Source organism: Lampetra planeri, chromosome 11 (assembly GCF_965212315.1).
Source record: "Lampetra planeri chromosome 11, kcLamPlan1.2.h2, whole genome shotgun sequence".
NCBI classification, from domain to species: domain Eukaryota; kingdom Metazoa; phylum Chordata; class Hyperoartia; order Petromyzontiformes; family Petromyzontidae; genus Lampetra; species Lampetra planeri.
In genome coordinates this window covers 11,308,841-11,717,609 of record NC_136117.1, presented here as the reverse complement: position 1 = coordinate 11,717,609, position 408,769 = coordinate 11,308,841, and the positions used below count along the sequence as shown (strand labels likewise).

Here is a 408,769-nt window from a genome sequence, read left to right as displayed (position 1 = left end):
ATTAAGTTTAGATAATTATAATTAAACGGGGGTCACGAGATCTCGACCACCCTGTACATTTAGAATACCGGTATAAGAGACACAGCTTATGACCTTTGATCATCCAGAACGCGCCCGATCTTTCCAAAGCTCAGAAGCTAAGTGGGTTAACAACAATAAGAATCACAATATTCTTGGTTCTTTCGGTAAAGTCACGTAGAAGGGAAATACATTTATTAGTATTTTATTATGTTTTATTTGTATTATTTTATTATTTCCCTTCTATGTAACTTTACCGAAAGAACCAAGAATATTAATCCCTGCAGTCACGAAAGCTTTCAATCAAAATAATCACAATGTAAACTTGTAACGCGCCGCACGATATTCACTCACTCTCCGATAAAGAACGTCGGAGACGCGAGGAACCACAGGCGAGCGGGAAGACAGCGGCCACGTGGTCAGCCGCCGGCAACTGTCCTTGCCAAGCTCTGCGGTCCTCTGTATATACGAAGGTGTTGTTGACCAATTAATGAGGACATATTTACACGCGGGAGGAAACTGGAGCTACCCGAAGGAAAAACCCCGACACGTGCGAGGGAGAGACACTGTATCCCCTACAGATGGAACAGTTGGAGACCACATTCGGTGTGCCGTCTTCACCCGGCACACCAGGGTACGGGCTGCTCGACGCCCACGGGGAAGGGAGTTTCACACCGTGTCTGAGATCCTCCAAACCCCATCTGCCTCCACATCGCTGATGAGAGCCAACCACACCGCCCGGCGAAACCGCCCAGGTTGAGCAGCGCATAGCGATGAGAAGCCCCAAACATTGCCGAGTAAAATACAATCCTGCGGAGGGAGCTGCTAAAAAACGTTGGGTTTCTCGGTCAATGGCCAGGGTAAACGGCGGCGTGGTGTATTCCGCAAATATGCCCGACTGTGAGGGCGGGCACAAGCCGGCGTGAGTAGGTTAAACGTTGAGTTTTATAAGGGCACCACGGGGTGACCAGCCCCTCCACACCCAGCCTCTCCCTCCCCACCCAGCCCCTCCCTGCACGACGGACACAATAATCCCCTGTGGGCTGGTGTAACCAGGAGGTTCCTACCAGTACTATTGTATGCTTCTTTTTCTTCTTGACCAGGGGTCGCCAACCAACAAGAAGATCCATTTTTTTCGCATTCGGTAAAAATAACGAAATCTTTCAAGATCCGCAATGCAATGTGAATACGAGAAGGTGGCCCTTGATAAAGAACTGTCACGAAGCAGTCGTTCAAGAGACGCATGCGGCTCCGATGCCGCAGGTTGCCGACTCCTGCGGCCATGGTAAACTGGACTTCCATGGTAAACTAGACTTCCATGGTGAACTGGACTTCCATGGTGAACTGGACTTCCGTGGTAAACTGGACTTCCATGGTAAACTAGACTTCCGTGGTAAATTGGACTTCCATTGTAAACTGAACTTCCATGGTAAACTGGACTTCCATGGTCAGGGGTCAGCAACCAAACTAAAAAGAATAATGCATTTTTTTGAATTCGGCAAAAAAGAACCCCCCTCCCCCTCAATGTCAAAAGCCGCACTGCAGTTCCTTAAAGAGTCGGGTGCGGCTACGAAGCCGCGGGTTGCCGACCCAACCTTGACGAATGTTTTCGAGTTTTGATGACCTCCATCGGTGAACGCGCCCGTTGCCTTGACGAGGCTGCCTCGCTAGGTTTGTCCACGCGATGGCGCTGCTGCTGCACTGAGCTGGCAATGTATATTGTGCACGCGCTCAGGACACCAGGTGGTGCTGGTGGATCGAGATCCATGAGAGCATCGTGGCCATGCACGTTCAGACAGGGTCCGCGACCTCTGCCTGCCCCCTTGTGTCAATCCACTGCTGAATGAGGGCCTCTTCACGCCGTGCGTGCGTCCTGGGGTGTGTGTGTCGGGAGCGGTGGTGTAGCGGTTAGCGCACTGCGCTTTGTAACTGGCAAGCCCGGTTCGATTCCCGCTCACGGCCAACACCGGTGACGATTATCTGAACCGGTCCTGGGCCTCCCCTAGGTCGACTTAGCCTCAAATGAGTGCCTGGTGTGGTGTGTAAAAATCGCCATTGGTGAGACAAAGGCGGCCGGGCGTGGTGCTGGCCACCCACTCCCTCGTGTATCGTTCCGGCCTTCATAGGCGCTTGCTAACAACACTTGCCCCTACAGTCTGTTAAGGCTATACGGGGGATCTTTGACTTTGACTTTGTCTTTGTGTGTATGTGTGGGGGTTATTTAATCATACTTCACCATGCGGTTTCGCGGTGGTTGTTAAAAGTGGGGAGCTGTAGATGTGGCAGCATAGACGTGCAATACAACAATGCCATTTTGCTGTCATTCCACGCTGACCACCACGTAACCCAACAGCCACCCAGAGTCAAGGGATTCACTTGAGTCGGGGTGTGTCCGGGGTCAGAGGACCCGGAAAATAATTCGGTAGCCGGCACACCACACTTCACTTTGACTCTCGCTATGGCAGGCAGCCACGTGCTAATTCCAGTCCACCAGCGACCAGGAAAATACTGCGCGAGATATCAAGTCCGGCTCATGATAACTGGGTCGTGTGCGGTTCATGGTGCACCCCATCGAAGCGCTTTCCAGCAAAGCCGTAAATATGCTCAAAATGTCCCCCCCCCCCTCAATATATTGCTATAAAATAGATTTCTGTTTATATGATTGTGGTTATGGTTGTACTTTATTAATCCCTAATCTCTGCCATTGCATACAATGAAACAAGAAAAGGTTAAACAAGAAAAAAACAGAGCAATGTAATACAATACACTATTAGACATTATTGTAAAAAATAAATAAAAAGTCCATCCCGTGTGTTAGTGAATTTTTAAATATTTTAGGCAGGAAATTCGTTTTCAAATTTAATTTTTTTTTTCTGGGGGGGAGGGGGACCCCAGACCCCCTGGAAGATTTGCCCCCCCCCCCCACAATGTTGACTCCATGGCTACGGCCTTGCTTGCCAGGGACTAAGCCCTTTGCTTAGCGTCCGAGATCGGACGAGGCCAGAGTGCATCCCCGGCTGATGCTGCCAACGACGCGTGTCGAACGCCAGTGGGACAAGGAATCCCACCACTGTGTACTTCACCGTGGCTTTCAAGCCAAAGCACACATTCGTGGAAACTCCATACCCGTGGGCGTAGAGGTCGCCATCTGACCTGGCTTGGCTGAGTATGGCATTACAGTACAGCAAGTGGGTTGATTTGTTTTAATTTTCACGGGGATTTAGTGTTTTTCGTTCCTCCCTCGCAGGCGTGGGCTTTCTCCCTGTAGTCCGGGTTACTCCCACACGGATACACACTTATTTAACGGAGTTGTCCAAACATTCTCATGTAGGACCGCAGAGCTTGGGAAATTGTTAGCGCTGGTTTCTAGTTGATTTTCCACCTGCCTGCCTCTAAATGATCCCTCTATCTGATCATTAACAAACACTTCACGTTACAAATTCTAAATTTTTAATATTATTTTGCATCTTTGAAGCAGGTATACGATAAACGTGCAAGTAATTTCTCGTCGGTGATCGCCATTTTAATTTTTTTATTTCCCCAAACGCATCACTTTGGTTGATTGGATTTGTGTAATTAGCTGTCACATTTTAATGGACTGCTATCTGCTGCTGTTCTCTTTTCCCCACTGCTCAGGTTGCAACACCAGCCAGGTCTAGTTTCATTCTTAACGGCTCTGCATCCGTGCAGCATTGCGACATTGCAACACGGTCCTGATGGTCGGTCACATATTAAGGGCGGTCGGGGTCTTAATGTCCTGAGGCCTTTACAAGTTTAAGGGCAATGAGTGACCGAGTGCCCATATATATATCCCAGCACCGTTTTGTCACCTAACGCCTATCCCATTTAACCCCTTGCCATAAAGCGTTGACCCTAAAACCCCACAACACCGTATGACATGTAACCCTAACTCCGAGCTACACGCCATCATTCATTAATGGAATTGGCCGAACCACCCCAATGTGAGGCTCTCCTGCAAAAAAAGATATTATTCGGGTACGTGTCATTGTTTTGTTATGCACAAACACAGGCATAAACGGCATTTGAAATTATTGTCTAATCTTTTCCAGGATCTGGTTTAGAGTACCGTATGTATGTATGTGGTGTCAAAAGTGGAAACACCTATTTTCTAAATCAGACTCGCTCACGTGGTTGGTTGACCTCAAAATTGTCCATTAAATTTTGTTCCTATTTATATTCATGATTAAAAAATAAAATCTGATGAGATAATGGAGCTGTAACTCTTAAATATCAGTTGCCTCTCCCATTTTTTTTAATATGAGGACGATTGAGGCATCATTCCACGACACACGAATTTTATTTCCGTGTAAACATTAGGGGCAGATAGGGGCATATAAGTCCCTTAATTTTGTTTCAACGACTGATTTCGTTTATTTGACGGTGGCCATTTGTACCATCTGATCCAGGAAGGTTATTTTCATACTTCAAATGCCAGTGGTTGCTTCTTTCACACGTGCCATTTGGAACCATGTCATCTTAATTTTCGTGGATGCTGTATGTGAATGTCTCTCTGCTAGAGAGATCTGCGAAAAAATTGCTTCGCAATTGCTTTGCAATTTAAAAAATAATCATTCTCGTTCTATCAAGCGTTTTTGTTTCATCTTGCCAAGGGCAGGCATTTGTCATTAACTAATCATAAACCTCCCCCCATTCCTACTCTCGCACTGCCATTGTCTATTATGCTATCTTCATCGCTACTGTCTTTCAAATTCACTCTTTTTTTGACCAACTTCCGTTCGGTGAATGTGTTAACTTGTTTGGAAAATCGATAGCACGGATGAGAATACATACATACACGACCTTCCCCCAAACAAACTGATGATTCTCGCGAACAAGTGAGACGTTTCCACCTAAGATATACGTTGTCGAATACAGTACATGCACTGTATTTGGGAGCGAGGGAATTCATGTTTCGTCTGAGAATCCCGTAGCGGACTCTATTCGACCACACTTAGAACGAGGGCCATATTGTGAGAAAAAAAAACGACGGGAAACGGATCTCATCCAAACGCAAATTACGTAGCGACGATACTGCTGCTGCTGCTGCTGCGACTCCGTCGGCCGTTGTGCACAAGCCAGAGGTCGCAACCGGGTACCCGATACCCGGCTACCCGTACCCGGCCGGGTACGGGTAGCCGTTTGCGACCCTGGTGCGGCCGGTTACGGGTACGGGTAGCCCTTGAGTCACTGGTGAGTAACCGTTTGTCACTCATTTCGGGTAGGGTACGGGTACGGGTAGGGAACGGGTACCTATTTGCGACCCTGGTGCAGCCGGGTACGGGTAAGGAATCAAAACCCGTTTGCGACCTCTGGCACAAGCACAATTCGCAAAAGATGTCTCAACAAGTTCGTTAATAAAAAAAAACACATCTGGCCTTGAAAGAAAACACTATCTAATATTTGACGTTTCAAGCAGTGGTCCTTCATAAAACGTAAAACCATCCAATCATAGGCCGTTAGAATCAGTACGCTAATGCTGTTAGCGAGTAGCACCTATGAAGGCCGGAACGGTACACGAGGGGGTAGGTGGCCATCACCACGCCCGGCCGCCTTTGTCTCCCCAGTGGCGATGTTTACACACCGCACCAGGTACTCATTTTAGGCTAAGTCGACCTAGGGGAGACCCAAGACGGGTTCATATAATCGTCACTGGTGTTGGCCGTGAGCGGAACTCGAAATCGGGTCACCGGATTCGCATACTTGTCAACCCTTTATCAGTGCCCTAGCTTATTACAGACCAATTCAAACCGTATTGGTCACCCGGTGCCCTTATACATCTCAACGTCCCATCACAAGGGAGAAACACAAACAAATAGACAAAAAAACATTTTTGCCCGGATTGAAACGGCTGCATGCAGCATGGACCTGAAAACTCAATTTCCATGTACAAGAATGCGGGTAAAACGTTGTATGGGTTGACAGCTATGGGTTCGTAGCTCAGCGTGCCTATACTCTCCACGACCGCTCCCCACATCCCATCCGTGCAGATATAAAGAAGGACGCTTTTGTTAAAACAACGCATTAATCAGAGGACACGACGCCACTGGTGACCGTTAACGAGGGAACAATTCCGCGTTGGGAAACGGAATGTAATTGTACCCAATGTATTGGAGTAAAAAAAAAAAACCCGAGCGATTTTGATAATTCTGCGTTAGAGAACAATGCGATGTAGAACACCATGTTGTCTTCGGCAACACAGTAAGGTTACTATTTTTTTTCACAGGGGGGGTGGGAGGGGGGGGTCTCTATTTAATCACAACACGCGGGTACACGTGGGACCGTATATCGTCCTACGTCAGGACGTGAAGTCAAATGTATAGGGGATGCCCGGCAGTGTTTAATTTCGCAAACGAAATATGTGACGACATTGTGAATACGAACGAGTGCTGACAGCCCCCCCCCCCCCCCTTCATCATTTAGACAGGAGCCACTCGCCAACAACATGTGGTGACACCACCAGTAGTAGAAGACTCTTTGATTTGCGAGCCTGACTACTGATGAGACGCAAAATGTGGAAACCGGTCCACGGATTGCGTGCAAAAACAAGAGCTTGCTGAATTTCTATTTAAAGCTTTCGTGACTGCAGGGATTCATCTTCTTGGTTCTTTCGGTAAAGTCACGTAGAATGGAAATAATAAAATAATTAAAATAAAACAATTCTCACGACGTTTCGGCCACAACGGAAGCAGCCGTCCTCAGGTGAAGAACAGGTCTGTCTTCTCGACAGACCTGGTCTTCACCTGAGGACGGCTGCTTCACCTGAGGACGGCTGCTTGCGTTGTGGCCGAAACGTCGTGAGAATTGTTTTACGACAGACCTGTTCTTCACCTGAGGACGGCTGCTTGCGTTGTGGCCGAAACGTCGTGAGAATAGTTTTATTTTTATTATTTTATTATTTCCATTCTACGTGACTTTACCGAAAGAATCAAGAAGAAGAGCTTGCTGGTTTACCAGTCGAGAAGGGTCGTTGTCCGAGGGTTTTATTGGGGTTGTATGTGGTGATAAAAAAAACAATGAGATACTGATTTATTTACTATTTTAGCATTCCGTTTGTTAGTTTTTTCCCAGAGATAAAGCCCTAAAAGGCTGTTAATTATTATCTTCATTTTTTTTAAGAGGTGGCGTGGTGGCGCAGTGGTTAGCAGCACCGCGCAACGAACCCCGCGGTCTGCGTTTGATTCCCGTCCACGGCTTACCGGTCCGGCCTCCCACCACCCCCCTGTTACCAACCCACCCTGGCCAGCGCTTGGAAGGATCGTCAAACCAATACCAAATCCCCGTCAATCGCCACTAAGTGACGGGGACGTCACCACGGCGCTCGTGCCAGGCCAGGTGCACCTTGAGGCTGCCACGTGAAATGTCGAAGGCTCGCTGAGAGGAGGTCTCGGGACAGACCCAGCAGTGGCCATGAGTTCAAATAGTGCGGCTTCGGTGCCTGCAGTGATTCACATACATAACTAAAACTACACTTTTTTACATCTTACCAGGTAAGCCCCACTGAGATATACAGCTCTTTTTCAGTAGGGACTTGGCCACGCATGATAGCTCATTAAAGCGGCTTATCATCACGTGGACATTTATAGCTTCCAAATACTATAAGCGCACGTTCATTCTGAATGTGGAGGGAAACACCGGAGGACCCGGAGAAAATTTCACGCGGGCCACGGGGTGAGAGTGAACATGCAAACTCCAAATATACAGCAGCATTGAACCCACCACCTCCTGTATACCAGGCGAGGTAGTTAACATCTCGCCACGCTTAGCGCCCGATATTGCAAAGCGGTCCGCCTCGCGTGTTCGCGGTCCGATTTAACTGAAACCGCGGCTTTGCTACTGGCTCGCGATGCTGTTAAGTTTCCTCGGGGTGGATTTTAAGTGAACCTTGGCAATCGACACACCTCGCTGTTACAGCCAAACGTCGTTTCCAATTCGCGGCGGGTTTGCCCAGCGTAATCGAGCAGCAGCAGCAGCACAAACAAGTCGTAACCCTCCACCACCCGACACGGCCAATCAGTAAAAAAGTGTCACGTTGACAAAAGACAAATAGTTCACTGCTTTAGCCCACCGGTGTGTTGAAGCGTGAAACCACAACATTTACCATTTTTGAGTACGCCGTTTCTGGCGAATTGCCCGATGATGCTGGATGCAATTACCAGTGAAACGTCGTACTCAAAAACGGCGTACTCAAAAATGGTAAATGTTGTGGTTTCACGCTTCAACACACCGGTGGGCTAAAGCAGTGAACTATTTGTCTTTTGTCAACGTGACACTTTTTTACTGATTGGCCGTGTCGGGTGGTGGAGGGTTACGACACATTTATAAATAACGCGATCTAAACCCAAAAACGTTGATTATGAATAATATTGGTCGCGAAAGCTTACCACGTGTTAGACAGCACAAACAAGCTTGGCGCGCGTCGTATACCGCGACTTCACGAGACGTTAAACTAAGACGCAATCCAACAATTCTGTAACCCGGTGTCAACGACGTCGCGTGCACACTCGTGCTGGAGTTACTCTATCGCGCAACCGGATTGCAAGACGCACCCCCGGCGTTTCCTTTGATGAGAATAAGAATAGATCACGAGTAACGTGCGTTTCATAACGCGGAGAATTCGGCGGTTTCGTTTTGTTTATTTGATCTTAATCCTGAAATATTAATGGTCTCGTTTTAGTTTATTTCGGCCACCCGCACCTCCACGGCTTGCTTGCTCGCCGTACAGTAGGCTAACAATGGCAAGCGCCTAGGCATGTGTGGGTGTAATGTCACACAAAGGCCAAGATCCCCCGTGTAGCCTCGGCAGACTGTCGGGGCAAGTGCTGTCGGCGAGTAGCTCGCGCCTGATGCAGGTCGGCACGGCGCACGTGGGTGTGCCAGTACCGCGCCCGGCCGCCTTTGTCTCCCCTAGTGGCGATGTTTACTACACACCGCACCAGGTACTCATTTGAGGCTGAGCCGACCTAGGGGAGGCCCAAGACCGGTTCAGATAATCGTCACGGGTGTTGGCCGTAAGCAGGAATCGAACCCGTGTCGCTGGGTTCGTAGCGCAGCACGATAACCGCTACACCATCGCTCCCCCCCCACACACAAACACACCAACACACATACACAGACAAACACACCAACACACACAAACACACCAACACACACAGACACACAAACACACAGACCAACACACCAACACACACAAACACACACAAACACACACAAACACACCAACACACACAGACAACCACACACCAACACACACCAACAAACAAACACACCAACACACACAAACACACCAACACACACACAGACAAACACACCAACACACACAAACACATCAACACAAACACACACCAACACACACCAACACACAAACACACACAGACAAACACACCAACACACTCCAACACACAAACACACAAACACACCAACACACACACAGACAAACACACACCAACATACAAACACCAACACACACAAACACACCAACACACACACAGACAAACACACATCAACACACACACACAGACAAACACACCAACACACAAACACACCAACACACAAACACACAGACAAACACACACAGACACACAAACACACACAGACAGCGTGCGGTGGATCGGGCGTCCGTCTGCATTGAACCGCTGTTATCCGTCATTTGCATCTCTCCTCTCGGCATCCTCCTTTGCATCCATCAGCCGATCCGTCATCCCGTGCACGCGCGTAGAGGGGGGAGGGGCAGTGCATCCCATTTAGCCTCCATCCATCCAAATCACAATTAAGCGGGGGGCCAGGGTTGTACAGTGTTAATTAATTAAATAGCCAGCCAGCAAGCGAGCACGCATGCGTTGTGTTGTGTGTGCTTTGCACGCCCGAGGCTGGACGAGAGATATCCCTCTCTCGGTATCTTTGCCCTGTCGTGTGTCCGTGCCACGATCTCCAGCAAGTTTGTCTCTGCGCAGCACTCCCACGCTGTCGTCCTACACGAAACAACGGCCTCACAAAAGGCGAACTGCTGTTGTATTGTTTGGACGCAACAGTTTATGCAGCTCCCCCCCCCCGACCCCTCGTTCCCTAACCCAATGGCGTAGCTTGTATGGTGGCATGGGTCTTGGGCCAGTGGTGGAACGAGCGTGGGGCAGCCAGGGAGTGCCTTGACCCCCCCCCCCCTAGCACCCATCCCCTTCCTTTGGTGGCCAAATCTACGAGTCGGGGAGCCACCCTTGACATCCACCATGAGATATGTTTTAAAACAAAAGTGCAAAAGCACTACAGAGGGATCACATTTCAAACGCAGCGCCCCGACAGCATTAAATGTTGGAGACCGTGAGAGCAGTGACCTGGTTAGGCGTGAGGAGCCGCGACATCTAAGTAGCCGAGGTGCGACCGTGTGAGACAAAACATTTAATATTGGGGTCCCCACCGATTGCCGCACCCGCTGAGCTGATAATGAAGTTACAACGCCTCTGGTCTTGGTGCAAGGAATTAAATGGGGGGGGGGGGGGCTCTCCTCTCCCCCTCTGACTCAATTACTCCATCCCGCAACATCTTCATCATCAACACCACACGCCTGGGTTCCTCTTGAGCCGTGTGTCCCGGGCGCAGTTGCACCGCCTGCGTCCTCGAGAGCTACTGACCCTAAACCGGTCGGATGTCTGGAGTGAAAGCGACACGAAACAAAGCGCATGGCTTTGGGCTTTGTTTGCGACACCCGCGCGCGCGTGTTTGTGTGTGAGAGAGAGAGAGCGGGTGGGAGGGGAGAGTGGGAGACGAGAGAGTGGTATGGGATGGGAGGGGGGGTTGTAAGTGAGAGTGGGAGAGGGTCTGGGTGGGTGGGGGGTGAGAGTGAGTGAGAGGGGTTGAGAGTGGGAGGAGGGAGCAATGGGAGAGTGAGACTGTGTGCGTGTGTGTGTGAGAGAGAGAGTGGGGTGGGTGGGTGGGAGGATGGGTGGGTGGGTATAGGATGGGGAGGCTGCCCCGGTGCTCATTTCCCAATGATGCACGTTGTTTACACAGCAGGTGGAACTGACGTCAGGCACGAGGCGATGCACGCCCAAAAATAACAATTATACGAATCCGCGCAATGAGTCCCAGCTCCGGACATCTCCTCCACCCCACCGACCTCACCCCCCCTCCTCCTCCAACCCCAACGCCGTCACCAGCCGGGACAATGAACCCCCTCGGATCCGGCCGGCTCGCTCCGTCTCCCAGCGTAGCAACCCAGCCCTCTCTCCCAACACACACGCGCACACGCGCACGCACGCACGCGCATCAGGACATACAAAGAGAGAGCTTCGTTTGCTTAGTTGGAGTTGGTGGTGGTGGTGGCGGCGGCGGCGTTGCGCGTGGCTTTTGGTGAAGCCGTCGAAACTGCGCGGCGAGAAGGGGGAGATCTTCACACGCAGCAACAACCTCAAGCGGTTGTCCGATCCTTCAGTCGCTCAACGGAGGAGGAGTTGGTCAGGGCGGGGGTTACATCCATTCAAGCAGAGAGATTGAATGCGCGGAGCGATATATCGCCTATCTCCCCGCCTGTTTGAGTGTTACACACACACACACGTGTGTGCGTGTGTGTGGTTACTACCCAGCGGCACCAAAAAAGGGGGGTTGGGGGGGGGTGTACAGCAAATGCACTTTGGTAAGTTGGCGACCGACTCTTTTATTTTCTTTCTGTGTTTTGTTTGTTGCCTTGTTCTGTTCGACGGCGAAGGCAGACCGAGAGAGAGAGAGATTAGTTAGGAGGAGTAGTAGCAGCGGCGGCGGCGGAGAGCCGAGCAGGGAGGGGAGCAAGGATGGAGAGACGGTGTCGATGTGCAACGACGCGCTGTTGGAAAACTTGTGCCGTGCGCGTTTGCGGGGGAGGGGGCTCCGCCCTTACAGAGAGACTCTCTCCACGCCCCCCCACCCCGCCACTAAATTCGTGGCTTTTTAAACGATAAAAATAACACGCGTGCAAATGTTTCGTGAGTTCAGGTGTTGGTGCATTGGTGCCGCGGTAGTGTAGCGCCTTTTGCCGAGCACCCGGGCGACTCGGGTTCGATTTCTCGCTCGCGAATCCGGTGCTGGGTCTCCCCTAGGTCGACTCGGACTCAAACTAGTACCCTCGTGTGGTGTTGTAAACGTCTCGCCACTCGGGAGACAAAGGCGGCCTGGCGTGGTGCTGGCCACACCAACGATCCTCGGTGTACCGTTCGGGCCTTCCAAAGGTGCTTGCGACTCGCTAACAGCACTTGCCCCAACAGTCTGTTAAAGGCTACACGGGGGATCTTTGTCACTACACAGGGAGCGATACTTCGCTATCTTCATGGACCGTACGAGAACGATGTGTGTGTGTGTACATACACAGCATCGGGCACTTGGGGAGACAAAGGCGACCGAGCGTGATGCCCGGCCACACCACCACGCGTGCGCTGTTCCGGGCGAGCACTTGCCCCAACAGCATCTGTGTTAGATACGGGCGCTTTGTCTTTGTTACGACAGTGTGTGCGTGTATTACAGCTCGCTAACAGCACTTGCCCCAACAGTCTGATAAGGCTGCACGGGGGATCTTTGTCTATACATCTCTGTGCTGGCAACGCAACAGCCCTCGACGCTTGCCTGTTTGTGTACGAATGTTGAACTTCTTTCGCACCGTACGTGCTCATCGGAGGTGCGTGGTTGGTTGCGCACGACGAATCCGGCGACCCCAGTTCGATTCCCGCTCACGATCAACACCGGTGACGACTAACTGAACAGGGCATGGGCCTCCCCTAGGTCGACTCGGCCTCAAATGAGTACCCAGTGCGGTGTGTAGTAAACGTCGCCACTGGGGAGACAAAGGCGGTCGGGCGTGGTGTTGGCCACCCAGCCCCTTCGTGTGCCGTTCCGGCCTTCAATAGGTGCTCGCTAACAGCACTTGCCCCAACAGTCTATCAAGGCTATACGGGGGATCTTTATATTTGGAGAGGGCGGAGCGGTGGCGCATCGGTTTGCACACCGCAAGACAAACTCGGATGTCCGAGTTGCAAGCGGAACAAAGACAACGATCGCCCGTGTAGCCTCAATATAATTTTGGGGCAAGTGCTGTCAGCGAGAACACAAAAATAAAGCAAAGACAAAGAGCCCCCGTAAAGCCTAAGTATACTTTTGGGGCAAGTGCTGTTAAGAGATCACCTAAGAAGGCCGGCACGGCACACGAGGGGCTGGGTGGCCAGCAGCAACCACGCCGGGCCGCCTTTGTCTTCCAAGTGGCGTTGTTTTACACATTGTACCAGGTACTTATTTGAGGCCGAGTCGACCTAGGGGGAGCTCCAGGGACGGTTCAAATTGTCGCCACTGTCATTGGATGTGCGCGGGAATCGAACTCGGGTCGCCGTGCGCAGCGCGCCAACCACTGCGCCACCGCTCCCCACGTGCTCACACAATCTCACAAATGTGCACAACTGCACACAATTTTAACCACCATTGGCCGTGTGACGTGCCACGTGTTTCCCAATTATCAGGCGCGTGCAGCGCATCGCGAACTTAATCGGCGCCTGCAACGATTCGAGTTTGCGGGTGGCGACTCTCACCCCCCCCCCTCCCACGGGAGGCGAGTTACTCGGTTTACTGATAACGGGAGGCCTTGCATCGATTGCTTTGTGTTTTACCACGAGAATTGCAGCAGCGTTACAGGGTGCTCCAGATGACTTGTGACTCCCCCATTTGTGGAAAACTTAATGTTTTGTTAAAAGTAAGTTTTATTAATACATTAATTAATAATAAAAGGAACAACATTTTGCGGTTAATTAATTGGGGGGGGGGGTCACAAGACATCTGGAACACCCTGTAGAACAAATAGATGTTTCCCCCCCCGCCCCCCCAATTGTTCCACCAGTAGTTATGATGAAAGTGTAATGGGTTCAACCGAGTCGCAGCCGTAGAGTTGGAGGCAACACATTTATTCAGTTCCAACACACGGGGTAACTTTCCCCTTAACAGAATAACATCCTCTGGTGGTGACCACCAGGCTAGCTACATTAATTACAACGTAACTGGTGTAGTTAGCCAGGTGGTGACCACCAGGCTAACTACACTAGTAACTACACTAGGTACCACGTAACTCGCTACCGGGATCACAGCTTCAGCCCGGTTCCACGTGTTGGAGACTCGTTGAACGGAGTGTAGACGAAGGGTTTCTTCCAGGATGAACAACAACGGCGGTCCCTCTCGGGACCCTGCTAATATTCTCTGCGGCGTGGCCGGCTTCGCCCTTGGCCACGCCCACCTTCCAGAATCCTCGGGAAGGATCTGGGTCCCAACCACGTGACCACCCCTAGCCCCCACTTGGGGCCCCTTTGTAGACTTAACCGGTCACGTGCCCTCCCGGGTCAACCAGAGTGCCATGGCCTTTAGTAACCTCATTCCTCCGACCGGCACTCGCACACCCTGTCCTGTAGGGGCTGGCACTGCACGCAAGGCGAGGTGCCATCCAGCGCTGTCAACCAGTGCTCACCGGGCCCCTCTAGGGCCGGCACTGCACGTTGACATCCAGCGATGTCACTCCAACAGCATAAACAACTCGGCTTGTCTTAACCCTCGTAAAACATTAAGATTCACATCAGCCACTCAGTCGAGACCATTCGTATGCGTATAGTAGTGCACTGTCTGTGAACTCTTCACGTGGGTGTGAGATAATGTCTGCAAGTTGTGTAAATGCGAAGGCCTTGTGGATAGATCTCGCGTAGCAATAGTCATGATCAAAATTCGGCACGCTCAATCCACCGATGGATGAAAGCCTCTTCAAGCCGCATGATAACTGCTTCACAACCAGATGAGAGCCAATTGGGACTCAGGATATTTACTTCAAGGAAGACTTGGGGGAAACGGAGAGTAACACATTTATCAGTTACATTTGCTTACAACAGTTGTAAACATCAGGTAAGGAAATAAGAGGGCGAATCGAAACACGGCACAGCAAAGCTGAACAAGTGCAACGATTGTCTCGTGAGTTTCAGGGATTATGAGTTATTCTCTATATGGAGTACAGGATATCATTGCCGTCGTGTGTGTGGCTGTTACCGTTCTGTGTCAATCCACTGCTGGATGAGGTCTTCTCCACGCCGTGCGGGTTAATGGTCCATACCTCGCAGCACTCGTTCAGTGCAGGTTGGTGAAAATATGAGGAAGCATGCTGACATGGGCGGGGGGGGGGGGCATAGAAAGTACACCACAACAGTGGGGTTTTAAACTTGATTTGAAGCTTTCGTGACTGCAATAATGACTCTTTGGTTCTTTCGGTAAAGTCACGTAGAAAGAAAATACATTCATTAATAGAAAACGACGTTTCGATCGCAACACAAGCAGTCATCATCAGTTAGAACTAAATTTGAGAGAGACAAAACACAGACACGGAGACACACAGACAGACACAAGCAGAGAGAGACAACACAGAGACACAGAGAGAGAAACACACAGAGAGAGACACAACATAGACACACAGAGAGAGACAACACAGAGACACACAGAGATAGACACACAACATAGACACACAGAGAGAGAGACACAACATACCCACAGAGAGAGACACACAGAGACACACAGAGAGACACACAACATAGACACACAGAGAGAGACAACACAGAGACACAGACAATACAGAGACACACAGAGAGACACACAACATAGACACACAGAGAGAGACACACAGAGACACACAGAGAGACACACAACATAGACACACAGAGAGAGACAACACAGAGACACAGAGACAATACAGAGACACACAGAGAGACACACAACATAGACACACAGAGAGAGACACACAGAGACATACAGAGAGACACAACATAGACACAGAGAGAGAGACACACAACAGACACAGAGAGACACACAACATAGACACACAGAGACACAGAGAGAGAGACACACACCAGACACAGAGAGAGACACAGAGAGAGAGAGACACACACAGAGACACACAACATAACGTCGTAGCAGCCTACAACAACAACCTGTTTGGTGCTGGGTCAACCCATGCACGAACGAAGCTTTATTCGCATCCGAGATCTGACGACGTTACTGCGTGCATTCCTGGTGTGATGTTGCGACCATTGCCGATCCAGTACATTGATTGCATCGTCGTTGTTGTTGTTACGCAGGTTTTACACAGCAACTGTGCTGCTTCTGGTGCCGGAGCCCAAACGAAGGTAACCGCGGAGCTTCACGACTCGGCGTGCAGTGTCAGAACATGTTTGAGTGATAACAAATGTATATGTTTAGTATGTTTAATTTGTAAGTTGGCGTTTTCTGATCCACGTTCCGATTGACCTCTGGCGTGACTCTGTGTCGTACGTACCGGCAGCGTGGATTTGCCACTGTTTGTCAATCCGCATGTTGTAATTTTGACACGACCAATATCAATACTAGAATGGGTTTTTTTTGGAGGGGGTTAGATCGCGTAAATATAAACGTGTCGTTAAACCCGCCACCACCCGACACACAGCCAATTAGTAAGAGGGTTTGCCACGTGAACAAAACGTGCCAATTCGTTACGAGTACAGCACACCGGTTGTGTGTTGGAGACGTCACAATTGTAAATGTTGTTGGGTTTACTCTCTCAGCACACACAGGGTGTGCTGTACTAGTAACGAATTGGCACGTTCTGTTTACGTGGCAAACCTTTACGAATTGGCCGTGTCGGGTGGCGGCGGGTTTAACGACACATTTATATCCACGCGATCTCACCCTTTTGGCGTCCTCTGGTCTAACACCTTTTGAGACGAGGCTCAAAAGAAAGCTGTCTCTGGTGTGGACCAATCGGTTTCAAACACAATGCATAGATTATCAGAGCATGCTTTTTGTTTGCTTTCTGACCACAAGTATTGTGGTTAATGCAGACATGATTCCATGTAAAAGGTTTCAGTTTGGTGTTTTAACATCTTAACACCTGTTTTGTTGCCAGAAAAAAGGGGAAAACCTATTATTGCGGAGCGTCCATAAAGTTCAGATGCGTCCGTCATAGCAAGCGGTCATACACGGCTGAGGAACGTTTTTGTTTATAGGGCCCGGTCGCATGTTAGTTTAGAATGTCAAAATATTTTTTCCCCTTAAAAGCTCGTGTCGCGCTTACGTTCTTTGACGAAATAGAGACGCTGGTCTAGTTAAATTTACAAAATGGATAAGCCGCCGAGGGTATCTGTCTCTGCACATACAACTCTGAGAGTTGATGCGGTTCGGGCGTTAAACAGACAGAGCAGTTTGAGAGATAAATAAACATCGTAAAGTTAGTTTTTCACTGATGGCCTTTGTTTAGCGTTTGCCTTTGGTTCAGCTATTTGCTGTGTTTCGTAAGATACTGCTGCTGATGCACTGTCTTCTGCTGCTGACAAACGTTGCCTAAAACAGCAGTAACAATAACAATCGCAGCAGCAGCAACAGCAGCAATAACAGCAGCAAAAAATACAGCAACAGCAGCAACAACAGCAGCAATAGCAGCAGCAACAACAGCAGCAACAACAGCAATAGCAGCAGCAACAACAATAGCAGCAACAGCAGCAACAATAGCAGCAATAGCAGCAACAGCAGCAATAGCAGCAGCAACAACAATAGCAGCAATAGCAGCAGCAACAACAATAGCAGCAACAGCAGCAACAATAGCAATGGCAGCAGCAACAACAACAGCAGCAATAGCAGCAACAATAGCAATGGCAGCAGCAACAACAGCAGCAATAGCAGCAGCAACAACAATAGCAACAATAGCAGCAGCAGCAACAACAGCAGCAATAGCAGCAGCAACAACAATAGCAACAACAGCAGCAGCAACAACAGCAGCAATAGCAGCAGCAACAACAATAGCAGCAACAGCAGCAACAACAGCAGGAATAACAACAGCAGCCCTATAATCCCTTAAATTTTGACTTAAAACTTTCGTGACTGCAGGAATTAATATTCTTGGTTCTTATTTAAAAATTTTTGTTTTCCGTGGGTTTTTTGCTTTTACTAATTTCAATTGATTTTTATTTCTATTTAATTTTACTATTTTTATTGTGTTTTTTTGCTTTTATTATTTTCAAATGTTTTTTTTATTAAATAGTTTTATTTTATTTTTGGTTTTATATCTACGTGACTTTACCGAAAAGAACCACGAATATAATCAATCCCCTGTTTCCGTATGCACGTTGGCCATCTATCCCTCCATCCAAGCGGATTTTTTTCTTCCAGGGTAGCCTCAACCACCGCTTTAGCTGCCGAGATCTGATGATATGGGGCGCACATTGAAGCTGATTTGGTTATTGGAAACAAATACATATTTATACAACTAATAATAGCAATGTAAATCCCCCCCCTTATCCCGACCTAGTTAAGACCCCCACAACATTCCAGTCTGATAAAAATCTTCCACTTGTGCTTGCTGCTGCTGCTGGGTGGGGAGGCCTTGGGGTCACCTGAGGACACTGCCGCGCGACCTGAAGGAGCGTTGGCGGGCCGCGCCTCGCTTTGACAAAGACAAAAGTCCCCCGTATAGCCTTCGCACACTTTTGGGGCAAGTGCTGTGAGCGAGAGGAGCCACTGCACGCGACGGGGTGGGTGGCCGGCACCGCGTCACCGGGCACCTTTGTCTCCCGAGTGGCGATGTTTTTGCACGGAATCGGGATGTTTGTACTGGAAGAAATCCGATGAGTTGGGAAGCTCTCTTTCATAGTTGTCCAGTAGGGGCTGGTCAGAAAGTTACCACACCAGGTGCTCATTTGAGGCTGAGTTGACCTACGCGAAGCCCGGGACCGGTTCAGATAATCGTCACTGGTGTTGGTGGCCGTGAACAAGGAATCGGACTCGGGTTGCCGGGTTCGTACTGCAGTGCCGCCAAGCACTGCGCCACACACGCGCGTCCAGCAAAGTGATTGTATCATTCTGGCTCGCCTCGGGCCAGCATGATACGGCGAGGGCCCACGTCAACTTTGCCACCTTATCACGAACCCCCACTGTGAAAGTTTTCCTTGGAAGCTGAGGGGTAAGGGACCTTTTTATTGGGGAGGGGCAATGCGATGGTGGGATGTTACGGGTGTCCAGCTTGGATTGGGAGCCGTGGGGGTCACGGCCCACGGGTTACGGAGGGCGCGTAGAGATCAAGGGTTACAGCAGGAGTGCGGCGTGCGTTAAATGGTTGCAGGCATCGGAAGTGGTTGAGGAGGGGGGGGGTGTGGTTGGCATGGGGGCATGGGAGTACATTTCGTTCTTCTGGATTCATTTGGTAAAGGTTCAGGGACCGGGTTGAACACACACTGGGGTTTTAAGACGGGGGAAATATTCCTAGGCTCGTTGCAATCAAAATGTTTTCGCACGCGTTGTGTAACTGGCCATACTTGTGTAATGACGACTTCGACGCACTTGTCTTGAGATGGTTTCTTTATTTAAGGAGCCACGTGCTCACACTGGAACAGGCGGAGACCCCCGCTACAACAGCCCCGAGTCTCCCGCGCATTTCTCTTTTATATACGGTCCGAGGCCACGCCCCTATCCCCGAACCTTCTCGCTGGTTCTAGACCGCTCGCTCTACCAGCTGACTGCACCGTCCTCTTCCGTCACCTGGCCACGCTCCCATTCTCGATCATTCCCGTAGCCACCAGTCCATTCGTACTGCAAGCTGACTCCCCTGTCATTACCTCCCGTGGCCACTAATCCCTTCACACTGTAGGCTGACTCCCCTGTCATTACTTCCCGTGGTCACTAGTCCACTAATACTCTACTTACATTACACTTGTAACCAACCATATCTGCGCTCCGCTCAATTAGAGGTTTTTATTGCTTTCTGTTGCACAGAAGGAGAAAACAACTAAACGTATTCGAATTAAATCTCCCTGTTTTTCTGGGATACACTGAGAATCTCAAGATTGCTTTTTTCCCACGCAAAATCGTTTAGCTGTAATCAACCACCTTTGGGTGTCCCTCTGCTGTCATTTTCTCTAACAGAGGCATCCTCATTGTAATTGGAATGAATCTGTCATGTGAGGCTTATAAAATATTAATGTACACGTACATGTGTAGAGCTCTTTGTTGATCTACTGCTGGATGAATGCCTCCCGAATGCGTCGGTAGTGGCAATTGTTTTCATCGTACTTCACCACGCTGGTCAGTGTAGGTTGGCGAAGGGGGCGGTGAGAGCAGGCCAGTTCATTCAGTACTTGCCGCTGATGTTAGCCTTCGCCAGTAATCACACTCTGGTCCCCAGGATTGAGAGTGTGGCGCGCTAACTGCTGCTCCCCACTATTCCTTCTGACTAGAATCATTATTGTTAAAGGAGGTATTGTACAATACAGTCAAATGCATCCTGTCGATTTTCCAAAAAAACCACGCCGCTAATTTGAACCAAACGGCACCCATTCAAATAAATAAGCGAAATGGAAAAACCCGGCAATAGCGCTGCGTGACACGTTAGTCGATGGGTGGAGATGCGTTGTCAATGATGTAAAGAGCAGCAGCTTAGTAAGGGAGCCACCAGTAACAGCGGGGGACGCGGAGACGTTTATTTTGTATGGATTTACCTTGCACGGCGGAGTTGCATTACTGGGGTCCACTTGGGTGGCGCGCGCGTTCTCACAAACCGATGATGGCCCCGTGGTCTAGACTAGCAATGGAGGGGAAACCCGCTCGAAAGAGGACGTCCACCGTTGAGAGATGGAGCGCTGAAATCGGCTCGCGTGCTGTTGTTTGTGTGCATTGTTGCATCGCAAGACTGTGGGAGGTATAGCCGCGGCCTGCTGAAGCTTTCGTTCTGCAGTGGATAGATCAAGGGTAATCACGATAACTCTTCTACGCACGCGGAATGGCTGGGTGGCAAAGTGGTAGAAGGCATAACTTACGATCTGAAGGTTGCGAGTTAAAATTTCGGCTGGGGACGTTGACTAAGCCCAGCATCCCTGGATTGATAAAATTAGTGCCACTTTTGCGTGGAAGTTCACGGTAAAGTTGTCCTATGGATAGCCTCACTCCTGCCATGGGAGCGAGGCAGTGCGTATATTATATCACGTGTCTTTTTTTTATTTAATCACTTGCACACCGACGGCATGTGGAAAGCTGTTTTGTTATTGAATTAAATCCAGACCAGTAGCCACGTGAACTTTTTTTTTCCTTAAAAATCTTGGCCACGGCTGCCAAGAGGAGGGAGGGGGGCAGGACCAATTTTCCGCATCGGGTAAAAAAAACGCTCGGCGTTCCTTTCTCGACGAACCTCTCCGCCTCGACTCGTTCTTAACCCCCCCCTGCCACTGGCACGCCGCGCTGCGTCCGATATTCGATTGCCCCGCCGATGCCGCGATGCCGATCAGAATGAGAAGGCCGACAAGAACGTCTCGAGCTCGCCCACGCGGACCGATGGGCGAAAATCGCCGCGCTTGACGCGACGTAGCAACGGGGGGGATGGTGGAAGAGGCCGAATGTCCTTGCCGCAAAATCTTTCCAAGTCCCCGGCTGGCCCTTCCCCCCCCCCCCCCCTTTATTTTCGGTGGTGCGAGAAAACCGCAGATGGCGATTTGTCGTCGGCGTTCCACGCTCCTCGACTTATTTTGCTCGCAGCACGCGTCACTGATTGGGAGACACCGTGGACGTCGCGTGATGAGAGCGACGTCTCCCCTAACAGCAACAACAACAATTTGTGTTTAGTTTGTGGTTGTTCCTTCCCTCGCAACTCCGATTAGCGCGGTTGGCTACGTACGGCGCGCAAAGAAGTTCAACGCACATGCGTACACAATCTAAAGGTGCGCATACTCTTAGGTTTTTTCGGTAAAGTCACGTAGGTAAAAAGGTAATTTAAAAAAAAATAAAAGTAATAATAGAAATAAAATAATCAAATAAAATAATAATATAATGATTTTATTAATTTTTATTTCATTTTTTTACCTACGTGACTTTACCGACAAAATCCTAAGAGTATGAATCCTTGCAGTCACGAAAGCTTCAAATCTAGACTTAAAGGTGCGCAGTTTTTAGTTTGCTCGCGTAGAGAGAAAGAGAGAGAGAGTGATTGGGAAGCGCCGTAAACACCACCGGCTCGCTGGGAGGCTCGTTGTACCACTATCAATGCAGCAGCAGCAGCAGCATCGCTGAATAATCTCTTCGCTTGGCGTACCGCACATCGCCTCTTTCTACGCTCGCGAACACATCGTGCAGTGGGAAGCTTCTACGAGCGAGCCGAAGTCGCCCCAACAATGATCCACCAACCCCCCCCCCCCCCCAATGTCCGGGAGTTTCATTCTTATTTGGAGATCTGAGTGCCGCAGATGGGAGATGCAGATAGTGCACTCGTTATCAGTGGTGCTACTGCTTGCGGTGTGTTAATGATACACCGCACGTTTGAAGAGTGACAATGGCAAATGGTACTGGCAGGCAGTGCCAGGTATTCGGCTTTCTTGGGAAGGAATGAGGCTTGGCTCCAACGAGGCACCTCCAGGGCACCCACAGGTCTCCTGCCAGGACAAAGCAATTATTTGTTTTTACAACACAAAAAGTCCGCCGGACCATGATTGCAATTTACCTTTTCATTCATCATTTATCTTTTGGGTACATAGTGATCGTGAATGGCACAAGCGTGGTGGGTGGGTGGTTGTTATGCTGAAGGAATGCACCTGGCACACCAGTGCCGAGTGCTTTTTTGTGTTGGCTTTAAGCGACAAACATTGTTTGTGACACTGCGGGCAGTGGCCGGTGCGTTTGTTTTATCAAATGTATATATATATATATGAAGGTAAAGGTGCAGCCCTGCAATTACTCGCTCACGTCACTGCTTGCTGAAGGCCCGCCCCACTACAGATGGAGCTCGAGAAAACCCCCTCTAGGGGTGATTTGGCCTGCTCTTACACGCTGGCCATGAAGCCTTGGAAGAGGTGCGATGTATCCACGCTCTATCCCACCGCACGCGACCTGACCACTGACATATTGTGGTGTAGCCATAGCTATAAAATGTACGAACAGCACGAATGCTTAATGTACGTACGGCCCTTTTGTCGATCCACTGCCGGATGAAAGACTCCCAGTGACGTGTCGCTGACGGTGGTAGTTTGATAAATACTGCAACACTGCTTCAGTACGGGGTTGTGAAGCTGGGGATGTTAGCCGTAGCTGGGAATCGAACTCGGGTCGCTGGGTTCCCGCAAACCACTGTGCGTTGGGACTTGGCCACATGAGGCCTACCACTTCGACAAGGCTATCCAACAATAGCCATCGCTGCAAATGTATCTTAGCTCCACTAGTCGGGCACCAGACGGGAATATTTCTGACCTGGTAACAAAACCACGATCGTGATTTTAGCGCCACACTCAGACACCTGCGCCTCTTGCAGCAAATAGAAGTGGCCGAGTTGTGTGTCATCGTGTGGTCGTGGTGCCAAGATCGGCCTTCGTGGAGGAGGCTCGTGAAGGACGCCAATGGGCAGTTGGAGGCATTTGCCCTCCAGCGACAGTGGTGGGCAGAGGTGTGCTGCTCATGACAACGAGTGGAGCGCGGGGTGTCTAAAACTAAGCAAGTTAGCACAGTCGGGGGCATAGTCGGTGCCTCTGCCGGTCATCTTCATTCAACCCATGGCACCTGTGCCTGTCCCGTGACCTCCTGCCGGCGGGCCTTCCACACTTAGCGTGACCTCTAGGTGCACGTAGCCTGGCACGGGCTAGGTGGTGATGTCGCTGCCACTTGGTGACGAGTGGCGGTTGTGGTTGTTGCCCGGCAGAGCTCCTCGAAAGTTTGTATTTGGCCCTCGGCAATAAAAAGATTCCACACCCTCCCTCTAGTCCATCGCTACGGGAAGCGCCACCGCACAGGGTGTCCACCCCAGCAATCTCGACATTCATTTCTATTTAATCTACCTCCTCGCAGTGAGAATTGGCGAGGGATTACATCGTGCAGCTGTCAGTGTCGCCCGTCTCTCTCGCGTGTGTGTGTGTCTCTTCCTCCTCCTCCTCCTCTCTCTCGTGCGTGCGAGCGCCTTCGCGCTTTGACACGTCCGCGACGCGGACAGCCGGCGTGGAATCTCACAAGCGACGTCGAGATGGCTGAGCCCCTCCTCTCCGCGCCGAGCCGTGCTCGCGGTGCGTTTACATCGCCGCCACGGTGGGGGATCTCGGTCGCCGGCTCCGACGGCGGCGGTTGTTCAATTCGGTTATGGGGGGAATTTTATTGGCCAATTGCGAGGACGTTGAGTGGCCGCAGAGGGGGTGAATCGGCGGAGATGCCCCCGCGTGCGTGCGCGGGTTCTGCCAGGCGGTGCCGTCGACAGATCCGGGCCCCTAACGCGGTTGACCATGTGCAGTGCGAAAGAAACTCGACATGCGTACACGCTAGCATCGGCTGGTTCGTGCTGCGGCACGCTAGCTGGCTCACTCGCAGCCGATCTTCAGGCTGTTTCTTCATTAAATGCCAGTGATGCCACCGGCTCTGTGGCGTGACCTTGTTTCTAGAGGGGGGGAGCGTACACAGACTCTGGGGGCGCACGGCAGTACAGTCAATGTCAAACAAACTTTTAAAACCCTTGCACACAAAGCAGTTGTACTAATGGTATTATCTGCTTCTATGTATCGTGCGTCCTGCTCAGCTCTCAACCCCCGCTATGCATATGTGGTAGGGATGCGTTTCAGATTAAAACAAAAACATTCGGTTTAAAGCTTTCGTGTCTGATGTCTTTCCGACAGACCTGTTCTTCACCTGAGGACGGCTGCTTGCGTTGTGGCTGAAAAGTCGTGAGAATTGTATTTTATGTTTTATTTTGATTATTTTATTATTTCCCTTCTACGTGACTTTACCGAAAGAATCAAGAAGAGAAAAAACATTCGGATTTTTAGGGTCAATTTCAGATTACTTTTGGATTAGCGCCTCGTTTATATCATGTTATATTTCTGTGTTGTCGGGCTCACAAAAGTGACGTCGCTCGGTGACACGTGAAACCACCTTTTTGGTGTGGAAAAAGAGTGGCAGTGACGAAATTGGTGATGGTCACTTACCTTTTCGGTTCAACCCGATACAAACATTTCCGTATCGTCCGAAAATCCCGTATTCGATCTTCGATTTTCAGATTTCTCCCGATTTCTAATTCCAAAAATCGTGGCGCGTCCCTCCTGCACGAGTAACGGCCATGACAGTCATCGCTCAGCCCCCCCCCCCCTCCCGTGCAGCACCCACTACCACCGTGGACGACGTGCGGCTGCAACTCGCGTTGCGTAACGTTCGACGCGATCGTATTTGCGCGTTGCGGATCGATCGGCCGGAGGAGCGTGTCGCGCACGTGCGTGTGAACGGCCGGCGGCCATGGCTGGACCGTGCGCAGGCGTGGTGCGCAGAAGGGCTTCGTAGCTCATCGCATTCCTCCGGTCTCGATGAAGATTTCTGATAGATGCCGAAGTTCACGCGCGCAAATCGGACACCGGCGCGAGCGGGTCGTCGGTGTCCGGCGGGGGGGGGGGAAACGGTATTTGTCTTCGCGACGGGTATATAAATAAACAAAAGTTTCAATATCGATTCAAATATTTAGTTGAATGAAAACATTCGCGTTACAGATGAATACCGTCGAGCGTGTTTTTGAAATGTATAAAACGCCGTCGGGTCGGGGTTTTTATATTGTTTACACCGTTTTTGTATGGTCCGAAAATGTGACGTGTGTGTGTGTGCGTGCGCGTGTGTGTGGCCTGGCACAAGCGTCGTGGTGACGTCACCGCCACTTAGTGGCGAATGGCGGTTGTTGTTGTTGTGTGTGTGTGAGAGTATAACAAAGTAGAGGCAGCGAAGTGTCCTGAACGTTGGAACCTCACGAAGGCATCGTAAAGCATGGGCAAATTATTACTAAACTAACTAAACATTTATTTTATTTGACCAGGTAAGGTCCACTGAGCTATGCAGCTCTTTTTCAGAAGCGACCTGGCCACAAATGATAGCTCATTGAAGCGGCGTATCATCACGTGGAAATGTATATCTTCCAAATACTCTAAACACGTGTTGATTCTCAATGTGGAGAGGAAATAACCAGAGGGCCCGGAGAAAAATCCACGCTGCCACGGAGAGAGAGACATGCAACCTCCAAATATACAGCAGCAGCAGGCGTCAGGGTCGGGATCGTGCCCACGACCTCCTGTACACCAGGCGAGGTAGTTAACATCTCTGCGTGGGACGCGTGTGCAGGATGAGGCGGGGGGCGATTTCCGAGACGGGCGTAATCTCGGAGTGGTCTCCACGAGTCTCGGCGACGAGGGGAAGACCTCGGAGCGAGGTCACTGCACGTCAACTGTGCAGCAGCTAATTCTAGATTTGAAGCTTTCGTGACGGCAAGGATTCATATTCTTAGGTTTTTTCGGTAAAGTCACGTAGGTGAAAAATTAAAATTAATGAAAGTTATATAAAAGTAAAATAAAATAAAAATCACGACGTTTCGGAGGCAACACAAGCTTCCGTCTTCAGGTGGAACCGTCACAGCACGACAGCTGTTAATTTTAATTTTTTACCTACGTGACTTTACCGAAAAAAACCTAAGAATATGTGCAGCAGCTGCAGAATCTGGCGACGGGAGGGTAGAAGTGGCGAGAGCGTTGGCGTTGAGGTGTGGTGGAATCGGCATCTTTGGCCGTTGATGACGTCTTAAACTGCGATTCATAGATTATTGGCAAGCAAATAGTGATGATGATGTCGTTATTTTATTTCGACTTGCTTAACCCTCCCTCTAGAGGGGCTCCACAATTGCTCCCTCTAGTGGAGGCCCTTCTGCCAGCAGTGGCAGTGAGCGAGCACTTGCAGGGCCGCACTTTTACCTTGGGCATATTTTAAACGCATGTTGTAAATCACAATTCCGGGATAATTTCTCGCTCTCTAATAAACAACGCTGCAACATTATCATGTTCTCTTTCTTATCACTAACTAGGCATGCAACGATGCAGGGATTCACAAAGCCAAAATCGGTTCTTAGACTGATACATGCATAAAATAATATTAATCATATTGCGAATTGTACCTACATAATTTGGTAACCTTGCGTTTTAGGCTCACGGAAAGAGCCAACTGTGTCTGAACACACAACGATAGACACAAAGGCGTCAAAATGAGACTATGTAAAATAGTGAACTCATTGAATCGTCACCCCCAATCGTGGCAGCTCGACTGATCTAGAGATGCGATGCCGATTCGTCGCGTCGATGAAGATCCATCGCATCCCTTGGGAGACGGCGGTGGGAGGAGGGGAGGGGGGGTTGTGAATCGCTACAAGCCTCTTAATTACTAAACCCCAAAACAGCAGCGGGCGAGCGGCGTTGTCACGATCTCGCTCGCAAATTAACATTTCACGTTTAATCTGTTTCGCATTCATTGCTCGTTACAGGCACCCCATATCCCCACCTGGCCCCCCTCCCAGTGTCTGTGCCAAACTCCACCCAGCCGGGGTCCTTTGATGCTGCTCTTGGACCTGTCCCTCTCAGCACCGGGGAAGAGCTTTGCAGGCGCCATTGTGTGTCAGATAATCCTCTCTAATGTGGCCTTTTTTTCCGCTGGGTGCCAGAGAAGGCCCCGCATTGCCGCATTGGTCGGGGTGCAGGGAGATAAGGCATTGAATGCGCGCATCGCCCCGTCACCAGTCTCTAACTCCCCCCCACCGCCCCCCCCTCTCACTTCCAGCCCCCTCCCAATTCCCTACCCTCGTAGTCGCTCCACCACTGACTTCCCCCCACCACCCCCCCCCCACCACCCCCCTCCCCCCACCACCCCCCCCCCCACCATTGCGGACCAAAACCGGACCCACCATCCCGGCCCGAAATCCTGCCCGCCAAATTCCCTAATCGAGTTTACGCCGAGATCTGCATTTCAAAGGGCCGGCTGGCCCCTCCTCTGTCTGCCGCTGAAAGGTTGCGGGCGGATTAACTCGGGCAGTTGAGAAGGGGTTTGATTAACCCGTTCGTTCGCGGGCGGGCGGGCGTTGAGCGCGCCAGCAGGAAGCTTCGAGTTTTTTTTTCCCCGGTGGCCCTTGGCGTCCGTCGCCTTCCGCGCCGCCAAAATTCGAAGTTCGACCGGCGCGCGGGGGGCCATGTGCGTGGGTGGCATCGTCCTTTGCCAAATTGGCAAATGCGGCGATTGCGTCGTTTGTGCCTGAGCGCGTGTTTGTTTGCTCCGACACATATTAGCCGAATCCACGCATTTCTGTTGCGGAGGTATTCGCGATCATCAACAACGTGTCTTCAGGCACATTTGAGATTCCACTACGCTTCAAGCCCCACGTCCCGGTGAGAGGGGTGAGCCCATCGCCTCCAGCTCGCGAATGCCCCGCTCTCCCAACGGATCCTCCGTCTCCAAGCTTGTCGTCCCGGCCCGGCTCCTCGTGGACACGCACGCGGCGAGCGTTGCGCACCAACGTGTCTAGGAGGTAACTGAACAGAAACCTCGGCCGGCCGCTCGCGGACCAGATCCCGTGTCCAGGAGCCACTCCGCGCGGGAGGATCTTCGAATCGTCGATTTGGGTCGCCCACCGTGTGCCGGAAAGGGTTAACTTTTCCCCCCCCATCCCCCGGTAAACCCTTCTTTCCCCGGCGCTTGTGACCGGCTCATTGTTTGTGGCGTCGGCAGTTATCTCAAAGGGCACCCCTTCCTCAAAGCACCAGGGACACAATAGCTGCGTTAATCTCCTGCTCTTTATAATAACTTCACAGCCCAAACCGTTCAAAGGCGAAATATACCCGGGAACGGAAATTCCAATATATTAACACGAGATCACTTTTCTTCTTTGCATATTTATTGCCCACGGCTTAGTTTTACAAGCTAGCATGGGAATTTAATATAAGGTGCTGCCTTAACAACTTGGGGACACAGTGTGTGTTATTACACGCACTATTTAGGATGTTTGACTGAAGTAATATTATGAAAATATTAAAATTAAAAAATGTTGATTGCGGCTCATCGGTAAGAGATGTTCCTTCGCGCCCGGCTCGGACGTATTCCTCGGCGAACGGAGTGTCTCGGACGTAGAAATGCAGGTGATTTGCGCGACGTAAAAACGTGAGCTAAAGGGACGCTGTCATCTCTAGATTGCCATTGTTGTAAAGTTGTCACGGTGCAATCTGGGCAGCTCATTGACAATTTTGCAAGAAATATGTATTTTTTTGAAATGTCCTGGAAAGGAAGAATTGCTGAGCCTTGCATTGCAATTCATGCTTTGAACTAAAATTGACGCGCAGTACGATCATGTTTGTGAGAATCATTAAATTCCCACGCACATTTCATCGCTTAGAAACCAACAAAGTCCACCGCTGCTTCCTGACGCATTCCACCCCACGTGCTTGGGGAGCTTCCCATTCAGTTCCCCAAAAAGCCTCCCATCACGCGGAGCGAAACGTCGGACGTCAAGCCGAGCAACACGTGGGCACATCCCCGAACACGCGTCGAGAGAGAGATGTCGACTTGCGTGAGTTTGAGTGGGGGGCGGGGTGGGGGGCAGAAGAGCCCCCCCCCCCCACTGATGAACGCTGCTCCCCCGCGATCGCCGTCACAGCTGGAGATGTACCTACCGGTGCATCGTCGATTCGTCCCGATTCCTAAGCTCCGCGACGATGAATGGACCGTTGGATCACGCGCACGCCCGCGTGCGAATCGATGGCAATGAAGTCGCGCCTGTGGTATGCAACGGGTTCACGAGATCGATTTGGTTAATTCTCTTCATTGTGTTCATCGTCTGTACCGTGTTGTTCTTGCGCGTTGCGTTTGCTCTCCAATCACTTCCTTGCTGAGTAATTATCTCAAACACCCCACTTTGGTCTGGTGCCTCAAGATGTAATGTATGGTGGTGGGTTGGGGGGGTTGTAAATAATAATAATAATAAACGGTGATGATGCCTGCAGCCACTAGTGGCCGAAATTTTCAATTTACTCTTATACTGAATCGTGACCCTGAATCCGTGACACTTCGTAGATTCACTGTGAAGGGTTTATGTCATAACCAAGTACAGGCCACGCACACTTAGTTTGAAATGATCACGTTGTACGGGTCTTGAGTGTGTGTGTGGGTACATTGTGAGGAACGGTGGCACGGTGATTAGCACACTCGAGCCGCGGATCTGACAAACCTGAGTCGGATTCCTGGCGAACGGATAGTTTTGAGTTCAATCGATTTGTTGCACGGACGATCCCCGTTCCGCGAGTCGCGCGCCTATCTTTAACATTTTATACCACGGGAGATCCGTGATGCTGTTGTGAGCGCAGCAGCAAAAAAAATTAACCCGTAAAAACAAAGTTTTTCACTATAAATCCTTTATATGCGTGGCATCGGGGCGGCTAGTGTCCTCTCGTCCTCTGGCTTGAGATGGCTGCCACCTATGGGTCAGATGATTGTCTGGCAGCATTAAACAATTGGTAATTAAATATTTAAAAATTTTTCCCTAAGCAGTGTAAAATTTGGGAAACATTTTTTCACGAAAATGCATTGTCACGCACAACGAGTCTGTGTTCAAAATGTCAGCTCGATTGGATCACGGGAAGTGGGTTAAAAAACGACCGAAAGATTTGCACGGTCCTAAGCAAGCAAGCGAACTTAATATAAAGGATTTAAAAAGCATCGACTACTGCAGAGAAGGAACGCAGCAGAGTCCTTGAGGAATGCTGCACAACTCACGACGGAGGCGTTGAGCGATTCGCAAAACGAAACCGCACGCGAATTAAAACCCCCAAAAACCCTCCAGCGCAAATATAATAATGGCAGCCAAGAGGGCGGCGCCAGACGCAACAGAAGTTAGGTGCGTTTGCGAAGTAATCCCTCGTGAATGTTTGGTCCTAACGGTGACACAAACGCACGCAGATCGACAGGAGCAAGTGGCGCCGGGAAAAAAAATCTAAAAGTTGGGTGCAGGTGCTCGTTGTTTTAGTTTAATCGGGGAATAAAGAGTGGGGAACTAAGCTGTAGATCAGCGGCGACAAATAACTTCGAGTGATTATAATTTGAACCCGTGCCGGCCCTCCTGGTGCGGCGTGCAAGCATCAGCGCCGGAGAGACAAAGGCGGCTGGGACGTGGTGTTGGCCACCTCTCGCAGCCTTGTGTGCAGTTGTACGAGTTATAACCCCTCAATAGGCGCTACTCGCTGACAGCACTTGCCCCAACGGTATTAAAGGCTACACCGGGCATCTTTGTCCTTGTGTTGAGGAGCAGTGGCATAGTGGTTACCACCACTGCATTTCGAACGCAGTGACCTGCGCTAATGGTGATAACGGAGCTGGTCCTGGACCCCCCCCCCCTGATCTTCCCCACCACTTCTCACCGCTCCTCACCAACCTGCACCGATCGTCACGGTCAAGTGTGGTCAAACGAACCACCACGATCAAGACAGTTTTGCACGGTGTCCATACAGCAGCGTTCGTCTTTGTGTTGTGGCGTGTTAAAGTCGCCCATCAGCACGGTGGAAGGGAGGAAGGGACCGTGATGGATGGTGATGGCTTAGCAAGGAGGCCGTCATGCAGCAGTGGATAAATCATGACCGCTGCTGCTCGTTAATGATGATGCCGACGATGATTCGTGGATTGACCCTTTTTTTCCTGAGTAAACAAAGGAAATCACATCATGCCGCTACGGTCCGTCCAGCCGCCAGCTCCGCTTGTTTGGTTGGTGCGTGCGTCTGTGCGAGTGTGCGCGTGTGCGCGTGTCGACAGCCGCTTACACCTGTACACAGCCCCTGCCAAACAGCGCCCGTGGTGTGCGCAGTGGGGTCGCGCCACGAATGTTTGCCCGTAATTGGCTGTGTCGGCGCGCGCGCACGTGCCGGGGTACCCGTCCGCACTGCGCGTGGTTTTTGCGGTTATGGTAATCGCCGGCCACCTCCTACGCCGCTCGGAGGTGGGGGTGTGTGGCGGTGGTGGTGGTTGAGTGGAGTCCCCTCCCGTGTTGCGTTTGTTGACCTGTCGCGGTCTTGCCGAAGGAAATCCTTCCGAGAGCGAGCCCGTCGCAGCGCGCTCTTTGCATGGATTTGTGTTTTCTCTGTGTGTTTTTTTATGTTGTTGTGCGTTTAATTCCCCGTGGCTCTCGCTCCACTGGGGGGGGGAGGGCGGTGTTTGTTGGATCGGGGCAACTTTGAGACGCTCGCTGCTTGAAAGGTGTCGGCTCCCGCTCGCGCTGTGTTAGACTCGGCCTAACAAAGGAGATCGTGGAAAAAGCCATAATTATATCCCGGGACTGTTCGCCCCCCCCCCGACCACTGTTCGTAGTGACGTGGGAATAGCTCAATTATTATTCTGTGGGTCGTTATGAGATTAGCCTCTGTGGCGTGTGGGCTCGCACGTTGGTTTTTCCCGTCTGGAGATGCTGGGTTTAAAGTCTTCATTTGGGCAGTGGAAACCTTTAAGGTTAAAAAACAAACCCCTCCCCCCCCCCAAAAATAAAATCTAAGCTCAATCAAATTCTCTGCGTGAAAATGTATTTCGTGAAAAATTGTCAATTTCATGGCATAATGCCAGTTACAAAACGCTGTCAATCGTTATGGACTTTTGTGGCATGCTCTTGGCTATAACGTCAGGCGTTCGTTTAGCCAGCCTCGCCATGCTGATGGTGTGTTACGTAAAATCTAAAGTGGATCAGGCTTTTTTTGCAAACCAATGCTGTGCAAAAAAACATTGGTCCACGAAAGGGCTGATGGACCAACGTGGTATTTTTTATTTGTTCACGTGGCGAGCCAGACTCTTGCTTATTCATGCATTTATATCGGTTGAAGTTTGTCTGCTGTAACTTCCCTGGGATTCTCTGTGTTTTCTGGCGCTCATTATGAGGTTGGCCTCTGTGGCATGTGCCGCTAATTCTTTCCCCTGTCCGGTCTAATTCGTGTATTGGTGCCACGGCAAAGAGCGCTCGCTGCATCACGGGATCCTGGCCAAACTCAATCCGTCTCTTGTACGCGTGTATGTATGCTGAACTTATTTCGCACCGTGTGTAAGCCGATCGTGCTAATTGGAGGTTTTGGTGTATGTATGTATGTTGAACTTATTTTACACTGAATGCAGGAAACCGTGTTAAGCAGAGGTACTAATCGGAGGTGTTTGTGTTTGTATGTATGTTAAACTTCTTTCGCACCGTACGTAGCCAGCCGTGTTCTCACGACACCTACGACTATTGCCGGGTTAACCCGTATTTTGTAGGCCCTCCTTTCTAAGGCCATCCATTTCACGTCCAAGTAACGGCCGAGCGACGGTAAGCGTGGCCGTCGGACATTTTTTTTCGTCTTTGAATTACGTTGTGACGGCGTTCGTGACGTTGCCGCCACAGCTTAAGGTAGGGAAATGTTTTCGTTCGAATGACTCGAGTGAGGGATTTTATGTTTAAAGACTTTACCCTGAGTCGAATTAATGTGTTAATATCACATGGGTAAAAAAATAATTACGCTTAATGACTTAATATATATTTTTGCAATATGTAATACATACTTCGGCCCTTCCCTCCTGTTAGCCTTAGGCCTCTTGTCACCTCAATCCGGCCTGGCCTACGACGCATGAGGGCTTCTGTTTACTAGCCGCATTGAATTTGTTTACAAAATCTCATGCCGTGGTCACGAATATTACTGAAGACTACGAAGCCTTCAGTAAACACACTTTGGCGACGCTATATTTGGGCAGTGGTTGCACAAAGCTAAACGGGCGCGGCACGGGTTAGACAAGAGATGGAGTGATGTGGTAGGAGAGGATGTGAAGCTGAGTGGACATGCCGATGACTGGTACCAGCGGTATCAGGATCGGCCTCTGTGGAGGAGGCTCGTGAAGGACGCTGCTACTGAGCAGTTGGAGGCAGTCGCCCTCCAACAACAGAGGGCAGAGCAGCGATGTTCAAAACAACGATTGGAGTGGCCGGTGGCTAAAGCACAGCAAGTTGGCACAGTAAGAGGCATCTCAGCCAGTTGACCCGTGGCACCTGGGTCTGCCCCGTGAACTCCTGCCAGCGGGCGTTCGATACTTCACGTGGCCTCAACGTGCACATAGCCTGGCACAAGCGCCGTGGTGAAGTCACCGCCACTTAGTGGCAAATGGCGGTTGTTGTTGTTGTTGTTTGTGTGTTTGTGCCGTTCGGAGGAATAACGTGCCCAGTACTTCCACGTGCCTCCCTGCACCGAACCGACGGTTCACAATTGTTGTTGTTGTTGTTGCTGTGCCAGCAGCTTTGGAATTATTTGCAAATAAGCAAGCAAGCAAGTGGCTGCACGCGGAATTAACGCGCTCGCATGTTTACTCGCAACGGCTGTGCGTGCATGCTTGGTGCGTACATAACTCAAAAAACCCCCCACGCCGATTCGATGTAATTGTGTAACGCGAACACACACGCGCGCGCAAAAAAACCCCGTAAATATTATTATAGAGCTGGCAGCTTTTGCCTCGTTTAAAATAAGTGCAACATCTGTTTGACAGAGAAGGGGGGAAAAAAGCCCATCCACCCAGCCACCCGCCTCATTCCAAACTGCAGGCGTTTTGGCTGACTGCCGAAAACTAATTAACGTTAATTCCGGGGACTTCCCAACTAATTAGCTTAATTCACTGACGGCTTTTCTCCACACCCCCCCCCCACATCTCTCCCCCCCCATATCCACCCCCCTCCCCCTCCTTTGCTCAGTAATTAGAGCCAGCCCGCCGCAGTAATTAAAGCATCGCCCCCTCCACCAACCCCACCCCCCTTGCGCTGGGTCCCAGCGTGCCTCCCTTAATGGGTGTAATTAATACTTGAGGGCTGTTGAGTTAATTGTAATTGTTCTCCGGTGCTGATCGCGCCTGGCAAATACACACAGCAGCCGGCGTGCCCACCCACCACCACGTGTGTGGCGCGGTGCTTGTTTGTCAACACACGCAGCGGCGCAACGCAGCCGCTGTGGGTGGTTGGTGGTGGTGGGGGGGGGAAACGAGATTAAGATGGAAACAGCGCTCCTGTTCTTTTGCTCTCTCTCTCTCGTTCGCTCTTTCTCGTACGCAGTGCAGCAACAACCGTTAGCTGCACCTGGCTCTGCCGTGGAAAGGCGGAGAGGACTCTTCCCACCCCCACCCCCCCACGGGCATCGGGAGGGCGTCAGCCGGCTCGGCTCTTTCATTTTCGTTTGACGCATATTAAAATCCACACATTGGATTGCGGCACGCGGCGTTGAATGCCACTTTGCGTTTAAAGACCGAGGTGGGGATGGGCGGGGAGGGGTTGGAGAGGGGAGGGTGGTGGAGATGGAGAGAAGGTTACAGGAACGATTCTTCCGTAGGCACGAGGCAGTTTCACGAGCACATTTGCAGGTCGGTGTGGGGGTTTAGGATGCGTAAATGCGAACGGAGGGCGGTGCAGAAGGAATCTGTTCACGGGTGAGAACTTTAGAAAATGGACTCGCATGCTCTTTAAGGGGCTGGTGCAGGTTGCGGTGGCAGTGGCATCTTGCGAAAAAAAAAATAACTGTGAATATTATTTATCGTACTCTTTGGTTATTTCGGCAAAGTCACGTAGGTAGAATAAATAAATAAATACAATTATCACGACGTTTATTTTTCTACCAATGTGACTTTACCGAAAGAACCAAAGAGTATGGATTCCTGCAGTCACGAAAGCTTCAAATCAAGATTATTGATCGTGGTTGATTGCGGGGGCTGACTGCTTTTATTCCTAAGCTAAACTATATAGCTCTTGTTCAGAGGCGACCTGGCCACAAATGATGGCTCAACGAGAAGTGGCTTATCGTGTGGAAATCTCTGGCAGCCAAATGCTCTCGACGCATGATGTCGATTCCAAACGTGGAGGGAAAAAAACGGAGGACCCGGAGAAAAATCCACGCGACCACGGGGAGAGAAAAAACGCAGACTCCAAATATTATACAGCAGCAGGCGTCAGGGTCATGATCGAACCCACGTCCTCCTTCATACCAGGCGAGGTAGTTAACATCTCGCCACCGCAACTTAGTTTGGCTTACAGCGGTTAGTTCCACTGCTCTCAAGCGAGTCCATTAATTCGTGGAGAGTATATTTCCCCCTCCTCTCCATTTAATGAGAGAAGTCACCAGCAGCTCGTTAATGAGAAGGCTCCAGGCTGAGCACATTTCCAGTGCATTGTTTGGCAGAGCTTTTACTGTTTTGAGATGTAAGCGGCTAATAAACGTGCCAACAGGCGAAACCTTTTGCACGAAGAGAGAAATGAAAGCAAAGTTTTATTGGGCTCAGTACAAATGGGGACTGCACTGTAAGAAAAGGCCTTGGGTGGTGGAGTTGGGGGGGGAGGTGGTGACACGGGAGTAGTGCTGGTTCAGTGGAGACCCCAAGCAGACGGCGGCGTTTGGGTGAGGCGTATTCAAGCTAATAGACTCATTTGCGATTAAAATTACTTCATTGGTGGTGACTTAGATTTTTGGGGACGTTTTAAATTAACAAAGATCTGAGGTCGAGCTGATGCGTGTATGCCGAACTTTTTTCGCACCGTACTTAGCCAGCCGTGCTAATCGGAGGTGTGTGTTGCCACCCGTGTGTTTTCATGAATTGGCGGGCCTCCCCGCGGGCTGCTCGGGTCCCCCGAAGCCCTTTGGCTGAGTAGTTTGCTCGCTAGCACGTGTGGCCTAACAAACCACGCGAAGTGGATGCCACCTCATTGTGTGGGAGGGCTTCAGCGTCAACCCACAACCCCCACCGTCGCTGCCAATCCTCTCGTCCCACCCACACACCCAACGCTTTACCTCTAAGCTCTCCACATCCCTACCCCACACGGTCCTTCTCGGCTAAATCCCGTCTCGAATTATCGCCGCGATAATTACTCGATCGGGGCTGCGGCGAACGAACGAACGAACGATGGCTCCCGTCAGGAGCGGTCGCCCTCCCCTCCGCGTGTGTTACCCCGGCCCGGACGCCTACGCTGGCAATCGACGACGTTTTGTTGTTTATGTTAAATATCCAGATTAAGACGGGGTGTGGGGGGGGTGAAAAAAGGGGGGAGGGGGTGGTGGTGGGGGGGGGAGGGAAAAAAAGGGGAAGGGGGGGGTGTGTGTGGGGGGGGTGAAAAAAAGTAAATAACCCCTCCCCCCCCCCACAATACACACGGTGACATATTTGCTCGCATTGTACGATGATGACGGCGGCGGTGGTGGCGGCGGCGAGGGCACGTCGTCGTTGTTGTCGTCGTCGTCATTTAAATGTGGCGCTCCCCCGTCCGTGGGGAGTTGTTCCGACTTTGTGCAGCGCGGCGGTGGCTTTGCGCGGCGGCGTAAGACGTTTGACGCTCCCCTCGCTCGCCGCGGATTCCCCAGCGCTTTGTGCGGAAGGTGGCGAGGGATTTGTCACGAGGAAGCCCCGTGACAAATACCCGGGCCGAGCCCCTGCAACTGACTCGGAGTCTCTGATGGGGGGGGGGGGGGGGGGGTGCGAATGAATGCCGGCTGCGTATTCGGGTTTTACTAAACTAGAAACCAAACTTTTTCTTTGACCAGGTAAGGCCCAACTCAGCTGTGTAGCTATTTTTTTCTGAAGCGACCTGCCTATTACAAATGACAGCTGGACGAAATGGTGGACCATCGTTGTGCGGGAATTTCGAGCAGCCAAAAAACTCTAAAGGCACGTTTGCTAAAAAATCCACGTGTGGTTGTTCTCACGTTTTTTCTTGCTGCCACAAACTCAGCGCGGTTTCCGGCAGACAAACAGACCGTGCCCGTGTCGCCTACGCCTGCGTCTCTCAGCTCCGACGCACCGATATCATTTGAGCAGCCTCTGCGAAAGCCGTCGCCTGAGCTTGAATTGAAAAACTCCGCGCTACGCAAAGTGACGGACGGAGGAGGCCCGGCCACAATGATTGACGAACCAATGAAGAGGTTTTTTTTTTTATCAGTGGCACGAATTAGCCAAAGAGCCGACTATTTAAAAGCGGGTGAGAAATAACTCACCGAGGCTTGGTCCGTTTTACAAGGGGAGATCTGGATTGCAAAGCACATGCAATGTGAATGTATCAATGATCAGATGTACGAGCTCGTGCCATCGCTGGACAAGAAGGGGCCCCTCCGCATTTGGGGAGTACCCACGCTTTACCCCACCACACGCGACCTCCCGCTACACAAGCTACGGTGAGCCAATCATGCCGCTGGGTATGTACGTACTTCTTTCGCACCATACGTAGCCAACCGTGCTAATCGGAGTTGGACAGCGACGAGGTGCGGTGGGGGGGGGGGGGGGCGCGGTGCGTGGTATTTGAAGAATCGTCAAGAACCGGCACGCTGTGCGTTGTTAGTCTCTCAACGCGCTCGCGATTGGACCACGGCAGCGTGGTATCACAAAAGGTCAGGATTATGAAACTGAAACAAAAGCCACAACGCAAGACGGAATCCTACCAACACGATGCCGCTGGCTCGGCACCTTGCGGTGACGTTCACCGGCCCCAACCCCCTCCCTCCCCCGACGTGTTATTTATTTATTTATCCCATTGTTGTCCGCCCGTTTGGACACCGCAGTCATCAAGCAGTCGCCGATTGGGGTCAAGAGAACGGGCTCGTGAAAGGTTAATTGGAAAACAAGGCCCACTTGCCAGCACAGAGAGAGAGAGGCACGCCGCCGCTTAATGTGGCCACTCTGTTCCGAAGGTACTTAGTAACGCAAACAGGGCCACTCTAAAGGGGCTGCGCGTGCCGGCTTCCGTGGGACACACACACACCGTAGCCGTGTCGGCTGCTGGTGGGACGAGCGATTCGGCGTGGCTTGTTGCTGCTGCTCCGGTGGGGGAGGTGGTGAGGTTAATCTGCCTTCTGTCCGCTGTTGTTGTGTGGTTGGGGGTCCGTGCAGTCGCTGCTTCCTGACCCCTTGCCCGCGTCTGTAAATGAGACCACGACGCCGCCATGCCATCGGATGCAATCCCGGATTGATTTCAAGGTCGCGCTGTCGTCACGATCAAACGTGGAATCGCCACTGCGTACCCACCCCCCCCCCCTCCTCAAACTACACCCCCCCCTCTCCACGCACTCTCCATTCTGGCAATTCTCTCTGTGAAAGCCCTCAGCATTTGCTCAGTGGAAGATCACTTATTCTCCTCTGCTGCCCCCATCTCGCCGCGGTGACGCGATGTTAACTGCCTCGCCTGCGATACAGGAGGTCATGGGCTCGATCCCGACCTTGACGATGCCTGTATATTTTGAGTTTGCGTGTTCTCCACGCGGTCACGTGGATTTTTCTCGGGGTCCTTCGGTTTTCCCCTCCACATTTAGAATCGATGTGCGTTCAGAGTATTCGTCTGCGAGAAATGTCCACGCTGATGATAAGCCACTTGATTGGGCTGTCATTTGTGACCAGGGCGCTTCTGAAAAATAGCTATGTGGCTCAGTGGGCCAGTTGCTGGCAAAGTAAAAATAGTTTATTTAATCATAATCAACGTTTTTGGGTTTAGATCGCGTTATTTATAAATGTGTCGTAACCCTCCACCACCCGACACGGCCAATCAATAAAAAAAAGTGTCACGTTGACAAAAGACAAATAGTTCACTGCTTTAGCCCACCGGTGTGTTGAAGCGTGAAACCACAACATTTACAATTTGAGTACGACGTTTCGCTGGTAATTGCATCCAGCATCATCGGGCAGTTCGCCAGAATGGTGAGGCTCTGCTGTGTCTCCCACGATCTAAACCCAAAAACGTTGATTATGAATAATATTGGTCGCGAAAGTCTACGTGTTAAATTGTTTATTTAAGTTTAGTTTGTTCTGGAATTTTTTTCTCCCAGCCATCAGTGCTATCGGCCCCCGGACCCTCGTTCAAGTTGAGGCCCCACTTTCTTTCTCTGTTCTCCTGCCAGGTGAGGATCCATCATCATTCAGAGTGGTTCTGCTGTAGAGAGACTAGTTTCTGGCAGAGGAATGTGGAATGTACGATTCCTGGGTTTTTGCCGGCGGAGATAAGCACCACTTGCAAGAGTTCGCACGCTTTGACTTTTATTTCCTGTCAAACTGTGGTCGTCGATATGGGTTTGATTTGATCTCGCGGTCTTCAGACAAAACATCCGAGGGCATTTTGCAATAAAGCTCGGCGAGTCTGTGTCCAATCAATTCTGGTAAAAAGCAATACAACTCAAATACTTATTTAAAAAATATATAATTTAAGAGGTTTCATTGGGCCTGCAGAATGCTAATGTGGCCTGGAGTATATTGAGTTCAAGCAAGGTTCCAAGTAAAGTCTCTGGCGACTTCCCTGAGTTTGGGCAACTTCAGGGTATGACCAAGAGCTCAGGATTCACTGATCTATGTATGTTGGAACTTCTTTCGCACCGTACGTAGCCGACCGTGCTCATCGGAGGTGCGGGGGAAGGACAAAAAATAAAAATAAAAGCAGTCATAATGAAGCCGGGGGGGGGGGGGGGGGATAACTAGATGATGAGGAATGAGTAAAGATGACGAGGAGGAGACGAGGTTGTTCCTCGGGGGAGTGCTACGAGGAGCATACGGTGTGAACACAAAGGCCCTCAATCATCAAATGATTTTATTTTATTTTACCAAGTAAGGGTCCACTGAGCTACGCAGCTCTCTGTCAGAAGTGACATTGGCCACAAACAATTGCTCAACGGAGTGGCTCATCATCGCGTGGAAATTTATCGCAACCAAATCCTCTAAACGCGTCGATTCTAAATGTGGAGGGGGAAAATCCGGAGGAGCCCGGAGAAAAATCCACGCGACCACGGGGAGAACACGCAGACTCCAAATATACAGCAGCAGCAGGCGTCAGGGTCTGGATCGAACCCATGACCTCCTGTATACCAGGCGAGGTAGCTAATATCTGGCCACCGTGGCAAGATGTTAACTCCCGCGGATAAGTTCAGCAGAAATCCACTTATCCTCGGATATGTCGTGGGAACCGTTATCGCTGGATCCTATCATCTGCGGGGTTATCCGCGACTTTTGTTCTCTGTGGGGGGGGGGGGGGGAACAAACCGGCTGGCAATTTGAGAAATTTGTCATGAGATCCTGCGAATCGAGAGGAGTTCTCCAGTGAAAGAAAGCGGAACGTTCAACTCAATTTTGAATTGTAACGGGGATGGCAGTGAGTGTAACGGGGATGGCAGTGAGTGTAACGCGCTTTGCGAATGGCCGCGTGTTGCGGGAGGCGAGCGGCTCTGGGTGTAGGTCGACGTGCAGGAAATCAGCTGCCCTCTTTCGTTTCCCCCCCCCTCGCCACCCACCCAGCCACTCTCGCTTGCCACCGACGCAATTTCCGAAAATTAAACGACGCCGACTCATCGCGCGCTCGCTCGCGATGAACATAATCTATAAATACACCCGCGAAACAATACGCGGCTCGTCGGTAATTATAGTGGGAAACATTATTGTTGTGTTAATTTTTGGAGCGCGAACGCCGAATAAGCGTAATTACGAGGGGGCGGGGGGGGGGGGCTTGTTCGCTTCGATTGTGAAACCGCGTGGATCGGCGCGGAGTGAGACATCGCTGATTGCAGAGCAGGCGGAGTGGGGGCAGAGGTTGTGAAGGGGGGGGGGGGCCTGTCCCGTGCCAGAGAAATGTTCTACCTGTGACACACTATAACATTTATCGCCGCCGTCGTCGTCGAGGCTTCCGTCGGCAAAAAAAAACCTGCCCCAAACAAACAGTTGTTTTAATTTATATTTGCGGGAATATTCCGCACGATCCTTCGCGGTGTTTATTCAAAGCCGAGGCAAGGATTAAAAGCTTAGTTGGCATCCATAGCAACCCTGAAGCTGCGCTAAAATCAAAGCTCTGCCCAACGTGGACTTAAATTGCTTTGCATGTTTAAAATCCTGTCGTGTGTGTATGTGTGTACGTGTATGTACGTGTGCATCTGTGGGGAGCGGTCGTGTAGCGGTTAGCGCGCTGCGCTACGAACCCGGCGACCCGAGTTCGTTCCCGCACACGGCCGACAACCAGTGACGAATATCCGAACCAGTCCTGGGCCTCCTCTAGGTCGACTCGGCCTCAAGCGAGTACCCGGTGCTGTGTATGAACATCGCCAGTCGGGAGACAAAGCGGTCTGGGTTTGGTGGTGGCTACACCACCGCTTTGTACGCCTTGCCGAGTTGGAATAGGTGCTCTCGCTAACAGCACTTGCCCCGTTAGTTTGTGTGCCTCTACAGGGGAACTTTGTCATTGTGTGTGCGCGTGCGTGTGTGTTTATTATTCCAGGAGGAAGCAAACAATGCGAATTTAGGTTTTTTTTGCACTTAATTACAAGCAACCAATTTACACTGCGGTATTTGTCAAACAACTCCCGTGCCAAATGGCATTGAATGTCAGTTTTTCAATCGAAATTTTTTTACCACTTGTATATTTTGCTGTGTACATATGCAGGTGGTGGCCAGGGTTTAAGCAAGAGAGAGATCACCCACTAAATGACTCGGAGAAACTAACGATACCTGGCGCCACTGCTCGGTATCGTCACCCCACGTGTTCTGTGCAAAAACAAGATGTGTCTATTACATCGTCTGGTTTTAAACAAAGGGAACCTGATTGAATTGAGTGGCAATTCCTCTCCCCTCTCGTCTCACTCTACTCCCCTCCACGCACTCTCCTGCCTCTCCCCTCCCATCTCACTCTACTCCCCTCCACGCACTCCTCTACCTCTCCCCTCTCATCTCACTTTACTTTCCTCACGCACTCTCCTGCCTCTCCCCTCTCATCTCGCTCTACTGCCCTCCACGCACTCTCCTACCTCTCCCCTCTCATCTCACTCTACTGCCCTCCACGCACTCTCCTACCTCTCCCCTCTCATCTCACTCTACTGCCCTCCACGCACTCTCCTGCCTCTCCCTCTCATCTCACTCTACTCCCCTCCACGCACTCTCCTGCCTCTCCCCTCTCATCTCGCTCTACTGCCCTCCACGCACTCTCCTACCTCTCCCCTCTCATCTCACTCTACTGCCCTCCACGCACTCTCCTGCCTCTCCCCTCTCATCTCACTCTACTGCCCTCCACGCACTCTCCTACCTCTCCCCTCTCATCTCACTCTACTCCCCTCCACGCACTCTCCTGCCTCTCCCTCTCATCTCACTCTACTCCCCTCCACGCACTCTCCTACCTCTCCCCTCTCATCTCACTCTACTCCCCTCCACGCACTCTCCTGCCTCTCCCCTCTCATCTCACTCTACTCCCCTCCACGCACTCTCCTGCCTCTCCCCTCTCATCTCACCTTACTCCCCTCCACGCACTCTCCTACCTCTCCCTCTCATCTCACCTTACTCCCCTCCACGCACTCTCCTACCTCTCCCCTCTCATCTCACCTTACTCCCCTCCACGCACTCTCCTGCCTCTCCCCTCTCATCTCACCTTACTCCCCTCCACGCACTCTCCTACCTCTCCCTCTCATCTCATTCTACACCCCAGTCAACCTTCACTCATTGTGAGGTTGCTCATTCTCCTCTGCTCCGCTCGTACTCTGGACACTCCCTTCCCACAGGCATCCGTGCTGTCGGCCCCTTGTCTCTGCTCAGGTCCAAGCTCAAGAACTTTCCCTTATTTCCTCTGCGGCTCTGCACGTGACTGATTGCGTCTCTCTCCGAAATAGAATCAACCTACAGCTTCAGAACAGCGTCTTGAAATGCAGTTGCATCCCCACGCTGGGTGAATCCGTGTCGCTCTGCATTGTGGGTGACCCCCCCCCGGGGCTGTCGCGGGTTTAGCCGACGGCGACAGCGGTGATGATGGGTGTAGCTCGCGAGCGATCGAGATACTCGGTCGCCCTGATGCTCTGTCCTGCAGAGCAGTGAAGCCGGAAGAAACACCATCACAGGCTGCCACTCCCCCACCCAACCCCTCCCCCGCAACCCCCACCCGCTTGATCTCTCCCTGTAAATTTGCTCGTGGTTTGGGAGGCCTATAGCGCACGACAGGGAGCGTGTTTAAAGCTGCCCGACCGCCACGTTATTGTTATTACGGCATTAGTGTCGATCCTCGCTCGATTACACAATTTCACTCTCTCAATCACACCGGTCCTGGATTGAATGAATACGAAAATAAAACTTGTGTGATTTATAAGGCTTAGTTAATGTAGCTTTTGTGTTGATGATTACGTATGGGCGATGAAGAACAACGATTGGAGATTAATTCTAAAGTGGTTGAGAAATTGAATTGCTTTGTCCGTGAGATGGTAAATTGCAAGATGCACCCACTCACTCACCCACTCACTCACCGCCTACACATTTATATTCGGGGAAGTGCGATGTTACGTGATCCATGGGTTCTTCGTAGCTGCAGTTGCACACAAGAAGGGAGTCTTTATTTATTTTCCACGTAATTTTTTGCATCAATATAACAGAACTGCATTTTAAAGACCATTTTGAGGAATTTAACCCCTTTCCCTCCTGGTCAGTGGCCGGTGTTGTTGTTCCCCGTCTCGCCGCGCGGGGACTTGCTGGTTTGGGTCTCCAGGCGGTGACTGGCCACCACGACGTTAGCTTCCTCGACATTAGCTCCGTGCGGCGGCCGAGTCAATGGGTCGCACGGCCTCTGTGGTCTCAGTGCAGTGAGCGTCGCGTGGCTCCCACTGGTCCTGGAGCGAAAACCGAATTGGGCCTCCCCCCCGGGCCCCCCCCCCCCTTCCTTCACCACCCCCCCCCCAACCCCCTCAGGTCCAATTTATTTCACCTCCCTCTTCTTCGTAGCCCGGTCCTTGGCAGGTGCCCCGTTCGGGCCAGGGGGCTTCCCGGTGCAGTTGCAGCGCCTGCACCCTCTGCGATATCTACGCTGCTGTGTCGGCATCCAGCGCTCGCACCCGGGGGAGCACTCGTGCCGGCAGGGCTTTCGACGACACCGCACGCCCCTCCGCCTGCAATGCGTAAAGCTCTCGGATGTTACGGCGATATATTTGCGTTTAGATTTTGTTCATAACGGAATCTGCTCGCAAATCCGATTCCGAACAGCGTACCTGTAATGCACAGACACCGCACCGTGATAAGTGCCGAGGTAATCCTCGGCGATTCTCAAGGCTGGTGCAGGGCATTCCTGCTGGGGGGGGGGGGGGAGGTGTGGTCACTTGCTGAGTATTTTTGATAAAAAACACATTTGGGCTGAAAAATCCCTCGAGTGTTAGATTGACGCATTGCGAACAGCTAAGCGAACCGTGTACAGTCAGTTTCAACCTGTAACACAGAATGCATTTATCCCCTGGATTCAATCGGAAGGAAACTGGCGTACCAGAGAAAACTCACCGCTTATTCAACATTTTTTAATTTACTATCTTTCTTTTTTACCTACCAGGTAAGGCCCACTGAGCTATATAGCTTTTTTCAGAATTGACCTCGCCACATATGATAGCTCAAATAAGTGGCTTATCATGTGGAAATGTATTTCTGGGAAAAACCAGAAGACCCGGAGCAAAATCCACGCGACCATGGGGAAAAAATTGCAAACTCCAAATATACAGCAGCAGGAGTCAGGGTCGGGTTCGAACCCACGACCTCCTGTAGACCAGGCGAAGTAATTAACTTCTCGCCACTGTATGCGAGGGGAGCAGGGGGCACCATTCAGCACCTCACAAGCTACAACACCCGGCAAGCCCTGGTGGTCACCCGTCCAATTTGTAGCCGGGCTGCCTCCTGCTTGCAACTGTAATATATAATTAAATTAAGCCTTTCACTAAAATTCTGTACCGCACATAACAATAATACTTTTGCAACCACAGTCATTAACGCCGCCGCATAATTGCAGAAGCATTCTCTCTCAATGGATGCGTTTGCACCAAAATAGCCGTGCAATTTGTTGAAACCGGCTTTCTAGGGCAGCGGATTAAATAAATGAAAAAAAACCACGATGCGTCTCAGCAAGCACCGTGTAACGGGCTCAAACCTACGTCCTTCTGCTTTGCGTGGCGAACGTCGCAGCCGCGGTCGCAACGGCGTGTGGAAAATAATTAAAGCTTTAGGAGCCGCTAACCCCAAATGAAAGTGTGAGCCGCTGTATATAAAGGATATTCGGAACCCCCTCCGTTATGTAATATGCTAAATGTACTATATATTATACAACGACCTTTTTCAAAAATGCTCATTATACAGCAGGTGGTGCGGTAACATCTCGTTTTTAAATGGAAATTACTTTAATGGCTTTGGAATTATAATTTTTCACACAAATATGTGAAGACGTTCAAAGAGGAATATTTTTTTTTTCGCTTAAAGATAAGTCACGTAAAAGGTTTGATGCACTTTTCTTTCCTGAACACTGTGAGCAATTTAATATTTTTACCTTCTTGAGCAATTTCATATTTATACTTAGCGAAGCGTGGACGCGCAAACTCCTTCCCAGCGAGCCTTCCGCCCCAATGTTGCTTTGTTCCAATCATGTTGTTGAGATCTTTTTTTTCGAACACTCATCGACACAGTGACGATGTGTTTCTCTTTCAGTGTTTCCATATGTATATAAAATAATGAATGATAAATGGTGCCACGTAAAAATTGGTGTCCTCCTTTCTTTACACAAACCTGTCAACCCCATATCAGTGGCTAGTTTTTTACAGACCAATTCAGACCTTATTGGTCACCCCGTGCCCTTATAAATCTCAACGTTTATCCTAAAAAGTCCCATCACAAGGGAGAAACGCAAACAAATAAACAAAAACATGTTGCCCGTATTGAAACGGCTGTACGCCGTATGGACCTGAAAACTCAATTTCCCTGTACAAGAATACGGGGTAAACCATATGGGTTGACAGGCACATACACAGGAGCTATTTGCAGTGTTGCAAACAGAAGAAATACTACTTTCGTTTATATTTCAACATGACTACTGTTTTTATGACATCAGCAAATAGCCACGGTCAATCCACTGCTGGATGAAGGCCTACCCCAAACCGCCGCCACCTCTCACGCTTCTGCGAAGTAACGATCCACCTGGCACCTGCACGCACGCTCATTTCATCGTTCTTCTAATTTGCACAAAACGTACGTACGTTGGACTTCTGCCGCACCGTACGTAGCCAACCGTGCTCATCCGTAGGTGCGGGGGGGGGAGGTGGAAGGACAACAAACGAATCACAAAAAGCAACTCTCAAGAAATTGGCTTTCAATTGAGATTGCAGCCCGGGCACTTGGGCCCGCTCTGGCCCGTGCAAGTGGCACGAAGCGGTGTGTTGAAGCTAGGTGCGTGTGGTGCACGTTGAACTCCCTTTCGCACGCAGCCAACCGTGCTAAAATCGGAGGTGTGGGAGGGGGAGCGAAGCTCAGAGGTCGCAAACGGGTTTTGATTCCTTACCCGCTACCCGTACCCGTACCCGGCCGCACCAGGGTCGCAAATGGGTACCCGTACCCGTACCCGGCCGGGTACCCGTTCCCTACCCGTACCCGTACCCTATCCGAAATGAGTGACAAACGGTTACTCACCAGTGACTCACGGCCTACCCGTACCCGTACCCGGCCGCACCAGGGTCGCAAATGGGTACCCGTACCCGTACCCGGCCGGGTACGGGTACCCGTTCCCTACCCCTACCCGTACCCTACCCGAAATGAATGACAAACGGTTACTCACCAGTGACTCACGGCCTACCCGTACCCGTACCCGGCCGCACCAGGGTCGCAAACGGGTACCCGTACCCGGCTGGGTACGGGTAGCGGGTATCGGGTAGGGTACGGGTATCGGGTACCCGGTTGCGACCTCTGGCGAAGCTACGAGGTGACAGCGTGGGCTGGCCGGCGTGGCGCGTCTGTGGTTGTCCCATCACCTGGTGTCCGAGCGCTCCGCTAGGGCCCATGGGCTGCCACCTTCTATCGAAGCCACTGGCACGTGCGGAGCTCTCTAAAAATAACACCTCGGGAGGTTGATCTCTTCATCGTCTTCCCCTCCCAATTACCGTTACCGCATTGGTTTTCGTTTGTTTACGCGAGCTCTTCATGTTTTATTATTATTATTATCCTTGTCAGTGTGATGTCCGTTTATATATCAATACCGTGCGCATTTATTGAAATCAAAAGCATTTAGGAATGTAAATGTTTCGCGCACACTGGCTAATTTATGTGGCATCGTTAGCGCTAATGAATTGAATCACGAGTGGGGTTTTTGGACCCGCTCAATGTGTTTGGCACAATTAGTAATGTGTATCAAGCCGCATTGGGTATTAAAAATAAAACAAATTACCAAAAAAAATTAGAATTGTATTTTTATGAGAGGGGTGATTGATGTTCGTGGCTTCTATGTTTTAATGTGCAGGCAATCATAATGGCTGCCGGGATAATTGAACAGAAATAAATTCTGTGACCTACAACTGACAAATTCCATTTAACAGAAATAAGCAATCGGATGTTGTCCTGAATCATCAGGTCTAATCTGTAGTTTCGGTGAGGTTTGAGATCGTGTTTATTGTACGTGTCTTAACTTTGTCTTAAGATTCGACGCACGAATGTGTCCTCTAACCGGGTGTGGCGGTTAAAAAAACTCATCGTAAACCTTACGATCACCCAACAACCTCGCAAGCCAGCCTGTTAAGGGATCCTCCGTTATGTTAGTGGTTCTGTGCGGAGAAATGTGTTTTTATCCACAACTAGCAGTAGCCGCGTATCTGCACGAGATACACGGCCGGGGTCGTGGGTTGGGGGGCAGGGTGGGTGGGTGAGGGGGGGCAGGGTGGGTGGGTGAGGGTGGGCAGGGTGGGTGGGTGAGGGTGGGCAGGGTGGGTGGGTGAGGGAGGGCAGGGTGGGTGGGTGAGGGTGAGCAGGGTGGGTGGGTGAGGGTGGGCAGGGTGGGTGGGTGAGGGGGGGCAGGATGGGTGGGTGGGTGAGGGGGGCAGGGTGGGTGGGTGAGGGTGGGCAGGGTGGGTGGGTGAGGGTGGGAAGGGTGGGAAGGGTGGGTGGGTGAGGGGGGGCAGGGTGGGTGGGTGAGGGTGGGCAGGGTGGGTGGGTGAGGGTGGGCAGGGTGGGTGGGTGAGGGAGGGAAGGGTGGGTGGGTGAGGGTGGGCAGGGTGGGTGGGTGAGGGTGAGCAGGGTGGGTGGGTGGGTGAGGGTGGGCAGGGTGGGTGGGTGAGGGGGGGCAGGATGGGTGGGTGAGGGGGGCAGGGTGGGTGGGTGAGGGTGGGCAGGGTGGGTGGGTGAGGGTGGGAAGGGTGGGTGGGTGAGGGGGGGCAGGGTGGGTGGGTGAGGGTGGGCAGGGTGGGTGGGTGGGTGAGGGGGGCAGGGTGGGTGGGTGAGGGTGAGCAGGGTGGGCAGGGTGGGTGGGTGAGGGTGAGCAGTGTGGGTGCGTGAGGGGGGGCAGGATGGGTGGGTGAGGGGGGGCAGGGTGGGTGGGTGGCTGAGGGTGGGCAGGGTGGGTGAGTGAGGGGGGGCAGGGTGGGTGGGTGAGGGTGGGCAGGGTGGGTGGGTGAGGGGGGCAGGGTGGGTGGGTGAGGGTGGGCAGGGTGGGTGGGTGAGGGTGGGCAGGGTGGGTGGGTGAGGGTGAACAGGGTGGGTGGGTGAGAGGGGAAGCAAGTCTGACAACCCACGAACCCCGCTGAATGGTCTTGGACACGAGCTCTCTGAAACGCCCAGAGCACTCATCCGCAAAAAAACAATTTAGAAATTTCAGGTTGCGGTGCTCCAATGCCAATTGCAATTTGGTTTTTTTCAACAAAGCCTCCGAATGTAAAATAAAGAAATGTATGTTTAGCCGGGCGGTGGTGACGTATGCCTGTAGTCCAGCACAAATGTTCTGAAACTCCCTTCCCGTGGGCATCGAGGAGGAAGCTTTGCTAGGAGAAGGCGGTACAGCAAATGTGGATTCCACCTTTCCCTTGTGTATGGGATAGAGCATTGCCCCCTCGCACCTTAATATGTAGGGGACCGCAGAGCTTGGGAAATTGTTGGCACCAGCTCCACTGCCTTTCCCGTTGGCTGCTGCCTTCCTGCTTACCTGTGGTTCCCAATCATGCCTCTTGAGTCGTTCTTTGTCTTCTAGAGTGAGCGAATACTGTGCGGCAGTCCGTTCATTATAAGTTGAAATGGTTATATTGGTGCCATTTGTTAAGGTATATGACGCGGATACTGGTTTACATGCTTCAAAAGAGCCTCAGTTAAGTTGACTTTGAACAAAAATTATTACGAGTATGATTTTATCGCAGGTGGTCCCATTCGCAGCCCTCTGACCTCTGAGCCACCCGGCCATTTGAACCCAGGATCTCAGCGGTGCTGGTTCAACTCTTTAACCTCTGAACTACCCGGCCACTCCCTGCTCCCGTTCATTAATGCATTTCTAATGCCGTCGCTTAAACAGCCACCCTGAATCGAGTACGGTTCCTCCTGGGTGGGCAATGATGACACGCTCCTCGGTATGATTGGAAAATTACCAGACCAGGTTGCAGTGCCCTTTCCGTCAAGGTTAGCGGCCTTGCCGTTGCCTCGCTGTTTTCCTGGCATGGGTTTCTGCCAGCTCGCAGGGAAGAAATCGATACCGAAGCAACTTGAATTTGTGAAAGTGTCCAGATCGCGACCGCGTCTCCGTTCAACGGCATCTCGAGATGCGTTCGGAGACGTGTGCACTTTGCTCGGGCCCTGGGTTTCCCCAGGACGTCCTCTTGTACGAGGTAGTCGTCCTCGCGAATCTTTTAGTCTTCCCCTGAGTCATTGAAAGGCTCTGAACGCATACAAAAACTCATCTGTGATTTTAATAATGCGCAACTCAACAGAGGGTGGTGTATGTACGTTGAACTTCTTTCGCACCGTACGTAGCCAACCGTGCAAATCGGAGTTGTGGGGAGAAGGAGAACAAACTAACACCCAAAAAGAAATTCTAAAGAAATTAGTTTTCAAAAACGAACTGGGTCCTGTGCACCACCACCACCACCACCTTCACACTGACCAGCGTGGTGAAGTATGGTCAAACGGCTCCCATGACCAATACTGGCATGAGAAGGTCTATATCCAGCATTGGATTGACAGCTGCATGTTATTAGTACGATGAAGGTGGTGTTTAATACGCGTTCTAAATATGGAATATAGACACCGCTCGGCGGAATCGGCCGCACATCCCCGACGCGTTTCTTCGTGAACGCCGTCCCAGCAAGGAGTCAGAGCGGTGCGGTTTCCTCTGCGTTGACGGCGAAATGTCACGAGAGCGTCGGGGCCTGGGGGAGGTGCCATCTGCGGAACCCTAGGGAGTGAAATTGAACGGTGGCGAGTTGTTAACTACCTCGCCTGGTATACAGGAGGCCGTGGGTTCGATCCCGACCCTGACGCTTGTATATTTGGAGTCTGCATGTCTCGCTCTCCCCGTGGTCGCGTGGATTTTTCTTCGAGTCCTCCGGTTTTATAATCAACATCACGCGCTTTTGAGTATTTGCCTGCTGTATATTTCTTTACGATAAGCCACTTTGCTTAGCTATCATTGTTGGCCAGGTCCCTTCTGACAAAGAGAGCTTATAGCTCAGTGGGCCCTTACCTGGTAAAATAAAAAAAAAATAGTTTTGTTTAGTTATCAAAAGCCGGGGGGCCCACTCGCCGACCGTTGCCGTTTCACCGGCCAAAGCAGCCACCGGTGCTGACGCCGCCGTTTCTGTCTCTCTCGATCCGTGCCACGGAGTTCACGTCCCACAGCCCCAAAACCCTGCGTGGCAGCCCCGCAACACCGTGGGTCAAAGGTCAGAGGGGACGATGGCCGTCCAGGAGGGGCGCTCCGGGAAATTAGATTTGTGGCACAGAAATATCAATTGTGAAAATATTTAGTTAATGTATTGCCGTGTTCGTGTCCCAACCGGAACCTAAATATGAAGCGGTGTCAATTTACGACGCGCGGCACCTTTTACTTTTTCATGAATTTTCGCCTCCCTCCCCGCAAAATAATTACATTCTGTGTTAATTAAACGGTTGTTCGGCAAACGCGGAGGTTTCGGTGGATTTAAGCCGCGGCTCTCCTGTGTGTTTTACTGTAGTGGGTGACACAGAGAAATGAGATCTTAAGTCTGATCTCCTGGCTCTGGTATTAGTTTGGTTGCGTGACCTTTTATTTTTAATTAACTGGAGGCTTCAAGCAAAAAAAAAAGAAATACAGATTCTATTTTGCCGAAGCCGACAAATATGCATAAGGGGGACAATAATGGGGCCACGTAACAAAAGGGAATGCGCAGCGGCTGTGCGGTGCACTTATTAAAGCGTACACATCAGACATCCACCCGCAGCGCAGCGCACACACAAAAAGAAAGACAAAGATACACCCCAGCCTCGCTTTATACACTGTCAGCGAGCACCTATTAAGGCTGGCGTGACACATCGTGGACGGGGGTGGGGCTTCTTTTTGTTTAAATATCTGGCTGCCTTTGTTTGCCCCACTTTGCTGATGTTCCCGTCACCTTACTTTAATTAACTCGAGGGTCTTTGCGTCTGCTGAATGGTCTTGGACGTGACCCAAGCTCCGCTTGGGTCACGGCAGTTCAATTGGCGACACTTTCGCCGCTGCGCTCGGTGTGGGTCGGCGACGGGAGGAGCCAAGGAGGGTTTCGGGTGGCACTCAGCACCGCCGTTCACGATATTTTGTAGCGTAGCGCACTAACCGCTGCGTGCCACCACCTCTCTCCGCTGATGCCATTTTCGCAAATTTTGTGGTGGGTTGAGTCGACCCATGGGAGCCCATGTCACGTTCAGATGCCAATTGGTCGTTGGGGTTGCCACCTGTCATGTTTTTCCCAGGACCCCCTCTTTATTTTGATTTATTTAGCTTTCCTTTGGAGACATCTTTATTAATGACAAGTCCCCAGTTTTTGTCAGGTTGCGTAATAACACCGCCAAATTCAACTTGCGTTTGCCTGTGGTTTTTCCCTCCTCCGTTATCGTGAGATATTCTACTTGCCATGGTTCGTGCCGGTTTGTTTTGCACCTTTTGAGGTGGCAACCATAATTGCGGTGCGCTATAGCCAGCGATGGCACTTGAGTAGGCACCGTGATGCTGTTGCGCACTCACGGAATCGCCCAAGAGTCGCTCAACATTGCAGCATTAAAAGGTGACACATATATGTCTATATTTTTTATAGTCTGTATGTGTCTCTCCCTCTTTTTGTTCGTTTTTTCTTCTGCAAAACAACGACTTTTACCCAATAACGTTTTTAACGCGTGAGACAGACACGTTTTATTATTTATTATTTTAAAGCCAGACAAGTGCGGCGTGCCCTTGCATGCGCTAAAAGCCCTGTCCGGCAACAAGAAAACGTTTATAAAATGCCACAAAACCAACAAAATAAAACTATTTTTTTATTATTATTTTTCGGGTGAGGACCACCAAGTAACAATTCCATCACCAATTAAATATTTTTTGACATTAAACGGTTTGGCCATATATTTATTTATAACAAACATATAAAAAAAGAGCGAGCAGGTTCTGTTGGTCTGCTGGCTCCTTGTGCACTCCGGTGTCCTGAAGGTAGCGCTGATGCTGTGCCTACGCCGGTCGCTTTAAGAAATTCAATCGCCGCGCACTTTCCCGCTGTTGTGTTTCAGGACTCGGATACTGGAATTTGGTGGAAAACTCAGCGCGGACATTTGGATGACGGGCTCTCGAGGAAGGGCCTCATAGCGGTAAGTGGCACTCACGGGTTTTGATTTATAATTACGATCGAGTTCGCGGGGCTCGTGCCCCGCGTTCTTGAAACGGCGCATGGCGGGGAGGGAGGCGTGGACACACGCTCGCTCACATGCTCTCACTCACTCGCACGCTCTCACTCACTCGCACACTCTCACTAAAACGCTGTTGTTCGCTCGCTCGCTCGCTCTCACTCGCACGCTCTCGCTCGCTCTCACTCGTACGCTCTCACTCGCACGCTCTCACTCGTACACGCCCGCTCACATGCTGTCACTACACGTTCTCGCTCACTCGCTCGCTCTCACTCACATGTTCTCATTCAGTCTCGCTCGCACGTCCTCGTACGCTCTCACTTGCTTTCATTGACTTGCACGCTCTCACTGACTCACTCGCTTTCATTCGCTGTCGCTATTTTGCGTTTCCCCATTCTACGTTTCCACCGTCGGCTGCCAGAACGTCATCGCGGGTTTTTGTTTCGTTTATCGTGCGGATGCCGGTTTGCTGAATTTATGGATGTTTATTGAACTTCTTTTGCGCCATACGTAGTCATCCGTGCTAATCGAAAGAAAGTGTTTATTTATTTATTTAGTGTGGCCCAAGGGTATATGGCGTGAGTGTTCTATTGCAGCGAGTGTGGCTATGACTCGCGTACCAGGATCGGGAGCCAGAGCACAAGGGAATAAATGAGGACATTTGTGGGTGGCAATGCTTTGACCCAGGCTGAGAGCGGGTCGGTTAGATTGGATCACACTGGCCTACATTTTCAAGTAAATTTCAGTTCAAATAAATAAACACGTCAACATATTTCTCACCCAAAGTTGACCAATGCCCCCAAAATTAAGCCAGACCCGGTCGGAAACCAAAACTTGCCACCGGCCATTTCCTCAGCGACAAAACGATCATTCTTAATTTTGGAGCTTTCGTGACTGCAGGAATTATTCTTTGGTTCTTTCGGTAAAGTCACGTATAAAGATAAAATAATAATTTCGATTTAAAGCTTTCGTGACTGCAGGGATTCATCTTCTTGGTTCTTTCGGTAAAGTCACGTAGAAGGGAAGTAATAAAATAATAAAAATAAAAATAATAGCATACGACGTTTCGATTGCAACACAAGCAATCATCACCAGGTATAATGAAATAGCGACATAAAATCTAACCAGAAAACTATAGACAGACATATAAGCAGACAGATATCACCAAGATACATAGAGCGAGCAACACAGGTACAGAGAGGGGTGATCGTCTCTGTGGGGTGGCCTTAAATTTAACGATCACCCCTCTCTGTACCTGTGTTGCTCGCTCTATATATCTTGGTGATATGTCTGCTTATATGTCTGTCTATAGTTTTCTGGTTAGATTTTATGTCGCTATTTCATTATACCTGATGATGATTGCTTGTGTTGCAATCGAAACGCCGTATGCTATTATTTCATTTAATTTATTATTTTATCTTTATACGTGACTTTACCGAAAGAACCAAAGAATAAAACGATCATTACCAGCGGGCAAAACATCTCCCGCTCAACTCGTCAAGTCTAATACCGGTCTGGCTGCGAGACTCGCGATTGGCGTCGGGATGGGGAAGAGGCCGCCGTGCGGCAACCGTCATGGAGTTGCGCTTCGAGTGGGCCTCGTCTCGTCCTCACCATCGTCGAGCCGGCCTTGTCACGTCATCATCGTCCAGCGGGCTTCGTCATGTCCCCACCATCATCCAGCGGGCCTCGTCTCGTCTTCACCATCATCGAGCCGGCCTTGTCACGTCATCATCGTCCAGCGGGCTTCGTCATGTCCCCACCATCATCCAACGGGCTTCGTCTCGTCCTCACCATCGTCGAGCCAGACTCGTCTCGTCACCATCGTCCAGTGGGCCTCGTCGCATCCTCACCATCGTCTAGCAGGCCCCTTCGCGTCCTCACCATCATCGTCCAGCGCGCCTTGTCACGTCACCATCGTTCAGCGGGCTTCGTCATGTCCCCACCATCATCCAGCGGGCCTCGTCTCGTCGTCACCATCATCGAGCCAGCTTCGTCGCGTCCTCACCATCATCGTCCAGCGGGCCTCGCCGCGTACAGTGCGGCCAAGCGTCTCCTCGCGACTCGTCGGCGGTCAGCCGAGCCGGGCCCTCATTTGGCTCTGGCTGGGCGGACGCGAGCTGCTAATGGGATGCGACGGGTAATTTTAATAATGCACGGCGGCGCTGTGTATTAATTGCAGCGGAAAGCGAGCTGGGAGGCTCTTTAAGCCAAGCGGTGTTTTTCCCCCAAAGCATTTCTTGGTCGTCTATAATTTCATCCCCAGGGTCCGATGCTTCGGACACAAAGGCTGCTCCATCTCGAGCTTTTGTTTCACCGTGACAGGAGCTGCCTTTGGGTCCGTTTTCTCTGTCACCTCGTTTGACGTTTACGCAAGAAAAGGTGGGCGGGGGGGGGGGATGGTTTGTTTAAACTCGCCAGCATCTGGCAGAGAACCTCTTTCTTGCCAGGGTTGTCTCCGTTGCTCTGTTCTTTGCCTCCTCGCTCTGCTCCCTTCTTCCTCGGCCCCCGCGAGGAGCGCAGCGTGCCGTGAGTGAGCAGCGCATTGTCGGCACGGGAGAGGGGTATTTTTAAAATGCAGTGAATGGCACTGGTCAATAAAACCGCCGGCGTTTAATGTTACACGCGACAGAGGCATTCGCGAGTGGATCAAACTCCAATCTGCAGGGGGAAAAAAAATGAAAAAGGGGGGGGGGGGGGGTTTGGCATTTGTTTAACGCCCACGAATATTTCACGGCTCCTTTGCGGTGACCAGGGTGTGCTTTTAGCCGAGCAACTGAAAGACAAAAGAGAGGACGGTGGGTGGTTGTGTGATCCGAGGGGGGAAGGAGGTGGAGGTGCGGGAGGAGGGACCTTGTACTGGTTTGGGAACAGCAGAGCTGAAAGGGAAGGGGGTGCACTGGTTAGGGTTGGGTAGACCCCCTTCTCGCTCTCTCTCGCGAGCTGTCCCCCCCTGGGTGTTTGCGAGGTCAAGTTCGCCTGTAACGCCACACTTCTGCGCCATCTGCTCCGGAAGATCCGGCGAGAGAGTGAGAGAGAGCGAGAGAGAGCGAGAGAGAGAGTGAGAGAGAGTGAGAGAGAGAGTGAGAGAGAGCGAGAGAGAGTGAGAGATGGAAAGAGCATGGCTCTCCCTGCCGTAGTACAACAAACCCCCTGCCTCTCACCACCGCAGGAGCAGCCAAGTTTAACGTCCCCGGTCACCCCCCGCTTCCCTCCTTGCAATTACGATGCAATTTGGGTTCATGTACGGTCCTCAATACCAACGCGTTTCAACGAGCTGTGCAAAAACAGCGCTGCGTGCACGTCGGGCAGACCGTCACGCGTGGAGTGTATGCAATCTGCGTTACGGTGGCTAGGAGATGTTAACTACCTTGCCTGGTATACAGGAGGTCGTATATTTGGAGTTTGCATGTTCTCCCCGTGATCGAGTGGATTTTGCTCAGGTTTTTCGCCACCACATTTATAAACACGCGTTTAGAGTATTTGACTGCTATACATTTACATGTAATTAGACACTTTGTTGAGCTATCATTTGTGGCCAGGTCGCTTCTGAAAAATAGCTGTACGTATAGTTCCGTGGGCCTTACCTGATAAAATAAGTATTGTAAATATAGTTAATGTATATGTATGTTGAACTTCTTTCGCACCGTACGTAGCCAACCGTGCTACGTATATTCTAGAGAAGATAGCGTTAGCTAGCCAGAGGCAGAACAGAAGGGGGAGATCTTGAGCCTGGACTTGGTCAGGGAGTCGAAAGGACGGATGGCTAGGAGAAGGCAGTTCCAGACTTGGGAGCAGCACAAGAGAAAGAGCGACCTTCCACTGAGCTAAGGTCGATGAGCGGGAAGGAGCCCGTGATCGATCTAGAAGACGGGGTGAGTGTCTCCTTGACTTGTCAGGGAGTCGAAAGGACGGATGGCTAGGAGAAGGCAGTTCCAGACTTGGGAGCAGCACAAGAGAAAGAGCGACCTTCCACTGAGCTAAGGTCGATGAGCGGGAAGGAGCCCGTGATCGATCTAGAAGACGGGGTGAGTGTCTCCTTGACTTGTCAGGGAGTCGAAAGGACGGATGGCTAGGAGAAGGCAGTTCCAGACTTGGGAGCAGCACAAGAGAAAGAGCGACCTTCCACTGAGCTAAGGTCGATGAGCGGGAAGGAGCCCGTGATCGATCTAGAAGACGGGGTGAGTGTCTCCTTGACTTGTATCTGGGTTTGGATTGGCAAAGAAGAACGGGAAGGCCTCAAGCCTCCACCCAGAAGCGAGGGGCAGGCAGGCAACAGCACGGGCAGCTGTAGGGAAGCAGTTCCCAATTTTCCAGGGAGGCAGAGGAGGAGGAGCGACCTCCATTTTCCACACCCCTCCCCAGGTGTCTCTGTGGGAGGCTGTGCCTAGTCGTCTGGGTGCACCTAATGGAGACCTCGGCCGTGCCTGGTAAGCGCCGTGCACTTTGCCGGGACTGTTCGGAGCGGTGGTTGGTTTAATGTTTTATAGCTTTTATGTTTGCTCAAGATTTTTCTTGCGAAGTATTTTCCTTGGCCACCTTTCAAAGAAATTTCTAAGTTTATTAGTTTCGTTTATAATATATATACGTGCGTGTGCACGCGCACAAACGCCTGTGGATATTTATTACGTCTGTGTGTCTGTTTGTTTGCGTCTTTGCATGTTTGACAAAGATGGCTTGTAGGTAGGTACGCTCTCTTACCTATACAGCAATATGGGAGCGTGTGTAGGTATTGCATTCGTGTGTGTATATGCACTGCAGGGGAGCGGTGGTGTAGCGGTTAGCACTGCGCTACGAAGCCTGCGACTCGAGTTCGATTCCCGCTCACGGCCAACACCGGTGACGATTATTTGAACCGGTCCTGGACCTCCCCTAGGTCGACTCAGTTTCAAATGAGTACCTGGTGTGATGTGTAAACCCGCCACTAGGGAGATAAAGGTGGCTGGGCGTGGTGTTGGCCACCCACCCCCTCATGTGCCGGTCCGGCCTTCATAGGTGCTCGCTAACAGCACTTACCCCAACAGTCTGTTAAGGCTATGCGGGGGATCTTTGTCTTTGTTTGTATGCACTGTAGGGGAGCGGTGGTGTAGCGGTTAGCGCGCTGCGCTATGAGCCCAGCGACCCGCGTTCAATTCCCGCTCCCGGTCAACACCAGTGATGCATATCTACACTTGCCCTGGGCCTCTCTTAGGTCAACTCAGCCTTAAAATGCATACCTGAACTGCATCAGGCGACCGGGAGTGGTGCTGGCCACCCAGCCCCTCGTGTACCGTTCTGGCCTTCATAGGTGCTCGCTAACAGCATCTGCCCCAACAGTCTGTTTCAGGCTATGCGGGGGATCTTTGTCTTTGATGCGTGTGAGTGAGTACGGCAAAGCCCCGGGGTTGTTCGCAGCTCGACGGAACTTTAATTTCAACAGGCCGGGGCTCTCCACTGTTAGTCCGCCTCGCTGGGGTTTTATTGGTGTCACTGTTCCATTCCTTATTTCCCTACCTTATTATAGACCAGTTCCGAACTTATTGGTCACCCCAGGCTCCTTATAAATCTCAACGTTCATCCCATCACAAGGCAGAAACACAAACAAATAGACAAAATTATTACTTGTTTGCCCGTATGAAACGGCTGTACGCCGTATGGACCTGAAAACTTAGTTTCCCTGCACAAGAATAATGGTAAATCGTATGGGTTGACAGGTACGCGAAACACTCTCCTCCTCCTCCTGTGTTTCTCTATGCGCGTCTGTGGGATCCCGTGCGAGCCTATGGGTCTCTGTGCAAGTCCATTGCTCTCGATGTGAGTGTGTGGACCTCCACGTCAAATCTGTCGGTCTCTCTCCGCGAGTCCACGAGTCTCTGCGCAAGTCTCCGTGTGTAGGCCTGCGGACACGCGGACGCGGTACATTGCGCGTCGTTCGAGCATTTTCCTCCACCGCAGGCCATTGCGTCACGAATTCAAACCCGAACGAGGTGCTCGCTGGAGCCAAGAGAGCCGGGGGGTGCCCGCCGATCATCACAAAAGCGAGCCGGACTTTCCTTTCGCCTTCCCTTAACCCGCGCGGATACGGGAACGCCACCAAACACACAGCTCTTGGCCTTGGCCGCAGCAACGCAGTGGCAATCTGCAGCGCGCTACCCATCCCTTCCCCTCTCTTGTCTGCAGCCCCCCCCCCCACGCTGCCCCCCCGCCCCCCTGCACCCTTTCCTCCTCCTCTTTTAAGTTGCAGAGTTTTAAGTCACGGCATCTTCGGCACGCGAATGTAATCGCTTTTCTTCCCAGCACGCCTCAAAGGCAGGGCACCGCGCGCTGCCCCCGGGGCAAGATAATGCGGAGCGACGCTGCTCGTCGCTTTAATCTCCCACTCCTCCCGCCGCTCCTCATCCAACCTCTCTGTCGCTCGCTCTGTTCGCGGTGTGTCGTGTTGTGTCGCTCTGTTAGCGCTGCGTTGTGTTGCGTGTCACTGTTAGCGGTGCACCCTGGTCGCTGCTCTGGAAATCAGCGTGCCGCTAAACCTGTCGCACCCTAGCTTGCATTTTCACATGTGCAGTCTCTGTACATGACATACACATGTGTACACGGGTATGCGTGTGTATGTCATGTACAGAGCTTGCCGGGGCATCAACAGCCGATGGAGGCTGTTGATGCCCCGGCTGTTTGTGTCTGTTGAGGGTGGCATGGCGCACGAGCGGGCGCTGTCGCCAGCTCAACACCTGGCCGTCTTTGTTTCCCCCAGTACTGTTATATTCACACACTGAAGCAGCTGTGTTATCTTGGTGTGGTCTGGGACTGCTTGGTTGTTGTTTTTTGCTGCGTTGCCCAAGCTTGTTGTGGACACGTGTGAAAAAGAGCATTATAGCTCATCGGATTCTTCCAGTATGAATAAATATTCTGATTCTGAACCAGGTGTTTTACTGAGTTTACCTAAAGGAGATCTGAATCAGAATATGAGAATCTGAGTTTCTTTTCACATGTCCAGTTGACATCTGTGAGGTTTAACAACGTGGTCGAGGGATAGATAGAGCAGAGGATGAGGCATTGCTGGCCACCGATTTTAACCGCGGCCCGAAATCAACTTAAAAGTCCGCCGGGATTGTAGTGCCGTGTGCCAAGCGCCAAGTCGCAACGCCCACGGTCGCACGCGCGCACACAAGCGCTGCCTACGTCTGCAACTCCATGAGGCTCGTCAATTCCGAATCTGCTACTCATGAACGCGGTAGCGACGCGGCGACACGCAACACGTGTTCGGTAAAGTCACGTTGAAGGAACATAATAAAATAATAAAAATTAAACATAATAAAATAATTCTCACGACGTTTCGGCCACAACCCAAGCAGCCGTCTTCAGGTGGAGAACAGGTCTGTCGAGAGACAGACCTGTTCTTCTACGTGACTTTACCGAAAGAACCAAGAAGATCAGTGGATGCTCGTTCGGCGCTCCCTATCGCGAAGCGCTCTCCAGGACGAGGGGTGAAACGATGTAACGCGTAGTAGGCTTTCGGGACCGTTGTCTACATGGCACCTTTTTTCGCCAGTATCCAAAATGACGAACAAAAAAGAAGATAAAGATAGGCCAGTCAGTGGCATGGATATTAGAGCGTGCTTGCTTGCATGTTTTGCCACAAGTGTGTCTGGTTCACGCAGACTTTTGATGCCTTGCAAAAGGTTTCTGTTTGGTGTTTGAACATCTTAACAGCTCCTGTTTTATTGCCAGAAAGGGGAAAAAAACCTATTCTTAAGTTTTCATCATTTCGTGACCAATATTATCCGTAACATATTTTTTGGGTTGGATCGCGCAAGTGAAAACGTGTCATTAAACCCTCTAAAACGTGCCTGTTTTGTTTAAGTGACAACACCTTAGTAATTGGCTGTGTCGGGTGGTGGTGGTTTTAACGACACATTCATATTAACGCGATCTAACCCCCCCAAAAAACCCCCTCTCGTCAGGGTGAAACAACCCGGTGGTGGAGAGCACGCGGCCCCCACGTCAGGCCAGCGGTGTCACAGCGTGTGGGGCACCTGCCGTACGCAAGAGCCTGAATAATAATGATGATGATGAAATAATCATTCATTGAAATGTAAAAAAAAATGAAGACGAGAGAAGAAGACGAAGGGAAAAAAAACCCACAACGGCCGCCTTCACGACCGCTGTGTTTAATCAAGAGCTGTGGGGTTTTCAACGCCTCCCTAAGCCAATCTAATATTTAAGATTCATGGGTTCCTGTGCAACTGTAAAAGAGCCAAACTAAGGCAACCTTATTGTGAATTCTAAGAGTGGCGGGAGAAGTGTGTCCCTTGCTGGCCTGCCCCATTCGCCTTGTTGTGTTCAGCTCCCACACATGTAGGCACGGCTCGGCTGCTCAAAGGCAGGGGGGGAGGTGGGGGTGGTTATATGCCCACGTCAGTGTCCTGAAGACGGCGCGCGCCTGAGAGTTCCTGGATTTAAATATGTGGCTCCCAGCCGAGATAAAACCAAGTGCTCATGCGCAGCGAGTTTGATGTCTCAGTCTGGTCACCGAAGAAGGCGGAAAGTAATTCGTACAGAAATTTGCACTCACCTTAATTCCACTTTGCCCAATTCCCAGGCTTTACCCGGTAGATAGGCTCAGAGCGAACCACGAGGAACGCACGCCGGCGAGGTTTTAAGAATGCGGTGGTCGGTAGACAGATTGCAGGAAGACATCCTTAAAGGATTTCAGACGGAGCCCTGTGATGGAACTTGTGAGTCGTTCGCCGGCGTGACGTGCAACCCTGATGGTGCTCAGTCGGGGGGGGGGGGGGGGGTGGGAGAGGAAAACGCTTCACAGCCCTCGCCTGGACATTCGATCGCACGATTGGGAGTTGACGGGTACAGTTAATATACGTAAATAAACAGAGGGGGGGGGGGGGGGACGCATTCCGGCTTTGGTCCAGATTGGTTCAGCGTTGCCGTATCGAGGGAGCTCCACTTTCGCACTTTAAAGTCACGGTGGCAGGATGTTAACTACTTTCCCTGGTATACAGGAGGTCATGGGTTCGATGCTAACCTTGACACCTCTCGATATTTGGAGTCTACGTGTCTCTCTCCCCGTGGTCGCGTGGGTTTTTTTCCCCTCCGGGTTCCCTCCGTTTATTTCCCCTCCACATTTACAATGAACGTGCGTTTAGAGTATTTGGCCGCTATACATTTCCACGTGAGATAAGCCACTTCGTTGAGCTATCATCCGTGGCCGGGTCGCTTTTGAAAAAGAGCCGTGAATCGGTCAGTGGGCCTTACCTGGTAAATAAATCAATAAAAGTTCCGTTTTAGTTTAAAGTCGGGCGGTGATGCCGATGTTCGGTGGTGCGGTGCGAACCGGGAGAGGTCAGGCCGCGTGTGCCCTTGTAAGGGGGCTGAACGAGTCTTCGACCGGAGCTGCCCGGTTACCCTCTCCCAATTTAAAGCTTCCTCCGCAAGGGTGGTCGGGCGTAACAACGGGGGTCGTGGTTTCACCGCAGAGCGTTGTTTCTTAAAGCCCTCCCCAGCCACCGTTCCCCACCCCCCACCCCCGACCCTGTCAGACGCTCCTGCGGTTGTCGACGAAGAAGTGTCGTCGGGTTTCTTGACGTGGCGTTTTGATAAAAGTCTGGTTTGAATTTTTGTAAAAAAATATTTTTTTGCGAGTTTATTGAAGCTGCTTTGAGTTACTTAGTTGGAACACATGTAATCGTCATAATATTAATAACATTATCTTTTGTTTATTTATCCTCCTCGCTCAAGCTTTTGGGTCACCCCCCTCCATACTGAGATGTTTGACCAAAGCCACTAATAACACTGGTCAACAAAAAAAAACATATATTTTTTGGCCTGGACTTTTGCAGCTGTTCTAGACTATTGCAGGGTGCTGATTCCAAATCTTATCTCAGATTTGCTCTATCACGTCTCATTTTATGCTATCGGCATACCCCATTTTCATTGATTTTACCCAAAATTAACTCTGTCACTTATGATTGCAATTTGTTGCGAGTCAGTGACTGCTTTAGTGTTAAAATATGGTGCTGTATTTTTAGGATAGTGTGTTTATAATATCATTTTATGTAGATATCCACATTTATTTAATATTTTTCTTCCGCAGTTTTTATTGAAAATGCAATATTTGATATCTCAAAAAACCTGATGCGATAGACAAAAACTGATGCCAGATTTGGAATCAGCACCCCAAAATTACATGAAGACCGTTGGAATACCTTATGCCAGAAAAAGTGTGTTGACCAGTGATAGGCGTTTGGCTTTCACGTGGGAGGCCAGCGGAGAACCTGGAGCGTGCTCGCTCGCACACCGGGGGACGTATCACTCGAAACCTCCGCACGGATGTATTTAATCAGCTTGCCGAAGCTTGGCCACCTCGCCGTTTGTTCGAGTTTCATTCGATCCACCAACCCTCGCTACCTAAGCGCTGGCTCGTTTGATTGTGCTACGGTGTGAATTACAGATGCCTCCGTGAACTTGAAAGAGGTAGACACGGAAGGGACTGGGGGTGTGTGTGTGGGATTTAAGACATGTGACCGTTGTTTTCATCCGCCGTGCCAGGAGATGGAACCAGTTACTTCTGGACTGTGATTCCAGTGTGCATCCTGTGTGAGTCCTGTGTGAATCCTGTGTGAGTCCTGAGTCCAGTGTGAGTCCTGAGTCCAGTGCGAGCCCTGAGTGAGTCCAGCGCGCTGATCGCTGCGCGGCGGCATCATCCCCAAGTCTAAACGGCGGCAATGAAATCGTCGGTCGCTGGAGCCGACCTCTCAGGAGAGGCCCCTCGTCCCCCCCCCCGCCCCCCCCGCCCCCCCCCCGCCCGTCTGTCGCCCGGTCGGGGACACCGCGGGACGAGACGACGAGGGATGGGAACGCGTGACACGCCCCTCCCCTCCCTCCCTCCCTTCCTCCCCTCCGCCTCCTCCTTCCTAATCCCTGCTACATAGGTGGGGGGGAGGGATGGGAGGGGGGGGGGCAGGATGGGAGGGGGGGGGGAAAGATCGGAACTGAACGCGATCTTGTTTGTCCTGCCGTGGAGGACCGTGGCGTCAAGCGTGGAGGCAGCGAGACTGACGACCCCTCATTGACGACGGCGGCGGCGGCGTCCCCGGCGCTATCTCTGTCTCCATCGCGAGCGGCCGCGCGCGAGAGAGGAGAGAGAGAGAGGAGAGAGAGAGGAGAGAGAGGGCGCGGAGGACGGAGCCACTCGCAGGGGAAGAGAGAAGGGGAGGGAGAGTAGAGATGGAGAGTGGGGAGAGAGAGAGTTTTTGTATTTACCTCTCTGATTTTATTTGGTTCTGTGCACTTGTTTCTATGCCCCCCCCCACCCCAGTTCCGAACCATCCAACTGCCTAATAGCTTTCATCCACCGCTCTTACGCGGAGGCTTTAACACTGAACCCTTGGAATACTAAATGCGCTTTAGTGTGGCCCTGGTGAGCCTCAGCATTTAACACTAAAACCCTAAGACTCTCAAAGCTGACTTAGTCTGGCTCTGCGAGCGTCATCTGTTTACATTGAATCAGAAGAATCCTGAAGGTGCCGTAAGTTCGGACTCCTAGAGCCTCGGGAAAACTGGAGCGTAAGAATCACAGGGGTGACTAACTCAGATGGTGTTGTTCGCTGTCGTGTCGCTGGGTGTGTATATTAGCCTGCAGTGGTTGTTTCTTACTGATTTACGTGCAGATCGCGTGTGCGCTGAACTTCTTTTGCACCGTACGTAGCCAACCGTGATAGTCGGAGGTGCGGGGGAAGGACGACAAAAAACGTAAAACACAAAGAGCAGATCTGGAATATGAAAGCAAATGAACCTGTCACAGCAATTATATTTCGATTTAAAGCTTTCGTGACTGCAGGGATTCATCTTCTTGGTTCTTTCAGTAAAGTCACGTAGAATGGAAATAATAAAATAATAAAAATAAAACATAATAAAATAATTCTCACGACGTTTCGGCCACAACGCAAGCAGCCGTCCTCAGGTGAAGAACAGGTCTGTCAGAAAGACAGCGTCTGAATGAACCTATTATTTCCATTCTACGTGACTTTACCGACAGAACCAAGAAGAGCAATTATCTTGTCTCCTGTTCGTTGTGAACTTGCAGCGTCCTGCCTGACGTCATCGATGCAGCTCATTGATAGAGGTGGACAAAAAGTCACGCCGATTAATGGGCTGCGATCTTCAGCCTTGTCAGTGGTGAGCAAAGCTGAGAGAGTTCCACAATCCCGTGGCAAGTATGTTCCGTGGAAAATCCATCGTTGACTTCCACAAAGCGGTTCCTATTTTATTCACCCTGCAGGGCATTGCCGTGGCAAGCCACGGCAATGCCCTGCAGGGTGAATAAAATAGGGTGTTGTAGGCTGGCGGGGTGTTGTAGGCTGGCGATGATGAGTCTCTCGGAGACTAAACCCCCGAAATTTCACAGGCGAGTCGGAGTCATAAAATGCCTCAAATATATCCGAGTGCTCATAATTGAGCACACTCTCATACAGCGGCGTCATGGTGTGTTTTAAATAAAGATTCCAATTAAATTCTTCTCTTGCGTATGCCAATATGTTCAGCGGCTGAATGCCAATGTCGAGGTCTGCTAGCCACGAGAAGGCTTGTCTGTGCGATTTTGCTTTTCCTCCATTGAATGTTCCAACGTTAGAAGATTCCAATGTTACAAGTTCTTGTTTTAGTCACTACGTTAACAACTTACAGCTCGATGTCATGGCGATGTCAATCAACCACCGGAAAAAGGCCTTCCCCACGCCATGTCGGTCATGGGGGTTGTTTGACCATACTTCACCGCGCTGGTCAGTGCAAGATTAGACAAGGGTTCCATCCAGGACTGGATCACTGACGTTAGTCGTGGCTGTTAATCAAACTCGGTTTTTATCAGGTTCATAGGACCTCCGATTGGCATGGTTGGCTATGCACGGCGGTAAATAAGTTCAGCATACGTACGTACATACATAGCGCAGTGCGTTAACTTCTGCGCCATCCGAAAATTTCACTTTTTTTGTTTGTCCGTTGCATAACTGGAGCCTTGCACTATAATTTTAACCACCAGTTTCTTCCCAGTGATCTCGATTTCACAAAAGAGGTGTGCGTTCATTTTGGCGGTAACCTCGCCTGGTTTAAACGATGGACACTAATCAATGGCCAGTCGATCAGGATTTTGCCCCTTTTACAGGCAAGATGCTATTCAAAGGTTTAAAGCACAAGAGGTGTGTTTTTATTGGTGGCTATGCACGCCTGCAGTTCAGTACTGCGGAGCCAGCGAGGGTTAACGGAAATCCCGTGGGCGTCAAGACCAGGGTGGTTAATACCACCCAGGGCTCGTCCGGAGGACTCCACCTGTTCCGTCTGTACGGGATCGAGTGTTTCTCCCTCGCACGTGCGGGTGTTCTCTGGGTGCTCGGATTTTTTCCCGCACGTAAGCACTCATTAATTGGCTGAAACCACCTTAATGTGTAGGGGACTGCAGAGCTCGGGCTATTGTTGATGGCACCGGCTCCGCTGCCTTCCCGTCTGTGGCTCTTCGTGCTTCCGAGTCGTTCTGGCTCCTCGAGAGAGAGAAAATACTTGACGGTGCGGCACAAGTTGAAATTACGATTATTGTATTATTATTTTACAAAAAAAAAATACAGTCCCACTATTTACGTTGCTTTCTGTGCGCATTAATCCGTCAGTGGGCCTCATCGAATATTTCACAGCGGTCCTGGGTGCGCATTACAGCAATTTATGGCGCAATCAATATGCTAATTGCCCTTCAATTATGAGTGCGTCTTTCAGTGCGGGAGATTCTCTCCCATCTTGTTTGTTTTGCATTGGGGCCACGTTTGTCTCGCCAGCTCCGACAGCAGCAGAGTTGAACGGACGAATGAGTGAAGGAATTGAAGAGGCGACGTGATTCACCGCGTCGGTCGGTTGAACGACTAAGCGGCACGATCAATTGTGGGTGACCGTGCGAGTCTTCGCGTGATTGAACGAAGCGACCGAATGAACGAACGGGGCGATGCGCGCGCTCGTGACCACGTGAGCGCGAGTGGCCTGCGCGCCTGGCGCATCAGCGGAACGAGCGAATGAATTCGAACGAATAAAAAAAGGGAATCAACCGATTAGTTTGGCCACGCTGACACGGCCGCGGGCAGGCAAAGAGGCGGGCGGCCGTGGGTTTCGCAAGACTGCTCCCCGGCCCTGGGACGCGTGTCCCAGCACCCACCCCGCCCTGCGCGCGGCGTCTGCCAGGGGGAAACCGAACACCGTGTTTGCCTTCCCTAGAGTTCCGCGTGCCCTTGCCTCTCCATCCTCTCCATCCGCTCTTCACGGCTCCAGCAGACAGATCCTAGGAGGCAAAACAGCATCCCTCTCTCCCTCCCTCCCCCTCGCCTCCCTCCCCACCGCCACAGCACCGCGGCTGTCTCGACTTCCCTTCTGCGGCAGCCAGCCCCCCACCACCACCCCTCACGGCGTCGTCCGCTCCCCCCCCCTCCACCACCCCGCAGCCAGCGCCGCCGCCACTGCGTTCCTCCCGACGGTGGCGGCGGTAGCGACGAAGCGGCCGTATCGTGGTTACGGAGCTCGCTCTGGGGGTGCAGCCGGGGCGTGCAGACGCCGTCGTTATCTTCTGCTGCCGCTGCTGCTGCCTCGCCCCACCTCCCCCTCCCCGGAGCGCACGCGGCGCCTCGCTCATTCGTCTGTCCGCCTCTCTGCGTGTACGCGCGCGCGAGCGTGTGTCTGTGTGTGTGTGTCTGTGTGTGTCTGTGTGTGTGTGTCTATGTGTGTGTCTGTGTGTGTGTGTCTGTCTGTGTGTCTGTGTGTGTGTGTCTGTGTGTGTGTCTGTGTGTGTGTGTGTCTACCTGGCCTGTGTGTGTGTGTCTGTGTGTGTGTCTGTGTGTGTGTGTCTGTGTGTGTGTGTGTCTGTGTGTCTGTGTGTGTGTGTCTGTGTGTGTGTCTGTGTGTGTGTGTGTGTGTGTCTGTGTGTGTGTGTCTGTGTGTGTATCTGTGTGTCTGTCTGTATGTCTGTGTGTGTGTGTCTGTCTGTGTGTCTGTGTGTGTGTGTCTGTGTGTGTCTGTGTGTCTGTGTGTGTGTGTGTCTATGTGTGTCTGTGTGTGTGTGTGTCTGTGTGTGTGTGTCTGTGTGTGTGTCTGTGTGTGTCTCTGTGTGTGTCTGTGTGTCTGTGTGTGTGTCTGTCTGTGTGTGTGTGTCTGTGTGTCTGTGTGTCTGTGTGTGTGTGTGTCTGTGTGTCTGTGTGTGTGTCTTTGTGTCTACCTGGCTTGTTTGCCTTTGTGTCTGTGTGTGTGTGTCTGTTTGTGTGTGTCTGTCTGTGTGTGTGTCTGTGTGTCTGTGTGTGTCTGTGTGTCTGTGTGTGTGTGTGTCTATGTGTGTCTGTGTGTGTGTGTCTGTGTGTGTGTGTCTGTGTGTGTGTCTGTGTGTGTCTCTGTGTGTGTCTGTGTGTCTGTGTGTGTGTCTGTCTGTGTGTGTGTGTCTGTGTGTCTGTGTGTCTGTGTGTGTGTGTGTCTGTGTGTCTGTGTGTGTGTCTTTGTGTCTACCTGGCTTGTTTGCCTTTGTGTGTCTGTGTGTGTGTGTCTGTTTGTGTGTGTCTGTCTGTGTGTGTGTCTGTGTGTCTGTGTGTGTCTTTGTGTGTGTATCTGTGTGTCTGTCTGTCTGTGTGTCTACCTGCCCTGTCTGCCCTTGTGTGTCTGTGTCTGCCTCACTGTGTGTCTGCCTCATTGTGTGTCTGCCTCACTCTGTGTCTGCCTCATTGTGTGTCTGCCTCACTGTGTGTCTGTGTGTCTGTGTCTGCCTCACTGTGTGTCTGTGTCTGCCTTACTATGTGTCTATGTGTTTGCCTCACTGTGTGTCTGTGTGTGTCACTGTGTGTCTGTGTGTCTGCCTCACTGTGTGTTTGCCTCACTGTCTGTCTGTGTGTTTGCCTCACTGTGTGTCTGTGTGTCTCACTGTGTGTCTGTGTGTCTGCCTCACTGCGTATTTGCCTCACTGTGTGTCTGTGTGTCTGCCTCACTGTGTGTCTGCCTCACTGTGTGTCTCACTGTGTGTTTGCCTCACTGTGTGTCTGTGCGTCTGCCTCACTGTGTGTCTGCCTCACTGTGTGTCTGTGTGCCTCACTGTCTGTGTGTCTCACTGTGTGTCTATGTGTCTCACTGTGTGTCTGTGTGTCTGCTAGTATGACTGACTGGTTGCTTGTTTGTGTGTGTGTGTGGCTGTCTGTGTTTGTGTTTAAAATTTTGTGCCTGTTTATATGTGTCTGTGTGCCTCTCAATACATCTGTCAGGCTTTGTGTGTCTGTGTGTGTCATTCTTTGTGTACACCGGTATTTGTCTCTGTGTCAATCTGCACAAGTATTGGTGTGTGTGTGTCATGCATATCTCTGTGCGTGTTCACCTTTAAGTGTTTACGTCCATGCATGCCTCACCTCATCTCCATCCCTTGAAGGAAGAACATGCCAAGATTGTGGAGCAGAGGCCAAAAAGCTTAGCTTTATTTACAGCGTTTATGGTGACAGGAGCGGCACGAGACAGCTTTAGCATTGTTACGCTCACTAAAAACCCGTGCGCGTATTGATTTGTTTAATTTACAGCTATAGTCTGTCTTCAAGCTGTGGTCATTCATTTACATTGATTAATGCGTGATTGCCGAACATATTTCTACGGCCATCATTTATTAATTCATATCGTTCGGTTCTTTATTTATTTCCCGGCAGCAGCAGCAGCAACAGAAGCGTTAATTTTGACCGTATGCTTTGCTCGGCTTTCTTTACGCAACGCGCTGCTCGCATTATACACCACGCACATATAGCGTCGGATAAAGCGTCAGCACACGTTGGGTATAATTGAAAATCCAAATACAATACATACACTGTCATCAAGATAAGAGTCCGCATTCCAAGCCAGGTGCTAAATGACCAAAAATCTAAATCACGGGAAAATCTTTATGAACCTGCCGCAGAAACAGATTAAAAAAACGAGGTATATATTACGTATTTTTAAAGGATCTTGACACAGCAAGCCACTTATTTCGCTTTATTAGGGTAATGCATAAAAGAGTCGGTATGAACCAATGTCCCATATACAATATAAAATATTTATTGCTGCCCTTAAAAACAGTCTATGCCGGTTGAGGATTTGCTTTAAGTCGGGCAGAATGGATGTTTGCAACAAAAAAAAGATGGGAGCAAAGTGAATAAATTATGCGGTGCACCTTAACGCACTGAAAAATCTATCGCGAAAAATTTGGGTGACAGTTATTGGGTGTGGCTTGATGGAATAAAAAAAAACTTAACAGTTAAAAGAAGAACTTTGTTACCCCAACGGGGTAGCGCAAATGAAAAAATAAGGCGCGTGGGATGGGGAGCCCAATTTTTTTTGTCGCAGATGAAACCTGTACTTTATTCATCTGCGCTGATTAATTATTCATTGTAATTCTGATTTTCTCTCTCCCGCTCCCTCTCCCGCTCTCTCTCCCCTCTCCCTCTGTCTCTCTGTCGTGCCGCCCGTATTTTTTGCGCTAATGCACTGCGCCGGCTGGGCGAGCATTGGAAATAATATCGTCAGCCGTGAGCCCGGGTAATGACTCGGCCGGATAATTACCGCGTAACAGACAGATTCCAGTGGGCGACGGGGGCGTGAGGCTCTCGTTGTCTCTGGGGACACAAAAAAGGGACAGGCCCTCACTGGCGCGGCGCATTTGAAACGGGATATATATTAAACAAAAAAACAGAAATAAAAGATTGCTTTCTTCTTTTTTTTTTATACAATCTATTTGGTCATTAAGTTGTTTTGTGACGATTAAAGACAAAACAGAAATGTAGAGGGAGTTGAAAAGGGGCGCTTTTGTGTCTGGCGACGAGACTGCATTGGTGATTTCGGGTTTTTTTTTGGGTACCCATTTTTTGTTGGCTTCGTTCGTGAAAGGTAAGCCCCCCGGCCGGTGTATTTTCTCTCAAATGTAATACTACGTGCGCAGTGCGTGACAGGTGTAATTGAAATACGGCGCGTCCGTGGGATAACAATAAATCGTTGCGGGGTGATGTTTACGAATCGTAGGACTGTGACCTCGGGGGAAAAAAGTTTGCAACAAATAACGGCCTAAATCGCTCGCCGCGCGCGACTTCCGTGATGTGAAATGTTTATCATCCTCGCCGCCGTCGCTGCCCCCGACAGCGGTCAGGAATGTCGAACCGATTGGGGGGCAGTTTTTCTTGCGCGAAATTTTTTGAGCGAGTGCTCCGGTCTCGATTGAAATGCGCAAACTTTTTGTTCTCGTCGTCGTCGTCGTCGTATTCACGCGACACCGTTGCGCGTACCCCGTTTTCGATCACCGTTCGTGTGAAAAGACCCGCGATTAATTGGCTGTCCCACGGCGATGGCAATGTGAACTCGTTTCCTAGCTCGTCCGCTCGCTCGTTCGCAACGGAGAGATGTTCGGAGCGAGCGTTGGTAGTTTACTTGGGTTAGTTTTGTGTTTTATTGACGACGATTGAATAATTACGATTGACAACAAATGAGGAATTGTGCCTTAATTATTTCAATTCTATGGTTATTTTAATACATTGTTAATACAATCACAGCTCAAAAGATGTGCTCAAAATAATCTACGCAATCATTGTTTGGGCTCTAAATACATTATTGTGCGCATGTGTATATTTAATTCCTATGGGTTTTTGTTTTAAATCAGTGCAAGTGGGATTCTACATTGGCTGCATAATATGTAACGTCCAATGTAAATATTCAATGTTATTTTGTCATCTTGTAATTATTTTTTTTACACTGATTGGTTATAAACTCTTCAATATAAAATACATATATTTCTCCACAAATCTGGCTGTCGCCTGATGATGCTAGTTGTAATTACTGGTGAAACGTCGTACTCAAATTGCAAATGTTGTGGATTTACTCTCCAACACACCGGTTAGTGCTGTACTAGTAACGCATTGGCATGTTCTGTTTACGTGACAAACCTCACTAATTGGCTGTGTCGGGTGGTGGCTGGTTTAACAACACATTTATATTTATGTAATCGAACCAAAGAAAAACCTGTATTATGGATAAAATGTATGCTATATATATTTAAACAATTGTGTGTGTGATGTACAATAAATGAACGAGGTAATTTTTGCTGAGTTTTCCAAGCCGCAAGCGTGGACTGTGCTGACGGTCCTAGCGTTACTCCTCGGTATTTTGTGATTTGGATCCGTACCCAATATTTCGTCATATACCACTCATCCGAATTTAACAAGTGCACGTCGGTTTTTCTCAAATCATCGACGAGTAATGCAGCAGCTGCCTGCCCGCCCGCCCGCCCGCTCACTTGCCAAGCAGTTCTGGATCCGTTTTCTGCTCCGCTAAATTCCAAAAACCGGCGTTGCTTTTCCCTGCGTCGGTTTTCGCAGTGGCGCTGTCCTCCGTGTTTTCGGCTCTCTGGCGCGTGCTTCTTTGCCGTACCGCCACGTGTCGTTCGCCACGACGTTCACGAAGTTTCCGCTCGACGTTCTGGAGGCTTCCGAATCTTCTGGAACCGAAACGTGGCCAGCACGTGAAGTGAAAAGTCGGGCCACCGTGTCAAACGGTACGAACGCCACTTGAGAGCGATGGTGTGAGCGTATTTTCCTACTTCTTCGGGAGGCGAACCCGCCTCGACAGTTGTCGAGGACTCTTAAACGCAGCGTGGCAGGATTGATTGACATCCTTTGGGACAGACGTGGTGGATCACTGGCGCAGGGAGCAGAGCGTAGGGGGAGAACTTTGATCGGCAGCTGCTTATATTTGCGTCAGCTTGGGTAGTCGGGGGTGCTATGAGCGTTGCCCAGCGCTTGTTTGTCAACAACAACCGACTGGCCCAGGACTCCGTGCGCTCACTGCAGCCGCCCGCTCGCCCGCCCCTTCCGTGGGAGCTCCGTTTTTGGGTTCCGGCGCAGGAGCTGATCCAAAATCCACAATGACACTTGTAGCAACGCAGCAGTAGCAGCAGCAGCAGCTACTATGCTCGCCGTCGCGCGTGTGTCTGGGTCACGAGGTCTTGCCACGGTCGGTCTCATCGTGCGTAGGCTCGCGCGTCACATTCATGACCGGTGCGAAAAGTTGAACAACAGACATTTTGGGAGAACAACCTTGGCCACGTTTTTGTTTGTGCTTACTGATTCTGTGTAGTTGCGCTTTGCTGTATTCCGGTGGAGAGAGAGAGGACTGGAGTTGGTGTGAGGAGTTGTTTGGCCACATTAATCATAGCAGGGAGAGGGAGGCGGTGGGAGGCACTTTGACCAGCAGACAAAGCCCGGCTCGGGTAGCGGCGGCGGTGGCGGTCGTCACAGGACGCCTCGGCGGCGTGGGCGAGCGAGCGAGCGGTGGTGTCGCAAAACAAAAAAGCCACCCTCGGAGCAACGCGAAGTCATCGCTTGAGAGGCTTCGGCAAGACGCGACGGGAAATCTCGTCGCGTATGCAAATTCCACTTTTGTCGTCGTCGTCGTCGTTGTCATCGTTCGAGATTAATCCGAGAGCCGCGTCGTGCCGCCTAAGAAGTGAGACTCTTGATCGCAGGCGGGGAGCGAACGGCGAGTGTGAAATGTATTTTTCGAGCCCCAAAAACTTGAAATGACGAACGAGGACGGAGGCTGACCGCGGTCGAATCGCTAACCGAGCCGCTTTCATCTTCTTCGCGAACTAAAATGGCTGCACAGTTCAGCTCCGATCTGTCGGCGTTTCTGCCCAGCTTAATTGAAAATTAATAACCGGTCCGTAACCGTGGAAACGGTGTCAGTGACGGCATACAGTGGCTTGACTGATTTAAAAAAAAAATGTTATTTAATTTTCTACACATATTAATTTTCTTTTTTTTTGTTCCACACAGTCTACATTTTCTTTAATGTCATCCGCCTTCATCAGCGGTAGTCCCTTTGTCACGCGCGTGCGTGTGTTAGAACAAGGCGCGGCGTGACGATGGATAGAATTACTCTGAGAGCTAGAGAATGCATTTGATGCGACGCATCGCATGTGTCAATACAATTGCACTTATTATAATGTTATACATTAATGTATTTACGTTTCGTAATACGCTCAATTACGGGTGGATAACGGCAACGTCTTTTATTAAAACAATATAACACAACAAAAGCTCGCGCGGCCATTTGGTGGAATACATGTGCGTATGTGTATACGCAGTGTAGCGGATACACATGCATCGTTGATATTGGTGCGAAGGCGACAAACGGTGAAAGAGGGTAATTTAAAAGATTGCCACTTGATCAGTCTCTTCGGGTTTTTTGAGCGTGCGATTTACACATTCTCCGGCTCGATCCCCCACCTGCATCGAAAAAATTAACCGCGGCCATTTGAGATTAATGACGGTGAAAGCTGCACGCGTTCACGAGGACACGGCGCCGGGCTCCGTGTCCCCCCCACCCCCCCCCCCCCCCGGTGTTTGATTGCGTCGTGGGTCTGAGACGGCGCTCGACCAATTTCCCGGGGGCCGTGGCCCCCCACCCCCACCCGACCAGGTTTACACCACCACCACCACCCCCCCCCCCCCTTTCCGTGGTTATATTTTTCTATACTTTTGGACGGAGTGCAATTCGCGTACGGGGGTCAGCGACAACGGGCGTGGGTCACGGTGGCCGCGGGGTGGCTGCGCTCTGGGGGCTCCAGGTCGTGGCGACGGTGAGGCCGCACTTTTTTTTGTCGCCGTAAAAAAATAAAACTCTTCCCTGCGCATCTGCGGGCGTATCGGGGTGTGCGGTTTTCGCGGTCGGCTGCGATCCCAGCGACCCGGAGGTAGCTCCTGCCCACGTTGCGGACAGCTGTAGTTTCATCATAATCATCATCATCAGCAGCAGCCACGATCAATCCACTGGTAGATGAAGGCCTGGCTAAAGTCACCACCAAGCTCGTCGCGCAATCCTGCGGTGCAACGATCCATCCGGCACCTGCACGCGGCTCCGCAGTTCCCGGAATTCTGAACTAAGGTGGCATGTGTCTCCGCTCGGTTGACTCGGCCTGAGTGGACGTGTGCCTCTTTCCGTTGCGAGTCGTCGACATCTCGCCACCGGGGGAGACAAATGTGGCCAGGTGTGCGCGATGCCGATTTTACCACACCGTCGTTCTGCGTCGGGCCGGCTTTAACGGGCGCTCGCTAGCCACACGTGGGGGAGATCTTTGTGTTTGTTTTGTGTCGTGTGGTGCATGCACGTGCCTACAAGTGAGTTCAATACGCAACGGTCCGGGCTGACTTCGCGACGAATGCTTCCTGGCGTTTTGCCGCAGCAACGGTCGATGTGCGATTGCGCGAATTGAAAGTAAATAAACCGACGGACTCAAAAGGAACGAGAATCGGCGTTCTCCTCTCTGGGTTTATTTACTCCTTTGCTTTCATTATTGTTACAATTACTCCTCGTGCGGGGCAGCCTGCCGCATGCGACACCGGCTTGGCCGTGTGGACGGCGACCGCGCAAACCATCTCGCTTAGCCGGCTTTTGCTGGACCATCAACTGCGGCACGGCACGTTCCCCTCGGCCGCCACAGTCATCCGTGCCTAACACCTGCCCCCTCCCATCTCTCTCTCTCTCTGCCGTCTGCCGACCTGATCAATTGTTGGCCGCACTTGGGTGGGGTAGGTTGGCGGGTTGGAGGATGGGTTGACAGGTTGGCAGGTGGGTGGGTGGGCGAGTCGGTGGGTTGGGCTGGGCTGGGATGGAGTGCAGCCACAATTGCCCCATCTCCACCCACTCCCCTCTTGCATTTTGTCCGTGTCATCATTATTAACGATTGATGAATAGCACGGTTGACTACGTACGGTGCTAAAGAAGTTCGATGTACATATTGTCTTCTTATTTGCGATGCTGCCGCGGTGCAATGCGTGGCACACTGGGCTTGCAATGCAGAGGTCACCGGCTCATGAAGAGACAATGGGGGAGCTTTGTTGAATTTAGCCGGCAGTATTAAATGTTCCGTCGATGGGCCGGGCACGTGTGGTTGGGCAAAAGGGTTGCTCCTGCCACCTCTTCTAAAGGAACTAAAACTCACCACATTCGTCAATAACACTGTGGCCTTGGCGAGAGAGATGTAAACAATAGGCGACGTCTAGGAACAATGTCCCTTCTTCGCAGCGCGTAGAGAGGCAAGAGAGGTTGACGTCTGGGGAGCTTAAGATGCCTTGGGGTGAAGCTGAGACGTCTGGAAGATTAGGCCAAACACCATCGAGGGCAAGAAGTTACAGGACTGTACCTTTACCTCGACCCTGTTTACCATCAGATGACTCACTCGTTATTTTTAGAAAGTGTTAGATTTAGTTTGCTCTGCATTTCAGATTGAATTCGGACGTCTGGTCAGGCTCGCCAACGCCACTATTTCACAATCACTTGAGCTCCTTTGTTTTGTTGTTTGTTTGGAGGCTGTACACAAAATAAATCCACCGCAAAACCAACGTTTCTCAACTCCATTCTTCGTGACCTCCCCCGCCTCCCTCATCGCCTCCCCTCCACAGTCCTCCTCATTGCGATGACCAATCGTTTCGGTTCATATTACAAATCTAGCCGCCGCACACCGCACACACGCACCTGATGGTTGGCACTCCAGGGATGTCGGTGCCGGCCGTGGCGGTGAGTCAAAGAGTGCCGGAGGCGAGAGACACACCGCCGTGGACCGCTCGGTTTGGATATCGCTACCCAGTCTGGCACGGAGTGATGTCTCTTTGTGGTCTGCAGAGAAACAGGTGGATTAAGAAGCCAGTAGATATATCTGCTGGCTTCTTGTTCTTCCGTATGGCTGATGCAGACGCAGAGCAACAGCTATAATTTCACAAGCGGGTGGTCAAGCCAGACAGCCGCGTCACGGAGCAGCGGAGTGCGTCGCCGCGATGTCTCCTTTGTATTCGTGGATCGGGCATTGCGTCGTTAGATTTTGTACGGTCTGTTCTGGATGACCACAGTCGCACACTGTTTTCCATTTGTTGCATCAGGTGTCCGCATCTGCCATGGTCTGTGGAGCGGATGCGGTTTAGGGTGGACCATGAGCTTCGCGGAAGATCAAACCCCCCAGGGATCTTCTGCATTGGGTCGTTGACTACAAGGTGTTTGTGATCATTCCCAATCTGGGGAATTCCAAGTTCGGCTTCGTCAGCTGAAAGGTCGTGAATCATGTTACGCTCGTTCCGATTTTTTTTATTTGATAAATAATTACCGAGTTGTTTATTTTTAAGATCACTTTTTATTCAATTGCGTTAAGGTTCCTGAAGCTAGTTTTTTTTTGTCCCCACGATGTCCAGGAGAGGGCTGTAAGCAGTCGTGTGAACTCCTCCCGGAAAAAAAAAATAATCCACCCCCCTGTTGGGGTGGAGGGAGGCAGAGAGGACAGATAATTAAAGGCCTCGAGAGGAATCCCAAACGCTGTTGTAGCCGACTCCGCCGAGCCACTTTTGCTGGCACCATTATGCGGTGCGATGTGGATGTCGAGAGCGTCGAGTTCGTTGTGACTGGAGGCCGCCACGCAGCGGTGCGACGGTCGGCAAGCGCGCCGGGCTTGCGATCCCGAGTTCGGCGGTCTTGTGATCCCGAGTTCGCCGGTTCAATTCGATCTCCCGGCACGGTGGTTGAAACAACGGCGCCAGTTTTTGTGTGTGTGTATATATATATTTAGTTTTTTCTAAACACATATTTTTTATATTTATTCCCTCCAATCTCTATCCACCCAGCGGCACTGCGAATGGGGTACAACCGAGGTTATGTCGATCGGTCGGCAGGTCGCGTGTGGTGGGGCAAAGTGTGGGTGCTTCCACCTCTTCCACCAATGTCTGGCTGTCGGCACCCCGAGAGGCCGTTCGCAGAGGACAACAGGAAGATTTTGAGCCTGGACTCGAAACAGGGTCACGGGGTCAAGAGCACAGAGAGCTGTGGATAGATCGGTCCACAGTACGGGGGCAGCAAAGGAGAAGGGGACACCTCCTCCCGCTGAGCAATCGTTTAGGCGGGCTTCTGCAGATAGCCACGGTTGCTAAAATCTAGAGCATGTGAGGGGGGGTCGAGTGAGATGAGAGGTAGGGGAGTGCGTGGAGAGGAGTAGAGTGAGATGAGAGGCAGGAGAGGTAGGAGAGTGCGTGGAGGGGAGTAGAGTGAGATGAGAGGGGAGAGGTAGGAGAGGGAGTGGAGGGGAGTAGCGTGAGATGAGAGGGGAGAGGTAGGAGAGTGCGTGGAGGGGAGTAGAGTGAGATGAGAGGGGAGAGGTAGGAGAGTGCGTGGAGGGGAGTAGAGTGAGATGAGAGGGGAGAGGCAGGGGAGTGCGTGGAGGGGAGTAGAGTGAGATGAGAGGCAGGAGAGGGCGTGGAGGGGAGTAGAGTGAGATGAGAGGCAGGAGAGTGCGTGGAGGGGAGTAGAGTGAGATGAGAGGTAGGAGAGATGAGAGGTAGGAGAGTGCGTGGAGGGGAGTAGAGTGAGATGAGAGGTAGGAAAGATGAGAGGTAGGAGAGTGCGTGTATGAGGGAGAGTATCGTGAGGCGAGCGTCGTGTCCCCTCCCCACTGCATGGAATGCGACGTTGTTATTCCGAAACAATGTGGATCCGCCGGACAAACAAACAAAACGAAGCCGGTGTCGCTCAGCCATTACAAAGCTGCCAAGCGGAGCGCACGGATGGCGTGTCCTGACGACGCTGTCGGAAATGCCGACACGTTGTGACGGGGCGAGCGTCGCCTTTGTTTCGCCGTCCCGAGGCTAAGTGACAAAAGTCACAACGCCGTGTTTTTTTTTTGTGGGAGGCGGTTTTTTGTGTGTGTGTGTTTGCCGGATTATTGAACCGTGCGAGACGGCACATGCCCCCGTGCAGAGATCACGCGGCTTGCGTTAATGATGCCGGAATATCGCGGCGGTCAGGACGCGTGACTCGTCGTCCCAGGGTTTGAGAGTTCAAATACTGTGTAGTGGTTTGCTAAAATCCATCATCATCATCATCATTGTTCCTCTTGGGGGGGGGGGGGTGATAAAATACAATCGTGTTTTGTGATAAGTTAGCTGTGTTTGTTCCGTGGACTCTACTCGGGGTGGAATGATTCGCCTGCCTTGGCGATCGTATGAATTGTCGCGTGCCGATTCGATGCAAGGATGGCTGAGTTTTGTTTTTATGTACATTGCGGTAATTGTAGCGGCCACTGATTGGCTGCAGAGGTCACATGAGAACCCATTACATACCACGCGTGTGAATTACGCAGGCGATTTGATGCGTGTTTTTCACGAGCTTACTAATCGATATTAATCAAAGGAATGTGTCGTTCCATTCCTGGTAATGATTAGCATGGTTGGCTACATACGGTTCCATAGAAGTTCACAGCATGTTTGTTTACACGTATGTCTGGTTCACGTAGACTTAAAGGTATCTGGTGTTTGAACATCTTGACACCTCCAGTGTTATTGCCAGAAAGAGTAAAACATATTTTTGTTTTTTTCAACATTTTTCGATACTGGCAAAAAGGTCCCATCGATATACATGACGTCTGTTTGCTCAGGAAAACTTCCACGAGTCTCTTACGAGAATCTTTCAAGAGAGGGACGCTTGGCCAATTCCATTCATGAGTGCTTGACTTCATGTGTGGGGCAACCAGAGTAACCTGAACCAAACCAACACTAAACATCTCCGCACAGATAGATTCAAGGATCCAACGCTTGACTGCCATCTCCTGGGCACGCCCGTCAGTTTGTTGTCCTTCCCCCGCACCTCCGATATTGCACGGTTGGCTACGTACGGTGCGAAAGAAGTTCAACATACCTACAACACCTTTCGATTCACAGGCAGCCTCTCATTCAACAACTAAACCATGCTGAAGTCAGCTTAGCTTCTGAGACCTTCATATGCTGCGGGGCAACTGCCCCTACTGCCGACGCTCTCGGTCTGCAGTCGTCCTTCCGACAGAGCAGCTGAGCGCAATGGGGCCTCTCACCAGCTGAGATTAAGTGCCGAGTCCCGTCCAGCACAATTGGGACAACCTACGGAAGGCGTGTGTCATGTGTCTCCTCGTGTGTTATGTTGGGCAGTGGTGGGTGTACGGACGGAGGTGGCGGGAGGGAGGGGGGGCAGTGTTTGTGGGGGAGGGGTTAGGGTAGTGGGGGAGGGGCAAGGCGTCCCCCCCCCCCCCAGCAAGCCCCCTTCACTTTCCTCGCTTGGCTCAACAGAATTCCGGGGAGGTGTTGGACCGTGGCAGGGCTCGCCACGGAAAGGGAGGCCTCCGACTCCAAACTCAATCGGTCCTCGTCGCTGGGCCGGGTCGATTGTCTAGCGCGAGCCTCTGCTCCCCACGTCCAGTGCCCGTCTGTAGCCGGGTGAGAGCTCGCTTGCTCCACCACGCTGTTTGGTGGAGGTTGGTTGGAGGGGGAGGGGGGATCACGGCGGGGGGTGGTGGGGGGGGGTAACATTTTGTCTCGCCTCTCACCAAGCACCTGACTTGGTACGGGTGCCCTCTGTCCAGCTGCTTGGGTGGCGCAGTGGCGAGATGTGAACTGCCACGCCTGGTGTACAGGAGGCCGTGGGTTCAACCCTGACCCTGACGCGCCTCGATGTTTGCAAGTTCTCCCCGAGGTCGCGTCGATTTTTTTCCGTGTCCTCCGGTTTTCCCCTCCACATTTAGAATCAACGCGCATTTAGAGCATTTGGCTGCGGTACATTTCCACGTGATAAGCCACTTTCGTTGATCTATCATTTGTGGCCAAGTCGTTTCTGCAAAAAAAAAAACTATAGAGCTCAGTGGACCTTAACTGGTAAAATAAAAAAGCAAGCTACTCGAGTCTAAAATAAACACTCAAGCCTCCTTCGCCTTCTGCAAGGCAGCGCGTCCGTGAGGAGACGGAGCGATGCGCTCGTGTGCAGGTGGTGCCGAGTGGATCGTTACATCGCAGGATCGTGAGGGGGTGGCAGCGGTTGAGGAAGCCCTGCGTCCAGCAGTGGATTGACCATGGCTGATGATATTGAGAGACAATTTGAGACTACTTAATAGCTCTCTTTCGAGACCCGGGGCAGGACGTTAAAACAGAGCAAAGAAATGCAGCACAAGTACAACACACGGGTGACAATGTATACAAGCAATCGTGTATCTTGACATGCACAGCCATTGCTGTTGATGCACTGTTGGATGAGGGCCTCCCCATGCCGTGGGAGTTACGCCGACGAGCATACTTCACCACGCCGGTCCCTGCCACTCGGTGAAGGTGGGGGGAGTGTAGACAATTTGAGCTCGCGGATTGTTCTGCACTGACTTCTGCCGACAGCGGAGCCGCCACAGCGGCCTGTGAACGCCACAGCGGCCTGTGAACACCACAGCGGCCTGTAAACACCACAGCGGCCTGTGAACACCACAGCGGCCTGTGAGCGCCACAGCGGCCTGTGAACACCACAGCGGCCTGTGAACACCACAGCGGCCTGTAAACACCACAGCGGCCTGTGAGCGCCACAGCGGCCTGTGAGCGCCACAGCGGCCTGTGAACACCACAGCGGCCTGTGAACACCACAGCGGCCTGTGAGCGCCACAGCGGCCTGTGAGCGCCACAGCGGCCTGTGAACACCACAGCGGCCTGTGAACACCACAGCGGCCTGTGAACACCACAGCGGCCTGTGAACGCCACAGCGGCCTGTGAACACCACAGCGGCCTGTGAACGCCACAGCGGCCTGTGAACACCACAGCGGCCTGTGAACACCACAGCGGCCTGTGAGCGCCACAGCGGCCTGTGAGCGCCACAGCGGCCTGTGAACACCACAGCGGCCTGTGAACACCACAGCGGCCTGTGAACACCACAGCGGCCTGTGAACACCACAGCGGCCTGTGAACGCCACAGCGGCCTGTGAGCACCACAGCGGCCTGTGAACACCACAGCGGCCTGTAAACACCACAGCGGCCTGTGAGCGCCACAGCGGCCTGTGAACACCACAGCGGCCTGTAAGCACCACAGCGGCCTGTGAACGCCACAGCGGCCTGTGAACGCCACAGCGGCCTGTGAACGCCACAGCGGCCTGTGAACACCACAGCGGCCTGTGAACGCCACAGCGGCCTGTGAACGCCACAGCGGCCTGTGAGCACCACAGCGGCCTGTGAACACCACAGCGGCCTGTAAACACCACAGCGGCCTGTGAGCGCCACAGCGGCCTGTGAACACCACAGCGGCCTGTAAGCACCACAGCGGCCTGTGAACGCCACAGCGGCCTGTAAACGCCACAGCGGCCTGTAAACGCCACAGCGGCCTGTGAGCGCCACAGCGGCCTGTGAGCACCTGTCCTCGGCTTTGTGGTCACTCCTCGGTGCACTACAACATAGGTCCCTGAGATCTGATGACTTCAGGCACTTTCCGGGTGAATTGGTCATCAATTCATAGCAACCACAAGCGAAAAGTTTCCAGAGCAGTAATCGTGACAACAAAACACTGCGGAGACTGATTGAGGATCAGCAGAAAATCCTCCGGAGCTGTTCCGCGCATGGCGGAGATACCGTGGCTGAAAGACGGTTGCGCCTCGCCGTCCACTCTCTGTACACCGCATCGGAGATTTGGTTTGGGGGGGGGCATGCCTTTAAATCGCGAGCGATAAAGGTGACAATAATCCCATCGCCACACCGACAACAACACGACGACGCACTTTGCTGTTCGTACAAAGTGCCGCGCGGCCGCGAGAAGTGGCTGCTCTGTGCCCACCTTCTTTCGTCTCTTAATTATCACTCGTGTGGCCCTTGCCTGGTTACGGTAACATCGGGGTGGGTGGGGGGGGTGCGTTCGCACAGCTTTATGAGTTGGGGCCATGGTTGGAGGGGGGGGGTATTTTGTGGGAGGGCGAAGAGGAAGGCGGGGGGGGGTCACGGATGCACGGCGGAGGGGGAAGGTGGCGAGATGGAACAGCTTTCATTTCGTCGGGAGGAAGCAGCACCCCGAGGAAGGTGGCTGTGGCTGTGGCCGCAACGGGGGGCGGACCGGGTCAGCACGAGGAACTTTTGCGGCTCGTGCCCAAAACCCGGGGGGGGGGGGGCGGGCGGGGAGGCATGGAGCTCGGAGGATGTCCGTGAGTCAGGGGCGCACGACAGCAGAACGCGCGCTTGCCTGGTTGGGAGGGAAGTGTGTGCGGAGCGCATGGTGTAATTCCAACCACCCCCCATCCTCCATCCTCTTCCCTGCGCCCCCGCCGCCGCCCAGTAGCAGCAGCAAAGACCCCGTTCTTGATTCCGCTCGCCCTGAGCGGCATCTTCCGCGCCGAATTTCAGCTCCATTAGTCGGAAAGCGCACGGCGCCTCCTGTAATGTGGCAGCGCGGGATTGATATACTCAACCGTGGCTTAATAATCAGCGGTGCCTCCGTGCGGGACCGGTTTTCATAAGTCACGAACGCTTTTGTTGACATTAACCCATTCATCTGCAATTCCGCCAATGTCAGGAGCCGAAACTGAATTTGACACCAGAAGCCGGCGCTCGTGCGTGCGGGCGGTGACGGCGCGCGGCGGTTGCCACGGCCCCCAGCCTTGTGAATGCCGCGACGTGGCTTTGGATTCTTGTCCGTGTGCAACACCGATGGCAAGTGCTTTTCGAACCGGTCCTGGGTATCGTGCCCTAGGTACGCTCAGCCCTCAACGAATACCTGCTACAGCGTGCGGGAAACGCACGCCGGCGAGGCAAAGGTGTGGTACTGGTCACGCTACCGCCACCACCACCACCACCACCACCTCCTGTCCCATGCTGCCCCTCAATAGGTGCTCACTAACAGAACTTACCTCTGTACTCCACGAGGCTGCTAAATAGGGGATCTTTTGTCCCTCCTCTTTCTCGATCAGCGGTCGCTGTGGAATGCGTTTCGAGGGCGGTGTCTTTTTTGGCCGTCGCAGCAGAACTTTTGCGGAGCGGCAGCGGGCGGTAGCATCGCTGTCAGAGGCGGCAGTGACGGCGGCACGCGGGGAACGAGCGCGGTTACCCTTGCCAAGGCCGTTGAGGGGTTTTCTTTCGAGCAGCCCCTGCAACCTGATGGGTGGAGGGAAGAGAGGGACGTTTGCCCGCCGAGGACGCTCTTCTCGCGCCGCTCATCGCGAGGCCATTATCGCTCCTAAGTGGCCACTCGCTGAAATACGTCGGGGGGGACCGGCTTTTTCTTAAAGAGGGAGCCGTTTCAAGTTCCTGGCCGGCGGTGCTGGAAGCCACGGTAAATAAATAACCGCGCACAGCGAATGCATCTCCGCTCCGCGTCAGAGAAGGTGTGGTGCGTCTCCCATTTGCTCGCACGGCGGCTGTCGAACAAAATCTTTTCGGGCGCCTCCGCCCTTGCTGCTCCGGCGAAGTCAAACGATGCGAGTGGCGACGGAGGAAGCGCTCCGCTCTCCGATCGTCCCCGTCGCGTGGCTGCCTCTGTCTGCTTCGCCCGTCAGCTCGCTCGCTCGCCCGCCCGTCTGCTTCTTACCCGAGAGGTGCTCAGGGGCTCACGCCAGCCGCTGCCTGCGAATCGCTCGATTTTCGTAATTCTCGCCAGATTTTCTGTTTTTTTGCGATACCCATTTCTTTTTTTTTGTTTTAGCACGTTCTCGTTTTCTTTCCTTTCGGCATGAGTCGAAAATAAAAAACAATGATGGGCTGTCGCGTAAACAAGGTCACTTCCCCTTCAAGCCAGCAGAAGCGTGAGGTTTCCTGTCGTGAGTTGTTAGGGGGCGGCAGTGGCTGTGGCGGTGCAAGGGCCAGGGGCAGGGAGGGGGGGGGTGCGGCAGGCCACGTTGGGCCATTGGGGGGGGGGGGGCGCCGGGTCGATGGAAGGAGGGGGGCACGGTGGGGGGTGGGGGGGCTAGGGGCGAGGGCGCAGGGGATAGAGTGGCTCCAGGAGGGAAAAGGAAAACAAACTCGTCACAACGGATTGACAAATTCCATTAGGCCAAACAGAAAAAAAAATTCCATTTCATCACAGCTATGTATTGTTTACTTTAGCAAGCTAGCAGGGGCCGTGGACAGTGCTGAAATATGAAGCGGGCTCGCACCCCCAGAGACTCTTCTTCTGGGGCTGTCTTAGGTAAAAATCCCGCTCCTTCAGTTTTTCCAGCAAAGTCGTTCTTGTTTTGAAACCCGTGACAGTTTTTTTTTGTGTTCGTCCTCTTTCCTCCCTCCGTTGTTTTTTTAATTCTTTCCTTAAACCATGAAGTGCGCTCTTTGAGAATGCTGCTGTTTGTTATTGCAGAATGAGGACGGCAACAGACGAGGTAGGGCTGCTGGGGTTGGGGGTGGTGGTGAGCACTTAAAGAGAGTTTGTACGGAGACAGTTTGGTTTGTGACTTAACAGACTGTCCTGCTGAACAAAAAAAATATAAGAGTAACATTGTCTTTGGGGGGTGGGCGATTTCCAGACTTGGGATATAAGCATCATATAGTTTAGGTTTATATAATAAGGAATTAAAGCCCAATCTACCGCTGGATAAGAGGACCTTCCTACGTGGTGTTGGTCACGAGGTGGCAGGGGTTTGTGGGTAGTTTGGTGCAGTGGGAGTGGGTCAATGATCGGGTCAAATGCATTCCAGTACCACCGATGTCAGTCGCGTCCGGGAACCGAACTCGGGCGGCTGCGTTCATGGCACAGCGCGCGAAACCGTCGTGCCGCCGGGCCCACCCCCGGTTTTGGTTGAGCAAAAATGTATCAAGAAGATACAAAAAATTAATCTGAATTCCAGTCGCTGAAATGTGGAGGTCACGCCACTGTGTTCTTGGCCACCTTGTGGACACGTCCAGGGGCTCGCGCCGCGAGGAGAGAGGCGCTCGCTGAGCTGTAGCGTCAAGAGCTTCGGCTCGCTGTCACCGTCTGTGGTGTACAATGCACTTTCTCGTAACAGAAAAAGTGTCGGCAAAAAATATAAGTCTGTACAAAGCAGGAAAGGAGGGGGGGGGCTGCGCTTACTGTGGTGGTAGGAAGGAGTTGGGGGGGAAATAAATGGGGGGGGGGGGGATAATTCCATGCCCTAGCTGGGATTCCTTCTTTACTCCGGACAAAAAAAAGTGTTAATTCTCTTGGATTTTTGTTAACTGTTCAGATACACTGACACAGCACTCACAAACTGGTCTCTCGCCTTTATATATATTACAGCTGTCAAAATTGCCAATTCTTTCACAAAAATGCGTCCATATTTCCGCGTAGAATTTAATATTAATTTCTTTAAAAATGTTTCCTATGGCTCTGACTCGTGTTCGTTTATACCCAGATTAATTTAACGCTTTGGGTAGCAGCGTCTTCTGTTGAAACATCTGTTTCCAATTATGCCCCATCCTCGGGATCCAAAGGAAGGCTTCACGAAATAGCATGCGATTATAAAATAAGAAAAGGATTGTCAGATCGGTATCTGAGCGGTGCGCGCACAGAAGCCCCCAGCCCGCCAGCTCGTTTCCCTATTCTGCGGCTCGGCCTGCTCAAGGCGCGCGCGCGTGCGATCATCGGCTTTATGAGTCTGTTTGTCCGCACGAAGGTCAGACGCCTCGGGGACCGAACAGGACAGTTAGGCCTCTTAATTCAGTGCTCATAGCCACTCACACGTAAGGCGAAGGGGGAAGGAGGTGGTGCGTTGCGGGGGGGGGGAAGAGGAGAGAAATTGTAGGTGGGTGGGGGGGAGAGAGAAAGGAAGAAAGGGGGAAAAAAGGCAGGCGAGCAAAGCTTTGCTCGGCGGCCGCCAACGCCGGCGGAGGTAAAGAAAGGTGCTCTGCACGCGCGTGCGGCGAGCGCAGAGCGGAGGGAGGCTCGCCGCGGCCGTGGCGAGGGCCGAGCACGAGGTTTGCGGCCGTAGCTGAGAAACGCGAAGGCGCGAGAGAGATCGAGAGAGTGGCAGCAACCCCGCGTGTCACGGTGTTGCCAGGAGCCGCCGGCGCACACACTCCTCTCTCTCTCTGTCTCTGTCCATCTCCTCCGCTCAGCGGAACATGGCGTAGCAGCCGACCGACCGAACGACCGAGGCAAGTTCGCTCAAAGCGGTCCGAGTGCACGAGGAAGGTGGGTCGCGCTACAAATCGTTTGAAGTTCCGTCGCTGGTGCCAAAAAAGAAAGTGGCGAGCCGCCTTTTGCCAGGTTTTTTTTTTCGTGTGTGCACGCGCGTGCGTTTTGTCGAGCGGCTCAAGCACTGATATTTCTCTGCCCCGCAGCATTGGCATAGTTTTGTCTGCTTTTATAAACATAAATGTTTATTTTAAATTTCGTTGAATGCATTTAGAATGATACATTTTTATTCCTCCCCCCTCTTTTAAATCTGCAGTTTGCTTTGATTTGTCCATTTTATTTTAGCCAGACATTCTTTCAGCATTATTCACTTGAATGTACTTTATTTGTTTTCTTGGCTGACTGACCCGTCTGCTTGCATGCCCCCAAAACTTACCGCAGCTTTTTTTTGTCTCGGTTTTAACCCACCCCCCCTCCCTCCTCCTCTCTCTCCCTTCAAATTCCCTGACACGTTTGCTGAACGTCGTCATTCCCGTCTGCCTTGGCCCCAAATTGCCTTGATCTGAAGCGGCGCTACAGCCGCCGCCGCCACACGAGACCTCGACAAAAGCTTCATGAACTATATTGTCATTTTTCTTAACGCTATTACCGCTTTCGGTTTGGTGCGCGCAGTCAATGCTGTGTTTACATGCATTTGTGTTTTTTTTGTTCCAGCAAAAAAATGTTGATTTGAAAAGGTCAGAAAAATGCGCCTCTTCTCATCCCCCCCCCCAGATCATCTACCCTGCTGTCTGCTTGTTTAACTACGAGTCAGTATATCGTTCCCTCGATCTGGCGTTCTTTTCCCCCGCGCTCCTCTATTAACCTTCCTGATCTTCGGGTGTTTGTCATGTTAAGTGCTCTAAATTTTGCAAGTTGCTCTTTTTTTTCTCAGTCATCATTTGTGTCCTCAGACTGCCACACTTATCTCAATAAAAGCGATTACCCTTGGTGGCACAGAGACAACGCGCACACACCCGCGGGCGGGCGGGCGGGCGGCTCTCTGCGTACGCACGTACGCACGCACACACACGCGCAGACACGCACGGGCACCCTGCTTATCTCATCTCCCATCACATCAGTAAAAAAAAAGGTACTCTCAATCTGCCCGCTGCGTGTTTCTAATACCGCCGGTAATTCCCATTACCGATGTGACACGTTCACGTCGTTCACGGGGAGCTCGCGGCCCTCCCCCGCAGCCCCCCCCCGCTCTTCTCGCCGTGCCGCTCGTTCTCCATCAACTGCTTCATCCCCCCCGCCCCCGTCCGCTCTTTAACCCGCGGTATCGTCCCGGCTGCACGTGTCGCCTCTTTTCCGTGCATTTTGTTGTTGTTGCCCCTTCCCCCTTTGCCCCAATCGCGGCTGCCACATGCGACGAGGGCCCCCCTTGGCGGAGACCGCCGAGCGCGCACGCGGTCGGAGCGCTTTCCGCGGTTCCCGCCGCCGGCTTCTGATTGCGCGGCGGCGTCGGTTTGATTTGCCGCGCGTCTCTTAGACCGCAGTCCCCTCGTCCCCCCCCCTCCCCTACCTCTCCCCCCCCCATGGGATCCCGTGGACAGATTTAATGAATGCTATTTTAATGTACGTCGGTTCGCGTGTTGTGTGCGTGCGCGTGTTTTCTCCGTCGACGCGCGTGCCGTCGAACGATCCGGCTTTAAGCCGCTCGCTTAAAAGCACTTGTACTGCAAAATTATGGGGAGCAACAATTTCATTAGTGATCGACCACTACCGTGTCAAAACGATTAGGACAGATCCCTACAAAATAAGGGTCCCGGCGGACGGGAACTCGCGCGGGCGTGCGATATTTCATCGAACATCGTCACCTTGCGGAAACTATTTGTGGAGCGCCGTTGATGAAAGCCACCGTTTGTGTGTTTACCAATGTATTTGTCTGTTTTTTTTCTAAGTGAAACAGATACAAAAATAATATGTTTTTAAAAATAGTAATGATGGTAAAAGGCCAAAGTTTTTATTCGTAGATCATTTCGAATGGAGACCAGAGTTCATTGCACGCTCGTAGGCTTATAAATTAGACAGTAAATTATTTCGGTATTCTGACATTCCAGAAATTAAATACGTACATCCATACAAATTTATTTTAGCAATAAAATGCGGACACCCCAATGATATCCTGGCAAAATGCAAATTGTACGTATACATTTAAGTTTACGTACATTTGTTTGCAGTTTGCTTTGCTAAATCGCAATGATTTCAGCGTCAAAACCGGTTGAACATCAGGAAATTATGCTGCAGTTTCAGAGGCTAAAATGAACGCATCATCCATAGCTCTCAAAGTTTCCCCGGTTCACAAGTTCCGTTTGAACGCCAAGACACCGGCCCCCTCCCCCCCCCCCCAAAAAAGGACCCTTTTTTACCTTTCGAAAATATCCCCCGATTAACTTGGACGATAAAAATCACGTGAAGGTCATTTTGCGATGGTGCGCCCGCGTGGTGGTGGTGGTGGTGGTGATGAAAAAAACTCCCGTGATAACCACACGCCACACACGCGGTGAAAAATTAGGCCGATCTCAAGGCAGGGCTCGCCGGAATAATTACGTTGTTTCCCCGTCAAATTGATGTGTCCATTAAACGATGACTGATGCAGCCAAAGGGAGACTGTTGGCCGGCTACATAAATCGCCGCGCCTTTATAAGAGGAGCGGGGGGGGGGAATAAAATAATGTAAAAGGGGAGAGAAAAAATCACCGCGAGGAGAAATCATAAATAGCAGCCGGGAGTCTGCTGACCCGAGCAAGCATAGCCACGGCAAATTGCTTGACGTCAGGGTCTGGGCTGCCGGGGGGGGGGGGTGGCTCCACGGCATTGGGGGGGGGCAGGGAGAGAATGATAAAATAATTGTCAGTAGGGAGACGAACTTGGCATTCAAGGTGAGCGAGTGTTTAGAGGGACGTGGCGTAGTAGTGGCTCGGAGGGGTGGGCGGGCGTGCGGGCAGGCGGGCGGGCAGGCGGGCGGGCGGGCTCGGGCGGGCGGAAGGGGAAGGCGGGCAGGTGTTGATCGTCGTTGAGTCTCCTTTGCGAGCGCTCTTCAGCGCCGTCCCGGGCGAGGGGGCTTCGGCGTGCGTCCAGCGGGCTCCGTCGCGACAAGCGTTCTCGGCCTCCAGGGCGTGGTGGGGGAACAAAATAACAAAGTACTCGTCTCTCTTCCCAGCATGCCTCTGTGCTAAATCGGGTAAAACATTTTCTGTTATAATTACTTTCATCCTTATCCATGCGAATGTGAAAGCCATCCCTTTCTCTGCGCGTGTCGGCTGTAGGAGACAAGTGCTGTTCGCGAGAACCTACACCGTGCTCGCTGACAGCACTTGCTCCTGCATTGTGTTAGGGCTATACGGGGTATCTCTGGCTTTGTAGATGCATGTTTAGAAGATTTTGATCGTTCCACGTGTGCGTGCGAATTACGTGCGCGCGCGTGTGTGTGCTGCAGAGCTGAGCGGATACTTCTCCGATTTAAAAACATCAGTTCGCTGTGGGGTTATTGGCAAGAGGAATGCGAAAGTGCTTAACCTTGTTAAACCCCTTATTAACAAGAGCGCCGGGCTCGAGCAAACGGTTAATGTGCTTTTGACAATACACGTCCGCGCGGCAACCAAAGCCTGCGACACTTTCACGTCTCTTTTAGGAGCACAACCCGAGGGGCGGCTTTCCCCCAGCCGAGGCAAATGCAAGAAGTGTTTTGTAAAGTGAGGCGGCTGTTTGTGGACTTCGTTGTTTCGAGGCCACCGTTGAAGGCAAAGGTGTTTCTTCTAGATTTGAAGCTTTCGTGACTGCAAGGATTCATACTCTTAGTTCTTTCGGTAAAGTCACGTAGGTAAAAAATGACATTAATAAAAATAAAATTAATAAAAATAAAACAATAAATCACGTGATTTTATAGTTTTATTTTTATTAATTTTAATTTAAATTTTTACCTACGTGACTTTACCGAAAGAACTAAGAGTACAACGGTGTTTCGGAGCAGCGCCGCTGCTTTGCTCGCCGTATCGCAAATCTTCTGAGGTTCATTTTTAGGCGGCCAAGAAAATCTTGACGTCGGCTTCCCGTGCAGCGAGATTGTCTTGTTTTTAAATAAGCGATTAAACTTGCGAAGCTTATCACGGCACGGGAACTTTCATTCGGAGAAAATAGAATGCCACACGAAGTATTGTCCTCCTAAATTTCGTGGCAAAAGAAATAATGATAGCTATACGTTTATTGCGAAATCAATGAAGTGAAAGTTCGACGCGAGTGTCGCGTGTAGTCCGTTCATTAAAACATTAAAATGTGAAGTTTAAACGATTCACATATGGTGACAGTTCGCGCACAAAACTTGATGGTTTAGAATGTTATTTTTAAAAATACAGGGTGGAGAAGAAGAGCAACTACCGTATTGTGGAATTTTAAATGGGTGCATCCCGACCGGCACATGGATTTTTCTTATTTTTTTTCACTGCTGATTTCCCCCCCCTCCCCTAACCCCCCCCCTACAACCCCCCCGCCAGCACGCGTCTCCGTCTCTCTCTCTCTCCCTTTTCCTAAATGACTGAAAGATAATTAATAGGCTGCTCCGTCAGTTTCAAGGGAACAGAGGCATGATTGGGTGAGTGGTGGGAAGGCTGGCGAATGGAGAGTGGCGTGGTGGGGAGGGGGTGTGGAGTTGGGTGAGGTTGAGGGAGAGGTGTGGTGGTGGTGGTGGGGGTCGATAATAATACAATCGAGAGGAGACCAGAAGCAACCTCCCTCCTTTCGGCTGTGCATGAATATTACCGGCCATTTCATCATCAGTTTCCCTCGCCACGACAGCAGGCCGTTATTTCATAATTAATACGCCTGCAGAGTAATGAGCTCCCGTCATTAGTGGAGTGGCAGGATTTGCTTGGACGTGGGGGCATTTTTTTTACCCTCCTTCTCCTTCATCTCTTCTTCCCTCTCTCCCTCTCCGTCCCTTTCACTCCGCTGTGCTTCAAGTCATTTACACAGTGCCCCACGCTCTCTCCTCTCTCTCTCTCCCGTAATGGAACTACAGCGCGATAAAAATTAAAGATCTTGGCCGTAATGCATTGTTTTAATTCTGAGTCTCTTTGGAAGCGCATCCGCGGCTTTGTATTTTCTCTTCGGGTGGTGCCCTTTTTTGTTTGGTGGTTGTCGGTGGGGGGCCCGGGGGGGGGGGGCGGTGACGATGGCCCACCGCCCCCCTCTTTTTTTGTTTTAACAAAATCACGCATTTCCTTTATTACTATTATTATTAATTTCCATTTTTTTTGGCCCCGGCGTCTTTAATTACAAAGCCGGCAACAATTAGCTTTGTTAATTAACAAAATTATTTGTTTCATACAAGAGGTGCCGCCACTTAGATATGCTAATTGCGGCGTAATTCGAATGAGAGCCCAGCTGACGATGCCATTACGCTGCGCCGTGAGTGATGGCCCAGCATCGTCGCCGCGTTCCCATTTGCATACCGCGCGAGCTCGGGCGGCGGTAAATTAAACCCCATAATCATCTCTGCCTCTTCTCCTCTCGCCGCTCGTTTAAACGGAAATTATTTCATGTTTGCTGGAGTAGCCTTAATTGGTAGCAAAGGCGCCGCGCGGCGCCTTGTGTTGTATGTGTGTGTGTGAAGGAAGCTGACGAATGCTCACGGAAACAAACAGAATTTTTGAATCCAGATTTTTTTGTTTGCCCACCCTCTCCCTCGGCCCCCCCCTACCACCATCACCACCACCACCACCATCACCCCGAACCGACGGTTCTGTATGGTTAATGTATTTATTTATTTCCCCATGATTGTAAATGAACTGCCTTTGCCATTAAATTCATTAATTCTGCATAAGTAAGTGGTGCGGCGCTTGATTTTGATGGCCAGGTTGAGGAGGAGGAGGCGGGGGGGGGCAGACAAAGGGGAGCGAGAATGGCGCGCGGGGCGTGCGATGCTCCGACTGCTGGCACGAGGAATATCATTCTGAGGCATTGCTCCAAATTAACGCCGTGTCGGGAGGTGTTAGATTGGCATTGCAAGGAAGGGGCCCAGTGTAGCCATTACGGCGACAATTTGAGCTATCATTGTGCAACACAAAAAAAGAATGCCGCGTACAAAATTGAGACACGTAAAGAACCGGCGTTTGTTTTCTGAATGTTATTGTGCTATTATTTTACGGTTTGTGATTCATATCTTTGCAGCTGCAGCATTTGGGTGCGTGGTTTATATGTTTGTACGGGCAAATGTACGAGCGCGCGCATTATTTGGTTCGCTTACACGTTCAAGTAGTCCTCACATTTCATCGCCAACGCCGCACGTGATTTATTTGGCAACAAACAGGCAGCGAATTGACCTTGGGAGCTTTACACTTGAATAAAAAAAAGAAATGCAATTCATATATATGACAAAAAAACATTTAAACAAAAATGCATTCTGAAAATGCCGAAATGCGCGTGGGAATTTTTGGGAGAAAAAAATACTGTCAATTTGGTACAAACGCAAATTTTAGTTACCTGATAAAAACTAGGTGTGTTTGAGTGTGTGTGTGTGGTAGGTGTGAGTGTAACGTTGCTCTCTCTTTTTAATCGTAAATTATATTTTCTTTTGACAATTGTGCGGACAAAGTAATTGTTGGTAAAAAGAAAATGCAGCTACAAAGATACATTTCTGGGTTTTTTATAGCACGTTGTAAAAGGCAATCGGAGGCGAGCTTTGGCCAATCACTCTTTAAAGAGTCCATTTTACTTCTAGTTAATAATCAAAGCAGCATTACCAATTACATCACAGTTCATTAATTAAGCGCTTAAATGTAAAACTGTCCGGCCAATTTTTTTTCCAGTCGACAATTTAATGCAGGTTGTTAAAACGAGCTCTCCCCTTCCCCCCCCCGCCCCCTTTTCAACAGAAATCTCATTTTCGGCACTTGCGTGCGAGCGATATCAGCCATTTGAAGTGCGCGCTTCCGCTAATGAAGGACACTCGCCAGGGCCTAAACGGCGTGCTTTAATAAGGCTGATCTTTACCTTTTTTGCCTGCTGGAAATTGCACAATATCAAAGTGGACTTCCCACGCACACAGCGGTTCCCCGACAAGTTCCCCCCCCCATGCACCCCCCCCCCCCAACAATAGCTGGCCTTGGCACGACGCTCGCTCTGGGTCCCGCCGTGCCGCTTGTCGCCGTCTCTACCCCGCGCGCTCGCGCAAAATAGCAGTTAATTCTGCTCAGGGCTGAATGCTAATTAGATAGCAAATTAATTAGACTTTCAGACAGCTTAAAGGCTTTTTGCATCATTGGGCAAATTACGGGTTGTTGACTAATCAGCGTTGTAGTGTGTTTGTCGCCAAATGTTTTCAGATTTTCTTTTATTTTTTTTACCCCCCTCTCAAACAACCCGTGCTTATGTGTGGGAGTTCAATGGAATCACAATAATAATAATAAAAGAGCTTATTATAAACAGGTTTTTTTTGTTAGAATTGAAACAGCTGTGCAGCGTTTTCAAAGAGACTCGTTTAATAATGAAAATAATGGTTTATGTTGTTGGAATAAAATTACGACGAGTTTAACATTTGTCACGAGCCGCGATTATCATTGAGCCTGATTTATAAAGATGTACACGCAGTAAATAAAACTTGTAAAGGCTTATACAAAATTTATGCAACGCTTATTATTTCTTAAGTTGTTTTAAATGAGACACAATTAAATAAATTCACGTCTTAATTTTTTGCTCATTTTTAGCATCAGTGTTATTGCGCACGTGAGGCGCTCTGTGCGATAAATAACGTCGCTTAATTGAAACGCTTTTTTTTTCTCTCCCTTTCTCTCTTTCCGGAATTGCACGGCGGCTGTGGTGTCTGCGTCGCGGTTGTCTCCACTGGACGGAGGGAAAGATCATTCGCGAGACATTCGCCACCTAAGCGGCTCCCACCCGATCCCGGCAAAGCCGTGCCGGCCGTGCCAAGACGATCCGAACGCCCGAAACCACCCTCGATTGATAGTCTCCCCCCCCCCCGCCCGCCCGCCGCCCACATTACGCGAGTTAAAATAACTTAATTTGCACGCGGGTCAATTTGATCACGAAGTAAGCCTGAAATATAGACGCGGGAAATAACCGCCCGGACTTCGCCGGCCGTAAAGAAAATAAAAGCCGAGGTAATATTACGGCGGCGCCTCCTCTATGTACTGCCAAGCCTCTCAAAAAGGTAGTAGTAAGTAATTTTTTTTCAGGGAAATGCACTATTTTTCTTCTTGACCGATTTGCCTCCGTAGTGGCCTAATTGGGTCCATTCATCTTGTCGGAGAAGCTCCGTGCGTCTCGCGCGGGCCTCCGACGGGAGGCGGGTTGGGGACTAATATTCGGCCTTATTTACCAATTCATTAAGCGCCACTGATGCGCGACTAGTGAGGGGGAACGGTGACATAAATCAACGGCCGGGGAAAGGAAAAAAAACCGAACGTCTCGTAATAACCGGCAGGGAGGGAGAGCAGAGGATGAGCACTGGTGGATGGCTCAGTGTTGCAGAGAGATGCACTTGAAGAGATGATGGCAGCAAGGGGGGGGCGGGGTGCAGGCGGGGGCAGGCGGGGGCAGCAGCGGAAAGAGCAACAGGCCCGGGATGCGATGGGGAAGTGATTCCCCCTCCGCGCGTCGTGTTTAGCGAATGCCTTGTTGTCATTTGTTCTCGACGGCAAAACACTGTGGCATGTGTCAAGTCAAAAGAACGAAGAGTGGAAGGGGAGGGGGAAATGTAAAAAAAACCCGCTGTACGCGCGCCCGCACCGCATTCCCTAGGGCTGATGTTGCAGCTGCCCTTTTCGTCCACAAAACATCAACCAAGATTAGATATTTTTTATTTTTTTTTAGAATCTCTTTCTTTGTCTTTCGCCTCTGAAAAACCTTCCATTAAAATACCTCACTTGAAGGCATTCTGTTGTTTTGATTTAAGTGCTCTCTATGATGCCATGCGTAAATAAGCCGCGCACGAAATCCGAGTTTTATTTTTTGCGCGCGCGTTTTGCGGGCGGGTGCGTTGGCGCTTGTGCGATGCCGTAACGAAGGAACACTTTATTTAAGAGCGGAGCCCCCCTCCCCCGCCCCGGGCTACCCCCCCCCCCTCCGGCCCCCACCCCTCCACATGGTCCTCGTAAGGCGAGGAAGCCGCGCTGCCGACGCGTCTCGATCAGGTTTTCGGCGGCGAGCGCTCACCGCGCTTTGGCGATTTAACTTTGCGGCGTAGACTCGACCCGGTGGAATTAAATGAACGGATTATTCATGCTCGTGCTTGTTATCCGTTCGAAAATTACATACTTTGCTAAGAAACGGCACGTGCGCGCACACGCCGAGTGTATATGGGGAGCGCCGGTCACATTTTTTGACGGCGGGAAGTGTCACATCGGCCGAATGCTCATTTTTTATTTTTTATGCTGACCTTTACGTGCGAAATGTGGGATATTTCAGTGTGCTCGTGGCAGACGCGACTTGAAAAGTGAAACCGTAAGTCTGTGTTTATATTTGATTATGCACCCCTTGCTAATTTAGAGATGGGTATATATTGAAGTTGCCCATGAAATGCTCGCGGTTGTGTCCGGAGGCCAGCGAATCACGATCGGCGATATGGTGATACAGCTGAGTTGTGTGCATGTTGAACTTCTTTCGCACCATACGTAGTCAGCCGTGCTTGTCCGAGGTGCCGGTTGAGTATCAGCAGGGGGAATTTTACCACTTCCTTCAGACTTAAGCTGCAGAGAGAGCACACGTCTGACATCGGGGTGGAGTGCTTCAAGAGAGGGCAACTACGCGTGTACACGAGTCAACTTCATTTTTTTGGAATGGCAATAATAAGGGTTCATTGCGTCTGGGACAGTCGCCCAGATGATATTTCCACATCCGGTGCAGACCACGTGCAGTATACCTCTCGCTAAGGCTGTTGACGACCGCTGGTCACGCGTTCCACCCTCTCCGGGCTGCCAGCGACCCGGAAAAAATCTCGGTGAGAAATTAAGCCCGGATAATGCAGCTTGCTTCTTGTTCTGATCATCTGAAGCCCAAGATGAGGCCTGCACGAGGCATTAATGTAGCCTTGCTTAGGCATAGGGAGGGAGGTGGCTGCCTGTGTTAACCCGACGAATAAAAACGGGCCACGTGGGGGCCTTGGCCAGCCACATGTGGTGACAGACTTCAGACCAAAAGCTGCTAATTTATGACCGGAGGTAAAGCGTCTTGGTCTTTATCACCTTCTCCCACTCCTCCTCGGCCCTATTCTGGAGTAGCAGTTTTATTTATATATTTATTATATCTCTCTCTCTCCCCCCCCCGCCCACCACCACACCATCTCCACCTATGTGTACAGAAAAAAAAAACCTGTGTTTAATGCCACGACTGCAGTTGTGTTGTTACTTTAATTGGAAGTCCTACGCTAACGATAGCACGTGATGCGTCTCTTATCGGAGACAGGCCCGCTCTGCCTTCGCTTGCCGCTAATTACGTCTCTTCCCCCCACCACTGGTGGTAGTCCCGCCACCGCCGCCACCGCCACCACCACCGCCACCACCACCACCGCCACCGCCACCACCAGTGCCTTAATGCTCACCCGGGATGACGGGCCCGGCCGCATGTTTAAACAAAAATAACAGATAGCTCGGGAAGCCTTTTCAACGCTCGTCCCGACACTAATACGCACGTACGTCCAGGGCGATAAATTATGCATTGTGCCGGCCGGGGCCTCTCTGCCGGGCAGGGAGGCATGGGCGCACATCGCCGCGTTATTGTCGCGCAAGAGACAAATGGAATTGAGGGGAGGGCCGAGTTACAATGAGCGATCGGAATCTCTTAATGGCGTGCTGAAGTTGTGGATTGGAAATGACCGAAGTCCTAATGGAATTTGGATGCGATTTTGACGCTGAGTCTGTGTTTGTGACTCAGTGATCTTGGCATTTGGAATTAAATTAGACAACGGAAAAGGACAGGTGAAAAATGGACCGGGAGGCAGGGGAATTATGTATTGCTCTTGCGCAGGGTGGTCAAACATTCGCGAGATTTTGGATATTGAATTAGGCACGTGCACGAACGGCTTATGTGCAAATTTCCATGACATGTCTTAGATTGGTGGCCATTAGCAACCAACTGCAGTTAGTGTGGGGTCTCCTCCTGTAGGTCGACTCAGCCTAAACTGAGCGCCTGCTGCACCGTGCTGACCGTGTGCACGATATTGGCTCCTTCCACACCCCTGCTGACCTGAATAGCCGCTTGCTAACAGCACTCGCCCACGCACTCTATGCACAAGTGTATTTATACACATTTAACTCGCTATAATGAACTATTTTTATTTTACCAGCTAAGGCCCACTGAGCTATGTAGCTCTTTTTAAGAAGCGACGTGGCCACAAATGAAAGCTCATCATAGTGGCTCGGCACGTGGAAATGTATTGCAGCTAAATATTGTAGACGCACGTCGATTCTAAATGTGGAGGGAAAAAAACGGAGGACCCGGAGAAAAATCCGACCACGGGGAGAGAGCATGCTTCTTCCACCTATACAGGCGTCAGGGTCGGGATCGAACCCACAATCTCCTCCTGTATACCAGGCGAGGTAGTTAACATGTCAGTATTCACTTACACAGGTGCGTGTGGAGGTTTTGTGATTTGGGAGGGAGGGAAAGCACGAGGTCACGGCAACGATACGTCACCTTAACACAATTTGACTCATTAATCGATTGCGCGGTTACGGGCGTTTAATTATTTCTTTATGTTGCCGTTCACTTTTTCCCCCCCCGTTTAACAATTCCGCGAGCCGACGGTCGTCTCCCATCCCTGTAGCGGATCGTCGCGCCTTTGTCTGCACTCGGCGTGCGTTCGCGTTATTTAGCGGGCAGAGCGGCGGGGATGAGCGCGTGTGTCTGCAGTTAGATTTCGACGGAGGGCACGCTCCCCGCAGCGTTGATAGGAATCGTTGAGCTCGGTTTCCTCCTTTGTGGTCATCGTCACCGTATTCGCGTCTCCACACGTGTCATCGTTTTCCAATCCAGCACCTGCATCATCATCATTGTCGTCGCCATCAATATAATTGTCATCATCTTCATCACCGTCTGTTTAATACGCACGTACATATGCATTCCATCATCATCATATAATTATTCTAATAATTGCAATAAATAATCATCAATGTTAATGTAAACCATCATCTGAATTGTATACTCCTACGCGTGCATCGTCATCATCATCATCATGAATTTATTTCTACATTGCCTTTTCATTGGGGTTGGTATTGATGCGTCGATTTGTCGATTAAAATAAATTCTTACTTTCGCCAAACACAGCATCAAATCATCTGCGTGTAATTGATTTTGCACGGAGTATGCAACTCATATGCCAGTGGCATTGCTCGTGTTGCATTTAGGCTAATGTAGCGGCAAATGAAACTGTGACGCAGGGCGACATTGTCATACCTGTCAACCCATACGCTTTATCCTGTATTCTTGTACAGGGAAATTGAGTTTTCAGGTCCATACGGCGTACAGCCATTTCAATACGGGCAAAAATGTTTTGTCTATTTGTTTGTGTTTCTCCCTTGTGATGGGACTTTCTGGATGACCGTTGAGATTCGAAATGGCACGGGGTGACCAATAAGGTCTGAATTGGTCTGTAATTAGGTAGGCAGCACTAATAAGGGTCTGACAGGTGTGCGTTGTTTCAGAAACACCTCGAACGAGTTGGTAAAACCGAGACCAGAGGGAACTGACGCTCGAGTTGAATCGCGGCGCCTTTTATTGCGACGATCCATCGAGTCGTCGGGTGGCGGCGAATTGCGACGCGTCTGATGTGTATCAAGTGGTGGAGGAGTGATGAGATGGGCCGGTGCCCGCGCGGAACGTTGCGTCGCGGGGGTTGTGAGTGACGTCGACAGTTTTGTGGGGGGGTGGACGGCGGGGGAGGAGGGAGGCCTTCATCCAGCAGCGGATTGTGTGAAGGGCAACAGCCTTGGGTGCTGCACTCAGCGAGTTCCTCTCTGTTTTAGTTGTCGCGACGTGAATGTGGGGTTTATGTTCGGGTCATCCGTTAAGCCCCAAGTGTTTTTCTGTTTCCCTTCTCGTTCCCTCTGGTTTACTAACACTGAGATAGATAAACAGATCAGAGCACAGAGCAAGGCTCGGACTTAGGGTATTTGTTAAGCCTTAAATAACTATAGATTTTATTAACTGATTTGCTGGTTATATGCTGGGCACATGGAACACATGACCCTCCAAATTTGAAGTGCTTCGATGTGTGGATTTGTCGATTTCAATATCGATTCTAAAGCTCGTGGCCCATGCGACGAGTCGCGCGTGTAAGAATCAACAATCTTCTCTTCCGTACACGTCGTTGTGTGAAATGGGTTCACGTCACCCCTGCAGCTCACAAGAGGCGCTACCATTCACCACAAATCTTAACAAAATAATCGATCCTCGATTCGAGTCGATCATGGCCAATTCACCAATTACCATTTGGATGAATCATTGGCCGTCTTTTCAAAGCACTTGGTATTGTGCAACGTGTTATTTATATACGTATATATATACACACACACACGAAACAACACATTCCTCGTTCATGATCGCAGTAGACATTGGAGGTCGAACAGGAGTTTGGCGATTGTGAGAATGGGACTGTGAAGGCGTCCCACCGACATTGTGCCATCGTCTAGTGGGAAGTGTTGCATGAAATGGGTCCCGTGTTACGTAGAAGATGCTTCCTCTTCCCTATCGGGGGGGACGGTCATAATGTTCCAGGGAAGTGGGCTTGAGCGTGAAGCTGAGCCGAAGGTCCACATTTCTATACTTACCCAGAGCAACTTGCCGCCCGAGTGCAGCGGTCTGCTCACTGGACTTGCAATCCAGAGGTGGCCCGTTCGATTCGATCTCCTGGGGCTGCAGTTGAGACGACGGGGCAGGCTCTGTTTAAACCCTCCTCTGGCCTCCCGGCAGTGCGAATGGGGTGGTATCCTGCAGCCGGTCGATCGGCAGGTCCGCGTGCGAGTGTGATGAAGTGCGCGTACTCCCTCCTCTTCAGAGACATGTGGCGAGCGTGGAAGAGTAGGCGAGGCGAGCGCTCCAAAAGCTCCCTCGGGCCAAAGTTATTTCGCCGGCAGTGGGGTGAGCTGGCAATTGCTGAGCTGCGCCTTTGCCTCCGCTTCGTTTCTCAAGACTTTCACACCGCCGACCCAATCGAATGGAGTAAAAGCACAAAAGACTCGCCTTTTCCCGGCGTCGCATCCACACCCGTTCAAACGCTTCTGCCGGTGCGGCAAGTGGAAGAGCAATTTAAACACATCCCGCGCGTGTGTGTGTGCCGCATGCGGGTGGGGGGGAAAGATAGTTTGTTTCGTGAAATAATTTTTCAACTCTAGTCCCCCCCCCCACTGAATCCCCCACGTCGACCTTGGGACTCACCCGCTGATACTACTGCATCCCACAGTGTAATTTAGCTCCTAATACCAACGCCCCAGCCAGGTGTTCATACCACCCAGGGGGCTGGTCTCTGCTCAGAATCCACCTATCCATCGCCACATTTGGCCAAATTTCAGGGTGGCAGAAACAACAGGGCTCGGGGTAATGGTACGCTATTGAAGGCGCCTCCTGCGCCTTAATTTTCGAGGCGAGGAAGCTGTAAGTTTGATGAAAGTTAAGTGTCTACTCTTAGGCCGCTACCGAGAGTGCTAGTTCATAGGTGCTTGGCATGAGTATTGTATAATTCCATAATCAAGTGTTAGCAAAGACACTCCAGCCAGCTGCCGTGCGCACAATCATGCTATTACGTGCCATTATGCGGCTACCGTCGGCTGCGTGGAATATGCCCCCGTGCGTGCAGAGCACCCGCGGTAATTGCGTGTTGTTATTTGAACGCCCGCTCATTCCCTTTGCTCACTGCGGTCCGACGGTGCAGTTTAAAGTCCCGCCGCGTCCTAAACGTCTGAAGATTCCCTTCCGTTTTGATGCGACGCCGCAAAGCCGAATCGTACCGAGTCACAAACACCGTAGACGTTTAAAAAAACACAACAAAGACAAAGATCCCCCATATAGCCTGACCAGGCTGTTGGGGCAAGCGTTGTTAGCGAGCACCTATGAAGGCCAGAACGGCACACGCCCGGCCGCCTTTGTCTCCCGAGTGGTACTCATTTGAGGCTGTGTCGACCTAGGGGAGGCCCAGCACCGGGTCAGATAATCGTCACTGGTGTAGGCTGTGAGTGGGAATCAAACCTGTGGCCGCCGGATTCGTAGCGTAGCGCAGCGCCGCAAACCGCTCCACTACCACGCGTCGCGCACGCAGATTGAATGCACGTGTAACGCGATAGGCGCTGACGCTTAAGCGACGCGTCTCTGAAGGAACCGGAGCGCGAGGGTATCGGTCCCCTCTCGCCGTCGTTGGTTAGCGCGACGCGGCGGTGGCGGTGGCGTCAGCGGCGAATCCTTCGCTGTGGGGCCTCTGGGTTTGGCCCCCTGCGGCTTTAAGCGCTGCGATCACGACAACGGGAGGACGTCATCTGCCACCACTGTTCACGGGCCGCGGCCGCGCTCCCGCCTGGCTGATGAGGTCAGAGCGAAGAGGTCAGAAAGTTTGTCGCGCGTTCGAGCCTGCGCGCCGTCGGTTTTCATGGTTACGGTGGTGGCTGCAGCTTTTTGATGTTGTTGTTGTTGGTTGTGTCAAATTGAAAGCCTGGGAAATGGGGAAGGGGGGCACGTGGGGTTGCGCTGTCTTCTGACTGTAACGCCTAAGTGACTTCTTTTCAATGTAAACACAGTCGGGTACAGTTATACAAATCTTGGCTGATCAAACACAGGCTTAAAAAAAATAATCTTGTTGATTCTTTTTCACCGCGCGCCAAAGAATACCGGACGACGGACGGTTAAATAACGGTCGGCTCGTTCGCTCGCTCGCTTGTGCCTCCGCCAAGATGCGCGTGTATCTCGCGCAGGTAAAACACCGATGGAAAGTTTCGCGAGCCTTCACCTTCTCCTCGTACTGACAGAGGTATTTATTTTGTTCAGAGGATCCAGCCTCGTCTCTCCGCTGCGGGATCAGATGTTTTTTTTTTTGTGTCCTCCGCTCGTGTTGCTTGGACTCTCAAGGGTTGAGACAAATTAAGTGCAAACATCAACTGTGTGGTCACGTTGCTCCTCCTCTAAAACCCATCATTGGTCTCTGCGTGAATAACTGCTCAACGAAATGCTTTCCGGACGAGGCAAAACTGGAATATTCAATTAAACTTTTTTTTCTTCCAGAAGTGACCTGGCTATCACAAATGATAGCTCAACGAACTTGCTTATCACGTGACATTTTATGGCAGTCAAATACTCTAAATGCATCATGACTCTAAATGTGGTGGGAAAAACCAGAGGACCTGGGAAAAAAATCTATGCAACCACAGGGGAGAGAGACATGTATAATCCAAACATTCAGGCGTCGGGTTCGGGATCGAACCCACGACCTCCTCCATACCAGGCGAGGGAGTTAACATCGTAATAAAGAGGTGTATAATGAGATCGCCGCTGTTAAGAATTTCCCTTTGTACGATCGTTGCGAGCGACGTTTCAATGGGGGTGTGGTGAGGCAGTGGTGAGCACGCTGCGCTATGAACCCGGCCACCAGAGTTAGATCCCCGGGCGAAGCTAACATCAGTGGTGAGTGAGATCTAAACTGGCCCTTGCCCCTCCCCAAACCCCTCTCCAACCACTTCACCGATCCGCACTGACCAGTGTGGTGAAGTATGGTCAAACGACCTCCGGGACCGACGTGGCATGGGGAAGCATTCATCCAGCAGTGGATTTGTGACGAATATGACAGGGCTAAATTATTCTGGTGATGCGATTATGGTTCTCAGTATGGTAGTGGAGCGTAGCTAATGCACCGTATGGTTTAGAGCAGTGCTATTGCTGCAGCGATTGAGCCGTCAACGCGGTGCAAACTGCGGCCCTGTAGCAATCTTGCCACCACCACCACCATCACCACCACCAGCTTATCCCAACTGCCTATTACAGCCTGTTGCGGTCTGCACTATACGTGGAAGGTGCGTGTCGCAGTAACTGATTCCACTCTAATTGAAGCGCATTACAACGCGGCCGTACTCTCCGTGCGGCCTTTGGCGCAACGTTGTTCGGCTATCGAATCGCGCGTGTATGGGTGATCGATAACCGATCTGTACGTTCTACGTTATTGGGTTTTCGTGACCCCTGTAGCTGGTGGAGGGCGCCACATTCAGTGCAGTGTCAAAGTGCATTTCAAGATCGCTCGCACGCCCTTCAAGATACTCACGGACTCGCCCCTTCCTCCCTCTCCCATCTCAATTCGCTCCACTTCCCTCCACAAACCAAAACTAAACTATGTTTTTTCATATTTTACCACGTAAGGCCCACTGAGCTCTATAGCTCTTTTTAAAAAGTAACCTGGTCACAAATGATAGCTCAACGAAGTGGCTTTTCACGTGGAAATTTATAGCAGCCAATTACTCTAAACGCGTGTTGAGTCTAAATGCGGAGGGAAAACCCGAAGAACCCAGAGAAATATCCATGAGATCTCGAGGAGAGAGACACGCACACTCCAGAAATACAGCAGTCGTCAGGGTCGGGATTGAACTCACGACCTCCTGCATACCAGGCGAGGTAGTTAACTTCTCGCCAACCAATACATTCTGTCGAACCCCCAATCATCCTTTGCTCTGCTGTCTCTATAGACTGGACTCCCCCCCCCACGACCCCCCAGACGTCCGTGCCGTAGATTCCTGCCCTTATTCAAGACGACGTTTCAAGGTCTCCCTTGAACCCTCACTGCCCATGACCGGCTTGCCTCTTGTCTGTAAGATGAATATACCCGCTGTGTCCGTACACCGTTTCTGGACAGGTGCAGTCACATTTAAAGGTTAAGTGTATTGTGTACAAATCGTTGAAGTAAATAGTGATAATTTAATCGGTTACGTGGGGGGCGAGGCTGTGGGGCGGCGAAACAGGTGAATGGTTTAACGCTGCGAGTGGGGATTTAACTCGTTTATTAAAACCGTTTCTTACGCTCAGAATACAAGCAGTCAATTTTCACGTGCGAGAATCGATAGTTTTTTTTTTATCGCACGCACGCGTGTATGTGTGTGTAATCGGTTCACGGAAACCCAGCAGCCTCCCGAAGGGATATTCTACAGCAATGCCCCCCGCCATCCGCAATCGAGATTCTACGCCCAACGCTGCGGCGTCCGATAGCTCCTTGAATCGTCGCTCGCGGATCGTGACGATTCATCGAGCACCTCGGGGGGGGGGGGGGGGGGAAGTTGAATTGTCAAGCTCAAGCGTCTATCCGACGATGGTGGAGGGTGCTGGCGTGGCGATGCCAATCCACCCGGGGCTGAAATGTGTACGAAATGTGCTCGGAGGCTGAGCAGCTCCCTCGTTCCTCACCGTCGGAGCGACCGGGGAGCGTGTGTTGGTTTGCAGCGAGAAATGGGGACGGAGGAAGTTGTCTGGGGTTGCAAGGGCATTGCCGTTCATGTATCTGTTTTTTGTTATTGTGGGGATTTGTTGTGCTGTAATTGGTATTACATATCACATTGCGACCGGCGAAATCGTGTTGCGTTTTAGTTGATCGTTTGTAAAAAAAAAAAAGATGTAATCTGCCCGTGTGTTTTGCAAAGCGGACCCTGGTCACTTACGCCGACGCTTGCCGAGAGAGCGTAAGGCGTGAACGCCAAGCGAGATGAACAGTCGTTGCCGCGCTACGCGTTAACGTCGCTGTGCATGCGGCGGTGGTGCCCGCTTCGTGAGTGTTAACCATTCGCTCGTACGCCTGCGTGTGCGCGCGTACGTTTACGCAGCGCTGTCACGAAACAGCACTTGCCCCAAAAAGTTTGTTGAGCTTCTACGTGGTGGTGGTGGTGGTGGGGGGGGGGTGATCTTTGTCTTTGCAGCTCTCTCGCTGTGTTTCTCTGCGTTGTGGTAAAGTGCGCGTAGGTGTGCTGTAACGACAAGCCGTACTGCCCGGGGTTTGTTTCGTGTCACGTTGGTGGTTGTAATGGCTAAATATCAGAGAAGCAAAGCGACAATCACACTGTACTGTATTCCCTCGTCGTTCGCGAGCTTGATATCCGCGGATCGTGTCTGGAACTCTACACGACTACTGCATCGAGAGAGAGAGGAAGTGATGAGATACTTTCATAATTATTTATAATACAATTTTTTTTAATTTACGAATTGTTTGTGTCATGATAATTTCGATGTACTTTTAGCTTATTTACGTATTTATTGAAGGCAATTCATTAAAAAGGTTTTCGTAGGCCAATATCGCTATCCGCGAAATTTGCTATTCGCGAGCATCCGAAAAACGTATCCCACCCGTGACGTGTCCACCTCGACCCATTAACCGGCCACTGCCAGCACTCGCGCACGGTGTGACCATCATTCAACCTACCGTGCACAAATCGGCCCATCGTGTACCGCAGCCCTGAGCGACGTACGCATGCATTTACGTTGAACTTCTTTTGCACCGTACGTAGCCAACCGTGCCAAATCGGAGGTGCGACGCTGTGCGCTGCACGCAAATTTGGGTTCGAAGCTTCATGCCGGCTGTCGTACGCGCGCGACCGTCCACTTTGCTCGTAAAGCTCGTCGCAGGCAGCGAACTCGAGCGAGGCGTCGTGGACGGTGCCGACGGTCCAGGAGAGTTACCCAGCAGCGAGAACGATCGCCGAGACCAAATTCCTGCCCCGCGCTCGTCGCACCGAAGGACGAGGTCTACGTCGTGTAACCGGGGGGGGGGGAGGGGGGGGCGGCAACCCACCGAGCCGGATGATTCCCGTTAAACGGAGCTCGGTTGCTCGCTCTCGTGCCTCTCGTGCCAAGATGGACCCACGAGCTCGCCGCCACAATTTGGCGCTGCGGCGGCGGCGGAGGGCGACGCCGACGATCGCGGCCGTGCGCCCGCGGCTAATTGCGGAGGATTTTATTTTTGCGACGCGATGCACGGGAGGGGGGTGGGGGGGAGCAGGGTGCGTGTTTTAAAGGAAATAAATTAATATGAATGGAGCAAAAAGAACGGTGAAATATTTATGACGTGCCGGTACATCTCGATCTGCTCTGCGGTGCCTCGGCGGGGCGTCATTTTATGATTTTGATGTTCGAGTCGGGAAGGCGCTGCTCTCTATAAACGGGCCCGTTCCAACTTCTCTCGACAACAGACAAGCCGCCGGCAAGAAAAGAAACGCGGTTCGCTGACGCCGCCACGTCCGTGAAACCGTTAGTGCCAATTGCTTTTCCTCGTTGGCTTCCCCCCAACGTTTTGTCTCGTTAGGGTGCTTTAGTTTGGCTCACTGAGCCTAAGGCATTTCCACTGAATCGTAATAATCCGGAAAAAAAAATCCTTTGGTGCAGGGAGGCGGGTTGCGTTTTGCTGGACGACGGTAGCAGCCGCACCCTGGCAAGCGAGGGGGATTATGCCGAGGTGTTTTTGTGAGATTCCGTGCGTGGGTTCTTTTTTTTTTTAAAGCAAAGATCAGGCCATGAATGTACATTTACATCGCCGTGTACACGACTGCATTGAATGGTTTTTCGTAAAAAAAAATGTATCGTAACGTTGGCGGATAGTCAGCCCGTTGGTTCAGTGCCCAATCTCGCATGGAAGAAGTTCTGTATGAACTTTACTGGAGAAGAAAAACAAGCAAATTCAACCGCTACATCTGCTTGTGTGGATTCGTAAATAATAATAATAATAATGTCCAGCACTGCGGTAATCCATTGCCGGACGAAGTCCTCTCCCCACACGATATCGATCGAGGGGGGTTGTTTCACCATACCTTACCACGCTGCCCAGTGTAGATTCGTGAAGAGTGAAGGTCAATCTGCCACCGGTTCAGATCTAACTCGCCACTGATCTTGCCCATGGTCGGGAATCAAACTTAGGATTGTCTGTTTGACAACACAGCGTGTTGACCAGGGTGCCACCGCACCGCCCGTGCAAGTGTTGCATATACGCACGTCGACGGGTGGTTTGTAAACGATCTGGGCATCAGTTTTAAGACGTAGGCTTTCGCGGCCAGTATCATCCATAATAAACGTTTTTTGGGGGGGGTTTTGGGCATCATTCATTCATCCGCCGGGTTGTCAAAGCCTTAACCTGTTTTTCACAGCGGCCGTCCACCAACGTATTGAGTGACCATCTGTAGCAAATCTGAAGAATGCGTGTCGTGAGTTGTTGGGTGCGTGTGTCCGTAACGGCAGCTCGCAGTGGCGGGGCCCGTGCTTTCAAACATCCGCGGAGAGAATTTTTTCGCGATCGTAAAAACAAAAAACGATCTGGGCCCCACGCTGCCTCGACGCGGGCATGACGGTGCGCCGAACGCGACGACGTCGTTATCTTCGTCGTCTTCGTCGTCTCGCTCAACGGTCCGGCACACAGCGTGTTGGTGTGGAACCAAAAAATAAAATTGTTTGAACGAACGAACGAACCCTCCACCTGAGTGCGAGAGGGGAGGTGTCCGTCGGCGCGCTCGCACGGCGCTTGCAGAGCTCGCTTGTGGCTTTGGCACGGACCGGAGACACACCAGGTGTTGTGTGTGGAACTACAAGAATGTTTGAAACAAATAAACCCTTCGGGCGAACGTCCTCTGGGTGATACCTGGCGTGCTGGGCTGGTAGTTGCATTGGCACCGGCGATTCTGGTTATTGATTTTTTTTTCATTTCAAAGCTGCTTGTACCCCGTGCTTGCCCAGCGCCGCACCGCGTGAGTGCCAGCGGTACGTGTAGCATTGCGCATTACAAAAAAAGCGGTGCCCCCGTTTGTTTTTTTTGGTCACGTCTGTGGACGCGTGATCAAAGAGAAAGCGTGCGTGCGTAATCATTCCTGTCCACGCGATGCCAACGTGCCGCCACCCGTTTCAAGGGGAGGTGGTCGTGGTGATGCGTCAGTGACAAAGAGCTTCGTGGCTCATCGGATTTCTCCAGGATGAAGAAAGATTCTGATTCTCATTCCGCACCCTTATCCACTAACCCGCAACCCTGAATTTAAGCCACGGTTAGAGTAACGTAGGTGACGAGTGACACCTGAACCTGTCCTGGGCCTCCCCTACGTCGATTCAGCCTTCAAAGACCACGTGATGGTACGGTGTATATTCGTAGGCACTGGGGAGACAAAGGTGGCCACACATGGTGATGAGCACAGAGGAACCCTGAATAGGCAACCTTTGAGAGTCCTCTTCACAAGTTCTGATATCACCCGCCCTTGATGTTAGCCGTTGGTCAGGAATCAAACTCAGATGTCTGGGTTCTTAGCAGCAGCGCCTTATACTTCACCATCGTGACGCTCACCCATGGGCAGAATTGGCAGTACCTTAAACTTCACAAGCAGTGTGCCCCAGCTGAGATGTCGTGCAGAGCCAGCGATGTTGGCTGTGGCTGGAGATCGAACTCTGATCGCCGGGGCTTCGTAGCTACGTTGCACAAACTACTTGACCACCGTGACACGAGCAACGACAAAGATCCCCCGTATAGACTTAACAGACCTTTGGGGCAAGTGCTGTTAGCGAGCACCTATGAAGGCTGGAACGACACACGATGGGGTGGGTGGCAAGCACCACGCCTTTGTCTCCCGAGTGGCGATGTTTACACACCTCGCCGGGTACTCATCTGAGGCTGAGTCGACCTAGGGGAGGAGGCGCAGGACCGGTTCAGATAATCGTCAACTCTGGTCGCCGGGTTCGTAACGCAGCACGCTAACCGATGCACTATTGCTCCCCACTACCACCGTGATATGCACGCACGCACATACACACAGGCAGAATTGGCAGTACTTTGCGCTTAACAAAGGTCTGGCACGGCTAAGAAGCATATTGTGCACAGTCAAGTTTAATTCTTAAGTCGAGCCATTTGAAGTATGCTCTTGGTGGCGTATTGGCTGGATTTCATGGTGACTGCATAGTGGGCCTTTCCACAGAGCTTACGAAACATTGTGCACAATACAATGTACTCACTGCTGGGCATATTTGAGATTTCATGCACCAATTGCGATCGTTTTTCAGCCGTGTATAAATCAGAAACCCCTTATGTGTATAATATTTCACTGAAAATGTTGGCTACAAAGGACGGTCGTCGTGAGTGTATTTCATTTCATAAAACCACAGGTGCAGCAATAAAATGGATATCGCGATGGAAAAAATGTGCCTGATTGTTTTACCATGGTCACCAGTTGTCGTGGACAGGGGCCCGTCCCGTGGGGCAGAAAAACATTTCACAATATCAACATCGCGAGCGCGGTTTAACTTTTATTTGATGTGTGTGTGCGGTTTGTTGTGCGTCCTTTGATTTGTCCGCAAACTCTTGAAAATTCCTCGCTCTTGTCTTCTTTTCACTCTCTCCTTGAGGTTTACATTTTTTTGCTTGACCAAAATATTTTTCAAGCGCAACTCTGCCGCGCTTGTTTTTTTCCCGAACGAGCTTTTGTTTTGTGTTTGTCGGAGCGAACGAAAGGCACGTTGGTGTCGGCGCTTTGCGGCGAGAAAGCAGGATGGATGGACGGGCGGGGTGGCGATGCTTGTGCGGGGGAAGGTTATTCGTTCAACGTCTCACGGGCAAGAGATGTAAAGAAAAGACGAGCGATGGTGATGGGCTTCGCGCTTTGTAATACCTTGCCCGCCTTGTTTATTTTGGTTAAGGCACCCGCAATTGCGAGATCGTTGTCGTGCCGAGAGGATAAAACGCTAAATGCTTGACACGGGCGCTGTCGAACGAGATCGTGGGCAAAATGCGCCGGGGATGTAATAACCATGTGGGAGCCCTTGTTGTTATTACTGTAACTCCAGAGGACTGCATTCCTGAGCAAGTGTTTTCCCTTTGGAGCTCTCCGTGCCGGAGCATGAGTGAAGCATCCCAGACTGCTTTTCCTGTACATAAAACAAAACTCGCTCGGCCCCCACCCCATCTCTCTTCTCTCAACTCTCTCTTTCTTTCAGTTTTTTTTGGTTCCCTCCTCCTCCTCGAACGAAAATGCCCTTCTTCCGCGCACCCTGCTTTTGCAAGGGAGGGGTCCTCGTTTGGCCCAGGTTTGCTCTGGCCTTGCTTTGCGGAGGAGGCGTGTGGGCGGGCGACCTGGTGGGAACATTGGTGGGGGTAGGGGGAGGCTCGGGCTGCAGGGGTTGGAGGGGGTGAAAGTAGAGGGGGATGAAATGGTACCGTTGCCCGGCAGCCTGGGAGGGAGGGAAGAGGCGTGGCACGGTGAGCAGAACCACCGAACTTGCCACCGCGGATGCCGCAAGCCACCTCTGACTTTTACCCGCCACGTACACCGAACATTCGTTCTTTGGCCGGAGCTCAGCTTCGCGTATGAACGATCCAAATAAGTTGTTGATTGGGAAGTGCTCAGCACCGGTGTTTGTTGATGTCTCCCAAGTGCAGCCCCCCCCCCCCGTTTCTCGCAATGGAATGTTTATTAGAGTTGGAATGATTCGCCAGTCTGCTTGCACAATTAAATTCAGCACTGAATTCCTTCGGCCTCTGTACAATAACAAAACACCGATTGTTACGCAAGCACGGTTCGATGCATTCATCGCGAGCTTAAGAATCATCGATATTGATCGACGAATCAATCGAGCGTTACAACCGTCACGTTCGTAACCGGTTCGCGATCTTCACCGTAAATAGAGTGGCAAAAGCATTGATTGCGGGGTGGTTAGCGGACTGCATTCTAAACCCAGTGACCTGAGTGTGATTCCCGGTCACGGCTAACATCAATGGCGAGTGAAAACCGAGCAGGTCCTGGGCTTCCACCCAGTTGTTTACCAACTCGCGCGCACCAGTGTGGTGAAGCATGGTCAAACAACCCCCTTGATAATTGGATGTAGCTTATCGTCGCTTTTAACATTGAATGGACATTTTATACGGAGGCTATCGCGCACAATATGATTCGTAATTAGTTTCTTTTGGGTTACACTGTGTTGGTGTTATGTCAAAATAATTGACATCATGCCTACACGATATAATATTGACGTAACCTACACGCTCTAACTCAAAAGAAACTCATTACGAACATTGAATGTTATTTATTTGGCATGACGGAGCAGATGCTGGCTTCGCCTGCTATTTGGAGGTCATACTTATCAAATTAAGTGACATAAAAAAAACAGAAATTTTTATTTATTTATGCAATACCCCATTATTATTCTCCTGTGTATGTTTTCTTCACAGTCGTTCTGTAAGGCTCGCTGATGTGTTATCGGCCTGTTCCGCTCAACGTGCGGTAACAGCCCGATAACACATGAGTGTCCTTTTATTAATTATTATTTTTACTTAAAGAGAGGCTTAATCCAAAAAACAAATGGATCTTGTGGATTTGTACCTGGGCTGTGTTCCAGGCTGCCCAACACCATCTCGAAGCTTCCCTAATCGATGACTTTTGGTGCTGCGTCACTCCTATGCTTTTGTCGCACAAATCGGCATCTGCTAAGAGTTGCTCTTGCCTCATTAGTCGGACGGTGGCAGCTTTACGCACGCCTGGAATCTGGCGCCGCGGTCGCGAGGGTTGGCGGATCACGCAAATGTTCTGAAACTTTCTTCCCGTGGGTGTTGAGGTGCCATACGCTGGTTTACCAGGAGAAGCGGGTAGGGAAAAATGTGGACTTCACCTGTTGTATGGGATAGAGGGTTGCCCCCTTGCATGCTTGCGTTTTCTACAGGTGCTGCAGTTTTCTTCCACACGTAAACGCATGAATTGATCGATAAATCCTTAATAATGCAGGGTGCTTCAAAATGTTTTTTTAACACTTCTGAGAATTTGCAACAACACCACAAGAAATGTGCCTCTGGGCTCTGGAGACCACCTGGAGAAGATTCCAGGCACGTGTTGACAATGATGGCGAACAAGTCGAGACTCTTTGATTCTTTGAAACTATTAACATACATTTGTTCTTTTTCCATTAAAAACGACAGTCCCATTTAAGTGTTTACATTTTTTTGAAGCACGTCTGTATAGAGGACTGCAGGGCTTTGTGGGGGGAGTTTTGTCTCCGTTCACCCCCTGGCTGCATTTCTCGTCTACGGTTCCTTTCCCCTCCGAGTCGTACTATCTATTCGAGCGCGAGTGGAATTTACTGTGAGGAACGTTACGACGATACAATGATTGTTCCACGGAACTTGAATCCCATCGGGTTATGGGAGAGGAGCTATTTGTTTCTCTTCGTTCAAGCAGCGGGCGAGACTGTCAAAGCGGCAACGTAAATTCCCCCAAAACAAATACCGTAATCACAAGACGCTGCAAAAGGTACAGTGGGCAAAGCCACAGCTCTGTCTTGTGCGTAGGTTGAACTTCTTTCGCACCTAACATAGCCAACCGTGCTAATTGGCGATGTCGGGGAAAGGACAACAAACTAATTCTAGATTTGAAGTTTTCGTGACTGCAAGGATGCATACTCTTTGATTCTTTCGGTAAAGTCGTGTAGGTGGAAATAAATAAATAAATAACTAGATTTATAAAATAACTAAATTAAATCACGACGTTTCGGAAGCAACACAAGCCTCCGTCATCAGGTAGGACAGCCACAGCAAGAAAATGTTTTTGCTGGAGTGGACAAGAGCTGCAAACAACAAATTAAGCACAAAAAGCAGTTCTAAAGCAATGCGTTTTCAATATCGATTGTTTAAAAGTCCATGGCTTTGGTGGCTTCATAATGTCGGAAGAAAGCGCGTTCCAGACGGCCGCAAAAGCGCATCTGAACGCGTGCGATGCAGTGACCGTCTTTGTTCGATGGCCAGCCAAAGGCCGCTGCTGCGAGGATGACCGGAATTCACCTGTCCCACAATGCCATGCAGCACAGCTGTGTGCTTGACACTACAGGATAAGAACTTAGTAATGCACGGGTTAAAGAGAAAATGTTGGTCTGGAAGACCCGAAGGCTGATGGATTAGAATGTATGTTGTTATTTCAACGAAGGTCACAAGTGTGAATGCTCCGTCCACCCGTCTGTCCGTCCCTCTGTCCCTCCATCTCTCACGTCGGGTCACGATAACCCTCATAAACATGATCCAATGTGAGCGAACACGTGATGTAAAGTATTGCTGCTGTGACGGACTAACCAGCGAGAGAACTGCCTGAATTGATCAAAGGATTGCCAGAAACTTGGAGACACAACCCACAGAAAAGAGGACTACTGTATTTACAAATTACACGCAAATGCATTTTTCCCTGACAGCTTCCCGCCGTTGGCTTCCGTGCTGCCAATCAAATACTTTAGGAAGGCCGACGCGTTACGGAATCCATGCGTATGCGTCATTTTTAGAACTTCATTTTAGTTTTTTTGCACAGAGAGGTGGATTTTTTGCCAGATATTTTGCTATCCTTTTCACATTTTTTTTCTCACTCCACCCCCGAGCCACTGCCGAAGTTACCCTTCGGCCCTGACCCTCGTGCCGAGCGCCGGACCAACTCCTCGTCGCTTTCCGTGCGTCCCCCCCCCCGCCGCGCCCCCCTTCTCACGAACCGTCGCCGTGGGGGTCCACCTCGCGTTGCCCGCTGTCCTGGGAAACCTGGAAGCCTCCCCGGGGCACATTAAACCTCACTCCAACCCAGCTCTTGTCAGTTGCACAATAATCCACCACTCCAGTCAACGTGTTCCCACGTAGTTCTCCCCTCTTACGGTATTCTGAGATACATTCCTCTTCCTGTCATATGTTCCGGCTCATTTTCCTTTCTCGTAACTAAGGGGTGGCATCCCTCTAACCTGGCACACAACCAGCAACACAGCTCATCCGTTCCCGCATCAATCCACTGAGGCTGGCTTAACTTCTAATCCACACGCGTGTGACCTCTCCGCTTGCGTTTTGACCCCCGGCCCTCGTCCATAACATTGTCACCAAGCATTCTGGCTTCTTCACCTCTGCCAAGCCGTGCTGATCTATATCTGGTTCTCGGGTGAGAGGCAGAGCACCCGGCAACGTGCATCTAAAAGGCAAAGGGTATACAGCAGCGGTTTGACCCTGCGCAGGAGCCGTAGCCGACGGGATAAGACACGTGGCATATTGGTCACACGCGTAACTGGTACGTGTTGGAATCCCCACTGCGGATTACGTGGCCGCACTGCTTCTGCACCGAGCGACGCTGTGCTGAACTTTTGGGGCGATCACTCGAACAATCGCGGAGTTTGAACGACGAGGTCAGCTCGCGCGCATGAGCTGGAGATCGATTTGCTTCATCATGAGACCACGAGGGCTGGCGGGGGGGGGGCCTTCGTCCAGCAGTGGATAAATCGTGGAACATGATGATAATCAATAACGTTGGAGGCCAATAAATTTCAATTAGAGCAATTGGCTTAAATTAAGTCAATTGGCTCCTACATTCCAGTCCACAGGGATGTTTTTGGTGGGGGATGCAAAAATATGCTGTCAGCCCCGCACAGTTCCCTCCCACCACCACTCTCACCATAGATGTTTGCGCTGACCCATTCGTGTTGCGGAGAGCAAAATGAATTAACGAATCTTCAGTTTTACCAATCTCACCCCAACCATTGCACATTGCAGGGGAATGGGGAACGGAACAGGGGCATTGGACTGGCGGCGTCTTAGGCGGGACCCTCTTGAAAAGAGAGTCTTAAGGGTTCATAATGACGTTTTTTTTGGGATACATCCGTGTGAATATGAGTGTGTCGTTAAACCCACCACCACCGACGCAGCCAATTAATAAGGTTTGTCACGTCAACAACACGTGCCAGTATATCGGTGTGATGGCGAGTAAACCCAAAACATTTACATCACACCGATAATAGCTCCAGTGGCTTCCTAATATCGGAAAGTAGAGCGTTCCAGACGGCCGCAGAAGCGCATCTGAAAGCGTGCGATGCGGTCACCGTCTTTGTTCGATGGCTTAGCCAAAAGCCGCTGCGAGGGATGACCGGAGTTTGCGTGGCGGTTTATGCTCCCGACAGAGGATAGAAGACTGAATATTAAACATTCATAATGAGTGTAAATTTATTGATAATCATAGTTACCGGTGTTTGAATGCTATCATAATACAGAATGGCATTTAAAACAATTAACGGTTAAAATAATGCCCTGTACTTTAACAAATGCCGTAAGTAATGCAATTGAAAAATAATTATACGTAAATTTATACATTTTAATTATTAAATGTATTAATGATTCTACTTTATAACAAATGCAATTCAAAGAAATATCCACCCTTTGGAAAATACAAATTGGATGTGGCATTTTGTATAAATTGTAAGGAATGTATCGGTAACGCAACGATAAATACTGGCCAACAGCATTGCAGGGGGCAATCTTCACATGAAAGATGTTTTATTATGACTACTGTTATAATCAGAAATCCTATATAGTTTGCAGCCGTAGTCGTCAGTAGTCGTGTTCTATCCACTGCTGGATAAAGGCCTCCCGCAGCTGTTCCCTCCTTTGGGCTGCCACTCCCTTCCTGATTGGCCTCGACGCAGCGGCGGCCCCGTTATATTCGTACCAAGTGAGTGTCTGTAGCTCAAAATAATTAATACAAGTTCACACGTCTGCAGTAATTACGCGTTCCGTGTTAACGTTTCCTACTGAAAGGGCCACGGGCGAAATTAGCTTTCTGCTTTTACGTCGAAATGCATTCTTTACTGTTTCTTGCTTCTATTTGCAACGGCCGCTCGCTTTTGAAGAGGCACATCCATTAACCTGTAAACAATGGTTGTTTGCCAAGAAGATGAGGCTTGGTCTTGGGTTCCTTCGGCAAACAAAGCACATCAAACACACGTGCTGAGCAACCGGCCCCCTCTCCCGGAGCCCGTAGCCGCAACCCCTACCACCCTTCTCATTGTTTTTGCTTTTACAGGTTTAGAGTTTTGTGTACCTGTGATAGGGAAGCATGCTCACAGATGGTTGTTTGTCCTAGTTTATACATTAACAGGAGCTGATGGGTAGTGTGTTTGTTTGGGGCTTGCCAATGGCTGCATTTGCAATGTCTTACTGTCCAGCTGTATTTGTCTTCAAAACAAAACTCCCTTGACTCACTTTGCCCAGTGTTTGTTTTTTTTGTGCACGACGAGGACAAAGGGGGCCCTCTATTCATTGCCCCCTTTAAGGACGATGTCTGGCGCATTCCCTGCTCGTCGCAGCGCTCCATCCCTGCTCATTGCCCCTCGTGGTCGCTGCCGCTGCGTGTGCGATCGTCGTCGGGATCGTAGTTGGCGTGAAGACTTTCGCCTCGATCTGGGTGGGGTAGGGAGAGGGGGGCCGAACATTGAAGCGGCACGGGCGCCAGTTCACCCACAGGCCCGGATCGTCGGCCGTTATTACCGCGTGAACAAAAAAAACCCCACGCGTGATGTCTTGACAATGAACTCCAGCGCTCATTATAGTCGTGGGGCGCGGGGGGGGGCAAGTCTTTGGGGGGTGGTGAGGGTCGGGAAGAGACCCGCGTGCACCAAACCGCCATCCCACCCAGGCGATTGCCATTTGAAAGGGCACGGAGCTTCATCTGCCCCGTGCTTGATTTGGGACGGTAGCGTCGGTGTGGCGACGTCCACCTGCCGTCGCCCGCCACGGGGAACAACCCCCCCCCCCCCCCCCGCGGTGGCGGATCGCGCTCGGGTAACGACGCTTCGACGCGCCGCACGCATCGGTGTCGTGGGGCCCACGGTGATGGTGTGCGGCCCGTCACCGAAGAGCCGGCGTAGGGCCTGGCTGCTGAAATGCATCGCACGTTCGCCAGAGAGCTGCGTGCCCCCCCCCCTCCTCGTTCGTTCGGTTTCACGGCCACATGCACTCAGCGCTTCTCGGTGTGAGGCAATGAAGCCGTTTACCCCGTGAGCCTGTCATTAATTCTGATCGTGAGCTTTCCAAGCCACTTTCAAATTTGAGCAATATCATGCGGGCTGCGACTGTGGCTCTTGAATAAATGGGTAAATGATGCAAATAAACATTTAAGCGTATTGAAGGAGTGTGAATGCCAAGTGTAAATGTACATCCGTGCCTTTGTAATGACCGTTTATGCGGGCAGCACGAAATCCGTGCCGGGTTTGTTTCTTGAAATGGACGTGGTGAATATTTGCCACGCCAGAAGCCGCAGTATGAAAATGAATATATTATTTTTACTTGCCAAAATTACAATAGCACTGCATTTCTTGGAGTGTACACTAATTACATCTGTAATTTTAAATGTCAGATTTTATTCTTATCTGCTGCATGCCTAATAAAAGTATAAAGTAAAAAAAAATTGCAATGATAGAATTAAATCAGAATGCAGACATGAACTCATTGGGACAATTCAAATGACAAATGACATTCTGCTTAAACAGAGCTTTCAGTACTTGTATTAAGCAATTTAAAAAAAAAAACACGGTGATGTATTTTGGTTGACTTAATTCTGAATGTGAATCCCTCTTTTTTTTTCGGACGTGGCTAGGTTAATTAAAATGCCTCCGCCGCATGTCATGCAAATCCGGCGAAAACGACGTGTAGTCTGAAACGCAGTTCTTTCAATTTTCGGCATTATTTTTTTCGCGACGCAAGAATGCGGTGGACGTGCCTAACATTTCAAGCAGCAATTACCACATCTCTTGCCCCCGTACTTGCTGTCATTTAATCAGCCGCATGTTATTTCTGAAGATAACAGACCCCCAACCACCCCCCCCCCCTCTATTTGTGCCATTCACTGGCGCTCCGTTATTTGCATAGCGAACAGAGACCCAGGCACTTATTAATTACGGTGATGAAATTGTCAAGCGCATGTCGCTACCAGCATTAATTTTTTGAATAAGATTTGTTTTTGGCCCTCGCAACATTAATCTAGCAAATAACTAGCCTGAATCCAAAGCTCCCAAACAACGGTTTGGGGGGTGGAAAAGTGATAATAAGTAGCGGAATATGGTGAAACTAGTTTAGCATAGTTTTACCAGCAGCTTATTGCATTCAGTTCACAGTTCCCCTCTATAATGGAACACCCAATCATTATATTATTTCTTAGTGCATTGCATTTTGTTTAAATTATACGTAATTTGATGCGGCAAAAACGAACACATGAAAAGAGACCAATTTTCCACGTGTTTATGCACATCTTTAGAATGCTTGTTTAAAACAACGGCAACGTTTTTTCGTTATTGTTATTATCATCTCGACGCTGCGTGCACACTTGTGTGTACGTTTGCCTGCATGCTCGCTAATGATACTTTACCTACCCCACCAGTTTGTTAACGGCTATATGGGGGGGTCTCTGTCTTCGTGCATGCGTGCGTATGTGTCGTGACCATGTATGTGTGTCTACGTGTGTGCTTCTGCGTGTTTCAGTGTGTGCGGGTGTTTGTGTGCGTGTCACTGTGTGCGTATGTCGGAGCGGTAGTGCAGTGATTAGCGCGTTACGGACCTGACGACTCGAGTTCGATTCCCGCTCACAACCAACAGTGACGATTATCTGAACCGGTCCAGGGCTTCCCTTGGGTCGACTCTATCTTAAATGAGTACCTGTTGTGTTGTGTAAACATCACCACAAGGGAGACAAAGGTGACTGGGTGTGGTGTTGGCCACCCACCCCCTTGTGTGGCGTACCAGCCTTCATAGGTGCTTGCTAACAGCACTTGCCTCAACAGCCTGTTAAAGCTATACGTGGGATCTTTGTCTTTCTACGTGTGTGTCTGCGTATGTCTGCACGCGTTTGTGCATGTGTGCATGTTTGTGTGTGTGTCTTTATTTTTGTCTGTGTGCGTTATGTACGATTTTTTTGTCTCGTTTTTTTGTGTGTGCAGACATCAAGCCATGATGATGCAGGAGGCCCTGAAGGAGCTGGCCGGGAGTAGCCTGGCCAATCAGAACGGAGCGAGCAATGGCAGTGGTGGCCAATTGGAGGGCAGGATGAGCTGTGACCTCACGGCTGCCCCGGAGGTGAGCACTGCAGACCTGGTCCATCTGCAGCAGCAGCAACAGGTGAGAAGAGTCTATCCGTTTGTCTGCCTTCACATTGTTATTTGCCTGTCTGTGTCTATATGTCTAACCCTCTGTAAATCTCCTTATCTGCTTCTCTCACTCTATTTACCCACATATTCATCTGCCAGTTTATCTGTCAATCTGTCTATATGTCCATCGACCTGTGGCATCTGGGTCTGCCCCGTGACCTCTTGCCAGCGGGCGTTCGACACTTCACGTGGCCTCAAGGTGCACATAGCCTGGCACAAGCATCGTGGTGACGTCACCGCCACTTAGAGGCGAATGGCGGTTGTTGTTATATGTCCATTTATCTAACTGTCTATACAAAGACAAAGATCCCCCATGTAGCCTGACCAGGCTGTTGGGGCAAGCGCTGTTAGCGAGCACCTATGAAGGCCAGAACGGCACATTAGGGGTGGGTTGCCAGTATCACACCTAGCCACCTTTGTCTCCCTAGTGGTGATGTTTTTACGCACCGCACCAGGTACTCATTTGAGGCTGAGTCGACCTAGGGAAGGCCCAGTACCGGTTAAGATAATCGTCACTGATGTTGGCCGTGAGCGGGAATCGAACTCAGGTGTCTATGTTCGTAGCGCAGTGCGTTAACCGCTACGCTACCGCTCCCATACACACACACACTCGTGTAGCTCTTCTAACGTCTGTTTATCTTTCGTAGCTGCCGTTTATTTATCTACCTTTCTGTCCGGAATCGTGATCCGGGGCAAAGGGTTGGGGCTACCTGACTAGCGAGCTTGGTTAGCAGACACGAGTAGGCCAACAGATCCTCTCTGGCAGAGCTAGTGGTTGAATGGGTGTGGCAATGTAAAACTGGGCAGGGCTTGAAGAAGGCACGTGTCTCAGTTGAGCCTCCCAGATATGCGTTGGCTTTACACATTGAGCACTGCGTAATAACAATGCATGTAACTCAAAATGAGTATTTTTTTTTTTGGTGAGAATTGTTCAAGGTTCCCAAGGTGCATTGTGGGAAGACTGTAGGTCATGGTGTAAACACAACCCCTGTGTGCTTCGGCTTCTAGAGACGGCTACTGAACGAACCGTTTAAGCCTTGAACTGAGATGTTTAACAATAGCGCTTTTTGGCCGAAAGAATGATAAACGGAATTACTGCCACCAATTTGACTCGACCACTAATGCAAAACTTAATTTAAAACGATTTATTTATGAGAATGCGGTAAACTATAACCTACCGAAAGGAGGAGGATAAATGGGCGTTTATTTTTGTCGAATGTTTGAGTCAATGTGGTTGCAATAATCCAGTTTGTTTTCACTCACGTGAAAAAACAGGGGTTTCGTGCTTATTATTTGTTATTTATCTACGTAAAACATTTTTGGCGAGAACATCACGAGCTGCGTGATTTGATTTGGGCCCATTGCTCAGCGTCCGCGTGGCGTGCGTGGGAGCGACGTGAATTTAAGTCCGAACCCTCGCTGAGCCAATAGCTTCGGTGACGTTTTTGCCGTTCACTTATATAAGTTGACACCTACCTTTGGCTTGTTTGGGCCGGCGTTCAGCACGCGGCTAAAGCTTACAAAATAATTTGTTTGTTTCTGGAAATTTGGCAAAAATCGGGTACAAACGCAACAGCCATCTCTGGCTCGGCTTCTGGAAGGCCTCGGCCGACTGGGCTGCGTGCACGTGCTCTGCGTTTTTCACTTTCGCTCCGCTCGCGACGGCGGCGATCCGCGAGCGCGCGATTGGCGGACGCGTGACAAGGACGCGTCGATTCACCGACTCAAGATCAGTTTCTTACGTGCCCAAGCGCTCCTTCAGAAACCGACGTCCGTTCTCGATAGACTCGCATGCCTCGTTGCACAATAATAATCTTGATACGCGCTTGGAATCACACGGGGTAAGAATCCATTTATTTTGTTTCGTTGTAAACCTGCAGTCACGCCCATTGCAATATTATATATATATATATATATTTGTGTATGCATATACAAATTAATCGATTCTGGAATCAAATCGTGAATCGTGAGGTGGACAAATCGTAACGTTATTAAGCATCTAGTGTTGTCTTGTTGTTTTAGTATCGATTGCTTACGTATATGAAAATCCGCTGCGTCCACATGTTTCCCGCATCCAAAAACATTTCATATTTCATAATTAAACACAGTTAAACACACGCAAAGGATTCCTATCCCAATCCCTCACAAGAGCTTCAGTGGTCCTCGCAGAGCCTCCACCACACAGTGGCGATGCTCCACGTGGGTGTCGCAGGCACGTGCTGCTGTGAACGATGACGTCGCAAAAGCACGTGGCCACGATTGGTACCGTGACGTAGCCAAGCTGTGCTCGTCGGAGACGCGGGTGAAGGACAACGAAATACGCCCAAAAATCGGTTCGAAAGAAATCCGTTTCCATCTCTGAATGACGCCAAAGTTGCAAAGCTCCAGTGGCTTCCCTAACATCGGAAGGAAGAGAGCGTTCCAGACGGTCGCGGAAAGCGCACCTGGAAGCGCGGGATGCGGTGACCGTGACCGACGGCAAGAGTTTCGGCATCACCAGGCCGCTTTGCCGACGCTCTCTCCAGACACGGTCACCGCCATCGTCACGGCCGGAGTGCGTTCCGTACGAAGCTGGCGGCTGGCGCGCCATGAAAATAATTTAAGCACTTATTTAGTTTTTGATTTAAAGCTTTCGTGACCGCAGGGATTCATATTCTTGGTTCTTTCGGTAAAGTCACGTAGAAGGGAAAAAATAAAATAATAAAAATATAAAACAATAAAATTCTCTGTTTTATATTTTTATTATTTTATTGTTTCCCTTCTACGTGACTTTACCGAAAGAACCAAGAATACACTTATTTAGTGTTACCTGTTTATTTTTTAGTTTTTTCGTTTCGCCGGGCGTGTTTATGCTGTGTTGTACAAGTGCATCCTGTGTAAGGGGTACTCTTTATAATGTTTGCATGCGTGATTGCTATGCGTGCGTCAATCCGACACCGTGGGCGGCAGCCTGGAACACAAGGTGGTTCCATACTGAGGGATGTTCCAGGTGGACTTCTTTCTCGTGGGTAAAGAAATAAATAAATTGACATCGCTACGCACGGGAGAGCCTCACGGATCAGGGCTCTCCCGGTCAGGCTCCCATCGTCTCTGGGAGCGGCTCGCCGGATCGTATATTCACCGTCGTGGCCCGTCCCCCCGCGCGGCCGACAAAAGACGCAAGGCGCTCGCGACTACGGCAGGGAACAGACACGAAATATAAACACTTTGTGTTTCACCGTGGAAGAGCAGGAAGGACAGAGTGTGTCGGTGGGGGGGGGGGTCGAATATTCTTCTGAGTGTGATGGTGAGGATGGGCACGTTTCCTGTGATGCTGGCAGAGTAGGAATGAAGCCCAATTTGAAATGGTGATGCTTGTAGGTAGAGACGTCGTCTTGGCTGTTAAGAAAAGCGAGATGGGGATGATGGCTGGTGGTCGAGACTGACAATGGAATGGCGTCTCCAGGAAGGATCGCGCCTGTGAGTCCAGCGCGGAGATGTAGCGATGAAATCAGCTCGCATGCAGGTGCTGAGTTAATTATTACACCGTGTGAGTTGCGATGGCTTGGGGAAGGCGTTCATCCAGCAGTGGATCGCCCATGGCTGATGATGATGGCAATGAAAGTGAGTAAAAGTACTCGACACGTGCAATACATTTATAAAAAGAGAGCCCCCTTTATATGTTACAAGGGAAAGGTGTTTTCATGAACAGATGTACCTGATGGAACACGTTTGTCATCATCATCATCACCACGGTTTTCGTCGTCGTCGCGAAGATCATCCGGTTTCCTCGTGTTTGTGCGGTCGAGACGTTGTTGCCGATTTTGTGCGCGACAGCTGTTCCCGTTCCGCGCTCGCAAACTCCGCGCCGGGAACGGAGCGCTGCTTCCGCGTCACCCCAGGAAGCCCCTGAACCCCGAGCGCCGAGTTAATATTTTAACGAGCGATGCCGCCCGCAAGCCCACGGCACATTCACCGCGACGCACGCGCACGCACAAGACAAAGGTCCCCTTCCGTATAGCCTTTGTCTCCCCGGTAGCGATGTTCACTCATCGCACCGGGTACTCATTTGAGGCTGAGTCGACCTACGGGAGGTCCAGAACCGATTCAGGTGATCGTCACTGGTGTTGGTCGTGAGCGGGAATCGAACTCGGGTTGCCGGGTTCGTAGCGCAGCGTAGCGCGAACCGCTACGCCACCGCTCCCCACGCTCGCAAGCACGCGCGCGCCAACAAAGGATTTATATTTTATAGTGAGCAGGATTGACCAACTGCTCCGCACCAACGCAAGCAGCACATGTGGATGTTTTTTTTATATATACAAAGAAAAAGATAAACGGCTTAACATCTGTATAAAATCAAACTTGTAACATGTGTACAGGGGCTGCCATTTCATCAATTCACTGCCAGATGATGATTTCCCCCCCGTGCCCTGTGTGTAGTCGAGGTTGTGCGATCAATTTCACCATGCTGCTTAGTGCCGGTTGTAGAATTCGGGGGGCATGCGGGAGCATAGAAGTGTAGTACAACGACAGATTTTTCTGCACTTACCTCTGTCGCACACACCGTAGCCCTCCTGCATGGCAGTCGCCCATCTAACCAAGCACTATCCAGGCTCAACTCTGGTTAACTTCTTATCTCTGATGTGTCTGGCGGGTGATCTGGTCAATGCAACGTTATTCTGCGTGAATTAGTGCCAGTATTTTGCAATGAATGTCAGTGTTTTAAAATATCAAAGAAATTGTCATATCGATAAACAGATCATTGCTGTGTTTGGAAATAATGAACAAAACTCAACTATTTGTTATTTTCCCAGGTAAGGACCACTGAGTTATACAGCTTTTTTTCAGAAGCCACCTGGCCACAAATGATAGCTCAACGAAGTGGCTTATCACCGTGTGGAAATTTTTATACCCTTCCACACGAATAATAATAAAAATGATAAGATACAGCCCCTTGGTACTACGCTGCTGGATGAAAGTCTCCCTATTCCATGCTAGTTATGGGAGTCGGTGTGAGTTGGTGAAGGATGAAAAGGCGAAGGAGGTTCTGGTATCACTCACCACTCATGTTAACCATGGCCAGGTATTGAACACAACCAAATTCAGCGTGCAGTGCGTGCACCACTAAACCACTGCTCCCAATAATGAGTTCTCTCTCTAATAAAGTTTTGTTTTTGGTTGGATCGCGTCAATATAAATGCGTCGTTTAACACACCACCACCCGATACAGCCAATTAATAAGGTTTGTCATGTAAACAAAACGTTCCAATTAGTAAGTATTTCAGCACAACGATGTGTTGGAGAGTAAAACCCACAACATTTACATTTTGACTACGATTGTTTCGCAGGTGGTAACAACCGGTTTCAGCAGGAAATTTGCTAGAATTGTACAATTTTGGCAAATCGCCCCAAAAAACCCCTTTATTATGGATAATATCGGAAGCGAAAGCCTACGACTTCTCTCTCTCTCTGTCGTTCTGCTCATTACCGAGTTTTAGTGACCTCGATGGTGAAACTGCTCTCCACTCTCTGCGATATTGGGCTTCGCTATAATATTGGTATCCTGTCCTATAATATTAAATTTACAATACTATCCATCTAAATGTTAGCCTTTCGATAGGTTAGAGACGATAAGATCAAATTCACTGCAATCGCCTCTGATAAGGACAGTTACAATTCCTCATGAATGAGCTTTTACAAATGTAGCCACGTAGCACAGGTGAAACAGCAACTGAGACAATTGCCACAGAGATATCCTGGGCATGAATTTAGGCAGCGGCACAATGATTAAAATTGAGTATTATGATTGTTAGTCTCAGCCATTCCATTAAATGCGGGCTATTGCGGGCTGTCATTTATACATGAGCTGCATGAATATTCAAAATTGAATGTAACAAAAAAATACGGTGAATAATTGTACGTAACAGGGTTTGTGTGTGTGTGTGGGAAAAGTCTGCCGCCTTCATACATATTAATTCACTTTGAGAGTTTTCAGAAGTAGTTCTACGAGATTACTTCCGCCCGACCATTTCTCGAGCATCACAAGAACTCCGAATGCACCCTCATTCTTTCTTGCACATGACATTGAAAGCGCGGTTGGGATAAAACTAGGATTTTAAAAAGAAGGGACAAAAACAGAATAACTTAAAAACTCACCACCCTTGTGCATGCGTCTATTCAGCGCACTTACTTGTATCATATTCAACCTGCTTTGCTGTGACAACCTTGAGCGATGAGTAATGGTCTTTGCGGGTCTAATTCTCAGCACAATGAAAGCTGGGGAGGGGGTGGGGGCGGTCCAGGGATGGCTTCATGGCATAAAATACTCAATGTCGACCGCTGGGAGAGTTGTATGTTTTGGAACGTGGCCCATTAAACTCAGTAGCTTGAACATAGTATCGAACTGAAAAGGTTGGGGTGGCGGCGGTGGATGGGGGGGGCTAGTAAGTTTCCGCTCTGCAATTACGTCTGCGGGCTTGACAGCTGTACGCGTCTGCTCGTGCAGAGGCGGCACGCACACCTGATGTCTGTGTCGGTAATGATCGGCGTAATGCAAGTTTAATGTGTGTGTGTAACGGGAGAGGCTTGCACGGTCTTCACACGGCCTGGGCCCATCGTCGCAGCCAAAGATAACAGCTAACGGCCATCTGGTTTTCTTATCTTTGCATCTGTGGGCTTTAAATTTTTTGCGTGTTAAAACAACTAACCGGCGAATCTCCACCATTTTTTTGATTTAGGGCAGCCTCGATGAGCACTTTTCCCTCTCCGTCTTCTCCCTTTCGCCGTGTCTCAGCACGGCGCGAAGATTAGTCGCGCTCGGTTTAACGTTCCTATAAAATGTTGACAGCTGCGGCTGTTGTTTAACTTACTCAATAACCCCCCCCCCCAAAAAAAAAAACCCAAAATCAAAAACACGTTTCAAAGTGTTTAATTCTGTGAATCAATTAGCGATTCGCGCACAATTAAGATGCCGAGCACAGCTGACGGGCCAATTAAAAAAAAACCCTCCTTCGTTAACGCGATGATGATGATGTTGTTGCAATCAGGAATCGTTGGGTGGCCCCCTTATTTGAGAAATGTGTAAGCAGGAAGTCTATCAACAATCTGGAGTTTTGCCGAACGGAAAAAAAGCAAAGATTACATGTAGACATAACAGGAAGGGACACCAAATCTATCTATTATGCTGCCGCTGGGTGCTTTAAATGTCATCTAGTTAAAACTTTTTTTTTAATAGTCTGACTTACGCTCCGGCATTGATTCGCGAAGCGCATCTAATAAATGTAGAACTCTATCCGCTCTATTGATGTCAAGAGTAGCGGACGCACACACTTAAAAAAAAAATCATAAGTGGCATTCATTTGTAAGAGGTATGGGTTTTATATAACTGAAGTTTTTATTTGGTTATTATTGGAAACAAAGCCAAAGTTATGTCTTGCTTATTGAGCATTGAGGCAGTGGTGCTCATACCGCGTTTACTGCACTGGTGGGCATTCCACATTCCTATGACAAGGAGAACCAACTGTTGACTTCCCCACAAAGTGGTACCGAATTTTATTGACCCCCAGAGGGATGCTGGGCTGGGTGACCCTCCCCTCCGCAAGGATTTGGGTTCACAACCTCTTGAGAGTGAGTGAGCCGCTCGCTCGCTCGCTCGCTCGCTCTGCCGAGCCACTCGTCCGGATTGCCCCAATTAGTATTTCAAAAATTGTTTGCCCGTCATGCATTCTAACCCTTAACAGAGACCGATGAATTCTGCTCGAAGGACACGACACGGTGCGATGTCGTTTAATGTGAAGTGCTCGAAACTTAGAAATGCAGTGCTTGAGCAAACGGCGAAGCTCAATAATAACAATTTCTCTCTCGCTGTTGTGCACATGGGGCCCCCTTTGTATTGCGCTGAGAATATTCCTTTTGTTTGAACGGAAACATGCGGAGGCACATTAGGCTGAAGCAGCAATATGTAAATAGAAGAAAAGGAAGAAGAAAAAAAACCCCCCACTGCATCATTGTACGATAAATGACTTTTAAAACATATATAATTTCTGGAAGCACAGAACACTTTTTACTTATTAGCAAAGTACCCCATTGTACGTCGGAGTCGCTAAAACTTTCCAAGACGGTGAAGCCGCGGGATGGGACGTATCTGCTGCCGCGAATGGCCCCAGAATAACAACAGCAGCAGCAGCAGCGGCTCCTGCATTCCTCGACACCTGCGAATGCTTTTGGAGAAAGTATTTGGGGAGGGGGGGGGACGTGGTGGGGGGCAGGGGGAGGTAAAAACTACAAGTGTAACGGTGTGTAACGATCATAGAAAGTGGGGGGGGATGCTTTAATTGTGTTTAGTTCGTTGTCCTTCCCCCGTGCCTCCAATTAGCACGGTTGGCTACGTACGGTGCGAAAGAAGGTCAACGTACATACACATGCATACATACAATTGACCTGGATGGAACCCAACAAATGAAGCAGCATCAGAAGCAGCAGTCTCGCTCGCAGCTCAGTGTCAACGCAGGTCCTTCCCTTTCCCCACAAAGGCCCGCACGCCACGTGTACTCGTCGAGGCTCATCCTGCGGCCGTGGTACCCTCGTTGAATTCGCTGGCGCGTGACGGGGGGGGGGGGTAGTGGGAGTGGTGCAGCGGTGTGCTGATTCGTCCGTTCGATGTTGATTCGCTGTGCGCCGAGTCACCTGTGGTAAGAATCGGGTGCTTTTTTTTTACATCCTTACTTTTGTTGTGTGTGCAGTGATGGGTTTACATGACCGTCCCGATCCACCCCCACCCCCAGCAGTCTATAGAGAATGCTGCCTTCTCCACAGCATCAAACGGTCGATTCTTGAATTGACTCATCGTGACACTGAATCGCGCCGATTCCAAGAATCCCTGGGCAGAGAGGTCGAGGCATCGGCGGGGGGAGGGGGGGATACAAATTCTCACACCGCTCCTACCAAGGCAGCTTTCTCAACACAAACGCAGCGACACGATTGAACCGCTGGAGCCTCGCAGTGTGCTCGCACCGCGACAAAGGGTGATATGAATGCACAAGCCCTTTACCGACGGAGCTGAGGGTGTTTGTATTGTGTGCTGGCTCTCTTTGTGCATTTTCTTGCGTAATGGTTCATTGATCGGAACATAAGCAACGTAGAGTATCATAATCTTCATCCACCATTGCCTAATCACTGCTCGATAAAGACCCTCTCCATGATATCGCCATCCCTCAGTGCCACGGTTGTCCAATCCAACCCCTGCACGTGAACTCATCTCATCGCTTCATCTCCACGGCGGTCATCTTCTCCTCCGGCACTTTCTCTCCATTGGCTGCCAGTCCATCAAAAGTCTCTTCCATTGTGGTCGTCATCCCATCGAGCGACACGTCCCTTACCCAAGTCGCTCCCCCCCCCACCTTGCTTTTCTTAAGAGTCATGATGACGTCTCTAATCTTCTTGGTTCTTTCGGTAAAGTCACGTAGAAGGGAAATAATAAAATAATAATAAAACATTATATTTTTTTTATTATTTCCCTTCTACGTGACTTTACCGAAAGAACCAAGAAGATGAATCCCTGCAGTCACGAAAGCTTTAAATCGACGTCTCTGATGTTTGTTTCTTCTCTGATGCATCACGTGTGTGTCCCCCCCCCTTCCGTCTTAAGTGCAATTTCACCAAACGGATTTCTCCACGCCTCGCTCAACATTTTTCGGCTTCGGTGGGATTTCATTTGCGAGTGTCCGTACCGCCCGCCGGCGTGTCAACGTGGGGTAATTGCGCACCGGTTGATAACTTGAGTCCGTGTGACGGGCAGTTGGAGTGCATTTAAATATATGAATAAGGTGCTGTTGTAGTATCCTGGATTGTTGCTTTTTATCTTCAAATTCAGTTTTTCCCAGGGGGCTCTGTCCCACTCACACTCGCCTTGTTATTTGATCATCTTGATCCCTTATCCGCATTCAATAATTGCCCTAGAAATGCTTATTGTACTTATTCCCCCTGTGATTTCCAGCTGTTCCTCTGGCAGGTATGTTTTGTTTTTGTTTGGTAAACATGTTGCGCACCGGGCTTGTTTTGCTCGTTTATTTTCGGCGCAGCATTGCAGCCCCTCATTGTGAAGTTCTTAAATAATTTACGGTCGTTGTTATTGATTACATTTGTAATAACTTGAGGTGACAAGTGCCGTCTTCATTAATGTCCGATCTCGCGTTACTTTAATTTCAATGATGCGACAAAAATAGTTTGAAGAATCACCAGGCCCAATAGCCTCATGTGCAAATTGTTCGCAAAGATCGTAGGGAACCAATTAATGACAGTTTTCAGAGACGAACCATTCATGCTAGATTATAAAATGACTTGCTTACACTTGACCTTATAACTCCGATGAAATGAGACCCGAGAAAAGACCAACGGACACCAACACAAGTTATTCCTGGCTGTAGACTCTACAGCGTTTGGTATCGTAACAAAAAAAACTGATTCAGTCGAATCTATGCTCTCAGAAACCAAGGCGTTGATAAAAAATAGAAATGATTAAACCCTTTTAGAAAGATTGAACCGCCCTTTCAGATTTGCGTAACAAAAGCAACACAATTCAAATCCAAAGATGAGTTAGGCAAAGAGATACTCTTTCACCAAGGTTATTCACAACGGCATTGGAAGCATGCAACAGCGTATACCGTAACAGTGAAGCAAACCACAGTCGAATAAACAAATATCCACTGCGAGACGCATCACCAGAATGGATGATGGACGATGAAAGAGTCGAGGAGGGAATGGCGACTGAAGGGGGGTGAACGCGTCTGAGACGACGACCGCTGGAGAGACGGAGGCCCCGAGATCGATTCGTGAGCACGAGAGAGATGGGCCATGGCACCGCAGGGCCGCGAGAGAGAGAGATGGCGTCGGCGCGGCAAGGAATTCATCCAACAGTCGATGGCTTATACCTCGGCCGACGGATGGCTTCGGCGGTATTTCAGCGGATTCTCGGAACCTATAGTAGTAGGTTTTTACCCTTTAAACTGGTACAAAACTGACACCTTTATACAAGGCATCATGTTTGCAATAACCACAACACAAGTAGTCAAAATTCAAACAAAAAGAAACAACTCTGATAATGATAATAATATGCACTGTCCTTGAAGTTGATTGGTCCACACCCGAGACAGCTTTCCTTAGAGCCTAGTCTCCATTGGTGTTGGACCAGATGACACCAAAAGGCGTACAACTCAAACCAGTTTAAAGGGTAAAAACCTACTACTATATTTTGCCACTGGTAAAGGAGGTCTCATAGTGTATCGGAACCTATGTAAGTTGATTCTGGATTTGAAGCTTTCGTGACTGCAAGGATTCATACTCTTAGTTATTTCGGTAAAGTCACGTAGGTAAAAAATGAAATTAAAATTAATAAAAAATAAAAACAATAAAATCACGACGTTTCGGAGGCAACACAAGCTTCCGTCTTCAGGTGAAACTGTCACAGCAAAAAATCTTTACCGAAAGAACTAAGAGTATGTAAGTTGAACTCACGACGCCCGCTACTGGGCTCGCGGGAGGAATGGGTAGGGGGCACTTAGAGAAAAGAAACCACGTGACACTCGGCGCGTTTGCGGTGCAACGATCTTTCCAATCGCCCCGGGCGTCCACACCCCCCACTCGAGCGCGATCAGCGCTCGGCGAGTTGCTGAATGGGGGGATGCCCCCTTTCACTGATTTGCTAGAAAAAAATCTCTGTGTTTAGGCGGTCTTATTTTTAAAAAATATAACGTTCAACAGGGGAAGCAACGGATCAGATATAAACTGATCGCGGAGCAATTGATAATAAATAAATAAAGTTTCAATACCCACCAAATAAAAACCGTATGCTAGTACGCCACCCACTACAATTAACAGCCGGCTTGGATTACTTTCAAATGTTAATTGAAAACAAATTCATAGGCAGTTCCATAAACTCGGCAGCTTCACAGTCTAAACCTTCTATGTCATCCAAATAATACGTACAGGGTGTGCTTTTTAACACAATTACGTCTATTTTTACAACATGTGATTTATTTATTTACGGAATAACTCTCAACGGTTTGACACACACGCACATATACACACAAATATAAAGATCCCCCGTATAGCCTTAACAGGCTGTAGGGGCAAGTGCTGTTAGCGAGTACCTATGAAGGCTGGAACGTTACACGAGGGGGTTGGGTGGCCAGCACTACGCCCGACCGCCTTTGTCTCCCCAGTGGGGATGTTTACACACCGCACCAGGTACTCATTTAAGGCTGAGTCGACCTAGGGGAGGCCCAGGACCGGTTCAGATAATCGTCACTGGTGTTAGCCGTGAGCGGGAATCGAACCCGGGTCGCCAGGTTCATAGCGCAGCGCGCTAACCGCTACATTACCGCTCCCCATACACACACACACACGGACACACACGCGAAACTGAAGGCATCGCCACGATCCCAGCGCGGATGAAAGGGTTCGCTTGAGCACATCCCACAGCGCGTTGCTTCACGAGCACTTGTTCCTCATCAAGAAAGGTGGACAGATTATATCCAACTGAATTATGGTCGTCATTGGTCGACGTGCTACACCAATGTAAAAAAAAGCCACCTCATTATACTAATGATTTCCCACATTACTTTAGTGTCTGAAATTGTACGTCCAAAATCGTGAAACTGTCCACATGCATATTACATCGTGCCTAAGGAACCCTCTAATTACGTAAAAAAAACATTTGCTTTCAACTATAATCTGATGGACTCTCCACAAATGTGGCATACCTTGGCATTGGGCCTTTGAATACATTGCCACGTAACTTATAACTCAAATTCTGCTTGTACAAATGACAAAATAATTTCAAGTCCTTTATCCATGGAGGCCTCCCCCATTGCCATGTCGGGTTATGGCTGTTGTTTCATCACACTTCACCGCGCTGGTCAACGTGGATCGGTGAAGGGAGAGAGGCCAGGACAGGTTCCGATATCTCTCGCCACTGATCTCTTAGCCATCGCCGGGAGTTGTAATGTTCGTAACGCCACCGATACCCCAGAACTACACCGCATCAAGTACTCTTTTAAGGCTGAGTTGACCTCGGGGAGGCCCAGAACTGGTTCAGATAGTCATCACTGGTGGTGTTGGCCGTGAGCAGGAATCGAACCCGAGTTGCCGGGTTCGTAGTGGAGCACGCTTACCACTGCACTACCGCTCCCCGCACACTCGTACACATACAGTTGTGTACAAAGACAAATATCCCCTATGTAGCCTGACCAGACTGTTGTGGCAAGCGCTGTTAGCGAGCACCTATGAAGGCTGGAACGGCACACGAGGGGGTAGGTGGCCAGCACCACGCCCGGCCGCCTTTGTCTCTCCAGTGGCGATGTTTAGACACCGCACCAGGTACTCATTTTGAATCTGAGTCGACCTAGGAGAGGGCCCATTACCGGTTCAGATAATGGTCACCGGTGTTGGCCGTGAGCGGGAATCAAACTCGGGTCGCCGGGTTCGTAGCGCAGCGCGCTAACCGCTACGCTACTGCTCCCCAACACACGTGCGCCCACACACACGCGTACACACCCACACCACACGCACACGCACGCACACACACACGCGTACACATCCACATCACACACGCACGCACACACACGCGTACGCACGCACACACACGCGCACACACACACACACACGCGTACACACCCACACCACACGCACACGCACGCACACACACACGCGTACACATCCACATCACACACGCACGCACACACACGCGTACGCACGCACACACACGCGCACACACACACACACACGCGTACACACCCACACCACACGCACGCACACACACGCGCACACACCCACACACACACCCACACCACACGCACGCACACGCACACGCGCACACACCCACACCACACGCGCGTACACACCCACACCATACGCACGCACACACACACGCGTACGCACGCACACACACGCGCACCCACACCACACACACACCCACACCACACACACACCCACTGCACACGCACGGAGAGAGAGAGAGAGAGCAAGGCGCGTGGTGGAGCTGCTCTCGCGCGCGCTGCGACGACGGCGACGCGCGGCTCCGGCGGCGCGACCGGCGCTGGCGCAGTAAATAATGGAGTGGGGTCTTGGGGGAACTCGGGGAAATTAAAAGTTGCGTTGCCTCGCTGTTGTCTAAACCGCGTCGAGCGGAGAGAAAACGATATCTGGTAAATTAGAAATTGCCCCGCGAGCACAATTTGCGATGACGGTAATGATTTTTTTCCCCTTTCTCTCTCTCTCTCTCTTTATTTCTCTCTCCCCGTTTTTTCTTCTTCTTCCCTGCAAGCGAACTGGTGCCGAGCCAAGTAGATGTTGCAGTTTTTGCCATGAAGGCTGCTCTGGGGGTCCGCTCTGGAACCATTTAAAATTTGTATTCTGTACTTTGGCAAATTGTGCCTGGGAGCAGCGTTAATGCAGCTGTGTTTGTTTGGGGAGAGAGAGAGAGGTGGGGTGGGAGGCTGTGAGCACTGGGTTTCGGTTGCATTAAAACGTCCTGTTTTGGCTTATCAATTGACACCTCAATAATCACAGTGTGTATCACGGCTGTGTAATTGTTATTCTTAATATCTCCAGCTGGGACATTGTTTTTCTGTTTCACTGTCATTCTGCCGGCATGTCGCCCCGCGCGCGCGCCTATCTCGTTATCTACGCTGTTTGTGCGATGCGTACGAAACGAGGGATGGTGGTTCGTTTATAATGATGTACTTCTGATTTCAGTCACACAAACGAGGTGCTGAGGTAAATGGGGAATTCCCCACCCGCCCGCCCGCTCACGCTCACGCACACACACACACACCCCGACCAATATTTTTTCAAGGAAATGCCGTGGCTCGATATTTCATAAATGCAGAGGAGATAGAATTGAGCCGCCGAGCTGCATGAGACTTCCTAAAATCAACACGAACTATTCACAAAGACTGAAACAACACAATTGCGTCATCTCGACAAAACAAAAAAACTCACACATGATGACATGGAAATATCCGCGCATGAAAAAAATACCCAAAATTAGCAAACCGCCCAGTATTTAAAAAAAAGTTAATGTTTTTTTTCGAGTTAAGCCTGTTCTGGGAAACCTTCCCCGATTTGGTACAACATTGTTTTTTAAAAAAGCAAGAAAAGAAATCGACGTTGACCCCCTTTTGTACCGCCGTGCACTCGTGCCAGGGTCACCACGGGGGCCACGTGCCGATTCCACGCTCGGACGAAATCACGGCCGGGCGAGCCGGTGCCAGAATTGACATGAGAAACCCCCCCCCTCCCCCCCATGAAGAATAGAACTCCAGTTGATGCCCTTACTCTCGCTGGACATGTGTTTGTAGTTGATCTCATGGCGTTTTCACTTGAAACAGGATACACGTGTACACTTCAGCCTCTTAAATCCGTAGCTCACTAATTCGTATCCCTCCCTATCGCGCAGATAAATTCATACGCACGGTACACGCACATATATCTATACATTCGTACGTTTAAATACGATATACGCTATCCATCTATCACACGTGGAACCTCAAAATAGTTTTTTTTATTGCCGCCACACCGAGCAATGCATTTGGGCGGGGGGGGGAAACCTTTTTTCAATTAGCAAGAGGAAGTATGGTGCGAGGTCTCGCGGAATGCGTTTAAGCGCGGGGCGTGCGGGGCGTGCGGGGCGTGCGTCAAGTTCACCGCTGCGAAAAGCGCGCCGGGCGTGTGTCGTCACGAAAGAGAAGCGTTTCAACCTGCTCACCTTCGAGATGAGGTTTCCGCTGGGCTCGCAAACACCTCTTGTCGCGTGGAATGCCCCATCGCCAAACTGTAAACTAAACGAGCGTACGTTTTATTTTGCCAGGTAAAGCCCACTGAGCTGTATTGCTCTTTTTCAAAAGTGACCCGACCGTGTATATTTTCACACACTTACACATGGATAATAATAATAATATACAGCCCTTTGTTATTACGGTGCTGGATTAAAGCTTCCCTATTCCATGCTAGTTATGGGAGTTTGTTTGACCATACTTCACCACGCCTGGTCAGTGTGGGTTGGTGAAGGATGAAAAGGCGAAGGACTGGCAAATTAACTTCATGGCGGGACCTCAGAGGACCATAGTATCCCGGCTCTCGTATAATGTCCGTGATGCAGTCATTTCTAGTCTGTTGATGGTTGTCGATGCGGCAATCGACTCATCTCGACGAGCTGTACACGATGCACCGCCACGGTGCGTACGAGCGTTCAGGGTTTCGGCGCAATCATCCTCGCTGCTTTTCGACATCGCGGAGTGGCACCGATTTCGGATTGAGTGGTACTCCAGTCGCGGAGTTAAGTACACCCCTGGAAAAAAATTGTGTCCCAGAAATTAAATATTTCATTGCCTCGGCCCATTTTGTATTATTTGGTTACCCCGGGGTGCCGCCATAAGGATCAAATGACAGCTCAACGAAGTGGCTTAACACGTGGACATTTATAACAGCCACATACTCATAGCTACGATCAGCGTCACTGTCAATATGCCATTTTTAAACCGGTGATCAGGATTGTTTTAAAAAATGTTTTATTCTTTACAAGTCCCCGTGGTATAAAGAAGCGCATTTTTACAATTCGTATCATCAAACACTTTTCCTACTGGTTCCCTAAATTTACGTGCTCTGAAGAAGGAGGTACCATTGCCCAAAACGTCGTTTATTTTATATATATATTTTCCCTTTTAACTTCACAGTGGTATTTATTAATGTGTCGAGGTTTTTGTTGTTATTCATTTCGCCCATCCACCACAGCCACCAATGTTGCAGCAGCGGCATCGTCAAATCATTCGTCTCAATAGCACTTTGCGGGTTTTTTTTTGTTAGCATACATTTATTGATCAACACTATTATCAGCTAACAATTGCTGGATATTTATCCTTATTTTATCCTTCCTTCCCGATCAACCAGTGTTTACCACGGGAGGCTGGAGATGTGTTGAGCCTTATGCGCCTGCTGGTGAAGGCGTTGGACAGACGCCCTTCCATTGCATTTTCCTCATCACGTAACAATACGATTTGTAAAAAGAAAAATCCATTCAGGGTATTAATTATTGAAGCTCAAATAGTTCGTCCTAGATATAGTTTTGCACTTTGTATAAAGATGTTTTGCTTAAACTCTGTCGCGCCTATTGCTTTGAAACATCCAGCCACAAGCGATTACATCCCTTGCGGGTGATTATGGTGGGGGGTTGTGGGAAATCAATGCTTGAGTTGACGCGAAAATGTCACCGTTTCGGCTACGCCAGGATATTCCAAATGCATTCCTGCACAATTACCGGAACACGACAGCACCTGCGCATCGCAATCGCTTCCCACAACTCCCCGCACCGACAAGTAGAGAAAGTTTAAAAGGTCCGGCGTCATCATTTTACGTTTAATTTCTCTTTCGGTTAATTCATCAACCATCCTCCAAGCTTTTTTGCAGCCCCTCCAGACCGCCGCACTGCTTGCCACCCATAACCGAGGCTTCCCCTCTCTGTAAGCGCCGCTATTCTCCGCTTGCTGGGGAGGGAGTGAGGGAGGGGGGGTAGTGGTTGTGCTGCTGCGTGTTCGCGGTGGGAGGCAAAGCCACCGTTATCTCAGTCCGGTGATCACACCTCGCACGAGTGGGCTCCGCGCGGCCCAGTTCACTTGCGGAAAGGAAAAGGTGCCGGCCTTCATTTGAATAAAATTGAGCTGTCACTCGGTGATTGATGGCCAGCTCGCTCCGCGGGGATAGAGACGGTGTCTGCGTGCACCACGCTGGGACGTCGGGACGCTTTCTTGGGGGAAAGGGAGGGGGGAGGAGAGGGCGAGAGAGTGGGGGGGGTAGCGGGCGGTTGGGGGGAGGGGGGGGGCGGTTGCGATCGGGCAGATGGAGAGCCGCGCAGGTTGCTGAGTTTTAAAAAAAATAATTTTGCTCGGACGACGTGGCACATGGAGCAGGTAGTGAGCGGTGTCGGCGGGGAGCGCTCCCACGCGTAACCTCGGCGTGAGCTGCCGGGCGCGCATCCTCCGTCTCATCGCGGGAGATCACGGAGGGCTTCGCACTGAGCGACCACGCCTGACGGCTGTTGCACTCCTCCTCGCCGGAGCAGCCACGCGCGCAAGCAGCAGCAGCAGCGGCCGCCCAAACTGCCCCGCCGGGAATGGCGGCGCGCTCCGCAAAACTTTCCCGTTTTCTGCGTCGCTGCCAACTTATCGGGCCGAGTGAAGTTGATTGAAACAAAAAAATGCAACGAGTCGTGCTCGACGGTGTTTTTTTTTGTTCTCTTCATCACGGTTTCTGAGCACAGGCCCAGAGGACCGTGACGCCAAGCGGCCTGCGACAAACAGTGCCGTTGAAAGTGCCGGACATATAGAGGCGTAAATACATTTCTTGAATTGAGCAAATGTTCAAAGGGCTTGGGGGAAAAAGGAGGAAATTCCATGCTGGGAAACGAATTCCACGCTCGAACGGCGCGATGAAAGACGCAGAGAAAGGAGGGACGTTTTTTTTAGCCGCGGCATGGTGTGTTTGAACACAGTTCAGATGTGGATCCCTTTTCCGCTCCACTGCTGGATGAAGGTCTCCACCCACACCGTGTCGGTCGTTGCGACTGCGATTCACTTACGCTCGTTGGTCACCACGGACCGGTTCAGATGTCGCTCGCCACTCACGTTGGCCGTGACTATGAATTGAGCTCAGACCGCCAGGGGGTTCGTAGTGGAGTGGGATAACAACTTGCGCCCAGCCCCTTTTATGTATAATAGTTGTTTCAACAAAGCAGAGATTTAGCAAAATGGGACAGCGGTTTTGTGAAATTACACTAACACTGAAAAGTGCTGGGCCACTTATTCATCTGCCTGTGTTATTAAAAAAAAACTGCGCCGAGGAATTTTACAACTCTTTACAAAATCCGACTGCCGTATAATTTTCGACACATCAATTGTAATTAATTCTCTGCTAAAAAAAAACCCGCCGTTTAAACCTGCCAGTAGAATGGGCCTCTGTTCAGAGTTTTATGGCACCGTCGCTCGCGAAAACACCTGCCACGCACCTAGGGTTTCCAAATCGTGTGGGGTGAGAAATAAAAAAGCACACTGAGAATGTTAGCATCTTGTTGTGTACGAGGGCTTTCTTGGAAACGTTGGGGAACTTTGTTTGTTTGGTGTGTGCGGCCGTCTCAAACGGGAACCGCAAACTTATCTCCAGCGCTCCGTTAGGCTTCCCCTATGTGCCTCCTGGTCACACAGGTGTGTCCCAAACCCGTTGGCGTGGCGGGCAGACTCTCAGTCCAGGTTCACGTTAGACCGCACAGGAATACAGAAAACCCCAGCGCTGGAAAAATGATGGGGCGGGGGTGGGGGGGGAGCGCGGTGGAGGTGGCAAAGTTTCCTAAAGTTTTGTTTGTTAAATTAGTAACGTAAAATAATGTATTTTTTTCCGCTGTTACTAATGAAGGTCGTTCATTAATGCAATAATTTACTTTGGCAGTGGTTCCACGCGAGAGGCACTTAATGTGACGGTTATTATTCATATTTAAAACTTTCAATGTAAACCGAAGATCTTTTTAAAGGGAAATAAGAGCAGTCACAAACCACCTCGCTCGTCGCTCCATGCTCCCGCGGTGGACATCATCTCCGGGGCGTTCCCCGCCTTTGGCTGCCACTCCATCATTAATCTCGACCACTTTGCTACCAGTGAGTCCTGCCCGAGTTCACTTTCTCTGCGAATGTGACCGTGAATATATCATCGGTGATCGCGATGATGATTGAACGAGCAGCAAATGTGAACGATGTTTTTTTTCTTCCACGTCTTGCAAGGGCATTCTAAATCGTATTGTAATTTCTAGTTTAATTTGTAGTTATTTTTACTGTGGTCTTTATTTACACAGAAATTGTTTGGCTCTGTCGGTTCCCTACAGCAAAGCAAGTCATGTTTCCCCTTGAACCAAGAGGCTTTTTGGTCTCAGGAGCCGTTCGAGCGATGGTTACGAAGGAAAAAGCCTCTCTTACCAATTACTGTGTGGTCCTGGGCAATGTTTATTTAAAATGCACGTCCGTCCAGGTCCTTGTGGACTTTAGACGGAACGGTGTTGCATCAGACATTTAGATACTCTTCAGGGTTTCTTCTTGAAATCGTGAGATATTAAATTTCACGACGAGTTTTCTCGTCAACAACAAAGGCTTGCCAATGCTCGAATAATAATAACAGCCTTTAAGGCTCAAAATCCAAGTGTGTGGCTTATAATAGTCATCTGCCAAATGCTATATGTTATTTTTGTGTTTGCTACTTTTGTCATGTTAATTTCTCGCATTTTTTGCTTTGTGCCCAAGTAAAAACGCGATTCGATTTGTACGCATTATAGACGTGTTTATGTTGGTTGCAGTGGCACACCCACCAGATATAAATATTGGAGGGAGTGAGTATTTTTCCTACCGAGAGTACCAAGTGGGAAATAATTTCCTCTTCACTCATTTAGGAAAACATTTATGAACTGAATTTTTTTTTCAAAAATGCTCCACGAAATATGATGGCAGTCTAAATATTTTGTGGACTGCCAACTGGAATGTATGTATATGTGGAGACACATAACGGAGCTCTGCTTATATATGCTCTTGCCCATAACACTTAGCAGCAAAGCGTAATGTTTCTGTTATACAACTTTCATGTCGTCAATAATTTAGCCAACCAGATAATAGTTTATTAACCAGGCTAATTGTGTAGCATCTGCATTTTTCTAAAGGCAAGATATAGATAATGACAAATAAGAATAGGTTTTACCCTTCATGGCAATAAAGCAGGTGTTAAGATGTTCAAACTACCTTTTGGTGTTTGACCATCTTAGCATGTATTTTTTTGCCAGCAAAAAGGTAAAAACATTTTCTTATTTTTCATCATTTTGGATACTGGCAAAAAAGGTCCAAAAGATAAAAGATATAGATACTCTTCCAAATGAATACGCCATAAAGCGGCTGCCTCACTGCATCAATTGTAATGTTAAAATTGGCGGTTGAGGATGGGGGGGAGGGGGGGTCTGGGGGGGGGCTTCCTAAATCTTCACTGCAAATTTGGCGTCGCTCAGCCCAAGCCCGGCACCAGAAAAATGTTACAAGATGTGTGACTTTACAGTGGCCTGTCTCGCAATGGAGATGTGATAAATAGCATCCTCATTGGCAGGAAAGGAGGCCATCTCTGCAGCTCTGTAATGGCCGACACCTTTGAAGATGGCTTAACCAACCCAGCTATTTCCTTAATTGGAAGCCGGAAAGTAAATGTCGACTCTGACGGTTATGAGCTAAGTGCAATTGCTAATAATGAAAAAAAAAGAACTGACACAGGTATCGGTTGCAATGCGGCTGTGAGAGCGCTTGGTGAAATGTTACGTGCTTGGAAGGGGGGGGGGGGGAAAGGTAGGGTCCCCGAAAAAAAAAAGCGAAGGCAAAAGCACTGGCTGTTGATGTTGGCACGGATCGTCAAGTCCGATATTTTGACAGTCCGGTCTCTTCAGTAGAATGGCCTGGCATTTGTCATGGAATTTTGCCGGTGGAAAAATAATTGCTTTGGAATTAACGAACGGAAAAAAAATCGGGCGCTATGGATCAGCCGTGTCGAGCAGTGTAAAGTTACACTGCACAGAGCCGCCCGTCCTTGATGCAGAATATCTTTTCTATTTCCTAATTTTTTTTCTTTTCTCTTTTTCCTACCTCGCTGTTTTCTTTTCTTTTCCCTGCAGGATTATTTTGTTTCTTTTTCCGTTTTCATATTTTGCTTTCAATTTCTTCGCTTAAAATGTAATTCCCTATTTCTTTTTTTAAAACTCTGATTGCTTATTCGCGCTCTGCGAACCACCCCACCCTCCTGCCCCTGCCCCCCCCCCCCTTCGTTTTTCCCTCCACGTAATTGACTGCAGGTTGTGTGGGCTGCGCGTGCAATTTTTGCCACCTTTTTTGACGAACGTTTACCATGTCCCCGTCGCAGTAGCGGAGACGCGAGCTTGGGGATTTTTTATTTCTTTATTTTTAAATTAAAGGTTGGCAAAGTGGTTCAATCGCTGCACGTCAAAACCTCAGTGGCCCCTGTTTGACTCCGGCCTCCGCAAAGGCCAGAGCTTGTGCGATTCAGTCAGACTCCACGCCCCAGTGAGGAGGATGCCTCTCCCCGGCTTGTGGCTCAGCACGAAATAAACACTTCCTGCAGGAATGGAGAACTGCGGACTTCGTTGCGAACAGGAGCGAAAGGTAAAAAAGGATGTGCCCCTTGACTTGGGGAAGCTTCTCGCAGGCTCACAAAATGAAAGGTGAACTGCAGGGGAAGCAGGGATGTGTGTGTATACTGTATATATCTCAGCTGTGTATGCTTATTAGAGCCCCTTTTAAATGATGCCATTTATTTTTTTATACTTTGAGATTCAATTTAGCCGTGAATGTCTATCTTGATATTAGGGACCATGCTGCTAATTAAAACCAGTGGAGCCTACAATAAACATTGGAATACAAATTAAATATGTAAAACGTCTCGCAAGGATGATAGGGACCACGTTGCAATAAAGGGCGTAAATAAGCGACACCAGATTTGGGTGAACACGGAGCTGATTTATTTCTCAAGTGGTCACCCTGCATCGGTCATTAAAGCCGTATTTCAGGAGTCGCGGCGATGAGGCATCTGCCCCTCTACCCACCTTCCTTCTCCAAACACCTCAGCATGCAGCGTGCACCGCCTACGCAGATTTACCAAAATAAACGAGCCCCCCCCCTCCCACTTCAACCACGAACTGCCGTCCGTTCATCGTCCTCCATTCCCACGGGGGGAGGGGGGGTCTGCAAATATCGGTGGGTGGATTTTAAGTTGTGGCGGTGTTAAAGTTTGAGCGAAGAAAGCCAATGTTAAATTGGTCGAGTTGAGAGCGAGCGAGAGAGAGAGAGAGGGAGGAGGCATGAAATATGCAGGAGGGTGGAGCGAATTGACTTTAGCCATCTGTCCTTTGTCAGGGGTTTTGTCCACCGGCCTGAATCGGGACAGCCCCGTGATGGCTCGCCGGCGTCGTGGCAGGAAGATTGGTCGTGCAGAACTTTTGCGAGCCGACCCTGGCAGGATTTTTTGACGAGCTCCGAGAGCAGGTCTCCCCCCTCGTGCCATCTGCTCGCGGTGCCGCCGTCTCGGCCAAAGGCACAGGCGAGGTGAAGGGCAGAGCAGACAATGGGGGGGGGGGGCGGGGGGGGGGCTTTCGCCAAACGGTGGGGCCGCCGTCACTCACGGGAATACGGGGAGAGCGCGTGCCGTCCGCAGAGCGGTGGGACAGATGGATTATTCACATCTCCTTCGCGCCTCTCCGCCACTATGCCGCCGTGACGAGTTAAAAGGGAAAAAGATAAATGTAGGGCCATAAATTGAGAATGTTAAACATTCAGTGTCGGGACAAAGTAAAATACAGGTATCTTCGAGCACTTTGATTTGGCGCAGTTATTAAATGACCTCCCCCTCCCTCGCCCATATGGATTTAAATGTGGTAGTTAAACGGTGTCCCGAGGAAGATCAGATGAGGGGGAACGGCAGTGTTTAGAAATCATACAAGCTGGCAGGTCTCATAATCGCCGTGAAAATAAATGCACAAAAGGCGGAGTGCAACGTTGTACTTTAAGCACCTTGTTAAACGAGCAACATGGATGGCACTTTGAAAAGAGTGAGATTAGGGAGACCTTTGCTGTAAAAGAAGGTTTAAATAATGCCTTTACACGCCGTTCACTTTAGGTGAGGGAGTTAAACCAGACATAGTTCTTCCTCAACAGAAAAACGCTGTAATTTTCTTGCCATTTCTCAAAACGATTCTATCAGCCAGATAGAGGCTGGGCCATGCCCTAACTGTCCATTATCGGATTAGGTCTGAATGAGTTCAGATCATCCCTGGTTGTTTTTTTTTTGTTAAACTAGGGGGAGATCTACTTTAACAAGCCTGGGCACTGTGTTGGAAGATTTCCGTGCATCTCTGCCAAAGCGTGCGCTGTAGCAGCTGCAGCGCCGTGTGGTCTGATCAGACCGTGATGTTAAAGTTTGCCAGCGTCGCAAATGAACCGTTGCTGGCACAGGAGGCCAGAACCATTGGTTTAAAGCAAACCTTTGCGATGCTGGACTGTTTAATGTAACAACATCTGTAACGTGGTTCGGTGCAGCATGCTTCAAGTCAAGGCAGAAGGTTTCCTTAAAAATAATAATAACTTGAGTTTACAAAGGGTTCATTTCAGGAGCATCTCAAGGCGATGTGCATGCACGCATACGGACAAGGACAAAATGCCTTTACTCAGCAGACGATTGTCAATGTGATGTTATATTTTATTATTTTATTATTATTATAGCCTGCTGGTAGAAGCTGTACATAAGCACGCCTTATAAAAATAAAAGTTCTGATATTATACTCTTGGTTCTTTCGGTAAAGTCACGTAGAAGGGAAATAATAAAATAATAAAAAGAAAACAATACAATTCTCACGACGTTTCGGCCACAACGCAAGCAGTCGTCCTCAGGTGAAGAACAGAGCTGTCGGAAAGACATCGTCCTAATGAACACTGCAAAGCTTGGCAGCGTATTTTAAGCTGGGTGGGAGGAGCAGAGTGCCTTGACAAAGGAGTTTACATATCAACAGAGGAATTTAACATATTGATGACAAATGCAGATATGGGGTTAGTCACTCCTTGTGAAAGAATATGAATCCCTGCAGTCACGAAAGCTTTAAATCGAAAAATCCCCCGTATAGCTTTAAACAATGCTAGGGGCAAGTGCACCAATGAAGTCTGGAACGGTACATGGTGGCGAACTCCACGCCCGACTGCCTTTGTCTCCCGAGTGGTGATGTTTACACATCACACCAGATACTCATTTGAGGCTGAATCGACCTAGGGGAGGCCCATGACTGGTTCAGATAATCGTCACCGGTGTTGACCGTGAGCGGGAATTGAACTCGGGTCACCGGGTTTATGGCGCAGCGCGTTGCCTGCTAATGTACACACGCAAAATGACAATCTAAACAAACGAGCATTAGTGTGGTGTTCTGCTCTATAGGTGGGTCTGAGTCACCAGTGGAAATTCCACATTCATGTGCCAGGGACATAAGACTTGTATATATACGTGCTACACATTACCAAGCTGCAGCGTGTACAAAATTCACTTGCACGGGTCGCGACGGATACTGCAAGATCCAACCGTGTCCGTTCAGTGCTCGCTGAGCTGCATTGGCTTCCGGTTGCCGACTGAACACATTATAAGGTCGCACGCATTACACACAAAGTGCTTGCCACAAATAAACCACAATATCTTGCTGAGCTCGTCAAGGAGCATGAACCATCACGTGAACTCTTGTCATCCTCACAGCGTCTTTTAGCTGGCCATCGAACAAAGACGGTCACTGCATCGCGTGGCGCTTTCAGATGCGCTTCTGCGGCCGTCTGAAACACTCTTCCTTCCGATATTAGGAAGCCACTGGAGCTATGCACTTAGAAATCATCTATATTGACAACTTTTTTTTATTTAGAACTGCTTTTTGTTTGTTAGTTTGTCATCCTTTCCCAGAACCTCTGATTAGCATGCTTGGCTATGTACGGTGCGAAAGAAGTTCAACATACATACAATCCACATTGATGCACTTAACGGTAAAGATCACATTTGAGTTGGCGATGAGGAGGTGAGTGTCTCGATTCGGGGAGAAACACGCTGTCCGTTCTCTGTCGTCCATCATCTGTGCCAGGTGTAGGCAACCAGACTGTGAAGGGAGAATTAATTAAAGCTGCCCATATTATATCCGGGTAGCAGAGTGGGAGAGCGCATGGTTTGGCAGTCAGGAGGTTCTGAGATCAAGTCCCATCCAGGGGTCGACCTCACCATTCATCCCCTCCGTGGTGGGTAAAACGAGTACAGATTTGTGGTGACGTCAAACGGAGGTTGTCCATGTGGACAGACTGAACCCGTCTTAGGAATGTGGAATTTCCACTGCTGGCTCAGAGCTATAGGAACAGGAGATCCCCGTCTCCCCAAACTCGGTTAAGCAACTTTGATTTTCCTGGCAGACTTCATCACAAAACTGTCTTATAATGGATTCCGTGAACCTTACCTGGAAAAAAAACTACAATCATGAAAAAAAAACTACAATCATGAAAAAAAAACTACAATCATGAAAAAACTACAATCATGAAAATATTGCAATCATGAAAAAACACCAAACTCGTCCTTCTGGACTTAATAGCAAATGGCTCGTGCACGTGTTAGACACAGAGAATGGCACCAAATCTGAAAAGTGTGCAAAGGGCCACGGAGAGATTCACACAAAGCGCCAAGAAGCAAGACGCAACGTGGATCGGCGAACGCGCGCACAACGTTAGAGGAGACACCGTCGTGTGAGCGAAACGCGAGCGGGCTTGATCAGGACGCGTCGCTGGGAGGGGCGACGGCCGGTGGTCGAGACCAACGACGGAGTGGCAGGCAAAGGACGAACACGCTGGAGAGGGCGTCCGCCGCTTGGAGGGAACGAAGAGAGCTGGCTCGTGCTCGCAAGAACGGGAGAGCGAGGGAGATGGAATGTCGCATCGTCGGACGGAGAAATAGCGACAGATCGCGGTGGATAGGTTCACTGTTGTTAACGATCCGTTTCCGGTTCTAGGACGCAATTCTCCCCATAAGTGGGCCGGGGACTGAACGTTTTGATAGAAGAAAACGCAGCCCGTGCACACGTGCGTAGGCGCTCGACTCGACGGCGATGAGTGCTATTTGTGAAACCGCGTGCGTGCGCGCGTGCGTTTTTCGCTCGCGTCTGCTGCTCCGCGCCGCGCTCGTTGCAAGGGTCGTGAAAAACCGCTTTAAAAAAGTACCGCCGTCGCGAGCAGGAACATGTTCACTCATACCTTGCACCTACGATGACAGTGTGATTATCACTTATATTAATAGCAGCCGCCCGCATTGTTTTTTTTTTTATCTTTTCCGCATAAAGAGATTCGCCTGAGCGCAGAGCCCGTCCAGAGTACCACGAAATGTCGAGCGTTCTCTCTCTTTCTCGCACGCGCGCGCTGAACAACGCATTCTGTGACACTTGAGCCGCCAGTGCCTTCGAATACATCGGTGGAGATTACAGCGGCGATCATGAACGCAATCGCATGCATCCCGTGCAATGAAATAACAACGGAATGTTTATTTTCTGTTGTCTCCACAATGTTTACACCCCCACGGGGGCTGACGATCGGCTACGCTTAAGCAGTCACCGGTGGGGCGGACAACAGCGGATTGCGCTTGTTATTTCAACGGGACAATAGTGCACAATAATGGATACGTCTCCTTGCCCGGCTTGAACAAAGCGCCTGGGCCTGTTTACTTTGTCTTGCAGGGATGCAAGGTCATCTGTAACGGAGCATGGCATTAATTTGTTGTGACACACGTTCTCCGGGCGACAGTGACACAGACACCGTTCGGAGTTGCTCCTAAATATAGCCCAGCAGAGCGCCGCCGCCGCCGCTGATGCTGCTGCTGCTGCCCACGCTTTGGCCCCCACCGCCTGTTCCCTCTTCCCCACCAACCCTCAGCCCTTGCAACCCTCCCTTCCCCTCTAAGCCCCCCTCCACACACCCCCCCCACAACCACCCCCCCCCCACCGCAGCCTTCTCCTCCCCATCCCTTCCCTCCCGCTGTCATCCCTGCCTCGTTTTTTATTCTGCCCTCGCACGGGCAAGCGGCTGTCTCTATTAGCGACGGGCGCTGCTTAATGTGCTGGAACATCGCGCCGGTAATTTCATTTTTAACGAATCGCTGAGGCATTAAGTGCAGCATGTGTTGCAAGGAGGTGGTGTACCGCCGCAGGCGTGTGCAGGCGCTTTAAGTGACCCAAGACAATCCGAGCTTGATTCTCGCCGCCTCGTGCACCTGAGTGTGGGTTTGTTTGTGTTTTTTTTTTATCTCCACCCGCCCCCCCCCCCCCATCGGTTCACTTTGTAGTTTTTTTTGTCATTTGCGCGATTGGAGTTTAGAAAATGACGTCGGTCGCGTGTCTCGGCGCTTCTTTGGGTGGGATTTTTAAATTAAAAAATACGTTTAAATTGAGTGCAGCGACTGTGTGCGGCGTCAGTGGCGTAAACTGCGGCCTGTTGCAGCCATTGTAGTTGCACGCGGGGCCCCCATGGGCCCCTCTGGCCCATGGGCTTCCATGGGCCAGAGGGGCCCCCAAGCCACCAGGCTACGAAGTAGGAGCGGTGGGAAATTGGATGGGAGGGGGGGGGGTGAGGGTGGGTGAGGCCCAATTTCACTACACTCGGGGGGGGGGCCCACATGCCCACCCACGTGCTCAATGTGCCACTGGTGTGTGTGCATTGGTGGGTCTCGCTCGGGTGTTTTTTGGCCGCTCGGTCAAAATCGGATCACTCGAGCAGCCTCGCTGCAAGCCGTGTTAACGTCCGCGGTGACAATTTTTTTTGTTTGTTTTGTTCACGAATTTTGATGATGAACACTTTCCCCCCGCGTTGGATATCTTAACGATAATTGAAGGAGATGCTTTGCATATGCTTTCGAAAGCCAACGCTGGGGTTTGGCGCTCGAAAAAAGGCACGTCTTACTTTCCACGAGTTGATCCTTATCGTGTTGCGATGACTCCGGTTGACTCATTTGTTTATTATAGTCCTTGACGAAAATGTTTTCCACTTGACTTAATCCGCATCGCAGGAGTTCTATTCAGCTTTCTATCCAGCATTCACCAACCCTCGCATTGTACTTGTTTTGGGGGTTTCATTAATTATTTAGCTGGAATTTCGAGGTCATTTAAGGGCAGCGTCCTTGTCATAACCGCTGTGCGTAATAACCGACTTCCGTTATTGCCATCGCGTGCGTTTCTACATCTTCACCGCGGAGCTAAGACTGCTTTTGCCACAGCGATGGGATGTGGTGCCTGTCGCTGTGTGCCCTCGGTCCCATTGCAAATGCAGATCTTGCAACAGCTTCATCTCCCCATTGTCAACAAGGAGAACTCTTTCCACCCCCCCCTTCCCCCCAACATTGCGAAAACATTCGTTCAGCAATTTTGCTTCAGGAATTTAAGCACTTGTTTTTTTTTCAAGTTCGTAAACAATTTTTTGTTCAACACCGTTTGCTGAGCACAGGTTCAAAGGCCCGAGACAGCAACTCAGTCGGCAAACAAGCAGCACTATTGATGGGATAATACAGGGTGGTCCAGATGTTTTGTAACCCACCATTTGTTATTCTCAAAAGAGGTAATATAAGTAAGGTTTATTTTAAACAGAAATTAATATGCAAAGGGAAAAAAAAATGTGAGGGGTCAATTAATTGGGGGAGGGTCACAAGACATCTGGACCATTCTGTGGAATCGGCGTTAATACATTACTCAGTGTACTTGAATTGAGCAAGCTTATCACGATCTCGGGATGGTGGGAGAGAAGTCCAGTCAAGTACACGTGTGAGTGACAAGGAGCAGAAAGAGAACAGTTTTTTTTCAACCTTCCGTGTGGTGATTGAACACAGCACGGATGAGATGAAACGGCCAGTCCTGGCAGAGAGAGTCTTTACACGTGCGGAGGGAATCAAGGATTAAAGATTGACGTCCGTGGGAACGGTCACCTTGGACATAGCAGTAGAAGAGTGGTAGGGAGGTGACTGACTGCCGGTGAGCGTGTGAGTGGCTGGAGTGAATTTGGTGAGTGCCGAATCATCAATCAACCTGCCTGCATGCAAATTGTGTCGAAATGCTGCGCTGGCAGTGCTTGTGAAATGCTTAATAAAAGATGCAGTTTCACTGTCGGTGATGGACCCAATCAGACTCATTTGAAAGTATTTAATTAAGATGAAACTAAAATTCCATCCTTTGGCCACTATTTTTTTGGGGCGTGGCTCCGATAAATGTGCATCACACTTACGAGCGGGACATAAATATATCCCATAACAAAAATAATATTATTATTGTAAAGACAGCACATGCTTAAAACAACTTCATCCACATGATGGAACACATTTTAAAATTGGCATTTATAAATTGCCTGGCTTGCCGTATGATAAATGCAAGACAGTGCAATTTACACTTGAATCACATTAGACGTTAAAATGGAGTGAGCATGGTTCTGATGTTGATACATCTTCAAGACCTCGCATTAACATCCTCCCTTTGGTGTGTTTTATTTTCGTGTTTTTAAAAATATTTTTTGGGAAGTGGGTGAGGGTATGTTGTGTGTTGGTTTTTTGTTGTTGTTGTTGCTGCTAGACAAAAGAAAGCCGTTGCTGTTAAATGTTTTGTGCATACATAAAACATCTTCCGATGGCTAGGAGGCGAACGCCATTGAATGTTTCGGTTGTATTCAATAGAGCGCGTTCAATAATTTACCGGCAGCTAGGTCACATGTGAACATTAGCAGGCATCAAAGAACGTACAAATTGGGCCCTTTGTTGTTGCCAACACCTCCGCTGTTCTGAGCAGATACACATAAAATGATTATTAGGTCAATATGTTAAATAAATGCCTGGTATGCATATTCATAGGGGAACATATTTTTGTGTGTGTGTGGGAGTGTTTGTATATATTTCTACATTTTTTAGAACACTCCTGAATGCTTTGATGGAGTAAAGCCGCCCTTGTTTTAAGCTGAAAGGGTTTTCCTTTGGGGTCTAGGTCAAAACAGCAATAAAACACAATTCTCAGCATTAACGGAAGATGAGTTTCCTCTCTGAATATACCGCGTATTCCACGTGCAGCCGGAGTGGTGCTGCAGCGGTAGTCGCCGCACAACGCCACGAACCCAGGAGACCCGAGTTTGTCTCCCTGCCACGGCCAGTAAGTGAGTGGATTTCTGAGCTGGTCCTGAGCGCCGCCTTCACGAACCAGCGCTGGCCAGCTCAGTGAACGTGGAACGTCGTCGGGCCTACGTTGGGCCTACGTTGGGCCTATGTTGGGCCAACGGTTCTAACCACATGGCAAACATTGGTCCAACGTTGCACGTTTACTGGGAGTGTGGTGAAGTATGGTCAATAAATCCCCATTACTGACATGGCGCTTCGAGGTCATTAAACAGCAGTAGATTGAAATGGGGGTTGGAAATTATTACACAGTGTAACAATTTTTTTTTTGATCCTGGGAACTAAGTGTTATTTTCTAATTGCTTATGCCTCAAAAGTACAGAAAATGGCTATTATTCCCCACAAACTTTGCTTTTGTGACCACGACAGTGATATTTTGAAATGTAACTATTTTCAATGAGAAAACGTGGTGTGCATTTGTGTCTTTCGTTCACATAAAGTCCTGGTCACAAAAACAAAGTTTGTGGGGAATAATAGCCATTTTCTATACTTTTTAGGCATAAGCAATTAAAAAATAACACTTAGTACCCAGGAACAAATATTGTGTTACATAGTGTTATGAGTCACACCATATTTACAGTATAAATAGAACGTCTATTTTCTACCCTCATGCATTTATAGTTGCAATCTATATTTTTTATAGTATGTAGACTTGCGCGTTTTTTTTTGTTATTCGTGCTCGATTATTAAAAGTCATCATTTACAGGCTTCTTAATCCACTTTGGGAATGAAAGGCCTTCCCATTCTTGGGTTGTACATGTTTTAAAAAAAAAAAAATTCTTCACCACGCCGGTCAGAGTTAGTGATGGGCAAAGGGGCCAAGGACTGGTTCTGGTATCACTCGCCACTAATGTTAGCCATGGCCAGGAATTGAACTCAACATGCCGGGTTCAGCCTGCAGTGCGTGAACCACTGCCACCTCTCCGCCCCCAGTGATGAGTTCTCTCTCTCTCGGTTTGTCGTTCTGCTCATTACCGAGTTTTTTGTGTGACCTCGATGATGAAACTGCTCCACTCTCGGCGCTATTGGGCCTCGCAATAATATTGGTATCCTGTCCTCCCTGTTACATTTACAATACTATCTGTCTAAATGTCTCACTGCTGGGGGGCGGGGGGGGGGATCGGTGGACGGGAGAGGGGGGCGGGCGGGCTAATGGGCGAGACTGAGTCCGGTTCGGATGTCGCTGACCACTCATTTTAGCCGTGGCCCAGAATTGAACTGCGGGTTGCCGGGTTCATTGGGCAGCGAGTTAACCGCTGCTTCTTGTTGAGATAATATGCATTAAATAGCGATTTAATAAATAAATAACCTGCTAAAATAACGTTCGTTTATAACCCACAGCTGTACGGGATTTTCCACGACTCACATTTCCCAGTAGCATTTATTTCACAAAGTGACCTTGGACTCGTACTGGTGTCACTCAGTCTCATCGGCAAGGTACGGTCTCATAAACTGTCGTCCCTTCGCTGTACATTTTGAGTTTTCCACTTAACGTTTTAATGTTGTGGGCAGCAACAGAGGTCAGTGCTCCCACCTCTGTGCTTCTTACCTTCACCAACCGGTACTGACCAGTGTGATGTGAAGGTCCCCTGTGACCCACACGGCCATGGGGCAGCCCTCATCCAGCAGTGGATTAACAAATGGGATGTTCGTGTACATGAACACACACGTTTCTAGCACATAAACCATCGCGTTTAAAATTCTAAATCAAAACACAGTGGTGCCCCAACGCTTGAGCACCTCGCTATGAATGCAACTGCACCTGCACGTACGTTGATGAATGTTGAACTTCTTTCGCACTGTACGTAGTCAACCGTGCTTATCGGAGGTGCCAGCATGGTGAAGTATAACACGTAGGCTTTCGCGACCAATATTATTCATAATCAACGTTTTTGGGTTTAGATCGCGTTATTTATGAATGTGTCGTAACCCTCCACCACCCGACATGGCCAATCAGCAATTCGTGAATTGCCCGATGATGCTGGATGCAATTACCAACGAAACGTCATACTCAAATTGTAAATGTTGTGGTTTCACGCTTCAACATACCGGTGGGCTAAAGCAGTGGACTATTTGTCTTTTGTCAACGTGACACTTTTTTACTGATTGGCCGTGTCGGGTGGTGGAGGGTTACGACACATTTATAAATAACGCGATCTAAACCCAAAAACGTTGATTATGAATGGTGAAGTATGGTCAAATAACACAAAACTCCCCCCGCCTCGCCCACCCGTGTTCAGCAAGGCGTGGGGGGAGGTCTTCATCCAGCAGTGGCTAGCCCAAAGGGCTCGTACGAGCGGATTATGCGTGAGCGTTACGCAGCGAGCGTGCGTGCCCTATTTCGCTGGCTACGTGACGCTCGCGCGCGTCCTGCGAGTCTCCCATGTACGACGTCGAGGGGGCCGGCAGGCCGGCGGGCGGGCGGGCGGGGCGGTCGTCGCGGGGCAACTGAGAAAATTTGCCGACGGTGTCCGGGGCTATCGATCGGGGGCTCTGTCGGGTGGCTGGCGAGGAGATTACACCGGTGGTGAGATGTCCCTCGTGCGGGGGCGGGGGGGGGGGGTCAGGGGGTGTGGGGGGGGGGGCCCTAGTGCACCTCCTCGTGGCCCGTACCACCCGGTGTGGTGGTCTCTTGCGAGCGATGGGTATTGCTGCAGTGCGTTGTCAAACTGCGGCCCGCCGCAGCACGCAGTTCCCCAATGGGGGTTCTTTTTGTCCCCTGTTTTATCGATCGGAATCGGAATCTTGATTTAGACTGCACGAGCATGAGGAATCCGATGAGCTGTGAAGCTCTTTCTTCACAGGTGTCCGGTATGGGAGAGGGGGGGGGGGGTCAAGCAAGTCAGGAGTGCAAAATAGAGAAAATGGTCAGCAAGTCACTAAATATAAATAATGACTGATTCCATTCATTATTTTAAAAGTCCGCTTTGATCAAGCTTGGGTAAGGCAGCAAAGACAACAAAAACAGTCCCAGACCGCACCAAGATAACGCCACACAGAAGTCCCTCAATAAAATGGCACATTAACATTGGACTATCGATAAACGGGCGTTCAAATCACATTGGCAAATGTGGCTGTATTCAGCACTGATCTGCTGCTGCCTCCAGTAACCCGTTCCGTCAACTGTTTTTGTTTGGCTGCAGTGTTCGGTCTTTTATAGTAAAATAATAATTGGCAACCCCTTATCAATGCACTGCGAGATGACGTCGTCCCCATGTTGTTTTAATTGTGGGGAGTTATTTTGGTTTAACGCTGCACGAGAGTCTTTGTCTGAATGATGAATTACTATAATGGCCATACTTCACCGTGCTGGTCAACGTGGGTTGGTGAGGTGGTGGGGGTGAGGGGCACGGCAGCGCAGGATTGTTTCAGGCATCACTCGCCGTGGATGTTAGCCGTAGCCGGGAATGAAACTCAGGGCAGTGGATTTATAGTGCAGTGCGTGATCCATTGCATCTCCGCCCCCGACCGTGTGTGGTTTATGCAGTAATGATGATAATACATTGTCACCGGATGAAATATAATCCATGCGAATGCACGCCGCCTCTCCTGTGTGGCCATGAATGGGTAAACAGTGCTGCTTGTACGTGACAAGTTGTTGCTCGCGACGAGCTGCTCCCGGCGTCGCGATGTTTACAGATGTGGTAACTGACGCTGCTTTCGCGTTCGCCGCTGACGCGCTTTGAAATCGCGCCACGCAGCGCGCGCTCACCAAAGGCCGTCGGCCTTCAGGAAACGCGACGTCTCTGAACTCGAGCTGCCAGGGAGGAGATTCTGCCGTCTCAAATAGCAGGGTAAACGATTTTAAACAAGGAGCGGTAACTTTTTTTTTCTGTTGTGTTCAAAATGATCTTTTTCCTAACCCACCATCCTCCCCGCCACCCCCCACTCCCCCCCCGCCCCTTTTGCAATTTTGGAGCTCTGAGACCGTAACTCGGTAATTTATCCCGGTTAGGTTTGTCCTCACGGTTGATGCTTCTTTTTATTGTCGGCGCGGTCACAGTTTCAATGTCACAAAAGCTCTTTTTAAAAAAATATAAGAAATGGGGGGGGGGGGGGGGCAGAAAGAGAAGAGAAAGAGCACAAGCTCTCTGTTTGCATGGGGTGGCATGGGGCAGGGCTGATAGCGGGCGCACCGTATATTTTGCGAGCGGCTCGTGAAGGCTCGAGGAAGATAGCAAAAAAAAAATCCACAGCCCTGTGTGCCGTCATACATTAACCATTTTACCTTCGACTTCCCAGAAAGCACTGGGGAAAACACGGCTGTGGCACGGTGACCGCGCGCTTGTTTTTCCCGTCGCAGTTTGCGTCGCCGACGCCCGAAGCGACAACGTGATGAATTAAAATTTTCCGGGCGACGTGAAAAAAAACCTCTTGCGAGGAAATAGATCCTTCGTTATCTTTCCGTGGCAGAACGGTTGTTTTTTTTTTTACCGCCGACAGCGGTTGGCAAAGTGGAACCTTTCCGTGGGTGAGAGTTTTAAGAGGGGAGAAAGAAATCTGGGGGTTTTGTTAGGCCGTCACGTTGCTTGCCGTCGCGAGGATACAATGATTTCATTTATTTATATATATTTCTCGAGCCATCCATCGTTTTTCATCAATCGCCGTGCGCACCAAATGCAAGGCGCCCATGCAACCTCGGTTTGCATGCTGTTATTGAAAGCAATATAGGCTGCACTTGCTCCCACTGTCTTTCGAAAAGCCACAAAGAATGCTGTGAATCCTGGCAATGCGTTCATTCATAATAAGCCATGGAAATAATGACAGCGGTGTGGCAATGAAAGGATTTCGGTGCCTAAGCTGCGGAAAAGGGAATGCGTAATTAAGTTACGTGTTCCTTTAAAAGATGAATCGAATTACCCAATGATCAATAATGCTAAATACAATACGTTGTGGTGTAATGATAGATTTGTGACCGTAATTACATTATTTCAAAATGTTTTAGGTAAAAAAATAAACCGCAGCATTTCCAAGTTCATGGGATGCTATATGTGGCCACGGACAAAATAATCGCGTAAAAAAAGCCTATAATTGTACATCGTTGCGATTCATAGCGTTTGAAATTAGCAACGCTTATTAAGTTACCACTACACTGCATTACACACATCCTCCTCTCAGTCAAGTGATTTTATTTTTGTTTCTTTCTTTCATTCTTCGAAACCGTAATTCCCATGGGCTCTGTCCGGGCTCGTCCCATGGCCCATCCCAGGGGTGGAATCGCGGCGCTGCGCCGTGCCCCCTCGCCGTGCCCTCTTGCCGTGCCATCTGCCGTTCCCGCCGTGTGGCAACGTGGTGCCAATTTGGCGGGGGGGGGGGGGGGCGGTTGGGTGGGGAGAGGTAGGGAAGGGCGGGGCGGCGGGAACGGGCGGTTGCGGCGGCGGTTGCGGCGTCTGATGCCGCTGGTGGTTGGCGCGGGAAGAGGAATGCGTGAGGCGGCAGGTCGCAGGTCGCAAGGTGGGGAAGGGGGTGCCGAGTCTCCCGTCTTCCCCCCCCGCCGCCCCGAGCGTGAAAACTGCGGCTCGCTCGGCCGAGCGTGGCAAATTAGCGCTGCGGTTTGCGGGCACCCAGGCTGGCCGGTCACCTCGGGAGAACGCGGTTTCGTATCGGGCGGCGCGCACGTGCGGGAAAAGAGGGGCCAGCATATAAGGAATCGGCGCCATCCACTCCACTGTTAGCCTGGCGCCCCACTTGATGCACCGTATTGAACATTTGTGCTCGTGTAGTTCCACCGTCAGCGTTCGTCCCTGCCGCGCTTTTTGCTGAAACGTCACAAGAGTGCATCAGCCACTCACTGAATTATATATTCCTCGGTGAAAATAATTCCCACATATTTTATGAGCAGAATTGATTTCGTGTTATTTAATTATTTTCCTTCAGATTTAAGATTTCGTTTTTAATAATGAATCTGGCATTCTAATGCATAAAGAATGTTCAACAAATATTTGATGTTATTTTTATTTATTTTGGGCTTGATGCACAGGAGATGTAATTTGGATTTATGCTCGTTACATGTATGCAGCATCTAATAAGGCCCGCTCGCTTAAGATAAGGAATAATCTGTCCCAATGCTTCTTGGTGCCGGTAAGTTTAGCCACCCGAGTTGGCGATTACAGCACAGCAGTCCGGCACCACAAGTTCTACAACCCAACTGAAAAAGTGTACCGCCCCATCATCCCTTTCGCTTTGAAACGTTGGCACTCTGCGTGCAAAGAAAAGAAGAAAAATCCCCCGGTGTTAGACTGGACAGGATCTCAGCAGCGCATCGTTCTTAACAAAACTGGGCTTCGCTTCTGGGTCCTTGTGGCCGCTGGCAGGTTGATAAGAACTTGGTTGTTGGCCAGTAGTTGTCTGTAGAGAGGCGGCCTTGGGTTTGGATTGAACCCGCAACCCCTGCTGGGACGTGCCGTCAGAGCGCGCGGCCACAAAATAAATTAAGCGGAGAGAAAAAAAAACAAAAACAGGTGCCGTGCGTCAGCGAGTGCCATCGCCCAGATTACTCGCCATGGACCGAGGATTGCGGTGTGCACATAATGCGGCGGCGGGCGTGCGAACAGCCCTCGGCTGTGTGCGTTATGCGTCGCCCGAGCACAAAGCGAACAGAAGTGGAGGGGGGGGGGCGGTCGGGGCATCTGCGGGGGCGGCAGTTGAAGCGGGTGGATGGAGTCGTTGCAGGGGGAAGAGGAGCGACGCGTGGGAGGAGGGAGGGGTCGTTGCGCTCGGTGGTGGGGGAAGTGCGGTGGGGTTTTTTTTTTGCCTTCTTGTTGAGAGGTCAGCGGGGAAGTGCATTGTGGATGAGATGGAAACAGATGCCAGGTCAATGGAGCAAGGTCGCGTAGGAGTGGAGGGCGTGGCCTCGCTTGCTGTGCCACACCACTTGCGTTCGCAGCAGCAGCAGCGTCTGTCTATCTGCCGTCGGTCGCGTGGAGATTCTCTCTCCGAGATGGTTTTGTTTTTTTCCGAAGCGTCCGTCGCTATCGCGATGGGAAGGGAGCAACGAGTTTTAATTCGCGTTTTCTCAAGACGCGCTACGCCACCGGCCTCATAAACGTGACCGATTTGTTTACCGAATTGCATCAATTCGGCCCTTGAACGATCGTGTTGTTGACACTTCTGGAATGAAGTGCGATCTTTTCGCAAATTAATCATAAAACTGACCCATAGGATATCCATCTCTTAATGTGAAATTTAAAAAAAATTAGTCCAACGGTCTATTTTGCCCTTCCGGACCAAAGTTTCACATCAGAATTTTAAGCAAGCAGACTCTCGATCAGTTTTGACTTTCGGGATCAGGCTTGCTATGCAACCGCTGCTGGTTTGTTTGATGTTATAGCAAAGAGCAATCCATCTTCACCAGATGGTCATAGAGACTCAAATGATCATTTTGCCAAAGGCTCCGTGGGTGATCACAAGGCCTGGCTTAATGTGCTCTCCATTTGGCATTGCTCGTGGGAGCGAATCCCAGAGCAACGACAAACTAGAGGTAACTAGTGTATACAGGTTATGTACCGTACATGAACACGCCTCTGCAAGTCTACTCCTGGATGAGGGGCTTCCCCATGGCGTTGCGGGACGGCGTGTGTTGGTGAAGGCGGTGCGCTTAGGAGTACAGCACAACGATGGGCTTTGCTGCACTATACTCTGCTGGTCGCTGTAAAGCCTCGCAGCCCTTTAACAGCCAGGTTGGGTATGGTGGTCATCCACACAAGGCCCGATCTTGTTTAGATTGGGGGTGCAGTGGTGGCGATATGTTAACTCCCTCGCCTGGTGTGCAGGAGGTCGTGGGCTCGATCCCGACCCTGATGCCTGTATATTTGGAGTTTGCATGTTCTCCCTGTGGTCATGTGGATTTTTCACCAGGTCCTCTGGCCTTTCCCCTCTGCATTTAGAAACATGCTTTCAGAGTTTTTGGCTGATATCAATTTCCACGTGATAAGCCCCTTTGGTGAGCTATCATTTGTGGCCAGGTAACTTCTGAAAAAGAGCTACATAGCTCAGTGGGCCTTATTTGGTAAATACAAAAAAATAGTTAAATTGATCAGATGGGATCAGGCACATCCTTGGGTGATTTGATCAATATGTACGGTGATATGTTAAGTAAATATGAAAAACTCAACAATTTGTCAATAACACTGCAACCTTAAAAGGAAATATATAATAGGTGATGTTTCGGGCATTGCCTGAAACATCGGACCTTAAAATTATTTTCACTGTAAGGCCACGACATTGTTGACAAATTAGTTTTTTTTTGTTAAGTGTAGCAGTGTTTGCCACAGCATCACCAAATAACCTGCATAGTTTGTAAATATGTGTTGTGTTAAAGTCCGCATGTCACACTTTTACAATGACGGACTCACTTGACAAATATAAAGCGCATGACACCATTTAACGCTTCATAATACCAATCGCTATGCATTATAGACTATAAACATATGTTCTCACGGACATGAATCATTCGTCATTAATGCGGAATTCTAGCAGAACATTTCTAATATACTGACGATTTCAGTAACGCTCCTTCTTTGGGGCAGAGAGAGAGAGACAGAGTGTGCAAGGAGACTCACTGACTCATCAGTTGATATTGGCGATTAAGCTCAGGATACATTTATAGAATTGCGTGCGTAGGAGTTGATGTTGTCCAGTTTGTTGATGTCATATGTATTCGGGCCAAGTCATCGCGACAACCAATAGAGGGCACTACCATTCACTTATTTCCTGACCCCCCCCCCGCCCCCAATGAAATTGCGACTCTGAATCATGGGGTGGACATCCCCTCCTCTACTTTGCACTGCCGGTCCTGATGAAAAATAGGAAGTTTTAATTTGACACGTGAGTTAAACAGATGTATTAGTAGTTGGCATTGAGTGACCACACTCTGTGTTTTCAGTGATTTCATACCCAGCTGCAGATTATGGCTACGTCTACACGTTTAGGTGCTTGGATTTTTTGTCAACATTTGGAACCTGGGGGCCCCATATCACTTAAAGCTGGCATTGATGACACGTTTGAGTTTACCGTTGCAGTACCATGGAAACACAGACGTAAGACACGTCCACAAGTCAAGATATTTGGTAAACAACCGCTTAAAACCTGACTTCATTGGTGCCAGGGAGGATTGTTCCATGCGGTCATCACTGGACGCCCTTGTGGTTGACATTTGTTGGACACTTGAGCCAGATGCTTGCCGCTTTTGGGATCCCCACCTCAATCTGGGGTTGCCACCTGTCCAGGTTTTCCGAGGATCGCCCTCTCATTGAGGTAGCTGCTGATGTCCTGGATTAAAAAAAAAAAATCTTCCCGGGACATTAAAAAAGTCTGGGGGGGGGGGGGGTTTGTCAGTATTGTGAAATATTATTTTTCTTTTTATGGTACGTCCTGGTGTTGTTGCAAATCAGTAGTGGCAACTCTTACCACATTCTGTGGGCAAACCGGTCACAAATAGCAGGTCTCACCCATTTGGTCACGGAACCAAAATGTGCCCGGACTTGTTCCCTGGGAAAAGAGTTGGATCCTTGTTTTTGTTAAATGTTCACGGTCCAAATTAACTGTCCAATCGTAAACAGTATCCCAATGAACAGTATACTAAATAAATAGTATGCCAATAGTGTACCACGTCGCCTTGTAAAGAGATCTGTGTGATATTTAAGAGTGTCCTTTCGTAAAGATTTTATTTGAAACAAACAGGAACCGATTGTAAAAATAAATACATCTGTTTGTGACCGAACGGAGTTTTCCCATGCTTGCAGACTTTGTTTGGTGAAACGAGTGGGTGCAGCTTGTAAAAAAAGATACTGCGCTCAGTACTTTTTAAACATTTTAAATAAACACGTGGGATTGCATGATGACGGAGTGGACGGAGGAACAATTATTGTTGATGATGTCCTTTATCTACACTGGCAAATCCTCGTTGAGTCTCCACACATTTTTAGAGGGTCTTGCCGCATTGCAATGTTTGGCCATTCACAAGCAATGAGTGGCTTTGCACGCATCAAGGGAATATAAAAAACAAATTAAGCAATAAGCCGCCTTTAAAACAAAACGAGTGCACAACTTAAGTAGGATGATGATGCGTTTGTGAAACAGTGCAACACAAGCCACTGGGAACAGTTTCCTCAATTCTCAAAATCCCAGTAAACAACTTAATAACAAAACGGTGTTTTTTTTCACACAGTTTACATTTTCACACGTTTCTCTTAATCTTGATGCGTTCCCTTTGGCCATGTCAGTGGGTGTGTTGTTTTCAAATGAAAATCATTCTGTGTGTGCGCGCGCGTGCGTTTGATCGAGTACACACATGCAGTAGTGTAGTGGTTAGCGCGCTACGCTACGAACCCAGCGACCCGAGTTAGATTCCCGCTGACGGCCAACACCAGTGACAATTATCTGAACAGGTTCTGGGGCTCCCCTAGGTCCACTCAGCCTCAAATATATATACATGATGCAGTGTATAAACATCGCCACTCGGGAGACAAAGGCAGCCGGGCGTGGTGCTGGCCAGCCACCCCCTCGTGTGCCGTACCTCCTTCATAACAACACTTGCCCCAGCAGTGTATTCGACTATGCAGGGGATCTTTATCTTTTTTTGAGATAGAGATGCATTGACAGTCATTTTGCACTTGATAGTGGCACCTAAACGTTCTTGTCAACTAATGTGCAAAGCCATACCTACCTGTGCACTTATTTATTCCTCGCCGTGTCAATTCAACCTTCCACAGCCTGCGCTAATATAAAAAGCAAGGCACGCTAAGAGTAACATAATTGAAACTGTAACCGTGCTTGATGCGTGTTTTATGACACATGCTCTCATTTTCAAATTTAGAACGTGGCTCATTCATCCGTTGCAAAACCTAAGCGCAGAAGAAAGACAGGGACACAGGGAGAAGATATTAGGGTGAGCTCACTAAAAATAAATCTGTTGAAATAAATACCCCCGTGGCATTTGTTGTGGCGAGTCAAGAGAGTTTGCCAGAGACCAACAGGCAGATGAACAAACAAAGGCGCTGTTACGAGACACAGCGGACTGCATTGTTCCGTGTTTGCTCAGGACCCAGGGCTTAGCTGCAGGAACGCAAATTCCTAAACAAGCCGGGCGGGCGGGCGGGCGGCGGCTGGCCGGCAAAAAGAGGGTACGGGAGCCGCTGCGGCAGGAGCAGCTGCCGTTTAAAAATGTACCGTTCAAAATTTCACGACGGCGACGCGGGACCGTGAGCAACCCTCGCTTTGGCGGTGTTGGGGGGCCGGTGGGTGTGGGACCCCCCCCCCATCCCACACCGCGCTTTTACGAGGCGCGCGAGATTGACGCGGAGGCGTCGCCTGACCCAGCGTTGCGCGCCGCTCGCCACCCGTGTGTGTTTATCCGATCAACTGTCACTTACCCCACGCGCGGCTCCTTGTTTGAGGGGAAATTGAGAAATTGCTCGCCGCCGCGTCGCCGGGGCGCAGCTGACAAACTGCCTCCCCGTGACTCGCGAGCAACCAACAAGCAAACGGCCCCGGCGCCGTAACCCGTTCCTCACCCGCCGGTGCCGTTTGCCGTTGCCGCAAGCGAAGGCCCCGTTGCAGGGTTTTTTTTGCCACCTGTGCAGTTTCACCGTGCCATGTAAACGATGCGGGCACACGTGACACACGTCAGCGGGTCCGAGACATTCGGTAAACAACCGCTGTCACCCTGACTTCGTTGGTGCCAGGCAGGATTGTTCCATGCGGTCATCGTTGGCAGGCCTTTTGCTTGGCTTTTGTTTGACTCTTCAGCCAGATGCTCGCCGCTTTTTGGGATCCCGCCTCTCGCTCTGCGGTTGCCACCTGTGCTGGCTTTTTCAGGATCGCCCTCTTTTTTACGTAGCTGTCCAGTAATCTGAGACTTCCCGGGACGTTAAGAGTCCCGAGAATTTTGTCAGTTGCGTAAAAATGCAGCATTCGAGACAATGCATTTACGCGTAGATCTCTGCTTCCTGGTATTGTCAGATATTCTTCTTCCCACGGTATGTCCTATTTTATTTGGACACAATCACCCTCAGGGGTGGCAACTCGAAGTGCGTTTTTTTTAAGTGTACGGAGGACCACATCCGTGATGATTCCTCAGGACAAGTTTTAATTTCTCGGGGTAAACAGAAAATATTACAAACCTACTGCGGCATTTCTTCTTTGCCCGACGTCAGCCCTGGACTTGGGCACAGACGGCGAGCGACTTCGTTATAAATGGGGACAAAACAGATGGAACTAAGCTCATCGCCGATGGCCAAGAGACGTTCTCGGCTAAACGGAAACGCTATCGAGGCGGTGACCACGAGTGATTTAGGGAGAGGAAAGTCGAGGCAATTTCAGCAATTGCAGAAGTGAGATTGATTGCGACTGCCAAGCGTCGGGGCCAACGACTGCAGGCACAGGACGGCCTTGGTGCTTGGTTAGGTGGATGTTGTGTGATGATGATGATGACATTACGGAGCCATTAAATAGAGAGCCTCGCAAAACCTCCCTTGGTTTGTTGTGGAAAGTGAGAAATCGTAGCTGCGAGTGATTCCTTGCGATTTTTCCTTTCCTTCGAAAAGTCCTGTGTGGAACAAAAAAAACACTTGAATTAAGACACGCCAACAACGTACGCAGCCGGCCCGTGTTAAATGCCGACGTTGCCAATATCTCACCTGAGCCTGTAATTACCTGGGCAGGACCCCAATACCAGGATGTCATGAAGCTAACTTTGCTCAGAGGTGTGTCTGTTGTGCGTGAGTGTGCGGTTTCTTTTTTTTTTGGTAACACCACCTCTGGCAAGTTCTTTGCCATTCATCTTTTTTTTTATATATATGAAAAAAACCCGAGGATTAAGATGCAACTTTGGTGCCAGAAATACATACGTGTACATTTTAAATGGTCTCTCTGAAGCGAGAAGAGGGATAAAACAATGATCAGGGTTTTACAGTTGGATGTAGGTTTGACAGTTTGAAAGTTATTACTGTTATTACACAGCTTTCACGTTGTGCCGGTAATTAAGAGGTGGCGTGGAGAAATCTGTGAGATCCCCTGAATATGCCCCCGCCTGCCCCCCCCCCCCCTCTTGTTTCCACCTGGTTCGCAAAATGCACGTCCGTCACAACGGCGAGAGTGGTGGGAACCCTTCGCAGAGTGGCCCCGTGCCCGCTTGGCTGCTTTTGCCCTCGGTCAACAAGTGTTTGTGGCCGCCGTGATTATTATCGCAGATTTTTCGCGATGATGGATGAAAAGTGCCCGGTGGGCTCCCTCGCAGTGGCGACGGGCCCCGCGGAGCACAAGAGTTATTTATTTATTTACGTGTTCCACTTCGCAATTGCCCCCCATCCCAGGTGTGTCTCGCCGCTGTCAATATGAATAAAACATAAATCCATTTCCCCACCAATTAGCTCCGCTGGGCACACCTGACCGGGGAAATCTGGCAAACATGGGACGCTCTGCCGCCCCCCCCGCCCCCCCCCCACGTCCCCCCCCCCCCCCACCATCTCCCTCCCCCGTGGGTTCCTTGTGATGCCCGATGGCATTGGCCAGAGATCGCCATTTGACACATTTAATTCCCCACGCGTCTGTACTTGTCTGTGTGTGTGTGACGATGTGTGTGTGTCTGTGGGGAGCAGTAGTGTATAGTGGTTGATGCACTGAGCTATGGACCTGGTGACCTGAGTTCGATTCTCAGCCACGTCTAACATCAGTGGTGATTATCTGACTTGGTCCCAGGACTCCCCTTAAATGAGTACCTGGTGCGATGGGTAAACATCAGCACTGGGGGATAGATACGGCTGGTTGTGATGCTAGCCACAACAACCCCTTGTGTGCCATCCGGCCTTAATAGGCACTCCGTCATAACACTTGAAGCAACAGTCTATTGAAGGCTATACTGGGGTAGAGTCTTTGCCTTTGTCTGTGTGTGTGGGGTGAACATTGACAATGTTAGAGCTCTAGAATTCAATCCCAACGATCTGGGATAGATTCCTGGCCACGCAAAACATCTACGGCATTTTGGTATTCGAACCTGTCCTGGGCCTCTCCTGGGTCAACTCAACCTCAAATTAGCACCGAATTCAGTGTTGCAAACATTTGCATTGGGGTGGCTAGCATGTTAATAACCACACTGCTCCATCGTGCATGTTGGCAGCCTTAATAGATGCTCATTATTATCAACAACACTTGTCTGCAACAGCCTCTGAGCCTAAAGTTGGAATCTTTGTCTCTGTGCGCACGTGTGTGTGTGTGTGCCCGTGTGTGTATACGCGCGTGCGTGTGGCTACGCCAATGCAGGCACTGCAGGCGATGGCTCGGCAGTATCTCCTGCAGCACCAAGCCGCGTCACTCAAGCCACAGAAGGTCAACGACAAGCAGCCCTCCCTGCAGGTGAGCCCCCCCCACCCCCCTCAATATAAAACCCCAACCCTCGGGGTCACTGGGCAGCCACAGCCAATAGGCGGCTGGCTTTTTTGTGACACAGACTGTTGGGGAAAGTTTCTGTGAGCGAGCACCTATGAAGGCCAGCACGGCACACGAGAGGGTGGGTGGCCAACACCGCGCCCGGCCGCCTTTGTCTCCTCAGTGGCGATGTTTACACACCACACCAGGTACTCATTTGAGGCCGAGTCGACCTAGGGGAAGCCCATGACCGGATCAGATAATCTGTCACTGGTGTTGGCCATGGGCGGAAATCGAACCCGGGTCGTCGGGTTCATAGCGCGGTGCGCTAACCGCGACACCACCGCACACACACACACACACACGTGCGCCTTAGTGCCACATGGGGCATGCACGCACGCGCGCGCGTGAGTGCGCGATTGGGTCCGCAGGGCGATCGCGTGCCAAGGAGACGCGGCTGTGTTTTTGTGTCTTGAGCTGCTCTTTGCGCTCGGGCGCGGAAGGGCTTGATTTGACGAGTCGCTCTTCGTGAATCGCCGCGCGTGCAAAAAACCCAAAAAACACCACGCCGCTGCCGCCAGGAAGAGGGCTGCGACCGGTGGACTGCAGCGACGAAAGCGCAACGAGCGCCCAAGTAATCCTTTCTGTTTGTGATAATTGGCAAAAGTGTTGTGGATTTTGCAGTCAGCTCAAAGGCGGCGGTGGGTGAAGAGTCGAGATGCGTTCGCTCGTGCTTGCCGAGGGAGCTCGTGCTGGGCGCTGCTATAATGGAGACAGAGGCCTCCCGAAGGGCGTTTCACAGACTGCTGGGGCAAGTGAAAAACTATTAGACTCTTTTTATTTGACCAGGTAAGGCCCACTAAGCTATGTAGCTCTTTTTGTGGAAGCGACCTGGCCACAAATGATCGCCCAATGAAGTAGTGGCTTATCACTTGGAGATGTATAGTGGCAGCCAAATGCTGTTGATTCCACATGCGGAGGGGGAAAACACGGAGGACCCGGAGAAAAATCCACGCGACCATAGGGAGACACGCAAATTCCAAATATACAAGCGTCGGGGTTGGAATAGAACCCACAACCTCCTGTACACCAGGCACGGTGCACAGAGTTGTGGGCATTGCCGGCGTCACGCCTGGTCGTCTCCCCAGTGCTTATGTTCAAGCACAGCACCAGCTACTCGTTTAAGGCTGAGTCGACATAGGGGCAGGTCCAAGACCGGTTCCCCTGTCACTCGCCACTGAATGTGTGCGTTCTGTAACGCACACGTACATACGTGCATACACATACGTGACTCACCGTGGAAAATAAATGACGTACTCATTGCACAATGAACTCATGCGCCGCTCTGCATAGATTAGCAGTGCACTGCTGCCTGCACGGAAGGGTGGTCTCTTACGAATGGGATGATCTCCAACTCTGTCCGATCGTTATTGTGCAATCTATTGTCCAAATCCCTGTACCCTATCATCATCATCCGCCATTGTCTATCCACTGCTAGATGAATGCCCCCCCACCCTCCCACCTCCGCCCACCATTGCCATTTCGTATGTTCCATTGCCGTTAAGATCCATGAACCCATCCAAAAGCTCCGTCTTCACAGTGGGTCGTCATCTTTTGGGCGCATTCTCTCCTTCCATCACGCGTCACATCCATCCTGTCGCCGGGAAAAGTGGCGATGGTGCTGGCGGGAGATTACTTTATGAATTGCGTTCGTGCTTTCAAATGTATACTCCCTTCCATTTGTTTTAACGGTATTCCATTGTGAATCGAAGTAAGGGTGCCTTGCATGGCGGATCTAGGCCAGAAGGTGGCCGCAGATTAATTCCAATTTTTAATTTGACTTGACTCATCCATCGGCCGTCATCGTGTCCAGCGACGTAATCCTGTGCGAGCCCATTCACTTTTCTTATTTGTCAAAGACTCTGCGCCCTTTTTTTGGTGTTTGTTCACTAATTCACCTTTACCTTATGCCCTAAACAAGAGTGTGGCATATTTAGTTTCACTTTATTGCATTGGAGACCCTAAGAGAGCAAAGTTTTTAACGAGTTGCTGTGTCCAGGTGCAACGCCCACACTAAACGCGCTACAGTTTTTAGCTTAATGCAGGCACCACGTAAAGCGTATAATTGCCTGCATTATTGCGGTCTAGTCGGGGTGGCTGGCTGTCTCAGGAAGCTAATGCTCTTGTCGGGGCACTGAGCCAACACTTCTGGGATTTTGGGTTCAAGCCTTGGGACGGGCACACTCAGAGATGCAAAGCTTTTGAGTTGCAATGGTGCTATATGAACGCTTTTGAGCCCATCGGCTGAGTTTATTTTATTTTTGTTACATATATATCGTTTCCTTTTTTGGTCTCCAGCCACCAATTTTAATCTCATCTCAATTGTGATTTTGGCGTTAACAGACGAAGCGTCCGTTTCGGTTCTCTCACCGAGCAGTTTGGGGGGCCCTTTTGTTTCGGAGAGAACGGGTCCATGGAAGCGGACGCCGTGGCGCTACCCGAGTGGCCCAACGTGGGTGGCAGCACCTACCCCCGCCCACCACTCTGCCACGGAGAGTAATGTTCGTAGTCGCATGGCAGTCAAATTGATGGGTTCTAATTTTCAGAGCTGGAATTTAGCCTAATTAAGTGGAGAACAAGATTAAAAGCGGTGGCGGAGGGGAGGGGAGGTTGTGTGTGCAGTCATTGGAGACTGGACTAAGGCCATCAACTCACTCAGCTTGAGAACCCAGTTTGATGAGAGGCATTTGAAATCTGGATTGCGAACTCAGAATCTCAGTGGTGCCAGCTTAGCCACCTATCCCCCTCTTCTCACTTTGCTGATTTTTATCAAAATAAAGCGAAATGCAAACACGTTGTGCAAAATACCATCATCACGAAGCAATGCTTGACCATTCCCATTGGCGCACCATGGAATACCGGATAGGAAGGTCATTGAGTTAGATGCTGGAAGAGATCACAGCATGTCAGCATGGGAACCATTCCTGTGCAAAGGTAGCACGGCCACTTTGAGCTGCAGCAAGCAGAATCGCATCCTGAGCGGGCACGCAGGATGATATACACACGGAAAATGAAAACCATAAAGTACATCGCGGTTAGAAAACACCGAAAAAAATTCAATTGTTTGCAAATGAAGTACAAATAGCATGTTTAGTGGAATCTGTTTAACCCACATTAGTTCTCATTTAGACACTTACCCAGCGAGAGAAAGAGAAAAGCGAAAACCCGCTGCAACTAATTAATGTTAATTGATAGGGAGGGATGCCACAGAATGGAATTAATGACATTATTACCATCTGACAGCATTTAGTTGATTAAGATTTAAAAGGTCAGCTTTTATGAGGAATATTGATGGCACGCTGTTAATGATATCTGCTTGTGTGCTAACGACATCTTGCCCACAGACGCTTGCTAACGGCGGGCTAATGCCACCCGCACTCCTCGAACGCCGATTATCAACGCGAAACAGAGCCGCTGAAGCAACGTGCCAGGCGTGTGCACGACTCATTGAAGGCGTGGGTCTGGGCCGATTGTTGAGAGGCATACGCGGTTTTTCGTCGGGCGAATGCGAGCGCTTGGGCACCAACGGTCAAAAGCGGTCCTTCTTTGTCTTTTTATTCTTCTTCGCGCGTGCGTTGCGCATACGGCGCCGCCGTCAGACTCCGCACGCAGTGGCCGGCTGACACCTCAAGCTTACTTCGTTTCGCCAGTTTGAGTTGCCGTTCTGGAGATCGGAAAGATGGTCAATCGACGATTGGTCGCCGGGTTTGATGTCATCAGTCGTGACTTATTACTTTACGGAATGGGCCGCGCGAAGGCTTCCATCTTCCACTCCAGGTGGGAACTCTAGAGACCGGGATGAGTCTCATTTGCGTCCGTGACCTGGGGAATTAGTCCGCCAGTAGGGGGCGATGATTGCTTTGTGTATAATCCTAATTGAAACATTTGCAGGCAAATTGTTTAATTATGGAAAATTATGGGCTGTCATGTCGGCACACATTGGCCTACCCTTGCAAATGACATCAGGGGATCTTTAAAGTCCACTATGGAGACGTGCGGTCCATAGTAGTATGATGGTTCTAACACCTGCAGTATTAATCAAGGGCGCCACTGAATTTGAACCGCAAACCTCTGCAACGAGCGGCATACGCACTATCGCTAGGCTGTGCCACCGCCATTTAATCTGCTCGCCGTGTAGATTTGTGAAATTCCCATACCCACCGGGCTGCGATTTCACCAGGAGATGGAAGTACAGCAAGTAGGTTTGTGAACTCGTCTGCATGACACGGCTCAACCTCTTGTTGATCTCATACAGACTAAGATGCTGATCCTGCCCGTGTGATTTTGAGGCATTGGCGGTTTCTTTTTTGCATTTCATGATTATTAGGCTGGAATTGGGGGCTGGTTATAAAGTCAACAACCAGTACCCAGGGGTTGAACGCTTTGAACCGTGACATGGCCAGGGGATGGCAGGATAAGTATGGATTGAATCTATCCGTGTGGATATTTGAGTACTCTTCCCTATGGGTTTATCCAGGTTCTATTGGTATCCGCTTACAAACAATCAGTAATCGAATTGGCCATACATCCAAATGTAGGGCCCTCCTCCAAAAGAGTTGTGAGACTCCGCAAGGCTTTCCTGCGTACAAAAAAAGCCAAGTTATTATTATTGCTGTGCGTGGATTTATGGCGCAGTGGTTAGTGTACTGCGCTGTTAACCTGGTGACCCGAGTTCTATTTCCGTGCGTGGCTAACACCAGCGCTGAGTGATATCTCAAACGGTCCTGTGTAATCACCCCCCCCCCTTTACAAACCCATACTGACTGGTGTGGTGAAGTATAGTCAAACAACCCCCACAATTAACACGGAGATTTTCAAATAAAAGTGAGTTTAAAAGGTTGTAGGTGTTTATTTTTACACTATTATAAACTGCAGTGGCATTTAGCGCTCCCCTGTGTTTAATTGTATGTGGTCCATATCAAGCTAATCGGAAAGAAAGGAAGAGGGGGTAATGTTATTCCAATCTCCATCTCATCTGGTGCTCGGTGCTGGTTGAGCTGTGGCTAGATCTAATTTATTGAAAACATGCAAATTAATTTTCTTTTAGGCAAGCAAAGTTGCTGTCAGTGGCAGGTAATGTAGGTGTAATTACATACAACAAGCGCAAGAAAACCTGCTCCTGAATCTCTATTACAAAAACCGCTCTCATTCCATCACCTCCACCGGTGAGATCGTAACAAAAATGTTTTCGTCCAAAAGCGGTGTCTGCCTTAGAGCGTTGTCTCAAATTAAACAAAAAAAAAACTCAGCCAGACAGATATTTAATGCAGATAATGCGCGCGCAAGTGTGCGCGTGCCACGCTCACACGCGCGCGCGCGCGCGTTTTCGCACGTGAGGTTAAGTGTGCAGCCGGGAAATTGAGAGCGGGACAAGCTATCGAGGTGAAGCGCATCGTGTCGGTTAGCGGCGGCAGCGGTGGCGGCGGCGGCGGTGGTGGTGGGGCGGTACGTTAGTCTCTCTGGGGACCCGGATTCTGTCCGCGGGTCGCGGGGTGAAAGTGACAAGAGAGCCCAGACAAAACACAGCGCCAAGCAGAGGAGACAGGAAGACATATCCGCGTCTGGTTGGGGCCTTGCGGGGGGGCGGGGGTGTGCTCTTGGGCGGGGTGTCATTGTGTCGTTGGTTCTCTCCCGTGGGGGCCACTCATCTCCAGCGTCTGCCCCCACTTGCCTGTGCCCCCCCCCTTCCACCCCCACAGCCTCACCCAGCCCCAGCCCCCACGGGCCGCTCGTTACGCTCCTCCTACGCATCCTCCTCTCTCCACCCCAGCAACACTCGTCCACCGCCCCTCACCATCCAACAGCCGTCGCCCTGCTTTCACTTTCGTGCGTGCGTGCGCACATTGAGCGGTGGCGGTGATGGCTGGGGGGGTGGGGGGGGGCTTTGCGTCGGACGCTCGGTGTGTCGTGTGGAGCACGGTGGTGCATGCGCGGTCACAGGCTCGCGGGCGCCTGCCGTGCGTGATTGCATCGAGCCGTGTTTGTCCGCAAGCCGCTCCGACAGGCAAATGCCTGAAAGCAATTCCACAGGAGAAACAGATGCCCAAAACAAACGTGAAAATTCATAACCCCTTACACTCCGGACATGATACATCTCGTGAGTGTTTTTTTTCCACCCCCAATTTCTTTTGTCAGTCATTGTGTGTACGCTTGCATATCAAACTGCCGGGGTCTTTTTTTTTTCAGCGGCAATGTTCAGATCTTGTTTCCAGCAGGCCTGAACCGGTTTTTTTTTTGCTGTCGCTGCTGTCGCTTACCTTTCACTGTCATTACTTCAAGTGTTGCTCGAAATAATGGGACACATTCTTTTAAGTTCTATTGGACTGCCGTTCATGCTGTCAGAATCCGACAGAATGAATTGTCTAAGTCATAGAAAAATATTGCTATCATCTCCCATCCATGACTAACTCACATTAGGTAGAGTAACTGTTCACTTCCCCATTTTCTTAGGCCCTCTGTGATAAGCCATAATCCCTGCTATTTATCCACCAAAGGAAGCCTTAACTCTGGGCAAGGTGCAGTCCGGACATATCCTTTATGATCTTATTAATGCCGGCATTTAGGACAATGCCTGCACGTTGCTTGAAAAAATAGAAATGTAGCATTTCTGCATCACTGCTTTTAATTTTAAAAGTGCCTGTTATTAAAACATATTTTAGTACACCACCACGCGAATCGGATGTAGAGCATTATTTAGGGTCAGAAGTAAGGAATACAAAAAAATAAAATAAGTTTCACCTCCTCCCCACATATTTATCTATGCACGTAAAAAATGTAACCCTTTTATTTTTTATACAACCTGCACTGCCTTCTGGGAGTGCATAAAATAAGCAGTATTGGTTAAATCCAAGCAAACTCTGACCCTGTGTCGACATTCAGTGTCTCATTAGCAGTTAGGCTTGCTTGCACCATTGCTGGTGAACCACGCAATTTTTGGCAAGGACGTTTCCTGTAATACATTTGCTATTGATTGTGTTGTGTATTAAATGGCAAAAAGAGGTCTTTTTTTGCAGGGCTGCTGCGGTTAATGCAGACATGATTCCTTGCAAAATGTTTCTGTTTGGTGTTTTAACATCTTAACACCACTGGTGTTTTATTGCCAGAAAGGGTAAAACCTATTATTATATTTTGATGCTGGCAAGGGAAGTCCCACAATGTAGCTGCTCACCCCGAACTCTCAATGTCCTGATAGTGCATCGTCTTCGTGCTGTTCGCCTTTTGGCGTCCTCTGGTCGAACACTGTTTGAGACGAGGCTCTAATAAAGAAAGCTGTCTCTGGTGTGGACTAATCGGTTTCAAAGACAATGCATCACATATTACCAAAGCATGTTTTCTTGTTTGCATGTTCACCACAAGTGCATGTGGTTAATGCAGACATGATTGCTTGCAGAAGGTGTCTTGTTCGGTGTTTTAACATCTTAACACCGCTGGTGTTTTATTGCCAGAAAGGGTAAAACCTCTTATTATATTTTGATGCTGGCAAGGGAAGTCCCACAATGTAGCTGCTCACCCCGAACTCTCAATGTCCTGATAGTGCATCGTCTTCGTGCTGTTCGCCTTTTGGCGTCCTCTGGTCGAACACTGTTTGAGACGAGGCTCTAATAAAGAAAGCTGTCTCTGGTGTGGACTAATCGGTTTCAAAGACAATGCATCAGAGGTGTGGACTCGAGTCATGTGACTTGGACTCGAGTCAGACTCGAGTCATGAATTTGATGACTTGCGACTCGACTTGGACTTGCATAACAATGACTTTGTCCCACCTATGAGATGTGGACTCGAGTCATGTGACTTGGACTCGAGTCAGACTCGAGTCATGAATTTGATGACTTGCGACTCGACTTGGACTTGCATAACAATGACTTTGTCCCACCTCTGCAATGCATCACATATTACCAAAGCATGTTTTCTTGTTTGCATGTTCACCACAAGTATAAGTGGTTAATGCAGACATGATTGCTTGCAGAAGGTGTCTTGTTCGGTGTTTTAACATCTTAACACCGCTGGTGTTTTATTGCCAGAAAGGGTCAAACCTCTTATTATATTTTGATGCTGGCAAGGAAGGTCCCACGATGGCTGCTGTTGTTGTTTACAGCGCAGTCTCTCGGCCTTTTTGAGCAGATATGCTGTACGTCATCAAACTACTTAGCAGCGTTGTAAAGGTCAGAAAGTACTCGAGGCAGCTGGGGTGGCGCTGGCCTTTATCTGGAGATAGCAAAGGAGCTGTGTTGTTTCGGAGGGACAGGTCGGCTGTGCCTAAGCTTTATGAATAATGTGAACTTATCAGCAACGGCTATCTTCTTGCCATTGCATATAGATTTTCACGTGTTGGGGTAGGAGGGGGGGGGCCGTTGCATTGTGTGGAGTGAGGCTCACTGTGGATAAACAATAGCTTCCTTAGATTAAGGCTGGACTGAGCGGCCGTGGCCATTATTGACTCGTTTAATCGCAGGGAGGTTTTTTTTGGCGCTCATAACAGTAAGCATTAAAACAAAAACAATACAAAAAAACACAAAAGAGCCAGTGGCACCCTCTTTTGATAATGAAAATGTGAAAAATAGTTTTAAGGGGTCTCGAAGGTTCAGGATGTGCTTTTTAGCTTAAGCGATAAAATATGTGGAATGATAACACCCCCAGCTTTCATCAAATAAAACAACCGTGGGCTGGAATGTTAAACAAAACGAAAGACTCTGGGATGCTTTTCACCAGAGGCCTCTCCCAGCCATCCCTCTCTCTCTCTTTTTCGTTCTCTAAACATCGGCAGGAGCATGTATACTGGAGAATACCCGCATACACTGGACACACAATCACGTTTGGCCAAACATCCACTCTCTCAGGCATCTTCCCTGAGTGAAGCCCACAGTTGCTAAGCCCTAAACATCCAAACATCTCACACCCACACAGAGCTTGCTTTAAAAAAATAAATAAAAACATTTCACAGCCATGATTTCATTTTGTATAAGCACACACAAACACATGAGGTCACACTGTAATTACGCGTAGTGTTTTTTTTTATCATCGATACTGTAATGACGCCCTGCACAAGTTCACAGACGGGGGGGTGGAGGGGGGGCAGCGGTGGTGGTGGCGGCCTCCGCTTTGCGGATGCAACTTCAGGAGAGCGAGGAGGACGAGGAGGAGGCTGGCTGTGTTGCACCAGCTGGGCGCCGAGAGGGCGGCGGCGGCGGCGGTGGCGGCGGCTTTAATAGTGGCCTCATTTCTGCGCATCCCTCGCCTGTCACCGGCGCGGGGCGTGATGCATGGGCCCGCTCCCGCAGTCGATACGGCGTTTACGCACACGGTTAACCTTGATGTCTTCCCACTCCCCGCGCGTTACGCTCCGTGCGCCCGCGTCCGCTTTTCGGAGAGGGAGCGAAAACCGATCGTCGCCCAACCCCCCCCCCCCGCCCCCCCGTCGTGGGCAAAAAAAATTGACACAATCCGCGACTCTGATATCATCATCATCATCGTCGTCGTCGTCATCGATTATTCACAAATGTTACGCCGTATAATGTTGCAGAGACGGCGGAATGATTTTTTTTTTACATCCGTGGAGGAAAGTGACAGAGAGAGCAGCCGCTACCATGTCTTGTCATGGAACAAAAAAGCCATCAAAGCTATTACTATGATATCATCATGATCATCGCCATTATCGCCATCATCATCATCCTTATGATTCTTTCCAAGTATAATGTAATGTTGTTGCAGAGACGGTAGATACATTTGATTTGGAATTGACCACACGGTAAATGGAGAGGGCGAACCAATAGTAATCATTATTCCAGTATCATCATCATCATCATCCTGGTCATCATCGTCGTGAGTTTTTACAAGTCGTCGATAACGTCGCGGAGGCATCGGATCGATTTCTGTTTGAATGTCCGCATGGGCTCGAGAGAGAGAGAGAATTCCTCCCGCACAAAAAAAGAAAAAATATCCCATTGAAAGCCTGGAAACGTCGCCGCGTCGCCACGGTTTATTACCGGACTTCCCGGTGCGGTGCGTAATCAGCCCAGCACATGATGGGGACACATTAGCCGTACAAGAGTCAATCTGTTTACAATTAACGCGGCGCCGATTTAAGCCGGGCCCCGGGTATTGACGAGGAGTACAAAGTGTGCCTTTTGTATAATTGTACGATCTTCGTGTCTTGTTAAGCTCGCTCAGATTTTGAGCCGTAAAGTGAGTGCACCTCAAATAAGTCACGCTTGCGATTAAGGACATTAATAAGTAGCAGCTTTAATTATTGCTACTCTATTTTCTCCGTGAATTTACGGCAAAATAGAGACCCTTGCTTTATGATCACCACCCGGTGGCTCTCGCCGGTATCAGCTGAACGTCGCCCTTCTCTCGGTGAGCAAAACGCACGTTTACTTGATTGTTAATTTAATGCCAGGTGCCGTTCATTCTTTCCTTCCTTTCTTGCATCGCTGATCCCGTAGGTGACTGCCTCTTTTTTCTCCATTTGTTCATTAATGCTTAATGAGTAAAAATGTTCCCCTTGCCTGCATTCATTATCTATTGTTTTGCTCATTTGATTATTTACTTATTTTTAAAAAACAACAACATGACTACCATTTATAGGAGACCATTTAGCAGGCAGCGTGGCTATTATGGTGTGACCTGGCAAATGGTATAATGGAAGGCTACCTTGGCTAAAGAGGGCCCTGGATATTGAATGAACGACGACCCGGCTTCACTGTGGAAGGTCAGTGCTGTACCTATACAGATACAGTATAGTCATTGAAACGCACGGGGGTCATTTATAGCTTGCCAGCTCCGTACCCAAAGAAAAACACCTATTAGATCAGGACGCAAGGAGTGCCGTGCATTGTAATTAAGCAATACCGATTTGTAATTGCAGATATTGACATTGGCAATTACGTGGTCGAGAAGGACATTAGACAGCTGCGCTGTGGGGTGTGTGCCGCTAAGATTGTTTGACGTAGGGAGGTGCTGCGGCCGAATTGATAAACAACCGTCGCCTTCGCATCACGCGGTGCCGCTGGGGCTTTATTGTGTGGGGACCACGCTTGGTCCGGCAAAGTCGTCCTCGTCGTCACGCGCGTTTGCCAAACGCGTTTTTCTTTCTCTCTCTCTCTGTCCGTGTTTACAAAAGCGCGGCGTCTTTTTGGCGGACGACGGCGTGCGTCGTCGGCTGAGAAAGTTTTAGAAACGCGAGGTTACGGGGTGAATAAATAAATCACCGCCGCCACCACCACAACAAGAGGGAGGGCTTCTTCTGAGTCGCTTGTGACTTTGTTGACTGCGCGTTACCCGTTGCCCCTCGACATGAAATCCCGCGGAAGAGAGAAAAAAAAAGAGTGACGTTTCTGCCACCCCTCTGATAGAAAGGCCCTCTTAGCTCTCGTCTGCGCCGACCGTCAGGGGTGCCTTTGTGCGCCGTCCGCTTGTCGTGTCAGCAGCCGCCTTACTCCCGCGCGCCCCACGGGTGCGTGTTTACACTGCTCCAGCCGTCTAAACCAACAAGCCCATCTTTCCTCATAAAAATTCAGCTCCAGGGAGACGACGAGGGAGAGAGAGAGAGCGAGAGCCTCCCGGTTGTGGCATGATGTATTTCTCTGCGGCTGAAAGTCGACTCGTCTTCACGCTTTGGACCAGTGGCTCTTTGTCTCGGACGGTGACTGTTGTGTTTGCAACTCTCTCTTTTTTTGGCTATACCCTCCGTCGCACCCCCGACCGCCTCCGCACGCGTGGTTTTGCATCGATCGCTGACAGTTCCTTTCCTCGGCCTCCCCGTCTCTGTCTCGTTTCCCCAGCAGCCTACGCGTCTCGTCTCTCTCCCATCGGTCTGTGTCCGTGCTGCAGCCACGCCTCGTTTCTTGTCGCTTCGTGGTCGCGAAAGGCCCCCTGGGGAAGTTCTCGCGACTGATTTCAGCCTGGAGTTTTTCTTCGGAAATTCACCCCACGCAGGACAAAACGAGAGACTGCGCACACTTTTGGACAAAACACAGGAAAGGGAACATGCGGAGTGGAAATATTGCGTCAAATGGTGGATCCAGTTAAGCTTCTCCATCTCGTAATTTTTTTTAAAATAAGCAATTTAAATGATTACTTCATTTGAGTTAGGGTCTGATTGCGCCGAGTACAATTGCGTGATAAGTTCACTGTAAAGCAACAAACGCCAGCATGCACACGAGGTGGCTTAGTGTTGCTATTGCACAATATACTCTGTTCCAGCTAAAATGTCACCAAAATCACCGACAATGTGCCCGATCTGATCAGATCTAATCAGATCTCAGAAGCTAAGCAAAGACGAGCCTGCATAGTGCTTGCGCGGTGGTCAGCAGATGACAGTGCAACAAAATTGAACGTTGTTCTGTACTATACGCCCAAGTCTACGCTCCCAACGCTCACCATAGCCGACACTGATGAAATATCAAATAACTCCCCTACGACCCGCACACAGTGTAAAGAGAGTCTCATCTAACAGTAGATTGATTGACGGAAGGGATGGACTGCACAACGTGTGTATAATGGTTGCACTGTTTGATGAAGAATTGAATGGTAGTGTAATAAAATGCCGATTTGGCAAGAATGAATGAATTAATGATTGAACCTTCCTTATTAATTATACAGCCACGCGTGTCTCCTTGGCATGGTAATTTGAAACAATCTACCCCTTCTTAGAACCAGTTCTGCATCTGGTTCACAATATTGACTCCATAATAACTCACCATTGCAAAATCTACTAATTGTCATGGCTCGTAATCATTATCATCATCATCAGCCACGATGATGATGATGCTGATGATTGAGGGCAACGCAAGACCGCATCCGTTCAAGTCATGACAGATGCGGATAATTGATTGAGAAATGGATAATAATAATAATAAAACATTCTCCAGTGAGCGACTGTGGTTGCCCGGAGCAAAACCATGGATCACAAAGTGACTCGGTGCCAGATTCACGAATACGAAGAAGGCATCGTCACAGCGATGCACCGCCCCGCTACTCGGGCATGCAGTTCTCTGGCTCAACACAACCTCAATGTCAAATCGTAGCTGTTGTTCTACGTCAATATCGGCCGTACGAAGAATACGATAAGCCACGATTATTCCACTGCTGCATCGAGGTGTCCCCCGAGCCATCGCCGTCTCGCACAGTCCTGCGGCGTGACAATCCACCCAGCGCCTGCACGCGTAGCTCATTCTATTGCTCCAACTCCGTGGTGGTCGTCCTCTTCGGGTGTGTTCCTTCCGGTCCTGGGCTTGCCCTAGGTAGACTCAGCCTCAAAATGAGTACCCGGTGCAGTGTGTAAACATCGCGATTAGGGAGACGAAGGCGGACGGGAGTGGTGTTGGCCACTCACCCCCTCGTGTGCCAGGCCAGCCTTCATAGGTGCTCGCTAACAGCACTTGCCCCAACAGTCCGTTAAGGCTATACGGGGGATCTTTGTCTTTGTCCCCTCATTTGGCTGCCCCTCTTTTGCTACTTTAGTTGCGACCGCCGGCCTTCACCCCTTCTCGTGACATGTCGTATGTATGTTGAACTTAAACTTCGATTTAAAGCTTTCGTGACTGCAGGGATTCATCTTCTTGGTTCTTTCGGTAACTTATTTCGCAACGTACGTCGTCAACCGTGCCAATCAGAGGTGTCCTGCCCAGGCCACTCGCTGGTCCAAGCAGTCAATTAGAGGTCTCTAACTTTGGCCACGCGCTCCGCTCCCACCTGTTCCTCTATCTCGAGCTCAGTGTCGATCGCGAGCGTCTGTCTCCCCACGCTTCTTGGTGCGATTTTAAGCCTCGCTTGCACCATTTTTGTGTCAGTCTCCATGCGTCTTCTCACTGTGCTCGAGTACAAATCCTGGTTGTGAGTTCGCGCGGCTCACCATCACTCCGGGGGTTCATAAAACAAGCGTTGTTTTTGTTGTTGTTGTGGGGAAGATCCCAAATGGGCTGCCGTGTGGAGAGAAATCGCCCTTGCGATTGGAATGTGGAATTTCCGCCACTCGCTCGGTGACGACTGCGAACCGGGCGGGACGAGCACCACCTTGAAGGCTCAAATTGAGCACGACACCTCTCTTGACGCACGCGGCCGAATGTCAACGCGTAGATTTTTTTTCTCTCTCTCTCTCCATAAAACGGACTGTAGGTTTCCATACAAAAAAACCAACCTGCACTTAGGCGACTTGTTTTTTTTGGGGGGCAGGAGGGGGGGTGTGGGGGGCGCCACGATCCACTCGAGGGTGGCCACGTTGTCGCGCGCGTCGAGTGACATCAACACAACCGGGGGTCAGGATGGTGCCACGATCGGGTGTTCTACCGAGCCCTGTGTGCGCGGCGTGCCTCTGTTCTCCTGCCCGTGCCGCAGCGAGAACATTTCCATTCTTGGGCTCTCGCGCTGTGCCCAACCCTGCGGTATAAATAGTCCACGTGCGTGGTGACTTCAATGTTTTTACGGCATTTTAGTTTGTTTCCTATTTTAGGACAGTCGTTCGAGAATGTGTCTAATTTGCCCCCTCCTCATTTTGTTCAACTTACGAATATATACATTTTTTATTACTCGAGAATGCAGCGCGCGCACGTGTGTGTGTGTATGTGTGACGTGTATGTATATTATGTGTACATTATACATAGCAGTCTCCCACAGTGCACAATGGACTGTATGTTACAAAACACCTCTGCCAGTGATTCCGATTAAGATTCCCGCCCGCCTGCCCGCAAATTGACCCGTTAACATTTGCGTATTGTTACGGAACGGTGCACATTTAAGGTTGATCGTTTTGTAAACGACCGAGAAGGTGCGAGCGCGTCTACGCGAGCGAGCGCTGCTGCTGCTGCTGCGGTCGTTGTCGTGAGAATCGAAGAAGAAAAAAACACAACAACAACAACAAAGCGATGACTAAGATGGAGATGACAATGATGAGAAAACTGCTCCGGATTTGTGTTGTTTTTAAAGTGTCCCCTCGGTGTGGCGAGAGCTTTTCATTTCCATCAGCAACAACAATGTGGTGTCATCCGGGTTGGTGGTGCATCCCGGATAAAAGGGGGGCGGGGGGGCAGCTTTGTGATTCCCCCCTCCCCCCCCCCTGTTTACCCAACGACAGGCCTCTCTGTTGACCAAAGCCAGAGTGATAAGGCCAGTACAGGAATCCCATTGTCGTGTTAAGGAATGCTTTGTTTCGCTCACAAGCGCCCTCCACGACCCAGCCACCCACCCACCACCGCAACCCCAACAACACCCGCGTGCGGCCCCCCCTCCCCTCCCGCCCCGCTCCGTCAAGCCCTCGCAGCTCCGTTTGTTTATTTATGCGAGTCGTGATTAGAGAGCGGACCCGACCAATTGCGCCGCAGCCGTGGCTCCGGGTCCGTTTGCTCGTCTCAGCGTCTCTCCCCCCCCCACACACACACCACCACCACCCCCCGGGGCAAGCAGCGAGCATCGTGAGCGGGCCGGTCGTTCTGCGCTCCTCTCATCCCACCGCCGACTCCGCTACGGAGCGACAGCCTTCGCCACCGCTGCCGCCGTCCTTGTTGTGTGTCAAGTGGCTCCTCTCTCGCCTCGTGCTCGCTGAGCTGAGCTGGGGTGGAGGGGCGACGCGGGCGGAGGGGGGGGGGGTCGCGACACCAGAAGACGACGAGGACGAGGAGGGGGGGGAGTGAGATTTTTTTTTTCCTGAAGGAGAGGAGGAGGAGGGAGAGAGGAAGCTCAAAGGAGCGTCGCTTTCCCTGTTTTTACTCCATCAAGAGAACCCGCCGTGTCAGGTCTGTCCCGGTGATTGATTTCCTCGCTACCTTTTGGATATCTCCTTGCAAGCCTAAAACGCTGACATTTTAATTAGTCGATGTTTCGCCGCGGCGTGGGACCAGGGTTGGTGCGATAACGAGTTTGGGGAGAAGGTTGGAAGCAGGGACGGGGGGGGCTGAGAGAGAGAGAGGGAGTGTGAGGAGGTTGTCTGTGTTTCTCTCATTTCGGGTTTTGCATTGCGCTGTGTGTTGGCGTCGTGCGCATGCATCGGTTACGTGTTCGAGTGATGTTCTCGCCGTAAAACAAAATGACAAAAAATTGCCTTGTACGTGATTCACACGAACGGTTGTACAGGTCGCGCTCCGAGTGTGTTTATTTTTTTTACAATCGCGTTTAATTTGTCGAGAGAGGTGAGAACAGGTGTGCACGACGCGAAGTGGAACGTCGGGTCAAACTTGGCATTTAAAAACATATTTCTGTTTTGGTACGGACTTAAACAATGTGAAGAAAGAGTCTTTAAAAACTTTTTTTTTGCAGATATCGGCGGTCCGTAATACACGTGTTATTTTTTTCGTCTTCTTACGATTAAATATTTTTCAAAGGAGCAACAAAGTTTGTTTCTGCTGTTGCTCTGGCTCGTCGGAGAACAGACGTCCCATTCGCATGTCTCGCAAAGTTCAAGGCGACGTATTCCATTGAACTTTTCTCCTTATTTTTCACATATGAAAATAAAAACCCCCTCCCTCCGTCCTTTTCATTTCATTTAAGAACATTCAAAGTTTTTCATCGGGACCGCGTTTTTAAACGAAGCAAAACATTTGCCTGCGACGTGGCTGGACCCCGCAAATCTGCGCGTTTGAACGACGGTGCTTAGGCGGCAACCGTAATGAGTCGTGGGCGTGAGGAGGTTCCCGTCCCCCTCCCCGAACGCCAGCAGGGGAGAGTTGCTCCAAGGGACGCCTCTCTCCCCAAGACGCATTAAAATCAAAGAAATGTGCTCGCAGTGGGGCTCGCAGCGGCCGCGTCCGTCCGCTTATCACTGCGCGCCGAGTTATTATCTTTTAAAACTAATGATGGCTGCTGAGTTTAATGAAAAACGGTGTAATGGAATTTGAGAGGAAGTTATTTTTTTTTAAACAACGCTAAAAAAAAAAATTTTTGCTGCCTTTCTCGGAAGCCGTTTCGGATCGGCCCTTTGGCACGTTCTCGATTGCCGCATTACCTCCTTCTTTCACGGAGCGTTAAGTTTTGAAATAATGCAATTTTTTTCTCACACCTCCCCCCCCTCCCCCCACCCCTCCCCCCCACCCTGCTGAAATTATTGTCCTCCGAGATAATGTTTTATAAGACAGTATATTACGGCATATCGTTTGTTCACGTTTTACGCAAAGGTTATCTGTCCTTGTGGCTGGAGTTCTCGTAAGGTCGTGTTGGTGGCGACGTTCCATTGGCATAAATCAGCGCGAGTGCCGGCTGGGCTTGAGCATTGTTCGGCTAAACAGTTCACATCAAAGGGCCTCGCAGTGTTGAGAGGGAATTGACGGTGCGCTTCTTATGCTTAAGTGCCGCGCTGAATGTCTCTTAAAGTCGCCGATATCAAATGGAGTCATTCCGTCGAGAGTGGAACCTGTGACCTCATCAGAGGTGGCTGATTCTCAGGTTTCTGGGGGCTGAAAGCCGCAGCTCTTAGATGTTCGTTTGAGAGAGAGGTGGCCGCGTGATTCCCGTAGAAAATATTATAAATGAGTGGCTTTTTAACAAATATAGCAATTAGGCCTGTGTATAAATATGTTCGGTTGGATATGAGTTCGAGCTACTCGTTACATTCATAGAATTATATTTGAAAACTGAAATGAATGATTTTCAGACATTTGTCAGTTAATTGCTTGAAGGCATATGCCGCGTCGGTTGTGGGGTTGTTTGACCATATTTCACCATCCCGGGGTTCAGCCAGGACCATTCAAAATATCACAGAGCGGTGTGCTAACCAGTGTGCCACCGCTCCACACATGAAGTAATTTTACTTACGTTTAATTATCCTTCAGTTTATTCATAATTAGTCCGAGAATTAGTCCTCACCTCCGATAAGCACGGTTGTCTACGTACGGTGCGAACAAAGTTCAACAAGGATGGATGACGATTATCTGAACAGTTCCTGGGCACTCCCCGAGGTTGACTCAACCTCAAATGAGTACCTGGCAGAATGTCTAAACATCGCCACTATGATGCTGGCCAACCATCCCCCCTCGTATACCGCGCCGGCCTTCATAGGTGCTACTCGCTAACAGCACTTGCCCCCACCAGTAGTCTCTTAAGGCCACAGAGGGGATCTTCTCCATTGTACACATTTGTGCGTGCGCGCGCTGCCAACCCACGCGTACGTGAGTCCGCTGTGAGAGCCGCGCGTACCTGCAACGGTGCTGCGTGTTGGCGGAGCCATGATCGGGACCGTTCCTTGAGAGCTGCTAATCGCCGTGCGTCTTCAGCGAGTGTTTTTCGGCCCTTTTGTCGGTGCGAGGTGTGCGCTGTTGTTTTTCAGTCGGCGCGTAAATATCTCTACCGGGGGTGCCACCGCCGCCGTCGCGTCTAGAGTGAAGTCGCGATGACCGCATTTGGTCCTCGTCGTTGGCATGAACAGATCCGAGTGGTCTAGTTGCACCTACAGGTTATATTATGCAGCAAGGACACAGTATATAGATAGCATATTTTTAAGAACGATACCTATTGTGGAGGCGTTGGGTTGCCCGATATGTGGGTGACACGGCAAGTAAGTCCACGTTGTATTTTCACAAGTAAATAATTGTAAACAGTTTATATCCCAAGCCTTTACTCGATTCGGTATACACGAGTTTCAACGAATGTGCTTGTTTTTATGCTTGTGTAGAATTTGACCCTGTGCCAAAAGGAATTCCCGTGCGCACTGTGCGTACACGCAGAGAGGATCGCTATTAAATAGTAATGGAAACACGTACAATCAATTAAATGCATGTACATAAAAACAAGCTTCAAAACAGACGCAGCGTATTTAATTTCATCCGAACAAAAAAGCGGCTACATAACACCATTTAATAATTTAGGGGGGCTACAAAAAAAGTCATTTTGATGTGCACGGTAAACCCTGATTTATTTTTTTCCAGACAATGCAACGCAGTGGAGATTCACAGAGGGGCTCTCAGGGTCGGTGGGTATAGTCACGTGGTGCAATGAATGGTGAGGCTTGGATCGCATCAGCAGCAGGAGCAGCATCAGCAGCTTATGCCGCCAGCGCTCTGATGCCACGTGCATCGGTTGTGGCCAGGGCACGCGCCAGCCACGCCGATAAGATAGCCCTGGCGGTGACACCGGCTCACGGGGAAGGGTGGGTGGGGACTTATCTCCCTGAGCAAACTCGGCTCAACGGGAGCTCGGCTCAACGAGGTCCCGGCGTTTGCCATCCTTTGCCTGGCCGCTTGCGGTGAGAGTGTGGCGTGGAAAGGGGGCGGCTTGGCGGGGAGGGTGGTGGTGAAGTGAGTGGGGTGGAACGCGGAGATAAAGCGGCCAAGACCGGCTCCTGGGCTGGACCTTTTCCAAAACAATGGGCCGCCACCGCTGTTACGTCTTGTTAACGTGTAACCCTCAGGCTGCAGCTGCCATTGTTCAGGTGTTTGCCGTAGCCTCGGCGCTGTTTCTGATCTCGCAGTGTGATTAGCCCGTGAAAGATTTACAGCAATTGTCATGTTTGGTGGTTTGAAGGCACTTGCTGGAAAATACCAGCAATTGTTCAATTTGTTTATGTTATTGACACAAAGATAGCGCCTCTGGCTTATCGGCAAATTTGTTCGTGTTTTTTTTTCGTTAAAAGAATTGGGTTTAGCTCAAATTTGCGCTGTATATTTCGATGCATACATATACGTTTTTATTTGATTTTAACGTACGCGTCTTTACAAAATTTCTGCTTGGGCACAATGCCCGCGTTTTTTGCAAATGTCCCTTTTCATGAACATCTAGCATCATTACAATCATAATCGTATGAAGGAGCGTGGCTCGTTTCTGATTGCAGGGGCCCCGCCTGAGTGAGCCGCTATTAATTTAAACATGCGCTACACACGTTAATCAGAATGCATTGGCCGAACGTCTGTGTTGTAAGTTAATTAACATTTCGCGTGTGCCGTCCTGGAGAAGAGAGCTTTGACAGTGTCTTCTAGCTCCGTTTACACCTGCAAGCGCTGTGCTTATAGCTTATGAAAGCGCTTGCCACAAATGAACCATCACGTGAACTCTGGTCATCCTTGCAGCGGCTTTTGGCTAGCCATCGAACAAAGACTATCACCGCATCACGTGGCGCTTTCATGTGCGCTTCTGCGGCCGTCTGGAACGCTCTTCCTTTCGATATTAGGAAGCCACTCGGGCTATGCACTTTTAAATCTAGATTGAAACACATTTCTCTAGAACTTCTTTTTGTGTTTAGTTTGTTGTCATTCCCCCGCACCTCCGATTAACACGGTGGGCTACGTACGGTGCGAAAGAAGTTCACCATACATTTCCACATCATGTGTCGATGCAACGGAACTCTTAAGCATACACACGCATTATGCTTTACTGTGGAATATTGTGGGTAAAAGCACATTTAAGCAGAACGCTCTTCTGTATGCATTGAACAGGGCCCTCGCAATTTCGATGGAGTGCTCTTGTCATTAACATCTGGAAACCCAGCAGCATTTGTTCTTCATACGGGGCCTGACTCAGAAGAAGGCCCAAATGATGACCCGGAAATGTGCTTGCTTAAAGTAAACGCTGATGGATAATACTGTATTGGTCTGGAAAGCCAATAAGTCGATGGACTTCTAAATATTTGTATTTACATGTGGAGACACAGTCGACGAGCTATATCCGATGTTACTCTTAATGAAGCGGAGCGGATTCCGTGAACACCTTTTGCGTCTCGCTTATTCTGTCGCAGCGTGAATAACATTTGCGTGTTATGTTAAAAAGGGTTATTTGAATAATCTTGCGGCGATCCAGTGCATGCCGATGCTTATTTGTGTGTGTGCTGCCTCTATGCATGCATGCATTGTATATATTGTACTCGGCGTGATACATTTATCAGCACTTGGACTAACAATGGCTTGGCGGGCCTTCGTTTGGAGTAATTGAGAAATATGACTTATTCTGTCGGTAGACAATTGAGATGCAACCTGAACACACACAGGAGTCTGTTCTTTTACACGTTCGTGACACTGTTGGGGTCTGTGCTTATGAACAAGCCACAGGCAGTGTTTCGTCGTTATCGGCCACGATGTATCCATTGCCGGATAAAAGCCCGCCCGCCCCCCCTGCCCTAAAGCTGTCGCCAATTCTCAAGTTCACGTTTATTTTGTTAAAGCACCCAGGTGAGAACTGAATAATGGACCAGGATAGTCTTTTGTTTTCAAAGGGTGACCTGGGTCGCCAGAATGACAAGGCAAACACGCCCCCCCCCCCCCCGAAAGCAAGTGCAACAATGAAGCAAATGGAAGCGGGGGGGAGGGGAAAACCCGAAATAGAACCACAACTATGTAATAACAAACAAAGTGTAGCGATGCGAATTTACACAAGCCGATTCCATTGCTTCATCTGCTCGGTGGTGGACGCACCCTCTCGGGCTGCCACTCCATTGTTGGTCTTATCCACCAGCCATCATCAAACCTTCCAGCGCCATGTCCTACCTAAGCCCACTTGCTCTCCTTGATGGTCAATATTGTGTCTCATATTTGTAAGTTCCGTAATCCACGTGTGGCCCGCTTCCCACCTCTCAACTGCAGTGCCAAGCATGTCATCTGTCCGTGAATCTTTGCTCACTTTTCGCCTTTTGTTCCACGTTACTTGTCATTGTTCATGTTTTCTGATCGATATGTACACGGGGGGGGGAGGTGTAAAGAGTAGAAGAAAGAAACGTGACTTTAATTATTCATCTTCGACCGATACGAAGTTTGCTTAAAACACCGAGTACTTTTTTTCATTGTTTTTATTACAATTCAAAAAACATTGAGTACATGTACTTAAAATATACCATCGACTTAAAGTAACATTGCCCTTATTTTTCAGTCCCGTGTTTATTTTTATTGATCACGTAACATTTGCTGCGGTGGCGTACGGAGTGACCACATGCAAAAATAAATTGAGCAGTGTGAGTTTTGAGCGAATGCTTATTATCCCATGATGAAAAATTATGGCATCCTTGCATAGCGATTTAATGTGTGGGTGTGTGTGTGTCGTTTACTGCGCCAAGCAAGGGATGTGGTAAGGAAAATAGTTGTGTCCCTTCGTAGTAAAGTTCCCACCAGAAAGATACATGGCGAGGTGCTGTTTTGAAATGTTCCCTGCTTGCGGGGAGGATAGCGTTCAAGAGTGACGAAGAGAAAGACCGGTTTTTCATATCCGTTCCTAGGTCATGTAAGGGCGAAATCAGGAGCTATGCTCGGAGAGAGGGATCCTTTCTCCGTCATTTCTCGATCTGCAGACTGTTAAAAAGAAAAAACTAAAAATCTACACCGTATACATCATTAACACTGCCTGGACAAATATATAAATATTTCTAGTCTGATGTAAAATAGAAAATACGTGTTGAATTTAGGGGGTGGATTGGTGGCATTCAGGTGAACGCACTGTGTTAGAAACCTGGCCATGTTAGTTGGTGAGTAATAATCTGCACCAGCCTACTCCCGCGCCCCAATCCCCACCTAATTCAATAACCGCCACTTACCAGTGTGGTGAAGTATGGTCATTCTTGACCGACGCAGCGTGTCGGGGTGGCCGTCATCCATCAGTGGATCTTTACATTATTTATAATTAAACCATTACTATGAATTTCAGACTACAAATCTGTGCATTCTGGGAATGCACTGGCTTCATGGTCTAGAAGCCGCAGAGCAACGCAAACCCGTTAATTCAGGGCCTCCCAAAATCCATTTCTCCTACCTCCAGTACGAATTAGGTCGTGACACACACTGCGCTCGCCAGATGATTGCAAAACAAGTCCCTTGCCACATTGACTAATTTGAATCAGCATTCTCTACCTCACGTGTGACATACACACACATGCGCGCGCGCACATGTACGCAAGCACGCACGCGCACGAGATCTCCATCTTAATTTAAAATTGTGGCTCTGTACGTCATTTGGGGACGTGTTTAGCAATCATCGGACGTGTGCAGCGCGTGCAACGCTTTTAATTTGTATTTGTCTAAACGAGTAGGGCCACAATCCGTTCCATCTCGTGGTTCAACAAAACCTATGGAAGGGTATTTCATTATGATGTCTATAACGATTAGCTTCGGATGTGAAATACTCTGCGGCTCATTCAAACTCTGTCATTAAATTAATACCAGCAGCAGCAGCAGCTAGGACCAGAGTTTGGTTTCGACTGCTCAGAGCTTGCGTAGCTGAGCAGGCGCGAGGGCTCACACAGTCTCCTACCCAGAGCGATGGCACCAGGGTTTTATTCAAACCGAGTCTGTCCAGGACAGCGACGAGGAAGATGTCTCTGCCACCCAGCACACCACATCCTCCGTACGTCTTGCTATGACTGTGGATGCGTGTGCCATCACCAGTCTGCCAGCGAGTGACGCAGAAAATATTCAGTGAGAAATTAAACCCTGGATGAAATGCGTGGTCACTTGACCAAGGCCAGGGCATTGTTGGTGTTTGAGGGCTGACAAATGCATAAATATCTAATTAGTTTACGGTCGGTGCACTGTGACGTTAGGTTAAGTCAGAATAATCACAAACATGCCGTTAGGACAGTTCCGCAAATTAGGCAACCTCGTGCACAAGATTTCACATTCATCTTAATAATACATATGCGGTGTCATTTTGAAAGCATTTATCTGTAGTTTTAGAAAACATGGCTTATTTATGGAATAAGTCAATGGTTTGACACGTGCATGGAAATGAAGCAACCGTTGTCATCCAGCATGGATGAAAAAGTCAGACTGTCTGAGGACCTATGGTAGGATGGTATTTTATGAACATTTCTCTCTCATTAAGAGAGGTGGAAAAATGATTTATCCATGAATTACTGGGCAAATTGGTTGACATACTTATGACCCAGTAAAAAAGCCACATCAAGGCAATATTAATGTGTGTACGCGTATTTAAAGTGTCTGAAATACACACCCCAATTTGTGGAACTGCCCATTGATGACAAATTTTTGGGTGTACGGTACAAGGAAAGTTCACATTATTCATAATGAGGTTCAAATTCCCATGAAGACGTTCGCTTCCTCTCACAAGGAAGACACAAGGCAACACAACACATATATATAACGTCTCGATTTAAAGCTTTCGTGACTGCAGGGATTCATCTTCTTGGTTCTTTCGGTAAAGTCACGTAGAAGGAAAATAACAAGAACAGGTCTGTCGAGAAGGCAGACCTGTTCTCCACCTGAAGACGGCTGCTTGCGTTGTGGCCGAAACGTCGTGAGAATTATTTTATTATGTTTTATTTTTATTATTTTATTATTTTCCTTCTACGTGACTTTACCGATAGAACCAAGAAGATATATGACGTCGTCATTCTTGAAGGTCTCATTATTAATTTGGCACGGAGCGGCGGCCACAGTAGTTGGCTCACCACCCTATGAATCCAGCGACCTGATTTCAATTCCTGGGCCATGAAAAACGTCAATGGCAAGTGATATCTGAACAGGTCCTGGATTTCGCCCCCCCCCCCCCCAAATTAAACAAATCGCATTTAACCAGCATGGTGAAGTATGGTTAAACGACCCCAGTGACTAACACTGATTGGGAAGACCTTCTTCTGATAATGAATTATCAGACGTGTTTTTGTTAACTTTTCAATATGTACCTCTGATCATCCCTCAACAGGAGAGGAAAGTATTATTGGTCCCATCAGCCTATGGGCATTTCAGGCCAATATTATCCAGCGGAATTAAATATTGTAAATGCGAAAAGGCCAATGTAGGTAGATTTATTTAACCACAATGCTTCATGGCCAACACATAATTCGTTTTAATGCAAATAATACATTTATGAGTTGCGAAGCTGATTATTTCAGCTCGATATTTTAAGAGTAATTAATTACTACAATGTATTGATTTAGATTTTCATGTTATTTCTTTTTTACATACGTGTAAAATGTGCTGGTGAATAATGTGACTTAAACCACAGCAAATCTGATTAATCTTCCAGAATATATGTATGTTGAACTTCTTTCGCATCATACTTAGCCATCCAAACGTAGCTAACCGTGCCAATCGAACGGCAGTTGTTGTTATGACCCCGAGCGTATCTCATGGAAGCTGCCGAGTGTCCTTGCAAATGAGTGACTTCGATTCGGATGGAGCCTCTGCCCATGCATCAGCTTCTCTGCTCTCACTGATCACTCGCAGCGCCGGGCAAGCGTGCGTCCCGTGCTAGGATTCACAGACCCTTCACTGCGTATGAGCCAACTGTGAAAGTGCTGCAGTGAGATGGGAAATCAAGAGGCAGGATTGTGGGTAAGGCTAAAGTGAAAACTAATTTCTTTGAGATTGAAAACTCATTTCTTTCGAACTGCTGTTTGTTTTTAGTTTGCTGTCCTTCCCCGCACCTCCGAATAGCACGGTTGGCTACATACGGTGCGAAAAAAGTTCAACATCCATAATAGAGGTTTGTGGGTTAGATCGCGTAAATGTTGTGGATTTACTCTCCAACACACAACCGGTGTGCTGTACTAGTAACGAATTGGCATCTTTTGTTTACGTGACAAACCTTACTAATTGGCTGTGTCGGGTGGTGTTGGGTTTAACGACACATTTATATTTATGCAATCTAACCCAAAAACCTCCTATGGCTAATATTGGACGCGAATGCCTACGTGTTGAACTGAAGTTCAACATACACTACATACATACAAAGTATAATTAGTTTTTTTCCCCATGGAAAGACAAGCCCCTTGTACAATACGATCACTGTACGATATTCAGTTGTGCATCATCTAAATGCAACCACATCTCGTTGAACTGTGAGGATTTTTTTTCTTCAAATTTATGTTGTAGAGCCAGAGAGAGAGGCAGTCATAGGCACAGTTAAAAATAAAGTTTGCAGGCTGAACTGAGCCGTTCTAGTCTGCAGCAGCACAGATAGATGGGGGGGGGGGAGGAATTTCCAGACCGTGGGTGCAGCAGAGGAGAATGGGCAACCTCCAATTGAGTGACACTGGATGCTTTGACATAATCCATTGGTTGCTGTAGCGGAGAGGGGACCCGGATTGGGGAGCAGCGTGAGATGGGAGGGGAGATGCAGGCAGTGGCGAGTCCGTGCTGGATCTTGAAGAGGGTGGAGGGCGATCTTGAATTTAATCAGGGATTGGGTTGGGAGCCAGCGGAGGGAACGTAGGCAAACAGACCCCTGGCTCTTTTATTGATGTCCACAGCACTGAGGCTGTGTGTGAGCCCTTCCCGTGACAAAACCACGGCACCTCGCAGTGGCCATGTCAACTTCTGCAACCGATTAGTGCTGCATTGTGGCGGCGTAATCATTTCGTGAGCCTGAGTGGGGTAATGCTTTTCCTTACAAAGAAAAGGAGCGTCAAGTACATTGCTGTTTGGCATGGCTTTACATGGCATCATTGCACAAAGGTGTCTTTAGCGATAAGCCTGGACTATAATACATTGTTAAGGACGTGACGAGAAACAGGCGTGTGATGCTGTACACACTGGGAAAATAGCAAGAGCGTGCAGGGCAATAAATCATCTTGGCCGAGGTATGGTCAAATAACCCCCTCCCATCGTCTGCACATCGTGGGTCAGTCATCATCCAGCAGTGGATTGACAAAGCGCTGTACAAGTATAATTAAATCAATATAGAGAACAGGTAGCTGGAAAAGTATCCACATTCTTTTTTTTGACCTTGGGTGTAATGTGGGGTTTTTGGACTACGACAGTGAAAGAGAGTTGGACGTATGGACGGCTTTGAGAGATTCGTCCCAGTATGCTGGCCTTCACGGGGCATTGTGGGTAGAGTTGGTCCTGGAGAAGAGCAGACAGCAGTGTGGGTAATAGCCAGGGGGTGGGGAGGGGGGTGCTCTTTTGCTTCGTAAAATCGCCCCCCCCCCCCCACTTCATTATCTCGTGCGAAAAAGAAGCACACGATGCTGTAAACATAATGGAATTAAAATCATGCTGACAAGGAAAACAAACGAGCTGTTGTCATTGCCAGAGCTGTTTCTTCACCTTGCTGTCACCAGAGTGATGCAGCGTCTAAAAATGTCCCCGGCTCAGAGGAGGGACGTCGTGGTCGCCCCGCCGCCCCCCCGCCCGCCCGCCGCCCCCCACGCGAACAACGGGCGACCGCCGTCATCGTCGTCGCCCCCGTTGTCTCTCAGCCGGCGGGGGGGGGGGGACGACAACAAAAAATTCGCGAGAGAAAAACTCGGAGCCGCGGTGCAGAAGGCGCAAGTGCGATTCCGCTGCCTTTCATGTGGATGGCGAGAACGAGAACGATCCCGCCGCCGCCGCCGCCGCCTCCTCCTCCTCCTCGTCCTCCGTAACTTTCCGACACTCCATGATCAGAGAGGGGGGCGTTTTGGCCAACGTTCCATTTTGCCGGAACTGCATCCCCGATGCTCATTACGCGTTCGTTTAGCACGAGCGCCGACTCGCCTCCCCGTGACCCGGAATAAATTATCCGCCGCTTCGCTCCGTTTTGTTTCTTTTTGCGTGCAGGTGTCCGTAATGATGTGTGTGAGTGCGTCGAGCCAAGGTACAGCAAGAATAATAACAAATAAAATATCTCTTCACTTGTTTTTTTCGTGTTTTAGCCCCCCTGCCCCACACCCCCCCCCCCCCTTGTCGCTCAACAACAAAGTTTTTCTTAGAAGCTACCAGAACATCAGTGGGTGTTTTGGGGGCATGGTTGGATAATGAAGCGTCTTTAGTGCCTGACAAACATAGGTTGCGGAATGCTTGTTTCAAACGAGTTAACGTTGTGATTTTTTTTGGTGAGTGCCTGTGTGTGTGTGTGCTTGGGATTGTGTTTGCAGCGTAAGTGTGCTTGCTTTTGTGCGTGTGTCTCTCTTGGAGTGTGTGTCTGTGTTCATTAGGGGTGGAACGATGCATTGAGGCATCGATACATATCAATGTAATGAGTTTACATGACCCATTCAGCCACTAGTGGCAACTATTGTATTCATATATATGAAAATATTTCTGCCTGTCTCTATTTACTGTATATGGGAGTATGCATATTCCTGTGTATGTGTTTATTAGTATTTGCAAAGGAGTCCCTGGTTCAGCAAGCAAACAGCACTTGGGAGACAAAGGTGGTTGTGCGTGGTACTGATCACCCCACTGGGGTGCTCTCTGGGCCCGAATAGATATTTGGTCACGGCACTTGGCCCCCACAGTACATAGAGCCTACTCGCAAGAGCTTTACCTTTTGTGTGCCATTGTCAGTAAATCCACACGTCTACTTGTGGATGAGCTCTCCTGCACGTACGCCTGTGAAAGTGTGTCTGTATATATAATTTTTTGTAGGGAGCGGTGGCGTAGCAGTTAGCGTGCTTGCGCTATGAATCTGGCTGACCCGAGTTCAATTCCCGCTCATGGCCAACACCAGCGGCGATTATTTGAACAGTTCCTGGGCCTCCACTATGGAGGCACTATGGAGATAAAGGCGGTCAGGACGTGGTGCTGGCCCACCACCCCCCCCTCGTATACCGTGCCGGCCTTCATCGGTGCTACTCGCTAACAGCACTTGCCCCCCCCCAGTAGCCTCTTAAGGCCACAGAGGGGATCTTCTCCATTGTACACATTCGTGCGTGCGCGCGCTGCCAACCCACGCGTACGTGGGTCCGTGAGAGCCACGCGTAACCCCGTGATGGAATGGCGCTGTCGGCGGTGCCATCGGCAGGGAAATTGGCAGCTCTTTAAAAAATAAAAACAACGCCGGGATCTTCCTCCGAAAGTGGCAATACGAGTGCCGTGTTGCTTTTTTCGCCGCGCGCTTTGCTCACTGCCGCGTTAAGCTCAGATCGAATTCCGGACGTGCGCTGCGTAAGCCAATGCCGTCCCATGGCACTGAGCTCCGACTGTCTGCCACAAATGCCATTGCGCGGCACGGAAATCGCCCGATTTATATGCCTGCATCTGCCCGCACCGGTTCACCAGGGGAGAGCGAGGAAGCAGTGGGAACGAATGTGATGGGGGATTTCATTATTTTTTATTGCAGGGGCGTAAAAACCACAATAGGATTTCGAGCTGGATACTTTGTTATTTCTCTGCAGGTATGCGTGGCCATACACCTACTGGATTTTTTTCAGTTTTTATTACTTGTATTTTGTGTGTGTGTGTCTTGTTCACTCCGCATGAAACAAACTTATTTATACCGAATTTACTTTGTTGACGTGAAGATAAGCAAATGGAATAGTGTGGAAATCATTTCGTCGACTGAGACTTTAGCTGCTCCGTTGTGACAAACGTGTTTTTTCCTCTTCTGTAGTGGCCAGTTTGATGCCGCATTACTTGTTGAGTGGTCATCATCATTAGGGGTGGGGGGGGGGATTATGCGGGGGTAGGGGAGGGCGGCCACTGAAATATTTGAAGGAGCGTGTCTGCATGCAAATGGACACAGAGCATAATCTAAACGTGATAAATAAACAGCACCCGACGGTTGAGATGTCAAAGCCGGGCACGCATGTGCGGCGAGCGGTGGCAGCGGTGCTGACACACCAATTCGAACAGAAATGTCATTCTGGCGGCGGCGACGGCGGCGCACAGACACCGATTCTGTGTCCTTATGCAACGGCACACGCACAGCCCCCCATAAAACACGGCCTTTCTTACCATCTGGCTCGATGGCACAAAAGCAGTGGTTGTGCACTCGTGACCGCAAACAATGCTGGTACAAACGCGTGCAGTGCTTTAACAAATGGGATGTGGAGGGGGGTTTGTCGTTTCCCCCCCCCGCCCGTCCTATTATTTCTGCGGGCAGAGTGGTACATCTGCACGGCAGGCAGGCAGGCAGGCCGCGTCACTCTTCTCCGCGATACGCGGGGAGGAAGAAAAAAAATATACAATAAAGAGAAAATATATATATATCTGAGAGGCTGTTTAGCGGGCGGGAGGATGCTGATGTGGAGGAGAGAGGGAAAGCTGAGATCAAAGAAAACTCCAGGACGTCCATTAAACATTCACTCCCAGAGAGATGCTCTTTTTTTTCTCTCTCTCTCGTTTTCAGTTTTTTTGTCTTCGTTCCATTTTATTTCATTTTATTATTATTATCTTGTGCTTACTGTAATGTGTAATGTGAGCTTTGTTGACTGGGTGTTACGGGGGGCTTTTGGGAATGTGGTGATAGGTAGAATTTTTTTGTAGGCTTTGCAAAAAAATGACGTTTTTTATGACACGCCAGTCAATAGACACGAGATTTTTTGTTGTTTCATTTTTAAATTCACTTGTGTACTCTTTAAAAATCCCATCTGATACATTTTGACAGTGGTGAATCGTGGCGAAACAAAAATTATTCCTGCGTATTTGTTAGAATCCTGCAAGGTGTCTGTGGTATTTCATACAGCTGACCTGCCTGAGAATTTAATGATCCATCCATTCAATATGTCCCACCATTTCCTTCTTGATGTATTTGAAATTAACGCAGGCTTAATTATCCTTCCCCATAATCTGGCTTGTTAATTAGCTCGGAGGGGTGGGGGGGGGAATAAGTGGCTCTGAAATGGATTTCTCACATTTATCTATCGTAATATTAATTTACAAAATACACAGACACCAGACGTCTTGGCTGAAGGGTTAACCAAAGCAGGCCACCGTCTGCTCAGTGGGGACATCGCACTCGCGTGCTCTGCATTTAACTCCTCCGTCGTCGTGGCAAACAAAACAAACCGAAAAAAAACACGAATGATACTTTTTTTTAATGATGCGAATCCTTAACCTTACTGGGGGGGGGGGGGGGGGAGAAGAGTGCCATGACATTGTCACGCAGCAGAATTCTGTTCTTTTCGCGTTTAACTTTGCAAAAAGTCATTAGACTCAACGATTGTCCGTATACAGACAAATAATTTACACCCACAGGAGGTATGCAATATGCAAATGTGGGGCGGTGAGACAAAACGCAGACCGATAATTTGGTGCGGGAAAGAAAAAAAACACCGCGGCTGAGTCAAACGCACTGGTGCAGATGAAAAGCACATTTCCTGCCCCTGCCACCCCATCCTCTTTATAAGCCCACACTGACCCAGAGTAGGCCACAAGCACAGCTTCTTCATACACAATTGCTCGCTAATTGCAGCAGCTCTCCAAATAAGTGCCCTTTGAAAATGCATTCTCCCCTCCACTCCCACCCCCCTCCCTCCCATCTCAGACGCTACCCGCTCGGTCCATCCCCCTAACGCTGCCACCAACCCCCACCGCCCTCGTGACACCGCTCTTTGCGTTCTTGCAATTAAGTCATTAGCTTGTTAGTTGTGCCTGTTTTGCTGTTTTTGTCTCTCTAAACAACAGAGAGAGGGGGGTGCGGGGTGGGGGGCAAGGAAGAGAAGCGCCCCCGGAACGCGAGGCGGCCCCATTTGCTCGGCGCGTCCGTGTCGCGGTGTTTACAGCGGAGCTCGCGGGAGATGCCCACGTGCTCGTGTCTCTCTCCGGGGCTGCGTTTCGCCCCCACCGTGCACACACGATGCTCATCTCCTCGTAAGCCGCGGTGCTCCGTTTCTTTTCCCCTTCTTTCTTCGCGCTCGCGCTCGTTTTGTCTTCTTCCCTCCCCTTCATATTGCCCTCGCTGTTTACGCGCGCATATCTCACCTTAACTAAACGCCATCGCGCCTCCGGGGACAACGAGGCGCGGCGGTGATGCACTTTGGCAAGGACAAAACGCCACGTTTGTGCTCGCCTCCCTCGCCTCCCTTCTTTGGGCCCAGAATGTCTCTTCCGTTGGCTGCGGAGGCTGCTTTACCTCTGTCGGTTCGCCTCGGGAAAGTGGCGCTTTTACACTCACACCCCCCCCCCCGATTCCTCTTTCATTTTATTCCTACCGGCGTTGTGTGTTTCTTTCAAGCGGACTGCACGCTCTGCTGCGAGTGTGGCTTCAGAGAGAGCGAGAGAGGGAGTGCGCTGTTGTCCTTGCGTGCTCGGTGAACGAAATGCGTGTCTTCTCCCGAACGTGCGCGCTCAGGTAAGCCGGTCTGCTCCCCTAGCAGCGTCGTGCCCGGCACGGTCAAGAAGTAAAGCAGCACCGAGCGCTTTGTGCGTGGGGTGAAGGCGCAACCCTGCAATTGATCGCTCGCGTCGCTGCTGGAGGAAGAGCCTCCCCATCAGAAGGGAGCTCTAGGAAGCCGCCCCCTCAATGTTGCTCACACAACTTGGAAGACAAAGACAAAGGTTCCCCCGTATGGATTCAACAGACTGTTGGGGCAAGTGCTGTTAGCGAGCACCTATGAAGGCTGGCACGGCACACAAGGGGGTGAGTGGCCAGTACCATGTGCGGTCGCCTTTGTCTCCATAGTAGCGATGTTTACACACTGCACCAGGTACTCATTTGAGGCTGAGTCGACCTAGTGGAGGCCCACGACCTGTTGAGATAGTCATTGGTGTTGGCCGTGAGCGGGAATCGAACTCGGGTCCCCGGGTTCATAGCGCAGCGCGCGACCTCTCCCCAACTTGGAAGAGGTGAAAATACCACCCAAACTTGACCCCCATGTGTCCTGCCAGGTGGACAGAGAGACAGCTGGTTGGTGGTGGGGGGGGATTTAATTAAACTTGTTCTTTGTTTCATCTGCTGCGCCCGGCGACACTCCGCGTCGCAAGTCCAGCGTCAAAAACCCGTGACGCCGAGGGGGTCAGTATTGCCTGGACAGAAGTAAACACGTTTTTTTATTCGTGCCCCCCCCTCCCCTGCAAATCTTTGCTTTGCTAGGGTTGTCGGACGTAATTCGGCCACGCGAGCGTGTCCCTTCACCGGTCCCGGGCTATGATGCCGCCGCCGTGGCTGCAAGGCAAAACGGTTTCACGATGGGGAAACAGTCCTGAACCCCTAACCGGGCGGGCTTTCTCGGTGCGGCGTCGTTGATTGCGCCGTGATCAGATGACAGCGTTCGGAGCGAGCGATCCGCCACTCCACACGGCGGGCGTCTCCGTGGGGAGGGCTCCGAAGAAGTGTTGTTGTTTTTCCGTAGGAGAGTTTAATGATTTTTTTTTCACCCTGGTTTATTTTTTTATATACACACATCATATATATATAAATCGTATATTCCCAGCGAGTTTGTCCAAGTGAACAATTTCACACGGTGAGCGCCTGCCGTCCTCGGAGGTGTTGCGCTCCCTTCAGCGACGTTGCCATCTGGAAGCGCCGCGCTGCGTTATTGCGGTAATTATCGCGTCGTAAGCGTCGGGCGAAAATGAAAAGTTGGCATTAAAAATTAAACGCGCCGCGTGTCGACGTGAGGGGAATAGCCCCAGGAGCGATTAATAATGTGCCTTCGCATGCCTGAGGATGATGGGTATTGCCGCGTGGCAGCCATTGATACCGTAATTGGGATAATGCGATGGGTTTGGAAATACTGCGAGGACCGTTGCATTTCCTGTTCTTGTCGTCGTCGTCGTCAGCGCGATGGAAGAGACACGTGTGCAATGGTTTTGGCGAGCAGACAGGTTTGTTTGTGGTTTTGTTTTCGTGCGTTTCACTTTGTACCGCTCTGGTAAGGTCTGTGCAGCACCGTTTGTAATGTTTCCATTTGCAAGTATGACGCTTTGATGTGAGAGTTGCCCTTATACCACACGGCCTGTGTTTTTGTTGTTACATGAGGGTCCATTGTTTGGCCTCATAGAATGTCCGGGCAAGAATTATTAGTGAACTCCTATGAAGGTTATTTCACATTTGCTCAATATATTGCTGTTAGAATGTTATTTGTCATTTTTATCTACTGCTGGATGAAGGCCTCCCCAATCCCTCGTCATGTCCCAAACCCACTATAGAATATGTTATGGAAGGAAAAAGTTAACAAAATATTTGTTTGTGGAAGATGATTGTCTATACTTTTTCTTCTTCGTGACTACAAAAATCATTTTATACACACAAAGACACACCAAGCAGCCTGATGATTACACAATACAACAAATACCAATTTATGGCGAGGTGACCTCAGGGAGACCCAGAACCAGTTTTTTTTAATCACCCCCCACTGATGTTAGCCGTGGCCGGAAAATGAAACCCGGGTTACTGGGTTTCCAGTACGCTACGCTAACCACTGCACCACCAATACCCACAACTACACACACACACAGAAGTCCTAGGTGGTATGTTTTATTAATGAATAAGAATATTAAGGTGGCAAGCATGAAGCCCATTACATACCTTATTCTTGATGTGCTAGAGAACTCCATTTCAATGCTCTCATATTTTCAGTGATTGATAAAAAAAAGGCTGCAAATGTTGTGAACTTTTTATTGTTGACATACATAGCTAAATATCAAGTTATGGTAACATCGAAAGCCCTAATTTTCATTATGTAATAATAAATAAATAACCACTCCTATGACAGTAGTATTATGTCCTTAGCCATTTAGGTTTGACGGATATCGCAAGCAGAAACACACAGTCTCTATATTTAGCAAGCGTGATATCTTTCACGGCGGCTCAGCCTTAATGTCGCTGGCTGGACACTGGACTGTGCATTCAAGTATACTGATGTGTTACAGACACGGGCAACACAGCTAAAGGTTCGCGAACCAAGTCGTGGAGCTGACAATGTAAAAATACAATTAAATTAGCAGAGTCTAATAGAAATCCCACACATATAAGTGAACGTTTTAATTTAAGCAATTACCCTAAACGAGAGGTGGGACAACTTGCCGTCGCTCGAAGCCGCAACACGTCTGTCTGAGGTTTGCGAACGGCACTGGCGCACCCACGGATGCACCCCACGGAGCTGGCTGCTGTTTGCGTGTTGGTTTGACGTGACAGGGAAGGAAGACACTGTGGCCCACTGATGCCGTCTGACCGCATCGCTACACGTCGGTGTTTGTTAGCAGGATCTGGCGTTTGCCGGCGTTTGTACGTTTGAGCACCGATGCTTTTTCAGCGCCCGACATTTTTAGACGTGTTTTATTTGTCGCTTTTGGCCCAGGGATTTTGTTGCGCGTTTTTTTTTTAACGCTCGTTGGGCCCGGCGAAGCCACTCACGCAATCAAGGTATTGCGCTCACGGAGAGGGCTCGGCTCGTGTGACACGCGGCCGCTCCATTGATTATTTTAAATCCCACACAGCTCTAATTAGGTGCCCTAAAGAGGCAGCAATGAGGTGCGCTCGCGAAAGGCCGTGCCGTTTAGCTCCGCCGTGCAGGTAACAGCACTTGCATGGGCAGTGTGGTAGGGGATGGGGGAGAGGGCAGGCTATGATGGTTGGGGAGTTCATGGGGGGGGGGGGGGCGGTAGGCGGTAGTAGTAGTGGTGGTTGTGGTGGCGAGGGGGTGGGCTGCGAAGCGGAGGGGTTGTGTGAGGTGGGCCCCTCTCCCCTCATTAGCAGTACGTGCCATGTGAAGGGTGCGCGCGCGCGCGTGCGTGCGTGCGCGCGCGTGTTTGCGCACGTGCGCGCGGGCAGGCGGCGCCGGGCTCGCCAGCCGCTGGGGCTCGTGTCCGCCGCTGTCAGCGCGCGTGACCTTCAGCCGTGATTTCGGAGCTCCTCCGGTAGCCGTGCCCGGCGATCACAGCGTTGGGCGCATAACAAGCGTGAAATTAGAAAGCCGCAATCGGCACGCACGCAGGGAGCGTGGGGGGGGGGGAGATTGAGCCGAGAGGAGTGAGGGGAGAGAGAGTGAGAGATACATTTTCTGCTGATCGTGACCGATACGGAACAAGAGTTTGAGGCAACGTCGTCAGCTCCCTTGCCGATGGTAAAACAAAGATCCTTCAGCGTAGGGGAGATAATGCATTTGCACAACATGCCGGTGGAGACCGCAACCTTGGCTCGCTTACATTTCCTTGCTATTTTAAACGTTAGTTGGAAACTCCTTGCACAACCTGCAGCTGTTGAAGGTGGCCTTCCCATCTCATAATTAAATGTCAGTGAACGCCGATATGATGTTTGCTTGCATTTTTGGTGACTACAGTTTTAATTCGTTTTCTGTTTGTGTGCGGGATGAACTATTTCTTCGAGTCTGCAAAGAACCGTAAGTATCACGAATCAGAATGATGGTAGCCTCATTGCCAAGCTTCCTAAACTAGAAATCACCCCACGTAACGTCATGAAAAACTGAACTCATTCGTGAATAACACTGTGACCCTGTAAATAATAGGGGACGTTTCAGGCAATAACCTGTCTTCATAGCACAGAGAGAGAGAGAGAGAGATGTGTTTAATTTAATTGCACGAGTATCATTATTCACGATGATATATGACCAAACAAATGTGAATCGTACATGAGCGCAAGTCCACCCGCCAGTGTCCGTAAAAGCCTGGTGGCCGCGTAAATAGGTGTACAAAGCGGCGAGCGCGGAAGTGGACAAAGTTGCCGGAGCTCAATTGAGCACAACGCTTGTTCAAGAGAAAGCCGGCCGACAATCGTCTCCTATTTTTTCTGCCGCGGGTAAGGATCACAGGGCAAGCCGAGGTCGTTTGCGTGGGTCACTGGCGCACAGCTGGCCACGCGCTAGGTCAAGTGGCTTTTGCCGAGTGCCTTCAATTGAGCACATTTTCCCACAAGAGAATTCACGCCTCCTGAGTGCCCTAATGGAAGCAATAATCAGACCGGCCGGGCATGTTATTTCAGATTGAAAAAGGCTTCTGTACAGTTTTTTTTATTCAAACCACCCCCCCACCCACAACTCTTTCTCTGCTTTTTCTTTGCAAGTAATGATTTTTTTTTACACGTCTTAAAATGTTATAATCTGATTGCATTTTTTGTGTTGCTTGTAAATGGTGTCAAGTGAAATGATTGGCCCTTAAGAAGTATTTAAAATTATTTGACATCCGCATGGTGATTTCTTTATACTTTTTAGAGCAGTTGGCGGTGCTCTCTATCTGAAAACAATATTTAGCCACGCACTGTCGAAAATTCGGACGTGCGGCCAGTTTCCGGAGAGCTAAGAATCAACGGGATGCTGGGCCGTGAGCGTTTCGCACGTATGGATGTGGCTGTGTCATCATCGGTGGCTACGTGCCGATTGAATAAAAAAAAATACAAAGATTGCCATTCGCACCGGCCACGAATATTTGAATTGCGTAAAAGAGCATAACATATATTTTGGAATGAAAACATAAATAAACGTGTGCATCATTTGATTTCAAATTGCGCCAGTTATTCCTCTTTTTTTTTGACACTCTCAGAAAGATTCACGGGAAGGGTTCATCCGGTGTGAAGGGACGCGGTGTGATTTCCCGGGTGGTGCTCTCACTCTGGCAATTGTAAAGTCCCTGAGTCCACTGACGCTTTAGTTTCAGTGGACTCTGACCTACAGGACTTGAAGCGAAGGTCATTGATTGGTTGATTGTTGTTTACCTAAAATAATAATCGCTTGCTTGCGCTGCTCTTGACTTGTGCAGAAAGTGAAGGTGCCCGTCGGGAATGGGAGAGGATGCTAAATAATAAACGTTAAGAAATGTGGCACGTTCACTGTCATACGATGAACATTGTCAAGTACGCGGTTTTGGCATCGCCCGAGCCAGCATAGCCTGTTCAGCAATTTTTGTTTTTGAAAATCACCTTTATTCTGACAACCTGGTTTTCTTTCTATCTCTTCCGTGACTTTTATCGGCTCTGCATAAACGTTTGTCTGACATTTTAATGGGACTGTAGTCAATGGCTGTTTACCGCCTGCAATGTTAGTGTTTCCAGCTCCCGTGTTGGAGATAACATGAGATTATGTTCTTGGCTGGACTTTCTGAGTCTCAGGTGCCCCTTTGTCTCATTATGGGGGGGGGGGGGGGTGCACTCATTATGAGCGGGAGGTGCAGCGGTTCACACACTGCACAATGAACCCAGCCAATCTCAGTTCGATTCCCGGCGATGACTGAGGGTAATATCTGAACCAATAATAGACTTCCCCCACCACCACGATTTCACCAACCGGCACTGACCAGTGTGGTGAAGTATGGTCAAAAAACAGCATGGGGGGAAACCTTCATCCAGCAGTGGATGGATAACAAGCTGTGGATTACAATTATTGCCATCAATATTATTATAAGGGCCCGAGTATGCAATGTGTTTTACGGCCCAGTGAACCTACTTATATTGTGCAGTACTTATCTTTACATGCGTAAGGCTGTGATATTGAGGAGCAAAAAAGGAACTTTATAGCGGATAGTTCACTTTGGCTTGATAAGACCAGACAATGGTTCACGTTTGATAACAGTGGCCTGGGATCTTTAATGCCAGGGAGCGGAGGGCACTGGAGTCGTATTGTCCACGTGGCTCTTGATGGAGGGTTTTTGTGGGTCTCGAAGCCAGCGCATTGCCAGGGTTTGTACCATTAGGGCTCTCTCCTCAGCGCCGGCACCCTGCGTTTTCACTTTCGGCGAGATACGAAGGCATTGAGGTCAGATGGGCTGAGCTGAGAATTGAAGGTTGGCCATGCTCGCTAGGGTGTTGATGAAATAAAAATCGATGCTCGCGATGCGTGCAATGGCACTTACGTGATATTGTATGCGTGGGGATCTTGATGTTTTAAAACTTACCTGAAGAACATGTATGAATGTATGCTAACCTTCTTTCGCACCGAACGTAGCCAACCCATGCTAACTGTACGCAAATTAAACATGTTCTGTATGGCTAATGGGCAGGAATAAAACTGTACAAACAGGAGATAAATACTTTAGAAACAATGCAATCGGTAGATGGTAAAATAGAGTAAAACACTGATTCTTGAATCGAATGGTGACCCTGAAATTGTGATACTTTCACGGAATTGATGTGTATACCTTTCATGAACTGTCTACGGAGTAGGCACTCGCCACAGAGGCCACTGTGAGTGGAAGGTGAATTCTCTTCCAGGCTGAGCTTCGTAAAAAAAATGTTTAACAATGCACGTGTGTGGTGTCAGTATTGCTATTATATCCTTTGCTAGACATTCTTAGCATTGTGGGTAAATTGACGGTAGGTTCCTGAGCTCTGTACGTAAGCAGCCTAACTCCACCATTAATAGTACTGTAATTGTACTATTAATATTATTGACTACGATCGTACTGACTAAAGTGTTATGAATAGCAAAAATAATAATAAGGTTGTTTGTCCTGTGTTTGAGTTCTACTGGGGGTTTTTAATGTTTGTACGAGTGTTGTTATAGTGTTATATTAAAACAGACAAACGATAAAAAATATATACTTTGACAAATTAATGAATACATTGCTTGCCTGGCCCTTCTTTACTGCCTGAATATTATTTGTTTCCCTCTGTTGTATTTGTACTTAGCTTGTCAATATGGTAACAACATCCCACGGAGGCGTTGAGATTTCATTTGGTCTTTGAAATTCCACCTTACAAACGTAAATGCACTTGGCTTTCTTGCTGCTGTATCCACCACGCCTGTTCTATCTTCATTTTTTTTTGGTCGGCTTCGTGAAATAAAGGTCACAACTGAATGAGTCTCTCGGGGCCACCTATGTAGAGACGTTTCGAGAAAAGCGAGAACAAAGGAAGGCGTTAAAATGTATCTCGATTACGATATAATCTCTTTAAAAAAAAATCTCAGCATCGTCTTATTGTGAAGATTGAATGCTTTTTTTGTTAATTCTGATGTGGGATTTGTCTGCCGCTTTCACGGCAAGGTGCGGAGTAGTGAGAATTTATTCAATTGTCAAATCTCGCTCAATTATGAATCTCATCGTCAGCGAATAACCGCCGTGTTTGCTTCAACACTAAAATGCAGGTTTTAGCACCAATTTACAGGCAGTGGTATAAACAAAAAAAAAACACTTTCTGGAAGATCATTGCTCAAAATTGTTTTCAAATTGTTAATCTTTTACCCCCTTGAAAAGTCATATCGAACGGGATAAAAAAAACCCCACACCAGCCCAGTGGGGGATGTGTAACTTTTAAACGTGAACCATCGCTCAACCGTTGGAGAATGTTGGCGATCTGCAAGAGCGAATGCAACGTGCTTGTGAATGTGTTTTTTCATTCGTTTGACATTGTTCATTCCCACCTGTGTACGGTTCGGGGAGTGGTACGTCGTCTCGGCTGGCTGTTGCGCCGAAAATGTAAATGTGCAAGAGAATTTAAATGTTGCAAGAGAGTCGTGCTTCCACAGTCAGAAGCTGTCCTGCTCTCCGCTGTCTGTGCATTCGGGGGTTATGAGCGCGCGTTGTTCGGCACGGCGAACAACATTTTGCTCGTCGTGCTGGGAGCTTCTTCAGGAATTTAACATTCAGGTTCTGGCCCCGTACTGAAATATTCACTTTCTGTCGAAGCTCATCAGCACGTGCAGCGGAACGTCGCGTCGTCGGGCCGATTAACGCGCAGCACCACCCGACGACGCGTCGGAGAGCCGCGCAGATAAAAATGCAAACGTGCGTGCCCAAGCTAAGTGTCCAAACGCTCGATACCAACCCCGACTCGGGGCGGTGGGGGTGGCGATGCGAACAAGGTCGCGCTCATTACACACAACGCGTTTGCCACAAATGAACCGCAGTACCTTGCTGATCCCGTCGAGGAGCATAAACCATCGAACCGCATCGCGCGCTTTCGGGTGTGCGTCCGCGGCCGTCTGGAACGCTCTTTCTTCCGACATTAGGGAGCCACTGGAGCTATGCACTTTTAAACCGTTCAGATTGAAAACGAATTTCTTTACAACGGCTTTTTGTGCTTAGTGTCTTGTCCTTCCCCCACACCTCCGATTAGCACGGTTGACTACGTACAACGCAAAAGAAGTTCAACATACGCACAGAACTGAATGCACCTGCTCTGAGTAGGTGCAGGCCTGTGCCCCCTGACAAGCACCGCTTGATGGTTCACAGTTGAACGTCGCAAGGGGGACTAACGCCATCGCACGCTCTCCCCCCCCGCTGCGCGTCGTGCAGGTTCCGGTATCCATGGCCATGATGTCCCCGCAAGTGGTGACACCGCAGCAGATGCAGCAGCTCCTGCAGCAGCAGGTGCTGTCCCCGCAGCAGCTCCAGGCCCTGCTGCAGCAGCAGCAGCAGGCGGTACTCCTGCAGCAGGTGAGGAGCCGGCGCCACCGGACTCGCCCGTCACAATGTCGCGCAGCAATACACTCGCCATCTCGCGCTGCCAACGAGATGTATCGTGGGATTCAAGGAGGTGCATCGGCACACTTGCCAGGACCCCTGGTCATTGCACTGTAGGCCGCATGTAATCATCGTCATCGTCATCAGCCATGATCTATCCACCGCTGGATGAAGGCCTCCCCAAGCCTTCCCCTAACTCTCACGTTCTTGCGATGCAATGTTCGTTTTAGGTGAATCATTACATTCCTAGTGTATTCTCCGCGTGTGTAACCGCGTGCGTGTGTGCGTGCTCAGTGTTGCGTTGTTGTGGATTGGGGGTGTTGTGTATAGCGGACGGCGGCCCGAGTTCGATTCCCAACCACGGGTAACAATTGATAACCAAGCACCCAACCCTGGGTCTTACCTAGAACCTGCTCAGCATGTGGGAGGCAAGGGCGAGACAAAGGCAGTGGGGTGTGATGCGCTCCATATTAACGTGACAGAATTAGGAAAAAGTACGCGCCACTGGAAATATTTTCGCATTCATTGGTCAGACTTGAGATGATGAAAGGCGAGGTATTGAGTGTGCAGGGAGCCGCAGTTGCCAGCGGCGCCTGGGGACCAAAGTGGTTGTTTGTCCAGATTGCGGACGACGGGAGGGGCCTGCGATCAGCACTGCAGGAGGGGTGATGAGTAACGCTTCACTGGGCGCAGAGCTTAAGACAAATTTAAGCTTCGGTAGGAAAATTTTATTTTTTTCTGACGACTCGAGCTGAGACCGTGTAAACAGGTTTTTCGGTGGGGGGCGGGGAGGGGGGTTGCGGAGATGCTCGTGGTCATTCCTGTCCAGCTCTCCGCTGTGTATTGTCCGGCACGATGCCTGACGTTTCTCTCTACGTGTTGCTATCAGTCTCCCCTTTAATTCTCACACTTTCGCCTCTCCTCCTTACACTCCGCTGGCTTCCCGTTTGCTACACCGCTGTCTTTTCAAATACCTGACGCTGGTCATTAAATCTCTTCATGGCCTTGTCCCCACCTTATCTTGCCTTTCTCATATCCTCCCCTGCCCCCTCTCGTCCTCTCCGTTCCCAATCTTCTCTCCGTCTCTCTCTGTCCCTCCTTCTCCATCCTCACACTCCTCTACAGTAGTCCCCAGAGGTGTGGACTCGAGTCATGTGACTTGGACTCGAGTCAGACTCGAGTCATGAATTTGATGACTTGCGACTCGACTTGGACTTGCATAACAATGACTTTGTCCCACCTATGAGATGTGGACTCGAGTCATGTGACTTGGACTCGAGTCAGACTCGAGTCATGAATTTGATGACTTGCGACTCGACTTGGACTTGCATAACAATGACTTTGTCCCACCTCTGGTAGTCCCTCTCCTTAACCTACTACCATTCCTCTCTTAAAGCCTCATCTTGTTTCTCCTGCCCGTTAAATTCCCTCCCGCCGCCCCTCCACTTCTTCCTGTCCCTCCCCTACCCCTTTCGTGATCCATTAGTACCCCTCGATCACTGTCACTCATTCCTCAATCCTTGTGCACCGCTGCAATCTAAATCATTCCATTCTCTCACCATTTAGTAAGCAATGTCAAGGGCCTTGAGTGAAGGCAATCCATAAATTCAACTTGATTAGATTTTCTGGGAATTGAGTTGCTGCAGAAGCTCCCAGCACATGGAGCGAAACGTCGGACATTATGCCGAGCAGCGCGCAGTACATCCCAGAAGCACGTCGGAGGGCGACTGGAGAGTGGTTAAGTATTGGCGACAATTTTTACTGCTCACGCAAAATTGCGGGAAAAATTCCAGCACAAACATTCAACACGTAAACATCTTCGAAAGGAAGCAGAAACACACCACGGGCGACATTTTTAACATAGATGCTCCGTTTTCAAACCCACTGGGAAGGGTGCTCGTGGTGGTGAGATGTTAACTCCCTCGCCTGGTATACATGAGATTGTTGGTTTAATCTCGACCCCGATGCCTGCATATTTGGAATTTGCATGTTTCTCTCCCCATGGTCGTGTGAATTTTTCTCCCGGTCCTCTGGTTTTTCCCACTACATTTAGAAACACGCGTGTAAAGTATTTGGCTGCTATAAATTTCCATTTGATAAGCCACTTCGTTGAGCTATCACTTGTGGCCGGCTCGATTCTGATAAAGAGCCGTATAGCTCAGTGGACCTTACCTGTTAAAACAACCAAAAAATTCTAAATAGAGTTCGTAAATAGAGCCTTCAGCGTCATCCCACAAGTCCATGTCAGAGCTGTCCTGCTGACCCGACACTCACGCGGCCCATGAAGCGAGTTCCCAGAGTTTCACTCTCACAAGGGAAGCGCGCCTTGTTGCCCCTGGGCCGACCTCTGAACTAGCCGGGGCGAGGCGTCACGGCGTCGGTGGGCGAAACGTTCACGCGCGGTCGCTGAAGAACGCCGTGGCTGCCTCTTGTGTCAAATAAACGAAGGAGACCACGGAACCGATGGGTTTTCGGCTTCGCGTGCCCTTAGCCCAACCCAAGCGCCGAATGAAACGTCACGTGAAAAGGACCGAGTGAATGGAGCATCGTGACTCGTTGAAGTGAGGAGACGTGGCTCGGAGCCAAGTTTCTGATCGTGGAAAGTAAAATGGGGCCGTTGCTCCCAGTGGTGGTAGAAATGTCGCAAAAGACAGGCGCTGTTGGTGAGCACCCACAGACGCTTGCTCAGTACACGGTTAGGTGATGAGGCCAGTGGCGCATAGGCCCGGGTGGCTTTGCCTCTCCAGTGCTGATGCAGTCGCAACGAAAAACACCAGACCTACGCGTGACCCAAGTCAGCGTTCACCAGCAGCGCTTTATGCGTCCAGGAATCCAACGGGGCTTCCTGGAAATATAAGACAACATGCTGAGCATTTAAATAATGCTCGCCCACACACAGACAAATCCAAATACAGACTCACATGCTCACACACACGCACACACTTGCATGCACGGACGCACACATGCACACTTAAGAACACGCATTATACTCGCATACGCACGTACGCTCTCACATACATACATACATGCACATATATAAATACATCATCATCATCATCATCTCCTGTACAGCCTTCCAGATTTTTAAGTGCTGTTAGTGAGCACCTATAAAGATCAGGATAGCATATCAAGAGGTAGCGTTGCGAGTCTACTTAAGAGAGGCCCAGGACAAATTCTGATACTGATGTTAGATGTGGTAGCCAGGTTGGCCGTGCAGTGCACTGCCCTCCACACACAACAAAATTCGCCACATAATGCCTGTGCCAGGCTAGGTTCACTTTGGGGTCACGTGAAGCCTGCCGCAGACTCGCTTCAGGAGGTCACAACACGGACCCAGGTGCCATGGCTTGACTGTGGTGACTGGCGGATGTACCACCTGTGCTGCCCACTATGCAAACTTGCTGCGCTGTGTTTCCCCGGTGCTCTGCTCGTTGTTGTGAGCGTCGCTCCTCCATCCTCCATTCGGCAGGGCCACCCGTTCCCCAACTGCCCAGTAGCGTCCGTCGTAAGGAAGGCGCACACGCAGCCACGTGCACTGCTGAGTTCAGATTCAATTCGGCTGTTGTGCATTTACACTCGCATTGTGGCCAGGACAAACGCCGCTTGCAAGGAAGGCAGGGCACCTCTCCGTGCTTCAGCGGGCCACTGGTACAGCGTCAGTTTAGTGTTCTCAAAGCGTTTTATTTGATTACTGACAGCATTTAATCTACAAAACAATGCTCCATCTCGCTTGGGGGAGCTGGCATGTGTCCTCCTACATTAGGAGATACAATTTTGACACAGGTTAGCTAATCTACTTTAAAATTACAGTGATGTGTATGTGTATATTTGTTCCCCGCCTCTGGTATGATAGCATAACATGAATTTGTCTGTGCGTGTGTGTGTGCCCCAACAGTCTGCTCAGTCTTTAGTCTTTGTTTGTTTAGAGTTATGTGGCTTTAATAGGTGCTTACTGAACAGCACTCACTCCAGCAGTCCATATGTACGGCTATCCGGGGGCCTTAATAGTCTGTGCGGCTATACAGAGGATCTTTGGCTTTGTCATCATGGTTATTATTCAGCACTGCGGTCTGTGGTGACCTAGCTTTGATTTTTTTCGGCTTGGCCAACATTATTGCATGGAGATTGCAATCGGAACTTGTCCTGGTAGGCTCAGCTTCATGAGCATACTGACCTTAGATAATAGGCGCTCGCTAACGGTCCTTAGCCCAGCGGCATTTACCGACTAAACTCTGAAGCTACGAGAAAGGCGAGCGCTCTCGAGGCACTGCCGCGGGTAATTAACATTCTTTATTTTACCAGGTAAGGCCCACAATTGATAGCACAGCGAAGTGGCTTATCGCGTGGAAATTTATAGCAGCAGCCAAATGTTTATGAATGGTGGAGGGGAAAACCGGAGGACCCGGAGAAAAATCCACGCGACCACGGTGAGAACACGCGAAACTCCAAATATACAACAGGCGTCAAGGTCGGGATCGAACCCGCGACTGCCTGCATACCAGCGCGCAAGGCTGTGGCTGTTATGAAGTAACGTCAAATTACAAACGCATTTTAAGTTTCTGAAAAAGAAGCAACAATTGCATCGCGCCACCCTCTTCCTTTTTTTGGTAGTCTACCGGCAATTTCAGCGCGGCTTATGCGTTTGAATGCCGCTTTGTGGAAAGCACTGACAGCACACACCCATGCGTGACTTCAGAGGTGCATTCACGTGTTTTGTGTACCGGAACACAATGGCCATTGTGGGAGCCTAGTCTCGCGGAACAAACAGCATCAAACTAGTCGCTTTTCTTCGAGAGGATTTTCTGTTGTCAAATTCTGAAAATGTATACATCAACGTCAGGCATTTGTTTTCCTCTTCTTCTGCTTCTTCTTCCTCTTCCTCTCCTCCCCCTCCTCCCCCCAAACCCTGTTTTTGAAGGAGTTCCCTCCACAAAACTCGATGAGTGTCGTCGCCCGACCCTGCATGAGCATCGTGACGTTAGAACGTCGTGGTGGCGGAAAGGGCGAGGAAAAGTCAAAACTCCGATCAGAGTTGTTTGTGCCTTAAATATACCAAAAACAAAACCTTTCAGAGCTTTGATAGCTGTGACGGACATTTTCTTGGAGAGATAGAGAGAGAGAGAAAACATTAATGCAAGCTGTCATGCATTAGGCCATTGAGGAAGACACACGCTCAAAATCTTGAAACACGTGAAAAGGATTAACCACATCAAAAAGGGCCGCATCTGTGTTATTTTTCCCCTCACTATTTGGATTGACATTAAGTCATTTGCGAGAGGAATTCATTTAATCTCGTCCTGGCAAATTTCCGGCTGTTTTGTTGCAGTGACAGCGCCGCCGTTAGGAGTAACTCTTTCCTCGCGTACCCGGGAGTTGGGCCACAATGGTAGGGGTCACGATGGGCCAGTCTCACATGGGAAGCCTTCTCTCACCGAAGCCGACATCTCGAATACTTACACATATATATAAAAGGCAACAAATTGTATGGCTGTAACGAATTCAAACTGCTGGCCGAAAACATTTCTTTCAGGTGATGGAGAATTTCACCTGCGGAAAGAAAAAAGATACACCGATTTTTTTGAAACACACCTCCGTGTTTAGAAATAAATGAACACAGCGGTGAAACGACTGTTCATTTACATGTGTACAGCTATGGTTAGTATTTGTAAAAAAACATGAACACTTATCCTTAAGTCATTTAGACATCGGCACCATTTCATTAATGGTATTGCACTGAAAGATTCAAGAGGGTTAAAGCCACCAGGGAAAATATGTGTCGGGACATCAACAGTTTAAAGGACATTTATAATTTATGTTTATATAATTTAAATGCCGCAGAGTCCAAACATTTTCCAATTTTGCCTGGGGGGGAGAGAGACTATTTGGTAAATGTTGTTCTCGCATAAGGAGCTGCACTTTAATGAAGGGTTCAGGCTACAATCTGAAAAACATTTGCGAAGGAAAGGCGACGCTGGGTAGAAATCGCTCGGCGACTGACTACGGCGCCCGTCAAAAGTGTGGAGCGGGAGGCTGATCTGCAGCCCGGCACAGAGGACGGTGCGCTGTAGGTCGGCGTACGCGTACCGTCAGCGGGACGACGACAACTTTGGCGTACGCGCACCGTCCGTGAGATGGGTCCAGACACACAGTCATATCACGCTTACTCTTCTTGAAGATCACTATTTGTTTGAAATTCACCAATGCAAACGAGACTAAAATAAAATTGTGCTTATTCTTTCGGCTGTTATACCATCCTTTTATGCACATAGTGGACAATAGAATATTAGATTCATATTTTGTATGACGCTGGAACATTTTTTTGCTACTGTCATATTGCGTACAATTTTTTTTTTCCATTTCTGCTGTCGGCGTGCAGTTTGGATGAATTGTCAATTCTGAACTCTCGAAGAGCAGTGCATTATCCTGTGTTAGATGAGGATTCGTGGAAGCTGATAACTACTTTGGAGATCCCTTCATGCCAATGCCTTACCCAGCCTCCCATGTGCTCTGCTTGTAGAGATTATTGTGCGCGGCAGTCGAACCAAAAATGTAATGTTTTAAATTCTCATCGCTGGAATGTTTACCTATGAATTATTTGTGTATCTGAGCCAACGTAGCCACCTTTTGACACCGGCGTTTTTCTTCGAAATTTTGTTTTAATTTTCTCTTTGTGTTTATTGTGTTTCCCTCTGCCCAGCAACAGCTTCAGGAGTTTTATAAGAAACAACAAGAGCAACTCCACCTTCAGCTCCTGCAACAGCAGCAGCAACAGCAACAACAGCAACAACAACAGCAGCAGCAGCATCATCATCAGCATCACCAACAGCATCAGCAGAGCAGCAGCAAGCCTTCGAAGGAAGTATGTCCTTTTTTAAAATAATATTTTTCATTGGGTTTTTTGTCGTACAGAAGAACGGAGGCCCGTAGCAAAGACCTGGGGACATAAAACAACCCTACACGAGTATCTGTCAGGACTATGTACCCGACGGAAGTACGTACTTTTTTTTTCAGTGCACACCGTTTCATTTTAGTTCACGAGCGGCTGCTAGAACGGTAGTAGTTTTTTTTTTTTACCACGACTGTCTGTATGTAGAAGCTATATATATACACATATATATACACGGATCAGGATTTAAATGTATGCATCACTTAGATGCAGAAGTATCTCAGAGCACTCTGTAGCGCACAGCAAGACAGATTTGACAAGAATAGAAAAAGGGGAACCATGCAGAACAATAAAAGAATGACGGAATTACAGCGCCCTTGTACAAGCTATAGAGAGGCAGAAAAATACCCCAAAAAGTAAAGTTGCGCCGAGTGAATACAATAGAATGTGGCCGATCTCAATACACACACATCGTGCGTGAGATGTGGTCACATTTTTTACACTGCTATTTAATTGTCGTGATGATGTCAACCTTGAACAGTCTAGTGGTGTGCGTGGTGTACTTTGAACCTGGCGACCTCAGTTTGATTCCCAACCAAGGTTAACATCAGTGGCCATTCTTGTCTGAAACTCTCCTTTAATTAGCACATGGTTCATTGTGTAACATTGGCACTGAGGTGACAAGCTGTCCATGTTGACCTTCAATAGGTGCTCGCTAACAGCACTTTCCCCAACAGTCTATATGGCTTATTATGTTTTATTTTTATTATTTTATTACTTCCCTTCTACGTGACTTTACCGAAAGAACCAAGAAGATATACGAGCAGTCTTCACCTTTGTGTGTATGTGTATTTGTCTATGACTGTGTGCGAGTGTGCGTGTGCATATACAAGCAAGTGCATATCTATGTATGAGCCACTCCAGAAACATCACTCATGCCTGGTTGATTCTCGTGACATTCAACCGGCAATAATTATTTCATTTTCTAAATCGTTCATCGAGGACCGTAATGACCGAGGTTTCGCTTACAGCCACTCAAGCTGGGGCACTCATGAGATTTTAATATCGAACATCTTATTTTCACAATTTTCCTCCTTCATTTCGCTCTCTTCCTCTCCTCTCTCCTGCTCCATCCCCGACCACCACTTTTTCCCTCCCCACCCCCGACCACCGCGTCTTCCTACGGCGGCGGTTGTTTCTGCGTTATAACAAATGGCCACGAACATAGTTCACGGCTTGTGATGGACAAAGCACTGATTATCCAGCCTTCAAGGCTTGCGAGGATTATGGCCCTAGTTCCCTCCGCACGTGTAAATTTAGCCCCCCAGCACGATTGCGCGGCCCACCTCGCTGGCACAGACGGCACATGCGCTCGCCACGCACACACGGACGCACGCAGGCACGCACGCACACACGCACGCACCTGAATGAGCACGGCCCCCACACAACCTCCCCATCGGTCGTCCCTACTGCCGTTCCCCGTGCCGAGGACGCACGCACGCACGCACACGCGGGCAATCACGTGCGCGCGCACACACACACACAGGTTCCTGCTGTTTCACATGGAAAAGCGCAGAGGCGTGCAGGCCTGAGCTGCTGGCTTCAAAGTGGCTGGCCGGGCCTGATTAATGAAGTGCTAGTTTCAGAGGGGGGGAGGAGGGGTGGGGGAAGGGGGGATTTTGGGGGCGGAAAAAAAAATGAGAGCCCCTACCTGGACTAACACAGCGACACGGTCATAAATCAAACTGACAGAGACTCGAGCAAGCCCACCCAACCCCCCTCCTCGTCCGCCCTGCCCCCAATCCAGCAAGACACCCCGCTATGCCTTGAAACCCTCCAGCACACCTGCATGTTATTTATATCCTATGTACATTTACACGAGCGTGTGCTCTTCAATGTGTACGCGTCACAGTAGCTGACACCACGATGTGGCGCTTTCCCAAGAAATTTCTGCTTTTTAAAAAGTGTGTTTTATGTGTGTGTGTGTGCGCGTGTGTATATATATGAGCGTGTGCCTTTAGACACGTGTATGTGTGAAGTAAAAAAAAACTTTTGCCTGTGCAAGCAGTGTTCAATATGAAATTGTAATTTTTTTTTATATATATATAAAAGCGAATAGCTGATGGGATTTAAAAATTCCACTGAAGGATTTTTTTGTATGGGTTGGGCGATGTGGGGAGGGGTGGGGTGGGGTTTGGAAATGAAGACTGATTTAAAAACATTCAAATCATATGATAAAAAAGATGCATGCCAAAGTGGGGGGAAGAAAGAGAGGCTCAAGCACTTTTAACGAAATGTTGAAGTTCGCTGGGAATTCTCCTGCCAAGAATCTCGCTCAGACGTTTAGCCGTCGCTCCCAGGTGCCTAATTAGGCATTTTCCGCCGAGTAATAATCCATTCGCTGCGTGCAAAAAAATCGAATTTACCAACCCCCCCCCCCCACCCCATGTACGTGAGCTAACAGCCGCGAAAAGTGGGAGAGAGAGAGACAGAGAGAGAGAGAGACGCATTGAAGGGGAAAGATGGAAGACGTCTTTTTGGTTGGGTGGTGGTTTGGGATTTCAATGATGACCATCCGTGCCACTTGGTCTTGCTTCTGCTTAGCGCTGCTTTGGAGCAACAGCCAGCAGAAAATATACAAATGGCCGACGGAAAAGCGTCAACACCGGCTTGTCTTTTTTTCTCCTTCGAAAATAAGTTTTAATTTTATTTTTAAAAACACACCGCACAGTCACCGTAAACATCTCCTGGCACGCCAGGGGTCCGCTGCAGCTCCCGTTTGGAAAACTTGACATTTCTCCACGCGGTGTTTATTTCCAAAACAAGGATGATGGTGTGGTTTAAAGAGAGTGGTTGTGCCCATCGTCCGGCGTGCACATGGAAAAAAAAATGTGAAAAAATATTTTTACGTTTGAAAGAGCAACGGGCTCCCACTTTTAGTATGTATAGTGTTTTTTTTTTCTTACGTTAAAACCCATAGAATAATAAACAAATCCGGCCTACATTCATAATCCTCGAAGGGCAGAGGAAACATGCCGTGGGGTTCAGACACTCGGCAATATTCACAATCGTGTTGGTAATGGATTCTCAAACTTACCTTTCTTTCCCCCCCCTTTTTCTTAAAATACCTCCTGTAGATAATGGCGAAAATCTTTCCCTTCCTTCGTGGCCCAGAAAATACAGGGCTTTTACCCGCACATTGCAGTTTATATTTTACACTTGGCCTTCTAACCTGAACAGTTAGTCTTAACAGCTGAGTCTATCGGCAGGTTACTCACGACGATGAAAAGTGTGGCGGTTACTCCCAGCTCGTCCAAGATGTGTGGCCAGCCTGGAAGAGAAGGCCAAAATATCCTGATCCATAATTGGTTTCCTTTGGGTGTACATACAATGTTAATTCGAGCGATAATTCTCCAAAAACCCGACAGAGCCAATCAAATCAAGTTGTCACATGAGCAAATATGCCAATTGATTTGGTTTCTTAGCAAACTGAAATGTTGAAAAGCAAGCAAGGTTTTCACAATTTTATACAAATTATATACAAGGAAAATGTGCTTGCTTTTCAACATTCCTCCTCTGGTTTAATGAAAAACCAAATCAATTGGCATATTTGCCCACGTGACAACTTGATTTGATTGGCTCTGCTGTTGGTGGTGAAGGATTATAGTTAAAAACTGACATTATACCTACACAGTCTAACCCAAAAGAAAGTTAATTACAAACCATAATATTTGTCGTGAAAGTCTACGTATGAAATGAACCAAAATACCCTCCTCCGGAGCTCCTTCTTGTGAAAGCCCTTTCTGGCAGTGGTGGCTTAACGTTTACTTACCCTTCACTTCTGGTCTCAAACCAGGCTCACAAGCTTTGCATTGAAGTGCCGACCGACCTTGATACGAGGTGCGCTTCCCAGTTGCGGCTGTCTCACGCAAAGCCACCACGGTTTTTTTTTCCCGAAGGTGTCGGGATTAGAACCTGAACCTTTGGGACGTCAGCGCCGGGGCTTGCTGACCGCCACGCCACGGCGGGCCGGAGAGCTAATGCACACCATGGGGGAACGAATGAACATCGCGCGGACACCGTGGGAGCACTTAGGAACAACAGCAGGAAGCATCGCGTCCGGTCCAGTGAATCACTTCAACAGAATACCCCCCTCCCTTTTATTGTTGTTCGGGTTGTTGTTCCCAAGTGCTGTCTCGTGCAGTTCACGAGAATGGGAAATGTATTCTCCGAATGCCGAGCGTTACAACTGCGTAATTGCGTCGCCGTGCGGCGCGGCGTTGATAAATAGAGCGCACGGGTAAGCGATAATATCTGGCGTTCGTAGTGGATATGTTACTTGGGAGAGCTGATTGAGAAATATTTTACGTAAATACTTTGGAGCAAAAAAGAATATTGCATCCTCTATCTGCTACCAGCAACTGTGAGATAAATAAATTGTAATTATTATATTGATAGCCCTGAACTCGTTTCAGCTTTTATGCCGTGATCGTTGGAGAGCCTCCCTTGCAAGCAAGACCATTGTCTTCGAGGGCCGTCATCCGATTTATGAATTAGGTTAATGTATGTCCTGTAGTTTAGAAACACATACATTCTGTGGGGTGGAGGGCTGGTACCAGTAGTCAGTGCACCAAGTTGAAAATTTGATGACCTGAGTTATTATTCACATAATAATAATAATAATTTGCTCCACTTTGCCCCTCCACTGCTAGATGAAGCCCTCCCATGCCGTGTTTGTCATGAGGGTCGTTTGGCCATGCTTGATTTCATAATCGGTATGGTCATTCGAGCTACGTGCCCTCCACCACCCGACAAAACCAAAAAAGAAAGTTGCCACATGGGTAAAATATTCCAATTTATGATGTTTTTCAGCAAACTGGTTACGTTGAAAAGCAAGCAAATTATTGACGATTTACATACACCGTGTAACAGTGTCGCGTCTATGATATTATAATTGTGGTCGTGAAAGCCTACGTATGAGATTGGCATTACTTCACCACGCTGGTTACTTCTGCGGTTTGATGAAGGGAGGGTGGTGGGGGGGTGCCCGAGACCGGCAGCGGATAAAACTCGCCACCGATGTTGGCTGTGTCAGGGGATTCGAACTCGGGTCATCGGGTTCATAGCATGGATGCGCTATCCACTGCACCCACCACTCCACCTCACAGTATGCATTTCGGTCTTTTTTTTTAACACAGAGGGTAGCCATTTTGTACTATAATTGGCCCGTAAAAAAAACCCAGCACTCTGCTCTTCACATTTCTGTCAATGCAATCCTTATTCCAATGTGTTTATTAAGGAGGTGCTGATGTGGCAGCTGTAAATACCGAAGCGGAAATCTAATTCCCCCGCGGGATTTCTGACTCCGCAGCATCTGGGCGCACACCAGCTGGCGTTCCAGCAGCAGCTCTTGCAAGCTCAACAGCAGCACCACCTGATTAACCTACAGCGCCAAGGACTGGGGCTGTCATTGCCAGGGCAAGGCTTGTCTACATTAGCCCAGGGTGAGTCTCCTTTTATCTACACCAGCTATATATATGTGTGTGTGTGTTCATGTGGGGGTGTGTGTGGATCCTCCTCAGATATTTGATGATATTTGTGGTAGTTTTTCTCAAAGTTAGTAAATGTCAATTTTAAGGAGCAAGGAACCACCCCCTCCCCCTCCCGCCGTCCTATAACATCGTTTGCCTGCCATGGTGTAGTGGTTGGCACGCTGCACTTTCAATTCAGAGGTTGCCGGTGCGATCTCCCGGTGCGGCAGTTGAGGCAATGTTGCAAAGCTCCCCAATTGGTCTTCTCCTCGGTGCAGCCAGCAAGTCTCCAAGCAGCACAGCACAGCGAGTCAGCCCGCAGGTTGCGTGCGGTGGGTGTAAAGCGTGGGCATGCTTTCACTTCTTCCGAAACGCCTGGCCGGTGCGAGAGAGTGGGCCGCATATCCACTTACAGGAGCTCTCCAGAGCTGCTCCGTTGAAGTGCAGGCCCTGCCACCAGCAAGCAGTTGCCGGACTGGGCCACTACGTGTACCTATAACATTGTTATCTTCACCGGTGCAAAGAATTAGTGTGAAGTGCGTATTAACAACTTAATTCAAAGTAATGACAAGGTTTGATCTATACTATTACTGAGATGAGAGAAAGACCACCGCAGCCTTGTTTTCTGAATCTGGCGACGTCAAGATCTTCATTTCCTCTCGGTTCTTAAATAAAAAAAGAATAAACCCACCCTGTTATTATTTTTAATTCACCCACTTTTATTGTTTCATTGTATAAGTTCACCGAAGCAGTGAATTCATAACTTCTGGTATGCATTCGCTTTTTGTCTATAATTAATATTATTATTACTTAACAAAGAACAGGTTAGCAAGCGAAAGAAAAGTAAAACCAAGGAGGCTAAGCGAAAGGAAATGTGCGTGTTTAAAAAAAAAAAACCTCACTACTGTAACATTAACATCTCTTTCAGGTCAAGCATACATCCCATCGTAAATACTCTTTTTTTCGTGGCACCGAGGTTTTCAAAACATTTTGTTCCTCCTGCTCCCAGCGATGCTCGATCCTGCCTCTCCGCCTTTGCTTGTGGAAACTCTTTCCGCGGCCAACGTACGCAATGTGTCATTGCACAGCTGCGTTAACAGCCCTGGTGGTAAAAAAAAGTCAAAAAAACCTCTCCTTGTTGAGTAAATCTCGCAACCCGGCGGATGGATGAAACGTAGACGTGAAAATAATCACAATGTTTTCGACGTGCCGTGTTCATTTTGTGTGCGTGATTTTTACGTTGATGTTAAACGTCTCAACTTTATGTTGTCGGTTGTTGTTGTGGTATTGCATCGGGCGTTTTTGAAGGTTGTGTTGCACAATGAATGGGAAAATGTCTTTAAAAAAAAATACCTTGTATCGACGCTTTTGTTTATGTTAAAAATTCCAGTCTTTTTTTTTTAAACCGTTGCAACGTTGAAATGTTTTTCACGCACTGTCGCAGTCTCGTGCTTACCCTGTCTTCCTGCGCTCTCAAGAACGCCTTTAGCTTCCAACATTGAGCGTACGTACGTCTCTTTCGGTTAGTGCATTAGGCCATGTTTGTTAATGATGGTGATGAACTTGTTTTTCTTTTTTGCTCGCAGACGCAATCGTTCTGTGTACGCAAGCACAAGCCTGTCCTGCCACGTGCATCACAGGCACGGTGACGATGCATCTCAGCGCAGTGTGCTTGTAGTTGTGACCATATGCCACGAACAGCAAAGCCCCCCACTGCTCATGTCAGGCCTGAAATTGAATTTTACCTCTCAACTTCTGCCAGTTCATTTTTAATCCAGGAAAGAGCCTCGCTGAGTCTCGTGACCCTATTTCGGGAGGGTCCTGTTTGACATCTATCCGTTTTGTCTGTTTGTGCTCTCAGAAAAATGTCGGGTTCAGAGGTTTACGTGAAGTTTTTTTTTTTAATCTGTAAACTTTCATCCAAGAGGCTTTTCTTTGGAAGGCTTTTTTACTTAGCTGGAAACAATGGTTATAATGATGCCTCGTTTGCCAGGATTGTTGGCTGATTGGGGCCTCCTTATTCGTCTTTAATTGACTGTTTTACAAATCTGGAGGCCCCTTATTAAAAAAAAAAGAGACTGCGGATTTTTTTGTTGGTATGAAGTCATGAGGATTACTCTGTAATTGTAGAAATGTTAAGCCTCCAAATCGGGCAATACCTCCGTTCATCCCACCGACGGGTGGCACACTGTGTACAACATTGCTCTGCAGGGACAAATATCCCCCATCGAGAGTCATCTTTAGGCTGTCGGGGAAAGTGCGGCGTCTTCAGCGTGCAACGCGGCCGTGTGGCCACGACCATTGCCTGGCTGCCTTTGCAGTCTTTCTGGTGCTGGCGTTTACGCACTGCGCCAGGCACTCGCTTAGGGTTGATTCCACCCAGGGGAGGTGTGAGCACCGGTTCAGACATTTGTCACCGATGTTGGCCACGAGCTGGCAATTGCATTTTGGGCTGCTGGTTTCGTGGCACAGTGGGCTAACCACTAAGCGACCGTTCCCCCATACACAAACAAAGACGTACATACGCTCCGTACCAACAAACTCTCTGTATACCCAAACGTAACATCCAAACTCATTACGTTCCAAAAAAAATGTTTTGTTCTAAATAATTGGCCACAGTTATTAGCACGGTTGCTGTGTGAAACCAGCAGCTTCTCAAATTCTCGACCTCGGCTGACACCAGCGGCAAGCGATAACTCAGCCGGTTCTGAGCACCCACCCCTTGATCAACTCAAACTGATGAGCGTGGTGAAACTTGGCAATCACTGCCTCCGCATGCAAACACAAACATGGGTATGCCTTCATGCAGCGGTATATCGGCAAAAGGCTGTAAATGGTTCACTTTGTAAACAATTATGAAAATGCCCAAGTGTGCAAGACACGAAGTTTACAGTGCCTGTGGGTCTCTCCCAGTCGTTCTTTATTAGTTTATTATCGTTAATTATTTGGTATTTATTTACGTTACACGTGACTTTGTCTAATGATTTATCGCTGCAGAACCTGCTGATAGTATACCGCACGGGCACCCACGCACAAAGACAAAGATCCCCCTGTATAGCCTTAACATACTGTTGGGGCAAGTGCTGTTTGCGAGCACCTATGAAGGCCGGCACGGCGCACGTCACACCAGGGGTTGGGTGGCCAGCACCTTTGTCTTCCCAGTGGCGGACCAGGTAGGAATTTGAGGTTGAGTCGACCTCAGGGAGGCCCAGGACCTGTTCAGATAATCGTCACCGGTGTTGGCCGTGAGTGGGAATCGAACCCGGGTCACCAGCTTCATAGTGCAGCGCGATAACCGCTACACCACCGCACGCACACACACACGCACACACATAAGCGGTTGCCTTCAGGGCCAAGCGGCCGCATGCGGAGACACGCGCGAGGGTGAAGTGCGGGTGAAGCAAAGAGGAAGCAAGGGGGGGAAGCGCTGGGAGGTGCGAGCACGTGCCCCCTCCCCCCCCCCCCGTGCCCCCCCCCCCCAACCCTCCACGTGCGAGCGTGTTTACGCATACGAGCGCGCGTACCTTCGCCGGTCGGCGGGGCACGCGCCGCTGTCCGGCGCCGTTGTTTGTCACAGCGCCGTTATGTGTGGGGGTGGCGGTAAAGGCCTCGGCGGCTCTGTTTGCCCGCGGCGGTGGCAGAGCGGGCACCCCTGGCCATCAGTGTTGTTGGCAGCGTTGTGGCGTTTTATCTTTATTATTTCCTTTTTCCTCTTTTTTCCCCCTCCTCTCTCGCACACTCTCTCCGCTCCCGTCCCTCCCTTGATCAAATATTAATCAAACGCGGCCCGGCTGGTGCAGCACCTTTCCTAAGCCATTAGCGGCTGGGGCTCCGCTGTAAACTCGTGGCGCTGTGCTGTAATTAGCGGCTGGCCGTGGTGCTGTCAAGCGCCCGGCCAATTTATTTGGAGACATTTCACCTTCAGACGTCGGGAGGCGTTTTGCTAATGGCCAAGAGGGCCAGCGCGGGGCCACGCAACTCCTGCACACGAGCTCCACACTTCATTAGGGGCTGTAACAGCTGCGGCATCCTCCCCCCTCCCCCTGCCCCCCGCTCTGCCCCCCCCCCTCCGTGCAGCCAAAACTCCCACCACCGCCCTCGCGAAACCCCATCGCTAATGGGCGTCCCTATCCGGGGGATGTGGAGGTGCTACGCTCTTGGGCAGTTTAATAAAGGCCAGAATAAATATCATCCCGCTTTGTCCGTAAACAGTTCAGTGCGTGGCATTTAACAAACAGGGTAATGCTGCTATTCCGCGTTGAACATACAAGCCGAATGGGTGTTTTATTTGTTTTATTTTTATTTCTCTCTCTCTCTCGTAAATTGCATGTGTTGAATTTAATCCGAGGGCATGTTTAGTGATCACGCGTTTAGTTGTAGTCTCCCATTATAATTGTGGCGTGATATTGTTTTGAGTATAAATTGAAACAGATTGCTTTTGGGTATTTTTTTATGATATATATATCAAAGTTTGCTTCTTTAATTACGGCGAGCTTCTGGAGATGCACTGCTTTATTTGTGCAAGTTCTCCGCTCATTCCCAAGTGCCCATCTCGTGTAATTTGTAAATATACCCAACGTTCCACCACTCAGTCAGAATGGAATGCATTCTAGTGTTGTTAATCACTTTCCAACCGTGATGTAAAAACGCACAAAAATTATTCCTCCAGCAGTTAAAACATCCCGTTAATCCCCAATGGCAAGAGGATATCACCATTCTTGGGCACGTTCTGTACATACATGGCTTCGCGATGACCACCAACTGAAAAAAGCCACAAATGGAGATGTCATCTCTAAATGCTTATCATGCTGGCATTCTTTGTTTAAATGTTACCGTTTGTTTCTGGACTGCCCGCACTTGAGAAAGTGCGTGAGTTAGATTTTAGAACTCCGTTAACTGGCATTGCCTTTCAACCGTTGGTAGCAGCATGACCTCTGGGGTGCGAACCACAAGCTGTGATCCATAATAGAGGTTTTTGGGTTAAATCGCGTCAATATAAACCTGTCGTTAAACCCGCCACCACCCGGCGCAACCAATTAGTAAGGTTTGTCACGTAAACAAAACATGCCAATTCGTTACTAGTACATCACACCGGGGTGTTGCAGAGTAAACCCACAACATTTACAATTCGAGTTTGACGTTTCACCAGTAATTAGCATCATTAGGTGACAGCCATATATGTGGAGAAATCCACCTGTTTTGGTCTTAAACGGAGGGATACATGTGATGTCGTCAATTGTCAGCCAATCAGGTGCGAATGCCAGAGGCCTGCGGGACGAGGGGGGGGGGGTTCATGTATCCATCTACATTACAATGGATATCCGTGACCTGGCTTTGAGTTTTAGTCATCGTCTGAGGTGCCACCAAGGCCCCCCCCCCCCCGTTGCAGAGTGGTTGGGAACAGCGCAGCGAAGTGAAAGTGCGCTCCACTTCTTCGCTGAAAACGGCTCGACTCGCCGTCACGTCCACCTGCGGGTAACAACCGCCTTTTTACGGAGTTGCTCGGTCACTTCGCTGGAATGGGTCGATGGCCGATGGGCAAGACTGGTGATGGAATGGCAGACAAAGGGACGAGCTCGTTCAAGAGCACGACCTCCGTGGAGATGGAGCGGTGAGATCTGTTCGTTTTGCAAGGAGTAAAGACGGATGCCGTCAGCACTCCGAGAGGAATGGCGATGGCACGGGGAGGCATTCACTCAGCAGTGGATAGGCAATGGCTGATGAAGATGAAGAACTTCTGCAGACGGGCAAACTCCCGTTTCCTAGAGACCCCGTCTGCGACACGCATCACGATGGAGGTTACACCCCCTCCACTCGCACTCGTGCATGAATAAATAAACAAATGGATCAACAATGCTGTCCCCTTGACGTGGCACGAACAGGCTTGAGCTCGACGGAGCGCCAGCAGCTGTGGAAGGACGTGAGCTGCTCCGGCGGCACCGGAGGGGCGGCCGGGCCCGGCGGGGTCGGCGCCAGCACCAGCGGGGGCGCCTGCGCTCCCGGCGGCCGGGCCGGGTGCTCGGACGACTCGCTGGCCGTGGTGACGTCCACCAAGAACGGCGGCGGGCTCGACCTCTCGTCGCCGTCGTCGTCGTCGTCCTCGTCGGCCAAGCCGTCGCCACCGCTGGGGCAGCCGCCGCCGCTCGCCAACGGGCAGCGCCACACGCCGCGCCGGGATAGGTGACTAAACCGTGCTCAGATATTTTTTTCTTGGGACCAGGTGAGGCCCCTCCCGAGCTACGTAGCTGTTTTTCGGAAGCGACCTGGGCTATCACAAACGATTGCTCAACGGAGTGGCTTATCATCGCGTGGACATTTATTGCGGACAAATTCTCTGAAGCGCGTGATGTTGATTCTAAATGTGGAGGGGAAAATAACGGAGGACCCGGAGAAAAATCCCCGCGGCCACGGGAAGAGAGAAAGAGAGAGAGAACATGCACACTCCAAATATACAGGCGTCAGGGTCGGGATCGAACCCAGGACTACCTGTATAGCAGACGAGGTAGTTAACATCTTGCCACCATGATGCTCGGGTGTGCGGGGACACTGCTATGTCGAGATGCCCTCGATGTTACGCGACGATGTTGATGTCACTACTGAGAAATAGATTATTATCGCGACAGTGCGAAGACCATATAAATGCAACTGCCAAATTCATGCAACTCGCATATTTCAATAGACACTGCAGGATAAAAACAACACAACCATACAACTGCTAAAACAATATATTTAGCTTATCAATACCACCACCATAACAATTATGGAAGTAGGGTCACGTAACTCCCCCACCAATGGTAGTGCCGCCTGCTGCATAAGCCATATTTGTTTAAATACCTAGCAGAAAATGCTGGGCAGCGATGAGACTCAAACGAGTCATTGCCAGCAAATTTACCGAATTGTGAGGCTGCTAACTGCTAAGCTATCAATATGGAACTATTTTAGTTAAAAAAAATAAGCAGCATTACTAATCTTTAATATAATAACACTTACTTGTCGTGATAATTAAATAATGGCACAGGTATAAATTGCCATGATGGTGCGAGGTTGCGAGTGTATTTCTTTAAATTTTAATAAAGGATGAAAAAATTGCAAGAATTTAAACGATGATAATAATGCATAAAAAATGATATTGTGCATCTGCGCGGAAGCAGACACCGCCGGGGAAAGGTGGCAGCCTGTCTAATTTCAAATAGAGATGAGCTCCCAGAGAAAAGATAATGTTTTTCAGTTTTGACAGCAAATGACAGAAAATGACTTTAGTCATCAGGAGGAACATTTAGCGCATTTGTTTGCCTGTGCACCATCGGCTCGGAGATAACAGGCGGAATAAGGATTCCTCCACGTCCACAGGTACTCTCTGCCTTTTTCTCCCCCCCGCTCCCTCCCCCCCGCTCCCCTCCGCCCGTATTTGTGGCATGTGCCTTTATAAACCTGGGACAGCGTCCTTTCTTTGGCTGTTTGAAGCTAAACCCAAAAAATGCTGCCATCACATTTGAACGTCGGTTGACAGTGGCTTCCATTGAGGGGTGACGGGCAAGGGAAATGGCACGCATTAAAAACGCTGGGCCCCTTTACAGAGGGCCGGGCGGTGATATTGCTCTTTTGTGTAAACGACCCTTTCATATTCAGCCACTCGGTTCACGGGGAAATTAAATGGAGGGTTCTCACTCTTTCCAGTAAACGCGAGCTTGAAGACAGCGGCCACGCGTTGCTCCGGGTTCGTTTCCGGGGCCGTGGGCTTGAAGGCTTATCAAGGAAAATGCTAATTTGGAACGTGGCACCAGCTGTTAATTTCGCCAATTTCTCTTGGAGATTCCGCTTTAAAAAAAATATGTATACAGTCTACACATACGTTAGGCGCAGGGATGGATATCACAGCGGCGCAGGGACCGGAGGTAGTGATTTTGGCACGAAGCAGGGCTTCATCCAGCAGTGACGCCAACGCACGATAGATTACACGAGAAGGCGGTCTATTAATTTTGAGAATGACACAGACTGCTTTTAAATCAGGGACACACCTGATGTTAGGCTTATTTAGAAGCCTCATTGTCGTGTGCTAATCACATAACTTTATACGATTATCTCAAATTGCACGCAGGATATGCCTGTTGAGAGCACATTCCAGTTAAATGTGGTTTCTTTTTGCAATTCATAATCAGGCCGCATGTCATCACTTGGCAAGGCCGTGCTTCTGCAGAATTCTAAACTCTTCGTGCAAATTCCAAACCGCTGTTTCATTCGGCTCGTTCCTAAATAACACAGCGGAATTCGATTACGATCACCGCATGAATTCAGCCGCAATAGATTGTTTTGCGAGTACGTGATTATGAAAATAATAATTGGTTTATGTAGTACAATAAATGCATCACTAACTTGTATTAATTGCTGATTATGGCGTAAATAAAAGCCAGCAAAAATAGGAAAACACGCGATACTATAGCATCTCATTAGGATGGGTATTAAACAATGTGTATTTGCATATAGATTGCAACAATGTTCACATGACACGAATAGGAAAAATAATGCACCCTATTAAGACAAGCAACGCATGTTTATAAATATGTGGAAATTATTGCTGATAGATTACATGTGGATAATAGGAAGAATTCCATTGAGTAGTGTGTCGAGCGTGCACATGTGCATCTCGACGGCGGGTGGAGCCGTGGCGAATTGGTTAATGCACTGCGCAATGGACCCGTCGACCTGAGTTCGATTCCATGCCGTGGCTAGCATCATCAGCGGTGAATGTCTGACCTGATGCTGGGCCTCCAATTAGTTTGACTCGGCCTTAAATGAGTACCTGGTACTCGGCGCTCGAAACATCGGAACTGAGGAGACGTGGTTTCTGGCCGCACAACCCTCTGGTGGGCCGTGCCATTCTTAATAGGTGCTCTCTAACAACACTTGTCCCAACAACCCGTGCAGGCTATACGGGGGAACTTTGTCTTTGGGGGTGGAAGTGGGGGGGGGGAGACTGGTGGCGTAGTTGTTAGTGCACTGCACTATATATATCTGGTGACCAGAGTTCAATTTCTGGCAATGCATAATGGTGGCTATCGGTATCTGAACTCTGACACGAACCTCGAGTGGGTTGACTCAGCCGAAGATAAGGGAAACGTAGTGTGATGTGTTAGCATAACGTGGATATGTGGGCCTCATGGTGGCCCACCCGTTTGCCTCGTACGCCGTACTCACACACAGCTTGACCCAACATTCCACAACACGGAATGGGAATCTTTATCTGCATATGCATTGCACTGGTAGTATGGAAGAGAGAAACACGTTTACGTGTAATAAGCGCTTTTCTTACCGGTCAACATGATGTCTCTAAATTGTGTTTATTCTCTGATCTGTGTTCCTCTTTATGTCAATGAAACACTACTGCCCACTGACATCAGATCCTCCCAGTCAATCTCCACCTTCAAATCTCAATAAAAAATACTCATCTGTTCAATAAAGGGGGTCTTACAATCCGGCTTGAATTCCCTCCTCCACTCTACCACCTCGTATATTCCAGCCCTCAAATGCCCTCTATTATTAATCAGCGAGATTCCAAGCACACGCATATTGATTGCTCGGAAAAGTACGAGTGGGGCTTGGCTCGCGAATGTCGCTCGACGGGACGTTGGCCGATGATTGAGACTGGCGATTGAATGGCAGCCGAAGGGGTGGACATGCCCCGCGGACATCAGCGCATGTGCAGGAGCTGATCCGATGTGACGTTGCAAAACCGTGAGGGGCAATATCAATTAATTAATTAATATCTCGCCTACTTCAGTTTTTTGTTGCTGTGGTTGTCCCACCTGATGACGATTGCTTGTGTTGCGATCGAAACGTCGTGATCTATTATTTTTCTACCTACGTGACTTTACCGAAAGAACCAAAGGGTATTAATATTAATGTTTTATTTATAGAGTACCTTTCATCGAGGATCCGAAAGTGCTGTACAAAACAAAGTAGGCACTCGACGTAACAATAACTCATGAAACTAAGAAACCAAGAAACAGCAAAATGACGTGGGGTGGCTTTCATCGAGCAGTGGATAGATCACGGTTGATGATGATGATGATGTCGATGGCGATGTGTTAAATACACGTGTTAGAGAATGCGCAGGCGAACACGCGTGCGACTGTAAAACACTGAAAGTTCGCGTGAAGCGATGCCTCGCGGGCGATCGTAATGACTCGGCGCCGCGTAACTCGTGGTGCCACCGAGGTCATTTCGAAGTCGGCGAGTGGAATAATTTGAAACGTTAAACAACGTAGTCCGAGGCGTGGATCGGGTCGCTCCTCCACGGCGGTGAGACCTAGGGGGGCGGGGGGGGTGCGGATGGGGGGTCACCATGTCGCCAACGATACGTTATCATCCACGTCACGTGGATGCGTGGTTTCTAACCCACACATGTAAAACTCTCAACACACACCCTAACCCCCCTGACCTGACCCCTCGGTGTTTTGTGTCCTCCAGCTGCTCGCAGGAAGAGGTGGTCAATGGCACCCACCCGCTGTTCGGTCACGGCGTGTGCAAGTGGCCGGGCTGCGAGGCTCTCTGTGAAGACTACGGCCAGTTCCTCAAGTGAGTGCCGCTTCGTATGTACGTGCGTATGTATGTATGTTGAACTTCTTTCGCGCACCGCACAAAGTCAACCGTGCCAATCGGTTTTGAGTGCACGGCGGTCGTTCATGTTAGGTTTGTCGCGGGCACGCCCACGCGCCGATTCATAAAAATTGGATTGCTACGCTCATGGTACATGCGTCAAATTGTGTGTCTGTTTGGTAGTGTAGTGGTTGGCCTTAATAGGTGCTCGCTAACAGCACTTGCCCCAACAGTCTGTTAAGGCTACACGGGGGATCTTTGTTTGAGACAGAGAATGGATTGCATTTCATGGAAATTGTCCGGGAATCTTATTGCTCATGGTACCTTTAGGCTCGTGGAGCAAAGAAAACTGTACGAATAAAATGGAAAAACGGGACGCAATGAAAACGATACTTAACAAAGACATAAGACGAAAAAAAACGGATAGTTTCTCGGGAATGAACTATGTTCCCAAATCTTGATAATTCATGAAATTGCTGGGATGAGTGGAGGTGCAAATAATTTCAAGTTTATTTAACAATTCTTGGACAAGAGAAGAAACTGGTTACCACCAAGAACAGACATGAACAACTGGTGGCAAAGCTTCTAAGTGCTGCCAGTGTATTTATTTACATCGTCAACACGAGCGAATTCGGTGATAACCTCCGTCCATGACCAAAACAGCAATATTAGCTTATCTTGTATCAAATTGAACGTAACAATTACAAATCCCACGATTATCTCAATGAAAACAAATCGAGGATTGTTTTGCGGTCCTAATTTCGCGACCACTCGAGTACCCGTGATACGTGCGTCCTGTGGTTTGCGATTCAATTGCGATATTGCGATCGAGTGGACACTCCACTTAACCTCCCCCCCCCGCGCCCACAGCCCGTTTGGAGATATTCGTAAAATGTTTTCACGATCCACGCAGATGGCCGACCTCATAACCGTGTGTGGAACGACACAACGGTTACGGTTTCAAACTGCGTTTCTGTTGGGGGCCCGGTCCTGTTAACCGATCGATTGTGTATTTCCCACGTGGTTTTCAGAGCCCTTCAATTTGCGGCGAAGATTTCGGGCACTATTGAGAGGCCTGGTGTGGATTATATATTTATCTTCCATCAGTCAAAATGGATTTTTAATTACTTCCTCGTTGAGTACACTGCCAGTGACCTGATGTGGTGGCGTCACTTGCGGTGTGTTGCGATGTTGTTTTTTGTGAAGTTGGTTTTCTCTTTTCTTACCATTCGTGCAGCCTGCAGCAGCAACCGCGAGCCTCCCCTTCCCCAGATCACAGTTCCATGTTCTTCTTGTGCCCACCAATCAAAATCAACACAAATCCCAACAATTGGAGGCATAACACTGCTGACAACTTGGCACAGCGCTGGCTCTGCACACTGTCATTTGAACAGCGGTGGTTTAAGTTTCGTGCCTTTAACGGATGCTTCAGGAACCGCTTTAAAGATTAAGGATAACATATTTTACACCTTTTTGTTAAAGTGTGGCCAAAAAAAAAAAATGTGACTTCATAAGTAGAATGAGATCTACATAACCGGAATGACCAATATACATATATATGTATGAAATAGCACAGGGCTCTGCGGTACATTTTTTGGGGTTGCAAAGTGGTGGGGATTGGGAGTTGAGAGCAGTGCAATGTGAAGATGCGAGCGCAGGGGAAGTAAATTTGTCATTTTTCCGCTTTGTGTGGGGTTACCAAGTGTCAGCCCGCTGGTTGATGCCTGTTTAATACATAGGCTTTCGCGACCAATAATACCCATAATAGAGGTTTTTTTTGGGTTAGATCGCGTAAATATGAATGTGTCGTTAAACCCGCCAACCACCCGACACACAGCCAATTACGTAAACAAAAGGTGCCAATTCGTGACTAGTTCAGCACACCCACAATATTTACAATTAGGTTTACTCTCCAACACACCGGTGTGCTGAGCTCGTCACGAATTGCCACGTTTTGTTTATGTAACAAACCTTACTAATCGGCTGTGTCGGGTGGTGGCGGGTTTAACGACACATTTATGTTTACGTGATCTAACCCCAAAAAAACTCTCGTGGTTGATACCTGATTTGTGGATGATCTGTTTAAGCCCGAGACAATGCTAACCTTTGTAACAGCGATCAAGGGCCCGGCCACATTACGGAACATTCAAATATTCTACGATCACGTGGCAGCTGTTGGGAACGATACCAATACACGCGTGCCTCTTTATGAGCCGTTTGGAAACAAGCACTAATAAGTAATGACCCGCGCTGCGGTCCAGAGCGTTTTGCGTCCTCTGATCTCTTAAAGGAGCGACGGCAAACCGACTTGTCCGTAGCAGATTGATTTCTGCAGGATAGATGCAAGCTGTGAGACAAAGACCATGTTTAGGGCATGACAAAGTGGCTTAGGATCAATATCCGTGACACTGCTTACTGATAAACCGAACATAAAGAATTGAGTCGCGAGGAGAAAAAACCGCCCTCGCCCGGTGCGATTGTCACTTAGCCGTCCGCGGAAGGCGGCTAACAAAACGCCTGACGGTTGTGATGTGTTGCGCCGTCGCAATAAACCGGCGCTCATAAAACAGGCCGGCTTATAAAGTGTGATGTCTCGCGGGCCCGATGTTTGTCCGCTGCTGGCATTTTGCATGATTTATGTAGAGCCAAAGAAGCGTGGATTCCGCGGGAAGGTCCTGCGTTGCATGTGTGTTGCGCGAGGCCTGCTTGCGTGCGCGAGTGAGTGAGTGAAGAACACCAGCGTTGCCACCATCGCGCCCACGCGCTCACCAGATCGCTCAGCCGTCACTACCCTCCTCGGGGCCCCCGCGCGGCGTGTGCGGAACACACTATCAATTAACTTGCTCATTCATTGGGGGGGGGGTGGGGGGCTTTGTTTTGCACAGGTAGATTGTACCGCGTAATGAAATCACGAGCATAAGCTCATAAAGGTGAAACGACAGTGAGCATAATTAGATTTTGATTAAACTCCTATTATCATGCCTGTGGCAGGACATCAATTTGTTTGTCAACACGTTTAAAGCCATCACTTTTAATGGGGTAGTAGTCATGGTGTGGGGGGGGGCACGCCAAATGTGTGTGTGGAGGCTGAATCAAAATGAATAAGCTGCATTTCAATTTCACTGTTATTTTGGCCCATCAATTAAACTTTGCTGCTTTTAATTTTTCTCGACCGTTTTTGCTGCTGCTGCTGCCTCAGAGGGGGCCCAGGCAGCAAGCCCGACGACAATAAGCCGCCGCAGTAAATAGGCGCATTATTGTCGAGGTGTGACGGCGGGAAAAGTGTTCGGGCACCGATAGCGGGGGGGGGGGAGTCAGTGAATACACCCGCGAATGTTTTCGCTCGCTGCCCGGCCTTCCGAGGGAAACAATGCGGGTAATAGTATTTCCGCGCGGCGTCTTGACAAAGCCCTTCCTGGTCAGCCCGGACCCCCCTCGCTCGTAATTTACGACTTTTTAATATATTAAATGCATTAGCAGGCTCGTAATGAAGCCGTGCCTGAAATGAAAGGGATATTTGAAACCTCGTTCCACCGCGAGTCTGATTAAATGATTAATGAGGAGCGCGGTCGCATTTGCATTATCGAGAAGTAATTCGGGTGAAGGGAGATAAAAATCAGCCAGTGTTCGGCAAAAGGGTAGGCTTTTGCGCCATTTTATCACCCCTCGCGCAAGCATAAATCAGAAGATATACACACTGCTCCCGCCCCACAAGCCACCGCTCGCACGCTGAGGCGCGCGCGCGAGGCCCGTTGAAATATAAAACGGGGAAGAGTTATCGCCGTCCCAGTATGAAATAATCGCGTGTAATTGCGATCATAATTCACGGATGGCGAGCAGCTGTCTGAACTTGCTGCAGGTAGCAAATGGTTGAAAACATGGGGGGGGGGGGGGGGGCGGTGGGAGAGGGGGGCCGGGTGAGAATTTCTCTTTGTAGTGGCCTCAGCCATTTTGTCACAAAAATTAGGCTGAGATGAAAGAAAGAAATGAGAACATGTTTTTTTCTCCATAATATTTGATGCAAGGTCACTAAAAAAAAAACGCTGATTTTCTGGTGTTGGCGTATACACTATAAATGCGGAATGCGTTATGGAGCATTTTGTGCCAAAATGTTTTTATGGATTTCATTTTTTTTGGTCCCTAACAGCGTCGTTTCGCAGTGTGTTTATTTGGAGCAGGGTTTAATGAATTAAAAAAGGCATCGACAAGTGGAAAATTGTGGCAAGGAACAAGGTGTTGCTATCGATCGGAAAGCGCTGTTTGCGCGAAGCTGTTTGTGAGGCGGGAGGCATGGATCTTGGCGTAGAGCTGACATTAAGCAAAGCCCACCTTACGAATTATTTCATTATCGTACAAATACGCACCTGCGAGGGCTGAAAAAAAAAACCCTCTCTCTCTCGGGCGATCTTGCACGGTCCTTTACCGCGCTGCCTCTATTATTTTTTTCCTCTCTTTTAGTGGGAGATCATTCTTATTTGGTTTCAGCTAATGGCGGACTCTGTGGCAAAAGGCTATTTGAAAGCCTTAGCAGTGGAGAGGTGGCACTTGCACCTTGTAATCCTTTTATAGCGTCGTCTTTGAGGGAAGGGGGTCAGTGGGGGGGGTTGTGGGTAAATGTGCAAATGAGCCTCAATTCAACGCTTGTTCGAACTTGTTGAATCCAGTGTGGTGGTGGTGGCTGATTCGAGCGGTGCAAGAGGCAATTTTTTGCGCCGGGTATATCTTCCAGCAGTCTCGGATGAGCTCCTTTCGAGCAAACAACATATTCGCCGCGTCGAACAAGGATATACATGTTATCAGACGTTCTGGTTCTCTGCGCGTCTGAAAACGAACCCCTATTTGAGGTTGTGAGCTTGGCACATTGTTGCGTTCCACCTCGGTGCAGATAACAGTAATGAGTAGAATTCAGAATATACGCGTTTTAATAATAATAATAACGATAATAATAATAATGAAGCAGCGATGGGTTAGCGGTGGTGATTAAAATTTGAGCAAGTGCAAAAATAATACAAAAAAGGCATCAGAGAAAGAGTTAAGAGTACACAAAGCACATGTAACATCTCATCAAAGATTTTCACAGCTTTAATTAAAATGGTCAAAACTCCTTTCAAAACACTGATCCACTGAACACAGCTTGAAAATTAAAACATTAGTATTCTCTCTCTCGTGCGCTCGCTCTCTTAGACCCTCTTTCTCCCTCTCGCCCGCTCTCTCAGCCTCGCTCTTTCCAGATGTAAAATTAACACAAGTTGGATGAGAATTTGTTGTCTTTTTTTTGTGTATATCCCCCGCGCTCCCATTAGCGCTCCCCACAGCGTCGGCAATGATCATTTGTTTCTTCCGCTGCCTGTTCACAGACACATGAACGCGGAGCACGGGCTGGATGATCGCAGCACCGCACAGTGCCGGGTGCAGATGCAGGTGGTGCAACAGCTTGAGCTGCAGGTTGGTGCAACAAAAACGGACGTGCTGCCTTCTGGGCCGTTGGCGTCGATTTTCGTCGCCCTCCGTTTAATTGGTGTCGCCGCCTTCGAGGCGTGTCGACGACGAAGACGATTCGTGGATGTTTATTCAAGTAATCGGGCCTGCGGATTATCATTTCTGTCATTTTCTCAGATAGTCAACTTTTAGGGATGGATCTCCGAAGTCCCCGCTGTGTGTCTGCCGTGCAGCCGGCACCAGATATGGCGGGTGCCGGAGGATAGAAAGCATTGGCGAGGTGTGATGCCATCAACAGCGTTGCCCCTGATGACTTGATATTGAGTCGATGAAAGCAGTCAAACACTCAGTCGACTCTTAGCTATTCAATTTTGGTTCTGAGGGGCTTGCAATATCCCCCTCGTGCTCGCCCTCCCCCACAAATATTATCGAGACAGCCAATCGGTGAAGTCGGTCAATCCTTTTTACATCCACGTACGAACCGAAGACCGTTGTTTTGTCTTCCTCAATGCAATGCAGTCCCACGATGACGTTAATATATTATCTCGGTGTGCGTCTTGAGTCAGAATTAGTTCATTTAGTCCCATCGTAGTCGTGCTTTGGTCTGTGGTGGGTAGTGGTCATGGTCCTCTTTTCACAATTGATGACTTTTGTCCACTCATTGACTAATATATATATTTTAAATATGTATCATCACTAATTAACGCCGCTGATGGCACATGGTAAACTTTGCCCACAGAGTCAAAAGTCAAATGTGCATGGAGTGGTACTGATTTTAAAACACGTGACCTTTATTGCCAGTATCAAAGTATAAGAATAGGTTTTACCCTTTTTGGTAATAAAACAGTTGTATTAAGATCTTTAAACACCAAACAGAAACCTTTTGCAAGGAATCATGTCTGCATTAACCACACATACTGGTATTGATTTTATTTGTGGCCTGGAATCAGTGATCATTTCCCCACCAAGTAGGTAGTCAGATTATATTGAACTCTCAACTTTCTACAACTGATTGGTGATGGGAGGAGCAATAATAATAACAATTAAATAATTGGTGTCTACATGGAAGTCGATACAAATGACATATTAACTGTTGCTTATCTATCGTACGGTAACAGGCCTTTCACCGGTTTCTCTTTAAAACAAAAACCAAAAAATAAGTTTTCCCCAAAAATTTGGAGCAATAAGCAAATCACCAAACTCAACTGGGTGGTCGTTGTTGGTCCTCAACAAAATTCCGTTTGGTGGGCGTTTGAAGGAAACCGAGGGGGGGTGTCCCTGGAGGGTTGTGGGAGCCACGGCGGCTTTTCGTCACAAAAGTGCATCCTATGCCAACAGTATCCCGGTTCGACAACGCGTGCGAGAACGGAAGTCGCGGTGGCATCGTCCCACGAGATGCAGGGAGAGAGAGAGAGAGAGCGGGTCAAGCCTTAGCAGGCCCTCTCCGCGGCAGTCCGCCGTCCACGCCGCCGCCGGTCGCCCCTGACAAGTTTTAGCGTCGTTCCGCCTAAATAAAAGGCAAAATCGTGCGGAAAGCGATCGCGGGTGGGGGGCGGCGGTAAGGAAGGGAGCAAAGAAATAAATAACAACGCTGAGCTTGACGAATGGTGCCGCGCCGCCCGAATTTGGCCGGGCCAGCCGACCCCGGCGCGCGAGTAATGACGCTTCTCGCGCGAGGGCCGTTCGCCAGGAAGGGGAGCGGGGTGCGGAGAGGGAACTCCTGTTGCCTCATCCCACCACCACACTTGGTGAGGAGCGGCGCCCCCCCCCCCGCCCCCCCGTGCCGCAGTGACAGCCTCCTGTGGGGAGGTGCTCGGGCCGCGCTCCGAGGGCCTACTTAACGCCGCCACGCCGCCGCCCTTGTTAGGGCAGCCCGCTCTCTCTCCGACGGGCACGCACATCACATTACCATTACGTTCAACCGGTGGGATATTGGGGGGGGGGGGGGGAAAGGAGTTCGCGCGGTTCTTTATTATTTTCCTGCGTGGTTTTTATTTTTTGCCGCATATCATTTACAGCTTGTTACCAAAATAAAAAAAGGGGTAAGGCGGAAAATTCCCGAGGCTGCCCCATTACGTCGGTAAATCGTTACGCAGAGCGACGCGCGTGTTTGTGCGACGGGAGATGTTTGCTCCGTTTTATTTTTGGCGTCTTGCTTTTTTTTTTAATCTTCTTCCCTTTCGTTTGAGCGCACGCCGCGATCCGTTTTTTTTCCGCGTGACCCTTCGCCTTTTGCCCACGCCGAGCGCTTTTTCCCCCCCGCGATGTTGCTCAGCTGTCGAAGGAGCGGGACCGCCTGCAGGCCATGATGTCGCACCTCCACATGAGGCCCTCGGAGCCCAAGCCGACCCCGCAGCCTGTGAGTTATCCCGGCGCGTCGGCCCACGCGGCCCTCTCGGAAATAATGATGGATGGCCGCCGGGTCCCCGTCCCGTCCCCCGACCCTCGAATTTTAAAGCATCTCAACCGAGTTCGGCACGGAGCAAATAAAGCCCCAAGTGGCGTGCCGCCTCCGCCCATTAGGCGGCATTGATGCCGACGCACGTGTTTAGTTACCGCGTGTCCTCCGTCCGCCCCAGGTTGAGCGTGCACAACCTGTGTTTGATGCGGCCGGTGATGAAGCCCATTGCTAGAGGGAAGGGGGATGACATCGGCTTACAGTGACAGTTTTTTTTTTTATGGCCCACTCTGAAAAAGCTTTTACTTTTATCAGCCCCCCCGCCCACCTGCCCTGCCCCCCCCCTACCACCATCACCGCCGCCCCTTCTCTATCGCCTTGCTATCCAATTGGGAATAATCAGTCTGCAAACACGCCCACTCATGAACATGACATCTCTGCTGCTCTCTTAACCTGTCCCGTTGCCATTAATTTGACGTTTGCAATTTTTCTCATCATCCAACCCCCCCCCCCCGCCGCTTTCCCCCGGTCTCTCTCCCTCTCTTGCGTTTTTTTTTGTCTTCACATCGCTCGCCTATTCTAATTGGAAACTCACGTTCCCTCCGGCTAATTTTCCAATTTAGGCCTGTTTTCCGATAGCGGGGGCTGTATTTATGGAGGGAGGGCCTCTCCCCCCTCTCCTCCATACCACCCCCTCCAAACCCGACAGCACTAATCGGCCGAGGTGGCGGGGTCGATGTGTTGTTTTCCGGCTGATTGGAGGCTCGCAGATGGAAATTGAAGGCCGCAGCCGCAGTTAACTGTGCATCCTGCAAATCCCAAACAAGCAAAAATGCCGTCTGCTAACGACGCGAAGCTGTAAATATTGCCAGTTCACTGCCGCATTCTGCCGTGCCATCAAAAATTAATGATTTAGAAAATGTTCCCATTAATAATACCTTTTTTTATCTGAAGTGTTATCAGTTTCGTCTTGCTTACATGCAATGCGGTTTATTAATGCGCTGCTTTGTTATTTTTCAGTTTTATTGTATTTCCACCACCATTTTCACTTTTAAATTACTTGTTCTGTATCTGTTTAGTATTAATGTTTTTAATATGACCCCCTACAAATTCACTGCCTCTTTAGTTTTATTATTTCCTTGTGTTCTCGTGTTTTCCAATGAATTGTCTCGCTGGAGGTTTTTCTTTTCCTCTCTCAATGTGGTCCCCACTCGCCCTCTCGCTCTCTCACACATCCACTCACCCCGCACGCCCACCGGCTCACTCATGCGCTCGCGCACTTGCTCACCCCTTCTCCGATCAAGTGGCCGATCCACCCAACCACCCACCCACCCGACCAGCTATTCCCTTAATAATAACACTTCTCACTGCAGCTACGCGTGCAGCCACCTGCACTCAACCTCTCATGCTCCCTGGCCCCGTGACTCGCTCACACGCCCTCCTGCCCGCCTGCCCGCCCGCCTGCCCGCCCAAACCGCCCACCCGCCCGCCCGCTGGCTACCTGACTAATCCACCCACTGGCCCGCTCACTCACTAATACAATCACACACTCCTTCATTCACACAACCACTCACTCACACACTCACACGCTCACTCTCCCTTGCCTCCGTGCCCGCCCCGTGCAGCTGAACCTCGTGTCGGCCATCACTTTGTCCAAGAGCGTGGCGAGCTGCACCAACCCCTGCGAAGCGTCCTCGGGCTGCTCGGGCTCCACGAGCTCCCACAGCGTGCCGCTCACCCCGACGACGCCCACGCCGGCGCCCACCGCCCTCACCCCCAGCGGGCTCCCGCCGCTGCCGTCGCTGCCGCCGCTGGCCGCGCTGCCCCAGGGCGTCATGCACGGCGTGGCCACCCACCCCAACCCGGGCCCTCCGCCGCCGCTACCGCCGCCGCTACCGCCGATGCTGAGCCGCACGCCGGGGCCGCTGCCTCCGCCGCCGCCGCCGCACCACCACCACCAACACCACCACCACCACTCGAGCATGCACGCCGGCATGGGCCCCATCCGGCGACGCCACTCCGACAAGTACAGCATCCCGGTCAGCGCCGGTACGTCGTAGTCATCGTCGTCGTCGCCGCCGCAGCAGCTGCTGCTGTGCTGCTGCTGATGCTGCTGATGCTGCTGATGCTGCTGCTGATGCTGCTGCTGATGCTGCTGCTGATGCTGCTGCTGATGCTGCTGATGATGCTGCTGCTGATGCTGCTGATGCTGTGCTGCTGCTGCTGCTGTGCTGCTGATGCTGCTGCTGATGCTGCTGCTGATGCTGCTGCCCGTCGTGAGTTGTAGAGGTCGCTCGTGTGAGCGTTGGACCCTTGATGTGACCCCCAACGATGCGGTTGAGAGAACTTCTTCTGCAAAGTTTTCAAATTGCTGTGCAGAGGAAACCAATGATTGCACCTCGATTACCAGTTTTTAGTTGCGTTTTTTTGTCTCTTTCCACAATTTTAGTTTCCTGTTGTGCTGTCGGGTGTCGTGTCTTAAGTCAAAGATTGCCGGTTTAACATCTTCCCTGCAAAGGCCACTTAATGCAGTGCATTTTGGCTCCTGTAAGGTGCAAGGTATCATTGAAGGTGTTCTCTGTGGGCGCTCGTGAGCTAGTGGAGAAAATTCCACTTTCATCTGGAGCCCATTGGTTTTTTTCTGCACAGGGAGACCACTTTTGACTTTCCAGGAAATTGGTGCAGCCTTTCCAGGTGGTTCCTAATTTACCATGCCTGGAGGGATTAGGGGTTGAGTTAGAGTTCGGGTGTCGCGGTGGCGAGATATTAACTACCTCAGGAGATCGTGGGTTCAATCCCAACCCTGACGCCTGCTGTATATTTGGAGTTTGCGTGTTCTCCCCGTGGTCGCGTGGATTTTTCTCCAGGTCCTCCGGTTTATCCCTCCACATTTAGAAACATGCGTTTAGAGTATTTGGCAGCTATATATTTCCAGATGATAAGTCACTTCGTTGAGCTATCAGTTGTGGCCAGGTCACTTCTGAAAAAGAGCTGTATCGCTCAGTGGGCCTTACCTGGTAACATAAAATTGTTTAGTTTATAGAATTGGCCGGGATTTAAAATTGTGATCTCCCACGTTAATGAATCTGTTTCTCTTATCAGCTTAGCTACATCCCGGGCCATTTGCCTGAAATAAAACATGAACATGCGAGTGGGCCAGATGACTGGAGTGGTTTACGAATCCGTGTAGACAGGCACGGATTCAAATCTCGCCTTGGCCACACCACTATGAGATTCAGCACCGTCATCATCCAGCTAGTAAACCCCCCTTGCGCTAAGTGAGCTTGACAGATTATATTATTAGTGAAGTGCCCGGAGATGTTGTTTTCAAGAGGAGGCTCTCATGTGTGGGAATCATCGCCCAAAGTTGGAAAACGCGGAAAATCGTCGGATTCTCATTTGATGGTTTCTGTGACCAGATGCTGCTCCACTCCAGGGGGATTCATCTTCCTTTATACATCAATGTCAACACGCAGTCTCACATTTAGATGATGTATATACATACCCACGTTGTGTGTGTGTCTATGAGTGACAAACGTGTTATTATAAATACAATAATAATAATAACGAGAAGATGTTTCATCCCTTTGTCAATCGACTTCTGGGTGAAGGCCTCCCCACATAGTGTAATCTTTCTTGTTGTTGCCATACTTCACCACACTGGTCGGTGTTGATTGGTGAAAGACAGGCCCGGGACTTGTTCATAGCATCCCTCGCCACTGATTTTAGTCATGGTTGTGAATCATACTCGAGTAGGCCAGATCCATAGCGTAGTGTGCTAACCACTGTGCCACTGCTTCCCCTTGTCTAAAGTATAAATTATGGTATATATGTTTGTATGTTGAACCATACGTAGCCAACCATGCTAATCGGAGGTGCCTATGTGATGCTTACATATACGTGAGCAGCAGGTAAACACATTTTAAAACAACAAAATAGTAACACGACTACGTTAAGCATGCATGGATGCATGCTTAACGTTAAGCATGCATGGATGCATGCTTAACGTAGATTGGAAACTCATTTCTAAATTAAAAACTCATTCCTTGAGAATTCCCTCTCGTGTTTAGTGTCTTGTCCAACCGATTAGCAAGGTTGACTACGTGCAGTGCGAAAAGAAGTTCAACATACATACTTACATTGATGATCAGCATGTCAAGATAATCTTATACCAAGGCCTAGATATAGATACTTAATGGATGATGTTTTATATGTGACACTATTTAGCAATACCTTATTCTTTAAATATTTTGACCACCCTTACAGTATAATGATACTTGGCTATTATATAGCATCTAATTGTGACTGTATCTCAAGACACCACTCAAAGGGCAGGGACAAGGGCATCATAATTACAAGAGTGTGGGGTGTTTGCACGGTTTTTAAGTGAGATGCAATTGGAATAATTTGATAAATAATGGGAGAAATTTCGATTTAAAGCTTTCGTAACTGCAGGGATTCATATTCTTGGTTCTTTCGGTAAAGTCACGTAGAAGGGAAATAATAAAATAATAAAAATAAAACAATAAAATTGGAGAAAGTCAATGATAGGCAGAGGAGAAGAGGTACATATTGAGCTTTTTGGACTTGAACAGGGGCAGGAAGTTGGTAGCACGGATGGCCGGGGCGTGACAATCTTAACCAATGGGAGCAGCAGCACACAAAGACAAAGATCACCCGTGTAGCCTTAACAGACTTTTGGGGCAAGTGCTGTTCGCGAGTAGCACCTATGAAGGCCGGCACGGCACACGAGGGGGTGGGTGGCCAGCACCACGCCCGACCGCCTTTGTCTCCCCAGTGGCTCCAAAGACACACACACAGACAGACACCCGCGTGTCCCTCTGTGCGTGTGCCGCATTTGACACGTACGCTACATCGCCACCAAACGCGGCACCGTGTGCGTCGTTAATGGAAACGCGGCTAAAGAACAATCTCGCGTCGGACACTTACAGTGATTGCATTACACTTTGCCTCGTCTGCCCCCCTCCCCCCCTCCTTCTCTCACTCTCTGGCAGACCTCGCTCAGAATTACGAGTTCTACATGAACGCCGAAGTGAGGCCGCCGTTCACTTACGCCGCCTTAATACGGCAGGTGAGGGCCCCCCCCGTGGGCACGGCACTGAAACGGTTCGCGAATAATCGCCGGGCTGTGTTTTTTTTTTTTTGCCGGGTGGTCCGGCGACGTCTATAGCGCCCCTGACCAAACGCGTCTGCCTCATTTGCCGTTTGTGCGAAGGCCATTCTGGAGTCTCCCGACAGGCAGCTGACGCTTAACGAGATCTACAACTGGTTCACGCGGATGTTCATGTATTTCCGCCGCAACGCTGCGACGTGGAAGGTACGTGAGTGAGTTGCCTGTGGGGCGCTTGCCCCAGCAGCCCCTGAATCGCCAAATAAAGGCACGCACGTATGCACCGATACGTGCGCACACACACACACCTACACATATTAGCACGCACATATAGACACGCAAGCGCAGGAAAATGAAGGTATGCACGTGGACATACACAAACACAAACAAAGACACAGATCCCCTGTATAGCCTTAAAAGACTGTTGGTGCATGTGCTGTTAGCGAGTACCTATGAAGGTCGGCACGGCACACACGCATAGACATGCACACACATGCGGATATGCATAGACATATACACACACACGGACGAGTTGTGCACGCACATACACATGCACGCACGCAGACATAGACACATACTCATACGTGCACACTCACATATCCGAACATGCATTCACATAGGTATGCACAAAGACAAAAACAAAGATAACACACAAAGACAAACGCATGGAAATACACACGCAGCAGTCAACAACAACAGTCGTACAACAACAGCCGCCACTGTCTACTCGGGAGGGGGGAGGGTGACATCACCACGTGACTTGTGCTCAACTAGGTGCAATTTGAGGCTACGTGTAAGTGTGAAAGGCTCGCTTGCAGGAGATCACGGGACAGACCCAGGTGTGATGAGTTGACCGACTGAGATGACTGGACAGATGCACCACCTGTGGGTGTGACTGATCACTTGAAATGCGGCTTGGGACAGGGAAAAACATAAGACTCGGTAATTAGGCGATTAAATGTTCCGTGAAAACAGGATGCGTTTCATATGTACTGCCCGGCACTTGTATAAAGTCACATTGATGTTCCGCTAAATGCCTTCTTGTAATTTAAACAATATGCCATTTTTCATTTGCAGCACTTTTCTTTTTCAAAAGGGAAAGAAACCAGGGATCAATGCGACCCAATTACTCAGGTGTTCCCTGCATTGTTGACACATTTATTGGAGGGAACCTGCACACTGTTTACCCTGTGTTAAAAGGTAACTCTTTTACGGGCATTTAAACACAACAATAACAACAGCTGCGGTTTGTTACTAAGTGGCAGTGACCTCACTGCCGAGCCCGTGCCAGGCTAGGTGCACTCTGAGGCTACGTGCAGTGTTGATGGCTGACTAGCAGTAAGTCATGGGACAGACTCAGGTGCCATGGTTTGACTGACTGAGATGACTGGCAGATGCACCACCTGTGCACCCCACTGCGTCAGCTCGCTGCAATATAGCCGCCCGGTGCTCCGCTCGTTGTTGTGTGCGTTACTCCTCTGCGCCCCCCGTTGTTGTTGTTGTTGGAGGGTGACTGCACGTACCTACACGTGCACACATAAAAACATAACCGCACACCGACACGGACGGAGACATAGACAAACGCACGCGCGCACACATGCGTACACATGCGTACATACGGGTACACCATACGTACACACACCCATGCGCAGTGTATACAGCTTATAATACCCGTGGATGTATGCGTGAGCTGGACACGTTTTTTTAAATTTCAGCCTGCAAGGGCAGCATTTGTTAATGAAGGTGGTGGTTTCTTTGTCCGTGGCGTGTGCGAGATTCACATTTTTTGTGCACATTCAGTGATTTTTTTTTTCTTTCTAAACGTCAATAAAATAAACACAATCATCCGAAAATACAATTTCCTTCACGCGGACAAACGAGGAAGGGACAAATTGTGATGTTTTGCTTCCTCGCCCAGAAGCTATTGTTTTATTTTTCTCGTTTCCCATTGACCCATATAGCGGTGCAGTCGTACACGTATATATATGCGTATAAAGTTGCACTCAATTTTTTTGTCTGCCAGGTAGGATATTATACTTTCAGCGGGAGGATGGGCCTTCAACACGCTGATTGCCTCTAATGTCACACTGTGTGACAGTAATGTAGGCTCTGCTCTACTGAAGTGGTGTGCATTTCAAATACAGCTTCGGCAGACCTGGGATTAGAATGGGAGGTTTTTTTTCCCACCACCACCCGTGAAAGGCACCTCGCAGTCTCAAAATTTGAGTCATCGCCAATGTGGAAATTATGATGTTGAAGCCGGCGCTGCTGTAAATATTATACATGCATCTTAAAGATAACATTAGTCAGATCTTTCCCACAGATGAGAGATTGAGGGGGGGCGTAGGGAGGGAGCAGGGGTGGAAATGGAATCGGCAGCAGATGCATGCATGTCTCGCTTTGATCATCGGAACATTTCTACGTGGTTAGAGCAAGCGTGCGTTCAGTCAGTGGGAGCGATAATACTGGTGAAGGTGCGGCCCTGCAATTGCTTGCTCACAACACTGCTAGCGGAAGGGCCTCTATTAAATGGAGGCGAGGTCTAAGAGAGCGTCTCTAGGGGGTGTTTTGGCCTACTCTTCCTCACCGGCCGGACGTCCCCTAAGCATTGGAAGTAGCCCCACTATAATCCTGTCACACGCGACCAGCCGGTACACGAACTCTGGTGCACCCACGTATCAGAATATCCTATTTGTACTGAAGGAATCCGATGAGCTATGAAGCTCTTTTTTCACAGGCGTCAACCGCTGAGTGAACAGATTCGGTGGGTGCGAGTTGGGGGATTGGTTAACGAACTTTCACCGTCGTTTTGAACTGCCGCGCCAGGAGATGGAATCGGGCGACCTCTCCATTGCAAGGCCGGCGTGCTCACCGTTACACCACGCTCGCAGCATGTCACGGCCTGGATGTATTTATATTGTGTGTGAGTGGGGGGTGGGGTGGTGGTTCCCCTCACTTCTTCCTCTCAGTGCTCCACCCAGCCGCTTAAAACAATTGGATTGCAGCTGTCAGTGCGCCGCGCCCGCGGGGGATTTGTGCTCCAACGTTCTGATGCGACTGGGCCGTATTACTAAAATAATGAAATAACCATCCCAACTCTCAAAGAGGCGTCTGGTGCAAAAAAAAAATTATATAGGGAGGGTGAACCGAGAGCCTTTCATCGTCGGCAGTTCGTTAGCGGTTGCCTCGGCGATTGCATATTAACGAGGCTAACGGCCCCCTCGTCTCCTCACCGCCCCCCCCCCTCTCCCCTGTGGGCTCAGAGTGGGAGGGAGCCGGCGAGCGGCGGGCCTCCTGCCTTGGGGAGTCAATCCGGGGGGGCGCGGAGGGGGATACGGCGGCCGTAGTGCAACGGTTAACGCATGGCACTCGCAGTCCAGACAGAGGTCACCGGCTCGATCTCGCGACGCGACAGTTGAAACAATGGTGCAGGTTTATTCATTCTCCCAACCTCCACCGCCTCCTCCTCCTCCTCCTCCTCCATGTGTCCACCCCGAGAGTTAAAGCCACAGTTAGTGTACCGGCATGTGGTGGCGGCGGCGGTGGTGGGGTTAAGTTGTATTGCCAGAAAGGGTAAAACCTATTCTTACTTTTCATACTCTCAGTCTTATTGTTTTACCGTTTGCTGTTGCGACTTGCCGATCCGCCCATACTGTGGCCGCCTGTGAAACAGAGCCTCGTAGCTGTCTCGGAGTCCTCCTCCAGTCCAAATAAGAGATTCTGATTCTGATATTTTACAACAACATTGGCCAGCGTGAAAGAGAGTAGGTCCCATGTACCCTCCTCGAGAAGGGGGCTGCCTCGTGCTGGCTCCTTCACTTGGAGGCCCGTCCGCCAGCGTTAGCACGAATCGTCGCTCGCAACGGGGCTGCGTCTTTACCGAGCGAGAGTCAGTGTATTGAGGGGGTGAGAGGAGACTTCGTCTCAGGTGAGTCCGTTGTGTAGCAGTCCTTGCAAGGTTCATTCCAGGATCCAGGTCACTGCGTTGTGGGTTATACATTTTCAAAATCATGCTTTTTACAAATAACGTCATCAACCCGGCAATGGTAGTAGAGATAGTCAAAATTGTCATCATCATCATCGCCGCCATCATCTCATCATTGCCATGATCACCATGATCATATTATTATTGTCATTGTTAGAAGCTTAAATATTGAATGTGCCATGAATATTTGGGGCACAGGGAATTCAAATTTTTTTTCTTTAAAAAAACTCACCCAAACGCAGAGTAATGGAAGGAAAAGTTGAAAATGTAACTCAATGACGTGTCAGGCGATCACAAAAAACGACATCAGTTTCAAAAGATGTCAAGTCCCCTACTTTGAGCGTTTCACAGATAGCGTGTTGCAGTGGCGCAGGGCGCAGCTTCGGATTGTGTGCACTCAAGTCCCCTTGCCCAACCTCTTTACCTTTCAGTTCCTGTTAGCTTGTCTTGTGCATGATGACATGTTTTCATTTTAAGCTGTTGAATATTTAAACTTCACTCAACCAAACTTTCTTCTTATTTAAGAAAAAAAAGGGGGTTATACTGGCTATTTATTTATTTATTTAAAAATATCACGACTTAAAAAAAAAACCTCCTTTATAGTCAGTCACAGTGAACTATGCCTCTTGGGCCATGGGGGAGGAAAAGCAACTGTCAATGCGATTAAACAAATGTAATATTTCTCACTTATTTGCTATATATAGAGAGAGACCCTAATAGACATATTTCAGAAAATTGAGTCACGCACATTGAAAGCAAACAAATGTATTAAAATAGATGCAAGTTATGCATTGCCTTCAGTGGCTTGGGACTTTGTAATGTGCGTGTGTGTGCGTGCGTGTGTGACCCACGTGTGTGCGTGTGTGGGGAGCAGTAGTGCAGCGGTTAGCGCGCTGCGCTACGAACCTGGCGACCCGGGTTCGATTCCCGCTCACGGCCAACACCAGTGACGATTATCTGAACCGGTCCTGGGCCTCCCCTAGGTCGACTCAGACTTAAATGAGTACCTGATGCGATGTGTAAACATCGCTACTAGGGAGACAAAGGCGGCCGGGCATGGTGTTGGCCACCCACCCCCTCGTGTGCCGTGCCAGCCTTTATAGGTGCTCGCTAACAGCACTTGCCCCTACAGTCTGTTAAGGCTATATGGGGGATCTTTGTCTTTGTGGGGAGCAGTAGTGCAGCGTTTTGCGTCCTGTGCTACAAACCCGATGGCCCGAGTTCGATACCTGCTCACGGCCAACACCAGTGACGATTATTTCAACCGGTCCTGGGTCTCCCCTAGGTCGCCTTAGTCTCAGATGATTACCTGGTGTGATAGGTAAACATCGCCACTGGGGAGACAAAGGCGGTCGGGCGTGGTGCTGGCTACTCACTCCCTCGTGTGCTGGCCGGCCTTCATTGGCGCTCGCTAACAGCGTTTGCCAAACAGTCTGTTAAGGCTATACGGGGGATCTTTGTGTTTGTGAGTGTGTGCGCGCGCATGTGCACACATGCAATTATTTCATTTCAATGCATAAGGTTGTGTGTTTGTTCTCGCGCACGCACACACACACACACACGGGTGGGAGCAATGAGATCAACTGACGTGCAATGGGATAGATGGATTGTTCCATTGTGAGAAGGTTCAAGTTCCTAGTTGACATTATTGAACCTGCTGAGACCTTTCTAAGAGACCAGAACGTGTCTCCATTTGCACGAATGTCGCACGGGTCACCAAAATGACAACAGCAAAACAAACGAAATAAAACAAAATAACGCCAAGCGATGAAGACGTGGAAAATCAGAACAAAAACAACGGTGCCGCATGAGAAATCCAAACTGTCGGGACAAATCGATGTTAAATCACAGATCAATCGAGTGAGGGATGGCGAGAGCTTAGTAGACTGTCATTCAGCAGTAGATAGATGGTGGCTGGTGCTGCTCCTGATGATGATGACGCAGGCACTGTGAGAATGTACAACGGGAACGTGGCAACAGCTTCAAGAGGCATTCATCCAGCAGTGGATATATCATGGCTGATGATGAGGATGATGAACACGTCACCGTGAGGAGGCTTGTGTTGCCTTCGAGACGTCGCGATTTAATTCATTTATTTTCATTTATTATTATTTTATTTTAATTATTTTTTACCTACGTGGCTTTACCGAAAAAACCTAAGAGTATGAATCCTTGCAGTCACGAAAGCTTCAAATCTAGAATTAACGTCACCGTTAGACTGTGTTACAGGCAACAGCTTCAAGAGGCATTCATCCAGCAGTGGATATATCTGGGCTACTGAAGATAATGGCAGGCACTGTGAGAATGCATAGCAGGGACACCGCGTGCTGTTTACGGTTTGCGCGTACGTCTGCCGGCGCAATGAAGCTAAATCAGCGTGCGGTGCGGTATGCGCATTATTCAAACTTTAGTGACAACCTGACGGGGAAAGAGCTTACGCCGGCTGACACGCCGCTGACAGGGACAGAGACAAACACCTCGAGACATTTACAAGCAGTGACAATAAACATACGAAAACATGTCTGGCATTTACCGTTGCACGGGCAGCTCATGCCTGCAGTCGACAAGAGACTCGCGAGTGGCTGGGGACGGTGGCACGAGATGTGAATTGACGGGTGAACAAGCAAACACAATGGGAAAAGGGGAAAACAAGGGATTACGTTCACGTCTGGAATGCTCTTGGGAGGCAGAGCAGTAAGAAGAACGTATAATGACAACTGGAAGGAAATGTACGGCGCAAGACAGCGCGGCAATAAAGCCATTACAAAGTGAAAATGCAACTAGATTTGTACGCGCGCCTTTTCTTCATATTCTAAATAGGGGGTTGGTGTTGGGGGTGAGGGGGGGCGTGGGGAGCACGGCAACAGCTTGGAGCAGCACTCATCCAGCAGTGGGTAGATCACGGTGGCTGGTGATTGAAGTCACCGTGGTGATTTCGATCGGTGGCAAGCAATGATCTGAACTGGTGCTGGCATCAATCTGTAATGTCCAGCACGGTGAAGTATGATCAAGCAACCTATGTGACCGAAATAGCTTGGGAGGGAAGGCCCATCCAAGGGCTGTATAAAATCAAATCGACCGTGTATTCGTTTTGTTACGTGATACGTATAAACCAAGATGTTTTTCTTAAGGTGCCGCAAACACAGGATCGCAAGAGATACGATATGTTAATAGGGAAGTCCTTGTGATTTCAAATCGCCTCCCCCAAGGACTGCCCCCTCAATGAAGTGCACCCCTTGTGGTTATTACAGCGTCGTTAACTGCTGTGCGCGCCACTGACGGAAAATTAGATAACATATTTGTAATCGTGAAACGCATTGTACACAGACCAAACATACCATTTACATACCGTAATAGCAATAATAATAATAATAAAACTTATTCTGCTCTTAAGAAGTGCGTGAAGCAGGGGTGGAACGGGGGATGCGCGATTTGCCTTCTTGCTTCCGATGACTCATCGGACATAAAATGTAATTATAATATGGAAATTGTGCCGAGAGAATGAGACAGAAAGGTCTCATGTAAATTTGTCGGTTGAAGGTCATGGCAAGGGAACTGCGAGAGACAGCAGATATTGGCCACTTGCGTTCGGAGATTTCTCTGTAGCCAGGAGGACAGGCGTGGACCCGACAGGCATGCGGGGGATAATGGATGACCAAGATCCCTAGCCCTGTCTTCCTCCTCACTCAAGGCAAAATGAGCTAACCGCGACCGGGCCTACGGTAGAAAGGGCCTGAAAGTAAAGAAGAAAAGAAAAATAAATTATATCCCGGCGCTGTGCGAGAGACATCCGAAAGCGACGGTGGACATGGCGTGTGTGGAATTGGTACAACCGTAATTGTGACGCTTTAGACAACATGGCACACGCTGCCGGAGTTCCACGCCTCTTTGTGTCTGATTTATGCGGAAACAACCCTCCATTGACGGGTCTCGTGAACATCATCTAAGGAGCGTCAATTACAAGCGCTGAACACGTGTAATGGTTCCGTCGTTTATATACAGCATTTCGTTTTTATTTAAAGTTATATCTTTTTTGGAATACACACGGCCGAGATGCAGCGTTTCATTTGCGGCGTGGGCTCGGTGATGGCACGGCGGGGTGGGGGGGGTCAAATGACTTTGCAGATCGGGTAGAACGCACGTGGTTCGAGATGCATTACAAAGTGTTGCATGAAAGGCGCACGCCGATAAATAGCTCGCGTTATTAAAAAGAGACTTACTACAGAGGCAGTGCACCTTTGGGTCATTGTTGCACTCGTAGCTGCGCGGCAGAGGCAGCTTGTGTTTTACTCGCAGTGGTGATTGACATTTGTGTGACCTGAGATTGGAGCGTAAGGAGGCGTTTGAGTTGAGCTTCACGAAAGTTTGCCTCGTTGCTCGCGTCCTAGCTCTACCGGCGTGTTTCCGGGTTGGAACGCACTTCCTTTGGCACGTCCTGTGTGAGGTTTGCAGAAATCGGAATCCTTGGGAAAATCTTTAAGCGGTCGTGCCGATGAAGGCGCGCGCTGCAGTCCCCTCGAAAACACGTCGGAGAGCTGTGCCGCACAACCCGCAGTCGTGTTTCTTGTTTGTAGTTTTTTTACTCTCTCTTTTCTCCCCCTTGCGCTGCACTGATGCCCCCCCCCCCTTTCACCTCCCCTCTCCCTCTCCCGAACGCTGCTCGTAATGAAGAACGCTGTGAGGCACAATCTCAGCCTGCACAAGTGTTTCGTTCGCGTCGAGAACGTTAAAGGAGCCGTCTGGACGGTGGACGAGCTAGAGTTCCAAAAGCGAAGGCCGCAGAAAATCACTGGGTACGTTGGGCTGCTCCAAAAACCTGCGACGAAAAGAAACGGGAGGCACTAATCCCGTGGAACCGCATCGAGCGGAGCGGATCAACTCCCCGACGCGTCGGCGCGCACGCGCCAGCATCCACCAACGCGCACCTCTGCTGCTTGCTTTCCGTGTTCGGTGTAGCGAGCCGAGTCAGCTTTTGCATGTCCGCCTGCCGCAGCCCCAACAGCTTGTCCTGCACCGTTACGCTCCCGTGTCCTCGGTAAGCGCCCTCGTGGGTTTAGGCTGAGGAGGCTAAAGACTCCGCTCCGGGTTTTTCCAGATCCCCGTTGATAAATGACCGCGCTTGGATTCGCCAAGTAATTGGAACGCCGGTGACTGTTGTGGCTTCACCAACGTCGGGAGATTTTTTATGCAGCTTCCCAGGAGAAACCCGTCTGCTGGAAGGGGGCCCAGCTCCATTGCTGCATCATCATCATCATCATCGTTCATTACATGATCACGATTATCATCGTCGTATTATTATCATCATCGTAATATTAGTATTGCTATAAATGTAGAGTATTAATGTGCCGTGAATATTTGGAGCGTTCCTAAAACCACCATACGTCGAGTCATTGAAAGAATAATTTAAATTCTAACTCGGCGATGTGTCCGGCGATCACCAAAATGACATAATTTTCCAAAGACTTTTTAAGTCCCACTTGGCGATCATCGTCCTCGTCCATCCACTCGTCGCCATCACCATCGTCGTCATCGCGATGCCGTTAAGCTGCGACTGGAAAAACCCCGAGGTGGACCCCGGCAGTTGCCTTCTCACCCTGGAGCCAGGAGCCGCCGCTGGCTCGATCAGAATGCCCCTCCTGCTTCGGGAACGGTTCCCCCGATTGTTTGAGACGCAGGAGCTGGGCAGGATCTCGCAACCCCCTCTCCCCTCCCGTCACCCCGCTGCGCTTTGCTTGCTGCCTGTGCTGGCCGGCGACGCGACTGCCACTTTCAAGTCAGGCGCGCTTTTGCTTCTGCTCGGGAGAGGGCCCAGCACCTTATCAAACCAGATAAGACATTGCCCTGTCAAAACAACTACAGTCCATGCTGGATCATGATAATGTTTCATGAAACGGCGGTGAACTCTGCCATCCAGCGGGGCATTTATGTTGATCGGGTGACGTCCCGGCAGGTTTGACAAGGGACTATTCTGTCTTTGTGCTCTGCCCCAACTGCTTATTTGTGTGCGCATACGCGCGGTTTTTTTTTCATCCGCATGTGCCATGCTTGTCAAAACACAACGCACAATTTGTTGTAATGGAATACATTTGCAATGGTAACCTCCGATAATGGCTGAATTTAGATTGCTACCGCTTCAGTGCTTTATAATTTTTTTATAATGCTCTTTGAAATTTCAAAGTATTCTCCTGTACACATTTTCCCAGGTGTGACAAGCTTGGGAAACTACATGCTCGACATGTCATATGTTCTTTGTGGTTTTTTTTCCTCATGTAATTTATTTATATTTTTGCTCTGTGTGTGTTTTTGTTTTCTGCATGCGCCGCTCAATAAACCCCGCCATTTGCCGGCCGCCTTTGCCGCTCCCCGATCCGAAACTCCGCGACACGGCACCCCCCAAATTCCGCCCGACCGCCGCTTTCCACCCAACCGCATTGCTTCCGCCAATGGCCGCTCGCTTCTGCCCACTGCTGCCCCCCGCTGCCCCGCCTGACCCCGACGCGGACGACCCTGCCGCGAAGGGCGCGGTGCGCACGAACCTGTCGGTGCACAAGTGCTTTGTGCGCGTGGAGGACCAGTACGGCTCGTTCTGGACCGTGGACGAGTCCGAGTTCCAGCGGGCGCGCCACTGCCAGCCCGGCCGACCACGCAAGCTCGGCCAGCTGGCCTCCGACGTGTCCCTCGCAGGGTTCACGCTCCAGTAAGGTGGCGAGGCGGCTGCGGGCGTCGGCGGCCGCCGCGCCGGCCCACCGGCGTGGCAGGCACCACCCCCCCCCCCTCGCTCATGCACCCTCGCTCAGCTCGCTTGCTCGCTTGACTCGCTCGCTTGTCCGCGCGTGCGCACGCATGCTCCGCTCCATCTGCACTGTGGCCTCGCTTCATTCTACTCGTGCACATTTCCACCCTGTTCGGCAGAAACGCCACTCCTCGCCGCCGATGTTTTTATTAATGTGGATGGGAAAATGTCTTTTTCAAATGCACGTTCCGAGTTTGTTGTTAGACGTGAGCTGGCGAGGCAGGGCAATGCCCACAAGGGAGCGGCGCGCCCTTCGTGTTTTGCCCTGACCCTGGGGAGGAAGTGAGTTGGCCACTTGCTTTCCTCGAGATGCCCCATCTCGCCTCTCGATGCCACGGCCCTCGCCGGCAGTGGCGAGTGTCCAGGCCTCCGTCACTCGCCGGCACGTTATCATTTGTTGTCCTACTGTTAAACGGCACGCGTACGTGCGTACACGAGCACCCCCATGTAATTTGCGGGTGCCCCTCGGGCTTGATCACTCAAGGAAATGTGCCTTTATCTGCAAAAATATCTCTTTTTTGCTACAAGGCAGCTCATTTTATGTCCAAAAACGGTGGCATTAGCACATCACTCAGCCGCTCTCCCCCCCCTCCATAATTGAAGCTCACTTCTATTGCTTCACCCACCGAAAATTTATCACCGCTTTTAGAGGCAGTTGCGAACTCCTAAGAGGGGTTGTGCGGGAGCTCTGCTTGGACACATTTTAATATTTATATTTCGTCGGGGGTTAATGTGTGGTAAGCTTTGTCTACGCTCTTCCCTATGCTGCCAAGTCTCATTAATGGGGCCAATGACAACTGTCTTTCTGATGCTTGCCATATCGCCCTCCCCACCCACCCCTTCCCCTGCCCCCCCCCATCCCCACCGCATCCCGGCCTAATTTCACACCACAGAAGTCCATCGCTGATGAAGAGCATGCAGGCTGGCCTTGGCTTTGGCGCCGCATTGAATGCCAGTTTACAGGTAAGTTAACCCATTGCCCCGCACACACGCACGCACGCACGCGAGCACCGCGGCAAATCGGCGCCAGCACGCTTCAAAAGACGACCGGCGCGGTAGTCCACCAGAGGCGATGTCGTCGTGAGGGCGCGCGGGTCGTTGCTTCGCGCGACGAGACCAACGACTTTCGGTGGCGCGGCCCCGTGCCGACGCCACCGAAGCGGCGAGATTTCCCGCGCACCTTCTCAGGCGCGTTTGGCAGTCGATTGAGGGCGCGTAGCCGGTCGTTGAGAATGTGACGGGCACGCACGCACGCGCGTACATGCGTGAGCGCGTGCGCTTTGGCCACGCGCATATTCCACCAGGTTCATAAAAGAGAGCTCCTCCTCTACCTCATTAATATTAATTACCACTGTCAGGAGTGATTTGGTGTCTCGCGCTTGGCCTTGTGACAGCACCGCAGGCCAGAAATTGCTTCAAAGTTTAACCCTTTTTTCACGTTTGCATTTTTAATGTCGCCGCAAAACCCTCCGCGCACGGAGATGCCTTGAAACAGCCGGCAGGATTTGCTCGCTAAATTTTCCCCCCGAATCAATATATTAAATAAAGCTGCCCATTCACAATGTGCACGCCGATGATAATTCGCATTTCTTATTATTATTTTACGCTTGCATATACGCAATAGTGCGGGGTGATTATTGTCGGCAAGTTTTCTCGTTTCGTCGGGGTATTTTTCGTTTTGTTTTAACACCGTGCCCCCCCCGCCCGTGTTAGTGTGTGAAGTCAGCGTAGCTTTCTCTCTCTCCCGCTTGCGTTCGAGAACACCGTGTCGTCGGGAGGGAGAGAAGACGGTGACGGAGCAGAGTGTGATCTCAGCGGCGGGAGGCAGGGAGGGCACCGGTAGCCATCGCTAGGGCGCAGGTCGCACCGACACGGACAAATGGAATATTTATGTCCTATGCAAACGTGAGTCTAAACAGGCTCGCTGTCAACCATTATCCATTTATATGTTTACGCGCCAGTCGAGTCGTTATTTTTCCAAACTCAGCCAAGGTCGCCCATGGTCAGAGACTGAGGCGAAGGCAAAGATCTGCCGTGGAGCCCGCAAGGGCTTTTGGAGCACATGCTGCGAGCGAACACACTGCGAAAGTGCGACACGGCGCACGGGGAGGGGTTGGTTGCGACCAGTACCACTGCCCGGCCGCCTTTGTCTCCCCGCTGCTGATTATTTTACACACCGCACCAGAAACGCAAAGAATACGTACGTAATTTTTTTTGGGTAATTGTAGATTTGATCGTGCACAAAATAACACGTATATGTATATATTTTTTGCTAGTCAGCGCAAGAGCACTGACATTAGTAACAAGAGCTTCTGTAGCAATGAAGACACAGGGAGGGGAAAACGGCGCATCAAAGTTGTTGACAAATGCGACGGTGCGACCGAGCGAGGCTGGGTCACACCTTGGGAGGAACGCGGCTGCCGCGGACAGGTGCCACGGCGTGTGTGTCCAAGCCTGCGGCCGGCACTCAGTGGAAGGTTGTGAAAATCACTCTCTTGAGATGTCGTCGGGCAAAGGACAGGTGACATAGCCAGAACACGACGGTCGAGCGATGTTATTTTATATTTTATTTTCGATAAAGGAGAGGGAAAGCTCTCCCTCCTCTGACACAAAGCATCTTCCCCGGCCGAATTCGTCCTGACGTTTTTTTCTTTCTTTCTCCCTCCCTCCCCTAAAGCGTTTGAACACACTAAACAGCGACTGCTTGCCTCAGCGGGAAAGCCGCAGTGGACCGCGCGGTTGTGTTTTTTTGCTTTGCGCCAGCTCTGCAGGTCCCGCGCATAAATGCATTCGCCGCCCATTTGTCTGAATTAGGCAAATCATGTGCGTCACGCGAGCACTTAGGCTGGAGCGCATTTGCCTGATTCGTCCCTCGCCTGCCTCTTTTTTTGTCTTTTTTTTTTACGCGCAGGATAAAAGTGTACATTTCAGACTAAATGACGCCGCCGTTTTTATAAAATATCGCAACTTCCCTTCTTTAAGCCGGGGCAAAAGAACGGTCGGTGCCGCCCATGCAGGACGGTGTAGTGGACGAGGGTGAAAAGTCGTCAAAGTGATCTTTCTGCTCAAATGAGCGCAGTCAGTGGTGGAAATTACACATTCCTATGGCAGGGATGAGTCTCTCCGTTAGGATAACCACTGTTGATTTCCTAACGAAGTGCACTTTTTTTTAACCACAGAGATTATCAAGATTTGTTTTTGCATAACTTGAATTGTAGTCAGGGAAGTGTTGCCAGTGTTTTAATTTATCATAGTTCAGGAATGATTTCACGTAGATATTTTCACGAGGTAGCATTTTAGTCGCCACTTTAATTGATTAATTGGCTCTTTGCCGTCTTCGTGACCTTTGCAGAAAAATATACGGAACGGCTCTTATTTAAATCAGCGTAAGAGCTGAATGAACGCTTTAGTGTTTTATAACTTTAATTCAATTTCGCTTGCCATTGTGCATCTTCAGCAGATAGATGGAAAGGGGCATTTTAATATCGATGTAATTCACGTCACTTTAAGCTATTAAGCCGAGTTGAAGTTTCGTAGACAAAGTAGGACTGGGAATATTTTAATTCCTGCGCGTCTCCCGCGCGCCACGCGCCCGTCCTTGCGGGCGTCTTAATTGTGTGCGCCCGGTGTGTTTATTGCCGACGTTGCCGACGACGTGTGTCTTCTCCGCCGCACTCACGGGCGTGGCCGCCTGCAGCCGTGGCCACGCGAGCCCCCGGCGGCGGGGTGGGCGCACGGGGGGAAAAGTGCGTGAGTGCGTCCGTCTGCGGCTCTTCCCCCCATCATCGTGCAAGAGCGCGAACGTCGACATCCCCCTCCTCCGCCCCCCGCTGCCCATCCGGCCCATCACCCACCGCCACCGCGGACCGCAAAATGTGTCCGCGTAGAACCACGGCGGACTGGCAGGCCCGGCTTGATGGCCCTAATCGGAGCTGACAGGCGCTGTGAAAGCATTTTTTGTTTACATCGGCAGAGCGACGAGACGCGCGGAGGAGGAGCCCTGGCAGGCCGGCGTGTCCGTTCGGCCTCGTTAACATTCGCCTGTTTTCTGCTCTCATTGCTCTAATGGTCACGCCGCGTCAGGCTTTCTCAAACGCTGCACGGCAATCAAGCCGCGTGCGAGCGCGCGTACGTACGCACGCACGCACGCACACGCGCGCGTACGTACGCACGCACGCACACGCGCGCGTACGCACGCACACACGCGCCCCCGCATATATTTACAACAAATTTTTGGGGGTTTGTCCAGCTTCGGAATGCCGTTAAAATACGCATGCATGTATATACGTACGTGCCACTCTCTGCACGCGCACGTGTGCGTGCGTGTACTTGCGCGTGCGAATGTGCGTATGCACAGTGTGCCGGCGCTGTATTTATATGTCGTAGCGGCGGCAGCGGCGTGGTTTGAAAAGGGCACGAGTCCCCGCTCACTGTTCCATCATTACCATTTCGGAGAGGGCGGGGTGACACGTTACGTTACCATTTAATTGGACGCCTTTGCGCATTTCTACTGTCTTCGGCCGGAAACAGGCTTTTTCGTTAGGCGGCTGTTGGGGGAGCTCACGTCACTAGCCCCGTGCCTCTCTCCCCACGTGCTCACCCGGAAGAGTGCAAGTGCCAACGTCGCCGTGGTCAGTTTCGGGAAAAAGAACGTTGGGACGAGGCGTAACACAAGAAATGTCCCCTTGGAATCGCCGGCCAGGCCGTCCACCGGCATTCGCTCGGCGCCGGCGGCCTGTAACGTTGTTCCAGCTCCTTGGCTCGGCTCACGCTGTGCGTGGAGAATTTCCACCCTTGTACGACTTTGCTCACTATCCGGTCCCCCTTGCATGCAAAGACTCGTGTTGTGGACCGGCTCTTCCTGTGAAGCGCCTGGAAAGTTCACGTGAAGAGAACGAGGCCGTAACGCTTCCTCCGGAGGGGGGCGAGCTGCAGAGCTAGCCTGGGTGCCGAGCTGAATTATTTTCCACGATTTTCGTACCGTCATTTCGAGTCGGGGAGGTTTGTCAATATTTAGTATGGTATTTAAAAAAAAAATTGTAAAAAGGTGTCAGTTTTGTTGCCAGATAGAAGGGTAAAGAACCAATTATCATATTTTTACTGGCAAATGAGGTTCCCATAGTGTAGATGCTTGCCCCGAGCTCTCATACTCTGATGGTGCATTGTCTTTGAGTTGTGCGCCTTTTGGCGTCATCTGGTCCAACCCATATGAGACTAGGCTCTAAGGAAAGCTGTCTCGGGTGTGGATCAATCAACTTTAAGGACAGTGCACATTATCAGAGTTATGTTCTTTGTTTGTATTATGACTGCAGGTATTGCGGTCTATGCAAACATGACTCCTTGTAAAAAGGTGTCAGTTTTGTTGCCAGATAGAAGGGTAAAGAACCAATTATCAAATTGTGGAGGGCGGTAAAATGTGGACTTGTACTTACTCACGTGCCTGTAAATTATTAAAACTGCATGTTTGTGAATCAAGGATAGGCGGGCACATGCTGCTTTAACGGTTCAACCTCTGTGTGTTTGTGCACGTGTGGTGCCACGTGTGTTTGCACGTTCATATCGGAGTGTGAATATTTTTCCGTGTTTTCTTACACGAGCTTCTGTGTGCCAGGCGTGTTTCTGCAGCGAGTGAGTTTGTGTTGCAGAACGACCCCCCCCCCCCGCCAATCGCCCCCATCCACATTGCGATTCGATGGAATGTCACAATTCAGGGTGCTGATTCGATTCATAACTCAATTCTTCTACATTTTTTTTTATGCCGGTGAACTTAGCGACCGCTCGTGACTGCAGGGGTCCCATAGACCCCATCGCAGCATACAACATGTGCCAATAGAAAAGTAATATCAGTCGTTTCATCGATGCATCGTTACGCCCCGAGTGAATACATTTTTGCCCACGAGTACATGTGGGCACATCCTTCCGGGTGTAAATCCAACGCGCATGGTGTTTGTATGGAGAAGTGATGGCGTAGCAGCCTACACGCCTGCCATACAAACCCGGCTGACCAAGTTCGATTCCCAGCCATGGCTAGCATCAGTGTCAACTCACGTCAGAACTGGTCCTGGGCCTTGCCTCGGTCAACTCGACCATAAATCAGTTTAACACGTAGGCTGGCGAATTGCCCGATGATGCTGGATGCAATTACCAGCGAAACGTCGTGCTACTCAAATTGTAAATGTTGTGGTTTCACGCTTCAACACACCGGTGGGCTAAAGCAGTGCACTCTTTGTCTTTTGTCAACGTGACACTTTTTTACTGATTGGCCGTGTCGGGTGGTGGAGGGTTACGACACATTTATAAATAACGCGATCGAAACCCAAAAACGTTGATTATGAATCGACCATAAATGACGACCTGGTGGTGTAAGTTGTCATCAACACTTGGGACACAAAAGTGGCCGGGCGTGGTGCTGGCAGAATCACTCCCTTAATGCGCTGCGTTAGCCTTAATAGGCCTTTTCCAACAGCACTTGCCCCAACCGTCTGTTAAGAGTTACGCTAGGAGTGGCGGAGAGGGGGGATCTTTCTCTATATGATACGTACTCGAATGTACGTAGGTATGTTGAACTTCTTTCGCACCGTACGTAGCCAACCGCGCTAATCGGACGTGCAAAATGCTCACTGGAGTAGTATTTGGCGGACGCGTTGGCCTGTGATCCCGCCAGGTTCCAATGGCAGCCGCGTACCCTGGGCGGCAAACCTTAATCTGTGTGCGCGTGTGCGTGGGCTCGTGTGTGCGCATGTGCTTGGCAGGCGGCCCTCGCAGAGAGCAGCCTGTCGTTCCTGGCGCCCGGCCTCGCTAACCCGGCTGCCGTAGCCATGCTGAACGCCGTGCAGGACGAGCTCAACGGCTCCATGGAGCACTTCAACGGCAGCAGCCGTGGAGCCAGCCCCGTCCGGTCGCCCATGCGGTGAGTTTAGCGACACTAAACTAAACAGTTTGTTCTTCTTGGTTCTTTTGGTAAAGTCACGTAGAATGGAAAATAATAAAATAATAAAAATAACAATAATAAAATATTTATTATGTTTAAAAAATATTTTATTATGTTTTATTTTTATTATTTTATTATTTTCCTTTTACGTGACTTTATCGAAAGAACCAAGAAGATGAATCCCTGCAGTCACGAAAGCTTTAAATCGAAATTTAAACAGTTTGTTGTTATGTAGCCAGGTAAAGCCTACTGAGTTATGTGCAGCTTTTTTTTCAGAAGCGACCTTGCCACAAAATGATTGCTCTCATAAGTGGCTTATCCTGTGGGAATTTATAGCAGCCAAATAACTCTAAAGGCATTTTAAAAATGCGGGAGGAAAAACAGGAGGACCCGGAAAAAATCCACACGACCACGGGGAGAACGTGCAAACTGCAAATATACAGGCGTCAGGGTCGGGATCGAACCTATGACCTCCTGTATACCAGGCGAGGAAGTTAATATCTCACCAACACATAGTAGGCTTTTGCAACCAATATTAGACGCGTAAATATAAATGTGTCGTTAAACCCGCCACCACCCAACGCAGCCAATTAGTAAGGTTTCTCACGTGAGCAAAACGTGCCAGTTAGTTGCTAGTTCAGCACACCGGTGTGTTGGAGAGTAAGCCCACAATTGTAAATGTTGTACTCGAATTGTAAACGCTGTGTGCTGAAGGAGTAACTAATTGGCACGTTTCTTCTTACATAACAAACCTTACTAATTGGCTGCGTCGGGTGGTGGCGGGTTGCACGACACATTTAGTTTTGACGCGATCTAACCCAACGAAAACCTTTATTTATCGCCCTCCTCCTCCTCCGCTCCGGGACTCGTGCTTGTCGACTCGCCACGGAGAGCCTCGCCGAGTGCTGAGCAATGCTTGTTTTCAGGAGGATTCCCATGAAATGGACTTCCTCCTCCCTACATTCAAGACCTCCTTCAGCCATATGTTCCATCAATATCATTAAGATCTTCAGGTTGTGCATTGCTCACTGTCCCACGGTCTCTTGGCTTCACACTTGATGGGGGGGGGGGGGGGTGACGGTGCCTTTGCAGTTGCGGCACCTAAACTCTGGAATTCCTTGCCCCTTGGAGGTCACGACTTCCGGGACACTTTACAAATCTTCAGATCTCGACTGAAAACGTATCTGTTTGAAATCGTTTTCTCTATGCTCTCTGGTTCTTTCGGTAAAGTCACGTAGGTAGAAATAAAGCAAAATAACTCGTATAAACTCTTGCTGGTAACAGCTTCTCTACACAAGGCAGCAGACATCGTGCTGCTCGCAGCAGACATCGCGGCTATCGCGATTTTCACCTGAAGACGATGGCTTGTGTTGCTATCGAAACGTCGTGATTTATTTGTGAACCAAAGAGTATGGATTCCTGCAGTCACGAAAGCTTCAAATCAATCGTTTTCTCTCTTTAGTTATTTTCAAACATACTTCTTTACTTGGTTGTTGTTAACTATGTTCCGCCTTTCCACGCATAGCGCCCTGACAACGATTGTTTATAGGCGCTTTATGAATTTAAATTATTATTACCAGACACTGCAGCGGTATAACTTGCTATTCGGAGATCACTGGTTCGATTTACATCTCCCAGCGTGGCCTTCAAAAACAACGGGCAGGTTCTTTACATTCCGCCACACCTCTGTTCACCGAGCAGTATTAATGGGGCACAGTTAATTCTAGATTTGAAGCTTTCGTGACTGCAAGGATTCATATTCTTAGGTTTTTTCGGTAAAGTCACGTAGGTAAAAAATTAAAATTAACAAAAGTAAAATAAAAATAAAATAAAAATCACGACGTTTCGGAGGCAACACAAGCTTCCGTCTTCAGGTGGGAACAGTCACAGCACGATAGCTGTATCAAGTGAGAGAAATTCCAAGAAAACCGTATTTTTATATATACTGGTTGAGGGTGGGAGGAGCCAAGGTAGGCCCTGAATATTATTTTTGTGAGGTTCGAGCTTGTGTTGCCTCCGAAACGTCGTGATTTTTATTTTATTTTTATTTTACTTTTATTAATTTTAATTTTTTACCTACGTGACTTTACCGAAAAAACCTAAGGGCACAGTTAAGTTGATCGGCAGGTCTGCGTGTGGTGGTGTAAAGTGTGGGTGCTCTCACCTCTTCCAGAATTTCTGCCCAGAATGGAACAGTAGGCCAAATACTCTCTAGCGGGGCTCTCTAAAGCTCCCTCTCACGAGGGACTCTTCCTCCAGCAATGGGGCGTGAACAATAAATTGCAGGGCTGCACCGTTACTTAGCCAATTGTGGTCATAATTTGGCTCCCTTTGGGAGGATATGGGAGATCTCGGAGAAGAAAAAAAACTCCACACAATTGAGGAGATAGCATCCATGGCTGGCTCAGATTGATTCAATGATCCTTATTTGTCTGGCCAATCCAGCCACCTCAAATCCCAGGCCTCATCAATTGTCATCGTTCATGATCTATCCACTGCTGGGTAAGTCATCGCCATCTCTCACAGTCCCAAGATGTAACAATCCACATAGCTCCTGCACATTGGGCTTATTTCATAGCTCCGTCTCCGAGGTGTGGACGTACTCCCGGGTGTGTTCTCTTCACCGGCTGCCACTCCACCGTTAGTCTTTGGCACCGGGTCATCATCCCTTCGAGAGAAGTGTCCTTCCTGTCCAAGCTGCTCGTATTTTTCAACCCAGGCCCATGACGCTTGAAATATTCCCTCGGTGCTCAAAACGAGCATCATTTGTGGCGCCGGGGCAATCTCCCGCATGCGCCGCGCTGGCGGGGAAGGCAGCGCTGCCGTGCGGGGGGCATTGATCTCCCGCGAACGTCGGAAAAAATGCGGCTTGGTGATTCGCGCATAATACGAGGTCAACGCGCGTCGTATTCGGCAAGGGGGTCGGACGCAGAATTGAGAGTGACGAGTTACCGTGCCGATGATTTACGTGAGAAGAAATAAATGAAAACTCGGAAGTTACGATTGTTTTTATCCGTGGCCCAAAAGCAGGTGCTAAGAAATGCAATATTAAAAAAAAAATCTATACACAAAATAAGAAAGGGGGGCGAATAAAATAAACAATTCAAAAGATCTCAGTTTATTATAAACCCGGAGCGTGTTTTTAGGCGTAATTTGAAGCACATGCAGTTTAGTTTATGACTCGTTACAAGCTCGGTCTAAGTAACAAATCACCCAGCTGTGTGGGAGGCCAAATCACGGAGGGATTCACCTTTGTTTTCGCTGTTAAATGCCAAGTGCCAAGCGAGGCTCGGTTGAAACACAAGTAATTAATTGCCTGGGTAAGCACCGCCAGCGAGCCAGCGTTAAATTGTGATTTCTTCCATTTGCAGCTTGGGCCAACGGTACCGGGTGAACTGTGTTCGTTATTAAGTAGGGTTGGGGGTGGGGGGAGAGAGTGGAGGGGGGGGTTAGTGCAATCGCAAGTGGCACACGAGCGAGCGCGCGGTGCGGTGCGTCTGGGCGCAACAAAGGAAACATCGCACGCGTCGCCCCGCGCCCATTGATCAAACCGCCTGGACCACGAAACCCAAACAACTTCATGATACCTAGCAGGGAAGAAATTACTCGGCGCCTCCAAAAAATAAAAAAGGACAGCCAGCAGGCAAACACAAAAAAAATAGCGACACAATTAGGGGCGCTAATTGCTTGGCTAATTACTAAAGCACAATAGAGACTTCGACGCCTTTCCCCCACTCCCTCCTCTCCTTGTCGCCCCCCTCCTTGCTTATCAAAGTGTGCAGCTGCTAATTTTTTGCTAATGAAGGCAGCCGGCCAACTGGGAGAGAGCTTGGGCAAGGCGACAAAAGCGTGACCTAATTGGTGTACAAAAGCGCAGACTAATTACGCCATTAGGCCTCGGCTGGGTCTTAATTTGCAATTGAAACCCACAGGAGGGTAAAAGGATACAATTAGGATGGCGAGGAAGGCACAATTAATTCAGTGTGCACCGGTTAATTAATAAGAAGGGTGTAGAGCTCTTCTCAACTCCGGGCGGTGTAAAGGGGGGGGGGGTGGGGGGTGACGGGATGGGGGGGATGGGGGGCCCCCAGCGGCAAAACGCGGCGTCACTTTCAAGTTGGCAACCGCGGGGGTGGACGGGCGCGTAAACACTTGGCGGCTACGGCGGCGATGCGCCCCGCTCGCCGTTGCGCCCGGCGACGGAGAGAGAAAGCGAGGCACCCCGGGGCGGGCGGGCGGGCGGGCGGTTGGCATCCGCCAGCCGAATCCCCGTCTCATCACGTCGCCGCCGCCGCCGCCGCCGCAGGCCGACGACATCTATCGGGGCGACCGGTGGTGCCGTTCGCGTTTTGCTTCTTTCTCCGTGAACGCCGCGCAATTAATGCGCGGCGGTTGGGTTCCGCCCGCTTTGACGAGGAAAATAGTGGCCGTGGAAGTGTAGCGGGTGCGGGACGGGGGGATATGGGGATAGGAATAAAATAATGGTGAAAGAAGAGAAAAAAAAGGCGAGTAAGAAATGCTTTGCGCTTTTCATAAAGGCTGTGGTAATTTAAACGCATGCGGCACGTTAAGATTAGTATTGCTCCTGTACGTCATGGTCTCGAACCAGTGAGGGAGATGTATTCAAGAAAATAAATCTGAGGAAAGCAGGAAATGAGACACAAAGACAAAGATCCCCCGCATAGCCTTAACAGACTGTTGGGGCAAGTGCTGTTCGCGAGCACCTATGAAGGCCGGTACGGCACACGAGGGGGTGGGTGGCCAGCACCACGCCCGGCCGTTTTTGTCTCTCTAGTGGCGACGTTTACACACCGCACCGGGTGCTTATTTGAGGCTGAGTCGACCTAGGGGAAGCCCAGGACCGGTTCAGATAATCGTCACCGACGTTGGCCGTGAGCGGGAATCGAACTCGGCCCGCCGGGTTCGTAGTGCAGCGCGCTAACCGCTACGTTACGCTACACAACGCGCACGCACACAGATGCACGCACACAAAAAAGGACCTTGCCTTCTTATATATAGAGAGAGAAGAAATAAACGTGAAAAAACAATAGCGACGGTAAAAAATTGAGTTACTTTATAATGCAGGGAGCTGGGCTGACAGTGCTGTTAAATAATCACAACAGATTTGTTTCCCGAGACCGATTTTACCCGCGGGACTCAACTCGTGCAGACACGCTTGTTTACAGGCGACAGCAGCATTCGTCTTATCTCGTGCACGGGGGGCCGTTATCGCTCCTAAGAATGGGGCCACTAAAAAGCACGCCTCATCCCCAAGCGGGCTTCGCGGTGCGCATTTAATCTCGTCGTCGTCGTCGTCGTCGCCGTCGCCGCCGCCGCGCGAGGGAGAGAGAGCGAGCGAGCGTGCGTGTGTTTTTTTTCATTCCCACACCTACAGAATTCAGCCGCCCGTTGTGCTTTATTTATCTCTTGCTTACTGGGCTCGCGACTAGCGGTTGCGGGATGGGGCTTGTTTTTTCTTTCTCCGACTACTTCTTTTTCGAGCTTCGTGAATTTGATTTTTTCCCCTCCTCCGATCGTTGGCAATGGCCGGAAACAAAAATGAGCAAGCGTGCTGCGGTATACGGGAATAAGCAAGTGCGGTGTAAAACAAAAAACGACAGGTGGACACATCGGCAACCCACTGCTTGCTGTGTAAATGGTATTGAACTATCGGTTTATTTATTCCCGGTTAAAAAAAAAGAACATTGATAGTTCCTACTAATCATGCCAGTAAACAAATGGTCACTGTATCGCACACTTTGAGATGCGTTTCTGTGGCGGTCTGGAATGTTCTTCCTTCCGATATTAGGAAGGCACGGGGAGCTATGCAGTTATAAATCTAGATTTAAAACTCATTTCTTTCGAACTGCCTTTTGTGTTTAGTTTGTTGTCTTTCCCCCGCACCTCCGATTGGCACGGTTAGTTATGTATGGTGCTATAGAAGTTCTACATACAGGTAGTCCTCTACTTAAGATGGAGATGCGTTACGATGACCCCATCGTAAGTCAAAAATATCGTAAGTCGAAGATGGCCTAGCCTACCCATGAGTCTTAAAAAATGGTGACAATTTAATAGAAAGTTTTTTCAGGAAACAATCCTATCTGCATCACACAAGGCGGGAGATGCGTACATCCCGGCAGCGTCCCAACGTACAGCATCGTACCTCGTACGCTGCTGCGTTTGCCTTCCGCGCGAAATAAAAAATATCTTACAATTTTGTCGTATCGCTATCGCCATCGGAAGATCGAAATATCATAAGTCGTTCCATCGTAACTCGGGGACTATCTGCATATACATGCAGTTACTGAGTTTTAAGCCGTTTTTTGGTACATTTGCATTGGTGCAGTGTGTTGGCGAGTCTCAACGCCTGAATGTTATAGTTCCGGTAGGCTTGAACTCCCATCCTCAATTCATCCACCAAATTCTGGCTTTTTAGAAGCCGTATTAAAAGTTTGAGCTACTGCTGCTTTTGGTACTCATCATTACAACCGAGGACCATTCCAGTCTCTCGAACACTCTTTGAATGCTTTCTCTTTAAGTAAACTGCAGCACAATGTCCAGCTGAGATAAATCATTGTGCAATCTGACAACCACTGGGAGTGCTGGCTCAGTGATTAGCGCACTGCACCGTGTTACCCAGTGACCTGAATTCGATTACCAGCTCTTACTAACATCAGTGGCCAGTGATATCACGGCCAGTTCTGCCCTCCTCTTCACCCCTCCACAACCCGAACATGAACCTGCCTCTGTGCACAATGCAGCAATCCACGTTTACCAGCGTGGGTGAATGATTATTTTTTATGAACATTTAACAAAGCAGACGCAATCAGTTACTGGGAACTTTAAGTGCGTTCCACAACAGACTCAGGCTCACACCTCTCTACCGATGATTTATGACGGCTAAATCCACGAAGTATCACGAGTGAACGGAGGTTTCTTGTGGACGGCAATGATTGAATTCCCAAATCTAACGCGATTGTGATTCCACAGTGAGGGAGGTAGCCTCGCGGAGAAGGATTTTTTCCCCCCCACAGGCAGAATCAAACCTGGGCGTTTTAAAGAGGAAGCAGGAGGATGAGCTTCTAAGGCTTCGTTCATTTTCTTTTGAGGTCAGCGGATCCCATAAAATGTTGAGCGGCTTTATCCGAGAGCAAAACAATCAAAGTGACCGGTACGGCATGGAGATGTCTTCATCCAGCAGCAGATTGACAGCGCGCTACAAATTGTATTCGTATCTCTCCGCGTTTTTTTTCCTAAACGCGGAGTGATGCACGGTGACTTGGATATGACGCTACACACCTGCTGTGTGATGTCACGTGTCAAGAGCGCCGCGCTCGATTTCAGTCTGTGGGTGGGCACACTGGAGCAGACAGCTGTTGATCTCTTCCACTCCCATGGCAGATCCTATAAATGCAATGTAAAAAACTCTCTTTCAAAAAATATCATCATAATTGCCCGCTTCCTCTTTCGTACGGCAGAGACTTGATCGACCAATTTCCTGCATTCGTGTCGAGGTTGGCGAGACGGCCATCAGGAGTAGCCTCGTGGTGGATGTCCGTGATTGCTGCCCGTGAACGATCGAAATGGGCAGTGGGCGTTACTGCGTGACCCATGGGTTTGAGATTGGCAACCGCGCTCACACTTCGAGTCCACGAGCCCAGAGCAGATGGTTGCACTTGTCGCCACCACTTGAGGTGGCCGTGACTTTAGGGCTTCGAGTTCTCTTAATGTGGCCAAGAACATGTGAATTATGTGATAACCGTTTGAAATTACCGAGTTATCAAATAATTCACAAATGCTGTTTGTTACTGATTGGGCTGTTTGTAATGGAAATTGCCGGAATATTTATACGGATGTTCAAAGTTAAAGCAAAGCAATATCATCTATGAATATGAATCAATTTCAGTGGAAACAAACACGTACCTTGCTGCTTTGTGTGTGTGTGTTCACACGCACAGAGAGCAGTTGTTCTTTGTGTTATCACTGATGCCACTTTCTCTTTAACAGTGTGCGTTTTTACTGTTACAATCTATTTCACTTATCTTGCCATCAACCAAAAGCGACTTTTGAAAAACTTGCAGCGTTTTGACATGACATTAACATTTTGTTTTTATATTCTCGCAAAATCTGCCCGGTTACACATAATCCTTTAAACTGCAATTGGGCAAAAAAATAGGGTTCTGTAAATTACAGCTGCTTAATGTTTTGCCGTGCTTAGACTCTTACAGAATTAAAATAAATAACTGGTATCATCCCACTGTGAATTAATGCCCGATGTGTTGGTGTTGACAGAGTTGGCTTTAATGGAGAAGGGGATAAAAAGGATTGTGGTAAGAGCCGTGATTGAAAAGCGACAGGGAAAGCGGGACATTGTCTTCTGGAAGGAGATGTTTGAACAGTGTTTACCATTCTGCACCGAGTGATTTGTAATTTCCACACCTTATAAAGATGCCCCACTATTTCAGTTGTGCATACGTGACATCATGGGTAATAAGACAATTCACGGGGAACTTTCACTTCCTTTTTCGAGCAACGTCATTTCAGAGTATTAATGATTATTTTTAAAGCGTGAGAGCGGTAGCACAGTAGAACACAGGAACAAGAGTTCGATTCCTGGCCACGGCGAACATCGTTTGCGAGTGATACCTGAACCGGTCTTGGCACCGACTGCACCAAGCCGCACTGAACAGCACGGCGAGAAGCATGTTCACATAATACCAACCCCAAAGGTGCGAGGACGCCTTCATTCAGCAGTGGATTAGAGAATGGCCGAACATTACGTATTTATCTTCTTGGTTCTTTCGGTAAAGTCACGTAGAAGGGAAATAATGAAATAATAAAAATAAAACATAATAAAATAATTCTCACAACACAAGCAGCCGTCCTTGCGTTGTGGCCGAAACGTCGTGAGAATGATTTTATTATGTTTTATTTTCATTATTTTATTTCCCTTCTACGTGACTTTACCGAAAGAACCAAGAAGATGAATCCCTGCAGTCACGAAAGCTTTAAATCGAAATTACATATTTATTGAAACAAATATTTCTACGGTATGTTGCCAATGGTGCACAGTAAAAAGCACAGTAAAAATAATACAACACATTTGTATCATTGAACTTCGAAACGACGATGGCTGCCTTGGAAGCTTGGGGTTAGTTTATGTTATCCTTCGTTTAATCGTCGTAATTTAAAAACGTGTGGTCTTTGATTTGATGCTGGAATACGTTCACGGTTAAACAGGCTGATCCGGTTGACAATATGTAATCGGCTAATATCTTTGGCACTGGGCCTTCTTCGGCGTAGAGAGAAGGCAGGAGGGATTGACCGACTTAAACTTGTAGATTGCGCTTTGCACTGTGGGGCCCTGCAAAGTCTGGGGACGTTTAACAAGATTGACAATGAGCAGTTGTAAGCTTACAGTAACGGCTTATTTTTGGTCACGATTAGACATTGAGTATCAGATAATCCCCGGCCTTTTCGTGAAGTTCCACCGCTATCCTGTTCCCACTGGAAACAACCAATTGATGCATATTGACCTTGCGAAGCTGACTCGTGCAGTCCAGGGCTGGACGGTGTGGGTGTGAACAGGTGGATGAACACCGATATACGGAGCCCTTTGTGTAACAACTTCAACAACAACAACAAAGACGTTAAGTCTCCGTATTTGTTTCGTGAGTGGAGCAGTGGTGCCCATTTTTTGTTGTCCCGTTTGTATTGTTTCTCCTTTTCTCTGCCTCGTTTTCACAGTTTTGTTCGCTGCATTAGCCGAAATATAACATGAGCATATCGCTTGCATATCAAAAGAGTAAAAAAAATTACATGCAATTCTACGCTTCCATCGTGAGCAGTAAGAATCAATGTAAATAGGATGAATTCTAGATTTGAAGCTTTCGTGACTGCAAGGATTCATACTCTTAGTTCTTTCGGTAAAGTCACGTAGGTAAAAAATGAAATTAAAATTAATAAAAAATAAAATAATAAAAATCACGACGTTTCGGAGGCAACACAAATCTCCGTCATCAGGTCACAGCCAGATTTGCTGTATCATGCAGCAAATCTGGCTGTGACGGTCCCACCTGATGACAGAGACTTGTGTTTCCTCCGAAACGTCGTGATTTTTATTATTTTATTTGTATTAATTTAAATTTCATTTTTTACCTACGTGACTTTACCGAAAAAACTAAGAGTATGAATAGGATGACTTGTACGTATGTACGTTGAACTTCTTTCGCAGCGTAGGTAGCTAACCGCGCTAATCGAAGGTGCGTTCTTGCACCCTTTCAATGCTCATAGCGTACGCACAGTCATCATCATCAACCTTGATTAATACACCGCTGATTGTACGCCTCCCCAAGCCATCTGCATCTCTTAACAATCCACCTAGCGCCTACATACGAGCTGATTTTATCGCGCACAGCTCATATATATCGTAAGCCGCGCATGCATTGCATGGCAGCCGTATCTAGGTCAGTGTAGATTGCACCCAAGGATACGTTCTACCAGATCTGTCGTACGGTCACGACAATGATGTACTTCCACAAACGGGGAGCAATGGAAGGTAACGCCGCCGCTGCCTGTTCACTTTGACCGCTCAGTCAATTTGTGCGCGCTGCTTTCGCAAAAGTCACTTCCGTTTTTGGGGCAACTGAACGCACACCGCTGAAGACTGCTGCTTCGGGTTGTGCGTGTGTGTGTGTGTCTCTCTGTTGAACTTCTTTCGCACCGTACGTAGCCAGCCGGGCTAATCTGAGCTGCCCGTAGTTCACTGCCACCCCCCTGGTCCATTTGGTTAGTTTTAGTTTTACATAGTTGTTTTTGTATTTAGTGTGTGCGCAACCACCGGTTAAATAACAGACCTACACGCAGCGGTGCAATTTCATCACGTGTTCGCCTATAATTGTTTGTGTGTGTGTGTATATAAATATTTAAATGGGAAGGAAAAAGACATTGTCACAAAAAAAGAACATGATGATTAGATGTGTTTAAATATCTTCGCGCAGAAACTTGTGGTTTTATTTATTTGTTTAACATTCATTTAAATTTCTCGCATCTATTAACAGTTTGCATTTTTTTGATAGCTATAAAATCAAATCAACCCTGGCACATTGATTCAGATTAATGGGTAGTGTCCGTGTGATTGTTCCAGTGTCTGCAATTGTTCCTAAACTTAACTTAATTTAAAGGCCATTACTGGTGCCCTGTAAAACTGCCAATCAGGAGAGTGCTGACAACGGATTAACTATTTTCCATTCTTTAATTTCGTGATTTCATTATGCACGCTTTTAGTTTGTGCTCATGAGAAATTAATGCAAGTCGCATTTGTATTATTTATACAAGGCTTAATATTTAAAGCTGCTGTTATTGTTTAGCGTTACAGTAAGATAAACGCGCTTAATCTTTTTTGAAAAATACATTTACCCTTTCCTTCCAGAAAACGACTCGACACGTTTGTTCATAACACTGTGTGTGGCCTTACAATAAAAAAAATTAACCCGTAAAAACAAAGTTTTCACTATAAATCCTTTATATGCGTGTTCAATGGGCCACAACCCAGCCCACATTGGGCTTTGAAACGGGCGGCTAGAGTCCTCTCATCCTCTGGCTTGAGATGGCTGCCACCTATGGGCCAGATGATTGCCTGCCACCATTAAGCAATTGGTAATTAAATATAATTGTTTTTTTCCTAAAAAGTGTAAAATTTTGGACACACAACGAGGTTGTGTGCAAAATGTCAGCTCGATTGGATGACGGGAAGTGGGTTAAAAAACGACCGAAAGATTTGCACGGTCGTAAGCACGCAAGCAAGTGAACTTAATATAAAGGATTTAAAAAGAAAATACACAGTAGGTGATGTTTTGGGCTATGGGCTCTTATTCATAGCACATGAACGGAGAGGCCAGGGAGATGAAGTAGATAATAAGGGTTGGAGACTGCACTTGTTTACATAATCGGTCCTGATGAGAGTGACATTTAAAAATAAAATTGTGATAAGTTTTTTTTATTGACATGAATAATTACTTACATACTGAGATCACTTTGGTGCAATGGACAGAGAATGTTTCTTTTGAAAACACGTCAGTTTTATTATATACAGTAACATGAGGGCAACACATTGTGGTTAAAAAAATAATTCGGGTATTACTTTAGTTAAATGCATTGACATTATCACATGGTAAAATATGATCGCTTTAAAATACGGTTGTCTGAATGTCACGTATACTCGTATCGGCATGTGTATGCTAGCATGGATATTACCACAACACCACGAAAGCTTTGATTGGAGACTGCCTACCTCTCCTCGGGGTTGAGGGGTCACCATAAGATGGAAGCACAATGGGATTCTTGAAGCCAACTGTGTACAGCTTGGAATTTGACCTCATCGTCGCATTAGCGGACGCTCTCCAGGCCACTGATTTTGTCCCACGTGAAGCCAAAACTTTCGTTCATGGAATTGGCCAAACATCCCAGTGCAGACCCACCCGGCGAGGCTCTCGCTTTGGATGTACAACGGACATCATCGTTATTTTACAGAACTCTTGTGCATTCTTTACGCTTGTCTTTTCTTCATTCCAGCCACCCAATGCTGGTGAAACAGGAGCCTCTGGACACGGAGATGGGAGCCCAGAACCAAGAAATTGAGGAGGAGCTGGAGGAAGACCTAGAAGGATCCTTCCAGTCGACCAATCACGAGCAGGGCCTGGAGGAAGAGTCCGGCCCCCTGATGTCATCGGCCTATCAGGGCTTGGAGGAGGGCCCATTCCACCGCTCCACCAGCCACAGCTCTGACACCGACGAGGAGGCAGGAGGCTTTGAGCGCGACGATGCCGACGAAATGGAGGGATGAACGTTTTCGGCGACCCTCTGTAAAACGAACAAAAAACATGACAAAAAATTACAATGGATGTTCTAATGCAACTTTGGTAGCTGGAGAAGACTGTTTTTACATTTGTCTTTTGAAACAAAGAACATTTAAATGTAGAAGCTTCCCAGTTTCACAATGTGTCACGTAAATGTTGATTTTCGGGATGGGTGGGGGGAGAAAGTAGTAATTGCTGTCGCGTCTGGGAAATTTAAACTGGAGACCAAAACGATTCCTTTACAAGGGAACCTAAAAAAAACGTGGGTTTAAACCCAAAATCGGTATTTCGGCATTATCGCAGCGCGTACATGGGGCAGTAGATGGGTAGAAAAGCGTCGGAGCGGGATTTTCTTGGGCGACGCAATAACCTCCACGCACGACGCGTCTCGAGAAAAAAAAATAAACGACCGTTGTGAGAAGAATTGCCGCACATCACCTCCCAGAAAAGCTAAGCCGGGCAAGCAACTGCAACGCCACAAGCTATGCTTCGGGCCTGCCCGTTATCGAATGCTTAGCAATTTTTTTTTTAAATACTCCCGTTACAAAACACTCACGAGAAATAAAGGAGAGGTGCCAACTGCACACACAACACACAGTTTACCAAAAAAAAAACTAACAAAAAAAACTGACGCCCTCGACCTCGATAACTATGAAAGCTTAAAACGTGGGCTGCATCGTGCAACGTGTATCCCTCTTGAGAAATGACAATGTGTTTTCCGTGTGTGTAAGGAGTTAGTCACTTGAGAAATTGTGCTTTCATGGCTGTGTAGTTTTGTTTCTGTCAGCAAACACACACACACTTGTTGTTGTTGATCAATGTCCTACTTTTTTGGCTTTATTGTTCGTACCTTCCTTTCGAAATGGTAACTTCTCAAAATGTCCTTGTGTGGGAGAATGCAACATTGTCTACAGAGACGTTTGCCAATTGAAACTTCATGAAGAGCATAATACATTACATTTCATTACCAGTTATTTGATGACAGCCTACACTTGATATAACTCAGTACCTAATGTTTTAACAAGAGGCAAATGATTGCCACCTAGTTTTAATTAGGAAAGAAAAAAAATCGGTTTTAACTTCATCATAAAATCCTCATTTCGAGCTACGATTATTTGTGATTTACCAAAGATTATTTCTAGGGATGGTTTTTAGTGGCTGAGTGATCGTGATGATCTCGATTTCCCTTCCGAAACCAAATATCCTAACTGTCGCTGCTGAAGCTACCAAATTAAGGCTTCTAGAGATCCCAAACAGACGGCATAACCTCAGCGGACCTGCACACGTGACATCAACGTTACCTTCCCGATCTTTGCGCGAGGCAATTTCGAACCTGCGTGAATAGATTCGTCGCATATTTTGACCACTAGAATAAGGATACAGCATTGATGCTTGTAGCCCCAAATTTACAACATACATTTCCGATAACATTTTTTTTTATAAATTACACTTGTATTGGCATCTCTGTACCGGTACGTAAAGTGTCAGATTATTCCCACAAATTACGAACGAAAATCAATTGACGTTATTCTTGTAGTTAAAAGCTGTATTAAAAAAAGGATTTAATTCGGAAAACACTGGCAGGAACACACGTGTATGTCGTGAACGTTATATGATGTGTGCATCGTATATACTGTAAGCGGATAACGCAGTTGTGTGCACTGGTTCTGTGCATCGACTGTGCACTGATGTCATAGGTCTGTGGGTCCGCTTGCAAATCTGAACCAAAGGTCTCCCTTGGAACCATTTAACTACCTGAAAATAGCTCACAGTTGTTAACCAAACAGCATTAACACAGTTCACTTATCAGCAAAAATGTATTTCACTGATATTTAAAAAAAAAAATGGCCGTGCCATCACTACATGCAGGAGGATGGAGGTGAGATTCTGGGGCAGGTCGTTCGTTATCGCCTCTTGAGTTTAGAGCGCGCCTGCGAAGTAAAGAAAAAAAACCTACAGGACAAAGGGGAAGCGGTCGGAGCGTTTCATAACGATCGCCACGCCTGAAAACAAGTGGTGGGCGGTGGTGGTGTTGGTGGTGAGTGTGCCACCGTTCGAAGCGCACATCTGTACCTCTGGCCAATGGGGGTGTGGGAGGGGGGCTCCTAGCATTGAAGAGTCCCCCCACCCCCCGCTTTGCTGCGTTGGCCGCCTTGTTCACTGGATTGTCAAGCCTCATGCCCGCCCCACGAGAGACCTTGTGTCTCCCGCCACCCCTTGGACGACACAGCGGGGTTTTTTGTTGTTGTTGTTGATGATGATGTTGTTGTAAAACATGCGCCGGAAAGACAGGCCACAATCTTTCTGATGGCACACAAAGACAAAGACCCCACCTCCACCCCGTGCAGCCTTAACAGACTGTTGGGGCAAGTGCTGTTAGCGAGTAGTACCTTTGAAGGCCGGCACGGCACACGTGGGGGTCGGGTGGGTAGCAACCACGCCTGGCCGCCTTTGTCTCCCCACAGTGGCGATGTTTACACATCGCACCGGGTACTCATTCGAGGCTGAGTCGACCTAGGGGAGGCCCAGGACCAGTTCAGATAGTCTACATTAGTGTGGGCGCACGTAAGCAGACGCACACACAAAAACACACGCGTGGCTGTGTTAAGAGTACTCCGCCCCAATGCTGTCCTACTATCGGTGCTAAATTAGGCCCAGGCTAAATTGGACACTGGCTACGATTAGAAACATATGGGGATTTTTAAGCAACGTAGTGACGATAACTATGCGAAACTTTGCCTAAGTATTAGGGGAGTAAAGTCCATATAATCGCACGGTCACATGAGATGGAGCTCCCTAGCCGTGCTGGGGAATTCGTGGCGATGCAAGACGCGCCTCCGAATAGCACGAGGTGGCTATGTACGGTGCGAAAGAAGTTTCAAGTTTTCCATTTCGGAAAGGGGGGTGGGGGGGTGCAGCTAATGGTTTCTTAAGTTATATCTTTTTTTTCAGTCGAAAATAAACCACTAAAGGTTGCTTGGAGATGTTTTTATTCGTAGAAACTTGAGGATTTCCCCGCAAAGCGGTTGCGACAGATGTATTAATTCAGCGAGTCTCGCTACACCGCGTAGCTCTCTGTGATCATTCGAACAGGGCACGCACCTTCATTTCCCACATTCACGTGGCTCTGTAAAACTGCTGCATAGTGCTTGTTTTGGTGAGCGCATTACAGCAGCAAAGCCGTCTCGTCCTCGCGGTCATTCACAACCCATTGAATCTTGCTGCCACTGGCACAGATGTTGCTCTTGACTTTACAGCACCATACTTGCAGGTTGCAAGGTACTCTTCGGACCTCAGAATTAAACAAGATCCAGTGCTGGTGATGAGCGCGCCTGCGAAGTTAAGCCGGGCTTGTTTCTGGCCACAAACAATTAACAAAAAATGGGAGGCACAGATGGTCGGCCCCAATTGCCCTCCCTTTTCACCTGTTGGTGGCGTAAACGTTCTCTTTGTATAGTTATCGGTGTTTGTTGGGATGCAGGACATAGAGATGTGTACATAACAACCATGTACGAAAAAAGCCACAGGCCTGCCCCAAGATCAAAAAAACTAATTATAATCCAGTCAGTATGATATGAAGTTTTTGTGCTGGGTAGCAGATAATATAAGATGTTGCAGTTGTACATATATACATATATAAATATCTATAAATAACAATAAATTACAATCTTTAAAAAAAGAAACCTCAAAATGAAACCAGACCTGTGTTTAGGATAACATTTAGGTCCGTTGATGGTTAATCTGAAGAACATATCTCTGCGTGTTTTTTTGTACTTTAATGTGCTTTTGCCGTTCGCATCTCTTGCTGTAAAGTTCTTCGCTTGCTTCTCGAACATTTACGCTAGAATCGCCGCTTTGGACCGGGAGGTCTTCGCTGTGAACGTACCGTGCATGTCTGTTGTTTGCGCACGCATTTAAGTGGACTGTGTGTAAGCAGTTGTTGTTCTTGCTGCGATGGTTGAAGCATTTAGACGTGAAATCGCCGAGGGCCCTCGTTTTTAAGAAATGATGACGAAATCGAATAAATTACTAGCTTTAGTATTATACAAGATCATCAGGTCATTGTTAAAAAAAAAAAACACAAAATGTAAAAAAAAAAATCACACCGCGATCTCTTCCTCTTTGTACATTTTAGCTCCGAAATGGGGGGCGGGGTTGAGTTCGGGGGGGGGGTGGTTTTGATAACTTTGTAACGACGTTTGGCACGTTGATAAAATATTACACGTTTTGAATTGGCTCACCGCAGTTCAGATTCAATTTCTCACTTTGCCCTCGAGACTTCAGAGCGCTGTTTAGACGAGCCGGTGTGTTTTCATTGTTTTTATTTCATTATTTTGTTTTTATTTCATCAGTACATGAAAACTAATAGGACCAAACTGCAACTTGTACGAACAACTTGCGGCCCGTGATTTTAAGACGTGGCCCACTCTGTGGCACTCTGAACCGCAGGGCTAGCTGCCACCAATGCGCAACGATGGCTCGGTAGCACTAAGCTCTGCGTGACTCATTCACACTGTCATGTGTCCCCCCTCCCCCCCAAAGAGCAATGCGAAGGTTAGCAGATGCTTTTAACCTCTGGATTATGATTGCAAAAGACACCAGTGTTCAAGAAACGGAGGGTGTTTTTTTGTTCGTTCGTGACACAAATTGCTGTAAACTCTAAAAATATAATGTAAAAATGATTTAGGATGTTTTTGCTCTTAGCTATGTCAATGCTGTGCATACGTAGAGGGGACACATATTGCTTGATTTGTTCTACTTTGTAATATAAATTTTATGGAAAGCAAGGCTCTTTCAGGCTGTGTTTGGCTTTCTATTGTCACTGTTTACAAACCATGTGGCTTCCATATTGATTTTAAGAAAGGCAAAACTGTAATGTAAATATTAATATCGTCAGTCAAATAAAAACAATATGCCTCTGGACATAGCTAAGAAAACTATAAACAGCCAATTAATTTGTTTTCTGTATTAATCCAGAAAAATTCAAAGTACTTGTCAAAAGATGTATTGAATTATCTCTGATCAAAATGTAGCATTATAAAACAAAACGAACATAAAAAAAGATATCTTTACCAGATTAACAAAAGGACATTTCAGTTCGTGTCATGTGGATTATCCCCTTGCAATGAGGACATCACACGCCGCGGTTGGTGCGAGTTGGACGTGTAAAGCTCGGCTTTACATTCTGTCGCACGAGTGCGTATTTCTTCAAATTGCGCATCTTAAAAAATAAACTAATGTATAAGGGTGCATCCCTCACTGCCACCAACACGGACATTTTTGTGTAAATAGAGAAGTGAAAGCCGGCGTAGCCTGTGCCAGCTATATCGGGTCCACACGCGCGCGCTAAAACAGACCAATTCTGTAGTTGACCAATTGTAGCTGTGTGTAATCTCAGTACTAATTACTGACAATGCTGTAATGAATGCAATAATAAAAGGAGGTTTATAAATCCCGCGCGTGTTTTCCCACTATGTCCGTTCAATTCAAACGGAATTAGTTGCAATGTGTCCTCAAGTGTGCTTTGTTGTGTTGTACTCCTGTGATACCCAATTGAGTCCAGCATCCCCAGTCACCCAAGGTTGTGTTGACTCGATTGAGGTTATCAGAGCGAGTCGTGAATATTGTTCTGTAAGAAGAGTGATTAATAAAATGCCCTTTCTTTTATGTTTCCCCAATGTTATCCTGATTGTGCTATCGGAGCCATGGCATGATGCGAATAATCTATGCCATCCCTCGAAGAGCAACTCTCCCATGATAGAGAATGGCCCGTGGAAGTAGACACGACAAAATTGCTTCTGGGGTACCCTTCAAGCGACCTTTGATCCTCATAGTGTAGGGCAGCAATTTCCCACCCACCCTGCTACGGAGAGGCGTTACTGTCACCACGGCAGTCAAAAGCGATATGTTTAATTCTAAAAGCTGAAATTTTGCCAAATTAAGTGCAGAACCAAATTTAATTAGATTAATTTTGATTTAAAGCTTTCGTGACTGCAGAGATTCATATTCTTGGTTCTTTCGGTAAAGTCACGTAGAAGGGAAATAATAAAATAATATTTATATTATAATAAAATGATATTTGTATTATTTTATTATTTCCCTTTTACGTGACTTTACCGAAAGAACCAATAATTAATGAGATGAGTTTATCTTTTTTTTAATCCTTTATATTAAGTTCACTTGCTTGCTTGCACGCTTACGACCGTGCAAATCTTTCGGTCGTTTTTTAACCCACTTCCCGTGATCCAATCGAGCTGACATTTTGCACACAGACTCGTTGTGCGTGACAATTAATTTTCGTGAAATTTTTTTTCAAAATTTTTTTTTACACTTTTTAGCAATTTTTTTTTTATATTTAATTACCAATTGCTTAATGGTGGCAGGCAATCATCTGACCCATAGGTGGCAGCCATCTCAAGCCAGAGGACGAGAGGACTCTAGCCACCACGCATATAAATGATTTATAGTGAAAAACTTTGTTTTTACGGGTTAATTTTTTCTCTCTGAGGTCATTGGCGACTGGGCGGTGATCATCAACTCACTGCACTTGAGAGCCCGGTCTAATCACAGGCGACTGAAATCTGGATTAAAACCCGGGATCTCAGCACTGCCAGCTCAGCACTCTCCGAGCCATCCAAACACCTAATGGGCACTTTAATTATATATATTTATATATTTTACAAACATTATTCACCCAAAATTGCATGGAACAAAAAAAAAGTTGAGATTCTGTGCCACGGCCATTTTTTGGTTGTAATATAAATGTATTTTTATGGCTCTGTATGAATAGTGGATAATGTGTATTTCTATTTATGCTAATTTTTCTGGCAATGGGGCTTCGTCTCTTTATTAATGATTTTGGCAGGAAAAATATACATTGAGTTGTGCTCTTCTATTGAATGCTGCCCTCTGTAGGCTGCTGCCCTCCGAGCGTGCTAAGTTTAATTTCGAAACAATCCATATAAAACGTCACATCTTTATAGTTTTAATAATTGTTTCATAAGTATGACATGCTTCATGCATAACATTTAGATGCCATCGCATCTCTTCAATTGCTGCAGTATGCATCGGCAGTATATACATAGTGTCTACATAGACAGTTTATACATATACAGTTTATACATGAAACGCGAGAGCGCAAAGGAAAGCTACATTGTCGTTGCAATAACAATAAGGTTGGGGAAAAAAATAAGTAGCTTTCTGCTGATATTTAGACAAATGCCGAGGATTAATTTCCTTGTACCTCAATACCCTGAGCTGTTGTGTGACTTGAAATTAATCAGACGGCTCTTTTTCGTTATTACAGTTAATTACCGCGACGTAATTTAAAGCAGAAGTGAGTGTACTCCTCCCAAGAGCGATTCGAATGCTAATAATGCCCGATTTATTAAAGCATTCCTTTCGAAAAATTGCACCAAAGTGAAATACATAATTCTCGGCCTAATAGCCTAGGATGCAGTGCTGTGGTGCTCTGCTGGTGTGTTTTTATTATGTTTAAATTGTCCTCTGAAATAATAAACATGCCAAGAGCTTTTATTTAACATACACCACCCCCCCCCCCCCAGGTGATTCCGCTTGCTTGTGATGATGCAAGGAATTTGCACGACTTATCGTTGTACTTTGTTAAACAATGACCCTCGCAACATTAACACTTAGTAGCACTGTTGTAGAACATACACAAATAGAGACAAATGTAAATCCGGGAACTGTTTTGGGCAATACCCCTTCTTCGGAGCAGAGACAGACAAGCGCTTTAGACTGTGGAGCCCTGAGAAAATATTTGACAATAGTGAACAGCTGTGATTTGTTTTCCACAAGAAGAAAAAAATGAGTATCAACCGAATGCTCTGTTGCTATATCACAATAAACTGTATAAATTCATCAGTAACACTGTGGCCCAAAAAACATTATTTTACAACAGGCAACGTTCCGGGCAATAGCCCCTTTGCAGAACACATAGATGAGTGGCCCTTTTATTATTCGACATGTTGCATGTACGTATCATCATCATTATTATTATTATTTTTTTTAAATCACAGTTGCTGAACCGATCCAGAGGCTAAAAGTGCCAAATAACCGGGAACAAACAGCACGATTGAAGATTAAAAATATTACATCTTTCTTGAATTGAACATGGTTTTACGAACTTGGGGAACACGTAGGCTTTCGCGACCAATATTATTCGTAAAAGGATTTTGGGTTAGATCGCGTAAGTATAAATGTTGCGTCGTAACCCTCCACCACCCGACACAGCCAGTAAGGTTTGTCACGTAAAAAAAACCGTGCCAATTAGTTACTACTTCAGCCCATCGGTGTGTTGGAGAGTAAATCGACAACATTTATCATTTGAGCACGGCGTTTCGCTGGTAATTACATCAGCCAGCATCATCGGGCAATTTTTGCCAGAATACTGATGGGCATATGATGGACAGCCATTCCACAGATTGCTTGTGGTGCACAAGGCCACTCGCACAAACATGCACTGGCAATTTTAAAACGTGCGTTGGTGACACTGGCGTTCGGTCGGCTTGTGAGCGTTGTCAATATTTTTTGATAATTACAAGCAAACACTTTCTTTGATCTGGGCTTTGTGCCTGCCTTATTCTTTTATGGCTCTACACCAGCGGCTCTTCACACGACAATACCAGCTGCCAACTTTTTTTTCCTCCAATCTTCACGTGTGCGTGTAAATGTGTAACAACTCAATTTGCATATGAATGAACAAAGCTGGTCAAATGGAAATCTGAGCTGTGATGGCTCGTGATGATCAGGAGTTTTAAAAGTGCTGTTCTGTCCCTTCAAAGTGTAAAAAAGGGCAACTGCTTGCGATCTTTTTAAAAGATATTTCTTTTTTTTTCGTTTGTGTTTCATTACAAAATCTCTCCACCTACAATTAATGTCAGAAACCATTCGTGAATGCAGTCCTTCGTTTAGGGTCAACTTTAAGGTCATGGGGTCTTAAGATCCTGGTCAGAGGGCTCGCAAAAAACACAATAGTCCTATATGTCTGCTTCTACCAGCACATTTAAAGAAAAAATTCCTGACAAATCCTTGCAAATTTTTTAAATTTTCATCTGAGACTGCCATGTCTTGTACAATACTGTATGGTTTTCAGGCTGAAAGATCAAATCTCAAGATCAGTTGCAAGGTGAAATGTTAAGAACAACCATGATTTTAAAATAAATTAACATTTGGGAACAACATTCCACCAATTTGCCCTCCAGTTACAATAAAAAAAAACCCTGTATAGTGGTCACATTGAAAGGGCTGCTCAGAAAACCGCACATTATAATAGTCTAATAATTTATACAAAGTTCTACATCTTGGAATCATCGGGGAATTATTGCATTTCTCACGTGATGTGTGCAGCGTTTACATTGCGGGACGCGTAGCGAAAGCAAAGCTAATTTTGAGCAATTGTTCTTGGCAAAATTAAATATAGCTTTGTGCATGTGTGTGTGGGGGGGAGTGTATTGACAAAACGAGCGTAATTAAGGACTCCCCCCAGTGATCTCATTTACACCAGCTCTAATTAAGCCCCGCCGTTAATTGGGCATCAACTAATTAGCAGCCAACCTTTCGCAGACCTCACTGTAATTAAGTAATGACTTGTTTATCTCCTCTTATTGAATATGTTCTCTAATTTGCCATTTCAGTAATTGTCAGGTTATAAAACGGAACGGTGAGTGAAAGCAACAAAGAAAAAAAACACAATTTAACGTGTGAACACGCTCTAAAAACATTTGTTGTTATTTTCTCTGAGAGAGAAAAATAACTTGTTTACTGCCTTCGGCTAACGTGTGTAAGAAGGAGCCGGTACAGCAGAACACCCGTTAGATCTGGTGTAATGCTGCCTAATTGGCTGTTAATATGATGACTCTGGATAATCGGTTGTTCGTTGTGAGCAGTTCTCTAAATCCTAGACATTTATGTTTGTGCAGTGTGTGTGGAAACATCCTTTATTGAATTTCGCAGGATATGCAAAGTCAACATTACTTAAATGGTTTAGGTGCTCAAGAGCTGGCTTGCTTTTCATTATTTTACGTGCACCGAACTGGGTGCATAGTTAATGATATGACATCGCATTGATTAGGCGGTTATATATAAATAATAAACCATTGCCGTGCCTACAGACTCAAAACTAAACTTTAAAATTACACGCCTGTTTTTGTAGCCTTTGGCAACAAATTACAATTTTTCTCCACATTTTTTAGGGGGGGGGGGGAGATGGGGAATAACCTGCACCCGCCTCCAACATCCATTATTGCAAGTGTACCTTACCCTAATGCTGTATAACATCACATTGTTCCCTTGATGAGAAGGTATTCCCATTTTCCTCTCATTTAAATGAAAAAAAGGCCATTAAAAACCGGGACCAGATGTCACCTTGAGCTACGGCTGTGCTGTTCCAGCCGCAATCGAAGGCATCAAAATCATATTCACCCTGCAATTTGTATTCCAGTTTCTGCGCAGATGAAATCGCGTCCCCTTTTTTTGTTGCAAGCATTCTCGTGTCCTAAGAGGGACTTCAAATGACCAGATATGCATATTAAAGGCGGCCACACAATCAGTACTTTAATTGCATGGACAGAGAGGGTATGTGTGAGTGCACGCAGGGGAAATGCTCTCAGCATATTAAGGATATTGGCTGAGACCTCAGTGTACATTTCAAATGACGTAGCTGAGCTCATTTAAATTACAGTAACGACTTGGTGATAATAGACAGGGAAGCGCTTTGCATGGTTATGGCCACTTTCCTTGCCAGGCTCTTTAACTTTTCTAAAACTGTTTCATATATATATTTTTTATATCTACATTTTTTTTTTTGCAGAGGTAACCTATATGCAATGTCATACGAACACAATTTAATATGTGCATTTATTAATGATTAATAACAGCTTGTAGTGCGAGTGATATTGCCTCATCAGGCCATCAAAATACATTTAGATCTCGCTGTATTATATTTTTTTAGCGGTTAATTCTATCAGACAATATCACGACAACAGGCCCACACCGACATTGCAACCTGTTGTTTGCGTTTGCAAACATTTGTTTTCGATGCAGGTGACAACAATAACTCATAGCACCTTTGTCAATGCACGCAGCTGGATGCTGGCTTCTCCCCTGTGCTGTGGTCAGTCATCGTGGTTGTATGACCATACTTCACCACGCTAGGCAGTGCATGTTGTTGTGAAGGCACGGGGGGAGCGGTTCAGGTATCTCTCGCCATTGATGTTAGCCATGAGCAGGATTCAAACCCGGGTTTCTAGATCCGAAGCGCGGTTTGCAAACCAATGCACCAACGCTCCAGCACCCGAACGTGATTGCCGATGTTACACTCAAATACACGTAGAGCCACGCCCGTCGAAGCAAATGCTAATGCGTTTTCCATTGATCTGGAATTTCTGCAATTATTAAATTGTTGTGCATATGACCCTAGACATATGCACACCCCAGAAATGTGCACGCGTCTAAAAAAAAATACTTGCCTAAATCATGCGCTGGATTGTCACATACACGACTGAAATCCTGCAGTAACAAACAGCTGATGGATAGATAACGCGGCACGATATGTAGTGCGATCTGCAAACATTCAACAGATCACTGCCCTTACACAGTGCTTTCGGAAGGGAAAAAAATCTCGCATTTTTTACAACTCCTTTTCGCCCTTTTCTTTGTTTTATAGCTTCTGTCTCCATTTTTTAAGCGTATAATATCCAAAGCACTCAGGGTAAAACAGATTAATCCGTGGCTGAAAACACAACGGCTGTTGGTTTAAATCATAAAAAGGGACAGTTTCTATAATTTTTCTGTCCCCCAAACCCCCGCTACAAAAAAAGATGTGAGAGGTAATGATACACACTTGTTGCAGTGCAATGTAATATCCTGCAAGTGATGACGATGATTCAAGTCATAGCAATTGGAGAACCGTGGCTATTAACGAGTAGGGTGATGCTATGTTCTTTTGCACTGTTGGCTACGTACGGTGGGATAGAAGTTCAACATACATGCATGTCTTGAATTGACATTCAAATATTTGGATGCGTTTGCAGACTGTTAGTCTCGCTGTTTATACTTTTTTAACATTTAAAATGTAAGCTATTTACAACTTATCTACGGTGAACATTATTCTTATCGGTCAAGTATGGCCAAATAATACCCCACAACTCATCACCACGTGAGGAGGCCCTCATCCAGCAGTGGATTGACAACAATGCTTTACACGTACAGTCTAACTTTTTCTTGCAATACCTCGTCAACAAACAAAACACGCCATTGAAAAAAACTAAACATAATTCGCGGAGACCAAAAATATCTTTAAATGATCACAAGCTGCGCCTCTCCTGAGAAGCATCTCGAAGTGAGCGTGTGACGCGTGCATGCATCGCATGGCGATGGTTCACCTTGTAGCTTGATGAACACGAACAGGGATGATCTCAGGTTCATTCCAATGAAGCCTTCGCGTGGTGCACGCCTCTTGACTGAATCGGGACAGCCACACCTAAGCGATTAATTCTATCACCGCCACTTGCATGGGGCTTATTTGCACTCAGGGACCTTCATCTCTTCCCGTTTTGATCTCTCTGAGTAAAATGTCATCTATAATAGAGGTTTGTTTGGGTTAGATCGCGTAAATATATAAAAGTGTCGGTAAAACCAGCCACCACCCAAACACAGCCAACTCGTGAGGGTTGTCACGTAAACAGGACGTGGCCAATTCGTCACTAGTACAGCACACCAGTGTGTTGGAGAGCCAAGCCACAACATTCACAATCTGAGTACAACGTTTCGCCAGTAATTACAACTAGCTTCATCAGGCGACAGCCAGATTTGTGGAGAAGTCCACCTGTTTCGTTCCTTATATAGAGGCATAGATGTGGTGACCACACTTCTGCGCTCTTGCGCAAAGTGTGTGTGGGGGGGGGGGGGGAATTACTGAGTCAACGTACATTATGCATGTGCATTATGCCATCTGTTTACCCGGGAAAGCCTCACTGAGTTTTAATACGATATATATATTTTTTGAAACATATTTGGTCATGAATTCCATTCGTGAGCGTTTGGCTTCACGTGGGAGAAATCTGGAGAACCTGTAGACAACCCACCAAGCATATAATCGGGGGACACCCAGCATGCACCAACATCTCCTGGCCATCCCACAGCTCCATGCCAACAACACCTGGCAAGGCCCTTTCGTGGTCACCCATTCAAATAATGACCAGCCTTGCGAGAGTTGATGAGACCCGGTGCATTTAGGGATATTTCAGTCACACATGTGTTTCCATGCAGCACTAGATCTACCGCACATCCAATCTACCCGCATCTCCGATTAGCATGGTTAGATACGTACGGCGCAAAAGAAGCTCAACATACACACATCGATTACTAAGCCCCTTGGACAATACAATATTTGCATCACGGTTTCTCATGATTTATGAGATGAGTTATGAGAAACCCATAACTTTTGGAGATGCTTTGTTTTGCCATCATCATTATTATTATTATATTATGACCATTGCAATGGAGGTGGACAGAGGCCAGACTACTGCCACAGCAAACTTCCCTGAGCAGAGAACATTTCTTCGCATATTCACAGTGGAAGTGGAGCTATGGGCATAATTGGATGTATGAACACAGGCTGAATAAAGACAAATAATGAATACATTTCGTATTCCCGATATTCTTATGGCGCGAGGCTATCATGTAGGCTCTGCGTTTCACAGATGTTTCTAGTCCTCAGTAGTGGAGGCGATGTTGGTATTCGGCTTTACGCAGTTAGGTAATAATTTGTGAGAAATTTTCAAATTCAGTAAATTGGAACCCTGCTACTGGAACATGTTCTCGAACTAACAAAAAGTCACCGGTTCTTTAATGTCTACTATAAAACAGACGATGCTGATTGTATGGCGAATACACCCGCAGGATTTACTAGGGTGATCGCTGGGCTCCAACTGCAAATCTCTGGAACAAGCGAAACATGTTATACTGCTTGGCTACGTCAGACCATCCTGTACTTTACCAGCATTGTCATTAACAAACCCTGCTTTATAAATTCTAAATACACGATAAGCCTAACGCCGTTGGAAATTACCATTTTTCAGAGCAGAGAATGAGATATGGAGGGCCATTGATTATGACTTTTATAGTTTCAGACAACATTTTTTAGATGTGCGATAAGCCGCACCAGGCAATTAATTGTGCCGGCTGGTAAATCGTTGCCGTGGCCGGTTCTCCCCAGCAGATCTGGCAGGTGGATAAGAGCGTCGTGAATTGGCGCATCGCCCAGGATGATCCTGGACCAGATGGCGGGACAGCATGTGACTGCCCCTGCCGTAATTAAAACACACGACCTGGTTCAAACACACATCAGGGAGTCGAGGTGCCATACTCTGTCTCGACAGGAGAGGGCAGTACAGCGAGATGATTTATTGCCATTTGCTTCCATCTGTATGAGGATGGTATGTTGCCCCCTGTGGGTGTGCCAGTTTCCTCCCACTTGTATAAGTACTCATTAATTGGCTGAAAATATTAAAAACCCATGGCAAGACTCTCATTAAAAAGATCCTATGACTCGGTCTGGCTTTACTAGATAAATAATTGCATTTATATTTAATTCAAATATAATGGCAGACGAAGTAAGAATTAGATGTTGGATGTTATTGCTCTCTTAACATTTATTCAGATTTTTTTTTATAGACAATATGATTTAGATTGATATCGTGTATAACCATGACTGTAATATACTCGAATGCAATATAAATTTTATACTGTAAAAGTGATGTCCCATCTAAATAAAAATAGATATATACGGCATTTTAACATGCAGCGTGTATTGATGAGCATTTGAAGGTTTGCTAATGTTGAGCCTATTTACCAATCAAAGGTAGATCCTTCCCACAATTTACAGACAACCAAAAGGATACCAAAAAAAAACACACACAATTACCCCCGATTTCACGAGCCAATTTGAATGTGTCAGAAATACTTTGCTCATAGAGTGAACACAGATGAGGCTTACTCACCACGTGGGGTCAAAGTGCAAAGTTTGAGCTGTTCGCCCTGTAGCTTAGCAACCGCAAGTACGAGGTCTGTTGGTCAGGGCTGTTGCTCAGCAGCAGCAGCATCAACAGCACCGTACGAATTTGCGCTACTTGCTTGCAAATAAATTAGAAACGAATGTGCAAGCCCTTTTGCAATGCCTTGTTTAAACATGGTGGGGGGGTTGGGGCTACAACAACTCAGGGACACACACGACACAGGCCACGTTAAACAAACTTCGAACAAATTCTAAGCGAAATGACCACCAATACGGTGCACTTTGCGTATATCTATCATGGATTTTGCTCCAGCGCTCTCCTCTCCTGTGCACGCGAACAAAGGCTGCGACACCCGTGGCTTAATTGCCACGGATGTTAAATCTTGTACTAACACGTTTGACTTTTATGTTAGAATTTGGGGTGTGGGGAAGCTGAGTTTTCAGTCGGGAGAAAGGGGGGCCTCAGCTCTCTCCAGCCCCAAACGTTCTGGGGTTGCTGCCGATACGTGCCATACTCCACAAAGACGATGCTCCTGCGGAGGTAAATATATTATTTTCCCATCTGCAAGTTACTCGCTGCTAACGATGTTTTCTGAGAGATTTCGTTCGAGGCAAATTGAGTTCACTTGGACATTCAAACTTTTCTCCTAAGCACGGTGTAAAATGGCAACGGATATTTTGTGTTTCTTTTAAAAAAAAAATTACAGACGAAAAAGGGATTTTTTTTGTTTTATTGAAATAAAGCTTTGCACTAGTCGCTCTGCAAACTTGGGAGTTGAGCAGTTTTAATATCACAGCAGGACTCGCATACGAAGACGGCCTATTGAATTGCAAATTGCTACAGACAGTGAAAGCAATTACATTTAAATTGTAAAAAAAAAATGGAAACATATCTTGAATGCAAATGAAAGACTTGTGACAGATGTGATATACTGCCTCTAGCTGTTATATTTTTCTCTCTCCCTCCCTCATATGTGTAAAAGCGCTGAATAAAAAAAAATGTGAAGTGCTTTCAAATCCGTTAGGACTGCCTCTGCAATTATGACAATTATCTGTTAATTAATGAGTCCGACACTTAAATTAGAGCGTTCTTAATTAAATTACCAGAAGTGTTTTTTTTTCTACAGCGTAATGAAGGTGTGTCATATTAATGGGCCTAAGTGATGTGCGTTCATCCCCGGGTGTAAGACAATGAATCCGTTAGCATGTGCCACAATAACCATGGCATCTGCTCTGTTTGGGAAGCCCTTATCAGTAAACTGGATAAAAACCTTAATCAATCTTTATGGTGAGAGCCTAAACGAAATTGCTTTGTAAAGGAATTTGGGATAGTGTAATATTTTTGGTGAAGAAGGGGCAGCAATATTTTAACATTATTATTATGACTATCACAATTAATATTACTGTTATTTTCTAGTTTTCATATTATGATGATGATGAAATTTGGGTTACACGTAAAAGGCTGCCACTCCTACAGAGCCGTGGAGACCCAAAAAAATATATAACACTTTCATCAAGACATGCCACATTGATTTTAAATGCGAAATGTGTAAAATAAAAATAAAAAGTGTTTGACGAGATATATAAAATGACACATTAGTGAGGACTGAAGTGCAAATGATTGTTTAGAGTTTTTCCCCCCCCCCAACGAGCCTGCTTAAGAGGGCAGCTGAATCACAATTATCCACTTGGTGACTCGCAAATGCATTTGCCTTATTAATAGAAGCTAAAAAATTTCCCCACGGGTCATTGCCATGGTTACGGAAATTAACGCAGAAATTACGAGAGGCAGTGAGATGGAAATCAGATTGTGTGTTGCCACAGCCAAGTCCTCATGCAATCGTATCTTGTTTTTTTTTACTAAACGTTTTTTTTTCCCCTCTCGCGCCGCAAAAAAGAAATGCAATCTTAAATTATTTGTGTTTATATTACTTACTGTTGATTCTTGTTATTTGTACGTTACGCTTGTATAATTACACCACGGTTTTTTTTTTTTGGTACGGCTTGGTCGTGTATTCGGTAATTAGATTTTTTTGACGAGATGTTTGCTCGCTTCTTGTTGTTACTGCGATTTCATTCATTGCTCTCTTTAGGTTTTTTTTGCGCGCTTTGCTGTGAAATTAGCCGTGCAATCGTGCGCATCGCTCGATTGTAACGTCTTGTCTGCTTTGACTGTGTCAATCCAGATTCATGCCTTCATTTCGGCGTTATTTTCTTAAGAATACGCTTGCTTGAGCGCTGGCTTGCTGCTGTTGCTGATATCAGTGAGCGGCCTTGTATTTAGAAAAATCTCATTTATTGTCTTCAGCCTGACATGCCACAAAATCCCCCTCTAGAGGTCATCCTTGTAAAGTATGAACATTTTACGCCTGTATAACTGCGCCATGTTTCTAATTTCACATTATTTGCTGTTCAAATAAGTACTGCTTATTCCATTACAAAGGTAAAGGTGCAGCTCTGCAATTGCTTGTTCACGCAACTGCTGGCAAAAGGGCCTCTGTTCGAGGGAGCTCTCGAGAGCTCGAGAGAGGGTACTTTGATTCCTTTTCCCCCCTGGCCAGACGACTCGTGAGATGTGAGTGTACCTACACATTACCCCACCACACACAACCTGACAATCGACCAACTGCCACGTGCCCATTTATACTGCCGTGTGGACAGATATGTGGATTTTTTTTTGGAAATAAAAAAATTAACCCGTAAAAACAAAGTTTTTCACTATAAATCCTTTATATGCGTGGCGGCTAGAGTCCTCTCGTCCTCTGGCTTGAGATGGCTGCCACCTATGGGTCAGATGATTGTCTGCCAGCATTAAGCAATTGGTAATTACATTTTTTTTCCCTAAACAGTGTAAAAGTTTGGAAAACATTTTTCACGAAAATTAATTGTCACGCACAACGAGTCTGTGTGGAAAATGTCAGCTCGATTGGATCACGGGAAGTGGGTTAAAAAACGACCGAAAGATGTGCACGGTCGTAAGCAAGCAAGCAAGCACGCAAGCACGCAAGCAAGCGAACTTAATATAAAGGATTTAAAAAGAATGTCTTTCCATAGAACCTATCCTACCTACATCATTATGAAACTCAATATGTACTTTAGATATCGACACAGTGAATGTGAAAGAAGGTGAAATTAAACGACATGTCAACACATTTAATCTCATCACAAATAGATATAATCAGGATGCTACTCTAGGACAATGTATACATTGCAGGAGCCCTACACAATGCAGATGTTAAGGAAAAACAATTATTTAAAAAAACGCGAAAACAATATCCAACTTACACAAATGCATTCGGCCCATTTTTATTCAAATTAGTTGGATTATTTCTGCTAGCTCTTAATAGAAACTCATTGTTATTCAGTTGAACCATGTCCTGATGAATAGCAACTATTAGGTAACTATTCAATTTGCCAATTAAAAAAAAACTGGTCATCAGAAAACAGTTTTAAAATGTAATTATCATCAGGCTACCAATAGTGTAAAGTGCAGTCTCCAAATCTTATTATCAATCCTATCTCCCTGGCCGCTCTATTTATGTGCTATAAAGAAGGGCCACTGTCAAAAATTGCATCTGTTATACGGATAAATAAACATTATTTTAAGGCCACTGTGTTAATGACGAATGTTTTGCCTTTTGATGTTCTGATAAAAAATTGAAGCACAAGTTTTGTTTTCGTTTACAAATAACTGTGATATGTTACTTTTAATAACAAAGCCAACGACAGTACCATACCGCCTGCGAGAGTATTTACGCATTTGATCTAAACGTGTTTGCAGGCTAAGGAAGCAAGCCTACCCACGTGGAGAGACATCCACAGCGTAGCAGCGAGCAGGTTGATGTCTTATTTGCCGCACACTCAGTGACCATACAGCGGTGAGTGAGAATACAAAAAGAACAGGGCTCTCGTTCCTTGAGCAAAAATACAAAACACCTGATATTTCAGCCGACTTGGCTGCCACTTGAATCAATAGACGCGGGGAAAGCTGCCTGGACACATCGGGTGTTGTTTGTCCTTTCATTGTGAGTTAAAACAAAAACAAATCTTGTTTTGTATTAGTCCCACTGTTTGTGCTGCACGACTCACTTACAGTACGCCAGACTACTTTGCGGATGTTTAATAAAGATTGTGCGAGAGCGAACTCGTAAACCTTCACGTTGCGGACCGTGGAAAATTGGCAGCAAAGCACGAAGAGAGGACATATTTTGCAGGATAGTTACTGCTGGGTCCCGGGTTGCCCTCGCGCACGATGAGACAGACGGCAGGGAAATGCCCCGAGAACCTATATTTCTACGTATGTATGTTGAACTTCTTTCGCACCGTACGTAGCTGATCGGACGTGCCGGGGAAGGACCACAAACTAAACGCAAAAAAGCATGTTGGCAGCCACTGCTGTCCGACTGCCCTTGTAAATTTCTTTACAGTCATAGACTTCCCTTGGGTTATGCTTGCCCGTTACCAGTCCCATCTAACTCCTTTTTTAATCTTTAAGTCGATGAAATATTAAGGGATGTTTCGTGTTGGTGTATGATTGGGGCTAGGGGCTGGGATGAGGCGTGAGATTTTAAGGTTGTGGTTAAGGGTTAGAGTAAGGGATTACAGTTAGGGGTTGGGGTTAGGGGTCAAGATTAAAGGTTAGGGTTTAAGGTTGTGGATTAGGGTTAGGGCCTAGAGTTAGGGATTAAGGTCTAGGGTTAGAGGTTCGGGTTAGGGTTCATGGTTTAGCAACGAGAGATATGTGTTAGGGTTCTGGGTTAAAGTTTACGGTTATGATTCAGAGACAGTAGTGCGTATTGTCTAAGACCGCTTTTCTTTCCCCACATCTGCAGGGAAAGTAGCCTCAGCCATGAACGATAGCCGCTTACGCACTCGTTATATTTCCCGTAAGCGGAGCGTCATTTCATTCATCTGGCAGATTTAATAGGAAAGTGGCATGTCCTTTGCAAGGTGTAGGTACGTCAGCCAGTCGACGGCTCACCGTGACCACCAACAGCAGTCCAAAGGTGCGACCACATAGTTTTGGAGTCGACGAGGTGTCAGAATCAGAATCGTTATTTCGACTGGAGGAATCCGATGAGCTATGAAGCTCTTTTTCACGGATGTCCAGTAGGCACGGGTCAGCAAGTTATAAACACATTAAACTTGGGGGTATCCCACCAGTGAAGACTTCCTCGGTGGTTATTAGCTAGATTGCAGTAAGGATCGGCAGAGATTTCAATTGAGCTGTAATTATATGGAATCTACACAACAGCTAGCTACTGACTCAGCACTGAGCCTAACTGTGCGCTAATGTGTATCTACATGTTTTTGACATCAGCGCAATGTGCATTTATGCCGCCTTTTTTTGACGAGAGAGAAACCCGTTGACTCAAAAATACCACGATTTAATGTTTTTTTTCATCCTCGATGTTGTCGGCATGCATCTGTTCGCCACATCCAGAAATGTTGCGGGTGTCTCTTAGCCATGTGTCAGACGTGTCGTGGTGTGTCTCTCAGGCCACATCGAGAAATGTTGGGGGGGGGGGGGGCAGTGTGTATCAGGACACCCACAAAACACCTCCCCTAACGGTGGCCGTGCACTAAGCCTCGGTCGTAGCAGCAAGGACGAGGAGCGAGGAGGTTGAGGCTTGGTGCAAGGGGTAAAAAGGCCTTCGCCCGAGCGTCGCCTCTTCGCGGAATGCCTTCGGACGGAGGCGGCGGGCGCCTCCCAGAAAAGCACGCCCAAACGTGGTGATTATTTGGTTTTCCTTTTTTCGTGTTTTTTTTTATTAACAACGAAAGGCGAGAAGCAGATGTGTTTTCTTGTGAAATGCGCGCAGGCGCTGGTGCTTGCTGGATGGTTTTCGGGGTGGGGGGGGGTCACGGGTGGCCCAGCCTGTGGGGAATTTTTACACAAAAGGGCAGGAACGGGTGAAGCCACTGTGCTGAGAATGTACTCAGACAAGGGTTCATGAAGGAAGGGTTAGTTAGGTTTTTTTCTGTTTGAACGGCCAATTTCTTCAGTTTTCAATGGGCTGTTATTTTTATTATTCGAAATATTTTACCTCGGTAATCCCGTGAGGTGGCACATCTCGTTTGCACGTGTGTCCTGGGTGTCAAGTGTCACGTGCAAAATTACGAAATGCTTGACGACACGCATACGCTAAAACTTTATACGATGTCAATTGGTTGACGAATCTCAACACAGAAGGCCGCAAAGCTGGGCTCAAGATAAACATGAGCAAAACAAAAGTGACGGACAACAAGTTTTTATAAACCAAGAGAAAATAATGAAGGACACTTCGCTAAAATGGATGATGGCTGATGGCCATGACTCGTTGATGGAATAGGAGTCGAAGATGGGAATGTCGCAGCTGAGCGGACAACCATCGCGGAGTTGAACCCACGAGTCTCACTGCTCATGCGCGGGAGCGAGTTGAATTGTTGCATCACGTGACCGTGAGACCTTCATCCAGCTGTGGATACAACGTGGCTGAGTTTTTATGATGAATTCTCGAAATGTGTGAAAACAATAATTTAGGGATTTTTTTGTTTTTTTTCTTGGAATTATAGCGTAACGTTTATAGACTTCAGTGAAATGTAAACATTTCAGCGTGTTTTAATTGCATTTTATTTTATTTTAACAATGTCTGGAAGATCGTGAGAGATGGTGACAGATTGGAGAGGCCTTCATCCGAAAGCGGGTAGACCATGCCTGCTGCTGCTGAACATCTGAGTGAATAACCACATCCCAAAACACTGAATGTGGAATACAACATCTTTATTTGTGTGCTTGTGCATACGCTCAGGGAAATTCCATCCGTTTCTCGGAGTTATTTTTCACTTAGTTGCGACGCGTACACGCCGAACGGTGCAACAATCGCCCAGATGTCACCACGGTTTTACTTCAGCTCCAGTTGCTCCCCAGACCAATGCATTACAAATCGCACATCTTAGCCGAAGCCTCATACGTCTTCATAATCGCTCGCACACCGGGCTCGCTCTTCACAGGTCACCGGTTCAATCTCCTGGCGCGGCAGTTGAACAGATGGAGGAGTTTCTTAAATACCCCCGTCCCTGCCCACCAAATAGTGTGAAATGGGTGTCATGCAGATCTTGAATTATAAGTTTGGGCGTGGTGGGGTGAAGTGTGGGTACTCATATCTCTTCTAAGGACAGTGTGGCAGAGTAGGTCTCCAAAGCCGTTCTGCCAATAGTGGCGTGAGAAAGAAATTGCATTTGCTGCACCTTTTATTAGCGCGGTTGGCTACGTACGCATGATGTAGATACCAGTATGGTATGTTGTATTCACTAACATAAAAAAGGGATACAGTTTGGTGAGCAGAACTGGATTTAGTTAAATGTATTTTGTTGCTACGTCTCTGCTCTTTGCTGCAGTCATTTTTGTTATTGGAATTAAAGAACGCCAGTTTTCTAAACACACATCCGGCGTTTCACTCGATCTCGCCTAGATAGACCCGTTCGCACTGCAAAGAGGCGCACAAATCAACCATTATTTTCCTTGGCAAAAAAAAAGGCCAACCTAAAGGCAGTAACTAATGTAAGCTGAAGAAATACATAATATTCATCGCATGTCAGAGTTATTATTATTATTATTTTGTGTGTTTTTTACGTTTCTTTTTCCCTCCCCCACAACATTGCAACCGGAGCCTAATTGAAGCAAATTGAGCGTCTTATGTTTCCAACGTTGCACATCACAGTGATTGCCTCCAATTGCACCCTAAGGCGAACATCAGTAAGCAATGTTTGTAGGCACTCGGCACAAAATAGATGCACCACTTTGCAGAGGAATCGTCCTCAGTGGTCTGACTCTCAAGCAAAAAATAGTCCGGAGCATCGCAGTTTCAAGCGACATCAATTTGATCATTTGACGTTCTTGCCAAACCCACGAGCAAATTAACCAGGGGGTAGTGGGAGGTTTGTATATATTTTAAAATTCATTTAAGCGTCTTGATGTCGACTTACTACTGTTCTAAGCTCGGGTAATATTTGGGGAAAATTATTAAAGATTAAAAACGCGTGTAATACCTTCCTGAATGGCATTGCTAATTGTGACGTATGGATCAGAAACAAGGACACTGAGAAATAACATGAAAGATTAAATTTGCGCAAATAAGCATGGAGCAACGATGCATGCTCGAGTGTGATGTCTCTCAGTGGAGTAACAGCGCGCTCTCTGTACTGTGACATCACCACGCGCTCTCTGTACTGTGACATCACAGCGCGCTCTGTACTGTGACATCACAGCGCGCTCTCTGTACTGTGACATCACAGCGCGCTCTCTGTACTGTGACATCACCACGCGCTCTCTGTACTGTGACATCACCACGCGCTCTCTGTACTGTGACATCACCACGTGCTCTCTGTACTGTGACATCACAGCGCGCTCTCTGTACTGTGACATCACCACGTGCTCTCTGTACTGTGACATCACCACGCGCTCTCTGTACTGTGACATCACCACGTGCTCTCTGTACTGTGACATCACAGCGCGCTCTGTACTGTGACATCACCACGCGCTCTCTGTACTGTGACATCACCACGCGCTCTCTGTACTGTGACATCACCACGTGCTCTCTGTACTGTGACATCACCACGCGCTCTCTGTACTGTGACATCACAGCGCGCTCTCTGTACTGTGACATCACCACGCGCTCTCTGTACTGTGACATCACCACGCGCTCTCTGTACTGTGACATCACAGCGCGCTCTCTGTACTGTGACATCACCACGCGCTCTCTGTACTGTGACATCACCACGCGCTCTCTGTACTGTGACATCACAGCGCGCTCTCTGTACTGTGACATCACCACGCGCGCTCTGTACTGTGACATCACCGCGCGCTCTCTGTACTGTGACATCACCACTGTGACATCACAGCGCGCTCTCTGTACTGTGACATCACAGCGCGCTCTCTGTACTGTGACATCACCACGCGCTCTCTGTACTGTGACATCACCACGCGCTCTCTGTACTGTGACATCACAGCGCGCTCTCTGTACTGTGACATCACAGCGCGCTCTCTGTACTGTGACATCACAGCGCGCTCTCTGTACTGTGACATCACAGCGCGCTCTCTGTACTGTGACATCACAGCGCGCTCTCTGTACTGTGACATCACAGCGTGCTCTCTGTACTGTGACATCACCACGTGCTCTCTGTACTGTGACATCACAGCGCGCTCTCTGTACTGTGACATCACCACGCGCTCTCTGTACTGTGACATCACCACGCGCTCTCTGTACTGTGACATCACAGCGCGCTCTCTGTACTGTGACATCACCACGCGCTCTCTGTACTGTGACATCACAGCGCGCTCTCTGTACTGTGACATCACCACGCGCTCTCTGTACTGTGACATCACAGCGCGCTCTCTGTACTGTGACATCACCACGCGCTCTCTGTACTGTGACATCACCACGCGCTCTCTGTACTGTGACATCACAGCGCGCTTTTTGTACTGTGACATCACAGCGCGCTCTCTGTACTGTGACATCACCACGCGCTCTCTGTACTGTGACATCACAGCGCGCTCTCTGTACTGTGACATCACCACGCGCTCTCTGTACTGTGACATCACAGCGCGCTCTCTGTACTGTGACATCACCACGCGCTCTCTGTACTGTGACATCACCACGCGCTCTCTGTACTGTGACATCACAGCGCGCTCTCTGTACTGTGACATCACCACGCGCTCTCTGTACTGTGACATCACCACGCGCTCTCTGTACTGTGACATCACAGCGCGCTCTCTGTACTGTGACATCACAGCGCGCTCTCTGTACTGTGACATCACCACGTGCTCTCTGTACTGTGACATCACCACGCGCTCTCTGTACTGTGACATCACAGCGCGCTTTTTGTACTGTGACGTCACCACGTGTTCTCTGTCCTACAAGTTCAAAAATTGTTGGTACAATATTTAAAAACAAGTGCAAATTAAGCGATTGACGTTGTATTATTTTCTGTACTGTATCTACACAAATCTGTGCATCCAGATCATAGTTTACCATTTAATTTAAAATGATTTAACATTGACAGTGCTCCCCCACGAGTATTTCTCATGCCTTCTTCTAACGTGGTCGCCCAACGGGGTTGCACAGTCCTCGCAGACCCAGAGAGTGGACATACAACTACACTGCACGTATCACGCAATGCCAAATGGCACTCGTGCTGCCAGACACGCAGAACGCATCGATGTTGGAGACAAGGTACACCTATTATAGGGAGACATACACAAACATAATTAAGATACACACAGGACAGCCATGCTGAAGATACACGAGGCAAAGACACGCACAAACAGAACAAAGACAAAGATCTCCCTATAGCCCTAACAGATTGTTGGGGCAAGTGCTGTTTGCGAGCACCTATGATGCCCGTACCGGTACACGATGGGGTGGGTGGCCAGCATCACGCATGGAAACCTTTGTCTCCCCAGCGCTGATATTTACACACTGCACGAGGTACTCATTTGAGGCTGAGTCAACCTACGGGAGGCCCTAGACCGTTTCAAATAATCATCACATGTGTAGGCCGTTGGAGCAGGATTCGAATTCGGGTCACCAGGTTTGAGTAGTGCAAGCTCGCTAACACACACACACACGCACGACCTCACACACACACACTGGCGAGAACATTTCTCGTTAGCGAAAAATCTTTTGACGCCCGCTGCACGTGTACTTGTTGTAAGAGAGAGAGAGAGAGAGGGCGGGGCGGGGCGGGGGGGGAAACGCGCAAGTCCCACGATGCCGAGGAGCTCATCATCTCGCCGCTTGAAGGCCGAGACCGGCGCATCTCTGGAGAGACGCGGTCCATCCCGCCACCTATTAACATGCAGATGTCACCAGATCATTCTCCTGCCCGCCACCCCCACCCGCCTCCTCCTCCTCTCTTCCTCTGTGCCACCGCCGAGCTGGATTAGCAGAACCCGCGAGCCATAAGAGGCTGCTTCGGGAAAGCTGCCGCGGTCCATTAAGTGCAAGTGAAGCGGTGTTCCCTAGTTTAAAATACGCATTAACGATAGAACAATTGCACAACGCTGTACGTTCTAATGCTCAAGTAACTAAGTGTCGGGTCGGGGGAGGGACTGCGTCGGGAACGGTGAGTGCACCGCGCTATGAACCAGATGACCAAGGTTCGAATTGCTACCGTGGCTATGGGGTCTCTAAGTCTTCATTGCAAGGAGCGCGGGCCACTGGTTGATGGCCTTTGGTGCGGCCCCGGACAATAGACAATGTGTGAAAACAACCCCCTCCACCACCACCACCCCATCGTCGTGCTGCTGTTAACCCCCCCCCACCCCACAATGTGGCGGCCCTCACATTGATGTCCCATCGGCGAAAGTGCCCCCCACTCTTTGAAATTAGTGGAGAGCACTGTTCTTATTAACGCTTGGCTGTGGCACGGCCCAGTGGTTAGCGCCTTCACCGCTGCACAGGGCCACATTAATCAGGCCCACATACATGCTAGACATTCAATAGGGCGCTCTGACACGCGTTGTCCCAGATGGCCAATGTTTAGATTCCGTGTGTGTGTTTTTTTGTGGTCTCCCTGACAAACAGTTAATTGCCCTTCACGTAGTAATGTGATCATGCACTAATCAGTATAACAAACCAATCACGCTCTATTTCATGCTTTACTTGTGTGATAATCTCTGGCGGCTAAACTTGGGAGGCACAACGTGAGAGCACACCCGCTCACACAAACACGCACACGCACGTGGGCGCGAACACACACACGGACAGACACGGGCACATATTTGAAGGGTAGGCGACTGCAGTTGAAGGCACTTGAAATAATTGGGGGTGTTTACAGACGGATGACAATGTGCTAAAACAGATCGTTCCGAGGGATGGAGCCTCATTATGTGAGTCAGCTGGCCTTGATGAAGCGCTAGACATGATTGTTTCGCGTGGAGCACCTTTGCGCTCACCATTTACTCCTCGTTCTACTTTGCGCGGCGAGTTTCCTTCACATTCGTGAATCAAAGGGACACGCGTCAGCAAATCAGAGACGTCGAATTTGACAATGAGGGGTAAAAATAAAAAAGCGATAGTTGGCTTTTGGCAGCACGCGTACTTGGCTGTGAGAGAACGGTGTACGGTGGGGGGAGGGGCGAGAATGTTGACAGAATGGGGTCTTCGCCACCACCTGCATGGTGCACATTACCAGCCGGAACGTCCACAAAGCCCTCTCCTACCGCGTCCACACTCTCTCGACGCCTACTGACACCCAACCTCGAACCCAGGGGTCGGGTCAAATGCGGCTCTATACGGGCTGCGTCGTCACGTGACGTACGCGCTGTGTGTGCGTGGTCACGTGCATTGCGGCTCTGGAAATATTGAGTTTTGTGCCGGATTTGGAAACAAACAAAATGACTCTCATTGTTATTCATTCGGTAGGCGACCCCCTGCTCTAGCCAAATTACTTAATTGCGATTAAACGTAGAGGTCAACATTGTCTCCCTCCTCCCCATCTGTCGTGCTCATGGCCCCATGCAGGTCACTCTTGCAAATCCGAACTATCCTCATCGCCCGAGCTCCTCTCGCGTGGTTGAACAAACACATTGTTTTGCAACTTGAACAAACTGCCACGAACTTGTGTTTGGAGGGAAGCTCGCAACTCGTTACCGTGTGTACAGTCAACACACGCACGGTGCACAGTATACAAATTGGAGTACTTCTTGCACGCGCGAGCTCCTTTGCGTGGCAATGCTGGCACGCCACCGCAACTCCTCCGTTCGGCTGTAGTTGATTCAAAGGTGGCCTTGCTGAAACGCAGCCCGATTGCGCGCGGTCGAATGTCCTTTGTGTCGCTATCCGTTTCGTTGCGACAGCCCGCAAACAACGCGCGATCAATCGCTCCGCGGGGACGCAACCGATCGCATCCGATCTCGGAAGTTCAGCGGGAACGGGGCCTGCTTCGTGTTTTAGATGGGAAAACGGCGGCGGCGGTGGGGCTGTTCGTTTTGCCAGGTGTTGTAGGTTTGAGGCTGTGAAGCAACCAGGGGGAAGGGGGTGATTTCTCAAGGCGCTGCAGTTTTCTCCCAACGGGTAACGCACTTGGCCAAATTACCATTTGCACGACGCTCCTGAAAATGAGCCCTGAGAATTGGTGAGGCTCTGCCGCATAAATAATTGCCATGTTCATTATGATTATATTTATGGGATCGGCCAAACACCCAGATGCAAGGCTCTGCAGAAAAAAAAATCTTCAAACTCCATAAGGCTCTCTTGGGTAAATAATTGGCACGTTTTACAAATATATATTTATTTTACGTAACTTGTACAATGCATACTGTTTTTGCGTGAATGCGCCAGTAAATGCATCGGTTGCGAGCATCAGCTTGGATTACGATGATCCGTATTACCTAACGATGATGCGATTCCTTTGCAGATGGTCGATGTCAAATATGGATCATTACCACTACTGTCTTGTGCACATCGCTAAACCGCATTCGGCCCATCAGCTGCGTGAACTCTCTCGCACAACACACACACAACGCCTGGAATGACATTAAACGTATAAAGGAAAAAAGGTGTTTGTTTTCTTACCCCCTCCCCACACCACGATGCTAACTGCACGAAATAACAAGAATACAGCTGCATTAGGGACAAAGCCACACACACACACGCGCGCGTGCCGTCTCGCGTTCATTGTACCAGCGATATCATCGCGTGCTTAGCATCGCCGCTTGGCTAATAAAAAGGCCATCAAACTTGTTCGAGTGTGCCAGGCAAGGCGTTGTGGCTATTAAATCGAACGATGCGCATACCTATTCTGTCTCGGGCGATACAGTAAGCCAGTCGACTGCAGTAAAAATGGGGAGTGAGGTAGGGTGGGGGGAGGGTGTGTGGAGGAGGGATGGTGGTGGTAGGGGTTCTTCCCGAGCCAACATCAACAACATCGCGGGCGCTCTGTCAGTTGTGCCGGTGATCGCTTGCAGCTGCGCGGCATTGACCGCGCGCGCGCGTGCGTCTGCGTCCGTGTGTGTGTGAGAGAGTTGGTTGGGAATGGAGCCAGTGCCGTGTGGGTCATACGAAGAACTGTGTGAATGGTTTCGCTTTGTCGCCGCGGATATACAGAGGGGCCCCCGGTCGGTTGGGACGTCGTTCGGGTCGCCGCGCACTACGATTCGGACGATGACGAATCTGCGTCCGTAGTGTGGGGGGGGGTTAGATCGCATGAATATAAATGTGTCGTTGAACCCGCCACCACCCGCCACACGGCCAATTAGTAAGGGTTTTTTTTTACGTTACTAGTACAGCAACGCCGGTGTGTTGGAAAGTAAACCCACTACAACATTTACAATTCGAGTGCCGTGACGTTTCGCCGGTTATTACAACAACCACCATCACCATCATCATCAGGTGGACAGGCATAAGTTGTGGAGAAATCCTCCTCGTGTTTCGGTCTTAAATAGACGGGCGATAAGTGTGACGTCGTCGCCTGTGAGCCAATCAGGTGCGGAGGCCAGAGTGGGGGGGGGGGTAGGTAATATCGTCGACGCGTCACAAGCCCTCGTCACAATGCTGCTGCTGGACGAGGCGTCCGATTCGCACGTGGCGGCGTTACTCCCACGCCTTCGTCGATCGTTCTCCTTTCGTACGGCTGGATGCGGACGCAGAGCGACAACTGCAATTGCAAGCGGGAGGTGGCAGCGGCCTTAACGAGGCCCCCACCCTGTTGTTAAGTGAGACAATATCACGACGCGCCGAGCGAAACATCGATCATTTAATCATCGATCTCCTCGGTCCCCAGAGGGACGACACAAGCCTCGCCTGATCAGTGCAGGTTGGTGAAGGCGGGAAGCTTAGACGCGGCAGCATAGACGTAAGGTACAACAGTTGAGTTTGCCGCACTGATCTCTCCGTTGCCCATAACGTAGCTCTGCAGCAGCCTATAACACCTGCTACGGGTAGTGTTCGCCCATCCAAGCGCTTTTTTTTCCATGCTCAAACCCACTTCGCTTCTCAGATTTAATGCGATAAAGCACATTCTGGGCGATTTGATCTCAGGCAAAACAATAATAATGCAAACCCATCTAGACATCCCCAAAAACCACATACACAAAAAAAACCCTATAGACTTTTGGGGTCAAGTTTTGTTAGCAAGCAACTATTAAGGGCTGAATTTCAATTTAAAGCTTTCGTGACTGCAGGGATTCGTCTTCTTGGTTCTTTCGGTAAAGTCACGTAGAAGGTAAGTAATAAAATAATATAAATAAAACAGCCGTCTTCACCTGAAGACGGCTGCTTGCGTTGTAGCCGAAACGTCGTGAGAATTATTTTATTTTATTATGTTTTATTTATATTTTTTTATTACTTCCCTTCTACGTGACTTTACCGAAAGAACCAAGAAGATATTAAGGGCTGACATAGAACACGAGAGGGTGGTGAAGCCAGCACCGCATCCGGCTGCCTTTATCCTCCCAATGCTGATGGTTACAGAATCACGCATTTATTTGAGGCTAAATCCACCTGGGAGAGTCCCGGGACCAATGAAAACATCAATCATCACGTGTAGCTGTGGCTGGAAATTGAACTCAGTTCACCGGGTTCATAGCACAGTGCGCTGATCACTGCACCACCGCTCCCCCCACTATCTCCACATCCACAAATGAACTTACACAGAGGACACATCCGGACACACGCACAGGATACATGCCTGACATACACGCAACAACAACCAACCAACCAACAACAACCTCCATTCCTCACCTCATAGCAGCCACATCACTAGAGGGCTTGTGTTAGGCTACCTCCAGTTTCCTCCCACATTCAGAACAACTCCTTCATATCGAGTTGGTCTAACATTGCAATTCAGGACCCTCGTGAAAAAATGTCTTGAGGTGCAGTTGGTCTCTCCGGGACAGGTAAATAAATGCACGCCATTGTTACTACTTGTAGTTATACTGTGCATATAGGACTTTATACTGTTTGCTTCTTTCGGTAAAGTCACGTAGGTAAAAAAGAATAAGGATAAAATAAATTAAAAATAAATTTACCTACGTGACTTTACCGAAACAAAAGAGCATGGATTCTTTCAGTCACGAAAACTTCAAATCTAGAATGAATATAGGACTACTTTATTTGTTTAATTGGACAAATCACCGGGAATGCGTCCAATCTCTTCCGATGCTCGGGGCGACACGGTGGCGAGATGTTAACTACCTCCCCTGGTATACCGGAGAGCATTGGTTCGATCCCGATCCCGACCCTGACGCCTGTATATTTGGAGTTTGCATGTTCTCTCTGTGGTCGCGTGGACTTTTCTCCGGGTCCTCTGGTTTTTCTTTCCACATTAAAAAAAAACTTGCCTTTAAACTTATTTGGCTGCTATAAATTTCCACGCGATAAGCCACTTCGTTGAGCTATCATTTGTGGCCAGGTCGCTTCTGAAAAAGAGCCATAAATGTCAGTGGGCCTTACCTGGTAAAATAAAACAAATAGTAAAATGTATATTCTTGGTTCTTTCGGTAAAGTCACGTTGAAGGGAAATAATCAAATAAAATAAATATAAAACAATACAATTCTCACGACGTTTCGACTGCAACACAAGCAATCATCATCAGGTGTGAAATCCACGTCAAATTGTATTGCTGTGGATTTCACACCTGATGATGATTGCTTGTGTTGCAGTCGAAACGTCGTGAGAATTGTATTGTTTTATATTTTTATTATTTTATTATTTCCCTTCAACGTGACTTTACCGAAAGAACCAAGAATATAAATCCATGCAGTCACGAAAGATTTAAATAAAAAAGTAAAATGTATAGTTTAGAAGCTAAGCAGGCTTAAGCTTGCAGTTCTTGTAAAGGCGATCCCCATACGCAACAGGGTGCAGCAATAGGCTGTTGTGGGGGCCACGTTATGGGCAACCCATTCATGGGCACTACGTCTACAATCTAACCACACAATCATGCTTCCCTCGATCACCTCGTCTTCACTAAGCCGCAGAGGTGTGGACTCGAGTCATGTGACTTGGACTCGAGTCAGACTCGAGTCATGAATTTGATGACTTGCGACTCGACTTGGACTTGCATAACAATGACTTCGTCCCACCTATGAGATGTGGACTCGAGTCATGTGACTTGGACTCGAGTCAGACTCGAGTCATGAATTTGATGACTTGCGACTCGACTTGGACTTGCATAACAATGACTTTGTCCCACCTCTGCTAAGCCGCACTGACCAGCGTAGCGAAGTATGATCGAACATTCTAGATTTGAAGCTTTCGTGACTGCAAGGATTCATATTCTTAGGTTTTTTCGGTAAAGTCACGTAGGTAAAAAAAATTGCTGTATACAGCTATCGTGTTGTGACGGTTCCACCTGAAGACGGAAGCATGTGTTGCCTCCGAAACGTCGTGATTTTTTATTTTATTTAACTTTTATTAATTTTAATTTTTTATTTACGTGACTTTACCGACAAAACCTAAGAATATGATCGAACATCTCCCACCCACGGGGGAGAGGGGGGTGGGCGGAATGTTGGGCCCTCATCAGTGGCTTGACCACCGAAGAGGGCTGTATGTACGAGTAAATTGCATACTAGGCAACACGACGGCTCGTGCTGGGTGGCCGAGGGAATTGGAGATGTACGCACGGCTCTTTAAAGCAAAACAAAAACCCGCGGTTGAAGCCCATTGCCATTGGTCCGCTCACTTTCTGGCCGTGGACTCAAATTCCATGACTCAACCCCGATGCCTGCCAGCCCCTCTTTTTTGTGTGTTATTATCGTTTATTTGGCCACATTCGACAGGCAGTGCCGGTGGAAACTGTACGGGCAGAATGAGCCCACAGCAGCCGCCGCCGCCACGCTAACGCTAACGGCACCCTCAGGATGACGGACAAAAAATGCACCGCTGTATTTGTGCAGTGCTGCTAAATAGTTGACCCTTGACATGTACCTGCAAACAGTGGAGAGGGTGGGGGGAAACTTCTTCCAGCGAATTATGTGTTTTCATAGAGCCAGGCGGTAGAGTAGTAGCGGCATTTGAGCAAAACATATCCTAATAATAATAATAACCGTGCCCACATCGCAAGAATAAGACAACACGGAGGCGGTTCTTGACGCTTCTTAGAATTTATAGGCCGGATTTCTCGGGCAGAACTTTTTTTGAGGGACGGAGGGAGAGGAGCGATTGTGCAGAAGCGTTTTGGCTCGCGTTGTGTATAAGCCTACGGCCAAATCACATGGAATGCGCCAAATAATCGTGAAAACTGGGCGGCTAAGCGGTGGAGTTGAGCCTGAATAATGCTCGGATGGGTGACCATCGTGTCGAACCCGTACAGACAGGCACGGTGAAGTATGGTCACATAGCTCCCAAGACTCGCACGGCACGGGGAGGCCCTCATTCAGCAGTGGATAGACAGAAAGGGCAGCTTATGCTCACCCAGATGGCACATTGACATTTCAGTTGGCGTTCGCCCAATGCGTCATGTAAAACGCAAGTGATACTCCTACCGTAATCGAGCGCATAACAATGTTCTTTGTATTCAAGATTTAAGTCAATATGTAATGCTCTTTGTTTCGTCTTTGTAAACCTCGCTAAGTCTCAGGACTCCTGTCCAGAACGGCCCGGCAATGAGCATGTTTGGCCAATTCCATCGACGAGAGAGCTTGGCTTGACGTGGGAGGAATCTGGGGCATCCAGAAACAAAACGCCACGACGCGACCGAGTTGGTAGCGCTTCAAAGCTCTACAAAGATGGATTCAACCCACCCCCCACACTGCCATCTCGTGGCCACCTTGTAGTTCATTGGGTTTGGGAGTTTATAAATCTCTGGATGATCCACCAACAGTCACCTCCAAAGTGCTGCATCACAGACATGCGCCCCCCACGCACATCTTGCCGAAACAGAAATTGCATCAGCTTCCTCAACATCATTTTAATAAATGGATAGGTTTGTGTGTGTGCGTGTCGATTAATTCAAGAATATTATATTTAAATTTGTGATGAAATTTACGCAGCATGCAGTGACCGATAATCATTATGGTGATGTTAAGTATAGTTTGGGCGTTCGTAAAAATATTTTTTAAAAATATTGATGTAGAGAGGATTGTCACTTAATCTATTGTAAAAGCCCGGCGTCCCGTTTGTCTGTTTGTCCATCAACTAAATTATAAGAGCCTTTCAGAAGGCCTGAATGAAAATGTAAAAGGTTGATCCAACAGGTTTACAACAATTGTCGATACCCCCCCCCCCCCAAAAAAGACATTTTCTTTCGTACAACAGTTAGTAGTATCTACATATATGCATACACATTCCATATACAATACAGTCAGTAGTATCTACATATATTCCTACACACCCTACATACAATACAGTCAGTAGTATCTACATATATTCCTACACACCCTACATACAATACAGTCAGTAGTATCTACATATATGCCTACACACCCTATATACAATAGAGTCAGTAATATTTGCACAGTTTAACACGTAGGCTTTCGCGACCAATATTATTCATAATACATGTTTTTTTGGGTTAGATCGCGTAAGTATAAATGTGTCGTAACTCTCCACCACCCGACACAGCCAATTAGTAAGGGATTTGTCATCTGCAGCATCTGCACACATGAGGGGCTGGGGAAGAAGAGGACGTCAGTGAACTCTGAGCAAAAAAATCCCTTACAGTCAGTGATGTATCGACTGGTTTAAATTAAAAGTAGCCTCCCACTTGGCAAAAAAAAAAGTGATGCGTCGATAAAAGTCAATAATGTTGTGGGATTGTCTTGAAAAAGAAGATTGGTTGTTTTACGTCGATATCAAAGGTGAATTTGTCGGCTTTGTTATTAAAATGTTCCGGTTTCCTTGTGGAGCCGCGGTGCAAAATCGCGATCTTTAAACGCAAGTCGTTTTGCTCTGCAGAATCACCATCACTCGAAACGTCAGCCTATCGCACGCAACGACGAGAATCATCTTTGTTTGGACAGCGCCTTTCATACCACACGGTTCGCGACGAACTTCGCAAGTTAAGGTAAAAACAAACATTTACAAACACGCATGTTGTGACAACACTCGTAATTAAACATTCACAGAGGCAAAACTAATGAAGCAGTTAAATAATAATGATCATACGATGTCAGAATAAAACCAGAAGGCTAAATAATAAGAATTGATTTTAAGATTTGATTTAAAAAATTATATTTTGTGAAAACAATCATAATAATTTACAGAGTTTTATCAATTCCCATCGATCGTGGGGGTTATTTGACCATACTTCCCCATGTTGGTCAAGACAAGGTGAAGGTTGAAAAGGTGGCAGCTCTGTTTCAGATTTCACTCGCTAACCCATGCTAGCGGCGGCTGAGAATCGAACTCAGGTCCTTTAAATCACAGCGCAAGGCAACATCACAATACACCATCGTCAATCCTATGGGCTGCTAATGATGAGGATAAGGCGTTAATGATGAGTTGTGGTGATTATTTTACGTGTGTCTCTGCACAACTGCGAACTCGGTTGCTTTAGTTTGTTATAGTTTGGCGCAAGTTAAAGTTGTTCTTAGCTGCGTTTGTGTGGATATGTAATCGGGCGGGAGAGAAGCCGGGGTGCGTTGCTTACTGCGCCACGAACAACTGCGAACCTAAGTTCGATTCGCAGTCGCGGCAAACATCGCTGGCGAGTGATATCCAACCCTGATCTGGGGCCCACGCGTGTTCAAACCCGCACTGAGTAACGTGGTGACGTCGGGTGAAAATAACTTTTACGATGGGAGGTCTTCATCCAGCGGTGGATTTACAACGGGCTATGAAAATATAATTTTTTTTTTAAAAATCGAACGAAACTCTTTGGCTGGGTTTGCAAACCCACGCTGCAAGAATTGGCGGCTGTCCAACTTGTGACACGAGGGATGTCATCAAATCGCTCGCAGCGCGCGAAGTAACTCCACTCCACCGTGGCGGCGATACCACGACGCTTCTCGACTTGAGCTGGCCTCTGCGTCTACGCGGTCCGTTGAGCTACCTTCTTCAGCTGTTCAAACTTCGGAGCTTCACCGCGATACGATCACCACCAAGACGAGACAAAGCTCCCGCGTATAGCCTAAACAGACTCCTGGGGAATGCGCCGTTCGCGAGCACTTATGAAGGCTGCAACGGTACACTAGGGGGTGGCGTGGCCAGCACCACGCCCGGCCGCCTTTGTCTCGCATTTCAGGCTGAGTCGACCTAGACGAGGCCTCGGACAGGTTCAGATAACCGTCACTGGTGTTGGTGGCTGCGAGTGGGAATCGAACTCGGGTTGCCGGGTTTCGTAGCGCAGCACGTTAACCGCTACACCACCACCGCCTCCCCCACCACCACCACGATACCACCACAACACAACCACCACCACGATACCACCACAACACAACCACCACCGCCACCACAAAGGCCTTGTGTGTAAAACGCATGTGCGCGCCAGTGCGCATTCTCTGTGCTTAATGGTTACCGATCAAGAGCGCATTAGCGGCGTCCATCGATTAAATATTTACGGCGCTTGCATTATACACTGCTGGATACGTTACGTACAGTGACACATTATTACCCCTGGCCCGCCCGGGACGCAATTGAACGATTGCTGCGCTCCCGATGCACTTAGATGCAATGGCAATTGTCCCCCCGTAAAGATAAATGACTGTTGGGTAAACGTGTGCTGTTAGTGAGCACCTATAAAAGCCCGAAAGGCACACGAGGGGGTGAGTGGGTGGCCGCCACCACGCGCGACCGCCTTTGTCTCCCCAGCGACGATGTTTACACACCGCACCAGGTACTAATTTTGAGGCTGAGTCGACCTAGGGGAGGCCCAGGACCGATTCAAATAAACGTCACTGACGTTGGCCGTGAGTGGGAATCGAACCCGGGTGGCCTGGTTCGTAGCGCAACGCGCTACCCCCGGCGTGAGCACACCACACACACACGCGCGCGCAACGCAAGCGTAATTTATTTATTTAGCGAAAATTTCGACTTTGGTGCCAAACGGGCAGCTGGGGGGGGGAGAGAAAAGAAAGATCGAACGGGGGTTGGGGGGGGGTAGTAGAGGCGGTGGTGGTTGTGCTTGGTTGAGGCCCGGGGGGGGGGTGCTGGTGTTGGATAAGAAGAGTGTTGGATTGCTCACGCCCCACGGACCCGGTTTGCGTGTGGAGCTCGCGAGCGACTCTCGATGTGACGGGAAGCGGCACCAGGAGGCGTCGGACGCGATGTGCTCGGTGGAGCAGCAAACACCGCGACAGCAGCGGGGGCCCAACGAGTCGGACCCTGGCGACTCCGCCGACGGGCGTCTCTCGGAGCCGCGGCCACTCGCGTGCCCTGCGAGTCGCACCGGAGGTAAAGGAAGTTGCGGGGTGATTTCTGGGTTTGTGGGGGAGCGACGGAGTTGGAGTTTGGGGCAGCGGGGTGGGAGGAGGAGTTGGTGGGGGGGGGGTTCTGGATGAACGCGGCGCGGTAGAGTTGTGTGCTGTTGGGTACGCTAGGAATAGTTGAAGTTGTGCGGCTTGATCACCTTCACCTGTTGAACGTCAGCATTTCCATGTGATCATAATAGCAGTAGCATCAGCGTTATGGCCGCTATCATGATCATCATCATCAATGGCCTGCGATTTTGTCCGATTTCAGTCTTCGACTTCTTCTTCTTCGTATGTAGAGCAACAACAACTATTATTTCACAGTGCAGTGGTTAAGCCAGCCAATTGAGTGTTCGTGAATCGGGCATCGAGTCACTGTTTGTTACACGTGGTTCTGCTCCAGAATGCACTAACTTGTGGTCACCCAGAAGGTTGCAGAAAAGTGATGGACTATTGAATCGACCTGTACGGAGTTTGGAGCGTTATCCCCTCTCGTTTGCGTGACAGATTATTTCCACATTCCCTGGAATTGGTACGCCCCATGCAGGACCCTCCTGCAAAGGGTCTTGAGACTCAGTGAGGCTTTTATATAAAGAGTTATTATATACTGTATTACATAATCATTAACACAGAAAGCATTTGTGTCCTTTCCATACCAGCATCTGGAGATGATTTTTGTTTAACTTAAACTCCATGTGTTTTTGTTGTACGTGTATAAGTTATTATGAAGGAGAGTTCAGTAGCCTAATACATTGTTTAACTCTTTCCAACTCGGGTTGAACAAGTGAACTGTGTCCGCTTTTCTGTCGTCCCGTCTGCAGCGGGAGGTCACGATAATGATGATAATGATCCAACGTAAATGAAAAGTAATCATGACGTTGTCTTGCGACGAGGGACTTGTCCGGGAGAAACCCGGATAAATTGATCAAAGGACCGTTGCCCTAACACATTGGTGATAACACTGAGCGGCAATTCATTAAAATGGCTTTTCGTCATTCCGTGTGACCTCAGCATTATTATTATTATCACGGCTAAATTGTTACATCGGAGAACGAAACGCGCGTCGAAATGTTTTGTTAGAGATCCGTGGTTTGTCTTTTTTTCACGAACTATTTCCACGGGCGAATATGTGCGTGTGTAATGTGCGTTGGACTTTTTTACGTGCCGGGAAGGACACCAAACTGAACGAAAGGAATTATTCTTTGGTTCTTTTCGGTTAAGTCACGTCTAAAAGTCTAAATTAAGATTGAACGAAAGGAATGAGTTTGCAATTGAGAGCCCGTCCTGCCAGTGACGAGGCGACGCCGCATTATACAACGCGTTCACTTGCATTTGAAAGCCGTGCGCGCGTTGTCAGCAATTCCTATCCGTGCCGCAATAATGACGATGGCTACAAGACGCCGCTCTGGTCACATCCCTAACCCTTCGCCAATCCACTGCTGGATGAAGGCCTCCGCCCCCCCCCCTCACCACGTCGTATCGTTCGTCGTGGGACGTTTGACCATACGTCACCGCGCTTAAGCAGTGCGGGTTGGTGAAGGGAGTGAGGGAGCCAGGGTTGTTTGAGTTATCACTTCACTCTTCACTGATGTTAGCCGCGTGGGAACATTCGAACTCAGGTTAGCGTGCGTACTGCTATTTTTAAATCCTTTATATTAAGTTCACTTGCTTGCTTGCTTGCGCGCTTACGACCGTGCGAATCTTTCGGTCGTTTTTTAACCCACTTCCCGTGATCCAATCGAGCTGACATTTTGCACACAGACTCGTTGTGCGTGACAATTAATTTTCGTGAACATTTTTTTCCAAAATTTTACACTTTTAGGTAAAGAAAAATTAGATTTAGTAACCAATTGCTTAATGGTGGCAGGCAATCATCTGACCCATAGGTGGCAGCCATCTCAAGCCAGAGGACGAGAGGACTCTAGCCGCCCGTTTCGAAAACCAATGTGGGCTGGGTTGTGGCCCATTGAACACGCATATAAAGGATTTATAGTGAAAAACTTTGTTTTTACGGGTTAATTTTTTATTTAACTAGATAAGGCCCACTGAGCTATGTAGCCCTTTTCTCACAAAGGTGACTTCATAGCAGAATTAGCTTCATAGCAGCCACATACTCGAAACGCATGTTTCTTAATGTGGAGGGAAAATCCGGAAGACCCACGGTGAGAGCGACACGCAAACATACATGCACCACAGGTCGGAATCGACTCTACGACCTGCTGCATAGCAGGACGAAGGAGCTAACATCTTGCCGCCGTGAGGGATGGAGGCTGGTTACTTCCAGCGCTGCATTAACAAAGGGTAACGCACGTACGCGGCGTGCCAATGCTCCAAATTGACAGCACGTGCCTGTGCTCGTGAGCAGACGATAACGAGTGACCTGGCTTTGTTATAAAAAAATAACCCGTAAAAACAAAGTTTTTCACTCTAAATCCTTTATATGCGTGGCGGCTAGAGTCCTCTCGTCCTCTGGCTTGAGATGGCTGCCACATATGGGTCAGATGATTGTCTGCCAGCATTGAGCAATTGGTAATGAAATATTTAAAAAAAATTCCCTAAACAGTGTAAAATTTTGGAAAAAAATTTTCACGAAAATTTATTGTCACGCACAACGAGTCTGTGTGGAAAATGTCAGCTCGATTGGATCACGGGAAGTGTGTTAAAAAAACGACCGAAAGATTTGCACGGTCGTAAGCAAGCAAGCAAGCACGCAAGCACGCAAGCAAGCGAACTTAATATAAAGGATTTAAAAATACACCGGCTGGAGAACTCGCTAAATTTCGTCGTTGTTTAAAAAAAAACGAGACACGTACGGCCCTTTTGTAAATCCACTGCGTGGAGGGAGGGGACTTACTTCACCATACTTCACACTTGGTCAATGAGGCTTGGTGAAGGCAGCAACCATAGATGTGTGGAATCACAGAAGTACAGAAAAACAAGACTTATTGCTGCACTGACATCTACCAACAAACCATGTAACCCCCCACGGCAGCCTATCCCGTGTGCACATGGTGGCCACCCGTCCAAGAACTATAATCGTAATAATTATACTAGAATCGTAATCATTTACTTATTTATCCAGGGCAGCCACACTAAGTCATATGACTCTTTTTCGGGGGGGGGGGCTACATTGGCCTTTTTATTTTAAGATGTTTCCAGCCAATTAGCGAGTGATTATTCTACGCGTGGGAAGAAATCGAAGCACCCAGAGAAAACCCACGAGCGCGAGGGAGCAACACTCTATCCCCGTGCAGATGGAAACAGATGGCGATTGAAGTCAACTTGCTGTACTGCCCTTCCCCTTGCAAGCCAAGCGTATGGCAACTTAACCGACGCCCACTCGAAGGAGAGTTTTACAACAACGTTCGTGGCGGTAGTCCAGCACTTTTGAGGCTGCAGCCTCAAAAGTGCTGGACTACAGCACAGCCACTTTGAGTTATAGTATAAGCCTTCATCGCCTGGCAGTTGTGGTAGTTGCAGTGCCGGATTATCCTAGTTGCACAAGTAGCTACATATGCTACGGGCCCCGCACTCTGAAGGGCCCCGCGCTAAATGCTTTCAAGCTATCAATTCCGGTTCAGTGATTCTGCACTTGCTCTATTACTATAGTACTATACTGCCTTCAACTTTTATGAACGACTGGGTGTTTTAAGGTTAGCGATTTGTCGTATTATCTGTCTGTATAGCAAATAAAAAAATACAATTACTTTACTATGCAAGTAAAAAATTGTGTTTTAATATTGGTGTGTTTTTTTTCGGTCCCCGTTATAACATATGCTACAGGCCCCACACTAGCTGAATCCGGCACTGGGTAGTTGGTTGCTCAACTCTGCTCAACTGTCATCAACACTGCCTTATATCAGCAAACATATGCATGTACAATGGGCTGACGTTTCGAGCAATGGCCCTAGCATCAGGGCACGAGAGAGCTTTTGGGCTGCTCATTCAAGCCATTGCAACAGAGGGCTGAACACTTTTGTTGTAATGCGTCTTTTTTCACCACACACACACTCTTCTATCTTGATTGTACACCGGTGTTTGTTAATAAACGAAGACAAGGAGGTGGTTAAAGTGTTTTCAGCCACTGCTATTCACCACTACTGTATGTATCTGATGCCAAATAGAACTCCCAAATGCTTTGCCGTTTCCTGTCGGATAATGAGAGGTACACACCGCGGAGCGAGCCAGCATTGTGTGAGTCAGGCTGCCTCTGTCTGCCGAGGAGCAATTTGTCTGACTCACCCGGACCCCGCGCTCATTGTCGACCGCGTTAAAGTGCCCCGCGCGTCTGCGGTGTGCGAGGCGACTGTTCCTCGCTCGCTGCCGACCCCGTTGACGCCTCGTGGTCAGTTCGTTTCAGTTCAGTTCATTTATTAGGTGTAGCCCAGTGAGCCATGCGGCTCCTGAATCGGATGCAACCGCAACAAACAAAAACATGAACAAAGAAACGTCTTAAAGTGGCTACGCGCAACAGAAAAATCCAGGAAAAACAGCAAAGTCTTCCGGAAAAACACCGTATATCAATTCTGTGTGCAAAAATCCCAGTGGGATGGCAAGTCAAACAATAACAAACATAAGACAATTTCGATTTAAGGTATCAGTCTTACTCTGTACTACAACAAACAAATAAGGCAAAACCAAAAGTTTTCGAAATCACCAAAATAAAGCTATAAAAACAATGTAACAGTGATCGTAGGAACTGTGATTCAAATTTAACAATAAGCGATACACATAACATGTACGACCCAACTTTGCAGCCATAGCTGGCAGCATGAAGGGGACTGCGACTGGAACAACAACAACAACAACATGTCTTCTTGGTTCTTTCGGTAAAGTCACGTAGAATGGAAATAATAAAATAATAAAAATAAAACATAATAAAATAATTCTCACGACGTTTCGGCCACAACGCAAGCAGCCGTCCTGTCTTTCTGACAGACCTGTTCTTCACCTGAGGACGGCTGCTTGCGTTGTGGCCGAAACGTCGTGAGAATTATTTTATTATGTTTTATTTTTATTATTTTATTATTTCCATTCTACGTGACTTTACCGAAAGAACCAAGAAGATGAATCCCTGCAGTCACAAAAGCTTTAAATCGAAATTTAACAACAACGAGAACAACAACAGAAGCCGCCGTTTTGTTCGCCTAAACGCAGCTCGGCGCGTCTACACTCGGCTGCGGCGACATCTGCCGCGGTGGAAAACTCTCTCGCTATCGACGGAACGTTCACACTTCCCCCTCCTCCCCAGGAAAGGAAAGTGAATGTGGGGAGTTCCGTTCGGACGACGACGCGCGCTGTGAGTGACAGTCGCTCGTCACCGGCAGCCGTGTGTACGGAGTAGAAAGTGATGACGAGAATTAAAAACAGAGAGAACTCGCGAATCACACTCGAAGGGGGCACGACTCTCATCTTGACGAAAGTTGAATATCATGTTGGTTCTTTCGGTAAAGTCACGTAGAAGGGAAATACTAAAATAAGAAAAATACAAAATAAAATAATAATTTAAACTTATGTTTTGAATTATGTTTTATTTTTATTATTTTATTAAAATATAATAAAATAATGTTTGATTTCTATTATTTTATTATTTCCCTTATACGTGACTTTACCGAAAGAACCAAGAAGATGAATCCCTGCAATCACGAAAGCTTTAAATGGAAAGTTGAATAATTCGTCAGACTTTTTTTTGTCTTTTACTTTCTTTCGATGTGTCCGATTACCAACACGACGGCAGTCTTCAAGCATCGGCGGTCTGTTGCTACTGTGGAGGGGTTTGTTGTTGTTGTTGTCCGCGGCCGTGCTGCAGAGGAAACGAAGTTTTCTGAATAAGTTCTAGATTTGAAGCTTTCGTGACTGCAAGGATTCATATTCTTAGGTTTTTTCGGTAAAGTCACGTAGGTAAAAAGTTAAAATTAAAAAGTAAAATAAAAAATAAAATAAAAATCACGACGTTTCGGAGGCAACACAAGCTTCCGTCTTCAGGTGGAACCGTCACAGCACGCTTGCTGTATCAGCAAGCTGTATCAGCAAGCGTGCTGTGTTATTTATATTTTATTTTACTTTCATTAATTTTTGCTTTTTACCTACGTGACTTTCCTGAAGAAGCTCCCAGCACGTGGAGCGACACGACGGACAACGTAGGGAACCACCCGATACCACGTCCGACACACACACACAGAGCTACCTCAGTGGCCTGCTGTCCTTCCCCTGCACCTTCGACTAGCACGGTTGGCTACGTATGGTGCGAAAGAAGTTCAGCATATACACACGCGTGCATACACCGAAACATCTGATTAGCACTTCCGATTAGCGCGGTCGGCTACGTACGATACGAAAAAAGTTCAACATGCATGCTTGCATGCGCACATGCACTAAAATCCCCGATTTAACACCTCCGATTAGCACGATTGACTACGTACGGTGCGAAAAAAGTTCAACATGTACATACATACGCAATAACCCCCGAGTAGCACCTCCGATCGGCATGGTCGGATACGTACGGCGCGAAAGAAGTTCAACAGACGTACACACACACACAAGGCCATCGCCAAGCAATTTCCCGTCTCTATCCGCGTGCCGAGAGCCCTGCGGAGAATGCGGGGCAAGCCAAGGGTCGCTGCTGCTGCTGTGCACGTGACACGCTGCCCTCGTGACCCGTGTGCGCGTGTGTGTGCGCGTGTGTGTGTACGTGCGCTTGTGCGTGTGTGTACGTGTGTGTGTACGTGAGCGCGTGTGTGTACGCGTGCGCGCGTGTGTGTGTGCGCGCGCGTGTGTGTGCGCGCGCGTGTGTGTGTACATGCGCGCGTGTGTGTGTACGTGCGCGTGTGTGCGTGTACGTGCGCGCGTGTGCGTGTACGTGCGCGCGTGTGCGTGTGTGTGTACGCGCGCGCGTGTGCGTGTGTACGTGTACGTGCGTGTGTGCGTGCGCGCGTGTACGTGCGCGCGTGTGCGTGTACGTGCGCGCGTGTACGTGTGTGTGCACGCGCGCGTGTGTACGTGCGCGCGCGTGTGTGTGTGTGTGCGCGCGCGCGTGTGTACGTGCGCGTGTGTGTGTGTGCGCGCGCGTGTGCGCGAACGGCAGCAGGCGGTAGCGGCCCCTGCCAGCCGGCTGTCCCCCTGGACGAGCCGGCGGCGTCGGTTCCGAGGAGGAGTTCGACGTCGGCGGGCGAGTGCAGCCCGGCCGGCGGGACGGAGGCCGAGGCGCCGGGCGAAGAGGCCTCAGAGCGAGGTGCCGATCGCCGTGTTTTTTTCTCTGCTCATCGGTTTTTTTGTTTGTTCTTCCGTTGGCGGTGAGCCGGTCAAGTTTTTAATTGATCGCGCTGCGATGTGTTTTTTTTTGGGGGGGGGAGGTTGTGCCGAGCGGTGTTTTGAATTGTGTTGGGAGGTCCGCGGTCCACTCTCTCAGGGCTTTTACAGGAACTGACATTCGATTAGAACGTGAACACGCTCCGAAGAGGCGGTAGAGCGCAACGACGAGGATTGATGCAGTCGGCCCTTCATCTTCTCTCTTGGCCATTGACGCCCCAATTGTGAGAAGATGTCTCTCAGCATGTGATCCACCACTCACGATCTCTTGCCACCCACCGCCTTCAAGTGAACCAACATATTCCCATCACATCCTGCCATCTTATTTTCAATCTAAACTCTCTATCTCATTCCCTCTGTTGGTCCTCAATGTGACGTTCATTCTAGCCATATGTCATCTGATGGGTGTCCTAGAAAAGATGTCCTGCTCCATCCCATTATTATCATCATCATCATTATTATTACTTCGCTTGTTAATCCAGGAAAGCCTCACTGAGTCTCATGACTCTTTTTAAAGAGGGTTTTGCCACATTTCTGCAGTAGCGAGGGGTAGGGGGGAGGGTGTTGATTATTGCCATGTATGTTCCAATTGAGAAATTCTCTCCAGTTCAGTTTATTTTTTTGTTAATTTCAAAGCAAAAGAGGTAACTCAACTAGCGAATGTGCACGCGTCTAACACTTGGTTATGAAGTTGCATTTTGTCGCGGAGTCCCGTTCACATAAAATTAATGCGATTCCGTGTTCGCTAAGTTGCATTGAGGAGCGATTCGAAGTTGGTGCCTCTCCGATATTCGCGTAACGGCATTGATCACGTGAATGCGGCTGCTGGTATTTCATACACTCTTTCTTTGGGATGAATGCACTTGCAATGGGAATACAACCGTCGAGTGGCATGACCAATACGAATACACTTAGGGCATCTGTGCTTGTAAAATAACAAAAAAAATACGCGATTTGCCATTCAAAAGTACAAAGAGAGGTCCTAACATTTGGCATTTTACCAAAATTAGGTTACAGTGGTACCTTGTTGTGTGACGAGGAAACGTGACAAATGACGCCTCAACAATAATTATTCATGCAAAATATAATAACAACATAGATGCTATTTTTTTATTTCCAACAAAAAAACCGACAGCATTAAATACAAATGTTTTGGCAAAAAAAGTTATAGCTTATTTTTGTTTTTGTTTAAAAGTGGAAGTAATGATCAGGTGGATGAATTACAAAGAAAAACACAGGGAAATTTGTTGGACTCAAATGGAATAATACAACATTTTCAATTGTTTTTTTTTTACAGAAATGAAATGCATGCCAAAACACACATTGATGAAATTTAAAACGGCATCGCATTATTTTTTGATCAACCAATTCCCTTTTCACGACATTTACCGACGTTCTTACCCGAAGTGGAAATCATGAGCGTACACGCGTGCCAACGCAATAAACATCCATTGGAAACATCGAACACAAGAAAGAAAGTAATACAAACAAACAAAAAGATTTCTCCAGTGCGTGTGTGTGCTTGGTTGGGCCCAGGATAGAGTCATCATCCGCAATGTGCAGTGCTCCCAGTCCTCCGTCCAGTCTGCTCAGAAGAAAATCCCCCCCCGCTCCGACCCCATTTCCCTGCACCCCCCCCCCCCCAACATCTGCCCCTCCCCTCCTCCTCTTTCATTTGCGTCATAGGCTGGACCTGTCTGGACTCGCAGTTCAAGCTGACCCAGAGGGTTCCATCTGACCTCGTAGGCCACGCAATGATCATATTGGTCTTGTCGGGTAACCAATTCATATGCACATTTAAAAACTAAAAAAATTAACCCGTAAAAACTAAGTTTTTCACTATAAATCCTTTATATGCGTGGCGGCTAGAGTCCTCTCGTCCTCTGGCTTGAGATGGCTGCCACCTATGGGTCAGATGATTGCCTGCCACCATTAAGCAATTGGTAATGAAATATTTTTAAAAAAATCCTAAAAAGTGTAAAGTTATGGAAATTTTTTTCACGAAAATAAATTGTCTCGCACAACGAGTCTGTGTGCAAAATGTCAGCTCGATTGGATCACGGGAAGTGGGTTAAAAAACGACCGAAAGATTTGCACGGTCGTAAGCGCGCAAGCAAGCAAGCAAGTGAACTTAACATAAAGGATTTAAAAAAGGTTCATCAGGACACATTTTAAAAAAATTAAATTCTCATCAGGCCCCGTGGTGTTGAGTGCAGTGTCCTACTCGTATGTTCCACCCTATCTCCCAGGGCTTCTCTATCGATGCCCATCCTGGACATCTGTGAAAAAAAACAGAGCTTCATAGCTCATCGGATTTCTCCAGACTAAATCCAGATTCATCTTCTTGGTTCTTTCGGTAAAGTCACGTAGAAGGGAAATAATAAAAGAATTAAAATAAAACATTATAAAATAATTCTCACGACGTTTCGGCCACAACGCAAGCAGGTGAAGAACAGGTCTGTCGGAAAGACAGCGTCTGAATGAGCACCACCAGGCTTGGCAGCGTATATTTAAGTTGGGTTGGAGGGGGAAAGGCGCCTTGACAAATAAGCTTGCACAGGTCACGTGTGTTTCAGTGGTGGGGTGTTAACATCACGCAAACTCCGGTCACCCTCACAGCGGCTTTTGGCTAACCATCGAACAAAAATGGTCACTGCATCACGTGCTTTCGGATGCGCTTCTGCGGCTGTCTGGAACGCCCTACCGATATTTGGAAGTTACTGGAGATATGCACTCATTTCTTTAGGACTGCTTTTGGTGTTTCGTTTTTTGTCCTTCCTGCGCACCTCCGATTAGCACGGTTGGCTGCGTAGAGTGTGAAAGAAGTTCACCACACATACGTATATACATACATCCTGGGGCAGTGCCGAGCTTTCCACTGCTCAGACCAATCTTGATTTGAAGCTTTCGTGACTGCAGGAATCCATACTTTTTGTTTTTTCGGTAAAGTCGCGTAGGTATATGGATCACGACCGTTTCGATCGCAACAATAATCTCTTACCTGAAGACGGTCGCTTGTTGTTGCGAACGAAACCTTGTGATGTATTTTTTTTTCTCTACCTACGTGACTTTACCGAAAGAACCAAAGAGCATGCTCAGACCAACTTCTCCCGCTGTGTTTTGCGAGAGGAAGTCTTCCGGGCGGTGCCGATTTGGCTCGCTGCAACGTCACTGTCGACATTCGTCGTTGGCTCACCGATGAGCACCACGATCGAGCGAGGCTTCGCCACCTTGCAGACGACGAGCGGGGACTTGGTTTGGGGCGGCCCGCTGGGCGGCCGTGGCTTGGTGGACGCTGTGCGGCACTGAGCTTTTTTTTAGGCCCCAGATTTTATTTTTTGCGGCTTGAACATTTGGTGTTCAAGTTGAGATACTGGATTTGTTCCTGGTGGCCACAGCGAGCGGGTGCCTAATGACTCTACGAGGCGCGTGGTCAAGGCGGGATCTCCGGATTTGTTTAATTTTGTCGAAGCAGACCGGCACATTCATCATCGACACATGGGGAGCGCAAATTTGGCGGGAAGCCGTGTAGAATTACGGAACTTGCAGCTTTGCACTGCACACGATGGTGGAAATGCCGGAATTGTTACAACGGTGCGTTTTAATACTTCAGTGTAAGCAATCCAGTCTGCTGTGTGAAATTTCCATGAGGGCTTTTGGATACTTTTAATCGATGCTGGAAGATGGAGGCCAATTGGACTTCACGATGGGCGGTGTTGACTGTGGGGGGGGGGGGGGCAAATGCGTCTTGCACAGCTCATGAAGTTGGCAAGGCTTCGGCCTCGACTGACGTAACGCAAGCTGAAGTCTGGTGATAAATAAAAGCGAATGTAAGCCAAGTACACATTCGTGAGAGACCATAAACATGATGAATATTTCATTGCAAATAAAATAACACGTCATATTTGGCAACGAAAAGCTACCCCCCTAAGAACGAGTAGTGTTTATTTCCCATCAAAGCGAAATCAGTGAATATTTAAATGCAATGAGTAATACGGCGTCAATGAAAGCGCATGAAACATTCTTTTTTTTTTAATGGCTATAAAATCTGGTAACACAGCTCAGTCGTGTCGGCTTCCTGCGACGGGAGATCCTCCAAACTGGAACGCGCAGCTGGATGTGTCAGGCTCGCGTGTTGTTAAGTATAAGCTTTAATTAAAACAAAGAAAAAGGCGAAACATTTTAATAAGAATACGACGACGAATAGTCTGGGATCAAATGTTTAAAAAGATGCTGGTCCAAAAGTAACAAACATTAATTAAAAAGTAGCAAAATAATTAGAATTTGTTGGGATACAATTCTTCTCAATGTACACACTAACCAATGTCCTTTTTGACAAAATATTGCTTTTTTGTTAAAAGTGAAAGTAATTAATGTTTGAATGCCAAAGTGTAATTTTATTTAATGAATAACAATACCATAGGATGAACAGTTTTCTGCCTAAAAATGAAAAAGGCCACATCAACTTGAGCTGTAACAGTTAATTGCTATGGGAACTATTTTTTTTAATTTCAACTTTATTTTAGTAGTTAATTGATATCGTATCTGTTATTTCAGTCGTACAACACTGTGCCCACGGCACACCATGGGATGAGAAGTAAAGTCAAGGATGTAAAGGATGGGGGGGGGGGGGGAGCAGTATGAGAAAGGGAAGAGATGGAGTGGGAGAGAAGGAAGCAGCAGTTCGATGCACGGTGCGGAGTCTGTTTTCAAAGTGGGCTGGGAAAGGGGAGGGATCCAGGGTAGGGCGTGGCCATGCACAAGTCAAGTGACTACGTGACTTCTATCTATAGCTATAGAGATTATTATGATTGAAGTTGCAGTTGTTGCTGCTGGCATTATCTCAAGTCTTATGCGTGCGACCGTGAGTGGCAGTCTTCCCCAGCATGCTCGCAGCGTTGACGTTTGAGAAATCGCGTCCGTTGGCACTGCAGCTATTGACGACGGTTGTCTTTCTGTCTCCATCTTGATCCACGCGAATCCTTGTCTCTAAGAGCGCAACAATACCGACGTTCTTCCTCGTATCCTGCTCCGGCCTGAACATTTCTATAAAATACAGGCCGATGTGACCCCCGAACAAGAGTGAATTGTCGAGCGTGTGCGTCTCGTATTGTGAACAAAAAGGTGGATGTAAGTATACTGGCGCGGGCAGGCGATTGCTGTGCGTAAAACGAGTGTGATTGTACATCGCGCGTCTGTGATTAATGCGGATGTGAATTGCAGGTTTATGTCGAAATTTCACCGGGCCTTTTGTGGGCTCAGATTTTGCGTCGGTTTTGTTTGTTGTTGTTGTAAACTGTGGGCGTGATTGATCACTTTAAATGTGGTTTTGAGAACTGTGCCGCATCACATTAAATGACGGTGCCGGCTGATCACAGTGAGTCCCCTTGCTATGCAGGAGGCATCCACCAACCACGAGTGCTCATGATGCATGCCATTTCAGTGGGAAACTAATGAATTCACCCAAGCCTTTCACAACAACCAGAACCTCGAATAATAATACACGGAATTGTCTAAACCGTGTATACATATGGGGATAGCGTACATGGGTATGGTATAAATGCATCATCGTCCATGTTCTATCCGCTGCTAGATGGAAGACATCCCGTAATTGTGATCCCATGATGCCATGGTCGATCTTTTTTCCTTTTACCAGCTAAGGCTCACTGAGCTCTGTAGCTCTTTTTCAGGAGCGACCGGGGCCACAAATGACATCTCAACGAAGTGGCTTAACACGTGGACATTTATCGCAGCCAATCCCGCGTAGGAGCTATCTCGTCTCACAAAAAGCATAAATGGTGTAAATATCAATCACGTTTTGCTGACGTCAGGCATTATGCCAACCAAAATGGTAGTGAAATAGGGGGCGGGGGGGGAAGCGTGCATTAGTGCATTACTTCACAAAAACAAGCCTGCAAAGTGTGGCTCGTGATAAATGGGAGCAACGTAAATGCAAACGACCGAAAGAATACGAGACAAAACTTGAATCATGTACAAGTTTGGTAAACAAATGAAAATATGAAAATGGACGTGTTAAGTTAAACGAGAATTTGTTGGAGTGACGGAACTGGAAAAGAACGCCGGGATACGTTTTGCCTCGGGCAATTGTTGAATACAAACCGGGAGGTGAATGATGAAATAAAGAGGCGAGCGAGAGCATCGTGGAGTGCTTTTGGAAAACTGAATTTAACAATGAAGAACACTTTTAAAAATTGCCCGCCACCTACCATGAGGAAGACACCAACAAAGAGCATTGAACAATATCTGAGAAGTGCACAAAGCAGCTTGGAGAGGTGAATGCTGGGAATTATACTGAGAGACGGAAGGAAGGACACATGGATCAGAGAATAAATTAGATAAATCATATTGAAAGATAATAACACGTGGACTTGGGCAGGACCTGTCATTAGGAAGGACTATAGCAGATGTACAACTATTAATCTAATTTTGTTTTACCGGGAAGGTCCACTGAGCTATATAGTTCTTTTTTTCAGATGCGACCTGGCGACAAATGATAGCCGAGCAAAGTGGCTGATCATGTGGACATTTATAGCAGCCACATACTCTAAACGCATGTTTCTAAATGTTGAGGGAAAACCAGAGGACCCGGAGAAAACTTCACACAGCCACGGGGAGAACATGCACACTCCAAATGTACAGGCATCGAGCATCAGAATCGAGCCCAAAGCCTCCTGTATACCAGGCGAGGTAGTTAACATCTTGCCACTGTGGCGCCCCTGGTGACGGACAAGATGGACAAGTTTGGTGACAGAATGGCAGCTAAAGGAGAGAACGAGACTGAGAGGACGATCAGATGAAGCGTTGAGATCAACTTTTTACGCATGGAGCAAAATGGATAGTGGTATTCCAGGCCCATGTGGGATGGTGACAGTGTGATAGAGCCTACATCTAGCAGTAGATAGACCCTGGCATATGATGAATATTCAAATAGAAAGGGCCCGACTCCATAAAATAGCCATCAAAGCGATCGTAATATGAGCACTGTACTATTCCAAGTAATGTGAAGGAATCACATAAAAATGAAACTAAAATGACAATTTTTATTTTTATTTGAAAATCATAAAGATAACATTTTAATTGAAATATCATACAGTGACTGTGGGACGCAGAGAGCAATGGCACCGTTAAAGCAGCTGATGCTATTACGTTTATCAATAAAATAGAGCAGTCCTGGCATTGTACGGAGCTTTTAAAACGACGCATACAACTCCCACGTCAAAAAAAAAAATCAACACATCAATGTCAACAGCCACTACAATTTGTCTCACAGGCATCGTCATCATCATCACCACCACCACCACCGTCATCATGTTTTCTCTATGCACTTATTTGAATCTGCATATAGCCCCCATAATTTTCATATCATTATCTCCACGAATCGTTCCCACATCCGTTTCATAGTTTCGTGATCCAAGTGGAATTGTGATGCTTCGTGTGCGTATTACTCGCGTTACTGAAACATACGGAAAAAACATTTCCTCTCATCCCAGTATAATAATATAAAATACACGTTAGAGTGATAAGCCAGTGGGGTCTTCTGTATTGTTCTTTTGCCACCGGCGTTTGTTTTGGAAGCCAACTTTCTATGGTTCCAACTGTGGAGAGCGTGGCCCAGGGCTGGACCGGTGCCACAGTGGTTAGCGCACTGCCCTCTGAACTTGGCCACCAGAGTTCGACGCCCCGCCATGGCGAACACCCAGCGAGCGACGAGCGTCATCTGAGTCTCCCGGGACGTCGCCAACCTGCGCTGATCAGCAATTGTGAGGCATGATGAAACAACCCCCAATGATCCAACCGCATCGGCGGGCCTTCTTCCAGCAGTGGATTGATAATTAATTATGGGCTCTAAAATTATTACGGCATACGAAGCAGCGGATTGATGAAGGGCTGTCAAATGATTTTTACATACAAAGACAAAGGTTGTCAATGATCACTGTGGGGTGTATTTTGTTGTTGTTATCGATGGCTATTGGCAACAATGACGATCCTCGCGTTTACGCCAACAAACATCTCCCGTCCGCGTGCTTTCACGTGCAATGCGCGCATCGCGCGCACGCGTTCGTCCGCAAACTGTTCAGCTTTCCACTGCCTGGATTACTTTCGTGCCGCTTTTCCACACAGGTCAAAGCAGCCAGAATCGCGCAACGGGTGACCGACGCGCGCGTCGAAAAACCACTCCGAGTTCCCCGGCCCATCATCTAAGAGGCCATCGGGAGAGCAAGGCATGGGGCTGGTGGGTGGGTGGAGGGGGGGGTTAGAGGAAGAGGAGGAAGTAGAGGAGAAAACACGAGAGGAAGAGGAAAGGCGGGGAGGTGACAAGCTGAGATCATATAATGAGGAAAAGGGTTTGATCATCGGCAAATCAACAAAGGGTCTTGCTGTGCACCGGCCACTTCTTTGTCCCTGAAGCGGCTGCCGTTCTCTCCCCCGTTAAACCGGGCCGCCGAACTCAACCGCGCTCGCTGCATTTGGCGGCGGCGGTGGCGGTGACGGCTTCGTTTCCTGACATAGCAGTGACAGCCTGTCCTCCCCAGTCGAGTGCTTGCACGTTGGGTGACATTTAACGGTAAGTGGCATTTAGACCCAACAAGCAGGAAGGGACCATTTAGTGATTTAGTGATGGTGGGTAATTCTCCTAATTTTGGTCATGATGCAATGCAAGGACAGACAAAGATATCATGCAATGACATGATATCTTTTTTCTTGTCTGCAGGCACTTTGACACACACACACAGGAACGTTTTTGGTCTAAATAAATAATAATAGTAATTCCCAGCCCCTTTGTCAATCGGGTGCTGGATGAAGGCCTCGCCATACCGCGTTGGTTGTGGGGGTTATTTGACCACAGTTGGGGGGGGGGGGCACGGCGTGTTCTCACGTTACTTGCCAAGTTGCCACTGATGTTAGTCGTGGATAGGAATCAAACTCCGATCGCAGGTTTCACCACAGCGCAGTGCATCGTCTAAGAGACCCTTAGACGATGCACTTGACACGTACACGAGAGGGCAGCCTCTTGAAAAGGGATAGAAAATGTTACGAACAAAAAATGCAGGCAAACGCAGGCATTGAACCACAAACAGCTTGGCCTGCAAGCAGTTAAAAGTTCATTGTGCGGTCACCGATTTGCATCGTCATGAAGTATGCATTGAGGAAGTCTGCTGAGACAAGACCACATGTGATGGCTCAGCCACGTGCACGAGGCAAGCAGGCATGCAAGGCCACATTTATGTTTGGAGTGGCGAGATGTTAACTATCTCGCCTGCTATACTGAAGGTCATGTGCTCGATCCGGACCCTGATACCTGTTGTATATTCGGAGTTTGCGTGTCTCCCTCTCTCCCCGTGGTCGCGTGGATTTTTTCCCTGGGTCCTCCAGTTTTTCCCTCCGCATTTAGAAACATGCATTTAGATTATTTCGATTATCTTGCTGTTTTAAATTTCCCTATGATAAGCCACTTTGTTGAGCTATAATTTGTGGCCAGGTCACTTTAGAAAAATAAGCTAATAGCTCAGTGGCCTTTACCCGGCAAGATACAAATAGTTTAGTTTTACGTGTATATTTGTGTTAGTTATTTGTTTACCTTTCCTATACTTTGCACTCCGATCATGTGTCTTATTGTTGTTGTAACGTTCTGACCCGACCCGACTGGACATCTGTGAAAAAAAAGAACTTTATAGCTCATCGGATTCCTCCAGTATAAATAGATATTCTCATTAGAATTATGTGTGTCCGCGTGCCTCAGTAAATTCGTTCAAGATGCGGAAGGGACCGGGGTCAAACAAACTGGGGCTTCTGTCTGGCGTCGCCCGGTTATGTGGTGACAGTGTTTCTTCTTGGGAAGCCCTTGAGGTAATGACCTAGTCTCCTTGTCTTGTTGCAGCGTATCTGCATTTGAACCGTGACTGAGCCCCTGATCATGTCATTCATCCGGAAAAGTCTCACCAACTTCTGCAGGAGGGCCCAGCATGGGATTTTTTTGGCAAATTCAAATACCGAAGTGTTCTTAATATGGTACAAATATATTTGACATCGACGCTCACAATTTCACACATGTGGGTTTACATCTCCTGGCGACTTTGCAGCCTAGCGGGTTTGAGATTTTCACAATTTGTTTTGCCTTTTGCCACAATTTGACCCCGATCGCGCTATTGACATCACGTCATGAGATTGAGCATCCATTCAGTGCAAGGATTTACGTCGGAGGATGGCCCACGCACGCAGATATCACAGAACTCTAAGTGAAAAAGAGCTTCATATCTCATCGGATTGCTGCAGTTTGAATAAAGATTCTGATACCTTCAAGTGACCTCTGGCCCACACAGTAAGTGGGCAGCACTCTTCCAGCACTCTGCCGCTGAGGGTAGTATTCGTCACATGACAGCCAAACCAATATATCATCTTTTACATCCCAGAGCTGGAAATGCTCCATAACCAATACTAGAATTGATCTTTATTTTTCCGCAGTCATGTGTAACCAGGCTCACCTCGCAAGACTTGAGAAGCCAGTTTAACCACGGGCGGCTTGCCTGGATATGGACCCAGGAACTCAAGAGTTGCCAGCCCACATCTCTGACCTCTGAGTCAGCTGGCCACATCAGGAGACTCACAAATCCTGTGTGATCCACCAACGCTTGCCTCTAAAAGTGCCAGATCACAGACGCGCTTAACCGCATCAAGCTCCGGCCTGAACATTTTAATAAAACACAGACCCCAAGCAAAAGTGATTTGTCGAACATGTGCGTCTCATACTGCGAACGAATCACTGGATGGCAAGTGTACCGGCGCTGGCAAGCGATTGCTGTGAATAAAGCAAGTGTGATTGTACATCGCGCATCTGTGAATAATACGGTTGTGAATCGCAGGTTTATGTCGAAATTTCCCTGGCTAACGGGCCTTGTGTGGGCTCAGAATTTGTGTCTGGTTTTCTTTTTCAAACTGTGGGCGTGATTGATCACTTCAAATGCGGCCTGGGACGGAAAAACATAAGACTCGGTAATTAGGCGATTAAATCTTCCGTGAAAACAGGATGCGTTTCATATGTACTGCCCGCACTTGTATAAAGTCACATTGATGTTCCGCTAAATGCCTTCTTGTAATTTAAACAATATGGCATTTTTCATTTGCGGCACTTTTTTTTTTCAAAAGGGAAAGATCAATGCGGCCCAATTACTTAGGTGTTCCCGGCATTGTTGACACATTTATTGCAGGGAACCTGCACACTGTTTACCCTGTGTTAAAAGGGCAACGCTTTTACGGGCATTTAAACACAACAATAACAACAGCGGCCGTTTGGCACGAAGTGGCGGTGACGTCACTGCAGTGCTTGTGCCAGGCTAGGTGCACCTTGAGGCCACGTGAAGTGGCGAAGGCTTGCTGGCAGGAGGTCACGGAACAGACCCAGGTGCCATTGGGTCGATCGACGAAGATGACTGACGGACGCACCACCTGTGCCGCCCCACTGTGTCAACTCATTGCGTTTTATACGCCATCCGTTGTTGTTGTTGGAGGGCGACTGCCTCCAACTATCCCAGCAGCGTCCTTCGCGAGCCTTGCCGCTACTGGACGAGTAGGCCAAATACCCTCCAGTGGGGCTTCTCGAGAGCTCCATCTAGCGGTGGAGGCCCTTCCGCCAGCAGTGGCGTGAGCAGGAAATTGCCCGGGCAGCACCTTTAACTTTTAATTGGACGCATCACATCCCACGCTCGAGTCTCCGCGGCCTCTCGGCCGATCTTATCTTGTGCCCTCTGCTGGATGCGGCAATCTACGCTAAGCCTCTTCCTTCACATCCTCCTCGTATGCAACCCTGCAGAATCAAATCCCCAGCCCTAACATTTGAGAACGGAGGGTGGTGGGGTGGGGTGGGGGCTTTCTCCGTGCGGACTAATGGGCACGGAGAAGCGTGTTTGCTCTGCGAAATTTACTTGGCGTGGGATCCACCAGTACCAATGAGTTTTAATCTAATCTTCAGCGTGTGACTCTGAACGCAGGCAGACCCCAGGCGTTATTGCACTCGGGCGCTGGGGGGGGTTAAGCCCGTGGGCCACACTCGCTGCCCTTTCACTGTAGCCTTTGATGTCGGTTCCAGTCTCGCAAACAACTCGGGGAATGATTTCGCCACGTTCTATCCCCCGCTTTAACGTCCGCAAGCTCCACGCACAAGGAGCCACCGCCGAACCCCGTCATGCCCTTGATCCAATCTCCGATGCCGTAATGGACACCGGATGGGGGGGGGGGGAGAAAGCTGCTTGTCCTTTAAAACCTGGCTTCCCAATGTTTGTGAAGACATTTCCAGGGTTCTCGTGCAGCATACCAATGCGCCGGTACGCCGAAGCAGCCAACGAGCAAGCGGGCGAAGGAAACGCGTGAAGTTTTGACGGCCTGGCGAAAGGCAAAACAGTCGTGCGTTTTTGTTTGCTGCTTTCAACAAACCGCGCGCACGTGTGCGTTTTAATTGACGTTAGCTTCATTCTCATAACAATAAAAAGCACAATTCTTGAAGGACAATTTGGTGACCAAATCACAATTTTGTAGAGTGTAAAAAAAAAAACGAGTGGTAAGTCATTTGTTCATTGGCCATGCCACTGGCATTGCCTTTTGGAAACAAATGAAATTGCTGGAGAATGAATTTCAGGTACATAATGCTGACAAATGACTGTGGGATCACCACAATCTCGCCACAACTCTTTTATGGGGCGCAGCAATTCCCGGAGTAAATACAGACAACAAAAGATGATTTCTTTTTCTCAAGCGGAAAATAAAGCAATCACTCAATATCTTAATGTCTTTTTATCCAGGCCCTCGACCTTTGAACTCGGTTCGTCGAGAACACGTCAACCCACAAGAAATCGGAGGGGCCAAAGAGACGACGGCCAGCGCATCGCAAATCGCGTCGGACCGGGGAGATGGCCTTGACAATCCGGCCGGGCCCTGCGGCCTCGCGGGCCGTGAGCGCCGACTGCCGCCAGCGGTGCCGACACTCGCGCCGGACCCTCCGCCGGTTCGATACGAACCCAGGCGGGCGACCGAGGCCACGGCCGCCCGGCGAGCCGGCGAGCGCAGGAAGCTCAGCCAGCACTCGAAGTCGTCGCGACCCCCCCGGAGCAACGCCAATGATGGTACGTGCTGGGCTTGAGTGTGTTTGTGCATGCCACTAAGACAAACTAAACTTAAAATTGTATTTTTATTTGACCAGGTGAGGCCCACCGAGCGATACAGCTCTCTGTCTCTTTTTTTTAGAAGCGACCTTGCCACAAATGATAGCTCAACGAAGTGGCTTATCACGTGGACATTTATAGCGGACAAATACTATAAACACGCGACGTTGATTCTAAATGTGGAGGGAAAAACCGGAGGACCCGAATAAAAAACAACACGACCACGGGGAAAGAGAAACACCGCAAACTCCAAATATACAGGCCTCAGAGTTGGGATTGAACCCGTGACCTCCTGTATACCAGGCAAAGTGGTTAACATCTTGCCACCTTGGCGCCCCAAAAGACGGAATATTTGATATTCAGAAAAGTTAATGTTCGGGACAGGTAAAGTTGGTAAAGGTCAAGGTGTAACCCCTGCAACTGCTTGCTAATGCCACTGCTGGCAGAAGGGTCTCCACTAGAGGGAGATCCAGAGAGCCCCTGTCGAGAGTATTTATTGATTCTTAAAATGTATTTAAAATATTATTCTTGTGCCGAGTGTCTGCTGCTACTGTGTCCTGTACAGCGCTTTGGATTCCTTGATGAAAAGCGCTATATGAATGTAATTATTATTCATTATTATTTGGCCTACTTTTTCACACTGGGCAAGACCTCTTGGAAGAGGTGGAAGTCACCCTCGCTTTTACCCCGCCACACCCAAAACTGTTGATCGACTGTGGTGTAATCGTTTATGCTGCTGGGTGGACAGAGGCGGGGGCCTTTATAAAATATTTGAAACCGTGTTGCAACTGCCGTGTTGGTGCATTGAAGCGGCAAACGCTGGATTACAAGTCGAGTGTGGTACCACGGAAGCACCCCGATCTTAGGGAGCCACTTAAAACCAAACGGGGGCAGAAAAGATTTGGTGACCAGATGAATTTGTTGAATTTGCTGGGATATTTTGCTGGTGCGTGCAATATGAACATGACAGCACAAGAGCCCTTGACAAAAGTCAGAGGGAAGTGTAAGACAATCTATTGTTGTACTGCACTTCGACGCTCCCACGTCTGCGCTGACTGGATTTGCAGAACGGCGCCGACCGGAGTGGTGAAGTATGGTCAAATAACTTCTGAGATGGCACGGGGAGGCTGTCATCCAGCGGTGGATTGATGAAAAAAAACAAAAGCTGTGCACACGTACAAAGTTAAATAAAATGCCCTTTTGCAACAGGTGCACGTCATTATCATCTTTCTCAATTCAAGCAACACGTTAACTCGTACCAATCAGACCTTCAATAGTGCTGCTTGTTGCTGGCCATTTAGTGGTGTTGCCCTTGTACAGCAATCGTGATGAAGAAAAAATTTAATACAATTATACTGACATACAAAACGCAAATTTTTCCAGCGTTGTTCAACACTGGAAATTGTCTCCCTTATTATGCGATTTCACTGGTGTTGATTAAATCAACCAATTATTCAACAACATTATCTATTTTCGATTTGAGTTCACCGGGCGTTGAGACACGATGAGAATTGCTGAGACACGTCTGTGCCGCTTAGTGACACAGAACAGACTTTGGGCGAGCACGTTGCTGGTGGTGCTGGTGGTTGCAAAGAAGACAGTCTCATTATTATGCACACACACACACAGTGTTGAAGTACAGCCCAATGTGTCACGGTTTAATCAAGCTGAGGTCAAACATAACAAGACATCAGGGCCTCTCATTACTGTTTGTTTATTATGGGGTTTTTTCATTTACCATTATCAGCCCTTCACTTTTAATTATTCATCATATACAGTATCGTCTGTTTTTTTAGAATTCCACACTGCCACCACCACAATATTCCATTTCCTAAATCCACACAATGTTCCCCCCCCCCCCTGGTGTATTTATATATTTTCCTCTGAGAACCTTTCCCAACCGCCCGGGAAAGCAATGCTGCCCATTTATTTCCCTTTATGTCCATTTGCCACATGATGATCATCATCATCAAGTAGCCTTATGCTATCAACACAAGTTCACTCTGCCTCTTCACATCTTTTGCTACCTTCCCTACTGCGATTTGGCCAGGAGATGGCAGTGTTGAGTGTCACCCCCTCGTAAGCGTGGGGATTTCTCTGGATACTCCAGTTTTCTCCCACACGCGAAACACTCATTGATGGGATTTGGCCAATCAACCCAATGTAGCAGATCCCATTGGTGGGAGGTCTCGACTCTGTTATCCCATCTGGACCTTGGCCTTCCCTTTGCCACACTCTTTTCAATTCCCTCTAACCGCCTCCGCTCCCTGCCCTCTGCCAATCCTTCCCCTGTCTCCTACGACCTGATCTCCCCCCTCTGCACCTCTCCCCCAAACCGTCGTGACCTCCTCCCTACTCTTCAGGCTGCGCCTCGCTCCTCCTCACCTGCCTCTTCTGTCGCTGCCGCGAGCCGTGCCTGACGCTGCCTCTCCGCTGCTGCCTCGTGGCGCTGCTGGCGCCGCTGTGCCGGGCGTGCGGGCGGGCTGGCGCCTGCTGCCCCTGCGACCCGCACCGCCTGTGCCGTCCTCCCGCCGATGCCGCCGCCGCGACGCCGCCCCAGTCGCCGCCCACGAGCCCCCCGCGACGGGGCGTCCACACCGCGCGAGGGTCCCTGATCGACGAGGTCCACGTGCGCCCAAAGTTCGACTTCGCGCCGTGCGAGGAGTGCTGCGAGGTCGTGGAGGTCGTGGACCTCTGCATCGAGTGCTCCAACCTGTGCTTCCGCGCGTAGTCGAAGAACCGCACGCAGAGCTGTAGCTTAACCCCCCCCCCAACCCCCCCCGCATCGACCAAGCGACTGCTTTCTCGCTGCGTGACTAACGCCAGCCCTGTGGCTTTCTCTACTCACTCCTGCCCTGCCCGTTTCAAGTCATCGCCATTGACGTGTGTGCGTGCATGTGGACGAGTTGCAAGCGATTGTTAAACAAGTGTGACCGAACCACCTGAAATTATTTTGTTGTATCTGGGAATCTGAGCTTTGTTCGAGCCTTGGTTGGTACTTAGATGGGTGACCCCTAACATAATTACACATTTTTCACATTACATATCGTAATATTACGGGTAAAAGCATATATAAGCAGACCTAATGTGTTTTAGTCCATCTCCCTAATGGCTTTCCAGACGGGGCATATTGGCTTTTTATCTGGAAAAACAATTGGCCAAATTTTTAAAATAGTTTGTATGTAGATACCGACGACGAAGTTCTACTTATATACACAGTATATATGTACACATGACTAGGGGTATACTAGCAGGATACAACTCTGTTGAGTAAAATAAGAAATGCATATTAACAATCCTGCAAGATATAATAAGAGTAAATTCATAGCCTATTTGTCAATCCAATGCTGGATAAAGGCCACCCAACGTTGTACATACGTACGTTTAATTTCTTTCACACCGTACCGGCGAACGAGTCACGGTACTCGAATTGTAAATGTTGTTGGGTGTACTCTCCAACACACCGGTGTGCTGTACTAGTAATTAATTGGCATGTTTTTGTTACGTGACAAACTTTACTAATTGGCTGTGTCGGGTGGTGGCGGGTTTTAACGACACATTTATATTTACACGATATAACCCAAAGAAAACTCTATTATTTGGGTTATTTCTCGCGAAAGCCTACACGTTAAACGTACGTAGCCAACCGTGCTAATCGGAGGTACTGTGTTGCTGATGGGGGTTCTTCTATCACACTTCATCGTGCTGGTCAATGCGCATTGGTGAAGGGAAGGCCTCAGATCCAGGTTATATATGTATATATATATCACTCGCTACTGATGGTTGCCCGGTTCATAGCTCGCTGCGCAAAACCACTTTACCATCAATCCACACCAGCTGACACGAGGTGCGGGTAAACACGCACTTGAACAAAGTTTACGAAACCAACGCAGCAAAAAAAACCCCACAAAATCGCTCCTGGCAATTCCAAGACGCGACATCTAGTTAAAACGGAGCGAGCTGTGTGCCCAGGGGAAATACCGCTTCATTTGGGAGGACGGCATCAACTGTAGTCCTTAATCCCCATCCCATGCAGCGATCCCAATAATCCGGCACGGCTAAAAGTAGCTGTAGAGTTTAAAAATCAAAACACGGCGGAACTGCCACCCTCCCACCCACGCTCGCAGCGACAACAACGAACCCTCCTTCCTGGCTATGCGTTCCTCAATCCACCCACCCACCCGCTCTGCCCCCCGCCGCTTGCAGACTGCTGCGTGCGGAGCGTGCTGGCGTGCCTCTACTGCGAGTTTGCGTCCCTGTGCTGGACGCTGTTGTCCTGCGTCTGCTGCTGCCGCCACTGCTGCTCCTGCGCGGAGGAGAGCGGCGCGGGCGATGCTCAACGCTGTCTTGGCGACGACTCCTGCCCGGGCGCCGAGCTGGGCGGCCGCTGCTGCTGCTGCGGCTGCTGCTGCGTCTACTGCTGCTGCGGCCCCGAGGTCGGGGAGGACGTGCCCCCGTGCGGGCTGTGCGGAGACGTTGACGGCGGGATGCTGCAGGGATGCTGCGAGTCTTCGGACTGCGTGGAGATCTGCTTTGAGTGCTGTGGATTTTGCCTCTTGTCCTGAGCGGAGCGGTGATGATTTGACTGTTCGCTTCAAATCAAGATTGTTCGCAGAAGACAAGGATTTTTTTGTTAAATTCACACTTGGCTTGTCCCCCACCCCCAATGCGCCCCCCTCCCCCGCCAACCCGGCCCGGCAGATGGACGAGAAGAGTGCAAATGCACAAATGTACACACAGCGCGTACATGTGTGTGTACATGTGTTGCACACTCGAAATGAAGGACGTGGGCAGGTGTTCCAAATCGAGGGCAAACACGTTTATTGTGGTCAATCTGTAAAATGCAACATCACGTGTGTCACACACGGCAATCCTCAACCGAGTCGCCATTAACCACGTGGCTGGTGTACACGTCCGGTTAATCAATAACCCTGCCAGCCACCCACAGGCCCAACTCAGTCATCGCATGCTGGTGTACACACGTGGATTGATGTACTGCACAGCACATAAGGACTTTCACAAAACCACACTTTCCTACCTTGCTGCACGAGGAAATGATAAAAAGAGTGGTCCATTCCTAATGTGCCACACATGCAGGATAAAATGTTTTTGCATCCACTGCTGGATGAAGGCCTCCCATAATTGTGGCTTGTTACGGTTATTTTTTGCCATACTTCGCCATGATGGTCAGTGCCGGTTGGTGAATAGGGCGCTAGGACTGGATCAGATATTACTCACCACTGATATTAGCTGTGGTCAGGAGTCAAATGCAGGTTGCAGCGGTTCACAATGCCGCCATGTGCTTAGTGCTAACCACTGTTGTAATTTACGTGGAGTCAAATGTTTTACTGTCGTGACAAGTGATGTAAGGGAGCGGAGTGGTGGCGTGCCCAGCACCATGTATGGCCAACACCGAACCGCATACTCATTTCAGGTTGAGCTGACCTATGGGAGATCCAGATGAGATGAACGCAGCACGTGTCACTGCTGTTGTGCGTGGCCTAGTTTTTGTTTTTCAGTCACTAACAACCCTTTTCCACTAGCACATCCGAACTCAGCAATCGCAGGTCCTTCACGGTATTGGTGTTTTTCCACCTGCTATTTGAACCAAACCGTGCTACACTGGTCTCACAAAACATCTCATTCTGCCTCTGGGGCTAAGCAGGGCCATGTGCGTGTTAATTATGTGTGATGTCAGCAGCATGGCTTGGCTTCTGTTGTGGAAAAATATCATTGCACAGTGTACTAACAACTTACAAAGACAAAGATCCCCCGTATAGACTTAACAGACGGTTGGGGCAAGTGCTGTTAGGGAGCACCTATGAAGGCCAGCACGGCACACGAGGGGGTGGGTGGCCAACACTACACCTGGCCGCCTTTGTCTCCATAGTGATCTCATCATATCTCAGAAGCTAAGCAGCTTTTTTGAGCCTGGTCGGTGCTCGCTGGAGCTTTACAGGCGTTGTAGACACGGGGCAAGAACGTGGCCCTCTCGTATGCGTGATGGGTTTTCTCCGGCTTCTCCAATTTCTTCCGACGCGAAGCCAAGCGCTCGTGGAGTTGACCCAAATATTCAAGTGCAAGAGACCCTCCTGAAAGAAAGAAAAAGAGTCTTGAGACTCACTGAGACATATCCTGGGTCGATAACTGGCATTGTGAAGCATCGATACTATAATGCAACAATTCATGATAACGCACGGCCCTTTTAGCAATCCACTGCTGGTCGAGGCCTCCCCATGCTGTACTGGTCATCGGGGCTGTTTGAATATACTTCGCCACGCTGGTCAATGCGGCTTGGTGAAGGGGGGGGGGGGTGGTGTGGGCGCAGGGATGGTTCAGATATATTTGCCTTGGTCTAGGAATTAAACTCACGTCACCGGGTTCAGAGTGTAGTGCGCTGACCAAAACATATCCTGTGTTTTCCTACGGATATTGTTTTTCGCCGCTCATCGATTAGTCTCGCAAGTCTCAATCGTGGGGTATTGCTCTTGGAGGCGAACTTTAAGGGAAAGAAATATAGCAGCACTTTTGAAAAATAAAAAAGGCCGAAATACAGGTCAGGTACACGAGGCTTTACACAGATTAGGTAGCCGAGCTCGATTGAATGCATGTGTGCAAAGTGGGTTCATTCTGTTTCATGCTGCTTGTTTACAAGGGGGCCCTGGTTAGGAAAGATATCTTATCGATATACGATGCATAATGCCTATAATAGCTCAATCGAGCTGCACAGAGAGATTATTCGCGAGAAGACTGAGATGATTCATGGAGCAATGAATAAAAGGAAAAAAAAACCCACGTGAACAAATAAATATCTCTGCCTTGCAGAACGGACCGTGGACTCTTTGCGACAATATGAGAGAAAGGTAATTATCTAGGCCGCAAAGCCAACGGAAAATAGGGGGCTTTTGCTTTCAAAAGAAGTTGAACAAGGACATTTTGTTTGGGCCAAAGTGCCAAGGATGTTTCCCTCACATCCCTTGTGCGCAGAGCGACCCGTTTGTGGACACACCACTCGAAAATAACGGGGAGAAATTCTAAGCGAAAACAGCATTTTATATTCGAAGCCTCTGCGTGTCTCCCACCAATATCAATACCACGCATTACATCTGCGAACTCTCTCCTCCGTGCGACGTGAAGCCATCGCTTTCACACGATCAAATCGCCCGTTTACAAGAACAGTTGGTTGCCTTATGGATAAACGTGGCCCCCGCCATTTGAATTTTTGGAATTTCCACCGCCGTCTCGGCGCCCGCGAGCGGCAGATGTGCGCGCCGCCTCATTGCTCACCTGAGTAGGGGATCACTCTTTGACTTTGCCGACAAGGGGAAGCGAGACACTACCGCCCTAGGCTGTTGTGGTTTGCTCTGCGCAGCTCTGCAGTGCCTTTCGAGGTTGCTCACTGCGCACCGTTCGACCGCGCGCCGGGAGCGAAACGTCGAGCCGAGCAACGCGCGAGTGCGACCCGAAACGACGCATGGGAGGGCTTGTCAAAAAATATAAAAAATGTGGGAGATTAGAAAATCGGGGGAGTATCTATGAACGGATCACCCCGCAGAGTGGTGCACTCCGCAAGCACGCATCCTTGAATGCTTTATGAACACAACTTGGAATTGTTTTGTTTCCAAGCTGCAGAACCTTGGAGCTTGCCGCTGCTCGTATGTGTGTGTACGCGCATGCGAGATTTGTTGACATACATTGGCCAAGGGACGCATTTGAATGAATTCCATATGACTGCCACCCATAGAGAAAATCGTAATGTTTCGTCTTTTATGTTCTGGATTATTAAAGTGTGCGTTTGTGCTATGTATTAAAAAAGGCCCACTTCTGAACTTATTTCATGACTATTTGCAGAATATTATCAAAACGTGTTTCAATAAAACGTATGTGGAAGACGTGTTTTGTATTTAAAAAAAATCAATTTGAAGTAATCATAGTACTTAATTCTACATTATTTCGAAAATCAATTATAAAGGCAGTGTTTACTGGAAACCAAACGCACATCCTGCACTGCGGTGTGGACAATGTTTGAGACGTCATTACAAGCGCATAACGTTGTTGGGAAAAATAGATGGATTAAAGAAAAATAATAATAACAAACTTTAAAAAACGTTATTGCAGCAATTTAGCGTAATTTTTTTTCAATTTGTAAACATAGAATTAAATGTCCACTTACGTTTGGAATAGCAATGCAATAAAACAGAACAGCCCATATACAATGTTTATCGGTGGAGATGCAGGAAAGCTGCAATTAAGCTGCGGTAAGGACGTGTTGGATGTGTGACTCAGGACTCTAAGCTACCGGGCCTGCACTCCGTAGATCCTGGGATCGAATCTGGGATCCAGCCACTGCCCTTGGATTAAACCGGGCCCTCCAGTCGAGTGAGTTGGGGGCCTCAGACCGGTCGTCAATGATTGGAAGCAGCAGCGACAAAAAATGCAATAGTTGAATCGGATCATTGTTACTTCAAATTGGATGGATTCCAGCCGAGAGAATCAAGGCTGAGTATCAATTGTACTGTCGTGCGACGAAGATAGCTCTCTGTTTGCATGCTATGCGGGGAAGTTCGTGGATAAAATGGGATTTCTGATGCAGTTATATATCTCTTTCCATGGGCCATTCTTTAACACATGGGGTGATGCACTGCTCTGTAAGAGAGTTATGAACGACAACGTCAACTCAAGAGATTAAGCCAATTGCACAAATTAAATCCTACTTCTTCTTGATGCTGCAGCCTCCAACTATTATTATCATTGCCAAAACCTTCGCCTATTCCATATATGTTTCTTTTAAGGCCAAGGTGTTATTGTCGAGTGTTCATTTTTGTTGTTACTCTTGAACTTAAGTTATCTGCCCAAGGACATGCCTGTGGTTGCAGGCCCTCTCAATTCCATCCAATCCCAAGGCCTCTTCAATTCATGACACTGCACCCAACCCTGGACTTCTTGAGCCATAACCAGGGCAGGACAGTTGAGATGGTTTTCCCCTTGCGTCCTCAACAGTGTTTTGTCATGTGACACCACCAGCACCACCGGATGTAGTTAGCATCATTTTCAGAATGGCAACTGTAATACATTTTCTTGGTTCTTTTGGTAAAGTCACGTAGAAAAGAAATAATAAAATAATAAAAAATAAAACATAATAAAATACAATTCTCACGACGTTTCGGCGACAATGCAAGCAGCCGTCCTCAGGTTCACCTACGTAACTTTACCGAAAGAACCAATAAGATGAATCCCTGCAGTCACGAAAGCTTTAAATCAAAAAATGTAATACATTTGGTCGGAAAAGTAGATGTTTTTTATTATTATTAAACGCTTTTATTTAACTCACTCCGTCTGTTGTCGTATCCTCAAAAATCGTGTTACTCAATTTTTTACCAACTTCCCAATGTGCTATTGACTGCAAACTTGGTATACTTATGTCATACTGATGACAACACGATATTCTATCATAAAAAAAAATCCTAAATATATCTTTTAAAACATTTTACACGCTTTTATTTAACTCACTCTGTCTGTTGTCGTATCCTCAAATCTTGTAACTCAATTTAAACCGTCTTCCCGATGTCGTATCGACTGCAAACTTGGTATAGGTATGTCATACTGATGACAATACTATATTCTATCATTGAAAATTAAAAATATATATTTTTAAACCATCTTTTTAACGGCTCTAATTGTCCATGCTCAACTCACGTTGCCTGTAAATCACCACGTGGTCCCTTACGTCACGGCAAGCCTCGGGGAGCCACGCCGAGGGGCGGGGCATGTGGAAGGAGGGGAGGGGCAAGGGGGGGAGGGGGCAGGGGGAGGGGCAGTTCGGACAGTACATTTTATTAAAGCGTGTTTTTTTAAAAAGTATTTTTAAATATTTTATTTATTCGGTATTTCTAGAGGCATATATCCCTTAACGTGACGTAAACATTCAGTTGAAATCTACATAAGCTCTTCTTGCACACTATTTTTGTATGTATATAAACTGTACATGTACATTATTTTCCATTATTTAAGGATGGTTGATCATTACGTGGCAGGAGGGGGCCGGTAACCTTCTTGTTTTGAAAAACTAGTTTTCATTTTACATCAATCAATTAGGTTTTTATTTCTATAACACTATTTCGTGCAAAGGATGCCATTCGAAGTGCTCTACAGATTAAAAAAAAACATTTTTATAGAGTAAATCACACGAAGAATAAAATCAAATTCCATACAAAACTAAATTGCATAATAATAAATGATCATCGAAGGCATATTAAAAAAATAACCCTATAAAATAATCTTAAGTAAAAGCGAGTTTAAAAAATGTGAGTTTTTAGGTGAAACTTAAAACTGCTTAATGATTGTTGAAGCCCTCAGATCCTTCGCATATTCCCACGATGCAATGCGATGCACGGAATGCTGCGGCGTGATGCCTTCTCGGCGCTCGACAAGACTCGTCACGGGAGCTCATTAGAATGCGCTGGGCTCGGGTCTGAGGCTGCAAATACCGCTCAGCAACCAGGGCAACAAGCTCTCCTAGTCGAGAGAGGACATGAGTTTCAATTCCAGTCAATCAACTCATCCCCCACCCATCATCGTCATCATCATCAATCATCGAGAGTCTATTGTGCAGCAGCGGCGGCGGGATCTGGCAAGAGGGTCGAAGTGTTGGCGAGGAGTAGTGGTATCAACGGCTTACGCCTTAATAATATCTTGATCTTGATCACCATCATTAATCATCATCAGCAGCAACCATCATCTATCATCAATCATCATCATCATACCTCGAGGTCAGTACGCTGAGTATTACCACGTGATCGCTAGCTGGTGGGAAATTGAGAGTGGTTGTCCTATGAATGAGAACGGCTCCTGACGCAGGAATGTAGAAATTAACAATCTGAGATGACCACCGCTCAACGCTCGCTTGTGCATCCACGCAACGCGTGCATGGATCTCGACGTAATGTGGCGTGCGTCCGTGTATGAAGCCCTGTGCGCAGACGCCCCTTGTCGTATAATTCATTGTCACGATTCGGAGTGGCGCGCGTTGATTCAGTGGCCGCAAGTGTCACGTGGCGAACGAATCACAGTAGACGCAACATACGTGCAACCACAATAATGAAATGTCTCACGCCAAATCTGACGAGTCCACAGAGTAAACGCGCCCGCGAGAGAGCGCATCCCCTGCAGAGATGGAGCGATGGATTGATTTTGGACTGATTGATTCTGTTTAGTTAACGCGGGTAAGTAACATTCAGCTGAGAAGCTGTTTTTCAAGAATGACCCGCGAAGGGGACCTTTGGTGATGGAATTCTCTGGCGCGCGGTTGTTCGGCGGGTTGCCGCTTCCCAGCAGACGGTGACGACTTGCGGGGAGGCCTTCATCCAGCAGTGGATAAATCACGGCCGCTGTTGCTGACGGTGCTGTCGGTGATTGTAAAGCCAAGGACCGATGCAATTTTATTTCACGAATCTTTCGTTCGACCGATAATGTGTGTTTTTTTCCACGTATAAGTGTTGGAATAATAATAATGATGATGATGCTGCTGATGCTGACGAAAATGAGAAAACAGGCTTCATAGAGCATGTTCGGGGCTTGTTTGTCTGCCTAACGAGTTGCAACTGTGTCGATTGCAAACCGCTGCCAAAGGCCTCCTCGGCAGAGATGCAGGAGCGAAGAAAGAGGCTCACAAACGCGAAGGCCACGAAACATTTCCCAACATCTGCCTTCAGCGGGCATATCCCCCGAGGAACGCGGCAGTGAGCCTAGCCCATCCATAACGGCGGGAAAGCACATCATCATTATTATTACTACTATTGCGGTCATTATTGCTGCCGCTGCTGCTGCTGCTGCACGGAGAGCCACCACGAAGGAGAAAGGTGTGGAGGGGAGGGGTGATTCCCATTGGGGGGGGCGGTGGAGGGGGCGTGGGTGGAGGACCCCCCCTTCCTCCCCCCCCACCTCTCCGATCACGCTCAGATTAATGCCCTGTCCGCAACCGACACGGGAGGCAATAAAGAGGGCTTCTTTCCCAAGCGGCTGACAATTTTGAAGTGGCCTTTATTTATCTGGGTGACATCGCGACACGGCGCCGGCGGCGTGGAAGCAACGCGACAATAGGCAAACACTGGATCGGGGCTGATTACGGTCGCAAACACTAAGGGGCAGGGGGGGGGCTTCTGCGGTTCCGCCCGGAATTCGACATTCCGCGAAAAAAGTGGGAAGGAGATTCCGAAGGAGAAATGGCACGCGGTAGGGGTGGGTTGTTCTCTCTCTCTCTTTTCTTCTTCTTCTAATGAGCCGCATGAGCCACAACACGGTATCCCTCGCATTAGCGCTCGTTTACAGTCACATTTGTGGCTCAAACTGCCACGGATCTAAATAGGGAATAACGAAGATAATTAAACATGAGAGACGTGTCTGCTACGCGCGTGGTTTTTTTTAATTGGGGGTACATTTGCATTATTCCATCGCGTCGCGGACACAAAAGGGTTTCACATTAATCCGACGCTATCAGCAGCAGGCTGCCATTAGAACGAATGGTGTCAAACCGCAAACGAACGCGACCGCACGACAATCCGCGATGCATTGATTGATACAGTTTAGCATTGTCCGAAATAAGCCCGCTACAAAGCCACAGAAAAAAAATCAATAAGCATTATGCGCTGATGTATAGTGAGGTTCTTGGCTTTTATTTATGTCTGCTACGCCTTGTATGAAAGTCGCACGCGAGTCGCGACGGCCGTGACAGTAGATACGCTCCACCTTGACTAACATCAAAGCGTCGTGCCCCGGGGGAAGGAAATGGCCCAGCCGTGATGTTCCTGCTGGCCCAGCGTGGCTACAGAGAGCTTGTTAATTGCGTATTGGCATTTTACAGGTGTTGCACTGTCACTGGCTTGAAGCCTTTTCACTGCTTTTGCCATTTTTCTCTGTCTCTCTCTCTCTCTGAATTTTTTTTTACTCCAATTGTGCTATCGCCGTCTTGGCACGAGATGAAATGTAGTTTCGAGAATGTTGCAGGGTGGCGGAATCCGGCGTTAGAGAACGGTCCATGATCGAATACTTTTGCTTTTAATCCTCACACGAGTGGGCACACTGCTTTTTGTGTTTGGTTTGTTGTCCTTCACCCCCCCCCCGAACCTCTCATAAGCATGGTTGGGTACGTACGGTGCGAAAGAGAATCAACATACGTTGGTACATACTTTCCTACATGCCCTGTTATAAACAGAAATATCACCCGTCATATGGCAGTAAAACCGATGTAATTTTTTCGTATTCTAAGAGCTGGAATTTAGCCACATTAAGTGAACACTCCATTTAGTAACATCGGGTGGTTTACACTTTTTACATAGTCATTAGTCACCAAGCTTAGATCATCAACTTACTTTACTTTGGAAAAAAGCTGAACACATTTGTAAGTAAAATCATGGCCTTAAAAGGAGACATATATGAGCTGATATTTCAGGCAATGGCCCTTTTTCACAGCATTTAACTTGAGTCTAGATTTGAAGCTTTCGTGACTGCAAGGATTCATATTCTTAGGTTTTTTCGGTAAAGTCACGTAGGTAAAAAAAACATTAAAGAGTAAAATTAAATAAAAATCACGACGTTTCGGAGGCAACACAAGCTTCCGTCTTCAGGTGGTACATCAAGCCACGACTTGATACAAGTACTTGATACAGCTGTCGTGGCTGTGACGGTACCACCTGAAGACGGAAGCTTGTGTTGCCTCCGAAACGTCGTGATTTTTATTTTTTTTATTTTATTTTACTTTTTAATGTTTTTTTACCTACGTGACTTTACCGAAAAAACCTAAGAATACATTTAACTTGAGTTACACTTGAGAAGTCAGTTGAATCACCAGCGTCTGAAATCCTGGATTGAAACCCAGGATTTAGACGGTGCCGGCTCAGCTTCTGACCCCTGTACCACGTGGCCAACTCTGGTGTTTTCATTTTTTTAAGTAAAAAAAAAACTATTCCATGATACCTGTTCACATTAATTCCCTAACTTTTCTAATCACCAAAATGTTTGCATTTGAGGGGTGGGAGGGGGGTTTGTCACGAAAATAACGCTTGCTATAATTAACAAATTCAGCTAATATGTGTGTTATTTTTTTTAACCCAGCCACAGCTATCGTGTTTATCACGAAACTATTGCCAGCAGGATGTGTTGTTGCTGTTTGCGTACGAAAACATGAACGGTATAAACACGAGACTCACGCCGTGAGTCCTGCAACTCGTCGGGGTAAAACGTCACCCTCGCGCGAGACGCGTCCGCAACCAGCCTTGCTCGGCTCTGAAGCTCGGAGCAACGGGGACAAACGCTTGCCTCGAGCGATGAGAACGCTGTTGCCGCGTGGCCTGCGAGCCGCTGATGCCAAGCGCAGCTTGCGGGGTGGGAGGGGGGGGAAGAGGAGCCGCGGCTTTCAAAAAAACCACGCTTTGTCGTCATGCCTCCTCCCTCCGGTCTCGCGATTTGCTGCGTGTTTGCCAATCGACGGAGGCGCTCCGTGTTATCGCCACTTAATTGCCATTTGAATGGAGCGCGTCGATGATGTCGAAATGTCGAGATGTGAAGTGGCACGGCATGAAAAAAAAGCTGCAGAATAGAATCCGGAGGAACATCTCGAGATTGAGAGTGGGACATTTACTCAGTGGCGTGGGTATTTCAATTATACACATCACCCACGCTTTGTTGAGAAAATATGGGAATGGGTGAATTGGAATCATTCCACATTAGAGGGCTTTGTAACTTTCACACCAGAGCGGAAGCATGTCAAACCAGTGCAGCGGCACATCTTGGAATTAAATTTTGAAGGTGGGATATGCCCCTAATAGGAATGTCAGGTAAACTGAGCATGCATACCTCCCTGCTTGTAACATCATCATGATCAGCAGCAGCAACCGCATTATCATCAACAGTGGAATCAGCAGCAGCATCAGCCATTCTCACTCCACAACTACATGGGGGCCATCTGGCTCAGTTGCAGAACGAGACACTTTCAGCGATAGGAATGTCGCAAGGTTAAATCCTGGTTAGGGGTTCGACTCAGCCCCTCAACTCGTTGAGGTTCATAAAATAGCTACCACTTCGTGAGGAAGTTAACAGTGGCTATATCGTGTGGTTAGACTCGCGAACGCCATCGGAATTCTGAATTCTCACCACTGGCTCAGCGCTCCAATGATTCAACGCGCATTTGAGGAAGAAATCACTTGAACTTTTCACAACCCTATATAGGCAAAGTCCATCTCTATCAAAAACAAAGATTCCCTGTATAGTCTTTAACAGACTGTAGGCGCAAGTGCTGTTAGCGAGCACCTATAAAGGCCGGCACAGCACACGATGGGGTCGGTGGCCAGAACCACGCCCGGCCGCCTTTGTCTCCCCAGTGAAAATGTTTTACACACCGTACCAGGTACTTATTTGAGGCTGAGTCGACCTAGGGGAGGCCCATGACCTGTTCAGATAATCGTCACTGGCGTTGGCCGTGAGCGGGAATCGAACCCGGCTCGCCGGGTTCGTAGCGCAGCGCGCTAACCACTACACTACGCTCCTCACACGCGCACGCACACACACACACCTGGTATTTAAATTTTCCACCTCCACATGAGCCATCTCGCTTGTGTTCCCTCGCTGCCATTTCATTAAAAAAATACTGCCAATCAGTTACGATCCAATCTAATGTTCTATCACTGTGATCACCATTTTATTATTATTATAATACAATGCGTCCTTGGTCCACATTGCTGCTGACGAGTGGAGGATTGACGGTACACTTTGGGGATCCGCGATATTGGTTTCTTTGAACAATACATCGTTGAATGCGCAAGGGGGTTTATCAAGATGTTGTGCGTGTATCAAGATTGTTGTGGTAACTGTGCGCGTTTTGATCCATCATGCTGGATGTGTGCGCTCACCCTGCGATGATGGGTGAAAGTAAGTAAAAAAACTAAATTTGATTCTAGATTTGAAGTTTTCGTGACTGCAAGGATCCATACTCTTTGGTTTTTTCGGAAAAGTCACGTAGGTGAAAAAAACAACTAAATTAAATCACGACGTTTCGGAAGCAACACAAGCATCCGTCATCAGGTGTGGCTGCTCCAATAATTGTAGTTTTTTATTTACATTTTTATTTAATTATTTTGTTTTCACCTACGTGACTTTACCGAAAAAACTAAATTTAATGTCATACATTTATGTAAAATAATTGACCTTGTTCCCAATTGTTATTCGCAATCTGTGCTATCGGTGTCACGTCATGGGAGGAAGTCTCTTGCAGAGCTGTGCACCATTGATCCACAACAGAGAGGAGCCCGTGGACGCAGCTGTTACAAAACTACTTCTGAGATTCATCTTCTTGGTTCTTTCGGTAAAGTCACGTAGAAGGGAAGTAATAAAATAATAAAAAATAAAACATAATAAAATAATACAAATAAAACATAATAAAATAATTAAAATAATTATTTGAATATGTTTTATTTTATTATGTTTTATTTTTATTATGTTATGACTTCCCTTCTACGTGACTTTACCGAAAGAACCAAGAAGATGAATCCCTGCAGTCACGAAAGCTTTAAATCGAAATTTTACTTCTGAGATCTCATCTAGTGACCTCCTCTTGAGTCGCATGCGAGCTTGCTGAACTTTTCTGCACGGAACCCTGCCCCAGAGAAACATTTACCATGTGGCAATCAAACCTCCACGCATTTGCAATTTAGCAACATCAATTTAAAATCCACATTTAATCCGACGGACTTTGCTCGCGACGTTCGTCGGTGACCGCGCCGAGATCATCAGCTCGCTCCGCTGGAGGAGAAACCCGATTTAATCACTGTTGGGCAAAACCCAGAATCGAACTAAGGGTCTCAGCGGCGCCGGCTCAGCCCTGACCCCCCTTGAGCCACCGGGCCTCCTCGCAACGATGGATGAAAGTTTAATTGATCAGCGCGTATGCCGTGCCGCGGGACTGAAACGACGGTGGTGGGGGAACGGGGGGGTGGGGGGTGAGTGAGCGGGTGGTGTGTGCCGCTGGGTTCCCGTGTGTTCACATGGTGAGATGTTCTCGTTAGGCGCGGTTGTGCCGTGATTAACCCCTCCAGAGATGGCGTGATCCCCATTCCAGTGCCGGCTCCGTTGCTTTTTCACGTCCTGCGCTCGCCCGCAAGCAGGCCCGCACGGTGCGGAGGGACCTGCGCACGCATCGGTGCACGTACGTGGACGAGTGAAAGCAGACGTGGCACGATTCTTAAACAATCATACAAACTCTTCGGAAGCAATGGCATTTTTTCAACAACAACAACAACAACAAAAATGTGGTGTTATCAGGCACAATGATATAAAATGCAGTCACGATAACCGCCCACAGACTTCGTAATTGAGAATAATAACTCAAAAAGCACGTCTTTCAAAGTCGCTTCGGAAGGGTGAAGCCACAATGAACGCAGTTTTATGAACATAAACTAACAACGCAGACGATTTCACCGCAAACATTTTCTGAGCCTGCGCGTGCATCTGAGTCCTTGCGGAGGAAAGGGTTAATTGCCACTGTGCTTGTGAGCTGCGTGTGCCTTGCCCTTGCTGGGTGTCTAATCCACTGCACTGAGATCAAAAGATAGAACCGTGTACAATCGGACACGGGCCAATACCCCAAGGCGAGATAGACGAGAGTCAGACAGCCCGCGTAGGCCTTATTCCTAATCACAACTTACTTCACACTAGGCCGTTCTCAGCACACGCACATTTCAATCGCATTATAATATCAGTTCCCCAAACAAAATTAAGAGACAAATGCAATGTGCAAGTTGTGATTTTAATTGCAGTAAACTGAGAGGCGAGGTAGCCAATGTAATGATTCTAAGGTCTGTTATTTTAACATGCAAATGAGTGCGCTCCATAATCATTAACAATGAAATCTATGAACTGTTAAATTAAATCTTGGATTCCACGAGTTGTTATGAACTAAGACACAGCACGATGAGATGGGATGATTATGTTTTTCCGCACGTGAAAACTCAAACAAATATTCCACAGATGTGTACGGCAAAATCAACTCCTGGAGGGTTGATCGCAACACGCAACGTTTGTTTCATCTTGATTTGAAGTTTTCGTGACTGCAGGGATCCATACTCTTTGGTTCTTTCGGTAAAGTCATGTAGACCTATATAGCCTCTTGTCACAGCAGCCCTTTTGCCCACTTCAGCAATTGTTTCTCGTTGTGGTTGTCCCACCTGATGACGGACGATTGTGTTGCGCCCGAAACGTCGTGATTTATTTTATTTCATACCTACGTGACTTAACCGAAAGAACCAAGAAGATGAATCCCTGCAGTCACGAAAGCTTTAAATCGAAGTTTGTTTAATCGTTCAGCTGTTTTAGCCGCAGCCCTCGCCCCCCAACATCGTCCAGCGAAGTCATCAAAGTGGACATGGTGCTGCCCCACAGTGGCTAACACGAGCAAATGGACAAACCTGGAAGACCTCAGAGAAGTGTTTCTCAAACTTTGTTTTGGCACAACTCGTACGCACATCGAACTTCTTTCGCGCCGTACGTAGCCAGCCGCCTTCGTCGGAGGAATGACGACAAACTGCACACGTAGCCGATGCAAACATTTCCGTGAACCGCGCTGCCCCCCACACAAACGCATTCACTTCTCTCTCAATACCAGGAAATGCAAATGTATTCATATCGCCGCAATATATATTATATGTATTAATAAAATGCAGCTATACTTTTGTTTAAGGGAGGAGGGGCATTTAGATCTCTCGGGTTAGGGTAGTTCAAACAGGGTATTCTTTTTTTACATAACATCATTTTTTTTTTTATTAAATGCGAGTAAAATATAAATTAACGCGCGAATCAAAACGGCATAAACGTTGCCATTTTTACTATTTGGTTATTTCGGTAAAGTCACGTAGGTGAAAAATAAAATAAAACATAAAAATAAATAAAAGTAAATTAAAGTGATGATTTTTTTTTATTTTCACCTACGTGACTTTACCGAAAAAAACAGAGTATGGATCCTTGCAGTCACGAAAACTTCAAATCTAGAATCAAATGTAGAATGTTGCCATCATTTCCCAGCTCAACTCGCGTTCGCATCACAGCCCCGAAGACCCACCGATAGTGGCGGTGCAGGATACGCTGCTGTTCAGTGACACCTTCACATTCCTTCTAGATTTGAAGCTTTCGTGACTGCAAGGATTCATATTCTTAGGTTTTTTCGGTAAAGGCACGTAGGTGCATAACAAGCTTTTAAGCGATTTTTATTTTATTTTTATTTTACTTTTATTAATTTTATTTTTTTTACCTACGTGACTTTACCGAAAAAACCTAAGAATATACCTCCATATTCCATCAACGAAGTTTCGGTAAAGCGAACTGTGTATTTATTACCATTACCTTAAATGGAAAGTTAAATAATAAATGGAGAAATACTTAATTTCGTCGATCTACTTTGCATATAAATATGAATATTATGTTTCCTCACTATGTTTCTGTCATTTATGTCAGTTGTTTAAAAATATTAATACTGTACAGTATGAAATATAATAGTATTTTCAATAACAACAACTGTCTTTGTTTATAATATGAATGGTAAGTTATGACGTTTTTATAGTATGAAATGGTAAGTGACCAAGGCTGGGAACGCATCCTCATTGTGCTAATGTTGAAGGTTATTAAATACACGACGTTTCACAACACGGAAGAATCTCTAGGAAAGCATCTACTCCGTATTGCGAGGTACTCCCGCAGTTGCAAGCGCGCCTATTTGTCTTGTTAAACAGACGCGCCGCGCAAATTGTCAGCCTGTTGACAGCGTGGGTTTTATTTAAAGCATCCGTGAGCCAGATGCCCTCTTTGAGTTTGACGTCTCCCGCAAACGGGCGCACTGAATAATGGCAGCTGGCGGTCTCTTGTGCAACGCTCTCGCAAATTAAAGGCAGACCCTACGATTCTGGCAATGATATGCAACACGTGGCTCCCTCGATCGAAGATCTGTGCATCTGACTGGCACGGCAAGCACGGATGGCCACATCCGGTGAGAACTCAAAAAAATCCGAGGTGCCACCTCGGGCATTGCTAGGTACGTCTCACGCTGCCCCGAGGCTGCGTGAGACGTACCTTGTTGTTTTGTGTGTGTGTGTTGCTTCACTCACTTTGCCCTATTTGTAGTGTTTACTGCACAACGGTGGCAGCGTTTAATGATGCACTTGCAGCGAAAAGGACACCGCTTCTTCGAAGAAGTTACGCGTGGGAGAGGTGTGTGGGAAGGGGGGGGGGGCGAGAAGAGCGCGGATTTAACCCCGGTATCTAGCCAACGCTCCACAGCCTCTTTCTTTTTTTGAAGAGGCAATAATAGCGCATGGAAACGCTCATTAGCGCGACTGCGGCGCTCGTTACGGAGAACAAACAAGGCCCGGCTGTCAGGCAGTAAAATGCCAGATGCTTGTCTATGCCGTCACGATCTGCAGGGGACCCATTCCCCCCCCCCCCGCCGGTCTCAACAACAGCAGCGGCGTTCCTGCCTTCATCTCCACTCAGCTCCTTCCTCCCCACCTCCGCTGTGTTTCTCTCTCTCTCTCTAGCTCTCTCTCTCTCGCTCTCTCTTACTCTCGCGCCATCGCACTCATCTTAAAGGAAACTCCGTGGACTTGACCTCTTGACCCCCGATCCTGTCGCAGAGCACACGGAGTCGTGTGGCTGCCACTGTTTGTAAGCTCGTTATCTTGCTGCTCATCAGCCGTCTTGTCACCCAGGTTTTGGAGGGTCACCAACTCTTCGCTACACACGCACACAATGGTTATTAGTTGGTGGATGTGTTAAAGTGAAAAAAGGAGGCTGGGGGGTGGGGGGGCGGTAAAAAAAACCTCTTCAGATTTTGTTCCAAAGCGAGCCACCCTTCTTATTTTTTTAAATGTGAAAGACAAAACCGGAGAGAAAACAAGTTGTGGGCGCAGTCTCGCTCTCAGGTGAGTGGCATCCCTCGCAGCCTCAGATCAACAGCCAACAGATGTTTTATTTAAGCGAATCTCTTGCAAACACAGATGAGCAGTTTAATGTCACGAGGCATTTCGCAGAAGACATCAAACTTAACTTGAAAAACATCTTATCGCCTTATTGCGCGGACCTCCAGCTGTTAAAGAGCATGTTCAAGTCAATTCGACATAAATGCCTACTCTGTTCGCAGTAGGGGGTTCCTGGCAATCAGAACTTTACCAAAGGCGAGGCTTACACAGGTTACACTCCTGCACGATGTCTGATAGAGTTATATTTACTTTTTCAGAGGGGGGTCACCTTCTAGATATGTTTTTTTTCTCACATGAAGCTAAACTCACAATGCAGAACATGCATTCCCAGGCATTTCTAATAATATTGAAGTTGACAGACAATTGTAAATGTTTAAGCCCTAATTTTACCAATACTAATCAGTGGCGTAACTAGGATATTTTACGCCCGGGGACGAACTAAAAAATTGGCGCCCCCCCCCGTTTAATCACATACCAACATGTAATTACATGACATGTAGGCTGTGTGTGGCGGGATATATACACTTTTAGGTTGAGGTGTAGATTTGTGCAGTAGTTTCAGGCTGCCGCGCCCGCCGCAATAAGTTATAATGTGACGTTGTAAGCCTAAATTTGGCGCCCCTTTACCTTGGCGCCCGGGGACATATGTACCCCCCTGCCCACCCCCTAGCTACGCCTCTGATACTAATACACACACACAAATACAAAAGATCCCTCCTGCACACACTGTTGGGGCAAGTGCTATCAGCGAACACTTATGAAGGCGAAGTGCATCAGCGTGAGGAGGTGGTGTAGTGGTGTAGCCATCACCATGCCCGGCCACCTTTGCATCCCCAGTTCTGATGTTTACACCACCGTCTTACACGAACACACGTACCCAAAACACAGCCAACAACAACAACAACCGCCATTCGCCACTAAGTGGCGGTGACGTCAGCCATGACGCTTGTGCCAGGCTATGTGCACCTTGAGGCCACGTGAAGTGTCGAACGCCCGCTGGCAGGAGGTCACGGGGCAGACCCAGATGCCACGGGTCGACTGACTGAGACGACTGGCTGATGCACCACCTGTGCCCCCTATTGTGCCAACTTGCTGTGTTTAGCCACCCGGCGCTCCGCTCGTTGTTGTGAGCGTCGTTCCTCCGCCCTCCGTTGTTGTTGGAGGGCGACTGCCTCCAACTGCACAGTAGCGTCCTTCACGAGCCTCCTCCACAGAGGCCGATCTTGACACCGCTGGTACCAGTCATCGGCAAGTCCACTCAGCTCCACGTCCTCCTGTACCACATCACTCCATCTCTTCTCTAGCCCGTGCCGCGCCCGTTTAGCCCCCTCGATCCGGCCGAACAAAAGCTGTATAGGCATGCGGTGGCTGGGCATGCGGGCTACATGACCCAGCCAACGCAGCCTTGCCTGCCGGAGGAGCTCACTAATGGGACTTTGTCCACATCTTTAAAGGATTTGTGAGCTCCTCACACAATCCAGCCTGGTTAAACCCAGGATCGATCGTAGGGAGGCTAGCCTAAATGTTTCTAACTGCCGAAGATGTTCCATTAGGGGGGTCCACGTTTCGCAAGCGTAGAGAAAGGAGGGAATGACCGTGGCCGAGAAGACCTGAAGCTTCGTGCGGAGTGATAGACTAGGTAGCTTCCACGCAGCGTTACACAGCCGATGAAAAGATAATGCCGCTCGACTGATTCCGAGTGAGACCTCTGCTGTCAAACCGGAGCCGGTCATGAGCACACTGCCCAGGTATGGGAAACTCTCCACTCTTTCCACAACTGCCCTATCACCAATTGGGAGTTGGGTGATGTGGGGGTGGAGTGTCCGATGGTACAACATACCCAGGCAGACATCATCGTCTACGTTGCTGAGGATCTGGATTCAATTCCTGACCATGCCGAATAAGAATGCGAGTTGATGACTGTATAACGCAGAGTGTGCGGATGTCAACATTGGGCAAATAAACGTGTCACTCACACTGCACTCCCACGTGACGTGCCGGCCTTAATAGGACCTAGCTCGTAATGAAGGGTTTTTTTCGAGTTATATCGCATAAGTTAAAAGAAATGTGTCGTTAACCCGCCACCACCCGACACAGCCAATTAGTGAGGTTTGTCACGTAAACAAAATATGGTCCATTCGTGACTACTGCAGCCCACCGGCGTGTTGGGGAAGAGGACACATCCACGACATTTACAATTCGAGCACTGTGACGTGTCGCCGGTCATTGCATCCGGCACCATCGGCCCATTTTGACCCTCGCTAACAGCCGTTGTCCGAGCGAGCCGACAGAGGGGCTCACAGGAAGACATTCGTCTATCGGTGCGTCCACCAATCACGCACGCGCACTCAAGCAATCGCGTTAAACTTAATCATTACGACCGCCACTCTCTTACCGAGGGGAGACGTTACAACAAAGGCAATTTTAAATTGGGTTTGTGTGCGTGTGTGCGCGCGGTTGTGCGTGCCCGTGAAAATAAATGACTACACCTCCCCCCAGCAAACATCAAAGACCTTCTCAAAACTCCAGCCCCCCCACTACCTCCGGTGGCTCTGATTGTTGTTTCCCCCCCCCCCCAACAAAATGCTAATGCGCGTTAACAAGGCCACTTGGGTGAGCCGAGCGCCAAGGAAAAGGTTTCGCCGCCACCTCTTAGGAATACGTCACGCGGCAAATTCCGCGCCCGTTAAAAGTTCAGGTATTCGTCAACTTCACGAGCGAGCGCCAAAGTAATGAATTTGCGAGGGGACGCCGATGCCCGGCCACGGCCGCGTAAACACGCGGGGCCCACGAGGCGAACGGACGAGAGATTCAGCGCAGACGCAGACCTCACGCTCGCCCCCGAGGAAATTATTCACCGACGCAGTTTTATCTTTCCTATTCTTAGGTTTTTTCGGTAAAGTCACGTAGGTAAAAAAATGAAATTAAAATTAATATATATACGGAGTGGTAGCTCTTGTAATCTCTCATTTACGTGATACAGCTGTCGTGGCTGTGACGGTTCCACCTGAAGACGGAAGCTTGTGTTGCCTCCGAAACGTCGTGTTTTTTTATTTTTATTTTACTAATTTTAATTTACATTTTTTACCTACGTGACTTTACCGAAAATACCTAAGAATATGAATCCTTGCAGTCACGAAAGCTTCAAATCTAGAATGTATCTTTCCTCTTCGTTCCTTTTCTTCCTTCTTCCTTCTTCATCATTCCTATTATCGTCATCATCATCATCATTATTTATTGACAGTGTTAGTGGCCAGGATTAGTTCCTCGCCGCGAATCGAGCTTTTTTGTTTTTGACTCTTGCACATACAACGCTCTTGTGCATATCGCAACGAGTATTTATTGTGATCTCAAATCATGCCCTTTTCACGGACATTTCGTCGTCATCATCATTGCGGAGAGAGAGAGAAGAAGAACAACATCAATCGGCCTACAATCTTCACTGCTGCCATGGACATTATTGTGTCAGCCACGAGGCTTCAACAACCCTACACTCATTGGCAGACACTTGTTTTCGATCACTATCTGGGTTAATCAAGCGACTGCATCACCAGACCGCGACACACCCTCTCTGCTGTTCGTGCTGACGCTGCTTTGCTCCAAATGAAGACTCAACACGCTTCGTGAAGGAAAACCAACGACCTTAAAAGGTAATATTACAACAACAGCAATCAATATCTACCTCCAGATTATGCTGATTTTATCCTCTGGCGAAACGTCGTTCAAAATAGTAAAATGTCTCTATTCTTTATTTAATTATTTTTGTAACCGTTTTTCCGAAAATCTAAAATCAATCGGCACATTGACCACGTGACAAGCTTGATTCGCTTGGTTCCATGCGGAGGGTATGCGGAGGGTGAGAAGTTCTCACTGGCATTGTACCCACACGATCTGACCCAAATGGAACCGACCGTCAGTCGTATGATATCGCTACGTGAGTGCCCTGCTGCGCGCGGAAATGTAAAACGTGCGACGTTTCGGGCAAGAGCCCTTCTTCACGGCACACAGAGATGGTCCCACCATTGAATGCGACACACCAAAGGCCGATTTGAAACCGGCTACCTGCCAACACAAACATTAGATTCAATGGGCCGCTCTTAATTAGCTTAATATAAAAGTGCGAATGCTTACTTGTGCACACGCGCTTACGGTTGACCACAACAAAAAAAAAGAGATGGAAGAGGGAAAATAACTGCGGTTGAAAACGGCCGCTTGCGGTAGAAGGTTTTTTTTAGTTTAGCAAAATCAAAGGCGTCTCTCTTAAGGCCGTTCCCATCATTGTCCTTGGTCAGCAAGCGCAGTGGGAGGGAGTTTCTGCAATGGCAGTTAAAAACGGGTGTGACATCCTTTTTGTTTTAAAGACGAATCTTGTCTCGGCTCCCAAGCCAAAAAAAAACGCACTTTGTTCGCAGCTAAATACTGCTGGGAGTCCCTAATGAGCCGTAGATTGAATATAAATATTCCTGCCACCCCTTGCAGACAATTAAATGATTACAGAGCATTAATTACTTAACAGCTCGACATTTGTGCAAGAGTGGAAGTATTAATATGCCGTGCGTGTTGTGTGCAGGACCGCGCGCTTGTGTGCGTGCGCGCGTGCGTTCGCGGGCCTTGTGTTTGATGCAAGCCGGCGCGCGTCTGCGCCGTCTGTGCAAGCGCGCTGTATTATAATACGATTGTTAATTCACCCACCCCCCCCCAACAGACTAAACAGCCAACGCAGATGGGCCGCTGCGCCGCATCCTTCGGGCGCTTTGATGAGAAGCCAGATAAAATGTTTGTTACAGCTTCCGCACGGCTGCAGACGGCAGGGGACAGCTGGTTTTAATTACGCTTCGTGGGGGAGGAGGGAGCGGAGATAATATGCATCTATGTTATATTAAACAGCGCATAAAGACATAGGACGGAATAATGAAATGAGAAGAAGATGATGACACGAAAAAAAACAAGAGAGTGCGTAACGGGAATCAAAGCATGTTTAAAAAACAAAATAGAACACGCAACAAAATGTTTCAATAGCCGGCAAGAGAAAACAGAATGCAAGTCAAAGGGGGAAGAAAACAAATGGCAAAACAAATGCCAATCAGCAAAAGGACCAACGTGATAATGCGGAAAGCCTTTAAAATATACGCTCGCAATACACAAATGGAGTTTGAGAAGCAGTTATGGAGGATAACAACGGCCTGAAGGAGAGATAGATTCATGACGGATGATGATGATGATGTTATCTCGTGCTGTTACATTTGACATGCAAGGAAGGTCAGCGAATGAAGGAATCGGTAACGGATAAACAACGGTGAATGTAAGAACAAGTAAAAAAAACACGCCTAAAAAAATTGATGTATACTTCGGCTCTGACGACTCCTGCCTTCGATAACACAAAACCACGGACAAATGTTACTCGGGCGTTCGCACACACAACGCATACAGAGGCAGACGCGCCTATATAATCCACACAATGCAGAATTGCCGCCTTGGATGAATAACAACAATTAAGCTCGGCACTGACCATAACGTCGCTCATCGAATTGTCGGCCCAATCGGGCAGCTTGGGCAATGACTAGCCGGCCGAGCTCTCTCTCTCTCTGTGTGCCAGGGCGCCGCGTTCACCTTGCTCAGGTGTCGTTGGCACGGCGAGAGGACATCCGCATTTATTTCTCCCTGCAGCCCCCGCCCCCCCTCCTCCTCCTCCCTCGAGTGGCGGGCGATGCGGCCGCGTCTCTCGGAGATGATGGACAGCCCCATCCCCAACCCCCCCCCCCCGGCACGCCAGAATTACCTGGAGGTTAAAGACACAACAAGGGCGCAACAAAAGAAGAAGAATAGAAAAAAAAAACCACCGGGCAGGATTCCATCAGCCCTGCATCGGAAGGCAAAATTTTCTGTTTGCAGATAACGCGCGCTGTATTAATGCGTACAGCCTCCCACGTCTGGCAGTTTTCAACGCAATCCCTCTTTAACATCCTTAATTTTAAGGCAATTTGAAAGATAATGCCTAAACATATCACCCCACCACACTGGCATGACAAAATAAGTAACCCCCCCCCCCTTCCTTCTCCACATTTCTCGTTAGCAAATTCACATTATAATTTTTTTTAAATAGAATAAGGCCATGGCAGTATTCCAAGTGTATGTGGTACTTTACAAATGATCATCTATGCCGAGAGAGAGAAACACACTTATTTATTGGAGAGCTAGCATGGGCTGATTTATAAGCAAAAATATTCCCAGTTGCTGGGTTAGTGGTTGTGTGTGTTTTTTTTCCATTAAGCATAGCCAGCTATGGATATTAAAAAGGATAAAGCCATAAAGAAATTGGCAGAACTCACGGTTGCTTGTTAGGGTTATCTTATTAAAAGTTAACAAGCAAAAACCGACGTTCAAAGCAATGAAATTTGGGTCAATATGTCTGTAATATCGATGTCAAAGGCAAATGCTTACATTGACATTTTAAATGCAGTAACTACTCTGTGAGTAAAACATGAACGCATTAATGGTCAATATTAAACAATCAATACTGCTTAATAGCCCACGTTATAAACGATATTTGGACTTTTAAAAATCCAGTTTAGGCGCATTGTAAAAGAAAGCACACGCAGGCAGAGATGGCAATTCTTTTTGGGTACAATGCCACACAGGCTGTGAGCATATTTTACAATTTCGATTATAGCCATTCACAGTCACATTCATATATTAAAGTGTACGCATAAAGCAAAGCAATAAGGAGGAAATTACTCATCTGCTTAAGTGGAGGACTTGGGCCATCTCCTACCGTCGCTGTGAGTCTCTCCACACAAACGCAAAAAAAAAAATTGAGAACTGCGAATGGCCGAGCCATGAAGAAGATCCAATCACGTTATAAAATTTTAGTATAATGAGCGATAAAAAATAATAATATTAGTATTCATCTGGCAAATAGATTTGTACGTGTTCTCTGGATGCTATGTAAAAGCACGCAGCAATTTCGTACGAGTGTGCAAAATGGTTATCCTGTCAAAAGACCATCCCAGTCTCTCTATGCCACCGCTGTATTGCGGCAAATTAATATTTTAGCATCGCAGACACTACACGAGAAGTTATTAAAACAACGCGTGCAGCCTTTTTGGGTGACATCGCGCCCCAGTTTGATTAATCTTTCTTGTCAAGAAAACAACTGGCCCTTTGTAATTGCACAGATCCCATCGTTGGTAAGAGTGCGGTTCTATAGGGCAAATCACGCAAGGCTAAACACACCAGACAACATTTGGAAGTTATCTCTTCTGTGCGTAATGTGGACTGCGTTACATCATACGACGCCATGCGAGTGGTGAACGCCGGCGAATAAACGAGACTGCAGCGAGAGAGAAAGAAACACGCATTTGTGTTTACAGTTGCAGAAAATAACACGCGAGTGGAGGCTCGAGAGGATCGTGGTCTAACACGCGTGTTGTAGAGTGGTGTAAATGGTAGGAAAAACTGCCTTGTGCAAATATGTGCCCAGCACAATTGTTTCCAGATATGAACTAAATCTCCGCTTCAACTATCATTAGTAAGCAGGCATATTAAAATAATCAGCCCATCGGTGTAATTATGTTCCCGTAATTAAAAAGTGAAGCTTAAAAAAAAAAACAATGTAGAGGAATTATTGAACTAATTAATTTTTTTTGCCAATTTTACTGAAGGCAGTTCCGACAATTCTCCGCACTCCGCGCGCAGAATGTTTGTGTCGAACACAGATGCAGGTGTCAACGCACGGACACTGCCAAGCGCTCCCACTCCGGTTGGCGCGGAGTTCTAATCACAAATCTCTCCCAAACGCAATTAGTTTGCCAAAATGCAATCTGTCATTAGTTCCCAGGCACGGTGGCCTTATCTGATATCTTTTCAGGATTAAAAATATGTAAAACATAAAAAAAATATTTTTTTTCTAATTTAATTCCTTGCAATCTTTTTGTCTTCCAAATTTCAAAAATTCGGCATGTATTAAAAACACAAAATCTCATTATCGCTTTCAGAGAGAATCCAGGCGAGCACAGTGTAGACATTTTCCACTTCATTAAGGGCGCTAAAAAGGAAATTCAATTCACAGCGGATTTAAAGTGATTGGATTCAGCGATCTGGATGATGCATCAATATTAGAGCTCATTTCCCACATCCCGGATTTTTAAATTAAATCAACACGCTCCTTCTCATTACTGCTGGCGTGAATACCAACCAAAACCTAGGGGGCTGATATTTCACTTTTATATAGGGTATCTGTGACGCTTTTGGCCTGAAACAGAGGAATATTTTAAATAAATGAGTTGCAAGCTCTTTGGGACAATGCCGCTAAAGATTTTGGCCAAATGTATTTCGCCAGCGGTAAGTGGCACTGTTCCAGCCCTGCTGCTCGTGCACACACCGAGCTTCCAACGAATTGCTTTCGTCCAAATTCAACAGCCACGCCTTGCCATGTCTACGACGACGACGACGATGACGCCTTTACGCAATCAGCACCTCGTGCCCTTATTTTGTTGGATGCTCACCAAACAAAACCGCGAGCTTTGTTAACGTCTTTCTTCTGTTTCGATTTAAAGCTTTCGTGACTGCAGGGATTAATCGTCTTGCTTCTTTCCGTAAAGTCACGTAGAATGGAAATAATAAAATAATAAAATAATAAAAATAAAACATAATAAAATAATTCTCACGACGTTTCGGCCACAACGCAAGCAGCGTTGTAGACAGAGACTCTGTCTACTCGACAGACCTGCTCTCCACCTGAGGACGGCTGCTTGCGTTGTGGCCGAAACGTCGTGAGAATTATTTTATTATGTTTTATTTTTATTATTTTATTATTTTATTATTTTATTATTTCCATTCTACGTGACTTTACCGAAAGAACCAAGAAGATGTCTTTCTTCTGCTGTGCGGGGAGGACAAGATGAGACAACCGGCTCGCTGTTTTCCCTGCTGCATGCGCAAGCACAACGAATGTCACCAAATCGGCGGCCGAATGCCCGACAAAGGTATCCCGGCCTGATAAGTGACAGCACTTCTGCAGCGCTGCACCCAACAGATAAACCATCTCGCCACAGAGGCGAGATGTTAACTCCCTCGCCTGGTATGCAGGAGGTCGTGCGTTTTCACGTTTCGCCCCGTGGTCGCGTGGATTTTTCTCCGGGTCCTCTGGTTTTCCCCCTTTACATTTATTATAATCAATGCGCGTTTAGAGTATTTGGCTGCAATAAAATGTCCACGTGATAAGCCACTTCGTTGGAGCTATAATTTGTGGCGAGGTAGCTTCTGAACGAGAGCTATGTAGGTCAGTGGGCCCTACCTGGTAAAATAAAAATAGTTTACAGCTTTAATCCATGTTCGTTCCACCCACTTGATTACACATACAATTCACTCATTTGCTGAACAACTATAAACATAACAATGATTGACCATACTGCACATACAGATTACTTTGCTGCATTTGGATCGGGGGCGGCTCCTCATTTCATACATAGTTAATCCAAGAATGCCATGCTGGCCAGACAGCAGCCACGGCTATCTGAACTGGTCCTGTGTGCCCCCCTTCATCAACCCCGCACTGACCAGCATGGTGAAGTATTGTCAAACAGCCCTCGAGGGCCGACGAGGCACGAAAAGCCCTTTCATCTGACAGTGGTATGACAAAGTGCCTGTATATTGTGACTTTTTTTTATTGGGTGCAATTGTGAACAAGAGACATATCAGACACGAGTACATCTAATCGGCATGATCATTGGTTCACTGCAGCTCAAAGACTCAGTCCCTACAAGGCGTGCGGTGAAGTCAGGATATGTCCCGTGTGTGCGTGAGCTCGGCATTTGAATGCCTGAAGACCAGAATCGGTGATTTCGCCGACAATGTGTTCAGGAAGGCAGTTTCCATATATTCGTACAGTGGAGTGAAGGGAGCTTCTGTCCAGGCAGCAATGTTCCTGGGAACTGGGGGGGGGGGGGGGTCAAGGGCCTGGCTTGGCAGGGTTGTGCACAATCGAGAGGAATCGAAGATGCGGAATTCCTTCATGCCCATGACCACATCGCGCTAAATGCACCACATCTGTGAGATCTCGAGAGCTATAGCGGGGGTTGAGCCGGGTTAGCAACTTGGCTGGGTAACCACCAGCGCCGTGAAATTGCCAGGAGGTGGCAGTGATGTGCGTTACCCTCCTGCATGTGTGGTGGGGTTTCTCTGCTGCGTCCCGACATATGCAAAAACACTCAGTTCAGGGAATTGGCCAAAAACAACCAAAATGTAGCGGGACTCGCTGAGATTTTCCCGAGGTAAATATTAGGATTTTATTAATTACTTCAGGAAATAATAAATTGACGTGATCTAACCCCCAAAAAGTGTATTATGAATGATATTGGTGGCGAAAGCCGACGTGTTAAACTGAAGATTTTATTAGTATTACTACTTCGAACGTCAGCTACGACATCGGCCACATCCATGGAAATGCCCCATCGAAAACAACGAAGACCATATCTGTGCGCGCTGTACTGGTGTTTAAAAATGAAAGTAAATAAAAATTAATAAATGCTCACTCATGATTGGGGTTTAAAGCCTAGAAAAGCGCCGTGATTGAACGACCCCTTCACCTGCCTGAGTTCTAGGACCAACACTGAACTGCCTAAGCCCATCACACTGTGGATTTCCACAATTTGAAACCCCATTGCTTCGACAGTGAAGTAATGCAAAGAAGAAATGCATTTTTTTTTACATTTGTTGATATTAATCCACTGATACATTCCTTCACGGTGCACGATGAAGACACTACCCAGGTATTTTCTGCAAAGTATTGTATCAGTCGAAAACTTGCGTAATAATACCGATGCAATAATGTACAGCGCTTTTGTCATTTTGCTGCCGGATTGGAGAGCTCCTCACGCTGATCAATGCCGGTTGGCGGTATTGAGGACCGGTTCGGATATCGCTCACCACCGATGTTATCATGGCCAGGGATCGAACTCAGGTCACTGGATTCACAGCTCAGTGTCCGCAACTTTGGCTTCCTGAGCCCAAGGGTCGCCACTCGAATCCTGGTCACTGCTTTCCAAACAACGACAGCTGAACTTTTAGCGAGGACACTTAAATTGTTTTATTTCTTTCTCACAAAATGGAATTGGAATGTTAATTTGAATATTCAGATATTCTACTAAAACTGCGGTCGGTGGGTGGCTCACAGATAACAGCTTCGTTTTTTTTTTCTCTTAAACTACATCTGATAATTTTAACTAATCGACCGGCACACACCATTTACATATCCTGGTCCATCAATGTACCTCCCTTGACAGAGGCTTCTCCTTTTTAAATGCAATATCTCATTTCAATCCATCCCGTGCCACGGGGCTAACCACCAAATATGAGCCTTCAAAGACAGCTCTGTGGAGCATTTACAATTTCCTAAACGTTTTAATTGCTATGGTTACATCTTAGCACGAACTAACGTGCCAAGGTTCTATTTCTACCATTTTTTTTATTGTATTTAACAGTTAACCATCGTTTTAATTCTGATAAATAACACCAAAGCAAATAGGGGCTTAAATCACTGCAATAAAATACACGTAATTTATCATTACCAGTATATTGTAAAAATTCATATTATTTCACCTACTAAAGCGTGTCCATTTATAAGAATGAAACATCACACAGATTGCTCCACTAAATAATAATTTTACAGCTGTCACATGGGATAAATTCAGAAATCGTGCATCCTTGGCTTGCCGGCACTTTCTTCTTCTGTGCGTGCACGTCACAGTCGCGTGAGCACTGCAGCACGGGCACCGGGGATAGATACACAGCTCCGTAGCAATCCCTCTGGCAGTCTCTCGCTTCGTTGGGAAATTAAAACATTTGGTGGAAGGTCGTGGTGGATGCAGAGAAGCCACGGTCGTCTTTAATTCACCGAACCGAATGTTTGGTGGTAAAGATAAAAAAAAAAATTATATTCGTCGCTGTTCGCGTTTAAAATGCCTACGTTTGTCGAGCTTTTCTGAGAGGTGGTGCCCACCGTCCAGACGTCTTGATGAATGTTAGGCTAACACGTGGTAGGCTTTCGCGACCAATATTATTCATAATCAACGTTTTTGGGTTTAGATCGCGTTATTTATAAATGTGTCGTAACCCTCCACCACCCGACACGGCCAATCAGTAAAAAAGTGTTACGTTGACAAAAGACAAATAGTTCACTGCTTTAGCCCACCGGTGTGTTGAAGCGTGAAACCACAACATTTACAATTTGAGTACGACGTTTCGCTGGTAATTGCATCCAGCATCATCGGGCAATTCGCCAGAATGGTGAGGCTCTGCTCTGTCTCCCGTTCTTATATAGAGCAGCAGCAGGGTGACGTCATCATTAACTCATTAACTCATCAGGTGAATGTTGACGTCATGAGTTAAAGGGTATTCGGCACATTGAGCAGTTGTGAGCTCAAAAAAAAGTGTAACTGCTGAGAACGCACGGTCAAGCAGAGAGCAGCATTTGTTTGGACTTTCTCAAACTCTCTGCTCGATTATGCAGTGGAACAGAGAGCGCTTCGGGCCCTGGTATGTGCCAGAGCAGTGGGCTATTGCTTCGTTTTAAATTTTACCCAGGACGCCCATTCCGAACGAATTTATATCTGTGTCATGTGAACAGCAGTCGTGAATTTTATGACTGTCGTTGTGGAGGAAATGAAAGCTGTTCTCAGGGCCGAAGTCGCCCTGCTTTGTAAAACCTAAGCACTGGCATTTGCTTGAATGTCCAGTAAAAAAAGAAAAGTCCAACTGACAAATGAGACTTTTGAATAATAATCCTACGAAATAAATCCCACCGCTGAATTTTCCCACCGCACAAGCTTGACTTGAAATGAATAGAGCTGCCAAAAAAACTAGCCCCCGCTTCCATCTGACCAACAAACATTAGCACCCATTCTCTTTTGTTGGTACAGCACAATGGGTGATCAATTCCCACCTACAGCATCAAAGTAAATGTATTTCCATGGTAAATGACAGCCAGAATTGCCCAATACCATGAAACGAGATGGGTTCCTGTATAGTTTTAACACTAACTTCCAAAGGATTTAACAACCTATACAAAAAGTATTCTGAATTGTGTTTCACTATATATCTATGCACTGTGCATATCTATGGAACGCTGCCATGGTGTAATGGTTAACACACTGAACTTGCAATGCAAAAGGCACACGTTCAACTCCATGTGGTAGGGCAGCAGTTGGGAAAGTTTCCCCAATCCACCACTGGCTCTGCCCACCCAGCACTATGAACTCGATCGGCTTCGTCCCGTGTGCTGGGGTCACGTGTGATGGGGTCACGTGTGATGGAGGTCACGTGTGATGGGGTCACGTGTGGGTAATCCCAGCATGGAAGCGGAGGCCAAATACCCATCGAGGTCCGTCCAGTGGAGGCCCTTGCACCAGCAGTGGAGTGAGCAAGCAATTGCAGGGCTGCACCTTTACCTTATATACGTAATAATTGTGAACAAGCTTGGCTCCTCATTTTGCAAGCTCAAACATTGTAAATGTGAAACTTTAGGTTAGGCACAGCGGTTAAGAGACTGTGTATCTATGAACTCTGTGGTATGAGCTTGATTCCCGGTCACAGATAACATATGGATCTCTCCCGCCCCCCCCCCCCCACCAATTTCACCAACTTTCATTGACCAGCGTGGTGAAGTATGGCCAAACAACCCCCATGACTGACATGGCCCCTGGGGGAGGGGAGGGGAGGGTGAGGGGCTTCATCCAGCAGTGGATTAACCAAGGGTTGTAAAGTATTAGTATTATAAAAACATTTTTTCGATTTTAATATGCTAAATTCCTCTTGATATGCAAATTCCTTTGTCAGTCAAGGCGCTCTTCCCCCTACAACCCAGCTTAAATATACGCTGCCAAGCCTGGTGGTGTTCATTCAGACGCTGTCTTTCTGACAGACCTGTTCTTCACCTGAGGACGGCTGCTTACGTTGTGGCCGAAACGTCGTGAGAATTATTGTATTATGTTTTATTTTTATTATTTTATTATTTCCATTCTACGTGACTTTACCGAAAGAACCAAGAAGATAAAAAATTTTTAATACGAAACGCTAAGTCGTAAAGAGAATTACATTTAGACAAAGACATGTTAACAAGTTGGTAGTCATCGAGGAAGCATAGAAACATATTGTTAACAATGACGAGAAGACATTGTGTGACTTGTCTTCCAGGAACGGGAGTTGTGCTCTTTGTGTCTTTATAAATCTATCCTTGAAAGTGATTAATACATTAATTCGAAGTTCTTAATAAGGCACACTCCCTCCCGCTGTCGGTAGCCTATTTATTTATTTAATCGCAAAAACGCATTCAACATCTGTTCCAGGTTCACGTATTCCGTTGTGTTTTTTTTTCTTTCCATTTGTATCCTTCTAATGAATATCTCTAATTGCTTAGCAAGCTTGTCGCACGTAACGTTTTCTTCCGTCGCATTTATCCTGAGCCCAACGTTGCAAGTCTCCTTAATTACATTTCCCCTAATTCGAGTCGTTATATTGATGGTGTCATCAGGAGACCCGAGATCGTTAATATTTTTCCCATTTTTATTTGTATGCTCTTGTCTCCCCATTGCAAATCTCAGAAAACATCTCCTATCGTCGCTGCGAATAACTTTGGTGACATTGACACTCGCGCGAGTACCAACGCTGGCGTGAGCGAAGCAATGGGGTGGATATTCCATGCTGCCGAAATAATTTCGAATCTACGACAAAAGGAATGCAGAGGGCAGCAAAAACGAGTATATCCAAAAATGACTTCAAACTCCAATGAGATATCTTTGTGCGTGGCAGTGCGACATTGCCTCCACGTGGCGGATTGGTTGAATTTCACACAAATTGAGAAGTTTTTAAACCCCCGTAGCTTCCCAGAGCACCCCTTTTGCCGCAGCTATGAGCGTTATGGGCAACGCGCTGCCGAGTGTTGCTCTCCATAGCCTTTGGCACACTTAAAACAAGCGGCCCTTTGTACGACGCAAAGCCCTTCTTAGGCACTCGCCGCTCGCCACAGCGATCGGGTGGTGCGAGTTCATTTTAAACTCGCCGCGCGGAACAGAATGGCATGTTTCAAGGAACAAACACAAAGTACACAACGATTACGCTCGTGAAATTCTCGGCTGAAACTGAAACACGGCGTCACGTTTCCAATCGAGTTCATCGCGTCGCTATTTCCAGCCAACGCCAAAGCGCTGCCAGTATCTTGGAGCGGTCCGGCATATTTTTTTGTGTCAGTTTGGGAGCGAGGTCCGGTGCCAGAATGGGGCACGTACGCTGCGTTGCGCAAGACGCGACGGCAGATGTCTGCATCCGCTTGTGCGTGCCGGCTTAAGTTTCCGAAACAAAAAAAAACATCACCGGCGGATGGAGGGGACGTGCGTGGCAGTTTGACACTCGCTGCCGGAGAGAAGAACACAACAACGACGACGAGGACACAGGGTCCGCCACTTGGGACGTTCTCCTTCATGGTGGAACGACTCGCAGAGCCCAATCGCGTTCTCCTCCTGCTCGTCGACGGACTTGTGGAACACGTTCCTCGCAGCGGCGGACGGCGCAGGGACATGCGCATTGCCCCGGCGGTCGGAGCCCGAGCAGCAACCCAGCGCCTGGCTGTAATTAGGCTAACCAGCAGTTAAGGGGGGTGGGGGGGGGGTGTTCGCCATGTCAAGGAAGAGCAGAGCACCGAAGCTCAGGTGTTACGTCGACGCGCCAGACGGAGGGTGGGGATGGATCATCGTGTTCCACTTCTTCATGGTAAACGATGCCCCCCCCCCCTCCCCCCAACCCCCCCCAAGTTGTTTCCTTGTAGCTGCCGCTTTCTAATTGATTTTGTGTGTGTGTTACCCTTGCACGGGTTCAGAGAAATTAATAATAATAAACAAAATTATCTATTTCGATTTAAAGCTTTCGTGACTGCAGGGATTCATCTTCTTGGTTCTTTCGGTAAAGTCACGCTGTCGCCTCGACAGACCTGGTTTTCACCTGAGGACGGCTGCTTGCGTTGTGGCCGAAACGTCGTGAGAATTATTTTATTATGTTTTATTTTTATTATTTTATTACTTCCCTTCTGCGTGACTTTACCGAAAGAACCAAGAAGAAAAATGATCTATAATGGCGTTTTTTTCTCGCGCCCTGACCCCCCCCCCAAAAAAATATATTTTGTGGGGCTGTTTGTTGAAAGTGCGCGGCGAGTGCAAGAAAAATTCGCGTCGGTGAATCTCGCCGGACTTTGACGACAACCGCTCCCTTGGCGGCGGTCTGCGGCGGCTGCTGTTGCTGCTGCTGCTTCGGCTGCTGTCGCTGTTGTTGCTGCCGGTGGCTGGTTAAATGAAATCCTCCCGTTATGATGAGCCAGAAGACTTCGCCTCCACGCTCGCACCGCGGCGGCTTAGTTGTTATTATTGTTACTTGAGGCTGCTGCAAGGTGTTGGTGAACGGATTCGTCGTTAAACGCGTCTTAGATGAGAGAGGGTGGGGGGGAGATAGCACCGCGTGAGAGCCGGCGATGGTGTTCATTAACCGTTTTACAAGTAAGAAAAAAAAATCGGCTATCTTTAATTATGCAGGAGCAGTTATTATACGTGTGCATTTTAATTTATTTATATTACTTGCAAGTAATTTGTTTTAACAAAAATGTGAAATTTTGGCTGCGCACTGGCTTTTAACAATTATTTAGGATCCCATTCATTTCACAGGCATAAATGCCCTATTCGTTTTTTTTTTACACAGTGGTGTACAATATATTAAGATGCGATCAACAACAAGGGTTGGTGCAGCGGTGCAACGGCCCGGTTCGCTGCACCATGAATCGGGCAACTTGTGTTGGATTTCAGGCCACAGCGAACATCATCGGTGAGCGATATTTGACCCCACCTTGAGCACATGACCTTCACCAATCTGCACTGGGCCGTGTGGTGAACTATTGCTCGAACAACTCCCAATTCTGACGTGGCATGTGCAGGAAACCTTCATCCAGCAGTGGGTTCACAATGGGCCGTAAATTATTATTATTATCATCAGGATAAGTATTATAATCTCAGTATTCTATAACGGGCTGACGTTTCTGGAAATGGCTTTTCTTCAGGGCCGACATGTTGAATGACTTACAGCTAAAGATTTGACAACAGCAGGGCACATTGGTGGCATTACCACTCACGTGGTTTGGTGGGGCCACTTCTGGGTAAAACCCACAGAACTCTGGAAGCCGTGACTGGCAAAGTTTGAGGGAGGCTGGATATACGGCGAAATAATGTCGAAATACCTCCGTCATTGAAAGCAATATCTGCCCGTGACAGGTGAACGTCTTGGTGATGGGGATGCTGAAATCATTCGGCTTCTTCTTCGTGGCATTCCAAGAGGAGTTTTCGGAGAACGCCGAGCGAATCAGTTGGATTGGATCCATCATGTCCAGCCTACGCCTCATGGCCGGTGAGCGCGGCTGAGCGACGCACAAAAGAGGGCCTCTTAGCCGGGCGCCTTCACAGACGCCGCGCGCTGCGGCTCTCACTCCTCACAGTCTCTCCCTCCGTCAAGACTCGCGTTGCACCGCGGAGTTGAAGCTTCGCTTCTTCTTTGGAGTCGCTGCTCAATCAAGGAGGCTCATCCAGCCAGGAGCGAAGCTGTAAAATTCACTTTCATTGCACTGTAGCTACGCGAAAATGTGGCTCGGTTGCATTTTTTTTGTTCACTCCCTCCATATTTAAATGTAAAAAAAAGCCCTTTAATGCGTAAATCGTTCACTTTGAATGGTAATATAATAATGCCGTTTGATATTGAAAATCGTATTTTACAGTAAATTTAAAGACGCAATTTTTGTTGTACATTTGCATCGTTAATATATTTATGCACGGGGGCTTTTGTGGCTTGCGACGACGATCGAGGCAATTCGCCACGCCGAGGCGAATTGCCGGGCACCGTGACAGACGGCGCTTTAATCGCTCACGTTCCGCTACCTGACGGGCGTAAATCACACGCGGCTCCTCACGATTGCTTACAAATGATTCCACTTACCGGGCAACTCAGCAAAAAGTTTTAAAAAGGAAATTTGTGCATTTCGACGTAATTTAAATCGACTCATTTTCTTGGTTCTTTTGGTAAAGTGACGTAGAATGGACAGAGTCTGTCTACTCGACAGACCTGCTCTCCACCTGAGGACGGCTGCTTGCGTTGTGGCCGAAACGTCGTGAGAATTATTTTATTATGTTTTATTTTTATTATTTTATTATTTACATTCTACGTGACTTTACCAAGAAGATGAATCCCTACAGTCACGAAAGCTTTAAATCGAAAATTAAATCGACTCATTAACTGTTACTTTCTACGTATGAGAGGAGCGATCCCAAAAGTGGTCGCGAAACTGCCCCAGTGGCAAGCGGCAGATAACGTTGGTATTTTTTTAGGGGGTAATGGGGTCCACCAATCACGTGCTCTTCATCACCCCGGGGAAGATACATTTCACTGAACACCACAAGAGAACATTTTTTTCCGGAATGCATCTTGCTTTAAATGTGCATGCCCTCGGACAGAGCAACAAAAACGAGGACAAAGCCCCCCCGCGTAGCCTCTAATAGACTGCTGGGTCAAGTGCTGTTAGCGAGCAGCACCTATGAATGCCGGCACGGCGCACGAGGAGGTGGATGGCCAGCAACCACGTCCGACCGCCGGTTTCTCCCCAGTGCCGATTTCTATACACTACACGAGGTGCAGTACTCATTTAAGGCTGAGTCGACCTAGGGGAGGCCCAGCACCGGTTCATTTATTCGTCGCTAAATATAGAACCAGGGTTGCAGGGTTTGTTGGGTCCATCGCGCTGGCAACTGCACGCTCGCTCGCACACACATTCATTTTTATTTTGAAGCCACGTGCCAAGTAACAAAGACAAAGATCCCCCGTATAGCCTTGGCAGACTGTTGGGGCAAGTGCTGTTAGCGTGTTCCGTGCCGGCCTTCATAGCGAGCACCTATGAAGGCCGGCACGGCACACGAGGGGGTGGGTGGCCAACACCACGCCCGGCCGCCTTTGTCTCCCCAGTGGCGATGTTTAAACATCGCACCGGGTACTCATTTGAGGCTGAGTCGACCTAAGGGGAGGCCCAGGACCGGTTCAGATAATGGTCACTGGGTGTTGGCCGTGAACGGAAATCGAACCCGACGCTGGGGTCGTAGCGCAGCGCAGCGCTAACCGCGACACCACCGCTCCACACGTAACAAGTGACAACGCGCACGCGCGTGCGCACGCGATAACCATGATCCCTTCTGCCTTCCTTCGGCTGGCTGCCCTTCCAGGACCCCTGGCGTCCGTGTCATGTGGGCGACTGGGAGAGAGGGGCACGGCCGTGCTCGGGGGGGTCATCGTGGCCGCGGGCTTCTTCGTGTCTGTGCTCGCGCAGAGTGTGCCCTTCCTGTACATTACCCTGGGCGTGCTAGTAGGTAAGTGACCGTAGCCAATGCCCTGGGAACCCTTTCGCCCCTGCCGGCAGCGGTTCGCCAAAAAAACGAGCGCGGAGTGGGATGGCTTGGAGGTCGGTCTCTGGCGGTGCGGCGGCATCTGTTGTCGGACAGGAAGAAGGTACCGAGCGGTCAAAGGCAGCGTTTCTTAACCTGGGGTGCACGCACCTCTTGGGGGTGCGAGATGCCCCTTTTGGCGGTAGCGAGACACGGCCAGATTGTTTTATAAAGGGAAATAATCGACGACACAAATTAGGCACGTGCACTTAAGTACAACTACTTTGTTTCATCAAATATTTGTATTTCTAAAAAAAAAACATTAATGTATCGATTGAGACTGCAGTGAAAGTTAAGAACCACTGCTCTAAAGTATCCGCAGTCGCATATGATCATGTCGTGGTCAATAGGCCATTGTGGCCAATGCCGTTGATGCCACGACACCTTTACATCGTTCCCTTCCATCTGCCGGAGAGGCGTAATCGTTGCAAAGTTGACACCACGACCTTCGAGGCCTGTTCTCACGGTCTCACCGTCACCACAATGTGGCTTTGGGTCTTCCCATTGGCCGCACACCTCTTGGTTGCCATTCCAATGCCTGTCTCGGTAACCTTGCCACCACCACCTCAGTCCACGTGTCCCACCGATTGTATCCACCATCGGTCTCGATCACAACCACACCACTTAGTTGCGATGTTTATCTCCGAACCTCCACGTTACCTAAACCTGTCCTTCCATGAAAGTCCCCGAGCATTCTCTCCACGCACCTGCACTCAAAAGGCCACAAGCTTCTGGTTCAGTTGCTTTGTACTAAGAAGAATGTATTATTAGCACACGCATATCCATAGGGAGGAGCGGGGAGGGTTATGTGTCCTTAAAAATAGCAATGCAGTTGAATGCGCAACCGCTGAAATTAAGATACAGCGTACACTACAAGTTGGCAGCCAGTTCAATACAGTACGCCGAAGCCAAATTGACGGCAAGAGGGACGGCATGGGGTAGGAACGTGGGCAGTTGATAATCAATAATTAGGGAACACACAAAGAGATGCGGGCAGCAGTGACTCCAGCCAGCCTGTAATTTAATAAAAACACTCCCAGGATAAAGACCCCGGTTGGTCTTCTGCCGTCGTCCGCTCTCAATTTCAGACAAAAATAACTGGAACATTTATTTTTTTACGGAGCATCGCGTGCCTCCCACGCCACACAATGTTCCTTCGAAATAGTTCCTGGGAAGCCACGGAGGGTATCGCTGCCCTCATGCATGCCACCTCCGCTCCGCGCATGACCCAGCGTTCTAATGTCAAAGAGCCACCGCTGTCTTGGACATCCTGGGGCAGTTTAACACGTAGTAGGCTTTCGCGACCGATATTATTCATAATAACACTTTTTGAGCGACACCACCTAAGTATAAATGTGTCGTAACCCTCCACCACCCGACACAGCCAATTAGTAAGCGATTTGTCACGTAAACAAAACTCAGATTAGTTTCTACTTCTGCCCACGGGTGTGTTGAGTTCGACGTTTCGCTGGTAATTACATCCGGCATCATCGGGAAAAATACTAGTGCCTGAGCTCTCTGACAGTGATGATAGTAATCACTTTAAACGTGATATGTTTAAAGAAGTGAAAGTGGGACTGTTCTGACACCCCCCAAAGAGCTTACGAATTGCAAAAAAAAAAACGTGCGATTTCCAACGCTAGCCCCGGGTCTACTTAAACTCATCATCTCGCGAGGTTGCTAAAATAAAAAAAACACTCTGCGAGAAGTCGGCAGTGGTTATCCAATGGGTTGTTCGACCGCAGTGGCGTCCAGAAAGTGTTGCATATCGGTGGATGCACAGAAACCCGTGGGCGAAGTGACTCGCCGCCCACCACCCTTCCCAGGCCCCCGCCATGGTCACGTGGAATTTTCCCCAAACGGGGCTCCTGTCGCCACCCAGGTCTGGGCTTTGCCCTCATCTACCAGTCGGCGAGCATCATGACCGCACGCTACTTCAAGACGCGCCTCTCCACAGCCTACGCCATCTCGCGTTCCGGCATGGGCCTTACCTTTGCTCTTGCGCCCTTCACGCAGATGTTGCTGGACAAGTACGGCTGGCGAGGTGGGGATTTTATTATTTTCGAAACAAACCCCCGTCCGTCCCCACCCCGAAAAAATCGATTCTGTCAATGTTGTGATTATACCGCGACTGAGTGGCCCCGCAATGTTCTTCCCAAACGTCTCGGTGGTTTTTCGGTAACCGCTGTGGCCCGGTCTCACGAAGCATTTAGGAATCGGAATCATCAATATTTATGCCGGAGGAATCCGATGAGCTATGAAGCTCTTTTTCACAGCTGTCCCAGTGGCGGCGGGTAAGAACGTTACAACAACAAACAGTACAAAAACGTGATGTTAGTGCAAAGTACAATGAAGGTAAACAAATCACCCAAACACATGCAAATAAAACTAAACCATCCTCATCCTACCAGGCAAAGCCCACTGAGGTATTAACTTATTTTTCAGAAGCGACCTGGCCACGAATGATAGCTCAACAAAGTGACCCATCATTTGGACATTTATAGCAGCAAAACAATCTAAATAATCTCAATGCGCGTTTCTAAATGTGGAGGGAAAACCCGGAGGACCAAAAGAAAAATCCACACGACCACGGGGAGAATATGCAAACTCCAAACGTACAGGCGTCAGGATCGGTATAGAACCCCCGATTTCCTGAATAACAGGCGAGGCAGACGACATCTCCTAGCCACCGTGGGTGAACTCAGCCCTGTCATAGGAACGGGGAATTTAAACCAGTCGCTCAGGGCTGTAAACACGAGATGAGCACTGTCCCAGTGAATCTAACCTAGCCATTAATTGCTTCAATAAAAACAGAATGTCGTTCATTATTAATTCGAGTGTACTATTGATGTTACCTTGTTTCAAGGTTGCGGAGGGATTTTTTTTTTTATATAACTCAGGGTTTAAATTGCGAGGCTGCAACCGATGCAAGTACGAGCACAGTGCCAGCATCACCATAATGGAGATGTATTCATTTTGTGTAGATGATATATCCGAGTCATGCGTAGGAGTAGTTTTAATTCATCATGCAGATTTACATTCCACAGAGTGAATAGACAGAATTGTTTACTAATCTCCGATTGATTTTCCCAAATGCCGGAAACTGCAGGAAAAACACGAATGGCATTTGTATAAATGTCATTCGTGTTTTATAAATGTCATCAGGACATTGCCCGAGATAGATGATGGCAGATTTTACAAACCCAATACTTTCAGAGAATGCATCCTTTAATATACCATAATTTATTAATTACACAATTTCTTCAGGCTAAATTAAAATGGACATTTATTGGAAACGCACTTCCCTAAAATGACACTGTGTTTAAAAATACACTCGATGAATCAGAGAATATTAAAATCTACTTTCTCAACCTTGACAATGAGCGACATTAAATGAACGTGTCTGGGAACAATTATATTCCGCGTGAAAACAATGCAGCATGTTGCACAAGTTGCACACGTGTGCGCGCACATGCCTGTCCAGCCCATTTCTCAACCAGCTGCTGGACGAGGGCCGCTCTTTCGCTGCGTGGGTCGTGGTGGCTGTTTGAACATCCTTCACCCTGCTGGTCAGTGCGGGATTGATGAAGTCAGCATAGAAATGCGTGTCAGCAATGTGTTTTTTTGCTACACTGCCGTCTGTTGATGTGCTGCTCTCTTCTCCACGCCACGTGCGCACGCGTCCTCTGCCACCGCCAGGAGCCCTGCTAATCCTCGGCGCCCTCATGCTGAACTTGATTCCGTCTGGAATGTTGCTCCGACCGATCCACCTGCTGGACGACCTCGGTTCGGCACAAATCAAAAAGTCGGCCCACGGACCGGGGAACGAAGACCAAGCGGGCGACATCGCCATTGTGTGCCCGGCGCATGGGGAACGACTCCAAGCGGCAGAGCAGGAGCAGAATATGTGGGATGCTGCCCCCGCGCTCAACGCCGCACACATTGACGAAGGCGGCGATGCCAGCAGCGGGAGGAGGACAGGCGTCGACACGGCCGCGATCGCGGGCGGACCTCCGGGGACCGGAGAGAACGCGGATCTTCCGAACGGAGGAGGAAAGGGCGACTCCCATGGAGCGGAGGTGGAAAGCGAAAGGCGCCGCACGGAAAACTCCAACAACGACCCGCAGCACGTGAGCGCGAGGCGCAAGTGCCAGCGCGTGCACGTGGAGGTTGTTGACGAGAGGGGGGCGACCTCCTGCCCGCCTTGCGGTGGGCAAGAGCCGAAGTCGGAGGAAAAACTCCTGGACATCTCGCTGCTCAGGGAGCCGCTGTTCCACGTGTACACGTGGTCTGTGGTGTTCAGCCAGCTGGCATACTTCATTCCATACTTCCACTTGGCAGCGCGGGCACAGACGCTGGGCATCGATCCAATGAAGGCATCACTTATCATCTCCATGGCAGGTGAGCCGAGAACGGGTAACTCTGCCGAGAGCCTCAGATTAGGCTGTAGGCAAAATGTATTGTCTGCCTCATGTATCTGAGCAAACAACAACAATGATAGGGATTTGACGCAAAACGGCATTGACACGCTAGACGCATTTTTTTTGTAAATATAATGTCCACTCTTATTTAACTACAGATGACGAGGTTAATCGGTGTATTACTGAAGTTAAATAATTTTATTTGAACATGCCGATTATCTCAACTCAGCATCTGCATTAAGGGGCAGTGATACACTTTGTGTGCGGCAGGAGTCTCTGATGTAATTTTTTGGACATCGGATTTTTTTAGCCAATTTAGGATTTTATTTCATTTTTTTTTCCATTTTGAAGTACATCTTTTACAACTTTTATTCTTTGTCCACTGAATTAAAAATGTCAAATATTTAATTATTATTATTTTTACGTAAAGTTTCACCGTAAAACAACACGTTTTATGTACAAAAATATACATTTTAATAATTTGAGCAAAATTTACGTCACGTGATGGTACTTTTGGTGAGGATACCACGACAGTTGCGTTGTGGAAGTGACGGAACTCCCCTTCGACATTATATTTTTGGAAACATCTGAAGCAAACTTTTTTTCCGGACTATTTTTAATTTCATATCCAAGCCCAATTTTGGGATTTTTCAGGTGAATCCCAAAAGCTTGGAACACATCCCTATTTTGTTTTTATTAACACAAATCAATTTTAGCAGCCTGGCTTGCCCAGCTCATGAGAACACGATATAGAACATAGGAGTGTTGTTGAACCCCACTATGAAATTCACCGACAGTCATGGACACGTTTGCAGTTCAGGATGTTGGCAGGGCGTCCATTAGGCAACAAGCCCTGGCCACAGAGTTGACGGGATACTGCAGGTTCGAATCACTCGTCCAGTCGTGTCAGTTGGTGCGAAAGATTGACAAAAGATGTGCCCTATTTAATTCCCGTCACGATGAGTTTACGCCGTCTGCGCCAAAACCGGCTGCAGCGCTGAACGAGAGTGTACACACTGCAACCACACGCGGCACCACGCTATACTCCAAAAATAAAAGCGTGCACTTTAAATATAATTTGGCACTCTGTCCAACTGTGTTTTTTTTAATACGAGACGTAGCGACCCTTTTGGGAATACATTACAGCTGCCGGTACTTTTCCCATCGCGTATTTAGCCGTCGCGTGGTATTGAAACCCAATGTGGACAGATGTTATTTGGCCAAATTTAGAACACCCTCTAGGACTAAAATCGTGTGTGCTTACAGAATGAATTGAGTTGTACTCCCCTGTGGCGTTCCGCACCGATATCGATTGCGTACTGTATCGCTCTCCGAGAGTGAAAGATATCAAGAATGCGAGTGCCTGCCAACTGAGGGAATGCACTTTTGACATCCACCAAGATTTGTGAAAATGAATTTTAATCGTAATGGTTGACAGCCCTTTGTCGACCCGGTGCTGGATTGAAGGCCTCCTCAAGCCATTGTCAACAAAGGGCAATTGTTTAACTTTAGTTTACTCTTTGGTTTTTTCGGTAAAGTCACGTATAAAGATAAAATACGTAATTAAATACTAGCATACGACGTTTCGATTGCAACACAAGCAATCGTCATCAAGTATAAATGAATACTAGATTTGTGTTTCTATTTCATTTATACCTGATGATGATTGCTTGTGTTGCAATCGAAACGTCGTATGCTCGTATTTAATTTATTATTTTATCTTTATACGTGACTTTACCGAAAGAACCGAAGAGTAATTCCTGCAGTCACGAAAGCTCCAAATTAAGATTGACTTTAGTTTATCACGTGCATCAGGGCAGGCTGTTGCATTATGGGGGACTGGTTCGGATATTTTTTCACTACCGACGTTAGCCGTGGCTGGGAATTCAACTGAATAAAACGTTTAAATGCAGTGCAAAAGTGCTGTTTGTACTGTAGTTTACTACAGACTTGGCCATCAGTACAGTTTTAAAAACAGGACATTACTGTACAGGGTGCTTCAAATGTTTTTTTTACACTTCTGAGAATTTGCAACAACACCACGAGAAATGTGCCTCCGGGCTCTGGAGACCACCTGGAGAAGATTCCAGGCACGCGCTGACAATGATGGCGAACAAGTGGAGACTCTTTGAAAAGCTATTAGCATACATTTGTTATCATGTTACAGTGTATTATCTGTTCCTTTTCCATTAAAAAACGATAGTCCCATATAAGTGTTAAAACTTTTTTTAAGCACCCTGTATGATAAAAAAAAAACATCGGACACAAATGTATTTAATTCCACAACTGCTTTCTGCATGGCATCGTTGCATGAAGGTTATTTTAGAACAAGCAAGGCAAAATGCAACGCTTCTCACAGTACTCAAAATGTTTTCGATTGAGATAAAATAAAAGAGTTTTGGGAATATCAATAAGAAAAAAACATCATTTGAGCTGGTCGGATTGCCAATCCAGGTGTGGGGTGCCCTGTTATAGCCACACTCTTTTTAGTAGTTTTCACATGAAGACCATGAAGGCCCTATTGTAGGCAATTTACACCTCATAGAGCAATCCGAACGTGATTGAACAACCCGATACAGTGCTGGTACAAATCGCGTGGAGGAGGGTGTACAACACACGTTGGCATTTTACTCGCCACGTTCTGGTCCAACAAACAAGCTATCAGACATAATTGTGGGTCGCGAAAGCCTTCGTGTTACGTTTGTAGCGTTGTTAATATTGATTTTTAGATCATACAACATATATAAAGCAATATTGAGGATCAAAAAGACACCGCTGAACCATCTCGAGTCATAACACCATGGGGCAGCGCACAATCCACAGCTGCGGTAGTTATTGTAAAGCGCATTACTAAACTGGGACTGCATGGTGAACGATGTTGCTGTGCAGCGTGGAGACGCGGATAATAACTCAGCCAACAACAATTTATGAGCTTTGGGGGGGGGGGGTGGGGTAATTTCAACAAAAATAACCCATATTTTTAAATCCTTTATATTAAGTTCACTTGCTTGCTTGCTTGCGCGCTTACGACCGTGCAAATCTTTCGGTCGTTTTTTAACCCACTTCCCGTGATCCAATCGAGCTGACATTTTGCACACAGACTCGTTGTGCGTGACAATTTATTTTCGTGAAAAATGTTTTCCAAAATTTTAGACTTTTTAGGAAAAAAAAAGTTATATTTAATTACCAATTGCTTAATGGTGGCAGGCAATCATCTGACCCATAGGTGGCAGCCATCTCAAGCCAGAGGACGAGAGGACTCTAGCCGCCCGTTTCAAAGACCAATGTGGGCTGGGTTGTGGCCCATTGAACACGCATATAAAGGATTTATAGTGAAAAACTTTGTTTTTACGGGTTATTTTTTTTGTTTCAATTTTAAGGGATACCCAGAGAAACGCCCCTTACACGTGAGACACGGCATCCAGCCACTGTATCTCAAGGTAACCCTTCAATACTGTGTCATCTCGACAACAATGCTCACGGTGATCTCGGGTGCGATGATCATGGCTGCCCCTCCCTGTGTTCATTTGCATTCAGGAATCACCGAGACGTTGACGCAGTTGGCATCTGGGTGGGTGGCCGATCGCAATTACGTGCCCAAGATTCGCTACCTGACGGTCTACCTGTTGCTGTGCGGCATCACAACGCTGCTCTCCCCCTTAGCCACCACCTTCACGAGCCTGATGGCCTACGCCATCGCGTTTGCTATCTTCTGCGGGGGCTACATGGCCCTCCTCCTGCCTGTGCTGGTAACTGACGTCGTCGGCCTTGAGACTGAATCACCATGAGATGTGCCCCGATCACATTCAGATTTTAGAACCTGAGCAGGGTTGACCCTGGATAGGGCTTGGATGAGCGGCCACGAGGCGCGCGCAGGGTTCTTGTTTTTTTCTTCTTGGCTCTTTCGGCAAAGTCACGTAGAAGGGAAATAATAAGTCACGTAGAAGGGATGTAATAAAATAATAAAAATGAAACATGATAAATTATATTATAATAAAATAATAAAAATAAAACATAATAAATAATATTATATTATGTTTGATTTTTATTATTTTATTATTTCCCTTCTACGTGACTTTACCGAAAGAACCAAGAAGATGAATCCCTGCAGTCACGAAAGCTTTAAATCGAAATTTAGGGTTCTTGTTGTTGGGCTGTCGGGGCTCTGTGGTGGGCAGCAGAAGAGAAATGCAGAAATATACATTCTTGCACTTCCATGCACCCACAGCTATGCTCTCCAACTTCAGAAACCCGCGTTGACTAGTGTGGTGAAGTATAGTTAAATAACTCCTACGACCTGCATGGCATGGGGAGGCCCTCAACCGGCAGTGGTTTGACAAAGAGGCTAGAAATACACCAAGCTAAATTATAGTTGTCATTAATTAAAGCTTTAAAAATAGATCTTCCTCTGAATAAAATTCACGGTTGATATTTTTGATTAATCAGTCTGCATTTGTTAACAATAATTTTAGCAGTATTATCAAGCTTCGTATCTTAAACCATTTCATGACCAGGTGGGTAAGATATTGAATTCGATATTTTTTACAGGTAAGGCCCACCAAACTATACAGCTCTTTTTCAGAAGTGACATGTTTTCAACTAGTAAATGAGTTTTTTTATTTCGGAGAAAACCAGTGCGACTGGGGAATACCCGCGGTGGGTGTTCTATCCTGTGCAGATGCATGAGTTGAAGTCGAAATTTTCTGTACCACCTTCTCCTGGCGAGCCAGGGCATAGCAGCTCCTATATGCCCACGGGAAGGGAGTTTCACAGCCATTGCGTTGTCCACAAACCCTCGTCCCCAAAGCCGCCGGAAACACAGACACTCGCCACCACTGCTATCGCGAGAAAGGTGACGAAAAAAAATATATTTTTTAACTTCGCAAAAATCTTGTGTTTCCAATTTTAGTGCGTTCAGTCAAGTCTGTCACTGCAGAGATCTCTTGCAGTGACAGCAGTTGCTGAGGTGTGCGTTCATGTCTTGACCCGTAAAAGAAAGTATTTGAAAGTTCCATTTGAGCCTTGCTTCAACTTATGGCCTAAAAACCAAGAAAATTGTTATTGAATAATCCAGCACAGCCCCTTTTTAAAAAAAATAGTGCAAAGAGTAATTTCATGAATATCAGAACTGACATTTTCAAGGTCCTCCTTTGAAAATAATATTAGATAACATAACTCTACTCATGCTACAGCACTGAACTAGTTAAACACACATGGAATTGCTTTAATCATTAAAACATTATTTAAAAAACACTCCTATTCTTAAATTCCTCTATTGACTATCAAATACAAACATCTTGAGAGGCGAGCAAGTGCTAGTGATGCAACTCTCGCACAATCGGGCGCTTTATCAATTACATAATCTCACTCTTTGTAAAGATGAAACGCAACATGCGCATGCTTGTTATTTTGCCAAGCTGATTAAATACATTCCTTGAGCAGCCTTGTTAAAATGCACTCCATTCCCTAACCTCGCACACAAGCACCATTCATCGCACGGGATTTACTAGCGAAGGAAATGCTGCCAATTGCCACACTAATCACTCAATCGTGGCTGCACTCTGGAAACCTACGCAGGGTACGTGTGTGTGTTGCACTTCTTTGTCGCCGTACGTAGCCAACCGTGCTAATGGAAGGTGCGGGTACGCGTCGATCTACAGACATTATTATATGTATACATGGGGTCAAATCTACCCGCGCGATCCGCGCGGATCGAAGAGGCCCTCGTCGATTGGTGGAATTGAAAAAAATGACCGTACAGGTGCATACTTAATAGCAGTAATGTGTATATAAAAAAAAATCGATATCTCTCACACGACTACAAACAACATGTAACAGGTGCCGGACGCACACATTTTTTCTCGTGTAGTCAATCAGTGTGCAGAACGTGTACAGAAATAACCTTGCCGAGCACGAGAGAGATTTAATAGCGCAATAGCGGACAGGCGATTAAACACGGTGCAATGGGCCACCGGGCTAGATTGTGTGATATCGACACGGCCCATGACACGATTCTTAGCAGATGTGGCGGAATTACGGGAGGGAAAGCGATAAGGGAGCACCAACAAGACACGGCGGCTGACATGTTTATCAGCTGCCCCTGTGCATTTCTTAAAATCGCCTTCTCGGAGTTTGTGAACGCTGTGGGCCAATTGGCAATTGTGAGCACCACTTTGAAGATACAACACTGAGGCCCAAAAGTGCTGAGTGTCAACACCATAGTTTAGCATGGTGAGTTTACTATGGATACTCTGGTTTCTTAGTAATAATAAACCCAGCGTTATAAAGCTTTTCAAATCGATCCCACATTGACAGAGCCTGGTTAGTACCTGTATGGGTACCCTGCAGGGCTTGTCGTCCAGGTGTTGCAGGCATAAGCATTGGGGCGCCACGGTGGCTAGGAGATGTTAACTGTCTCGCCTGGTGTGCAGGAGGTCGTGGGTTTGATGCCGACCCTGACGCCTGCTGTGCATTTGGAGTTTGCGTGTCCCTCTCCCTGTGGTGGTGTGAATATTTATCCGGGTCCTCCTGCCCCCCCCCCCCCCTCCACATTTAGAATCAACGTGCGCTTAGAGTATTTGGGTGCCATAAATTTCCACGTGATAAGCCACTTCCTTGAGCTATCATTTGTGAAATCTAGGCTGCTTCTGAAAAAAATAGCTATATAGCTTAGTGGGTCTTACTTGGTAATGTTTTTTTTTATAGTTTAGTTTTGGTCTGCGAAGAGACCAGGAAGTGGCCTTTTATCTCTGTTGGTACTCTGATTTCCTCCAGGAGTGATAAACCCCCGTTATCGGAAGTGGTGACATGTTCCAATGACCCAATTGGCGCGGAGAGTTGCGAGTCACTGGACAATGTGTCGTGATCATTTTCACAATGACGATTTGTATTTGTTACAAGCGTCACTGACAATCAAACGAGAGACAGACAACTCAGTGACCTTTCAGCAGGTGGCGTACGTTGCCCAGTGTCACATTCCCCAAGTGGTTGTGGAGGGTTCACACGCGTGGTATTCATATTCTTAGGTTTTTTCGGTAAAGTCACGTAGGTAAAAAAATAAAATTAATAAAAGTAAAATAAAATACAAAATAAAATAAAAATCACGACGTTTCGGAGGCAACACAAGCTTCCGTCTTCAGGTGGAACCGTCACAGCACGTAAATGAGAATTTCTCATTTACTTGATACAGCAAGCCAGCTGTGACGGTTCCACCTGAAGACGGAAGCTTGTGTTGCCTCCGAAACGTCGTGATTTTTATTTTATTTTTATTTTATTAATTTTAATTTTAATTTTTTACCTACGTGACTTTACCGAAAAACCCTAAGAATATGAATCCTTGCAGTCACGAAAGCTTCAAATCTAGAACGCGTGGTATTGTTTATCATTATTACCCGAGTCTCATGACTCAGTGGGTCACGCCAAATGTTCGCAGTAGGGAGCGATGATTGCCATGCACGATATACACCAGCGGAGTAATTACTTGAATGCAGCGTAGTATGGTCAGCCTGTGAGGGATGCCTATTCTCCTCGTTGATTTTTCCTTATTAAATGAATTGAACGTGAATTGTGTTACGCATAGCGACTGTCACCATGAGAGAGAATGTGTATCCCTGTCTCACGATGTGCCATGTCCGATCGCAGAGACGTTGGCGACTGCGGCCTTCTTCCGTTTCGCTCTGTCCGTGAAATTGACTCAAGAAACCCTTCTGAAGGAGACATTCTTTTTGTTGTTGCTGTTTAGTAGAACCCAGCTGAAGCACGCCTTCCGTGACAGCCTTCGGCGCAGAGAGTTCCACAATCATGGGGGGTGGGGGGGGGCACAGAAGCGAAGTGCCCAGAAATCGCCCACAGACTTCACCGACCTTAAAGAGGAGGCTCTTGTTGAAACGTCGCGGGCGCAGCCAATCCCCGATATATGGGGCGGGGGGGGGTTGAGATCATTCAGGCCATTGAATGTGAGGAGGAGGAGGACATTGAATTCTGCGTGGAATTTAATCGGCAGCCAGTGAAGTTATACGCAAGGAGAGGGGTTCATCTTCTTGGTTCTTTCGGTAAAGTCACGTAGAAGGGAAATAATAAAATAATAAAAATAAAACATAATAAAATACAATTCTCACGAAGTTTCGGCCGAAACGTTGTCTTTCCGACAGACCTGTTCTTCACCTGAGGATGGCTGCTTGCGTTGTGGCCGAAACGTCGTGAGAATTGCATTTTATTATGTTTTATTTTTATTATTTTATTATTTCCCTTCTACGTGACTTTACCGAAAGAACCAAGAAGATGAATCCCTGCTGATGACATTTGCCATCATAAGCGAGAATAGAATGTGCCTAGCGAGGGACAATTATCCAGTGTACTGTACTGTATATTACTTGACGCGACACATGCGTCTGAAGCATGGACACTGACCGAGCAAAAGAAACAAACATTCTCGAACAACAACAAAAATAAAAGCTAGCAAAAAAAAAATACCCATTTTTGTAATTATGCTGAGACGGAAAGAGGGAGCACACGGATCAGATAACAAACACGAGCTGGAGACGTCATTTTGACTTAAAGGAATTGGATTTGAGCTGGACACTAAGCTTGAATGGTTGATGGCCAGTGGTGGAGTGGCAGCCGAAGGAGAGAAACGGGCCCGAGATTGCATCAATAAAGGACACACAGAGCAATGAGATCCAACTGGCGTGCAAGGAGCTTTAATTTTTTCTAAATGTAAACTATTTTAATGTTACCAGGTAAGGCCCACTAAGCTATGTAGCTCTTTTTCAGAAGCGGCCTGGCCACCCTTGATAGCTCAACGAAGTGGCTTATCACGTGGGGAAACTTATAGCAGCCAAATACTCTAAACGCGTGGTGATTCTAAATGTGGAGGGAAAAATCATCGAACCCGGAGAACAAAAATACACACGTGACCACGGTGGAGAACATGCAAACTTCAAATATACAGGCATCAGGGTGAGGATCGAACCCACGACCTCCTGCATACCAGGCGAGGTAATGAACATCTTTCCACCGCGAAGCGCCGTCGACGGTTTTGGGGTGGCCTTTATCCAGCAGTGGATAAGAACATGGTTAATGACAACGCTTATATTACTCCTGCTGAACCAAAGTTATCTTCACTTAAACGAATAGATTTTTCCCTTGTAAAAAAAAAAAGCAATTGTTGAATACAGGACGAAATATCAACATCTAATGTGGGAACGAGTAGCCCTGCTCGCGGGGGAAGAACATTGCTTCCAGATGCTGGCTCCGTCGAGTGGGTCACCATGGGTTCATTGCCCAGTCGGGTCCCGCTGGTTGTGTGTTTGCCCGCGAGCTTCCGTTCGATTCACTCTGCGCGAGCACAGACACGAAGAAGCCCGCGGCCACGATGACCCCCCCCCCCCGAGCACGGCCGTGCCCCTCTCTCCCAGTCGCCCACATGACACGGACGCCAGGGGTCCTGGAAGGGCAGCCAGCCGAAGGAAGGCAGAAGAGATGATGGTGATGGCGTACGCGTGTGTTGTTACTTGTCACGTGGGGAGCGGTGGTGCAGCGGTTAGCGCGCTGCGCTACGAACCCGGCGACCCGGGTTCCATTTCCGCTCACGGCCAACACCAGTGTGACGATTATTTGAACCGGTCCTTGGGCCTCCCCTAGGTCGACTCGACCTCAAATGAGTATCTGGTGCGGTGTGTAAACATCGCCACCGGGGAGACAAAGGCGGCCGTGCGTGGTGTTGGCCACCCACCCCGTCGTGTGCCGTGCCGGCCTTCATAGGTGCTACTCGCTAACAGCACTTGCCCCAACAGTTTGTTAATGCTATTCGGGGGATCTTTGTGTGTGTGTGTGATGTGTTTGCATGTGCTCTGTGTGTTCGCGTGGACTCGCATGTGCTGTCCATACGTTGACGAGTGCGCGTGCGATGCGACCGCATTGCGTGCGACTTGGCCGTGAGCGCAGGGCGAACGATGGGGCTTGTTCCAACCAAGCCTGCGTTACGCAGTGCTTGCTAGAAAGTGCCGCTGCCGCTTTTGGTGAATATTCGCGCCCCCCTAGTGGAAACAAGCGGTGGCGTCCCAGGGAGACGATAGAACAACGGAGTGCAGGCCACGTACCGTGTCAAGCCTTCGCGGTTTAGACCGTGTTCTTGTACTGGGAAATTGAGTTTGCAGGTCCGTACGGCGTATAGCCGTTTCAATACGGGCAACACATGTTTTTGTTTATTTCTTTGTGTTTCTCCCTTGTGATGGGACTTGGTAGGATGAACGTTGAGATTTATAAGGGCACGGGGTGACCAATAAGGTCTGAATGGGTAGGTAATAAGGTAGGGCAATGATAAGGGGTTGACAGGTATGGATGGAACAACCGTGTTAAGAAATGACTCTCCTCGTTTTTAAGCGACCTCAAACGAGCGGGCAACTCCAACGAGTACTTTAAGAGAACTAACTCGGCTTATTCAAACCAATGTATGTCCGTTCTCAAGTGCGATCAGCATCGTTACCGTTTTCCAAAGTGTCATTTGCTTCTCGAAAGCGGCCACGAGTGGCAACGCTTGCTGTGATTGTAACAACAAACAGCACAAACACACGATATGAGTGCAAAGTACAGGACATGGAAACAAATCGCTTTAAAAAATATGCTAATAAAACTAAACTATTTCTTATCTTACCAGGTGAAGCCCACTGAGCTATTGGCTTCTTTTTCAGCTGAGACCTGGCCACAAATGATAGCACAACGAAGTGGATTTTCACGTGGAAATTTATAGCAGCAAAATCATCCATAATACAGGTCTTTTGGGTTAGATCGCGTAAATATATAAATGTGTCGTGAAACCCGCTAATGTGCCGTTAAACCCGCAGAATCATCTAAATAATCTAAAGGCATGCTTCTAGATCACTGCATATGTGGCAGGTCACGAGCAAGAAGAGCAATACCCTTATTGGAACAAACAAACTGATCACTGGAATCCCAGCACAATGAGCAAACAGGTTTGGGGATGCCTCAATCCCGCCGGCGGTTAAAGAATGATTGACGATGATGATGATGATGACGGTGATCGAGGGTGCGTCCGTGTCTCCTCCGCCAGGTGGACCTGCTGGGCGTGCAGAGGGTTCGCAGCGCCTTCGGCCTCTCGATGTTCTTCGTGGGCTTTGGCTGCCTCATGGGGCCCCCCACTGCAGGTACCGACCGAGCATCGCAGCCACCCTCGCTAGAGGGATCTGGGCCGACGCAATAAACAAAGGGGGGAAAAAATTGTAATCGTGGCAAAAGACCGCTGGGTGAAACCACTAAGTGTTTTATATTCTCCTTTTGTATGTTGAACTTATTTCGCAATACAACAATTTTACCCCTTCTGGCAATAAAACAGGCGGTAAGATGTTAAAGCACCAAACAGAATCCTGTTTCAATTAATCTTGTCTGCATTAACCACACGTACTGGTGGTGAACATGCAAACAAAAAAATGCTGATAATTACATATGCACCGTGTTTAAAACTGATTCGTCCACACCAGAGAGAGCTTTCTTTTATTTCGCACGGTCGGTAGCCAACTGTGCTGATCGGAGTTTATAAAATCTATGAATGATGAATCTAGAACCCTTTTGTCAGTCCACAACTGCGGTGCTTCTCAACATATGTTCATCCCACGACACCCACTGCTTCTGAGCTCGCTCGCTCTTCGCGGCACACGCCGAACCAAAACCTCACTAGATTTGAAGCTTTCGTGACTGCAAGGATTCATATTCTTAGTAAAGTCACGTAGGTCTATTCATAGTCTCAAGCCGCACCTTACCATAATAATAAAAAGTGGGCCATTCCTGGCCCTTCCCCCCCCCCTCAACCATTATATATACGGAGTGGTATCTCCTGTAATTTCTCATTTACTTGATACAGCTGTCGGGCTGTGACGGTTCCACCTGAAGACGGAAGCTTGTGTTGCCTCCGAAACGTCGTGATTTTTATTTTATTTTACTTTTATTAATTTTAATGTTTTACCTACGTGACTTTACCGGAAAAAACCTAAGAATACAAAACGTCACTGTGGGCCCAGCTGGGTGGGTGGGGGAATGCGTTGCGACTGAAAGAGAATTCTCAATGCCTCGCCTACCGCACACGTGGGCTGGGGGTGGGGGCTGACGGCCGTCTGTCGTGCCGCGCCACGACCAATGGGAGCCTGGGCGCGGCGCTCGGATCGGCCACTGAACGGCACGGAGGAGAGTTCGTCTGCTCTCGCTTGCGAACGGTGACGGTCACCGCATCGCGGCACTTTCAGGTGACATTCTGCGGCCGTCTGGAACGCTCTTCCTTTCGATATTAGGAAGCCCCCCTGGAGCTGTGCACTTTTAAATTATCTAGATTGAAAACTCATTTCTTTATCAATGTTTTTGGTATTTAGTTTGTTATCTTCCCCGCCGCACCTCCGATTAGCACGGTTGGTTACGTACGGTGCAAAATTAGTTCAACATACACACATGCAGTAACCCTCTTTCTTTTCCTATAATTTCGAGAATACCACGGCACATCTGGGACTTCGCTGCGATACACCGGTTGCGAAGCAATGCGCCATCGGATAAGATGATGGCACCCTCCATTTTTGTCAGTCATGGGTTTTGTGTGACCATACTTCATCATGCTGGTCAGTGCCGATTGGTGTGAAGGGGGAGGCTACAGGATCGGTTCAGGTATCAGAATATTTATTAATACTGGAGAAATCCGATGAGCTATGAAGCTCTTTTTCACACATGTCCAAAGTTTTACGGATCCTGTTGCGATGCCCATACGATAGAAGAAGATAGCCACAGTGCATGATGAAATTTTCTAAATACTCTACGTCAGTGTCGCTCACTAATTTTCAGAGGGGGCCACTTTCGCCGATAAGACATCATCAGTGTGAGGGGCCGCCACACATTTGACAACCATTGGGGGTTTGATGGCAGCACGATGATGGTGTGGAGTGTTGCCACGTGATGTCTATTGTCGCGGGCGGCACATCAGGGGCCGCACCAAAGGCCACGAGGTGGCCACCAGGGGCCCGAGGGCCTTGCGATGAAGAACACTGCCCTACATGTACAAGGTCAAGAGGTCATCACAACCAGTGCCGTTGATGTCACCTCGCCGACGCTTCCTTCCTTCTGCCAGATCTCTAATCGTTTGCATAGTTAACACGGAACCACCAAAGTCTGCTCTTACAGAGCAACACATTCGGATTGAAGTCTTATGGATTCTTAGCAATATATTACAATGCGTGTACATTGTAATGCGCACAGTGTAGCAAATGCTGAGCGCTATAGTTGAGAATATTTATTTTATTTCGTGAGCTGGTCGGCAGGCATGCTCCGATACGACGGATGAACTGCTCTTGACAAGAACAAAATTGCCCCTTCATTCGATGACAGCGACAGCAGAGTGAAGGTAAAACTTACGACACACATATCATAAGGCTCCTGAAGACGAAAGTATCCAAGATTAGAGGGAACGCAGAGTCAAACGCCACGCGCAGCCTCTGCACATTGATTGATTGTCAGTGTTATGCAACAGCAGCAGCACTGTCGTAGAGGTGAACGAACGCGTGATTGACGGCTCTTATTTCCCCAGCCACGCCGGTTCACTGCTTGATGAGTCTGTTCGAGCGTCAGAGGAGATGCCTGTTCCACCCGAAATAAAGTAGCGGTCATCGCCCACCGTGAATAACCGAGATGAACTTCGTGGCTGTCAGCGTCAACTCCATGGCCTGCAGCCGGGTAAAACAACGATCGGAGATCTTGAGCTTAAAAGTTGCAATGGGACAGGCAATGCCGCAAAGCAGTGGCATGTCGGGCGGCGTTTCGGCATGGGCTCTCGGTGCAACGGATTAAATTTACCCCCTCCCCCCCTCCCCCCTGTTAAATTTCTCCCCCTACTCTCTGTAAGCCCCCGGCGCCGGGACCCTTCCAGCTTGTGGGCCCCGGTGCAGTTTCCCCGCCTGCACACTCGATAGCCACGTCACTGGCCCCGTGTGTCCGTGAGTGAGTGACGTCACATGGCACCGCTGATGCGACGTCACAAAGGCGGTTGGGCGCTGTGCTGGCCAGCCACCCTCCTCGTGCACCGTGCCGGCCTTCATAGGTGCTCCTCACGAACAGCACTTGCCCCAACGTTCTGTTAAGGCTATACGGGGGATCTTTGTCTTTGTTTTTTTTTAGTGCGTAAGCGATGTCACACGACACCGCTGATGCGACGTCACCTGTGCAGCAGGCGTATCACCTTGGCCCGTTTGGCCCACATCTGTTTTGACATTCACGTCTTACAGACGTTTGCCAAAGACCGAATCGCCGTGAATGTGCCCAAAATTTGTCGGATCTCAGAAGCTATGCGCGCTCGAGTCTGGTTCGTACTGGATGGGAGACTGCCTGGGAATAATGGGCGTTGTAGGCTCGGGCTGAAAAGTGGCAACGGTATAAAAAATAATCATGATTTATAAAGCGCTCTTAAACAATCGTTCTCAGGGCGCTACGGATGGAAAGGCGGAAATCGTTAAACATCGGCCGAGGAAAGCAGAGGTGACCAGTACGTTTGAAAATAACTAAAGAGCAAAAGCCATTTTTAAACAGATTCGTTTTTAGTCAAGAGTTGTAGATTTCAGTTGTCTCGGAAGTCCTGACCGCGAACGCCAACGAGTGCGAGAGTTGAATACTCGACAATGGATTTGTGAATCCATCTGTGCAGGGATTTCAGTATTAGCCCCTCATATACGAGGTGGGGTTTCTCCGAGTTCTGCACGACGGTTTTACTTTCACGTCAAATACCCATTGACGGAATTTAGCAAAACATAATCACGGCAGGGCCCTACCGCCAAAGAGGCTTGAGACTTGGTGAAATTGTCCTGGGTAAAACGCACGGACGGCTATTACTACAACAATTGATTTTCACCACCCTTGGCAAATGCAGTAGGCCACTGCTCTCTGCGATCATTTACTGCCAGCATTTCAGATATTCACCGGACTACTCCTGAAGCCATCTCCTTGGCTCACCCACCAACCTCGACACGAACAGAGAAACGTTGCTGATCAACTCGGAGCCATCAAGCCTTCTGCGCGGGGAACACGGAGACGTCTGCTTTACTCTCCGCAACTTCCCGTGTCCAGCCACCTCTCGTCCCTATGGTCATCACCATCATCAGCCGTTGTCAATCCACCGCTGGATGACAGCCTCCCCACGCGGTCGCCACTACACGTTGCGCCCGCAATGCCACAATCCACTCTCGTTCCTGCACTTGAGCCGATGTCATCACTCTCCATCTCCACCGTGGAGGTGTAGCGATGAGTGGTCGTCCTCTCGGGGTTTGTTTGACCTTAGACAGTGGCGCTGCCGATGATCTCGTATTACTTCGGCGCGCAGTTTACGGGTTTTTATTTTTTTGGTCCTCAAACCGGCAAACTTTGTTGTGGCTGAAGCCACAAACATCGCGTCTCGCAAGGCACCGCTGTGCGCTGTCTTCGCACGCCCACTGAAAAACCATTCGCCCGAACCCAAAACACGAGCCGACGTACAGTGTGAACCTTCAAACATGATACGCCTTGAGGACGAATTGGGCTACAGAATTAACGGCTGTGCCCGGAGACCGGGCCCAATGTATGCGGAGGAGCAAATGGAACATTTTTCCAGGGCCCAAAACTTACACAAGATCTCCCATGTAAAAACTAAAATATTTAAAATATATTTTAGATATTTTGTAATATATTAGAATTATATATATGTGTGTCTCTGTTTCTGTGTGAGTCTCTCTCTGCTTGTGTGTCTGTCTGTGTGTCTCCGTGTCTATGTTTTGTCTCTCTCTCACATTTAGCAATCTTTGTAAGAACGTAATCAACCAGGTGGGGTGTTGACTGTTGTGTTTGCCGACTCTCTGTGTTGTGTTGCATTGTATTTCCAGGTTTACTATGTTAGTTTTCTCATTCATGTGTACCTGATGATGTTTGCTTGTGTTGCAATCTAAACGTCGTATTCTATTATTATTTAATTTAATTTATTTCTACGTGACTTTACCAAAAGAACCAAAGAGTATATATATACATATTTTAATATATACACATGATTTTAAAGAATATATTTAGATTTGTTTTAAAAGGAAAGTAGTGATATCTGATCATATTATAATTTTAATAAAAACAAGAGTCCTGCAGTGTGTACCGGTTAGCAACCGTTTGGGACTTTGTGTGCGCGCGTCTGCAATAGTGATGCTAGCCCACCTGGGGGGGCTACTGAGCAGGAAATATTTTTGGCGGAACCCCCTTTCAACGTATACAATCCCCGTGAGGTGACAGAAGGGAGAGTAACAAGAGGCAATGATGTAGTGAGATAAAAGAAATGTAGACAAACACAGAGATGTAGTGAGATGAGAGAAGAGAGATGCAAACAACATAGGGATGTTCGTCAGTTTAACACTTGGGCTTTCGCAACCAAATCTGGCTGTCGCCTGATGATGCTAGTTGTAATTACTGGAGAAACGTCGTACTCAGATTCTAAATGTTGTGGATTTGCTCTCCAACACAACGTTGTGCTGAACTAGTAACGAATTGGCACGTTCTGTTTAAGTGGCAAATCTTACTAATTGGCTGTCGGACGGTGGCGGGTTTAACGACACATTTATATATTGACGCGATCTAACCTAAAAAACTTCTATTATGGAACATAAAGATGAGACTTTTTTTTTATTACACGTCATTCAGTTTCTGGTGTTTATGGACTTGAGCTGATATTTTACGCGGCCTATTTTGTCATGAATTCTACGCCAATAGAATTGCTTGGGGGCTCTGAGCTATTGCCTCACTTCGTTTATGGCTAAATCCACCACTCACCACCGTGTGCCTGGACGTGCCACGGTAGGACAGCGATGAGCGCACTGCGCTACGAACCCGAGTTCGATTCTCACGGCCAACACCGGTGACGATTATCTGAATCGGTCCCAGTCCTGGGCCTCCCCTAGTTCGACTCAGCCTCAAATTAGTAACTGGTGCCATGTATAAATATCGCCACTGGGGAGAAAAAGGCAGCCGGGCGTGATGCTGGCCACCCACCCCATCGTCTGCCGTGCCGGCCTTCATAGGTGTTCGCTAAAAGCACTTGTCCCAACAGTCTGTTTGGGCTATACGGGGGAAGGGGGGGTCTTTGTCTTTGGGTAAGTGGGGCGGGAGAAGGGGGCAGGGGTCATCTCTGCTCCAGCTGTTCCAGGAGCCAAGATACCCAAATCCGTCCGTGGCCCTCTCGTGACTCTGCCCTCTCCCCGCCGTCGTGCAGGCTGGCTGTACGACATCACGCACACGTACGACTCGTCCTTCTTCCTGGCGGGCACGTGCTACCTCATCGCGGCCGTGCCCCTGCTCCTGGAGCCGCTGGCTCAGGCTCGCGCCCGGCACCAAGACACCGCGAGGCCCCTGGGGCCCGGCTCACCGGTTCCCGGCCTCAATGGGGAGTCGCTGGGCCCTCTGCCCGGAGCCGGTCCCCTGACCTCACGTGAATGAAAATGCAATCCCGAGGAATCGCAGGGGCTGTGCAGAAACATAGACCCCCTCCCCCCTACCACCCCCCCCCCATCCATCCTGGGAAATATACTCAACGTCACCCACAATGCTCCACAACACGGCAGCATGAGTTTGTATGCAATATCGTAGTTTTTGTTTATTATTATTATTACACGCTTTTATTTAACTCACTCTGTCTGTTGTCGTATCCTCAAAGCTTGTAACTCAATTTTTACCCACTTCCCAATGTGGTATCGACTGAAAACTTGGTATACGTATGTCATACTGATGACAATACTATATTCTATCATTAAAAATAAAAAATAAACATATTTTTAAACATTATTTTACACGCTTTTTATTAACTCACTCTGTCTGTTGTTGTCGTATCCTCAAATCTTGTAACGCAATTTTAACCCACTTTCCAATGTCGTATCGACTGCAAACTTGGTATACGTATGTCATACCGATGACAATACTATATTCTATCGTTAAAAATAAAACAAATATTTTTAAACAATCTTTTTTCTATGTTATGTTTCGGCTTGGGTCTAATTGTCGACGCTCAACTGACGTTGGCTGTAAATCACCATGTCGTGGAGTTCTGCCATTACTCGTACGGTACATTTCATTAAAGCGTGTTTTAACAAAAAGTCTTTTTTAAATATCACTTATTTTATTTTGTTACAGATTCCCATAGTTCAGATTGAGTGCTCTTGCCGATGGCATCCAGTAAGCGAGCAGCCATTTGTTTAGAAAGCCTGACTCTGCTGATGAGACCCAGAAGATCTTCGGAACCGGGTTTGAGAGTTTGCTTGCTTGAATAAATGCTGCCGGTTAATGTTAATCTTGAAAGCCAATAGACCGATGTGACTAAAATCTCAATGTTTATGTCGAGACAAAAAAGGAGTCATGGTTATATGTGCTTTTACTCCATTTACCTGCATGACATGGCAGGATTGTGACAAATGCCAATGACATAGTCACTTTAAGATGTTTTCTTGTTCATGGTTTTTTGTTTGTTGCGGTTGCACCCGATTCAAGAGCCGAATGGCTCACAGGGCTATATACCTAATAAATGAACTTTGAACTTTGGCTTGGGGAGGCACTCATCCAGCAGTGGATTGATGATGGCTGATGGTGACCATTGAGCAACGCTCGATATGCATAATGAAGCCGGCTTGTACACGAACCACATTATCTGTATTACAAGACGCTCCGGAAAGTAAGATGCATCTACTTGGGCCCAGGGTGAATCTAGTTTTACAAATCTGATCACACACACACACACAAATAAACTGGATTATAAGACGCACGTCAGCGTTTTGCTTTAAACTACAGGGGCAGATGATGTGTCTTATAATCTAGAAGATATGGTCCATATATAGTCCTTTAATCGGTCCACTGCTGGATGAGGGTTGCGCTCATTGTCGGGATTATTTGATCATACTTCACCACGCTGGTCAGTGTGGGTCGATTAAGGTACCTCCGATTAGCACCTTTAGCTTTGTATGGTCCGAAAGAAGTTCAACATTGATATAAGAGAGCATAGTAGTAGTTGGAGCACGGTACAGTGCAACAATGTACTGTATGTTGCCGCATTCTCCTCTGCCGACAACGTAGCCCCGCAGCAGCCTATAGCACCTGTGTTACACAGGTGGTGGCCCATCATCCAACCATGATCCGGCTTCCACCGCTGCATAGCTTCTGTGATCCGGTGGGCTCAGGCGCATTAGTTTTAGACAGCTACTTATGAAGCGGATGCACGCGTTCAAACAAAAAAAACTTACAAAAACATGATCGCAATGCATGACAATTATAGAGGAGTGTCCTGTTAAAACTTGATAACCCACACTCTTTGGTTCTTTCGGTAAAGTCGCGTAGGTATGAAATAAAATAAATCACGACGTTTCGGGCACAACACAAGCGTCCGTCATCAGGTGAACCAAAGAGTATGGATTCTTGCAGTCACGAAAGCTTCAAATTAAGATTGATAACCCACGCAGATAGACAGCATTACATCAACAAACAACCGCATTGATACGTCGAAAATCCACTGCGTCAATTGTCGTGGTTGTGCTGCATAGCAGGCCTGGCGTTTCGTCAGGTTGTGTGTGTTGTTCAGCGTGATTCCGTGAACTTACGCGAAGCGAATTCAATTCCATCTCTCAAAAAAGCTATCGGCATGTGCAGCGAAACGTCGGACATCGTGCTTGAACAACACACGGCACGATGTGAGGACGTTACCAGAGGGCCGGTACATGCCAATCCACTTACGATAGTTTTTTTTTATATCGGTTCATCTCCCCTTAGGTGGTCACACAATGAAGGCAATTCACTTTCACGGATATCCTTCAATCAGAGGGCAATATTTCCTGGGTATTTACAAATTCCACGACTTTAATTGTCATTTTCACGAAGCGCGAATTGAAAAATATGGACTAATAAGGATGAAAAAAAAGTATGTATTGTTCAGCCAACGTGTTCATGATCATTCATTGTTCATCGCCTTGTCTTTTTATTCTGTTAAACGGTCAAATCACAGCGCAGAATGTCGATTTCCAGCTACCACAAGGTGGCTCTGTAACCCAGATTAGCAGTTGTGACCGATACAAAAAAAAATAAAGAGTTAGTTCTGGAAGAAAAACTCATGTACGCGACACACATTTTATACGCGGTATAATTTTTTATCAATAAATATGTGTTATCGTTTAAACAATTTAAAATAAAACCATCTATTATAACCATGTCATTCGAGAGTGGGTCATAATTACAAGGAACAGCTGTCCTGTTTTTAAAGGCCCTCCTGAGGGGTTTCCCTCTGTTAGGAATGTACAGAGCTGGGCAAGACATGTCACTTGAAGGCGTAATGGCAGATGGTCAAGAATAATGACGGAGCGCCAAATCATGGAATTGAGCGTTTCCAAGAGGCACCCAGCAAGTTTGATGGAGCGATAAAATCAGATCGTATGCAGGTGCTGGGTGGATCACCATCACGTCGCCCGATCGCGAGAGATGACTATGACTTGGGGAGGTCTTCATCCAGCGGTGGTTTCAACCACGGCCGTTGCTAATGAATATGTCAGTCAATTATCGCGCGATGCGGTACAACCTGTGTCCCAAAAAACAAGTACCACTCGCTCATAGAGGCAGCAGCTCCAACTCATGCCCTGCACTCTGCATGGGCACACTGCACTACAATTAGCACCGTTGGCTATGTACGGAGCGAAAGAAGTAAACAATATTCACACTGCGTTTCTTAACGCCATTTTAGCACAGACGTTTTCCCGCACCTCTGATTAGCATGGTTGGCTACGTACGGCGCGAAAGAAGTTCGCAACATATGTACACGCACATACATTTAAGGGGCCTTTTCCCATCGCTCAATGAGTATCGTCTGCGGAAGCAGCGAGCGAGGAATCTCTTCCCATCCCCACCCCCCCCAGACACCGCTCAGCGCGCCGGCACCCTTGTAGAGAGAGCAGAGGCCGAACGAAGACCACAGGGGTGGTGGTGCAGCGAAGCGTCGGACCTCGAGCAAATCGAGGCGCAGCGCAGACGCATCGGAGGGCCGTGCAGGGCAACTGCGCAGAAACCAACGTGCTGCTGATAAGCGATTGGCCTCTTTTTGCGCAAGGCTCGGGAAGAAAGTGAAACACAAACGACCTCATAATCAACGTTTTTGGGTTTAGATCGCGTTATTTATAAATGTGTCGTAACCCTCCACCACCCGACACGACCTCAGTCAAAGCTGGCTCACAGGACTACAATCTGTTATTTTTAATGGTTGTTCGTTTAAACGCGTCTCCGACTAAGATGTGTGTTTTTTGTTTCTTTTCACGTGAAAATCTTTTGACACTGCGAGCAGGCGTACAGTGTTGAGTTTATAAAGTACGTTCTGGGAGTCGTCGAAACATCGCGAATCTCAACAACAACAACAAATCATTCCGATTGGGGAGAACAACATTTATTGTTGAATAAGTTTGGAACATATCCTTTGCCGTCTTCTTTGAAACACGACTGTGTTCCTAGGACACCATGAGCAATGAAACGTGTTGTGGTGTATTCCTTCACACCTTTGCAGTGTGTTCATTAAGCTTGTGCAAAAAAAAAATCCCTTTTTGTCAGATATTTATTTCCAACCTTATTAACAAGAATACTTTTTTTTTTTATTTAGGAACAGTATCATGGTATATTAAATCAATGTTTTCTTTCCTAATTTACAAAGTCTTTGAAATGCATTAGTCTTTTCCAGAATTGCAGTGTGTTTTGTCAGATATTTATTTCCAACCTTATTAACAAGAATACTTCTTTTTTGATTTAGGAACAGTATCAAGGTATATTAAATCAATGTTTTCTTTCCTAATTTACAAAGTCTTTGAAATGCATTAGTCTTTTCCAGAATCTGGTCCATTGCGTGTGCGTGGTCTGATGGTGACACATGCGTGGAATTGCACTCAGAAACAAAATGCACCTGTACGCAGCGAATGGGAGGTGCGCGAACGAGGAACACGTGGATCAAGGAACCCACGCATGCTAAGAGACATCTAATTGTCTGTCACGAAAGTCATTTGGTGTTGGGAAGGAATGATGAACGGCAGTCGAAGACTCCTGACGGAGTGGCAGCTAAATGCGAGAAAAAAACTTCAAAGCACGGCCACCATGGAGATGGAGCTTGTGTGCAGGAAGTCTTAATGTGTCTTCATCCAACAGTGTATACATCATGGCTGACGATAATGATGATGATCGGAATTAATGTAGATAATGGGGAGCACGAGTTTGGTGACCTCGGTTATTTCATCTGGTCAAATGCATTCATGCGGGCACGGGCAGTGCTCCAGAGACCTATGCAAGTAATAGCCGATGGCCACAGCCACTCGTGCAGCCACTTAAGACGTGAATCATCCAAATCTGACGCATTCATTTGCCCGAACATTAATATTGAAGCGCTTCTCCGCATGTAATTCCGCGGTGCGCAATGGCAGGCAAGTACACGCATGCTCTTCGCGGCATTTTCCTGGCATCTCCCCCCCCCACCCCAAACACACATTATACGCGGCGTGGCGCAATGAACGCAGCGTTGCGCAAACGGCAACGCCAAGTGGAACGATTTGAGTTGAGCGCTCGTTGCGGCCGTCTTGCGTTAAAAAAAAAACAATTGCGGCAATAAGCGTTGTTGGAAATATTGCAGTCGTGTTGTCTTTTCCCAGCACGGGTTGAAGTGGGAATGTGTGATCGATGCGTCTGTGCTCACCGATAATTCACTGGTCAACAAAATAAATCATTTTTTTCTGCCCTGGACTTTTGCAGCTGTTTTAGACTAATTTCAGGGTGCTGATTCCAAATCTGATCTCAGATTTGCTCTATCACATCTAATTTTTACCCAAAATTAACTCTGTCACGTATGATTGCAAGTTGTTGCGAGTCAGTGACTGCATTAGTGTTAAAATATGGTGCTGTATTTTTAGGATAGTGTGTTTATAACATCATTGTATGTAGACATCCACATTTATTTAATATTTTTCTTCTGCAGTTTTTATTGAAAATGCAATATTTGATATCTCAAAAACCTGATGTGATAGACAGCACCCCAAAATTACCTTTAAACCGTTGGAATACCTTATGCCAGAAAAAGTGTGTTGACCAGTGTAATTGAGAACACAACCATCACCGGACACCGATGTTTGCCGCGTACTGAACCCCTGCTTAAATTGGGAGCCTCGAAAAGACAGACTGAAGATACAAACACATTTACACCACGGTGGTCAGCATCACCACCCATTAGCGATGCTTTATAAATCTGCTGTTTGGCGACACTGCGTTGCGCAGGCACAAGTAAAAAGAACAATCTCAACGCATTCATCAATAGCGCTGTGCCCTTAGAAAGAACTACATGAGGCGACGTTGCAGGCAATGGCCCATCTTCACATCGCATTACGTGCTTGTCATTTGCAAGGCGAGAAAAGTATGCCGGTCTGTTTGTTGTTGGCAATTAGAGAGACTAAAAAGTAGACACGCAATGGAAGTTACCCGATTGTTGAGCCTACTCTCCTAGGCCGCCAATTAGAGTTTGCACAGATACAGGTGCACATTATGTATGCCCGCTAAAGAAGGGCAATTGTCAGAAACGTTGCCTGGTATATACTCTTCATGTTATGCATGTAGAACTTATTTCTCACCTTACGTAGCCAACCGTGGTAATCGGAGGGCAGTATAATTGAGTAAATGTGTTGAGTAAATGGTGGATAAAGGTGCGGTTTCTTTGCAATTGCCTCCACTATCGGGAGCTCAAGAGGGCTGCTCTAGAGAGCATTTTGGCCGACTCTTCTACGCCGGTCGGACTTGTTGGACAACTTTGCGAGTGTCCACACTTTACACCGCCACGTGCCACCTGCCAGCCGGCTGCCCGCGATGTAAAATCGTTTACACTGCTGGGATTTAAAATCCTTTCCCATTGTTTCAACCGCGGTGCCTGCCGCGAGATCGAATCGAACCGGCAAACCTCTGAATTGCAAGCACGGTGCGATTACCATTATTACTGATTTGCCGTGTCGGGTGGTGGAGGGTTACGACACATTTATAAATAACGCGATCTAAACCCAAAAACGTTGATTATGAATAATATTGGTCGCGAAAGCCTACGTGTTAAACTACCATTATTGCCACAACAACAACAGCAGCAGCAAAAAACACGTCAGCGCGCTATATTATACACGTGCCAGTGTACAAGCGGGTGCGGTGACGATGGCCGTTGTAGGTAGGTCTTCTCAAGCCTGCAACGCTACTCACAAACAGCATGTATCAGCTGCCCCATCTGCCCGGATGTCGTCGTATTTCGTGGAGAAACACAGAGTCGGGCTCGTGAAGGAAAGGTGCATGCACGTGAAACTTGGGTGATCAATACGGCAGACAGGATGAAGACCACAGGGTTTGTTTTTAGCTAGCTGCGTTCCGGATACGTCTGATCATGAACACGTTGGCTGATGGACAACAAGAAGCACCGGTGAAGAAAGTGTACTGCAAGAGCGTGCTTCAAAAGACTCGACTTGTAGCCGTAGCCCGTCGTGGAAATATGTAATCGAAAGTATTTTGGACACGTGGCTACAGGCGTGACGGGAAATAAAAAAAAACCCTGTTGTTATAAGCTGTTGATGTTTGGCAAAGTGGACGGGAAAAGGAACTGAGGTAGACGGATACTTACGATGGTCAAAGATAGTCAGTGGCACGATGGCCGTCACATCGAAACGATAACGTATGCTGCTGCTGCTGAACGAGTCCAAGATGTTTTGTGTTGCTCCGCCGTTCTTTGGTGCTGCCTTTGGGTTGACTCAACGACCGAGAGGGAGGCTCAGTCCCACTTGGGAGGCCACGAGGCAACATCGCAACAACACAGCACTTAACAAATGCGCGTACAAAAGTGTGAGAGCATCAATGCGTGTGTGTGTGCCGTCTGCAATGAGCTACGCGTTCTCGTGTGGCCACCTGCAGCGCTTCCTACCCCGATAGGGGGCTGAGGATGGTGGGGTAAATTCCCACGTTAACGTCTCCTCTTTCGTCCCTCCACCACCTGCCAAATAAAACAAAACAGACTCATACAATTTCGTCTGCCTGCATATGACTCACGAGACCCATCCTAGCTCCCAATGTAACAGCGATAGCTCGACATCACGGGGATGGGAGCTGCTCTATCAGCGAGGTCACGAAGATTCGGTAAAGAGTAGAACGGCAGAAGCCAACATTATCAATCACCATCAAATAGATGCAGGTTTTATCTACACACATATATGTATAAATCTGGTATTGTCCATCAGGCTATTAGACTTTCCAGACTCAATATTATCCAGCAGCCTTTGTTTAGGCAAATAAACTCGGGACCAATTTAAAACTTCGCGGTCTCATCAGTCCTTGTTAGGCAGATGCTATTGATGTTATTGGCAAAAGCACTCCATCGAAACGATGTAGCTGTCTGCAATGGAAAAAAGTCAAGAAGTTATATATATGTAATATTTCTCTTTGAGGATATGTACAGGTGGAATGCAACAAATCATCAGCAATGTGGGGTCGTGTCGACAGTGTGAAGCAAGCAAGTGCAGGCAGGACATTACACCTCCAAGCTAAAACGGGTAAAGGTGCGGCCCTGCAATTGCCACAGCTGGCAGAGGAGCCTTCCCTAGAGCGAGCGCTGGGCGGTATTTTGTCCACCCGGTCTATTCATCAACGTTGACCGGCACCTTGGATAAGGTGGGATCACCCACGCGTTACCCTACTACACACGCCCCGCACAGATCAACTAATTGTGGCGGTGCCCACTGTAGACAGCTGGGTGGACAGTGGTAGGGTGTGGGGGGATTAAGAAATTGACGTCATTGTTTTAACTGCGGCAAGCAACGACCTCTGGATCGCAAGTCACAATGTACCGACCACTGCACTACGCCGGCTATCTGGCAAATATTACACACAAAGTGCTTGCCACTAATGAACAACATCACCTTTCTGGTCTTGTCAAGGAGCGTAAACCATCACGCGAATTCCGGCCACCCTCGCAGCGGCTTTTGGTTAAACCATCGAGCAAAGACGGTCGCCGCATCGCGCGCTTTCAGATGCTCTTCTTCTGCGGCCGTCTGGAACGCTCTTCCTTCCGATATGAGGAAGCCACTGGAGCTATGCACTTTTAAATTTAGATTGAAAATCCACTTCTTTAGAACCGCTTTTTGTGTTTAGTTTGTTGTCCTTCCCCTACACTTCCGATGAGCACAGTTGGGTATGTACGGTGCAAAAGAAGTTCAACATACGTACAATATATTGTATAAAAATACAAGAGGTTAAATTAATTACAGCGGAGACAGATATTTCATTTGAGAGTAATAATGCCTCTGAATGTATTTTTTGAGTCAAATAGATAGAAATACTTATTCGGTCAAGAGCAGTTTTGTGAAAATAATTACAATTAATGGTGTTTTCATCCATTCCCTCACCGTGGCTATAACCTTGGAGGACATGTATTACAATTCAGGGCACTGCTCATCAATCTAATCTCGAGGCCCACCCTTTGGCAAGTGATTTAGCATTTAGATTGACACTTCGCAGCAGTGGGCAGACCATCTTGTAACATGTGAACGCCTCCCTGCAAACATAACCTTTCTCCCCAACAGTGTTCTCTTTGTAAAACAAAAAAAGTGTTTTTTTTTATTACGGAGAATCGTAAAACTTTACGCAAAAAAACGACGTTTCGCTAAGAATTTCTCAGCGAACAACGGCACGGTTGCGACCGCGCAAACACCCTGCAAAAGCCTCCACAGAGGCGGCCGTGGAACTTGCACCCTGGAAATTACAATGGGCCCGTGATCCCTGAACTATTGCTGCTGCTGCCTCTTCTGTGCGGGGGGGGGGCTGAGGTGAAAGGGCAAAGCCCCCCCCTCCCCCCACACATCGTTTGTAGCCGCCCTCACCGCAGAATTCGTCGCATAACTCTCACAGCCTAAAGCAGTGGCAGACGAGGGAGGGAGGGAGGGGTGGGTGGATGGGTGGGGCAGCGATGCCCTTCGGGCCTCCCGTGCTCGCTCGGCGCTTTGGAGGGGCCCACAACGAGGGGTCGAGGTATCGTAAGAATAGCAGCAAGAGTCGGGCGCGGGTAAGAAGAACTGCTTCGTGGGCATTCCAGGGTGCGCCTGGCCGCTGAATGGGAGCCCCGCTCTGTAAGCGTATTATGGAGGCTGAAAATTGAACTTGCGACCCCCCGCAAGTTAAAGGCCCTGCAGCCCTGCAAGTGACTTGCTCACGCCGCTGCTGGCAGAAGGCTTTTCCACTAGAGGAGGCTCCAGAGAGCCCCCTCTGTATCGTTTGTTCGTATCGATGGGATCTTTTTTTTTTGCCAGTATCGAAGTATGAAAAATAAGCATAGGTGTTACAGTTTCTGGCAATAAATCAGGTGTTAAGGTGTTCAAACACCAAATAGAAACCTTTTGCAAGCAATCAAGTCTGCATGAACAACACGTACTTGTGGAAAATATGCTGATAACATATGCATTGTCTTTGAAATTGATTGGCCTACACCAGAGACAGCCTTCTTTATGGCCTAGTCTCACCAGTGTCAGACCAGAGGACGTCTAAGGGCAAACAGTACGGAGACAAATTTCGATTTAAAGCTTTCGTGACTGCAGGGATTCATCTTCTTGGTTCTTTCGGTAAAGTCACGTAGAAGGGAAATAATAAAATAATACAAATAAAACATAATAAAATAATTCTCACGACGTTTCAGCCACAACGCAAGCAGCCGTCCTCAGGTGAAGAACAGACGCTGTCTTTCCGACAGACCTGTTCTTCTCCTGAAGACGGCTGCTTGCGTTGTGGCCGAAACGTCGTGAGAATTATTTGATTATGTTTTATTTATTTTTATTTTTTTTATTTCCCTTCTACGTGACTTTACCGAAAGAACCAAGAAGAAGTACAGAGACAGTGCACGTATCAGAGCATTTATAGCTCGGGTTGAGCAGCTATACAATGCGGATCGATTAACCGTGGTGTAATCCAATTATACTGCTGAGTGGACAGAGTTGGGGGGGGGGTATGTAACAAGCGTGTACCATCGTCACATCAGCTGCGCTGTGAGGTCGAACGGGACGACCTCTGAATTGCGAGTCTGGCACGCAAAACCATAACACTGCGGGAAGCACCCTAAACCCAGCGGCCGAATTTGCCGGCCATGGGCGGTTGAGGCATTGGAAAAGTTTATTGATTCATCCCCTTCCGTGCCATGCTGGTGTGTATAGACGCTCGCTAACGGCGCGTTGTTATCTACGCACGGTGTATGCGTATATGTCAGCGACTTGAGTTTGTATTCCTGGTCACTGCTAATCCCGGCGGCGAGTGACATCAGAGCCAGTTCCAGACTTCCCCTACATCGACTCAGCCATAAACGAGTCATCGGTGTGGTGCGTGAGCATCGGCAATGGGGACACAAAGGTGGGCAAGCGTGGTGGTGTCAACTCCACTCCCTCGAGCGCCACCCTGGCCTTTAGTAGGTGGCTCGCTGGCAGCATTTGCCCCAACAGTCTGTTGACATCTACACACGGGGGCATCTTTGTCTTCGTCTATAAGATATGAAACCAAGAGTGAAATAGCGAAGCACGCTGGGCTAAGATCTCAGCTTGTATTCCTTACCGCGTGCACGATTGGTCTCTGGTATCCGATGTGGAATCCGGGCCTCGCCTAAGTTAACTCGGCCTAAAATGGGTACCGAAATTGGAGGGCAGCAATGCACGCCAAAACGCAATACCGCAGTGCACACTTTGTCCATTTTTTTTAAATTTATCGGGCACTGTGCAAAGTACATGTACACCACGGCAGATGCGGTGTCATAAATGTATGGGCAAGAGTGGCACCAGCACGCGGACCCTGCAGATGAATAATCAATTCTCTGCGATGGCCGGGAGGTAGAAACAACACGTGGGGATGAAAGGGACACACCACGTCGCAGTGTAAGCCTACACTACCAAATAACAAAAGGACTGACATCGATTCCACACGTCCCAGCTTTCAACTCCGGCGACGTTGCGACGTGACATTATATGTGTGCGTTTCTTTATTGAAGGTGGCATCGGCATATTCAATCATAGGACATAGCTACCTCGTTGGCACATTGATAACACTGGTCAACAAAAAGAAAATTCTGGCCTGGACTTTTGCAGCTGTTTTAGACTAATTTCAGGGTGCTGATTCCAAATCTGATCTCAGATTTGCTCTACCACATCTCATTTTTATGCTATCGGCATACCCCATTTTCATTGATTTTACCCGAAATTAACTCTGTCACTTATGATTGCAAGTTGTTGCGACTCAGTGACTGCTTTAGTGTTAAAATATGGTGCTGTATTTTTATAATAGTGTGTTTATAATATCATTTTCTGTAGATATCCACATTTATTTAATATTTTTCTTCTGCACTTTTTATTGAAAATGCAATATTTGATATCTCGAAAACCTGATGTGATAGACAAAATCTGATGCCAGATTTGGAATCAGCACCCCAAAATTACCTTATAACCGTTGGAATACCTTATGCCAGAAAAAGTGTGTTGACCAGTGTAATATGTCAATGGTTGGTTCCAACCAGAACAAAATCCAAATCTCAACTCACAACAGAATTTGGACTGTGACCTCTCTCCTCCGCTTACTTACTCGTGACTTTTCCCATCTATTCATCTCTTGGTCAGTGGAGAATTCCTCATTTCCCGTACCTTCTTATCGACACCTTTCAAATAAAAATCACTAAATTTCCACCGCGCAATCCCGTAATGTTGCGCGCCCTTGTTCTTGTCCACCGCCTTCAGATCGGCTCGCATTCAGACGCTCACGCATTCAGATGGTGCGGTATTTGTATGGAAGCAATGCAGTGTCGTGTCCACAAGCACCCAGGAATCATTTACACGCGTAAAGATAGGGGCGTGACAGGCGTGCGGGAATCACAAACAGAAATCTAAAGCGGGCACACCGCAACGATGCATTCAGCCACAGCATTCATTTCCGTTCATTCTCTTTTTATGACACGGAGACGCACACATTTTAATCTCTTTTTATGATTTTGTTGACCCAGAACCATTTATAGGCGGAGCGACATTTTTCCTCAAAATTCAAATCCAAGTTTAATTTTGTTTCAATGTTGTTCCGATTTCAGTTTTTTACCAAGAATGAGAATGTTTATAGGTTATCATCATCATCAGCAGCAGCAACAGCAGTCAAGATCGATCCACGACTGGATGAATATCACCCCGAGTCATCACCATATTTCATCGTCCTGCGATGACACAACACCACACACCACCTTCACACGAGCAGATTACATTGCCCCCATCTCCATGTGCACATTCTGTCCCTTTATGTGCCACTGTTGTTAGTCACGACCATCGGCATCTTCTGTCAGTTTCACTCCGTTAAAGTTGCTTGCTCACATCACTGCTCGTGTGACACAGTTGTCTCCACTAAAGGGAGAGCACCCCTACCTCTGGATGGTATTCGGGGCGACTTTTCCACACCAAAGAAAACCATCCCGAGAGACGTGGGAGTACCCACACTTTACCCCACTACATACGATCCGCAGATCTACGAATGGGCGGTGTAACCACTTTTACTGCTGGGCGGACAAAGGAGGGTTGTCTGTGACCTACTGGGCATCTGTGAAAAAGATCTTTATAGCACATCGGATTTCTCCAGGGAAAAAAAAAAGATTCTGATTTTGTTTTCAATAAAATAAAATAATATATTTTTTTGCACCATTGCTCCAACTGCCGCGCCGGGAAGATGTCAACGAACCGTTGACCTCTTTGGAACACGTGACTCGCGCCCTGCTGCTCACCACGACACCGCGGCGAGCATCCGCGACGAGGTGCATGGTGACGTCGCCAGACAGATGGAGGGAGGAAGGAAATTTTTTAAAAAGAAAGCAAAGCGAGTCTTGCTTGGGCCACACCTGCGGACGCTTCACCGGCAAGCCGCGCTTGCAGTGTTTGCAACAACACCTGTGCACAGCCGTCGCGTGCACAAAGCCAACTCCGACTTTGCATTCGGTGCAAGCCCGCGGTATGCGAACACCGCACGTGCGCGTCCAGCCGTATGCAGATGTCCGTGGTTTAGTTTGTGTGAGAGCGGTACGGATGGTAATGATGTTTCTGGAAAGGGTGGAGAGCTGGGGTGGGGGGGGTGGTCTCTAGTTATGAAACTAGAAACATCCCGAAACCAAAATACTAAACTATGGGCGCTAAAATAATACAGGCAGGAGAGGTATTGCTTTCACGCATAGGGCAGGGTCACTTTGAAGTTCTACATTGATTTGAACTTATGATAAACACTGAAATCTTTTAATTCCCCATCATAAGCGGACAACGTAATTTGCCTCCCATGGAGTGTGAAGTGCTAAAGTTGACAGAAAACGGATGAAGCATGCTACGAGTCTATACTTTTGGATAACTGTACACGGGGAAGCCTTTATCATCCAGCAGTGTATATATCATGGCTGATACAACTCGTTCTATGAAACTCTTTAAAAAAAGTGTTCAACGCCCATCATCGGTGAAGCAAGTAAATCAGCTCCCATGGAATCTGATGCAACAGCTAAAAGCCAGGTTTAACTGTCTAGCGATGACATACAGTATGCAAATATACACACAGCATTTGTCGCATTGAAACAAAGCTATGAAGTTAAACACGTATATAATATAAAAAAATGCACTATTATTTTGGGCCTGATGGCTACCAAATTTCCAGGATATTTAACAAGGTAACGAAGAAAGAACACACAAAATACATTGTTAAAATATTTAAATCAGGAAATCCTAATACCCTTTTATAAACTACACAATACAATTAAATGACTGCATTAATAATTGGTCCACAGCGTATAACTCAAAACACACCCATCACGTTCATCAGTAACACCGCCTTACCACAAAAACACGTACAGTAGCCTGGCATTTCAAGCAGTGGCATTTTTTCAGAGCACAGGGAGAAGCCAGAGAGATTGAAAAGTCAAAGAGTTGAAGAAATCACGTGACACGAGAATGCTACCAGAATACAGGGAGATGTTGATTAAAAATTACAAACAGTTTTGAGTTGACACATGAGTTATTCGGTACCGGCACGCATTCAATGTCAAAACCGACCATCTTGAGTTTTATTTTCTCTCAAATTGAGTTCTCTTTGAGAGTTTAATGACCACCATCTAGACAGGCCTGGCCTTCAGATTCACGTTCTCAGAGCAGCGAGCAGTGACAGGAAACCGCCATCAAGCACATGGTTACATTCCCATCTCCACCCACGCTGCCAATCCAACTCCTCGGTGCGGGGGGAGGGAGGGGGGCGCTGGATGAATTTCGGGTGGCCAAATCGAGTGGCTGTTCTTGCACCGCGGATGCACGGAGCAGGCGAGGGGTTAAAACCCGCGGTGAAGGGGGGGGAGGGGGAGACATGCCTGACACGCAGCACCAAAAAAAAACGTGTGTGCGTCTGCCCATGGCCAAAACTAAAAACTTTCTGCAAGAAGAAGAAGGAGACAGGAGACGAAAAAATGCGCAGCAGCAAGTTTTGACGAGTGATGCCCCAGGAGGTGCATCTTGCCAGGCGGGCCCTGGTCTCCTTCCAGCATTCAAAAGCCCTTATGCACACACCCCAGCCTGCGAACAGCGACACACGCACGCGTGCGCCCACGGGCTTGTCCGTGCGCGAAGTGCCCAACCTTCTCTCGCGGTCCTGCGATCGAATAATCACGGAACACCAGCGCACGGGAGAGCTCATTTCGTCCAGCCCGTCTCTGCGAGAGAAGCACTCTTAATGATTCGGTAATTTTTTTTTATTTAAAATCATCCAGATCCTTTGAAGAAGTAACACATTTTACTCAAAATTGGAATCTATGGTCAAATGTGTATCTTTATTTTTCCAATAATGTACGATGCACATCAGAGCCATAATATATATTTTTTGGGTTAGTTCGTGATCTAAATATTCACGCGATCTAAATATTTACGCGATATAACCCAAAAAAAAACCTATATTATGGATGATATTGGTCGCGAAAACCTACGTGTTACACTTCAGAGCATGTGTAGGCGTTTTCATCATCACCATCGTC

The 408,769-nt window shown here is 48.4% G+C and overlaps 2 protein-coding genes across 4 annotated transcripts; both read left to right on the top strand.

Moving 5' to 3' along the window:
• Positions 1-15,954: 15,954 nt before the first annotated feature.
• On the top strand, positions 15,955-278,319 carry FOXP2 (forkhead box P2). 3 transcript variants are annotated; one of them, XM_078598843.1, is made up of 18 exons: positions 15,955-16,193; positions 53,329-53,406; positions 120,039-120,216; positions 165,306-165,398; positions 206,153-206,293; positions 213,018-213,179; positions 218,578-218,710; positions 224,620-224,917; positions 229,205-229,312; positions 234,691-234,778; positions 237,048-237,131; positions 238,796-239,219; positions 242,186-242,262; positions 242,407-242,508; positions 250,958-251,079; positions 253,973-254,042; positions 259,832-259,989; positions 272,584-278,319. In XM_078598843.1, exons 3-18 carry the CDS (start codon positions 120,049-120,051, stop codon positions 272,852-272,854), a joined length of 2,499 nt encoding a protein of 832 aa, XP_078454969.1. In that variant the 5' UTR covers positions 15,955-16,193; positions 53,329-53,406; positions 120,039-120,048; the 3' UTR covers positions 272,855-278,319. The 3 variants fall into 3 exon arrangements, with proteins under 3 accessions (XP_078454969.1, XP_078454971.1, XP_078454970.1); XM_078598845.1 differs by having other exon boundaries at positions 15,956-16,193; positions 213,024-213,179; XM_078598844.1 differs by lacking the exons at positions 15,955-16,193; positions 53,329-53,406 and adding an exon at positions 87,130-87,369.
• Positions 278,320-366,738: 88,419 nt separating this feature from the next.
• Positions 366,739-393,671, top strand: LOC144721313 (monocarboxylate transporter 5-like). The gene is made up of 8 exons (XM_078598842.1): positions 366,739-367,496; positions 369,038-369,170; positions 371,027-371,170; positions 373,128-373,289; positions 374,945-375,646; positions 379,204-379,415; positions 386,738-386,831; positions 392,927-393,671. Exons 1-8 carry the CDS (start codon positions 367,404-367,406, stop codon positions 393,148-393,150), a joined length of 1,764 nt encoding a protein of 587 aa, XP_078454968.1. The 5' UTR covers positions 366,739-367,403; the 3' UTR covers positions 393,151-393,671.
• The last annotated feature ends 15,098 nt before the right edge of the window (positions 393,672-408,769 follow it).

Excerpts from the sequence above, each read along its gene's own strand:
- FOXP2 (XM_078598843.1), top strand. The coding sequence starts at position 120,049 with ATGATGATGCAGGAGGCCCTGAAGGAGCTGGCCGGGAGTAGCCTGGCC. Across the intron at positions 213,180-218,577 it reads GCAGCAAGCCTTCGAAGGAA|CATCTGGGCGCACACCAGCT; the intron begins GTATGTCCTTTT and ends CTGACTCCGCAG. Across the intron at positions 234,779-237,047 it reads TGCAACAGCTTGAGCTGCAG|CTGTCGAAGGAGCGGGACCG; the intron begins GTTGGTGCAACA and ends GATGTTGCTCAG.
- LOC144721313 (XM_078598842.1), top strand. The coding sequence starts at position 367,404 with ATGTCAAGGAAGAGCAGAGCACCGAAGCTCAGGTGTTACGTCGACGCG. Across the intron at positions 367,497-369,037 it reads TCGTGTTCCACTTCTTCATG|GTGAACGTCTTGGTGATGGG; the intron begins GTAAACGATGCC and ends TGCCCGTGACAG. Across the intron at positions 369,171-371,026 it reads CAGCCTACGCCTCATGGCCG|GACCCCTGGCGTCCGTGTCA; the intron begins GTGAGCGCGGCT and ends CTGCCCTTCCAG.